Source organism: Rhinatrema bivittatum, chromosome 11, assembly GCF_901001135.1.
Source record: "Rhinatrema bivittatum chromosome 11, aRhiBiv1.1, whole genome shotgun sequence".
In the NCBI taxonomy this organism is placed as follows: domain Eukaryota; kingdom Metazoa; phylum Chordata; class Amphibia; order Gymnophiona; family Rhinatrematidae; genus Rhinatrema; species Rhinatrema bivittatum.
Genome location: NC_042625.1, coordinates 64,155,456 through 64,732,171, shown reverse-complemented (window position 1 = coordinate 64,732,171; position 576,716 = coordinate 64,155,456). Strand labels below are relative to the sequence as shown.

The 576,716-nt window shown below is 45.1% G+C and overlaps 5 protein-coding genes across 16 annotated transcripts in view; 1 reads left to right on the top strand and 4 right to left on the bottom strand.

The window, feature by feature from the left end:
• The window catches only part of SCARF2 (scavenger receptor class F member 2), a 187,677-nt gene extending 113,892 nt beyond the window's left edge, over positions 1 to 73,785 (bottom strand). Inside the window, 5 exon segments of the mRNA XM_029619839.1 lie at positions 75 to 293; positions 5,377 to 5,896; positions 12,654 to 12,755; positions 29,889 to 29,950; positions 73,018 to 73,785. Of these exon segments, the coding sequence (XP_029475699.1) occupies positions 75 to 293; positions 5,377 to 5,896; positions 12,654 to 12,755; positions 29,889 to 29,950; positions 73,018 to 73,214 (1,100 nt within the window). The 5' untranslated portion in view covers positions 73,215 to 73,785.
• An 11,965-nt stretch (positions 73,786 to 85,750) lies between these two features.
• On the bottom strand, positions 85,751 to 141,116 carry LOC115100895 (proline dehydrogenase 1, mitochondrial-like). Its single transcript, XM_029619954.1, has 13 exons — positions 140,720 to 141,116; positions 135,664 to 135,872; positions 123,383 to 123,417; positions 122,208 to 122,351; positions 118,618 to 118,682; positions 113,390 to 113,586; positions 111,176 to 111,257; positions 106,205 to 106,297; positions 102,024 to 102,170; positions 101,755 to 101,930; positions 94,775 to 94,873; positions 90,346 to 90,434; positions 85,751 to 87,101 (listed from the first exon to the last, which is right to left on the bottom strand). The coding sequence occupies exons 1-13, from the start codon at positions 141,038 to 141,040 to the stop codon at positions 86,911 to 86,913; spliced, it is 1,848 nt and encodes a 615-aa protein (XP_029475814.1). The 5' UTR covers positions 141,041 to 141,116; the 3' UTR covers positions 85,751 to 86,910.
• Positions 141,117 to 174,054: 32,938 nt separating this feature from the next.
• On the bottom strand, positions 174,055 to 309,374 carry EWSR1 (EWS RNA binding protein 1). Of its 3 annotated transcripts, none has more exons than XM_029572070.1 (17): positions 309,263 to 309,374; positions 301,038 to 301,074; positions 300,056 to 300,107; positions 285,511 to 285,637; positions 258,901 to 259,087; positions 246,823 to 246,990; positions 245,762 to 246,036; positions 244,912 to 245,092; positions 241,783 to 241,820; positions 241,230 to 241,262; positions 227,099 to 227,217; positions 220,885 to 221,011; positions 199,735 to 199,857; positions 199,053 to 199,188; positions 189,017 to 189,114; positions 175,590 to 175,875; positions 174,055 to 174,656 (listed from the first exon to the last, which is right to left on the bottom strand). In XM_029572070.1, exons 1-17 carry the CDS (start codon positions 309,273 to 309,275, stop codon positions 174,614 to 174,616), a joined length of 2,043 nt encoding a protein of 680 aa, XP_029427930.1. In that variant the 5' UTR covers positions 309,276 to 309,374; the 3' UTR covers positions 174,055 to 174,613. The 3 variants fall into 3 exon arrangements, with proteins under 3 accessions (XP_029427930.1, XP_029427931.1, XP_029427933.1); XM_029572071.1 differs by having other exon boundaries at positions 241,783 to 241,817; XM_029572073.1 differs by having other exon boundaries at positions 245,771 to 246,036; positions 309,263 to 309,372.
• Positions 308,512 to 342,490, top strand: RHBDD3 (rhomboid domain containing 3). 7 transcript variants are annotated; one of them, XM_029572079.1, is made up of 10 exons: positions 308,512 to 308,624; positions 309,182 to 309,323; positions 311,638 to 311,707; positions 312,944 to 313,014; positions 317,840 to 317,917; positions 327,186 to 327,463; positions 329,181 to 329,576; positions 333,030 to 333,195; positions 340,045 to 340,389; positions 341,693 to 342,490. In XM_029572079.1, exons 6-10 carry the CDS (start codon positions 327,316 to 327,318, stop codon positions 341,886 to 341,888), a joined length of 1,251 nt encoding a protein of 416 aa, XP_029427939.1. In that variant the 5' UTR covers positions 308,512 to 308,624; positions 309,182 to 309,323; positions 311,638 to 311,707; positions 312,944 to 313,014; positions 317,840 to 317,917; positions 327,186 to 327,315; the 3' UTR covers positions 341,889 to 342,490. The 7 variants fall into 7 exon arrangements, with proteins under 7 accessions (XP_029427939.1, XP_029427938.1, XP_029427945.1 ...); XM_029572078.1 differs by having other exon boundaries at positions 308,513 to 309,323; XM_029572081.1 differs by lacking the exons at positions 308,512 to 308,624; positions 309,182 to 309,323 and adding an exon at positions 309,419 to 309,636.
• An 811-nt stretch (positions 342,491 to 343,301) lies between these two features.
• LOC115073549 (EMI domain-containing protein 1-like) lies at positions 343,302 to 575,086 on the bottom strand. 4 transcript variants are annotated; one of them, XM_029572076.1, is made up of 15 exons: positions 574,939 to 575,086; positions 481,231 to 481,344; positions 480,535 to 480,638; positions 427,212 to 427,304; positions 404,082 to 404,143; positions 401,634 to 401,781; positions 391,133 to 391,231; positions 379,876 to 380,031; positions 373,450 to 373,539; positions 373,025 to 373,068; positions 367,679 to 367,741; positions 367,161 to 367,205; positions 361,413 to 361,457; positions 351,301 to 351,391; positions 343,302 to 345,355 (listed from the first exon to the last, which is right to left on the bottom strand). In XM_029572076.1, exons 1-15 carry the CDS (start codon positions 574,950 to 574,952, stop codon positions 345,219 to 345,221), a joined length of 1,305 nt encoding a protein of 434 aa, XP_029427936.1. In that variant the 5' UTR covers positions 574,953 to 575,086; the 3' UTR covers positions 343,302 to 345,218. The 4 variants fall into 4 exon arrangements, with proteins under 4 accessions (XP_029427936.1, XP_029427937.1, XP_029427934.1 ...); XM_029572077.1 differs by lacking the exon at positions 574,939 to 575,086 and adding an exon at positions 565,278 to 565,405; XM_029572074.1 differs by lacking the exon at positions 574,939 to 575,086 and adding an exon at positions 511,562 to 512,413.
• Positions 575,087 to 576,716: the final 1,630 nt, after the last annotated feature.

The following is a 576,716-nucleotide window of genomic DNA, read 5'->3' as shown; positions in this document are numbered from 1 at the left end:
CGGGCATTAGCATCAGATTTTATCTGCTCTGGTTTCTGTCCTAGGAAAGAGAGAGAGAGTGGGCAGGTCCTTACCGGTCTCCCATCCAGCCAGGATTGCAGTGGGAGCACTTGCCATCGATGTGGTTGCAGGTATAGCCCTCCTTACAGGGGGGGCACACCTTCTCACAGCCTTCACCATAAAAGCCTGGAGAGCAGACCTGGTCGCACTTGGTCCCGTTCCATCCTGCTTCACACGTGATGCACCGGCCATCAGCCACGGTGCAAGGCTGCTGCTCCTTGCACTGCCCACACCTGCAACAAAATATGCCTGCGATAGCACCATGGCCTCATGACCGTTGCTCTTTGAAAGCTGTGCGCATACACACGGGTCATAAATTCTTCGCACGTGACAAAACACAGCGCGCGCATAAAATGGCATAATAGCATTTCCTTATCGCTCCTTAGATCAGTCCAGGTGAAAAGGTTTTTCCTCCCCTCCCAGCAGTTAGAAACAGTGAAGAAAAGCCTTAGAAGGTAAATTTAAAAGGAGTTACACTTGTAAATGTAACATACTATTACAGCAATTTTAAAAAGCCATTTACGTGCACTTACACGTGAATATCCTATGGGCAATTCAATGGTAGCAATTTTCAAAAGCCCACTTACATTGGTAAAGGGCATTTACAAGTGTAAAATCCAATTTTAAGCACGTAAATGCTTTTTAAAATTAGGTCCTAACTGTACTATTGGTACATAAGAGTGTAATGCTTGTAGTTGCTCAATATTCTCTGTCTTTAGAAAATGGTGGAGGTGCAAACCGGCAGTTGGACAGTTGGTGTTGGCAGACATTTGGAGTCTGGTATTATCTTTATGAGGACTACACTAGACCTAGTACCTAGAGTGACAGCTTGTATGAGACTATAGCAGAAACCCTTTTTTTTCTCAAATTGGAATCCTTGATCGCAAGATTTCGAGGTCAAGTTACCCTTCTTTGGGGAAGACAAGTTACATCTTTCTTGGTGGCTCTCACAAGACAACTTGTCTAAAGAAGTAGAATTTGAAATACCAGTTTGGGCCATAGTGATGATGGTCTGAGAGGTTGGGGAGCCATTTGTCAGGGCCAGATGATGTCTGAAGCCTCATGTTCCATCAGTCATTTGAAAACAAGAGTAATCAGGAAAGCTTTAGTGTTTTTGCTTCTGTTGGTCCGGCACAGGGCAGTATAAATTTTGACAGACAATGTGACAGCAGTAACATATATTAACAGACAGAGAGACACTAATAGCCCAGCGTTTTCTTTGGAGATCAGGATATTGTTCCATTGGGCAAAGGGGCATCTGGTGACCTTGTTGGCATTTCATGTGGCTGGGATGGAAAGTGTGCAAGCTCATTTTGCTGGCATACTCTGAACACGAGAGTGGAAGTTGTTCAAAAGTAGAGTTGTCATTCATAAGGATGCTTAGGAGGTTCACCTGTTGGAGTTTTTTTGCATCAAATCTGATTTGCAGAGGCTCCACGTTTCTTCAGTTGAAGATGGGGACAGGATCATGAAGTTGGGGACAGGATCAGAGGGTCTAGATATGCTCTCCCATTCATGACCTCTAGGCATTCTGCTTTACGTTTTCCCCCTCCTAGACCTCTGATCGGCACGATAGTCAGACACAGGAAAACATTGGGGCAAGATGATCCCGGTAGCTCTGGAACAGCCTGGGGAACCGTGGTTTGCAGACTTGGTGAATCTCACACTAGAAGGTCTCTTAAGGCTCTATCATATTCCCAGTCGGCTGCATTTCATACTGATTTTCTTGGAGCAGGTGGATCATTGTCTCACAGCCTAGCATTTGAGAGGATAAGGTTGAAATAAGAGTTATTCAAAGGAGGTCATCACAATCTTGCTTCAAGCTAGGAAACCCTTAGCTTCACTGGCATACTTGTGGCTTTGGAAGATTTGAGTCCTAGTGTTAGGATGTGGGGATTGTGCCACTTAAGGCCTCAGTTCCAAGGATCCTTTCCTTTCTACAGAGAAGTTACAGATGCTTTAGCCCTGAGCTCTCAAGTTTTGGAGCTGACCTTTTACTGAGGGAAAATGCATAAGGCTTTGCTCGCCTATCACCCAGATGTAGTGAGATTTCTGATGGGAGTACAGCATTTGCGTCCTTTGATTTGGCAGGCTGTTCCACCGTGAAAGCTTAATTTGGTTCTGACAATGGTGGGTAAGCCCCCTTTTTAACCACTGAGAATGGCATCTTTGTAGGATCTCATGCTGAAGCTAGTCTTTTTGATAACTATTTGCTCAGTGAGGAGTATTTTGGTGCTACAGATGTAGTGCAGGGTCTCTTTCCTTCAATTTTCAGAGGATAGGGTTTCCATTAGAATGAAATTTTTTTATTCATTTATATATATATATATTTATTTATTTTTTTTTTTTTATTTTTTTTTACAAAATGTGGTTTCTTCATTCCATGAAGTCTTTCCATGGAATTGCCTGCTTTTAGAAAATTGAACTCTTTCTTCTCCCCTTGTCAGAAAGCTTCATGTTTTGGATATGCACAGGGATTCTCCTCGGGTATTTAGTGGTCCCACAACAAGGGTCGAAGGCATCTAATGCTAGATGGATTAAGGAGGTGATAGCCTCTGCCTAACATTTGCATGGGGCTAAGGGTCCGTTGTCAGTTGGGGTTGCCGCAGAAGATCTTCAAGGTGACAATTTTGGTCTTCTTTGGCACACTTTTTGCCAAGCATTAAAACTGGATGTTGGGCTTCAGACTCAGAGTAGTATGTGCTGTCAGTGGGTCTTTTAGATTCCCATCAGGTAAAAAAAAACCCAAAAACCGGAAAGTATATTTCCACCTCAGTAAATATAAACACAATCACATCACAGACACAGGGGAAAAATCAAATCTTTGTGTGATTAGTTTATGGTGATTTTATATTTAGGCTTATTTGATAGTTGTATGAATATATATGTGAGGATATGATTGGTATATAGTGTATGGATATTTGAGTGAGTTGGCAAATTAAATTTGTGTTCTGAAAATAAATATATTTCATTGTGTGCACCTATTGTTTGACTTTTTCATATTTTGTAAGGATTTCCTCTATAAATGTTAAAGTTTGTAATAAATTCTATCTTGAACATATGTTGAAATTTGATTTACCCCCTGGGTCTGTGATGTGATTGTCTTTTAGATTCCTGTCCATTTTTATTAAACTTGGGTACATCCCATTCGTCTGGATGGATCTGGGCGATAAGGAAGGAAAAATTGGTTCTTATCTGCTGGTTTTATCATCTTGAGTCCTACAGATCAGTCCAGAATTCCTCCCTGAATTTCTGAAGACTGCGCTGGTCCAGTTGGGATTGTGGTTACCGATAGTTTTTACCTCTCTCTTGCTGAAGGATAAAGGGGTAACTTTGTTTTTAGCTTGTTTACAGATTATACTGAGTGACTGCAAGTGGCACACTGTCATGTACCAAAAGTACATTAAGGCTCTGTGTCTCCAGGTGCTGGTAGTGGAGAAAAAACAATTCATCTTGTGTGATCTATGGGAGTCAAGGAAGGAAAATTAGCAGGTAAGAACCAATTTTTACATATATCTTTACTATATACTATGCTTAACTATAAAAGAAATGTGAAATCAATTATATTTTATTTGATGTTTTCTATTTATTTAAAACAAATGATATGCTGAAATAACTTAATGTAGAATTATTTTCATTAAAACAATTACTTAAATAACACTTTAAAAATCCCAATATTTGCATTATACTTGCTCAGGTACACTTGGCTCACAAACTTGAATTAAGCTTATAAAATGTGGCACAAAAGAAAGGTTTTGTGCACATAGCCGGTCAAAATTTGTAGGGAACATTGCGCATGACAAGATCACCTGGTTAGCACAGAAGGTAAGCTAGGCCAAGGCTACAGTAAGTAGATGGTAACATTGTGCCATGGTTATTTATTTATTTATTTAGAAACTTTTATATACCGGCATTAGTGGGTACATCATACCGGTTCACATAATAACTGAAAGTTTGGAAAATACATTTCAACAGGGAGACAGTAACTGGGCAGGGGATAAAATAAATAGGCAGTAGGAAAGATAGTTAAAAAACAAGAATGATGCAAAAGGATGTCAGCATGAGCATGCAATGTATGACTAAAATCCATAACACAACAAAGTTCTACCCACTCTCTTTTTTTAGATCTTTATAGAACTCTCATTTGCATAATTTTTTTTTTTTTTATATCCCGCAGAAGCGGCGGATTCAGCCATGCGCGGTGATCAAAATCCGCACTCACAAACGAGCACCTGTTTTGCCGCGGCTCTTATTACATCGGCCCTATTGTGACTTATTGTCTATCAAGAAATATTTATAGGACCTTCATGTCACGGGCTGATACATCACAAAGCTCATTGAGCAACTGACTCATTGCCCCGCCCACTTTCTGCACAATCATGGATCCTATATCACTTGTTACTCTTCACACTTCTTTTAAAATTTTTCTATATAATCAGTTAAAAATTTTATATATATAGAACTTATTTAGTTTTTCTATCAGTGATTCGTGATGTTATTTTCAATACGGGGTAGATTTTCAAAGGGTTGTGCGCGTAAGATACGCGTGCAACCCCCAAAACCTACCCCTGCTTCCCCCTGCGCGCGCCAAGCCTATCTTGCATAGGCTCGGCGGCGCGCGCAAGCCCCGGGACGCGCATATGTCCCGGGGCTTGGGTAAAGGGGCGGGGCATGGCCTGAGCCTCCAGGCACGGTGGCCATTTGCCGCTGTGCCCAGGATCGCGGGCCGGCGCGCGTAACTTCTTCAAAGGTAAGGGGGGGTTCTAGGTAGGACTGGGGGCGGGGGGGGGGCGGAAGGAAAGTTCCCTCCGAGGCCGCTCCAACAGCCCGCTGACAGCCGCCGCTTCTGTCAAAAAGGAGGCGCTAGGGACGCGCTAGTGTCCCAAGTGCCTCCTTTTACCGTGGGCCCTCATTTGAATATTTTCTTTTTCTGAATCGCGCACCCAGGAGAGTGGTTTGGGCGCGCGTCGGGAGAGCGGGCGCTCGCCGGCTCTCCCGCGGGGTTTTCTGTATCGGCCAGTGTGTGGGTAAGGGAAACTCTTAGGACTTGCCCTTTGAAAACCGGCTTGCGTCTCAAAGATGCTACCAGCTCTTTAACATCACAAATGCATCAATCATAGCATTGACCAGGATAAACTCTCATCTTTACAGAGCAATGAAGATGTACTACCTGAATCTGAACTTTTACAACAAATGCTGATAAATTCCCAGCAAGCTGCACAAAAAAAAAATTCAAAAATCTCAGGAGCCCTAATCCTGCTGGAGCTGCGGAGTCTGACCTGCCTTTGGCAACAGCCATGGCCTTGGGGCACTTACCACTTCCTGCAGCCTTGTCCGTACAGTCCCGCGGGGCACGGCTCCCGGCACAGCTTGCCTCGATAGCCCGGCTCACAGGCGCACGTCCCATCCAATTGGTTGCATTTGCCTCGGAAGCACTGGCAGAAATTCTCGCACCGTGGACCCCATCGGCGCTCCTTGCACTGGCAGCGGCCTGTGAACTGATCACAGGGAGAGCTGTTGCAGGAGCACTGGGTGTTGCAGCTGCGGCCCCACCAGCCGGCCTGGCACAGGCAGCGACCGGTCTGCTGGTTGCACTGGGAAGTGGAGCTGCAGTAGCAGGCGTTGGAGCACTGGGGCCCCCACCAATTGGGCTCGCACGTGCACTTGCCAGTGTCCTGGTTGCACTTGCCATGCTTGCACAGGCAGGCATTCTCGCAGTTGAGGCCCCAGCGGTTTGGGTTGCACGTGCACTGTCCCTTGACGTCATCGCACTGGCCGTTGGGGTGGCACGTGCACATTTCCTTGCAGTCAGGACCCCAGAACTGGCGCGGACATTCTAGCGAGAAGCAGAATAAAAAAAAAAGGAGGAATTTCTTAGAAGGAACTCTCCACTCCTCTGGAAATAATTTACATAACAGACATAGAAGGTGTTCTACTAATGCATTTATCAACGAGCAAGAATACTGTATCTATGAAGTTAGGCAGTGCTTCAAGCGCATCTGTTTCTATAATAGCTTTTTAATAAAGCTCAGCTCTAGACCTGTCGTTTTGGTCCAAACTATGGTACAGCTGGTGATATCATAGTTTGTTTTCCTGCATTCCTGCCTGAAAAACTTATGTCTTCAGTAAGTGATAGTTCACGCCATCCTTTGACACCACTGCTACATGCTCTATTAAAGGAAAGGTCTTGCAATAGCCCGTCAGTACAGAAGAAATACTGGCAACAGTCTTTAAAGCTTTTCATAATATTGGGCAGGTTTGCTTGTTCGATAAGGTGTCTCTCAAGAAGAAATTCAGAATCCTCTCTTAAAGTACTAGTACCTAAGAGATTAAACTAGAGAAAACTTACAACTGAAACACTCTGAAACAGCTTCCAGGAATCGTCCTGGACTTTAGACAATTATCTTGCCTTCAGGAAAAAGTGAAAGCTTTCATCCACTTGGCATATGAATAGCCAGCCTTGATTTTTTTGCAGTTTGAATAGTTCCATCTTGATCCATATAGAGCAAATATAGTTTCATGAGTTTAAATTAGATACATTTTAGCATATTTTATGTGGCTGACGATCGAAGGGCTGTGCCTTTACTTTGATTACACTGCTGTGTTGCATGATGTGCTAGCACGAAATCATTTGCATTATCTTATTTATTTATTTATTTGTAAGCATTTATATACCGATGTTTAGCGAAAGGCCCTCACTCCGGTTTACAGGTATAACAACGTATTACAGGCGTAATATCTGTGATTTTCAGTACTCTGCTTCAAGCATGGTTTTGAATGAAGCAAATAAAAAATAAATAAATATCAGTGCCCAAATCATAAGAAAAAATGGGAAGGGGGAGGGAATAAATGAGATCCACAAGGCGCTAATCCCCACCACTTTTAACTCCCTCCTCACCTCGCTGGTCCTCATAGATCGTACCCAGGATTCATACATTCTATTATGGAAAAGAGTAGAAGAAAGCATGTAAATGAAAGAAAAACGTTATTACCCGAGCAATTGGTGCTCCCCCGGCCCCCACCACAATGATAACATTTACAGGGGTTTCTGATTTCTGCCTTGCTCTGGGTTGGAGCCTGCTCTCTTGCCACCCATTGATTCCAGAAGGCAGCACATTTTTTTCCTTAGAGAACATAAAAAAGCAAAGAGCAATTCCTGGGTTGGATCGGATTGGGGGGGGGGGAGGGGAAGGAGGGGTGTGCACAGGCCACTCGAGATAGGCAGCAGGAGGAGATATCAGAGGGGGTGGGAGAGGAGATTGGCAGTAATTGAGGGAGTGTGAAAGGGGATAAGGGTGAGGGATTGGAGACGAGCAAGAGGAGGGAGTTTAGAGGGGATCAGCTTGGAGAATGAGTGAGAAGGGATTGACTCAGTTTATATTTTGTGTGTGTGTGTGTGTGTGTGTGTGTTTGTGAGTGAGAGAGAGGGAGGGAGGGCATCGGTACTAGGGGTGTATGAGAGAGAGGTGATTGGTGCAGAGGTGCGTGTGTATCTGATAGGTTACTGGGGGTTTGAAAGAAGGTATTGGGATGGGAGTTGAATGGGGAAGAGAATTGGGGTGGAGGGGTGGGGGAGGGGGGATTTAAAGTGATGAGCAGGACTAGAGCTAATGGATCCTAAGAAAGGATCACCTTCCACCCTCCCCACCCCCATTCTGATCCTTCTTCCTCTTCCAATTTGGATCTTCCCCTGAAGTTCGATAAATAACTAGGAATCCTATATTTACAGAACTATTGTTGCAATAAAGATATTATTTTGACAAAAAAAGTTGTACATTAATTCCCCATGGTTATGTTATAGTGCTATATGGGGGCAATTTTCAAAAGAGCATTAGAGCAGTCCAAAGGTTGATGGAGCCCAGGATCCTCCCTTCAATAGTGACCAATCCAGGTCACTAGAAAATACCTGGCAGATCCCAACGAGTAGATCCATTCTGTGCTCCTCACTCCCAGGGATACGCAGTGTCTTTTCCAAGTCCACCTGGCTAATAATCCATTCAACACTTTTCCTGCAGGAACCTGACAAGCCCCATTTAAACCTTGCTATGCTAGATGCCTTGACCACATCTGGTAAATTCTACAGCTTAATTCTGGGCTGAGTGAAAAAACTACTTTCTCCAATTTCTTTTAAATATGCCGGTTGCTAGTTTCATGGAGCGTCCCGTAGTCCTAGTAATGTTTGAAAGGGTAAATAACCATTCCCTATTTACCTGTTCTACCCCACTCATCCTATCCCTTTCTCAGTGGTACCTTCTTTAAACTGAATAGCCCTAAATTGTTTGCCCTTTCTTCGGGACCTTCATTTTCGATTTTTATTTTTCCCAGAAATTTATCAGGGTTTAATTTTCACAAGAATAAAAATGGGAGAAAAATCAGTGTGAAAAAAAAATTGCTCATTATTTTTCTGGGTGAATATTGGAGCTTAGTTTGGTGGACAGAAGGGAGGACAGGGAAAAATAGAGAGGAGGGAGGCAGAAGGGGGTTTAGGACAAGGGGCGAGAGCAAGAGGGAGTGGAAATGGGGGAGGGATATGAGGTGCTAAAAGGAAGGATGGGGAGAGAGCAAGGGGGAGTGGAGAGAGGGAGAGAGGTGGGATCCTTAAAGAGAAAGGAGATGGGGGCAGAGTTGGGATGCTGACGAGATAGAGGAGGGGTCTGAAGGGGAGGCAGGAGAGAAAGAGGAAAGGTCCAGGGACCAGGATGAGAGGTCTGTTCCCAAGAAAAGCAATGAAGACCTGGTATATTACAAAATAATGCTAAACAATCTCAGTGTGCCATCTAGACCTTTAACCCTTGTAACTGCTCCTTTTGTTTCCTTCTATCTAGTTTTTTTCATTTTATCACATTCTCTCTTTTTAAAGTTATATGTTACCACAGTAGTTTTATTTATTATTCTCCAACCAGTGATGATCTCAAATCTGATTTCATTATGATCAATTGCCAAGCAGCTTCACCACCTTTACCTGTTGTACCAGATCCTGCATGCCACTAGGAACTAGATCTAAAGTAGCGCCCCTCCCATCAAGTCTAGGACCAGTTACTCCATGAAGTAGTCATTTATAATTTCTAGAAACTTATCTTCCCTAATATGCCCTGATGAGACATTCATGCCATCTATATTGGGGTGATTGAAATCTCCCCTTATTATTGTATTGTGTCACCAATGCCTTCCCTCCCTCTCTCTCACTCACTTACAATTATCTGAACCACTGAAACGAATGTACAAGCTTTATTATCTAATCAACAACTCTCTACTCATTGTTTTTACTGTTTAATCTATCCCTCATTTTCTAATGACCAAGTTATTCATTCCCTGTTTATTGTAACTTTTTCTACGCCTACTCTGTTAATTGGTTCTCCCCTTGTTCATTGTAAACCGGTTCGATAAGACTTGTCTTGAGCATCGGTATATTAAAAGAACTTAAATAAATAAATAAATAAATAAATATTTGTCTGTCTAATTTCTGTTAGCATTTCACAATCTGTTTCGCCATCCTAGTTGGGTGGACAGTGGTAAACCCTCACGGCTATGCTCCTCCCCATCACTGTATGAAATTTCTATCAATAGAAGTTCCAGGGTACAGTTTGTTTCCTGCACAATGTGTATCCTCCTTGACTTTTTGGATTCCTTAAGATATAGTACCATGCCTCCACCTCTTCTAGCTGCTCTATTGAGTTCATATATTTTGTACCTTGGTGTCACCATGTCCCATTTTCTTGTTCTATGCAGATTGTCGCAAAGTCTGCAGGTAATTTCCCAGTGGACATTGCATCACTTTCAAAAGGAAATGCATGCATATTTTCCCTTTGAAAACTGCCTAAGGGAAAAGCACTCTCAGAGATGTATGCCTTTCTCTGTTGGTACTTTTTTTTCCGTGAAAAAAAACATGAACACTTTTGAAAATTCAAAACTGCATGCGTTGATGTCTTCCCCAGCCTAACCATGCCTCTGATCCCAGCTACTTTTCCCATAGGCAAAAGTACATGTGGTGGTGTTCCTCGTGCATAATTTATACACATACAAGGTGGGCAGTTTTCAGACAGCCAAATTAGCCAGGTAAATAAATATATTTTAGTAGTGGCCAAAGCAACTGACCACATAACACCAATACTACACCAGCTGCCCTGGCTCCCAGTTGAAAGCAGAATACAATTCAAAACTCTCTGCTTTGTCTACAAGTTGTGAATAAACAAGCCCGCGAGTATGTCTTTCAACTTCTTTTCCTGTCCACTCCCCTTATCTACCTGAATCATCAAGTAAGAACTATAAGTTATTCACCCTGACCTCTCAATGTTATCCAATGTAATTGTAAAATATCTTTGACCACTGCACTGTTTGTAATCCACCTTGTAGGCCATTATAGAAAAAGGTGGAATATCAAATATCTATAAATAAAAATCCATTTACATAGAAAAATGGCTTTTTAGATTTGCCCTCTATGTGCTCATGAAGCGTGTGTTGTTTCATGACAGGAAACAGAATCATTCACTCCTAGTCCTGATACAAGTCTAGCGAGGAATCTTTTCTAATCTCACAGTTTCTCAGCATTGAAAGCTATTTCTTCTCTCAGTAGACAGCTACATTCACCCATTTCTAAGATGTCAATCTGCTTTGACTCAGTTACTGCTCCAAAATAATTGTCTCCCCTGCGCTCTCCCTTCTGATCCTGGCACTCAGACAGTTCTCCTCCAGTAACCTGTGGAACATCACGAACTGCAACACAACCTGGGAGTGAGGCATTTTTGGAGAAGCAAATGGCCACCTTCCTAGTTCCATTTCACTGCTCCTTAGATTTAATATTTTGTCATACACTAGAGCCTCAAAAGCATTGAAGTAGTGAAATTTATATGCCGCATATCCAATGCTCTGTAGGGCTTACAATAAAACACTCAATCATGGTCACATAAAACATAAAACTTTCAAAACAATAAGACATCACATCACATTACACTGATATCAAAACATCTTAGAAACCTAAACCAAAGCGAAAGCATGTTAATGTTCATGCTTTCTAGATTGTGAGACCTTCCCTTTAATGTCAGAAATCAAATATGATTCAAAGAACCGTGTATAGTGAAAGCCTCTGCTCATTCTCCTTCAGGGATGAAACATCTGCTCCTGCTGCTATTCCTTCTGCAGCTCAGGAATTTATATTAGCAGAGAAAATCTAAGAAGGAGTGATGGCCATAAAAAGAAACGGATTGCAGATTAGGAAAAAAGAAAATTTACTATTCTTTTAATTAGCCAGTAATAAGGGGCAGGGGGATGAAGGGATTTTAGACTTGTTCATTGTAGCTCATAGAATGAATAGTTTTCTTTTAATTAGTGATTGCACAGCCCCAGCAGCAGAGTGGGATAAAGGGTAGAGCCGTAAGGAGGACAAGTGGCAACTGAGCATATACAGTATACTGTACATTCACCTGGAGCCGCCAGCTCACATGATAATCTATGAAGAGAAGTTATCAGACTTAAGATGTAATTGATTTCTGAAAAGCGTATATTAAATCAAATCACTAAGTCAAAACCAATTGCCCCATAAGTACAATGTTTTAAATGAGGGATTAGTTCCAGCCCCAGGGCCCAACACATTTTTACCAAAATAACCTGCAATTTAGTATTATATAGAACCTAAAAAAGCATAAACATATTTAAAGCATTACTTTTTTTTTTTTTACTAAAGAGGAACATTGCAAGGCATGTGGCTTTGCACTGACACTCACCAGGCCTCCTGGTCATCACAATAATGTTTGCCTATTTGGGAGATGCTTGGGCATCTTAAAATCCAATAGGTGTTGCAAGTTGGATAATGAGTGTCAATTTAGAAATGGGCTGTGAATTATAGCAACTTGAAACGCCTTAAGTCGAAGACTTCCTATAAACATTCAGTGAGCCAGTAACATCACACGCCTCACACTGATCCACAGAAAACAAGTTTCTATCCAAGATGTAGACGTTTCGTTCAGGACCCAGGACAGAGCTCTCTCAGGTAGCTTGGAATGCTAAACCGCCAGGGCATTGCAGGTTAGTGATTCATGGGGTGAAGTCTGAGGTATAGCATGTCAGTAATCCAAAGGGAGTAGTCTGAGGCACTGTGTGCGTGCCAGGGACCTGCTGGATATTAATTCTCTAGACAGGACAATTACCTTCGGGATGCAGCCTAAGGCGAGCATGATAGGCAGCACTCCATATTTTACTTGAAAGTTCTAATGACAAGGCTCTTCGGGTTTTTTAACCAAATTAAAAGCTAAAACTGAATGCGGTTAAGTTTGCTGCCCTGAGGTGTGGCACAGCCACATGTCATTTACCCAGGTGTGGGTCTTCTGTCATTTGGGTGTGCCCAGATGGTCTCAGCGGTAGGGAAAATTTCCCTTCCAGTCCTGGTCACCTGAAGGCTGATACCATCAGAAAGTCCGTGAGGAAGAGGAGAAAGGGATGCAGGGAGGAGGAGGTAAAATGCAGCACAGAAACATTAAATAGGGATGGGTTTTCATTTCCTTCTAGCTCTAGTGGAGACTTGTGCGAGGTTTAGTTACAGTAGTTTGCTTCTGTCTCGGTTTTGAGGCAAAGGACACAAAATCCAGCAGAATACTTACTAGTTTCACAGTTGGCACCAAAGTACCCGTGACGACAGCGACACTCATTGGGTCTCACGCACACCTCATTCTCTTTACAGGTGAAGTTCCCCTCACACAGAGCTGCACAGGAACATAGGAAACAAAAAGTAGCATAGCGTGAGCACATTGTTAGACAGTGAAAGGAAGAGTCTGCTGATCGTGGTGTCCCAATTCCACCCAAAATCCAGGGAAGTGCATCTGCTTATGAATGTGGAATCATGTGCTTCTTGTGTACATATAAAGCATGCCATTTGCATATTACAGGTGGGCTTACATGGCATGCTCTATATATACTGCCGGAATGCTTATAAACTTCTGCACACCTTCCTGTGAAGGAAGATTCCTTTCTTTATCTCCTAACCTGAGGCACTATTCAGAGCATCCCATAGTGTGGCATGTCCTAGACAATCCACTTGGGCATTGTGAGAACCAGAAATCCTGAGAACTGTAATTAACAAATTTAGCGGTAAAAAACGAAGAAGAGGATCGGTGTATAAAAGGACTTTTATTAGATCTTGCCCAACTCTGGCTGAGTTTCGCTCACCACGGAGCTGCCTCAGGGGCTATTAAAAGCAAGTATAAATACAGATATAAATGCCAATAATAAGAACATATAAATAGAAACACACATACATAAATATATGTTAAACCGATGCAATGTACATAAATAAAATGTGAAATCATAAGAATAAATATGTGTATACAAAGACATATATATAAATAACCAAAGAATAAAAAAATAAAACATACATTAAAACTGACCATAAATGAAATAAAAATACCAAATTGTATGTGTGTGTGTGTGCACAAGAGTATCATAATGACAGATACAAAAATTTGCAAAAGGACATGAATAATGTGATGCGAAGAGGGGATCTACAATTGGAACAGAAAAACAATGAAACTAAATACCTGTTTTACTTTTTATTCTTCAGTTATTTATATTTATGTCTTTTTTTTTACACCTTCTCCATAGCAGAACTAAACTTACATAGCACTAGACCTGGGCATGTGCCCAGGCGCATAAGTATATGCGTGCACATCTCTCGCCCCACCCGGAACACCGATGCCCTGCCCAGACTCTGCTTAGACCATGCCCCTTTTTCAATCTGAATGAGATGTGTGTGCAGTGGGAAATACGCACATATCGCGGCAGCTTTTAAAATATGATGGGTGCTTGTGCGCCCGACTTGTGCGTGCATCCTCTGATGCACGTACCGGGCTTTTAAAATTCACCTTTTTGTGCATAATGCATCATGGTGCTTGTCAGCAAGTCAAGGTGAGGTGGCATGCAGGAGAACCATAATGGTTAGAGTAGTGGGAGTTCAAAACTTGCTTATCCCACTGATGCTCCTTGTGACCAAGGGCAAATCACTTCACCCTCCATTGACTCAGGTACAAACAGACTGTAAGCCCTCTGGGAGACAGGGAAATAGCTACTGTACCAGAATGTAACTCATCTTGAGTTACCAATGAAAAGCTAAATAAAAATATCATAGACCTCTACATACATCTAATATTACAATAAATGTAGCAGCAGAACATAATGGCAAGGTTCCATGACAGGAAGTGCCAATCATTGGTTTATCACAGGTCTTAATATAGCAAATCCTACAGCTTTAGGAGTCTAGTTGTAATGTTTCACTAGAACTTCGGTGGGTTGTAGAGAATATTGCTAATCTCCAAAATTACCTCAGTAACGGGCCGATACAGTGCGCTCCAACGGAGCGCACTGTTAGCTGGCATTTGGACGCGCGTTTTGAACACACTGGCTTTACCCCTTATTCAATCATAAACTCAATAATAAAAAAAAATTTAAACATTTAAATAAAATCAGGAGCAGGAAAACTAACTCTTTCGTCTTCAAATCCTTTCCCTTCAAGATAGCAAGTCAATGCAAACTGTACCATTCTTCCATGCAACACCTCCTGAAATTCAACTGTGAACATATATATATATAAAGACACCCTTAGTCCCTAGTATGTTTGTCCTAGTTTAGACTTTTAGGAGTCAGAGTTTGCAGATCTTCCCTTACAAACACCTTCAATGAGGCTGTTTGGATTGGTCAGCCAACCTGTGCATAAATGCAGGCAGAGCAGGGAAGAGATGTGGACATTTTGTTTTGGAGTAGAAGGAGTGCGTTGGAGTGGCTCTTAATTTCAGGCCTCACAGTCTGATACCAGAGAGGACAGGGTACGAAGGCAAATTCTGGGCATAGCACCAAACCGATCTGAGTGCAGAAGCGGTCTTTGAGGATTTTTTTCTTCTTTAATTTTATTGTGAAGACACCTGGTTTCCGCTTTTAGGAGGAGTGTACCCCCTTGGAGTGTACCCTGCTTGGAGGAGAACAGAGAAGAGAGAATTTGTGGCTCCTATCCTAAGGAAGTGGAGAAAATGTAGTTCTTGTCTCAGAAGATGATTTTTTTTTCTGGGATTTTGAGAAGATTTTGTTTCTGTTTTTGGTTGGGAGGAATTTTTGTGCCCAGAAGATGAGATTGAGAAGGATATTGTTTTTTTTCTGTTTTGGGGACTCTGCCAGAGAGGTCCCTGGAACACCAGGACAGAAGGACCCAGTACCCATCACTAGGGGCCCATCTTCCACCCTCTGAAAGGATGAGTTTTCCCTGGTGCCTTCCACCTAAAGGACACTCATTCAGAAGAGCGAGCCTAAGACAAAAAGGACACTTGGATTTGTGACGACCAATTGGAGATGCCTGTTGTTTTTGGAGATTTTTGGTTACAGTAAATTTTTATGTTTGTAACAGCCCACCAGTGTGTTCAGTGTGGTTCTGAGTGCTGACGGTGATCCTAGGTCCAGGTCATATAACTATGAACACACCAGTGAGAGGAGGAGAGCGAGAAACTGTCATCGCCATCCCCCCCCCCCCTCCCGTGTGCCTCGGGACTTGAAGGTTAAATCCTTCCCTCCCATTGGAAAGGAGCCTGGTACCCCAGGCCTTGTGACCTGAGAGAGGGAGTTTGGGGCCTCAGAACATAGTGGGGCAGATTTTTAAAAAGTACGCCCGCGCGTTCTTTTGTTCGCGTGACCGGCGCAAACAAGAGTACGCCGGGGTCGGCGCGCGCAAGGCTGCGCAAAATCAGCAGCCTGCCTCCATTCCCTCCGAGGCCACTCCGAAATTGGAGCGGCCTCAGAGGGAACTTTCCTTCCACCCCCCCTGCACCTTCCTCTCCCTTCCCCTACCTAACCCACCCCCACCCCCCCCACCCTTGTTTGAAAAGTTACGCCTGTACCGGTGGGCTGCTGGCGCGCCATCACCCGACCCAGGGGCTAGTCCGGAGGCCTCAGCCATGCCCCCGGGCCGGCGCCATGCCCCCCAGAACATCACACCGGCCCCGACATGCCCCCCTAGCAAAGCCCCTTGACTTACGCACATCCTGGGGCTTGCGCATGCCGCCGAGCCTATTCAAAATAGGCTCGGCGCACAGGGGGAGCTTGGGGCAGGTTTTCGGGGGGTACGTGCGTATCTTACGCGCGTATCCCTTTGAAAATCTGCCCCAGTGAATCCCTGCATTCCGGGCTCTCACCAAAAAGGGGGTTACACAAACATTGAAACCCCTCCTACTTGGCCTGGGAGAGACCTGTGGGTCTCTACATTCCTTTCCTGTTTTGTACTTTCAGAGTGCAATTTTCAATATAATTTACCCAGGCAAATTTCCCTTTCTGAAAATTACCCTGCTCAAAGCAGCTAAAAGGATCACCTGGAGGTCGAAATGCATGGACGTTTAGCTGTATGAAAAGAGGGCTTTCATGATGGTATAGACTCTCATCACAGGAGAGATGTTCCAACTTCTTCATTATTTATGTCACTCTCCTCCGTACCTTTTCTGTGTCAATTATGTCTTTTTTTAAATGGGGCAACCAGAACTGTACACAATACTCAAGGTACGGTCGTACCATGGACCGATGCAAAGACAATATATTTTCTGTTTAATTCTCCATTCCTTTTTGGATCATTCCTAAAATTTGATTTGCTTTTTTGATTACTGCAATACACTGAGCTGAGGATTTCAATGTATTGTCCACAAGCCCTTTTCCAGACCCCAGCATTGTGTACCTGATTATGTATGTGGCATTTGTTGCCAGAGGATGTGATGAAAACAGTTAGCAAAGCTGGGTTTAAAAAGGATTTAGACAAGTTCCTGGAGGAAAAGTCCATAAACCATTATTAACCAAGTAGAACTGGGGAAGTCATCACTTATCTCTGGTTATAAGCAAGAAGGACTGCTCCTATTCTTTGGGATCCTGCAGGGAACTTCTGACCTGGATTGACCACTGCTGGAGATAAGGTGCTGGGTTTGATAGACTTTTGGTCTGACCCAGTATGGCATTTTTTTAAAGTTTCTTTTGATTTTTATATTGCAGGAGAGAAACAGTGTGATGGCTCCCTGATGAGAGCCATATATGAAGGCATAGGAAAGGAGCTGTGCATCATGGTTCCCTCATGAGAGTTAGATAGGAAAGATTAAGAAAAGAGGTTATGCAAAGGAGAATAAAAATAGAATTAGACAATGAGTGAAGTTCATTCTTCCAAATATCTGGACATAGATCTTTCCCAAGAGCATACGTGCAATGACCAGGAAGTCCAATTCTCAGTAATAAATTATTCAGTGTAGACTTTACTGCTTTACTGCAGAGTTCTCAAGCCAACAGCTTCCTTCAGCAGTGCTTGGAATGCCACAGAGGAGCCAAGAGCTGTCAAAATACTGTTTGGGACCCAGCCAGCTTCTCCCACCCCAGCAATATGTACTGCTGGCACTGTGCCTGGATTTCACTCCATTCCACCTCTGTAAACTCTAATCAGACATTGGATACTGAGAAAACCCTTGCCTAAAAGACTGAGTGCTGGAACCTGGAGGGTGCTTTCGACCTGACTGCACTTCTGACAGGGTTCAGATGCTGACTAATGGCAGATCTGTAGCCTATGGAGCAATATAATGCAAGGCATGTGGCTCCCTTACAGACTCAAATCTTCCAGTTAGCAGTCAGTAGGGGAAAGAATGTGAGTCATTGGGATCCCATTATCACCCTGCCCTGCCTGTGTTCTCTCTCTGCACCAGGGTCAATACTGAAGCTCCAAACCACGGCTTCTGAATTCTACTGAAGCCAAAAAAGACACAAAGATACCACAGATGGACTGATGAAAAAAAAATAGGATAAAAATGTTATCAAGTACTTTTACACTGCTCGGTCATCAGTTACTGACAGAGATGTCAACATTTGGGGATTAGAGGTAAATCCCTTAATTGAATTATTTTTTTTGAAAGAGCAGTGTCAGACAGTTAAAATTGGAAATTCCTATTACACTCCAGATAGTAAGTTGCAGCCTCTTGCCTTCTCTTTTCAATATTTGTATGCACCCAGTGGGGGAAATCTTCATAAAAAGAATATCATCAGCCATATCTATGCTGATATCCAATTTTTTATTCCTGTTCAAGGAGACATAAATAAGGCTGTGACTTTTTAAAAATTTTGATCTGGCAATTTTATCAAATTGTTTTTTTGGAAGAGCATATTAGTCCTAAATAGAGGTATGAGAAAATTCTGACGAGATCTTGCAGTCATTGTCTACATCTCCTATAGTGGATGAACATGTTATAACAATCTCTGCCGAAGTAAAACGCTTGAAGATATGACTCGAGTGATCTCTCCTTGGAACCACACACTGAGGCAGTAGCACAAAGAGTTTTTCTTCAGCTCAGGACGGTTCATCAATTTCACCCTTTTTTTAATCAATATGCTTTAAAACCAGTGCTCTATGCTTTGGTAACTGCGGGAATAGATCACTGCAATATTTTGTATGTTGGTTACTGAAAATGTTTACCCATGGATTACAATAATTTCAAAATGCTGCTGCGCACATACTTCTGGCTTTATCAAGGAGGGATAGGGCAACCTCTATGTTGCAGTTTCTACATTGTAGAGAGCTAAGTTTAAATTACTTTTGATGACTTTTCGGGTCCTGAGAAGCAATGGACCAAGATATCCATGGGAGAAAATGGCGAGGTATAGCCCAGGTCATATATTAAGATCCTCCCAGGGGTGCCCACTGTCAACAGTTTCAGGGCCAGAAATGGCATCTTAAGCAACGTTGTAGTCAGGCTTTTTCAACAAAAGCCCAACAGCTATGAAACGGTTGACCACTGGCTGTAAAAGCTGAACTAAATTTGGTGAAATTCTGAAAGTTACTTAAGACATGGCTTTTTCCCCAAAGGATCTTGATAGGTTTTGGCTAGAAAGGGGAGGAGATCAATATTCAAAACTAAACATTTAAATGGCTAACTTGGATAACCTGAAGTAAAGATGGCTAACTTGTGAATAACCTGGAATTAGAATGATAACTTGCCATTTAGATGGATACCTTGTGAGTTATCCATCTAAATGACTTTGAATATTGACCTCAAAGCCTTTTCTTAATTTCTTTTATTTTTGGAGGCAGAGGGATAATGTTGGTGTTTTAGTTTTTGATCGCAACTTTTGTGTTTTTGGCTTTTTTGTTTTTATTGTGTTTGGCTTATTATCATGAATATATGTATCATTTTAATTCTTTATTTAAAATTTCACATTACATTCATAAGAAACTTGAAATTGGAAAATAAAAGCTGAAAAAAGAAAAATATAATAAATAGAAATAACAAAAATTAAAAGAAAACAAATTAATCAGCTCTAGATCAAGTCCACAATATAAGGAGGGTTCAATATCACAATCCAACTGTTGTGAGTGACCTGTTTAGTGGACCCTTGGGCCGACCTGTGAGAGACTGGGGAGAGGTGTACTATAGTCTCTCGAGAGTGACAGGTCGGGAGGCGGGTACCAGGCAGGAGCTGGGTGTGAGCTTCACCCTGGAAGCCGGTACTCCCCCGGGAGGAGCCCGACCACTGGGACTTAGGAGATCACGGAAGCTGGAGCTGGAGCAGGCAGGCAGGGATCAGGAGATAGGCAGGAACTGAAGCAGGCTAGGACTGAAGCAAGCAGGAGCTGAAGCAGGACTGGCCACTGGAACCAGACAGGAGCTGAAGCAGGACTGGCCACTGAAGCCAGACAGGAGCTGAAGCAGGACTGGCTACTGGAACCAGACAGGAGCTGAAGCAGAACAGGTTACAACAAGCAAGCCAGACAGAAGCAAGACTTGGGCACGGAGTGAAACAAGTCTCAGACAGGAACGGAGTCGCTAACGCAATAGCACACTCCGGGGCATGGAGCAACAGAGAACCGCAAGGAACCCAGTTGCAAGGCAAAGTCCTGGGCTCCGTGGCGGCCTTACATAGGCCGCGGCATCTGACGTCATGGATAGGGAGGAGCTTCCAGTGGCGGGAAACAGCCTTCATAAGCGCGGACTACGCGCGCGCCTAGGGAGAAGGCGTCCAGGCAGGGCTTCTCGGCGGCGTCCCCCCCCCCGCGGGGATGCCACAAAACAGGCGGCAGACCCTCGGAGACAGGCCGGGACCAAGGAGGTAAGGGCCTAGTTGCAGCTGCCACGACTGGGACCACAACACCAACAAGAAATACAGCACAAATCAAACAGTGCACTAGAGCAGCTATCTCCAGGACTTTTATAAAAAAGAATGCAGTGAATGACCAAAAAACTAATCTGACACACAGGATGGAGATGTAAATGGACCAGGTTGTACAAAATTATCACTTAAGAAAAAAAAAGAACTGATTAGGTTAAAAATATACATAGGAAATTCCTTTATAATTAATAGAGCATTTATACTTCAAAAAGAACAATGCCCTTAAGCCTCATCAGTAGAAACTGCTTACCTTTCTTCTGAATCTGCTTGGCTATATCTGGGGAAACCAAAACCTTGCACTGTAAAAAAAAAACAAAAAAATCCCCACTTCTCCACCAAAAGCCAGTCTCTGCCTGGATCTAGGGCCAAGGAAACTACAAAATTAGAAGGCTTAGCCACAATAGTGTCAGACATCTCCAATAATTCGTAAAATTCAAAGAATGTTCAGAAACAGATCATTCTTGCTTACCACCCTTAAGGGTCTCAAGTTTGTCCAGCTCTTCAGGCAGTGATCTTGTATTAGACAGACATGATTTGGTAATCTTTTTTTTTTTTTATAATTCTCTCTTTATTAAATTTCAGTTTCAATACAATGAAATAATTTTTTCAAAACATAATAAAGGCAAAAAATGTGAAACAAACAGGGCAATCAATTATGGGAAAAACATTAACAAACAATGTGATTGTCACCTTTATCCAATAAATGGGAGGAGCCATTTCAGCAGTAATGATAAATCATAAATATCAAGTCACGGAAAAGAGGAAGTATATTTCTTTATAGCGGCCCTACTTCTGCTGCTATGGCCTGGCTCGCCCTCTCTAAACTTTTATCCCTTAAAAAAGTTTCTAGGTGTGATGGTACAGAAAAAAATAAACTTTCTACCTTGAAAATTAACAAAACATCTGCAGGGGAACGTTAAATTAAAAAGTTGCATCCAGATCTAGAGTTTTGTTTCTCAAGGTTAAAAACTGTTTCCTGCGCATCTGCGTGGGCTTGGAAACAGGGAAAACAAAGATTTGTTTTGGCCACAGAATGGTAGATCCTTGTTTTTAAAGAATTTTTCAAAAATGAATTCTTTTTCTTTTTCTAACGTAAATGAAACAAGCCAAGTTGCTCTTTTATTTATAATGTCCATAGATTCCTCAAGATACCTCTATTCTCACTAACACGCTGAGAACGAAGTAGAGCTAAATAAACAGTACCATGGTAAATGATGGCAGAAAAGAAATGCTATACCTGTGGGTTTGAAAAGCTGTTGGCGATTGAGACGGCATCAGGCCCCAGACACTACTTAGGAATTTCCTGAGCAGACAGATACCTCTTCTCAAGCAAGAAAGCAAACCTCACTGACTACACAGAGCAGGAGTTTATGATTTTTACTGTTAAAACAATCACATAATGCAGGTGCTTAGAAGGAAAGGGAAGGCAATAAAGAAACTGAAATTGGTAAATACATAACAAAACACTGGAATATGATATATAAACAATTTCAATGAAGACTCCTAATAATTCAAACACGTAATTAAAAAATGTTGTAAACAACATGGCAGCCATTTTATCTATATGGTAGATATTGGGTACCCAGAAACTTAGTCTGAAATCTCTGAATATGAACACACCAGAAAAAAGAGAGAAGGGGAAAAAACACATTGTGGCCCTTTAGTACTGCTGATTTGAAGGACAACTTTAAAAGCTGCACAAACACGCCCATACATAGCGCTACAGAAATGTTAGTAGTAGTAGAAGTAGTAATATATGGGCACGAGCGTGCAACTTTATTACTGTATTTTATAACCTACGCATATATGATATATGCAGGTTTCAAAATACATGAAAATATCCTCTTAAATATGCATATGTATTTTTAAAAAATGCACATGACAAAAGTTCAGCATTATCTGGATAAGTAGTGGCCCTTATCCGGATAAGTTTCGATTTATCCAGCTTCATAACTTGTCCATCTATGTAGCGCTTTTCAGACTTATCCCATTCAGATAACCAGATAAGTTTTGAAAAAGCGCTAAATAGATTAATAAGTCTTAAAATGCTACTTATCCAGCTAAGTCATATAGCCGGATAAGTATAAATAGCACTACTTATTAGGTTAAATCAGATAGCCAGATAAGCAGCACTTTTAGATTTATCCGTCTATATGACTTAGCGGGAGAAGTAGCATTTTAAGACTTATCCGTCTGAGTAACACTTTTTCAAGACGTATCCGACTATCTTACTTATCCAGATAAGTCTGAAATGCACTACTTACTTGGGACGGATAAGGAGGGTGGTGGTGGAAAAAGGGTTGAGAGATCAGGTTAAAGATAAGAAGGGGGTAGGAGCAGATGGCATTGGGCTGCATATGGGAATTTGTATGCCTATCTACCCCAAGTGAAAGAATCTCAACTGTTCAGAATGGCTGGGCCAATATGGTCCTTTTCTGCCATCATTTACTATGTTACTGTTTATAGTTCTACTTCGTTCTCAGCGTGTTAGACCTATGCAGAACCTTTATTCTCACTATGCTCTCTTTCTTGTCAGAGAACAGCAAGGGAGTACTGGCATTATGCACTCAAAATTACTGAAAGCTGAGTACAGCCATAGTAGTGGCAGTGATGTGCAGTGAGCTGGAAGCGAAGGAGCAGACAGCAGCAATTAGCGATATACGCTGGAGGTGTCAATATTACTAGGAGAGTGGAGGCAGCACAGGAAAAGGGGTGCCAGCAACTTTACAGGCTCAAAGGGGAGTTTTTATCTGTTTTAGCCGATTTATTGTAATTTTATTCTACACTATGAGATTTTAGTATTTCATTGTTTTTTTAATATGTTGTAAACTGTAGAGATAGAGACATAGTCTCTCAACAACAGTATAAAAAAGCTGTATAAATAAATAAATAAAAGGACTCAAAAAGCACAAAGGAAGGCGATCTATAAAAGCCGTCAGGATGAACAAAGAAAATAGATGCCTGTAGTCTTTTGCAAATCCTTTATTGAAGTGGAGACACAACCCTTGTGTTGTGTTGTCTTGCCTTGTGACCTTGTGATCTATTTTCTTTGTTCATCCTAAATAAATAAATAAAATAAATAGGGTGGCTAACACAATTCCCCAGTCCCCTGTTCGACAGGAAAAGAGCAGAGCAATATACCTCCCTTCTGCCAGCCACTTCTGCTGCACTGGGTGAGCGAGTACATCAGAGGGATAGAAAGATGTGTGGGTGAGTGCACCAGGAAGGTGGGTGGGTACATTGGGGGATTAATGAATGTCTTAGTAGGGGCAAGGGAGGAGGGAGAGTTGAATAAGTATATTAAGGGAGTTAGAAGAGTGCATCAAGTAGATATTGGTGAAAAAATTATCAAAGATACCAGCAGAAGATGTTGGTCACACTCTGAGGTCAACAAAGCTTGTTGTGAGAAACTCTGACCTAATTTAATTCTTTTTATGGAAGGGGCTGCTGTGACTACACATTTTTGTAATCATATGTTGTACATGAGTTTTGGAAGGTACAATTCTTAAAGAAGGACTTCTAGCATCTTTCTATAATGTTTGTGCCAATTTATGTTCATTTTTTGCTAACACATAATTTCCCAAAGAAATCACTTATTCCCTGTGATATCCTAGCTAATCTTTTTAAATGAGGAGGGCCATACAGTAGTTCAGGAGGGTTTGAGTCCTAGGTGAGATCTTCCATGCTGTGAAGGAAGCATTCACATACTCGAGGGAGAGTCATAGTTATCATGCAACAGTAACTCCTAGGAGTTAATATTAAGCTTATTTGTCCAGCTACATCTAGAACTTAACTGGACAAATGAATGGGAATTAAACATTCTTGCTTGCTGAATGCCTCCAAGTTATCTGGCTAAGTAATTAGCCAGATAAATTTTAGCAAGATAACCCAGACATGTTCCAGGGCAGAGTTGAATTATCTTTAATTGGATAATGCTGATATTTGGCATTATCTGGCTGAGTCAGATAACTTTAGGACTGCATGAAAGCAGTCATACAGTTAGTTGGTGTTATGTTTTCATCTGCTGTGCAGCCTCATCATACCCTGATTTGGACTACTATGTTGCCTCCCCACCTGCAGAGGCTTCCAGTGAGCTCTGCTGAGAGCTATCCAAGCCATCTCCTCAATGGCCTCCTGACCCATCCAGTCTTGCATCCTCTACTCTACTGGGAGTCCTCAGCAAGCTTGGCCTCCAGCTTTTCCAAGCTCTTCCTCACTACTTGCACCACACCCAAGCTCCAGCGCTGTGTAACCCAGCCTTGCCACTTCACCCTTACCTTCTTATACAGTCACCATTGTCTCTTTGACCTAGCTGCTGTTCCTTGCCTTGTGACCTCCGGGCCTTCTTGCTCCTTGCTTTGTGGCCTATCCAGGCCTTGCTTTGCCTTGTGGCCTCCAGGCCTTCTTTGCTCACTGCTCTTTGCCTTGTGATCCTTGAGCTTCTGCTACCTTGCACCCTATGGGCCTACCCTCACTTCTTACCTTGATCTGTGGCCTACCCTAGGCTTTGCCTTGCCTGTGGCCTTCGGGCCTAACCTTACCTTGCTTTTGCTCTGTGGCCTCCCTAGACCTCTCCTTGCTTACTGAATTCTGGGCCTTATACTTAGCAGCCTACGGGCATTCTGTATCGCTGCCTTCAAGCCTGTGTGTTCTTTGTTCTGTCTTCTTTTGTCTAGTCCTTGTCCAGTCCTGTTTTTGTCTGCCTTGTCTAGTCTTGCCCTCCTAGTCCTAATCTTAGTATCCCTTCCTGTCTTGCCTATGTATTGTCTTGCCCCAGCCTGTACCTAATTCTAGTCCTTGCCAGTTCTAGCTGTGTTCAGTCTCTGTCCCAGCTCTATGTCCTGTTCCTGTACCCATCACTCAGGCCCCAGACTATCCAGCCTGTTCAGGCTTTGCTCCAGACTTCCTGGCTTGTCCAGTCTTACTCCAAAGTACTAGCCTGTCCAGCCTTGTTCCAGGCTGACCAGGCTTGCTCCCATCTGCATAGACTCACTATGGTATACTGCTGCTGCCGCCCCCCCCCCCCCCCCCCCCCCCCGCATCCAGGGGCTCACCTACAGGGGAGGGGGGCTAGCTAGTCAGAAGAACAGCGCTAGTCCTGCCCAGCATCCAACTGTGCAGTCCTGTACTGCTCCTGGGATGATATACCCCGCCCATAAAACCTGACTGTTGGCTAAACTTATCTGGTTAATTTCCCAATGCAGTGCACCTGCGCCGCTGAATATCCACTGTAAGTTAGCCAAATAAGTTTACCCAGCTAACTTACCTACTCCCTGCCTAACTGGATTGCTGGCCTGCTAGTAGCTGGAATTAGCACTCATGATTACAACATTCTTGAGGGAACTCTGGTATATAAGCCCCTGGCACAGGATTGTCATTGCAAGGACTGGGTTAAGTGAGCTGCAAGAGGATATAAAATAAGAGGGAAAACCTTGAGCATTTGTGAAAGAAGGATCATTGGGCCATAGCTCAACAAAAGTCATATCTTTTTGAGCTAGAAGCCCAAAGAAGCAAGAAGAATCTCTTGGGATGAAAAAGGTTGCTGTATGTACAACATCCCTATTAGGGAACTATCAGTCTTCATTTACTTGCACCCTGATAGTTCCCTAAAAGGGATGTTGTACATACAGCAACTCTCACAGTGGGAGGGGGGGATCTCTCACACACAGTGCATGCATGCTCACTCCTTATATATATGCACAAACTCTGAGACAGAGAAGATATAGCAAGACTCAAGCAGGTGTTCATTGCAATTTTCCTCTGATGTTAATAATAGGTGCAGATTAGAAGACAAAAAAAGCAGCATACAGAGTGAGACAAAGACAGAGTAGCATCAATTTCATCCCCACCCCCAGAGCATAGTGTGTGGAATCACAAACAGCACAGAGACATCAAAACCCCCAAGGCATAAAGTGTGAGATGGTGTAAATAGCATAGAAGCATCAAAATCCCCAAGGTGTAAAGTGTGGGCAGGGATCATAAACAGCACAAATGCCTCAAAACTCCCATGTGCAAGGATTAGTGGGGTCTTAAACCATTGATTGTGAGGACAGCAGGCAAGAACCCTCAAGAGAGCCATTCCAGCAGTGGAGAGATGGGGAAGTAGCATTGTTTCTATTCCTGAAATATTGTAGGCTAAGTTACACCCAGCCAGATTCTCACTGGCCCAAAGGGAGACTCACTCCTGTTCTCTGCTGGCACAAAAAATCCCTATTCCTCAAGGCTGGGTCTTTAAAGAGCTATGCTGAATCATTTTGTGCTATTTTGGATTTCATTCCTCACTTGCCTGGTAAGGAAAGCACTCTTAGATATCTTGTTTTCTCCTACATATTTTAAGATAGGAACCCATGTTATGTTTGTTACATGTTTCTTTCATTAAAGCTGTTGGTGAAGTGTGTCTATTGTGTCTGTGCCTTGAACTGATCCTGACACAATAGGCAGTGTGGGCAGTGTATTACAAATAGCATAGAGGCATCAAAACCCCTAAGGCAGGGTTTCCAAAACCTGTCCTAGAGACGCCACAGCCAGATGGGTTTTCAGGATATCCACAATGAATACGCATGACTCTCCATGATATGCAAATTTATCTCACGCATTTTCATTGTGGACATCCTGAAAACCTGACTGGCTGTGGGGTTCCCAGGACAGGTTTGGGAAACCCTGCCCTAGGGCATAATCAGAAAGGCAAAGGGAACCAACTATAGTTGTATGAACAGCCCAAAGAAGAGAAGACACCAAAAAAGCAGCACCAACAGCGGCATGAATTTCCCAAGGCACCACAAAATGTGGCAGCTGTTTTTCCAAGGCACTATAAGAGACCCATGAGCAGGCCAGGCAATAAGAGTAGCAGACTTAGAAAGCAAGGCATAGAGCCAGGAAAGAGATGAAGTGGGAGTAGATACTTGTATTTTTTTTTTACCTACACAAATTATTTTGAAAATTCCCTCCTCCCCCACCACCCTATCTATGTTGTAGAGTTGTGGTTGGTTTGATTGAAAGAAATCCCAGATTCAGAGCCTAGGTTTCCCTAATTGTCTCTAGGGAGTATCTCAAGGGAAGGTGAGCTATCCTACCCCTTTTTCCCCCAGCACTGTACATCTGTAATCAGCTCTGCAGCAGTAAAACAATTCTTTCCTGATCTTAAATAGGGCAATCAAAGTCCATAGATAAGCATTTTTCCTTAGAATTCAACTACGTAATCACACAAACCAATCACTTTTTGCTGCAAATTTAATTTAGGTTTTATTAGCATTTAAATCATATACATAAGATAAAGACAGAAAAATGAATTATAATAATAAACAGTCCCAGGAAAAATCTAAGCAAAACAACAAAATTATAATACATTCCAAGCCTCCATAATAAGGGGGAGGCAGCTAAAAAGCAGTTTAAAAGAAAACACAAAATTAAATATCACCCGAACAATAAATCATGAATTGCCATTCCCCCTAAGGCATATATACCCAAAGGAAATCAATTAAGTTGCAGACTATTTTTCCAAAAGAAATTACTCTAGATGAACAGGGTCAGTAAAATCAAACTTATTACTCTGATACATAAGGATACATTTACAAGGAAACTTGAAAAAGAGTCACCTAAAGCAAATTTATGTTGTTTAATCTGCAACAAAAGTCTCCTTCTCATTTGAGCCTCCCTAGCCACATCGGGGAAAATCTGAATCTTCTGACCACAAACTAGTTCATCCTTGTATTTAAAACATTGCTTTACAACCAAGTCCTTCTCTAAATCTAGAGCAAAGGTTTTAATAAGTTTTGCTCTAGTAATAATATTATCAAAAGAATTTTGTAAGAAACCTCATAAATCAGTGCTATCAAAGCAGACCGACACATCCAAGGCACCTTCCTCTTCATTAAGGTTCTTCTTCATAGCCGGTATACAATAACATTTACACAACTTTAACTCCTTGAGAAAACTGCAGAACTTCAACCATATAAGCTGAAAGTAATCTAACCTTATGAAAATTCAACAATTGTAAATTCCTAGATCTCATAATATTTTCTAATGTTTCAAGCTTTTATGTAGAATCAAATTATCTTTAACATTCATCACAGACGTTGACTGTACTGATTGTATTAGATAAGGATACCACCTGGGTTTCAATAGTCCCCAATCTATGCTCCAGATTAGTGTAATGAAACCGCTATCTGATGAGAGCTGCAATCAGATAGAAGTTAGTAAGCTGTTCAGTTCGGAGGCACTGGATATACAATAGATAACTGTTTTTAACACTTTTTAAAAAATAATTTATGTATTCATTCTGTTTTTCTGTGTACATATTATCTCCTGAATCATTCAACCTCCAGAACCAATTTTTCAGGCCAGAGTAAGAAAAGAATTGTAGAGTAATTTGAATGAAGATTTGTTTTATTAAAAAAAAACAAAAAACAAACACACCTTATGATTGCAGAACATGTGATAAGTTAGTCCCACCACAACCATTGGGCAAGGCTATTCTTGGAGGAGGGGGGAGGGGAGATGCAATTGTAACTTTGGAGGACCCAACACTCCAGTGATAACCCTGCTCTCTTGTGTCTAACCATCATTTCCTGTTAATTGAAAGTGCTGGAGCTGCAGTGACCCATCCGCAGAAACCTCTGTCCATGCCAGAAGGTACAGTGCCCAGGGCTGGCTCTATCATTAGGCGAACTTGGCAATTGCCTAGAGAGCCTCAGACTTTGGGGAAAGGGCAGAAGACTTCTACATGGGACTGCCATCAGAAGAGTCATAGGTTCAGCCACTGGGCTTAGCAGTGTAGTTTGTCGGGATTCCCAGGCCCTGCCAGCTGAAGAGATGTAGGAGCCACCGGGCCAATCAGGAGAGACAGGGACAGATCCTAGGAAAGGGGGGAGGATACTGGGGAAGTGCATGAAGAAGAAAGGATGAATACTGGGGAAGGGAACAGATGCGGAAAGAATGCAAGAGGGCAGATACTGGGGGAAAGGGGAGAAAGAGGCAGGAGGGCAGATGCTGGGAAGAGAGTGGGGAGGAGAAAGAGGAGGGATGCCTTGCAGAAGCCACCGCCACCAAAGGAGGAAGTCCTTTACCAGGACCAGCAGGGGGAAAGAGGCAATGCAATGCTGGAATAGTGGGTAGGGGAAGGGGAGCAAGATTAAAGATTTCCCTAGGATGTCTAATATGCTTCCACCAGTTCTGACCGTGCCATCCTCCTCCTGAGATACTGAAGAGGCAAATACAGGCTCATGATGCTATTGCCCAAAAGAGGCCAGTTTTGAGTCAGCTGGAAGCCTAAAGGAGGAGGAAGAAAAAGTTGGACAAACCTCCCCCCGCCCCAAAAAAAAACAAAACCCAACAACATGGTGTGGGAGGAGGAGCATGAAAGGCAAAGCAGAAGAAAAATCCATCTGAATGGAGGCAGGCCAAGCGAGCGGGTCAAAGGTGAGCATGAAGAGGAGTAAGAGATGTTTAGGAGAAGAGCTGTGTGAGGAGGAGTAAGACCGTAGTAAAAGGCGTATCCCTCTTTCACATTTCACTAAACCTGAATGCATGGGTGGCAGTGCCAGCCAGGCATGCTAGAACCAAAAGGTTGTCAGCAGGGGGGGGGGAGATCTATATTACATGCACGGAGGGGGAACAAAGGACACGAGAGACACTGAGCACTGCGAAGTGTGAAGGCAGAAGTACACGGCCGAAGCACTCACCTATTAAACATTCATCTCCTAGCTGCTTCCACCCAGGGCAGCACACGAAGCCAGAGGAACTCCTGAAAAGAAAAACATTGCCTTCTGTAAAACTATTTCGTACTAAGCACTGAAAACGCCATTTCTCTCTCTCTCACACACCCACACATTTGTCTTCTTTGTGACTGTACGGTGCTGTGTATGCTGATGCTTTCTAAGTAATAATCATTGTTCTAGGGCTACAGAGCACCATGTACATGTATATGATGCTTTAGACTAAACATTGTTCTATGTTTGTACAGTGCTGTGTACAGTGACCTTTTAATAGCAAAGCAGAAACAACAGTAAATCATTTAACAAGATGCCCTGAGGGACGCCAGCCTCTTCTCTTGAACAAACTTTCAGTTTGGCCTGCAGTTTCCTTCTGGTTTCTTTGGGTTTCTGGCTGCAGTGCCATGAGCCTTTATTTACAATTACCTGAGGTTTTTTCCCGCACTTAATTTTAGCTTGCTATCCTTCTATCTAGTCCATCCATTGCAGGGATAATCCTTTGGTCAGGGACCACAGACTGCAGTTCTTTCTAGAACCTGGTACGCATGCATCCTGGTGTTACCATTTTGCACAGTAACTGAGGATCCCTCCCCAGATGTTATGAATGCTGCCTCTCCTGCATTCCCAACCCTGACCCGCTCAAGAAGCATATGTCAGGCTAGGGAATTTAACCCAGATCTCCCAAGATGTTTTGTCTAAACTTTCTCTGAGGTTCAAACCTGTTTTATTGTCACAATCCTTTTTATTATATATGATTTTCTGGAGAAATTGACTAACTAATCCTATCTATTTATTTATTTATTTATTTATTTATTTATAAGCTTTTATATACCGATGTTCATGAACATCATATCGCATCGGTTTACATATAACTGAAGTTGGAAGTACAAAAAACAGGGAGATTTTAACCGGGATAAACAACTACAGAATAAGTCAACAAGGGGTGGAAAAAAGGAAGATTAGTGATAAAATATAAGTACCGCATAATCAAAAATATAATTACAGAATATAATTATAAGAAAGGAGATATATATAATGGCCTTAACAAAATATTCAGCTGAATTGGTCATTTACTATTTCAAATAATACAAGGATTAGGGAGCATTCCATGAAGTTAGCAAGTAGCACATTTAAAACAAATAGGAGAAAATTATTTTTCACTCAATGCACAGTTAAGCCCTGAAATTCATTGCCAGTGGATATGGTTAAGGCAGTTAGCATAACTAGGTTTAAAAAAAGGTTTAGATAAATTCCTGGAGGAGAAATCCATAAACTATTAATCAACTTGACTTAGGAAATAGCCACTGCTTATTACTGGCATTAGTAGCATGAGATTTAGTTACTGTTTGGGTATTTGTCAGGACCTTGAATCTTAGATTGGCCACTGTTGGAAACAATGGTGGGCTTGATGAACCCTTGGTTTGACTCAGCATGGCAACTTCTTATATTCTTTTGTACAGTTGTATACAAAAGTTTAAGCTCCCCCTGGCCAAATTGTATGTTTCAATGAATCATTAAGGGGCAGCTTTTCGGGGGTTACGCGCATATCTTACGCGTATAACCCTTTGAAAATCTGCCCCTTCCACCCCCTGCACGTGCCGAGTCTATCTTGCATAGGCTCAGCGGCATGCGTAAGTCCCGGGGCTTTCCTGGGGGGGGGGGTGCACGCGCATGTTATAAAATCGGGAGTAGATTTGTTTGCGCCAGGTTGCAAGTTTAAGAAATGGTCTAAGGTCTGGAAGCTAAGATTTAAGTTAAAAAAAATGCAGAGTAATGCATTTAGGAAGCAAAAACCCAAGGGAAAGTACAGTACTGAAGGTGAAATGCTTCTAAGCACAAAGGAAGAGCGGGATCTGGAGATATATTTATTTTATGATCTCAAGGTGGCCAAATAGGTGATTAAAATGACAATAAAAGCCATAAAGATGCTTGACTACACAGGGAGAGGCATGGTCAGCAGAAAAAGGGAGGTGATATTGTCCCTATATAGGTCCCTGGTGAGACCTAACTTGGTATACTTTGTACAATTCTGCAGACTGCACCTTCAAAAAGAGATAAACACAGAGTCAATCCAGAGGGTGGCTACTAAAATGGTCAGTGGTCTTTGTTCTAAAGCATATGGGGATAGACTTAAAGAGCTAAACATGTATACCCTAGAGGAAAGGCAAGATAGGGAGATATGATAGAGACATTCACATATCTCAAAGGTTTCCATGCACAGGAGGTGAGCATTTTTCAACAGAAAGAAGGATCTAGATAAGGGATCATGAGATAAGGTTAAAAGGGGGTAGACTCAAGAGTAATATTAGGAAATATTTCTTTACAGAAAGGGTGGTGGATGTGTGAAAGTGGTGGAGACAAAATTAGTATATGAATTCAAGAAAGCATGGGATAAATATAGGGGATAGCTAAGGATGGGATGAGAATTATAATGCTAAATTAACTGGATGGATGGATCATATGGTCTTTTTCTGCCATCATGTTTCTATGTTTCTGCTATGAGATACCCACACTTAAACCATTGTAGGTGATGTTTCAGAGGAATTTTATCAAATCGGTGTTAATACAGAAAAGAAGCTGAAGCAAATTGACAAACTAAATAGAAGTAAATCACTGGAACCTGACAGTTTTCACCACAGAGTTGTAAAAGAACTAAAATATGAAAATTCTGTCCTGCTAACTGTAATCTGTCACCTATTATTGAAATTTGCCACTATACATGAGGATTGGAGAGTAGAAAATGTAATGCCAATTGTGATGGAGTGAACTGACAACGCCCTCATTCTACTTTAAGGAGCTCAGTTCAAGGTTTTAATCCAGTCCTCCTTAAAGCACAACACCGCAAGGGATTCAGAGTGAGTGTTCTTTCTGTAAAACAGGTGGTCATGTAAAGGAAGAATGTCCTTGGCCTGATGACCTGGAGTGCACGGGTAAGTTAGCAGAACAACGTGAGAAGGAACAAAGCTGCAATTTTATGGGTATCCCAAGTGCAAGGCTTATTTATTTATTTATTTATTTATTTTGTATACCGACATTCGATCGAGATATCACATCGGTTTCCAGATAACAGGTTGAATAGGGCGAGAACTGCCCTATTTTTACATTGTAACAAGATAACAATTAAATTAATTTAAACAATAAAATAAAAGAATCTTAAGAAGCTTAAGAACTTTATAATCAGATGGAACTGGAGGGAGTCTCTACCCAACCTTGGAAGATTCTGGCTGTAGCAAAAATGCTCATTTGCCAGGACTTACTATTTCAAGAACATATTAACTATAAGAAAATAGAGACAGTAACATGTATACATAGGAACAAACAGAAGTGTTCAACTTCCCACATCCTCTTGACGACTGCCGCGGGACAAGCTGTGCTAGAAGCGGCTGTCCTCCCCAAGCTTCTATACCCAGTAGTCCTAGGTCAAGTTTATCCCCAATTTGCAACCTTATCGAGACAACAAGGCCGGAGGGGGGAGGCACTTGAGACGGAGCCGGGGTATGTCCTGGGCATGTCTGGATGCTCGACAGGGCATGACCAAGCTGAGGGGGAGGGCATGTGACGGAATGTCCAGACAACTCCCTCATTCTACCTTAAGGAGACTAATTCAAGGTTTTAACCCAATCCTCACTCACTCTACCATAAGAACCCAGGCCTAGAAAGGCTTGGGAAAGGCCCAAGGAGCTGGTAGGACCTCACAATACACCCAGATGGTGGACATTTACCAGTTAGTTGTGCCTGACACAAGGTGAGCTACTAATCTTGATTCTTGTATCTTTAAAGCACTGTAAATACATAGCAGCATCATAACTAAGTTGGTTCAGTTTTTTTTGTAGTCCTGAACTATTTCTGTGGCCGCAGCAGGTCCGAATACGCCTCAACAATATTCAAAAAGGACTCCAGAATTGATGCAAGTAACTAAAGATATGTAATCCTGACATCAATGTAGGTAAAATGGTAGAAGCTATTCTTAAAAATAAAATGACTAAGCATCTGGATAAACATGGCTTAAAGGGAAAGAGTCAGCAGATTTAAAACAAATTAGAGAAAGTATTGTTTCCCTCAATGCACAAAAACTGGGTAATTTGTAGCTAGAGGATGTGGTCAAAGCATCTAGCGTAGGTTGGTTTAAAAGAGGTTTGGGAAATGTCCCTAGATGTAACAAACAAACAGTTATTAGCCAGGTAGACTTGAGAAAGCCACCATTTATCTTTGGAAGTGAGCAACAAAGAATTGGATCTGCCGGATACTTCCTAGTGACCCTGCTTGTTGAAGACAGGAGGCTGGGCTCGATGGACCTTTGGTCTGACCCAGCAAGATACATCTTATGTTCTTAAGCATCCTTTCCCTTCGGAAAGCAGGCTAAAAAATATATTACACCAAACCACCTACAACCAAATCATAGTGCACAGTACTAGCACACCTTGATCTGCAGCCAAATCATTCACACATGAACATTCCTAAAACCACAGAAAAGTTCTTTCACAGGCAGACCACCTGCTCTTACACAAATCTTTGTGACATCCACGGACCTTCGTTTTCAGCTTTTTTTTTCCCCCTGGGAATTTCAATGTTATAACACCAAAAAAATCAATAGAAAATTACTGTTATAACACACATGAGAAAAACCAAAGGAAAAGTCATTCTTCTACTGATTTTTTTTTTTTTTTTTAATTATAACATTGAAATTCCCATGGTAAAAAAAATGTAACTGAAATTGAAGGTCCCTATCATGTTAGACTAATTTTCTCAGTATTTGGTTCCTACATAGATGAACCAGAGTTCAAATAAGCATGTAAGTACAAACGACCAAGAGCTATGCAATATTTTTGCCTACTGCTCATACAGGAAACCATGTGTGACTAAATCTAAAATGTGCACACATCCAAAGTGCATACAAGAGGAACTGGTTGTAGTGATAGTTCAATAACTTTGAAATGAATTAAATTACAAATATTTAGGTCTTAGTTTGTGCCTTTTGGTATGAAAGCTTTTAGTTCTGGATACAGATGTTTGGCAGATTTAAACACGGCATCTCTTTTCTCACAGCATGTGATTATATGCTCTTTAGTTGGGAACCAAATAGCTTAAAAGTTTCTGATACCACATGTAAAATAAGAAACTTCATACTGACTATTATCCCTAGAAAATGCACAAACAAAAGAACAAAGATCCTATCTATGGGACACAGCGGGTGGGCTAGTGGTTAAAATAATGGGCTGGGAAGCAGGAGACCTGGGCTCAAATTCTACCGTCACTAACCTTTGCCATGAACTTGCACAAGTCACTTTATCTACTCTGGCTTCAGTACTCACAGGCTGATACAGTAAAACCCGCGGGAGAGCCGGCGCTCCGAGGCGAGCACCCGCTCTCCCAATGCGCGCACAGGCCACTCTCCTGTGTGCGCGATTCAGTATGCAAATGAGGGCCCGCGGTAAAAAGAGGCAATAGGGACACTAGCGCGTCCCTAGCACCTCTTTTTTGACAGGAGTGGCGGATGTCAGCGGGTTTGACAGCCGACGCTCAATTTTGCCGGCGTCTGTTCTCAAACCCGCTGACAGCCACGGGTTCGGAAAACGGACGCCAGCACAACTGAGCGTCCGGACTTCCGACCCGTTGGCCGATTTAAAATTTTTTTTTTTAATTTTGAGGCCTCTGACTTAATATCGCTATGATATTAAGTCGGAGGGTGTACAGAAAAGCAAGTTTTTTCTGCTTTTTTGTATACTTCCCCGGTGCCGGCAGGCGTTAATTTTTGAAAGTAAAATGTGTGGCTTCGCTGCACATTTTGCTTTCTGGATCGCGTGGGAATAACTAATAGGGCCATCAACATGCATTTGCATGTTGCGGGCGCTATTAGTTTTGGGGGGGTTGGCCACGCTTTTTCGACGCGCTATTACCCCTTACTGTATAACGGGTAAAGCTAGCGCGTCAAAAACGCGTGGCCAAACCCGGGCTAACTGTGCGCTCTGTACTGTATCAGCCCGATAGACTGTAAATTTTCTAGGCCAGGAACTCACTATACCTGTGCGCAGTAGGGATGAACATTTGTTGCTCCATTCATTTCATTCGTTTCTGTCAGTAGGTGCGTATGTCACAAATAGATAAGTAGGCTTGCCAAAATGAATGGTGTGGAAATATTTTTTCACAGAGAGGGTGACGGTCACCTGGAATGCCCTGCCGGAGGAGGTGGTGAAGACAAAAACGGTGCAAGATTTCAAAAGTGGATGGAATAATCACTGTGGATCCATAAAGGCAAGGAGGAGGGGAATGAAGTAAGGCATGGGGGTATCCTGCTGGTGCGGCAGATACTACCCTTGGCAAATAGACTTCAAAATGTGAAGCAACCCCATCATTGCTCGCTGCTTCAATGGCAGGGAGAAAAGAGGAAAGGAGGAATTGGATTCAGACAACAACCAACAAAGAAATTGAACTGCAGGGTCTGGGAAAACATGACCATGGGGGGTAACTTGCTTGATGCGGTGGCTACTACCCTTAACCAAAAGCCTGATACTACATTTCTGGTGCAACTCCAACATTGCACATTGCTCTCTGATTCAACAGCAGGGGGGAGGGAAATAGGTCTTAAACAGTAACCAACAAAAGCCCTGACTTTGGCGGTCTGAGAAACTGATAGGTATGGGGGACTGATAACTTTGGAGTTTGCTGGGCAGACTGGATGGGCCGTATGGTCCTTTTCTGCCATCACTTTCTGTGTTTCTATGTATGCGCTGAGTACATATGCACACACCATTCGTTTTGGCATGTCTACTATGCATTTGCGAAATATGTGCCTACTGCCAAAACAAATGAAACTAATAAAGCAACAAATGCCCATTCCTAGTGTGCAGTTTGTTGTAGAGTGCCCTAGTGAGTATGCTGTATAAATTAAGTGTTCAAACCAATCCTGGGACCCCCCCCCCCTAGCCAACTGGATTTTCAGAATGTCCCTAATGAATATGCATGAGAAATATTTGCATACATGGGAAATTAATTTCATGCATATTCATTAGAGATATCCTAAAAACCTGATTGGATGGGGGGGGGTCCCCAAGGACAAATTTGAACACCCCTACCCTAGGGCAGTTTCTCTCAAGTCAGTTCTAGAGGACCTCTTGGTCCAATGGTACTCACTTTCAATCTCTGAGGGCCACAAACGGGTCAGGTTTCCAGGATATCTTTAATGACTATCCATGAGATAGATTTGCATGTACACTGCCTCCACTGTATGCAAGTGTTTCTCATAATATTCATTAGGGATAACCTAAAAACCTGACTCATTTGCAGTCCTCAAGGACTGGAAGTGAATATTATTGCCCTAGCCAGTCTGATTTTCAGGATATCCACAATGAATATGTAGAATAGGGGCAGCCAACTCCAGTCCTTAAGATCCACAATCAGGCATGATTTTCAGGATATCCATAATGAATATGCATGAGATATATTTGCATACAGTGGGGGCAGGCCTGTTTGTGGCTCTTGAGGACCAAAGTTGGCCACCCCTGATGTAGGAGATAGATTTGCGTGCACTGCCTCCACTGTTTGGAACCGTTGTGGATATGCTGAAAACTAGGCTGGCTCGTAGATACCGCAGGACTGGCTTGAGGACCCCTGCCCCAGGCTATGTTGTTAACTAGTGCAGAATTCCTTTATGGATTGGTCTTTGAGAAATTTGATTCGTCACAGGATGTGATCCTTTTTATTCGGGCCAACATATGAATTAACCAAACATGAGCACTGAAGGCCACGTGGGTCAGTTCTTCAGAAGTGACAGTAAGGCTTAAGGAAAGACTACACATAGCAGGAGGCTTGGGATAGTGTGTGAACAGAAACAGCTCTTTGTCTTAGCTTTAGCTAATTGATGCTGATCCACACAAAACAACCCCTGCAGTGTTAATTTCTGCTCTACCAGCCTCATCCTCCCTCACAACCCTCAGGGCTTATTTATTTTCTTCTTTGTCCATCAGTGTTTCTGGCTAATTGTTATGTGTACAGTACATAGGACAGTCCTGGCCTCCAGCAGAGACACTACTAAACCACAGAGATGGAAGATAGAGTTGCTTTGGTCCAGAGAGATATTACTGATTAATTTGTTCTTTACCTCATTTGTTGTTTTCAAGTCAAAAGCTCTAATCTCTAGTATCAAATTGCAGTAAATAGAGCTGAGAGGTCAGAGCAGATAGCGGTGATTTAAGAGATCCCCAGATTCACTGCATGCAATGGTCTGCTGTCCTCCATGTGAACAGCCCTCCCACCCCCCTTCCTTACTGTACTGAACAGCGATATGTGTACGGATGGTCTGTGGCTGTATAATGATGTGTGCACTGATGGCACGTTATAAATAATAACCATTGCTTTTTGTATAGCACTTTATACACGGATGGCACTGTTTCAATAATAATCTTTGCTCTGTGACTGTACAGTGTTGAGTATACTGGTACTTTAAAAATATCATTGTTCAGTACTGTTTTCAGCCAGCGTTTACACATTAGTGAAAGCTTTGTTTATCGAAGGTGATTTGTCACAAAATAGTTAGTGGCACACTCCAGTAATCTTTCCCTGCACATGTCCAGCTCTACGGTAGAAACTGGCAGGACACTCAGGCGAACATGCCATCCACATGAACCTGAAGCCCAAACGCTCAGCTTAGGTTCTGGCATGAAATCTGGAGGAAGTTGATGGAAGTCAGGAGACAAACTCACATGCTGCTTCACAGTGAACAGCTGACAGTGCAGATCTGGGTTAACTGGGGCATGCAATTGACTTAGTGGCAGAATAGGGTACTTCCCATTTACAAGATGCTGACAGTGGCTGTTTAGTAACAGATTACTCATTCCCTCATATGCGCAATCACACGCTCAGTGTAAGTCACAGCATAACAAACTGGGGCTTGTAGAGATAAAGCTAGCAGCATAGATGAAAGAATTGCCCCATACAGAGCTATGTGCTACATAAGCGTGGAACCTTCGCCTGGAACCATGTGCGAACCTACGCCTGGAACCATGTGCGATCAAATTCAAAAAGAAATTAAAAACTTTCTTATTTAAACAAGCTTATCCAGAATAGACGGCCCACAACAATGTCAAATTATGCATCACCATCTGGTGCTTCAGCGTTCCTCATATTGAGGACCCAGTTGTATTGTTAACCTTTTTTGTTATTCTTTCTTCCTAGCTGCCTCTTATTACCCCTTCTCCCAGTTTGCCTTTCCCTGTTACAATGTAATTTCCAAACTTGATTAGTTCTATGTAAACCGGTATGATGTCCGCAACTAATACCGGTATATAAAAATGTTTAAATAAATAACCAGGTGCAAACCTACGCCTGGAACCATGTTCCAGGTATATAAAAATGTTTAAATAAATAAATAATATATCTGCATAGCACAAGCAATGCACTTAAACAGGCATGCCACACCGAATGGCCAAACACCATCCTCCCATCCTTTCCTCTTTCCAATAACCACATCGTTCCATATCCAGATAAGTCTTTTTCATTTCTTTATTCAGAGGATGAAATGGCCACAATAGCTGTATTTAACATACATAAAATGCAAATGTAAATGGAACAACATAATAATCAATAACATGCACAACGGGACTTAAGATCAACTAATAAAGGACTATTAACGATACCTACTGTCAGATCGGCACATTTGAGTGAAGTAAGAGAAAGGGCCATTTCTGTTGCGGGTCTGAAACTCTGGAACAGTTTGCCATTAGAACTAAGACTGCAGGTCAATCTAAAGAAGTTTAAGAAAGACTTAAAAACATGGTGCTTTTTACAAGCTTACGGAACTAACACCCAGATTGATATTTGTCTGCAGTTTTTTAATTGATAGTTCTTTTATATTCTTATCTTTATTAATGCTAATTTTATGTTTTTTAATAATTTTACTATTTTATTATTTTTAATTGATCGTTATTGTATTTTCTGTTCTTAATTGATTGTAAACCGTAAAGATGGAACCTTGCGTTCTGGGTAATGGTATAAAAAAATTGCATAAATTTTTAAATGCTCCAAGCCTTCACTGTACCCACACCGGCAAGAGGTGTGAACGTATCCTGTGGAACTTGAATCTTTCTAACTAATCCCTCAATTAGTAAGGCGGGTGCCCAGCAGCATCCCGCTCCGTGAATTCTGCCACTAAGGGCAGAACTCCATGCTGTTTGCCTCCGTCTCACTTTTTATGGCCTTCCCCAAACCACCCCTACATGGTCTGAATGAACACTAGAATCTTGTCATTGATAACTGCTCAGGCCCTCCCCCTCCTTTTAAACAGGGACCTGGGAATGCTAAATTGCCCATGGCTATAAACCAACCTAGGTGCCCCCCCCCCCCATCCAATGGCACCTGAGCATAACTTTTCAAGTTGCCCCCTCTTCTTGCACCAGTGAGGAACCGCCATGGGAGGCACCAGTAAACCACTACTTGGCCCCGACCCCCATACATATATATGCACTCACTCCTCTCCCTTTTCCACACACGCCCATAAATACATACACTCACACACACATACATACTCATTCACTTCTCTTCCTCTTCCACACACATACATGTACTCAGATACTCATGCACTCACTCCTCTCCCTTTTTTACACACACACACACACTCTCTTCCATACACATACATGCACTCACACATGCACTTCTCTCCTTCCACACACATACACACTCACTTCTTTTCCTCTTCCATACATATACATGCACACTCACTCCTCTCCCTTTTCCACACACACCCATCAATACATACACTCACACACACATACATACTCATTCACTTCTCTTCCTCTTCCACACACACATGCATTCTCATTCTCTCTCCTCACCTCGATTCTCATTAGCCACAGGGGTCTCCTCTTTCCCTAGGCCTGCGCTCCACCTCCTCCAGCATCGGGCCGCTCTGCCCTTGTTTTATTTTTGGCGTGTGACCCGATGCTGTTGCTCCTCCTCCTGCATCCGCGGTTTCTTATTTTCTGCGGGGGAGGGCAACGTTTCTCCCCGTCTTGCTGTTCACATCATCTTTCTGAGGCACGGGTGCTGATGTCCTTCTTCCTCAAGCCCGCGCTGCTCCAGAGCCTTTTTTTTTTATGGCCTTCTGCAGCAGGGCACCCAGAGTTTTGGGGTATTGGCCCGGAGACCCGGCAATTCGCTCAGAATTCTGTAGTCTCTGGGCCAAATCCGGAGAGTTCCCAGGTATGGAGATCAGCGACACTGCAGGGAGAGGACAAAAAAAAAAAAAGAAGGCAGGCCCATAGAGCCGCGGCTGCAGGGGAAAAGCAAAAAAAAAAAAAAAAAGAGAGAAGCTTAGGCCCCTGGAATCGTGGCTGCAGGCGAGGTAAAGGCAAAAAACCCCCACAACTGAACTGAATGGACAGCCTCAGTGGAGGCTCCCGCTCTGCCAGAACAGCCTGCTGTGGACCTGGTATTAATCGCAACAGCTCTGCAGGCAGGGGGCCACTGCAAGCAATACCAGTGTCATGTGACTGTCCTGATAGGCCCACCGGGGCTTGCCCAAAGCCCCAGTAGGCCAGTCCTCCCCAGCTTGTACTGTATGATCTTGCTATTAAAGTTTACTCATGGAAGGACACAACTTGTAGGCAAGCTTAGTAAACAAATAAGCTTATATCTCATCCTAGCTATATAAATTCTGTATCCAGCACATATTAGATATATATCTGTCCGTATCCATAGCCTCTCTCCCTCCTCACCAGCCCCCTAACCATCAACACCATGGTACTTGGTGTTAGATTCTTCCAGCATCCCATAACTGGTAAATTTGCTACTAGTCAGACTCTTTTACGAAAAGGTTCAGTTTGTAATTACTACTGGGAAGGCTATTTTTAGCACGCTCTCGTATACCTACAACAGCTTCTTATACAATGCACTATCACTACTAGCAAATATATTTTATCTGTTTTACTGCTCCTGGCTAGTTGCAACTGTCCACTCCAAGCTTCAGTTTCCTACTAATACCTACACATCCTTGCTTATACCTTAAACAAATTGATATAAATCTCATTTATAAAACTTAGCAATTAACAAACATGGCTCTGCAGCATTTTCTTTTAAAAGATGAGAATCATCTTAGAAGTATCTCTCTCTCACACCCTTCATCTCAGCCTGTGTGTGTGTGTGTGCGCACACACACACACACACACACACACACACTCTCATGTTCAATGCTCCTGCCTCTGCGCAGCCCTCTCTGGTCCCCACTGTTCTGCGCTGTCTGCATCTCTGAACCCCACTTTCAGATTTATGGAGTGTTTGACTATGTAGATGGGGTAATTCAGGGGGAAAACTTGTTTATGGCCACAGAGAGAAGCATGTATATATTCATTGGTCATAATGGAGCTGGATCAAGGATATTATGGATGATACCCATGAAGTAACAGTTTTTCTTGCTATTTTATGAGTATTTGCATATTGCCCAGCACATGGTGATTACAGCTGAATGATTGGAATGTAGCAGGTCTAGGTACACCTATTAAAAGGGAAAAGTTATTAAGAGGTAATAAAGCCTTCCTGCAGGAAACTCACATGTCTAATAAAGAGCACATGAAGCTCAAGAAACGTTGGGTGGGCCAAGTATTCGCCTTATCTGGTACCTTTAAAAGTAGAGGGGTGGCCATCTTCATTCACAAATCAATAACGTTTACAAAGCATAAAATAATCACAGATGATAATGGGAGATTTGTGATAGTTCAGAACATTTTACTTGGGAAACCCACCATTCTAGTAGCTGTATTGGCCCAGACCTTTATGACAATGGCTTCTTCACAAATCTGATAGTGAAGATAGATAACTTGGGAACAGTAAAGATAATCATGGGAGGGGACATGAATTGTGTCATGGGCCCTCAGTTGGATCATCAACAAGGGAACCTGACTACTTATGCAAGGTCCTCAAAAGGGTTAAACTTTTTCTGTGACAGACTGCATATTATTGACATCTGGCATACTTTAAACCCTAGTGCTATAGATTATTCTCAACTTGCCAAGTTTCATCCCTCTAAATCAAGAATAGATTATGTTTGTGTCTCCCAATCTTTATTTCCCTACTGTTCTAAGGTGGAAATTAAAGATTTGGTTATCTCAGATCACTGTCCAGTCTTATGTATTATGCAGTTGGGAACTTGCCGAAGTGATAGGAATGATTGGAAAATACCTAGTTGGATGATTCAAGATAAGAACTTTAAGCAATTCCTACAAAATAAATGGTAGGAGTATGAGAAACATAACGAACACAAGAGCCAGCCTACTTTATTTTGGGAAACTGCAAAGGCAGAGTTGCACGGGGAGATCATTGGCTACACATTACAAAAGAAGAGAGAATGGATAGGGACAATTTAGATCTTACAGATAAGTTAAAAGAAGCGAAAAAGAAATATGTCCAATCTAATTTAGAAGAGGATAAACAGAAGTTCTAGATGTTACAAAAGGTAATTAATGATAAACTACCCTTCGACAAATTATACCTATACGGTAACAAAGCGGGTAAACCATTAGCTGGCCTTGTTTACCCTAAGGTGAGGGCATCCTTTATCCCTATGTTGACTGACAAAGATGGGAAAGTAGTGACCTCGTCGGATGCTATTGGGGAGCTTTTTAGAGCATATTATGAATCTTTATACTTGAAAGAAAATACAGATGCGAAAGACAAGGAACAGTTTCTCACACGTGTCTTTACCGTTGTTGATGGAGAAACAGTTAGACTACTTAAACCATCCTATTCAGGTTTCTGAAATTAAAACAACTATTACAGAACTTAAGCTATTAAAAGCTCCAGGTCTGGATGGATTAACTGCTTTATTTTATAAATTACTAACTCTGGATCTGGTAGATCCACTGCAAAAAGTGGACACAGATATGATAGCTGCGGGTATCATGGCCGATACTAAGAAACAGGCGCAGATTATTGTTCTGCCCAAACCTGGCAGGAATTTCCAATTGGCATCTTCATATAGGCCCATTTCTTTGTTAAATTTAGATATTAAATTGTATGTGAAAGTGCTAGCAAACCGTTTCAAACTAGTTCTGCCCGACTTAATTTCCAACGGTCAGGCAGGTTTCATGAAAGGGCGTAAATCTAGCAAAAGTTTTCAGCACCTAGCAGTTCTTCTATCGTGCTGTAAAGATCTTAATGTCACAGATCCGATGTTCAATGGATTTGACGTGGAAAAGGCCTTTGACAGGGTTGACTGGGCTTTCCTACATGAGGTGTTGGACATCATGGGATTCCGAGGTTTTATAAAGGAGGCCATTCAGGTATTATATACCAATCCAACAGCTAGCATATGGGTTAATGGCATTTCTTCCTCTCCTTTCTCATTAACAAGGGATGCCCACTATCCCCCTTGCTTTTTAACTTATCTCTGGAGCCATTGGTTAAGACCCTGGAAGCCTATCTTCGCAATATTGAAATAATTAGAGATCAACAACTCCCAGTTGTGTTTTTGTTCACTGATGATATTCTGCTTTTTTTTTTTTTTTACCAGAGGCAAAACACATAGGGCAAGTTTTACATTTCTTTAAACATTTTACATTTTACATTTTACATTTCTTTAAACCCCTCCCTCCTTCTCAGCTCTCCTCTCTCCTCCTCCCATTTCTCCCTCACTAGCCTGCCTGCACTTCTTAGTCTTTTTCCATTGTACATATGTATATATTTGCAAACGTTGCTATAATATAATTTAATGCAAACTTTCCCATGTTATCTCCCACCCCCTTTTAATACCTTGTTCGCATGTTTTAATCGTTCAATGTAAAGCGCCATGCCTAGCGCCAGTTTATGTTACAATGTGAACCGATATGATATCCTGGATGAATGTCGGTATATAAAAATTTTAAATAAATAAATAAATATGGGCACTGTTCTAGATTTAAGATCAATATAGAGAAATCTGAGGGTTTAGACTTATCGGGGTCCCTGGAACACACTTGGACAGATTTTCCTTTGCAGTGGGCGAAACAAAAGCTTAAAATATTTAGGGATTTATATACACAAAAATCTCTCAGATTGGTATTCTAGCAATGTAAGACCTGTGTTAGATACTTTTAAAACTAAACTGCAGAGCTGGATGAATTTGCCCCTAAACATAGTTGGTCAAATAGCTCTGATAAAGATATTACTTCCAAAACTTTTGTATGTGTTACAGATGCTCCCTTGTACATTGGAAAAGAAAGATTTTCAGGCTATACTTCCTATGTTTCAGCGTACGTTTGGAAAGGAAAAAGGGCACGTACCATATATAGTTTAAAACTTTGCCGGCCCCTATAGAGAAAGGAGGTTGGGGTTTCCCAAATCTACAGTACTATGGTATGGGTTGCCTGTTGTGGGTCCTGGGAGATTGGCTATGCAATTCCAACACTTATGCAGACACACGAATGGAATGTTTATTAGTAAAGTCGCTAGATTTGCATTTTGTGTTACATGCGCCCTGATCAACTACTTTGTTCAATCCAAACAAATGTATTGATTTATAGCATGCGTCAGGTATGGAGATTTTTAAGGCAACTTTTGAGACTACCCTGGAAGACCTCCTTGTGGTTGCCTCTTGCTGGTTACCCTGATTTTCAGCCTGGGACACAGACAACTAAGGTTAAGAAAAATAGATACCTTGAGGGTTTTGTTGGGTTTTTTTTATAAATTCTCAAACAGGGAGGATGCACAGCTTTGATACATGCTGGGAATCATTGGGATTTCAGAATTCAGACTTTTTAGCTCATGTACAACTCCGTAGCTACATAGCCTCAGTAACACCAGTCTTGGCAACAGATTTTATGTCCAGAACCTTTCAAAAATTATGTATGAAAATATAATGTCGCCCATCAACATTTGAGACTCTTCCATAGAATAGTGGTATCTCCAATGAGAGCTTTTAAAATGGGTGTAATAGACTCTCCAAACTGATTAGAATGCCCCAATTTGACTGCTACATTCTATCATAATTTGTGGTGTCCATTAGTTGATGAATATTGGGAAAGAATTGTACAGAAACTTCCGGTTTTGCTAGATATCCCTCTCCCAGTAACAGCCGACATGTGCCTGCTGGGCATGGGTTTGACAGAGCAATGTGTCAATTGAGGACAGAGGTGTTTTCTGAATAAAGGCTTTGCCATAGCAAAGAAATGCATTCTGAAGAACTGGATTTCCAACCTAGCACCTACGGAAACATTGTGGCATGCTGAGATGGTAGACTTGCCTAATTTAGATTACAAATCTTGGCTGCTTAAACCAAAGAGAGTAGCAGCAAACAATGAATGAACCAGGGGGGAGGGGCAGCACAGTAACTGTTTGCACAGGGCAGCGGAAAAAGTTAGCACTGGCTCTGCTTATTATAAAGGAGTCTTAAGAGATGGATTAGTAACTTTGAATTCAGCTAATGAGAACATAATTGCTTAAGTTTGAGTATTTGCATTTGCTAAATAAATAAAATAATGGCTTTCAAGCGCACTTTTAATGCTTCTTGCATTGCAGTAGCTGTGCTCCCTTGCCAACTCATTCGACCAACAGAAGAAGTTAGTCCAGATCGGCTGCAATATTTAACTTTCTGTTCAGTGCTTGTTTCCTGCTGGGTCGTGATTCTAATTCTGGTGCCCAGCTTCTGTTCCTGTTTTCTTCCTATCTTGTTTCCTGCTGATTTCTGATCCATTTTAGCGCTTCCTGGGTTTGCACCTGGATGGATTTCTTTGCCTGACTCTCTGATAGTCTGCCAAATTTATACTCTGTGGACACACCTCAGAGTAGACCCTCACGTGTATGTGTATGTGTGTGTGTACATAGATATATTTAATCCCTGAGCTGATAGCCCCCGACCCCCCACAGGACCCCTAAGACTATACCTCAAACACAATTTTAGCTGCTACATTCACTTAATCGATTTAGCTGAAAATTGCACTTTCCCAGAAAACTTTTTAGATTTCTCCCCTGATGATCAAGTTTCTTCCTGGAATACTACAGGAAGGCCTTTGATCAGGCTGCTCCTGTTACTTTTTGCTCTGTGCAAACTCAAGACAGTTTCATGTGGTTCCACTTAGGTCTTTGGCTTTTGAAACAAGAAACCAGACGCTATGAAAGACCATGGTGGAAATCCAGAGCCAAGGAGGATGAAGTAATCCTTAAAAATAGCATTTAGCACTACCTTCTTAAAGTAAGGCAAGCCAAAAAAATATTCCTTTCAGAAAACTCTTAAAGGCTGAAAACAGAACACAATGACTTTTAAAACTTGCAGAGCGGGTATCCGTTATTCAATCAACAACTTAATTAAGAGCTGCCATGCTTACAGCTGAAGAGCCGGCACATTCCTTTGAAGAAAAAAAAAAAAAATTTCCAAGCCTCTTTTTTCTCTGAATTTCATCCAGAAACAGATTATGAGCCCATATTGCGCTGGGAAGCCCTTAAGTTTTAACTTAGGGGGAAAATCATTGCATATTCTAGCAACTTGCATAAGCAGCAATTGGCTCAACAGGTAGCTTTGGAGGTTAGAATTAAATAATTGGAATCGAAGCATAATCACGAGATCTTTAAAAGGTTCGGGCTCAGTTCAAGTCCTTGGAAGTTGGGAAAATTGAGAGGGCTCTTAAGTTCACCAGGCTAAAGCAGTATGAAGACGGAACTAAAGCAGGAGTGTTTCTGGCAAGAGTGGTTAAGAAAAGGTCTGATGGCACTAAAAATTGCCTCTGTTAGGGAAGGGGCAGGGCGATTAAGGTGTTCGGCATTTTTCTGCACTACTATATACACTACACCTGGGAGAGTGGATTCAGCTGCTGTTAAATCTGTTCCAAAATCTCGTAATCTGCCTAAAGTCCAGCCTGATAGGGGCGGACAGCTTTTCTGCACTATCACAACATTAGAAATTCAAGCTGCTGTTTCTGCTCTTCCAAGAGGAAAATGCCCTGGACCTGATGGATATCATGTTGATTTTTTTAAATTGTTCCTAGCGGAATTTGCTCCTTTTCTTATAGATTAATTTAATTTTTCAGGAAAAGAAGGGTTTAGGCCTGGTGATGTGGCAGATGTGACTATCTCCCTTATTTATAAATAGGGGAAGGATAGTACTGAGTGCAGTTCGTATCACCCTAACTCCCTGATAAACTCTGACGTTAAAATCCTAGCCAAGATTTTACAAACCCGCCTGGAAAGTCTCATGCCTGTCTTGGCACACAATGACCAAACTGGATTTATAAAAGGGCAGGTTTCCTCAGCAAATATATAGCGGTTCTTTCATATTCTGCAAGCGATAGGAGACAAAGCCCTTTCTGGAATAGTGGTCTTGCTTGATGCTGATAAGGCCTTTGATAGGAAAACTTGGCCTTTCTTATCACAATGCTGGAGCATTTTGGGCTACCTGAGCGGTTTGTAGCATGGGTTAAAGTGTTTTATATTAAGCCTAGAGGTTGGTTGCTCATTAATAGTTCTCTGTCACCCTTTTTTGATATTCAGCAAGCACCTTGTTATTCAATCTTGTTATAGAACCTCTAGCAGAGGATATATATAAAATCAGCTGGTATTAGAGGACTTCACATAGAGGGAACAGAGCATAAAATCTCATTATACTCCGATGATGTGTTACTGTATATAGTGGACTTGTCCATATCTGGCCCTGCCCTTAGGGAACTTCTTAGGCAATACAGGGTGCTATCTGGATAAACTGAAAATTTTTCTAAATCCAAGATCTTCTTGTTGGGGTCTGCCAGGCAGATTCCTAGAGTGATGCCTTCTTTTAAAATTGCTAGGGACGAGTTTACATATGTTGGGATACAAGTTGTCCCTTTTCATAAAGACTTATTCATGACTAAGTACTCTCCCATAATTTCTAATATCAAATCTGATCTTGCCAATGGGAGGATTAGATAATATCTTGGGCAGGCAGGATTAGTTTGATTAAAATTAATATTCTTCCCACATTGTTGTACCTTTTTAAACATTTGCCCTGTAAGGTTCCTGTGACGGTTTTTGAAGTCTTACATTGTATTATTGCACAATTTGTGTAGCAACACAGGTAAGCCAGAATTAAATTGAGTACTTTGTAGCAACCTAAAAACCAGGGTAGTATGGCCCTTCCAAGCCTTCATTACTGGACCTTTAGCTCGTTATGTTTAAAATCTTGATTTAAGTCGGAAGTGGGACCCACTTGGGTATCTTATGTACATGAACCTGTGGGGGACATGGGACTTCATTCTTTTCTTTTTATCTCAGCTTTTCTTCTGGTTCGGTCAGGATGTCGACAGAGTCCAATTATGGCCCACATGGTAGGCGTATGGCATGCGATATTTCGTTACTTAAATCTTTTGGAGGAAAACCTATTGCCTATGTCTCCTATCTTTCAAAATCTTGGCATTTCCGGATTTACCTTTTCTAGAGGGTTTCCAAGCTTAAATCTTTGAGGATTTAAAAGAAGAAATTGACCTGGAAGATGGTTCACGTGCATTATACTTTCAGTTGCGTGGTGGTTTGGAATGACTGGCTGATATATCTCATCCTCTCTACTCACTCAATGATATGGAATAACTTTTTGTGGATCCTGATGCGAAACTTCAAGGCACATCAATTATATATCAGTGAATATTACTTGCTAGGCATGGATCGAGTGCAGATGTTTGATTAATTAATAAATGCAACGGTAACTTGAATCTAGAACTCATTGAAAGAGATTGTAAAAATCTGTGGGTTTGAGCTAAGAGTTCAACTAATGATTAGGCTTCTACATAGGACATATCATACTCCTTGTTATTTTGCTGACATCTATGCAGGAGCGAGCCCCAGTTGTTGGAGTGGATGTGGGGAATTGGGTACATATTTGCATATGGGAGGGAAATGCCCTGGGGTCAATCAATTCAGCACCACTTAGCTGGCTAACTGGTGTCATTTTAATATTTGGCAACATTCAGTGGCTGTCATTTAACTGGATAATTTCTTATTCAACTAAAACGTTATCTGGATAAGGCCTGGATTCACTAAGCTGTGATATTTTATCACGGGAGAGGCCCAGTATCACTGGGGCGGTCCTGTGATATTTTGCCCTGCCTTCAGATTAATTTGTCCTGTATCCCGTGCAGATAGTTGAGCGACCCTGGAAAGGAGACGGGAGTGTAGTAAAGACTCGCCCAGCGTTTGGCTGCTGGTGCTTTTTGTGGGCATCAGTGCCAGTGGCTACTGTGGGGTGTGGATATTTTCCTGGCAGCTCCTCTGCGGTCACTTGAGTGGGATGTGGCATCTTGCAAGCTCCCTTCCAATGTGGATGTGGTAGGGGGAGTGCGATAGCGTGGCCCTCTTGATCGGGTGTAGGTGGCATCACAGGAAGGGCCCACGGTTGTCATTTTCTGGTACTTTTCTTGTTCCTGGAAGAAAGGGGACCGGATCTTGGCCCCTTTAGTTGCTTCATTAAACGTGATCGCACACTCACACAAGGAGAAACAAAAACGGAGAAGAGCTCTGGGTTTTAGTCCGTACAGGAGCTTGTAAACAAGCAATCTGCCTGGGCCAGCTTAGCTCGCATCTCTCTCATCTCCATGCCTGGGAACCTTTCAGCTTGCTGTTGATCAGTGGGAGGAGGGGCGGGGAGGAAGGAAGAAATCAATGCATATCAAACGTTTCCCGTTCCGCCATCCGCACCACACTTTCTCCCTTTAGGGAGGACCCCAGCTTTCTTCCCCTTCCTCCCTCCCTCCCTGACCTCGGCACTCTCTTAGAACCCCCCACCCCCCCCAATAAGACACAGCTCTCCCCTCCTTCTGCCTTCATCTGAATCCCAAGCCCTGGAATCACAGTAGCCAGCTCAGCTGTTGCCTCCAGTTTCTTCCCAATGCTGCCTGCACCGTCTGCTCCAGGCTCACCCCCTCCCCTTCTGTTTTCTGCATATTTACTGAAGGGAAGTGGCTGGAGCTGTAAACAGAGAGGCCTGGAGCCTTTTAGTGTTTATCTGGGACTGGCAATAGATGCACATTCCCCTGGGTCTCCAGGAGAAATCTGGAGCGTTCCCAGGCAATGCTTGTTGCCTCAGAGGAGCAGTCCCGAGGGCCAGTGCCCTCTTCATACGTCCTAGAAGCTTTGCTCTGCCTGCTGGCTGTGCTGGGCAGCCGTCCCTCCACGGCAGAAAAGCTGCATCAGAACAAAACCCAACAGGGGAACAAGTTCCAGCTCCTGACTTCAGCTTAAGTCTGCTGCTTTAAAAGCTCCCTTATTCCACTTGCATTCCTGCATCCTCCAATCTGCTCACTGGTCGCGAGGAAAGGCGCTTCTAGGGAAGCTGCTTTAGACATTTATTCTTTTTTCATTTTGATTTGTATTTCTGCTTTTCGACGCTTCAGCGCAGATTACATTCAGGTACTGTTGGTTTTCTGTTTCCTCTAAGCTTCCCCTGTGCCTCAAACTCCTGGCTCTCATCTAGGCCTAACTGTACTCAGAAAGGACCCTGGCAGAGTTCCAAGCAGGGCCGGTGCCAGCCTTTTTGCTGCCCTGTGTGAACAATTATTGCGCTGCCCTCCTCCTCCCCCTTTTTCATTTAGTCTCTGTCTCAGGCCCACCAAAAAGAGCCCAGCTCCTTCCAGCAACCTAAACTTTAAAAACTGTCACCACCCCCCCCCCCCCCCGGGTCTTCCCCGGAACCCAGTGGAAAAGTATTAGGTGCCCTAAACGAACCTTATATCTTTGCATCCCACCCGTACCCTCTCCACACACACAGATAAGAATTATGAAAAAGAATAATCAAAGTACAGTCTAAGGTAAAAAAAAAATAAAAAAATCATAAAATGTATATTATATTTACATGTACAGTGGTGGTGCCAACCAGAAAACCCTGCAAAAACAGACACTTAGAACCCATATGGCAATAGGACTACTGTAACACGTGTTGGTGTGGGCTTGACCCTCAGAGAGCCATGAGTACATTACAATTAAAATATAATAAGCCTCCCATACCAAAACAGCACTAACTGCCAGCACTTAAAAAGTAAGAACACTATCAATGAAAAAGCAACACTGCAAATATTACACCAGGCCCTAAAACACCAATACACCTGCTATTAGGAAAATAGAACAAACCAAACCGCTATAGATCCCTAAATGTTAGCAGACCACTTCTCCTTGGTCACAACATGCAGAACACAGGCAGACCCTTGCCAAATACAGAAAAAAGAAACCATAAATTATAAATACATGCAGGCAAAACTGAACTGGAAACCACAACAAATCAGACTCTGTATGCAGTGCGACAAGAGAAAAACAGAACCATCACCAATCCTCAGCCATTAAATAATAAAATAAAAAATATAATAAATACATAAATCATAATAGTTTAAACATATGAAAGAAAATAATTTTTCAAAACAGCTGATGAATGGAAGATCCAATTAAAAACTCATAAAATGTGTTTTATATTGCCCAAATACCAATAAAATATTTCAAAACAGCAGACACATCAAATATCACCCAAAAATTAAAACTAATAACAAATAAGGGTAAGAATTCATGCTCTCCATACCTGGGAATTGTCATAGATTAGGGGGAGAGGGATATACAAGCTTTCGCTTCCCTCTCTCATAGATATAGATATATATCTATACATACACACACACAAACATACGTTCTCTCTCATGCACATGCTCCCTCTTACATACATACACATACATGATCTCTCTCACACTTACATGCTCATACACACCCACACACATTCTGACAAACACATGACCCCTTCATACATACATGCTAAAACACATACACACACACACGCCCTCTCTCTCACACACACACAGACAAAGAGAAGTGGCAGGCCTCGGCTCCCACCCATTCAGAGAACATCCTGTGCTTGGATACCCAGGGCTGATAGGACATAATAGGTGGACTAGACAGCTGCCTAGGGCACCGGACTGGGACGGGGCACCGTGAGTCGACACGAGGGTGACACGTTTGATAAGGGAAGGAGTTGCACGACGCGATGCGGAGGTAGGTAAGATCGCTGATGGTGCAATTTGGGGGAGGAGGGGGGTCGGAGAGAAAGAGAGATCACAGCCTAGGGTGGCTGGACATCCTTGCTCCAGCACTGTGGATACCACAGCCTTTCCTGATATAATCTGCATAATGTATTGCTCAAAAAGAACGATTCAGACTCTTACTCCTTCATCCCTAGAGCTTGGTCTCTTCACCTGCCTTAATGCTCTCTTTCACACACAAACACAGGTTCTTTCCTGCTCTTATACATATTGGCTCACTTTCTCACACACACACACACCAAAGACTCTTTCGGCAGCCATGGGCCCTCCTCTTCTTCACTTCCGCCACGGGGCACGTTGGGAATTGTCTTGTGGCTTTTTTTCTTCTGGCTGCTTGGCAAGTTGGGACCACCGGACGGGCCCCACAGCTCCTTCCACTTAGCCACACGGCAGGTTGGGAGCGCTGGGTGGCCCCGCAGCTCCTTTCTCTCAGCTGCATAGCAGGTTGGGAACAGCCAGGCAAGCAGTGGCCTCTTCCTAGTCTTGGCCTCTTGGTGGGGTCCAGTGGTGGCTGCGGCATCAGCGGCATTTCCTCTCAGCCACGCAAGTTTGGGACCGCCAGCTTGGCAGTGGCCTCTTCCTAATCTTGGCGTTCTCGTGGATTGGTGTCAGTGGCATAAGCCACATTTTCTTCACCTTGGGGCTGACTATGGCCCCCTGGTCATCGCCCCCCTTCAGGCCGCCACCCCATGCAATCCATTGGCTTGCGCAGTGGTGAGCGTCATTCCTGGTTGCAAGCATTCCACTTTACACAAATCCCCCCCGAGACTTGTTTGCTTTGTTCATGCAACTTCATTCACGATATGGTTCTATATAACGCAAATTCCTCCCACCTATCCCATGACTTTTTACTTTTCCTAGAAGTAACTTTGTCAAACGCCTTCTGAAAATCCAAGTACACTACATCTACCGGTTCACCTTTATCCACATGTTTATTAACTCCTTCAAAAAAGTGAAGCAGATTTGTGAGGCAAGACTTGCCCTGGGTAAAGCCATGCTGACTTTGTTCCATTAAACCATGTCTTTCTATATGTTCTGTGATTTTGATGTTTAGAACACTTTCCACTATTTTTCCTGGCACTGAAGTCAGGCTAACCGGTCTGTAGTTTCCCGGATCGCCCCTGGAGCCCTTTTTAAATATTGGGGTTACATTTGCTATCCTCCAGTCTTCAGGTACAATGGATGATTTTAATGATAAGTTACAAATTTTTACTAATAGGTCTGAAATTTCATTTTTTAGTTCCTTCAGAACTCGGGGGTGTATACCATCCGGTCCAGGTGATTTACTACTCTTCAGTTTGTCAATCAGGTCTACCACATCTTCTAGGTTCACCGTGATTTGATTCAGTGAAATACAACAGTACTGCTAGAGTTGGTGAAAACCTAGAATGCAGATTTGCACATGGTAAAAAAAAAAAAAAAAAATAGATGGGGCCTTCCACAGTTGTAGCAGTGCCAAGGCTGGAATAGCTCTATACAGGTTCAAGGGCTCCAGATGGTGAAGTAAGTGTGTGGATGGATCTGGCTATACTAGGTGGGCAGTTTTGAAGTTTCTTCTCCTGTAAACTACAATTATCTTTTTTTTTTGAGCCTATTCTGCATTATCTTTTTTGTACTTAATATCTTCTATTTGTTTTTATGACAGTAGCTATTCAGATATATAGATATATATATATATATATAAATAAATAATATTTGCCCTCTGGAGGCCAACAATAATTAGTGTGAATTGAACTGTAAATGAAACAACCTGAGAAGACTGAAGCTGGGATTTATCAGGAGGAGGCAGAAACCTGACAGAAAGAGTCCATAAAATACAAGCTAGATAATCTATCTGTAATTCATTTCACAAGCTATTTGTCAGCACCAAATGTGACATAAAGCAGACTGCAATAGAAGTAGATCTATGATCCTGTCACTGAGGGACAAAGCACAGCTTTGCCACCAGCAGCATTCATTTAATGCATTCAATAGTCTATGCATGTGCTGGGCTAACATCCAGCTCCAGGTCATCATGGATAGGCCGAGCCGGTCCTGGTTTTTCCCCATTGCATCTATGGACTTGCAGGCCTACATTTTTTTTTTTTTAAAGAACTTTGAGCATGTGTAGGCTGTGATACTTTTTATTGTAATAACAAGAATTGGCTAAAGCTTCTTCAGAATGACCTGTGGGACTGGTGTGGTCTCGAAATCTCATGAACATCATTATCTTTGCCTGTCTTACACTGGTGCAAGAAAAAGTCTCACAACCAGGAATGGCTCTAGTTCTCTCCAGGATCAGGATGCTTATGTAGAATCGAGAATGTAAAGCAGCCATTAGAACTCATGGATAGGCTGGCCTGATGGCCATGCAGAAGATCCCCAAGACACGTTTTCTGCTCCCTGGGTCGGCTGGCGCTGAAGACACTGCAGAGGTAGTATTCCCAGCTCTGGGGAGGGTGGAGGTGTGTGAGGGGTAAGGAAGTCAAGATGATCACCAAGGGTGATACCTTGTAGCTGAATCCAGGGACCCTTGATTGCAGAGTTCTGTAAGCTCCTGTCCAGGATTGTCCCTGCAGTGACCAGACTGGGTATGCTGGAGGCTTAAAGGTGAATTTTAAAAGATGCGCACTTACAAAATAGCAAATGCGCAAGCAAAAAGTGCATATTTGCACTAGTGTTATCTTATAAACCTTGAGCATACACGTGCAAGTACTGGTGTGCGAATAAATTTGCATATGTAAAAAAGGGATGTTAAGGGCATTCCCGGGGGCGTTCCGTAATGGGACCAACATTTACGCACAAGTTGCAATTTTATAACCTGCAAATGCAGCTCATGTATGGCTCTTACCTGTGCATATTTACTTCTGCTATTTATCAGGTGTAAGTCAGAATAAAATTCTTTATAGCCAAATACTGACTGCATGAGGGATCTGGATAAACTGGGGGGCATGTAAACTGAAGAACCAGAAGGGTCTTGATGACCTAGATTAGTCCACCACTTTGCCCAGTCTATTTAGTAAAACTGGTTATGTCCTTCATGTGTGCATGTTATAAAATGTGCTGACTTTCACGAATAAAAACCAACATGTGCTAAGGAAAATGTGCAAACAACATTTCCTTGTGCAAATGCTTAAAATTAGGAGCACACGGATGTGTGAATAGGGCCTATTTTATATAATGTGCACGCAATCATGCAGACGATATAAAATTCATGTGCATGTATGCTCACGCCCACAAATATGGGCACGCGCCATGCGCTTGATTTAAAGTTACTAGCCCTGAAAATAGGGGAAATCCTTCCAGGTAGTTGGAATGAAGGCTAATGGCCCCAGATCTCACTCAGAATCTGCTCTGATTGAGCTGGAAACCCGAGGAAACTGCCAAGTAAAAAAAAAAAAAAAAAAGAATTCACATGACTGAAAATAAAGCCTTATAGCAATTTTCAAAAGCCATTTATGCACATTAAGTGCACGTATCACGAGTAAAACCTATTGTCAATTCAATGGCAGATATTGTAGCAATTTTCAAAAGCTCACTTACATGGGTAAAGTAGATTTACACACGTGAAACCCAGTCAAAAGCATGTAAATGCTTTTGAAAATCAGGCCCTTAGGGCAGTGCTTCTCTACCTTTTTTTTTTATTTTGTGGCACACTTTCAGGTTTGCTCAATCCTTGTGTCACTCCACACCAAATTTTGCACACGCCTCACTCTCCCCCCTCCCCCCCACCGGCAGAAGAAGAATAACACTTTTTACCCATGTGCGCCTCATTCTGACATATGAACGTGTGAAACCAGCCGATCCTGTGAGACTACAGGACCCCCACCCATTCAGCCTCAGACTGAAGCTAACAGAAGAGCTGCACCCAGGTAAGCAGTGCGAAGGAAGGTGATAGGGGAAGGTTGGTAATTTGGTGGTGAACTTGGGGCAAGCAGTTCATTTTGGTGGGAGGAAGGAAGTCTGCTGGACTGGCCCCCATGGAAAATTGTAGTAATCTACTCTCAGAACATGCCTAAAAGCACATTCTTTAAGTTTTGGTTTTGGAGCCAATACGATGGCCTCCATACTGGTGGGTTGTGTTCTACATGGAAGAGCACCAGAAAGTCAATATTGGCCAACAACTCTTCCCAATAGGTAAATTTGATGTGAGAGAGATGTCCAGGTCAGAGACTTTGATCTGTGTCCCAGTATATTTTGTACTGATGAGTATTCTCCATTAGGCAATAAAGGTTTCCGACCCTGGTGTCTCTGGCTTGCTTTTCTGGCTGATTGTGACTTTTTTCCCTCATTTTCAGGTCTTCTCTATGTTCCGATTTTGTTTTCCCTCTTTCTCTGGTGTCCTCTTTACTTCTTGTTTGCCTCTTTCCTTGAGTGGATATTTTTATACAGGGTGGCCCATGGAAAAGTAGCCCCCCTCCAATAGCAGTGCCACGCAGGCAGGCTACTTTTCCATGGGCCACCCTGTACTTTCTCTTCCCCTGATGCTCTCTGTTCCTTTTCTCTTACTCTGCCATTTCTCCATCTCTGTCTTACCCAGTGTATCTGGTCCTCTCTCTCTTTCTTTATCCTGAGTCCTCATTCCCTCTCCATCACCCTACCCCTTATCCAGAGTCCTTTCTCCTTTCTTCCTCTCTCTCAGTCCCCAGTCCTCTCTTTCTCTCTCTCCCTTCACCTGTCCTCAACTGGTTTTCCCTTCTTTTCTTTCATACCTGATCCCCTCTCTCTCTCTCTCTCTCCCTCCCTCCTCCTCCTCCTCTGGTATGGTACAGGTTTTCCTTCCAAACCTCTCCCTGCTCCTCCCCTAACCCAGCAGGAGTAGCAGCACATATAATAATATCAGCATCCCGAGCCTCCTTCTCCAAGCCTTCACCCCTTCTCCTCTCACAAATAGCTCTCATGTGGTTGCACCTCTGGACGAGTCCCTGCTCTGCTGTCATCAGAGTCCCAAGTCTCTGCAGCACAGACATCTAAGGCCTGAGGCTGTGACTCTTCAAGTCAACAGAACACAGCAGAGAAGAGCCCTGTACTCCTGGAAGCAGGTGGGGGTGGTCTTGAGCAGAGGCTCTCCTCTGCCATTCACTGCTGCTCTGTGGGCTCCCGGCTTCTCCTCTCCAGTCCCTCTCAGTAGTGTCTGGTTGCTATGGGACCGGAGGGAGTGGCTGAAGCAGCAAGCAAAAGGTTTGGGGTGCTGTCCAATAGAATCCAGCCTGGGCCCAGGGAGGGTCATGCTGAGGCTGTCAGGCTGCGAGGATCTACAGCCACCCTAGGCGGTGAGGTCTCCGTGTTACCGCCTCTCTCTCTCTCTCCTCTATTCCATCCCGTGCCGCCAAATCGCGCATCTCCATCCCTGCCATCCGATATCTCCTTCTCTCCCACTCGACGAACCTCTTTTGGCGCCCCACTACCCCTCTCATCCCCCCTGCATGCATTTGAAAACCGATGCCCTTATGTCCTTCTACGCCGCCCCACCCACTTCCGGCGAGCTAGGCAATCGCCAGGTCCCGCCTAATACTCGCGCCAGACCTGACTGAGGCACAGGATGAACTCTCCCAAGGCATACCAGTGTGCCCCAGCCTACTGATTGAGAAGTTGTGCTTTAGGGTGTCATTTTCACAAGGATTTACACCTGTAAATGCCCTTTACGTGTATAAGTAGGCTTTTGAAAATTGCTAAAATATATGCCCTTTTCACCAGGTGCACACATGCAACCTCTTACCAACAGGTAGACAATCATACATGTGGCACTCTGTACAAAAGACTGGATTGCCCCCATCTTGTTGCTGGACTATTGACTGCATATTTTAACTTTTGATCTGCTATGCAAATTAGGTTTCTTAGTTTAGTTTAATTTAACTTCTCTCTTTGCAAATTACCTATAGTGAACCAATTGTTTCTTTGATACTTTGGTCAATGTCAATTAATTTTGCACTTGAGTGAGAGAACTAATTGACAACCAATCTGAACACGTTCTCCATGCCCTAATTATGCAGAGGTCTATATTTTAAGATTTGAGCCTGAGGTTGGTGGGTGGGCAAAGTTCAAACAGCTCTCACAAACCACCATAATTACCTTTCAAATTTAGCACGCGGGTCCCACAAGCAACTAGATTTAAAGAAATTCAAATAGCAGCCACCAAGCAGATAGTCAACTACCCTATCCACCTATGTCAACACAACTGTATTAGGCGAAATCAAACTCTCTCATAAAGAAGCCTTCTGGAATAGACACAAAGAGGTAGATTTTCAAAGGCTTGTGCGAGGCAAAATCGGGAGAAACGCGCATGACTCGACTGCGCGCGGATTTTAAAAGGCCCGCAGCCACGCGCATATCTCTCAGTATGCAGATGGGAAAAAAAAGTTTTGAAATAGAGGCGGGGCATGGGTGTTCCTGATTTTCCCCAATGACACCAATGTGTAACTCTGACGCGCACAAGCGCGCTCCACCGTCCCTATCCGTGTATCTTTACTTCAGCTGTGGATGGGGGTAAGTAGAAAAATGTTTAAATCTAGCCTAGTCAGCGGGGTTTTGAGGGTCGGGGCAAGGTAGAGGACAAAGAAAGGCAGGCTAGCTAGGGGAGTATGGAAGTTGTACTTACTAACTGGGTAAAACTGGGAACAGCCTGGGAAACAGATATTGACGTCGCCGTGCGCATCTACTAACCCCCCGCCTTTACATGCTCGAGACGGCCTTTGCACACACATGCGCCCGTCGATATAAAAATGGTGGCCTAAGATGTGCCAGTCCCCATGCCTCCCTGGACTTCCCCGGACCCCTTTTCTATCGCCCCTGCCCCTCGTTCCTCACCAGTCTGTACCGGGTGCAGGTAAGGTATTTATTTTTCTACTTACAAGCAAATAACTGCATTAAATCTGGCCTCTCCACCATGTGTAACAGCAACTTCCCTAGTTTGAAACCCAAGGTGGAAAATAGATGAGTTTAGGAGGAAGGATTATGTATTCATTACCAGAGACTATTCCCTCATATGTTCTTTTTTAGCTCTGACCTGAAAAAGCTTCCTCTGGTTTCTAGTTTTCCTTTAGAATTCAGCTGTCAGCAGAGTATGTGAGCGAGGGCAAGAAATTTGCAGATTTTGCAGTTCTCCAGCTTCCATTTGGCCCTTTTCTGCCGTCACTTCTATGTTTCTATAAATTATCCCGTAGCCTAACTTCCACACTGCCATTAAGTTCTGTTGAAAGAGAAAGTGAATTTGAAATGTGCCAATAGTTTAAAATAAAGTTTCTAATCACTAACTAGATTTTTGTTTGTTTTAAAGTAATTCTTGATAATTACTTTCGATAAACTAGTAGTAGGAAATGAGTGCGGAGGTAGATAAAGGTGAGTTATAATGCTGTCATAATTGAACAAACTTGCATAACTGCTGATACCATGAGTTCACTGCTTTTCTGTGGTGACTTTCATAGAATTGAACAATGTTAGGTGATATTTGGTTTGGGGGCATTGCAATATGTACTTTTATTGCTTTCATAATAGAAATGTATATTCTAAGGAAAGCTTGGAGTTCTTAAAAAAAGAAAGATCGTATCATCTTTATTTCCAGCACAGAAAGTGCACATGATCATTAGTAGCATTCTTCCTTGCCATTAAAAACAAGCAGCTGCATAGTGCACCGGAATTGGGTGCATTGAGGCAGCATCAGTTAGGTTTTTCCCAGCATTAAGTCAACCTGATTTACAGAGTTTCATTTTTTTGGCCAGTTCTCCAGACATTCAACAGTGTGGAAGGTTCATGAACACAAGGACTTGCCATACTGGATCAGACAAGGGTCCATCAAGCCCTCAATTCGGTTTCTAACAGTAACCAATCTAGGGTCACAAGTAACTGGCAGGATCCCAGATGGTAGATAGATCCCGTGCTGTTCATGTTCAAGAGATAAACGCAGCTTTCTAGTTATAGCTACTCATGGACTTGTCCAATCTCTTTTAAACATAAACGTTTTATTGAAATAAATAAAACAGCACAAAAATAGTTGTCTGGCATACATTAGTTCCTTATGCACCACAGGTAATTGCCTTTAAGACATCCTCTCATAATGAATTCCAAAGCTTAATGTGCATTAACTGAAAAATATTTTCTCCAATAAGAGGCCAATGGGTCGATGCACTAAAGAGTTTCCCATTTGAAACAAAATGGGAAAACCCATTAGTACATCTGGCCCAATGTGTCAGTGTCTCCATGACCCCTAAAAGTCCCTTGCTTATTACATGTCTAGAGCTGAGATGAAGAATGGGATGATCATAAACAAAGCTGCTCTGCCTCTTGCATACTACATGGTATGATTAAGATAAAACTGCTCAGCCTATTGGTTCCATTCATTTTTCTAGCAGCACATAGGAACATCTGTCTTGCATTGTCTTCATATGAATGTAGCTAACATATATCAACAGCAGGGCTTAATGCATTGAGACCTACTTACATGTGGCATGAGGAAACAGCATATCATGCCTGCTACCACTCTCTATAGTCAGGTCAAGAACACAAAAACAGTCCTGGGAACTCACAGACACTGTCCCCTGTGCTCAGTCTCTCTCTCCTATCCCCCCTGCTGAAATGTCTTGCTACTGATATGCTCATCTAAGACCGGTCTAGGATCATAGTTGCTTTCTTAAGTTTTGCCTTTTGCCATTTCAAGTATTACAGCGCTGGAGTAAGGCAGACATTTTAGTCCAGATTAATCCATTTTACTATATATGTACATGATGCAGTTAATTCAAACTCTTAACCAGAGAAACAGGAAAACATTGTTTGAAAATAAGAATGACCTGCATAATCAGTGCCTTGGATATGATACATTTATTATGGAGATAGGCCTGCTTACTACATTTCCAAGGACAAAACTGTGTTAACAATCATTAGAAATAAAGTGAAAGTTTCATTTTAGATGCATGTGTCTGCATTTTAATCATGTTTGCTATAAACAAAATACTAATTGTATCACTTCACTGCAAAACCATGTTTGAAGTGGGAAAAAAAATTACATGTGAAGAACAATATTCCAGCACCAATTGGAGACACAGCAGCAATGTCCAAATTAACAATAAAGTTTCTGGTTAACACTGGAATTAATTCTGCAGACATTCCTAATTAAAAATCTCTCATCTTTTGTCTCAAGTCGTATTAAAATATATTGATGTTATTCATTATATTGTTCCTTGTTTTGATGCATTTTATGAGAAAGGCAAGTTATGAAATTTATATACATGGAAATGAAATGATGTAAATATATTTTTGAGGCCTTCTAATTGAATTTAAATAAGAATATTGAAGGCCTGGATAAATGGTTTATCTGTAAGCCACCCAAAACCAAGCATGGTGTAGCATATAAATATTTAAAATAAACCTGTCTCCTAAAAAGTGAACCAGCATTCAAGAAGTATAAAGGATCCCCAAAAAAGGAACATGGAGAAGAATATCTGTTAAAACAGAGAGATGAAGAAAGAAATAAGGAAAGCAAAAGATCAAGCGGAAGAAAGGATGGCCAAAGAAAAAGCAAGGCGACAAAACATTTTTCAGATATGTCAGTGAAAGAAGGAAGAAGTGGGTATAGTGAAATTGAAAGGTGACAAGGAGCAATGTGCGGAGAGTATTTTATATTATTTATTTAGGCGTGTTATATACCATCGTTCCAAAAGAAGATCACAAAAGTTCACAAAATCAGCATTCATATTCTTGGTCACCATTCCCAAACTGTGTCAACATTTATATTCTAGGTCGACACAACAGTTCATACCATTAAATTTCTAGGTCAACACAATTCAGATACAAATTCTATTTCTACTTACAATACACTATATATCATTCACCGCTTATTGCTCACTCTACTAAATTTATCTCTGGTACTGACGATTAAGTTATTGGCATATTGGTATTTTATGTTAAATCACTTGCATTTCTAAAGAGCCATGTTTTCAGAATATTAAACAAATACTTCAGTTTGGTATTCACTAAAGAAGACCCTGGAGAAGGACCGTTGCTATTTGACAAGAGCGTAGATAGGGATGAAGTAAACGAAATTCCATTTACAGAAGAGAATGTATGTGAGGAGCTAGGCAAACTGAAAGTGGACACTGCAATGGGGCCGGATGAGATACACCCTAGGATACTGAGGGAGCTTAGAGATGTGCTGGCGGGTCCACTGAAGGACCTGTTCAATACATCCCTGGAAACAGAAGTGGTGCCCCAGGATTGAAGAAGAGCAGTGGTGGACCTGCTTCACAAGAGTGGTAGCAGAGAGGTGACTGGAAACTATAGGCCAGTTAGCCTCACCTCGGTAGTGGGAAAATTAATGGAGACTCTGCTGAAGGAAAGGATAGTGAACTATCTACAATCAGGTGGTTTGCTGGACCCGAGGCAGCATGGATTCACCAGGGGAAGGTCCTGTCAGACTAATTTGATTGATTTTTTTTTGATTGGGTGACTAAAGAATTGGGATCGAGGAAGAGTGCTCAATGTGATCTACTTGGACTTCAGTAAAGCTTTTGACATGGTGCTGCACAGGAGGCTTGTGAATAAAATGAGAAGTTTGGGAGTGAGCGCCAAAGTGGTGGCCTGGATTACAAACTGGTTGGTGGATAGGTTCTATTTACCAGCATGTAGTGGTAAATGGAACCTACTCTGAAGAGAGATCAGTGTTAAGTGGAGTGCCACAGGCATCCTTGTTGGGACCGGTTCTGTTCAATATCTTTGTGACTGACATTGCGGAAGGGCTAGAAGGTAAAGTTTGTCTATTTGCAGATGATACTAAGATCTGCAACAGAGTGGACACAGCTGAAGGAGTAGAGGGAATGAAAAGTGATTTAAGAAAGCTGGAAGAGTGGCCAAAACTTTGACAGCTGGAATTCAATGCCAAGAAGTGCAGAGCCATGCATCTGGGGTGTAGTAATCCAAAAAAAAAAAACCTGTATGTGATGGGGGGTGAAAGACTGATGTGCATGGACCAAGGGATCGTGGGGTAATAGCATCTGGTGATCTGAAGATGGTGGAAAACAATGACAAAGCAATAGCTAAAACCAGAAGAATGCTGGGCTGCATAGAGAGAGGAATAACCAGTAAGAAAAAGGAGGTGATAATCCTCTTGTACAGGTCCTTGGTGAGGCCTCACCTAGGAAATTGTGCTCAGTTCTGGAGGCCGTATCTCAAAAGGGACAGAGACAGGGTGGAGGCGGTCCAGGGAAGGGTGACCAAAAAGGTGGAGGAGGGTCTGTATGAGACCTATGAGGAGAGGCTGAAGGATCTGAATATGTTTACCCTGGAAGAAAGGAAGTGCAGGGAGATATGATAAAGTCCTTCGGGATATCTAAAGGTTTTAATGATGCACAAACTTTGAACTTTTCTGTTGGAAAGAAAATAGAACTAGGGGGTAACGAAATGAAACTCCAGGGGAGGACGACTCAGAACCAACGTCAGGAAATATTTCTTCACGGAGAGAGTGATGGATGCCTGGAATGCCCTTCCAGAAGGGGTGGTGAAGATGAAAACAGTCAAAGAATTCAAAGAGACATGGGATAAACACTGTGGATCCCTAAATGTAAATGAAGAAATGCGTGCTTGGGGGTAACTGCTTATTACTGATTACCCTTAATCAATAAACCTTGATGCCTTTTTGTGTAACTACAGTATTGCTCCCCATTTAGATGGGTAGAGGATGCAGCAATTACTACCCTTAACAGATGTTCCTCGCTTAGATGGCAGGGGGAAAAGAAGAACTGGATTCAGACAACAACTGAGGGTCCTGACTTCTACGGTCTGGGGTACTGATACCTAGATATAAGGGGAAAAGCATAGGAGCGCTTCTACGGCCAAGTCCTAAAGGAAATGAAAAAAGCGTGCATGGGAGTAACTTGCTGGTGCGGCAGAAAGCATGGAGATTACTACCCATAACCAATAAGCCTTGATGCTTTAAATGCAACTGAAACATTGCTCCCCGCTTCAATGGCAGGGGGAAAAGGGGAATTGGATTCAGACAAAAACCAAGAGGGCCTCAACTTCTACAGTCTGGGGTCCTGATATACAGACGTAAGGGGAAAAGCACGGGACTGCTTCTACTGCCAAGCCCATAAGCAAAGCACGTCAAGCAGCACTGTCTGAATTTTCAAGAAAACTCACCCAGTAAAAAGTGTTACTAGCTGAAATTTTTATGGGTATCATAAGGTTTGGAAGTAACCTGCACAGAGTGGCAGTTACTACCTTAAGCTTGTTGGACAGACTGGAAGGCCCATCTGGTCCTTTTCTGCCGTCGTTATGCCATATTAAAAGGCGTAGAAGTGCTTCTCCTTTTGCCACGTGCAATGGAAGAGTCTGAGGGCAGTTCTCCAATGCAAGGGAACTCTATACATATTCCTTGTGACCTTGGGCAAGTCACTCCACCCTCTATTGCCTCAGGTATGAACTTCAGGCTTGATTTACTAAAAGTTGTTGTTCATATTCTGGGTCTATAGGAAAATGCTTAGTAAATGACCCACTTAGATTGTGCGCCTTCTGGGGATAGGGAAATACCTACAGTACCTGAATGTAATCTGCTATGAAACATCACGAAAGACAAAATATAAATTTAAAACAAATAAGAGAAAGGAGAAATGTTTGGCTGACTGGCTAGCTGCTCACACTCCCCCTCAGTATGTCAGAATGTACAATACACAGCACACAGTTAGGAGGCTCCCAATAGCACCTGTTTTGGTGCTGAGTAACTCTCTATTTTATGCAGTAAGAAACATCCTCAGCACTTACCCTCTGGTCTGATATAACAGAGCATGAAATCCGTAAGTCCCCAGTGCTCTGACGGATGTTTCCTGGTGTTCATCTCATTGTCTTTTGCCAAAATAATTCATTACTCAATCTAAAATTATTTTCTTACAATATATATTATAAAAATCTCCAAGAGGGATCCAAGTTGGCTGCATGTTGAGGTCCCTGCGTTGAAGGTCCCTTCCTTTCCCTATTTTTCGCAATTTCTGGGGCGGTTTCCTTTTTCTTCTGATGGGTACAAAAGAAGAGTAAGGCCCGTCCCTACGAAACTGGTGCAGCGATATCAACTCCAACGGGTGTTCCTTCTAAGAGTTTCATTGAGCGGTCACTGGGCAGCGCAAAAGCTGAGGGTTTGCCTTCCCATGCCCCTGGCCTTGCTGTTTCCTTAACTCCAGAGCAGCGTCGCACTCCCCTGTAGCCCAGACTTTGAGAGGGAGCAAAGAGTACTGCAGTCATAGCCACGGACATCATGAGACAGACTGTGTTGGCATCGGAGGTGCCCCGAGTCTTGGAGCTGCAGGCAATCGCGAACGCAATGGCTTCTTTTGTTCCTGGTGGATCGGATGGGACTTTCCTGGCTCCTGCCCCGAGTTCTTAATTGGATGCTAGACTTCACCGACTACAGGAAGGGGACTTTGATTACGGAGGTATCCTCTTTTGCACTTTCTAAATGTCCTTTTTTTTTTTACTTGAGACCTACTAAGCTCTCCCTGTAGTTAGGTCAATATGTGGTGCAACAGCAAGGTTTTTCTACTACCTTGCAACAAACCCAAGAAAGGACTCTGGCTTTGGCACAAAAAGTAGATTTGCTGGATACAAAAATTACGGTACATCTATACCACATTCTGTCGAGACCACAGCCAAGGGTCAGCTCTTTTCGATTAATAAAGTGGAAAACCTGGAAAATGTGACAGGACGACAGAATTTACAGACTATAAGTTTTCCTAAACAACGTTTGATTTCTCCTATTGAAATGCTGAGAAATACCGGAGAATCTTATTCCTCCTGTATAAAAAGCTTACTATCTGCCCTTTAGCTAAAGTGATGCAGAGGCTGGGGTTTCACCCCGGTTTTTGAATCGGACTTCCTTTTCTAGGTTTGGACTCAGATTGAGATTATATACTGAGACTCTTTTATCATAATCAAGACATCCCTTTCTTTGGGGTTCCAAATATGTATTTTCCCAGATGTTGCAAAGGCAACTCAAATGAAGAGGCATAGATTTTAACACTCGGACCGGGTGCTCTACAGCTGGGAGCTTTGCTTTGGCTTAATTTCCAGCAAGTGTTTTGTAAAATACCAGGGGAATGAAATTTGTTATTTTTTAGCCTTCTCAGTGGGGTCATTTTTCTTAATGAAAGGCCAGGCCCAGATCAGTGCTTCCTCATCATTGGACCCAGGTGTCACTTGTGCCCTGTTTAATTTTCATACTAGAGTGTAACGAAGGTTAACCTCAATTTGGGGTTATTTATGTATTTTCTTCAGATTGTGGGGTATTGGACCCCTTCCCCCATTTTTGTGGCCCGATTTGACATGTACGCTAATTCTATTTTCTTTCTGGCGTATGTATTCTTAGATATGATTCATTTTCTTTCATGTTTCCCAACAAGTGTTTACTTGGATGTATAGAAAATTATATAAATAAAAAATTATATAAAAAAAAAATCTCCAAAAAATTCAAATGATATAACTGACTCTCAAAGATTTACAAGTCTAGGGTGTCCTGGCTTTCAGAATCCTGAAAATATGCTGCCAAATTTGGAGACAAAAAAAGTTACTTTAAAATGCAAATGCAGCTCTCTCCCGCCCAGTGAAAATGTGACTCCTCTTAGACTCCGCATGATATAAACATTTGCAGGCAGAAGCTGGGCTCTCAGTACCTAGTTCAGAGGCTCGTTGCCTCTCCAGTCCCTTCATGCAGCTCTTTAAATGGGAAGCAGCTGTGTTTCCTGCAGAGGGTTAGGTTGCAGTTTGGCGAATTGCTTTCTGGGTGACCCTGCCCAGAAGAGAAACACCTGTTGCAGACAGTTCCAGTAGTTGGAAGCATGTAGTTTAAGGGCAGTGACTGGGAAATGGGAGTGGCCTGGACAGCCCCAGCTGGCTACCAAGAAGGGGGTCTTATGGATCCGAAGCTTCCCAATGTTTAAAATGAACCCAGGCGCAGAGGGCTTCATGGTTAGGAAGTAGAATAAACCAAAACTGCTCAGAAGTACCACTGACAAAAATTTTTTAAAAAAAATCACATTTTAGAGAAAGAGCATATGGGCAGAGCAGAACCCAGGGAACAAACTTACAGAGCTGGGAGACGGTTAACACGTGATATGCCAGAACCTCACCCATCTGCACTCTCAACAGTTGGTATTTTAGGCACAGTATCCCTAATCCAGTACATTAGCAGAAGTTTCAGGTAGAGTATATCTAACTACAATCCTAATCAGCTACACTAACAGCAGCCATGTCTCAGCGTGATCTCTCGAAGTCCAACCCTAATCCCTTCTACTCCAATAGCAGCCGGCATCTAAGCATGATATTCCTGACTTCTAACTCTAATCCCTCCCACTAACAGCCAGTTTCAGTAAGATATCCCCAACCTCTCAAACTAATAGCAGCCCGAGTCTCAGCATAATCCAACCTAGTCCCCTACACTAGCAGCAGCCAGTGTTTCAGTAAGATATCCCCAACCTCTCAAACTAATAGCAGCCCGAGTCTCAGCATAATCCAACCTAGTCCCCTACACTAGCAGCAGCCAGTGTTTCAGTAAGATATCCCCAACCTCTCAAACTAATAGCAGCCCGAGTCTCAGCATAATCCAACCTAGTCCCCTACGCTAGCAGCAGCCAGTGTTTCAGTAAGATATCCCCAACCTCTCAAACTAATAGCAGCCCGAGTCTCAGCATAATCCAACCTAGTCCCCTACGCTAGCAGCAGCCAGTGTTTCAGTAAGATATCCCCAACCTCTCAAACTAATAGCAGCCAGAGCCTCAGCATGATCCAACCTAGTCCCCTACGCTAGCAGCAGCCAGTGTTTCAGTAAGATATCCCCAACCTCTCAAACTAATAGCAGCCCGAGTCTCAGCATAATCCAACCTAGTCCCCTACGCTAGCAGCAGCCAGTGTTTCAGTGTGATATCCCCAACCTCTCAAACTAATAGCAGCCAGAGCCTCAGCATATCCCTAATCCCAACGCAGCACCCTACACTAACAGCACAGCAGCTGGTGTCTCAGGCACAGAATCCCTCCCTTCAGCCAGAGCCTCGGGCTCTACATTTCTACCCCCGTCCCTAAGTTTCACCTTTTGCTCTCTCTGGCAGTAGGCAGGTATCTCCTGGGCGGCTCACTTTATCTCGTTTATGCCTCAGTTCTGCTCCTTGGGTCTGTGCGACTCCTATACAAGTTACTTTGGGATAATTTAGTTTGCAAACTTTGCAACCAATTTTCAAAGGGAAAGAAGTGCCTAGGGGAAAAGTGGCTTTCAGGGATTTGTATCAGCTTTTCCCTTCCAAACATGCCCTACTAGTTTTGAAAATGCAAAGCTACACACACTATAGCATTCCCCACCCCCTGGGAACACCTCCAGGCAATGTGGGTTAAAATACGCACATGGGGAGGCAGTTTTCAGACAGTTGGTTTTGCAGGTAAATAGACATTTATTGAGTAAATGGCTTTTGAAAATGGTCTCCTTCTCGCTCTATACGCATTCCCTTCAGTGCTCGATTTCCTCCCATAAGCTCAGTAAGGATGTTTCTGCTGTTAATTCCCAGCTCTCCCCTCTTTGCACCAGAACTTTCAGCAAACATCCAGTGCCAAATCTCGGCCTGCTTTGACATCTCTACCTGGAGCTTCCATTACCTTCTTAAATTTATTGAGTCAATAGTCAGACATAGCTGGCCAAGTATGTTAGCTGAATAAAACTTAGTGGCTGGGCGGCTCAATATAGCCAGATAAGTTTAAAGGTAGCCAAATAAGATAACCTGCTAACTTCAGACCTGCTCAACTGCAGGTCTAAAGTTATCCAGATATGTTTGAATATCGCAAATTATCGGGCTACGTTAGCTGAAGAAGTTGCTCCTCCCAGTTACGCCCCTGGAACCCTTCTTTTTTTGTCTGGCTAGAATTTAGCCAGATGAAGACTTATACGACTAAAATTTAGACAGAAAAGAGGTTGAGTAGATCAAAACTTACTATTTAGATGAATAACTAAGTTATCTAACTAGCTTTTGAATATCTACCTCACGAAGGCCAAGAGAAAACTTATCTTTCCTACCAAATCCTCTTCCACCTTCCCCCCTTTTACCATCACCCCCTTCTCTCTACTACTACTACTACTTAACATTTCCTTAGCGCTACTCGACGCACTATTTCCTACAAGCTTGCCTATTTTCATGACTTCTTTATCATCCCAAACCCCTCAGACCACAACCTTGGGGTCCATCTTCAGATCCTCTCTCCCCTTCTTTGCACACATCCAAAACTTTTTTTTTGTATAGCATGAATAAAAGTCATCCCTTCTTTTCTGAGCACACTATCAAATGCCTTATCCACTTTCTCACCACCCCACCCTTAAGACGTCTACAACCTGCTTCTCACATGCCCCCCCCCGCCCCAAATCATCTCTCTCCACTATAGTCTGTTTCAAATTCATATACGCAATTCTTTTCCTCCCATTGTTATCACCACCATGTAATCATTCATCCCAGGTCCCTACCCTGACGCCCTATTGCTTCTTCTGCTAATCTACAAGAGTTTGCGCTTTAGTTTTTCATTTCCTCTCTTATTTCCACCTACATCCTTCCTTGTGACCTCTCATTAACAGGCAAGCTACTCTGATCTGATCCCCTTCTCCTCCATCACTTGGCACCCTGCTTCACCGTATGCCTGGAATAACCTTCCTGTCCATCTTTAATTCCTGCCTAATTCTTTTCAAGGTTGCTTTTAAATCCTTGCTCTCCTCGATTATAACCTTGTTGACTTTAATCGTTTTATAAGTAACAAAAAACATTTCCTGAACCCTCCTTTGTTTTGTCCGTGTGCCTTGACTAGATTTGAAGCAAGGAGAGAAGGGACCGTTGCTTATGGTATCTGTAGAGTGCTGCTTGTGTCTATTAGAGCCACTGAAATGATAAGCAGTGGTAGACGTGGACAGGCCCATGAGAAGGGGAGAAATCCTAGCTGTCTGGTATTTTAAGGGGTAAAATTTCAAAGGGTATAAAGAAAGATGTTACACAGGTAGAATAACTTAATCTGGTTCTGTAGATTTTCATCCACCTAAAAGTATGTGCTTGCTTTCACAATATGCATACTGTATGTTTAATCTCACTAAAAGGCAGCCTTCATGGGTGGCCCATGGGAAGGAGGGGAGGGAATGGAAGGGGGAGGCAGGAGTTTCTGAATGTCGCTATTGGGTGTATGACAAAAGGTATATACTTACTGTTTATCCACCTAATAACCTAAATCTTCCAGATCAAGTTGGTTTGTGGGGGTTACAAAGTTTCTGCATTCTTTAATACACTGCCCTATTGAAAATTTACCTTTAAGAGGAGTTCAGACAGGTTCCCACACCATCTTCATTAACCCAAAGCCTCTATGGACTCAGCTTCTACCATACATACTAAGGCAATGTACACTGCAGCGTGCACATCCAGACTCACGGCACAGAAGGGTTACCCACTAATTGTGGTGGATCACAATGGCTTCTGTGGTCAGCATCTGTAAGTTCAGCAAAGTTATCATTCCCTCCAAGAATACTGCACAACCACAATCAGGAAAGAGACACATGTGCACACAAGCACATACAGAGATGGTAAGTGTAACACACCCAATAATTAAGGCACACACCCAGAAACCTTTGTATAGCATACAGCAATCAACAATCACAAATACATACAGAAATAGTGAATGGAACATAATTAATATACTCACAGAGAAACACTAACACTCAACAAAACCTCAAAAAAGCACATCCACTAGCACTGCCTGAAACACACATGAAGACCAGCACAGATTTCTTCAGCTCTCTGGCATTGTCTGTTTCTTATATTATCATTCTCTCTTGCTCTCACTGTCTCTCATCCTGACACTTGCTCCTATTGTCTTTTCATTTTTACTCAGAAAACGTTATTGGCCTTTTAGTCTGTACACGTATTACCAAAGTAATACATCATGTGGTTACAAATCCAATAGCAATAACAGTAAAAAAAAAAAAAAAAAAAAATTACAAAGTACAGAAGAACAATTAGGACAATTTTTGGATTCTCTTTCACTCTCTCATGCTGTCTCTCTCTGACTGTCTCTCCCCTCTCACATACTCCTGCTATCATTAGTTCCTCAGATTTATACTGGATGCGTTGTCATTGGAGAAAAGCGAAGGCTCAGACTCAACCCTTTTCTTCTCCCAAAACGCCCCTCTTAATAGCTTTCAAATGTTGGCAGTTTCTCATATGCATAGACACAGAGAACACAGGCATGCAAGCGCACACACACACATACACACAAGAGAGCTCTCTGGTTACATGCATACATACAGAACACAGCCATGCAAGCCCATACACACACAAAAGAGAGCTTTCTGGTTACATGCATACATACAGAACACAGCCATGCAAGCACACACACGCACACACACACAAAGAGAGCTCTCTGGTTACATGCATACATACAGAACACAACCATGCAAGCCCATACACACATACACACAAGAGCTCTCTGGTTACATGCATACACATATAGAACAGCCATGCAAGCCCATACACACAAGAGCTCTCTGGTTACATGCATACACATATAGAACAGCCATGCAAGCCCATACACACAAGAGCTCTCTGGTTACATGCATACACATATAGAACAGCCATGCAAGCCCATACACACAAGAGCTCTCTGGTTACATGCATACACATATAGAACAGCCATGCAAGCCCATACACACAAGAGCTCTCTGGTTACATGCATACACATATAGAACAGCCATGCAAGCGCACACACACAAGAGAACTTTGTTTACATGCATACATACAGAACACAGACATATGTTCTCATGAACACACAGAGCACAACCCTGCACAGCCACTTAAATACTCACACACAAACAGGATAACAGCTTTCATTTTTTCAGGCGGACACGGGCCCGTTGAGTTTAAGGTAGCTCGGAATAGCTCATGTTATCCTTTGACTAAACACACGCTTTGTTTTAGGAAGGGGATTTTTACTTCTACCCCCAGCTTGCCTCTTACTCAGACCCCAGGACGTTGCACCCTGGTAATGCCATGCCCAAGACCCCCAAGGCTACAGCGGAGCATGGACGGCGTTGCACAAACCCATTTGTATTTTAGACTACAAGAGTACATGAAAAGCTTCTCGTTCCTTACCCTGGGGATTTGCAGACATTCCTTCCTCTAGGGCTCAGCTCTTGGCCCCTTCCAAAGCTCAGGCAGAGTAACAGCAGCCAGAGAAGCCACAGTAAGGACCCGCTGGTCTTCCCCACGCTCATATCCCAGAGAAAAGTGAATTTCCATGCGCCTGGTTTCGCCTCCATCGCTTCCATGGGGCAGCTCCCGAACCCCATCGACTCCAAGAACAGGGACAAATCTTGATGTTTAATTCCTGATTTTTTTTTCAGCACACACGCGTACAAAAAAAAACAAAACAAACCAAAAAGTCTCGATTCAGATTCCCCCAGACGCAAAGAGCAGCAAAGCCCCTTCCACCACCAGCCCCCTGATGGACCCCCACATAATCCAGCAATGAAACTTTCCAGTCACCACACACACGGCTGTGGTCCCGTCTGTACCGCCAACTCCAAGGGCTGCAGCTGCAAGCAATAAAACCCGAGCAGTCCCAAATCTATTCGGAGAGTCCAATAATAAAAAAAAAAAAAAGCAACCTCAAAAGGGATCACCTCGAAGTCGTTTGTTCGCCTTTTATTTCTAGAAGCGGAGAGAAAGTTTGCTGCCCGCAGCTGCCGCGTTGCCTTAGCGGGGCTGGGATGTGACTGTGCAGCAGAGGGAGAGCAGAGCTGGAGCCTGGGCCGGAAGCAGCGTTCGCCTCAGCGCGCTCCTTGGCACGGGGCTCTCCCTCCCTCTCCCAGCACCAGTGACAGAAGGAAATTCCACATTTGTTACCTTGGGCTCAGGCCAGGCCCAGGGGATCACTTGCAAGGCACTTTTGACATCTTTACAATGTTTTCCGGTGTTCAGAAGAGGGAGGGAGGGAGGGAGGGAGATCTTTGGCTAACCGGGGAGTTCGCGCCCCTGCCCCCCCACTTTTCTGACTGTGAAAAAGGTGCCGCCCCCGTACGTTTAAGTGTAAATGAAGGGAGCAGTGGGGAAAGCTCTAGCTCCCAGCAGGTGCTGGGCTGACTTGGAGGGCAGAGGGGCACGGTCTCCTCTCTACCGTCCCAGCTCCTTTTGTTTTGAAAAGACAACGTTAATAGAGAACCATGAAAACAGCAGTGGCTTGTGAGGAACTGCAGAAGGCCCTTGTGAGAGCAGGAGACTGGGCATCTGACTGGCGGATGAACTTTAGCATGGAAAAGTGCAAAGTGATGCACGCCCAGGGAAAAATAATCCCAAGTGCGGGTACACGATGCTGGGTTCTGTATGGGACGTCACCAGCGCGGAAGAGGATCGTGGAGTTCTTGTGGACAATACATTGAAATCCTGGGCTCAGTCCGCGGTGGTGGTTAAAAAAGCGAATAAAGTGTTAGGGATGGAGAATAAAACAAATATCATCATATTGCCGGTGTATGGATCCAAGGTACAACTGCAGCTTGAGTATCAGATGCAGTTTCTGCTTACCCCATCTCAAACAGCACATAGCAGAACTAGAAAAAGGGGAATAAAAATGATGAAGGGAAGAGATGTCACCCTATGATGAGAGAGACTACACTGGTTAGGTCTCATCAGCTTGGAAAAAAAGATGACAGAGAGGACATGATAGAAGCTTATAAGATGACTGTGGGAGAAAAGTTAAATAAAAGATGATATACTAAAACAAAGGGACACTTCTTAAAACTAACAAGCATATTTAAAATCAATCACAGGATATCATTTGTTTATTCAATGTATAATAAAACTGTGGAAACTTGTTTCCAGAGGACATGGTCCAGCAGACTAGCATAAAAGGGGTTTGAACAAGTTCCTGGAGATAAAATACATAACACATTAGTAGCATTATTAGATTAAAAAAAAAAAAAGCTATTGTTAAACATTAGTCCTATCCCAGGGAACAAGTAAAAGGAAATACGTTTACTTTGTGGGATCTGCAGGGTAGTTGAGACCTGGACTGGCCACTGTCAGAGCCAGGAAGCTGGGCTTGCTGGACCTTGGTCTGACCCAGCATGGCATTTCTTATGTTTTTATGAGGTTGGGAGAGGCAGCTAAGCAGCTGTGTTTTGCCCTGGGCTCTTAGGTTCCACAGGGGAGAGGAACTCTCTCTTGCATGGGTGAAAGGCCAGTCAGGAAGATTCAGAGCCCTAGTCTATGGGGAGCTCGGGTAGTCTTCAGCCACTAAGTAACTTGGATACAAGAGGAGGAATTTCCTGTTTGTTTTTTTTTTTCCATCTGGATTTTGAGGAAGAAAGGGCCTTGTTGGGATTTAAGAAAAAACAATTGCAATGTGGGTCAGACCTAGGTCCATTGAGTCAATTCAGGTTGCAAATACCAGGCCGATCCCATAAAGTAGATCTAATGCCCTTTACTCTCTCCCAGAGATAGCAAAAGCTTTTTTTTAATCTGACTAGTAACGTGTTATAGACTTTTTATTTAAAAATGTTAATCACTGTCCAGATTTCAATAAATTGGCCATAGCAATGTACAAAATTAAAACATTAAGTTACAATACATAAAAACTAACCAAAGTAAACAATTCAACATGAAACATCAGCACAACTGGACAGCTATCATTACAATTCATTTCCAGCCATCCAGTTTTCTTACCCACCATCCTTCTACACCCCAGCAATCAGCAACCAGGTTTTTAATTTCCTACAAGACCTCATCAGTTCTTTCTCTTCCCTAATTTCAATCGGCATCTCGTTCCACTATACTGGGACTACTGAAGAAAAATCTGATTCTGCACTCTAATATGACAGAAAGCGCTCACCGAGGGCAATTGCTGACTCAATCTTAATGGGTGATTAGAGCATCTCCAAATCAACTGATTAGACAACTGCTAGGAATAAACCCCTCAGAATCAAACATTTAAATTACAATTTGATTTAATTGGTAGCCAATGTAGCCTCCTCCAAAGGGGAGCTGCAGCCTCCCTGCAGGAACTTATCCAAGCCTCTTTTAAACCCTGCGATGCTAGTGGCCTCTGTCACATCCTCCAGCAACAGATTCCACAGCTTGATTGAGCACAGAGTTACAAAGTCCTGCCTACAATTTGTTTTGAATCTGCTGGTATCATAGAGCGTCCTCTTATTTTAGTATTATCTGAAAGGGTAAATAACTTGTTCTTTATCTGTTCCAACCCACTCAGGATTTTACAAAACAAAAAAGCCTATGAGGGAATCAGTTGGGCTGCTAAATGATGGAGGGAGAAAAGGCAAGCTCAGGGAGGACAAGGAAATAGCAGAAAATCTGAATAACTCCTTTACCTCTGCCTTTACCAACGAGGATGTTGGGAATGTTACCACAGCCGAAACATTCTTTAATGGGGGAGATTCTGAACAACTGAAATATCTGTGAGAATGGAGGATGTAATAGGTCAGACTGAAACTAAAGAGCAGACCTTCATTTGTAGGTTAAAAAAAATATATATAAATAAATAAATTAGTGGATCTGTAGAATGGGGGTAGGGGAAGCAGATCTGGGCCTGGTGTGACCTGGGGGGGGGGGGGGGGCAGGGTGGAGCCAGGGCCAGCCTAAACTCTTTCAATCTCCCACACCCATGTGAACACACTTCCTCCTTATCCCGCTGATCTCCCATCCCCAGGCATTCTGCGCTTGCTGAGCACTGGTAAGCAAAGGATGGCATTGGCTATAGGTGTCAGTACTGCTGAGGGCTAGGGCTGGAGGATCACTGGGGTAAGGAGGAGAAGGGTAGAGAGGATGGGGCACGTTCTCTCTATCCTCCTCGCCCTAGGGATCCTAGTCCTCCATTCCCAGCTCCCCATCCCAGGAATGCCCCAGAGGTCCTTAGGCCCAAGATCTGACCCCTAATCCCTTGAGCTTCCCCCCAGAAAATTATTATCCTCTCCAGCAACTCCCCTCCTTTAGCCAGTAAGGCACAGACTGCTTCTACCCTGACTCAGCTGCTTTCTTCAGCTTTGGGGGCTGAGGGCACGTTGACAGGTACCACCCGCTCTCCTCAGCTTCCTTGGAGGAGTGGGGACAAAAAATTTGGTTTGCTCTTTGCCTCCTTGAGAGAGAAAGGGAGCAGCACCATAAGCTTTCCTTATTCACCCTTTCACTCTTTTCCTCATTCACACTTTAGTCCCTAGAAACCCTTAATCTTATACCTCACAGTATCTTCAAGCCCTTCATTGTGTCTCTCTCCCCCCCCCCCCCCCCCATCCACACAAGCCACAGCCCCTCTGCGCAGTTCACTCATTTTTGCCCTCTTACATCCCCTCACTCACTCTTACCCTTTCCTGCACCCTCTCTCCTTTTGCTCACTCTCTCCCTGCCCCAGTGTAGTCTTCCAGGGGCAGAGAAGATGGGATCCAGGACACCAGCATTAACAGCAGTAATCAGTAGAAGCAGCAGCAAGAGGGTTGACAGGCACTCACCCCATGTGGTCTTCAATATTTGCCACTCTCGCACACAGCTGCTTTAAGTTGTGCCAGGAGATTAGACAAAACTCACGGCGATGTTGCTGCCCGTCTCAGGATAAGCAGCACCAACATTCTCTACTCTGCTTCCTGCAGGAGCTAGGGGCCAGAAATGATCCATACCACCGCTGGCTCTGCTCCTATTCCACAGGGGAAAAGGAACGGATTGACCCTGCTAGCTCTATTCTGCTTCCTTGGGTTTCAGGGGGAAAAAAGGAGGCAAAATATTGTTCTGGGTTATTTTGCCACAAATTAAGACCTAGGTAACACATACAAAAGGGCATTGAATTTAGCACAAGTTTGAAAGATGTGAGCACTAATGCCACTTATCTGCCCATACTGCTCACAAGTTTCAAACTTGCACTGATTCACTCTTTTTTTGTCCCCTTTGGTCTGCAGTATCTGCCTCAGGACCACCTCCTCACTCCTGTTCCCTACAGATCAGGAGGGAATGCAGAACACCAAAGCTACTGTGGAAAAGGGGGGGGGGGTGGAGGAGGACTGGATTAGGGGACAGTTACTTTTCTCTGTGTGCTGCAGGTTCAATCCCTCCTCCCCTCCATGCTTCCTGGGTGGGAGGAGCTAGAACAGAACACCACTGCTGTTTTGCCTCTTAAGTCTGAAAAGACTGGCTAGAGCTATGTCACAGGGCCTTATGACTCTAGGGAAGATGCCATCCAGTCCTGTCGATTGGTTACTCTTAGCAGGGCTTACTTTCAGGCCGATTCAGTAAAGTCCGCGGGAGAGCGGGCAAACGCCTGTTCGCGCGATACAGTATTCAAATGAGTGCCGGCGGTAGAAACAGGCAAAAGGGCTCCTTTTTGACAGGAGCGGCAGCTGTCTGCAGGTTTGACAGCCGACGCTCAATTTTGCCGGCCTTGGTTCTCGAGCCCGCTGACAGCCATGGGCTCAGAAACCGGACGCCGGCAAAATTGAGCACCCGGTTTTCGACCCAACAGCTGCCGGCCTACTTCAATTTTTTTTTTCTTTTTTTTAAACTTTTTTTTTACTCTTCGGGACCTCCGACTTCATATCGCCATGATATTAAGTCAGAGGGTGCACAGAAAAGCAGTTTTTACGGTGCCGGAAGAAATTAGCACCTACCTTTGGGTAGGCACTAATTTCTGAAAGTAAAATGTGCGGCTTGGTTCTTAATTGCTTTCTGAGTTAGGGAATAAAATGAAGTTAAAGGGGGGCAAAGACCTAACTTGTGAATTCCCCTCAGTGGGAGGTATCTTTTCCTACAATCTGGTCCATCTCAAGCTGAAATCTGTGGACATACTGCTAACTAAGGGCAGCAAACATTAATTTTGGACTCAAAATAAGAAGCCATTGAGTTTGCCACCTCCTCAATATTTTTGCATCACATATTGCAGAAGAGAGACCAAACTATTAATGTGAAAGAGCTCCTGTGGTTTTATTATATGACTCCACAATTTTAGAGGCAAAGACGACTCATTTCCCTAAATTTCTTACTATATATAGATTGTTGATTACTTTACAATCTGTCTACAGGAGCTTGTGACTTCCTCCCCTTCCTTTCTAAACATTTTAATTCCCTTGGGTCTTCTGCAAACGATAGGGTTTTCTTATATTTAAATTACTTGAGGTTTAAGGGGGGACAATATTATTTATAACAGTGGAGAAATGACCATTCTATATTCCCATTTGCTTTGTTACCGAGCTTCTTAGAATGGGCATTGGATCCTGATGTAATTGCTCTAGAAAACAGGATACTGTGAGTTCTGCTTTAGAGTGGGTTACAGCTAGGCATGTTATCACAGGGATTTTTAAGGCACAAGCTATTGAAGATGACACTAAAAAAATGAGCCAGCCAACTGAGGTTGATAAGGTTTGAAAGGAAAATCTGATTGTCGAGGTCTCATGAAGGGAATGTCGTGACTAGAGATAGCTGCCTATAGAATAAAGCCTAATTCAGCCAGCAATTTTAAAAGTTCTTAGGCTGAACTAGCAGTAGAATCAGCTATATGCATATTAAAGTCCCCTAAAAGGAGAATGTTTTTATATTGCAAACATTTCTGATAATTGCAGAAATTCTGGTAAGACAGCTGCCCAAGGGGCTCTCTATATAAGAACATAAGAAATTGCCATATTGGGTGAGACCAAAAAAGGTCCAGCAAGCCCAGCTTCCTGTTTCCAGAGGAGGCCAAACTAGGCCACAAGTACCTGGCAAGTACCAAAACACTAAGTAGATCCCACACTACTGATGCCAGTAATAGCAGTGGTTATTCCCTAAGTCAACTTGATTAATAGATAATGGACTTCTCCAAGAACTTGTCTAAACCTTTTTTTAAACCCCGCTACACTAACTGCATTATCCACAGCCTCTGGCAACAAATTCCAGAGCTTAATTGTGCATTGAGTGAAAAAGAATTTACCCTGATTAGTTTTAAATGTGCTACTTGCTAACTTCATAGAGTACCCTCTAGTCCTATTATCCGAAAGAGTAAATAACCGATTCACATTTACCCATGCTCGACTACTCATGATTTTAAAGACCTCTTATCATATCCCCCCCTCAGCCATCTCTGCTCTAAGCTGAATAGCCCTAACCTCTTTAGCCTTTCCACATAGGGGAGGTGTTCCATCCCCTTTATCATTTTAGTCACCCTTTTCTATCTCTTCTCCATCACAACTATATCTTTTTTTGAGATGCGACAACCAGCATTGTACACTATTCAAGGTGCGGTCTCAGCATGGAGCGATACAGCGGCATTATGACATTTTCCATTTTATTAACCATTCCCTTCCTAATAATTCCTAACACTGTTTGTCTGCTCAGTGTGCTGCAGCAGTCAAAAAAGCAATTTCAATGTATTATCCACTATGATGCCTAGATCTTTTTCCTAGGTGGTAGCTCCTAAGATGGAACTTAATCCATACTGTAGTTACACTTATTTTTCCCTATATGCGTCACATTAAAATTTTCATCTGCCATTTGGATGCCCAATCTTCCAGTCTTGCAAGGTCCTCCTGCAATTCATCACGATTTGCTTGTGATTTAACTACTCTGAATAAATTTTGTATCTGCATATTCGATTACCTCACTCGTCGCTTCCTTTCCAGATCAGTTATAAATATATTAAAGAGCACACGTCCCTGAGGTACTCCACTATTTACCCATTTCCACTGAGAAAAATTGACCATTTAATTCTACCTGCTTTCCTGTATTTTAACCAGTTTGTAATCCAGAAGAACACCATCTCCTATCCCATGACTTTTTTTAGTTTCCTTAGAAGCCAATCATGAGGGACTTTGACAAACACCTTCTGAAAATCCAAATACCCTGCATTTACCATCTCACCTTGATATTAACCCCCTTCAAAAAAAAATGAAGTGGATTTGTGAGGCTGCATCAGCTGACCAATTCCGCAACCATAGCTGATGTCTGGCCGCCACTACCAAAGCCGCCACTCTGGCTGAAGAACGGACCAAATGGCAGCTATGGGTTCCAAAACTGCTCTGGAATTTACCCCTGAATCATCCACCTCCTGAGAGAGAAGCAGACAAGAATGCGGCACAAGAGCGAAACAGGAAGCAATCTGCAAGGTCATTGCCATCGTGTCAAGGCCTGCTTAAGATTAGATTCAATCTGCTTATAATGCACATCCTGCAAGGCCGCTCCGACTTCCATTGGGATAGTCATCCATTTAGATATGGCACAGACAAGCGCATCCACTTTGGGGAAAATGCAAATGCTCTCGCAGCTGAATCCAGAGGGTATTAGCCATCCAATGCCTGACCCCTTTGAGGCATTCCATTGAAGATCAATCAATTCTTGAATGGCATCTGTAACAGGAAAAAAGCAAAAGGCTTTACACAAGGAGACCAAAGTGGGATTCTTCGACTGACAGAATCCACCCCAGGCACTCCCAGTATCTTCACTGTCTGGGACATCAGGGCCAGAAGTTCATCTCTATGAAAGAACCGTAGCATGGTTCAATATAGCTCCAAACCAAGAGGAATTGCACCATCTTCCAAGGACTCAGGATCCACCTAATCATCCATGCCATCCGGGTCCCCAACGGGTATACCCAGGGTGAACAGAGGTTAAGTCACGGCGCATAACTGTAAGACTGGAAGAGGGAGGGGCCACACCTGAACAAAGGCTTGTAAACCCTGCAAAAACTCCACCCAAGAAAAAGCAGCCGGATCCAGACCAAGCCCAGAGTGTGCAGGAGCGGGCCCAACTAACTGCCATCTCCTGTGGAGGAGCCAGTCAAGGGAGTACAGAGATCTGGTGCACTGCCAGCCAAAACCATAACCAGGCCATCAGCAGAACGAGGGGATCCAGGTTTAGCAAAATCCAAGGAAGACAACTCTGCCTGAGCATCTGAACAGCACTGACATGTTATGAGACAGGTCAGGCCGAGAAGCCCTAATATGACAGCAACACAAAGAGAAAGGCGCTTAGGTTTCTTGTTTACCAGTGCCATGAGCGGCAGTAATTACGCATTCAAAAGGCTCGTGCTCAAAAAGTTAAGTGCACAAATTATAGGCACCCCAGCAATAAGCACTGGAAGATGCATACACCACTAGTGTGCTCCACTGGAGCGTATCACCATGCTCAAAAAAGTTATGCCTAGCATGGAGCACACAATGTCCTATAGAGGGTAGAAAGCATGCACAAGAGCATGCAAAGATATCACCATGGCCTACCGCATGGCGTGCAGAGAAAAGCCTACCGCAGGGCCTAGCTCACTTCTCCTAACCCCAACAGGAGAGGGACTGTGCATAGAGCACTGATACTGAAGGAAGGCCTAAAAGCCCCATCTCTGTAGGTAAAAGTTTTTTGTTTTTTTTTTTAACTTACCAGAGCTCAGCACTTACCAGCTGAGTAGAGAGACTGTCTCTGGCTGCGGGGAACCCATCTGCAGTCACCACCGCACTCTGCCTTCTGCACCCGCTGCCTTTCAACTGTATAAGCAATTAAGTCCACGCCGGGAACTGGTTACCGGACCAAGGAAATCACCTCAGGAATTTTTAGTTGGGGGAGGGACCTTTAGGTATCACAGGAGAGCGGAGCTTTCATTTTCTCAATATAAATTTCTCCTTTCAAATTTCACAGCTATCCCCATAGGGAGATGCACGTCCACCATCTGCTGGAGACTGAGTACACTGGAAGATTGGGGTCACTGCAGGAGTATATATATTGTGACGTCAGCTTGCTCCCAACTCCATCTGCTGGCAGGGAAGCATAACCCACTGGTCTTGAGTCCATCTGTCTACACGTTAGGAAATGGAGGAATTCAAGGCAGCCTGGGATAAGCAGAGGATTATTAGTTACAAAGAATCAGGATTTCTCCGCTCGGGATACATCACCCCAGGAGCAGTACAGGACTGCAAGGCTGTATGCTGGGTAGGTTTAGGGTCAGTCTTCCAATTAGCCAGCCCCCTGCTATGCAGGTTGAGCCCTTGGATTCTGGGGGTCAGTAGGTCTTTACTGCAGTACAGTACATCATGGTTGGATTATGTAGGCAGGACCAAGGCTGAGCTCGAGTATTGAGTACAGAGACAGGACTGAATAGATATAGACAAGCTGGAAGTGGGCAGGGACTAGAACTAGGAACAAGCTAGTGCAAGACAATACACAGGCAAGGCAGGGAAATGGCAGGAAAGAACTAGACAAGGCAAATAAGGATAAGACCGGACAAGAACTAGAGAAGAGAACACAGAAGAACACAAAGGCCCGAAGGCCACTAGGCATAAGGCCTGGAGGCAGTAAAGCAAGGAGAGGTCACAGATCAAGCAGCAAGGTAAGATCCGGGCCGAAGGCCACAGGGTAAGGCAAGGCCGAGAGTAGCCACATAGCAAGGTAAGAAATGAGAACAAGCCCAGAGGCCACATAGGAGGATGCAAGATAGCAGAAGGTCAGAGGACAATGCAAGGAGCAAGAATGCCCATAGAACAAGGAACAGCAGGCAGGTCAAAAAGCCAAGGGCAATTCCATAAAGAGACAAGGGTGAAGTGGCAAGGCTGTGTTACACAGGACTTGAGCTTGGGTGTGGGTACAGGCAAGGCTGGAAATGAAGCTCGCTGAGGTTCCCTGGTGGAGAAGATGATGCACCACAGGCCAGTGAGGAGGCAGCTTGAATAGCTCCAAACCCAGCTCACTAGAGGCCTCAGCTGGTGAGGTGTGGTAGTCTATAATCAGGGCACAGTGAGACTGCATGGCAGGTGAAATCATGACAGTAACCAGGCCTGGAGGCAGTGTTAATTAACTGCTCTGAACTAAGCATTGCTGCAGCATGAAGTAGCAGCGTAGGAGCTAGTTTAGCTGAGATTTATCATCAACCCAGAATGTTATAGGCTGATTTCTGGAGTAGTTTGGGCTTGTTCTGGTAAGAAATTTTTCTGGCCAGTAGTCACTACCCTAATTGTGCTGCTTGGGAAACCTACGTTAGGAGTGGGTTGAGAAGCAGTTTTTTCACTTGCAGGAATTTTAAACCCTTGTAGCTAGTAGTAGTGGTGCCTGGCTGTGCTGGGAATTCCTGTCAGGCAAAACTAGAATCAGAAGCAGGTTGTTTCTTTAGCTTTTACAAAGTCTGGATTGTGCTTTTCCCCAGCTGAAGGTACAGGAACAGTTTTTATAGGTAAATACGAAGTGTCTTGGGAGGCAGCAATGGCATTGCTGTTGCAGTTCAAGCTAACCTGGCTAGTTGTGGATTCTGGATATGTTGGAGATTTCACTGCTTCTCAACTGTTTGTCCTGAGATTTTTTACTTTTGGTCTTAGCAAGTTGCATGCTAGTAGTGTCTGGTTTCTGTGAAGTGAAAGGCATCTTAGAAGCCCCACAGTTGGTACAGGTGTCTGGACAATGAGGGCTAGCAGATAGGCATTTGTTGCACTTCCACGTGGTAGGGCTAAACGGTGACTCCATGAAGAGGCGTGAAGTGGAAAGGCTGGAGCTTAGGTGTGGTGCAAGCATTGAGGAGGAGCTCGGCAAGGCTGGGAATGAAACTTGCTAAGATCCCCTGATGGAGAGGAGGCGGCCAGTGAGAAGATGGCTTGGATAGTTCTGAACTGAGCTCGCTGGAGGCCTCTGCTGGTCAGGAGTCCTAGTTAGTATCAGAGCACAGCGAGTCTGCACTGCAGATGAAATCATGACAAAAAAAAAAGAGTAGATAGAAGACAGATCAACTAAGGCCTATAGCAATACAACAGGAAATAAATTTGGAACAGTAACAGAACATGACAGGCAAAAGACTTATCATCCCAACTGCAAGTCTATATCCCAGCTGCCAGTCAGTGCATGACTGTCTGCAATATCTCTTCCTCTTTTGTCAGTCACCACCATGTTTTAGATGAGCATGCACGATCCCCCCCAAAGTTCACTCTAGCATCCATCTTTGCCACAACAGACAAGATGGGACTTACAGTCCTCATCTGCCATCATACTCTCTCATGACACAGAGCCACTAAGCTTCCCTGTCAGAGACCAACAGGAGGTTCTGGTATTTTCATACCTAAAAATCTATAAATACATTTTAGGTTGCTTAAGATTCCTTCCCATCCTTCAGGTTCTCTGTCTCTAGCTGTAATTGTGTTGAACGTTTCTCGACAATACAGAAAGAGCTGTGTGCACACAGAGAGACAGAGGGCTAGCTGATAACTGAAAGTGAGCAAGAGAGGGGGTGCTGGTTCAGAGACAGAAGAGGGCTGACAGGGAGAGAAGGAGCAGCCAGGATAGAGAGAAACAGCATGGGCTCACCAAGAAAAATACAAAGCATCAGTGAGACAGTAGGAGAGGACAGAGCTGGGAAGAAAATAAGTGAGCTGAAGTAGAGGCTAGCTGGCATAACCTCACTAGACATTTTTCTATGATCTCCCCCAAATCTTGCTGCTTCATTGCTTGGGTATCAAACGTAACTTACATTTTTATACCACACATGAAACAGAGACTATGAGCCCAGTGGGAGGGATTTAGCGACTGACATTGGGATCTAGGGATGATCTTATGTGCATCTCTACTTTTTCATATTACATAGGAGTATATGAAAACAAAACAAGGGCTGTACAGACTTACAGGGTTAAGCCATCAGGAAGCGGGTCCTAGGGTTCCTCCAGCCTATTCATTTATGGTGGGTGAAAAAGTTTCTGCCTATATGGCTCAGTGCTCTTAATTTCATTTTCCCTATGGACAGTGTGAAGTGGCAAGAAAATCTCTTGGTGTTTTATTGGACAGGCATCATCCTTTAAAGCAACATCTCCTGGAAAGAGAAGACTTCTTGTAATCAGCATAAGTGGTCAAAAGCTCCCTACACCATCACTGCTCCCCTTGTGAAAAAGCATGCTAGAGAGGGAAGGAAGCTTTATAATGAACATCCTTTTATTAGCTTAAACTCCTCCCACTACAAGGTTTGACCTTACAAAAATGGAGGCAGATTAGTAAGACAAGAGCTGGTTTTCCATCAATCCTTCAACACTCGCTTGCCCATTGAGCCATAGTACAATATACCCTTCCTACAGAGAGGAACAAAAATACCCACATCTCCCCCTAAAAGTGCTATGCAGTGTCTTTACAACAGAAGGGGACCAAATGGTGGAGCTGCTTAAGGGGTGGGGAGGTTGCATGTGGTTTGGGGGGACAGATCATTTAAATCTTAAAAAAAATAAAAAAAGCAGTTCGACTGGGTCAAAATCTGCCTAGCAGTGCAATTATTCTCTTTCCCCTACTAAAAATGGATTTTCTACTCATTTTAGGCAAAAGAATCATTTGTGAGGTGATACCATAGTGATATCAATGACATTAAAAGGTAGTGAATCACCAGCCCCCATCTGCTCCCTTCCTCTATTTTGTTCTTCTAGTCCAGAAAACAGTGCAATCATTTGTAATCACACACTGTACAGCTACACTGGTGTGGTAAAAACTGTGCGTTTTGACAACCTCGCCTCTTCACAAATATTAAAAAAAACAGGAGTTTAAGCCCCAAACCACAACTCACTATAATCCAGCCAGATCTATATCAGTCAGGATGGACCAATGTTAGCACAAATAGTGCAAAACCAGCTATCAAAAATACTAGATGTTCACTTGGATACCTTTGCTGGATTCAATCCCAATATGAATGTTTGAGACCCCAGTAACCAAAAGCCTACTAGTGCAATCACTGACTACAGCAATGGCTGCTATAAGACTCATAGGCACTCAAGAATTCCCACAAAGGACCCAGGCCACATTCAATTTAGCAGCAACAAGCTAGAGGAATTTACAGAGGGAAGGGATTCCAGCTTTACATTTGCTGCAGGGCAAGAGCAGTCTAAGTCTCCTTGTATTTCAGTAACAGGCTGGTGCCAAGCTCCTTGTCATTCAGTAGATAGGGTAGAGGTGGTTCCAGCCTTGAACTTCAATTCTGGGGGTATGGTCCAGGTAGCTCCAGGCTGTAATTTAGTAACTCGAGTGGCCCTGGGCTCCTTGCACTTTGATAGGCTGGGTCTGGATGGCCTGTCATAGGTTGCTTGCAATTCAATAGCTGGGACTGTAGAAGAGATCCCCACTCAGGAGGCGTCTCTTGAATTCAGTCCAGAGAAGATGCCTTTCACGGACTGCTCCTTTCATGAAGCCACGGTTCTCCTGGGCTCTTCTGGACAGGTATGGCAGCACTTCATTCACTGGTCCATAGGGTACATATTTATACACAGGATATCCAGCTTGACCTGCCACACACAGAAAGCCACAAGTCAAAATTATTTATGGAGGAAGCATATGTGCTAGATAGGTGTTTAAGACAATAAAATAGATCATTACTATTTAACCTGTTTCCTGTCTATGCAAAAATGTAGCTTTCACCTGCTAATTTTCTCCAATTTCTACCAGACCAGTCCAGAACTGTTTTGTTGACATTACTGCATTTAGGGCACTGTGCCCCCTGCAGCTTTTCAGTATTTCTGTATCAAAGCATACAAAACAAAACACAAAAATTTACTCCCTCAATGAGAAGAGTTGAAGATGGACCCTAACTTAATCTGATCCCCCTTAACAGATGAGGGTCTTGACTAAGGAAACCTCGAGACCCAATTCCAGTAAAATAGCTGGAATTAAGGAACTAAGTTCCTCTCTTCTAAAGAGGCAGAATACTTTGGGGTCATCCCCATCCGCAACATGAGGGTCTGAACTAATACTCAGAGCAGGGTCTTCATTTAAATCCCCCTCCGGCCAGGACTTGTCCGGGATAGGAAAAGAGCCATGCTCAGAATCATCTGAAAAAGAAAAAATTGTCTGATCTGGACCCTGACAAAGGGGACGCTTTGGAGCTGACCCCACTCCCAAATCCGTGGGACTAACCCTTTTTGAGGAACGTGGCCTTAACCTCTGTTTAGATGAGACACTTATGTCTCTTATGAAATTTCTTAGATTTGTAAGCTTTGCAAAGAAAACGAAGAAAATCCCCTGAAAAGGCAGAAGAAGAATCTGAAATCTCCTCCAGGCTTTCAGCCGATAAATATGGCCCTGTTTCACGTGGCTTGTCTCTCTCTCTCCCCCCCCCCCCCCAGGGACCGCCGGCTGCGGCGACAGCGGAGGCGGGTCAGAAGCACCCTGAATAGCTTGTGTCACCACCCTCAGAGTAGGCAGGAGTGCCTCAGTTCCCGCACTGCAGTGAAAAGAGTCCGGGGCAGGAGAGCAGCTGGGCCGAGGTTTTGGGGCTGCGCAAAGTGGCCGAGTCCCTATTTATTTATTTTTTTTTTTTTAAAAAGGGAAACTTGATGAGCCTTCCCCTCCGGGGAGACAGGATGAACGGAGACTCTTCCCTGTAGAGACGCGCGCGCATCTCCAGAAGCGCGGCAGGCCGCGTGGCATTATAAAGAAAAAATGGCGCGAAATAAAAGGTATGAAAAACTAAAAAACTAAAAGAAACCCCGGCAAAAAACAAAGGCACGGGCCCACCGAACACCAAAAGGTAAGTAAACAATTCGGCTGTCAAGAATTATTTTTATTTATTTATTACCTGGCCAAAATGCCGCAGCCTCCAGGAGCTGCTCCAAGTAGGGTGAGTGAGCCGGGACCCCCGGTATCACCCCTGCCAGGAGTGGTTGCTGGGTACAAAACCTGCCCAACTCCGGCAGCCTCAAAAACCAGGAGGGATAGTCCTCCCAGGAGTTGGCAACCTCCCGGGAGGCAGTGAAACGGCTGTGAAGAAAACACACACTTTTTTTTTTTATAACTTAAATGAAAAGAACAGACTGCAGGGGTTAGGGACGTCCACCTCTGCTGGGAGACAGAGAAATACTGATTGGCTGCAGGTGGCGCTCCAGGGTATACATCAGAGTCATTAGAATGTTCTCTGTCTCCCCCTCTGCTGGGAGAGAGAGAAATACTGATTGGCTGCAGGTGGTGCTCCAGGGTATACGTCAGAGTCATTAGAATGTTCTCTGCCTCCCCCTCTGCTGGGAGAGAGAGAAATACTGATTGGCTGCAGGTGGTGCTCCAGGGTATACGTCAGAGTCATTAGAATGTTCTCTGCCTCCCCCTCTGCTGGGAGAGAGAGAAATACTGATTGGCTGCAGGTGGTGCTCCAGGGTATACGTCAGAGTCATTAGAATGTTCTCTGTCTCCCCCTCTGCTGGGAGAGAGAGAAATACTGATTGGCTGCAGGTGGTGCTCCAGGGTATACGTCAGAGTCATTAGAATGTTCTCTGCCTCCCCCTCTGCTGGATTGGTGACATTACCCAGGGTCTGGACTGATCCAGGTACGTACAGGGAATACCTTTTTAAAATGTACCTGAAGCAGAAAGTCTGCAAGGGAGTTGGTTGGACTGTTATATGATGGAGAGGTTTAAAGGGGCACTTAGGGAAGATAAGGCCATCGCGGAAAGATTAAACGATTTCTTTGCTTCGGTGTTTACTGAAGAGGATGTTTGGGAGATACAATTTCGAAGATGGTTTTCAAGGGTGATGATTCATATGAACTAAACCAAATCACGATGAACCTGGAAGATGTGGTAGGCAGATTGGCAAACTGAAGAGTAGTAAGTTACCTGAACCAGATGGCATACACCCCAGGGCTCTGAAAGAACTAAAACAATAAAAATTTCAGACCTATCATTAAAATCATCCATTGTACCTAAAGACTAGAATATGACCAATGTAACCCTGATATTTAAAGAGGGCTCCAGGGGGTGATCCAGGAAACTATAGACTGGTGAAACTGACTTCAGTGCCGGGAAAAATCATGGAAACTGTTACAAAAAATAAAATCAAAGCATTTAAACAGACATGGTTTGATGGGACACAGCCAGCATGGATTTATCCAAGGGAAGTCTTGCTTCACAAATATCCTACATTTTTTGAAGGGGTGAATAAATATGTGGACAAAGGTGAACCGGTAGATGTGGTGGTGTACTTGGATTTTCAGAAGGCATTCAACAAAGTCCCACATAAAAGTTCATGGAATAGGAGGCAATGTCCTTTTGTGGATTGCAAGCTGGTTGAAAGACAGGAAACAGAGTAGGATTAAATCAGTGGTTCTCAACCCTGTCCTGGGGACCCCCCCAGCCAGTCGGGTTTTCAGGATATCCACAATGAATATGCATGAGAAAATTTGCATACACTGCCTCCATAACATGAAAGTTCTGGAATCTTTGAGATCAAAGTTTCAGACTGGGGCTCCCATCAGATGTCACCCATGTGAGGACATCCATCCTGCTTGTCCTTGGAGGAAAGGGGAATTGATATGAAGCTCCCTGGGAGGATGAGATTTTATGGCATTACACAGTCTCATCAAGATCACAGACAAGACAAATTACTGTAATAAATTCCCTGAAACCTAATATGGTTACAATCAAAAAGCTTAAGATCAGGGTAAGCCCAGGTTTAAGATTTAAAAAGCTACCTATAGTATCTTAAACACCTGTCAGAAATCCATGATTTTCAAGCTGGGTAGGAAACAAAAATCAGACTTACCAAGTGGGAAGCTAATCTGGTCACACATCCCCAGTAATTGGCCAAAATAGACCTTGCCCTCAGAAGGCTGGATGCCCAGCTCATTCATCCTGTAATCACAAGACAACAAAATAAAGAAACTCATCTTGAAGCCAAACTGAAAGGAACTTGGCAGGAGGTGAGACCAAGAGCTCTTTGAATTAAGGGGTATTAATGTTAATGCATGAGTATGCATTAGTAACAATTAGGAAATCTAACAATGTGCAAGCAAATAAGGGCATAATTTAGGACTGTCTCGTGAGAACTTTCAAACTGTATGCAAAAGTGGGACATTTTCCAACAAAATTACTTATGTACATATATAAAACTGTCAGCTTATCTGCTTGACTCCACCCCAAGAATGCCTCCTCTGGACGTAAAAAAGTACACATGTATTGACACTGTATGCGTTTATGTGCAGTTTTCTAAAGAGACACTAAAAGGTGTTTGAGGGATGGTGGGCGGGCAGGCTATCATGACTCATGTCTTTTCTTCATTTCTAAAGGGTCAGAGGGATCATTCCCTGCATCTACCTGTCTGCATGGGGACACCGAGCTGCAAATCACAGTGTTAAAAGTAGTTGTGCCCACTTTAACATGGCCATGTTATTCTGGCCCTACTTGCATCTTATTAGCTTAATATATACAGCATTAGCAACAGGTTTACTGCCACTGTTACATTAGCCACTTTTAATACATAAATCCCAGCTACTATTTTAAGCACTCCTTAGTCTCTGGCACCCCCTGGTGGTGATCCAGGGGAAACAATCACTGCAGGGTAGAATTATCTGCAGGATCACAAATGTCTTACTTGTTCATCACCTAAAATCCAATCAGTTTATTGTTATCACTGATCTTTAAATTCATCCAACTTCCTTAAAACAGGTGTACAAATAAACCAGTGCTAACCATGTAAGTTGCCTTTCTTTAAAAAAGCTGATTCCTATTCACCATGCTCCAAATAAGGCAAGCACAGCCAGCAAGGAGGAGCAGGTCCTCCTGTCAGTTTCCTCTGGGTAACTTTTGGGGGGTGTGGGAGGAGGATATTGAGAGGGATTGCCCTGCCTGTTTATTTTGTAGCTTTAAATCCAAATCTAAGAAAAAGAGAGAGCAACACCTCCAGTCAATAATACAAACAAAAAAGTCAACAATAGCCACAAAAAATATCACTCAAGTCAGTGTTAAAATCTCAATAATACTGAACCAAAATTACAGTGCTTAGTATTATAATCCATTGTCTCTTGCCCGTACTGAGCTACAAACATTGCAGATGAAGCATTGAGATAGATATGGCTCTTACTTGATGATCCCTGACAGTCTAGGATCTGAAAGCCAGTTAGAGCATAGCAATGTGGAAGCCTGCTAGCCAGCTGGACGTGTGCTTGACAGCTATTCCCAGTCTGATAGGGTTGTAGGAGATGAAAAGTTAAGACCAATGTGGTTTGGCTCTTAAGATTAATGTTTCCAACCAGTGTGCCATGGCACACTAAACTGACTCCGGACCTGATAAGGTGCACCATGGACTAAGAGTTGTCACTGCCTAATACGCAGACCCAAATCAGCAAATGGGTTCTATTCTCAGCACCTTGCAACAACAAAAGTCACCAGTGGTATCTCAAACATGTAGGACCTACTTTCTGAGAACCATGCATTAAGTATGCCTCTTCTTCCCGGTTACTGTACAAACCCCAGAGTGTGGTAATTAGTGGGCAGCATACAGAGCATGGACAGTTGGGCCCTGCGCAATTTGGTGCACACAACACCTACAGCACCTTCTCCTCTTCCTCCCTAAGCCTCCTCTGAGTCATTCCGGCCTCTGTCTCGTCCCCTCGCTAAGTCAGACAGGGAGAGCATGCACCAAGCACTGGATGTGCCTTAGGCCGAGTGCTAGGAGCAACAGCAGTGGAGGAGCAGCTCTGGCCACATGCGGCAGCCAAGGTAACTGAGCCAGTTGCCCAAACTACACCAAATTCTCCCTTCTCCTGCATTTGTATATAGAGGAAGCTGGTCCAGCGTGATAGGTTCACATGTGTCTGCACCCTTCTCTCCCTGTGTTTTAAAATTTGGAACAGACAGGTGGGGCTTTCAGCAATTTGCTCTCTTCTTTTGACAGAGTTTTCTCCATGTCTACACTGCCTACCCAAAGAGGTTAATGTGCCATACATTTTTGTTAATGTAAGTGTGCCTTGAGCTTGAAAAGATTGGGAAGCACTGCTTTAAACAAATAGGCCAAGTGTCTTTTAAATTCTAATGAATGGAGGGCCTTTTCCCTTTTGTGTGCATGAGGTCTTGGAAAGGACATAGCAAAACAATGGTTTGACTCAAATGACATGCTGAAACTTAGGATGCAGAGCAATGAATCAATGCTTTTAATTAACTAAAAATCAGTGTAAGTGACTGTCTAGAAAAATCATTTTCCAGGTTAGAAAAAACTTTAAAGAAGCTGACTCCAACAGCTCATAGGACATTGAGAAGCCATGGCACCAGTGGCTTAGCAACTGAAGTCTTGTATGAACTTTGATAGAGTATGGTTAGAGATCTACTTTCCATCCACTTAAGGATGGTAAAATGGCAAAGGCATCGAGATGCACTTTGACAACTACTGAGGCCTGAAGAGAGAACAAATACAGAGGTAGAGTAAAATATTTCCCTGTGCACCTCACCATACAAAAAATATATATTCAAATTCTGATGTCATCTAAGAAACAACAAAAACTCCCTCCACTACCAGGCACATTGTAAAATACAAATTTTTGCACAAAAAAAAAAAAAAAGTCACTTAGCACTTATGAGGCAAACCTGCCAAATCATAACACTGCTACAAATCCCTACATGCTAGCAGAATACAGAACACAGACAGATCTTCACTAACATACAGGTAAGCAACTCTGTTTTGCCCATTTGTAATTAGCTATTCTAACTGATGTTCTCAGAAGACAACAGGATGTCAGTCCTTACCTTGCCAGGCTCCATAAGATGTCTCTGATCTGTAACACTTATGCCTTTCAGAGCATGCCCACACCATTAACTTACTCAAAAGTTTTGCAGCCCGCCTCCTCCTATAAATAGTTTAGTGTGGATAATTTACCACACATTAAAACATTTAAACTCACATGCCACACCTCACCTAGGCATATGCTTTTTGAACTAGAACCTTTATTCCTTTCCTGAATTTTATCAAATCTCTCTCTAAATCAATACTTTAGGGAGTGAGTTCCAAAGTACTAGAGCTGCACAGGTTACAGCAGGCTTCCTGGTGAAGGTATCATCAACTGACTAGCCCCTCGGATCGTAATGTACATCCAGGCTCGTAGCATTGAAATCTATTTTTCACTAGATAAGGGTTCGCTGAATATAAATGTAAAAGAATCATTTGAAATGAGACTCTCCTTACAGGGCAGCCAATGCAATTTTTAAAAACAGAGGTTATATGATCACAACACCCCCTGCCACTAATGAGTCTGGTGGCAGCATGCTGCACGAGGTATAGTGCCCGAACTGGTATGCCACTGGTATGCTAAAGCTCAATTAGCTTCAATTACAAGAATTACACCCACATCGCACAATTAAGCTCTGGAATTTGTTGCCAGAGGATGTGGTTAGTGCAATTAGTGTAGTTGGGTTCAAAAAAGGTTTGGATAAGTTCTTGGAGAAGTCCATTAACGGCTATTAATCAAGTTTACTTAGGGAATAGCCACTGCTATTAATTGCATCAGTAATATGGGATCTTCTTGGTGTTTGGGTAATTGCCAGGTTCTTGTGGCCTGGTTTGGCCTCTGTTGGAAACAGGATGCTGGGCTTGATGGACCCTTGGTCTGACCCAGCATGGCAATTTCTTATGTTCTTATGGGGAACAGCGGAGTTATATTGGAGCAACAAAGCCCTCATTGTGGGTGATTGGGGTGAGTGTTAAACACCCCCCCCCCTAAGAACAAAAGGAGCTCAGCAGCTCCAACATAATACTGCCACAAAAGGGAGGGAGGGGGACACGCAGGAATTTTTTCTCCCAGCATCAGTAACCATAACGCCCTCTTTCCCCCGAGCATGCAGCCAGCCAGCTTCCAACCCACTCAGTCTTTAGCCTCTCTCCTTACCTGCCTGCAGTGCATCTGCTGCTGGAGGCATCTCACATCGTACGGGTGCTGGTCTCAAGACCAGAACAGTGTGAGAATACAAAGCACCCCACTACCTGTATTCTCGCACTTATTTCCTGTCTTGTGAGACCAGCACCAGATAGGAAGAAAGTTGTGTGATGTCTCCGGCAGCAGCAGCAACACTTCTGGGACAGTGGCCCAAAATTTGGGCAGGCCTGGGCCCTGGCCCCTGATGCCTATGGATGTACATCAATCATTCTCTTCCATCAATGGCTTACTATTTAATTGGAAAAGCAGTTATCAGCTACCAGTTCTTACCTTCTGAGAGTGAACACCACTGTGTCCTCATTGTGCGAAGCCACCATCACGTTGGCTTTCCTGTTGTTTTTAATGTCCTCTAAAACGTAGTCAAGGCATCTATGGAAGGAAATTAAAAGCAAATTCAGAGGATGTGAGAGCTACTGATTGGACCCCAAGGAACACAGAGTCATGAAGCAATGCCTACAGTCAGACGGGACTAGTTACAGTAAGCAGGAGTATGCAAGGTGATGAATGATGGGGATAACTGGTGTTAGTTACTGCAAGGAACAGACAGGACAATGACATACACTGAGGATTTAGGACTTGCAGACTAAGCACATACAGAACTTTCAAGGTCAGGTCATTTGACCAAGAGACCCACATTAGGAGGCAGGTCTTCCTCAGGGCTTCCAAAACCTGATGGTCCCACAGCCAGATCGGTTTTCAGGATATCCACAATGAATATGCATGAGATAAGACTGCATACCATGAAGACAATGTATGCAAAATTGGCAAGTTATCCAACTAAATGCTTTTCAATATGGACCTCAAAATTTCTAGATGAAATAAAAGACTGCTTATGGAGGAGCTGGTCTGGAAATTGATGAGAGGGGAAGCATTTTTTACCTAATTGTTTGTGGAACATAAGTTTTGGTGTGAGAGGTAACTGTGGTAGTGTCATTTAGCAACAATAATCATGGTGCAATCAAATTTGACTTAATGACGGCAGGGAGGACGTTAAGTAAATCTATAACTCTAGACATGCAAAAGAGACTTTGATAAAATTAGGAAAATAGCTAGAAAAAGACTAAGAGGTGCAGCTACAAAGGTTAAGAGTTTATCAAGTGTGGTTATTGTTAGGGATGTGAATTGTTTTTCTGACTAGATCACATGCAGATTAAGTAGCTATATGGCTGATGGATTACTATGAGAAATATATACATATAATGCAAGTCACAGAGTAACCAGGCCGATACAGGAAAATTGGTTCTTACCTAATTTTTGTTTCTGAAATACCACCAGATCAGTCCAGACAAGTGGGTTTTGCATCCCTACCAGCAGATGGAGGTAGAAAATAAAAACTTTTCAGGCACTGTTACTTAAGAGTGCCACCTGCAGTCCCTCAGTATTGAGCTGTACCCAAGCCAAGATGTCCAATTCGAAAAAAAACAAATACTTCCCCAACTCTGGTGAGCAGAAACTCAAAGTTGGAGCCCCCTCTCTTATAACAAGGGTCATTACCATCTTTATCCCAAAAATGGTTAACATATGTACAATCTTTGTACATCTGTATTTATAGAAAAATTGCATTAGTAATATCCAGAAGCTAGGAAGGTCTTTCGAAACAAGGGGCTGGGCTTCTGGAATGATCTGAGGTATTTCAGGAACAAAAATTAGCAGGTAAGAACCAATTTTCCTTTCCTGCTCACACTCCAGATCAGTCCAGACAAGCGGGATGTACCTACGCCCCTCTATAATGGGTGGTAACCTGAAAGATCCACATACAACATACACTTCCTAAAAAACGTCTCTTCTAGCACACATACGTTTCAAGATGGTAATGCTTGGTGAAAGTGTGTCATGAAGACCACGTTGCCATCCGACAATTCTGCGGCGATAGCAGCTGACATTCCTCCCAGGAAGTTGCCTGCATCCTAGTAGAATGTGCAGGCAACCCCATCGGAATCTATCAACCCTTACAAAGGTAAGTCGAAGCTATCGCTTCCTTCAACATTGTGCAATTGTGCCCTCTGAACAGGACAAAGATGATCTGATGCCAATAGGCATTAATCACCTTAAGATATCTTAACAGAACCCGCCTAACATCCAATAAGTGAAGCTCCTTTGCATGTGGCGGAAGGCCAGAAGCTCCAACTTTTGGTTGAGATAAAATGAGGAAGAAACTCTCGGTAAAGACGAACAATATGCAATGATATGTCTTCAGAAATACATAGAAAAGGGTCTCTACATGACAAGGCTTAGTGCTCCAAAATCCACCTAGCCAAACAAATGGCCACTAAAAACTGTCTTCCAGGTGAGATCTTTCAAAGATGCCCTTCTGAGCAGTTCAAAAGGAGGACCACAAAGAATTTAAGAACCAGATTAAGGTTCCACATCAGACATCCTCCATACCAGCAGGAGCAAGTGCTTCGCCCCCTTTGAAACTCACATGATATCCGGATGAGATGCCAACAGCCTCCCCTGCAGCTTACCTCAGACAACCCAAGGCTGTCATCTGCACTCAGTGAATTATAGGCCAGCCCCTTTACCAACTTGGCTCTCCAAAAAAGTCAAGACCTGAGAAGCATCCACTTGCAGTGGATCCAGTCCATGCTCCACACATGACAACAAAACAACTCTCCATAACCAGATACAAGCCAAGGAAGTGGAAGGCCTTCTAGCCTGAAGTCACAATTACCAGCTTAGAGTACCCTTTCAAGCAAAAATGTTGCCTATGAAAAGCCAAACCACTAGACAAATATGATTCACCCGCTCCAAAAAGATGGGCCCTTGTTACAACAGTCCATGCAGATGAGCTAAGCGAATGGGACAGTCTAACAAGCTGAACCAGATCGGCAAACCGTGGCCAATGCAGCCACTCTAGTGCCACAAAAGTCACCCTTCCTGGATGTTCGATGAGATGCAACACTCTGCCTATGAGCGATCACAGGGAAACAGAAGTTTTGTCAGCCACAGCTGGACTGGAACATCTATTCCTTCGGAGCAGACTTCCCTCCAGCGGCTGAAAAAAAAAACAATCCACTTTGGCATTTCCTTGAACCACCATGAGGTCCAGATACAGCCTGCTCCACCTGGCCTGGATAAAGGTAAAGGCCTCCGCCGACAACTCCCACTCCCCCGGATCCAGCTGCTGTCTGCTGGGATAGTCTACCTGCATGTTTTCCCACTCTGGCCACGTGAGATGCCTTAATCCCGCCTGATACTTCTCTGCCCAGATGAACAATTCCTGGGCCTCCTGAGCCACTACATTCATCTTTGTCCTGCTCTACTGATTGATATAAACCACCATCGCATCGTCCGAGAACATCTGAACGGTCTGCTCCTGAATCTGCAAAAGAGAAATGCATTGCAAACTGCCCTTGTTTGCAACCGGTTGATCAACCAGGATGCTTCTACTAGCGACCACTGACCTTGGGCCGTACTTCCTTGACAGACTGCCCCCCAACTTCTGAAGCTGGCATCCGTGGTCACCACCACCCAGTCCGGCACCTCCAGGCCCACCCCTTTCTCCAAACTGGGACACGACAGCAGCTTCAAGGGAGACTAGACCTGAAGTGGCAAAGAAAGCTGAAGTTCCTCAAGAACAGACTCCAACGGGACAAAAATTGCCCTCTGGAGGGGACGCAAGTTAGCAAATGCCCATAGAAACAACTCCAGTGTAGACGCCGTAGAACCCAGGACCTGAAATTAGTCCCAGACTCCAGGAACAGAAGCCAAAGCACCCGAGCACTCTCTCCATAAGGAAAACCTTGCCTTTACTGGTATCAAAAAAAAAAAAAAGCCCCCAGATTCTCCAATGACTGGGACAGTTCTAGGTGACTTTTGGCCAGGTTCACCACCCAGCCCAATGACCACAATAGCTCTGATGAGTCATACTGTGTGACACTATCCAACTCTGATGTCGCCTGGATAAGCCAGTTGTCCAGGACCAAGTGCACTAGGATCTCTTCCCTCCTGAGAGCTGCCGCCACTACCACCACTTTTGTGAACATCCATAGTGCAGTCTCTAACTCAAAGGGAGGAACCCAAAACTGAAAGTGCTCCTCTAGCACCGTGAACTGCAGGAATCTCTGATGGTAGGATCATATGGGAATGTGGAGGTAGGCCTCCATCAAATCCAACACCACCAGAAACACTCCCTTGCAAACCGCTATCACCAGCCGCAGCACCGCATTGACCTACTGCAGATCAAGAATGAGCTGGAAAGTCTCCTCTTTCTTCAGAGCCATGAAATAAACGGAATACCTTCCTAACCCCTGTTCGCGAGGTGGAACTGGAACAATGGTGTGCAGGCACTGAAGCCTCTCGTTTGATGTGGGAAGTGCAATGGAGACCACATAGGCCTCTCTGATAGGGTGAAAAAATTCTAAGGTGTTGCCATTTATTACATCCAGAACTCATTGGTCTGTCGTAATCCTAGTCCACTCCTCGTAAAATAGGGTTAGTCTCCCCCCGATGGCCTTCATGGAGTAGACCAGCCTTACCTCCTCCGGGCTCCTGACCAGAGCCATCATGAGTAGGTCTACGCACTCCCTGAAATGCCTGTCTTCGAGCCTTACTTTTGATTTATAGATGTAGAATTCCTGTTGGAGCAAAACCTCCTTGCCACTTGAAAACAAGAATGAGATGTAACACTCTTCGAGCAACTTGTTACCTTTGACTCCCCCCAAATGCTTCATTAGCTGTTCCAGATCCTCTCAGAACAAAAGCTTTCCTTTAAAAAGGGAAGTTGCAAAGCTGTCTGTCCTTTTAGACCACACATCTGCTATCCAATTTTGCAGCCACAAGAGAGTATCTGTACTGCCACTGCAGAAAATCACATTCCTGGCAGACATCCAGACCACATCATATAGGGCATCCGCCACATAGGCCATGCCTGCTTCCAACTGGGCAACCTCTCTAGAATCAGTCACAACCGTCTTCTCCTGTGTCTTCTGCATCCAACATTTATTTAAAAACTTTTCTATACCGTCGCTAAGTTATATACCATCGCAACGGTTTACAAATAGGCACATAGACTAAGGTAAGTAAATGTAGGATATCGTACATTCTAACAGGTGCCAATGAAGTTCGGTTACAATTTCATAAATAAAATCATTATTTGAGTAATGTTGGTCAAGTCCAGGTATATTATTGAGTTACTATCTCTGAGATATTACTTCTTAAATGTAGAATTGAGTAAATTCATTCTCATCTGCATTACCCTGTACTTTCATTCTCTACCCTCCACACTCTTTAGTGAAGGCTTTTTTAAAGAGCCATGTTTTTAAATTTTTCTTAAAAGTTTTGACATGCTCACTGCATCAAGCTCCCACAGACCACCTCCTGAAGGCTTAAAGTAGAGTCCTCAGACTCTTCAAAAGAATCTCGAACTTCCGATCCTGGACATCCTTCAATGCAGCCAATCCTGCCTCTGGGATGGTAGTCTTCTTGGTCACGGCTGACACCACTGCTTCTACCTTTGGAAGTCTTCAAAGCCCCAAGGTCTGCTCCGGCAAGGGATATAAAACTTACCCATAGTGCTGGCCAACTTAAGGTCCGCCTCAGGAGAATCCCACTCCCGTTTTATCAATTTCCTTTACCAAAGAAAGTGAAGAAACGTCTTGGGAGGCCCACGCAGTTCATCCAGGACAGGGTTCACGCCCTCATTATTAGAATCCTCTTGCATGACTTTAATCCCCAGATCTTCCAATACCTAGGGAGTCTGCTGCTATAGTTCCTCCTTACGGAACAACCTCACCACACTCGGATTGCCTCTCTGTTACAGGGATTTAATCGGCAACAGGCATGGTATTATCCAAGGTTGTATCCACAGGATCCTCATCCAGATTATTCCCTGGACCATCAGCTTCGTCCGAGGTGTCAGTCATCCACAGGACATCCCAGTCCCAGAAGACTGAGGATGCCTCCTAATTGCAACTGCCAAGAACGCCTTAGGTCTCCTTAGCTGAACATTGGGACTTCTCAGATGCAAAATGATTAGATTCTGTTTCCCTCTTTGCCAAATAGGCTTTATGGAGGAGGACAATCTGCAAAAAGTTCTTCATCCAGCCCCTCATCCTCAGGTTCCCTCTCCCCTGTCCTTCACAGGGCTATGATCCAGAGGGGGAAAGAGTCCCTTGACACACTTGCAGGGACCTGCCTTCTACCACGTAGAATAAACATGGCCACCACACCTCTTCTGACCCCCCTGGAACCTCCTGCACAGGTCTGGTGAATCGGGTGCAGCAACCGCCACATGCAACTCCGACAGAGTTCCCTTAACCTCCAGAGGTACAGTAGGGACATGAGGTTACAAGGAGGCATGATCGCCTCCCACCGCAACCCTGACAATTTCCTGTTCTCAGCGGATGGCGCCATGTTGTCGTGGCAAAGCTTGTCTCCTGCCGCAGTCGGCAGCAATCCTGTGCACCACAACAGGGAAGCTCCAGCTGGCACCTAAACTACCTCAGACTTGGTCTAGTGCCAAATCACAATTGTTCCTGCTCACCCATGTCTCTGGTCTCCCGGTTCACAAGTAGCCCTGCTGCCCAGCTCATCTGACTTAAAAGTGAAAGCAACCAAAAACGGGGCAAGTAAAAGAATACTTCTCTGCTTCCAGATGAAGTTGGCTCCCGGCTGAGGGTGAAAAGGACACAGAGGGAAGCAAGAGAACCAGGGCCCCTGGCTTTCCCTCCCTCTGGGAGACAAGGACCAAGTCAGATTAGGGATATCCAAACACGCCCCCCTCCCATCTTGCTCTGCCCAAGGGATAGCCCATGAAGGAACCCAACACCTCAGGGGGAACAATTATTTTTTTTAATTCCAGACTGCAGGTTTAGCACCTCTACCATCTGCTGGACACAGAAGTACTGAGGGACCACAGGTGGCACTCATGTGGCAGTGCCTGAAAAGTTTTATTTTCTGCTTCCATCTGCTAGTAGGGATGCAAAACCCACTTGTCTGGACTGATCTGGTGTTCAAACAAGAACAGCAAGCTATAAATCCCCAAAAACCAACTGGGTTAGTGGTGGCTTGGGTACCATCTCACAAGGCCACAGGGACAGAGGCAGCCAGATGGCTGGACATAATTTTTGTAGTCTTAGTTTGGATGTAAGGCTATTTCCTGTTTCATTCCCTTTGGTGAAAAGGATCTTGTTATACCCCTATCATTTGCCCTGTGCTCTTTCATAGCTATGGTACATCCTGAAATTCTTAGGAATTTCTTGTTATGTAACCCTATGCCTAGGATGCACCTCCCCCTCTCTCAACAGTACCTGTAGTACATCTCATTGGTCTTCTCGTAAGTCGGGTTAATGGGGTCTTCATAGCCCAGGTCTGCTGCTCTTTTCCGCTCCTGCTGCATATATGCCCCTCTCACCAATTTGGCACCAAAATGCCATCCCTCTCGACGTGAGAGTTCCACATCTGCACTCACATTATCATATGCTTCCTGCAAGAAGAAATCCCAATTTAAGGGCACTTGCATGTGTTTGCCTCAGGCTTTCACTGCTGGGTAAGGATGGCAGTCTGAGGAAGGACTCACCTTTAGGTAGCACTGGTAGGTGTTGAAGATGATGGGTTTCTCTGTGTTGAACTTGCGCTGCATCTCCAGGGTAAGACGGCTGATAGCAGGCTGGAAATAAGTCTGTTCGGCATCTATCATCAGCCTCACCCCCATCTCCAAAGCTTTCTATGAAGCAAGGACAGGCACCTGAACTTAATTCAGAATACAAAAATTGTGGGGGGTGCCACAAAAAGTCAATGGATACAAAAAAGGGAGAGGGGTAGGAGCTTCATGGACATGTAAGCTTCCAATCCTGCCTAGGGACACTAAAGCACCTGGGGCTGCAGAAGAGCTGCTTCATGCACAAAGGCGTAATCCCTTTTCTAGTCTCTAATCTTCTCCATGCAATAGGATCCAGCTCTGGAGATAGTGACAACTTTGCCGTAGCAGGATATTCAGCCACTCTTACCAAGCTGAACCAGTCAGATACTACTGAAATCTGCATCAGAGGGAGTTAAAAAAAAAATGGGGGGGGGGGGGGGGGGGGAAAGACTTAAACAGAAGAATGATCAAGCATTTGGAAAATGAGCTTCAGTGTGTGTGTGTGTGTGTGTGTGTGTGTGGGGGGGGGGGGGGGGGGGGGGTGGATTGTTAAAGTCATGCATTTGGGATGTAAAAAAAAAATAAGCCACAAAACATTAACCACATATCTGTTAGATGGACAAGAATGGGAAACAGTCAAGCAAGAAAGATTTAGGAGTAATCTCAGATGACCAAAAGTAGGCAAACAATGTAAATCAAGCAACCGCATGATCTGATGTTTTTATGCTTATGGATTTATTGCTGTAATATATGTAATTGCTATTGTTTGTAACCCATCTTGCCTATGTTCAGAACAAGGCGGACTATCAAAATTAAAATAAAAAGCAGAGGTATCAATAAGCAGGAAACAAACCAATACTACTTCTGTTACAGCTCTGCGTGCAAGGTCCTAACTTGGAGTACTGTGTTCAGTTCTGGAGGCCACACCTTTGTAAAAGCCGAGGAGATGGTTCAGGATAAGGGCTACTAAAAAAAATACAAGCCCTACGAAGAAGAGCTTAAGACACTGAAAATGTATTATCTAAAGGAAAAAGGAATGAGGCTAGAGAGGGAGCAATGAATGCCTGGAATAACCTACCATTAGATGTAGTAACAACCAAAACCAGTACAATCTAAATATACTTGGGACAAACAGTGCAGTGGTCAAGGTAGGAAACCAGTAATACGAGTAGTTGCTGGGCAAAAGAAATAAAGGAAGGTGCTTGCATGTTTGCTCCAGCATATGAAAATTTGAAGGGCCAAAGAGGGGGAAAACTCAGGCCCAAGGTTTGGAGAATGGAGCCACAACTGCATCAGATTTGGTTAAAACTAATAGCAAAGATAGGACTGCTTAGGGCTGCCATGGTTAAATCATAACTAGGGTTAATCTGCATGGAGCAAGGATTACAACTTTACTAGCATAAACCTTCTCTTCCTTCCACTTCTGATTACAAAGCAGGCAACGTGCATTTTCCATGGCCATACCACAATTATGGAATTCATTACCTTTCCATGCTCGACAATAGCAAGATTACTTACATTTCAGGATGTTAAGGCTTTTCTTTTTCTTTTGGCATATTTGAGATAGTTACTTCAGGGGGCCAGTAGCTGAGTAACTGCAGTATTTTTTCTAAGATTTTCTCTTTATCAATGTATACACTTTTATATTTTGTTTTATGTATATAAAAAATGAAAACTGCTTTGAATTTATGGAAATAGAATATAAAATGGTTTAAATAAAAATAAAAACAAAATAGCAGTGATACAACTACAGCAGGTTTCCAAAGCAGCAAGGGTAATCTGTAAGGAGAGACTAAACCAATGAGTTAGGGGTAAAGTGGATGTTTTTGGACTGCAGAACTCCCCAGAGACGCGAGTGGAACAGAGTCAAACAGACCCTGTCTCCTGCTTTCCTCTCGCTGTTGATTTTCTTTTTTTTTTTTTTTTTTTTTTAAATAGCTTTCTGAGCTCAGCCTTCCCTGGCTGATAGCAGAAACAGGTCCCGACCATGGGGGGGGGCAAGGGCTAAAGCCTTCACCACCGAGCCGCTATCTGAATTTACGGTCTATGGCAGTCAATGCTACCGGACTGAGGGAGCTTGGAATCACCTACAAGCAGAAGACGGGGGAGGAAAGCTCAGCACTTACTTGGTAAAGGCAATAATATGTATCTTATCTGACCCAAGCTGGTCTCCAGGAAGATTTCAAATTTATAACTAAAATTCCAGTTAGATCCGTCTCTCCAGTTAACAATGAATAAAAGGAAAAAAAAACCAAGAAAGAAGGCATATAAGAATCAAGGGAGCGAGGAGGGTTAGTGTGATCTATGAGTGGCAGGAGAGCAGGGTAATAAGCTAAAACAGTGCAGATGAACCGAGAAGGCAGGCACCTTGTACACAGCAACTACAATCAAACAGGAAGTCTGGTGGCGTTTGATGACATAGGTTTCATGACCAAGATCCTGTCGTTAGTGAGAGGAGGAAGTCTGTTGCAATCTTGTGTCACAGTTGTCCCAGTTTAAGTGGAATTTAAGAAACAGGCCTGTTTGAATAGCCAAGCCTTAACTTTTTCTGAACTTAAGGTAAGTTGCCTCTGTAGGGCTAGTGGTATTTTGTTCCATAGTTTCGGGGCAAAACGGCTGAATACATGGAGTCTGGTTCACGTTTTTTGTGGCAGCCAGATAGGGAGAGGATAAGTGGATCATTTGGGGAAAATGGAGTTCTCTTGTGGGAGTGTAGGAGATCAGAAGCTGGGAGAGAAAAGGGCTACTAAAAATACTCAGGGGCCCAGCTTACATATTTGAAGACAAAGCAAAACGTTTTGAATTGTATCCTGTATTTTGCTGTTGGGAGCCAATGCAATTGAGTTAAGATTGGCCTTCTGGTCAGATGCTTTGGCCTCAACCAGAAATTTAGCAGTTGTAGTTTATAAGAGATGGAGAGGACAGATGTGGTCAAGCCAACTAACATGGTGGGGTTCAAGAGAGGATTTGACATGTTCCTGAAGGAAAAGTCCATAAACAGTTATTAGCCAGGAGGATTTGGGAAAGCAGCCCTTATCCCTGGGAGCATGATACAAGAAATAGATGAACTATTGGGAGAACAGACAGGTACTTGCGACAGACTGGCCACTGTCAGACAGAATGCTGGGCTAGATGGACCTTCAATCCAGCTTGGCATTTATGTTCTTGAGATCATACTGAGAGATGAGAATTGTGGTAGTTTGTGTGACTTAATGCACGCATCACAGTGGCAAGCTGTGTTTAATCAAAATAATTGGGTTTGGCAAATCTGGTGTATATGCATAAAGGAAGTCCTTACTCCTTACCACTTAGAGACTGTGGGTTTCTATTGTAAGGTTGTGGTTAAGTTGGACACCCAGACTTCACATAGGATGTAATGGAGTTTGATAGGAAGAGCAGGGATAGTAAGGGGGTGTCCTTGTCAGCTTGGATTTGGAGAGGCCAGGTTTGGGGTTGCTGAGCTATTGGGCTACTTCTTTAACAGCAGAAACATTGTTCGGTTGAGTAAACCTGGAGGCTCAGCAGGCCTTAGAGTAGCTGATTTGGTACCAGCAGCTACAATATCCCAGAAACCAGCAAGGTCAGTACTGGTAGGTTGTGGTGTCCAGTTACTATCTAGGAAGGTGAAAAAAGATGGATAAAACCATAAGCAATCACCACAGGTCATGAAGTAGCCAGGCCATTACCAGCCAGCTACCACTCCCTAGAACCAAACAGATTGACAACAGCAGGCTGGTGGAGGCTGGACACCATCCTTCAAAGCATGAGCACCTAGGGAGGTAGTGGCCTCCCTAGGTGGTAGGAGGCAACAGTCCAAGCAGCTTTTGGTAGCTGCTTGGACTGTTGCAATATTTAGAGGTGAGATGGGGAAGAGCCCAAGGGGCTGTCATCTATTGGACTGGGAACCTATATGCTTATGCCTGGAAAGTAGAAGGTGACAAACTGACTTGGATAAGGAGCAATCTTAGTGGCAGTCACTTAGTCTTATTAGCACTGTGGACAAGACTACCTAGACTGAACTGATAGTTGATCTTCCCCCAATCCTCCACCCCCACATTCATCTACTATGTTAAAATGCATCCCTCAAACCCTAAAGGGCAGAACAGCCTCAAACTGACCTTTGCCAAGATGTCCATCCTCTGCAGCATCCTCTTCATCTGCAGATCTTCATTCTCTGTGAACCTGGAGAGAAGTGGCTCCAAGTGCCCTGTCTACAGTGACAGAAAAATACAAGTCTGATCCTTCCATGTAATGTATACCAATACCTCCCCCACTCAAGTCACACTAACAGTCAGAAAGTACTTTTGCCTGAAATGTCCCATACAATACGAGTTAGAAAATGTGTAGTGCTTAGATTTATGAATGTCATAGAAACAAGACAACAGAAAGACCATATATCCTAACTCGTGTGCCCAGCCACACAACTGCTTTAATAACCCTACCACTCACTTAAGAGATCTGGATTTGTCCCATGCTTTCTTGAATTCAGATACTGTCCTGGTCTCAAATTTTCAGATGAACAATTTACATATAAATCACTATTTATGCACAAATGAAAAATTGGAAAACTGACCTCAAAAAAAGTCTCAAGATACATCTGTAGTAATTGTACTTATGACCAAAATAAAGGAGATGTTCCAAACTCAAATCATAAAATCCATTTTAAAAACTGATTACACACAAAACAAGCCAATGCCAGTTTATATTCTGGATGGAATCCCCATTAAGTGTTCTAGAACTCAGTATGGCCCATCTTTAGAAAAGTCGTGTTTATGCGAGATGTCTGAGAAATTGTTTTGCTGCAGAGGGTGTGCCAAGCAGGACAGGACAGACTGAGCAAGGAAGTCACAGCATGCCTACATACACTTCCTAGCTGCCTCATAATAGAATAGCAAATAACCACAAAAACAATTTCTTTCCTAGTGCACTGCCATAGATTGCAGGTGATATCTGGCTTGGCCATTGCTTCTTGGCACTTAGGGATCCTCTGCTCTAGAGCATGATCACGATCACACATCCCTCCCCCAATACTAAGTTTTTCAGTCTAATCTCAATTGGCTTTTGTTGTAGACCATGCACCATTTTTACTCTGGTTTTTATCTGCATTCTCTTTGAGAATAGCCTCCAGAACTAGACAATATTTTAGATGAGGTCTCAATATCCCATAGGGAAGCATTTTCACCTTTTTTCCTACTCATTAAACCTTGCCCTGTGCATCTAGTATCCCATTTTTGCTACCTTGACATTGGAAATGAAATGATCATTCAGACAATCCTTTTGTGGTTAGTGCTCTGTCACATCCCATCATGTAAATCGTTCTCTGATTTCTGTTCCTCAAATCCAAGCTTGTTGGTGCAAATTAGTATCTCACCCTGCCCCTGTATACTGAAGAGCTTCCAAAACTCTGTCCTAAGTCCCACAGCCTGTTGGGTTTTCAGGATATCCACAATGAATATGCATGAGGTAAATCTGTATATGCTGGGCATCCAAAGACGTTCAATGTTACCCTGAAATCTTGATTGGCTGTGGAGTCAATAGGACAGATTCAGGAAGCCCTGGTTTTTGCGGCCCCAAATGCACGATTCTGCACTTTTTGCATTGAATCCCCAATGCCACTTCAAAATTCTTGATCATGTTGCATAGTTTACTCCATTTCAGATAACATTGCTAAAATACATGCCTTCCTTTCTGAGCAAGCCACCACACTTATCCACTCTTATCACCTCTCACTTAAGACTAATGCAAATTGCTTTTCTTAGTCTTCCACTGAAATGTATTCAAAATTCAGCTGCACAATTTCTCTTCAATGTTATTGCCATGCAACTCCTCTTAAGTCACTACATTGGCTCAGCATCCAAGTCCACAAACCAGTCAAGCTTCTAATATGCCTGCAAATGCATTTATTCTTCAGCTCATTACTTATCCTCTCTCTGCACCCTTCATCACTGGGCAAGCTGGCAGTGGAAAAGGGCACATGAGCAACTTTCAACTCTATGCTTTCCACCTTGTGGTACAGTATGCCAAGAATAAAAACTTCCTTAGTCCTTGTGTCATGCTTCCTCTGACTGTATTCAAATCCAGTATAAACTCACCTTGAGGCTGCTTTCAAATTAACCACTTCTCGTCAGTAAATGTACTTCTAAACTTTTTTCATCTAGGTTTGTCTTTCCTAAAGCTAAAAGTTCCATGGTGCAGGGACCATCTTCTGTGTATATGTACAGTGTTGTGTATGTTTAGTAGCACTTTCGTGATAGTTGCTAAGCTTGATATCTTCTGCAATAAGGCAAATCTTTCCTTCTAAACCTTCTGCAATATCGCTCAAAGAAATTGAACAGAAATGTTCCCAGGACTGACTAGAGGCATTCCACTAGTCACCTTCCTTTTCTCAGAAGTCAGTTTTACCACTACCCTATTATCTACCCCTCAATCACTTTCTAATCCAGTCCATCACTTTGAGATGGCTGCTCAGTTTATGAGCCTCCTATGCAGGACATTATCAAAAGCTTGCCTGAAATTAAGAAAACCACATCTAATCAAAGACACTGATCCGATTTTTTTGTGGACATCTGAGGACACCCTAGAACTTCAGCTTTTGCCATCCCACACTCCTACCAGCACATTAGAAGGTGCATGCCATAGGATCACATCAACTTAACTTACAAAGACATTCAAGCTGCTGAGGTCAGCACCATTTATACTGCTCTTTGCTTCCTATTACTCCACTAGGTTTCCTTTTTCTGATGCTAATGCTCCCCAATTCTATTTCCCCACTACAAACCATTCTATTCAAGTCTACTGGCCTACATTCATCTCCCCAGCTCCTCTTGCCTTCTTCATGGCTCTCAAGCTTCAAAGTTTTCTCATCTAGCTATTTCTCTTAAGAGAGCATTTCAACCTCATCCTCCTTGGAGTTGAAATGTGATTAAGTACAGAAAAAAAAAAAGCAGCAAGAGACATTAATCCTAATCCTGGCTCTTTAATGCAACTCACATCACTGTGCATATAAACTCATTAACCCTCCACAACCTTACCCAATTACTCCTCCTCCCCCCCCCCCCCCCCTCTCATGTTCCCTATAAAATTACCCATTCATGATCTCATTTCCTCCAACTTCACTTTGATGGAGACCTAGTTTCCCCCTCACCCAATGACTGCTTCAAGTAGCCACACTCTGTCATGGAGATTAATCTTTCCTCCCACAGACCTTGCTCTGTAGCAGCATGGTAGGTTGGTACTTTAACAAAAATTGGGATCCCAAAAGTCAAATGCAAGTGTTCAAACCTATACCAGATGACATTCACTTTATTAAATTTGTGCTGTTACTGAACAATTTCTCTTGCCACGTTTTCCAATAGGACCATCATACCACCCACACTGAGTTTACATATATTGTTTTCTCACCCTTCAGCACAACTGGTTCATATATAATCATTGGTCCAAACACAGTCTTTGTAAGTCAATTTTTATATTGCACTTTAAAAAAATAAGTTGCTTCCTTTCTATTACTTTGAAGAGAAGTAACCTGCTCAGTTCTTTTGTACTGTACTTAAAAATAAGCAACCTTCCCTGTTTTTACTTGAAGAGAAGAAGCTCACCCAATGTGATATCACGTTTCATGGATGCTGCTTCAGGGCACCGAGCAATAACTTCTTTTAACGGTTGTTCCAAAGGTTTCTTCAGCACAATGTTCCACCAAATTTGGATTCTTCATCAATTAGTCTCAGACTTTCATCTTATGCACATGCCTGAGAAACTAGATGCTCTGGTCTGATGAAACCAAGATTAAACTCTTTGGCCTGAATGCTAAGTGTCCTGTCTGAAGGAAACCAGACACTGATCAACTAGAAAATACCATTCCCTGGTGGCAGCATCATGCTGTGGGTATGTGTTTCAGCTACAGGAACTGGAAGACTAGTCAGGATCAAGGGAAAAATAAAATGGAGCTAAGTACAGAGAGATCCTTTATGAAAACTTGTTCCAGAGCACTCTGGACCTCAGAATGGGGCAATGAATCACCTTCCAAACAGAACCATGACCATAAGCACAGAGCCAAGACACAGGAGTGGCTTCAGCTAGAGCTCTGACATGAACATCTCTACAGAGACCTGAAAATAGCTGAGCATTGATGCTCAGCCTTCCAACTTGATAAGAGCTTGAGAGGATCTGCAGAGAAGAATGGGAGAAAATCCCCAAATCCAGGTGTGCCAAGACTGTAACGTCACACCTAAAGTGACTTGAGGCTGTAATCACTGCAAAAGGTGCCTCAAAGTACTGAGTAAAAGGTCTGAATACTTATGTAAATGTGATACTTCAGGGTTTTTGTTTTTAATTTGCACAAATTTCTACAAATTTGATTTTGCTTTGTCATTATGGGGTATTGTATGTAGATTTCAGGAAAATATGCATGTTATCCATTTTAAAATAAGGCTGTAACGTAACAAAATGTGGAAAAAGTGGAGTCCATACTTTCTGAATGTACTGTATATAATGGCACAGTGTTGCATACCTCTAGTAGTAAATATGAACTGCAATGGTATAATTTTTCAAACTGTAGTGTTTTTTGACCCCTGATGGTCACTGGAATACCAGGGGTGGATCGGGCATCCCCTGGTGGGCCGATCGCTCCAGTCACATGGTCTGCCATGTGCAGCCGTGACAGAGCCGCACTCGGCAGACCACGTGATGTGTCCTGGGCGGCGAATACCTGGGCCGGTCCGACATCGTGAATCCGCCACTGCTGGAATATTAACATACTAAATCGTATACACAAAGTAACCCAGTGTAAGTTGTATTTTTTGAGCTCTCTTTTTGATCTTAGGTTCTGGTCGTTACACATTCCTTTGTCCATTCAAACTGCTCTCTGCTGAGACTGCCTCTCTATGGCAAATACCTTGCTTACATCTAAAGCTAATCAAATAGCCTACAGATAAATGTGTCACATTTTTCTAAGCAATTTAGATTTTTTCAGTACCTTGAGAAATATATAAACATAGTGTGCCCCAGACAGGAAGAGATCATGTCTGAAGGAGGGGGCGGGGTACAAGAACCAAAAAAACAATACAAGAAGAAAGATGAGACCTTGGTTGTACCTGCAGGTTTGGCACTAGCAACAGTTTGGAGATCTTGGTCCTGCTGTCGATGAGGCTATTCCAATCCAAGAGGTCCACGGTGCTGGGTACAGAGGAGAGGGAGAGTGATTATAGGCAGGAAGAGGGTCCCTCAATTCTCAGGGATAGGGAAAGAATCCCTGATAATTACAAGGATCCTTGCTCTGACTTGTATGAGCAGTGAGTCTCTAAATATTTACAGGAATCCTGCCCCCCCCCCCCCCTCAGATTTTGCTCTTTATCCCTATGACGTATTCTGAATGTTTTCTTGCCAGACATATCCCATTTTAACATATATTTCTCAGAAATTATTCAGAGACACTACCCATTATACAACACATACATTTCTAGGTACTACTATGTATCCTAATTCTTAATAAAGAATTAGAAGTTAAACTTAAGCAGTAATGGTATAAAAAGAAAATTGCTGGAAGTCAGTTGCGCTTCTTTAATACAGAAACAGGTACAATGAAACTGTTCTAATACAAAGAAGGAGGGCACATTACTTTGAAGAGAAAGAACTGAAACTGATATACATTCCAGAGTGTTGAAAGAACTGAAAAATGAAATTGCAGACACATTAAGTAATTAATAAACTTATCTTTAGAATGATCTACGGTACCTGGAGGTACGACAGTTTTTAAAAAGGGTTCCAGAGGTGATCCAGGAAACTACAGATCAGTGAGTGACGTCAGTGCCGTGCAAAATAGTAGAAACTATTATAAAGAACAAAATTACTGAATATACAGATAGTCATAACAGACAAAGCCAAGATGGATTTAGCCTAGGAAAGTCTTGCCTCAATCTGCTATGTTTTTTGAAGGTATAAAACAAACATGTGGATAAAGGTGAGCCAGATATAGTATATCTGGATTTCAAAAAAAAGAGACAGACATTTGACAAAGTCCCTCAGGAAATTAAAAAGTCATGAAATAGGAGGCAATGTCCTATTGTGGATAGGGAACTGGTTATAAAATAGAAAAACAGAATATGGCTAAATGGTCAAGTTTCTCAATGGAGAAAGGTGAATAGTAGAGTGCCCCAGGGATCTGTACTGGGACCATTGCTTTTTAACATTTATAAATGACTTGGAAATGAGAACAATGAGTGAAGTGATCAAATTTGCAGATGAGAAAATTGTTGAAAGTTGTTAAATCACAAGAGGATTGAAGAAATTGCAAGAGGACCTTGTAAGACTGGGAGATTGGACATGCAAATGGAAGATGAGATTTAATGTGCACAACTGCAAAGTGATGAACTTGGGGAAGAGTAATCTAAATTACAGTTACACAATGCAAGATTCCAGATTAGGAATCACAACTCAGTTAAGAGGATCTAGGCGTCATTGCCCTCTGCTCACTGTGGCAGCAGCCAAAAAAAGCAACATAGAATGCTAGGCATTAGGAAAGGAATGCAAAATAAAGCAGAGACTATCATAATGAAAATCACTCCATGGTGTGGACTACATCTTGAGTGTCACACAATTCTGGTCACCATCTCAAAAAAAAATATATAGAAGAATTAGAAAGTTCAGAGAAGGGTGACCAAAATCATAAAAGGAATGGAATAATTCCCTTATGAGGAAAGGCTAACGAGGTTAAGGCTTTTCAGCTTGGAGAAGAGATGGCTGAAGGGAGATATGATAGAAGTCTATAAAATAATGAGCAGAATGGGCAGGTAAATGCAAGTCAGTTTATCTTTTCAAAAAGTACAAACACTAGGGGACATGCAATGAAGTTACTAAGTAGTACATTTAAAACAAATAGAACATTTTCTTCACTCAATGCATAATTAAGCTCTGGAATTTGTTGCCATATGGCATAGTGAAAGCTGTTAATGTAGCTTGGTTTTAAAAAAGGTTTGGACAAGTTCCTGAAGGAAGGGTCCATAAACCATAAGGTGAACTTACAGAAAACCACTGCTTATCCTTGGGAGAAGCAGAATGGAATCAACCATTTGCAACCTGGATTAGCCACTGTTGGAAACAGGATACCGGGGCTTGATGGACTTTTGGTCTGACCCAGTTTGGCAAATTATGTTCTTATGTTTCAGTAATAAAAGAATACCAACTTATCTGTGCCAGACTGTTTAAAATGAATGTCTGTCTTATGACAATTCGCTTTCTATCAAAATGACACACTGTCTCTGGTCAGTGCCTCAGGGTGTACAATGAACACATGTATGTAGGGCACCTACCCAGAAACACCCAGGTCTTCCCCAGTGAACCAATGCTGGCTCTCAGCCTTGGTCACAATGCCCAGATTCTCTAATGTCTCCTGTAACTGCTTTGCCTCCAGTTGGATGTCCACGACTGCCATCCCAGCCTTCCCTTGCTCCGCTGCCAGCTGATGGAAGAATCTTTGCCATCGGATCAAAACTTCTGAGAACTGTAGCTGAGGAGAGAAAGCACAACTGCAAATGTCAGAAACTTCCACTATCTGCTAGCTGCGCTCAATTCTTAAGATTGTACGAGTCACTAGGTTGGAAACAAATTGTTTCACAACCCACACACAAATGTGGGTATACTCTAGATCAGGGGTTGGGAACCCATGGCTCGCGAGCCAGATATGGCTCTTTTGAGGGCTGCATCTGGCTCGCAGACAGTCGCCACACTTTCCCGCTGACCCAGCTGCTCCCCTGTCCTCCTCCGCCCGGGCTTAAAATGCTGTCAGCCCGGGCGGAACGCGGCAGGACAGCTGGAGTCAGCGGCACCGGTGTGCTCTCTTCTTCACCCCCCCCCGCGGCCCGGAAGAGGAAGTGGAGAGTATCGGGTGCGTGCGCGGCAAGAAGAGGCCACGCTAGTGCGCTTGGCATCGGCCCGAAGAAAAGAAGGCCAAGCGCACTAGCATGGCCTCTTCTTGCTGCGCAGCCACCCGATACTCTCCACTTCCTCTTCCGGGCCGCAGGGGGGGCCCTCTGTGTGTGTGTGTGTGTGTGTGTGTGTGATTGCATGTATGTGAATGATTGAGAGCCTGTATATGTGAAAGAGAGTATGTCTGTGATTGAGAGCCTGCCTGTGAGAGAGAGAGAGAGAGCATGAATGTAAGTTTACCATTGGGAACCTGTATGTGTAAGTTTGTGATTGAAAACCTGTTTGTGTGAAAGAGTGTGTGTATGATTGAGATCCTGTGTGTGAGAGAGATAATGTGTATGCATGATTAAGAGCCTGTGTGTATAAGTAAGAGAGAGACCATGTGTGTCTGTGTGTGATTGAGAGCTGGTTTAGATGAAGGGAGCATGTGAGTATGTGATTGAGAGCCTGTGTTTAAATGAGAGAGAGAGACCATGTGTGTCTGTGTGTGATTGAGAGCTGGTTTAGGTGAAGGGAGCATGTGAGTATGTGATTGAGAGCCTGTGTGTAAATGAGAGAAAGAGAGGACATGTTTGTAAGCATGTGAATGAGAGTCTGTGTGTGAGAGAAAAAGACAGCATGTATTTATGTGATTGAAAGCCTGTGTGTGTGTGTAAGCGTGAAAAGATAGCATGTGTGTAAATGTGTAATTAAGAGCCTATATAAGTGAGAGAAAAAACATGTGTATATGTGAGTACTGAGAGCATGTGTGTATAGGTGTGTCATTGAGAGCCAGTGTGAGAGAGAGCGCTGGTATGTGACAGAGAGGAGAAAGTTCCAAGCAAACCACCCCGCCTCCTGCTAATTCAGAACAATCTCAGGACACCTGGATATCAAACGTTCCCAGGTATGCAGAGCAAAAAAATTTTTGTATCCTTATTTTTCATTACTGGGTCTTTGTGTCTGCTATTTTGAAATATTTTGTTGGTATCTGGAAATGTTTTATATGAGTTTTTAATTATTGGATATTCCACTCATCAGCTGTTTCGAAATATGTTCTTTTTGTTAGTACAGTTTTACTGCTGATGATTTTATATTTCTTGATTTGTTTTATAAGGATGTTTGATGTTTCTTTTTTCCTTTGTTACACTGCATACAGAGACTCTGGCTTGTTGCAGTTTCCAATTCAGTTTTTTCTGCATGCTTCTTGTTATGCGTTTTGGTCTCTTTATTCTATGTTAGGTGAGGGACAGCACGTGATTCAGGTGAGGTTTTCTGCTGGCGTGTAGTTTCTGTGTAGGACTCTATAGCAGCCTGACTTGGTCCGTTTTCCTAATAGGAGATGTATTGGTGTAATATTTTCAGAGACTTATTGTACTTTAAAAGTGTGATCTTACATAAAATGCACACATTTACTTGTATTGAGTTTTAAACATATTGTATGGCTCTCATGGAATTACATTTTAAAATATGTGGCGTTTATGGCTCTCTCAGCCAAAAAGGTTCCTGACCCCTGCTCTAGATTTTGTATTTACCAACCTCTCTTAGGCAGACTATTTTTCAAACAGTCCCCTTGTCCAATCATTTAATATCTTTCTTACCCTGTTTTTAAGCAGGGTGAGACTCCAATATGGTGAAAATGCCATCTTACCAAACAGATTTTGTTGAGATTATACATTTTAGTGAATGTTTGGCTACAGAGTTGGAGGCGTGTATACATGACATTAGCTAACTGGGAATCTGCTGTGACTAAAGCTTTAAATACTGTCACCCCTGTAAAGAAATGAGAGTGTCTTGTTAAAACAAAACAAAAAAACCCCAAAAACCACCCATTGTTTTCTCAGGAACTTAGAGATTGAAAATGCTCAATGTCAAGAAAGAACGCCTATGTTACTGGAGGTGTACATCAGAAACTATCAACATAAAAGAGCTCCTGAAAAGTACAAGGATGAAATGGACAATGCTGAAAAAGCATTCTATTCATCTCAAAATTCAGGCAGCAGGTTACACAGTCCTAAGGAATTGTTTAATAAATAGTTTGTAAGCTATTTCACATAAAACACACTTCTGCATCTACTTCACCAGTTAGATCAAGTGCTTGGAATTGTGATGATTAGATGACAAATAGCTCATGCAAACATGCCAACATTTCGGTAGCATTCTCTGCCCTTCCAAGGTGGTCTGAATTTGCCCTGAATCACATAAGGCTCTGTGGTCTTGTTTTGATACAGTGGATGCTTTCTCTAAGCCAAACACTGCCTATTGTCCTTTAAATTCTTACAATACCATTTTAAAGGCTTCAAAACCAGTGTCTGCACCTTTGACAGATTTAATTTCTCTCTCAGAAGGATATGTCCCTGACTCTTTAAAGTTGACCTCTTTAAAACCACTACTTAAAAAAATCCAATTTGACCCAAGAGACCCAGCCAATTACAGATTAAACTCTTCACTGTCATTTGTTGTGAATATTGTTGAATATGTGGTTCTGAAGCAGTTGACCACCTTCCTTAAATGACCATCAAGTGTTAGATCCTGCACAATTTGGATTCAGAAAAAACCCTAAACAGAAATTCTTTTCTCTTTTTCATTCTCTAAGAAGGGGTATGGATGCTGGTAAGAGATAGGTCGATCATAGTAGACATTATGTCCTCATTTGATATCATTGACCATCAAATCTTAATTTATCGTTAAAGGAATGTGGTGTCTCAGGGATAGTCCTTAAATGGTTTAAATCATACTTATCCGACTGCCAAAAGGTGGCCAGAATTAGGACATTGACCTCTAAATGGTATTCCCTCATGACTGGAGTCCCCCAGGGATCTGATCTGTCAGCCATGTTTAATATTTACCTGTCTCCTATCTGTAAACTTACTGGCAGTTTCTCTGGTCATCCAGTTGTACGCCAATCACATTCAGCTTTATATTTAAGCTGAATCATCTTGGGAAAATGGTGTTAGTAGTTTCCTGCTGTATGTCTGCAATAAAGCAATGGTTGGCACACAACAGGATGATTGAACTTAGCCAAAACAGAAATGGTTAGGGCTAGATTCAAAGCCTCATTCTAGCCACATTCCTTTCTGTAGTGATAGACTCTACTATTGTTCAACCTCCACTAAAGCGAAAAGTCCTGGTGTAATAATAGATTTGACCTGGTTATTTAAACATGAAACCAGAATCAATTACCCATTCCAGCTTTTATAAATTACGTGTGATCCTTTCAGACCTTTACTGTCTCCATCTGATTGGTAGTGCAGGCCCTGATTATGCCCCTTTTGGATTTATTACAATTCCCTGTATGTTCTCCCAGCCTCAACATTACAAGCAATGCATCTTTTACAAAATGCTGCTCCTAGGCTAATTAATGGAGGGAGCACATTTCACCAAGCTTCCAGTAGAACGGAGAGTCAAATATAAAGTTGGTAAACAAGATATTAGCTCTCGAGGGATTACTAGAAGTTTCTAGCCTGAGATATGCCAGAACATGTCTCTATAGTGATCCCACAAGTCTGGAATTCTCTTGATCTGCTGATGAAAGGTTGTTTAAAAACTTTTAAAGGGCTTTTAACAACTTATTCCATGGGCTTATTCTCCATGAGCTTAGGTTTCAATGTTTTATTTATGGTAATGCTGCGATTTGTTTTTGTCCTACATAATTTTATGAACATTTCTTTGTTCACCACCTCAGGCCTATGGCATTGGCAATATAAAAAATAAACAGACCGATGGCCTGGCAGCAATGCTGTACACTGCTGTTGGGAGAGCCTGGCTCTATTTTAAATCTGGTTCTTGCTTCTCCTCTGGAAGCAACATTCACAGTGCCTAAGGGACAAAGGGCCTTATTTTCCAAGGCTATCGCAGGCTCACACTACCTACATCGGGGCGGAGTCGGCCCTGGAAGAGGAGGAATCGGGGCATCACTGGGGCAGACTCTGCGACAACGCCGGACGGTGAAAAGGTAAGGGCCTTTTCGCGTCCTATTTCGCGCCTAATAGCACCACCTTTCACGGTGGCGCTATTGGGTGTGAAACCAGCGATCACACCGCAGCTGTGCGATTGCTGCCGGCTAGCGCAGGACGGCCCACCCCCCGTGTCGACTCCACGCCCCCCATTAGCGCAATTTTGTAAAATATTGCAGGCCTACGATACTTTAGAAAATGAGGCCCAAAGCCCTGACTGGCACTTGGTAACATCTCCTACTGTCTGCTATGAAGCACGCTTTGTACCTCACTTTGAACAGTCATAGACCCTGCCTCCTGGCCAAGGACTCTCTCTGCAGCAGCTAGGCTGGAGATGAAGAATCATAAAAATGATTACAATTCCTGCTAAAAAAAATCTGGATAGGATTGACAGAACCAGAAGCTCAGTACTGCATATCAGTAGCTGCTGGGTTATAAAGAGAATTATAAAAATATCAGACTAAGTCCCTACATCATCACTGATTATAAAAAAAACATTTAACAATGAGCTCTGCAAAACCTGACACAAAAGTAAAATATAGTATTATTGAGCCTGTCACAGCCTGACAACTAGCCTCCTACTGAACCACTGTATCAGAGTTAGCAGGCCTGAAGCATCAAACACCCCCAGTCAATTGTCATTTTATATAGTTCTAGGATACTATTCTGAAACTTACCAGGAACTGGGGCCTTCCCAGTGCAGTGAGTTTAATTGCAGAGAATCCATCTTTGGAACTGCCTCCTGTAGAATCAGATGAAGACATCAAATCAGGGTCTATGGCTAAGCTTAAAAATCACATGACTGCTCAGCACTGAGCAGACAATCTTCCTGAAGTCTCTGGAAAGGCAAAGCTTTTCACTGCTTATGTTCTTAAATATACTACCAGAGTCTGGTTTGGAATTCTTATGAATGATGGAAGCAGAACAAACCAATGTAATACTTGGTGGAGAACTTTATAACAAGTTTCAATGGTTTACAAAATCCTTCCCCCATCCCTCCGTTTGCAAGATCAAGTTATAACGAGCCACATCTGGATTAGCCAACAAGGGTCCACCGACCTCAGAAACAAGCAAGAGCTACCACCTGTACCTTCAATGAATTAAGGGCAAAGCCTTTTCTCAATCCATCCTGCAAAAATTCCAAAATGAGTGGGATCTTGAACGAGGAAGAACCCCTAGATCCTCACACCAAGCCTCAAAACACTCGCCAAACCCGCACAGAGACTAAGGAAGTGGAGAACTTTCTTGTTCTTAGCAAGGTAGCAATCGCCATAGTGGAATATCCACACTTCAGCATTCAAGCCCTCTCAAGGACCAAACCCTTTAAGTCAAAAACAGAATTGGATCTTCATGAAGGACAGGCCCCTGTGAACCAGTAACTGGATAGGAGGGTCCACCAGGAGCCTTTGCAAGTCTGCATGCCACAGCCTCCTGGACCAATTTGGTGCCACCAGAAGCACCATCCTCAATCATTCTGCTCAACATGGGCCACAGGGGAAGGCCTATAGGAGCTTGCCCACTGGCCATTCCTGCACGAGTGCATCAATGCCCAAAGACGTGATCTCTTGCAGCTGAAGTAGTAAAGAACCTTCACATTGTGAGATGTCGCCAGCGGTCCACTATGAGCTGAAATGCCTCATTTGACAATTCCCATTTTCCTAGGTCTACACTGTCTGCTGAGAAAGTCAACTCTTAGACTCCCTCATTGCAGGAAAAGACAGCATATCTCCTGAAGATGCCGTTCTACCCATTCCATGAATTGGGCTATTTCCTGCGACACTTGCTGGCTCTTGGTTCCTCCCTGGCAATTGATGGAAGTCATATTCATTGCATTGTCTAACATTATCTGGACTGCTCAACCCATCTAGGTGTCCTGAAGACCACTACTGTGCATCCAACTACGCGCCCCTATGCACACAACTGAGTACCCGGCTAAGCGCACAACTAGACGTACAGCCAGGCGTGCAAGTGCTAATCAACATACCTGAAGAGGGCAGTCTTATGCGCAGAAAAAGAACATGTGAACACCACTGCTGCCTACCATATGGCAAAAAATCTAAGCCTGAGAGGGGAGCCTAGCCCAAAAGGCTGCTCAACTCACCAAACTGCCCGAGTCCCCCAAGCTCCCCTGAGGAGGGAATGGATGTTGGATTGGTGCACCAAGGATGGAGACCGGAGGGGAAAGGAATCCCTAAAATCAACTCCTCCTCCAATCTATCGATCAGGGCATAAATCTTTACTGCTGCGCTCAGCTTTCTGCACCCACTTGACTTTTTTTTTTTTTTAAATGTCATCTAAATCAGCACTGACCCTTGAGAGGTGCCCTGCCACCGGCGCCCTTAAACTATGAGCCCACCCGCCATCTTCGGGCACCCCACAGAACATCTCCACCACCATGTAAAAAAAAAAAAAGGAAAGAAACAAGAAAAAGAAGGAGCAGCGATGAGAATGAGAGACCCGATCAGGAGCCCTGCCCCCACCCCCATCATCCAGGGTAGCACCGACCATTGAAAGGCGCCCTGCGACAAAGGGGCCCTCCCCTTTGTGCAAGTTTAAGTTAATATCTTTGCAATTGGATGTCTCTTTTTGTTTAATATGCTTCCTGTTATGCCTTTTTGTTCAATTGTTAAAAATCTTGCATTTTGAACTTTTGTAAACCATTATGATGGCTTTACCGAATGACGGTATATAAAACTCAAAAATTAAACAAACAGCTAAGTCCATGCCAGCAAAAAACCAGCTACAGGACCAAGGCACTCATCTGAGGGAATAATTTGAAGAAATCACCTCAGGAAACTAGACTGAGGGAGGGACAATAAGTTATCACCACAGAAGAGAGGGGTAATAAACTTTTTTCTCTTTTTATAAAAACTTTAAAGCAATCACCAGTAGGGAGATGCACTTCCACCATCTGCTGGAGAGAGGTGAATACTGGAGGCCTGATGTCAGTGCAGGGGTATATATACCGTGACGTCAGCTTTGCTCAGTCTCCATCTGCTGGTAGAGGTGCATAAACCCTGTCGTGAATCCACCTGATTGCTAAGAAAGAACATTTGTCCTGTGACACTGCAAGCGGCTTGATGAGAGGCTTCAAACAAGGCAAGTCCTGTCTGAATTTGACAGCAGCTGTACACAAATGGGTTTTCCATCTCCATGTTGGTGATAAGCGACAATTGCATACAGCTGAACCCTAACAGTTTTCATGCCAGACTGAAAAGATGTAGAAGATATTCTAGCAGTTTGTGTAGGGCTAGGGAAGGTATCTAGAAGCTTGTCCTCAGACCAGATAGCAACATAAGACATACCATGTTGGGATAGACCAGAGCTCCCCCACAGTCACCACTAATACAAGCAATCTCCAGGCTGTCAACTTGTATCCTCTACTCCTTTCCTCTGCTACATTGAGTCAATTGAAGCAATTCTTGCTCCTCCCCTTACCAGTCCTGTAAGTCACTAAATCCCTGCCTGATTCACCACTAGTATTCACTTCCTAAATTCTAGTGTCCACTCTGCAGAACATCTCTGGCCAAACTCCTGTGCTGATGCAGACTTCATACATTTCAAATTCATTCAGGCCTCCTTCCAATCTGCTATAGCACTTGCTAATCAAGACTACCCCATGCATCTGATAAACTCTTGCATCCAACCCTTGTTGTCTCTTTACCACACAATTCTCTTCTCCTCCCTCACTCTTTGCCTAGAGTACAGCTGACTACTTCCATGACAAGGTTCACAAAGTTAGCCTTGAGTTCTCAAACCAGGTCACTTCTATATCTTTTCCCCATTTTTCCTTTATCCTTCTAGTCTCCACCACTCTCTCCTTGTTCCTCTGACCCCATTTCCTCAGATTTCTCTATTGCAGTCATCCCTTCCATCTGTCACATTCTCTTATCACTTTCTGTGCTTGATGACAGCATGCTTGAAGGCTGTTCCCACTGCCTTCAAGCATGCTGTCATCACACCACTTTTCAAAAAAAAAAAAAAAGCCAGCCCTCATTGGGTCATATTGGTCCTGCCAACTATCATCCTATCTCCCTCCTCCCTTTGGTTTCTAAACTACTTGATTGTACTTTACACTGCTGCTGGCACCCTTGGCACTTTCTCCTGTTCCATCTCAAGTTGTCCCATCTCCTTTAATATACAGACGCTTACAGGCCTCCTCTATTTGCTATTCTGGGACACTGTCACATGATGTGCAGGCATTAGCATGCTTCCATTTGTCTGTCTCTCCAACAGGAGCTGTGCAGACTCTTTGCATGTCACATACCAGATGCCTCGATGCACTTCAGAAATGTTTCCATGTGTTGGTCACATTTGCCCTCATCAGCATAAAAGTATGTCCGGGCGCTAATAACTCCACCTCTGCGGTCTCCAAACCCAGAGGACACCTTGTATTTCTTCTCCCGATGATCTACAGAGATAAAAAAAACAGAGTTACCCCACAGTGGTATATAAACTGCAAAGGATGAAACAGCACACACACACACACAACACTGTAGCGCTGCCTACCATACAACATTTCACCAGCTTCTACATGCTAATACCGTACTACACTTTAAATACTCCACACCTACAACAAAAAGACATTTCCCTTCAAAAATGTGTTTTAAGTTTAAAGGAAGTCCCTTGCTAAGAGTGGTGCACACTTGATGTCATACTATACAATCCAGTCAGATACCAGCCTAGGTGGTGCAATATATGAACAGTTTTTCAAAGGTGCTGGGGCAGCATTGTAGTTGGTGACAATATCAAAGTCTTATTTTTTTTTTTTTTTTTAATAAACCATCACCAGATAGAAGTAACAGCATGCAGTGTGTACATCTGATTTTTCACTCCAGCAGACTGAACCTATGAGACAAGGTAATACTGAACCCAAATTCTTCCAAATCAATTTACTCCTGGGGAGTTCCACAATACTGCATAATGTAGAATTGCTAAAAGGATTTCCTTCCCCTCCTCCCCCACTAAATTTTAAAATGCTGTGCAAAAATGTCAATATTTGTGGGTGAGGTTTGGTTTTTTTTAACATGGTATGTGATAATTATGCATGTTTACTTTTGTAAACTGCTTCAGATGACAGTTTAGATCTGCATAAATGAAGATTCCTCGGGTTGGATGCCAAAATGGGAGGTGAGCAGAATCTGGTCAGGTGGGGAGGAAGTTAGGCACATAAGGAACCTAGCACTGGAGATCACAACTTGGGCGCTCAACTTTCTATATCAGCCTCCCTATTTCTATGTAGAATTTAGACAGCCAAGAAATAAACCTCCCCCTTGAACATGTCCATAAGTAACCCTAATGAAGACAAAGGTACAGCCCTTCCTATAAACTGTGTCCCTGAATACAGAGACAGACATGGCACCTATCTGATATACAGCAGTGCAGGGTAAAGCACTAATACAGGATCCCAACGTGATTGTATACGCAGACACAGTTACATACCATTCTGTTCTCTCTCAGCTTCTGCAGTGCAAGACCTGACCAAAAAACAGAAAAACACACAAAAAAAAGTTACTCCTTTTAGGCCTCCCTGTTCTGATCCCAGTTTGCCCTCCCACCTTAATGCCCACTCTGGTATTTGTGGCACAGATGCACCACACCTGGAAAGAGTAGTAGTGTTGAAGAAGGCCTAGATAACTCCGTCTTCCTACCTCAGGCTTTTGTGTTTCTGCAATATTCTCATAAATACAGCAATGGGCATTGATAGCCATGACCCAGGGTTGGAAAACATCTCAGTGGCTAAAGTTTGGCAATGGACTAGGAATATATGGTTAGATGTGCTATGGCTCCTGGTGGCTGGGCCCTAAAGAGATGATGCCGCAAGGCTGCCCAGAAGGGAATTAAAATGGGGAGAGCAAAGAACAAAATAAAAATAAAGTAAAAGCAAAACAAAGCAACATTTTTCTTCAATTTCTAAGTTTTTGGCTGGTGCTTATGTCTATTTTTTCCCCCATACTTTAACATGAGATCTATTTATTGGCTTCCAACAAGCTCTTGTGATGCACGGCACACTGTCATTCATACAGCCCCACCACACTGTCACCATGCCCCGGAGATGCTCTGTACAAGGGCACGAGAAGCCCAAGAAGTTTATACTGTGGCCTGAGGCTGAGCTAGCTCAGAAAAGATCTCCCACGCTGAAGGAATCTGAGATTAAAAATCCAGAATCTTTGAGCTCTGGGACCAAGATTCACTTGACCATTACAGGAATACAGAGCCTGGTGAGATCTGCAAAGGGCACTAAAATGTTGAGTAGCTGGTTGTGGGACAGACATTTCTATCTGAGCTTGTGAAGGAAACCAATCAAACGCAGAGATCTGAACATGACCAGCTCATACAAGTGAAGGCATCACGTGCCTGTTTCCCCACATCAGCAGGTTGATCATGCGCCGTCTCCCCTTACTGCAGGTTCACAGCAGTGCGAGATCTCACGTGTCAAACACTGCAGCAGAGCTTCTGTCAGGTGGAAGGCTGCTTGCCAGACTAAACACTAGGGCCATGCCCTCTAGGCAGTGAGTGGAAAACAAGTCAGGCTGCTTTCTCAATTTTAGGGCAACACAATGTTATATAAGTAGTGAAGAGCTATTAAGACTGTCACTGGTAGAAGAATCTAAGCTGAAATAAGGTATAGTGTCTGAGGTCCACTGCATTTCATTGATCCTAGGCTATTAAAAATGCAATAAAACAGTATTCATTTCTTTGTATGGCGGGGTACATGTCAGAGTGTGTGAAGGTGTATGTGTGACTCAGATTACTAAAAATAATGCACTCTATACTGCTACACACAAGTCTTTGCTGGCAGTAACTAGGATCCTGTAGCTTTTAAAGGACATCATTGCTAGTTTCTCTGATAATCCCAGATACAATTTCAGTCCTGTAGGCTGTTGTATATAAAATCTTTTACAACTAATTCCCATTTGCAAGGAATGAGGAACAGTTTGTCAGGACAAGATAATAAGAAGGGGGACAGTCCAAGTTAGACTGGCCTTCAGCAGAGGATCTGAGAGCAGAAAGATTGTGTTTGAAGCAAAACCTGGGAGAACTTGCAGGAACTGGTTCCTGAGACTGCCTCTGGGATAATTAACACTAATAGGTTCAGTGTGTTTGAAACCAGAGTTCTGTGTATGCCTGCAAGTGTTGCACTATAAACCAGGTCCAGCAGTTGCATCAAGGACTTAACCCCAGCTGGAGACTGCTGCAGATAGGGGAGACCCAGCATAGAAACTCATACAGTGCATTTAAAATTCTTATTTACAAGTGTTTTATACAGTTTATATGTAAAAGCACAACTGCTGTGGGAAGTACTTTGTTGTACAATCAATCCTTTGGCCAAATTCTGCAGAACTTCCCGGAACTATTCCATGATGCAGTAAAGGCATCTGGGATGGGAACATTGCTCAGGTAACCTTGGAAAATGCTGGAAGCAGGAAAGCTGCAAAGCACTAACTCAGCCTAGAACAAGTCTTACAAATACACTGAAAGATGAGAGGGCCCCAGGAGATACAGGACAGACATTTTAGAAGCAGTTATGCTGTAGGTGAATTGCTCAATGTTACAAAACCCCAGTTACAAAACTTAAGTTTCACCTGTGTGCTGCAAGTGTCTTTAAATATCAATTTATAATTATGCACATACCCAAAAACTAACATCTGTTGCATTTGTACCCAATTTGCAAAGAACATAAGAAGCTAAAGAGACAAAAATAAAAAAAAAAGCCACACAACACACAGCTCTTGGACTAATCAAACAAAGCACTACAAGCAGAGATATTTTCAAAAGTATTTGTTTTTGGCTTCACGGTTGATTCAGTTTATAATTCTCATAAGAGCTAAGAGGGCAATTTCCAAAAGTCTGTGACCACTTACCCTTTTAAAAATCAGGTATCTGAAAGTTGCCCACCCTCCTTACGGTGGAACCAATATGCCTTGTTCCACAACACGTATTACTTGCACTGAGCAGAGACATTCTCAGGTGATAGCACAATGTATCTAATTTTACATTTTCAAAACTGTGCATGTTTGGAAAGGGCAAGTTTCCTCAGAAAAGCTGTATGTGTCTGTAGGTACTCTCTCTAGGCAGTTCTCAAAGGGAAATTACACAAATGTACTTTCCCTTTGAGAAAGTGAGTACAGAATTGTACTGAAAACTTTTTTTTAAAAATGCCCTCCAAAGCGTACTGCTGCTATTCAGGGATTCTCTGCTGTCACATGCTCATTGTCCTGAGGTACAGATGCCCAATGGCTAAAGATAAGAACTATCTGTAGTACCTACATCAGTCCAGACTCCTGGTTTTGTATTCCTGCCAGCAGATGGAGACAGTTTTATTGAAATGCTATACAATGTGCCACCTGCAGTCCCTCAGTATGGAACTGTATCCAAGCCCAAGATGCCAAACCAAGCAACTATGTTTAACAGCCCATCCGATTCCCTATGAACAGGAGGGTGGTGATGCTGTAAAGGTCTGTGAAAGAAAACGAGAAAGTGAAAACAGCATAGTGACCAGCTAACAACTCTGCAATAACTCTGTCATAACTACAAACCAACAGATAAACCGAGCTGACAACTCTCCCCCTCATACCAAGGGCAGCATTCTGGACTGATCTGTGGTACTACAAGAACGAAAATTAGCAATTAAGAACCAAATTTTCTTTTCCCTGTACATACCCAGATCAGTCCAGATTCCTGGTATGTACCTAAGCCCACTAAACTGGATGGAACCTGGAAAGTCCCGCTCACAGAACACTCACCAAAACCAGCCACAGTCAGAGCACCAACATACAAAGGATGTCTGGTGAAAGCGTGCAGATTTCCAAGTTGCTGCCCTGCAAATCTCCTGTAGCGACACCTGCTGAGCCTCAGCCCAAGAGGCTGCCTGCGAACATGTCGAACGAGCCCTCAAATCTTCAGGCACCAACCAACCCTTAGAAATATATACAGAACCAATCGCCTGCTTCAGGCAATGCACAATCATAGCTTTGGAAATAACTTATCAATGTTTTATACTTAGGAAAATGCATAAGCATTGCCAAGACAGGCAGAGAGATTTTGAAATGAAGTTTGCCATAAAGGCAAAAACTCATAATAAAAACTTTAAATATATCCAAAGCAAGAAACCTGTGAGAGTTGGTTGACCATTAGATGACTGTGGGGTTAGAGGGGCTCTTGGGGAAGATAAGGCCATTGCAGAAAGACTAAATGAGTTCTTTGCTTCCATGTTTACTAATGAGGATGTTGGAGAGATACCAGTTCTGGAGATGGTTTTCAGATGAACTGAACCAAATCATTGAACCTGGAAGATGTAGAAGACCAGATTGACAAGATTAAAAAAAAAAAAGTAGAAAATTACCTGGACCAGATCATATGCATCCTAGGGTACTAAAGGAACTCAGAAATGAAATTTCTGATCTATTAATTAAAATTTGTAACCTATCATTAAAATCATCCATTGTACCTGAAGACTAGAGGGTGGCCAATATAACCCCAATATTTAAAAAGGGCTCCAGGGGCAATCCGGGAACTATAGATCAGTGAGCCTGACTTCAGTGCCGGGAAAAATAGTGGAAACTATTCTAAAGATCAAAATCACAGAGCATACAGAGAGACATGATTTAATGGAACGGAAAGTCTGATACTCCACGCATATCCAGCATACCTCTCTGCTTCAAACGGCAAGGGGAATGAAGAAAAGTGGATCTATATCCAGACAACAACCAACAAGGACTGAATTACATAGTCTGGGTAAGCAGATAGGCATGGGTGTAGCTTGCTTATTGCAGCTGTTACTACCCCTGACTAATTAAGCTAGATATTCACTTAGATGCAGTTCCAACACTGCTCTCTGCGTTAATGGTGGGGGTGGAAGGGAAATAGAACCAAAAAGGTTACTAAGAACCAAGACTAACAGAAGTATGAGGGAAAAAAAAATGCAAAGCTTGCTGGGAAGATTGGATGGGCCGTTTGGTCTTCTTCCGCCGACATTTCTAGGTTTCTATGATTTACCCAAGGGAAGTCGTGCCTCACAAATCTGCTTCATTTTTTTGAAGAGGTTAACATATGGATAAATGTGAACTGGTAGATGCAGTGTATTTGGATTTTCAGAAGGCCTTTGACAAAGTCCCTCATGAGAGGCTTCTAAGAAAACTAAAAAAAAAAAGTCATGGGATAGGAGGCAATGTCCTTTCATGGATTACAAACTGGTTAAAAAGACAGGACAGATAGGATTAAATGGTCAATTTTTTCAGTGGAAAAGGGTAAATAGTGGAGTGCCCTAGGGATCTCTCTCTCTATATCTATATACATATACACACACACATACATATATAAATAAATGATCTGGAAAGGAATACGAGGGAGGTTATCAAATTTGCGGATGATACAAAATTATTCAGAGTAGTTAAATCACAAGCGGATTGTGATACATTACAGGAGGACCTTGGCAAGACAAAGATTGGGCATCCAAATGGCAGATGAAATTTAATGTGGACAAGTGCAAGGTGATGCATATAGGGAAAAATAACCCATGCTGTAGTTACACGATGTTATGTACCATATTAGGAGCTACCACCCAGGAAAAAGGTCTAGGCATCATCGTAGATAATACATTGAAATCATTGCTGCAGCACACTGAGCCCATCAAAAAAGCAAACAGTGTTAGGAATTATTAGGAAGGGAATGGTGAATAAAAATGGAAAAAAAAATGTCATAATGCCTCTGTATTGCTCCATGGTGAGACCACCTGGTTTGGCCACTGTTGGAGATAGAATGCTGGGCTTGATGGACCCTTGGTCTGACCCAATATGGCATGTTATGTTCTTACCTAGGTATATACATCTGTTTAGGTACCCCTCCCCCCTCACTTTCCAGGCAAGCCTTCCATCCGCCTATCTGAAAAATCAATATCAGGCATAGCACCTCACAGGTCCCCCCCCTACCACCACAAGCAATATACATTATAAGATACTAGCCTGAGAGGCCTCCTGCCCCTGGGATTAGAACAAGTGGTCTCTGGGTCTCTTAATCCTATCCCATGCCCCACCCAAAACCTTACAAAGTCTCCCAATACACCAAAAGCACAATATATTCATACCACTCCCAACAGCATCCAGCATTGCTTTGACTCTGAAAAACATCTTCAAGCACAGCCTGCAGCTAGAGACACAGTTACCTTCTCCCAAGCAGGTCTGCATTTGTCAGTACACACATTAGGCCTGTGCCTAGGGCAGCAGAAATCTGGAAGGCAGTAGTCTGGCTGAATCTTGAAGTTCAGTAGTTCTGAAGAGTAGAGAATAGCCCTTTGTTAAGAACATAACATACTGGGTCAGACCAAGGGTCCATCAAGCCCAGCATCCTATTTCCAACAGAGGCCAAATCAGGCCACAAGAACCTGGCAAGTACCCAATCAGGGGAGGGGAGATGTAGGTCAGCTAGGGGACATGTGTCTGTATGGGTCATTTTGGGTAGGATGTTAGAGGGTATGCAAGAAGGAGCAGGATCAGAGCATGATAGGGACACCTCCCTACTCCTTTCCCATCCACTGCAATTCAAAATTCTCCTTCCCTTGAATTCCCTCTCCAAGATCCTGAAACCAATTCCAACTCTTCCCTTACTTCCTCAATCCAAGATCCTCTATCTCTCCAGAGTTTTCATACTCCTTCCCATTTCTCCTCACCCCAATCCTGATGCTCCTCCATTCTTCCCATCCCTGTACCAATAAAGTTATAGTGTTATAGTTATACCTGCTGTATTTTTATAACGTGATATAAAATATGGAAATGTTTGGTAATTTGCTTCAGAACTTTAGGTTTTTCCCCACAGGAAGCTAGGGAACTGTGCCTTAGACCTTCTGCTCCCTGTTGTCATAGCTTGGAAGGGGGGGGGGGGGGGGGAGGAACGAGAGCGTGCTGGGGTAGACAGAGTGCCTAGGGGTTGCCAAAATCCTAAATCAGTCGCTGCTCCCAAGCACTTGTATTGCTTGTGATGATCTGTGAGGGGGCATCTTGGTGTGCCCACTTGGTCCTGGCTTCAAGCTGCTGGTTTGCTTCTCAGCCATGGTCAGGAAAACAGAAAGTCAAGCAGGACAGTGGGGAAGTGGCACCACTGAATATCAAAATGTAAAATGGGGAGGGGGGGGGGGAATTACAAATGCTGCAAACCTGACAGAGAACTCTAGGTGCAAAATAAATAGAGAAAGCATTCTTCAGTTGTGTCACTCCTAAGTTGGCAACTGTTGGGGAAATAAAACTGAGGAGCTGTGGCCACAGACATGTGGCAAGGCCTCTGAATGACTGAAAGAACATTCTAAGTTCTGGTACTTATTATGCATCAATATATGGAACAGGACCAGTATGTGTCTGCTTGTCAGACAGGATGATATTTCAGCTGGCAGCAAGAGAGGTAGGACCATATCTTCTGATCAGCCTTCTTAAACCAGAAGAATGCCAACTACTGTTCTCTCTCTACATCCCCTCCAGAGCAGATATATATATATTGTACTCTGTAGAGTCTTCCCTCCCCGCTCATTCTACTATCTCAGCCCAAACCAGAGTGGGAGCGTGAGGACGGCTGTGATTAAAAATGACTTGCAGCATTTTGTTTCAGGTTCAGGCTGTGACTGGCTGAGATTTCCCATACAGCAGGAGCCTGAGTCACTGGCATTCCCTCTAACCTTCACATGCTCCCAGTCAGCAGCCCTGTTTGTACAAAGGCACTGCCTCCACAACAGCCAATCTCCTTCAGGGGATGGGCCGCAACCACCAATCATAAGGAGACTGGCAGGCTGCCAGGAACTAGCAAAAGTACGAGTGTTCCCGTAAACATTTGACAGCTAATATTTCTCAATACTTAAGTCATTTTCTGACAAATTATGCAGAACTTCCACTCCACCTCCCTGTGCTTTGTCTAATCTCTAAGATCTGTGAAAAGTGGTTACAGGCTCAGAGGTTTAAAGAGTACAAAATAGTGCAATCATGCATTTGGAGAGCAAAAATCCAAAAGGGGGGGGGGGGTGAGGGGGAGATATTAGGATAACAGATCAGGACAGGGACCTTGCAGGAACTGTAAGGATCTCAAGTTTGTGCAAAAAATAGGATGTGGTGCATAGAAAAGGAAGAGGGGATAATACCCTTGTACCACCAGCTTGTAACAGTGGCTTTAGATGCCCCAGGTGAAACTTTACAGCCTTCTGCCTAATCCCAACCCTTCACAATTCTCCATCTAGTACAGAAGAAAATACAGAAAATAGTTCAAAGCTCAAAGTCACAATAGGAAAGAAAATAGATCTTTTGGGGAAAAGCGTGAACTGCTTCTATTTTCCCCAGATAGTTGTTCCTGGAACCAGAGAGTAACACAGTCTTTTCTCAAGTCCAGTACTTCCTCCAAGACAACTCATACCCTGGTTCTTAGACTAATGCACCTTCCCTCCATATAAAGACATGGGGGATATGGCTGAGACATTCAGCTACGTCAACTGTTGAACTAATGCTCAAGCAGCAAACTTTTTCTTGCAGGGTGGAACGAGTTACAGAACAAAAAGAAAAGTTAAGGTTTAAAGTGAAAACAGCAGTAACCTTAGTAAATATTTCTTCACAGAGCGTGGTGGGTACATGGACAGCAGAAAGATAGAATTCCAACATGCTGGAGAAGGGTACATTTGTTTCTGGTTTCCTTTCATGTGTTTCAGGATCTGGTTCCCCTGCTCCTGCCAAGTCAGATGGATCTACGTTCTGAGAATATTTGGGGGTCACCCAACAAATTGGACACATGTCGACACTTCATTAAGGCTAATCATTTCAGCTAAATAAATCCACAGAGTGGGCCCAACACATGCATATATATCCTTTACATTAAACAGCTAAAAAGCATAGGACAAAGGATCTTAGCAACAAAAAAAACAGATCTGTGGCATTGTAACAGGATGTAAATTAGGCAGACTAAACGGCTTTATGGACATCTGCTAGCAGATTTTTTATTTCTCAATGCAGTAAGCTAATACATCGGGAGTTACGAAGTATACAACTGGGAAGAGGGGTTTTCTTTCAGAAGACTGCCCTCTCGTCATTATGGAGTAGAGAAGCCTCATGCTACCACCATCAAGTGCCAACACAGGAACCAGCAGGGCCATGGAACGCTTACAATCTTATCCCATTAGTGTGCTGTTCCTGGATGCTGAAACCTTAGATAGTACTATTCAGGACATGTAAAATTTCTCTCTTTCATTGCATTAAGCTGGTATGGTGGCTAGCTCACTTTGGGACTAGTTCAGATCTCATGTGTTATTTGCTTCTTGGTTTTAGCTCCGATTCAAGTTGATGCAACTATTCTCTTAGCACCACCTCCGGTCAGCAGCAAAATGGGAGTTATTCCAGCACATCTCTCTGCATTGGGAGGAAATTCTTATATGTCCTCATTAGCATGGAATTTCCATGCCAGGGCATTAATTTAAAAATGCAGTGTTGTGCACATTTTTTGAACAGAAAACTTGTTGCATCAAAGTGTACACAACTACGGATAAAGTTGTGCATTCTGGGGGGGCGCTCTCGCCGCGGAGCAAGATGGCCACCTAATCTCAGTGCTCCCGCACTGAGATTAGGTGGCCGATCTGTAGTTAAGCGAGATGGAAGGGTGGCATCTAGACAACTAGCAAATTGGGGGTGTCAACCCTTCCAGCTCACCTGCCAACTATACAGATCATGAACATGACCCTGTCATTCACTCACAGGCCGATACAGTAAAGCGCGGCCGCGATTACCCCGTTTCTAACCCGCAATTTGGCCGCGCAATTCCAACCCGCGATTCACTATCCCTTTTAACCCATCCTTACCACTTCTTTAAATCAACGGGCAGCCTGCAACGCCTTAGGCCGGCAGGACCTACACTGCAAACTCCCTTTTTTTTCCTCACAGTCAAAACAGAAGAAAGCATTTATTTCCCTGCTGCTGGTTGCTAACTGACAACTCGGGGAAGATTATCTCAGGGGAAGGAGGGAACCAGGACCCCTAGCTTTCCTACCTCTGGATGCTGCAGGCTAAAGCTGAACAGGGATTGCCAACCCCCCAGTCGCCCGGCTCAACCCAAAGGATGGCCCACGAAGGAACCTACCACCCTAGGGAGCGTCTCCTCTAATCTTTTCCTAATTTCTTCTCTAATCTATTTTTAAGGTTTTGGTTTGCTAAACTGCAGGTTTGCACCTCTACCATCTGCTAGAGAGAAATACTGAGAGACTGCAGGTGACTAAGTAGCAGTGCCTGAAAAGCTCTCAGTTCTCTGCCTCAATCTGCAGCTAGGGATGAAAAAACCCACTTTTCTGGACTGATCTGGGATATGAACCGGAATTTAGTTTTGTCCAACTCTCTCCACCTCATAGGTGACAAATTATAAGTGTCCAACTTGTACCATTACCCAAAGACACCAAGACTCCTCACCTTAGCTCCAGGATTTCCCTCTGAAGGAGAAAATAGAAGACAGATCACATCTCTTGGCAAATTATTGCACAGGAGACCCAGAGCCCTATGCACATGTTCCACTACAATAAGAGGAGCTTCATGTAGTTCCTGATCTTCCATCCCAAAGAGGGCCTTGCAAATTTTTTCAGGGATACAACAGCCTCCATAAATCGCCTTTTCAAGTATGCCCTGGATGATGTATATTGTTCACCTTGACCTGTTTACCAGGTCTTCTAATTTATCAAAAAAAAAGTCTCCAATTTTGCTTCCTCCAGCTCTTGGATCACTTTTTTTTGTGTTTCAGACAGTTGCTCTAACTGCTCTTCCAGCTTCAATGCTACCACCTCCATCCCAACACCAATTTCAGTAATATATCCCTTCAAGTCTGAAATCACGTCCACACATCGGTGAAAGGTGAAATTCATTCTGCCTTTAAATTCTTTAAACCAGGCTCTCAACTCAGTGCAGCTAGTTGCTGCCTGGCCACAATTCGTCCTCCTCTTCAGAGCCAGAGGTCACCTGCTCCCGCGTGGCCTTGCTCTTCTCGCCACACTTTGGATTTGCCTCCCCTGCCATGAATAAGCTTTTAATTTCAGCTATTTTTCTCTGAGTAGCCATACCTGCAGGACAGTCCAAGCGAGATTCCACCATCACAGTAAGCTTTGCCTTACAGCACAATAGCGAATTTGACTGATTTTAAAAGTTTGGGTCAACACTTCGATCTCATATGCCCACTTTGAGCACAGAGGTCACTTCCTCCCTCCGGAAACCATTTCTCAAAATTCATTCCTCCTTTTTCTGTTCCTTAACATGCATGTAATTGATTCCATTAGTTCTGCGAAACTAGGTAGTGACAGCACTTCAGGAATGTTGTTCCATATACAGGCAGTCAGACTTAAGAAAAAATAGCCAATAAAATATAACCCATAAAGAATTAGCATCAACTAATTAAAAAAAAAATTAGCACATTCGCTACATTAGTGAACTCAGCATCAGATAATGCACACAGATCTAATCCACTGCTTCTCGCCACACAATGAGCCACAAGCAGTATCAGAAAAATGCACTCAAGTTCAATTCATTTGCTGGTTCTATAGGAGGGGACTTCTGGGTCTTAACCCCCTGCAGACAGCTTCCTTTTTCCAATAATCCCTTCAATTAATATGAAATACACATACCGAGTGTGAGTAAAATCTTATTTATTCAGGAGCTACCGTAATGACACTAATACAGAACTTATTAGGAAAAAAGAAAATATTTACAAAAGCATGCTTGACATCTGGTGCTTATCAGACTACAGAATTAATGCCATCACATCCCCTAGCGTAGACCTGCATTCAAGAGCTAAAAATCAATCTCTGACCTACTGATAGGGATAGATTAAAAATTCTAAGTTTCTCACCAGCGCAATCTCTCTGAACTGGCAAGATCTGTTCCCTGGGTACGGGTGTCCAGAGCTGAGAAGGACTTCACCTTATCTCTCGCCAGCAACAGGGGGAAAAACAAGTGAAACCAGGGGTTGGGCACAGAGCCATGCCTGCAAAGTATGTGCAGGGAGTTTATTTTGCACCTGCAAACTCTGTAGGCATCTTTGTACTTGCATTCTCCGCCACGTAACGTGTCAAAGAGAAAGCCCACAGGGAGGACCCCCTTTTAAAAAGGGCGAGTCTGCAGATCCCACATGCACAAAGTACAAGGCACCAGTTGGCCTTCAGGCTCCAGAAAACAGAAAATTGTTCTCTGAATCAAGTTCTCATTACTGTAGGGCTACACTAAAGGCCCGATTTATCAAGGTCTTTCCACAGACAAAAAAAAAAAAGGGTATGAAACTAATCTGCTATGACAAGTGACTTCAGTGTTTGCACTACTCTAAGTAAGTCCTTGGCAGCCCACGTACAATACAGGTAGAGGACAAATATTCTCACAGCCACCAGTGACTACAAAGGGACTTCATAAGTTATGGAGATCTGATCAGGGACCCCCAGGAATTGTTCAAAACCCAGGAGACCTTAAAGAATGATAGCTGACCAAAAATGGGATCAGGATTCTTCACTGTTGGTGGGATGCGCATGTCATAACTGTCCCATTTATGGAATCGTTTTATTGTACATCTCCTAGACCTTTTTTTGCAATTAGGCGATTCATACATTTAAATAAATCTAATCTACAGTTTAGAATTTCAACAATTTGTCATCAAAACTATTTTGATGGCCCAGGCTACAAACAGGAGCTTTAAATCATACGGAAAGCTATTGTACCAGCTTCAGGGGTCAACATACTCACTCCACATCCTTCTTCTCTGCCTCCTCCTGTGTCAAGTCTTCCTCCACACCATAATCAAGCACAGACCCCACCCCAAAGGCCTGGTTTTTTCTGATTAAAGGTTTGATAGATTCTTGGTCCTCTCCAGCCACAAACTGTCCATAAAACGTCATCTTCATCATCTTCTCGAACAGCCACTTTCCCAGGATGGCCCTGGAGATATTCATCAGCTGTGAAAACAGAGCAAAGCTGGAAACCACAGACCTTCATCAATTTCACAGGCTAAAGGAGAAGCAGCGGACACTTTGCCAACTGTATGTAATCCTTCACCACTTCTTAAAATGAGTTTGGCGAGTGCCATGAACACTTCCTAAGCTGAGCCTAAGGCACTGTATGTTACAGTTGTCCTTAAGTATCTGGAAATCATTTTACCCTCTGCTGGCTCAGGTACAAACACTGGGAGATGCATCAAGCTGCCGTTGTGCTCTAATGCATGTTAAACAGCATATATCATGCAATAAAGTACTACCACTGTACTATTTTGCATCTCCTTGCCCTTCTACCCTCCCCTATTACAATGTTCTTTGCATGCGATTTGCATACCATGAACGTAAATGCTTAGGCAATCCTATACAAAATATTTTATCTTGGCCAACTGAGGTGGTGCTCAATAGTGATAAACCACCACCTATCTGAAAAGCATTAAATGTGAGGTGGGAGGCCTGGGACCCTAATGCAGGTCCTGAGACTTCCACCTCACATTTAAAGAGCTGGCAAAAAAAAAAAAAGTCTCATGGCCATATGGGGAGGTTGAGCAGAGGTCATGGCTAACCTCTGGCTCAACTTGGGGCAGCCCCAATTACCAAGGAAAAAAAAAAAGTGCCCCCCCCCCCCGTTCAATCTCCCTTGTTTGCCACCCTATTTTTATTTTTTTCTGCTGGCCCTTTAAGGCAATGGCAGTCCCTGGAATTTGGACTGCTAGGCACCTTCTTTTGCCCCTCAAGATAAAAACATGCCACAGCGCCACAAAGGTTTTTCAAGGGAGGAGCTCCACTACTGTGGCAATACCCTCTCCCCACGGTAGTTGGACTCCTCCTGTGATAAAATGTTGCAGCGTAATGCATCCAGGGGTTAGACTGTAAACCCTCTGGGGAGAGAGAAATAGCTACATAGAACCTGAATGGAATCTGCTCTGAAATACTGAAAAGCAGAATATAAATAAAATCATATTGGAAAAAATGAACAGTTTGGCTTTAGACATTTTTAGATAAAAGGACAGGAATTATTGTACAAATTGGCATATCATCAGCCTTTGAAATTAGACATGCAAGATTAATAGATAAAATCAAATAGGAATGGAAAGTACGGTTTTCTTTTGGTTTCAATTTTTTCTGAAGGAGATGCTTCTATATGGTATCATGAGGCACAGGGATCCTACATGGGATCCTGTTTGTCAGCAGTATTTAATATAATTATGTTACCTTTAGGTGCATTTATACATTCCCTAGATTTGATTGTTAAAATGTTCATACAATTTTACATCAATATATACAGAAAACTTGTGTGCCATCCTAGAACAGTTATAACCAAGAGAACCAGCCAAAAATGTTCAAACTATCAAGTTTTTCAATTTTTAGGGTGTTAGCAAACCAGATGAAAAATGTAAAACCACCTTTAAAGGAGGAGGTTACCTGATCCTCTCGATCATCTACCCCCAGCCTAATAAGACTATACTAGCAGTCTATGGGAAGATATAAAATTATGCTTAAATATATTGCAGATAAAATATTCTACTTAGTTTAGAAAATTCAATGTGATACAAAAGAGCAAAACCCTGATTTCAGCCCTAAAAGATTGAAAAAAAGACAGATATTTTGATTTTTGCCAGTTTTCTATTTGGTACAATTTTACGGGCCAAGTGATCATGAGAGTATTTCCTGCAGAGAAATTTGCTATGGCTTTTGCTATCAAAAATTGGTTAGGGAGAAATGGCTTATTGCTCAGTGAGGGGGAAACCCACCCTTTTATGGGTGGGACAGAAGTTAGATAGTTTTACAGTAAAGGTGGAAGATGTGGATACAGCTGGTCTGTGGAAGCAAGGAATTTAGGGATTAGATATCAGAACTAGGAGTCTTTTTGCAAACAAGTAAAAAAGGTTAACTAGAACTGCTCCCACCCCGGATGCAGCTGTATAAGATGACCTGGCTGCAGGGACAGAGGAAAAAGGTCAAGGCGGAGGATGGGGCCCCTGGCGGTGACAATGGTGCAGCGGAGGCACCAGCAATGCTGGTGATCCGCCTCACGGGCGCTTTCTTCTGCAGAAGGAGAGGGAAGGCAATAAGGCTGCCTCCCTCCCCAGTGATGCCCCCAGTAGGGGAGTAGGCAAAGTGGAGGTATCCGCGGGCAGGGCTACCAGAGTCCCATCCGAAGAGAAGGGAAAGCAAGGAGGTGGGTTTCCCAGTGGGCTTGTTCCCAGCAGCTACCACGCTAGGGGGCAGGGTCTTAACCCCAGAAAAGGGGTTGAAGCGGGGAAGCCACGCCTTCCATTGTTGGGGGTGGGGCAATGCTGGCCGGACTTCCCCCACTTCCCCCTCCCTTTTCGGCATAGTGCTTGCCCATCCCTCAGTAGGAGGTGGTGACATGGTCCCAGATGGAGAGGGTAGGGCTCTCCTTGATGACTGTGGCCTCCATGAGGCCTTTCCTCTGCTTGGGGATAGTGGCTGCTTTTGCTGCCATTGAAGGGGGGGGGGGAGGATCAGTAGTATGGCACTGGGTTTATGGTGGTATTACAGTTTTGTATAACTGACAGTATGGGGGGTATTTTAAAGTCGATAAGTCCCATTTCCCAGCTGGTGACGGAAGGGGGGGGGGGGGGGCACTGCCTTAGCCAAGTTATTTAAGCATTATCACTTCATCCAAACATTTTATTGTAAAACTTCCACTTCATTGCTCTACGCAAGGACAGAGTTTCTGGCCATTTGTTTATTAAATTTTTCTAAATTCGCTTTGTGCAAGAGCTCCAAGCGATTTACATGACATACATAACTACAAACAGATAAAACAAAGAACATAATAAAGGAACAAGGAAGCAAAATCAGCAGGAGCACAGTCTCATTGAACAGCACCTACAAGTCTGCTCCCCCCCCCAAGCCTGACGTGGAAGAGTCCAACTGCCATTCCTCTGGAATAAATACGAGCAGAGGGACGGCTCCACTAACAAAGCGCTCAGACTGGTACTTTCACTACTCAAACATCTCAAAAACCAAAACTTTGAACCAAGTCCATTCTTTAGTATTACTCAGAAAAAAAAAAAAAGATCGCTAGTTCAAAACAGGAACTGTAACTAGTTACACTTACAGCAGCACCAATAATTCATTTTTGACTCAGTATTTTGCTTTTAAACTTTATTTTCATATAAAGAAGTGGGTACTATCTGTTGTAGCAAGGTACCATATATTTAAAGCTCCTTTCTAATGTATAGACACCTTTCACTGTCTCCTATCCAGGAAAGAAATAAAGACAGCATAAAGGGGGAGGTTCATGCCTGTGTTTTACTTTTTTTTTTTATAATCATGCCCTTACAGTATTGCTACCCATTCCTTTGGCTCAGTGTTTCCCCAGCCAGCATGCCGTCGGGCCTGATCAGGTGTGCTACGGAAGAGTCACCACGCCCTCATGCGCATATCCAGGCCAGCGCTGGGCAGCAAGAGTCACCAGGTGTGGCTCTAACACATGAAATAGCTCCTTTCTGGGAACACGCACAGTCCCAGTCTGCCTCTTCTGCTCAGTTACATCCTGGAATGTGGTAATAAGTGGGCAGCATGGAGGGAGGCATGGCTAGCAGGGCCCTCCTCTTTCCTTAAGAGTCCTTATCGCCAGGCTGAGTGAGACAAGGACAGCATGCACAGAGCACTGGACACAGACTCCGTGCTTTCCACCTGGCTGCACAATGTGGTTGGAATAGTCTTCCTGAACTGGCACGTCATGCTCCCTCTTGCCATGTTTAAATCCCATCTAAAAGACCCACCTTTTTAAAACTGCTTTTAAGTCTTATGCCAGATAGGACTAAAATAGACAAACTTCTTCTCTTTTAACAAAGTCTCTTGTCCTAGTATATTTGTCTTATTATACTGTAAGCTCTATTGAGCATGAACTGTCCTTTCGAATGTCTGTACAGCACTGCAGAAATGTTAAGTAGTTGTAGTAATAGGATGCAACTCGGTCTGAGTATCAGGAGTAGCAGCAGAGGAGCAGCCAAGCCAGCTACCCTCACTATACCAACTTCTATCTTCCCATGCACTCCTATAGCAAGCGCTTGTCCACCCTGACAGGTTCATCTGAGTTTGTACCTCTTTCCCTCTTTGCTTTAAAGTTTGGGAGACACAGACTGGTGAGGCTTTTGATGTTTTCCAAAACTCCTCTTTTAAGCACAACAGTTATCATATCTGCATTGAGTGCCACACAACATTTTCCTTAACATAGGCTTGAAAAGATTTGGGGGGGGGGGGGTTTGGCGACCTGTTTTACTACTACAACCCTAGAAGTGCAATAAGGTAAACTTTTCACCATGGATGAGGAGGGCTCAACTCAACAGGAAGAGAACTTACTTTATAAAGTAGTGATGATTCACTAGACACATCCCCTGTATGAGGATGTGGCCGTGATAGGAGATAAATTACGCCCTCATTAGTTAGCACTTAAATAAGACTCATTTCCTCCCTCCCCCTTTCACCCAGGTTTGTATTTTATTCCTGAAAGGATACTTCCCCCCCCATTTAACAACGATATCTGCAGTAACGTGCCCTCTGATATTTATGAAGAGTACTGTCAATTAAAATCGTGAAGTGTTGCAAACACAATCTAAGAAACTCAAAAGTTAAAGCAACTAGCTTCTCAGTTGCTACTTGAAACCTCACCTCCCACCCAGCTGTCCAGCGCAGGCAACACCTCCGGGCACCCGAACTAGCGTTCTTCCCCTTTGGTGGCTCCCCCCTCTCCTTCCCCGGCCTCTGCGGTTGCCAGGTCTCGCCCATCAGGGTGCCGAAGGTGCGCCGCTGCCGCCTCCCGCGGTGCTCACCTGCTGATTGTGATCCACCAGCACGTTATAGGTGCAGAGCCGGAACACGAGCAGGCTGCGCAGTAGCTCCCAGGTGGCTTTGCTGCGATAGGCTTCGCGGGGATCCTGGAAGCGGATGGTGGTGGCGGGACAGGGGCTCTGCGGCATCTTTTCTGCCCGCTGCACATGCTCTACCTGCGTCCGCGCCACGCGCGGCTTCAACTGCTCCGGACCAGCCTCCGACTCCGGAGAGCGCCGCGGCTGCGGGGCGAGGGAAGACTGGAGGCGGCGAGGCACAGGTGCCGCCACCCGTACCGCCAGAGCCAAGGTCCTGCCTGCCATCGAGCTGGCGATGCAGCGGGCAGGCAGCACTAATGATGCGATGTACCGTGCCTGCGACCAACGTGAGACTGATCTATTTCGAGGTCCCGGCGGGTGGGGTGGCCGAAAGCCGCCCCGCCCCTTCTGGCGATTGTAACTTTTTCTTCAGTGCCCCCTAGCGGGGACACCAAAGACTGAAGACGCAGAATCTAGAACTAAAGCAGTGGATGCTTCGACAGCAGAAAGGTAATGGTATTCATTTCTAGGCTGCGGGGGCGGTGAAAGGCCGCCTGCCCCCCCCCCCCCCCACCTCCTACAGGTTTTAACTTTTTCTCCCGCGCCTCCTGGGGGGACGCCGAAGACAGAAAAAAACGGAGCAGAGGACCTAATAACAGTGATTCTCAATCATTTTTCTGTCGGGACACGCCTGACAGATTTAGTTATTTTTATTTAATTATTTACAAACTTTTATTCTGCAGCTTCCTAGTATCTGTCCAGCTCGGATCACAATAAAACAATCATAAAACATCACAATAACGAAACAATAAAAAATGTCAATAAAATATGACATAAAAAGTTAAAACATTCCAACTTCACCTGTTCAAAAAAACAATTTCTTCAGGCCTTTCTTAAACAGTTTTACATCCTCTTGCTTAGGGCGCTCTAATGGCAATTTATTCCATTCGAACACTGCTACAGAACTGAAAATTCGTGCTCCCGTCTGAACCCATTTAGTTTATTAGCGGGAGGAATAGGCAACAAGTCGGCACCTTCTGATGGTAAAGACTGTTTTGGAATGTACCAATTAATGTAATTTCTTAACATGCATGGAGAAGCGATTTTCAAAAATTTGAACACAATATTTCACAGCCTAAACTTTACTCTCCACCTGACTGGAAGCCAGTGGAGATCTCTCAAAACAGGAATAACATGCTCTCTTCTTGGGAGTCCAATCAGCACTCCAGCGGCAGCATTTTGAGCCAATTGAAGAGCATATATTAATTTTTCAGGTAGTCCCAAATACAGGCCACCACAGTAATCGAGGTGGCTTAAAACCAAAGCCTATATCACTATACAGAAAAGATCTTGGGGTAACAGATACTTAAAGGTGTCTCCAATTTAAGCTTGTAAAAAGCCACCTTTGTAACATGACGTATTTGCTGTTTCACGTTAGCTGAAAGTCCAGAAAGACTCCCAAGCTTTTTACTTCCATTAGAATGGGAATAGAAAGTCTGTTCTCACATTAATGACATACTGAACACATGACTGTCACAGGGCTAAAAATAAACATACATTCTACATCCACAGGAACCCCCTGACCTGCAACAATGGGTGCAGAGCAGAATTAGGACTTTTCCTGTATAACTCACCATACAAAAAAGATATTATGGTGTCATCTAGTAACAGCTACACAAACTCTACTAGCAGGCACAATAGTCTTTCTTATGAAAAGATAGCAGTTCAACACCAATGCATGTCCTATTGAGAAAACACAACAAATAAGACTGATACAAATGTCATCATGCTAGTAAAATACCTCACCTCAGTCACACACACAAAACCGACCTTCACCAAATACAGAAAGACCATAAATAACAAATATGGAGACAGAAACTGGAATGAAAACCCCAAAAAGCCACTCTGCATGTAGTGCAAACCTGGATCTGCAATAATGCTCAGACTTCCTGGATCTGCAATAATGCACACAAACTAATCCGCACAAAGTTACACCTGCATTATGAAACACACTCAAACAATAACAACCCAACCTATGAAATGGCAACACTACAAATATTAAACCAGGCCCTAAACACCAGCGCACTTCTGATTAGGAAAACAGAACAAGCCAAACTACTTTAGATCCCTACACAAACTAGCAGCTTGCAGAATACCCTTACCTGGGTCACACATGCAGAACACAGACAGACCCTCACCAAACACAGAATAAAGAGACCATAAGCTAATGTTTTTTTGTTTTTCCATTGTTGCATTGCATACAGAATTTGGCTTCTTCCTGTTTCCAGTTCAGTTTGTCTGCACATTTCTATTTATACATTCCTCAAGAACTATAAAATATACTAATAAAGAGAATCCATTTCAAAACAATTGATGAATAGAATATCCAATAATTACAAACTCATAAAAATTAACCAAACACCAATAAAATATTTCAAAACAGCAGACACATCACATAATATCCAATAATTACAATGACAGTCAATCAAGAAAAATGAACTTAAAAAGCTACTTACCCTTTCCAGCAACTCTCCTACTAATTTTTGTTGCAGGCCAATAGCACGCACCAGAAGCAGCAGGGGCTACCGAAGCTCTGTCCTCATGGTCCTCTTCTTTAGGACACAAGACCAGTCTCTCTGCCTCTTTTAAACATAGACACACACACACCAGTTATCTCCCCGACCAGACTCTCAATTTCTCACTCACACACTCTCTCTCAGATACACACACACACACACACACACACACAAGGCTGACCAGTCTCTTACTCATATGCACACCAGTCACCTCCCTGACCAGTCTCTCTTTCACATGCACACCAGTCACCTCCCTCACACGCACAGTCACCTCCCTGACCAGTTTCTCTCTCACACATGCCAACCAGTCTTCTCTCTGACCAGTTTCCCTGACCAGTTTCTCTTACATGCACACCAGAAACCTCTCTGACCAATCTCTCTCTTTCTCACACACACAAGTCACCTCCCTGTCCAGTCACCTCCCTGACTAGTCTCTCTCTCATATAGTCACCCCACTCACCAATCTCTCTCTCTCTCTCACACAAACCCACCAGTCACTTCCTTGACCAGTCTCTCACACACATACACACCAGTCTCCTCAAGCTTTTCTCTGCTTGAGCTTTCTCCTCTTCACTCAGAGAAGTGATGGACCAGTGAACCCTGGCAAAGGGGAAGGAGGGGAAGTGTGGGTAGCCCCTCCATCTCCTTGGCCATTTGTGCCTAGTGGTTAGAGCAGTGGACTATGAACCAGGTTAGAGCAGTGGACTATGAACCAGGAGACCAGGGTTCGAGTCCTGCTGTTGCTCCTTGTGACCTTGGGCAAGTCACTTTACCCTCCATTGCCTCAGGTACAAACCTTAGATTGTAAGCCCTCTGGGGATAGGGAAATACCTCCAGTACCTGAATGTAAACCAGTGTGATATCTCAATTGAGATGAATGTTGGTATATAAAATAATAGATAATAGATAGATAGGAGTCCCAAGGATGGCTGCAGCATGGCATCTACTATAGCTGTCAGGTCCTCGATGCCCTCTTTGGAAGGCATGAGGAGGGAGGGAGGTGGGATGGGCAGGAGGAGCTTCGCTACCCCATGCTGGCCTTCCTGCCTGGTGCCCCCCTCACCAGCTGTTCTGGCCACCCTGACACACACCTGCTTCCTCTCATGAGCTGAGAGCCGCGGTCAGCCCATTGGGGCCTAAGGCCAGGGTGGAGGCCCAGGGGGGTCAGGTCTATTCTGGAGGAGGCTCACTGCCCTCTCTTAGATAGTCTGGAAGAGGAGTGCCCCAGCTTGCAGCAGAAGCAGTATCGAGCCTCCTTTGTCAACCAGTAGACCCTAAAGAGACCCTCCTAGAAAGGGATCATCCTCCATCCTCGGGCAGGGGTATCAAGGCCTGCCTCCGAAAGGAGGAGATATGCTGCAGCTCCCTCTCTCGGTGACCGGCGGGGAGGGCCATCATGGGGGTCATGAAGGCACTTACATCACAGAGGTGATAGTGGATGAGGGCAGCCAGGAGGTGTGGTGCGACATTTGAGACCACCACCCTTGTGCCCTGCCCCATTATGGGTTCCACCTAGCGGAATACCCCCTCCACAACCAGTCCCTCCTCGATGGCCTTATAGGAGGGATTGGACAAACATGGTGGCCTTGCCGCTCATCCTCCCCCTCCCCTCGGCCTGCTTTGGCCCGGCCAGCTTGACCAGGGCGGCGCTGTAGCAAAGGGGGTCTGGAGAGGCATGTGGGGGAGCACAGCCCGTGCTTCAGGTGGGGCTGGAGGGCCCTGCCGCCGATGAACAGAGATCCATTGGTGGCCTGGGGCCCTCGCCAGCTCCCATCCCATCCTATTGAAGTGGAGGAAAGAAAAAGAGTGAGGGAGGGAAGGGTCTTAGCTGTTTTGCTGAGTGGGAAAAGAGTAAAGGAAGGGAAAAAGAAGAAAAAGTTATGCTGGAGAGGGGAAGGGATCAACAGTATGTCAGTGGGATTATGGTGGCATTACAGTTACAGATAATTGATAGTATAAAAGGGGGGTGGGGTATTTGAAGGTTGTTTATGTAAGGCTCGGGTTATTTGTGTTGAATAAACTGCAACCTTGATAAATCTCATTTACTGTCTGGTGTGTTTTATTGAAGGAAGGGAGAGGGGAGAATGCCAGGGTACTGACTTAGCCATGTTATTTAAGCAATAACACTTCATCCAAGCTATTAAACGTGCAACCAAATCACATTTTATTGTAAAACTTCCACTTCATTACTCTGTGCAAGGACAGAGTTTCTGGCCATTTGTTTTTTTTCTACACATGGAACAGTGGCGTACCTAAAGTATTTGGCACCTGGGGTGGATACTTCCTTTGGCACCCCTCCCAAATATATAATTTTAAGATTTCCTAAACATTGATAAAATATTTCAAAACAGCAGATAGATCAAATAACACCCAATAATTAAAACTAATAAGGACCCCCACAACTCACCCCTACTATCACCAAATGTTTCCAGAAGTGATACTCGGGATTCCAGAACTGGCAGGTCTGGTCAGGGTTGCTCACCTTGACTGGTGGTAGGACTCTGAAGGGACTATCTTCAACTTAATGGTGTGAAGCTGAGCTTGCAACCCTTGCACTGCCTCCATAAGGTCCTTCAAGCATGCAGGAAACTGCTCCATTTATCCTGACCACTGTTTTGAACTGGTCCAAGCTGTTACAGCTCAATCCACTGGAGATGGAGAGTGGGTACAGTATCTAGGCATCTGGTTCAAGTGATGCTAATGCTCTATTGGATTTTGCAAAGCAAGACTGTCATTTAGAAGCTCCTATAGAATGAAAAAAAGCTTTTAAAAAGAAGGCATTAGATTGAAAAAGGGATTTCTGATCTTCACTGCTGCAGTCATGGTGCTATTACTGACTATGACAAAGAGTCAGAAGCACTGCTTTCTATCTGTTGACTGGGTCAGGGTAGCACAGAGCACCATACTCAGGTTATCTGCAGACAGATTGAAGTGAAGAGGAGATCTAGTAGATGAAGAGAATTTGGGAGGTCTAGTTGGTAACAGTCTCCAGTGAGGAAGTGGGGGAAGTAGATGTTACTGATGGTGTTGAGAGCACTCTCAAGGAAGAGCAAGCAAGTAATGCAGTTAGTGAGCGTGGCCTTTTACTTTGTGGTCAACCTGCAACTCAATCCATTGCTAGTAAAAAGAGCAGCAACCAAAGAAGATGCAGAGAGGAGATCATGTAAGATTTTCCTGTTCTGGAGACAATTTTAAGTTAGGAAGGACCTGCATTTTGTTCAGTTCATTCACTGAAGTAAGTTCATCAGTCAAGGGAAAGTACTGAGGCATCTGACAAACGATGGTATGCAACATCACCTATAGAAACACTACTTGCTAGCATTGGTATCAGGAGATGGGACCTCTGTGAGGCATCTGACAAACAATGATATGCAACATCACCTAAAGAAACACTACTTGCTAGCATTGGTATCAGGAGATGACAGTAGTACTAGCAGGGATCCCTCTGCCCGTCAGTCAAAACTGTAGCAAAGGGATAGAAAAGGGGAAGATTTTTCCTCAAGTTGAGTCCATGGCCTCTTCCACCAGGCCAGCAACCCCCTACCATTTATCTGTAGTGGCAAAGAACCATAGAGGAAATGGAGTGGCATTCTGTATCACTGTCCCACAGGGGCAAATTGCAGGAAAATAGCAACCTGGAGATTTTTTTTCAAAACCAGCCAACAGGGTATCTGTCTAACTTCCTTGTGCTTTTCCTGCAGTGTGTGTTTCAACAGTTCCCAAAAGCACGCCAAACTGATCCTTCAGAGTTACATCATGTGACCTGGAATCTGACAGAATTGAAGCAAAAAAATCTCCAACATAAATTTCACATTTTTTCCTAAATAAGTCATAGAGCACATCCAAGACCAGGGATTAGCAAACACAGCTGCAGGCCCCCTTCCATCCATGCAATCAATTGCGTGCCCCCCCCCCCCCCCCCAAATTTGGTTACATCTCTCATATATCCATATATCCTGGATTCCTAGTCTAGTATTAAAGTCTCTTGCCAACCAATCAGCTCTTGAATCAGTTGCCAAGTAATGAGACAACCACACTGCCAGCCAGTGTCAGACACAAACACTCACAGTCTCTCAGACAAAAACCACCCACACGCACTCTATCAGACATCCACTTTGTGTCTGAGAATGTGTGTGGATGTCTCTCTGACACAAAAACACCCACTCTTGTTCTCAGTGTGTTGATGTGTCTTCTCTACATCACAGGATGTGTATGTATGTGTGGATGTCTTTCTGTGTCAGAATAAAAAAAAGACACCAACCCATTTACACATTGACACAAAATGTGTATGTGGGTGTCTCTGTGCCACAGAAAGACATCCCTACACACACTGAAACACACATTCAGTCGTTGTGCTGCTGCTCATGTGTCCTGCTCTAGTACTGCCACACTGTTATGTAAACTTTTTTTTGCTTGCTGCCAGCCCTTTACCATTCCCACCCCTTCTTGGCAACCCCACGCTCCAGGAGATTCACTGGTTCTACAGCAGCTGCCCCTTTCAGAGGTGAGCCCAGCAGCAGAAGCCTCCAACACTGCCCAGGCACTTTCTCTTGGCTCACCCTTTCTGTAACTGCAGCTTGCCTCCATTTCTCCTTGCTCCCAACACCACTTCATCGCATTACCATTGACCGTGCGCTACAGAGTCTGCTGCTTTCATGGCTCCTCAGACTCTCCACTGCCTAACCTACTCTAGGGAGGGGGGACAAGAAGTGATCCATGTTATTCCTCCAGGTCTTAAAAAAAGACAAATTAAGCCTTGGCTGAGAGAGGGAAGAGTCCCAGGACCCAAAGCAGCACATTCCAGAATCCTGCTTTCCCATGTGGAGCCAGGGCTGGTGCAAAGATATTAGGTGCCATAGGTAAACCTTACAGCCTTGTACTTCCCAGCCCTTCCCTCCCCACACATAATTCAAAATTATGCATTTATGACAATAGATTTTATATCAAAAAGGACATTCAAAGAACAGTCTTATGAGGTAAAAATATCACAACATATACATTATATTTATATGCACTGCTGTGGTGCCAACCAGAAAACTGCAAAAAAAGGTAAATAGAGACTTGGATCCCATATTGCATTGGGCCTATTCTAACATATCTTGGATGTGGGCTCCACTCTCAAAGCCTTGGGTAAACTGAATTGCAATTGCTATTGCTATATAGTAAACCTCCCAAACTAAAACAGCACTAAATGCCAGCACTCAAACAAACAATGACAATCCTACTTATGTAAAGACAACAATGCAAATATTACACCAGGCCCTAAAACTCCAATCCACCTTCTATTAGGAAAACAGAACAAGCCAGGCTGCTATAGATCCCTACAAAAAAACTACGTGCTATCAGAATGCGCCATCTCAGTCACACATGCAGTACACACCCCTCACCAAATACAGAATATGGAGACTATAAAGTATAAATAGAAATGTGCAAACAAAAACTGAACTGGAAATGGAAAAAGACAGACTGTATGTTGTGGAGAAATGGAAAAACAGAAACATTACTATGCCTCATAAACCATCAAACAATGAAATCAAGAAATATAAATCATCAGTAATAGGAAAAACATTAAAAAAAAAAAAGAATAAATAGACAGCTGATGAATAGAACATCCAATAATTAAAAATTCATATAAAAGTTTTTTACAAATTTCCCAAACATCATCAAAATATTTTAAAACAGCAGACACATCAGATAACACCAAATAATTATAACCAATAAGAATTAATAAATCCCCGCTTTATATACTTGGGAACTTTTAATTTCCAGTCATCCTGAGATTGGTGTGGATTAGTGGGGGTGGGGATGCACAAACTTTCTCCTCCCCTACATACACTGACAACCACACTCTCATGCTCTATAGCACTCACACACGCTCACTCCTTGACATATATACATGCACACGGTTACGCACGCACGCTTGTGTGTGTTCCAGCACGCTCCCATGCAAGCGTGCTGGAACATGCTCACACTCACTGACACACACATATGCATGCGCTCTTGCACATATGGCTCTCACACATGCACATACACACACTTTCACTGACATACTCCCACTATCACTTACTCTTTTCTCCTTTGAATATATTTAAAAAATACTTTTACTTACATTTGTGGTCAAGGGGAATCCAGACAGGGATATCTGCTGATGGTATAGGTGTGGGACGAGGTGGTCAGGAAGGCCCCAATGCAGGGGGGGGGGGAGGATTATAATTTTTTTGTGGTTCCAAAATAAGGTGGGGGCTTGCCAGCAGCAAAGATCAGCTGGTTGGTAGGAAGCAGCGGCAGTCTGTCTCCTGCCTCCCACAACAGAGGCAGAGGCAGGGCTGGAGTGAGGAGAGGCAATAGGAGCATTTCCTGCCTCTGCTGTGATGAGGGAAGGAAGAGATCAGTCCCATACTGCATACAGTAGGTTGCAAGGCGGGATAACCCTCCCCCCCCAATAGGGCAGACCAATGGAGCCGCAGTGGGGGCCAGAGAAACAAAAGGCAGGCCCATGGAGCCATAGGGCAAAGAAGAACAAAAGGCAAAGCAAAAGTGAACGAAGAGGCTGCTGCTCAGTTAGTAGGGCAGCTGCAGGGCCTGGCATTGATCGCAGCAGCTCTGCAGGCTTGCGGCTGCTGTGATCAACACCAATCACGTGACTGGCCTGACCAGTACGTACCCGAAGCCCCAATAGGCCAATCCGCCCCTGCTGTCCTGGCACAAGAGGCAGGCACATCCAAAGTAGTGATGAAGTGCATTGGAGAAATGATTGCCCTGGATGACCAGCCTCTGCAGATAGTGGAGAACCTGGGATAAAGCATCTGCTGCAACTTTTAGCCCCGGGTTGCACTGTCCCATTCAGAACTACATTAGGTAGGTCTGTTATCTTCACCCTATACAATCAGTTCCATAGTTGCATGCAGGTGCAGCTGTCCAAGGCAGAGGGGACTAGCATACATTTCACTAGCAACATCTGGACGCTCGCTTACCTCTCTCAAATGGCCCACTAATAGGAGCTAGGCAAGGCAGGAGCTCTAGCATGGATCGAATATCAGAATGCAGGTAGGCTAAACTGCACACATAAGTGATGGATAGCCCCCAGGCCTCATATAAATGTTCTAATAGCCATAAGAAAGATGCTGTGGAGGGCTGGTATTTTTGTGATAGACAGTGGGAAAATATGAAAAGGGCAGTGGAAGATGGGGGCTACCAGGGTATCTGTTGCTTTGCACACTTGTGGCTCCTGGTAATGAGGGATGCTCCGGGGCAGGGGCCTAATGACCACAGGATTGCAATCCTGAAGGACAATAGCGGGTCATTTTCATCAAAGTGTGAAAGGTGGGCAATTCCTGCATGAGAAGCAGGAAGAGCTTGAGATCCCTCACAAGCATCTGATACAAGATGCTAGCACCCAGTGGAATTCCACCTCTCTGATGTTACAAAGGTTAATGGAGAAGGACACATCTTTTCATGATCTGTTTCTGGAAACAGAGATAGATGTGGGTAGTAGGGGTGTGCATTCGGATTGACCGCATTAGTAAAACGCAACTCATATTTTTTTTTTACTTAAAAAATTGATTCGACATAAACGATCGGATTTCCCACATATCGAACATAGATATGTTCGATATGTTGGAAATCGCGATTGTTGAGCCAAAATAAAAATATAAACCCCCTCACCCTCCTTAATCCCCCCCCCCGACTTACCACAACTCCCTGGTGATGGAGCGAGGAGTGAGGACGCCATTTCTGCAATCCTTGGCGAGAAGCATGTGACATCGGCGGCACGTCGAGTGACGCCGGCGTCACGTGATTCCCGGCTCGTTCGCGCCGGACGGCTCGTTCGGCCCAAAAAGAACTTTTGGCCAGCTTGAGGGGGGCCCCCCCAAGCTGGCCAAAAGTTCTTTTTGGGCCGAACGAGCCGTCCGGCGCGAACGAGCCGGGAATCACGTGACGCCGCGTCACTCGACGTGCCACCGACGTCACATGCTTCTCGCCAAGGATTGCAGAAATGACGTCCTCACTCCTCGCTCGATCACCAGGGAGTTGTGGTAAGTCTGGGGGGGGGATTAAGGAGGGTGAGGGGGTTTAAATTTTTTTTTTGCACATATGTACATATACCCAACTCATTGGATTTTTTTTATGTCCATATTGGCCGCAAGTGGGACCCCCTTTCGGACATAAAAAATATGAACATAAAATTTTGCTCTGCACATCCCTAGTGGGTAGACTCCTGGGGCATCATGATTGGTGAGTGATGAGGCAGCCAATACAAATCCTGAAGCCCATCAAGGGTGCCACGGAGGATCTGAATTCCAAAATCACCATCCTGGGTGGGGTGATCCCCAGAGTAAATATTCTGGAGGAAAGGTTAGAGGGTTTCTGTGAGCAAGAGGAAATGAAAGCAGAGGTATTGCAGATTGTGGACTTCTTGCAGAAGCAGGTACGAGAGCGACAAACTTCTGACAGAAAACAAAACGTGCATGTTTGCAATGGCTTGTGATCCACGGATGAAAGCAGGACCAGACTTAATGAGGAAATTTGTTAGAATAAAACTGAAAGGCGTAATGCAGAAAGTTAAAAACTTGCAGAGCATATCAGAACCGGAGGCTCGCAAAGCAAAAAGGTACAGTATGGTCAGATCCTCCAAGTGGTATCTCAGTAAGCGGAGGAGAGTTAGATCCAGGTGTTCCCTCCTGTACTTCCTCAGGCGACACTCTCATTGTGGGTCTGTTTAAAAATGAGCCAACGTCAGTAGACTGCTTGACTGATATTTGCTGAGAAATTTGATGCATGAATGGTGGGAAGCGCGTCTCTGGACTTAGAGAGGCTTCAGCCACTTCTGTATCCAATTTTACCTGCAGTTTTCAAGTTGCAGAGGTCACATGTAATTCCATGTTATGGGGGGGGGGGGGGGGTCGATATCTCTGGGGGGAGCTATGATTTTTCCTTTCCTCTTCCTCCCCAATCTGCATCAAATCTGGCACTAGGGGCGCTCCCGTCTGGCGTGTGATGCGCTGCCAGTCCCTTGCTTCATATAGGCCCCAACACCCAGCTGACATCAGCGACAGATTGCCTAAATGTTGCCTGCCAGCAGTTTGTCCCTCAAAGACCTGGCCAGAAAAAGAAGCTGCTCTTTTGGTTGTAACCATTTAACTTATGTTCTGCCTTCTAGGCACTTTAAAGTGGGTTCTAGTCAGGTACTGCAGGTGGCTCTCTGTCCCCAGCAGGCTTACAATCTCCCTGTGACAATGAAGAGGGGGGACTTGCCCAGGGTCAGAAGGATTTGAACTCAGGCTTTCCTAGTTTGCAAGTTGCTGCTCTAACCATTAAGCTCCTCCTCTACTCCCTTTCCTTAAGAAATCAAATTCCCAAAGTCTCTTTGGTACTGTATATTTATCTTGCTTGGATTGAAAACTCTACTGAGAAGGGACCATCCCTTCTCAGTAGAGAAGGCAGGAGCCATACAGTTTACAAAATAACATGGATCTGTGCCCCAAAAGTACATGTGTATGTTTCAGTATGAGCACATTTTTATAAGGTAGGGGTCTCTTTTTATAAGCATGGGCTACTCTTAAGGATGCCAGTCCCAAAAGCCATATCCTGTTTAGCCATTATATCCAGTCTGTAATGTATGGAAAACGAATGCAGTGATGATCAAGTTACCACCTTACAATTGTCTAAAAGTTCAATGGCAGCTACCTCTGCCCAGGAAGAAGAATGGGCTCTAGTAGAATGAGCACAGGTGTGCTCAGGAAATTGACAGCTCTTGAGTAAGTATGTGTATTTGAAACAGTGCTACATGTGCCAAGTAGCACTATAGATAATTATTACTAGTAATGACATAGTGTACATCAATTCTAGCAAAAGCTAAGGGCACTGTAAACAGATTAGAAAGCTTTACAAAGTTTGTTTTATTTTAAAATTAAATAAGACCATCACTCTAAGAGCAGTTGAAATAGAAAAATTGCTGAAAGAGGCATCATGCTATATATAATATACTGGACTTGTAGATTGCATACTGTATGATATTTAGCACAAATGATATCCCCTTATAAAATGTACAAGTCAGTGGTTATGTCACGGTTCATTGTGATGCCAGGACAGCACAATAATGAGGCACTGAAGTCAATGCTAGTTTAAACCTGAATCTGTAGGACCAAATGATAGTTTCTGCATGTGTGTGTGTGTATGTGGTTTCTGTGCGTGTGTGAGGGAGCATTGCGGTCAGCAGGACTGACAATGGCAATGAAATAGTGAGATAGAACACACAGCACTGGAGCGTGCAGAACACATCAGCAGTTTGGGATTCCCAGACAAGATTCAAGCCTGGAGTAAGCACAGACTGACACCAACAATTTCAGGGACTCGGAGGCAAGAGCAGGAGCAACAATGGCTCTTGCTGATCTGAAACAAAGGGATTACATCAGAATTCATCTGGGCTCTCTCTCAGTCTCCTTTGTACCTGGGATTGGAGAAGTGCTAGGAAGAAGGCTGAAACGCAAAGGATATACTCGGGCTTTTCACTTGGTGCGCAAGTTTGCTTCCAACAGGGCAGGCTTTAACAACTGGCTGGAACATGCATGTGGAGCCAACAATACACAGATAGCACAATGCCGCCAGGCCATGCTACAGTGGTTAAGGAGATATTAGTAGCACATGCGGAACAAGCAGTAAAAGTGTTTGTTGAGAGAAAGAAAGTCAAACAGTGTCAGCAGCATTTATCTTTAAAGCAAACTAGGCAAGAAGTTCATTTGGTTAATAACATCTATAGTGTTTATTTTTTTAACCTTATTGAGCATAAACTTTTAAGTGTAATTAATATTCTGACCCACAGTGCCGGTGTAAGTCCTGAAATGCTGACGATGACTCTGGCTCTTCCTGAGTGCAAAAAGATGTATTTTCAATTAATTTGGAGAGCTGCTGAAGCGTGCTAAGATTCTTGCACATTCTTTAACTGCAGCTGAACATGACAGTCAGTGGACATCTAGAGAGTAATTTTCAATCGTGTGTATAAATCAGCACATATGCACATAAGAGTGTGCTCAAAGTTACGCCTGCATTTGATAAACTGTGTGGCAGGAGCCATGCAGTTTACAAAATAACATGGATCTGTGCCCCAAAAGTACACGTGTATGTTTCAGTATGAGCACATTTTTTATAAGGTAGGGGTCTGCAAACTTTGTTTTTAGAAAAAGTACGCACATATATTTTATACAAAAAATATTTGTAACATGCACGTATTTACCGTAGTTTATGCACAGAGCAAAAGCGGGTCTTTTTATAAAGTATGTGCTTACTCCTCATATGAAAATACTTGCAGATTTGTTATTGGTAATTTGTAACCTATCGCTGGGATCGTCCATTGATCCTGAAGATTAGAGGGTGGTCAATGTTACCCCGATCCTTAAAAAATGTTCTGGGTAATCCGGGAAACCATAGACCAGCAAGCCTGACTTTAATGCCAGGAAAAATCATGGAAACCATTCTAAAGACATGGTTTAATGTGACACAGCCAGCATGGATTTACTCAAGGGAAATCTTGCCTCACCAATCTGCTACATTTTTTCTGAAGAGGTTAATAAACATATGGATAATGGTGAGCCAGTGGAAATAATGTATTTGGATTTTCAAAAGGCGTTTGACAAAGTTCCTCATAAAAGACTCCTGAGAACATTAAAAAGTCATGGGATAGGAGGCAATATCCTATTGTGGATTGCAAACTCGTTAAAAGATAAAAAATAATTAAAAAAAAAAAAAAAAAAAAAAAAAAAGAGTAGAAATTAATGATCAGTTTTCTCAGTGGAGAAAAGTAAACAGTGGAGTGTCTCAGGGATCTATATTTGGACCGGTGCTTTTTAATATATTTATAAATGATCAGGAAAGAGGTATGACAAGTGAGGTGATCAAATCTGCAAATGACACAAAATTATTCAGAATACTTAAATCACATCTGGGTTGTGATAAATTGCAGGAGGACCTTGTGAGACTGGAAGATTGGGCATTTAAATGGCAGATGAAATTTATTAATGTGGACAAGTAGAAAGTGATGCACATGGGGGAAAAGAAACCCACATTGTAGTTACAAGTTGTTAGGAATTAGGAATTACTGCCCAGGAAAAGGACCTGGGTGTCATAAGAACATGCCATACTGGGTCAGACCGAGGGTCCATCAAGCCCAGCATCCTGTTTCCAGCAGTGGCCAATCCAGGCTACAAGCACCTGGCAAGTACCCAAACACTAAGTAGATCCCCCTGCTACTGATGCAGTAATAGCAGTGACTTCCCTAATGTTAGGTGCCGCAACTCACGGGACAGCCCAATGAGCCACCTCTCCTAATCCCCAACACTGCCAGCACGGCTCTGAACATCTTCATCCTCTCCTTGTGGCTGGATGCCGCCACCAGTGGGCTCCCTCCTAGGTGTGTGTGTGCTCGACATCTACATCTTTACAGAGCACACGGCAGGAAAGCACCACAATGCCCACCATGGCATCATCTGTCACAGCCCAATATATGGGCCCCTCGACTCCACTGCCTTGCCTTAGCAACAGGTCCCCTGGCATTCCATGTGTTCCCAGTGCATTTTGCTTTCTTGTGTGCCTTGCTCCACCTTGTCCTGATTCCTGCCTTGTCTGCATCTTGCCCTTGCTTAATTTATTTAAGATATGGGTGTTTCCAGACATGTAGGACTGCAATACAAATATCCCAAAAGATACAAATAAAACAAAAAAACCCTCTTAGTTTCATGGCATTTCTTCCCAAGCCAAATTCCCATTTACTTGATTTGACTAGGAAATTAAATTTCCTTTTTAAGCATTTGGGAACAAAAGCCACTTATCTTTTAGCTCTATGCTGCCCATCAAGTCCAGCTTTGGCTCTGCTTCATCTTCTAAAAAGTGCCTCCATTCTAAACTTTTCCTCCTCCCCCTTGCTTTTACCAGCCACTCTATTTTTTTATGCAGCTACCAGTCTATTACTGCAAGGCTGGATGACTCCACTCTACTCCTTCTACTGTTGCTAGCCCTCTTAAAAGCTGCCAGCTAGAGCTTCTGGGAGATGTAGTTCTACTAGGCAGCCATCTTTACTGCCAACTGGCTTATTTTCCTAACCCATGGTTTCCCAAACTTTTAATCAATATGATCCCATTTTAGCACTTGAAAATTCACATGACCCCAGAGGACAACCAAAACAAATTATCAGGGGTGCAGTGCCCCTTCCAACAATTTCTCCTTACCCACCAATTGATCTTCTCTCTCAATTTCTACCACCTTCAAAGAGCCTCCTCTCCTCCAGCAAACCTGTTACATCCCCCAGCCCCTCTCAATACCCAATCTATCCACTCTTACCCCATCCTGCCCTTTTTGCATTCCCTCAGCTGATCACCTCCCAACAAGCACTTCTTATATCCCATAACTGATCTTCTGCCATCCCTGCCCTCTCATCCTAGTGCCCATTCCCTCACTCATCTCCCATTCCCTCTCCTTCACTTCCCAGACTTGCCTCTTCCCCTTCAACCTTTCTTTCACATCTTCCAGCTAACCCCCTCTCACCCACAGCTGCTCTCTTACATCCCCCAGTCATTCCTCCTCTCACCATTCTCAGCCAATCCAACTCTCAAGCCTCTCCCGCATCTGATCTCTCCCTTCAAATAGCTCCTCCTCCAAAAATCCCCCTTGCCAGGATCAGCGGCAACATTTCCTTTTGGGCCTAAGAAGTAGGGCCCAAGAAGTAGAGGAAACATTTTTCTATTGGGTAGCTTCAGTGGCGATTAAGAAGAGACGATTAGTGGCAATCTTCACTGGCCCACGCACACTGAGCTCTCCTCTCCCCTTTCATCTGGTTGAGCCTGACAATGACCTGCAAGTAGTAGCAGCATTAGTAATGAGAGAAGGGAAGAAAGAGAAGATAAGTAGAAGAAGGGCGATGAGAAAAATCCTTCAAGAAAAAAATATATATAGCAGACACAATCATTGCCTTTTACTGAGGCCCAACTTTTCAAGAGGGTCCTGGATTAGTGTAGCAGGATTCATGGAAAGAAAGTTTCTCCTGCCATTTCATCCTGCTACACCAGGCCGGACAGGTTGGAAATATCAAAGCCTGTCTATTCTGGGAGGAAGCATGGGCTACTCTTAAGGATGCCAGTCCCAAAAGCCATATCCTGTTTAGCCATTATATCCAGTCTGTAATGTATGGAAAATGAATGCAGTGATGATCAAGTTACCACCTTACAATTGTCTAACAGTTCAATGGCAGCTACCTCTGCCCAGGAAGAATGGGCTCTAGTAGAATGAGCACAGGTGTGCTCAGGAAATTGACAGCTCGAGTAAGTATGCTGTAGAGACTATCTCCTTGATCCACTATTCCAGAGCTGTCTTACAGGCCATCTCATGTTTACAAGATCCTCCTAAAAGAACAACCTATCAGTCCTGCAGAATGCATTAGTGACCTCTGAATATCTGATGAGAATTTGACAGACATCTACATAAGTACTTAAGATTTGCCATACTGGATCAGACCAAATGTCCATCGAGCTCAGGATCCTGTTTTCAACAGTGACCAATCCAGGTCGCAAGTACCTGGAAGGATCTGAAGTGGTAGATAGATTCCATACTGCTTATCCCAGTGATAAGAAGTAGATTTCTGCAACTCCACCTTAATAATGGTTTATGGACATTTCCTCCAGTGCAGCAGAAGACCTGCTTGCGCTTAGCAGAAGGTGATGCAATCTGCCAGCCAGTTGGATGAAGTTTGTTTACCCAGAGCCATTCCCAGCCTGTTGGTATCGAAGGGCATAAATGTTAGGAATTGTGGACCCTTGGCCCACGGAGGGGTTGATGCTACCTGAAGGATTGGTCCCCACAGGTCCCCACCATCAAAAGGCGAGGCTGGCTGGGAACAGAGGCAAGCTGGGACTTCGCCAGTACCGGCCCTCGTTCCCCGGAGGTTGAGCCCTTGGGTGCTGGGGCCGGCTGGACTTAGGATCACCTCTATGTGGCTGGTCCCGGAGAGAGTAGGCGACTGGATGCAGAGAGTGTCAGAGAGGTTAGATACAGTCCAAGACAGGGGTACTCTTGGAGGGAGGAGAGAGAGTCTCAAGATGTGCAAGACTACTGCAACTCCGAAGAGTGTAGAGCAGGACCACGTGGGAGTGGCCTTGAAATGGAGAGGTATAGATGCAGAGAGTTGAACAGTGGTGTGCTGAAGAAGGGCTAGAGCGGGGAACCCACTGTAGCAGGTGCCAGGAGAGTAACAGCGTGGAGGTACTGCTCGAGATATGGCAATGCGGTGATAGGACCTTCTGTAGTAGAAACGCTGGGGTGTGCCCCAAGGAGTGGGGACACCGAGACACAGTCCGGTAGAGTTACAGTGCTTAACCAGGTCTTGAGGAGTAAAAGCCCTGGAGCTAGATCCCCAATGTAGAAGTGCCTTGGGAGTCCCGAGGAGCAGAGGGCACTGCGGTAGTGGCTCAAATGTAGGGGCGCTGAGCCAGGCCCTGATGAGTAGGAAGCGCTGAGAGAGTCCAGGTGAAGTAGCGCTAAGCCAGGCCCCAATGTAGAAGTGCTGTGGGAGTCCTGAGGAGCAGAGGGCACTGCGGTAGTGGCTCAAATGTAGGGGCACTGAGCCAGGCCCCGATGAGTAGGAAGCGCTGAGAGAGTCCAGGTGAAGTAGGGCTAAGCCAGGCCTCGAGGAGCGGGAAGCGCTGAGAGAGGTCCAGGTGAAGTAGTGCTGAGCCAGGCCCTGAGGAGCGGGAAGCACCGAGAGAGAGTCCAGGTGAAGCAGCGCTGAGCCTGGCCCCGAGGAGCGGGAAGCGCTGAGAGAGAGTCCAGGTGAAGCAGCGCTGAGCCAGGCCCCGGGGAGCGGGAAGCGCTGAGAGAGAGTCCAGGTGAAGCAGCACTGAGCCAGGCCCCGAGGAGCGAGAAGCACTGAGACAGGAACCAGGGTGGAGAAGCACAGAGATCCAAAGAGCAGGAACAACAGGTCCATAGAAAGGAACAGGCACCACTAGGGACCAATGAACTCATTGTCAAGTTGGTTAGTGGTGGCTGGAGGTAAAGCTTAAATATCCCAGGCTTGTGATGTCATCAGCCAGGGACTGGCCTGGAGTTCCCGCCATAGGCCCTTTAAAGGGAGGATAGATGGCACGCGCGCCTAAGGAGGCCTAGGGTTGGAACGCTGGTTGGCGGCGTCCCAGCCGCCACATGGAGCACAGGGACTCAGGAGGCACACGGCGGCAGCGACTGGCCACCACCGTGAGAGGACCGGGGGTAGTGAGCCAAGCACGACATGATGTGAGTTGAGCCTGCCTCGGCCGGCGGCCATAACAATAAAGAGCTGAGTGGACTGTCTGTATGATCTAATTAGAAAGCCAAGGCCCTCTTGCAGCCCAGAGTATGAAGAGCCCGTTCCCTTGGGTGGAAATGAGGCCTAGGAAAGAAGGCGGGTAAAACGATGGACTGATTAAGGTGGAAATCAGTCACAACCTTTGGAGGAAACTTAGAGTGTGTACACAAGACCACAGACGTTCGTGAAAAAACCTCATGTACAGCGGGTATGTAACCAAGGCCTGAAGCTCACTGACCCTACAAGATGAAGTAATTGCCACCAGGAATATAACTTTCCAGGTGAGAAACTGTGTCGCAGGAATGCAGTGGCTCAAAGGAACGACGCATGAGCCACGCTAGGACAATGTTGAGGTCCCAAGATGCAACAGGAGGCCAAAGATGGGGTTTCAGCTGGAGCAGGTTCCTCATAAAGTGACCTATTAAAGATTGCACCAATACGGGTGTACCAGCAATGCCTTGATGATATGCACTCACAGTGTTGAGATGGACCTTGACTGAGCTGGTTTGAAGCCCAGACTCAGAAAGGTGCCACAAGTACTCCCACAGCTGGGGAAGAGAACATGTGAATGGATCCAAACCCTGCCCCACACACCAGATGGAGAATCTTCTCCACTTCAAGCTGTAGGACTTTCTGGTGGAAGGTTTCCTAGAAGCCACCAACACCTGGGAAACACTATCCGAGAGGGCCGAGGGTTGAAGGACTAGGTGCTTAACATCCAAGCCATCAGGGTCAACGCCCGGAGATATGGATGGCGCAGGGTGTCCTGATTCTCTGTGAGCAGATTAGGCACAGTCCCCAGCCGGATGGGGGCGGGGGGAGGGGGCCTGATAAACAGGACCTGCAGGAGAGGGAACCAGGTCTCTCAGGGCCAAAAAGGTGCCACGAGGATCATGGTCCCTCTATCTTGCTGAAGCTTCAGCAGGGTCTCCAGGAGGAGCGGGAGAGGAGGGTACACACACAGCAGACCTCTCCCCCAGTGGAGGGAGAAGGCATCACAGGCGAGATATATGCCCCGTGACCACAGGGAGCAGAACCTGCTCACCTTGTGATTGTGTGGAGAGGCGAAGAGGTCCACATCTGGTGTACTCCACTGATGAAAGTTTGGCCACTACCTTCTGTTTGAGGGACCATTCGTGTGGCTGAAAGGAGCGACTCAACCAGTCCACCAGTACATTCAGAGACCCAGGCAGGTACGTCACACGCAACGACAGGGCCCAGGTCCACACCTGCACCACCTCGTGACATAATATGAATGAGCCAGTGCCCTCCTGTTTGTTGATATACCACATTGCCACCTGGTTGTCCGTTCAGATCAGGACGCTTTGTGCGACAACTGGTCTCTGAAAGCCCATAGGGTGAAATGGATCGCCCGAAGCTCCAGAAAGTGTATTTGACATGGGGCTTTGTGAGCAGTCCAGAGACCCTGCATGTGGAGGCCGTCCACATTGGCTCCCCAGCCCTGAGGAGAGGAATCGATAGTGAGGATCACTTGAGGCAGAGCAGTTTGGGAATCCCCCACTCCAAATTGGAGAGGTGTTCCCACCAGGACAGAGACACCCGCAGAGGCTCCATGACTGCAACGCAAGTCTCGAGGTACTGAGAAGCCTGTCACCACTGTGACAGCAAGGTCTATTGAGCCCTCCACATGCACAGACGGGCGAGAGGGGTAACATGGACGGAAGCCGTCATGTATCCCAGCAAACAGAGCAGAAGGCGGGCAGTCACCTGCCGACTGCTGTGGATGGAGGCCACCAGTGAGGCGAGGGCAAGATCCTGATGCAGGGCAAAAACACTTTTGCCTGCACAGTGTCTAGTCTGGCGCCTATGAAGTCCAGCTGAGTGAGATTTTGGGTAGATTACGAACCCCAAGGCTTGTAGAACCCACACTGTCAGGGCTAAAGCACTCAGCATCCCTGCACAGGAATTGCTCGATTAACCAGTCATCTATGTACGGGAAGACATGCACCGCATGACGCCTGAGATATGCTGCCACCACTGCCAGGCATTTGGTGAAGACGCGAGGGGCTGAGGCCAACCCAAAAAGCAGCACCTTGTACTGATAGTGAGCCTTTCCTACCACACGGCAACTGAATTTTGTGAAATGTATAGTTTATCTAACCTGTCCATACATTGTACATGCCACTGGATATTTGCACTCTTTCATCCCAACTTAATTTTTGGGACACATATTGTGTATACGTTTGCTATATCGCCTTCATGCCTAATGCTTTCTTTCCTACATGCACCCCCTCTTTTGCACCTCCTAGTTCTTCTTTACCCAGTTTTTTTGTAACTGCTCTCTTCCTTCTTTGTTTTCCCCTGTTACATGTAAACCGGCATGATATCTCTGATGAAGGTCAGTCAAGAAAAATCAATAATAATAATAATGAAGCGGAGGTATTTTCTGTGGCTGGGGAAAATGGCTATGTGGACATAAGCTTCCTTGAGATCAAAGGAGCAGAGCCAGTCTCCTCTTTTGAGGAGGGCTATCAACATATCCAGAGAGACCATCTTGAACTTTTCTCTTGAGAGAAACTTGTTCAATGCCCTGAGGTAGAAGATGGAGCATAAGCCGCTGTTCCTTTTCGGAATTAGGAAATACCTCGAATAGAACCCTCAGCCCTACTGGGGGTGAGAGACAGGCTCTATTGTGCCTGCTGTGAGAAGGGTGGAGAGTTCTGTTTGAAGTATGAGCTGCTGGGCAGACAAACTCTACGATGGACATGGGGGGAGAGGTCCCTGGGAGCTGTCGGAAGTTGAGATGTACCCCTGACAGATTATTTTCCATTGGTCTGAAATGACATCCTCACAGCGATAGGCGAAGTCAACGAGCCTGCCTCCCATTGGTGGATCCGTCATCGGGGTGTGCTCAACTAACTCATGCTCCCTCGCTGCCAGTCAAAAGCCAGTAGCTGGAGCTTGCTGGGGTGCCGGCTGGGACCTGGGCGCTCGCTGCTGGCGCTGCGGCCCCTGGAGCTAGTGTGTGGTGTGTGAGCTCAGGAAGCTGGAGGATAATACTTCCTCTGCCTGTAGAAGGACTTCCGGGATCCTGGCCTGGAAGATTTCCTGGCCGAGGAAGGGGCGTCAGGAGCACTAGCAGAAAGCTGTTGAAGAGTGTCATGGTGGTCCTTCAATTGCGCTACCGCATCCCGGATCTTATCCCCAAAGAGGTTGTCACCTGTGCAGGGGAGGTCAGCTAGTTTCTCCTGCACCTCTGGATGGAGATCAGAAGCCCTGAGCCAGGCCAACCTACGGGCACCAATGCCCACTGCGGCTACATGAGCTGCAGTTTCAAAAATATCATAGATGGATCACACCTCATGCTTGCCAACCTTGAAGCCCTGCTGCTGCTGCGGTAAGGTCTCCGCAAGACCCTGGACTCACTCCCATAGGTTCCAGTTGTACTGAGTCATGTACAACTGGTAGGCGGCAATCCAGGCGATACGCATAGTGCGCCAGAAGACCTTGCAGCGGAAGGCATCAAGCTCCCTATGTTCTCGCCCCGGAGGGGCAGAGGCGTGAGTATGGGAGTGCCTGGCTTTCTTGATGGCGGACTCAACAATCACCGATTGGTGGGGGAGGTGCTGCTTCTCGAATCCCACGGTTTGCTGCACCAGATAGGTGGCATCTGTCTTCCTTCACCATGACAGGAGAGATAGAGATCTGGTGCTCCTACATCCGAAGGAGGAGATCTTTGACGATGTCATGGATGGGAACCGCCACAATCTCCTTAGGAGCATCAACAAACTGGAGTACTTCCAGCATCGTGTTGCACATCCTCCTCCATGAGCAGTTGGAAGGGGATAGCCTCGGTCATGGCCCTGACAAACTCCGTGAAGGACAGATCTTCCGGGGGTGTTGACGCCTTTCCTCAGGCAAGGCAGGCTGTGAGAGGGGGTTGTCCGAGTAGTCAGAGGAACACTCTGTGGATTCATCCCCCCATGGGTTGTAAGGCCCTTCCTTCTCACTAGGGTCAGTGCGACGCTGGTGAGGCCTGTGGAGGATAGCAGCTCTGAGCTCAGACGGCTTAGAAGCCTTGAGGGTACTGTGGGAATCGACGGTTCCCCTGGCATTGAGAGGACTGGGGGCTGTGGGAGGCTGGAGGGACCTGGTAAAGGCTCAGGGAAGCAAGACCATGGTAATACAGCACCAGCCGCATCTTTCTCCTCGAAGGCCCAAGGATCGGGATCGCTCCGGTAGGGGGCATTGGTGGCCATTGGGGGAATTGAAGGCCCCCTCGGGCACTGGTTGCATCTGTAGGGTGCCTAAAAGGATGACCAGACACTCGAGCAGGGGTGCTAGAATAGACAGCGGAGGCTTGGGCACCAGTATGGAGAACGGTGGCACAGGCAGCTCGATGCTCTGAAGAGCTCTTATAACCATGGTCTGAACCCTGTGGTCCAGCTCCTCCTGAAAGTCCGGTGAGGCCAGGACTGAAAGGAGAGGGACGATGCATCACCAAGCTCTTCCTCGGGTCTCGGAGGTGGCACAGATATCGGTGGGGAACGCCTGGGACTCCCAGGGACATCAGAGGATGGGGCCTCCGATGGCCAGGATTGCTTCAGTGGTGGTACGACCGCCACCAGTACCACGCCAGAACCAGAGCCATGTGCCGATGGCGACTGATATCGATGCTTGTGGGATCTCTCACGCTGCTTGGCCCAGTCTTTCTCTGGTGCTGAGGAGGCAGAGGATCCTGATGATCGGGACATTGGTGAGATCACAGAGGATCGGTCACTGTTCCCGCGATCCTTCGAAGTGGAGAGATGAGTGGCGAGAGGTAGCGTATCAAGGAGCTCCCAGCAACCTTTTGGTGTCAATGACTCCGTCACAGGTGTGGATGGAGCAGACTTGGAAGAACCTAAAAGTTTCTCCATCTTATCAAGTCGTGCATGACAGCCTTTGGGGGGGGGTCATCTGATCACATAGGCAACACCCCCAGATGTAGTGCGAGGCCCCCAGGCTGAGGATGCAAACCTCATGCAGATCCGTGATGGACATGTTCCGCGGGCACTGGGGGCACCAACGAAAACTGGATGATGCCATAAACGTTCCCCGGCGTGCGGTCAATGACCGGCGGTCCCCGATAGGCAAGATGTCGGGAATCGACCGCAAAGAAGCGAAAACATGGCAACTTCAACCTACCATGCCGAGGAGGCACCTACTGTGAAGGGGGACCTGACGATGGAAACGGGAAAAGACGACACTTTTCAGCAATAAACAAGAAAAGAGTGGAATTCCACAAACTGCGAGGCAACTGCACCGTGGAAAAGAAGAGAATGAAAGGGGACCTTGCGTGGACATGCGGATAGTGGCATGCTCAGTGTGCTGGTCAAAGCTTCTAGAAACTTTGACAAAAGTTTTCTGTGCTGGGCTCCATCGGATGATATCACCCACTTGTGAGGACTACCATCCTGCTTATCCTAGAAGAATACAAAGCGGGTACTCCTGCTGCTACTCTGCACATGGCAGATGTGACGTGAAAGCTGATCAAGCAATGAATACCAAGCAGGTATCTTCTACCATTGTGTTGTATGGGTGGGTGAAAGTGTAAATGAGATGCATGTCAAGTCTTGGGTTTGATCACTCTGTCTCCCCACCCCCAATACTTCAGCTGCATCTTGAAAAAGAAAGTCCTGCTCTTGCTATGGACTTGTATCCCCAGAGCCAGAATATTGCATTGGTATGATACTGAGCCCTTATGAAATGCAACTTAGGCGAGGGTGCAGTCACCTTATAGAGGTTGCATAATGGTCTAGGGTTTAATTCATGGTTGAATTTAATAGTGTAATTTGACTTTGTATGTTACAGCCATAATCATCCAATACAAATAGTCTTTTGTGAATAATGTGCAAGAAAGCATCATTCATGGTAAAATTAACTGGAATTTGTGGGGGGAGGTGTGGAGGGTGGGATTGGAGATGATATATGGGATTTGAAAGGAGGCAAATACTTACTTGGATTTGTGTGTGTATGCAAATGGCACGAAAGGAGGCAATTAATTATTCACGGGCTATGCAGGGAGCCATGCATTGGTTAGTGTGGGTTTTGTATGTGGGTCAGGGCAGGAATTTTGTTAAAAGAGTGTGCTGGCATTAGTGTGGTTGTGTCCATGAAGCTCCGGGGTAATCATGGATTACCTTCGCATTTTCCGGATGCTATGGTACATTTTGCAGGTCAGCAGAAGAAATCTCTGCTGCATTTCCCACGTTTACCAGCATCCGCTAGTAGACCTGCCACGTGGTCTGAGACGGAACAAGAAAAGGTTAGACATTGCTCTACCCAACTTCAGTCCTACTTCCGGCCACTACCTTCTTCACTGTTTTATGAATGGGGAAGGCTTTCGCCCTGTGAAATCACTCACAGATCACATTAATGCGGATTTCAGCGAGATCTATTACATAGGATCTTGACTATATTTGCGTGTTTTACTTCTGCACACATCTCATTTACCTATGTATCCTTTATTACATCCCACGGAGGCGCCTGCTTTTACCATGCAAAAAAAAAAATACGAGCAGAAAGCTAGCACCAATTTCACTGTGGGTCTTATTTCATTGGCCCCTAAGCATGCATTATAGCATGCAGGGTTCCTTTAGTCTTATAATATAGAATTTATTTATTTATTTATTTTTAACTTTTATATACCGACATTCTTGCATTAAATGCAAATCATGCCGGTTTACAGTGAAACAGAAAAAGCAGGAAAAAATTCCTTAGTCGAATACAATGAAACAGCTTAGTTAAAGGAAACATAAAAATAAATTTCTACATATACACAAAGGTTTGCACGAAGGGGTGCACAAAGGGGAGAGCCCCTTTGTTGCGCCCCTTTGGTGCGCGACGCCTGGTGTTGAGGCTGTCTTAATTCTTAATTCTAATAAGCAACCCATGGAGACCCAACTCCATGGGGAGGCAGGGAGGTCTCTTAAGCACCGTCATCCTGCTGTCCTTGAACACCTGTTACAGGTAAGCAACTGTGCTTTCTCCTAGGTCCTAGGACAAGCAGATGGCAGTCCTCACACATGGATGAATCCCTAGCTACAGGTGGTCCTCCAACAAAAAATGGGGAAAAACCTGTCAATGGGCACAAACAACTATATTTTTGTTTACAACGGGCCTTTTTTTTTTTTTTTTTTTTTTGCATAAATGTAATATCCTAAGAAGGGGCCCACCTGAACAAAAACATGCCCTAGGTGGGAACAGAATTGGGTGCTACACTTCAAACAAGTTCCAAAGACTGGCCAAACTTGCTCTCGCATCGGCCATCCCTGTCCAAGCAGCAATGTGATGTGAATGAGTGGACGGAACTATCGCCTCCATGGGGACTGCTCACAAGTGGGCTGATGCTGCCATGGCTCAGAGTGAGTCTTCAAATATCATATAAAAAACGTAACTAAAGCCTTATGATAGACAATCATAAACACAATTCTTCAAATTTTGCATCTCAACAGCTGAAAACACTGCAGGGAAAGACTATCATCATAGGATTGTGTTACATAAAGTCCAACACTTTTTATGTATAAAAGATTTTTTTTATATCTATTATATGTTGTGAGTACGGGGCTAGCGGACCCTTGGGCTGGCCTACAGGAGACTTGGGAAGGACTTCACTGGTCTCAACTGAACAGACCGGGAGGCAGACTTCTGGCGGGCAGGTAGAAGCGGTTTCACCCTGGAAGCTGGTACTCCCCCGGGAGGAGCCCTTGGGAGTCCAGCTGCTAGGGCTTAGGAGATTCACCCTGGAAGTCGGAGCCCCCTCCCTCCCCCTGGGAGGAGCCCGTAGGGGCCCGACCGCTGGGACTTAGGCAAGGCGATCAATGGAGAAGAAGCAGGCGAATATCAGGCTTGGCTGAGGCAGGCAGGAATGTAGACAGATTGGAACCCGGCTAGGGCTGTAAACAGGCTGGAACCTGGCTTGAGCTGTGGGCAGGCAGGCAGACAGGAACCCCCGGGACCACCTGTACTTGAAGCAACCCCGGGGGATCCGCAGCCGGGCCACCAGTCAACACAGAGTGCGAAATTTTTGCCGGGGGGGGGGGGGGGGGTGTCAAGGGGGGACCCATCCTCCTCCTCCTGCAGGCTAGCTAAATAGGATTTATGCAGGAGGTGGTTAGATTCTGTGGAAAAACAGGCCCTGGATTTCCAGGGGGGGGTGGTGTCGGGGATCCCATCCTGGGGGGCCGTGGGGCTCAAATCAGGGGGAGACTGAGAAAAAAATTGGCCCCCCAGCCCCAAAAACGGAGCCGCTGAAAAATCCAAGGTGGCCGCCGTTCCCGGGCTTTGCCGACCCGGGAACAGCCTGGCCCCGATTTGGGGACTCGATCCCCAGACTAAATTTGCCTGCCCTACCGAGGAGGGGCCTTCCCTACCCTGCAGGCAGGCTGAGCAGAGGCCCCCTCGCGAAAATCACGACGAGGCAGGCTGCCTGCCACGGCATAGGGAGAGCCGCACTGAGAAAAAAAAGCCTGAAGAAAAAAAGATTTGATTGGCAGCCTGCAGGCCTGGAGTGAAGCTGGGGAGAAACCTGCTGACTCCTGCCTATTTGGCTGTTGGTTTGATCCCTCTGAAAAGCCTAATGAAAAAGAAGCTCTACTGCTGTAAAAGAGAAAGGTTAAAGCCTGAACTTTAAACACCTTTTTTTTTTTTTATGAGACTGAGCACAGCAGTGGGTTCTAAGCCCCTCAGGCAGCCAGAGGAGGGGGAGACAAGAACTGGACCACCAGGCTCTGTCCCCACACCTGGAAGCACCCACAGACTCAGGCTATGCTCCGCACAAGGGGCAAAGCCCCCCTGAGTCCGGCAAGAGCCAGGAGACAGCTGGCGTATCCTGCACAGAAAGAGACTAGCTACTGATTTTAAAAATCCTTTTTTTTTTTTTTGGAAAAAAAAGAGCCAAACAAAACCTAAGGAAGAAGTACTTGCTTGAACCAAGAAAGAAGGAGGGACGGCTAACTAGCCAAAATCAGGAGACCAGTGTGAGCTGATCCACCTGCTGGAGACAAATACTGAAGGGTTACAGGATAGGCTCTGTCCTCCTATAGGATATCCTTTTAGTTTTAGTCTGTCTCCACCTGCTGGAAAGGAGGCTCAACCCACAGTCTGGACTGATCCGGGTACGTACAGGGAAAGGAAGATTTGCAGATTCTCCCAGGGAGTTGTCAGGGCCTGGTGGGGTCACCTTCCCTGCTGAGGTGGCCAAACAGGGGTGTGTGGAGGGGTGACCCTTTTGGTTCGCTCAGTCCAAATTGCATGGGGTGGACATTTGGTCTAGATCCCTCATACCCCACAATGTAGCCTGGGATCCTGCTGATAGCTGTGCATTGGCCACCCTAAAGCATAGGGAAGTATACATTTTACTACTTTCTGAGCATAACTTAATTCTTGCCCAGTCTTTTTCTTTTTTTAAATGAGCAGTAACACAAAGAGATCCAGGCCTGCTGTGGAAGTTGTCCCATTCAGGGCAGGAATGGCAACCATTTTATCTGCCTACATGGAGCCGCCTGATTCAGCTGCAGGGGGGGGGGGGGGGGGGGGGGGGAAGGGAGGAGAAGAGAGCACAGTACAGCTGCTTCTCCACCACATTTATTAGCTGTGGTTTCTGACAGTGGGGAAGACCAAGGGGACATGGTGGCAGGATTGTGCTTTAAATCCTGCTGGTGTGGAGGATTTTTCCCTGGATTAAGATTCAGATGACTCCCAGTCTTTTTCTGCTGTCTTGCTACATTGTAAACTGGGCTGAAGCTCAGAGGGTGTAGTATATAAGTACTTTTAAATAAAATAAAAATATTCTGCATAAGATTTTTAGCAAGAAATGCAGCAGGTGCTCTAATTCCCAGGCTCACTCTATGGTGGAGGTCAGTCAGGCAAGAGTTCAGTGGGGGCCAAGAAAAAGCACCCAGAGGGTGTGTAGCAGGTTCTTGGGCTTTCTACACAGACAGGTGAACATGACTGAGGACTGTGATGAACCAAGTACTGCTGAAGGGGATACTCTGATGCCTGGTGTGGCTGATACCAAAGTGGTATCAAAGTACACCTCTTTTGCAGAGAACTTTGGCCTTTGCTTCCACATTGCTCTCCAGGAAATAGGAATTAAGGTCACTCAGGAGGAATCTGACAGAGGGAGCAGATCCCATCCTGGACAAGTTGCACAGTCCAGCCAAGCCTTTTCCAAGACACTGAGGAAGTTGTTAGTTTGGGAGTGGGACATTCCAGAATATGGCTTGAGGGTTGGTAGAGCTATGGCAAAGCTTTATCCATTGCCATGGAGCTTACTGCACTAAAGGTCATGAAGACTGCCATTATTTCAATAGCTGGGTCTGCCACTTTTTGAGATGTACAAGATCACAAATTGGAGATCCACCTTAAGCAGATTTTTCAGGTATCTGTCCTGAGCATAAGAGCTGCAATGTGTAGCAGCTTTATGGAGAGGGCATGTCTGTGCTGGGTTCAGCAATTGCAGGAAAAGCAAGTGATGTCAGGACCTGTGGCTCAGCAAGCAGAGCATCAGGAAGTGGCCATGGCACATGGGGCTGATGCTTTCTACAACTGGATCAGGACTTTTTTTCAGATTATGTCATCAGCAGTGTAGGCCAGAAGATTATTATGGTTGCACAACTAGTCAGAAGCTGTTTGATCCAAGTTTCAGCTGGGGGCTCTGTTGTTTAAGGGCAAACTCCTGTTAGAAGACTTGGAGCAGATGAAGCATCTAGAAGAGAACTAGGTCCATAAGTTGCCAGAGAAAAGGCCACCAAAGTGGAGGCGATTTTTTCTTGCTCGGTCCAGATTTTGGGACAATAGGAAGTTTTGTCAATCTAAAGGTCCTTTTGGGGTCCAGAGGCAAATTGCAGTTAGACCTCAGGCCTGCAGGCAGTCCTTTTGGTGTGGGTGGGTGGACGACAAAAGCCATCCTGGGAGAACTGTGGGGCAAGTGCAGGAGTTGGAAAGTCCTCACAATGAAGAGAGGATGGTCCACTCTTCAGTTCCAGCTATTGGAGGGCCCCTGGCACTCTGAGGAGTGGGTCAAAATTACCACAAACCAATGGGTCATAAGTGTGATAAAAGACTGCTATGCTTTAGAATTTTCACATCAGATATGAGATGTATTTGTTTCCCCTTGCACTCCTCCTACCACGTGAGAAGCTGTTCAACAGAAGGTAGATTTGTTTGCAGCATCTGGGGGCTTTTGTTTCAGTTCCTAATAAAGAACTGACAGTGAGGTATTCCATCTATTTCGTGGTTCCAGAAAAGGAGGTAACCTTTTGCCCAATTTTGGACCTGAAAGAGGTAAATGCATCTCTCAAGGCTCCTCAGTTCTACATGGAGACCCTGAGGTCTGACATCGTGACAGTACGCAAAGGAGAGTTCTTGGCATCTTTTTATCTCACGGAGGCATATCTACACATGGCCATCAAGTTGGAGCATCAGAGGTTTCTGAGGTTCATGATCCTAAGGAACCATTTTCAGTTTTGGGCTCTTCCTTTCAGTCTGGCCACAGCTCCATGTATGTTCAACAAAGTGTTGATGTTGTGGTGGCGGCCCAACGACAGGAAGGGGTGCTGGTATACCTCTGATTGGGTTATTTATGCAAAATCAGAGGGCCTCTGTCAGAATTCTGTGCAGATGGTGATAAGGCAGTTGAGGCCTCTAAGCTGGGTAGTGATCCTAGCAAAGAGCCATTTGATTCCCTCTCAGATGGAGTATCTGGGAGCCCAGTTCAACAACTCGCTGGGTAGTTTTTCCTCACAGAAGAGAGGTTACTTAAGTTGCAGGGTCAGATTTGGCACGTTTGAGTTTCTGGTTCCCAAGGTCTGGGACTATTTACAGGTCCTGGGTTCTATGGCAACCACATTGGCGTGGGTACATTGGGCATATATGGTCTCTTCTCTTGCTGGAATCTGTTGTCAGAGGAGTTTCACCTCCCCCTTCTCCTCTCGAGAGGGAAGATAGGGACAGTTTCTTCCAACCAGTCTGGTGTTTGGTATGGATCTGGAAGTTCTGGATTGGGCGATACTCACACCAATGCCAATCTTTCGGTTGGGGAGCAGTGGGTCAGGATCAGGAAAGGTTTCATAGTCTATCTGGTAGAGACAAGAGCGATGTGTTGCACTTTGCCTGTCTTTCTGCCTCCACACAATTGTTCTTTGCAAATCCTCAGACAAAGCCACAATGATGGCATACATCAACAGGCAGGGGGAAGCAAGAGTCGAGCGGTTGCTCAAGAGTTGATTCCCTGGATGGAACAGCACTTCGCGAGTATAGCAGCCTCTCATATTGCCAGGGTGGACAATGTTCAGGCAGATTTTCTCATCCGCAAGAAGTTAGACCCAGGGAATGAGAGCTGTCAGAGGAAATGATGCATCTCATCCATGAGGCATGGGGATATTCCCCATATGGAACTTAATGGCAATCAGGCAATGCCAAGGCATCCCATTTCTACAGCACCAGAAAGAACACAGCTATAGTTCTACCATGGCCTCAAAGCATTCTCTTATATGTCTTTCCTCTGTGGATACGGCGGATAGAGAAACATCTGGGCAAAGTAGTTTTGTTGACTCCGGTATGGTTCCATTGGCCATGGTTTGTGGATCTAATAAACATGGCCATAGATGGCATGCTAAGGTTCGCACATCTGTCGAGGCCCATATTTTTGGATCAGGTGCTCTATTGTCTTGCGGCCTGGCTTCTGAGAGAAGGCTGAGAGATGATATTCCGAAGCAGTTACCACCTTGTTGCAGGCCTGGCGTCCTTCCACATCCTTGGCGTTATGTGAGGATTTGAAGGGTTTTCGAATCCTAGTGTACAAAGAGTGCAGCCTGTCCAGGCTATGGAATTGGATATTTTGGATTTTCTGCAGGAGGGTTTAGTCAAGGGTCTGGCTTTTAACTTTCTGAGAGTCCAGGAAGCAACTTTGGGCTATCTCCAAGGTAAGGTTCACGGTTATTCTGTCTGCCGGATTCAGATGTCCTATATTTTCTCAAGGGGGCAAAAAATGTGTATGCCGGTGAGTAGGACTAGTTTGTCTTGGAATCTTAAATCTGGTGCTTAGAGGACTAAGTGAGGCTCTGTTCAAACCACTCAGGAGGTCGACACTTAAAGGAATTGACTCAAGGTGGATTTCCTGGTGGCTATTTGTTCTGCCAGGATGATTTCGGAGCTCCAGGCTTTGTCATCCCAAGATCCTTTTCTAGAGATTTCAGAGTCGAGAGCTTTGTTATGCAGTGCCCTCTTTTTTGCCCAAGGTGGTTTCAGCGTTCCATGTTAATCAGACAGTTGAGCTTTCGGCTTCTACAGATTTGGATTCCTCCGCACCTCATTCAAGAAAGCTTAGGCACTTGGACATAAGGTGTGCCTTATTAAGGTATCTAAGGTGACTAAAGAATTTTGTACATCAGATCAGCTCTTTGTTCTATGGAATGGTACAAAAAAGGGATGTCAAGCTTCTAAGACTACAATTGCGTGTTGGCTTAAGGAGGCATTTGATGTGACATACTGGTGCCTGAGGGTTCGAGGGCTCACGCAACACATTCTCAGGTGATCTCCTGGGCCGAGACTCAGTGAATGTCTGTGCAGGAGTTTGCAAGAGCTACTTGGAAGTTGCTGCACACTTTTGGCATCATCACTTGGATGTCAGGGTTCCAGCTTCCATGGCCTTTGGTTAGTGTTCTGCGAACAGGATTCTTCAGGTCCCACCCAGATTAGGAGTGCTTAGATACATCCCAGGAGTCTGGGCTGATCTGAGTTTGTACAGGAAAAGAAAATTTGCTTCTTACCTGCTAATTTTTGTTCCTGTAATACCACAGATCAGTCCGGAGACTCGCCCATGAGTGAGAGAGTCTGCCGCTTGTACCATGATTTTGTATATAATGCAGTTATGCTTTCCAAGGATGTGTGCTTTTCTTTTAATGATGTTACAGTTTCACCTTCCTCCTGCTCAACAGGGGAACTTGCATCTAAGTTGTTATGGCTGTTCGTGGCTATTCTTATGGCTATCTTGGCTTGGGAACAGGTGGCATACTAAAGTAGCAGTGTCAGTAAAGCTGTGTCCATTTGTGGGTAGGGATGCAAAATCCAGAAGTCTGGACTCATCTGTGGTACTACAGGAACAAACATTAGCAAGTAAGAACCAAATTTTCCTATCTTCCACTTCAACCATATGCTAGTGACAACACTGAGTTACTGCAGGTGGCATGCTGCTTTTGTTCATCTTCATCTGCTGGTTGGGGGGGGGGGGGGGAACCCTCTCATCTGAACTGATCTAGATAAAGAGGAATATGTATTTATGGATCTAGATGTGATAATGCTACTGACAGGCTGGTTCCACAAACCATACTACAGGGCCATTTATCAAGAGCTATGTTCCACAGGAAACCAAAACGTTTCACACACACTTGGCTGATTAATATGTTTATTGGTGGGAAGGGAACCACTGCTCCTAAATACATGGTAAAGTTAGTTGAAATACACTATTACACTACATGCCAGTGTATAAAAAGCACTAACACCCATTTCTGCCAAGGATCAGGAACAGATTGCAGTTGGAGGGGCTTCACAGCACACTGCAATCTAGTTGGAGAACTGTGTTTATAAACATCAGGAATTTTATTTTAAGAAAAAAATAAGGATTACAACCATCAACAGTTACATTGTTATTTTCCTGTAGCATAGCCACATATTGATACTGCATGCTCACAATGAGTCTGTTTAGTCTTGAACAACCAGCTTTAAAAAAATAAAAATAAAAATAAAAAAGGGGAAGAAAAAGAAACAGTCACTCTACCATTGAACTTCCATTTTAATGTCTCCACAAATGGTGAAAAATACTAAAGTACAGCCAAGGAATAGTCATAATGTTGTGACCAACATTATAAATATGGAATTATAAATTTAAAACATTTTCTGGTTTAAAAAATAAATCTGGTAGTAAATGCAGCTCTGAGAGGGTGGCATCTTCTAGTAGGGCCGTTCTCTGCGCTCTTGACGGTGCTCGCCGCCCCTGAAAGAATGACATGATGAAAAAAACCAGTCAGCCATCATAGTTTCTATCCACAGGCTAACAGGTGATGATCTATGCAATGCATTATCTTAATTTCAAACAGCTTATGCCAGGGATGACAAAACTGGTCCTTGTTGCCCCCCACTTGAGTTTTCAGGATCTCTCCAATGAATATGCATGATTTGCATGCTCTACCTCCTCTGTATGCAAATATCTCTCATGCATATTCATTAGAGATATCCTGAAAAACCCAACTATCTTTTTTTTTGGGGGGGGGGGGGGGGGGCTATGTTTGGTCTGTTAACATAGTGAATGATAGCAGATAAAGACCAACATGGCTGATTCAGTTCTCCCAGTTGAGATTCATCCACTTTGGGTAGATGCATCCAAATGTAACCTCACATCAGTTCCACTTCACCCATGTTTATAACTGTTCTCTCAATCCACTCTCAATACCCCTACCACTGGCCTCTACATTCATCCCAAGCATGCCCAAAATCTACCAGTGATGGGCTTCATAACCTCTGCTAGCAAGTCAGCCCAGGCCTTGCCCCTCTAACCCTGCCTCCCATAAAACCAACACCCAGTCACAATACAGAGGCTCCCTTTTGTGTCCAATTAAATTTTGTAATAATCCCTACAGCTACCAAGGTTAGTGAAGTTGCTGTATTAAAAAAAAAATATATTTTTTTTACAGCCTCCTCAAGCTCACTGAGCTTCAGGTCTTAACAATAGTCTCTGCATGTATACAGATATTCATAAAGCACAATACCACTCCCTCCAGTGTACAGACATCTTCATGCAGTTTAACTGCGTAATGCACCTACATTTTAGAAAAGAACAATATTTACATATCTAACCATCTCATCGCCCTTTGCCCTCCAGATCATGAATCCACCATGCCCCATCCAGGACTATTTCTCAGAAACGTACTTGTCCATTTTTCCAGGTCCTCCACGTCTGCCGCCACCTCCACCACCTCTGCCTCCCATGCCCTCCATGAGAGGTCCAGGTGGCCCACTAGGTGGTCCTCCTCCTCCTCCTCCTCCTCTTCTTCCTCCTCCTCCAAATCCACCTCGATCCATACCACGACCACCTCGGAACCCGCCTCTATCGCCACCACGACCACCTCGGAACATGCCAGGACCACCACGGTCCATGAGGCCACCTCTTCCTCCACCTCTCATGCCCCCAGGGCCACCTCTTCCACGATCACCACCTGAGTTAGAAAATATGGTTAATGTTCACAGGCAAAATTAAAAAGCCTGAGGCCAACAGGCAAATATTACATAATGCAATTCTGGTTTTTAAAAAAAATAAAGGATACATTGAAGCAGTACTTAAAACAAGTCAGCTAGGCTGAATCAGTCATCTGCTGAAACACAGCTATATTAACTTTTTCTGAAATGTGGATTTAGTTCACAGCATGTTACATACAGGTACACTAGGTATTTCCCTGTCCCCAGAAGGCTTACAATTTGAGCTTGAATCTGAGGCAGAGGATGAATGACTTGCCCAAGATCACAAGAAGTGTCAGCAGGATTTGAATCCTGACTCTAAGCTTGCTGCTCCACACCTGAACAAACCATTAAACAGGGAAAAAATCTGTTCCTAGGCATAAGTTTAATGAAAAGAATTCTTTTTTTTCCCCAAGTTTTTATTTTTTAAAGCCTCCCAAAATTTTATAGCTAGGATACTAACAGTGGAAAACACCCAAATCTGAACAGTTCTACGTAGATCACACTATGTTAACTGCAACTGTAACATATACCAGTGGTTTCTCATCCTTTTTAATGCCAGGGACCAGTTAGGTACCTTCCTTAAAATGTGGACCAATTGCAGCACTAATATGTTGGGGACAAGGGTGTCCCATAAAGTTAAAGAGCAGGGAGTAGAGAGAAGAGGATATACTCGCTCCCTCACCCGCTTTTTATTCTCATGGGTCACCTCTGTAGCTGGTGCGTGTCATTTTAAGAAAGTAAATTGTCAGTTTAAGAAACAAAAATAAAACCTGTTGCTATCAATAAAAAGTCTCCTTCCCCTTTTCTCCAAGCTAGCCAACAATACTGTTCTCAGAAAGAAAAAACCTCCCTCTGCCTCCCAGCCAGCCAACAGGTGAGCTACTGGAAAAATAAATCACTTTCCCTGCCCCATTGAGTCACCCTGTTGGTCATTTAAAAAAAAAAGAAAAAAAAAAGAAATAATTAAAAAAAAAGAAATAAAGGTTCTGCCCTCCCACCAGCCAGCAACAATACTAGGATTAATATTTCTGCATTGTGGACTTTTCCCCCTGTTGGGGCTGGTTTCAAGGCCTGATCTCTGGGTGGGGAGCAAATGCAGATATTAAAGGAAAATTGGTTCTTACTTGCAAATTTTCATTCCTGTAATACCACAAATCAGTCCAGACAAATGGGTTTTATTCATCCTTACCAGCAGATGGAGGTAGAGAAGAAAACTTTGGGCACTGCTATATATCCGAGTGTGTTACCTGTAGTCCCTCAGTATTGCCCTGTACCCAAGCCAAGATAACTTAACAGGGCAAACTAAACCTCTGGGATAGATACCTCTGAACTGGATAGCCAAAGAAACACTGAAAACTCTAGAACATGTTAACAATCCCAAAAGATCTTTGAAAACCTTCTACGTATGAGCCCAAAGGCCCAGCAGCAGAACAAGCAGTCTTTCGCCATTGATCCCAAGATTGGGCCTCTGGTCTGATCTGTGGTATTACAGGAACGAAAATCAGCAGGTAAGAACCATTTTCCTTTCCTGAACATACCCAGATCAGTTCAGACAAGTGGGATGTACCAAAGCCCCCTTATACCGGGCAGGAACCTAAAAGACCTGCTCTCAGAACACTCACCAAAAGGAGTTGCCTCCGGAGTGCGCACATCCAACTGGTAATGCTTGGTGAGTGTGTGCAGCGAAGAACAAACCATGGCCCGACACTGCGGGGGAGACCAGTTGACACTCGGCTGCCTGAGCGCGAGTAGAATGAGCTTTAAGTCCCACCAGCACAACACAGCCCTTGGAATCGTAGGCAGCGGAAATGGTCTCTTTCAACCAGCGAGTTAAGGAAGCCTTAGAGCCCTCTCTCCCTTTTTAGTCCCCCAAAGAGCACAAATAAATGATCAGAGTGACAGAAAGAGTTGGTGACCTTCAAGTAACGCAATAAGGCGCGCGCGCCGCACATCTATAAGATGGAGATTCCTGTCCATAGAGGGATTACGAACCCAGTCAGAAAAACCTGGCAACTCCGTCTGGTTCACATGAAAAGCAGAAACCACCTTAGGCAGGAACGAAGGCACCATCCGTAAAGAAACCTTGCTGGGTGAAATCTGGCGAAAGGGATTGAGACAAGAAAGCCTGCAACTAAGAACATAAGAAATTGCCTTGCTGGGTCAGACCAAGGGTCCATCAAGCCCAGCATCCTGTTTCCAACAGAGGCCAAACCAGGCCACAAGAACCTGGCAATTACTCAAACACTAAGAAGATCCCATGCTACTGATGCAATTAATAGCAGTGGCTATTCCCTAAGTAAACTTGATTAATAGCCGTTAATGGACTTCTCCAAGAACTTATCCAAACCTTTTTTGAATCCAACTACACTAATTGCACTAACCACATCCTCTGGCAACAAATTCCAGAGCTTTATTGTGCGTTGAGTGAAAAAGAATTTTCTCCGATTAGTCTTAAATGTGCTACTTGCTAACTTCATGGAATGCCCCCTAGTCCTATTATTAGAAAGTGTAAATAAATGATTCACATCTACTCATTCAAGACCTCTCATGATCTTAAAGACCTCTATCATATCCCCCCTCAGCCGTCTCTTCTCCAAGCCAAACAGCCCTAACCTCTTCAGCCTTTCCTCATAGGGGAGCTGTTCCATCCCCTTTATCAGGACTGCTGTTTATTTGATGACTGCCTCGTTGCTGAGGACCCCAGCTGATCTGCCAGGATGGAATAGTCTCGACTCACGAAAATGGGGTCGAGAGGAGAAAGGCTTACGTGTCGATTTCTTAACCTCCGGCAGTCTGTTTCCTTTGGTCTCCCCAAGGATTTCATAAGCTGGTCAAGGTCCTCATCGAACAAGTTTGCCCTTAAAGGGAAGATTACACAGCTGAGACTTAGACGAAAGGTCCGCTGACCAGTTGCGTAGCAACAGCCATCTCGCTGCTACCACGAGGTCATATGGCAGATTGCTCCTGAGGCCTCGGGATCCAACACAAACAGGCTCGCTGCATCAGGCTGGCACAGACCATTGCGCGGAGCCGCAGAGCAGACACCTCAAAAGCCCGCTTGAGCTGCACCTCCAATTTCCGATCCTGAACGTCCTTCAAAGTGGTTGTGCCAGCGACCGGAATTATGGTCTTCTTGGTGACCGCTGTAACAGCAGTATCCACCTTCGGGATCTTGAGGGTATCCAAATGTTCCTGTAACAAAGGATAAAGAATAGACTTTGCTCTTCCCACGTTCAAGCCGGAGTCCGGGGAATCCCATTCACAGCTGATCAGCTTCTGGATCTTCTTAGGAATGGGGAAAGCACTGGGGGGTCTCCGTAGGCCATCCAACACCGGATTAACCCCTTCATTAGAGTCCTCCAGAGAGAGCTTAACCCCCAATTCCTCCAATACCTGGGGAATAACCGGGCGCAGCTCTTCCCTCTTGAACAGGCGGATCACTGCTTTCCGTTTCCGGGCCCTCAAAGGCACCCTGATCTTCCCCTTAGGGTGCCCATCTGGGTCCACATCCAGATCTCCCATCGGAGATAAAACCCCTTCACCCTGAGGGTCATCCGATTTTGACTACAAAGACTGCATTTCCGCAACGGAAGCATGGCTAGACTCAACCAAAAAAAGAACAGAGGAAATAAACCCCATCAGAACACAAAGGAAAAACAAAATAATCCCTGGCATAATGAAAAAGTGAAAGAGGCAAAAAAATCTCAGGAAAATGGAAAATAATTTGGAGAACACACAAAACAACCGAAAAAGCTAGAAACATCTAGCTTTTTACAAACAGTTAATTTTTAATGCCAAGAAAGAATACTACAGCAATAAAATAGAAAAGTTCGCTAACAACCCAAGAACCCTTTTCTCCATTGTATCAAACCTCAATGACAAACACCTCAAAGTCTACCAGAATCAAAATGTAACGAAATAGCTAAGTTCTTTAGTGACAAAATTACAAACTTAAGAACCAAACTTCCAAACATCACCAAACAAGAAATTAAAATGCAAAAAAGAGACGTTCAATGGTCTTTATTTAGTGAAATAGAGCTGGAAGTAGAATCCATACTAAAAAACTAACCCAGCTCCACACAAAATAGACTCAATATCAACATTTGACAAAAAAAAAGCAGCCAACAAAGTCTCTCCAACATTAACCAAGATCATAAACTTATCCTTAGAAGGAACAATGCCAGATACATTAAAAGGGACAATCATAAAAAAAAAAACCAGCTACCCCCCTGATCCTGAACAACTACCGCCCAGTCTCAAATCTTCCCTTAATAGCCAAACTAATAGAAAAAACTGTACAGAAACAGCTAGCTGAACACCTTGACAATAACATACTGTATCCATCACAACATGGATTTCGTAAACATTACAGCACTGAGACACTACTACTCGCACCAACATAACATTCTAAGAGGTTTTGACAGCAGAAAACATTACATTCTAATAAGGCTAGACTTATCAGCAGCATTCGACACAGTAAAGCATAAAATACTACTAAAAAGACTAGAAGAAATTGGATTACATGACAAAACTGGTTCAGTTCATATTTAAACAGGTCTTTTCAAATTTAGATCAACATACCTGAAAAGGTCACCCTCGAAACAGGAGTACCGCAGGGATCGGCCCTGTCTGCAACCCTGTTTAACATATACATGCTGCCCTTATGCCACCTATTAGCAGGACTGGAATCATACATTACATTTATGCAGATGATATTCAACTAATTCTTCCAATCGATGACACAGAGAAAACGTTAAACCTAGCTAACATGTACCTAGACATTATAAAACTGCATGGAACTTGTGATTTAACATTGAAAAAATGGAATTCCTACACCTAGAACGAAAAAATATCAAAATTATTCAAACTCCAATAATTCTTAAAAAAAAAAACCAGAAAATAGAACTAGCTGAAAATGTACCGAACCTTGGAATAATAATGGACCCAGAAATTAATCTAAAACAGCACATATCGCTTAAAGTAAAAGAAGGCTATGCGAAACTCATGATCCTCAGAAAACTAAAACCACTTCTAACACCCACAGACTTTAGCACAGTACTCCAGGCACTAGTTTTCTCCAGCACAGACTACTGTAATGCACTTTTACTAGGACTACTGAATACAACATAGACCACTTCAAATACTACAAAACACAGCAGCCAGAATACTATGGAAAAAGGAGGGATCATATAACAAACTCTAGCGGAATTACACTGGCTACCCATAGAACAAAGAGTAAAATACAAAGCCCTATGTACCATATATAAACTAATACATGACGAAAAAGCAGACTGGCTAAACAGCACTATGGGTACACGTCCCACACAGAAACCTTCTATCAGCAAACAAAGCACTCTTAACTATTCCATCAGTCAAAACAGCAAGACTAACCCAAGTGAGAAAGCAAATGTTGCTTACCTATAACAGGTGTTCTCACAGGACAGCAGGATGTTAGTTCTCACATATGGGTGACATCACAGGATGGAGCCCAATCATGGAACACTTTTGTCAAAGTTTCTAGAACTTTGACTGGCCCCCTACTAGGTATGCCCAGCATGGCACTAACCCTGCAGCCAGCAGGGGTCCCTCTTCAGTCTGGTTACAAAGCTACAGGCAGTGCCGAAAAATAAGAAACGAACCCAACACCGCGGGGTGGCGGGCGGGTTTCGTGAGGACTAACATCCTGCTGTCCTGTGAGAACACCTGTTACAGGTAAGCAACATTTGCTTTCTCACAGGACAAGCAGGATGGTAGTCCTCACATATGGGTGAGTACCGAGCTGAGGATGTCCAGACATGCACTCAAGACTTGCAGCAGGCACAACAATTGGGGTGGAATTTGGGAAAGGGCATCCAGAACCCCACTGGGCAGGCGGAAGGGTGTTGGTTCGTGTCGTAAATAAGTTACGCAAGACAGACTGACCAAAGATGGAATCTTGTCTTCCGGCTTTGTCTAAGCAATAGTGGGCTGTAAAAGTATGGAGAGAACTCCAAGTGGCAGCCCTGAAAATGTCAGGAAGTGGCACCGATCGAAGGTGTGCTACTGAAGTCGCCATGGCCCTCACAGAGTGTGCTTTAACACTGTCTTGAAGTGGAATGCCCGCTTGCTGATAGCAAAAGGATATGCAATCCGCTAGCCAGGAGGAGAGAGAGTCTGCTTACCCACTGGCTGCCCAATTTGTTAGGATGGAAAGAGAAATAATTGAGTGCTCTTTCTGTGGGCAGCTGTACGGTCTAGGTAGAACGCTAGAGCCCGTTTGCAGTCAAGGGTATGCAGAGCCTGCTCTCCTGGATTGGAATGGGGCCTGGGAAAAAAGATAGGTAGAATAATGGATTGATTGAGATGAAATTCTGATACTACCTTAGGCAAAAACTTAGGGTGAGTGCAAAGTATCGTCCGGTCCTGCAGAAGTTTAGTGTAAGGCGGATAGGTAACTAGGGCCTGTAAGTTCACTAACTCTGCGAGCCGAAGTGATTCCCAAAAGGAAAATCACTTTCCATGTGAGATAGCGAAGTTCACAGGATTGGAGAGGCTCAAATGGTGGTTTCATGAGCCAACCCAAAACCAGGTTGAGGTCCCTAAGCAGGAGGTCGCAGTGGAGGCTGGAGGTGAAGCAACGTATCTGAAAAGGCCACTCTAAGGCTTGAGGTGAAGCAAGCCTTTCAGAAATCGTGTGACAAGGGGTTGTACTGATATGGGAACATCCCCAACACCTTTATGGAAGACGGCCACCGCACTGACATGCATTCTGATGGAGGAAGTTTTAAGACCTGACTGACAAGTGTCAGAGGTAGTCTACAAACTGTGGGATTGGACAGGTAAAGGGATCAAGGGCCTGAGAAGAGCACCATGACGTGAACCTGTTCCATTTGTAAGAATACGATTTTCTCGTGGAAGGCTTCCGTGAAGCAATCAAGACACGGAAGACTGGATCAGAAAGGTTAAGCGGCTGAAGGATTAACCTTTCAACATCCATGCTGTCAGGGACAGGGCTTGAAGATTGGGGTGGCGAAGGCACCCGGGTCTGTTCCCAGTGGAATGTGCCTGCGAATGGAGAGATCCTGAAGTATTGGAAACCACACCTGGCGGGGCCAGTGGAGTGCTATTAGGATCATGGTTCTCTTGTCCTGACGTAACTTCACAAGAGTCTTCGAGAGAAGTGGAAGTGGAGGGAATGCATATAGGAGACCGGTTACCCATGATGGGGAGAACGCATCTCTTGGTGGATAATGTTGGCTGCAAGTGAGAGAGAGCTGAAATTGCTTACTTTGCGATTCTGTGACGATAACCCCATTTTTGGAAGATGGAGTTCGCTATTGAGGGGTTTAGAGATCACTCATGCGGTGGGAAGGTGCGACTCGACTTGTCTGCCAACACGTTGTCCACTCCTGGCAAGTAGGTGGCCCTGAGGTACATCGAGTAGGAGAGGGCCTCCGCCCAAATCTGTGCAGCTTCCTGACACAGAAGGTAGGATCCTGTGCCTCCCTGTTTGTTGATGGCCACCTGGTTGTCTGTCTGGATCAGGATGACTTGATTGGACAGGCGATCCTGAAATACTCAGAGTATCGAATTGCTCGCAGTTCCAGGGAATTTATCTGGTGTTTGGCTTCCTCTGGAGACCAAGAACCTTGTGTCTGGAGATCGGCCACATGGGCTCCCCACCCGAAGTTGGAAGCATCGGTGGTTAGAGTTACGTGAGGGTTTGGCACCTGAAAGGGCGAGCCCTGTAGAAGATTGATGTGATTCGTCCACCAGGCGAGAGACAGATGGAGTGAGTCAGTGACGTAGACAATGGTCGACAGGGGCTGAAGGGACTGAGTCCATTGCATGACTCATGGCCAGGCGAGCCATTGGGGTGACCTGGACTGAGGATGCCATGTGTCCTAGGAGGATGAGAAAAAACGAGCAGTCGTCGAGCGTTGAGACTGCAGCTGATGCGCCAGAGACACGAGAGTAAGGGCTCGTTGTCGAGGCAGGAAAGCCTTTGCTTGTAAGGTGTCCAAGTCTGCCCCAATGAATGATAAGGGTTGAGATGGGACTAAGCAGGATTTGTCGTAGTTGACGAGAAATCAGAGTGAAATTAGAGTGTTTAAGGTGAGATGTAGGGATGACAAAGCGGCTTGCTGAGTCGGAGCCCTGATTAACCAATCGTCCAGATAGGGGTAGACGTGAATACTGAGTCCTGAGGAAAGCGGCAACCACGATGAGGCATTTTGTAAAGACTCGTGGTGCAGACGCTAGGCCGAATGGAAGCACGCGGTACTGATAGTGCTTGGGGCCTACGAGAAACCTCAGGTATTTGCGATGAGATGGAGTTATCGTAATATGAGTGTATGCGTCCTGGAGGTCGGGAGAGCAGAGCCAGTCTCCTCTTTGTAGAAGAGGAAGAAGCGAGCCAGCCCAAGGTTACCATCTTGAACTTTTTTCTCTGGAGGTACTTGAGGGCTCGTAGATCCAGAATTGGACGAATGCCTCCTGATCTTTTGGGTATTAAAGTACCAGGAATAGAACCAGAGGCCTTGCTGAGGGAACGGTACTGGTTCTATTGCTCTGGACTGGAGTAGGAGGGAGACCTCCTGCTCCAGGAGCAATGAATGGTTGGATGTTTTCCACGTCATTAGGGGTGGGGAATCCAGTGGGATGGAGAGAAAATTGAGATGATAGCCTTGAGCAATTATTGCTAAGACCCAGTGGTCCGAGGTGATTGATTGCCATATGTTGAAATGGCACAACCGCCCTCCCACTGGTATGTATGGTAATGGAATCTTGCTGCTGCTCTCTACGCGAGAGTCAAAAGCCAGAAGCAGGGCCCGGCTGGGGGGGGGGGGGCGCTTTCTGTGGCTTTTGTTTTCGGGTCTGACGAGACTGTGATTTGAGGAATGGTCTCGCAGAACGGCATCTGGCTGCTGGCAGGTAGGACTTCTTTGGTCTGTAGAAAGACTTTTTAGAGTCCTTCCGGAAAGGCTGTTTGGAAGGATAATCCGAAGGTATCAGAGAGCTGTCAGAGTCTCATGACGATCCTTTAGTTCAGCCACTGTCTTTTGAATTTGCTCGCCAAAGAGATTGTCTATCTTGGACTTCCGGTCGAAGGTCTGAAGACTTGAGCCAAGCCCATCGTCTCGCTGAAATAGCAGCTGCAGATACTCTGAATGCAGTGTCAAAGATGTCAACATGATCTGATCTCATGTTTGCCTACCTCCAAACCCTTGTTAATTAGGGTGTGGAGTTGTTCTGGAAGTGACTGAGGCATGGAGGCTGTCAACTCCTGTATCTGCTTAAAAACGACCCTATTATATTGGGTCATATAGAGTTGGTAAGCGGCAATTCGGAGGATCAACATTGATCCTTGAAAGACTCAGCAATCAATGGCATCCAAAAACTTCTGTTCCTTCCCAGGGGAAAGGAAGTGTGAGGTTCCGACCTTTTTGCTCTCTTTTGCGCAGATTCAACCACCACAGATTGGTGAACCAACTGAGGCTTCTGAAAGCCTGGAGCTGACTGCACCAAATAGGTGGAGGTGATTTCCTTGGGCACAACCAGGAATTGAAGCAACTCTATTTGATGTCTGTCGTCCTATTCCATTAGTAATTGGAAGGGGACCAATTCAGACATTTCCTTCACAAAATTTATGGAAGAAGTGTCCTCTGGAGGAGAACACTTTCTACTCTCAGTGGGTGAAGGTGGTGATGGCAAATCATTGGTGTCTGGTGAGGAATCATCAGTCCAGGTATCATAAGAATCAACACCTGTCACGCTAGGAACTAGAGAGGGACGGGTAGTTGGATACCTGAAGATCCCAGTCTAGGCTCCGAAGGCATTGGAGGAATAACCGGAGGCACCAATGAAGGCAATGAAGGCCCTGGCGCAGGCATCGAGGGCATCGGTGGATGGCTCGATGGCGCCGATGGAGGTATCGGCATCGATGTCTATGGCTGAGGCAGAACTCCTGATGGAGGGATGCGGAACGGTGTTTTTCCTCCCGATGATAAAGTAAGCGGGGAAGGCACCAGAGCCATCGGTGACCCGGGGGTCCATCGGTGGAAAAGCGGCTATAAGTGCTTCCATCCTCGATAGCAGCGGTGCCAAGGCTGCTGTAATCAGGTCAGTAGTCTGTTCCACTATCGGTACCGATGTCGGTGCTGGGGGAACCTGGAGTCTGTGCATTGCCTTGTCGATGGCCTCCTGAACCATCCGGTCCAGTTCTTCTCAGATACCTGGAGCAAGCAGCCCCAGCTCTGGAACAGAAGGAGGCAGAGGCATGGTGGAGGGACCATCGTTAAAGGTGGAGTCACGGCTCCTGATGCCCTGTCTGGAGAAGATTGCCTCGGTGACCCGGTCGCCAAAAAGGTCGGTGCCTTTTCTGGACGGGGTTTCTTCGACGGTGGCTCGGACGATGGCTCGGTCAATGGTTTCGCTCCCTCGATGGTCCGAGACTTCCGGTGTCTATGTTTCTCCTTACGATCCCCTCGGTCCCGAGGGGGAGAAGAGGGTGACGAAGGCTGTGAAGTTGTCGATGCTGGGCGGTCACCAGTCGATGCTGGCGTGACGTTGACGGTGCCGGCTCAGATGACGTCGATGCAATGGACGGAGTTGGGGTTTGAGCATGGAAGAGAAGCCCCATCTTCTCCATTCTGGCCTTGCGACCTTTTGGTGTCATTAGGGCTCATTTGATGCAGGTCAAGACATTGTGCTCTCGTCCAAGACACATTATACAGACTTTATGGGGGTCTGTAATGGACTTGGTACGAGTACAGTCCGGGCACAGACAGAACCCCCAACGCCATGGCCATAGAAAAAAAATCGAGCCGCAGTATGGTCAACGGCCAGTAGACTGCGAGGGCCAAACTCGACAGTAATCGACGGAAAACTTACCGGAGTACCGCGGACTGAAAAAGTTAACAGAGGGACCCCTGTGGGGCAATTTAACTTTTAATAATTCCGTGAGGAAAATTCCTGTCAGGAATCCTTGCAGAGCTCCTTAACTGTGTGGCTACTGCTGCGTGGAAAAAAGAAGACTGAAGAGGGACCCCTGCTGGCTGCAGGGTTAGTGCCATGCTGGGCATATCTAGTAGGGGCCAGTCAAAGTTCTAGAAACTTTGACAAAAGTGTTCTGTGATTGGGCTCCATCCTGTGATGTCACCCATATGTGAGGACTACCATCCTGCTTGTCCTGTGAGAAAGGGCCTTATCTTTGGCAGGCCCTACACTATGGAACACAAATCCTCTTGAGATCAGATTACAAAGAGATCTCAAAACCTTTAAGAAAAGTTTAAAAACATGGCTTTATAAACCAGACTTTTACAAAGAGACTGGAGAACAGAAAATACACAGGAATAGGCAGAAGAGCACCAGTAAACAGCACTATTCCTAAAATGTGCTGGATAATATTTTTAATAACTATTTCACAACTAACGTAGTAGGAAAACTTAAAGGATGTGAATTTTATCTGTGAATAGTATCTGTGTTCAGGACCTACATCACTAAACAAGCGAAGCTTTTATGTTTATGATAAAGTGTTACCGAACCTTTTTGGCACCTGTTAGAATGTACGATAGTACGCATTCACCCATCCTAATCTATGTGCCTACATGTAAACCGTTGCGATGGTATATAACTTAGCGATAGTATAGAAAACATGTTAAATAAATAAATGGGGGAAGGACCACATCCCTGCAGTCTCCCCACCGCTGCTGTAAACCACAAGGCTCTCTGAAAGTTAGAAGGCTTGGCAGAAGCCACCCCCCCACAAACACGCAGAGGGAAAAGGAATTAAGATAGGTGGACCACACTCCGCAGGCCTCCACTAGTGGCCGGTTTATTATCGGGCCTAAAAAAAAATCACGGGGGAGGGGCGCAACAGAAGGCGGCGCACTGCTGCGAAAAGTGCTGCTGCTGCGGGACAAGCACACGCATGTCGCCACTGCACAAATAACCATGAAAAGGCACTTCTCTCAGCTGGGTGCACCCTCCTACCATAAAGGGTGCAGATCCTCCCCTCCCTGCACAGCTCAATGCCTCCGGGGCCAACCCTCTATGATCCTGCCGAGCAGGCCGCTCAGACACGAAGTCTGAGCCGCCACTGCTGCTAAGCCTCTCTCAAACTGTCTTTTTTTTTTTTTTTTAAAGAAAAACAGCAACTAAATCACAGGCAAAGGCACTTCACAGGCGGATATTTCCCTGAATCCCAATGGGCAGGCGAAGGGGGCTTTGGGCCCAAGTCCACTGGCTGTCAGTGGTCCCGGGCTAAAACCGGGCATGGATATCTAACCCCTGCGTTTGCCAGGCTCAACCCGAGGGATGGCCCTAAACAGGAACCTGGCACCTTGGGGAGCATAAGTCTTCCAAAATCCTAATAAATCATGACAGGTTTACCACCTCTACCATCTGCTGGAGGTAGAGAAATACTGAGGGACTGCAGGTGGCATTCTTGGATATATAGCAGTGCCCAAAGTTTTGTTCTCTACCTCCATCTCCTGGTAGGAATGAATAAAACCCACTTGTCTGGACTGATCTGGGTGTTTAGGAATGAACTGGCATGAGAATTAGTCAGGGTGTGCTTTCTGTACAGGAGGTGGGGCATGAGTAGAGCACATCCTGACTCAGTCTCTCACTGTTTCATTAACATTCAGCTACAGCTCCTCCCAGAGTTGGGCTTCAAGCCTGGACCCAACTGGAAACAAAAGGTTCTCAGCGCAGGGCATGGAGGGAAGGTTAGGAAAAGTCTCTGCTGGCTGTGGTACATGGTGCAGTGCAACTGCAGGGCATGTCTTTCTTCCTCCTTATCCCCTGCAATCACTGTCACTCTGCAGACCAGCAGAAGTGCTGCTAGGGATCACTATCAGTCCATTAATCAACAGTTGAGAAACAGTGACTTACACCATTCATTGCTTTTCCAATCAAATGACTGCCTTATAACACAAGTACCACATTTGGAATGGAGTGCAGAACATAAGATCAAAGCAGCTCTTCCACTATAGACTATATGCAGCAAAAAAAAAAAAAAAAAAAAAAAAAAAAACAAAACCAGAAAAAAATACTATACATGGATGAATTGTTAAACTTACTGCAGCTGCTGAGTAGGTTTTTTCTAGTGGCATATTAACAAGGCATTTTACATACCTGGAGGTGGGAAAGGCGGAGGGACAAAGCCCTCTGGTTTAGGAGCTTTGCACTGATTGCACTCAGTTCTCCAGGAAAAATTCTGGTTTCCACAACCCCTAAAACCAAAACTGTATGAATCAGTAATAGACCAAGTTATACATGCATCAATTAAGCAAACTGATCCTAAGGAGAAAAGGATCTAGGACTTATTTTGGTGGATGCTAACATTCCCATCCACGATAAATTATATCTAGTCCATATACCGAGATCCAAAAACAACTTACTGGCTAACGACTTAAAATTTAAAAGAAATACATCTGTACCAGTGCAACTCAGGCTCACTTTCAAGTATCTAATTGTGCTATTTACCCACTTAGAAGGAAATTGAGCACCAATTGCTCCTGGGTTAAATTAGGGAGCCATATTGGCATAAGCTCTGATTTATAAATATTGATTTTAAACGCAGATACCTTACCACATGACTGATAAAGGGGATCATTAAGTGAATAATATATAGTCTGAAAACATGGAAATTTTATACGGTGTGTTCCCAACTTCTAATCCAGTTATATCCTGACTAGCAACTGTACCCGTTCTACGCCCCGGTGGTGAGCCTTATTATTGGCACATATGCTCTTGCTCTCTCACCCTCCCTGACATTATCTCTCACTGGCATGCCGCGGGACCCGCGCCGTTCGCGGCGAAGATGAAGGCCCGGCGCGCCGTTTGCGGCACACTGGGCCTTCCATTTTCACCTTGGGCAGAAAATAGTAGCAGAGACTTCTGCATGCTGCGAATGGAGCGCGTCCCACGGCACACGCACTGTTCGCGGCGAAGATGAAGGCCCGGGCGTGCCGATTGCAGTACACGGGGGAGCCTTCCCTTTTCGCCGCGAACTGCCTTCATTCTCGCCGCGAACGGAGCGTGTGCCGCGGGATGCGCTCCGTTCGCGGCATGCCAGGGTCTCCTCTGCTATATTCTGCCTGTCCCGCGATGGCTGCTGTCCTTCATACCTTTGGCGTGTTTAAGCCTCCAAGGCGGCCAGGGAGCCGCCAGCACCATCTATCGGCGGGCTGGGGAACATGTACGAGCACTGATGGACACACTACCAAGCCTGATATATTATGTATGGTAATGGAGAAATTACTTACCTGAATTTTGTTTTCCTTAGTGTAGACAGATGAACTCAGGACCAATGGGTACTGTGCTCTTCTGCTAGCAGATGGGAGACAGTCAGATTTCAAAGCTGATGTCACTAGATATACCCCTGCAGTAGCCTCAGCTCTTCAGTATTCTCTTAGAAAAGCCATTGTGGATATATCTTTGCTTAAATAACTTGATTAAACTTGAGTAGAACTGATTCAACTAATTACCAAACTGGAGACTGCCAGTGCACTCAACCAATTAACACCAACACTGGACTAACTGTGGGTGTCGAACTAGGGGTAGGCAGCAGCTTACCCATATTTGCTTAGTTTCGAGGTTTAACACCTGAGGTTCTCCTTTTCCAGGGCAGCTGTGAGCGGGATGCAGAGTCCATCTGTCTACACTAATGAAAACAAACTTATTAGGTAAGTAATTTCTCCATTTCCTAGTGTGTAGCCAAATGGACTCAGGACCAATGGGATGTACAAAAGCTACTCCCGGACTTAATACTGCCCTGAATATCCAGGCAGTAGAACCTGGAGAAGGTGTGTATGGAGGACCATGTCGCCGCCAAGACAGATCTTGGCGGGCGAAAGCAGCTTGGTTTCTGCCCAGGCCCTCATAGAATGAGCCTTACCCTATAGAGGTAAGGGCTTTCCTGCCTCTATGGAGGCTGCCTTGATTACTTCTTTGATCCAGCGGGGGCTATGGTCGCCCGCAAGGCCGCATCTCCTTGTTTCTTCCTGCTGTGAAGAACGAATAAGCAATCAGTTTTGCACACTGGTTCCGATCTTTCCAGGTATCGCACCAGGAGTCTGCCAACATTCAGGTGGTGAAGAAGGCACGAGTCTTCGAGTCCTTATGTTCATCCGGAGCTGGTGGCGAGATGATTTGATGCAAGTGAAACTCGGAAACCACTTTCGGAAAGGAGAGGACAGTGCGCAGTTGTATGGTTCCAGGTGTGAACCTGAGGAACGGTTCCCGACAGGATAGAGCTTGTAGTTCGGAGATGCGACGAGCTGAACATATTGCCACCAGGAATGCCGCCTTCAATGTTAAGAGGCATAGTGACAGACCGCGTGCTGGTCTGAAGGAAGCCCCAGCTAGGAAGTCTAATACTAGATTGAGATTCCATAGAGGCACCGGCTACTTTAGGGGTGGTCGGAGTTGTTTAACCCCTTTCAGGAAGCGGGATACCATCCACTTCTGCTCTGCAGCAGGTCAGTGCGGCTACTTGGACCTTAAGGGAGTTGAATGACAACCCCCTTCTTCATACCGTCCTGTAAGAACTCCAGAATCATGGGAATCTTGGCTGTCCGGGAAGAATCCCGCGGTCCTCACAACAGGCTTTGAATACTCTCCATATCTGTATGTATGACAGGGATGTGGAGAATTGCGTGCTCGGAGTAGGGTGTCAATCACGGCTTTTGAGTAACCGTGCTTCTTCAGGAAAATCCTCTCAAGGGCCAGAACGTAAGAGAATCGAGGCGGATCTTCGTGGAGAATCGGGCCCTGCCTGAGAAGGTCCCCTGTGTGGAGGTAGGCACAGAGGGTTCCCCGCAAGGAGTCTTTGCTTGTCTGCGTACCATAGTTGTCTTGGCCAATCCGGGGCCACTAGCAGAACTAGTCTCCTGTGATGTTCTGTCTTGCAGATGGACCCTGCCTAGTAGTGGCCATGGGGGGAAGCGTACAGTAAGTCTTCCTCTGCCAAGTCTGGACAAGCATGTCGATTCCTTGGGATTGCGGCTCTTGTCTGCGGCTGAAGAACCTCGGGACTTGGGCATTGAGATGGGTGGCCAGTAGGTCCATGGCTGGGAGGCCCCAGCGATTTACTATCAGTTGGAAGGCTGTGGTCGACAGCGTCCATTCCCCCGGGTCCAGGCTCTCGCTGCTGAGGATGTCTTTTTCTGCGATGTGGGAGGCAGAGATCCCTTGTAGATTTATCTCCGCCCATGCCATGAGAGGGTCTATCTCCAGAGACACCTGCTGGCTCTTGGTTCCTCTCCCTGGCGGTTGATGTAAGCAGCCGGTCAGACATCACTCAAATTGCTTTGCCTCAATCTGTGGCTGAATTGCAGGCACGCTAGTCTGACTGCTCGAGCTTCTAGGCGGTTTATGTTCCATTCCGCCTCTTCCTTGTTCCATTGTCCCTGGGCCATCAGTTCCTGACAGGGGGCTCCCCACCCTCGCATCCGTGGTGAGCAAGATCCAGTTCGGTGGGGAGAGGCTTACTCTGCTTAGGTGGTCTTCCTGTAGCCACCACTGGAGCTGACAATGTACCCTCTCTGCTGGTAGATGGAGGCGAATTGAGTAGTCCTGGGACAGTGGGTTCCATCGTGACAGTAAGGAGCGCTGGAGCGATCACATATGGGCCCTTGCCCAAGGGACGACTTCCAGGGTTAATGCCATGAGGCAGAGGACTTGAAAATAGTCCCATACCTAGGGGTGTGCATTGGTCATCAATCGTCGTAATTGCTCCAGTTTCCTTCTCCTCGAGGGAGGGAGGGAGGGAGGGAGGAAGACTTTATTCTATTTGGTGTCGAAACGGGCCCCCAGGTACTCTAGCGACTGAGAGGGCTGCAGACTGCTCTTGCCTGTGTTCACGACCCGAGTTCCTGCAGTAGGCTCTTGACTTCGCTGGTCACCTACTGGCTCTCTTCCGAAAACTTTGCCCTGATTAGCCAATCGTCCAGGTAAGGGTGTACCAAGATCCCTTCCTTCGTGTTGCCGCCACGACCACCATGATTTTGGTGAAGGTTCTGGGGGCGGTTGCTAGGCCAAAGGGTAGTGCTCGGAACTGGTAATGGTGATCCTGATGGATTGGGATGTGAAGGTAGGCTTCGGAAAGGTCCAGGGAGGTTAGGAACTCTCCCAGTTGTACTGCCATTATTACAGAGCAAAGAGTTTCCATGCGTAAGTATAGAACCCACAGCTGACTGTTGACGTTCTTGAGATCACAGATGGGCCGGAAAGATCAAATAGATGGAATAGCACTCCGTATTTTGTTGGGGCATGGTAACCGGAGTTATTGCCTTCAGACTGAGTAGTCTTGTTAGAGTGGTTTCTACTGCCAGTCTCTTGGGAATGGGAGTGGCAGGTTGACATAATAAATTTGTCTCAAGGAATGCTGCAGAACTCCAGAGAGTAACCTTCTCAAATGATGTTTAGAACCCATTTGTCAGACATTATCTTGACCTAGAAGAGGGCAAATTGACCCCCTATATCCTCTTCCTGAGGATGGGTTGGCCCATTCTCATTGTGGAGCATGGCTGGAGCCTGCCCCCGGGGCTGCTCCCCTCTTGGTCTGTGTTCCGAAAGGGCTGGGACCTTCCGGAGGGACGAGGTGCCTGGAACTGCGAGTTTCTGTAGGGTTTAAAGCGCTGCGATCCTCTGCCCTTGGTTCTTCTGGGGGATGCTGAGATCTTTTACTCCTATCTTCCGGTAGCCGAGGCACTGGGGATTCGCCCCATTTGCTGGCTAACTTCTCCAATTTGCTTCCAATCGAGAGATCCTTTAAGTAATTATAGACCGATATCGAACCTTCAAAAATTACTGAAAAAGTAGTACACAAACTGATCTTGAGCAAAATAATATACTTTATCCAAATCAATTTGGTTTCCAACAATACTTAAATACTGAAACTTCTGATTTCACTTACAGACACTGTTCTGAAAGGTTTCGATCAGGGTCAAAAATACATACTTATACTACTCGATTTGTCGGCTGCATTCGATACAGTGAACCATGATATCTTACTAGCAAGGCTGAAAGAAATAGGACTAAAACACTATTAAGTGGTTCACCTCTTTTCTTCAAAGGTCATCCCAAGTTAAGATCGGCAATACGCTCTGACAAGATTGAGCTTCATACGGGTGTACCTCAAGGCTCTGCTCTGTCAGCAACCTTATTTAACAAATACTTACTTCCTGTCTGTCACCTTTTGGCTGGTCTCAGTGTAAATTTCTGTATTTACGCTGATGATATTCAGATACTTGTCTGTCTCCGATACCTTACACCAGACATTTAAATTAATCACTATATATCTGTCCTTAATCATAGAAACATAGAAATGACGGCAGAAGACGACCAAATGGTCCATCCAGTCTGCCCAGCAAGCTTTCACACTTTTTTTCCACTCTTTTCTATTACTCTTGTCCCTTTAAATAGCTTTTTTGGTTCTATTTCCCTTCCACCCCCACCATCGTAGATAGCAGTGCTGGAGTTGCATCTGAGTGAAGTATCCAACTAATTGGTTTGGGGTAGTAACCGCTGTAATAAGCTAGCTTCTCTCACATTTGTTAATCCAGCCTGTGAATTCAGTCTTTGTTGGTTGTTTGAATATAAATGCTCCTTTCATTCCCCCTGCTGTTGAAGCAGTGGGCTGTGCTGGATATGTATTCTATGTGAAGCATCAGGCTTGATTTGGGGTAGTACCCGCCATATTAAGCAAGCTACACCCATGCTTATTTGTTTTACCCAGACTATGTAATTTAGTCCTTGTTGGTATATGTCTGAATATAAAACATCTTTTCTTCATTCCCCCTGCCGTTGAAGCAGGGGGAATTAAATCAAGCAACTCCTTAGTCATATGAAACTTGCCTTAAACATGGACAAAACCGAGATCATCCTATTGGATAAAAAAAGCAAAAGACATCTCAAACATATTAAATTTACCAAATAATGTCAAACTAACACTTGCTGAATTAGTTAGGAATAATCATTGACTGTGAACTGAATTAAAAAAAAACCCCAAACATATTTCCACTAAACTAAGAGAAGGATATTATAAGCTGTTAGTGTTAAGACGCTTAAAACCTCTATTAGTAGCTAATAATTTCCACTCAGTGTTACAAACTGTCAATATTCTCTTCATTAGACTACTGTAATTCTCTATTAGGCCTTCCACAAATAACCTTGCGTCCACTACAAGTTCTACAAAACTGTGCAGCGAGAGCACTAACTAAAAAAAAAGACGAGATCACATCACACCTATTCTGATACAATTACACTGGCTCCTAATTTCACAGAGAATTTGGCATAAAATATGCTGTATCCTTCATAAAGCAATACATGGACCAAAAACTGATTGGTTGAACTTTTCAATCCGATTACACCACAGATCTTTGAGATCAGCAAATAAAGGCTTACTTCACATCCCCTCAGAAAGTACGGCCCATATGACCATGGTACGCGAGAGAGTCAACTCGATTGCAGGGCCAAGTCTCTGGAAAACCAATGTTAAAAAATTTAAAAAAGACCTCAAAACTTGGCTTTTCGAGCAAGCCTATTCGGAACATCTAAAAAAGGCCATTAAATAGTTTTTTTTTCTTTGCTATATGTGGTTTTTTAAACCATTGTGTCTTGCATCTTAGATTATAATATACTTTATATACAGTTATGTTTTATTTTTTACCTGTAAATGTCTCTATGTTGTGAACTGTTATGATGTATATTCAAACAACTGTATACAAAAATCTTTTAAATAAATAAATAAAAAGGCATTAAGAACATAAGAAATTGCCATGCTGGGTCAGACCAAGGGTCCATCAAGCCCAGCATCCTGTTTCCAACAGAGGCCAAACCAGGCCACAAGAACCTGGCAATTACCCAAACACTAAAAAGATCTGATGCTACTGATGCAATTAATAGCAGTGGCTATTCCCTAAGTAAACTTGATTAATAGCAGTTAATGGACTTCTCCAAGAACTTATCCAAACCTTTTTTGAACCCAGCTACACTAACCACATCCTCTGGCAACAAATTCCAGAGCTTTATTGTACGTTGGGTGAAAAATAATTTTCTCTGATTAGTCTTAATGTGCTACTTGTTAACTTCATGGAATGCCCCCTAGTCCTTCTATTATTCGAAAGTGTAAATAACCGATTCACATCTACTCATTCAAGACCTCTCAATGATCTTAAAGACCTCTATCAAAATCTCACCTCAGCCGTCTCTTCTCCAAGCTGAACAGCCCTAACCTCTTCAGCCCTTCCTCATAGGGGAGCTGTTCCATCCTCTATCATTTTGGTTGCCCTTCTCTGTACCTTCTCCATCGCAACTATATCTTTTTTGAGATGTGGCGATCAGAATTGTGCACAATATTCAAGGTGCGGTCTCACCATGGAGCGATATAGAGGCATTGACATTTTCCGTTGTTTTAGCCATTCCTTTCTTAATTCCTAACATTCTGTTTGCTATTTTGACTGTTGCAGCAAACTGAGCTGACGATTTTAAAGTATTATCCACTATGATGCCTAGATCTTATTCATGGGTGGTAGCTCCTAATATGGAACCTAATATCGTGTAACTATAGCGAGGGTTATTTTTCCCTATATGCAACACCTTGCACTTGTCCACATTAAATTTCATCTGCCATTTGGATGCCTAATCTTTCTGTCTTGCAAGGTCTTCCTGTAATGTATCACAATCCATTTGTGATTTAACTAATCTGAATAATTTTGTATCATCCGCAAATTTGATAACCTCACTCGTATTCCTTTCCAGATCATTTATATATATATTGAAAAGCACCGGTCCAAGTACAGATCCCTGAGGCACGCCACTGTTTACCCTTTTCCACTGAGAAAACGGACCATTTAATCCTACTGTTTCCTGTTTTTTTAACCAGTTTGTAATCCATGAAAGGACATCGCCTCCTATCCCATGACTTTTTAGTTTTCTTAGAAGCCTCTCATGAGGGACTTTGTCAAACACCTTCCGAAAATCCAAATACATTACATCTACCGGTTCACCTTTACCCATGTGTTTATTAACTTCTTCAAAAAAATGAAGCAGATTTGTTACAAATTTTAACTAATAGATCAGAAATTTCATTTTTTAGTTCCTTCAGTACCCTAGGATGCATACCATCCAGTCCAGGTGATTTGCTACTCTTTAGTTTGTCTATCTGGCCTACTACATCTTCCAGGTTCACAGTGATTTCATTCAGTTCGTCTGACTCGTCACCCCTGAAAACCATCTCCGGAACTGGTATCTCCCCAACATCCTCATTAGTAAACATGCTTTAGATGTCACGTCCGCAGACCAATTCCGTAGCCATAGTTGTCTTCTGGCTGCCACTACAGAGGCAATGTCCCTGGCTGAGGTGCGTACTAGGTCTGAGCTTGCGTCCGTGAGGAAGGCTGCTGCAGATTCCATCGGCTCACTGGTATACGTTCCGGAGTTATTTGCCTCTCTCTCTCGAGAAGCAAGCAGGAACGTGCCACCAGTGCACAGCAGGAAGCAATCTGCAGTGTCATTGATGTTGCAAAGGCCTGCTTAAGGATGGATTCCAATCGTCTTGTCCTGAGTGTCCTTCAATGCAGCCCCTTCAACAGGAATAGTATGCTTTGAGATGGCATAGACCATAGCGTCAACTTTCGGAAAATGCAGGCATTTCTTGGTTGCTGGTTCTAGAGGGTATAGGGCTTCCAAGGCCTGACCCCCTTTGAAGTTGGCCTCTGGGGCATCCCATTCCAGGTCAATCAATTCCTGGATGACTCATCATTGGAAAGTAGCACGAGGCCTTACAAAGGGACACCAAGATGGGGTTCTTCTTTGGTTCCGCCATAGAGTCCATGCAAGGAATACCCGGAGTCTTCAGAGTCTGGGAAACAAAGGCTGGTAATTCGTCCTTGTGGAAGAAGCGAAGCATTGTTCGGTATGGTTCCATTCCTGGAGGGATTTCTCCTTCTTCCAGGGAGTCACTCTCCTCATCTGAGGTGTCTGGGTCCCTGTTAAGGAAGTTCTTGGATAGGCAAGGCATGTCTCGAGGCATCTGAGCAAGGCCGGGAGGATATTGTGCTTCCGTCAGGGGTTGAACCTGGGGTGCAGCTGGGGCTGATTGTGCCTGAACGAAGGCTTGCAGCCCTTGGAAAAATTCCAACCAGGAGAAGGTCCCTGGGTCCATGTTAATCCCAGGGAGAGTCTGAGTAGAGGCCCCAGAGGTGCCCTCCTGTGGGGAAGCCATCTCAGAGATGCAAAGGTCCGGGGAGCTATCTCCCGACAGTAAGGGACCAGGCTTTGGTTCCCCCTGGGCTTCTTCGCAATGTTGACACAGGCAGGACTCCAATTCAGACTGCGTGGCTCTTATGTGGCAGGCTTTGCAATGAAGTGCCTTCTGGCATTCTTGGGCACCGGTGCCATTGTTTGTGTGTTTGTGCATGTGCAGTTGTAAACGCGGCTGTGCATGTAGTTATGCGCACAGGTGCACTCAGTTGTGCGCGCAGCTACGCATGCGTCTGTATTGGATGCGCACAAGTTAGCTGCATCGGCCACCTGGCCTGCCCTGTGCGTACCGCCGGCGAGAAGGGAAGATGGCACAGACGACCCCCACGAGTCTCCTGATTGGGGCTACTGCTGCGTGGAAAAAAGAAGACTGAAGAGGGACACGCTTGGAAAGAACCAATTTTTTTTTCCTGTTCATACTGCTGATCAGTCCAAACAAGTGGGATGTACCCAAGCCCTCTACACTGGGCAGGAACCTGAAAGACTCAAACAATATGCTTTCCCCAAACAGCTTCTGGCACACAAACATTCAGACGGCAATGTTTGCTAAAAGTGTGAAGTGAAGACCATGTTGCTATCCTTTTCTCTAGGATTATAAGTGGGTCTGAGTTTCAACTAGAGGTTTTTGAAGTTTTGTAAAGCCTTGCAAAGTATTTTCTTTATTCAGGTTTTAAAGAATTTTAGTATGCTGCTTGTTTTCATTGTTTTAGTTCTATGTTATTTGGACTAGTTTAAGTGATAACTGTCAGTTCTGATTTTGTGTTTTTGTATAACCTTTCAGTAACAATCGATCTTATGTTTGTGTATAATTTGTTTTAATCTGGGTTGTTTTGTACATCACCTAGTTTTTTTTTTTTGGTTAGGAAATACATTAAGTGAAAAATAAACCTCAAATACATACGGATTAGGGCACTGCCAGTCTCCAGCTCTATGTTGGACGTTTCCTCCTGCTGGGCTCCCTCTAGGACCCCTGGGACCTCTTTGGGGCATTCCTCCACCTCGCTCACCACCACGGTTTCCTATTCGGCCTAGGAGCCCTAAGAAAGAACTTAAATTAGTACCAGTACAGAATAAAAGTCATATGCCATGAACTCACCAACACACATATAGCCAGACCTAATTAACTGGTAAATGTCTGAAGAGAACAAAGAAAAGATTTAAGAAAAACTTAATACTGTTTAATGTATGTATTTAATATTAGTACTTGCAATGAGCATTGAATAAATATGAATAAGTCAGCTGCTGGGTATTTCCATGCTCCGCTCTTACCAAAAAAAGGGAGTCTTTAAAAGGTGCAAGCAGTTGCTAACAGTCAATTTGGAAACATTTATCTTCCTCATGCAGTGATTTATCAGTATTTAGATGGCATCTCACACCAACATTTTAATATTCTGGCCAGAACTGAAAAATCCACCAAGTTGCTGTACAAAAACAGGTTGCCACTTTGTTATATTAACCTTGAAGTGTACTACAATCCTACATACACTTCATGGCTACAATCCATTACACATTCAAATATCAACATAATCCATACCCATATTCAGAGAGAAGTGTGCCCTAAGATCCCTCTAGAAGCATCTTACCTCCACGGAGAGGGAGAGGCGGGCCTCGCCCATCACGAGAGAGCAGACCTCCTCTCATACTATTCATCTGTGCTTTCTTTCGGGCCATAGAAACTTTCAGTTTGTTCCCTTGAAACTCTTTACCTGCCACACAATAATGTTAATGTTATGGGATGCTGAATTCATGCCAAGTGACGTAGAGTTGCTTACCTGTAACAGGTGTACTCAGAGGACAGCAGGATATTAGTCCTCACACATGGGTGTCATCAGATGGAGCCTGATATGGAAAATTTGTGTCACAGTTTCTAGAACTTTGACATGCCACACAGGGCATGCCTAGCATGCTCTATACCAAGCATATACACAAGGTCCCTCGTCAGTCTAACACAAGAGTTAAATAAAAAAATTAGGAGAAACCCAACTCAGTGGGTGGATTTCAGGACTACTAACATCCTGCTGACCTCTGAGAATGACTGTTACAGGTGTGCTGTGGCAATCAAAAAAAGCAAACAATGTTAGGAATTATTAGGAAGGGAACAGAAAATAAGACAGAGGATGTCATAATGCCGCTGAACCGCTCCTTGGTGAGACCGCACCTTGAATACAGTGTGCAATTCTGGCCACCGCATCTCAGAAAGGATATAGCTGCACTGGTGAAAGTGCAGAGAAGGGCGACCAAAATGATAAGGGGTATGGAACAGCTGCCCTATGAGGAAAGGCTAAAGAAGTTAGGGCTGTTCAGTTTGGAGAAGAGACGACAGAGGGGATATTTTACTTTTTACAGATAATATAAGAACTCCTTTTCAAGTATAACATGAAGATCTCCACAATACTTGGTCAAGGAAGATATGGACAACTACAATCAAAAACAACGTATCCTAGACCTCGGCAAGTAACCCCAATCATGACTCATAATATATACCCTACATTGAATACTATCATGTTTATAACTTTAACATTATTTTTAATAAATATTCAATCTACTAGGAAAAAACCACCAATAATTTATGACCTAATAACCACCACTTCAGCTGACAATCCTACTTACTGAAACTTGGTTATATGAACATGATACTGTGACTTTAAACAACCTATGTCCTGACGGTTACATTCCAATATCACAACCCCACGCCGATCGTCGAGGTGGTGGCTTGTTAGCAATAGTCAAATCCTCTTTATCCCCAGTTAAAAAAGTCATCACTATAATGGAAACAAGAATAGAAATTCTCCTAGTCACTACTAATATTGTAAACATCTGCCTGATCTATAGTCCCCCTGGAATACTTTATCCTCAAGAATCCTCATTATTAGAAACATTAGCTACATTACCCTGTGATTTATCAAACACAATTATTGCCGGCGATTTCAATTTACATTTCAACAAGTCCCAACAAAACCCCACACAAACTTAATAGATTGCATTAAATGGACTAAACTTTACCCCTCTCTTGAATGATCCTACACATAGACTAGGTAATACCTTAGATTGATTATAGAAGATTTGATCTATTATTGAGCTTAACTCACATTACTCCTGTCCCTTGGTCTGATCATTACCTCATAAAAGCCACAGGAAAAATGTAAAAACAATACCAACCAACACAACTGTAATCCAATAACCTTACGCCGATCAAAAATAACCAAATTATTTCTTGATACCTTAATACCATTAATTAATTAAAATCCATATTCTAATGCTATCGACATGCTAACCTTTTGGAATAATTCAATCACAGAGACCTTAGACCAAATTGCACCTTTGAAGTCACAGAAAACTAGAAAAAAATCTGCTACATGGTACAATGACTCTTTAAAAACATCCAAACGAAAACTTCGCAACTTAGAACGAAAATGGCGGAAAAACCTTCTTCCCATGCGTAAACAGGAATATTATGCTTGTCTACAAAAATACAAAAAGGAAATAATAAATACTAAGAAAGCCTTCTACACTACAAAAATCAAAAAACGCATACGGTAATCCTAGAATATTATTTTCAATTGTAAACGACTTAACCACAATACAAAACACACCTTCTTCAATTACATCTGAGTTTTGCGACAAAACCACATATTTTAGAAACAAAACAGATGACATTTCAACAGAATTTCTTTCATTACCTATTCCAAACAATGCCCTCCCTCAAACGATTTGCACCTTTTCTGATTTCTCCCCAGTTAATGACAAAACCATTAACATATTGTCAAAATCCAAACCTTCCAACAGTCCTTTCAATCCATGCTCAGGTTCTCTACTTAGAGATTCAAAAGATCATCTTGCTCCTGCTATCACAAATTTAATAAATGCCTCTATCTCAAGGCATTTTTCCAGACTCCTTAAAACTTCCATTTTTCCCATTCCCAAAAAGAAAAACCAAGATCCCACAGATTTAACTAACTACCGACCAATTGCCTCATTACTATCCATTGCAAAAATCATAGAATCTGTAGTACTACATCAGATATCTGAATATATTGAAGAGAATAATATCCTACATAACAATCAACACGGTTTTAGAAAAGGACACAGTACAGAATCCTTGCTAATATCATCATTCGATTCAATCATTAGAGGCTTCGATTCCAACTCCAATTACATATTGGTATTACTTGATATTTCAGCTGCGTTTGATACGCTAAACCATGACATTCTACTTTCCACCTTATTGCAGATTGGCATTACAGGTCTTGCCCTACAATGGTTTTCTTCTTTTCTAACCAACCGTAAACAAAGAATTACAGTAGGTCCTTATTCTGACTGGTACTCCACTAAGACAGGTGTACCACAAGGCTCTGCACTTTCAGCTCTATTGTTCAACCTCTACTTACTACCTCTTTGCTGTCTCCTTGCTGGATTAGACCTTAATTTTAAAATTTACGCAGATGATATACAGTTTACTGTACCTTTTACAGATTCCTGGACCAAAACCTTTTCCCTACTACATCTATATCTAACAATAAAAACATGGCTCTCACAACAGGTTGAAATTAAACACAAATAAAACAATTAATTTATCTATCAACTGTACCTGACTCAATTCATCAACCATCAACTTTCACTTTCCAGAATCAAATCATTAACATAAAACCTCATGCAAAAAACTTGGGTATAGTCCAGACTTACAATGACTGACCACATATCCGAAATTGTAAAAAAATCTTTTTACAAAATCTACATGTTAAAAAAAGCTTAAACCACTTCTTCTGAATGATTTTCAATTGATCACCCAGGCTCTAATTCTATCCTCTTTAGACTATTGTAATTCATTGTACCTTGGTTTACCTCAATCTACTATACAACCACTACAGTTAATACAAAATGCAACTGCCCGAATGTTATGTAATGTATCCCCGGAGAGACCACATTACCCCTATCTTACAACGCCTGCACTGGCTTCCAATTTCATATCGTATAACGTATAAAATTTTGTCCACAATACACAACCTACTCTACAATACTAACTCTATCTGGTTATGCTCATTATTAAGAATCTACAAACCAACTAGTCAACTCCGTTCCCTTGACAAATGTATTTTAGAAGTACCATCAATAAAATCCGTTAGTTTAGCTCTGACTCGTAAACGAACAATCTCCGTAGCTGGTCCAACACTGTGGAACTCACTCCCAGAACATATCCGATTGACAGCTAACCGTACAGAATTTAAGAAACTACTAAAAACCCATCTTTTTACCTGTGCATACAATTTATACTAAAGTCTTATCATATTACATTATATCTGTCAATATAATTGTCTATTCTGATAATTTTAAATTGTTTGTATTTATGTACTGCTTAATTTATGTATGTGTGAATATGTAAACAGCCTAGACGGATAGTCCTCTACCCATTGTGCGGTATATAAAACTTTTAAATAAATAAATAAAAATATGATAGAAGTCTACAAAATCATGGAAGGACTTGAACAAGATAATGTAAACCAGTGATTTACTCTTAGATAATAGAAGGATCAGGGGGCACTCCATGAAGTTAGCAAGTAGCTCATTTAAAACAAATTGAAGAAAATTCCTTTACTCAGTGCATAGTTAAGCGCTAGAATTCATTGCCAGAGGATGTGGTTACAGCAGTTAGTGTAACTGGGTTTAAAAAAGGTTTGGATAAATAAGAGGATAAATCCATAAACTATTATGGTAATTAATAAGCAACAGTAGCTTCTGATCTAGCTAATTTATTTATTTATTTATTTAATTTCTTTTCCTATACCGATGCTCAAGACTAGGTCTTATCGTACCGGTTTACAATGTAACTGAGGGGAAACCAATTAACATCAAGGTAGAAAGTAAAGTTACATTAAACAGGGAGCATAAAACCTGGGCAATGGAAGACAGTGCAGAGTTTAAACTAAGAAACAATTAGACAGAGATAAATATATAAATCAACAAAAACTGTAAGATACAAAACATAGGTTTGTCCTAGGCAGTTATTAGCCTGGTATGTCCAGAGGGAGAAGGAAAGGGTGAGGTTGGGTGGGGGGAAGGGATAGGGGAGGGGTGGGGGAGTGAGAGTCAGTGATGGTTGAGGAGATCCTTCAGCGGTAGGCTTCTGCGAAAAGCCAGGTTTTCAATTTCTTTCTGAAAGTTGAATGGCATTGTTCTTGGCGTAAGTCTTGTGGAAGTGAATTCCAATGTAGTGGACCTGCTGTTGAAAGAGCTCGCTTGTGAATAGTGTTGTGGACCGATGATTTGTTGGGGGGTACTTGCGTGACTAGGATTAGAAACAGGATACTGAGCTTGATGAACCCTTGGTCTGACCCAGTATGGCATTTATGTTCTTTTGTTATATAGGTAAGCAACTCTGCTTTCTCCAAGGACAAGCAGGATGGTAGTCCTCACACATGGGTGAATCCCTAGCTACAGGCCGTTCCCCAATATAAAAGGGGAACAACAGACACCCAAACCAGGTGCCAACAGGCACAACAATGATACTATTGAAACAGAGGGGGAGATAGCCTGAACCCAATAGCAGGTCCTAGGTGGAAGAGTTGGGTTAGACACCTCAGATTCTGAAGAACAGATTGGCCAAACCTACTGTCATGTTGGTCATCAATACTGCCAGACTGTATGTGGCACCAGCCTAGATATAGGCAGAGTTTGGTTTGTAAACTTCTGTCTCCATCTGCTAGAGGGGGGGCAAAACCCAGGAGTCTGGACTGATCCGGGTACGTACAGGGAAAGAATGTTGGCAGGACAATGGACAGGTTAAGATGGAAGTCCATCACCATCTTACGCAGGAACTTAGGATGCGCACGCAAGACCACCCTGTCACGATAAAGCTTAGTATAAGGTGGATAAGTCACTAAGGCCTGGAGGTCACTGACCGCATCAAAAATATGACCTTCCAGGTCAGGTACTTCAGATCACAGGTACACAGCAGTTCAAAAGGAGCTTTTATCAGCTGAGCTAACACCACGCTGAAATCCCAAGACACAGCGGGAGGCCTTAGGAGAAGCGTCAATTGAAGCAGGCCCCGCATACACCATACAGCTATAGCTGATAGATGGGCATACCATCTACACACCATGGTGGTATGATCCAATTGCACTCACATGAATTCTAATGGAGTTTGTTTTCAAGTCAGCCTCTGACAGGTTTAGACTGTAATCAAGCAGTTTTTGTGTGGGGCAGAAAAAAAAAATAGATTCTTCTGCTCACACCACACAGAAAACCTCCTCCTCTTCAGTTCATAGGTCTTTCTAGTGGAAGGCTTCCTAGAAGCCATGAGGTCACATCCTCAGATCAAGTGGTTGCAGGATTAACCTTTCAACATCCAGGCTATGAGCGTTAAGGCCTGGAGATTGGGGTGTCGCAATCTGGCTCGATCTTGCGTGATAAGGTCTGGGAAAGTCCTCAGACTGATCAGCCTCCGGATGGACAGCTTCTATAGGAGTGGAAACCAGACCTGTCTCAGCAAATAAGGGGACAAGAGGATCATAGTCCCCTTGTCCTCACGTAGCTTCAAGAGAGTCTTCGCCACAAAGGGAATAGGAAAATTGGTTCTTACGTGCTAATTTTCGTTCCTGTAATACCAAAGGGATACAAAACCCTCTTGTCTGGACTGATCTACCAGCAGCCGGAGGCAGAGAACAAAAAACATTGAGGCACTGCTACATAACCGGGAGTGCCACCTGCAGTTCTTCAGTATTGATCTGTACCCAAGCTAAAAAGTAGAGACCATCACCCTAACTTTCAGGGTGAACAGGGAATTAAGGGATGGAACCCACCCTGACCTGGAGCCCTCCATGCTTCCAGAAAAAGAGACCGATAACCACATAAAATCAAAATCAACCTTTTTACAATGTGTACATTTCGGCAATTAATACCAAGATATTCAGTCTTTCAGTAGTAAAATGGGCTGGGTCTCTGGACTGATCTGTGGTATTACAGGATCGAAAATTAGCAGGTAAGAGCCAGTTTTCCTTTCCCTGTTCATACCCAGATCAGTCCAGACAAGCGGGATGCACTAAAGCACCCTAAACTGAGTGGGACCCCAAAAAACCCTGCTGCAGAACACTCTCAAAGGTAGTGTCTTCCTGCACCCAAACATCCAATCATTATGCTTGGTGAAAGTATGAGGCGCTGACCACACGCTTCCCTACATATCTCCTGACACTCCGCCCAGGAGGCCACCTGTGCCCTTGTAGAATGCGCTCACAAGCCCATGGGCACCGCACAACCCTTACAAATATAAGTGGAAGAAATGGCTTCTTTCAACCAGTGATATATTGTAGTTTGAGGCCTTAGCCCCTTTCTTAACACCCCCAAACAGCACAAAGAGGTGATCCCGAACACTGAAAAGAATTGGTAACCTTCGGATAACGCAACAGGGTCCTGCGTACATCCAAAAAATGCAGCTCCCTCTCTGGAGGAGACTCCCTAAACCAGTCCAGAAAGGCTGGAAATTCCACTGTCTGGTTCAAATGAAGAGGTTGGTAAAAAGGACACCCTGTCAGACTCAATCCATAGAAAAGGATCCCTAGAAGATAAAGCCTGAAGCTCCAAAATCCACCTGGCTGAACATATGGCTACCAGGAAAACAGCCTTAGTCATATTCTTCAATGATGCTCCCCCTTAAGAGTTCAAAAGAGGCCTCAGAGCAACCAATATGATGTCGCTACGAATATCTGTATAGAAAAGTTTATAAATAAAATAAATAAATGAAGTACTGGGTTGAGGTTCCAATCCAGACAACTTCCTCACTGGAAGGAGTAAATGCTTGACTCCTCTCAGAAAACGCACAACATCCGGATGGGAGGCTGAAAACCTGTCCTGCACCCTGCCCCTAAGGCAACTCAAGGCAGAAACCTGAACCCGGAATGAATTGTAAGCCAGACCCTTTCACAGCCCTTGCTGCAAAAAGCCTAGAATGTGCAGAACGCTCACAGATAGGGGATCCAGACGCTGCTGACGGCACCAAGCATCAAACACTTTCCAGTGCCGAACATAAGCCATAGAAGTAGGATGTCTAGCCTGGAACGAAGTGGAAATAACCGTCTCCGAATAACCCTTTAAGAGCAACCGCCACCTCTTAACCAAGCTGCGAGACAAATCCGAAAATATGGGACCTTGCCAAAGTAACCCTGGCAGATGAGTCAACCTGAAAGAACCTTTTGTTGCGATACCTACCAGATCCGCAATCCATGGCCACTCCAGTGCCACCGGAACCATGTGCCCTGGATGCCCTTCTACACATCGCAATATGCGACCAACCAGTGGCCAAGGAGGAAACATGTATAGGAGGATCCTTGTCAGTGACGGGCAAACTAGAGCATCCAGCACTTCTGCCCTGACTTCCCTTCTGAGACTGAAGAAACTCACCACGTTCGCATTGGCCCTCGTTGCCATTAAATCCAACTGGGGCACTCCCCATCTGGCACAAAGGCAATCCCAGGCCTCCAGGGATAATTCCCATTCCCCCAGATCTAACTGCTGCCTGCTGAGGAAGTCCACTTTCACATTGTCCACGCCTGCTATATCAAATGCTGCTTCACCTTCGAGATGACGCTCCACCGAAGCAAACTGTTGAGCCTCCAGAACCACCTGTGACTCTTCATACCTACCTGGCGATTGATATATGCCACCGTTTTTGCACTGTCTGAGAAAATTCTTACCATGCGACCCTTGACCAAAGGAAAAAAGGCTCCCAGGGCTCTGTGTACCACCCTCATCTCCAGGCGATTGATCGACCAGGCTAGCTCCGCCAGAGACCAGCGCTTTTGCGTAGATTGCCACTGACACCATCCCCCAATCCTTGAGACTGGTGTCCGAGGCCATTACTACCCAGTCCGGGGCCTACAAATCCACTCCCTTCTCCAAATTGGGATGAGAGAGCCACCACGAGAGACTGGATTTGGATTCTCTCTGAAGAGGTAAAGGTTGATGACATACCTCTGACAATGGATTCCATCTAAACAGTAGCACCTTTTGCAAAGGACACATGTGAGCAAAGGCCCATGGAACCAAGTCTAACGTGGAAGCCAAAGAGCCCATAGCCTGAAGATAATCCCAGACCTTCGGGACCAGCAGCTGGAGCAGGCGATGCACCTGTGCTTGCAACTTCGACACTCTGTCCGCAATCAGAAAAACCCTGCCTGCCTGGGTATTGAATAGCACTCTCAAATACTCCAAGGATTGGGGCAGCCCCAGATGACTGCTGCGTTTATCACCCAACCCACTCAATTGGAGCATCACGTGCTGTATGGAGCAATTGCACTCCTCTATCTTTGCCTAGATGAGCCAATCATCCAGATATGGGTGTACCAAAATGCCCTCTTGCCTCAAGGTTGCTGCCGCCACCACTTTCATGAAGAAACGGGGTGCCATGGCTAAGCTGAAGGGAACAGCCCGAAACTGAAAATGCTGACCCAGCACCATGAACCATAAAAATGTCTGATGGCCCCTTTGAATGGGAATATGGAGGTATGCCTATAATCAGATCCAGATGCCAAGAACTCTCCTCCGCAAACAGCTATCACTGTGTCCCACATCGCCACCCGAAAACACAGAATAAGGCTACATTCATCTTTTGCAAATCCAGAATGGCCCGAAAGGAGCCCTCCTTTTTCGGAACCATGAAATAAATAAATGGAGTACATCCCCTGACCCTGTTCGGCCAACGGGACCAAACTATTGCATCCAGAATTAGTAACTTTTGTAAAGTCCCCTTTACTGCTTCCAGTTTGCTTCGAGACATCTAGAAAGGCCTCCTTGACAGGGTGTGGGTCCCTTTCCACCTCCAGAACCCATTGATCCATGGTAATCTGGTCATTCCCCATAAAAGTAGGACAACCTGCCCCCTATTGCTTCTACAGAGGAAAGGGCACATCTAGCAAAAATCAGGCTAACTTTCCACCACCGGTCCCCTGACCGGCACCATCTCTGCAGGATCTGATGATCCCTCGAAAGGAATGCTGCTTGCCAAGACTCAAATCCCAAAAACAGGACCGGGGGAGGGAAAACCACTGTGCCACTACCTTTCAGGCAGCTTATTTCCTTTCGATTCTTCCAAAATCTATATCAACTGATCCTTCTCAAACAAAAGCTTCCCTTTAAAATTGTCCGTCGACCAACTGCGCAACCATAAAAGCCTACAAGCCGTCACTGTGGAAACCATACTCCTGGCTGCATTATGAACAAAGTCGGAGCGCATCCACCAAATAAGCCACACCAGCTGAGCAGAGTATACAGTGCTAAATGCCCCAGGCGAAGCCTGCTCCTGAGCCTTCAGAACCCAGCACAAACAGGCCTTCTGCATCATACTGCCACAAATCACGACCCTCATGCTTAAGGCAGAAACTGTAAACATTCGCTTCAACTGAATCTCCAATTTACAGTCTTGAACATCCTTCAGAGCAGCAGCACCCACCATTGGGATCGTCGTTTTCTTAGTAACTGCGGACATAGCCGCATCCACCTTTGGAACCCGCAGGAGATCCAGAATATCTTTATTTAACGGATACAGCTTCGCCATTACGTGACTGACCTTGAAGCTCACTTCTGTGAAGTCCCACTCCTGGTTTACCAGCTTACGAATCTTCTTAGGCAGAGGGAAGGCACTATGGGGCCCACACAGAACTGGGTTCACTCCTTCGTTACCAGACTCTTCCAGGGCTACCTTAACCCCTAGGTTCCTCCAAAACCTAAGGAATGAGAGGCCTCAACTCCTCTTTCTTGGTCAGACCACCCTGGGGTCATCTCCCCCCCATCACCGGAACCTCATCCAGATCTGGTTTATCCACATTCACATCAGGATCAGCACTTGGGTCTGAATCAGCAGCCACATCTGGGTCTGCTCATGGAAGACCTGCAGAATCCTCCTGCATGTCAAAGCCCTCCAAATCCCTGGGAACCTTTTCGGCCCCCGTGTGGACGAGACCCAGACACCTCAAATGATCTCACCTTATGCCTTTTGGCAGTGACTGGGAACCTTCTTGCTGGAATGCTTCCCCCCTGCTCTCTCTCTCCAGAAAGGCCTTAAGCAGTAGGAGGACAAATTACGGGGAAAATTCCTCCAGATGCTCAGACTCCCATCCTCCACTTTGATCTTCCGCAGGTACCAAAGGCCACACGCCCTACACGTGGCATTCCCCAGTGGCCGCAATGAAACTCACTATGAGAGAAAGCCGCCTATGCGCACCATCAAAAATGCAGGTCGCGCATGCTGTCAGTATTCAGCCCACAAACGCTGCCACACAAAGCCGCACCACTGAACAGTGTGTGGGAAAAAGCCCCCCAGCTGCTGGGATCCACTGGCAGAATAAAACAGACTTACATCTCACTGCCTGCACCCGGCACCAACAGCTCCCACTGCCAAGAGCGTCCTGCTGTCAGACCGCCTCAAAACAAACTCCTGGTTTTGGGGTTTTTTTTTTAAGCTTAAAAACCAAAATGGGAATAGTTCCCTTTGTGGGGGCAAAAGCAAGCAGGAGGCAGCCTCTGAAGCCACAGGGGAGCCGGTACCCTGGCTATCAGAGCCTTCAGCAACAATGGGCTAGAGATAGGCAAGGATTACCAGTCGCCAAGCTCCACCTGAGGGATGGCTCACCAAGATACCCAACACCTCAGGGAGTGACAAGTCGAATCTGAAATTCACCTAAACTCCTTTATTTTAACTAATTAGTCAGACTGCAGATTTGCACCTCTACCATCTGCTGGAGACAGAAATCCTGAGGGACTGCAGGTGGTGCTCTTGGTTATATAGCAGTGCCTCAAAGTTTTGTTTTCTGCCTCCATCTGCCAGTAGGGATGCAAAACCCACTTGTCTGAACTGATCTGGGTACAAACAGAGGATACGCATACAAAAGACCCTTGCCCCAATGATGAGCAAGGGTCCGAAGCTGGTTTGCCGCCTGACCTGTGCAGGGAGCAGAACAGAGGCACCTTTCTGTTGCAAGGGGACGCAAATAGATCCACGTCCAGGTCTCCCCCAGATGGAATAACCAAATCACAACGCCCTGGTCCAGGGGGTGAAAGTACATCTTAGTCTGTCCACTACACCATTCTCTTCTCTGGCCAGGTACATGACCCTGAGTACCATCCCTTGGGACAGGGCCCATGACCACATCTGGACCACTTCCTGACATATGATCCTGTGTCTCCCTGCTTGACATACCACATCACCTGGTTGTTGGTTTAGATCAGGAAAGCTTTGTTGGACAGCTGATCTTTGAAAGCCCATAGTGCAAACCTGATCACCCAGAGCTCCAGGAATTTGATTAGGCTGTGGGGGAAATTTTTCAGAAATTCTGATTCAGAGGGAACAAAGGTGGATTTTTAAATTTGAACAGTGATACCTCAGGGTTTAAATAAGGAAATTGAATGGTGCTATTTCACTTAATCTGTTTTGTTTCAGGTCCTCTTTTTCTGCTTCTAATCTATCAGTTCTTTTTCACGATTTGCCTTTACTCCTTTTGATTGGTTGTTGAAATTCGTGCCAATTTTTTCATGTTAAATGGCCGCCTGGTACGTTACTTTTGCACTCCCAGTTACTCTGTTGAAAACATCACAGGTATGCTTTGAAGTTATTTTATGTTATTTAAGATACGCCGTTTTCATCTGTTTTTTGCGTCCACGTTGTTTATACTTCCCGTATTTATTTTTTGTATTTACTCTTTACTTCTCCAGAATTGATAAAGTTTCCTCTGTCCCTCCTGATGCAGCCTCGCGGCGAAACACGGGTCCGTGTCAAGGGACCCGCTTGTATACAAGATTGTCTATGAAAACACTGTGGAGTTGCTGTATTAAGTAAACAAATTATTACCATTGAACTCTGCGTGGACATTCATTATATCCTGCACATTTCCTTGGATTATTTGCCTAAGTTTGAGACCAACATGGAGACTGATTTACCCAGAATCCTCTGCTGCCTTGGCCTGTTTGCAGTTCTGGCCATGTGAACCCTAAATGCCCTATTGAACCTAATTTGGAGAAATTCTAGGAGACATCTGGACAGCAGCTGAAGCTTACCAAAACTTGTGGTGGTCATAGGGTTACAATGAGCAGAAGGAAAAGGTCAGAATCTCAGGCTAACATTTCAACTCCAGTGGCACCTGTGAAAACAGCTCAAGTCTGAAATCTCCGAGGGTGAAAAATTGACAGGACATAGGACTAACAGAAGATTGATGTGAATACCAGGCAAGTAGGCCCCAGTTTGGGAAGGGGATCAGGGTAAGATAGGTCTAATTTATCTTCTTTTTGACATGAGAAACTGTGTCCCATAGGTTCATACAATTTAGGGATTGAGACTTATCTATAAAAGGAAGAATTCACTGATGTACAGGGAGAGAGAGAGAGAAGTGCTTCTCATGAGCATCTGGCCAGAGAAGTCCTGCCCTTTTGTACCTCCCAAGGATACCTGTATTGATTATTGATATACAATAAAAAAAAATTGATATTTGTTTCTCCAAAACTTTGTGTGGTATCCTTGGGTCCGTGGAGAAGCGCCTCAAGCGTGATTTAGCGCTTAAAGTGCTGTTTTCCCACTACAAATCAAGAGATACTGCCAGTGACTGTGGAACATTTTGATATGAGTGTATGCATCCTTTAGATCGAGGTAGCAAGGCAAGTTCCATTTTTGCAAAAAGGGGGATCAAGATGCCCAGGGAAACTATATTTCACTTTTCTTTCTTGATAAATTTGTTCAAGGCCCTTAGATCTAGCATGGGAAGGAGTCCTCTTTTCTTTGGAATCAGGAAGTATCTGGAGTAAAATCCCCACCCTCTGCCTTGGTGAAACAGGTCTGACCGCTCTGGTCATTAAGAGGGAGGAGAGCTCCGTTTGAAGTACCTCCTGATGCACTACTGATCCCCAAAATAGGCTTGGGGGCAATATGGCGGGACACCCAACAGTTTCAACTGGAAACCTTGGTAGACTATAGAAAGAACCCACTGGTTCGAGGTTATATTGAGCTCCTGATTCACCAAGAGCCACAGCTTGCCTCTGACCGACTGATACATAGTCTTGAGCATGGGCAACTGGCTTATGTTCCCCAAAACCCAGTTAAAAGCCCGTCCCTGGAGCTGACAGGCTTGGGGGTTCTCTGCTGCCTAGGGCAGCGCAGGAACCCTAATGCTGTTGATAGAAATGAGGGGGCAGAGGATGGTACTTCCCTCTGGCGAAAGACTTCTACCTAGATGAGGACAACAGGTCCAGAGTGCTAGTGGAGAGTTGTTGAAGAGTTTCATGGTGGTCTCAAAGCTGGGCCACCGTGTCCCTCTCCCTATCTCGAAAGAGATTCTCCCCCATACATGGCTCATAGGAAAATTGGTTCTTACCTGCTAATTTTCGTTCCTGTAGTACCATGGATCAGTCCAGACAGTGGGTTGAGCCTCCTGTCCAGCAGATCAGAGAGAAAAACTGAAAGGGTATCCTATATCAGGACAGAACCTAACCTGCATCCCTTCAGTATAAACATTATCAAAGCAGATAAATATAAAGATAAAGATCAAGCAACAAGTATCTGATAATTTGAATGATTCAAAACTCTGTAAATAGATGGCTGCTTGGTTTCTTGTTCTAGCTCATATGATTGTACTGCTTTATTTTCTGCGATCACTTAATAAAAATATTTAAATACAAAATAAAAAACCCTCTAAATAACTGCTCTTACATATATATCCATATCCATCTAGTAGATGCTTCTGATGCCTTAAATTTCTGATAAGAAGCAGAGAGATACAAGAAACTGTAAAGAAACAAAAGAAAAGAGCTTCGAACGGACGTAGCAGACAGTGCACGGGAGGGAGTCTGGACTGATCCGTGGTACAGGAACGAAAATTAGCAGGTAAGAACCAATTTTTCCTTTCCCTGTACGTACCCAGATCAGGCCAGACAGTGGGATGTACCAAAGCTTCCCTAAACAGGGTGGGACAGAGAGTCCTGCTAGAAGCACCTGCCTTCCGAAGGAGCAAAATACTGGCACCTGAACATCGAGGCAATAATGATGAGCAAAAGTATGCAGAGACTTCCAAGTAGCTGCTCTGCAGATTTCCTGTGGAGAGACCGACTGACTCTCCACCCAAGAAGTAGCCTGTGAACGCAAAGAGTGGGCCTTTAAGCCCTCCGGAACCGTCCGGCCCAGACAGATATACACCGACGCAATCGCCTCCTTTAGCCAGCGAGCAATCGTAGCCTTAGAAGCCTTGTTTCCTCTATTTGGGCCACTCCATAAGACAAAGATGATCAGAGACCCGAAACTTGTTTGTAACCTGTAAATATCGCAGTAGTGCTCTTTTTACATCAAGGTGCTGAATGTCACCACCAGGCGTGTTCGCAATGTCCTCAGAAGAAAAAAAAAAAGGAGTTCCACCGACTGACGTGAAAGGAAGACACAACCTTCGGCAAGAATGACTGTACCATCTTAAGGGAGAACCCTGAATCAGAAAAACGGAGAAAAGGCTCCCTACAAGACAACACTGACACCCTCCTGGCGGAGCAAACAGAAACTATAAAAACTGTCTTAAGGGTTAGATCCTTCAGCATAGCCCGCCGGAGGGGTTTCAAAGGGTGCCTCGCAAAAAACTGGAAGCACCAAGTTAAGGCTCCATGAGAGGTAAGTAGTCCGGACAGGCGGATTCAAATGCTTGGCCCCTTTGAGGAATCGAACGACATCCGGATGAGCCGCCACTGCATAACCATCGATACTGCCTAAGAGGGACCCGAGAGCGGAAACCTGTACCCGTAAGGAGTTGAAAGACAAACCCTTGGACAGGCCATTCTGGAGAAAGGAGAGGACCTGGGATACCGGAGCCTTGCGTGCCAGCACACTGGACTCAGCACACACATTCTCAAAAACTCTCCAAACCCGGACGTGAGAGAGGTAGAAGGCTTGCGGGCACGGAACAGGGTGGATATAACTTTCTTTATAACCCTTCTTTCTTAGCTGCCGCCGTTCAAAAGCCAGGCCACTAGACAAAAGCGATCCGCCTGATCGAAAAATACTGGGCCCTGCCGGAGAAGGTGTGGAAGATGGCAAAAGCGAAGAGGACCATCCATCGCAAGATTTACCAGATCCATGTTACCACGGTCTGCGGGGCGAGTCGGATGCCACGAGAATGACGGGTCCCCGATGAAGTTCTATTCCCACCAGAGGCCTGGGGGGGGGGGGGGGGGGGGGGGGGGGGGGAGACGAGACACACGTACAGGAGAATGTTGCGAGGCCAGGGAAGAACCAGAGAATCCACTCCTTCCGAGCAGTGCTCCTTTCTGTGGCTGAATAATCTGGGAGCTTTTGCATTGTTCAGAGTAGCCATCAGGTCTAAGTGGGTGGGGGGACACCCCACCTGCGGGCGATCAGATCCATCGTTCTTGTCCGACAACTCCCTCTCTCCGGGGTCTAGACGCTGGCGAATGAGAAAATCGGCTTGAACATTCTCCTTCCCCGCAATGTGGGAAGATGCCAAGTGATCCAGATGACGCTCTGCCCAGGCAAACAGATATGGTGACATTCTGCCCAGGATGTGGCCTGTGAGCGAGTAGAATGAGCTCGGAGACCCAATGACAGATCGTCCCTGTACGAGATATGCTGAACGTATGGTCTCCTTTAATCAACGAGAAACTGTCGGCTGAGAAGCTGCATTACCTCTTCTAGGGCCACTCCAAAGCACGAATAGATGGTCGGAGACCCGGAACGCATTGGTCACTTCTAAGTAGCGAAGTAAGGATCGCCGCACATCTAATTTTCGGAGCTCCTTAGCCAATGGATCCGAGCAGTCCAAATCCAAAAACGATGGTAGCTTGATCGTCTGACACGAAAAGAAGAAACCACCTTGGGCAGAAAAGATGGTACCGTGCGAAGCAACACTCCCGACTCTGAAAATCGCAAAAAAGGCTCCCGGCAAGACAGAGCCTGAAGCTCCGAAATCCGCCTTGCTGACACAATAGCCACTAAAAACACCACCTTCAAAGTTAAATCTCTCAAGGTGGCCTTATGAATAGGCTCAAAGGGAGCGCCGCACAACGCTCTGAGAACCAAGTTCACACTCCAAGACTGACATGGCTGCCAAAATGGAGGACGTAAATGCTTCACTCCTCGAAGGAAACGTACCACATCCGGATGAGTCGCCAGCGCCGACCCCTGTATCTGACCACGCAAGGAACCCAGAGCTGCTACTTGGACCTGCAACGAACTACACGAAAGTCCCTTAGACAAGCCGTCCTGTAGGAAATGTAAGATATCCGATACGGCCGCACAAGTTGGAACCACGTCGCGGGTAAGACACCAGGTCTCAAACACCTTCCAGACCTGCATATACGATAATGAAGTAGATACTTTCTGTGACCATAGCAGCATGGTTACCACCGCGTCCGAATATCCCCTGGATTTCAACCTGTGCCTCTCAAAAGCCATGCCGCTAGACAAAAGCGATCGACCGGGTCGAAACAAACGGGCCCCTGATGTAGAAGATCCGGCACATACAGGAAGCGAATGGGCTACTCCGTCAGATTCAGTGGATCCGCAAACCACGGACGACGTGGCCATTTGGGGGTGACGAGCACCACTTCTGCTGGGTGTGACTATTCGCCTTAACACCCTGCCGATGAGTGGCCAGGGAGGAAACACAAAGGAGCACATCTGGCCACGGCAATGCTAGGGCGTCTACGCCCTCTGCTGCTGTCTCCCTGTGGCGAGCAAAGAAACGAGGAGCTTTTGCATTCTTGAAAGTTGCCATCAGGTCAAAGGCGGGAGTTCCCCACCGAACACAAATGAGATTATACGCCTCTTCCGCGAGCTCCCACTCTCCGGGGTCCAGTCGATAGCGACTGAGAAAATATGCATGAACATTCTCCACCCCCGCGATGTGAGAGGCCGCTATGCTGCTTCCTCCACCCATGCTATCAAAAGTTGGGCTTCGGTCGCGATTGGTTGACTCTTGGTTCCTCCCTGACGATTGATGTAAGCCACTGTGGTCGCATTGTCTGAGAGGACTCTGACAGACTTTCCACGGACTAGCGGGAAAAAGCCTGTAGAGCTAGACGAACTGCTCTGGTCTCTAGTTGATTGATGGACCAAGACGCCTCCTGCGGGGACCATTGCCCCTGCACAGACTTCTGTAGACAGACAGCTCCCCAGCCATACAGCCTGGCGTCCGTAGTGACCACCGTCCAAGACGGGATTTCCAGAGGCACCCTGCGACTCAAGTTGCTTGGACACAACCACCAATCCATGCTGTCCCGAGCTGCCTGGGTCGGTGGCAACGGGAGACGAAATTCTTCCGAGACTGGGTTCCAGGGGAGAGCAACGCGGACTGCAATGGTCGCACATGAGCAAAAGCCCAGGGAACCAATTCCAGTGTAGATATCATTGATCCCAATACTTGTAAATAATCCCAGACTATCGGTACCTGTTTGGACAACAATCTTCAAACTTGTGCCTGTGGTTTGAACATTCGCTCCTGTGTCAGGGACACCGTTCCAACAGGTGTCGAACAAAGCTCCCAAAAACTCCAGCGACTGCGATGGAATTAGCCAACTCTTGGACACATTGACTATCCAACTTAGAGTGTGTAACAACTGGAGCACCCGTTGAACTGCTACCCGACAAAGAGTCTCAGACTTGGCGCAAATCAGCCAATCGTCCAAATACAGGTGTACCAGCAGACCTTCCCTGAAGAACTGCGCTGCTGCTACCACCACCATAACCTTGGTGAAAGTTCGAGGTGCGGTCGCCAGGCCGAACGGAAGTGCCTGAAACTGAAAATGCTGACCCAGCACGGCAAACCGGAGGCACTGCTGGTACTCCGTCTGGATACTGATGTGAAGATACGCTTCCGTGAGATCTAGAGATGCCAAAAACTCCCCCTGTCTGACTGACGCGATCACGGAGCGCAAGGTCTCCATCCGAAAACACGGGATCCTCAGACAGAGGATGACCCTTTTTAGGATAGGACAAAAAGTTCCTTCCTTTTTTGGTACCACGAAGTAAATGGAATAACGGCCCCTCCGTAGCTCGTTGTGTGGTACTGGGACAATTGGCTGAGATCACGAAGCAGACCCAGAGTTGTCCGTACCGCCCGGTGTTTGTCTGAAAACCCAAAAGGCAATACCAGGAAACACTGGCGCAGCCGGCGAAAAAAATCTAACGCGTAACCGTGTCTTATCACATCTAGGACCCACTGATCCGACGTGATCCTGGTCCATTCCTCGTAAAACAGACTCAGTCTGCCCCCGATTCTCGGGACGGAGGAATGGACGGAGGTTTGCCCCCCCTGCACATTCTGACCGGTTCCCGGATGACCGAAATGGCGCCCGCGAAAGGACTGCAAATAAGACTGTTGTCTGTTGGCACTGACGAAAGGAGGAAACCGATCCTCGAGAGGTCAGAGGCTGGTGCCTGCCACGAAAGCGAGAGCGAGAGGCTGGAACTCCCCTGGTCATGGGTCTGTCCTCTGGCAGCTGAATCACCTTGTTTTCACCCAGGGACTCAATTAAAACCTCCAATTCCTCGCCAAACAGCTTGCCCTTAAAGGGCAATGAGCCTAACCGGGCCTTCGATGTCACGTCCGCCGACCAATGACGAAGCCACAGCAGAAGCCTCGCGGATACTGCGGAAACTATGGCTCTGGCCAAGGTACGAAGCAGATCATAAAAGGAGTCTGCACTATAAGCAATCACTGCCTCTAAGCGTCCCACCTGGCGTGCTTCTTTGGGAGAGAGAGATTCATTGGCTAGCAACTGTTGAGCCCACCGGAGACCAGCGCATAAGGAAACATTACTGCAAATCGCTTCCCGAATGCCTAAGGCCGAAACCTCTAATATCCTCTTGAGTTGAATCTTCAGCTTCCAGTCCTGTAAATCCTTTAGCGCCATACCCCCGGTCACCGGAATGGTGGTCTTCTTTGTGACCGCCACCGCCGAATCAATCTTGGGTATCCTCAACAGCTCTAAGGCCTCTTCCGGTAGGGGATAAAGCCTATCCATAGTCTTAGCCACCTTGAGGCCCAACTCAGGGGTATCCCGTTCCTTAAAATGTAAATCAGATGCTGAAAAATGTAATGGGAAGGCAGAGGGAGGACCCCGTAACCCCAATACCACCGGATCCGTTGCCCCAAGCCGGGACTCTTCCTGCAGTTCCAGGATGCTTAATTCCTTCAGAATTTCTGGAATGAGGAGTCCCAGTTCGTCCCTGCGAAAGAGACGAACCACTTTCGGGTCATCCCCTTCCGTTCCATGGGTCCCCCGAGAACCAGTGGATAACAGGTCTCCGTCCCCATCAATCCCCCTCGGAGGCTGGGACGGCCCATCCGCATCACTGGCTGCTCATCCAGCTCATCTGTGTCCGTGGTAGAACCCGGATCCCCCCGAACTGCTCTATCACGATTAGGTCGGGAGCTGTCAGTGCCCCTCCGGAGCGGAACGAACTCGCTTCCCCTGCCCCCCTAGGGAGTCCAAGGGGAGGGTATCGTGGGGTCTCTTCCTGGCCAGGCAATGGGCCTTGAACACCCTGTGCATCAAAAGGACAAACTCAGACCCAAATGAAGAGTGAGGAGCCCTCCTCTGAATCCCCCTCAGGGACCTGAGAATTGCTGCCACTTTTGTGCCCTGCAGGTCCGTCCCCCTCAGGGACCCTGTGCTGTGGCAATAGATGCGGTGGGGGGTGTGTGTGTGTTGTGTTGTCCTCCCCCCAGTCCGACCCCGACTCGGAAACCACGGCCCCCCGAGGCAACAAAATGGTGGCCATTCCTGCCGAAATTGATTTTGTGGCATCCAACATGGCGCCCGTTCCTGGGCTCCTTGGGAGCGGGCCTTCCTCCGCGATCGGCTGAAACCCAGCAGCTCCGGAGAGTGATCACTGTCTGCCCCAAGGTCCCACAGAGCCTGAGGATGCCCCTTTGCCGCCTGAGACGCAGGAGGAGCATAGGCTATCCCGGGACAGTCGCGCCATTGTGGAGCCGCAGGCTCTGCAGGCTGACCGATGAGGCATGCTCTGACCCCGGAGAGCAGGAACGCTGCATGAATAAAGAAAACAAATCTATCTACTCCCCCGCGATGGCTAAATCGGCGCTCAGCCCCCCCCCCCCCCCCCCAACGGCAGAGAAGGAGAGGGGAACAAAGATTTGAAAAGCAAAGGAAACTTTTTTTTTTAAACGCTACCAGTACCTCGGGTTCTGGGCCAGGTGGGAGTGAGCCGGGCCCCCTGTGTCACCCCCAGCTGAGAAGATGTGCTGGTAAGTGGGGATCCTCCACACATCAGCTGCCTCGGAAACCCGGGGGGGGGCCTCCGGACCTTGCAACCCCCTGGGAGGCGTGAGATTCCACCTGCAGGCAAGCCTCTGCAGTTCGTAGAGCTACAATAAAATTATTTCACTTTTTTTTTGTATCTAATTCCTGAACACTAGGCCTCAGCTCAGACTGTAGGTTTTGCACCACCTCCACCTGCTAGGAGACAGAAGAGTACTGCCAGACTGTAGGTGGCACCAGCCTAGATATAGGCAGAGTTTTGGTTTGTAAACTTCTGTCTCCATCTGCTGGGGGGGGGGGGGAGGGGGCGCGCAAAACCCAGGAGTCTGGACTGATCCGGGTATGTACAGGGAAAATGTAGTTTTAATTTAATTCTGGTTTGAAGTTACAAAAATTTACTTATCAGCTAATTAAAGCTATCCTCAATCAAGCATTCCATGGATCTCCAAGCATGTGAAGTTTAACTTTTCTATGCAACTCACCATCAAACCAATCTACTGCACCCTTAGCAGCAGGTGGGTCTTCAAAGCTCACAGTAGCATCTCCTTTTGGCTTTCCTGTTTCCTTATCAGTGAAGATATTTATCAAAGGCTGTCCAGTCCTCTTGATCTGTCCACAAATAAAGAGTTTACAAACCATCCTAAATGATAGGCAATATACACTGCTGGACAAAGGAAAGCAGCTTGGTTCATAATATAAAACCTGAATGCCCTACTAGCAGTGAGAAGCTGCTACAAAAAATAAAATAAAATAAATAAAGATAAGGACAGACTATAAAGGATTAAGTAAACAGGCTGTGACTTGCAAAATGCTAGTGACAAAAAAAAAAAAAAAAAAGAAAATTATTTCCTTACCTGCTAATTTTCGTTCCTGTAGTACCATGGATCAGTCCAGACTGTGGGTTATGTCCCTCTTCCAGCAGATGGAGTCAGAGCAAAAACTGAGAGGGCAGTCCCTCGTGACTGGTGCACACTCTGTAAACCTTCAGTATTAAGAATATCCAAGCAACAAAGAAAAACCCCTTGGATGGATCAATACAAAAATGAATATCAACTAAATTGAACAAACTGTAAATCTGAATAGGCAAACTTGCAATGTGAACTCTCAGTCCCAAACAGGCCCTGAAATGATTACACAGTCAAGCTGAAGGATTATCCCAAAGAAAAAACCCCAAAATCCTTAGGGTGGGCATCTGGACTGATCCATGGTACTACAGGAACAAAAATTAGCATGTAAGGAAATTATTTTTTTCCCTGTATGTACCAGGATCAGTCCAGACCGTGGGATGTACCAAAGCTTCCCTTAAATAGGGTGGGCCACTGATATCCCAGCTCGAATGACCCGAGCCCCAAAAGAACCTGAGGTCGTTTATTGCAAATTCAAGCGATAGTGATGCGCAAAAGTGTGCAAAGACTTCCAAGTGGCCGCTCGGCAAAATTCCTGCGGAGAGACCGATCTGCTTCCGGCCCAGGAAGCTGCTTGAGCTCTGAGAGAATGAGCTTTGTCTGGGGGCTAACGCCCCGCGCCAATGTATGCGGTAGAGATTGCTTCCTTCATCTATCGGGCAATGGTGGTCTTTGAAGCCTAGTGCCCCTTCTTGGGACCATTCCAGAAGACAAAACGTTGATCTGATAAGCGGAAGTCGTTAGTAACCTCCAGATATAGAAGGACGACTCGCTTGACATCTAGGTGCTGAAGCTCCTTGGAATCCTCAGCCTGGAATGATGGCAGTTCCACCAACTGATTCAGATGAAAAGACGAGACCACCTTTGGAAGGAAAGATGGTACGATACCAGAGGATACTCCGGGATCCGTAGAGCGTAGAAAAGGCTCTCTACATGACAAGGCCTGCAGCTCAGAGATTCTGTGAGCAGAACAGATGGCAACCAAGGAAACTGTCTTAAGAGTCAGGTCCTTGAGGGTAGCGCTCTACAGTGGTTCAAAGGGAAGCCCACCAAGAATACGAAGGATCAAAATAAAAAAGCTCCGAGGGGGCATAAATTGCGAATCGGTGTTTCACGTGCTTTACTCCCTTCAAAAACCAGACCACGTCTGGGTGTGTCGCAAGAGGAACTAGAGCACCCAAGTCTGCCACCTGGACTTGGAGAAAACTGTAGGCTAAACCCCTCTCCAGCCCTCATTGTAGGTCTGGGCTATGGTCGCATGCTGTGGAGAGAGACGTGAGGACTGGCAGCAAGCCTCAAACACTTTCCAAGCTCGGCCATAAGACACAGAGGTGGAAGGCTTCCTAGCCTTGAGAAGAGTGGAGATAACAGCAGCTGGATACCCTCGTCTCCTCAGCCAGCACAGTTTCAAAAGCCAGGCCGCTAAACAGAAGTGATCTAGCTGGTCGAAAAATACTGGTCCCTGCCATAGGAGGTTCGACAGTTGCCCCAGGAGCAGCGGGCCGTCCACCGCTAGGTTGACTAAGTCTGCGAACCACGACAGACGAGGCCACTCCAGAGCCACGAGGATCACGGGCCCCTCGTGACCCTCTATTCTTCGGAGCACAAGACGGGAACATGGAACGTAGGATAAACCTCGGCCACAGGAGGGCTAGGGCATCGACGCCTTCTGCTCCGTGCTCCCTTCTGCGGCTGAAAAAGTACGGAGCCTTTGCGTGGCCATCAGATCCAGATGGGGAGTCCCCCATCGCGTGACGAGTAGTGCCACTGCTTCCTGGGACAGTTCCCATTCTCCGGGATCTAAGCGCTGGCGACTTAAAAAATCTGCCTGAACATTGTCCACCCCTGCAATGTGAGATGCCACCAGAATAGACAGGTGGAGTTCCGCCCACGGCATCAGCTTGTTCGTCTCCCGAGTCACATGGAGACTTCTTGTTCCTCCCTGACGCTTGATGTACGCCACAGTTGTTGCGTTGGACAGGATCCGGACTGCTCGGCCTTGTACTAGGGGCAGAAAATGCTGCAGCGTAATACGGACTGCTTGTTTCTAGACGGTGGATGACCAAGTTGCCTGTTCTGGTGTCCACTGACCCTGCATCGAGTGCCGACTGCACACTGGCCCCAGCCGGTAAGGCTGGCGTCAGTTGTAACGAGTACCCATTGTGGAACCTCAAAGCTCTACTACTCCTCGAAGCAAATGATCCAGGTTGAGCCACCAGGTCAGGCTGTCCTTGGTTAGGGGTCCTATCGGCAGAGGAGCCTGAAATTTTTGAGATACCGGCTTCCAACGGGAGAGTAATGCTCTTTGCAAGGGACGCATGTAGGCAAAGGCCCAAGGCACATCTGTCGTGGAGGCCATGGAACCTAGCAACTGGAGATAGTCCCAGGCTGTGGGAAGTCAGAGGTCCCAAAAACGGTGAACCTGAGCAAGGAGTGATTGGGCCCACTCCAGACGAAGAGAGCCTGTGCCTACTTTGATGTTGAAATGAGCTCCAAGAAAGTTGAGGGACCAGGATCCCTTCCTTCCTCAAGGCCGCTGCCTCCACTATCACCACCTTGATGAAGGTGCGAGAAGCGGTTGCCAGGCCGAATGGCAGGGCCTGGAACTGGAAGTGCTGCCCCAAAATCTTGAAGCGAAGGAAGCACTGATGGTCCTTCAGGATGGGGATATGAAGATAAGCCTCCATCAAGTCCAAGGACGCCAGGAACTCTCCCCAGTGCACCGCAGCAATCCCTGAGCACAGAATTTCCATCCTGAAGTGTGGTATCTTGAGCGTCCTGTTGACCATCTTGAGATCCAGGATCGGCCGGAAGGAGCCTTCTTGCTTGGGGGCTACAAAGTAGACTGAATAATGGCAGAGTCCTTGCTTCTGGAAGTGGCACCGGAAGAATGGCGCCCAGATCCAGGAGGTGGTCTAGCGTATGACGTGCTGCACCCTGTTTCCTTAGTCCGCACGGAGAAAAGACAAACCTGTTTCTGTAGAACATTCAGGACGCCCTGGTCTGAGGTGATTGTGACCCACTCCTCGTAGAAGAGTGACAGGCGTCCTCCTATCCGGGGAATCGAAGAGTGGGCTGGCAATGTTTCATTGTGAAGATGTAGTGGCAGTCCCTTGGGCGAGGGTGTCTCGGGCTGATCTTCATCCCCAAAAGGAATGAGACCAGGACTGCGATCTAGATGAGGGAGGCCTGTGGGGCACTGGCCACACCTGGCGGAAGCGCTGTTGTCCTCTGAAATGGTTCTGCGCGGAGCTGTACGTTCTGGATCTCCAAGGACAATCTTCCGGTAACCTAAGTACCTTAAGTTCCCCGAGCGACTTAAGTTGCTCAATATCCTCTCCAAACAACAACTTACCCTTGAAGGGAAGGGAGCCGAGCCTAGGAGGAATCCGCAGACCAGGTCCTGAGCCAGAGGAAGCGCCGAGCTGAGACTACGGAAACAAGAGACCTGGCCAGCACCCGGAGAAGATCATACAGTGCGTCCGTGCCATACACTATGACGGCTTCTAGCCTTTCCGCCTGTTGTGTCCCCCCTGGAGGCAGGTCCTGAGTCCCGAGTAGTTGTTGGACCCACCAGAGACATGCACGCTGCATCCGGGAGCTACAAACAGCAGCCTGAACTCCCAAGGCTGACACCTCAAACACATCTCACGTTTGTGGTCCTGCAAATCCCTGAGGGCTGCTCCTCCAAACACAGGAATAGGTGTCCTAGCCGTGACTGCTGATACAGATGCACCCACCTTCGGTACCTTAAGTAGTTCCAGGGACTCCTCGGGGAGTGGATACAGTTTGTCCACTCTGCCAACCCGTAGAGAGGCCTCCGGAGTCTCCCACCCGCTGGACAGCAATTGGAGGAGCATAGGATGAAAAGGAAAGTCTTCGAAGGTGGCTTGAGCCCTGGTAGGAAGGGATCCCCTTCTTTGGTGCAGTGCTGGTGGCAGGAGCCTCCTCCTGGGGGGCCTCTATCTAATCCAGCCAGGACATAAGCAAAACTCATCGCTCTGGAAAAGGCGTAGAACCCGAGGAACGTCCCCCCCCTTCGACTTGCGCTGAGGGCGTTGGGTCAGGACTGGTTGGATGGGCAACCGGCTGAACCCTAGAGGATCCCGAAGGGACCACTTGAACGGCTGGGCCAGAAATACTGGTGCTGTACCGGGCCGTGACGGTACCAATCCCAGAGGCCCCCCCCCCCCCCCGCCCCGTCCGGGAGTTCCCCCAGACTGACCATTTTAGGAGGAGGGGGGAGCCAAAACCGCATCCTGGTGCTGGCTGAACCTTGCCAAATAAGCCCCACACATCAGCAGAATAAATTCTGTGGAAAAAGGCTCCGAGGGAGGGATGGCCAGAGGGTCCTCTAAGGGTGGCGCTGCGTCGGGAGGTGCGCCGGAAAGAGAACCAGAGGAGAATGAGGTCTGTCCGGGTCTGAATCCCTGGGAGGCAGCGTTGGAGCATCAAGTTATGGATCTAAGATGGCCGCCATACCCACGTTGGACGGGAACGAGGCAGACCTCCTCAAAGCCTGGCTCGCATTTGCGCATGAACCAGACCGCCCTCTAGGGCTCGAGGTGCCCTCCCCGACGGGGACACACCGAGCACACAGGCCTTCCCGGGAGAGCCTCGATCCGGGCTCCCGTAGACGCTGCATTGCGTCAGCCGTGGCATGGAGGTAAGTAAAGAAGGGCTTGGAACCCAGACCTCCAAAAACCTTCAATAACAGGAAAGAAATCAAAGTTCTGCGCTGCCTGCCTAACTTTAACGACCCATTCCGTTTTTTTTTTTCCCCCCAAGCCAGAGGGATGTCGTGTCTCTGAAGCTTAAGGGCTGCCCTGAGGAAATGACATCTCCAGGCAGCGGGTTGCTATCGAGGGGGAGAGGTTGGACCACCAACTTCACCCCTAAAGGCAGCAAATGACAGTCCTGTAAAAGGAAAGTTAACAAACTTACCCCCAAAACGATACAGCAATAAATATAAAAGATGACAGGTCCTTAGGGAATAGCCACTGCTATTAATTGCATCAGTAGCATGGGATCTTCTTAGTGTTTGGGTAATTGCTAGGTTCTTGTGGCCTGGTTTGGCCTCTGTTGGAAACAGGATGCTGGGCTGATCCAGCATGACAATTTCTTATGTTCTTATGTCACTGAATGAAAGCTCTGCCTGCAAGCCTGCAGCAGGACAGCCCATAGAAAGTATAGCAAAGCTACAATGAAAAGCCTTTGCCTTTCTTTCTTTCTTTTTTTTTTTTTTTAAATAAGATCCATCCAAGTAAAAAGTGTTAAGAAAGAAAACAGGAGAAATCAATCAACGACTATTCTCACAGAAAGAAAAAGGGAGAACCGAAGGTGCAACCCGAATCTGGAGTCAGAGAAATACTGAAGGTTTACAGAGGGCGCACCAGTCATGAGGGACTGCCCTCTCAGTTTTTGCTCTGACTCCATCTGCTGGAAGGGAGACATAACCCACAGTCTGGACTGATCCTGGTATGTACAGGGAAGTGGGATTTGATTCTTTAGAGTTCTGCTCTAAATAGACACTACACAAATGATCTTTAGAGAATGACCAACACAAGCTCAATACAATTTGAACAATTTTATATCAATTTTATGCACTCAAATTTAAGGAGAATTGGAAACCTTAAACAAAGCAAACAGTCTGCAGACAGATTTTGCAAAGACCTCTTCAGGATCTTTGATATAGGTCACTGTTTTACTGCCTTGTGACTAAAAGTGGATTTATCACAACCTTCTCCTTGCCCCTCAGCACAAGTATCCCTCACTGCTCTTATTCACTTACCTTAACAGCACTGAACTGCTTGAAGTAATCCGCCAACTCTTCCACTGTCACGGAGTCACTTAATCCTTGTACATAAATTGTATTATTATCAGAGTCATCATCAGGATCTATAGGTGGTCCTGGAGAGAGAGAACACACACATCACTGCACAGAGAATAATGCATTTAAAGTATAGAACAATGATCTTTAATGAATGCACTAGCAGTCTGGTTGATGAATACTTTTATGGAAAGGTTCTTTATGCCAACATATTTCCCTTTTTTCTTTTCCATCCCTGTAGTCTCCTCTTGCTTCCTTTTACTGTTTAGATAACTTATTCCAAAACTGTAATAGTTTGCCAATCACTAGCTTCTAGATCCAGTCTGTGGGAGGGCAGCCAGCCTCACCAGCTGCCCTGTAGAGGATAAACACACAAGGATTAGGGCACTAATATATATATATATAAATACATACACAGACTGTTTTCAAGCACAGTCTTATGGAATAAATTTCCCCAACTCCAACTCTTACACAACTCTGGCAGCAGAATGCCCACCTATGGCTTATAGGGCAGAAGATCACAATGGAAACTTAGGTATGCTGACAAATATCAAGAGTCATTTGGCACACTCCTCAGCATTTCCAGCCCTGGTAGCTTGAACCAGCCTTAGTAATTCTTTAAAAACTGCAGACTTTAAGCACCAACAGATTTAATGATTTCAACAACCTGAAAATTTCAGTCAACTGAGAACAATTCTTCTGTAATGTCTTAAGGAATCCTCTCTTAGATATTCAGTTTAAAATAAAGCTATATAAAGGAAAATTGGTTCTTACCTGTTAATTTTCATTCCTGTACTATCACAGATCAGACCAGTGGGTTATTCATCCCTTCCAGCAGATGGAGTTGGAAAACAAAACTTTGAGGCACTGCTTTGTAATAGAGTGCCACCTGCAGGACCTCAGTATTCCCCTGTACCCAAGCCAAGATACTATAAATCTAGTTCATCAAGAACCAAACAAGCAAGGAAGTGAATCCTGTAACTGCCCTCAGAGAAAAATTCTTTATTAAACAGAAAAATTCTGTACCAAGCATCAGAACTTGGCAGAAAATCAGTCTTCCGGCATCAAACAGGAGGGCCCCTGGACTGATCTGTGGTATTACAGGAACAAAAATTAGCAGGTAAGAACCAAATTTTCCTTTCCTGAACATACCCAGATCAGTCCAGACCACTGGGATGTACCCAAGCAGCCCTAAACCTGGTGGGCCCCTGAAAGACCTGCACGCAGGACACTCTCTGAAGAATGGCTCATCCTGCGTCCTGACATCCAGATAATGCCTGGTAAAGGTATGAATTGAGGACACACTGCTGTCCCACAAATCTCTAGTGGCAACAGAAGTTGACACTCAGCCCAGGAAGCAGCCTGCGCCCTAGTGGAATGCGCTCAGACAGGAATTTGGCATCCCTTACAGATGTAAGCCGAACAAATGGCCTCCCTAAGCCAATGAGATATGGTAACCTTAGAGGCTTTGTCCCCTTTCTTCAGTTCACTGAAGAGGACAAACAGATGATCTGAGCGACGAAAAGCATTAGTAACCTACAAATACCGAAGTAGTATCCACTGCACATCCAGAAGATGTAATTCTCTATCCTGAGGAGAATCTTTTGACTACTCTGGAAAACCTGGAAGATCTACAGTCTGATTAACATGAAAGGCAGACACCACCTTAGGAACAAAGGAAGGCACTGTTTTCAATGAGATTCCATTCCCAGAAATCTGCAAAAACGGATGCCTACATGAGAGCCTGAAGTTCTGAAATCCTTCGAGCTGAAAAATAGCTACCAAAAAGACCACTTTCAGAGTCAAATCCTTCAGGGTAGCCCTTCTCAAGGGTTCAAGGGGGGGTCACAAAGGACAGGAAGTACTAGGTTGAGACTTTAATCTGAGCAGATCTTTCACACCAGAGGATGCAACAGCTTAACCCCTTTGAGGAATCTTTCCACAACCGGATGAACAGAACTCTACCCTGAAACCTGCTTCTACGCGCACCCAAGGCAGCCACCTGCACACGAAGTGAGATGTAAGCCAAACCCTTGGACAACCCCTGTTGCAGAAAATCCAGCACATGCAACATCTCCACAGCCAGAGGAGCTAGACAACAAACTTCAGTTTCCAGACCCTAATATATGTCAGAGGTCACTGGTCTTCTTGATTGAAGAAGAACGGAGATGATCTGTTCGGACCTGTAAATAATCCCACATTTTGGGCACCTCCAGATGAAGATGCTTGACCTGAGACTGCAATTTCAATATCCAGTCTGCTGCCAAGAAAACCCTGCCTCGCTGAGCATTGAAATAGGCCCCTAAATAAACCAGCGATTGAGTCACCTTCAACTGATTTTTGTGCATATGGATATCCCAACCAAGAAACTAAGGTGGATATCACTCTTCAGATGGACTGCTTGCATTCCCTCCTTGGACTTTGCTTGAACCAACCAATCGTCCAGATATGGGTGGACCAAAATTCCCTCCCAAAAAAGAGCTGCAGCCACCACCACCATCAGCAGCCAAACAGGAGGGCTCTAAACTGAAAATGTTGACTCACTTTGAAGCGAAGAAATTTCTGATGTTCCTGCTGAATGGGAATGTGCAGGTACGTTTCTGTCAGGTCTAGGGATGTGAGAAATTCTTCTTTGCGGACCGCTGCCATCACAGTACTCAGCGTCTCCATACGAAAGTGCGGAACCCGAAGGAACCAATTCACCTTCTGCAAATCGAGAATGGGCCGAAAGGAGCCCTTTTTTTGGCACCAAACAGAATACCTTCCCTGACTACTCCTCCAGAGGGATGGGAACAACGGCCTTTAGGGCGAGCAGCCTTTGCAGCATCCCCAACACTACCTCCTGCCTGATGCAAGAGACCACGTGGGACTCCACAAAGGCCACACAAGGTGGGCTCAAAAAAATCTAAAGAGTAGCCCTCTTGTATCACCTCCAGCACTCAACGGTCCAAGGTAATATTTTCCCACTCTTTGCAGAAGCTGGACAATCTGCCTCCTACAGCTTCTACAGAGGAGAGGGAACCACTGGCTTCATTGGGCTGATTTTCCGCTCCCAGTGCCCTGCCTGACCGTGTCTCTGCTCGACCTGCATAGTCTACGAAAGGACTGTTGGCGCCCGCCGCCCTGTTTCAAGACTGAAACAGACGAAGACTTGATGGAACGAAACCAACAGGAATCCTGAAAATGAGCCCAAGAAGGAAACACCTTACTGGGCTTCCTGTCCTCTGGCAATCTATTCCTCTTGGACTCCCCTAGGACCTTCAACTGATCCAGGTCCACTCCAAACAACAGCTTCCCCCTTAAAGGGAAGATTACAGAGGTGGACCATGGATGATAAATCGGCCAACCAGTTATGAAACCACAGCAGCCTATGAGCTGCTACAGAGGAGACCATGCAGTGAGCAGACATACGCACCAAATCATACAAAGCATCTGCCATGTAGGCTATATGCCTGCCTCCCTCCAGAAGCACAGCTTACAATGCGCCACAGTCTGCCCATGGACTTCGGCGTCAGGCCCTTCTGAACCCGACAGAGACAGGCTCTTTGCATTAAACTGGCACAGACAGCTGCCTGAAGACAATGCTGAGACCGCAAACATCCGTTCGAGTTGCACCTCCAGCTTACGATCCTGGACATCCTTCAGAGCCGCCGTCCCAGCCACCGGGATAGTCTTCTTGGTTACCGCAGAGTCCGCCACGTCCAGCTTGGGGATCCTCAGCAATTCCAGGGATTCCTCCATTAAGGGAGGAAGCTTGGCTGTTGCTCTACCCACCTTCAGACCAGCATCTGGGGAGAACCACTACCGGTTCACCAGCTTTCAGATCTTCTTGGGCAATGGAAAAGCGCTAGTGGGTCCCCTCAGGCCATCTAGGACTGGGTTAACACCCTCATTACCCAACTTTTTCTGAGTGACCTTCACTCCTAATTCCTCCAACACCGTGGGATGAGGGAGCGCAGTTCATCCCTTTAAAGCAGACACACTATCCGTGGAATGCCTCCCTCCAGGACCGGGAACTCGTCAGGATCAGGTCATCTTTTGCCCCAACTGCGTCAGGGGTCAGCAGCGCATCAGCTCCTGTATCGAGGGGGTCCAACTGGGACTGATCCAAGTCCTCACAGTCTCTGGGACCAGCCTCTGCAGCCGCTCTGTGCAAACCCAGGCACTGAAGAATATCGCCAGTCACCCAAAAAGCCACTTTAGACTTCTTAGCTGTGGGGGCCCACGGGCAATCCCCTGCCCACTTTCTTACTCCCCTTCTCCTAGCCAGGTAGGCCTTATGGAGAAGGAGAATATAATACAGGGAAAAATCCTGATTCATCTTCCTCTGATCCTGGGAACTGTCAGTCGCCTCACCTTCCTCTTCTGAGGGATCCTGCCTGACTGGGGAAAGAGTAGGGGGAGAATCACCTAACTGCCCTGCTGTCTCCTGCACCTCCTCCCTGGTGGCAACGGGAACAGAGCCTTCTGACCTCCTGTCGCGACTTCTTGCGTGGCTCGAGGGGGCCTTCCTGTCCCGAAATGCACGCCGGGCAGAAGGAACGCAAATTCAGACCCGCTGCCACTGCACCACATGCATGGCAGGCGGCCATTTTAGTTTTGGCACCATGTCTCCCAATCACACCTCTAGGCGCTCCCCTATGGCAACATGCACAGGACTCGGGCCCACAGCCGCCGGCGGGAATGGATTCAATCCCCACCGGGGAGTTCCCAGGAACACAGTTGGCACCAGAGCACAGGAGTACACAAGAAACAAGGTACTGCGGTTCCCTCCCGGCACTAACGTCACAAACGACCGCGAGCCCCCAAGTTAACAGCCAGTCGACTGTCACTTAGTCTTGCACCTCCTGGCCCTGGCAGACAGCTCCCGCTGACTAGGCCCTCCCCACTAAAGTTCCTGCTAAGCTCGGATCTTCTGCTTCTTGTATTGGAGAAATTACTTACCTGATAATTTCGTTTTCCTTAGTGTAGACAGATGGACTCAGGACCAACGGGTATAGTGTGCTCCTGATAGCAGTTGGAGATGAAGTCAGATTTCAATCTGACGTCAGCACTACATACACCCGTGCAGGAAGCTCTGCTCTTCAGTATTCTCCTCGAAAAGCAATTGTGGATATATGTGTGTTTGAATAACTTGATTAGCTTGGTGAACTGGTTGATGTGAATTTTAGCTGGAAATCGCCAGTGCACTCAACCGAGAGACGCCGACACCCAGTAACTATAGGTGTCCTAACTAGAGGTAAAGCGTGGCTTACTTGTGCTCATCTTGCTCTCGGGGATCGTCACCTGAGGTTTCCTTATTCTGAGGCAGCCGTGGGCGGGATACCAAGTCCATCTGTCTACACTAAGGAAAATGAAATTATCAGGTCGGATTTGCTTGACCCCTCTCAGGAAGCGGGAGACGTCTGGATGGGAAGAGACTGATGCCGTCCACTTTGGCTCTGAAGCAGGCCAGCGCGGCCAGTTAGTTGAACCTTGATGGAGTTGAAAGACAACCCCTTCTTCAAGCCTTCCTGCAGAAATTCCAGGATCATGGGAATTTTGACTGTCCGCGGAAGGATGTCATGGTCTTCACACCAGGCTTCGAATATTCTTCATATTCATATGTAAGTTAAAGATGTGGAAAATTTGTGTGCTCAGAGCAAGGTGTCAATCACTGTCCCCGAGTATCCGCTCTTCTTCAGGCGAGTCCTCTCAATGGTAAGCAAGAACAGAGTTGGGTCTTCGTGGAGGATCGGTCCTTGCTGGAGCAGGTCCCTGTGTGGAGGTAGACACAGGGCATTCCCCACCAGAGGTCTTCGCATGCCTGCGTACCACGGCCTTCTTGGCCAGTCCGGGGCCACTAGAAGTACTAGCCCCCTATGGTGTTCTATCTTGCAGATGATCCCAACCAGTAGTGGCCATGGAGGAAAGGCATACAGCAGGTCTTCCTGTGGCCAGGTCTGGACAAGGGCGCCGATCCCCTGGGATTGTGGTTCTCTTATGCAGCTGAAGAACTTGGGCGTTGGACCGGGTTGCCAGAAGATCCATGGCTGGAGTTCCCCAGCGGTCTATTATTAACTGGAAGGCTGTGGTTGACAGTATCCACTCCCCTGGGTCTAGACTTTCCCGCTGCGGTAATCTGCAGCGACGTTGTCTTTTCCCGTGATGTGGGCGGCCGAGATCCTTTGTAGGTTTGCTTCCGCCCACGCCATTAGGGGGTCTATTTCCAGGGACATCTGTTGGCTTCTGGTTCCTGTCGATTGATGTAGGCCACTGTTGTGGTGTTATCCTACATGACTGACAGATTTCACCCCGGAGTCTGTGGCTGAAGCGTAGGCAGGCTAGACTGACTACCCGGGCTTCCAGACGGTTGATATTCCATCCTGACTCTTCCTTGTCCCACTGTCCCTGGGCTCCCCACCCTCGTAGGCTCGCATCTGTGGTGAGCAAGACCCAGGTCGGTGGGGATAGCCTTACTCCTTTGCTCAGGTGGTCTTCTATTAGCCACCATAGGAGCTGGATCCGTACCTCCGCCGGTAACTGGAGGCGGACGGTGTAGTCTTGGGACATCTGGTTCCATCGTGACAGTAGGGAATGTTGTAGTGGTCGCACGTGGGCCCTTGCCCATGGTACGACTTTTAGGGTTGATGTCATGAGTCCGAGGACTTGGAGGTAGTCCCACACCGTGGGGTGAGCGCCGTTCAATAGTTCTCAACTGGTCCATCAATTCTTTCTCCTTGTGGGGGGGGGGGGGGGGGGGGGGGGGAAATGACCTTCTCCTGTTGGGTGTCGAACTGGACTCCCAGGTAATTCCAGAGATTGGGAGGGCTGCAGACAGCTCTTGGTTCCGTTGACTACCCATCCGAAGTTCTCCAGGAGATTCTCAACTCTGGTGGTCGTCTGATGACTTTCCTCTGGAGATTTTGCCCTCATCAGCCAATCGTCCAAATATGGGTGAACGAGAATTCCTTCTTTCCTCACTGTTGCCACCACTACGACCATGATTTTGGTGAACGTCCGAGGGGCTGTAGCTAGCCCGAAGGGTTGCACTCTGAACTAGTAGTGATGGCCCAGGATCATGAAGCGTAGGAAGCGCTGATGATCGTGATGGACCGGGATGGGCAGATAGGCTTCTGACAGGTCCAGGGAGGTCAGAAATTCTCCCGACTGTACCGCCCTTATGACCGAGCGTAGGGTTTCCATGCAGAGGTGTGATACCCTCAGGTAGCGGTTGACAGACTTGAGGTCCAGGATGGGCCGGTACGTTCCCTCTTTCTTGGGGATGATAAAATAGATGGAATAGTATCCAGTATTTCGTTGGTGCGTGGGCACCGGTGTTATAGCCTTTAAGGTGAGCAATTTGGTTAGTGTGGTTTCCACTGCCAGGATGGCAGGATCTTGGAGGGGGAATGGCAGGGAGATTTCACAAAATTTGTCTGGAGGGATGCTATAGAAGTCCAGAAAGTATCCCTCTCGAATGATGGTTAGGACCCACTCGTCTGACGTTCTCGACCCATCTTTGGTAGAATCGGGCAAGCCTGCCCCTATGGCTTCTTCCTGTGGATGGGTGTTGATTCTCATTGCGGGGTGCGGCTGGGGCTTGGACCTGAGCCAGCTCCCCTCTTGTTGTGATTGTTCCGAAAGGCCTGGCCCCTGCCTGCAGGGCGAGGTGCTTGGTATGTATTCTTGTACGGTCTGAAATGCTGTGATCCTCTGCCCTTAGATGTTCGGGGAGAGGGGCATTGGCTTCTCTTGATCTTGTCCTCCGGTAACTGAGGTACTGGAGATTCGCCCCATTTGTCAGCTCACTTCTCCAGTTCGCTTCCAAACAGGAGGGTTCCTTTAAACGGCATTCTTGTGAATTTCGTTTTGGAAGTCGCGTCGGCTGACCAGCTTCGGAGCCAGAGTTGCCTTCTGGCTGCCACAATGGATGAGAAGCCCCTGGCTGAAGTGTGCACCAGGTCAGAAGTCGCATCTGTGAGGAAGGATATTGCTGGTTCTAATGTTTCGACAGGCGTGGTGGTGATCCAGGCCATTGACAAGCATGCGCCTAGCAGGCCGCTATCTATAATGTTATAGTTGGTGCAAATGACTGTTTAAGGATGGATTCCTGACGTCTGTCTTGGGCATAGAGTGCCGCTCCTCCTTCGACTGGAATGGTAGTGCGCTTTGTGACAGCGCAGACCATGGCGTCCACTTTGGGAAACACCGGAGTTCTTTGGCTGAGGGTTCCAGTGGTTATAGGGCTTCTAGGGCCTGTCCTCCTTTGAAACTGGCCGCTGGAGCGTTACATTCCAGGTCGATCAGTTGCTCTACGGCTTGCAGCAATGGGAAATGATGTGAGGCCTGACGGAGCCCGACCAGAAGACGGTTCGTCTTTGGCTCCGCTGTGGTGCTTGTGCCTGAGATGGCCAGCTCCCTCAGGCTCAGGGACACGAGGTCTGGTAGTTCATCTTTGGAGAAAAAACGCATCATGCTTCAGTATGGTTCCATTCCTGGAGGGCGTCTTTGTCTTCCTTCGAGGTGTCTGTGTCCCTTAAGGTTAGGCTTTTGTCCGAGGGAGGCACGTCTCTAGGAGGCCAAGAAGGGCCTGGGGAGGTTTGGCTTCTCTAGTGGAGGCTGTGGTATCGGTGGCGCCAATTGCGCCTGGACGAAGGTTTGCAGACCTTTAAAGAATTCCACAGGAATATATTGAACCCAGTGGCGTTCCCCGAGGGCCCCGTCTGGAGGGCCGAGCTGGGGATAGAGGTCCGGGGTACTATCAGTGGATCTGGATTCCTGTACTGGCTGGGGGGACCTTGCCCTGGTTCTCCCAGAGCCGTCTCGCACTGTAGGCACAGGGGAGTAGCCTCTTCATGCTGCACAGCTCTTATGTGGCAGGCTGGGCAGAGGGCTTGTGCTTTGTCTTTCTTGGACGGTGGTGCCATGGTTTGTGCGTGTAGGGGCGTGCAAACCCGGTCTGTGTGTTTATATACGTGCAGGCTATGTGTGCGCGCGGCACCTATGTTATGCGCCCGGCTCGCCGCTGTGCGCACAGCTCAGTTAGGCGGACAGTATGGCGATCAAGGGGGGGGGAAATGGCGTCAGCGACAACGCAAGTAAGACAGCGAACCCCCCCCCCCCCGGAGGGCCTCCACATGTGAGGACCCTCGAGCCAGTCTCGTGCCAGGCAGTCTCCGGCTGCAGGGGGGAGAGGGAAATACCTTCATTGCCGTGCTCTGTCTTGCACCCGCTGCCTCTCAGCCGCTCCCTCCTGGGGGCTAAGTCCACACCAGACCGAGGCTTACCTCTGAGGGATCTCGGAATTCACCTCAGGAATTCGACTGGGTGAGGGACCCTTAGGTATCACCGCAGGAGAGCGGGGCTCGTCTGGTAGAGGTAAGATTTTGGAATTTTCTCTTTGGCTTGGATTTCCTAACACTGAGCAAGCATGTGTAGAGCCCCAAACTAAGGAGACTGAGAAATACTGAAGAGCAGAGCTTCCTGCAGGGGTATATGTAGTGCTGACGTCAGATTGAAATCTGACTCAGTCTCCAACTATCAGGAGCACACTATACCTCCCACTGGTCCTGAGTCCATCTGCTACATGCTAGGAAAGCTACTGGTTGTTTTGGGTTTTTTTTAAACAAGGATTAAATGGGTACTTCCCTGCCTAGAGGAAGAAGGCCAAGAGGGTGCCTTAGAGGGTTGAGGACCATCCAGTATGCTGCGGGTGAACTCAGTCAGGGGTATCCAACCCCCCCCCGTGGCCTGGCTCCACCTTGGGGATGGCCCATGAAAATGCCTAGCACCTCAGAGAGCATCTGTGATATGGAACCTAGAACTACTGTAAAACAAAAAAATACCGAGGTCCTGCAGGTGGCACTCTCAGTTAAGCAGTACCTCAAAGTTTTGTTCTGACTCCATCTGCTGGAAGGGATGAATAACCCACTGGTCTGGACTGATCTGGGTATGTTCAGGAAAGGAAAATTAGTTTTTACCTGTTCATTTTCGTTCCTGTAGTACCACGGATCAGTCCAGACCATGGGTTGAACCTACTGTCCAGCAGGTGAAGACAGACAAACTGAAAGGGTATCCTATACAAGGACAGAGCCTAACCTGTAGCCCTTCAGTAAAACTATTGTCAGAGCAGAGAACTAAACATCATGGAACAAGCAAGTTACAGAAGAACTCGAGCAAACAACAAGAGAACTCTGAAAATTGGAAACAGGAGAAATAGCGAATGAACTCTGTGCATGGGCACTCTTCCTTAAATGTCCACAATCACAGAGATACTTCCGGTACCTCCTATTAAGGAACACAGAACAGAGGACACAGTATTGGAGGGCTAGAATAAGGATCTTCGAGCGGACAGGAAGACAAGAAAGGGAAGGGTGTCTGGACTGATCTGTGGTACTACAGGAACGAAAATTAACAGGTAAGAACTAAATTTTCCTTTCCCTGTATGTACCCGGATCAGTCCAGACCGTGGGATGTACCAAAGCTTCCCTAGACAGGGTGGGACCTTGACAGTCCCACTCGAAGTACCTGCTGCCCAAAGGACCCAAACACTGGCGCCTGAACATCCAGGCGGTAATGTCTAGCCAAAGTATGCAGAGACTTCCAGGTAGCAGTCCTGCATATCTCCTGCAGGGAGACTGACTGGCTTTCCACCCAGAAAGCCGCCTGAGCGCAAGGAATGGGCCTTGAGACCCTCTGGGACCGGACATCCCTGTCAGATGTAGGCAGACGAGATCGCTTCCTTCAACCAGCGAGATATCATAGTCTTAGAGGCCTGAGACGAAGAGATGATCCAAAACTAAAGTCATTAGTCACCTCCAGATAACGCATGAGAACGCGTTTTACATCTAGACGGCGGAGATCCTCCCCGCCGGGACTCGCAATATCCGTAAGAGAAAACGCGGGGAGCTCCGACTGGTTGACATGAAAAGACGACACAACCTTCGGGAGGAATGTCGGGACAGTCTTAAGAGAGACCCCGGAGTCCGAGAAACGTAGGAAGGGCTCACGGCAAGACAATGCTTGAATCTCAGACACCCTTCTAACGGAGCAAATAGAAACAAAACACACTGCCTTCAGTGTCAGATCCTTAAGGGTAGAACGGCGAAGGGGCTCAAAGGGAGCCTGTCAAAGAGACCGGAAGACCAGATTCAAACTCCACGAGGGACAAGTGGGACGCAACCGCGGCTTCAAATGTTTGACCCCTTTGAGAAAACTGTCAACATCCAGATGAGACGCAACCGCGTGGCCTTCGAAGCTTCCCAAGAGAGAACCTAGGGCAGACACCTGTACACAGAGCCAGCCAAAGGAGAGACCCTTAGAGAGGCCATGCTGGAGAAAAGAGAGGACTAGCGAGACTGAAGCCGAACGTGCTGTAAAACCTGTTTCCTCACAGACCATCTCAAAGACCTTCCAGATCCAGACATAGGCGAGGTACGTAGAAGTTTTGCTAGCCCGCAAAATAGTGGAAATAATGTCCACAGCATATCCCCTTCGTCTCAACCTTCGCCATTCAAAAGCAATCCGCCTAGTCAAAAAATACAGGACCTTGTTGGAGAAGGTATTGAAGCTATCCAAGGCGGAGGGGACCGACTGACGTGAGAGTGACTAGGTCCGCGAACCACGGCCTGTGAAGCCACGAGGATGACCAGACTGCTGTGAAGCTCTATCTGTCTGAGCACTCTCCCTATGAGAGGCCAGGGAGGAAAATATGTACAGAAGAACATCGAGCGGCCACGGAAAGGCCAGAGCATCCACCCTTTCCCAGCAGTGTTCCCTCCGGCAGCTGAAGAACCTGGGAGCCTTGGTCAGGGTTGCCATCAAGTCTAGGTGTGGGGGACCCCACCTGCTGACGATTAGGGCCATGGCGTCGTCCGACAACTCCCACTCGCCTGGGTCCAGATGCTGACGACTCAAGAAGTTGGCTTGAACTTTCTCGTTGCCCGCAATGTGAGACGCTGCGAGGCAGTCCAGGTGTTGCTCTGCCCACGCGAGGAGTCGACTTGTTTCGAGGACCACCAGCCAACTCCTGGTGCCCCCCTGGCGATTGATGTACGCCACGGTGGTAGAGTTGTCCGAGAGCACCCGGACTGCTTGTTGCCGAAGTAGTGGAAGGAACGCCTTGAGCGCCAGGCGAACTGCACGAGTCTCCAGGCGGTTGATGTGCCAGCAAGACTGAGTTGGGGACCAGTGCCCCTGCGTGGTCTGGGACTGACAAACTGCACCCCAACTGGAAAGGCTGGCATCCGTCATGACTACAACCCACTGCGGGGTCCGAAGGGACATTCCACAAAGGAGGGGCTTGAGAGAAAGCCACCATTGTAAGTCGCTGATGGTAGAGACGGAAAGTGGGAGCTGCATGCATCTGAAACTGATCCGATACCGGCTGCCAACGGGTCACCAAAGCCCTCTGTAACAGACGCATATGTGCAAAGCCCAGGGAACCAGGTCGATTGTGGAAGCCATGGTCCTCAGGACCTGCAGATAATCCCATGCTGTGGGAAGAGGCATGGAGAGGAAGCTCTGAACCTGATCCATCAAGCTTGAAAGCTCTAGAGTAAGACAGAAAGACCTTGCCGACGCAGGTATCTAAGCGAGCCCCCAGAAACTCCAAGACCTGGGTCAGATGGAGATTGCTCTTGGAAAAATTGACAATCCATCCCAGGGATGAGAGAAGAGAAAGTACTCCGTCCACCGCCTGATGACATAGGGTCTCCGACCTGGCTCAGATTAACCAATCGTCCAAGTACGGGTGGAACCAGCACCCCGTCCTTCCGAAGGGCCACCGCCACCACCACCTCTGTAAATGTGCATGGTGCCGTGGCGAGACCGAAGGGCAGGGCTTGGAACTGGAAGTGTTGACCCAGGATGTGGAATCTGAGAAATCTCGGATGTTCGGCACGGATCGGCATGTGCAGGTAGGCCGCTGTCAGATCGAGGGAGGCCAAAAATTCTCCGGGATGGACCGCCACTATCACTGCCTGAAGGGTTTCCATCCGGAAATGGGGCACCCCGAGGGTCTGGTTGACCCTCGAGATCCAGGATGGGACGGAAAAAAACCAGGTCCTGTGGCTCAGGCTGCTCTGAAAATGAAGCAGCAGAAAAACAAAATGGCCGCTGTTCCTGCGGTTTGACGGCTTGGGAACGGCGTGGCCAAACATTTAGAAGGTCTGGATGGGGTTCCTGAGGGCAAACAGCGAGAACAAAGTCCCTCTCTAGAGAGACACAAGGAGGAATCCCCACAAGCCAGACAGTGGGGATCTCAGCATGGCTCCGATGTGGGGGAAGAGCAGCACTTAAAATCAGCTGGGCTGCCGGGGCTGCAGGAGCGGAGGCAGAGACTGAAGTCTGCATGCTCCTAAACTCTCTCAGAGGCTACAAAACTTTAAGAGTAAGGTAGAGAACTTTCTCCCTTTTTTTTTTTTTTTTTTGACAAGACAGGGAAAGGATCCCAGCAGGCAGCCTTAGAAAAAGATTCAGCCCAGTGAAGGCAGACATTTATGGAGGGAGAGGGAGAGAGATAGATGCTGAACAGGGGGATTGACTGGCAACACCAATATCCACCCCTGCAGCCGAGGACCACTGGGAATAGGGAGCCTAGGCTATATAAAACAAGGGGCAAGCCCTTGCTTGATCCAGTCAGCGTTAGAAGAAAAAGTAGAAAGAATCCCCAAAGGGAGAGAGAATAAAGTAAACAGGGAACCACAGGGTGAGCTGTTCCACCTGCTGGAGACAGACAAATACTGAAGGGCTACAGGGTAGGCTCTGTCCTCATATAGGATACCCTTTCAGTTTTAGTCTGTCTCCACCTGCTGGACAGGAGGCTCAACCCATGATCTGGACTGACCTGGGTACGTACAGGGAAAAGTGTTTTATTAAAATCAGCAATCACAATGCATCTAGTGCACTGATACAGAGAAAACACCAGTCTTATCAAATCACTCCACATTTCCTAACCACAAGGCTATAGGGTCTGCAAATAAAACAGACTACTATGCATAAAACTATGGCAGTGTTCTGAGGGAGTTACATACTGAATCAGCACAAGGTGCACTAGTAAATTTATTAATTCAACATATGCATGGTAGAGAGAAATCTAAATGAGAATTACCAAGGTCAATGTCTGGTCCTTCATCCAGGAGTCCTGTGAGCCGGGAAAATTACAGAAAATGCCATTAGTATGTACCTCATGGGTTGCAATCCACAAACATTATCTACTTGCAACCACCATTAGATGGTGTTTGCTGTTAAACTCAATTGACCTGAGCTGCAGTAAACCAGCAGCAGCAAGGGCTTAACACCTTTTACTTTATTGGGGGAAAATTTGCTAGATTTTAAGATTTCCAAACCATTAATGACCAACAATTATTCTTCAAAATGGCCCTACAGTGCCAATCTGTTAACACTTTATAAGTTGTGGGTGTTAAGTTTTACTTTTATTTCCCCCATCATAAATATAGAAATAACATTGATACATCAAGGTGCCCTTTTCATTTTTTTTTTGTAACCAAAGGTTAACCATACACCCCTATTATGCCGGCAGGACCCACTACTCATTCTTTGTACTCGTCAGGCTAATCAAAAATAACGTTTCTTTCTATAAAGTGACTTTTTTTTTTTTTTTTTTTTTTTTACACTACCCATTGTAATACTCAAAAACTTACCACCAGGCTTATTGAAGCCACCTCGCTCTCCAGCGCTGCTGGGGGGATAAACGTGAAGAAATGAAGGCCTTTCCCTTTAAAGAGCCAGTAACCGCTTAGAGCCTCTGGGGGCTCATGGGATAGAGCAGCACTGGCTTACACATCTCCAAACAATGCATCTTTTCTGTTTTTCAGTTCGTCACTGATTTTCTTCAGGGGTAGCTTGCTCAATTTCCTTTACACAACCTTTTCTTGTCAGCTTATGTACGCCATGTTTTGCCAGACCCTTTAGACCTTCTACAGATATTAATAGTGCAATACTTGGCTACAATAAACACTTTAAATATGACCAGCTTACTCTAAAAATTGTTCACCTATACATACACATATATGCAGGGATCAACTCTCCCTTTTGCAATGTTCATAAAGGTGCACGTACATCCTGTGCCAGCATAACCACTGGATTGCTTAGTACAGAGTTACAAGGCTAAAGGCCAAATTTACAAAAGTGTTTTACAAGTCACTGGATTTCATTTTCAGGCACTAAACACATATGGGGTCAGCATTGCTATGTGAACAGTATGTGAGGGGCAGCTTAACAGTATGAACTCCAAGGCTTTAACAGGATGCAAGTGCAACTTTAGAGACATTTGTGCAAGTTGAGGGAAAGGGCAAGTTACAAAAACTATTTTGGGCATGGCAATGTGAAACATCAGTGCCTCAACCTTGCCAGGCTTACAAATAAATTTAGAAAAAGATAGCGTTCACGCCAAGCTTTGATTCTGCAACTGAATAAAAAGCTTACAAGCTGAAAGGTGAGCTAGGAAAATGCCTCGGCAAGGGCATATAAGGGCAAAGAAAAGGTCTCAAATATTGCACCTTTAATACCTCACCATTTTTGAGGTTAATACAAAATTTCAAGCTGTGGCATGCAGCTTTTACCTCTAAATACACACCAAATATGAAACTTGTTATACACAAACTGTTTACACTTTTTAAATTTTACACAATTATAAATAAAGGTATACCTTAATGTTTTCATTACCAAACAATTAAAGTACTTTTCCAATTTTACACAAATGATTCCATTATACAATGATACATCTTTTATTGTGTTTTAAATAAAGAATTTCTATGTATATATTTTTCCTCTCCATATGGACACCGTGTCTAGTCCCATTTTTCATTATGCTGCCGGCTGAGTACTGAGTATGCGCACTTTATAAGTATTGAAGTGTATACAAGGCTCTCACTTTGTAACCTGTAGCATATAAATGCGACAAAGCATGTTAAAAAAGGGTTTCCATGTTGAACAACCAATGAAAATAGCAAATATCCAAATCACTGAAAACTGGCATATTTTATAAATGACATTGCACTACTTACCTGAATGAGATTCTGAAAGGCCATCACCACACTAGAGAAGGGAAGTCCCTTTTCATCATAGCTCAAACCACTTTCTCCTGATCTATTGACTGGAACCCCAAATTGAGTCTTTCACAGGTTTAAAAGAGGGGAAAAAAACTTCTACCTGATTCAAGGAAGGAGCACATACTAGTTCAACCAGGGACACTAATTTACTAAAAAATAAATAAATAAAACCAAATGAAACAAATTTGCAAAGAACTAAAAAAAAATATGGCATGGGATGTGAATACAGCAAATACATTTCCACAGATTATTCCAAAACTATTCTTCATAATGCTGCTCACATCATGTCAGAGATCACATAGTCTAGAAAAAATACTGTTTGCTAACTGCTCATGATTTATACTATGGGTCATCCAGCATTAGAAACTATTTAAGACGCTTTTTTGGCAAAAATTGACTGATCCCTAAAAATCAGTATCTGTACTGGATGTACAGCATTTCACATCACAAAAAGATTAGTCAAACCATGACAGTGCTGAGAGTAACCAACATTTAACTTGAGGAATAAATGTGCAGCCAGTGCTGAAAAATGCCAAATAACCTGGGTATTCTAGGTGTGGTGACAAGACATTTCAGAAGTCGTCATCTACTTTAAACACAAGGAAACATGGTGAAATCTTTACAAAATCCATATGAGGAAGAGGGGAATATTTTAGCCAAAATACTGAAGTATTTGCATGAAACTGCATTTTAAATCTGCACAGGAGACGCAACCATTTCTTCAAATAAAGATTTCACCATCGCAGTTTGATTCACTAGAGCAGAGCTATGCAGTCATATTAGTCCCATTTATAACCTAAGTACTGGTTTAATGCACTTACAGTATGGTGGAAATTGAAACTAAAATTAGTAATGAATGGTTTGAATTCTACCATTAAGTTTTCTCCCACCCATAAAAAGCCAACAGTATTTTCATTTTCTCTCACTGCACAGAGGGCTTTAAGTGAATCATAGGATGGAACACACAAAGGAAACCTTTACAAATGATATCAAGTTTTATATAGCCACCTTCATTAATTCTATTCTTTCCCCACCATAAGGGAGCTGGCACAGAAAAAAAAAAAGTATTTGAGAATTAGATGAATGTTTGCTAAACCAGACCCTGCCGCTGGTTGAAGTGGCATAACCGGTTTAGTCTTTATAGGCTCTAGTAGTGAGCTATACAGCCCCTGCGGTGGGTGGGGTAGGCAGAGTTAGACAAACCTTACGTATGTTTTATGCACAATTCTACCGACGCGCAAGGGAACAGCAGTTATGTGCTGTTATACCTTCAGAGTCCATGACCTCTGACCTAGCTCTCCAGGCAGTTCAGCTGTTCCTTTCAGAGGCTGGAGAGAAGACTCACTCAACCACCTCAGTTTCAGTAGTGCTATTATATCCCAGCAAGTGACACCTGCAACTAAGAAAGACTGTGTGCTCCATCCTTGGCCATTGTTAAAACGAGACACTTGCACCTGTAAAACCATGAAGAGGGCTGGAAGATTTCTGCAATGAACACCAGAGAACCAGACCTCTTCCTCCCCCTCCCCAAAAGATTGCAGTTATCAAACAAACCTCTGCCTCTATGAACCCAAAGAACATGTCCCCAAACTGGACATAGAAGCAGTGCATGATTTTATAAAGAAAATGCCTTGGAAATCTAGTCTTCCAGCCCCCTTTGCACTTAGCTTGTGGTTGAAACAAAAAAGGAAAATGAGAAAAATAAAGTTTTATTCTTACCCCATGCCACCGCGTCCTCCCCGCCCACCTCTGCTCATGTTTCCACGGTCAAAAAGTCCACGCCCCCTGCTACGGTTATCTGGGCCACTACTCATGCTGCGATTTTCTGATGGTCCTGAATAGCCTCCACCGTCTTGTCCATAACCACCCATGCTGCTGGAGTGCTCCTGCCGATAGCTACCTACAGTGAAGAGAATAAACTGCTCAGGGAAATTCTGTATGTAGCTGAAATGAGGCCTACTTTATCATGGCCACTGAGATGAAAGTACCTTTGTACAACATTTTAGCATTTAATCTCAGTTTATTCATAAGTCAATAGACATTCATTATTCATGAAATTCATTAGATATTACATTCACAAGTAATATTTTCTGCAGTTCAAGAAATCCATAGTTTAGCTTCAGTACAATTTTCTGTAGGGAGGAAAAAAGGATCCCTCCCATAAAAGCTGATAATGGTGGGGGTTACCCAAATAAGGATAGTTTATATAGAAAGGTAGACACTTACAAGCACAAAAAAACAAATAAATGAAAAAATAATCAAGAAGAGTGCATACAGCAAGAGGAAGAGAAATGTAGGAAGGAAAGCAGAGCCTCTGATAAGATACCAGGAACTGCCATATAGCTGCCTACATGTGCAGGTTTGCCTACTGAGTTTAGAAGTTCAGGCATACTATATACTGTACATTTTATCATGGTTCAAGACTACTGACTGGGCTCAAGTAAAGTTTGGTTAAAAGGATTGTGCTATACAAAGCAACTATGGGCCCATGAAATAGTAAATCAGCCAACAAGAACACACATGAAAAGCTTCTTTTTGCAAATGCAAGTTATGTCTTCATTCAACCAACCGTACGCACTGTATTTTCTGGATGGGATAAAATCACTCTGCTGCCCATAGCTGCTGCTGCTTGGCTGGCTGTACTGGCTTGGGGGCTGGCTATAAGATGCAGTTGGAGGTGGGTAACTGGTAGGTGGTGGCTGCTGTTGCTGTTGCTGCTGCTGCTGCCCATAACTGCTTTGTTGACCATAACTGCTCTGCTGGCCATAGGTGCTTTGTTGACCATAGCTGCTTTGTTGAGAGTATGTGCTCTGATCATAGCTAGAAGGCTGCGTGGTAGAATAGCTGAAGAAAAAAAGAAAATACATGAACATAAGTCTGAAATAGAAGAAAACTAGTTGAAAGGGGCCATCACAAATGGTGGCACAGAATTTTAGCACATGCACAAGGAGGCCCCAACTCCCGCTAATTCCTCTCCTGCATAAAACTTTCCTTGTGCTGCTTGCAGCCAGAAATATTCACTGGTTCAGCTGTCTCTTTGCTAAGGCTTGGGCAGCCCACCAACTGCGCTATCACTACTGTGCCCAGCCTTCACACTGTGCCGCTGTATGTCAGTGCCGAGCTACCCACCAATTTTACACTCCCTTGCACGACTTGACTTTCCTGGGCTGCTGTCTGTTGTGTCGGACTCCACATAGCGCTGTGTGATATATACAGGCCGCACATGTACCACGGCCAGTGACAAACCCACTCCTTTTTGCATATATACTGTTATTACAAGCACTTCTCTTATCTGCTGTGATAAAGTGTTTCAAACAATCAAAGAAAAGGAGATCAACAGTACCCAATATCCAAGATGATCTCTATCTAGGACATTTACAAAATACTCATGCCAAGTTACAAACTGGCAAGTGATACTCAAAACAAGTCCATTTTGATTAGGTCAATAAGAAAGCAGAAAACCCCTCCCAGGTATTTTAAGCATAGATCTGAAGGACTATATTAAAACCAATATCAATATAGAAAGCCCACTTAGAGTTAAAGGAAACTGCATTTCAGTTATAATAAAAGTATATGCAAAGCAATATAAATCTCTTACCTTTCCCATGTCTGAGCTGCTAGAATAGTTACCTGGTAGGAGGGTAAGATGGAGGAGCGCTGATTGGCTGCATAGGGTAGCTGCCAGGGACCTGTGGATAGCTGTAGCTACTTTGCCCATAGCCCAGAGTGGGTTGGCTGTAGGCTGTTGCTGTAGATGGGGGCTGGCTACTCTCTGCTGGTTTTGTAGCATCTTGAGGTCTGCAAATCAAAGTCACTGATAGACATCTTTCCAAAATCAGCCCTCATCCTCTGCCCAAAATACAAGTTTAAAATGACCCATACACAGTAAAATTCAGAAGGGATACCTTGGATATGTTAATAGAAACCATGTCCCCTCTCTAAAGTAATTCTGTCTGAGTTACTGCCATTGTGCCTACTACTTCAATAGGAAAATTGGTTCTTACCTGCTAATTTTTGTTCCTGTAGAACCATAGATCAGTCCAGACACTTAGGTTTTGCCTCCCCTCCAGCAGATGGAGACAGAAGTTTTAAAACAACCCTGCCATATATACCAAGGTGCCACCCACAGTCCATCAGTAATACTCTGTGTCAAAGCAGAATGGATTCCTAACTATGTACACCAACTAAAACTTTTCCATACCTCAAACAGCTCAGTCAAACCCCCAACTGGGAACAAACTTCCTGAACCATGAGACCAAGCAATCTTCAGATTGCAGCACAGTTACAAATAAATGGTGAATGAGCAGACTCTCCGATACTGTCATGCATACACTGGGAGGGTCGGTCTCTGGACTGATCCGTGGTACTACAGGAACGAAAATCATCAGGTAAGAACCAATTTTCCTTTCCCCATATGTACCTGGATCAGTCCAGACACCTGGGATGTACCAGAGTCGACTTACCTAGGGTGGGAGCCGGAGAGAGCCGCTCTGAGCACTCCATCTCCAAACCCCCCGGACTCTGGGGCCTGAACATCCAACCTGTAATGCCTCACAAAAGTGTGTAAAGGCTTCATGTAGCCGCCCTGCAGATTTCCTGGGGCGAGACTTGACACTCCACCCATGAGGCTGCTTGGGACTGTGTAGAATGGGCCCCGAGTCCAACTGGCACCAGCTTACCACGCAGTAAATACGCGTAACTTATAGCTTCCTTCGGCCAACGAGTGATCTTAGTCTTAGATGCCATATTGCCTCTTTTGGGACCACTCCACAATACAAAGAGGTGGTTTGACACGGAAGGGATTCATAACTTCCAGATATCTTAGAGCCCTGCGAACATCCAATTTCCTCAAGCCCTTAGCCATTGGATCTGAACAGTCCAAATTGGAAAAGGATGGGAGTTCAATTGACTGATTCAAATGAAAGGAAGAAACCACTTTCAGTAGAAAGGAAGGAACTGTTCGTAAGGAGACACCTAAATCCGAAATACGTAGGAAAGGATCCCTGCACGACAGCACCTGCAACTCAGACACCCGACGGGCTGAAGAAATTGCTACGAGCAAAACCACTTTCAGCGTGAGATCCTTCAATGTCGCTCTCTTTAGAGGCTCAAAAGGCGGAGCACACAAAGCGGAGATAACTAAATTCAGCTTCCAAGAAGGACATTGATGGCGAAGCGGGGAGCGTAAATGTTTGGCCCCTCGAAGAAACAGAGCCACATCCGGATGTAATGCCAAAGGTACTCCCTGAATCTTACCTCGTAGACAACCGAGCACCGCCACCCGAGTGAACTACACGACAAACCTTTTGCAATTCTGGCTTAAAGGAAACACAGAATGTAGGAGAGCGATGCTCGAGTGGGATTTATCTCACATTCAACGCATTAGGCTTCAAAGACTTTCCACACTCTGACATAAGTCAGGGACGTAGAGGGTTTGTGAGAGCGCAATAACGTAGCTACCACGGCGTCAGAATAGCCTTTACTCTGGGGAGCGCGGAGGACGGTCAGAGAGCTGAGAGGCATCCGTTTTCACTGCAGGAGTGCAGCCAGAGACTTACTATTCTCTCGAGAAAGTGGTGAGAAGCGAGCCCAGACCGAGTGGGCGGACCCAGGCTGTGACGTCATTGTCGGGCGCCACCCGGACACTATAAGATCGTGGGCCCTGCGGCGACTGACTGGGGAGCGCGGAGGACGGTCAGAGAGCTGAGAGGCATCCGTTTTCGCTGCAGGAGTGCAGCCAGAGACTTACTATTCTCTCGAGAACGTGGTGAGAAGCGAGCCCAGACCGAGTGGGCGGACCCAGGCTGTGACGTCATTGTCGGGCGCCACCCGGACACTATAAGATCGTGGGACCTGTGGCGCGCAGCCAAAGCCGCGCGCCAAAGGGGCGCGCCCCTGGTAAAAATTTTCGTTGTGAGATAATTATGGGTAGAAAACGTAAGTCCAAAAATTTTTCTTCATCTCCCATATCAGCGGTGCCAAGAACGACAGGACCCATGGACTCCCATATATTTCGTATTGGGGAGTCCATTGTAGAGGACGTGATAGAAGGAAATTCCCAACTGGGGATATCCTTAAGTCCTAGGCCCTTACAACCTCATATACAGCCTAGAAGGGATGATACTCCTGAGGCTATTGGAGGTATAAATCCCTTGGGAAGCTCACCTCCTATTGAATCTAAGGGGGTGACAGTACCAAGTGGAAATATACAGTTGCGAGGTAATAATGCGAATGGGGGGAACTTGGCTGTTAATCCAACAGTCAAATGTCCTGCTATAATTTTTAATGTAAGTGATGAGGGTTTAGAAAATGAGGTAGAACCTGAAAGTGTTACACTTTTGGATCTATGGAGGTTAACAACCAAAATAGACAAGAAATTGTCTAGTTCTGTTTCTAAGGTCCATACTTTCTCTGTGGAAACCAGGGAAAAGTTTGTGGAGTTAGAAGATAGAACTAATAAAATTGAAACTTTGATTGGAAATTTGAACCCCACAGTTACTAATATTCCAGCATTAGTGGCATCATCCATTAAAGATAATATCATCCTACATAATAGAATAGAATTATTAGAAAATGAGTTACGATCTTGTAATTTGCGGTTGTTAAACTTTCCGAGAACTAGGTTATTGTCATCCTTTGAATTATATAAAAAATATGTAGTTGAGATCTTGTCTTATGATTCCACACAGATTCCTTTACTTTCAAAGATGTACTATATTCCAAAAGGTAAAACACTACAGACACAAGAAGGGGGAATTGACGTTTTGGAAAGTCCTGGGGTCTCTACCTTTTTAGAAGACTCTATGGACAATATCTTGTCTAGAGCAACTTTACTAATTTCTTTTTCCTTGAGACAAGAGAAAGACCTATTCTTCGCAAAATATTTTCAATTTAAAGAACAGAATTTTTGTGGCCAGAAGATTCAGGTCTTTCCTGATGTTTCGCGTGCTACACAAGCGCGTAGAAAGCAGTTCTTGTCTCATAAGCAATCAGTGTTAGATTTAGGAGCGAGTTTTTATTTGAAATTCCCCTGTAAGTGTCATATAGTGTATCGTAATAATAAGTTTGTGTTTAATGATCCGCTACATTTAGAGCGGTTTCTTAGGGATAAGACATCAGTAGAAATACCGGCTGTATAAATAATGGTTGAAATTAGAATATATCAGTTTATATGACCTTACTCCCACTCTCCCTAGATGTGGGCTAGATACCCTGAAAATGAGTGATAAATAATAATGTGTGTATATTTTTTTTGTTTTTGCTTTCTGGAATTCCTGAATATATTCATTTGTACAAAATGTTATATTTCAATAAAAATATAAATTCAAAAAAAAGAATAGCCTTTACTCTTTCACCGCCTCTCAAAAGCCATGCCGCTAGACAAAAGTGATCCACCTCTTCCAAACAGCTGGGGCCTTGATGCAGCAGAGCCGAGGACTCCCGAAAACTGAGTGGCTCCACGGTCATCAGATTGAGCAGGTCCGCAAACCAGGGACGCCTCGGCCACTCTGGAGCAACCAGAACCACCTCAGACAGATGGAGCTCAATACGCCGAATCACCTTGCCTATCAGAGGCCAGGGAGGAAACACGTACAAGACGTAGTTGGCCAAGGAAGTACCAGAGCATAGACTCCTTCGGATCCTGTTTCTCTGCGGCAACTGATGAAGCACGGGGCCTTAAAAGTGGTCATCAGGTCCATGCTTGGCCTGCCCCACGAGTCACATATGAGCTGGAAGGCCTCATTGGAAAACTCCCATTCCCTGGGATCGAGACGCTGACTGAGGAAGTCTGCCTGCACGTTGTTCACTCCGGCTATGTGGGATGCCGCAATGCTTACGAGGTGCTGCTCCGCCCAGCTTATCAACTGTTGTCTCCCCGCTGCCTCTGGCCGGCTCTTGGTTCCCCCTTGGCGACTGCATAGACTACAGTGGTTGTATTGTCGGACCACACTCTGACTGACTTCTGCCGAAGTAGTGGAAGGAAGGCCTGTAAGGCTAGCCTCACTGCCCTGGTCTCTAAACGGTTGACTGACCATTGAAATTCCTCTTGGGATCACTGCCCCTGAACTGATTGCCCCAGGCAAACTGCCCCTCAACCTGAGAGGCTGGCGTCCGTAGTGAGCACTGTCCAGTCTGGCATCACCAAGGGAACTCCGCGTTCCAAATGCTCCGAGACAAGCCACCAGTCGAGGCTGCATCTCGCTGAATCCATAAGCGGAAGAGGCAGATGAAACTGTTCGGAAACCGGATTCCACCGAGACAACAACGCTGATTGTAAGGGACGCATATGGGCAAAGGCCCAGGGCACCAACTCCAGTGTGGACGTCATGGATCCCAGGACTCGCCAAGTAATCCCACACCCTGGGACCCGTTTGGAGAGTAAGTCACGCACTTGAGCCTGCAACTTGAGCAAGCGCTCTGTAGTGAGGAACACACTTCTCTGCTCTGTGTCGAACAGGGCTCCCAGAAACTCCAAGGATTGAGAGGGATGGAGATATTAGGAACTTGTCCTGAGGGTGCTGTACAAAATCTAAAGCATAACCTTGACTTATCACGGTGAGGACCCACTGGTCCGACATCAACTTGGTCCATTCCTCAAAAAAAAAGTAATAGCCTGCCCCCCACTACCGGTACAGAGGAATGGACTGGCAGTATCTCATTGCGAGGACTTAACTCCAGAGGTTTGCAGGGGGTTTCCGGGTCTGCCGAAACAAGTTGAGCCTTAGATGAGACATCCACTGCCCAGTTCCGTAATCACAGAAGCTGGCGCGCAGATACTGCGGAGAACATGGACCTAGCTGACGTCAGCAGCAGATCATACAGCGCTTCAGAGCTATAAGTGATTACCGCCTCCAGACGACCCACCTGAAGAGCCTCACCCTCCAAGAGGCCGGCACTGGCCTGGAGCTGATGCCCCCAAGGCCCGTACACAGACCAAAGTTGCTGCACATCACCGTTTGCACTCCCAGCGCTGAAACCTCAAAAATCTTCTTGAGTTGACGCTCCAGTTTTCAGTCCTGCAGATTCTTCAGGTCAGTCGCCCCTGTGACTGGAATGGTGGTTTTCTTGGTGACGGCAGACACTCCTGCATCCACCTTGGGAACCCAAAGGAGCTCCAAAGCCTCCTCCAGCAGAGGATATAGCTTGTCCATAGCTTTACTAACCTTCAACCCCAAATCTGGGGTATCCCATTCCCGGAACAGGTCCGTAGCCGAAAAATGGAAAGGAAAAGAAGCAGTAGGACCCCTGAGGGCCAACAACACTGGGTCCATAGCTCCTATACGAGCCTCTGCAGGTGGAGCTTCCAAACCTAGTTCCCCCAGAATGGCTGGAATAAGTGGACTCAACTCCTCTTTCTTAAAGAGGCAAACCACTTTTGGGTCATCGCCTTCCATAACTTGAGACCCCCGGTCTAAGTCCTATTGAGAGTCTGTGTCCCCATCAGCCCCCAGGGGCTTGGGCTGCGTATCTTGATCATCCTGTGACATGGAGTCGGAGTGCGTCCCAGTCGGTACAGACTGTAAGGACCTCTTGTTAGCCTGAGGCTCAGACCTCCCTTTTGACCCAGAGAGCTTCTGCCGCTTGCTGCGCTGAGGCTGCAAAGCGATCTTCTCAGCAGGCTGCTTTTTCCCTGCCTTTATAGCCTTGTAAAGGAGTGACACAAACTCAGAGAAAGGAGGAATCCGAAGAGGAATCAGTAGCCCCCTCAGGGCCATCCTCAGTGATAGGTGAACCTGGGCCTGCTGACATACTCCCCCCGGGGGAGGGGGGGGGGGGGGGGGAGGGGGAGGAAATTGCTGCGGAGACAGCAAGGGTGGTAAGAACTCCTCCCCCATCGCGGCCTGTGTGGCCTCCTGAAATGAACCTAAAATGGCCTCTGCTCCTGTGCTTAGTGGGAACAGATCAGCTGGGGCTGTGTGAACCGTCTGTAGCCGTGTGGGAGGTCTGGGAACACGAATTCGGCTGTCCCGGGGCAAAACAGAGGGTCCTTCACCTCCAGGTAAACAGTCAGAGCAGAGGCCCTCTCTCGATAAGACACGTGCGCTGAGCCGCACACGCGGCACAACGATCCCTGGGGAATTTTGCTGTGGCAAAAACTGACAGGAAAAAATGCGGCGAAAAATAATTTTAAAAAACGGTGGCGCAGCTAACCTGGGAAAGGCAGACAAGCACAGGAGAGTCGGCACGGCAAAGTAACAGCGGCAACAGCTCCTGTTGGGGTGAGTGAGCTGGGCTCCCCGGTATCACCCCAAGGTTGCTTAACACGGGTATAGCGTCCTCAACCCTTACCAGCAACTGTCTCAGACCAGGGGGGGATGGCCCCTCAGGACCTAACAACCCCCTGGGAGAATGAAGGCTTCTCTCTCGTGCAGATTTCCTTTTTCCTTTAAACCTAGAGAAAATTTAAAGGAACATAACTCTTCTTAAACTCTAAGTACGAGTACCCTGGTCTCTATTACTATTTTTGTTTTTTTTATAAGTAAGCAATCAGAAAAAAGACTGGATTTTGCACCTCCACCACCTGCTGGAGACAAATACTGATGGACTGTGGGTGGCACCTTTGTATATATGGCAAGGTTGTTTAAAACTTCTGTCTCCATCTGCTGGAGGGGAGGCAAAACCCAGGTGCCTGGACTGATCCGGGTACTTACAGGGAAGTGGATGCGATAGCTTCCAACCACCTAGCAGTAGTGGCCTTAGAGGCCCGCTGCCCTCTTCTGCTACCACTCCAGAGGACAAAAAGGTGATCCAACAATTTACAGCTGTTGGTGACCGCCAGGTATCATAGCAGAGCATGAACATCCAGATGTCAACTCTGTGGCATAAGATGAACCGGTCTCAAGGTCCATAAAAGCCGGAAGGTCCACTGATTGGTTCAAATGGAATGTGGAAACCACCTACGGCAAGAAGAAAGGGACAGTCCGCAAGGAAACCCCCGAATCTGAAATCCGAAGAAAGGGAACCCTAGAGGGTGCCAACGTGAGTGCTGGAGTGGCCACATGTGTACTCTCGCCCACAGTACTATTTCCAGGGTTGATGCCATGAGACTGAGGACCTGAGTTAGTCCCACACCTTGGGGGGCATTGTGTTAGATGTACTTGGTCCAGTTTCCTCCTCAAGGGAAGGAGGAAGATCTTTGTCCTGCTTGGTGTCAAATTGGGCCCCAAGGTATTTTAATGTCTGGAGGACTTGAGACTGTTCTTGTTCATGTTCACAACCCAACCGAGATCCTGCAGGAGGGACCTGACCCTGCTGGTCACCTGAAGGCTCTCTTCCAATGACTTCGCCCGGATCAGCCAGTCATCCAAGTAAGGGTGCATCTGGATTTATTTATTTATTTAGGGATTTTATATACCGATTTTCTTGATACAGATCAAATCAACTCGGTTTACATAGAACGATAGTACATTAACAGTAACTAGTCAAACCTCAAAAGAGGAGACAGATTAGGAGCAGAAGGTAAAAGTTACATAATAACAAGGGTGAATAACTAGGTGAATAACTAGGAGTTCTAGGAGTTCTCTTAGATATACAACTTAGCTTCAAATCCCACATCAAATCACTCCTAAAAGGGGGCTTCTATAAACTCCAAACCCTCAAAAAACTTAAGCCTCTCCTCCACGCACATGACTTCCGTACCGTTATGCAAACCACTATACTATCAAAACTTGACTATTGCAACTCACTGCTAATAGGCCTTCCAGCTTCCACAATCAAACCCCTCCAAATCTTACAAAATGCCATGGCTCGCATCCTTACAAACTCAAGAAAGACTGATCATATTACTCCCATATTACAAAACCTCCACTGGCTACCAATCACCTATCGCTCTCAATACAAAACACTTACTATCATACATAACACGCTATATAAAAATAACTCCCCCTGGATCGAAGATATGCCACACTTCCACCAGGCCAACCGTCCTACCAGAAACTCCCTTGCGGGCACCCTCCACACCCCTTCACTCAAAATTGCTCACCTCACAAACACCAGAGCGAGAGCCTTCTCCATCGCCGGCCCCACCCTTTGGAACTCCCTCCCCACCGAGCTCCGACTAGAACCTTCACTTAATCAATTCAAAAAAGGAATCAAGACCTGGTTATTTAAACAGGCCTATCCCAACGCCTCTCAACCCTAGCATTTGACTTCTCCTCAACACTCATTATTTCCCTCTCCCTAGTACAGTGTCCCCCCGCCCCCCTACACACCCTCCCTCCCTCACCACCCCATCCATTTTATGGCTTCCTGATATTCAGTCACCACCTCTCCTTCCCATCGCCACCACCTGCCCCCTTGTACAGTTCCTACCCCACCCCGCCTCCCCTATGCGCTTCATCCCCCACCCCGCGCTACCCCCCACTCTGTCGCCTCTTGTATATAATTAATTTATGTCCAACCTGGTTAACCACATGTAATCTCATTTAATAACTGTGGCGCCCGTTGGCTCTACAGTAAAGTTGTCACCTTTTAACTTCCTATCCTTCCTCCATCTATCATTGTAATTTCCTTTCTCAGTTGTCTGTAAACCGACATGATGTTTTTTTTACGAATGCCGGTATATAAAAGTTATAAATAAATAAATAAATAAATAAATTGGAAATGAAGAGACAGATAATCAAAGTAGAGAGATATAACAGAGAGAAGAGGGTTGAAGCCAACCTCAGGAGAATAACTCTAGCATTATAACATGATTATATGACATTCTGCTAGTTATTGAAGTACAGCTGATTGAATAATATCTTAGTAGAATATAGTCTAGGAGACAGGAAAGGCTCTACCGAAAAGCCAAGTCTTCAGTTTCTTTTTAAAATTTATGAGGCAGGTTTCCTGTCGGAGGTCTGGATCAGCTTCATTCCTCAGTGCCGCCGCCATGACCACCATAATTTGAGAATGCTCTGGGGGCAGTTGCCAGGCTGAAGGGTAACGCCTGGAACTGATAATGTTGGCCCAGTACCACAAAGTGTAGAAAACGCTGGTGGTCTTGACTGGCTGGAATATTGAGGTAGGTCTCAGAGAGGTCCACGGAGGTTAGGAACTCTCCCGGTTGCACTGCCATTATGACACAGCAGAGCATTTCCATGTGGAAGTGAATTATCCACAGACGACTGTTGACGCTAATGGGTCAGTAAGAGCCCTCTTTCTTGGGCATGATGAAATAGATGGAATAACGCTTCAAATTTACTTGGGGTGTAGGTACCGGAGTTATAGCCCTCAGACTAAGGAGCCTTATCAGTGTGGATTCCACTGCCAGTTTCTTGTGCTGAGAGTGGCAAGGTGACATCATGAACCTGTCCCCAAGGGATGTTGTGGAATTCGAATGCATAACCTTCTCATATGATGTCCCATTTGTCTAACGTGATATCGATCCACCGCTGATAGAGGAAGAGTCTTGCCCCTATATCTCCTCTTCCTGAGGATGGGTAGGCCCAACTTCATCTGGAAGTTTGGGTCGAACCTGAGCCAGAACCTGTTCCTCTTTTTGGTTGTCTGTTCTTTAAGGACTGAGGCCTTCCCGAGAGCCCGAGCTGCTTGAAATGACTAGTTCTTTACACACCTAGTTTATTATTTTACATTGTTACCATACTATGATGGCACACGAGTAATTTGTAATCTATACCACCCATATTTCTCTTTATCGTGCCCTTCTGTAAACTGTTGTGATGGTATTTAACTTAACGACGGTATAGAAAATTTTTTAAATAAATAGTTTCAGTAGGGCTGGAAGCACTGGAAGCCCCTGGCCTGACCCTTCATGGGTGAGGGGCACTGTGACCTCTTTCTTATCTTCCGGTCACCTGGGCACTGGAGATTCACCCCACTTACTGGCAGGCTTCTCCAATTTGCTTCCCAATAGGAGAGATCCCTTAAAGGACATCTTTGTGAGGTTTAGAATTTGCATCCGCTGACCAGTTTCGCAACCATAGCTGTCTTCTGGCCACCACCACTGAGGCTACTCCTCTGGCCGAGGTACGCACTAGATCCAAGCTTGTGTCCGCCAGGGGCCTCCCTCACAGTGTAGACATAAGCAGTATTCCAGATCAGACTGTGCGGCCCTAATGTGGCAGGCCGCGCAAAGGGAGTGTCGTCTGAGCTTCTTTGCTGTCAGGGCCATAACCTCTGTAGCTTGTGAGTTTAGCTGATTAATGCATCTTGAGCATGCACAGACTCGCTTCAGCACGCATACGTCAAAGCGGCCGGTCCTGCGTGTACTTATGCATGGTTATGCTAGCAGTTGTGCATGTAGCTATTTGCATGTTAGGCACACAGAAGGCCAGCCCGAATCGTGTGTACCAACAGCAGGAGGGGGAAGATGGCAGCGCGCTGGATCACCACTTGGAGTCCACCGAGCCTGAAGCAGGGCCTTGCCCAGTGATGGCAAACGCCAGCCCTCGAGTGCCACAAACAGGCCAGGTTTTCAGGATATCCACAATGAATATGCATGAGGTAGATTTGCATTCAATGGCAGCAGTGCATGCAAATTTCTCTCATGCATATTAGTTGTAGATATCCTGAAAACCTGGCCTGTTTGTGGCACTCCAGGACTGGAGTTCGCCATCACTGGTCTAGCCTATCAGGTGGCTTCTCAACTTGCTCAGAAACCCCCCTTCCCTCGCCCGAACGGGATCAGGAATGATATCAGTATGGCGTGCCGAGCAAGGAGACTGGAGGAAAGACTTACCGAAGTCCTTCCACATCTCTGGTTTGGAGGAGTTCTCTGCTTACCTGGTGGTCTCAGTGCTTTCTAGCCGAGTACAGAGACAGTCTCCAGCTGCAGGATGAGAGGGCTTAGGCCTTCAGCGCCACGCTCTGCTTCTGCACCCGCTGCCTTTCAGCAGGTTCAGCAGCAAAGTCCACGCCGGGAGCCAGCTACCAGACCAAGGCACACCTCTAAGGGATCTCGGAAATCACCTCAGGAATTCTCAATTGGGGGAGGGACCCTTAGGTATCACTGCAGAAGAGCGGGGCTTGATCTTTTCAGTTTGAAGATAAAATTTCTCCTTTGGCTTAGTGCTGCAATCCTGCTAGACACTGCTGCTGGTGTAAGGATAGCATCTACATCTGCTAGGAGATATATACTCTTGCAGTGACCTCAGCCATTCAGTTGTATCTAGGGTGCATCAGCTTTGAAACCTGACAGTCTCCATCTGCTAGCAGGGGAACACATAACCCATTGGTCCTGAGTCCATCTGACTACATGCTAGGAAATGTACTTTTCTACAAGCATTCCTTTGTGGTAGTTGTCTCCAAGTCAAACACCTACCCTTTAACTTTCCAGACATGCATAAAGATTCATCTCCCATAGCTTGCCCCAATGTGCAGAAATAGCAAAGCTGTTGTGTCACTTAACAGTAAAACTGCAACTATAGGATGCAGACATTGCACACAAGACCTTTTTGTTACATGGGGCTGGTACTATGGAATGGTTTACATCAGGATTTGTATGTGGGGGCAGACATTAAGGTATTCAAGAAGAATGTGAAAACATTTTAATGAAGCTTTTACATTTATTGGACTTTTGTTTACTGTTTTTTACATATAGTTTGTAACTTGTATTTTATGAATGTTAATTGTAATCTGCTTTGAACCATTTGCAGGAATATGCAGAATCTGTAACAATGTGTGTAAATATATATTTAAGTAAAACTGCTTCAAATAAAAACATCTTGAGGCAAGATTAATAACTACACAGAATGAAAATGTTACCTTGCAGGAGCAGTGGTTGCTGGCTGCTGTCCATAGGTAGGATATGCAGGCTGGGTAGCATAGGCAGTCTGCGCTGGATAAGTAGCCTGGCTAGTTGTGGTGGTAGCTGCAGTTGTATCATACGCACTAGTGCCATATCCCTGAATAGGCTGACTGTAAGCCTGAGGAGCTGTAGGGGCAGTATAACCTGGAACAAAGCCCATATTTAGACTGTCAATACACCAATGCCTTCTGACTGGTTTAAGGCAGATTAAATTACCATTTCATTAGAAGCATATGAAAGACTGATTTGTCCATGTGCAAAACTCAAAATCTAGCACTGTAACTGTATAAATGTACACAATTATCCTTCATTCCAGTAAAAAGCTGCACTCAGGTGGAACCAGCTGGGTAATTCACTGAAATGTTTTAGTTTGCAGACAGCATCAACTGCAGCTTCAACAAAAGGCATATTAAGCAAAACTCCTAGCTTTTGCAGACATGTTGCTCCAGTATTCAACAGAGTATTTAGATCTTTGTTCTCAGATTGTATAATCTGATCTTCATTTGGAATGATGGTATATAAAATGCCTAAATATATACATTTACCAGATAATCTCAACTCAGACGCTACTGCAGATCAGTTAATACCAAATATTTATTTGAGCTGGAGAACTGATAAATTAGTAAACTCAAAAAGTCTTGGTTTAAAGGCAACTATTTGCTGTACCATGTCAGTCCTTGTCCTCTTATTTGAATGAAGTGTAACAGCAAGAGTAAACATTAACCATGTGTGGTTTAAAGAAAACCAATCTTCCAGTTTTAGGAACATCAATATTGGCTCAATTTGATATCAGACATAGGATTACTAAAAAATGCAGTGTGGGCCACTTACTGCAGCATTTAGAAAAGTGTGGGATGAACTATTAGTTTGTGGTAAAACTTCTATTGGTGTTACAAATAATCTTTGCTGGATAAGGAGAAGTGTAGTCTTTCCTATTCATTTCCTTTTCTTGAATCCTGTTACACCAATCCACCCAACCAGCAGATGGAGACAAAATACCTTTTAGAAATAGCATTGCTATTTAGGATGGTGCAGAGCTGGGAAAGTCCTTGTAACAAAGCAATGGAAGCAGACCAAAAATCCGCCCCCCCCCCCCCCAAAAAAAATCCACCTGAGGGGAAAAAAAAAAAAAAAAAAAAAAGGATCCTTCATGAAAAAAATCCCATCTCTGAGACCTCACCAGGATAGAGACAGAGACTGCAAAACCTTGTGCTTTCATTACAAGGAATAAGGGAAAATCTTCTGCACAAACCCAATATTTCAGATTGGACTAGTGTTGGACTAATCTAGTGAGATTCAAGGAAATTAAACAAGCAAAACTAAGTTTTACTTCCTTATCCTGCACCAAAGCCAACATGTGGGAAGAAGCTAGAGCTGCTCTGAATGCCTGCCCCAAGGGCTGCATCTTTCTTGTGCTGTACAGCCAGACTATCATTTAGTGAAGGAAATGTAGAGATCACCCTACAAATATCTTTTGGCATAAAGGCCACAGCCTTCTTTCAAGGGGAAGCCTGAACTAATTTGATGAACTTTCAGCAATTAAGCTAAGATCATATTTTTAATCCACCTGGATAACAAAGACTTGAAAACCGCCTCACCTTTAAAAGAGCCTCTATAAAAGCACCACCACCCTGCTGGTCTTGCAAAAAGAATTTGTGATTTTTTTTTTATGACACGAACATCCAATATACAGAGAGCTATCCTTGCTACAACATTCTCCTTTCAAGCATGCCAGAAAAGAAATCCTCCAATTTAGAACAAACACTAAAATGACTTTAAGTAAAGATGGACTTGGTTGCAGAGAAACCAAATCTGCAATGAATACAATCAAAAACTCCACCTTATCTAGGCTGGTGCCACCTACAGTCTGGCAGTATTACTTAATGTCAAAGCAGAATAGATCACATAAAAACACCAACTAACTATATACAGAAAAACTAACACCTCCACCGGCTCAATAAACCCCCAAATGGGAACAGAACCTGTGCCATCTATAACTGAAAATACTGAATATACCTGTGAATGAAAACGGAAACTCACAGTACGGCTTCTCCCCATTCCTATCAAAACCAATGGGCGGGACTCTGGACTGATCCGTGGTACTACAGGAACAAAAATTCAGGTAAAAACCAATTTTCTTTTTCCTATATGTATCTGGATCAGTCCAGACTCCTGGGATGTACCAGAGCTTACCTTACTTGGGATGGGATCCGGAGAGGCCTGCTCTGAGCACTCCTTCCCCAAATCCAGCGTTTCCTGGAGCCTTAACATCCAGACGATAACGTCTAGCAAAGGTATATAAAGACTTCCATGTAGCCACCCTACAAATCTCTTCTGTAGAAATTTGTTGGCATTCCACTCAAGATGCGGCATGAGAGCGTGTAGAATGAGCGCGGAGACCCACCAGTAGACCTTCCTTGCACTAGATATGCCGAATGTATGGTCTCCTTCAACCAACGAGCAATGGTAGACTTGGAAGCAGCCTTACCTCCTCTAGGTCCACTCCAAAGGACGAAGAGATGGTCTGAAACCCGGAACGCGTTGATCACTTCCAGGTAGCGCAACAGCGTCCGTCGTACATCCAATTTTCATAGCTTCTTAGACAACGGATCTGAGCTGTCCAAATCCAAAAACGATGGAAGTTCTACCGTCTGATTTACATGGAAAGAAAAAGCAACCTTAGGAAGAAAGGAGGGTACCGTGCGTAGCGATACTCCCGACTCAGATATCCTCAAAAAGGGCGCTCGACAAGACAGGGCTTGAAGCTTGGAAATCCGCCTTGCCGAGACGATAGCCACTAAAAACACAACCTTCAAAGTTAAATCTTTCAAGGTGATCTTGCGAAAAGGCTCAAAGGGAGCACCGCACATTCAGATTCCAGGAGGGGCAAGGCTGCCGAAATGGCGGACATAAATGCTTTGCCCCCTTAAGGAACCGCACCACAGCTGAGTGAGCCGCCAAAGGCGCACCCTGAATCCGATCACGTAAGGAACCCAGTGTTGCTATCTGTACCCGTAAGGAACTACACGAGAGGCCCTTAACCAAACCGTCCTGAAGAAAATGCAAGATATCCAAAATGGACGCCCAAGTAAGGCACCATGACTCAAATACCTTCCAGACCCGCACATTAAGATGATGTAGATGCTTTGCGGGACCGTAGAAGAGTGGTTACCACCGCATCCGAATATCCTTTGGACTTCAGCCTTTGCCTCTCAAAAGTCATGCGCTAGACAAAAGCGTTCGACCTGGTCGAAACAAACAGGACCCTGATGTAGAAGATCCGGCACATACTGAAATCGAATGGGTTCCTCCACTGTCAGATTTAGCAGTTCCGTAAACCATGGACGACGTGGCCATTCGGTAGCGACGAGCACCACTTCTATTGAGTAACTCTATTCGACGTAAGACCCTGCCGATAAGGGGCCACGGAGGGAACACATACTGTAAGCCATCCGTCGGCCAAGGCAGTACTAGGGCGTCCACGTCCTCCGCTCCTGTCTCCCTGCGACGAGCGAAGAAATGAGGAGCTTTAGCATTCTTGAATGTCGCCATCAGGTCCAGGGTCCCCCACTGTGCACAAATGAGTCAAAACGCGTCCTCCGCGAGCTCCTACTCCCCGGGGTCCAGACGATTGCGACTGAGAAAATCTGCATGAATATTCTTTATCCTGGCAATGTGGGAGGCCACTATGCTGCACAAATGCTTCTCCGCCCATGCTATCAAGTGGGCGGAGACGCCAGTCAACCAGTGGCTTCGGACGCCACTGGTTGACTCTTGTTTCCCCCTGTCGATTGATGTAAGCCACCGTGGTCGCATTGTCAGAGAACTGACGGACTTGCCGCGGACTAGCGGAAGAAACACCTGTAGAGCCAGGCGAACCGCTCTGGTCTTCAGACGATTGATGGACCAAGAAGCCTCCTGCGGGGACCACTGGCCCTGTACGGACTTTCGCAGACAAACCGCTCCCCAACCGGACAAGCTGGCATCCGTGGTGACCACTGACTAGGATGGAACCACCAATGGCACTCCACAGCTTAAGTTGCTCTGACCAACCACCAATCCATGCTGTCCCGAGCTGACTGTATCAGAGGCAATGGCAGATGAAATTGTTCTGACACCGGGTTCCATCAGGAGAGCAACGCTGACTGCAACGATCGCATATGAGCGAAGGCCAAGGGAACCAATTCCAACGTCAAAATCATTGACCCCAACACCTGTAGATAATCTCACACTATCGGTACCGGTTTGGATAACAATTTTAGAACTTGACCCTGTAACTTGAACATTCGTTCCTGTGTGAGTGACACCGTTCCCCAACGAGTGTCTAACAAGGCTCCCAAAAACTCCAGAGATTGCAAAGGTACCAGCCGATTTTTGGAGGCATTGACTATCCAACTGAGTGTGCGCAACAATTGGAGCACCCGCTGAACTGCCTCTTGACAGAGTGCCTCCGACTTGGCGCGAATCAGCCAATCGACCAGATACGGGTGTACCAGGAAACTTTCTCTGCGAAGCTGCGCTGCTACCACTACCATAATTTTGGTGAAAGTTCGAGGTGCGGTCGCAAGGCCAAACAGGAGTGCCTGAAACTGGTAATGCTGACCCAGCACGAAGAACCTTAGAAATTGCTGGTGATCTGCCCAGATTCCTATGTGGAGATACGCTTCCATAAGATCCAGGGAGGCCAGAAATTCCCCGTCTTACTGAAGTGATCACGGATCACAAGGTCTCCATACGAAAACGAGGTATCCGCAGACATCTGTTGACCCTCTTCAGATCGAAAATGGGACGAAAGGTTCCTTCCTTTTTTGGTACCACGAAGTAAATGGAATAACGGTCCCTGCGGACTTCGTAGGGTAGAAGTGAAACAATCGCGCTGAGTTCTCGAAGACGGCCCAGTGTTGCTCGTACTGCCCGGTGCTTGTCTGAAAACCCGCAGGGCGATACCACAAAACACTGGCGCAGCCGGCATATAAAATCTAACACATAGCTGTGTCTTATCACATCTAGGACCCACTGATCCGATGTGATTCTGGTCCATTCCTCGTAAAACCGGCTCAATCTGCCCCTGATCATTGGCACTGAGGAATGGACCGACTGCACATCATTGTGCAGGCTTGCCACCCTACACATTCTGACCGGCCCCCGGCCGACCGAAATGTCGCCCGCGAAAGGATTGAGAGTACTTCCCCGGGAAGTCTGAGGCCACTGACCTCCCCGAAATTGAGAGCAGGAAGTCGGAGCCCCCCTTGATCTTGGTCTGTCCTCTGGCAGCCAATGCACCTTGTTCTCATCCAAGGACTCATTCAGATCCTCCAATTCCTTGCCAAACAGCTTGCCCTTAAATGGCAACGAACCCAACCGGGCTTTAGACGACACGTCCACAGACCAATGGCGGAGCCACAACAAGCGTCGCGCCAAAACAGCAGAAACCATAGATCTAGCCAAGGTGCAAAGCAGATCATAGAAGGCGTCTGCACCAGAGGCAATCACTGCTTCTAAGCGCCCCGCCTGACGCGCCTCCTCCGGGGAAAGCGATTCGGTGGCTAATAACTGTTGTGCCCACTGAAGACCTGCGCAGAAGGAGAAATTACTGCAAACAGCTGCACAAATCTCTAGTGCCGAAACCTCAAAGATCCATTTGAGATGTATCTCCAGCTTACGGTCCTGCAAATCCTTAAGTGCTGTTCCCCCAGTCACCAGGATGGTGGTCTTCTTTGTGACCGCCACCACAGCCGAATCTCTTAGGAACCCTCAACAGCTCCAATGCATCCTCAGGCAAGGGGTAGAGCTTATCCATCGCTTTAGCCACCTTAAGCCCCAAATCAGGAGTATCCCATTCCTTAAAAAGTAAATCCGAAGTGGAGAAATGCAATGGGAAAGCAGAAGGAGGACCCCGAAGACCCAATACCCCCTCAGGGACCCTGCGCTGGGGCGATAATCGCGGTGGGAGATTGTCCTCCCCCCCCCCCCCAAGGAGACAAAATGGCGGCCGCTCCCGCCGAAACTGGACTCGTGGTGTCCAAAATGGTGCCCGTTCCCGAGCCCTTCCCAGCAGCCAGCTTGCCCCCAGTAGCCCCGGCGCGCGATCGTGTCCTGCCCTGAGCCCTGTCTGGGGCCGAAGACGCACCTTCGCCGCCCGAGAGTCAAGAAGAGCACAGTATCACGAGACAGCCGTGCCTGCGCGGCACCGCAGGCCCCCCGATGCAGCATGCCCCAGCAACGGCGAGTACCACAAGAGAGATAAAACCACCCTCCTGCGGCGGCAAAAATCGGCACTTGACCCCCCCCCCCCCCCAGGAAGGAAGAAGAAAAGGGTACAGTAAATAAAACTACAACCCGACCATTCAAAACGCATGATGATTATTTTTATTTATTTTTTTTAATAGCTGCCGATCACCTCGGGTCCTGGGCCAACTGGGGAGAGTGAGCCGGGATCCCTGGTGTCACCCCCAGTGAAGACGGTACTTTGGCAAATGGGGATTCTCCACACTTCAGTGGCCTCTGAAACCAGGGAGGATGGTCCCCTCAGAACCTTGAAACCCCCTGGGAGGCTTGAGATCAGACCTGCAGGCAAGCCACTGCGGTCCTTTCCTAGCCTCTTTTTTTTTTTTTTTAAAACACTAACACCTAATCAACTAGGCCCCAGCACAGACTGTAGGTTTTGCACCCCCTCCACCTGCTAGGAGACAGAAAAATACTGCCAGACTGTAGGTGGCCCCAGCCTAGATAAGGCAGAGTTTTTGTTTGTAAACTTCTGTCTCCATCTGCTAGAGGTGGGGACAAAACCCAGGAGTCTGCACTGATGCGGGTACGTACAGGGAACCTGGCAATTATCCAAACACCAAGAAGATCCCATGCCATTGTTGGAGCGTTCTTGATGCCTTGGGGAGTTTATTCTTGCTGCTGCTATGCTACTCAGTGCCTTGGAGAACTCTTGCCATTCGATTGCCACTTTACAGTGCCTTAGGTTGTTCATGCCCCTTTTGGTGCCACTTTGCCACAATCTTGGTGCCTTGGAGTTCTCTCCCCCTTTCTGATTTACCCAAAAGGGAAACCTCAATCCTGAAGCTCAAAATAAGTTGCACTGCTTGCCCCATTGACTTTAATGGAAAACAAAAAACATAGTATGAACAATTTTTCGTTTTTAGTCTGAAACGAATAAAGCGAATAGGGGCAACCTACGGAACAAATAAGTGAACCAAAATGAAAAATGTAGCCTCTGCACATCCCTAGCTCTTACTCCTGCTGTCAGTTAACATTCTTCCCATTCCTTCTTGGTCAAATGTTCCTATTTCCAATATTATTACATGTGTATTGAGTATTTCTCCTGGCTGTATTCCACCTCCCAAAGTCATTTGGGTTTACACAAACTGCACTTTGGTGTTACAGTTGGCGATACCAAAAGTAGCAGGCAGAATTAACACAGTAAAATCCTATACTGGTGTACTTACACAAAGCTCAAGTGTCTTTAGAGATTTTGCAGTTACCACAATTTAAATCCACAGCAGTGTTATTCTTGACTTTTTTCTGTAAATTGATTAGTAATGTAAAAATACTGTAATGTTTAGCTGATATGGAGTATTACTCCTAGCTATGTACTTCTGAAGTCTTAACCCAGAAACACTGTAAAAAAACAATATCTTGAGCCTTAAAACTCAAAACATCAGCCCAAGTTACAAAGCCACAAACTCCACAGAAGTACAGTTCTGCTGCAATTCAGTTGAAACAGGAAAATTGGTTCTTACCCGCTAATTTTCATTTGTGTAATACCGCAGATCAGTCCAGACAAGTGGCTTATGCATCCCTTCCAGCAGAGAACAAAACCTTGAGGCACTGCTATATAACCGAGTGCCACCTGTAGTCCCTCAGTATTGAACTGTACCCAAGCCAAGGAGTCAGATACAAAACCCCATCTAGGGCGAACAGGTAAAGCAGGGCTGGAACCCCCTGTCCTGGAGCCTTCGTCATGTCCATACACACAAAAACTCTTCCATCTTTATTACATCGACTACCAGTATCACGGGAATGAAAATTAGCAGGTAAGAACCAATTTTCCTTTCCTGTACATACCCAGATCAGTCCAGACAAGCGAGATGTACCCAAGCACTTCTAAATTGGGTGGGAACCTAAAAAAAACTGTGCGCACGACCTGCTGTAAGTGTACGTCCAAACGGTAATGTCTGGTGAAAGTGTGAAGCGAAGATCACACCAACACTCTGCAAATCACCTGGGGAGAAAGCAATTGACACTGCCAAAGAAGCTGTTTGCGCCCTAGTAGCATGTGCTTTCAGCCCCTCTGGAACCTTATGACCCTTACAAATATACGCAGAGCAGATAGCATCCCTAAGCCACCGTACAATCCGTGGCCTTCGAGGCCTTATAACCTTTCTTTGCTCCTCCAAACACAAAGATTATCTAAGCGCCAAAAATCCGGCATATATCCAAAAGATGCAGTTCTCTCTTCTGAGGGGAATCCCTGGACTACTCTGGGAAGGCTGGGAGATCTACCGTCTGATTAACATGGAAAGAGGACACCACCTTCTGTAAAAAGGAGGAAACTATTCACAATGTTACCCCATCATTAGAAATATGCAGAAAAGGGTACCTCCACAACAGAGCCTATAACTCTGAAATCCACCTTGCCGAACAAATTGCCACCAGAAGCACTATTTTCAATGCCAGGTCCTTCAATGTCTCCCTTCTCAAGGCTCAAACAGTGCCCCCACAGAGAACCTGAAGAACCAAACAGAGGCTCCAACCCAGTCAGACAATTTCTGAACTGGCAGTCACAAATGTTTAACTCCTTTTAGAAACCAAACCATAGCATGATGGGAGGCTAACCACCTCCCTTGCACCTTGCCCCTAAGGGAACCCAAAGCAAAATACCTGTACGTGAAGCGAGTTATAAACCAAGCCCTTAGACCAGGGATGGCGAAATCCAGTCCTCAAGAGCCACAAACAGACCACATTTCAGGATATCCACAAAGCATATGCATGAGAAAAATCTGCATGCACTGCCTCCATTGGATGCAAATCTCTCATGCATGCTCATTGTGGATATCTTGAAAACCTGGCCTGTTTGCGGCCCTCGAGGACTGGAGTTCATCATCTCTGCCTTAGACAACCCCTCCTGCAAAAACGATAAAATCTGAGGCACATCCACAGATAGGGGGATCTAGCCGGTGGTGCAGAGACCAGGACTCAAAGACCCTCCAAACTCTGGCATACGCTAGAGGTTGAACATCTCCGTGCCTGGAGAAGAGTGGAAGTCACCTGCTCCGAATAGCACTTCAGACGCAAGCACCTCCTCTCAAAAGCCAAGCCGCAAGACAAAAGTGATCCTCCCGATCTGAAAATATGGGTCCCTGTCGCAGTAAGCAGGGCACATGGGCCAGTCTGAGGGGTGAGATATACAAGATTGTCGATGTGGCCACTGACGCCACCAGCACCAATGATCCCAGATGCTATGTGCCACAGGACGCGTCCGATGAGGGGCCACGGGGGAAACATGTACAACAGATCCCTGTCAGCCAAAGATACGCCAAGGCATCCTGGCCTACCATGTTGGCCTCTCTTCTGCAACTGAAAAACCTTGCCGCTTTGGTTTGGCCCATGACACTATAAGAGCCAACTGAGGCACCCCCCCTCTGGCACAGATGCAATCCCAAGTTTCGGGGACAACTCCCATTCCCCCGGGTCCAACTGCTGCCTGCTGAGGAAATCCGCCTGCACATTGTCCGCACCTGTAACATGAGACACCGCTATCCCCGCGAGATGGAGCTCTGCCCAGACAAACAACTGTCAAGCTTCCAGTACCACCGCATGGCTCGTCACCTCTTGGCGGTTGATGTATGCCACTGATGTGGCATTGTCCGAAAAAACCTGGACCATCCTGCCTTTGATCCAGGGAAGAAATTCCTCTAACGCCCAAACCGCCCTCATTTCCAGACGATTGATAGACAAAGTCCTCTCCTCCGCTGTCCAAAGGCCCTGGGCTGACCACCCCAAGCACACTGCATCCCAACCTCGAAGACTAGGGTCTGTGGTCACTATCACCCAGTTTAGAAGCTCCAGATCCACACCCTTTTCCCGGATGGGATGCAATAGCAACCAAGAGACTGGATCTGGACTCTTGCAGGAGAGGTAAAGGCAGATGATACTCCTCTGACACGAGATTCCACCTGGATAATAGTGTTCTCTGCAACAATCTCATGTGCGTGAATGCCCATGGAACAAAATCCAACGTGGAAGACGGACTCCAGAACCTGTAAATAGTCCCAGACTGTTGGCACTAAAAGTCAAAGCAGACGAGACACCTGTGCCTGCAATTTGGTCACCCTGTCAAAGGTCAAAGACACCCTGCCCCACTGGGTATTGAAGAGCACCCCCAGATACTCCGATGACTGGGAAGGGACCAATTGACCCTACGCCACATTTATCACCCAACCCAGCAACTGCAAGGTGTCCATAACTCGCTAGATAGGCTTCTGGCGCTCCTCCGTCTTTGCACAAAATCAGCCAGTAGTCCAAATACGGATGGACTAACACTCCTCTGTGAAGGCCTACTGCCACCACTACCATCACCTTTGTGAAGGTCCAAGGTGCTGGGGCCAGCCCAAATGGGAGAGCCCGAAATTGGAAGTGCTGGCCCACCATCTTGAAACAGAAAACTGATGATCCCGACAAATAGGAATACGGATACACACCTCCATCAGGTCCAACAGCACCAAGAACTCTCCTCTGCAGACCACCGCCATTACTGTTAACATCTCCATCCGAAAACATGGCACCCTTAGGGCCCTGTTTACTTTCTGCAAGCCGAGGATGGGCAGATTCCTTCTTGGGCACCACAAAATAAATGGAGTACCATCTTTGCCCCTGTTCCTCCCTTGGAGCAAGCACAATCGCGTTGAGGCACAACAGCCTCTGCAGAATCCCCTGCATTGCCTCTTGCTTGTTCCGGGAGATGATGTGGGACTGCAAAAAGGCTTACCTAAAAGGGTGAGAAAATTCTAGTGTAGCCATTTCAGACCACTTCTAACACCCAGTGGTCTGAGATAATCTTGGTCCACTCCTTGTAAAGGCTGGATAATTTGCCCCCTACCACTTCTATATAAGAATGGGCCTTGCTGTCTTCACCAGCCCCCTTGGCCAGCACCATCCCTGTCAGTTCTGGGCTCCTGGAAAGGACTGCCAATGTCCTACTGACTGCTTAGCCCCTGCCCCTGATGCAGGCTTGCCGGACTGGAATCTATGTGACTCCCAAAACCGGGACAGAGGTGCAAACACCAATCTTCAGGCAGCTTTTTCCCTTGGACTCTCCCAAAGTCTTCATCAGCTGATCCAAATCCTTCCCAAACAGGAGCTTTCCCTTAAAAAGGATGCACAGCTATGCCTTGAACCATAAGTCCACGTACCAATTTCACAAAAACATGTGAGCTGCTATTGCAAGACCATGCTCCTGGCTGAAATGCAGACCAAGGCATAAAGCACATCTGTGACATAAGTCACTCCAGCCTCCAAGCACACTGGCTGCAAACAATTCTCATCCCTGGAGAAGCTTGCTCTATCTTCTGGACCCAGCACAGACAAGCTCTCTGCATCATGCTACCAAAAACTGCAGCCCAGAGACTCAAGGCAGACACTTCAAATAAATGCTTCAATTGAATTTCCAACATGCGGTCTTGCACATCCCTCAAAGCAGCATCCCCTGCCACTGGGATGGTAAGTCTTCTTGCTGACCACTGAAGCTGCCTCATCCACCTTCAGTACCCACAGAAGCGAAAGGTCTCCTCTGTCAGGGGATAAAGCTTAGTCACTGCCCTCCTGACCCACTTCCAAGGAGTCCCATTACCAATTCACCAACTTGCAAATCATCTTCGGCAAGGGAAAGGCACCAGAGGCCCCCGCAGACTGTCCAGGACACATTATCAGACTCCTAATTCCTGCAAAATCTGTGGAATCAGGGGACAATTCCTCATTTTTAAACAAGCGGATACCCAAGGGTCATCACCCTCCAACACCAGGAACTCATCCTGGTCCTGATCATCCTTTTTTGCATCTGGGTCCACATTCAGGGTTGCATCCGCATCTGGTTTGGCGCACTGCAAATTGAGGGGATCCCCAGCATACTATCAGAGTCCTCCCCAACAGTGATCCAGAGGAAGTCAGTCCCCTGGCCAAGCGAGGATGAACACCAGCCAAAGGATTCCAACCCACCGGTCACCCTGCTCCACCTGAGCAATGGTCCATGAAGGAGCCTAACACCTCAGGGAACCTTCGAAAACTTGGAAATTACTTCTCAATTTAAATTTGGTCCGACTGCAGTTTGCAACCTCTACCATCCTGCTGGAGACAGAACTACTGAGGGACTGCAGGTGGCACTCTTGGTTATGTAGCAGTGCCTCAAGCTTTTGTTCTCTGCCTCCATCTGCTGGTAGGGATGCATAACCCACTTGTCTGGACTGATCTGGGTATGTACAGGAACCCAGGTTTAACATACCCATGCACCCTGGACTCAAATACATGGTAGTTTGCTATATTCAACAGTACAACTGTAAAGTGTTAGATGCAGTTTACATTCCTAATGGAATCAACTTAAATAAAACCCCAAAATTTCAGGGGACGTTTTCAATGTTCTACTATTAGTAGACATATCAATTAGAAATCCATTGAGCTCGTATGTGGCATGCAGGGTGATAGCTGAATACCTGGACAAGTCTAATCATGCTGTTTACCCTTTAGTAAATGCAGGACAATAGAGTTGGCTATTATTCGTCTGAAATACTTTAATTAGCACCTAATATGGCCTTACAACAGCAATACAAAACAAGGATGGCACACCCAGACATGGGACTCAAATGTCTAACAAAAGTCTGGAAGTAGCATTCATTGGCAATTTTTGCACCTGGCTATATGCAAATTTTATGTAATTAACTTTAACACATCTAAAGGGTTAACAGAAGATCAGATAGAATGAAAATGGCATTTGCCCATGCAAGAGTGAGCAAAGAGTCAAACCTGTACTGGTCCCTTCTACTGTGGGAAGCAGGAACAAGAAGTAGAGGGGACACCATAAGAGAGGGAAAAACTGACTTTCAAACAAATGAAAAAACACCTATACACTATTACAGGGGTCCTCAACCCAGTTCTTTGACACATCTAGCCAATCATTTTCAGGAAATCTATAATCTATAATGAATATGCATGAGCTAGATCTACATACAATAGAAGTGCATGCAAATCTATCCATACAGATTTACTGGTGATATCCTGAAACTATAACTGGCTAGGTGTGTCCTGTAGACTGAATCAAGAACCACTGCATTCTTAATATACTCTGTCCCAAAAACCATTAAACCAAACGTTTTTGATGCAGCAGTTTCTTCTTGCTCTTTTGATCCAATCTGAACCAAAGTTGGGGTCTGGCACCATGAGCCTTCATTTGCAGCTATCTAGGGATTCTCACCCCTCCCCCATTTTATATTTTGCTCTCAACCCACCTTACCCAGTCACTGTAACAAACCTTGGCTGGGGGTCATATACGAACTTCCTTATGGAACCCTGCAATCATGGGTCCTAAATCCAGCCACTAGATGTCACTTTTGCACAGCAACTCCTCCCTTGCAGCATCCTAAGCCTGGAAATACTAAACCAGGAATCAAAGCCAAATCCCTCTGCTTGATACTGTGCATGCAACATTGCCACTGAGCCAGCCCCATCCCCACATGATAACTCATTCCATGTTAAAAATGTGCCTTGTGAATTAGGTGTCTGCTAGATATAGAATGTTTGCAGCAATATAAGAAAGCAGAAAATGTCTTTCCACATAAGGAAGTTAGAAAATACTAAGTTGGTGTTCCCTGCTAGTCTAATTTGTTGAATTTACCTTCACATCTGTTTAAATAGAAATAAAGAGGAGCCAACAACATTAGACTTCATTCAACCATTAACCGAATACTAATCTTAACAATCCTTTAAAATAGGAGTGGGCAAACTACGGCCCTCGGGCCAAAACAAGCCAGTCACTGACTTCTATCTGGCCCGCTAAACATTTAAAAAAATTCACATTAAATGTGGCCTGTGATGTTTGCCAAGTGCCAACATCAGCAAAGGCTCATGCAGTCCCCTTTGAATGTCATGCTGAATAGCGCAAAACCGGGTCCAGGCCTTTCATGATCAAGCTGGCACTCAAAAGGGGGGAGGAGGTAAGCACGCGGCCAAACACTTTTCCCTCCAAGACAGTAGGTGAGCGTCTGTGCCACGCAACTTCCTGAATAAAGATGCAATTGACTTGCTGGAAGACTTACAGCAAACCAGTCGCACGGCACAGACACTCACCTGCCAGCGAGGAGAGGCCCAGTACTGCTGTGAGGTGTGGTAAGTAAGAGGGCACTAAGACAGAAGGAAGAAACAAATGTTCAGGATGGTGAATGAAATGGAAGGGACATGAATGAGTAGGAAGGAGAGGGTGAATGAGAGGGAGGTGGTGAATGTCAGGGAGAGGAATGAGCGAGTGGCTAGAAACAGTGGGAAGGGGGCGAGAATGAGAAACAAGAGGGTGAGTAGGAAAGGTGGTGAGTGAGATGGAAGATAAGGGGATTGAGTGACAGACAGAAGGAGAGTGAATGACTGAAGGTGAGAAAGGAAACGAGAAGACGAGTGGGTAGAAGGGTGCATGAGTGCATGTGTGATTGAACATATGCATATATGAGAAAGGAGAAAGTTTGTGTACCCTCCAATCCAAGTCTACAATCTCAGAAAGACTGGAAATGAAAAATTTCCAGGTATGGAGGGGGACAGGGGAATTTTTTTTTTATCTTTACTAGTATGTTTGATGTGTCTGCTGTTTTGAAATATTTGATTTTGGGGAAATGTTTAGAGTTTGCTTTTATCCTTATTCTTAATTAGGTGTTCTATTTTTCATCTGTGTTTTTTTTGTTTTTAGTATGATTTCCTCAATTACGACTGATTTATATTTCTTGACTTGAGGAATGGTGATATTTCTATTTTTCATTTATTGCATTGCATAAGTCCAGCTTTTAGTGGTTTCCAGTCCAGTTTTGTGTCTGCACCTTACTATTTATACTTTTTGGCCTGCATTTGTGACCAAGGTGAAGTAGCTTGCTAGCTGAGAAAACACATTTTAACTGTGGGTTGAAAGTTTTTCTGATTTTGGTAGAGGCTGGGATCCTCAACTGAAGGGGCTCCTTGGATGTAAAACTGATGGAGCTTAAGCCTGCTGGATACTAAAATGCCTGCAGCAAATGGTAATTTGACTGCTGTGTCAAGAACCCATCATGCCATGCCATGCCCTCCGGCCCTCATTGCACTCAATAACTTGTCCTGTGGCCCGAGGACAAAGAAGTTTGCCCACCTCTGCTTTAAAGCATATAGGCCAAATCCTGTAAAGAGGAAAACTGGTTCTTGCACTAATTTTTGTTCCTGGTATACCACACATCAATCCAGACAAGTGTGTTTTATATCCCTACAAGCAGATGGAGGCAGAGAATAAACACTTTTCAGTCACAGCTGTATAACAGAGTGCCACCTGCAGTCCCTCAGTATTGACCTGTATCACATAAATGTAGGGGGGGGGGGGGGGGAGACTCTTTCCCCTTCTAGGGAGAACAGAGAACCAAGGAGTCCCCCTGAACTGGAGCTCTTGCACCCAAAGGAGGAACTGAAAAACCACTTGCCTCTATTGATTGAAAATATATATATATATACATTGAATTCGACTAATCACAACTACAACAGTCTTTTGGTATTAAGAGGGCAGGCCTCTGGATTGATCTGTGGGATTCCAGGAAAGAAAATTAGCAGATAACAGATTTTCTTTTCCTGTTCATACTCCAGATCAATCCAGACAAGTGGGATGAACTCAAGCTCCCCTACATTGGGCTCGCAATACCCTCACCAAATGCATCTTCCTGTGCTCGAACATCCAATCAGTAATGTCTGGTGAAAGTGCAAAGCAAAGACCATGTTGCAGCACTACATATCCCCTTAGGTAGAGGATCATCTTATGTAAATGACTGCCTTAAAATCACGTTATTGCTTGTTACTTGCATGCTGTTTTTCTTTGTATTCTCCCATATTTTCTGCCCCCTTGGTATAGGTTTCTTTAAGGGGAATTGCAATAGTTCTGTAAGTATGTTAAAGTGCAAGACTGTTTTTCTTTATAAATTTATTGAACTGCTTTTCGGTTTTCTGTGAGTGAGATTTATCTTGCTATTAAGTGTTAACATGATAAAAATAAAACAAAAAAAACAAACAAACATATCCCCCTGATGTGACCCCAATTGACACTGCCCAGGCAGCTGCCTGCGGTCTAGCAAAATGTGCTCGCAACCCTACTGGGGCCATTCAGCCTCTACAAAGTTAGGCATTTAAAGTCACTATTTCTTGTTGGTTAAAGGAGGCTCTTTCGGCCTTACATCCTTTCTTTGTTCCACTAAACAGCACAAAGATGATCTGATTGACAAAAACTGTTCGTGAGCATAAGATACAGCAACAGAATCTGGCGAACACGCAATAAATGAAGTTCCCCCGCAGATGGAGTCTACTGTGACCAATTCAGAAAAGCTGAAAGCGCTACCATCTGGTTTCCATAGAATGAGGAGATAAGAAAAGCAAGTTTGCTTACCGTAAACTGTGTTTCCGTAGATAGCAGAATGAATTAGCCATGCTGTCTGGGAGCGTCGTCGTGCGACTGGCAGGCGAAGCTTCTCCTAGAGGTGCAGAGTTTTGAACTCTGTGCGGCTGCTCGGTGAAGTTCCCGCGCGATTGCCTGATTTACCTCAGTCCTGTTTCAAAGCGAGCAGAATATAGAAAGTAAAGGTATTTAATGTATCTGTGTAGACTGTTTAGGGAGGCGGCAGGGATCGCATGGCTAATTCATCCTGCTATCTAAGGAAACAGTTTACGGTAAGCAAACTTATTTTTTCCCAGCTATAGCAGGCTGAATTAGCCATGCTGTCTGGGAGTCCCAAGCTCCTGGGTGGTGTCCAGATGTCTGTAGGTTAGGGTGCCACCCTTAAGTAATTATACAGTAGACAGTCTTATCTTTGTGTCATGGTTGACAGGATTGCCAAGCCGATGGCTGCATCAGAAGTGCACCGTGAAAGTATGTAAAGAAGACCAAGTGGCCGCTTTGCAAATGTCTATCAGTGAAACGTTTCTGTAATGGGCGACTGATGTTGCAGTTGCTCTTATTTGGTGTGCCTTCAGTGTCGTTTGTAATGGCAGACTACGCTTATTGTAGCAAAAAGTAATACATTGGGAAAACCAACTGGCCAGAGTTCTTTTGGAGACTGGTTGGTTAGGAGAGTTTGGGTTAAAAGAGAGGAATAGCTGAGATGGTCTGGATTCTGAATGAGTTCTTTGTTTGTAATAAGCCAATGTTCTTTTACAGTCTAAGGGGTGGAGAAGTTTCTCTGTCGTTCTGATGAGGTTTTGGCTTGAAAATCGGCAGAGTAATGGTCTGGTCGATATGAAATGCAGATACCACTTTCGGGAGGAAGGTAGGATGAGGACGAAGTGTGACCTTGTTATGAAAGAATTCTAAATCCGGGGAGTAGTGAACTAGGACTTTTAATTCGCTTACTCTCCTTGCTGATGTTACAGCTACTAAGAAAACTGTTTTCCAAGTAAGGTATTTGATATGTCAGGCGTCCATAGGTTCGAAAGGAGGTAACAGTTGTTCCAGTACGATATTGAGATTCCATGGTACCGGCGGCTTTGTGACCGGTCTCAGATGTAGAATACCACACAAGAATCTGGAGATTAAAGGGTGGTTGGAAATAGGTAGTCCGTTTTGAGTATTGTGAAAGGCCGCAATTGCGCCAACACGTACTCTAACAGAGGCGGATGCGAGACCTGCTGCGAACAGAGTATAGAGGTATTTTAGAAGATGTGTTATCGTGGTAGAGAAAGGGTCTAGGTGTTTTGGTCTGCACCATTCTGAGTACCAGCGTCATTTTCCGGCATAATTACGCCTGGTGGATGGTTTTCTGGATTCAATGAGAACATCCTCAAATTGAGATAAGAGTCCTAGGTAATTTAGTACGTGCCTTTTAATCTCCATTGCTGTCAGATGGAGGGATTGATGCATTGGATGAAGAAGGGATCCCCCTTCCTGAGTTAGGCGTTGGGGATGGTTTTCCAGTAGAATTGGTGGGCGAATGGATAGTCGCTTAAGATACGGATACCATGGTTGCCTTGGCCAGGATGGGGCTATGAGTATCATGTCTGCTGCATCTTTGATGCATTTTTGTATTGTTTTTGATATTAGTGGAATGGGAGGGTAAGCGTAAAGTAGGCCCTCCGTCCATGGAATGAGGAAAGCATCTGGCGCGTAACGAAGTTTGCTGTGGTAGATGGAGCAAAACGTCTGAGTTTGTCGGTTGCTCTCTGTGGCAAATAGATCTATGGTTGGAGATCCCCACTGATGAAATATGTTGGCCACGACAGCTCGGTTCAAGGTCCATTTGTGTGGATGAAAGATTCTGCTGAGGCGATCCGCTGTTACAATGTCGAGACCAGGAAGGTAAGTGGCTTGTATTGAAGCTTGGATACTGCCCACATCAGTATGCGAAGCGATTCTTGACAGAGGATCCAGGAACCTGACCCTCCTTTGTTTATATAAAACATGGCTACTTGGTTGTCTGTGTACACCATGATATGTTTCCCCCGAAGTGTGGTGGAGAAGGTTTGAAGTGCTTTCCAAATGGCTCGAAGTTCTAGGAGATTGATTTGAAATTTGGACTCCCGAAGAGACCAACGTCCCTGAGTCTTTAAGTTGTTTAGATGGGCTCCCCAGCCCTTTCATGAGGCATCCGTGGTGAAAGTGACTTGATGAGGAGGCCGCTGAAACGGTGCGCCTGAGTTCAGGTGGTTGATGGGTATCCACCATTGAATGTCTGTCGGCATTTGCCTGGTAAGGCGTACTCTGGTTGATAGCGGTTGCCAAAACTGTGACCACTGGTTCTTGAGACCCCATTGTAGACTATGCATGTGGAGTCTCGTGTATGGGACTACATGGATGGCTGCTGCCATATGACCCAATAGTTGAATTTGTTGTGCCGATGCATGTGATTGATTGAACAGACGTTGAGCCAGAGAGGACAGTGTTTGTATCCTGTCGTGTGGTAGGTACGCTCTCTGATGTACTGTGTTGGTGAGCGCCCCAATGAACTGTAGAACTTGAGTAGGCTAAAGATGGGATTTTTTGTAATTGATTATCTATCCCAACTTCTGAAGAAAATTTATTGTTTGTAATGCATGAGTCTTTAAGGTAGTCGGATCTGAGGCTACCAACAGCCAGTCGTCGAGATAGGGAAGTCTGAATCGAGAGCTGTCTGAGATGAGCCACCACCGCTAAGCATTTTGTGAACACCCTCGGGGCCGAGGAAAGGCCAAAGGGTAGGACTTTGAACTGGTAATGTTCTGAACTTGAAAACAAAGGTACTGCCAGGAGGAAGGGTGCATGGGTATATGGGAATAAGCATCCTTCAGGTCTATGGAGCATAGCCAGTCGTTGGGTTGCAGAAGGGGTAGAATGCTCTTGAGAGATGTCATCTTGTATTTTTCTTTTTGAATGTGTTTGTTGAGGTTTCTCAAATCTAAGATGGGTCGAAGACCACCTGACTTTTTTGGAATGAGAAAATATGGGGAGTAAAACCCCCGATTTTGTAATGAAGTTGGAAGTACTTGGATTGAGTTCTGCACCTGTAGGCTGACTAACTGCTCCTATAGATCTGTTGAGTATTTTGATATGATCTTGAGAGAAGAAATTTGCGGAAGTGTGGGAAGTGTTAACAGATTTAATCTGTAACCTTCTTTATGATGTTTAACACCCAGCGGTCTGAAGTAATGTCCTCCCAGCTGGCATAAAATAGCTGAAGGTGGCCCCCTATGTAGTGGGGTGGAGGTGGCTCTGGGTAACTCAAAAAGACTGTGCTGGCTTTGGTGATGCTGCTCGAGCTAGTTTTGGTGGACTTGGTTAGCGAGGTCATCCACAAGAAGGCTGTGGTTGTAGTTGGTAGCATTGGTGTTGATAGTACTGAGACCTATACGTGTTATATGGTCTGAAAGGTGCCCTTCCATAAGGTCGTCTTCGGTATGAAGGATAAAATCTTTTAGAAGAATGCGAGTCTGATGAAGTCAGGGATTGCACTGCTGTATTCTGCTCTTTCAGAAGGGTAACCATTTCACCAAACTTGGTACCAAAAAGATTGTCCCCCAAACAAGGAATATCCACCAATTTGTCATGGACATCATCCCTTATGGAACTAGCTCTTAACCATGCCATGCGACGTGCTGCTATTGCTGTCGCTGAGGAACGAGCCGATGATTCTAATGATTCAAACTGAACGGAGTAAGTGTCTGAGACCCTCCTCCATGTCTGTGAATGGTTGCAGTAAGGAATTATCACCGCCACACATATTGGACGTATCTCTGTAAACACTCAAAGAGATACTGTATTACATAAAAGTGATGGAGTTGTATTTTCATGGCCAGCATGGAGGAGTAATAAACCTTATGGCCAAAATCATCCAGGGATTTATGATCCTTTCCTGGTGGTGAATATGCATGGAGTTTTGATCTTTTTGGCCCGCAACAGTGCCGATTCCACCACTACTGTGTTATGGGGTAACTGGGGGAGTCATATTGTGGAATTTCGCATCCTGTATTTTAAATCTGTTTTCTTTGAGGCCGAGGTAGTAAAGGGTTTTCCCCCACATCTTATGTAGAACCACATCCAACACAGCATGTGGTGGTAAAGAAGTTGGTTCAGGCGGCATTTCGAATATCTTCAGGATTCAGAGAACTTCCGCCCGAGGGTCAGGAACTTTTCCTGTTTCGATGTTTGGTAGAGCTCCTACTTTTCTATAAATTTAGCGTAGGATAGATCTTCCGGAGGAGAATATGGTTCGGGAAGGCAGTCAGGGGGATCTGACGGGAAACCTGTAGAAGACGAAGGCGATGATGCAGTCCATGGTGAATGAGGTGAATCTGGATTGTCCGGGACTGGATGTGATTTCTCTCTCTGCTTTGGTGGTGGGACCATTGGCAGATGTGGAGTAGAAATTGGAGTCTTTGGACCCGGATCCCGTGGATGTATCTCTTCGAGATCATGGAAAAAAAAAGACGTCAAAGCAAGAGAAATTTGTGACATCGTCTTTGATGCTAATGTATGAGGTGAAGGCTAGAAGTGGTTCTGCAGGAGGGGGTGGCGCTCCTAGAGAGAAATCCTGAGAAGGGTGATGTGGTTCCACCATATAGTGGCTTGATTGACATCTCAGAGAAGAGGACCAATCAGATTAAGAACTCTCCCCCCTCTGACAATTGATTAGTAGATAGGTGAATTACTTCTACATCAGAATCTGTACATGGTGATTCTGCCATTTGGAGATGTTTTCTTTTGGTCTTCTGTTTGACATGGTGCTCACGTTGAGGTGGATCTTGGGGAGAGGTCAGAAGTGGAGCTATAGATGGGTCCTGATGTTTTGTACGCTTTGCATTACCATGATGGTGAACATGCTTTCTTTTTTGAACATGTTGGGATGACCCAGATAGCGAAGCAGCTCTCCCCGAAGCACTGTCCAATGCACCTAGCCTCAAAACGTCGTCCTGAATTACTCATGGCGTCGATGCGCCGTGGGATGCACCGTGCGCCAATGAGTTTGCTTTTTCCGTACTCAGAGTGCTTCGGTATCAAGAAGCGGGAACGAGGGGGCACAGAGCCCTGTGCCCCCAACTGTGCAGCTGACTGATCTCCCAAGGGAGTCAAAGCCTCGACCTCCCTTCACGGCCCTGGTGGTGGCACAGACCTGGTCGAATCCCCTTCCAGCGAAGTCTATCTTCTTAGCGGCTTCTTCCTTATTTTCTTCGCCGTAGGTGCGCGATCTTTTCGGTGCGCTGTCTTCGGGCCCGGGATGACATCCGACCACAGTCTCTGCATGAGGCTGTGTCGTGCTCCGGGCCCAAACAAATGTAACAATTATGGCTTCGGAGCCATCGCTAACTCGAAAAAATCTGAAAAGTGAAGAGATGAGGAGAGGAGGAAAAAACCGCCTGCGTGCAGTCCTGCTTGCAGAAAAAAAAAAAGAGACTGAGGTAAATCAGGCAATCGCATGGGAACCTCACCGCGCAGCCACACAGAGTTCAAAACTCTGCACTCTAGGAGAAGCTCCGCCTGCTGCTCGCGTGTCTACGCTCCCAGACAGCATGGCTAATTCATCCTGCTATCGCCGGGAAACATAACATGCCATACTGGGTCAGACCAAGGGTCCATCAAGCCCAGCATCCTGTTTCCAACAGTGGCTAATCCAGGCCATAAGAACCTGGCAAGTACCCAAAAACGAAGTCTATTTCATGTTACCGTTGCTAGTAATAGCAGTGGCTATTTTCTAAGTCAACTTAATTAAGAGCAGGTAATGGACTTCTCCAAGAACTTATCCAATCCTTTTTTAAACACAGCTATACTAAACTGCACTAACCACATCCTCTGGCAACAAATTCCCGTCTATTGCAAGATACACTAGATTCGCGAACTACGGGCGGCGCGGCCACTCCGGAGCCACCAGAATCACCTTCCCTGGGTAACCTATGCAACGCAATACATAGTCTGAGGCGCCATGGAGGAAACATGTACAGTAGTATTCCTTCCAGCCAGGAAGAACCAGAGCATCTACTCCCTCGGACCTGACCTCCCGTCTGCGATTGAAGACCCGGCCATCTTAGCACTGCCACGTGACACCATCAGATAGAACTGCAGGCTGCCCTACCTGGCACAAATGAGGTCCAAGGCCTCCGAAGACAACTCCCTTTCCCACCAGATCTAATAGCTGCCTGCTGACTGTCCGCACATTGTCCACTCCTGCAACGTGATGCCGATACTCCCTCTAGATACTGTTCTGCCCAAGCAAACAGCTCCTGGGCATCCAGAGCCACCCTGTGACTTCATCTCTTCCTGACAATTCATGTATGCCACAGACGACATCACATTGTCCGAGAAGATCCTCACCATCCTTCCTCACACCCGAGGAAGAAAACTCCCTGCGGTCTGCCCTCATTTCCATACGATTAATAGACAAGGATGCTTCTGCTGATGACTACAGACCTCAAGACATCTGTCCCTGATAGAGCACCCCCCAACCTTTGAGACTGGAATCCATGGTCATCACCACCCAAGTCTGGACTCTCCAGATCCACCCCCTTTTCCAAATTGTGGCGTGACAGCCATCACGAGAGACTGGATCTGGATTCTCTCTTCAGAGGCAAAAATAGATGCTCCTCAGACAGGGGATGCCAACAGGACAAAAGCACCCAATGTAGCGATCACATGTGAGCAAACACCCTTTGAACCAAATCCAAAATAGTCAGAAACTCTCCCCTGCAGACTGTGGCTATCACCATCCACAATGTTTCCATGCAAAAATGCAGGATGCACAAAGCCAGTAACCTCCTGGAAATCCAAAATAGGCTGAAAACTACCCTCCTTTTTGGGAACCAAAATAAGGAGTACCTCCCATGTCCCTGCTCGGTTGACTGGACTGAACAATTGCATCCAGCCTTTGTAATGTACCCGAACTGCTGCTTGCTTTGGGACAAGCAATGAGACTCCAGGAAGGCTTCTCTGATTGGGCACAAAAATTCTAAGCTTTTACTGCCTCCAGGACCCTTTAGTCTGAAGTGATCTTTGTCCACTCCCCATAAAAGGGACTAATCTTCCCTCTAACGCCTCTATGGACCTTTCTGGCCTCATTGCAAGACTTTCCTCTTCCGGTCCCCTGACTGGAAGAATCCCTAGAGGGTCTGCGGACACCCCAAAAGGACTGTTGCCATCCCGAGGTTTGTTTCTGCCCAGAGGCTAAAGAACTCTTGCCAGACCAATACTTCCTTGTATCCCAAAAATGGGAAATGTGGTGTAAAAATTTCACTTGCCACTCTTATCCTCCAGCAAACTATTTCCTTTGGACTCCCCCCAGTGTTTCATGTGCTGATTGAGATCCTTTTCCAAACAGCAGCTTCCCCTTAAAGGGAAGATTACAGAGCTGTGTCGAATCACATATCCGCTGACCAGTTTCGCAATCACAAGAGCCTGCAAGCTGCAACTATTGAGACCATACATCTGGTTGACATGTGAACCAAATCATACAGCGCATCCACTATGTAAGCTACCCCAGCCTCCAAATGGGCCACCTGCATGGAATTATCCATCTGGGATGAAACCTTTTCCTGATCCTACTGCATCCAGCTAAACAAGCCCTCTGCATCAGAATACTACATATAGCCATGCACAGACTCAAAGTGGAAACCTCAAACATCCATTTTAACAAAGTAGAATGGCTCACTGCGGCCCTTCATTTTCACACTCCACAGAGAACTACAAGATCAGAAAGTAATGGGACATTACCTATCCCATCTCCCAAATCAGCACATCTAAACTCCGTAAGAGAAAGAGCTGTATCAATTGCTGGGTCGCAATTATGGAACTCCTTACCACAAGATTTAAGACTTGAACCAAATATTAGAACATTTAAGAAGGGAATAAACATGGCTCTTCCAACAAGCATTTACATAGTTCTAATGACAGATATATTTCACATTCCATGATTTCCTTGTAACTGATGTTATATTTTAGATGTTTTTATAAGAATTTTTATATATTTTATGATTTTTTGAACATTTTTATTCTTTAAATTGTTCATTTAATATTTTGTGAACCTATGTGATATTCCCTACAAACGTCAGTATATAAAAACAAATAAAATAAATAAATCAATCTCCAGTTTATGATACTGCGCATCCTACCTCACTACTGGAATGGTTGTCTTCTTTGTCACAGCCGAGAACAAAGCATCTACTTTAGGAAGTATCAGATCTAAAGTCTACTCTGTCAAAGGGTATAACTTTGCCATTGCCCTGCCAATATAGAGGCCCACCTCAAAAGAATCCCACTTCCGATTCACTAATTTCACCTATTTGGGCACTGGAAAAGCCCTACGGGGACCATGCAGTCTATCCAGAACCGGGTGCACCCTTTCATTATCCGACTCAAGTCACAATTCCTAACTCCTCCAGGACCTGCAGAATAAGGGGCCGCAACTCCTCCTTCCAGAACAATTTGACAACCCTTGGGTCATCTCCTTCTGCAACCAGCTACACATCTGGGTCTAAGGGTCAGGGACATCTTTGTCTGCATCTGGTTCCACATGTGGACCACATCCACTGGAAAGTTATCCGCCACATCCTCCAGCAGGCCATCTGAGTCTTCTAAATCCTTCTCTCCTGCAGCAAGTCCAAGGCCCAGGTGCCTGAGCAAACTCAAACCCTCTGGATGGGACCACCTTTGCTCTTAGTGGGACATTGCGGCTCCTGGCCCAGGGGCTGCTTCCCCACTGCTCCCTTCCTAGTCAAATAGGCATTGTGAAGGAGCAGAACAAAATCTGCTGAGAAATCTCCCAGATCCGTGGATTCCTCGGCCTGCGCACTCCCTTCAGAATTTCTCCCCTTCCATGGCCCTCAGACGTAGTTTGGACCATGGGAGATAGTGGAGAACGGGAGTCCCTGGAAACAGCCTGCTTCCTACTGCATGCCTCAAACGAATTCATCGCATTCCCAACACCCCCCAGGAACGTCTGCAGCAGGCCATGCCAATCTAGTGGCTATTTCTGTGAGCTGCTTTAGCAGAAGTGTCCCCCCCACCCCCCAAATCACAATCTGTGCAAAGTATGGAAGAATTAAGCCAGGTGTGACGCGAATTACATGCCCTGCAGGTTTCCATGCGCTAAGGTCGGCGCCATTAGAAATGCGCATGTGGCTCCATCGCAGCACCACGTGGTTAAGAAGTGCATGAGCAAAAAAAACAAAAAAAAAAACAAAGGCCTGCCATCTGCGCGAGTTGCCCTCCCCAAACTGCTCCGGAACCCCGGTGCTGTTGAGGGCCTGTCACTTTCTTTTCCCACGGCACTAACAGCTCCTGCTGAAAAACACCACCACCCCCCATCCGGTCTTTCTAGCTGCTTTTTTTTTTTTTAATTTAAAGGAACTGCACTCTGAGCAAGGTAACCCCAGTCAAAAGTTATACTTTCCTGAATCTGGGTAAAGGTATGGGGAAGCAGACCACGGAAGGAGAGAGGGAGCCAGGTCCCCGACTATCACTCCCTCCGGATGCAGTGGGCTGAGACCAGACAGGGATCGCCAACTCTCCACTCACCTAGCTCTACCTGAGGGATGGTCCATGAAGGTATCTAACACCTCAGAGAGCACCTCTTCGTACAAATTTATTTTTTTTACATGTTCTCTCAGATTGCAGGTTTGCTGAAGACAAATACGGAGGGACTACAAGTAGCACTCTGTTATGTAAGTGCCTGAAAAGTTTTTATTATCTGCCTCCATCTGCTGGTAAGGATGCAAAAAACTTACTTGTCTGGACTGATCTGGGGTATGAACATGAACCAAATGTCACATGATGATCAACCACAGGTAGAACTAGCTCCAGCTAATCCCCAAACAAATCCAATTAAATTCATATTAAGTGTTTTGGCTCTTACCAGTTGGTGGCTGACCATATGACGTGGCATATGCAGTCTGCCCATATGCTGCAGTAGAGGGAGCCTGTGTGTAGCTGACATCAGTAGGTTGCCCATAGGTGCCATAGCTCTGCTGCCCATATGCTTGCTGCCAGGGTAAAAAAAAAAAAAAAAAAAAGTTACAGAAAAGATCTTTAGCATGGCATTTTATACTTAAAAAAAAAAAATCAGGTTTGTTCTAGAAATGTATATGAAGACCAATTCTATTCAATCACATGAAGTTCTGTATTTAATTCACTGTACAGTAACATCTCCATAAAAAGGGCCATGTTTAGGGGTGATTATCTGAGTTGACCTGATGTCATTCTGTCATGTAGAAATGTGCAATTCCTAAACTGGCCCTTCTGTTACTTGGGCCAGATAAGTCTGGGAACCTGTGGAAGCAGCATGCAAAGTTCTTGAGATGGGGGTGTCAGATGTCCAAATCATGTAAATTTGATAGCCAGTGGACAGGGTGCACGTGTACCAGGTGCCGAAGGGAGCTGCAGTGTCTGTGGTCTCTGAATGCAAACTAATGCAGCAATGGCTGAGCTAGCAGTAAGATGATTAAAACCAATAGAAAATGTGACATTCAAGATATTACATACAAATGGAACTGGGGCTATTATCAGACATAAAATGCAGTCAAGACATTTAAAGCTTTCAATATGTAACCAGTTTCCAATTACATTTTGCAATAGAAAACAGTTGATCACTCAGGTGAAATTACTTCTTATCCGAATTCTCTTTCCCAGAAGTAGGGCAAGCCAGTCCTCACCAGTGGGTTATGCACTCCAACCAGCAGATGGAGAACGATGACTTGCTGATGTCACCCTGATATAGCTCAGCTCAGGCACCAGCCAGCCTGTATTTTCTTCAAAAGCAAACTGTGGACACTAGCCACTAAACATTAAGAAATATTGCATCCTACAAACACTATTGGAAATTAACCTTGTGTTTATTTTTTTTTAAATAAATTATGGAAACATTGGGAGGAAGTGACATCAACCGGTGAGAATGGATGCCTGAGCTTCCTTCTTCACCAGTAAATAGAGCATTTTCCCCCATAATCGAGGTCTTTTCAGACGAAAAGCACCAGATATATCAACATCGCGCTTGACGAAATGACCAGTAAGAAAAACACAAGTCGATCTGACTCACTTTTCATTTGATGCAGGCGGATCGAGATACGAGTCCTTGAGCAGCACAGCAGCATCAGAGGAGGCTGAAGTCATTGCCCCAGCGAAAGAGCGATTGAGCACAAATAAAGATGAGTTGGCAGATACGCTAACAAAGCAAGATTTTGACAATGATTCCAAGACTTTAAACAAGATATCCACATATTGAGGGAGGACTTCTGTTTGTCCATAGTGGACCTTTGCATGGACCTGATAAATCTTGGAAAGAGTAGAGGACATGGAGGCAATGGTGGACTAGCAAGGGACTACGTTTACAAACATGGCGGTAGCCTTAAATGGATACCACCAGAAGTAAGGACGTGTCTAAAAATAGAGGACTTAGAGAACAGGTCACGTAGGTCTAACATAAGAATCTGGGGATTGTCAGAAAATGTGAACATTATGGAAGTTGTCCACAGGATTTGCTCCGCCTTGCTTACTACATCAGAAGACTCGGGAACAGATTCCACACATGCAAGGGTAGTGATTGAGAGAACGCATAAAGCACAAGGCCGGGCCCCGCAAAATATCCCCAGATACATAAAAGCATGCATGCACAGCTTTTTGGTTAAAGAGAAGCCTATGTTCTGAGCCTGGAAACTAGCACCATTTATGTGGGAAGGACACAAACTCTCCCTATTTAATATTTCACCTGCAATGTTAAAATGAAGAAGAGAGCTACAACCATTAACAGCGCTTTTGCAAAAATAACATATCCAGTATTGATGGACCTATCCTTGAGAGCTGGCGTTTACAATTCAGTGGATCACCTCCAACATCAAAACCACGGAAGAGGCCTTCAAAATTTGGTCGGCAGTAGGAATAACATCTTTAGAGACTCAAACTGCCCAAGATGTTGTGCCGGTGGCACTTAATTGGAAGAGAGCCGGGCTAGGCAGATGTCTCACTCGTCATTCTGGTGGATAGACAGACCAAGCCCGAGGAATGCCACCCTGATGCAATGGACTCTCCTCCCTTGAGCCGAGCAGGGAAGCGGAGCGTTTTCATTCTCCAGTGAAGGTCCGATCCAAGACTTTTCTGTTACAAGCTTCATGAATGGACAATAATGTGATACAAATCACATATGTTTGCAGTTCTTGAGACAGAACGAGGGTATCTAGTTCGACCTGATTTAAAGTTGTCTGTATATGCTCTGGTGTTTAGGGTTATTTCTTTCTTTCTTTCTAAATGGTTACTGGGAAAACTAACTTGCATAAATTTTATTTAAGCCGGAGAGGGGAATACCCAGATGGATCCTTCCTCCTTGATTAGGGGTCTATGGGTTAAGTAGACGGGGTATTATGGGGTTAGAGAACGGGAAGGAAGGATTGGAAGGGGTTAAGAGGGTGGGGGAGGTCTGATCTTTTGGGAATTCTCCCAGTTCTATTTCATAAGATTAGGAAGGAGGGAATCAAGACAAGGGGGGGGGGGGGGGGTGTCAAGGTAATATAGCCAGAAGGGAGGGAGCAGGGGTAAAAGGTAGTGACTATGCATAGCATGCCTAATATGAACGCACAAAAAATGAGCATCCAAGCCCACTCGCTTAGGCCACTTGTCCATCTGGACGCCAAGGACAGATGCCTAAACTTGGCGCACAAGATGTGCATCCAGAAGGAAGAACACCCAATTGCATGCAAGAGAATGGGCGCACACCCAGATGCACAAGCATGCACAGACTGCAGCAAAAAACACACAAAGTACCCCACGACCTACGGCGTGCCAAAATGGGAGAAGCCTGGCAGTGGAGCCTAGCCAAATGGCTGCTCAATGTGCTGTATTTGCACTCTCTCTTCACAGAACTCCTCAGATGTGCATGAGACAGGAAACAGAGCATTACCCTCCTGTCGCTAACTTTTTTTATTTTAAGTTACTGTTTCCTGAGCTCAGCCCTCCCTGGCTGAGAGCAGGAATGGGTCCTGGCTACAGGGGGAGAGGACTAAAGCCTTCACCTCCGAGCCTCTCTCAGCCTGCAACCACTAATTGGAATTTAGGTCCACGCCAATCAAGGCTACCTGACAGAGGGAGGGACCGCACAGTATCACGTCATGAGGCAAGTGCTACATAGAAATCTCCTTTCCAACATTTTTTTTTTTACACTCACAGGCAATCCCTTGAAAGGAACTGCATGGAGACTGAATACTGGTGGGCTGTCGTCAGGGCAGGACTATATAGCCGTGATGTCAGCTTTTGCTCCGTCTCCTGGCAGAGGTGATTAACCCACTTACTGAGCTTGACCTACCCGAATGTTAAGGAAGCCTGAACTGCTTGTGCTTCAACACAGAGTCAGAGGAGTCCAATGACCGATGCATCTATGATGCAGGGCAGCAGACACTACTTGACCCAATAATTTTGGCCTGAGCTGCTGAGGAGCTGCTCGACTTTTTGCCCAGCAAGGCAGATGAACTACAGGAAGAGGATCTGCTGCAACTTTGAAGAGACTTACGCAACTTAATTCGAATCACCTTATAATGTTGGGAATGTAAACACATCCATAACAATCTGCCTTGTTCTTATTCTGGCCCAAGGCACAAGTTCATGGCCATCTGTGAGACGTTACCTTGCCAAAAAAGGAGTTTTAATTCTGCTAGCCTTTTTTCCTACTGGCCCATGTTGAGGTGGGGCAAGGCCTCAAAATATCATCCCCCACTTTTTTTTTTTTTCAGCAACACTGAAAAGTGATATTGTAAATGCTGCAGGGGCAGTGATGCAACTATAAAAGTTAAAATATTGAATTTTAAGAGACAAAGTACATGTCTGTGGTGCTCAGGCAGAAAATGACTAAGGAGGCTCATGAGGCAAAGCCCGCACAGGAACTCCCACATATGCTGAATAGAAAGCTCTACTAGTTTGGAGATGAGTCCTTTTAGAGCTGCCAGATGACATCACTCCCATGCAATGGCTAATTCAGCCTGCTTATCAACTGGAAAAGATATATGCACATATACTTGACACATGGTAAGATTTTAAAAAGTGGTTGAATTAGCAAAAGTTTGAAAAATGTTAGCAACAATGTCAATCAAGGCTTTTATGAATTGAAATTGTCATCTCTGAAACACCAACAGTTGCAAACTTCCAAAACACATCCAGATTTTTGTTAAAAGTATATGATTGGTGCAAGAAACTTGGAATAAATATGATCTTCTAAACTTCTAAAGGGACTTCACGCTATCCAGGAATTATTTTAAGATCATCCTTGAATTGATAAGGATTTTAGAAATCTTTGAGGGATCAAACGGACTATTTTCTCTATCCACTCCAACTTTACCTCCCCCCTTAACTTCAGAACTGGAGGAAGGGGGTGGTGAGAACAGAAAAAGGTTCCCCTGCAGGCTGTTTGGAAAGGGAAGGACTAGAGCAGGGGTCAGGAACCTTTTTGGCTGAGAGAGCCATAAACGCCACATATTTTAAAATGTAATTCCATGAGAGCCATACAATATGTTTAAAACTAAATACAAGTAAATGTGTGCATTTTATGTAAGATCACACTTTTAAAGTACAATAAGTCTCTGAAAATATTACACCAGGCCTTAAGACACCAATACATCTCCTATTAGGAAAACGGACCAAGTCAGGCTGCTATAGAGTCCTACACAGAAACTACACGCCAGCAGAAAACCTCACCTGAATCACGTGCTGTCCCTCACCTAACATAGAATAAAGAGACCAAAACGCATAACAAGAAGCATGCAGAAAAAACTGAATTGGAAACTGCAACAAGCCAGAGTCTCTGTATGCAGTGTAACAAAGGAAAAAAGAAACATCACACATCCTTATAAAACAAATCAAGAAATATAAAATCATCAGCAGTAAAACTGTACTAACAAAAAGAACATATTTCGAAACAGCTGATGAGTGGAATATCCAATAATTAAAAACTCATATAAAACATTTCCAGATACCAACAAAATATTTCAAAATAGCAGACACAAAGATCCAGTAATGAAAAATAATAAGGATACAAAAATTTTTTTGCTCTGCATACCTGGGAACGTTTGATATCCAGGTGTCCTGAGATTGTTCTGAATTAGCAGGAGGTGGGGTGGTTTGCTTGGAACTTTCTCCTCTCTCAGTCACATACCAGCGCTCTCTCTCACACTGGCTCTCAATGACACACCTATACACACATGCTCTCAGTCACTCACATATTCAAATGTTTTTTCTCTCTCACTTATATAGGCTCTTAATTACACATTTACACACATGCTGTCTATCTTTTCACGCTTACACACACACAGGCTTTCAATCACATAAATACATGCTGTCTTTTTCTCTCACACACAGACTCTCATTCACATGCTTACAAACATGTCCTCTCTTTCTCTCATTTACACACAGGCTCTCAATCACATACTCACATGCTCCCTCACCTAAATCAGCTCTCAATCACACACAGACACACATGGTCTCTCTCTCTCATTTAAACACAGGCTCTCAATCACATACTCACATGCTCCCTCACCTAAATCAGCTCTCAATCACACAGACACACATGGTCTCTCTCTCTCATTTAAACACAGGCTCTCAATCACATACTCACATGCTCCCTCACCTAAATCAGCTCTCAATCACACACAGACACACATGATCTCTCTCTTACTTATACACACAGGCTCTTAATCATACATACACATGATCTCTCTCACACACAAAGGATCTCAATCATACACACATACTCTTTCAAACAAACAGGTTTTCAATTACAAACTTACACATACAGGTTCCCAATGGTAAACTTACATTCATGCTCTCTCTCTCACAGGCAGGCTCTCAATCACAGACATACTCTCTTTCACATATACAGGCTCTCAATCATTCACATACATGCAATCTCTCACTCACACACACAGGATCTCAAACACACATGCTTGCTCGCTCATTCACTCTCTCTCTCCCCCTTCCCCCCCCCCCACCCCCCGGGAACTCGGGGCAGCAGCAGCCACCTCCCAACGCTAACCTCCTTCATTTTCAGCCCTCGCGGAGGCGAAGGCGGAGTCCCATCGGCCGCGGTTGAAGATTTTCATTTTCCTCCGAGCCGCGCTGCAGTCTTCTTCCCGCGCAGGCACCCGATGCTCTCCACTTCCTCTTCCGGGCCGCGGGAAGAAGAGAGCACCGGCGTGCTCTCTTCTTCCCGCGGCCCGGAAGAGGAAGTGGAGAGCATCGGGTGCCTGCGCGGGAAGACCCGCGCAGGCACCCGATGACTCCAGCGCTGGCACCCGGCTGACACCCGATGACTCCCGCGCAGGCACCCGGATGACTCCAGTCGGCGTGCTCTCTTCTCCTCCCCCCCGCGGCCCGGAAGAGGAAGTGGTGAGCATCGGGTGCCTGCGCGGAAGAAGAGACCACGTTAGTGTGGTCTCTTCTTCCCGCGCAGGCACCCGATGCTCTCCACTTCCTCTTCCGGGCCGCGGGGGGGGGGGGGGGGGGGGGGGGAGGAGAAGAGAGCACGCCGGTGCCGCTGACTCCAGCTGTCCTGCCGCGTTCCGCCCGGGCTGACAGCATTTTAAGCCCGGGCGGCGGAGGACCGGGGAGCAGCTGGGTCAGCGGGGAACCGCGAAGTATGGCGACACGTGTCTGCGAGCCAGATGCAGCCCTCAAAAGAGCCATATCTGGCTCGCGAGCCATGGGTTCCCGACCCCTGGACTAGAGCAAGAGTAGAGAGCGAACCGAAACTGGAGAGACAGGTACAATGCTGCATTATTCAAAAAAATGAATTAGATATGAAAGCTTTCAGGAAGGTTGATTGTAAAGTGTGCAAACTAATGATGCTGTTTCTCCCACAGGCCCACAAAATTGCTGGAGGCTAGGGACAATGATAGCCTATGAGTAGCCAAGAAGGAAAAACAAAGCAATTAGTTTTCCAGCCAAGGCTAAATTAGGGCATCTAGAACTCCATTCTTTTGGGAATCTGAAGAACCTTTCTGCTCTGGAGTTCAAAAGTCATCAGGTGCATGTTAGCAATTTCTCCCCTATTATCCCTCGAATGCCTCTTGGACAATTTCCCACTCTCGAAGATCCAACAAATTTCTGCTGAGGTAATTTGCTTGGACATTTTCCACTCCTGCAATGTGATCTGTCAGGAGTTGTAACAGAGTTCTGTTCTACCACTGGAACAGCAGACTTGCCTTGCGGGCCACCAACTGGGCTCAGAGTGCTCCCTTGCCTATTTACATAAGTTACTGATGTGGTATTGTCCAATAGCACCTAAACTATTGCTCCATTTACTAAAGGCAGGAAGTGCAAAGCTAATCTGATGGCCCTGGTTTGCAACCTGTTTATTCCACAAGACTTCCTGTTTGGACCAGAGCCCTTGGGCTTACTCACGACTGTGAACTCCCCTTTAATGACAGCAGAAGGGGTAGATGAATCTCGTAATCCTGCAATATGTCATTAAGAGATGCACCCATAAATGAATACTAATGATTAGCATGCACACATACTGATTACTAAAAAGTTTAGTCTTTCTGAAATAAGAAATATGAACTATCATCTTTATTGAATCATAGCATTTAAGAACTATTTTATTTTGTAAATTACAATGTCCTTGGGTTGCAACTTATTGATTACTATTAGTAACTCAGAGGGTCTAATGTGTAAACTAACTTAGCAAAAAAACATTAGGATCCTATAAAAGCATATGGTTACGCATACACTGAAGACCCTCTTGGGTAATCATTCTCCACAGAGTAATTTGTTTATTCAAAAGGAAGGTTTGCACCAACTGGCACTGAATTATATAAAATCACATGCTGTTTACAACATATGATAACTGCAGCACTGGCTTGTGCGAAGGGAGAAACAAACACCTCTGGAAAATAAAGACATCAGCTCATCTGTTTTTCCCAAATTACCATAAAGCTCTGGAACAAGTCAAAATTGACCAGAATGTCAAGGAAATGTTACTTTTGTAGCCCAGCAGCTTTGAGGCTAGTTGCTCATGCAACCTCCAGCCCACCCAGAGAACCATAACCCCTTGTGACAGAGCAGAATAAGGGAATGGATATGAGCAACAAGGTTGAAACAGGATTTAAGTGCTAATGAAGATTATATTTAGCTCAGCAGTAAAGTCTCGGGTTTGAAGCCAGAAGGTTGCAGATTCAAATTCCAAGATCCCTAGTTGAAGAAAGAGCAAGTTTGCTTACTGTAAACAGTGTTTTCTGTAGATAGCAGATGAATTAGCCATGCTGTCTGGGTACGTCTTCCGTGCCACTAGGTGGCAGAGCTCTCTAAGTATAGCAAAGTCTTTCAGCCGTGTGCTCCCTCTTAAATCCTCTAATTCACCTCAGGCTCCTCAGTCAGTAATAAAGCAAGTGCAGGTGATGCTGGAACTGTTCGGGGAGGCGGGTGGGTCAGCATGGCTAATTCATCTGCTATCTACAGAAAACACCGTTTACGGTAAGCAAACTTGCTCTTTTCACGAAGATAAGCAGCTGAATTAGCCATGCTGTCTGAGAGTCCCCAGCTGAAGTATTGAGCTTTCCTGAGGATTGATTGTTAACTTGCTCAATACAAAGTCTTTAGGTGGGCAGTTCCTATGAAGGCTGTATATGCGATGAACATGTGGCTCTTCTGTAGGATAGTCCTACCCATTACTGCATCATTCACAGTTTGTTTGTCCAAACAGTAATGAGATGTGAAAGTGTGCAGCGATGACCATGTTGCACATTTGCAAATATCAGCGATGGGAATTTCATGGAGATGGGCCATCGAGGCTGCCAGTGCACGAATGTGGTACGCTGTTGGAGTGGAAGAAAATTTGCAAACGTTGCTGGTAGCAAAATTGAATACAGTTCAAAATCCATGTGGAAAGAGTTAGTTTAGTCACCGGATGGCCTCGAGCGTTTGGGTTGAAAGATAGAAAAAGTTGCAATGGCATGTTAGGCGAAGTAGTGCGCTGCTTGTAGTAGGCTAGGGCACGTTTACAGTCCAAAGTGTGGAGTTTTCGATCATAGTCATTCTCATGAGGCTTTGGATGAAAAATAGGTAAGGTTATAGTCTGGTTAATGTGAAAACTGAAAATAACTTTTGGAAGGAATTTGGGGTGAGTGCAAAGAGTCACTTTGTCATGGTAAAATTGCAAATAAGGTAGATAGCGGACTAGTGCTTGCAGTTCACATTCTTCTTGCTGAAGTTAAAGCAACTAGGAAGAGAACTTTCCATGAGAGGTATCGAAGGTGACAAGCATCTAATGGCTCAAAAGGGGGGAGCATTAGCTATTCGATGACTATGTTAATGTCCCATGGTACTGGTGGTTTTTGCAATGGAGGGCGTAGACATAGTACTCCTTTCATGAATCTGGATACTAGAGTGTGACACGAAATGGGTTCTCAATGTAAGTATGGTAAGCTGCAATAGTACTTAAATGAATTCAGAGTGAGGAAGTCGCCAGGCCCTCATTACAGAGTATATACAGATAGGAAAGAAGTTGTTCAGGTGGGCAAGTGAACGGGTCTGTCTCTGTTGTGGAACACTAAGAAGCATAGCGGAACCACTTTCTTTTGTAATTGAGTCGAGTTGAAGGTTTCCTCGAGGATACCAATATGTCCTGAAGAGCAGGAGAAATATCTAGGTGCTGGAATGCGAACCATTCAACCTCCAGGCAGTGAGATGTAGGGAGAAACCCGTTGTCCTGGGTTAGTAGCTGAGGGCTGTTTCCCAGGGGAATGGGATTGCATATCGATACACGAACTAGGGAGCTGTACCATGGTAGTCTTGGCCAAGCTGGTGCTATTAAGATCAAATTGGCTTTGTCTTCGATGCATCTCTGTATTGTATGGGAGATGAGAGGTATTGGTGGAAATGCATACAGTAGCTGTGAGACCAACTCACTAGAAAGGTATCTGACACGATTCTTTTCGAGCTGGGGTATATTGAACAGAAGTTTTCCAGCTGTGCGTTGTTTTCTGTTGCAAAAAGGTCGACTGATGGGTGACCACAATTCCTGAATAGACGTTGAGCTACTTTTGCCCAACTGCCATTCATGAGGATGAAAAATCCTGCTGAGTTTGTCTGCCCTGGAGTTCTGAATCCCGAGCAGATAAGTTGCTTGAAGAGATATTGATCGTTGATGAGCCCATTCTAGTAATTGTACTGCTTCCTTGCAAATGTTCCAAGAACCGGACCCTCCTTCCTTGTTTATATAAAACATCATGACTTGGCTGTCCGTGTGAATAATGACTATCTTCCCTCGAAGAGATTCTTCGAAAGCTCGAATGGCGTTTGACCGCTTTTAGTTCTAGTAGGTTGATGTGTTGAATCCTCTTGAATGTTGACCATAAACCCTAAGCTGTCAATTGGTCTAGATGAGCTTCCCATCTGTGGTGAGTATTGGGTGATATCGTAACTGTCTCAATGGCGCCCCTGTCTGCAGCTTTGATGGAGAAATCCACCACTGAAGATCTGTTTTCATACTGTTCGCCATGATAATGGGTGTAGACAATGGGTGGACGAATTGATTCCATTGGTTTTTCAGGCGCCATTGTAAGCGACGCATGTGGAGTCGTGTATCAGGAATTACATATATGGCAGCAGCCATGTGGCCGAGGAGAGTTAGAATATGTCGAGCAGATGTTATCGAAGTCTGAAAGAGATCTGTAGCCAGAGTAGAGCGCCACTGCTCTCGGATGGGGAAGGAAAGCTTTGTCCTGTATCGTATCGATGACAGCCCCTATGAATTGTAAAGTTTGAGTGGGCTGCAGATGTGATTTTTTGTAATTTATGAGAAGGCCTAGATTGTCTAGGCAAGAAATAGTTTGTAGGAGATTGGCCTGTAACAGGGTCTGATTGGAGGCTACTAGGAGCCAATTGTCCAGATAAGGAAATAGTTGCACCCCTTGATGACGAAGGTGCGCCACCACCACTGCTAAACACTTGGTGAATATTCTAGGGGCAGAGGAGAGGCCGAATAGGAGACCCTTGTATTGGTAATGTTGATTGTCCGCCTGAAAACATAGGTAGCACCAAGAACTGGTGTGCATTGGAATGTGCGCATAGGCATCCTTTCAGTCCAGGGAGCACATCCAATCCTTTGGATGAAGAAAGGGAAGGGTGGATTTGAGAGAAGTCATTTTGAATTTCTGTCGGTAAAGATGTTTTTTCAGGGAACGGAGATCCATTATTGGATGCAGTCCTCCTGCTTTCTTGGGAATTAGGAAATATTGGGAGTAGAATCCCAGATGGAATTGCTGGGAAGTTAAACTCTGAATACAGTTTTGTAGAAGATTCTGAATTTCCTTCAGAGGTTCTTTGTGAGATTAGTTGTTTTTGTGGAACCCAATGTGGAAGGGTTGGGAGGGATGAGAAATGAAGATTGTAACCATGGGATATGATCGATAATACCCATTGATCTGATGTGATATGATTCCAGGCGGGAAGAAACTTTGGCAATCTGCCCCCTACTGGGAGGTGATGAGATGGTGGCGACGGAATTCTTAAAAACCGGTCTGAGGTTTGGCAGGTTGAGGGTCCGCCTGCTGTCTAGGCGTCCTTGTCCTTTGGCGAGGCACTTGAGGCTGGTATGGTTGTCTCGCAGATTGGTTGGGCTGAGGCTTGTTGTATGAAAATTTAAATGGCCTAAAGGAGGGTCTTCTGTATGAATCCAAGGTAGGATTTTGTCTTCGTGAAGTGTATGACTGATGTGGTGAAGTCAAGAAGAGGACAGCCATCTTCTGCTCCTTAATCTTTGATACTGTTTCAGTGAATCTTTCTCCAAAAAGGTTGTCTGGACAACATGGCAAATTTGCTAATTTGTCATGGACATCATCTCGTATGGTGCTGGAACAAAGCCAAGCTAGGCTAGACTATGTGCAGCCAGAGCGTTTGATGAACCCCTAGATGATATATCAAATCCTTCGTAAATTGACCTGAGCAAATGCCTTAATCCTTCCTCCATGCTGTGGTATAGAGGCGGTAAAGGCGTATCTGGAAATTTCTGCTGTACATCCGACTTAAGTGCCTGTAAATTGTTAAACAGGTACTGTGTAATATAAAATTGACGATTCTGAATACGTGTGTTTAACATTGATGAATTAAAGGATTTCCTTGCAAATTCATCCAACAACTTATGGTCCTTATGCGGTGGTGTATTTGCATGAATACGATGTTTTCGTGCCTTCTGCATCGCTGACTCAATGACAATCGAGTTATGGGGAAGTTGAGTGGAAGCATGAAAAGGATAATCCATTTTATATTTCAAATCTATTTTCCTGGATGTTGGTGGTGTGGACAGTGGAGTCTCCCAGGATTTTTCTATCAGCTGTGTGAGACCGGAATGCTGAGGTAGGGCTATTTGCTCCGTGGGGGCATAAAAAATCTTTAATATGCCCATCATTTCCTGACATGGGTCAGGTAGTTTCCTGGTTTCAACTTTTAAGAATTGGCCAACCTTCTCGATGAATTGAGAGTAAGATAAATCTTCTGGGGGTGAAGATGGTTCTGGAGGTATTTCCGCAGGGTTGGATGGGTAACCAGTAGAATCATCTATGGAGATATCAGTATCATTGAACTGGAGATGAATGTGGTACTGGATGGGCTTTGTGTACTGGATCCGGTATGGTAGGGACCACTGGAATCATTGGTAAGCTAGCCAGTTGAGGTGGAATAAATGATTTCTCAACTGACTGTTAAGAACTGAGATAGAATATTGGTAATTTGGGTCATAGCTTGACCAGCTAGACCTGAAGTAGACTGAGATGGTATTGGCTCCGTACTTGGCGGAAGAGTAGATGGGATTACATCCTCTGAACCATGACCTGGATCCGGTTGAGGATAACCAGGGCTCAATATACCAATAGAGACTATGGACTCAAATGAGAAGGTTCTATGTGAAGAAGAAGATGTAGGCAAAATATGAGGTGAAAATTCTGATTCAGGGTCCACAATTTGCAGAGGAGAAATTTCCCTTGGTCTCTTATGACCCAAATGGGTGTTTGCGTTTGTGAATTGAGTCAGCAATGCACCGGTATGTGATGTACCTTTCAAAGGCAGTACTGATGCCACAATGTCTGTGTGCCGCACGTCCTTGCGCCGGTGCGCTGCACCTTTCCTTGCACTTCGACGCTTATTTTCTGAGTCTCGTCGGCACACCTGACAGTTGGTCGTCGATGCGCCACGTGCGGTGATCCCACCAACGCATCTCCAGCACCGTGCCCCGTTTTTTTTTTAGCAGGCAAGCAATGGTAGGTGTTCTAACCCTGCAGGGTCAACTGAGGAGGCTCTCCTTGATGAGAGTGACCTCCTCCTGCTCTTTGGGCCCAATGAAGACCTTACAGAGGCCTCAGATGGGGTATAAGAAACCGAAGTCCTGGCTTGAAGATCCTGTATCCTGGCTGCCCACTGAAGCTGGGCTCGTGGGGACATATGTCCACAGTCCTCACAGTTTACTTGGTCGTGGGAAGGACCCAGACACAAGTAACAGGATGTGTGGCCATCAGTGGCCAACATAATTTTCCCTCAAGAGCAAAACTTGAAACCAAGACGTGGCATTCTTCTCACAGGTACTGTATTGAAGTGCTGCTGTTTTTCTCACTGGTTTCTTTGGGGTTTTTTTGTTTTTTACTTCAGAAAGTTTCTCACAGGAGAGCAGAGCTCCGCATGCCAACTGCTGGGCGGAAAAAAACTGACTGAGGAGCCTAAGGTGAATCAGAGAAGATGTAAGAGGGAGCACCTGGCTGAAAGACTTTGCTATACTTAAGAGAGCTCCGCCACATAGTGGCACGGAAGACTTACCCAGACAGCATGGCTAATTCAGCTGCTTATCTACATTAAAAAATTAAGTAGCAAGCATGGAACCTTCATACCCTTCATTCTCTAGTCACTGATGTGACAATCCTTGGCTCTACTTGGAGCACAGTACAAAAATACTTATAGCTGACCACTGGTTCTCACCCCTATATAATAGCCAATGACCTATATGTTCTCAGCCAAGGAGTAAAACTCATAACCAGAGCTAGGAATTGACCTTGGTCTTCTGCACCACATTGTACACTGAGCTAACCCATGTCAAAAAGATTTTTCCAAACTCATAGGGTCTTTCATTAAAATGCGTTATGGCTTTAACACTCTCTCTCAGCACAAGATGCGAAAATAGGAATTATCGCGGGGTGCGATGTTTACCGCACCACGTGATACTACTGATGCGAAGCGGTATATCATCACGTGGTGCAGTTATTCTAAAATTTCCCTAAACGCCCATGATAAGAAAAAGGGGCATGTTATCTATGCATTAACACATTTTATGAATCTAGGAGTCAGTTTTAAATTTCTGTACTGCTGGAACTTAACTATACCTACAGCATCGAATATAGCCTTAACCATAACTAAATAGATAATGTGAAAACTATTTTTTGTTTTACCTGTGTGGCCTGTGGATATCCTTGAGTTGGTTGTGCTGCATAAGCACTGTAGCTGGAAGAGAAATTTCAGGTAGATTAAAAATGAATTTGTGCTATAGAAACCTAATCATTACAATACAATGCAAGTTTAAAGTCCAAGCCCCCAGTTTCCTGTGACATCTTAAAGGTAGACTATGTTGCTAAATTTACCAAATTTTGCAGCAATTATGTAGCACATTTGCATATGAAATTTTAATTTATATTTTACTTTATAAATTATAGCTGTTGAATGACTTTTTATATCTTGTTAATTTGGTTCTTTCAGGGGATGGGAAAAAGGATGAGAGGATCTTGGTACCGGGAAGAGACAAGGGAGCTAGAGAATGGGAGAGTGTGGGGTGAACTTGGGCAGTGGGGATGGGAGATACAAGGCACCTCAAGGAGGGGAAAATGGATAGAAGATGGAGGAGGAACCAGGCACAGGTGGTAGGAGTATTTAGGCAAAGAGGGAGGAAGGAAGGATTGAAATGAGGGGGTGGGGGGGATGGTGAGTGAGATAAGGGAAAAGACCCAGTATCAGGAAGAGGATTCACTTTTACAACCTCCTTCCAACCCCTTCTCTCCCATCTCCTCCCCTGATACCATGCACTCAGGCTTGAGCTAAGTGGAATACAGCAGCAGCTTGGTGTCTCAGACCACATCTTCTGCTGCCCAGGGCCCAGTATCATACTTTGCACTATGCTGCTTGGATAGTTCAAAGCACAACATTGTCCCATTGAATGACAACATGGCCAGAGATACCACATTACCATTGGTATTTTACTAATCTCAAGCCAGGATGGGAGGGTTAAGGGGATCAGAAGGGATGTACAGTTGCACCATTGCAGTTTCTATAGTCTCTGGTCTCAGATGGGGATCATAATTCCTCAAGGATCATCTGCTTAAGTCACACACGTTAATAACAGACTCTTAATGAAGGGTAGGGTTTACAGTCAATACTTACCCCTGCTGGGCTCCAGTTTGGCTGTAGGTACTATAGTCTACAGGGACAGATAAAAGAAAAGAAAATCAAGAAAATTCATACCATCTTAAAAGAATTAAACATGAGTAGCTGCCACATTTTAGTAATAAGTGTATCAGCTTAAATATGTATATTGAGATGTGTGTTTCTTTTCCTACATTTACCATTTCTGACCAGGGTGTCCTGTTTATATCATCTCTGGTCATTTTTGAGTTTCAAGTTCTTTGCCTTAATGTACTGTATTTTTCTTAACATCTGCTGCAAGACATTCAAATCAGTATAATATAAAAGTTCTTAAAATAGATAAGGTAAGATGTAAAAAATGAAAGCTTTGCTACAAATCAGAACAAAAAGTCTTGGTTACAATATGAAGTGCATCTGAAGTCTAAATGTGCATTCAATTGTACACAGATGATATTCAGTTCTTTGTGCCAAAATTGTAATCCTGGTCATAGAACATAACATAAGAAAATGCCATACTGGATCAGACCAAGGGTCCATCAAGCCCAGCATCCTGTTTCCAACAGTGGCCAATCCAGGCCATAAGAACCTGGCAAGTACCCAAAAACCAAGTCTATTCCATGTTACCATTGCTAATGGCAGTGGCTATTCTCTAAGTGAACTTAATAGCAGGTAATGGACTTCTCCTCCAAGAACTTATCCAATCCTTTTTTAAACACAGCTATACTAACTGCACTAACCACATCCTCTGGCAACAAATTCCAGTTTAATTATGCGTTGAGTAAAAAAGAACTTTCTCCGATTAGTTTTAAATGTGCCCCATGCTAACTTCATGGAGTGCCCCCTAGTCTATTATCCAAAGGAGTAAATAACCGATTCACATCTACCCGTTCTAGACCTCTCATGATTTTAAACACCTCTATCATATCCCCCCATAGCAGACTCTTCTCCAAGCTGAAACGTCCTAACCTCTTTAGTCTTTCTTCATAGGGGAACTGTTCCATTCCCCTTATTTTGGTAGCCCTTCTCTGTACCTTCTCCATCTCAATTATATCTTTTTTGAGATGCGGCGACCAGAACTGTACACAGTATCAAGGTACGGTCTCACTCTGGAGCGATACAGAGGCATTATGATATTTTCTGTTTTATTCACCATTCCCTTTCTAATAATTCCCAACATTCTGTTTGCTTTTTTGACTGCCGCAGCACACGATTTCAATGTGTTGTCCACTATGACGCCTAGATCTCTTTCTTGGGTTGTAGAGCACCTAATATGGAACCCAACATTGTGTAATTATAGCATGGGTTATTTTTCCCTATATGCATCACCTTGCACTTATCCACATTAAATTTCATCTGCCATTTGAATGCCCAATTTTCCAGCCTCACAAGGTCTTCCTGCAATTTATCATAATCTGCTTGTGATTTAACTACTCTGAACAATTTTGTGTCATCTGCAAATTTGATTATCTCACTTGTCGTATTTCTTTCCAGATCATTTATAAATATATTGAAAAGTAAGGGTCCCTATACAGATCCCTGAGGCACTCCACTGTCCACTCCCTTCCACTGAGAAAATTGTCCATTTAATCCTACTCTGTTTCCTGTCTTTTAGCCAGTTTGCAATCCACGAAAGGACATAGCCACCTATCCCATGACTTTTTACTTTTCCTAGAAGTTTCTCTCTGCCTAGCAACACAGACTTTGGCTATCTCAAAACTGCCTAGTCAATCTAGAAAGGATTGACATGATTATTCTGAGTATATTTCCTGTATGAGACACACCAACTGAGTGTTTTTGATGACTGTAATATGCTTCAGTTCAAGTGCAAATATGAGCTGAGAGCATTACAAATCAACCAAAATGCAGTAGCCAGGATACTAACAGGGACAACCAATCATGAACATATAACACCTGCAAAACACTGCAGCAAGGATCTTAACCAAGTCCAACAAAAGAGACCACATCTCACCCATTTTAAAAAGCCTACACTGGCTTCCCGTCAAATTCAGAATACTTTTCAAAGAGCTCTCAGTAACCCACAAGGCACTACACAACTTGGCACCACTTGAGCTCAAAATCCCTCTCCAATTCCACACCTCTACCAGACCAGTGAGACAAGCCTATAGAAACAACCTTCATATCCCACCGATGAAGTCAGCATTAAGCAAAAGAGCTTTCTCCACAGCTGGTCCCAAACTCTGGAACACTCTCCCGCCAGAACTCAGATCAGTGCAATGCTCCACTACATTTAAAAAAAAGACTCAAGACTTGGTTATTCAACCAAGCTTTCCCATAACATCAACCTGCGGAATATCCCTGCCAATGATCCCTTCGGTGGTAATCCACTAGAGAACTATTTAGATCATCTCTAGAACTCACTTGAACTTTGGCAGTCTAATATCAAAACCCAATCTTATAACTATCAACTGTTTATTTAGCCTACATTAGGCACCGTATCTTTTACTTATGTTATAACCCCATATGTACTAATCCAAGTTATATCGACCTGTTCATTGTAAGACATTTACTTGTCAATGTTATTGTTTAGAATGTAAACCGAATTGATCAGTAATTCTGTTATTGGAAAGTCGGTATATAAAAATGCTAAATAAAATAAACAAACACCTGTGCTCAAATTGCTACATTGTCTCCCACCAGAGTGACAGATATAGTATAAAATCACTCTTCATTCATAAATTGTTAGACACCAATTCAGTACCTTGGTTAACCTGATGCACCCTTATGAATGATCTTAGATCTGCCAACCCTGGCCTCTTCTCAGTACCATTGTCATGACTAGTCCATGTATCAGAATCTCAAGATCATGCTTTTTCGATGGCAAGTCCTATGTTTTGGAACACACTCCCAAAGCACCTACAAACCATGACCTGCACCCAAGCTTTAAAAAAAGTTCTAAAGGCTTTTATTTTTTAAGCAGGTCTTTGACATAATCAAGCAATATATTTTGTATGCAGCAGTATTGAATCTTATGGCTATACTAATTGCCTTTATTTGGTAAGTTGTGTGCCGTTTAACATGAAGGTTTAAGGTTTTGTGTTTTTAAGCAACAGTTTTTAAAGGAGCTCTAGTTTTTCATATGTTTTTTGTTTGTCCATTAATATGCTATAGATATCTTTATGATGTGATCTGACAGTAGATATGGGTGGGAATGTAATTTTTTAAAATCATTACCAGCAATACCAACAAAAACAAACCCCAGCAAAGTTTGTATAAGCCTAATATTTAAACAGGAAGGAGGTGGGGGGGGGGGGGGAGAGGGGTGATAAAATCTGCAAACTTTCTAAACATTAAAGATTACAGTACTAGATAAGGTAAGTTGAAATACAGGATTCCTTGAATATCATGTATGATACTGCAAGGTGAGAAAAGCTACAACCCTTCCAACTCCCAAAAATACTTTCTTAAAAGGATTTTGTGGGGTGGAAGCAAGATGGCATCAGCACAGATTCATCCGTTGTGAGATCAGAGGTCTACCCTTTTTCTTCTGTTACTTTCAAGTTTCCAGCATTATTACGAAGAAAGATGATCAAACCTTCCCCTTTTGTTCCTCCAGCTCCATGCATAGATCTAAAGACTCCTCTGTCCACCTTATGGCTGAGCAACATACTGGAGGGACTCTAGAATAGAGGATTGGAGAAGTGAATCCTCTAAGTGAAATTTGCTCTCACCCCTATTCAGGTTTCACACATGAAGCCAAAGGAGTGCATCTTAATACTGCTTCACAGACTTCTTCATAACGGTCTGGAGGGAAGCAGCTTATGATCCAGGATAGACAAGTCTTGGTAGAGCTGGATGCATCATCCTCATGGGAAAGACATCATTGGAATAAGACTGCCTCGCATGATGCTCAGACTAGACTCACCATCCTGGCGGGATTGGATAAAGCCTGCGAGTTGGGCCTCAGAAGACTGCCTGTTTGCCCTCCTGTCCTGACTAGACCTGGGAGCTAAGACATCCACTGCTTTGGCAATTATCCTGGAGGATATGGGAGAGATGATCCGCATGAAAAACAGTTAGGATACATCATTTAGCTGATGAAAAATGACATAGCAACTGCAAGCTTGAAAGCCATAATGAAATAATGGAAGATTTATTTATTTATTTATGGTTTTTATATACGGAAGTTCCTGTATACAATACATATCACTCCGGTTCACAGGTAACAAGATAACTATCGCCGGGATGGCGGTTTACATGGAACAAGTCAAACGATTAATCAATTATAGAGTAAAATACAACTAGGATCAACTTAAAAACATATAAATAAGGCAAATGAACTTTACATTATTGTTGTAATAACAGGAGGGTTATTGCTCTTCTTGAACTTAGCTCTCAGGGAAGGCTTGAAGGAAGAGCCAAGTTTTGAGTTTAACTTTAAAAGTAGTATGGCACGGCTCAAGGCGGAGCTCTGGTGGTAGAGAGTTCCAGAGAGACGGGCCCGCTGTTGATAGTGCGCGTTGATAGATCTCTCTGATAAATTGAGACTGTTTTACCAGTGTTACAATTATCAGCGAATTCTACTTTGATAAGGATATTTCCTTACATAAAAAAGAAATATCTTTTACAGAAAGATAAGACCTAGGAATTTAAGGTTTACCAATTTCTCTTGTATAAAATTTGTGGTGCCTTATTTTTAAAAAATATTGTGTGGAAAATCTGGATCTCTCCTGCATTGGTTCCTCCAATATATAAAGTTTATTATGCTTCTTTGATACAACGCCAGATGAATCCGCAGGAAAAAAGTCTGGATAGGCTGACTCCAGTAAAGATTCTGGATGTATCTACTTTATTGTAATTTTCAGAGGAGCAAACTGAATTTAGAAATACAATGGTGATTACTTTTGCAATAGAACTGGACCACAATTTAATTTTAAATAAAGGAATGTTTCCCTTTACAATTTATTATTGTAGATTGTAAGGGAAAATTCTAAAGGAAAATTTATTATTGTAGATTGTAAGGGAAAATTTTCTAGAAATGAAATCTTAAGATACAATCTACTACTTTATTCCTTGAATATCAATCCAAGTATATTAATTATTATGGCAAAAAGATTGTATTTTTTGGAAACTCTGCCAACTTCAGAAATTTGGGAGTAAATATTCTGTAATCAGAGGATTCTGAGGGTTCCAGGCTGATTATCCTGCAGCTCAAAATGTCTTGGCTGTTAGGTTTTTGCAAATGCCTACATTTTGGAACCAAATTAATTTCTTCCTGGGCTGCCTATCATTAAATCTCTTCCCACCACCTCCTAGTACAGACTAATCTTGTCATGACAAGTTTCAGCCCCTCTTACTGTATTTTAATATGTGTCTATTGATTTGATTTTTTCCTATCTTTACTGGAATGGAAATTGTTTTTCAAAGTTCTGAAAATATATATATATATATTTTGTATAACCATATTCAATGACCAAAAAACTTCATACCAATTGAAACTGGTATCCCAGCAACAGTAAACTGGAAAATTGCTGATACCAATTTATCAATACCTCACAAAAACAGTTTTTCCTGGATTGTTAGTATGCAGTTAATATTTGTATAACCGGGGTAGGAAAAATCTCAAGAACTAGGTCACCTGGAGACCTAAATTTGGCACCTGATGCCTAATATTCAGAAAAGTAAAAAAGAAAAAGCAAATACAAAAAGTGTAGAAAAAACCCAAAGTAAGCAAACAAAAAGGAAAAGTGTAAGAAATTTTCCTAGCTATTTTATAAATATTTCCACCTCCAAGTACAAGCTGATAAAGGCAGAGTCTGAGGAGATAAGTCTCATGTTTGCATATTTTACCCACTTTTTACCCAACTGTACCAAGTGCTAGCAAAATTAGTCAACATAAAGATTCATTAATGCTACAACCCCACTACACAACTTATCAAAACTTAAAAATCCAGGAAATTATATTACACACTTCCTCCTCCTGATTTTTTTTTTATCCCAGTAGCTTCCTTCTGCTCAACAGATACCAAGGATGGACGTCACCCTTTGCACCTACCAGGGGATTCTTCTATATCCCTCCACCTCCAAGGTATCTAGTCTGGCCACTGCAGTTATTCCTGGCCTAGGGCCATGCACCACAGCTCCTTCTGGAACATTCAATCATGGGCCTTTATTATTGCCACTAGTTGTCACCCTTAAACAATGACCACAAGTCTCTCCCTTGGGGGCTGTGAATACTACATTAGTTGCACCACCAGTCAACTCAGGGATCAAGCCAAGAACCTTTTGCATGGTCATGCACAGCTGCCATTCAGTCATAAAAAAATAAAGAGCAAGTTATAAAACATGAAATAAGACTGAACCGAAACAAATATATATTTTAAAAAATACCTCAAATTAGTAAAAAGAAAAAAAATGGTTCAAGAACAAAACCAAAGTATCAATGCCATATTTTGGCCTGCTTCAGGGGAAGATAAAAATAATAAAAGTTAGCATCTTGTCTCAATATTAGCAAATCTTAAATGATTAAAAAAGAAATTGGTTTACTACGCTGTAAGTGTATTTTGTACTTTGATATATACTTTTGATATTTTATAATGTATTTATTGTATTTTTACTGTAAATTGTTTTGGGTTGGATACAGTATAGAAATGTAACTTAAAATTGAAGGTATTCTGAAAAAGTATCTCAGAATAAATGTTCATGAATTCAATTTTTTTATCCAGTATTTCTCCATAAGAATAAGCACCACTTGTTACGGACATAGTGGGAAGGAATTCATACACACCAAAGGTGATCTTCAGGTGAAAAAGCAAGACTGTACAGACTGATACCTCAGGATTCTATTATGATATATTTGACATATGCTCAAAACAAATCATACAGAGCCTCCCATAATTTAAATACACTTAGCAGGACTCTCTATGTTGGGATCAGTGGAGCATTTTATATTTCTACAATAATGGGAATAATTCTGGGGTCACATAGAAACTTCCTTTGGTCAAGCAACCTTAACAGACAAGTATGACAAAAATTCTGAAACTGCCTATGCAGTTTTCTGACTTACAAGTTAGATTAGCGCAATGTGATTAAAGATCACCCTTCCCTATTTAGAGAAAACATTTTAAAACAATATCTTTGTCCTTGACCCAGGGGTTGGCTACTAATAATGGAAAGATACAGACTAAACACTCGGTGATATACGGGCCATCTAATTTACGACAGATCACACTGGGAAATTAAAATATTTTAGAGCTTGGTACAGACGAAATTACGGGACTGATAAACCTTAATTTACGGCTCCTCTCGCACCTATTTTACTCCAACTTCCAAAATACTCTTGCTATCTTTTTCTACCCGCCTCATAGGCAAGCAACAACATGGAGGCTCTCACCTTTTGAGCACTTTACCTCGACTTGTTTGATTTGCTCAGTACCACCATTTTAACTATTATTAAACCTTAGATAGGGCGTTACGTGGAAGCCGGAATGTATCAATTTACAGTACAAAGGAAGAACAGAATCGGACAAACTCCCAACCGGAAATACATCCATTTCCCATCATCTCGGGAGCGCACGTGCAGCTCATCTTGGGGGGAGCGCGCGCGGGAGGCGACGGGACTCAATCCTCCTCACCGCACCAATTACAGTAGGCCCGGTACCCGCCGCCCCACCCTGAACAGGAGGGAGGCCATTAACGTTTACTCTTGGTTTTTACTGCCATCCAGCGACTGCGCGAGGCCACAGAAACTAAACGGCTCTAGTTCCAGCGCCGGTTTAAACGCTCTCTTCCGGGCCGCGCGGTGAGAGGCCACCCCAGGCCACATTACTACCGCGCCCGCCACGAGAAGGCCGTTCACGGCTCCTCCCGCCAACAATATACACTAGAAGCCATACGCCACCTACTACCTACAGTGGCCTCCCTCCTCCCACGGCCTCTTGCGCTCCTCCTCCTTCCAACTGCTCCCAATAATCAATTTGCGCCATTGAGCACGTTCTTCCTTGAAAACTCCGGCCTGGGTTTTTAGGTCTACTTCCCTTATCGCCACATAGGCCCGAGCCTCGCATTCCCCTCATCCAGTTTCTCCCGCAAAAAGGGGCCTAAGCCTTGCTGCGTGGAGCCTTCCCGCCTATTCCCAGGAATAGAAAAATCAGCGCTGCCCGGGCCCCTCGCCCTATGCACCTCAAACTCTGTTCAATTCTCAGCTTGGCGACCGGAAAGCAGCCCAGAGAAAGGCCACAACACCGCGGGGCGGCGCCGGACCAGGCCGCAACCTCTACACTCACCCGTGGACGCCATTTTCTCGCCTTCCTCTTCGTTCGCCCAACGTCTATCTGGGGATCGCAGGTACTGCGCAGGCGCTCAATTCAGAACTTCGGACTCAACCACTGCTCCAAGCCACATGGGGAGGGGGGGGGGGGAGAGCAGAAAACCATTTCTACTTCATTCCCGTAGTGAATTTCCCGTTCCGCATCAAATTTTCATTCACACGGATCTAGTGTTTGTAAAATGGAACAAGAAATCGTGGAGTGTTTTGGAAGCTATCAATGAATTATAATTTATTTTTTTTTTAATAATAGCCCCGTCTGCGGAAGCTAGGGAGGGATCGTGTTTCAAGAACTGTTCTGATTCTAGAACGAAGAATATGGACGGAAAGCTGGTGAATTGTTCTTAGGTATCCGTAGTGGCAGGTCTCGGGCACCGGCCAGATCGCTTAGGGACATTCGAAATATGAAAATATTGATTTTCTTTACAAACTGCTTTTAACCAAAACGTGCTGAAAAAAGTTGCTTGCTTATCTCCCTTCCTGCTTGCTGATCATGTGCCTAACAAGCATATGAAGTTCTGGAAAGGGGAGAGAATTGGAAAAGAAAAAAAAAACAGGAAGTGGTGGTTTGATTAAATTCAAAAGGATCTTGTTTTGATAAGAACATTAACTATGCATTTTTTTCACACAGAAAGATGACATTTCTTATTAATTGTAGGAACAGACACAAAATGCAAAAGCCCTTTAGTTTATTTAGTTCTAAATCTTAATTCTCAAAGGCATTTACCCCGTTAAAATGCAATCTAAAACTATATACAGCCTCCATAGTACTTACTTTTAGCCATATTAAAAAGTGTTCCTGTGGCCATGTTTAGGTTTGTGGGCAAAGGAAGAAAATAGTGCACATGTATTTGATTTTTATTATTTGGATTAATATTGTTTTTTAGGCACTTTCAAAGCAAATCACAGTCAAGTACTATAGGTATTTCCCTGTCTCTAGAGGGGCTTTACAATCAAACTGGCCCATGGAACAGTCTGGGCCATAATAAAATCTGTGCTGGTTTTCAGTGCACGTTTTTAATGCCCAGATTTTTTTTTTTTAAACTCTGGATGCAGTTAGCTACTGAAATGCAAATGCATCAGGAGTTTAAAAAAATGTGTTGAGAGTGAAATGTGCATTGGGAACAGGTCCAACCTACATTTTAACTCAGGAAGCAGGGAGGAATCCCTGACAGCCATAAGTGATGGTAACTGCTACCACGTAGCCAGATATATACTGATAACTCAGTATTCATACAGGTATCCGGCGCAGATGAACGCTACTTAGCTAGATAAGTACTGACTTATCCATCGACATTTAAAAACTTTTGAAAGACATTTTTTCTCCTTTTTTAGGAGCTTTAAGTGCCAGCGCAATAGCGCTGGAAAATTAACTCCAACTGTGACATGGAGTTAAGTTTCCAGCACTAAAAAAAAGGCATACTGGCCAGATGCAGTCTCTCTGCATTGGGGAATACCGCTTAATGCCCTCCTTTGCATGGGATTTCCATGCAAGGGCGCTAAGCAGTACTCCCGTTTGGAAACGTGCATTTTCTGTGCGCAAAACTCCTTGCTGCTTCGGCAGTAAGTTTTGCAAGCAGGAAAATGCACAAGTGAATGCAGAAAAACCTTCCTGCTTCGGTCTGTAAGTTTGTATCTGAGAAAATGGGGGGGTAACGTGATTTACCTAAGGTCACAAAGGTGTGGCAGTGAGATTTGAACTCTGGTTTCCAGTCCACCGTTCTAACCACTAGACGATTACTCAAAAAGATGTGTGTTCTTTTGTCATTCCTGCCCTCCCTTCTGCACAAATAAGAGGTACAAAGTATGTGGACCTTTGAACCCAGATGCCCGGGGACAAGGCAGATTGCAGTCCTGATTTTGGAACTTTTATTTGAATTGATGACAAAGACGTAAATATTCTAAGAAGGACATGAGTTCCTACTTCTGAAAAAATAAATGGATAGCCAAGGAAAAGGAGGATCTTCTAGGGAAGATGGATTCTTACCACTGGGCATTTTGAAGTGGGTGGGAGTGGATCAAAAGAGGTGGAAGCATTAGTGATTTGGTAGTGAGGCCACTCTCATGGCTATGGTCAATGCGATGGCATGGAATGAAAGGAGTTTTAAACTTGGCTAACCAAAAAGTCAACTAAGTTAAAATACTAGAGCGCTACAATACAATATTATTTATTTATTAAAATATGTATTATTCGCCTGTACCATAGCAGTGCTAAGGGGAGTGTTATATGCCATTCAAAGGAAGATAACTTAAAAAATGTTTCATTCAAATAAGTTTATTTTCTCTGTAATTTAGAGTTTGATGTGTGCCAATAACTCTCCCTTTTCTCTCTAGTTGCATCACCTAAGCCTCTCAGTGGTTCCCAAACCTGTCCTCGGGACTCCTCTGCCAGTTGGGTTTTCAGGTTATTATTATTATTATTATTAAAAGCTTATTATCGTCTAGCTCCAAAGTTTACAGTGGGTTATATCCAAATACAAAAATAAAATCATGACATTAACAGGCTCGGTGCAAGCACTGTCACATCTGATGGAAACAATACACTAGAAAAGGCTAATAAACTCTTTATCCTATAGATCCAAATGCCTATCCACTCAGTGCACTTAAAAGTTAACATTAAGTAGCGCTCAGACTAATTGAACAACTTACTCTTCCAGTTCAAAAAGCCCATTTAAAAAAAAATATGCCTTAAGTTGGTTCTTGAATAATTTAGGGCCTTCGATGGCACACAGCTGTGCCGGAAGAGAGTTCTGGAGAACTGGGCCAACAACTAAAAATGCCCTCTCGTGAGGTCAGGTGCATCAATTTAGGTGACACAATCTCTAGAAGACTTTGATGATTAAACCGAAGCACTGGAGCAATGAAGATAAATGAGATTTATCCGTATATGTTGGAGACCCATGATTTGCAGGTTTATCTGGCGCATCCTCATTGTGCTTAGCCTGATAGACTGCCTATGTGGTCCTGAGGACAGGTTTGAGCCTATCAAATCTTGCATTTGTGCATCGGCTCTCTGATATAATTACCAGAAGGATGGAGAAAAGCTGGGCACATAACCCCCAGAAAAAAAAAAGCCATACAATTACTTACAAATATTTACATTATTATTTTTTTTAATATCTCCTTATTTTAAACACAAAAAAGTATAATACATTCAACAAGATACATATGTTACTGAGCAGTTTCTGGCAGAAAAACAAATAGACATATCAGTTGGTACATATCAGTACAATAACAAAGCCCCACAGACCACACTTTAAGGATGTGTTTATGTTTATTGTTGTTTATATACCGATGACTCAGACTAACCATCTCACCGGTTTACAGATTAGGTACAAGAAATACAATAATTCATAAAAGAATAACAGCTAAAAATTACATAGAATAAGAATAAAAATCAAAATAGCTGTTAAAACAAAATATAGACTTCTACATAAAGCAACTTGGAATTAACTATAACATATAAAATTACAGTAAAATATTGGTAGCCTTGGATCATTGACATCCCTCCATTGCCAGTATATCTTCCAAATACTATCATATTTCACAGATTGGTTGTTTAAGAGTTTAGGATATCTTTATATTATTATTATCTTATTACAATGTTGTTTTTTTAAGAGCACCTAATTTTATATTTTAGTTACATATTCTCCTGAGGATCATGCCTACTCTGCTGATGTTTTGAGTCGACTGAACTGAAGTACTTCAAAGGTTTGCCTGGGAAAGCTTCCCTTTCCTCTCCCATCACTCACCTTCTGGCAATTAGACTATCTCTGTTTACCCCATTTATTTTTAGGCATGGAAAACAAATAAGATGCATTCACTTGTGCAGGTTAAAGGAGAGCTTTTCCAGTGGAAAATCAAAGTGCGTTATTGTCCAGCCCCTGCCTGCAGGACTGGACAATATATTTGAGATCCAAGTAGGCTGTGAGGCAACTTAAGTTGCAGGAGAATACTTTGCTGTTGCTGCTGTGAGCATCCGTCATGTTCTAGAAGCAGCTTGTTCACCCCTATGGGCTGTAGGAGAGTCGAGGAAGCATCGCTTAACACAAGCTGAAGGCACCCTCTCCTGTCAGGGGCCTCCTGACTTAACTCTTGTCCAGCCATCTGACTGGTCAGTGGGCCACTTGGTTTTTCAAGTGGATGAGCTCTCCTGCAGTGGAATTTGGTAAAGCTCTTTTCCCTCTGCTGCCTGCCTTGCCAGTAAAATCCAGATTTTTCTCATTTTTAGGTCTGACATTTCATTGTAAATATTATAGTACAGTTTTACAAACGTAAGATGGTTTCATAGCCAAAGGTGATGAAGGTGTCTGCTTGACTGATGCCTTAATTATCATCTGTAGTTTTGAAAGGAGGGGGGGTCGTTGCTGCTCTTTTGCTTGCTTGGGGTCTCGTTTACTAAGCTTTTTTTTCCCCCCGTAGACACAGAATGGGAGAAAGGCCTTCCTAAATCAGGCCCTTAGTGCCATAACCATTTGTCTGCCCTGATGGCATCAGATAGCAACAAAATTATCTTATGCAAGTCTGCAAGGGCAAATACTTGTTACAGAGTTTGGAAGTATAAAAGCTACAGAATGAGGGAGGTTATCTTAAATGCTGTTAGCACTTCTGAATTGGGTGAGGCATGCTGCCCAGAAAAAAACATAAAATCCTGAGCACTGAAGTCATTAACTCTCCAGCACATGAAAGCACTACAAATGGGGTGTTATGTTCCATTAGTAAAGACCTGTTTCCAGCCTTTTTTTGTTCTCTGATGGTCCCTGTCTTCATGATGTTACAAGATTGCGTTACCGAGTCAGTTGTTCCTCATCTGTGTGCTCTGGATTGCAGAAGTTTCTCTGGTAGCACTGACTCCCCTTTGGTACTCCTGATTCAGAAGTTGAAATCAATAATCCTTAAAGGGCTCTTAAAGTGGGAGCACTTATCTTTTGTAGAGTGGTGCAGGTCACTGATCCCCCAGTACATCAAGAAACAGGGCTGCTTGCTGATTAGTGAAGTAATTACCATTGGACCACTGTCTTCTTGAGACACGTTATTGTCCAGTCAACTGGAAGCATCCATCTGTGCCATGGACAGTAAGCTTAGATCCTGGTGACCCTATACCCAATTGGGTGTTTGGGATATCCACGATGAATATCTATGATAAATTTGCGTATACTCGTCTCCAGTGTGTGCATATACTGAAAACCTAACCGGTTGTGGGTCCCCAGGACAGATTTGGGAAGCCCTGCTTTAGCTTCTAGCGAGAGGAGAAGCCCCCTCAGAAGCACGACAGGAAATGATGTTGACATGCTCTGTACCATTCACATTCATACAGAACATCTGTACTTTGCTGAGGGTCCTTGCAGCACAAATGGATGCTCCCAGCAGTAGCAGGTAAGCCTGCTCCAGGTCTGCTCTGCTTTCACCTGATGGAAGAATCAGCTGCTTTGCCTTCTGACTGTGAGAGTCCTTTAGAATTCAAAGTGATGCTGTGTAACCTTCAGTCAGATACGAGACTACAACTCCCTGACCTCTGTGCTTTCTTACATATCCATGGGGATGCTGGAAGCAGCATTGCAACCAAAAGTCAAATCTGCGTCCCCCACCCCCCATGGATTTGTGGCATTAAGCTACAGGGCTGCACGTTCATCCAGAGAGAACTTTCTGCCTAGATTTAGAATTCTAGAAAAAGAATGATGGGAGAGATCCTCTGATTCATCCTCCTATCTCCAGACAAGATCTGCTGCATCTGAACCATCCCAGACAGGTGTGTGTATAATTGGCTGTTAAAAATCTCCCAAACTAGAAATTTCAGCAGCTCCCTGGATAAGTTGTTTCACTGCTATCCTATCTACTGTTAGGAAGCTCTTACTAATATTTGAAGTGCACATAGTCCTCAAGATGAAGTTTCACCATGGAGCGATACAGAGGCATTCTCCTTTCCTTTCCTTGCCTAATAATTCCTAGCATTCTGTTTGCTTTCTTGGCTGCTGCTGCTGCACACTGAACAGAAGATTTCAACGTATTATCCATGATGATGCCTAGATCCTTTTCCTGGGTGGTGACTCCCGATGTGGAACCTTGCATTGTGTAGCTATAATTTGGGTTACTCTTCCCTAAGTGAATCACTTTGCACTTGTCCACATTAAACTTCATTTGTCATTTGCATGCCCAGTCTCCCAGTTTTGCAAGGTCCTCTTGCAATTTCTCACAATCCTCTTGTGATTTATCAACTTTGAAAAATTTTGTGCCATTGGCAGATTTGATCACTTAACTCATTCCCATTTCTAGGTAATTTATAAATATATTAAAAAGCAGTGATTCCAGAACAGATCCCTGGGGCACTCCACTATTCACCTTTCTCCATTGGGGAAATTTACCATTTAGCCCTACTCTGTTTTCTATCTTTTGTTGGCAATTCACCCCCATCCCATGATTTTTTAATTTCCTAAGAGGTCTCTCATGAGGGACTTTGCCAGATGCTTTCTGGAAATCCAGGTACACTATATCAATTGGCTCACCTTTATCCACATGTTTATTTATGCCCTCAAAAAAATGTAGCAAATTTGTGAGGCAAGACTTCCCTTGGCTAGATCCATGGGATTATGTCCCATTAAATTATGACTATCTATATGTTCAGAGAAAGTTATTAAGGCATATGCTTTGGACTCTAGTTCTGCATAGTCCAGAGGGAGCATTTCAGCATAGCTTGTTGTTTGACTGGATAAGCTGAAGCCCTGCTTTAGGGGTCATTTTGAACCTGTCTGCAGTGAGTACTTTTTGCCTGTGGACTTTGCACCGGTTAATAAAGAGAATGACGCATACGTTTTCACTTTTGAACCTGATTGTGGGGACATTTTTACTTGCTTTCTATGCTGGTAGTTCTTTGCATGGAAAACAATGTACTCAGAGTTGGAAATGCAATCCACAGCCCTGGGAACACCTCCTCTAAACGGGGCAAAAGGTCAGCGTGGGAGGGTGATTTGCAGATGACCTTTGGAATTTGCCTTTGAAAATTGTCCTCGTGAAAAGCTAGTGACTCCTTAGAAACTATCCTTAATACATAGCCCAGCAACATGCCACAAAATGGACACAACGGGTAGGGTGACCATATGGCCCCTATGTTGAGGGGAACAAGCTGAGTCAATCCTGGTTATATCCCATCGCATGCATGTGATTTCCCTAATGAAAAACAAACAGTACTACATCTCCCTGCATGCAATGGAGTAAAACCAGGAGTTGGCTCAGCCTGTGCTCATCTTGTCTATGAGGAAACTGACCTGACCACGAATTTCTCATGGATACATTTTTAATGGCTCCAGAGTGTCAATTTAGCCTCCCTGTTGCTTGGCAACATAACATGGCCATGGATGGACAGACATAATGATCCTAATAAGCACTTTTGCTTTAGTGCAAAACATGCCCCTTTTGCCATGTACATGAAAATGGCATCGGTTTCCTTTAATTTGTCCTCACCTGTGGGTACAGCCATCTGCCCGTGACATTAATTCAGTCTAGGAGGTCTATGGTAATTGATTCAAGATTTTTTTTCATTGGAATACTTTGGCTTAACTTGAGATAGTTATACATTTTGGGGGTCTCTTCAGTTTATTGGACTTTTCTTTTTTTTTTTTTTTTAGAATTATTAATTCAGTGCCACCACAAAACTACATTGACTGTGATAGTTATGTGTGAGACTTATGTTACCTGATATGCAGCACAAGCAGAAAGGTTTCACAGGTTGCATCCCCCAAGGGGGAACAGAGGTACAGGAAGGGGTACATTTTCAAAGTCGTTTGCTGTCTTTTACATGGATAAAAACAGAGTTAACACGCTTGAGTCACTCTTATCCGGGTAAGTGGATTTATAGCCACTTGGAAAAGCACACCTGGTTTCATAACGTGCAGGTTTTTGTCCATTTATGAAAGGTGCATTTCGGAGGCATCTTTGTAATCTGCACACTTTCATAACATCCTGGTACTTGGGCACAACCTACCTGGGTACCCTGTGTTTAAAAATTAGCTGGGCTTGTGCCAGTTTAAAAGGACATGCACACGTTTGCAGTTAGGCGTTCTATTGAACATTTCTCTCAAACCGAAAATTTTCACTGGGTGCAGATGTTTTCATTTTCAAAGGTTTCCCTGATACCGCACAGTAAGTATCTGGCTAAACCCTTTTTTTAAGCTCTGCTTTTCACTCTTTTGATCCAAAAAGTTCTTTCACCACATTCCCTTATAGGACATAGAGCAGCAGCAGCCTGTGCAAATGCAACTGGTCAAAAGAGTAGGATAGCAAAATGGGTATTTTAACCTTTCCTTTTCTTACTGCCCTATGCTCTGGTAGAAGGTCAGATGCTGGTGAAATGATGGAGTTTTAAATGGGTAGCGTTTTAAGCAGATCAGTAGAGGGGTTTTAGCACAGCATGAGTGTGTACTATATCAGTCAAGATCCATTATAAAACCGGACAACAAAACAGACACTTCTGGATCTGCCTCTGGCTTCCCAGCAGGGGAGAAAGACATGCTTACTGTGTACCTTTATTGTTAATTAATAGGGGTCTGCAGTGCTTGAAGATGGTGCAGAAGGAAGTGTAAAAAGTTAAGAACCAAGACTGCAAGCAGATGTTACGCAGGTATTTATTTATTTATTAAAAAAATACTTCTGCACTGCTGAATATAAAATACATTGTTCTAAGCGGATCACAATCATAACATAAAACATTGAGGTAATGACATGCTCTACTGCAGTGCTGGAAAAACAAGCCATTTATGCCCAAGGTTTATTGAATCTTTGCCAGTGCAAATAAACTGCCATGCCCATGACCTGTTTTCCTTCTGTATTTAAAGGTACGTCGCAAACCAAATGTAAGCACCTTATCTGAAGCACAACGTGTATGTATCATTTAGAAATATTTTAAAGGAGGAAAAAAGACTTCAGATGTTATCTGGAGAGCCCATGTGCTCTAAAAAAGATTCTCTTTAAGAGCCTGAATGCTCTGGAAATGATCATCTCAAGCATAATCAGACTCAGAAAACCTTCTTGTGATAAGCAGTATTCAAAATTTCAAATCAGTTGCGCATGTGAAATCTCAAAAATAATTTTTCAGAATATTTTTGTCACATTTAGCAGTGTATGGAAGAAACATAGCTTAAAGAAGCTTTTTGCACTCTCCATAAATAATAGTCAGACTGGTTTAAAGTTGACGGACGCTGTCAGCTTTTCGCCATATGTGGCTGCTTCAGAGCCCAGGCTAAGGTCAAATCCAGTAGTCAGCATGAGGGCAGGTGAAGGCGGCAAGGAACAAGCATTTATTAGCTCCTGCAGAATCCCATAGACAAGCGGATTGGTGAAAAAACTATGGGGGGGGGGGACGACTTTTATAAAAAGCACCCTCATTCAACACTAGTGCTAAATCCATGCGGTGTGTGTATAAGTTGCTGCTTGGTCCTGCAGTCCTGGCCTTGTTTCTGTGTCTGTCTCATCTCTCCAGCTCATCCTGCTTCCTCCTTCCAGTTTTGTCTTTTCCAGACTCTGCCCTCCTTCCTACCGTGCGGTATAAGTCCTCTAGTGTCTACTGATCATAGGTCGCCCTTTTTTTTGAAAAATTATTTTTGAGATTTCATGTGTGCAACTGATTTGAGATTTAGAATATTGTTCATCATAAGGAGGTTTTTCTTGAGACTGATAATTATGCTTGAGATGATCATTTTAAAAGCCACCTGAAGTCTCTTTCCTCCTTTTAAAATATTTTTGAATAATACATACAAGTTGCGCTTCAGAAAGGGTGCTTACATTTGTTCTGCAAAGCAGCTTTTTTTCTCACCTTTCTGTCCTTTAGGTCTTTTTCATTTTTGACTTTCTGTATGACACATGTGGGCCCCATGGAACAGAAGCTACTCTCTACTCTATCATTTTGGGAAAAGCAAGACACGTGGGTGCGTCTGGAGGCGGCTCCTCTAGCTTCTGCAACGTGTTGCTAGCAGGAGGATCCACGAAACAAAGGCAGAGAAATGTGATACTGCTCTCATTAGCCAGTTCCAGGGTCAGTGGGCGTGGGAGAAGTTGCATAACTTGGCTGCTGGGCTTAAAAGAATTATTTACCTCATTCTCTAGATAGATATCTGTTTACGTGGATGTGGAATCATAATTTTGACACACTGTTTATTGTACGCTGCAGAACAAGCAGTGGTGGCGTCATGCAGAGCTACTATTTTATTTTTAAGTTGATATCCATATGGGTTGGATGAATACATAGAAATATTTACATAGAGAAAATAAGGCTCACAGCTCAGCTTTGAAGATTCAGACAGTATTACCAGGTGGCTGTAGGTGCTGCTGCAGACTCCGGCTGAGAGGATCTATTGTTGCATGAGGCATGACTACATTTATTTTCTCTAGGTACATCTGTACAATTGGCTGGAGGCTCCCAGGACTTTTGCGATGATCAATATAACCTTGATTGGTCAATGCAGGGATCAAAACTGTGGACATTTGTGCCGTGGCTATGGTGGTCCTTCTTACTACACTACAGGAATATATATCAACAGGGCTCACAGCTGGATATCCACCAAGACAGCCCCAATATCATTTTTGTTGCATAAGAAAGAATGCCAGGGACAGAATACATCCAGATATTAGGCTGAGGAATTTGGCAAAATTGAGCCTGATATGTTCATTGACTGCAGCCTAGCTTATCTAACTTTCTAAGGAATTTATGTCAATTATAATCAAGTGGCATGTAATAGCACAAAGCAACATTGGCATATGCTGTGGCACGCTGTATATGTAACTAGTATAGCCCCCGATTCAACTTCTCCCAGTATGCAGGGACTCATGGGGGAGGTCGTGGGTCACTGCCGCAACCCAAGCTCCCAGGTTCTTCCAATACAGAAAGGAAAAAATCAGTCTTTCAAGGCCCATAAAGGTTTTTCTTTCCTAGGAGCTCCTTTGTAACCAGCCCAGCAAAGGAACAAAACACACGCCACATTGTAGCTGGTGTTCAAAAAATAAAATCCTGATTGCAGGAAAGAAAAATCATAGCAGGTACATTATAGCTTAGTGCACAGTCAGTATAAAAAACAAAGTCCACCAGAATACACAGTTTCAGTTAACAGTAATACAGCATGTCCCTGGCAGTAGGTACTCTTGGCATAGGAAAACTCTCCCTAGACACTTCCCTATTACCTACACTTCTGGATGCAGCTCTCTTAAAGGCAGTGGGCAGGAACAGATGAATCTCTGGCTGATGCTTTCCTCAGTCAGCAGTTCCCTGTATGTACCCAAATCAGTCCAGACTCCTGGGGTTTTGCATCCCTGTAACCAAAGCACTAGTGAGCTCCATTGGAGACAGAGAAAGTTTTCACTGACACTGCAGTCCCTCAGTATTTCTCTTTCTCCAGTAGATGGTAGAGGTGTGTACAATCTGCAGTTCTGGTGTTAAAAAAAAAAGGGGGGGGGAAAGAAGAAAACAAGGAGATAGCCTTCCTCCCAAGAGGTTGCCAGGTCCTGGTGGGACCACCCCTCCTGGTTGGAGGTGGATGAGCTGGGGGTTGGTGACCCTTTAGTGGACTCGGCCCCTGTGCCTGTGAGCAGTCCCGTTAGTTAGACTTCCCTCTGCCTTCCACAAAGGACAATCCTTTCTCTCCGTCCTCTTTGAAGAAATCTCTCTTAGACAGTATAAGAAGTATGGAGCGTAATATTCGTCTTCCTAGACACCTCTTCTTTTATTCTTTAGAATACCTCAGGACTCTACTCTTGGGACCCCAAGACCAGGCCTAGCACTCCAACCTATGGCCCCTGCCATCTTCCCACAATAGGAAGTAGGACTGGAAATCCTCTCCCCTTGGGGTATATATACTCCTGCAGTGACATCAGCCTGCTAGTATTTTCCGTCTCCAGCAGATGGTGGATGTGCATCTCCCTACTGGGGATTGCTTCGATTTAAAAAAAGGAGAAATAAGGAAAACAAATTTGCCCTGCTCTCCTGCGGTGATACCAGAAGGTCTCTCATCGGGTTTTGTCCTGCTCCTACATAAGGCTTATTTAGCCGTGGGGACAGAGGTGATGTGCCTGGGTATGATACAGACCATGCGACTCACTAAGGTGTGCAGGCGGGAGCCTCACAGATGAGGAGAAGTCCATCTCTACGTGTTGGGAGGAGCCTCAAGGGGGTGCTGGTGTCCTGGGGCAAGTCCCCAGGGGCCACTTGTTAGATGAGATCAGTCGCTGTTGGATCTGGAGGAGGTTCCAGTGGTAAAAGGTCCGCAACCTGTTCCGGAGGAGGAGTTGCATCCCCCTCATCCCTCAGGTTCTTGATGAGCTGGGTTATGCAGGGTGCAGAAGGCTCAGGAAAAAGATTCTACCCCGATGGCCAGTTCTAGGCAGGCAGCCCGGTTGGAGGCTGGGGCAGCCTTTGTGACAATGTGCTGTAGGATTTGGTCCGCACATCCATCAAAAGCATGGTCTCAGCACTTGCAGCTGATACCTATGGTTGCGACATTGATCAGTGCATGTGTGGTCAAAGACAGAGCCCTATAATCTCCCTTTTTAAGGGGCAGTGCTGGTTCGGGGAAGACCTGGATCAGCTGATGAAACATTTGGGGCAGTCAAAGAGGATTGAGCAACTGGAGGATAAGAAGGGTGGCAAGAAATCATGCCCGTCCTGTCCCTGTTTTCAGGATATAAGGAGGTTTTGCTCCTGCAAAAGTTCTTCAGCCTCGGGGACAGAAGCAAACCACGGGAAGGCAGCAGTCTTTTCAGGGTGCCTGTAGACCCCCCAGAGTTTTTTCTTTTTGGTCAAGGGAGCGGAGGAGTAAAGTCCTCTCAATGAAGCCAGGATGGACCTCTCAGCTGTTGAAGCTGTACTGTCATCACTAACCCGCTGGTACGGGGAGTGGATCACAGTCATGTCGGACCTGTGGCTCTTGGAGAGACAGTTGCGATTGTGTGAGAGATGGTTGCGCTTGAGAAGTTTCTTGCCCAATCGGAGAAGCCATCATGGAGTCTCATTACACGTCCTGAGGTATGTGAGAGGTGGTTCGGGATGCGCTGAACAGTTGCAGAGGCTAGACACAATTATTTTAAAGTCCCACCAACTGAACACAAACAGGGGAGGTACTTGATTTATTTCGTAGTTCCCAAGAAGGAGGGCACTTTTCCAGATCTTTCTGGATCTCCAGAAGGTCTATATGGCGCTGTGAGTTCCGCGTTTTGTGGACGGTGTTAGCAGCGGTTCACAGAGGAGAGTGTTCCTGCCAGTGTTGGATTAGGTGGAGGCCTATCCACATTCCCTTACACGCAAAGCATCAGAAGTTTCTGAGGTTCATGGTATTGGGGCAGCATTTCCAGTTTCGGGTACCCCCTTTTAGGCTATTTATTCATTTATTTTTCTATACCGATATTCGATATGACATCACACCGGTTTACATACAACAGGATGTAAGCCTTATAATGACATGATACAGTATAACAGATTAACTAAGTACATATAACTTGCTTTCACGAAGTTGATGGTGATGGTGGCCATGAGAAAAGAGGGGATTCTAGTTCATCCTTATCTGGAGACTGGCTCATTGGAGCGTAGTCAGAGGAGAAATGCAGTCAGGTGATTTGGCGGGTCATGGAGAGGTGGTGATCCCTAGTTTGGGGGATACGTCTGGTAAAGTGTCATGTGCTGCTGGCCCAGTCATTGGAGTACCTAGGAGCACAGTTTGATGCCCGTTTTGGTAGGGTATTTTCTTTCTTCAGAGAGAGTAGCAAAGTTGAGGCACAAGTGACTCATCTGTTGTATCTGTCAGTGCTCAAGGTCTGGGATTATTTCCAGGTCCTGGACTCCATGGCTCCTCACTACTTTTGGTACCATGGGCATTTGTTCACGTGTGCCCCCTCCAGAGGGTGTTTATTTGGCCCATTGGAATCCATTGTTGGAGGAGTTTCATCTGCCGTTGCCACGGCAGGGTGACTTCAGATCCAGGCTCTCGTGATGACTTTCATGCCACAATTTGGAAAAAGGGGGTGGATCTGGAGGGTCCGGATTGGGTGACGCTGACCTCAGATGCCAGCCTCAGAGATTGGGGGGCGGTTTGTCAGGAGCAGACGGCTCAAGGTCTTTGGTCACAATGGAAGCATCTTGGTCTTTCAATTGTTTGGGAACGCAAATGGTTCAAAGGGCATTATCATTTCTTCCACAGGTCTGAGAAGGAATGGTAAGAGTCTTCTCAGACAATACAACAACGGTGGGGTATATCATTCATCCAGGAAGGACGAAGAGTCACGGGATGGCTCTGGAGGCCCAGGAGCTGTTTGTTTGGGAAGAACAGTATCCGGAGGGAATAGCGGCACAGGAGTGGGTAATGTGTACACAGATTATCTCAGCAGGCAGCAATCAAACCTGGGGAACAGGAGTTGTTCTCGGAGGCCTGGAACCTCATTTGTGCCAGGTGGAGGAGCCCCAGCTGGCTCTGATGGAGCTGATGATGTCACATACGGCTATGTTGAAGAGATTCAAATTTTCAGTTTGCAGACGGGAGGTTGAGTTCAAAGGGATAGATGCTTGGGTTCTTCCTTGGCCGATGGAGATTCTGCTGTATATGTTTCCTCCATGATCTCTCGAGGGTCGTGTATGGCGCCACATAGTGCGACGCCCAGGAGCAGTGGTTCTGGTGGCTCCGGAGTGACTGTGGCATCTGTGATTTGCGGATCTGGTGCGTCTCACAATAGGCGGGCATCTCAGGTTGGTTTATCGGCAGAACTTACCTCAACAAAGACCATCCGGATCAAGTGGTTCATTTTTATCTTGCGGCTTGGCTTTGGAGAGATGGTGTTTACGGCTGAAAGAATGCTCAGAGCCGGTTAATTGACACCTTGCTTTAGGCTAGGAGGCCTTCTGTGTCTCTGGCTTATGTCAGAGTGTGGAGGTGTTTTTTTCCTGGTGTTTGGAGGAACATCTGGAGTCATTGTGTGGGGACAGCCCTCAGATCTTGCCCTTTTGTTGCAGCCTTGGGATGTCCTACAGGCAAGCTGCAGGGGTGTTTGTTGGCCTCTCTTCCGAATGTCATTCATTTTCTGAAGGGAGTCAAGCACTTGCGTCCTTAGATTCGTAAGTTGTGTCTGAAATGGACCTTAACTTGGTTCTGCAGGTGCTGTGTGGACCTCTATTTGAGCCTTTGTAGACGGCGTTTTTCTGGTAATCATTTGTTCGGTCAGGCAGATTTTGGAGATTCAGGTTTGGTCCTGTAGAGCTCCTTTCTGGTGGATTGCGAACGATGGTATGATGCTGCGTACAGTTCCCTCAGTTTTACAAAGGTTGTCTCCTCCTTCTATGTTAATCAGATGGTGGAGCTTCCAGAATTCCTGAATTGGTCAGTGGTTGCGTCACATGCAAGGGAACTTTACTTGTTTGGATGTTCGGATTCTGTTGCGGTTTCTTATGATCACTAACAGTTTTCATCAGGTGGATCATTTCTTTGTATTGCTCAGTGGAGCACAAAGAGGGTGTAAGGTGTCTAACGCCATGGTTTCTCTTTGGTTAAAGGGGACTATTGTTTTGACCTATCTCTGAAAGTGAATGGCCCCAGAGGGGTTACGAGCGTATTCTTCTAGGGCGCAAGCAGCCTCCTGGGCAGTGTTTCATTTGGTGTCGCCTCAAGAGATATGTAGAGCTGCAACATGGCCTTCGCTTCTCACTTTCACCAGACATTACCAAATGAATGTTTGGGCGCCAGAAGACGCTACGTTTGGTGATGGTATATTGTGAGCAGGTCTTTCGGTTTCCCACCCAGTGTAGGGGAGTTTGGGTACATCCCACTTGTCTGAACTGATATGGGATATGAACAGGAAAAGAAAATTGGTTCTTAACTGCTAATTTTCATTCCTAGAACCACAGATCAGTCCAGAGGCCCATCCCCTTGGTTTCGAAAGACTGGTGTAGCTGCGATTAGGGTCTACTTCAGAATTTTTACGTGTAATTACATTGAACCAATATGTTGAACCAATGGAGCTCACTAGTGCTTTGGTTACTGTGTTGGTTGTTGAGGCACCAGTTCAGGGGGCTCCAATCTGGGGATCTAAAGGGAAAGCTTGATTGAGTTGGAGTTTTCTTCCTCTATGTTTGCTTGGGTACAGGTCAATACTGAGAGACTGCAGGTGGCCCTCTCGGTTATGTAGCAGTGCCTGAAACGTTTTTTCATTCTCTTCCTCCATTTGCTGGTAGGGATGCAAAACCCACTTGTCTGGACTGATCTATGGTGTTCCAGGAATGAAAATTAACAGGTAAGAACCAATTTTCCTATTTCAGTTACAAATGGTGAAACCTAACTATACCTGCACAATCGCAATAGTAAAAATGTGATGTACTAAAAAATAAATAAAGAAAGAAAAATAAAGAGTAACATGTCCACAACATCAAACAATGTATCAAATCAAAAACTTTAATCATAATGCAGTTGAAATACCATACACACCAATATACATACAAATACCTTAGACAAAACCCCGTAAAAAAGGACCCACAGTTCTACTTGTACTCTTTGAAGAATAAACAAAAGTCCTGCTTCCTATACCCAAGCAATGTCCATATGAAGAGTATTCAAGTACCCAAGGCCTGCCGCCCCCAAAAGGGCCACTCATATGCCATACGATATATCAGTTCCAGACTGTATTTTAAAACCTGTCCAATCAGCTAAGGACGTGGTTTCCTCCTTGGCAATGATTCAGAAACATCAGAGTCGAAAGCAGCTGTACTTAGCTCACACATTTCGTCTGCACCAGGCTTCCTCAGGGGACGATTAACAAATTGCTACTAAATCCAACAGCGTCGCACAGAAATAGAATACATTTCTACATCGAGGCAAACAATCCATCCCACACACAGACCCCCAGCTACCATCTGCATAATTAAAAAAAAAACAAAACATCACGGTGGCACGGATTGTCTCCTCATTTTCCTTCTCTCCAAGTACCTGCTTTTCTTTCCCATGGCTGAGTCTGGCCTGTTTGTTATTACTGCAGCTTCTGTCCCAGTTCCGAGAAAAGGACAAGAATTCCCAAATATATTTGGACGGTATTACAATCAGGACTGACTCGCCTCTCTTCCATGGTCTAGAGACCTCACGTGAGCTTCTGTTACCCTCCTCTCTTCAGTCCCGTGCAGTGTGTGTTGTAACTCAAGAGTGGGCTGTGCTTTCTGAGATGGCTTGATTTCACTGTGTCTGCTAGGCAGGTAACCTCCACATGCTCAGAGCGGCACTGCACACACAGGATTTGCTGCATCTCCAAACAGGACTGCAAGCCCAAAAATGTCCTGTAAATTGCAGAAACAGGGCCAGCCCAAAATCAAAGGATGTTGAGTTGGCCAACTAATTCCAAACCAACAGAGTAAACGTTGAGCCAATCCTGGATTTGCAGTTTCCATCCTTTGGCATTCTGGGATAATTATCCAGTGTTTGTGGAGACAAAAGAGAAGATACAAATCCCAGAATGTTTAGCATTAAAAACCAGGTGTCTGATGACTTGAGTTTAGTTGCTAGATGTGATATATTATACACCTCTGGATGCCATTTTGAATATAGCAAACCCAAATTTGTGGCATTTTGCTTTTGGGGAAAACTGTTTGAGGCCAATATTCAGCACCTTTTGTCCACCTAGGTTTGGACTTAGCTGAACAAATGGTGAGAATTAAAAATCCCACCACATTGACTGGCCCTTAGGTAGCCGGATTCCATTTTATCCATCTAAATAGTTAGCTGGCTAGCTCGGAGGCTGTTTGGGCACCCTAAAATCAGCCGGATAAACTTACTTGGCACACCTGCCCCAATGAATATTCTGGATAAGTTTATCCGGCTAATGTTCCCAGCTGGACAGTGGCTGAATATTTATATTTTATAAATTTGTATATTTTGCAGGAACATTAGATCGCTCTGAGGCTTCTTCCAGACTTTTGAATTTGTATCACCCCCAATCAGACTAAAAGATTACACTGGAGCCCTGCCAGCTCCTCCATGATGATTTGACTTCATTCCCCCTGCTTTGGTGATGATGCAGCTTCGAGGGTATCTGAGAGGCATCTTAGGACTGGAGGCACCTCCTTTTGCTTCTCTGATGCTGATGGTTCTCCTGTGTTGCCTTGGGCTGATGGATGCATGTGAAACCCTGGCACTGAAGTCAGACCGGCTGCTCCAGGGTGAGAATCCATCTTATTGTGTGACAGATTCCTTCTCTCTTTCCTATAGCGCTGCATGGCCTCCAGCATATTCAGGCACAGGCACACCAGGCCTGTGCCTAGGGCAGCAAGATTCTGCTTTTATGTACACCCTCCGACTTAATATCCTAGCGATATTAAGTCGGAGGAACCAAAACTTAAAAAAAAAAAAAAAGTATAAAAACATTTGCCCGCCGGTCATTGGTTAGCAAAACGGACGCTCAGTTTTATCAGCATCCATTTTCCTAACCTGTGGCTGTCAGCGGGTTCGAAAACCGACACTGGTCAAATAGAGCGTTGGTTGTTGGACCCACTGACAGCCACCTCTACCACTGATAAGGAAGCGCTAGGGATGCGCTATTGTCCCTAGTGCCTCCTCATTAGCGCACCACCTCATTTAAATACAGAATCAAGCACCCAGGTGAGGTGCCTGGGCACATTGGGAGAGTCTTGTTCCATTCCATGTTTCTCAGCAGTCATGGTAATAGACTAAGGTTGTTGTCTGCCCCCAGGATGAGTCTTTAGTTTTTAATTTAATTTTTCAGTGATATTTCGGACGCAAAATTCACTTTTTAAACATGAAACCCTGTGCCTTGAATCCTGCAAGGGGCAAAACCACATGACCTCCCTTTGGTATGCATGCTCTTCTATCGCAGTTCTCTCTCTCTCTCTCCCAGCTTTGTGTGCAGGTTTGTTTACAGCTGAGCTAACCACGCTGGTACTTTGTACAGAGCTGGAAGTGGTGATTTTCTGCCAGACTGCCAATCTGGAGTGAAAGGTGAAGGCCGCTGCTGGTCTTTTTAATGGAAAATTACCGCTGACAGCTGGAAAGCAGAGGCTGAGCAAACATCAGTTGCACAACAGCACGGTTATCTGGTCCCAGCTTAAAAGATTTGGGACTTTTCATCGTAGGCATAATGACATTGTTAGAAAATTGCAGTAGATTGTCAGAGCGCAGCTTGGTCTTGATCAGCTGTTTTCAATGCGCAGTAGCAAAGTGTAAATCAAATGATTTTGGAAACTATTGGCAGAAAACAAAGCTGGTGGTGCTCACTGCATGAAATGATGGGGGGTGAGGGGTTGAAATCTGATATAGAGTTCTAACTACCTGCAAGGTATTAAAAAAAAAAAAAAAGCACAAGAGACAAACCTTTTCTGATAGAAAGGAAGGTCGTGATGTGAAACTCCACAGGGGTAGACTCGAGAACAACGTCAGCAAATATTTTTTCACAGAGAAGGGTGGTGGATACTTGGAATGCTCTTCCAGAGGCGATGGTGAAGACAAAAATGATGACAGAGTTCAAAAGGGCACGAGATAAACATAGAGGCAGGTGGCAAGAGGAGAGAAATGAAGAACTGGGGTAACCTGTGGTAACTTTTCTGTATGGAGGTTACTTTCACGAAGCAACAATTACAGCCCTGAACAGAAGGAGAGGAGTAACCTGCGTGGCGCAGCAGTTACAACCTAAATCTTTGTTGGGCAGACTGGATGGAAGAAAACCTTTAGTAAATAACCCCCTTAGCCAGATAGTGCCAAACAATGGATAAGTGGCTCCATCCCTGGAATGCCTCCAGCTTATCCAGCTAAGTTTGAGCCGGATAACCTAGAAGCGTTCAGTGTGTGGGAAACTTCAAACACATAATATCGACCTCTGTGTTGCTCTGTTAGCTCTCTGAAGGTTCCTGTGTTTTCTTGCAGTGCATCGCTTGCTGACTTATCCCTTGTGCCCTGCAGAGCCCGCCCTGCTGCTCCCTGACCTGCTGCTGTTCCTTCTCCTGGGCTGGTGGCAGGAGCAGTGCTTGGGCACTCTGAGGTACCTCTACCTTGCCTTGCTGAACACTCTTACCTCGGCTTCGCTGTACCTCCTCCTCACACGGCTGTGGATACCCCTGCCTAGCAGTGCCTGTGGTTACACCACAATCCACCTTGCCCTGATGGCAGCACCGCGGCGCCAGCCACCAGCTTTACAGTGGGGGCTCTTAAGGCGGATCCCAGGCCCTGCACTGCCTTGGCTGCTGCTTCTGTTCATTTCCCTTTTATTCCCGGCATCCCCGTTTCTCCTGCACCTGAGTGGAGTGATCTCAGGCCTGGCTCGTATCCTTTCTGTAATGAGTGTAAGGCGGCACGGGCAACGCTTAGGCGTGAAAGATGCAGAGGGAGAAGGGCTTTCAAGTGTTACAAAACCACCGGAAGTTTTAGCATCTTAGGGCAGGCCTTTAACTCTTCCAAACCTCCATCTAAATAGCAGTTTGTGCGGGGTACGTACTGGTATGTGTTTTGAAAGGAAAATCACAAGTCACACTGAGGCCATGCTTAGCTTGTTAGTTAATATTTTCATTTTTAGTGAAATTAGGGCTGACAGTAAGGGAATCTGAAGCTCGACAAATGAAACTGGGCATGAACAGAAGGCTTTGGATAGGATACCACCAGCCTAGCCTGGCTTCAGTGTCAGGAGCTCTGCAGCTACAAAATACATTTTTTTATTTAGCTTTTGATCTGTTGAAAATCATAAAATTAAGAGGATTTTTTTTAAAGTTATATTTTTTGGGATGATTATTTAAAGATTATTTACTGAAATGTAATGACAAATGTATGTATGTTATTCTTAAATAGATCCTATTAAGATTAATGGGGCCTATTCACTAGCAACCTGCAAAAATACATTGCTTAAATGCCAGATATGTGGTGGGCTGGTGGACGGTTGAGGCTCCTTAAATCCTTGCTGAATTAACTGCCCAGGAGTCCCTGAAGACTATGACCGGCTATCTCTTTAGAATACTTTATGATTACGCTACAGAAAGTTACATATCACCTACGTCTAGCAGTAAGGGAGGGGGGGAGGAGGGAGGTTGGGGGAACCAAGTTTTCTATTCTTGAACTGAATTTCTTAAGGTTGTTTAGTAATTGTATAAATCAAAGACACAGTACTAACATTAGTTTATTGAAGCTTGACAATTCTTTTTGTTGCTTTATTTCAGAATCTTTATTACGATGTTAACTTTTATTCACCAAGTATATATTCGTTTGTAGAATTCCTACACAGAATTGAAATTTGTAATGTTGCAAAACTGAGCAATAAAACATTTACATTTAAAAAAAAAAGAGAAAAGGGTCTTGTGGATGAGAGTTAGGCTTTTGTATTGAATTCTCATAGAAACATAGAAATGACGGCAGAAGAAGACCAAACGGCCCATCCAGTCTGCCCAGCACATTTTTTTCTCATACTTATCTGTTTCTCTTAGCTCTTGGTTCTATTTCCCTTCCACCCCCACCATTAATGTAGAGAGCAGTGATGGAGCTGCATCCAAGTGAAATATCAAGCTTGATTAGTTAGGGGTAGTAGGGGTAGTAACCGCCGCAATAAGCAAGCTACACCCATGCTTATTTGTTTTACCCAGACTATGTTATTCAGCCCTTATTGGTTGTTTTTCTTCTCCCCTGCCGTTGAAGCAGAGAGCTATGCTGGATATGCGTGAAGTATCAGTTTTTCTTCTCCCCTGCCATTGAAGCAGAGAGCTATGCTGGATATGCGTGAAGTATCAGTTTATCTTCTCTCCTGCCGTTGAAGCAGAGAGCTATGCTAGATATGCGTGAAGTATCAGTTTTTCTTCTCCCCTGCCGTTGAAGCAGAGAGCTATGCTGGATATGCGTGAAGTATCAGTTTTTCTTCTCCCCTGCCATTGAAGCAGAGAGCTATGCTGGATATGCGTGAAGTATCAGTTTATCTTCTCTCCTGCCGTTGAAGCAGAGAGCTATGCTAGATATGCGTGAAGTATCAGTTTTTCTTCTCCCCTGCCGTTGAAGCAGAGAGCTATGCTGGATATGCGTGAAGTATCAGTTTTTCTTCTCTCCTGCCGTTGAAGCAGAGAGCTATGCTGGATATGCGTGAAGTATCAGTTTTTCTTCTCCCCTGCCATTGAAGCAGAGAGCTATGCTTGGATATACGTGAAGTATCAGTTTTTCTTCTCCCCTGCCGTTGAAGCAGAGAGCTATGCTGGATATGCGTGAAGTATCAATTTTTCTTCTCCCCTTTCTTCTCGAGGCGATAGGGAGCCAGTGGAGGTCTCTCAGAATAGGAGGAATATGGTCTTTTTTGCATGTATTAATGAGAATTCTAGCTGTGGCATTCTGAAGTAGTTGAAGGGGTTTGATAGATGCAGTGGGGAGACCAAGGAAGAGTCAATTTTGGAGAATATGCTGGTTTGGAGAAAAGTTCGGAAATCTGAGAGGTCTCAATTTCTTTAGTACCTGGAGTTTGAAAAAGCAATCTTTTAAGATAGTTTTAACGAATGGTTTTAAGCTCAATTGATTGTCAATCATGGCGCCTAGGTTGCGTGCGTGGAGGGAGATGGGTGTGGGTGGGGGGAGGGGAAATGGGGTAAGTATGATTGTTCAGCGAAATGAAGAGGAGTTCGGTTTTGGCCGGGTTAAGTGCCAGGTTCATGTTGGTGAGGAGCTGGTTGATGGAGGCGAGGCAAGTGTCCCATGTCTTTGAGGCCGTGTGTAGGGAGTCAGAAAAAAGGATGAGGATTTGGACATCATCTGCGTAGATGTAGTGGGTGATACCTAGGTTGGTTAATAGATTGCAGAGGGGTAACATGTAAATGTTGAAGAGGGTAGAGGATAGTGAGGAGCCTTGGGGGACACCACAGGTGATGTTGATAGGGTCAGATTCGTTGTTACCTAGCTTGACTTAGCTATTAGAGAATAGCCACTGCTATTACTGGCATCAGTAGCATGGGATCCTCTTAATGTTTTTGGTACTTGAAGCCTGGATTGGCCACTGTTGGAAAAAGGATGCTGGGCTTGATGGACCCTTGGTCTGACCCAGTATGGCAATTTCTTATGTTCTTATAGGCATAGTTCTTTATTTAATGTGACCACTTTATTCCTGGATTTATTCCCTATGATCGGTGTATATATTTCTGGAAGTATATACTTACACAGTCTCATCACATTTCCTTTTTAGAGGGTGTCAGTAGCCTGTAGAGGGCTAACGTCTGCCAGTACAAAGTACTTTACAGTACCTGAATGTAATCTGCTTTGAAGGGTTGAAAAGCAGAAGATATATAAATAAATAATACCCGCAGACGTTAGCCCGAACTGTCAAACCAGATTTATATGCATAAGTTTGCTTTGAAAATTCCCAACTTGTGCAGGTTCACATAGGAACGGGTGTAACTTTCTGCGTATACATTTACACGCAGACTTTTGAAAATATGCACGTAAATGCTTTCCTTTCCCCAACTTTGCCCCCTGGGACCCCTTCCGCGAGTGCGGGAAAAAGTATGCATCTTAAGTTTCCCTGCACAATCCCCCGGAAGGCCGCTCTGTGCATGTAAATCATTTAAAAATGACCCCCCCCTCAAAGCACCCAAGTATCCTTTTGCCTACCAAAAACCCATGGAATTGGCATCTGCCGCTGTTAGGAGGCTCCTCAGCTCAGTGACGGAGATTCTCAAGGATGAGTCATGAATGGAACTCGGCCTTACGCCGATGATAGTGTCGCTGCCACTGATGTTCTCCTTGACAAGTCTTTCATTGCAGACTCTGCTGGGATTCTTTCACGTCTCCAGATCACCGAGAGGCACGTGGAAAAGCTAGAGAAGCATTCCGTCTGCCGGGCGCTGGCGGGGGTCCCCTTTCTGCACTTTATCCTGTCTCCGAAGAGAGGAGGGATTCTGCCTGATGTGGATCCTACAGCCGGGGCCAGGTAAGAGGAGGCTGAGAAAGAAAGAGGCAAGCTTTTGTCCTTCTCTTCCTGCTCTTTTGGGCTCCCAGCTCCATCCGAACCAGCCTTCATTCACAACTACCCAAGGATTTTCCAGGGTTTTTTAAACTTATACATGGCAGGAGGTCCTGTTTGTGCACCCAGTGCAAAGAACGAGTAAGGTCTCTGAAGGCTAGAACGGCTGACTTGGAGAAGCAGAGGCAGACAGAAAGGTATACAGAGGAGATCTTCAGGGACATAGTAGAGTGGTCTTACTTCCACTGTGGCAGACCTTGCACTGTGTGCAGTCTTCTTGCACTGAGGATACATCTCCAGCAGTGTATGCCCAAGAGAGCAGGGTTAGGACTCCTGTTGGTAATGGACATTCAGTCATTAGGAATGTAGGCAGCTGACTGGTGGCTATGAGGATCCCTTGGTAACTTGCCCTCCTGTTGCGGAAAATGGTGGATATCATGCATCATCTAGATAGGATTTTAGACTATTGTGGTACATGTGGGTACCAGAGGCACTGGAAGGTGCGGGGGGGGGGGGGGGGGGGGGGGGAGGTTCAGAAAGCCAAATGTAGGTTTCTAGGTAGGAGTTTGAAATCCTGAACCTCCAAAGTAGCATTTTCAGAAATGCTCCCATTTCCACATGCAGGACCCCCGAGGCAGGAAGAGCTCTAGAGTCTTAATGCATGGATGAGGCGATGGTGCAGGGAGACAGGTTTAATATTCATTAGGAACTGTGGAGCCTATTTTAATGGGATGGAACCCGGCTGCGGGCATTAACCAATAAAAAGGAGGTAGAGCGTTCTTTAAAGATCCTGGGGAGGGGCCTTGTTCTCCTGTGATTCTGCAGCCACCGGAAAGGCCAATAAATCTGTCTTTTCCTGCTTGCCTGACCCCACAGAATCGCTTCAGGATGCCAGGGGCTGTCCCAAAGCGTGATCCAACCCCCTCCTCCCTCCCCTGTCTGATTCCTCACCTCCTGGGCTGGAGGGGAGGAGAGCAGCAGCACATTGGGCCAGCTCCTCCTCGGCTTCCTGGGGCCTGTCTGCTCTTTGACCTGCGCTGTTCAGGGCAGCAGAGGAGGAGGATGCAAGCCAAAGTCCTGCTGCTTTCTTCCTCCTGCTACTTTCCAGTTGACATGGGACGGATGTGGAAGGTAGCTGGCAATTGGGAGAGTGAAAGAGGGGATGGAAAGAAGTCCGATTTGGGGGGAAGGCTGATTTGTGTGAAGGAGATGGCTGAAAGAGAGGATGGTTCTGTATGCGAGTGTGGATTGGCGAGAATGAGAGAGGGGGCACCTGAAATAAGAAGAGGATTGGGTTGAGGAGAGGGAGAAAAATGGACCAGGGGTGGGGCGAGAGATGGGGTGGCAATGTGGCAGAGTTGGAGCCAGAGGAAGGAACCTCCGTCTCCTCTCTCTCCAGGTCCCTCCCCCCAAAATCCCAGAACTTCCCTTTCCTAGCAAAAGACAATAGGGAAGGGGTTAGTATCAGCAAAGGATTCCCCATCCCAATCTTCTCTCCTCCATCCAGGATCCCCTCTCATTTCCCACCACCCTATTCTTGATTCTCCTACCTTATCCTCTCCTCATTCCAATCGCCCATCTCTGATCCTCCCTCCTTCTACTCTCCCCACCCCCCTTATCCTCCGTCCTCCCTCCCATCCCTGAGATCTCCTCTTCCTCCTCTTCTCTACATTGATACTGAGATTGTCCATTCATAAAACTCCCAAAAGAACAAACTAAATTGTTCAGACACAAAGCAAGGAATAATTCACATTTAATATGGAAAACAATTCAAATTTATGGAAAACTGCTGTATAATTGTCACAGAATTTCAGACTCTATTCCTGAGCTGCCACAGGGATTGTGGTCTTGATTAAAACTTTGTTTGCATGACAAATGTTTTGGGGGTTCAGATTTTTAACATCCCGTACCACTCGGTCATTAATTGGGAATTTTCCCCAGGAACGGGAACTGAAGTAGGAAAAAAAAAGTTGTTCTTCATAGACAACAGGACAAATCAGCCACACAAGTGAGTAGAGCGATGTCATCCAAAAGTGCTGAGGTGGAAGCCTGAGGAGATTTTAGAAACTCCAAGGTCTAAGTTCGCGACCTTATGGCCCTTGGAGACGTGCGTGCACAGGCCACACAGTTAGGAGCATTACGGGAAGCTCCAAGACATTGGACACATTGGTCATATCTGTCATGCCTATCCAAGAGTCCTTTTAGAAGAGCATCTCTTGAATCCTGGTTGGTTATCCTCTATCTTGAAGAGGAGCTGTACTAAAGCAAACTTAATTTTGAAGAAAAGAAATTAACTCTCTTTAAAAAAAAAAAAAAAAAAAATGCTGATTTTTTTTTTTCCCAGGCAAAAAAAGAATGAAAGAACCCCTGGGGGGAAAAAAAACAATGACCAGCAGCTTTAGTTTTAGAGGGGGTGCATATTTTCTGCTGAGCAGCTAAATAAGTCAGCCAGATACACTTATCTGGCTAACATAACCGGGATATTCAGCAGCGCAGTAGTGCCGCTGACTATACCTGGCCATGTTAAAGTTAGCCAGATATACTTATCTGGCTAATTTTAGACCAGCCCTACGGCGCAGCCAGAGTTAGCTGGATAGGTTAACCGGCTAACTTTGAATATCAGAGTTAACGGTTAACCTATGCGTCTAACTCTGCTCCTCCCCGGAATGCCTACCTCCCACCCCAGGAACTCATTACCTGGCTAGAATTTAGCCAGATAAGCCATTTAATATCATAGCTAAGCCATTTAGTTGGACCGGCGGGTCTTTAGCATGTTAAAGCAAGGTTCTGCTTTAGAATTTGCTCGCTTGCTAGGGGACCTGTTCATGATCTCCCCTTGCACCTCCATGGAAAAAAGAAGGGTGGTACCACAGACCCTCGACCATCTACAGATGCTGGGAGCCATTGTTCCCGTCCCCTGGGAAGAGCAAGGAAGGGACTTTTCATCCAATTCTGGATTTGAAGAAAGTAAATGTGGCTCTCAAGGTTCCTCAGTTTTGCATGGAAACTCTCCGCTCAGTTATTGCAGCGGTGCTCTAGGGAGAGTTCTTGGCGTCTGTGGATCTAACCGGCCCAACCATAAAAGTTTTTTTCTACAGTTCAAAATCCTCGGCATGCATTTTCAATTTTGCGCCCTGCCATTTGGGCTGGCAACGGATCCACGGACTTTCACCAAGGTGATGGTGGTGTGGCAACAGCCCTTTAGAAGGAGGGGATGCTGGTGCACCCATATCGGGACGACACTCTCATTCGGGAAAAGTTGGAGGCCTCTGCAGACAAGCAGTGGTTCTAGTGCTGCAACACTTGTGGTGACTTGATTGGATTGTGAATTGGTACAAGATCAGCCCATCCTATCTCAAGTGTTGGAATATCTGGGAGCACAATCTGGTACCAAGCTGGAGAAGGTTTTACTTACAGAGGAACGCATTGTCAAGTTTCAATCGCAAGTTCGTGGATTGTTGGAGAGCCAGATGCCCAGGGTCTGGGATTATCTATAGGTTCTCGGCTCCATGGAGTCCACATTGGAACTCGTGCCTTGGATGTTTGCTCATATGAGGCCTCTGCAGGTTGTATTACTTTCCAGGTGGGATCAGTTGTTGGAGTAGTTTCAGCTTCCTCTGCCGCTTATAGAGTTAGCCAGATCCAAGCTCTCGTGTTGGCTTGGTCGGGACCACTTGTGTTGAGGGACGGACTTGGAAGTTCCGATGTGGACAGTGGTTACCACAGACTACAGCTTCTCTGGTTGGGGAAGCTGTCTACTAGGATCAATCGGTGCAAGGCCAGTGGTCGGCGGAAGAAGCGACATGGTCTATCAATCGTTTAGAGACAAGAGCGGTGCGGTTGGCGCTGAATGCATTTCTTTCTCTTTTGCGCATCTGCCCAGTCAGGATCTTGTCTGACCATGCAACAACAGTGGCGTATATCAACCGGCAGGGTGATACCAAGGTTTGAGCAGTGGCTCAGGAGAATTGGGAGCTAATCCACTGAGCAGAGCAGTATCTGGCACTGATAGCAGCTTCTCACATAGCTGGGACCGACAATGTGCAGGCAGATTTTCTCAGCCGTGAACAGCTGGATCCCGGAGAGTGGGAGCTGTCGGAGGAAGCAATGGCTCTCATCTGTTGCAGGTGGGGCAAGCCTCACATGGATTTAATGGCAATTCACCGAAATGCCAAAGCACCCAGCTTCTTCAGTTATAGAAGAGAATGCGGAGCAGAGGGATTCAACGCCTTGGTCCTTCCTTATCCCCGGGACATTCTGCTCTGTGTTTCCACCATGGCCGCTGGTGGGCAATATTTTGCGGCGTGTGGTGAGTCATCCGGGAAGCGTGATTCTAGTGGCTCTGGAATGGCCTCAGAGACCTTAGTTTGCAGATCTGATCAATCTAATGATAGACAGCCCGTCAAGACTTCCTCATCTGCCAAAGATTCTGCATCAAGGTCCCATATTTCCAGATCAGGCAGCTCACTTCTGTCACGCAGCTTAGTTTTTGAGAGGAAAGGCTTAAGAGAAAGAGGTTGTTCTGAGGATGTTATTTCTACTCTGTTGCAAGCTAGAAAGTCTTCCACTGCCTTGGCCTATGTGAAAGTCTGGACAGTTTTTAAAGGTTGGTGCACGGAGCAGGGGGTGGTCCCTATGTGAGCTTCCATAGCAAATATCCTTACCTTCTTGCAAAGAAGTTTGGTGACGGGTTTGTCCTTTAACATCCTCAGAATTCAAGTGGCAGCATTAGGTTGTCTTTGAGGCAAGGTACACGAGCAGCCAGAACCGCTCCATCCAGATGTGGTGCGTTTTCCTTCTGGGGGGGTGAAACATTTGCGCCCTCCACTCCAGAAGCTGTGTCCCTCCTGGAGCCTTAACTTAGTCCTGAAAGGCATATGTACGGTGCCTTTTGAACCTCTTAGAAGGACTATTATAAAAGATCAGTCTTTGAAGGTGTTTTCTCGGAGCTTCAAGAGAATTTCTCAAGAGCTTCTTGAGAATTTCGGTTTTGGGGGTCTCCTTGCGGATGGTTCCAGCCTCTCTGCCAAAGGAGGTATCATCTTTTCACTTAAGTCAGTTGGTGGAGCTCCCGGCTTTCCCAAATTTGAAAGCTTCAGCGCCTTATGCGAGAGTTGCGGCTTTTGGATGTCAAGCGCGCATTGTTGCGGTCTCTTAAAGTTACTAACAGCTTCGGATTTTCAGATCACCCTTTTGTGCTGTGGAGTGGTGAAAAAAGGGGCATAAGGCGTCAAGAGCCACGATAGCACGGTATTTGAAGGAAGCCATTGGTTCCGCATACATCTGTCAGGGGTTCCCTGTCCCGGAGGGGTTAAGGGCTCACTCTACCCGTTCTTAAGCAGCCTCCTGGGCCAAATGTCAGCAAGTTTCACCGCAAGAGATTTGCAGGGCGGCTACTTGGAAGTCTTTGCACACTTTCGCCAGGCATTATCGTTTGGGAGTCCAAGCCCCAGAGGCCATGGGCTTTGGTGAACGTGTACTTTGAGCGGGACTCTCGCGGTTCCACCCCGTTTAGGGAAGCTTTGGTACATCCTAGGAGTCTGGACTGATCTGGGAAAAAGAAAATTGGTTCATACCTGCTAATTTTCATTCCTGTAGTACCACAGATCGGTCCAGAGTCCTGCCCAGTTGGGGAGAGGAGATGTGGAGAGTCCGCTCGATCTGGTATGGTAATTTAATTTGAAGCATGGCACAGGTTCTGTTTGGACCTTCATGTTTTTTTAATGGGGACAAGTTTATCTGTTCTAAATTTCTACTTCCCACTGCTCGTTCAGGGGCTAATTATTAGTGGTTACCGTTTTTCTACTCTCTTGGCTTTGGTATAGGTCAATACTGAGGGACTGCAGGTGGCACACTGGGTGTTATGCCACTGTCAGTAAAACTTTCTCTGTCTCCATCTGCTGGAAGGGAGGCAAAACCCAGGAGTCTGGACCGATCTGTGGTACTGCAGGAACGAAAATTAGCAGGTAAGAACCAATTTTCCTTTACAACAGCCCTAATACCATAAGAGTTCCAAGTGTGTGTTTTGCAGGGATTACTTGTTGGCATCACAGCAGTGCATATAAATATAATGTAAGTGATATTTTTACTATAGAATACTGGACTTTGATATTTTCAATGTAAAATGTTATTATAAATGCATAACTCCTGACTGTGTGTGTGGAATGGGCTGGGGGGGACAGTGTGCAAGCTGTAAGGTTCACCTAGGTTGCCTAAACCATGCACCAACCATGGATTCTGGGCAGGGGGGAGGTGTCAGTGTTTAAAGTGGAGGGAGCTGGGCTGCTTTTTTTTTTGGTGGGCCTGGGACGGACAATGAATGAACAAGGGGGGAGGGGGGGGGAGCAGCTCAGTAACTGTTCACACAGGGCAGCAAAAAAGCTAGCACTGGCCCTGCCGAGAGCTTTAGCTGTCTCGGCACCGTCAGATCACATCACCGTACTCACTTGTGTGGCTGAATACCATCCTGCTTCTCCACAGAGAAATCCATTTATTTCAAGGTTGTCTAACATTCTCTTAAACACTGTAAATTAATTCTTGAAAGGTGTTAACTCATTTTCTTCCTGATCTCCATGCTCTCAAGCAATGGAAGGAACTTGCTGTTCTCGTCTCCTGTTTTACTTGTATTCTCCTTCCATTCTTGAATCTGAAGCTCTGAGATCGGGGCACCCTGCTGAATCCATTTCTGTTAGGCTGCAGCTAAGTTTCTGGTATACTTTGGTTGCTTCCCCAGCACCGTAAAGACGCGCCAGTGATTCCCATCTCACTTGCGCTATGACTCTTCTACACGCCTCTTGTTTTTTTTCTCCCTCCCAGGTCTGTAGAAATGTTGGATCCCCTGGCCCAGACTTCCCTTCAGAGTAGCTTCCCTGCAATGCAGGGACATGCTTTGAGCAGTGTCACCGGATTGTCACAAACTGCAGCAGGCACGGAGTCACCCTATCCATCCATCCACCCAGCTGCTCAGTTCCCTAACTTGTATTCAGCACCTATTGACTGGGCATCTCCCAGCGGGCATTTGGCTGCCCCCTTTGCAGACCTGGCGGACCCTGTGATGGATGAAGTGCTCTTGAGAGCAGGCATCCAGGCTTCTCTGGAAGAATTCAACCTAGCAGCTCCTTCTGAACTGAAGCTTTCCAGGTCATCTGTCTCTTCTCTGCGGTAAGTGTGGATATGGCCCAGCAACATGCCGAGAAAAAGGGGGCTAGTGATTCAGTTACACTTTGAAAGGGAAAATAATAGGACCCCAGTGTTTAGTGGAAAAGAGACAATACTTTTTTTTTTCCCCTGTCACAATTAGGTTTTGATGGAGGGGGGGGGGGGCATAATCCCTAAACCATGTTATTCTAATGCCCCTTTTAGTAGCAGGGACTATCGTGGAAGATGAGCAAAGCAAGGCAGAGTCAAAGCTGCGCTGTCCGTTAGCGCTGCTTTTTAACGTCCTTTTTTCGTGCAGTAAATGCGATGGCCCAGTAACGTTACTTTGCAGTGTGGCCATCTAACCTGTCACCCTTCCTTTCTCTCCTGAGCTGAGTGGGCCTTGGCTTGGATCTCCAGCACGGCTGTTCAGCATTTCATTCTTCTCTCCTTATGGCCTTATTACCAGTACTTCTGCTTTTATATAGCACTGCTTGACATATGCAGTGCTGTACAAAAAAAAACACACGAGAGACAGTCCCTGCTCAATAGAGCTTACAATCTAATCATGACAAACATTCAGGGCAAAAGAGGCTTTGGGAATTTAATTTATTAAATGAGGCTGAAGGGGACAATCAGAGGTTAAGATTTAACAGCAGCCTCAAAATGTGGAAAAGCATGGAGTCGGGACTTGGCAGTAGTGGAGAAGGCCATGGATAGGAGTGACTTGCCTAATGAGTGGAGTGCAGGTAGAGAGGGGTAGTGAGAAGCTGCAGAATGAAGGCTCTTGTAGGTGAGTAAAAGGAGCTTGAACTGCATATAGGAATGGATAGGGAGCCAAGGTAGTGACTTGAGAAGAAGGGTTATATAGGTGTAGCAATTTCAGCGAAAGATAAGTCGCACAGCTAAATTTTGGAGAGATTGTAGTGGAGAGAGATGGCTCAAAGGGCGACCTGTGAGGAGCAGGTTGCAATAGAATAAACGGAAGGTGACGAGAGAGTGGAGAAGGGTTCTGGTCGCATGTTCAGAAAGGAAGGGACAGATTTTGGCAATGTTATAGAGAAAGAAACGACCCATTTTAGCAGAGTTTTGGATATTCATAGAGAAGAGGGAGGAGTCGAGGATGACTCCTAGGTTACAGGCTGAAGGGATCGGGAGGATGACCATGTTATCCACAGATAACAGAGGAAGGGAGGAGGTGGGCTTGAGGGAAAAGATAAGGAGGTGGGACATCCAGGCAGCAATGTCAGACGAGCAAGCCAATATCTGGGACTGGATTCCTGATGAAATTTCTGATAAAACCTCTCTCCTTCCGTCCTTACCGCAGGTTGCAGCAGCTGGAGAAAATGGGTTTCCCGACTGAGCAGGCCGTGGTGGCACTTGCAGCAACAGGCAAAGTTGAAGGGGCGGTCTCGCTGCTGGTTGGAGGCCAGGTTGGAGACGAAATTCTGGTGACAGCCGAGGGAAGACCCCGCCCCACTACTTGTGGAACACAAAGCACCAGTCCCTTCTCTGCGGACTGATGACTTTACCTCCTCCGGCAATTTCTCCGCCCACCAAGCCCTCTACTAACCAATCTAGTAAAGGGACTACAAGCAGCAATGCTGGCCAAGGGCAGTGACGACGACAGCAGAGAATGTGTTATCCAGTAGACTCATAGAGAAGGGAAGAAGCCGGGGCACGGGCATGCGCCTTGTGCTGATGTGAATTGGCGCTGAGTGGGTCATGGAGTGTAGGGGAGGAATTTGTGCTTTTGTCCAGCATCTGAGGGAAGTGGCCTCAAACAAGCTGACGTTTCCTTTCACCCCGAGCCAGCTCCTGCATCTTCTCTTGGGGAAAGGAGAAGCTTATCCTTTATTGGGAAAGACATGAACTGACCAGTGGGACAATACAAGTTTGCCTCTCTGTGCTACTGGAGCAAATACAGATTAAACAAATCTCTAGGACTCTTATTTACAAAAAACCTCCAAAAACTACAGAAAGATGGTTTTAAAGTTTTGAGTAGTCTTGTCATCAAAACTCTCTTTTCTATCCATCTATAAAAAAAAAAAAAAAAAATCAAATGTTAATTTGCCACCTGTACTCACATAAGCTGATTCATGGATGGTCTAGGCTCTTGCTACTGGTCAATACTAGGACAATAAAACGTGTTGCACTTCTAGCCATTCTTTTATCCAATAAAGTGACAGGACAACAGGCATAATGGTGGCAGACTGAGGAGTCAAAGAGCCACTGGTCTCCCTGCCAGTGATTGCCACAACCCCAGCAGCAAAGTGGGAAGGAGACACAGAGAATTAGTGGGATTTGAGTCAATGACCTTGCCATGAAGAAGCCAGTTTCGCTATCTGTTTATTTTGGTACGTCTCAGCACTGGCTTCTTTATTGTGCGAGTTCCAGGAGTGACTCGGCTGTGTGTCATGGTTAAGGGAGAAAGCGAGCCAGTCGGGGCACTTGTACCTTTCTGGCACGGATTCTTCTTTCTTTCCATGCCTGCATCTTTTTTGCGTGGAAGGGGGGGGGGGGGGGAGGTGGTGTTACCCCATTTTCTGGCATCATCCCTCCCCACTCCAGGACAATTGTTTGGGTAGTTCAGAACTCCTTGTGGGCTGCAAGGAAGTATCATCTGAGCGCCTGCCGTTCTCCTTTCAGATTAAAGTTTAAACAGGGTTTGCCTGTGCTGCGGCAGTCACCCTTTGCTGGGGGCTGCGGAGCACATCACCAGACTCTGCCCAGGGGCTGTGTTTAAGATTTTGGTACCCCCTTGGCAGAGTGCCATGGGAACGCGCCTTTGAAGCTGCAAAGCAAGCAAAAACAGGCTCCGTTTTTGACCAGACGTTTGGCGCATTCAAAAGTTGATATCCTGGACAGCTGCCTACGCTGTCTGTGCCTCCACCCACTGAATGTACCTTCCATTGCAGAAAAAAACCCTCCAAAGACTCAGAAATAAAATTTTAATTACAAATGTAATGGACTTTATTTATACAAAGACTGTTCAAAAATTGGTCCAGATCTCAAGCATACACAATTCCCAAAGCGGGCCGTGTTCTCCCAGGCCCCTGCCAGTGAGTTTAGTGGTAGCCAGAAGGGGGCAGGGGGTAGGTGCAGAGTTTGACTTTCCTGTTGGATGATGATGGGAGTAGCTACAGCACTTTGCCTGGGACACATGTTCCCGCACCCTGTATGGGTCTGGGAGGCCGCCGCACTCTTGACTATGGGGGTTGTCAGAGTGCATTTCCTATCATCAAAGATCAGCATTAGATAAGACTAGCAGGGTCTGTGCTGGCAAGATTTGAAATCATCATCAAAGGGGGAGCACTTCTTACACCTACATCTGATAGCGTTAATCCCCAGCCCTCAAAACATTGATGCCTGCCTGCGGCTCAGGACAACACAGATTACAGGTTCATACTTTATGCTTTTGTGCAGGGCTAATATCAGTCTTGCCAGCAGCTATTGGGAAGGGTATTGCTTATAATTGCTACGTAAAAGAGCCCTGGCTAAACCATGCTGTAAACCTTAAGGCTTGAAGATATGGGGGAAATACAGGTAAAGTGGGAAACTGTAATGTTTGCTATATAAAGACTAATGCATGGACGTTAAGTGTGTCTTCAGCGGTGACATCAGAAGACTAAAACTGCTACAAGGCATCCATGCTTTCTCCAGCAACTGTAAGAAGTGTGGGTTACAACTAGCAACAGATGGGTAGAGCATGTCTACCATGCAGTACCATGCAGTACCATGCAGTACCATGGCTAGAAGCTCAAGATTATTTGGTAATTCGGTATCTGGTGCTGCTGGACTCCCCTCATGGAGTAAGACTTCCATGTGCAGCAGGATTAGGGTGAGATGACCAAAGTTAAAGAAAAACAAGCTGATGGCCTGTTATCACGTTTAATGTCGAGTGGCTCCCTGTGTCCATGGCCTGAAAAACTCACTGAGCATCACTGAACTGAACTAAGGAGGCACTCATCTGGCTACAAAAGCAAACGGTTCTTCCAGGACAAACTTTGCGTGGTCTTCCAACGCCAACCTGAAATGTGAACAGGTCCAAGTCTGGGCTGGCGCCGCAGCATGAAGCATGGAGGTAGCCAGTTCTCGAGTCAACATTATCATCCGCTGTACCTCTGGGGCATAAGTCCAACCCCTCTGACAGAGAAAAGCATTGAGGGGAGGAAGCATACAATACAAGGAATCCTGCATGAGCGGGAAAGCTAGAGAGACCAAAGCAGATGGATGGGAGGAACTAGTCGCTCCCAGATTGAGGCTACCTTCTTCCCTTTAAGTTACTGGACAGACAGCACTTGAGAAGTCACATAATACATTTCTAGGGAAGGAGCTGGCACAAACTCCCTTTTCTCCCCATAGCACCAAGAACATAAAAATAATTTCCCAACTATCTCCTCTTCAGCACCTTCGCCGCCCCCACCCTCCGGCTGGATCACATGCAGCTCTTTTTCCCATATGTTTGTGAGGGAGAGGAAAGGGATTATACCACCAGCCTCGTGTTAGGAATTCCCAAAGTGTTCCTGTAACATGATGGCCCAAACATTGCCGCTCCTTCACGTTTAGTGCACGGAAATTAAGTCAGGGTTTTACCCTCTGCACTTTTCACAAATAAATACAGTCTGGAGCTGGTGCTTCATTGCACCCCCTGCAATGGCTGCAGTCTCTACTTCAGTGGTTGCAGTTTTTATGATTCTGCTGTAAGGAGATAATGTCCTAGAATGATCCAGGTCTGGGAGCGGGGGCATTAGGGGGATGTATGCACATTGAGCTGCAGTGGCCCAGGGACCTAGGGTAGGCGGGAAGGAACCCTCCTGCCTCTCGTACTCAAGCTTGGTGAGGGCGACTTGTCATTGACCCTCCTCGTTGCTCCTCTGGGCCAGAGCCCACGAAATGATTCTGTAGTCAGCCGGTCCATTGCGCTTTCTTCGGTAGAAGCTGGGAGGACTAGGTGAGAATGGGCCAGCACCGGAACCTGGGTCCGGTTCTAATGGAAAGAAGCACAAAGGAAGACAGCATTAAATATTACAGTTCCCCACATAAAGCTGTTTGCTGCTCTTAATTCTTAGAGGGAAAGCAACAGAAACCTCAGGCAAACTTTACACAAAATATTTGCTTTCTGTTTTGTATATCTTGGGTGGCACCTAACATAGATTTTTGTTTTCTGCTTCTGTAACTTCCTACATTTTGCTGCCTGCTTTGATCTATGACTGCCTTTTAAAACAAGCTCAGCTCCATTTCAGGTGCAGCTTCTGCAGGGCACCATGGAGGATAATTTAGACTCGGGAGCAACATAAGGAAATATTTTTTCAAAGAGAATGGGGGTAAATGCATGGAAAAGATGGCAGGTGGATGTGCTGGAGGAATTCAAGAAAAGGGGATCCTTAACTGCAGTAAAGCAAAGATACAACCAAAGACCAATCAGGGTCTGTGATATTGGAACAGGAAGGAAAAATGGGTGGATTAGACAGGCCTTGTGGTCTTTATCTGCTGTTACCTTTGTTTCTGTGCTCTTTATGATGATACAATAGAGCCAGAGGGATTTTTTTTCATGGCATACAGAACCATTCATTCCTATCACTGCTAGCAGTATGGAGCAATCTTTTACAGTATCACAGTATTTCTAAGCTTTGCAGATTTCCTTTTCCTTAATAACCTGCTCCATTTCTGCCTCAGTGCACCTAGCAATCGGTAGTGTGTAAAATATTTTTCTGTGCCTGACATTTTTCTCTGTCTCCAGCCTTGTGATGAGCGACGTCATCACCATCAGTGTTGGCCCTAAAGCCAGTACCATCCCTGGTTGAGGGACTCTGCACTTTTTGGCAACATCCAGAAAACAAGCTGGTGTGCTACTGGTGCTAGCCTGCCTATAGCAAGGTCCTTCCTTGCTGTATCACAGATTCCTCCCCATCCCACCTCTTCTGCATAGGATCTGCTTCCCCCTGCCATCTGCCATCAGGAGGATAGTGGTGCTTCTTATGTTCATTTGCCTCCTCTGCTTACTGCACTGTGAACTCCCAGCACTTGTCAGCACTGCTCGGTACAGACTGAAGCCAACCAAGGAGGTAGGCACAGGTTAAGAAGCAATGTTCTGTTCCTGCCGGAGGTAAGGAGCAGGGAGAGGGTCACATCAGGGGGCATGGAAGGAGGAGAAAAAGGCATGAGCAGAGGAAGGTTGACAACCCCAGGAATAGCCTAGTGGTTAGAGCAGTGGGCTACGAACCAGCGTTCAAGTCCCGCTGTCGCTCCTTGTGACCTTGGGCAAGTCACTTTACCCTCCATTGCCTCAGGTACAAAACATTGTAAGCCCTCTGGGGATAGGGAAATATCTATAGTACCTGAATGTAAGCTGTGATATCTCAGATTGAATGTCTGTATATAATAAATAATATTTTACACACTAATAACTGCTTGGTGCAATGAGATAGAAATGGAGCAGCTTACTAAGGAACAGGAAATCTGCAAAGCTTAGAAATACTGTGATACTGTAAAAGATTGCTCCATACTGCTAGCAGTGATAGGAATGAATGGTTCTGTATGCCATGAAAAAAAAATCCCTCTGGCTCTATTGTATCATCATAAAGAGCACAGAAACAAAGGTAACAGCAGATAAAGACCACAAGGCCTGTCTAATCCACCCATTTTTCCTTCCTGTTCCAATATCATAGACCCTGATTGGTCTCTGGTTGTATCTTTTCTTCACTGCAATTAAGGATCCCCTGTTTCTTGAATTCCTCCAGCACTAGAGTGAGGCCACTGGAAACAAAGTCGACTGCCTTCTTGTCTCCGTATTTGATTCTCCTCTAAAAGGTTGTAATTTTGTCGACTGGGTATCAGAATACTGGAAAGACCCAAAACAGAAGATATGCATTTTTATTTATGTTTTGAGTGAGACCTTTCCTTTAACAAGTCTTACTACAATTCCCATTTTTGAAGAAAAGTAAGGGGCACACTTTAGTTTTTAATTGAAATGCACTTGTGCCTGAACAGGCAAACAATGGTCAATTTTGAGTTCTACATAAAGGGTTGTCACTGACCCCTTCTAATGAGGGGTAGTTGGCAGGTCCACAACTGCATAATCTTGTAGACAATGGAACATTTCAGCTGCTTCTATTTCATTTGCTTTTCGAAATTCCAGGCACAACATATTCTGGAATGTGTGGTACTGTTATTGAGACAACAAGATGACAGATTCTGAAAAACAGACTTAACCCTCTTATCCTTGTCCAAGAGAGACCTCTAATGACATAAGCAATGTAAAAGTCCCAGGGAAAGCTGCAGTGAGCATTGCAGGAATGCTCTTTCATATACTGAGCATACAGCTTCGTGTGTCGGACGTGCAGCGTGTATTATTGAGGTATCGCAAAGTGACTAATAGTCTCCAGAGATCAGATCACCTCTTCGTGCTTCGCAGTGGGCCCAAGAAGGGGCGCAAGGCATCCAAAGCTACAATCTCGTGCTGGCTGAAGGAGGGGACTTCAATGGCGTATATTTGCAGCTGTCACCTCATACTGGAGGGGCTAAGGGCTCATTCGACTCAGGACCCGGCAACCTCCTGGGCCAAGGGTCAACAAGTGTCTCTGCAAGAAATCTGTCAGGTGGCTTCTTGAAAGTCGTTACATACATTCACCAGACATTAAACGCTTGGATGTGCGAGCTCCAGACTCCATGGGGTTTGGAGAAAGTGTACTGCGAGCAGGGCTATCGTGGTCCCACCCAATTTAGGGGAATTTAGGTACATTCCAGGATTCTGAATTGATCTGGGTATGAACAGGAAAGGAAAATTGGTACTTACCTGCTAATTTTCATTCCTAGAATACCACAGATCAGTCCAGAGCCCCATCTGGTTGCGAAAGTCTGCTTGTATTATTAGATTATGATGCAAAGTTGCTTGTTGAGTTCAATAGTATTCTAATTCGTGTTCCTGAAACAGAGTTCTGAACTGAGGCTTCGGCTTCTTCCTGCTCGTTGAGGGGGATTGGAAATCTCAGTTATGGCTATTGTTATTCTCATCTTGGCTTGGGTACGGATCATACTGAGGGACTGCAGGTGGCACACTAGGTTAAGTAGCAGTGTCAGTAAAGCTTTTTTGACTCCATCTGCTGGCAGGGAGGCAAAACCCAAGAGTCTGGACTGATCTGTGGTATTCCTGGAACGAAAATTAGCAGGTAAGTACTAGTTTTCCTATTCAGGCTCTTTCCTGTAGGGATCTGTTTTTGATCACTGCATCAGATTCAGTATCTCTTTGTATTGTACCTTCCTTTCTACTGAAGGTAATGTCAGCATTCCATTCTAATCAATCTATTTGCCAGCTTTCTCTAAAGAGGAGTGTCAGGGCAACCATAAATCTTTGAGATTTTTAGCTGTCCATTGTTTTCTCATTAGGTATTTGGAAGTTACTAATCCTTGCCATAAAATGGACAGGCTGTTTTCTATTGTTCGGAGGACCATTTAAGGGTGAGGCAGTCTCTAAAGCTACTCTGTGAAGATAAATCAAGGGCACAATATCTTCAGCATTTTTTGCTGTCAAGCCCCAGAGATTGTTTGTGCTCATTCTACTAGAGCATAGTCTTCTTCCTAGGCAGAAGCAATTGCTATAGCCTCGAAGGACAATTGTAAGGCAGTTACTTGGTCATCCTTGCATTCTTTTGCTAAGCATTACAGATTGGATATGCTTGCTAAAGAGGACACACTCTTTGGAGCTGACGTTCTCAAAGTGGCCCTTACTTCCTCCTTCCTCCTTAGTTGGGCTTTGGTACTTCCACTTCCCACTTGTTTGGATTGGACCGATGCAGCAGGAAGACATGGAAGGATAAATTTTCACCTCTTTATTTTCTCTCCATGAATTCTGCAACACCAGTCCAGTTGGGCTGTATTAAGAAGGAGGAAATCTTGTTGTCAGGTGTCTATCATGTACATATAGTCAGGCCGAAGCAATATCATTACATAAAAAACGTGTGTCCAAACTGGGTGCACATTTTTTGAACACGTGCACATCCACCTCTCCTGGGCACTCGATGCAATAGGCAAATGAGCTGCCGCACTAAAAAGATGCGCCATGGGTAATAATTTGTGCATTCTTAGCTCTCTGCATTGGGCGCCCAGGAGACGTGGCTGTGTGCCCACAACAGACTGGGCAGAGCTCCTTCCCCACCCCCAGCAGAACTGTTCCTGATTGGTCCTTTTCACTGACACTTGTCAGTGAAAGGACCAATCCCCTTTCAGTACAGCCTTCTGAAAGGAGGACTGGTCCTTTCACTGACATGTGACAGTGAATGGGCCAATTGGCAGTAAGTGAAGGAGGTTCAAATTGGGCCAGACCTTGGGGATGCTTTCTCTAGTTCCCCCTATGAGGAACCACAGAAAGCAGGATTATTTTTTTTGTTGAGCCCTTGGGCACGGCATGATTCTGCTTTCTGTGGTTCCCCCTAATTAGTATCGTGACGTTTTAATGCCAGTTTCTGGGCAGGTATTACATTTGTCACGTTAAAATGGCCACGTGGCAATTTTTGACATCGCGGGGTAATTAGCTAATAGCCTCATCTGCTTGGAATTTGCATGTGAAGAGCACAATTAGCTATGCGCTCGATTGGATGAACGTTTTGGATGCACTAAACCCCTTATTGCATTGGGGTTATCTTAGCGCATCCAATAGAGTTGCTACCCTGTGTGCTAGCCTGAGTGCACTATATTGCATCAGCCTGAGTATGTGTTACAGAAGGATAGATCTTCCTTCTCAGCCTTTAGTTGTTATCTCTAGTCCTCCCTTCTGCTAGTTGTTATTCCTGTTCTCCACAGGGCACGGACAGGAAAGAGGATCTTCTCTCCAAACAGGCATTTTGAAGTTTTTGAAGTTCACCAATTTGAATGTCTATGATCTGTCATGGGCAGGCTGGTTTTTCTGTGTGCTGCACCACCCCTAAATAATGATGATGATGTCACAAAGGAAAGCTGTGTGCTCTGCCTCCATCTGCTGGTAGGGAGACATAGCCCACTTGTCTGGACTGCACTAGTGCAGCAGGATTTATTTTGACTAAATAATGTGCTCAACAGTAGCTATACTCCTATGGAGAATCTTGTTTATTGTCCAGTAATATCTGGTTGAAAAATCTGCAATAGTCTGGATGCAACAAGAAAGCACTAGTTAAACACCCAGTCACCGAATGTCTCCAAAGTAACTAGTTATAGTGGGAATTGCTTCCAGGACTATTCCTTAATCTGTAACAGAGGTGTGTTTTCAAACTTACCTGAATCAGACAGCAGGCTCAAAGTGCACAACTGTTCATTTTTCAAAGGGAATCGAATGGGATCCAGCAATTATTAGAAAGGCATGGGCTACTATCAGAAGTTCACCACAATGGGACGCATGGAGGTGCTGCATGGGTGCAATTGCAGAGGGCACATCCCTAAAGAAGCCTGTAATGCTGGGGGTCCCAAGGTGATATGGATAAGGTAGTGCTGTGCATAAGGTCAAATTGCTGCACTCCCAGATGGCACCAATAGGGCATTGGCATGCGGAATAGTACCACCAATGCATTTCACCAACGACACATTAATCCGGGTTACAGCAATTGCTCTGTATATGAGGGACAGAGAAGCAGAACACTGCAATAAGGGTCTAAAACCCGTTATCGAAAACAACAGGGGCTGTGCCCAGTGCTAACAGGAAGAAACAGAGAAAATGTACTTGTAATCTTCCTGCTAGACATTACAGCCTTCCCAGTGGAAAGCGTGTTACCTGCAAGGACTTAGGGAACTTCCTAGATGAGGCAAACAATGCATCAGCGTCTGCAGGGCAAAAGATCTGTCATCTGCACATTATCACATCTCATAAATAACAGTGAAACAATAGCAAAAGAAACACAGCATCTACAGTAATGGCTATTAATACTTATTAGTGGTTAATAATAGGAAATGGAGCTCAGTCATTACCTGGCCAGATGATAGCTTCCAGCAAGGTGACCCTTCTAACCAGGAGTCCCAGCTGAGCCTGCAGCTGGAGGAACGATTCTAAGCTAACGGCCTGGTGGAGATCGAGAAGAGCAGAGTGCAAATACAATCACCCGCAGCAGGAGGTGGGGGAAGGGGAGGATAAGAGTGCCCCTTGCTGAAGGGCAAAGCCAGGGAACCAGGATGCTACCAACTGGAGAGGAGGGGGTGGTGTTAATGAACCCCCTCTCACCTGTACAGAAGGTGGTCAGTGTCCTCATGAACACAAGATGGCGCTCTCACCCTACGAAATGCTGGAAGCTTTTTCATGTACATGTCACTGTCACGGCATAAAAATAACACCTCCTTGAATTATTATTCATGAAGTACCATCAGTGCACGCAGCACTGTAAATCCACTAAGCGTGGACGAAGACATGACTTAAATAAATCTAACTTCACTTCATGACTCCCATCTTCCTAGTTGTTTTCAGGCTATCCGGTTCATTCACTTTTTGAGTTTCCAGCTGCTTCCAGGTAAGGAAGGAAGGTTGATTTTGTCCCATTGTATGCAGGAACCTGTAGTAGTCTCTAAAAGAATACTTTTTCATATTACCCAGGAAGAACATTAGGGCAATGTCATTATTGTATCACCTGATGTTTAAGCTTGTGTGGATTAGTTTTATATTGGCTTACATTGTCCCGTTCTTTCCATCTGTTCAGATGTTCTCTACATGGAAAGATTTTTCTCAGTCTCGTGTTTAGTTTTTGTGTAATTTTGTATTTTAACAGGATTTTTATGTATGTTTTTTTTGTAACCCACCATGAACTGTGGCGTGAGCGGGATATGCATTTTTAAATGAAAGTAAATTAAGGCTTATGGGTCCATGTAAGCACTAGGCTGGGAGTTTATAACCAGGTGTGGCTTAGTATGTCCTTAATGTCCTGGGGTTAAGTGGAAAATCTGCCCTCTAAACTTTGATAAAAATTAATACAAATATTGAAAAGTAAGGTGCTCAAGATTAGGGGAATGGACTAATGTTCCTTAATCAGTGTTTGGGTTCATGTTTCAGGACCGGTGATTCCATTACCGAGAGCCCCAACATTTTGGGGTGGTAAAATTCCCACCAGTACAAGGCCCAAAGGGGGGGCTGTGCCAGAACCAGTACTGCTAAATAAGGGAACGCTGGGCTGGATGTTGGATGGAGGAGGGGGCGCATGACCGAAGGGCACCGGCCCTGTTCATGTGACGAAGGTTTGGGCATGGACTTAAATGATGCCAAAGATATAACCAAGTTAGTTTAGAATAATGGCTCACTTCCTCAAATTCTTAATAATCAACAAAAAAACATGTTATACCTTTGAGGATATCCTCAAAGATATAACCAATAAATATATTTATATATATATATATATTTATATATATATATATATTTATATATATATATATATATATATATATATATATATATATATATATATATATATATATATATATATAAGTGGGCTCAAGATTATTTGTAAGATACTTGATGAGCTGGAGCCCCGGAGAACATTACTTCTATGGGGACTCAGCAGGCAGAGCGGGATGGGACACACTCAGTAATCAGTGTCTCAGACTGGGAGGTATGGGATACCCTCACTCATCGGTGACTCAGGCAGATTGGGAGAATATGGAACATATTCACAGAGGCTTCTTTTTGTTATTAATCACTCAGCAGGATGGGAGATATGGGGAACACTCACTTGAAAGTCTCATTTTCACACTGTGACTTGTGACAAGAAGAGGGTCAGTGGTTTTCACAATATTGGTAAGAACTGAGGAGGTAGGGATACAGTTGTGCTTTGAAATGAGACTTTTAAACCTGAGGCTTTAAACTTTGACCTCTCAGGACCTCCAGCTTCTTTAAGAAAATACAGTTTTCTTTTACATTCCTGATTTCAAGGCACAGTAGGCCTCTCCTGCCAGGCTCAGAGCCTTAGCTCGGCCGTATTCTTGTCCTATTAGGGAGACTCTTCCTCTGTCACTGCATTCCTGGTTCCCAGAAATGCCCCTTCACCTCGGAGCATTCTTCGGTATGTCAGGGTGGGGGGTTTCAGGCCCTGTGACATCATCACAGCAAGCACTGCCATGATGTCATCAGCAAGAGCCTGGAATCAATCATAAAACCATTAATACTTTGTGATGATGTCATCGCTGCGAGTCCCTCTGCTGTTTATGGAGTTCACACGTGTTGCTAAAAGGTTACTATTTCTCCTCACTGCCACAAAAAAAAAATTATCTTTTCCCTCCTCAGATACCCCCTACCGTGCTTTACTGATTCTTCATCAGGGCAATTTTTTAAACACATGGGAGTGCGCACAGAATGGTGTCACCAGGCTGGTTAGGACAACTGCAGCCAAAGTACATCGTGGATCACCTATCTGGCATTTTTCTGCTTTGCTTTGTGGCAGTGCAGGGGGTGGGGGGTGTCCCCTTCTAGCAGCCTGTGTAACTCCCCCTGCCCTTTACCGATCTCTCCTATCTACCTGTCTCTACTCACCATGGATCCCAATCATTGTTTCCAAGATTAAAACCCTCTCAGCTAAAATCTTCAACGCCTCTCGAAGCTGGTGCATCCCCTCCCCCTGCGGATGAGAGAGACAGATACAGCCGTGAAGGAAAACAGCCCCAGCCGGGCTCATGCTAGAAGCTTTACCCGCAGGGACGCCTCTTCTGCTCCTCCACCCCCACCCCCCGCCCCTCCCCCTCCCCCATTTCACAACCCCAGGTAAGAAAAGGGACGAAGCCCTTCAGGAAGGTTTTGGCGTTTAGCGGGTAAACAGCCAAAATGCCAGACGCTGCAGGGTCAGTCCAAGAGCACCATGCAAGGAAGGGGGGAACCTTCCACCCATCACATTCCAATATTTGCCTAGCACCGGCCAATCAAAATCCAAAGAAAAGAACAAGCCAGCAGTGAGGGGGACCACAAGTGGAGGGACACAGCTCTGGGAAGAAATGCAGAAAACCCCATTGTCCTGAAATACGTAATGTGTGTGAGTGTGCGTGCTGGGGATGGATGGGCTCAGCTGGTTCCCTTTACTGCCCCTCAAAAGCCAAACTCTGTACTATTAATGGACCTCAAAATATCAGTTTCTAGGATTCAATGGCTCTTTTTTCTACCTCTGTTTGTCTTATTCAGAAGTATTTTCTATTTTAAATTATTTTGCTGCTTTTATCTTTACCATTATCTGGTATACAGTTGTGCCCTGTATATTATGACCATTTCTCTATAGGTTTTTAATTTTCTGAGATCATGCATGCAGTTTCTAATGAACAGATCAGCAGCAACTTGAAATACTTGGTATATAGGGATGTGCAGGCCCATGAATTTCATTTCTTTCCTTTTTTTTTTTTCATTTTTGGAGGGTTAAAAATCCAAAAATAGTTTCATTTAATGTTTATTTTATTTCAGTATCTTTACAGAAATAAACATTTTAAACACCCCAAAAACTGAAAAAAAACCAAACCCAAAACCTGGAATGCTGGGAGTCCCGTAGGACCTCGGCCTAACCTGAGGCCTGCCCTGCCAACCTGCAGGGCCTGCCCGGAGCCTCTCTGACCACTCCCTCCCCGCTTCCTGAAATAATACCAGGGCCGGGAACCATCCCAACCCTCATTTACCCCTCCTGTGGTATTGACGGAGAAGTAAAAGGGGCAGGAGAGATGCCCACTTGCCTCCTGGTCTGTTCGTGTTCTCTTAAGAATGGTGCCGGTCAGCCCTGAGACTGATGCCATAGCAACTTTAAAAATGGCAGCAGGTGCCATTTTCTTATACAGCCATACAAATATATAGCCATATGAGAAAATGGCACCTGCTGACCTTGAGGCCATCGCCATTTTTAAAGTTGCTAAGGCACCGGTTTCAAGACTGACTGGCACCATTCTGAAGAGGAAACAGACTGGACAGGAGGTGAGTGGGTAGCCCTCCTGCCCCTTTTGCTTCCCAGTAGACCTCACAGGAGAGGTAAGTGGGGGCTGGCGTGGTTTCCAACCCCAGCATCATTTCAGGAAGGGAGGGGTCCAGAGAGGGTCTGAGGCAGGTCCTGGAGCAGACAGCGGTGGGCAGGCCGAGGATTGGCGGGTAGATCATGGTTGTTTTTTTCCCCTAAATGAAATGAAGAAAACCAACAAAATTTCCATTGGTTTTTCTGTCATTTTGTTTCAAATGATTATGCTGATGGTGGGAATGGCCAAGTAGAATTATCTAGCTGATCTAGCAAACAGGCAGCTCCTGCTCCCTTCCAGAGTCTCAGAACTGTGTCTCTCTCCCTTGTGTTCCAAAACCCTCACCCAGCATGCTGCCCTCCCCCCCCCCCCCCCCCATATCACTTGGAAGCACTGGCAGTTACTTGGAATAAAGAATTTCATCTTTACACACACAATGCAGTCCGGAATAAGTCACATGCAGACAGCTGCCCAAGAGCCAGAGCAGCCACATTCTTGGGGACATGGACAGACAAACAGGACAGCCATAAGCAGGACTTAGGAGGGCAAGGAGAGGGTGAGTGGGAAGACAGAAAATCCTTCTATAATCTCTTGTTTTATAATTTTAGGGTTTCAAGAGTTGACTGCATTTCCTACTGATGGAGTGGAGGAGTAGCCTCGTGGTTAGCACAGCAGGCTATGATCCAGGAAAGCCAAGATTCAAATCCTGCTGCCACTCCTTATGACTTTGGGCAAGTCACTTCACCTTCCTTTGTCTCAGATACAAACGAAGGCTGTGAACCATCCAGGGATAGGGAAATATCTATAGTTCCTGAAAGTAATCTGCTTTGAAGTGGATGGCCAATCATGAAAGGTGGAATATAAATTATATTAATCATAACTTGTGAGAGAAGGAATATCAGCTCTTTCTGCCTGCAGAACCATTATTTAGTTCCTCTGGATGATGAATAGCTCCATGTCATTGTGGTCAGATTGACCCAGTCCTGGTTTTACCCTGTTGCATCTCTGGACTTTTAGTATCCAGGTTCTCTAAGGAAAGAGAAATTACAAGTCTCCTGATGCAACGGGGTGAACCCAGGACTAGCTGATTTTGTCCCTGCTGATCTGGTAACCCTACAGCTGGCATGGAAAATCAAATTAATGCATAAATAAACTGGGCTGCTAAGAGAAATGGCAATAGATATACGAAAGTTGCTTACATTTCAAGCTTTAGATTGGACTTTTAATTGGTTCACAGATCATCACATGACTGAAGACACAATTAACTATTGACCATTAAGTAGGCAATAGTACATGACATAGCAAGTAACAGTCTATGCCACTGGTTCTCAACTAGGGGAAGGCAAGATCAGAGATTCCAAAATGCTGGCTGTAACCACGGATTCCCATTGATCTTATTCTTCATCAGCGCAGGCTGGAAGGAGGAGGAGGAGGTGGAAGCTGAATCAGTCTGCATGGGCCAGGATACAACCCACTGCAACCATGGCTTCAGAAGTGGGATCAGGGCTAGAGGGGAGAGCAAGGGCTGGGGGTCAGGCCTGAGAGGAGGCCCGATGGACGCACTGTGGACTAGGGTCGTGGAGGAAATGCGAGGATGGCATCTCCTCCTTCCTGCCCATGTGGGCCCAGAATAGGAAGTGGTGTCACATGGGCCAGCACAGGTGGGAAGGAGATTGCCGGGACTCTGATGCTCTGACGCCCAGCCCACCTCTGCATCCGTCGGCTCTGCCCCCAGGCCTGACCCCCAGCACACGTTTTTTCCTCTCTCTCTCTCCAGGAAGGGGACAGAAGCTGACTCCTGCAAGGGGGGCACAGACCAGCTCCAGCAGAGGGGCACACAGGCTGACTTCCTGCCTGTGGAGAGCATAGGCAGCCTCATTTATCGTCCTCTTCCTGTTTATTCCTTGCTCCTGGTCACTTATAAAAGGAGACAGCGCTGTCCTGCCTCCTGTGGTTGTTTAGTTATCAGGAACTGAGGTGACACGAAGGCATGAGGGGAGTCAGGAATCATGCAGTGTTACACACAGTGTTAACTGCAGGCAGGTAAGTACCAACCGATGCAGAAAGATAGAGAGAAAGGAGTTACAGGTAGTCCCCACAGCTGTATCAATCACTGACCGCCACAAAGAGGAAAAGATATTGGTGGGGAACATGGCACCTTCCACTTTTCTTCATCACAAGACTTCCCTTCTTCACTCCTCCCAGGCCCCACACTAATTCTCTGCTTCTAATGTACAGTTTTGTAACAAGCTTAAAGCAAAACCTGTGCACTGTGCACCATTTCAAACGTGCACAACAAATAGCAAAACTCCCATTTTTACAATTGAGTCACTGATGATACCAAAAAGGGCCTCATTTACCATGCTGCAATGGTAATGCTGAAAGGTGCCAATTTACCATTGTTTTAACTTTTTTCAGCCTAGAATATATCCCTTTGAACACTGCAGTCGGGGGTGGCTCCAGAGGGGTTGGGGGTGGTGGAGCTTGGTCCTCGCCCCCACCCCGCCCAGCTGTCCTCCTGTACTCTGGCTGGACAACTTTGGTTGCCTGGAAAGGCACTTGGCCCTTGCTCATCCTGAAATTGACTGTACCCCTTCTATGCCCCCCCATACAAAAAATGTTTGGAGCCACTGCTGACTGCAGTCTGAGCAGACATATACCTTTTCCTTACTACAGGAAAATATCCCATATGAAGTTACAGCAAAATAAAACTTCAAATGTTTTTAAGATATAAAAGTGGAAGGAGTCAACATTTCCAGCTGGCCAGCCACCATCCCCAAAAACAGAGTGGCTGAGAAGTGTCGTCCCCCCCACAGGGAAACCAGGTGAAAGATCCAGGGTTGGAGTGGTGTGAGGGAGGGAGACTGGAAGAGAGATGCAAAGAGAGAGAGAGAGAGAAGAGAGAGAAAGATGAACAGACTGAAGAACGAGACTAATTAAAAGCCTTCATCTTACTCATCCCCTTCTCCCTGCAAACAATCATATCAACATCACTAGTAGCAGCATCACTAGCAACATCACCATCATTAATATCACTATGATCATCACCAACACCAATATCACAATCGCCATTATCATAACTATGATCATAACTACCATCACCACAAGCACCATTATCATTACCACAATCACCATCATTACTGATCATCACTACAATCACCATCATTACCATCACTGTAATCATCACCATCATTACTATCACCGATCATCATCACCATCAGCAACATTAATACTATCACCTTCACTGTAATCATCACCACCATCATCACTATGATCATTACTACCATCACCACAATCACCATCACTGTCATTACCATAATCACCTTTATTACTATGATCATCACCATCATTACCATCACTATGCTCATTACCAACAGCAACATCAGAACCATCACCACCATAATCAGCAGTGGGGGTAATATTCAGTAAGCCAATGAGTAGACAAGTTATCCAGCTACAGTTTGCTGGATAACTTGTCCCATATATTCAACGTGATAAACGTCCCGCTGAATATACTTGCCTAAAGTTATCTGGCTACATGTAACCGGATAATCAACAAATCTAATCAGCTATGTTTGAATATAACTGGTTAGGTTTTTTACTTATCTGACCTTGTGTGGCCAGGTAAATGCAATTTAACTGGATATCTTCAAAGATATCTGGTTAAGTCGTGCTGTGAAATTGAAAAAGAAACAAAGGGACTTGCGGCCCGATTTCCTCCTTTACCCACTCAGATTTCATAGATGGCCTGTTAGGCCATGTACCCTCCACCGCACATCCCTTCCTAAATGTTGAAATAGTTCTGGGGTCTGCAGGGCCCTCCCTCCCTCTCCTTTTTCCAGTTCTCTTGAAAAAAAACAATCGATTTCCCACCCTGGACTCTGCTTGTCCTGGGTTGGCCAACCCCCAAGACCCATGCCCATCCCCCCGCTTCTGCCATGTAAAAAGCCCCTGCTGGGAAGTGTAAACTATGGGTAACCTACATTTCCAATCCAGCATCTGTCAGAAGCAGCGCTGGGAGGTGCCAGGAGCAGGTAAGTATGTATCTCGTATCTCGCTGCTGGCAGGGGCTTTAAATGTCAGAGGGGGGGGGGGAATGGGAGTGGATGGCAGGGGGGTTGCTTGGCCCAGGACAGGGACAATGGGTAAGTGGGGGCAGGGTCCAGGGTGAGAAATCGATAGTTTTTTCAAGAGAACTAGGGAAGGGAATGGGGAGGGGGAGGGGGCTGACTTGCAAACCCTGGAACTATTTCAACATTTAGGAGGGGTTGTGGGGGTGGGGGTGCATGGCCCAACAGGCCACTTGTGAAATTTGTCAGAGAGAAGGAAGAAACCAGACCACAGGCCTCTTTAACCTTTTTTTTTGTTGTTAAATTTGACAGCACTTCTTAAATGGATATCTCTGAAGACATCCAGTGAAGTAATACGTTATCCAGCCACACAAGCAGGTCTAAAGTTATCCGGCTAACTTAGCCTGATAGAACTGAAATTGGGCTAAGGTAGCCAGACAAATTAGGCACATCCCAGAATGACTTATCCGGCTAAAATCTAGTTAAGTGGCTCAATATACAAATACTTGCCATTTAGACAGATAATTGTGTTACCCGCCTAAATGGCTTTGAATAGCGACCTCATTATTACCATCACTGTGATCATCACTGTCATTATACTACACCACCAGAATCATCACTATCATTGCCATCACTATGATCATCAGCAACAGCATCACCACCACCAGCACCACTACACACCATCAACAACAGCGCCATCATCATCATTATGATCACCACCAGCAACAGCATCACCACCACCAGCACCACTACACACCATCAACAACAGCGCCATCATCATCATTATGATCACCACCAGCAACAGCATCACCAGCACCACTACACACCATCAACAACAGCGCCATCATCATCATTATGATCACCACCAGCAACAGCATCACCACCAGCACCACTATACACCATCAACAACAGCGCCATCATCATCATTATGATCACCACCAGCAACAGCATAATCACACCACCATCAGCAACCTCCACTGCCACTATAATCATCACCAGGAACTGCATCACTACCATCACTCTGAATATCATCATCATTATCTAAATCATCTTTCCCTCTTTAGACTCTTTCCTGCTCCTTCCCCCCTTCCATGGCCCTTCCCTTTGACATCTTAGTCTCCACGCCTCACCTACAACCTGTACGGTGTTAATTTTTTCAGACTGACATATAACAAATGTACATTTAACAATGTAAGACACCAGGGATGTTCTGGGTCAATTAACTCCATTGATCGGCCTAATGTTCCCATTTCTTATCTTAAAGCAGCAGTTCTCCTTATATTAACATGTCTGCTTCTTGGCTCTGATCCTTCAGCTACTGCTCCTAGTCCTTGTGCTTCCTTGTTTTCGTGCACTTTTGGAATAAAAAGTGAGCACATTTATATTTTAGCCACACCCTGTTTCTTAAGTTTCCTCAGCTGGGTTTGCTGTGCTCACACTGAGGTGTATCATGGAGCTGCTAAGCGCTGGCTTGGCTGACAATCAGTGGGGCAGCACCCTGATTTACACAGACAGGGTTTGGTTGCGTAATAGGAAAGGATTCAAAGGAGAGAATGTTAAAAAAAAACTTCTCATTAAATCCTTTGATGGACACCACAAATATAAGAGCTGGAAAAGAAAGCTGTGGTGGCCATGGGTTTTGTTTGCTTCAACTGCTGCATGAACTATTGCAAAATAATTTCCAGGTCAAACTGCATCTTTAAAATAAAAAAAAACAAACATGTTCATAGTGAAGTAATACATAACTATCTGTAGGCTAATAGTGTGGCTTCGTGTAGTTTTGGCACCAGGACTGAGGGAAAGACACAGACAGCTAAGCTCAAAGAGGACGTGCTGAAGGAGATTCTAACAGGGGTGCACTAACTGCCACACTTCCTGTGTCGTTTGTCCATCATTCCCTTTCCATCTGGCTCATTCATGTGTAGGTGTGAGCATACTGGAAGTCAGACATAAATATAATGAGGTGGGAGTCCTTTGTGATTGGTTCTACAGGGTGAGAGGTTTAATTCCTGATGCCAAGACCAGTTCTGGAGTTTTGGTTAAGACCACAGAGCTTACCGGCTGCCCTTTCTCTCCCGGCACTCCCTTCAGGCCAGGATCACCCTAGGAGAAAAACACAAAGAAATCCAGATAGCAGCAAAGCAAGAGCAACAAACAGAGAGAGTTCTAGGCTGACCCTAGTGAGGGTGCAGGCTCCCCCCCCCCCCTACACTGAGGTTGAAGGTGGGGGGTTCCCCAACTGGAGGTTGTTGAGTGAAGAGGAGGAAGAGGAGTCATCTAGAGGTTCATCCGCATCTGCCATTTTATCGCAGTCACTGGAACTCCTAGTCTGCCAGGAAGAGGAAATATGAGGCAGGGGGCAGAGCTACCACCACCACCACCAGATGGGACCCTGCAAAGGTCAGTCGCCCTCATGTCCCCCTTAAGGACAACCCTGCCTCCCAGAATGGGACTGAGGGAGCTCTCGGGTTAGAGGGATAGAGACTCTTCCCTTCTTAGTGAGAGACAGATGGAACTTTGGGGTTAGAGGGGTGGAGACAGCCCTTTGCAGTGTGCAAAATTATAAATAACGGAGAGTTACCTGAATGGTTTTGAATTTGTAGCATTTACATCTCATACCTCTCAATCTTGTGAATCTCTTATAACAGAGTTTTGTGACTGCTAAAGAAAGCTAAAATATTGATGCCAATCCAGTAACTCTGATGTAATTATACAAAATTTTGGATCAACACAATACTTTAGCGGTAGTGCTGTGCGAAGGACCAGATTGGCAATCTGTCAAATGCCAGAAGGGCCAGCCCAAAGGGGTGAGTCGAATTGGTCCATGGGGAAAACAAAATTCAGGAGAGTATTGCAAACCAACTCATTGATGCTGAAATGTTTTCAGTTCAAATCGAAACCATGCAGGATATTACATCAAAAGACCAGTTCTCCATGGTAGTCCTCTGTGTATCAGATTGCATTCATGAGAAACTACTTGCAAATGTAGACTGCAAGTCATCAGCTAGGGAATTTTTTTCTTAAACTGCTCATCATGCAAAATCGATGTAAGAAACATGTTGAAGTTTCAACCGATGCCCAGCTAATATGCAAGGATAGTATAGGGGTTGTTTTGCATGGCTTTCAAAAGAATCACCTGGCCAAGTTCATGTCATGCCCATTTATTCAATTTAGTGTTGAGAGAATACTATTGGGGTTAAGATAACATTTGCATCAATATTCACTCTGATAAATAATATTGTAATGTTCCTTCAAGAGTCCTACCAATGAATGAACATGTGAGAAAGTTAGTCCGAATACACACCACAGAAGGCTCTCCATGATTGAACAATCACTATGGAGGTCAAGATTTGCTGAACTTAGGAAGGTTTTTGGGTCATTTTTAATCAGTATCATGCTATATATATATATATATATATATATATATAAGACCCTATTGTAATTTGATCCAAGATTCAAGACAATTTGAGGTCTAAACTTTACATGTGAGTCAAAGCTAAAGCCTACACAGAGTCACTTCTCAAGTTCGATAGGATTCAGATAACTCAAGTCTACTTGCTATTATTTGATCTATCACCACTACAGTCCTGTGGAATGAATATCTTAACAGCCCATTACATGGTGTCAGAAACAAATGAGGAGCTTAAACAATGTGTCAGAAGAGTGCGGAGTGGGGTCCTGGGGAGGGTGGGCTGTAATGATGTTCAATGTATGTGTTGTGCTGAAAAGTGTTATCTTTTCATTGCTTGGGGTGCATCAGAGTCACATGCACACCAAGAGTTGTTATGTTATCTTTTTATTAATAAAAATCATTTGAACATAAAAAGTATGTTCGGGACTACTACTGATAACTTTGTGGAGTGGGCAAATGATGGATTCCAAATAAATGAAGAACATGAACTAAAGTACAGGCTATAATACCAGAAAAATGGATCAGGAAGAGAAAAGACTTGCCAAGTGAGTCCCCTAGAGATGAGTTGGCTACAGATGCAATTACATCCTACAGGATTGATGTCCAGAACATTATTCTTGACACAGTCTCTGAAAGAATGCATTGACATGGAACAATTTTATACTGACCTTCTATGTCTGGACCCTAGGAACCTCCTGGATATAAAGTCTCATGGACTCCAGCCATAAGCACTTGAAAGAATTGAGCAAATGCTTGCTCATGTTCAATGGATATGCAAATATTGAGCATTTACAATTGAATTACCAAGTCTTGCCACACATTGGGACAAGTTGAAAATGTCAGCATTGGATGAATATATAGTAACAGTATTAACGGCAGAGAAAAAACAAATGGTCCATCCAGTCTGCCCAGCAAGTTTTTTTATGGTAGTAACTGCCACTCCGTGCAGGGTTACCTTTATATATTAACATAGTAACAATTTACTGGATGAGGAGCCTTCTTGGAAATTCAGACAATGCTGCTTGTTGTGCTTTGCTTTTGGACTTGGTCATAAAATAAGTCCTATGTTTTTTCCCTTATGTCTGCGTATCAGTACCTCATACAGTGAAAGTTGGGGGCCCATGTTGGTTGTCGTCTAAATCCAATTCCCCTTTCCACCCACCCTCGCCATCAAAGCGGAGAGTGATGTTGCAATTGCGTCAAAGCATCAAGGCTTATTGGTTAAGGGTAGTAACCGCTACTGAACAGGTTACCCTCATGCACCTTTTCTTCATTTCCATCCTCCAGCCTTTAGGGTGGTTGCTACTGAAAGAGTAGCTGGGGAGTTGCTACAGAGAGGGACCTGACAGAGCTCTCCTGAGGGAGTCAGAACTCAGCTCTGTTGCCACAGGAGGGGGGGGGGGGGGGGGAGTGGTCAGCGCTGAGCAATCACCTGCTCTGTGGTGTCAAGTTTCAGGAATTCCAGCAGCCTCAGTTTGGTGGAGACCTTGGACGCTATCTGTAGGGTCCTGGTGAAACCTGACACTTTGAATTTTTCTATTTCCCAAACTTTTCTGAAAATTTTAAGGCTTTGGCTGCTAACCAACTAACGTGAAATAAAGAATTGGAGAAGAGATTTGAAGGGGGTGAAAAAAAGATGTGAATGAGATAAAACTTTTAATGCATGAATAGTTAAAAAAAAAATCTGGTCTCCACAGGAAGATTCAGAAGATGAAGAATCAAGTAAGATCTCAATCTTCCGTTTCCTGATGCGAACTGTGGAATTTGCTTGGTCTGCAAATTCTTGTTGACTCTGACCTTCACATAAGTTGCATGTGAAAGATGCTTCTCTATTTTGAAGTTCATCAAGAACCGACATAGGAGCACCCTATCACGGTAACATTTGGAGTATCTCATGTTTAAGGCAACAGAAGGCATTCTCATGAACCTTGATTTGGATGGAGTAATTTAAAGGGATACGGAAAGGAGCAAACTTTTGTGCTGCCCATTGACTATATAAGACATTTGGTTTTGTTTATTTTAGGCCGCACTAGTTTGCTTGACAGATTCATGCAGCTGTTGGCACCATATCTATGCTGGTGGTGTGCAATTGTTGCTATTAGTGTTTATGGGGAATAAAAGAAAATTGGTTCTGACTTGCTAATTTTCATTCCTGGAATACCAGAGATCAGTCCAGATGCATGGGTTTTGCTCCCTACCAGCAGATAGCGACAGAGAAGAAAAGCTTTACTGACACTGCACTATTTACGTTAGCATGCTACCTGCAGTCCCTAAGTATGACGTGTATCTAAGCCAAGATGAGATTAACAAATAACTCCCCCACCCAAGCTGAGTAGGGGAAAAGGCAGACCCCCAATGAGGTCCTTCAACTGATAAGGGGGACTGAAAACTCCCAACTGCTCCACTACTATGTCTTATCGACACACAGAATAGAGCGGTCTTTCCATAAAGGGTGGGGCTCTGGACTGATCTGTGGTATTCCAGGAATGAAAGTTAGCAGGTAAGAACCAATTTTCCTTTCCTGTTCATACCCCAGATCAGTCTAGATGCATGGGATGTATCAAGCTTCCCTAAACTGGGTGGGAACTCAAAAGACTACTTGCAGCATATTCTCTCCAAAACCAGTTGTTTCAGGTGCCCGAACATCCAGTCAGTAATGCTTTGTGAAAGTATGCAGAGAAGACCAGGTCACCGCTCTGCATGTCTCCTGCAGAGCCACCAACTGATATTCAGCCCAAGACGCTGCCTTTCCCATAGTAGAATGGGCAAACAGCCCCACTGGGATCGGATGTCCCCTGCAAATATAGGCTGAGATGATGGCCTCCTTTAGCCATCACACAATAGTTGCCCCAGGAGTCTTATTCCATTCGGACGCCTCACCAAACAGAACGAACAGATGATCAGATCAACAAAAAACATTGGCGACCTTCAAATAACACAACAGTGCCAGACGCATATCCAACAAGTGAAGCTCCCATGCATGTGGAACTGAGCATCCAAATTTCGAAGAGTGGGAAGCTCCACCATTTGATTCAGGGGAAAAGAAGATACCACCATCAATAAAAAAGAAGATACCATATGCAAAGAAATCCCATCCTCTGAAATCTGCAGGAAGGGATCTTTCTACAAGACAAAGCCTGAATCTCCAAATTCCTCCTGCCCAAACAAACTGCCACTTGAAAGATCACTTTATAAGTAAAGTCCTTCAGTGATGTATACTGTAGCGGCTCAAACGGAGGACTACAGAAAACCCACATCAACAAATTAAGGTTCCATGAGGGAAACACATGCCTCACTAGTGGCTGCAAATGCTTCACTCCTTTCACAAAATGGACTATATCCAAATTCGGATACCACGGGAAACCCCTGCATTTTACCTCTAAAACCACCCCAGGCTACCACCTGGACCCTTAGAGAATTGAATGCATGCCCTTCGCTAACCCACTTTGCAAAAAAGCCAAAATACTATAAATCAATGGCGGAAGAGGAGGAACCCTGTCTTCAAGACACCACTTCTCAAACACTCTCCACACCCTGACATAAGCCAAAGAAGTAGAAGGCTTTCTAGCTGGCAACCAGGTCGTAATGACTTCGTCAGAATAACCTTTCATTTGCAGGCAATGCTTTTCAAAAGCCAAGTTGTGAGACAAAAACGAGCCGCCTGATCCAAATAAATTGGACCAATCAGGGAAGATAGCCCAGTCTTAGAAGTCCATCCACGGCCAGAAGTATCAGACCCACGAACCATGGACGACGTGGCCACTCCAGAACCACTAGATCCACCTTCCCCGAGTGAGACGTCACACTCTGTAGCACCCTTCCTATCAGGGGCCACTGGTCTGGGATATGAACAGGAAGAGGATGTTAATAAAAACAAAGAATAATGAATCGGGTGTTTGGCCAAGGACTCCTACAGCAATGGCTGGACCAGAGAAGAGGAGTAGGGGAACAGGAATGAAAGAAGGGAAAATCCCAGGCAGCTGTGAATAAAGGCTCATAGCACTACAGACCTTACTGGGACTGGTTTAGACTGAACTGGAAGCCCAAAGCAGCAGGAGGAAACTGCAAAGTTCAAACGAAAAAATTAACTTTGTGAGTAAATTAGGGAATAAATGTTTTAATTGTACTGAAGAGCCTAGTTTGGTTTAGTAATTCTGCATGTCTTGGTATTTTTTGTGGCTTTTTATCATTTACCATCTTTTTTTCAGCCGCATTAGTTACTATGTCCCTGATTCCTTGCTGTATATGGATCTGCTAAGCTTAGCAGGGTGACTGCCTGTCATGTGAGTGTGTGAGCTCTATAATCAGGGGTAATCTGAGGGTGAGGGCCGGAGGGCTGAGCATCAGAGGGTGAGGGCTGGGAGCCTTGAGTTTTGGACAAGCTAGGCACTTACAGGTTCTCCTTTGAGTCCTCGTTCTCCAGGATATCCAGTAGGCCCCTGATAAAACAAGACAAAATCTTGAATGAGAGAGCGCCTACCTATCAAGATGTGTATCTGTCTACCTTTCTGCCACTGTCAGTGTCTTTGCCTCGAATGGTATCTACCTGTAGCTCCTGGGGTAATGCCATGGTGTGCGCAGAACATACCCATTAAGAAACCTCACTTATAAGCCAGGGTATGTTGGGTACAATCTCAATCTCTCAAGTTACTGCTAGTTCTTGCCTCAATACTTGCATTGTGGTAAAAAGAGTTTCTTTCAGGAATTCCCTGTGTCTGTGGGCCGGTGTCTGTCTGTCTGTCACTACATGTCTCTCTGTCTGTGTCTCTCTCCGTCAGCGCTTGCCTCGGTCTGCCTGGACTGATCTTGTGGATGGTCTCCATCTATCTGAAATCAGAAGGATTCAGAATCTCCCCCTTAACTGCAAATCTCTTAGATGCACCCAGCAGAAGCAAGAGAGGGTCTGACTCACTCTGTCTCCTTTCTCCCCTCGTTGGCCTTCAGTTCCAGGTGTTCCAGCTATGCCAGGTAAACCCTATGGAGTGGTAAGAAGAACAGTATATGAATGGCATCAATGGTCAGCATAACAGCTGAGAATGGCTCAGCCTCTCATCAGTCCCATTTCCCCTTATCCCCATCGCCTCGCTGGCCTGAAAACTTTTCTTTTTTAGCCATGTAACCATGATGGGACAGACAGCTGCATGGATGTGACTGCGCAGTGCCAGGTCTTCTCAGGAAGACATGAGGAGCCAGAAAGGAAGAGATGTAACCGCTAGACCTTAAGATGCAGACAGGAAAAAAGCAAGGCACAGAGAATTTCAGACAGACATACGCAGACCATCACAGGGAGAAGACAGGAGAAGAGAGCAAGCGAGTAAGCAAGAAAGACTTGGATCAAGTGACCATGAGAAACCAACGGAGAGAAACAAGGAAAGTGTGGCAGAGATAAGGAGACATTTTTACCTGTTTATTTGTATTTTTTGCCATGAATCCTGCTACTCCAGTCCAGTCCTCACTGGTGGTTTGTTTCCCCCTATCAGCAGATGGAGGCAGAGCACACTGGAGCCGCTGCAGTAAGACCCGCGGTGAAATCCACACTATTTTTTAGTGCGTAATTTTTTTAGCACGCATGGCAGAAGCAGTGCCTCCGTGGGATGTAATAAAGGGGCGGCTTGCAAATGAGATATGCACAGAAAATATGCACAAAAGATATATCCACGCAGAAGGCCCTACGCAATAAACCGCACATATACCCGCATTAATGTGGTGACCTGTGATTGATTCTCGGTTGAAAGCCTTCCCCTTTCATAAGACAGTAGTGAGTTAGTGGTCCGGGAGTGGGGCTGAAGGTGGGTAGAGCAATGTCTAACCTCGTCATGATCCATCTCTGACCGCGTGGGAGTTGTAATGGCATCCAGTGAGCAGGGAAAATGCAGCAGAGATTTGGAAGGGGCTATAAAAGGGCACAAGGAAGCTTTGAAAGACGGAACTTAGACGGCAAGGCTTGCATTTGCCTCAGAGCCTCCCACTTCCCCGCTCAGCGGCAAGACTGTCACCCAGATGCAGCCGGCCACGGCGTCAGGAGTTACCTGTTCAAGGGTGCAGCAGCAACTGCACGTTTCACAATGCAGCGACGTGCAAGGTAAAAGTGAAGCCGGGGTCAGCATTCAGCCCTTCTGACATGTGCCTGTTCCTTCTCCAACCTCTCTTCTGCCTTCGGCTGCTTAATTCTTCGACCCCCCCAGCCAAGCGCTTAAACTTAACTCCTACCCTGACCCACACACGAATAAACCCGCTTAAAAAAACCCGCACTAACGCCAGCACGGCTCTCTGCAGTGCCCATGAATAGTTTGTTACCTCCTTTGCATTGCATTAGCATGGACTTGTGGTAAACCAGCCATGTGTTTTTTACAATCATGCATAAGATTAGCACGGGAAAACCCGTGGCAGGTTTACCACAGCTTATTACATCGAGTCTATTGCTTTTTCTTGCAACATCATCATTAGAGGTGGTGCAGCAGAGAAACATCAAGTATTTTCATGACAAAGCAGCAAAAACAGTAAACCTTGAACTTGGAAATATCAAGAAAAAAACCCCAAAAGAGTTCGGGAAGAAAATCTGGCCCCTGAAGAAAAAGAAGAGACACAACAGGAAGGACAGAAGGAGGACAACAACAGAGCGAACAGAGGCCCACGTCCTAGAACATATATAGAAGATTTAACTTCACAGGCATCCATGAAACAAGAGAGGCCCAACTTCCTGGGAAGGTCCTGGACTGGTGTAGCAGGATTTTTGGAAAGAAAATTAACAGGTAAAAATTTCTCCTTCCATTTCATCCTGCTACCCTAGACCTGTCCATTCCTTACAGGTGGGAAGTAGCAAAGCCAGACTATTAGGCCGCTGCAATACAGTGCGCTCCGCACACCAAAACACGCATCCAACCCCCCACGAAACTAACAGCACTCAATCACATGCAAATGCATGTTGATGAGACTATTAGCTATTCTCCCCTGATTAAAAAAAAAAAATGCGTACATTTTTATCCTCAGAAAAAAATAAGCAGGCATTAGTTTCTGAGCAGCCTAAAAAGTGTACTTTCTCCGACTTAATATCTTGGCGATATTAAGTCGGAGGAACAAAAAGGACAAGAAAATTGGTGAGGTATGCACATATGTGCTGAACAGAAGAAGTGAATGCACATCCCTACTGAATTTCTTGGGAACAAAAAAATAAACTGAATATCGGCCGAGGCTCTGCTTAGTTAAAGAAACTGGAACCACTGCCTGCAGCAGTTGAAGGCTCTTCAGAGTTTCTCCAATTGTCCTTTGTTTGGTCAACCAAGCACAGGAAAAGATCATGTAGGCATAGGAAATGGGTGTGAAAAGCTTCAAAACATAACTGCAACCAATCACCTCTAACACCTACTGATCAGAGGTCATTCGAGCCCACTCCTCGTAAAAGTGCTGTAAGCGACCGCCCACTGAAACAGCTAAAGAGTGAGCCTGCCACGCTTCACTGGGAAGGGCGGTCAGTTTTGGAGGAGGCTGCAGAGTCAGACCTGGGCTTTTGAAATTCACAAAAGGACTGACTTTTTCTTCTAACAGCTTAGGATCCTCGGTAGGAAAAAGAATTTGACTGCTTACCTGGTCTATACTGCCTTGACTCTCGAAACTGAGCTGGACCTCTGGAAGACCTGTAGAACAATTGGGATTTATCCTCAGGGAGTCTCTGAAGCTTAAGATCCCCGAGATTCTTCATCAGCTGCTCCAAGTGTTCACCACACAAGAGTTTTCCTTTAAAAGAAAACCTGCCCAGTTACCAAGAATCCGCAGCCCAGTTATAAAACCAGAGGAGCCTTCAGGCAGCCACCTCCGAAGCCATGGACTGGAAAGACACCTGAAGGTCATACAAGACATCTGCTATATAGGTGGCAGCTGACTCCATTCTAGCTGCATCCTCATTTTCCGGAAGTTGATGAATCCAGGGCAAAAGCGCTTAAACCACAAAGCCACCACAAAGCCAAGGAAGAAAATAAATGCTTCAGAGGGATCTCAATCTTCCTATCCTGAGGATCTTTCAGGGAAGTACTGCTCTCCTCTGGAATAGTGGCATGCCTAATAACAGCAGTAACCAAGGCATCCACCCAAGGAGTCTGAAACAGCTGCTTAACCACCTCTGCAAGAAGTGGGTATAATTTGAGAAGATTATCTCTTTAAAGACCACTTTCAGGGGTCTTCCATTCAGCCAGAATCATTACTTCCAATTCAGAGTGTAAAGGAAAAGCCTCTGTGGCCTTGCAGACTCCCTTAATAATAGGATCCCAAACAGGATCCTCCTCAAACCTATCATCTGCTATCCTGAGACAGGCAGCCACCTGATCAATTGGCGCAGAAATCTCATCCCTTCAAAACATCCATACAACAGAATCATCTTCCCTCTCTGAAGGCAGTTGGCCTTCCTCTGTGGAATCCCCACTTACCAAAACAAGGAGATCCTCAAAATCCTCAGGGACCTCTCCCCAATCCGAAACAGGGGAATCTGCTGTCTCTTTAGAGTGTTTGCTGAGCACCAGAGCCTCAGGAAGGGGAAAGGAAAATTCACATCATGATTTTGAATGGCACAGAAAGCCTTGTGAAGGAACTGAAAGAATTCAGGGGAAAATTCTCCAGAATCCGAGGCCTGATCCAGAGAAGCCTGATTTAAAGCCATTTCCATGGGCAGGAAAACCAGAGGGATCAGTAGAACCTGATCTGGGCCCAGAAGACTCATGAAGAGAGACTGAAGGACCTGCAGGAGGAAGATCTAACATGGCCGCCTTTCCTGCCAGAACTGGTATGCCTGAGGCCTCCTCCATCACAGGAGCCACAACCTCCCCTGAAGCCTTCCCCGCCAAGGCGGAGGCTGCCAAATTAACAGCAGCAGAAGTTTACCCTGGGACCTCTGCAGAGAGAATGCAGGCCGAACAGAAAGACCCAACTGTGGCAGCAGTAAAGTAGCAGCAGCCGCAAGAATCACAGCAGCGGCCAAACTCCATGAGGCCCTCAGCCACAAGAACTCCATGACCGACTACCTCCTTTCCCCTCGCAAGCACTTACACTTTTGACCAACAGGTCAGTCGCTCATCTGCTGTCGCCTCTCTGCCCCGGGAGTAGATCTTACGCAAAAAAGCAGCCTGTCGCTATGCTAGTACCTTCTGGCAGCACGTAGCGACTTTCTCGGGTTTTTTTTGTTATTAAACGAACCTTAGGGCAGCTGCAGGGGAGGAGCAGGGGGAGGAGGAGGGAAGACAGACAGATTCTCTCCTTACAGCAACAATGAAAGAATAAAGAAAAACGAGTCTTCTTTTTTTGTTTTATAAGGAGAAAAAAAAATGCCCCACCCTAGTCCCCTCTGGGACCGGGACCCCAAAAAAGGGTGGGCTCACACCGCGAGTAGAAACCAGTAGCTGACCCAGTGCCTGCATGAAAGCTGCTCCCCCAGGGTTCAGTCCTATCATCTGCTGCAGGCAAAGCACACTGGAGCTTTCTCGGCTGCCCCGCCCTCTATTACAAGAAAAAGGGTGCTCTGCCTCCATAGGGGAAAACAACCCACCTGTAAGAGCTGGACGGGAATGTGGTAGCAGGATGAAATGGAAAGAAGAACCGAAAGAGTGAGCCAGAAAGGCAAACCAGATAGAGACAGGGCCAGGCGATTCACCTTTCCATCTGAACCCAGTCAGAGATGTAATGGCAGGCTTTTCCTGCTAAGAAAAGGGCTGTAAAACCCCAGACATGCCTTCTCCCTGGCTTCCTTCCAGCCAGAGGTAAGCAGCAGAAGCAAAACCAAGCTGGGAGAAGACTAGGAAGGAGGACACCAGCAATCCATGGACTCATACAATGTACACCAGGAAGGACACTAGGATGGGATCCTCCGTCCAGAGCTGCCAAGTGATTCAGTTCCAGGAGGGAGACGTTTGGCCAGTTCTGACATCCAGGTACATTGCCTGGGTCTAGCACCTGAAATCAGCCCATAGGTATCCTAGAGCGGCAGGTTTGTCAGGAGTGGCCTAAAACCTCCCATCTTGAGCTGGGCATCTCTGTCCGTGTCAAATTCACAGGACAATTCAACCGCACACAAAGCCTTGGGCCGAAGAATATAAGCGGCGCCGTGACCAAACGGCTGCACTGAATCTGGCCTCCATTACACCCTGAGGGATCCAGGGCCCTCCTTCACTGATTGGGATGCAGGTCCATCAAGTAAATCAGAATAAAATTAGAGTTAAAAAAACCAAACAGAAGGAACATGATAATCTGTCCAACAGGAAAAACTTCAACTCACATTCTGTCCAGGAGGGCCTGGGAACCCGACTGGCCCCTGAGGGCCTGAAAGGAAAGGAAGAAAAGATTTACTAAGTTAGTACATTCTTACAAGTTCATTGCCATAGACTTTAGGGGCCCAATATTCAAACATATCTGGCTACCTAAGTTACTACAGACCTGCTATTGAGCAGGTATAACTTAATCTAAATTTAACTGAATAAGTCCAAATTAGCACTTATCCGATTAAGGTAACCGGATAAGTAACCCCGCCCCTATCTACCATTGCCCATCCCCAAGATAATCGGCTAAGTGGCAGCCACTGAACATAGCTGTATATCGAGTGGCTGCCAATTAGAAAGATAAGGCCCTATTTACCTTGCTAAAGTAGCATCTAAATATCAGCCTTCCCGAGTTTGCGTGCTTGAGAGATGATAGGTAACTTACCCACTGCTCCAGGTGGGCCTGGTGGGCCAGGAGACCCCTGTAATCCAGTTCCCCCTGATTCAATGAAGGTGTTGGAAAGTAGCGGGTCACCTGTTACAGCAACATACATCAAAAGCATATTACTACAGAGCACCTGTCCAACTGTGATTAAAAGTAACAGAGGTCACACTCGGCTTAACACCTCCAGTAATGCAGGTGAGGCCCAAGTCACCATAATGCAATGGTACTACAGTGACCTCTGGTAATGCAGGTGAAAGGTTACTATACTGCACCTGTCCCAATGTGACCTTCAGTAATACAGGTCAGATGCAGGTTACTATAGTGCATCTGTCTCGAGATGACCTTCAGTAATGCACGTCAGCCCCAAGTTACTATTGTGCACCTATTCCAAAGTGACCTTCACTAATGCAGATCACAACCAGGTTACTATAGCACACCTGTCCAAGAGTGATCTTCAGTAACACAGGTCACAGCAAAGTTACTATAGTGCACCTGCCCTACAGTGACCTCCAGTAACACAGGTAGGACCCAGGTTACTATAGCGCAGTTGTCCAACAGCGACCTCCAGTAATGCAGGTCAGACCCAAGTTACTGTAGTGCAACTGTCCAACAGTGACCTCCAATAATGCAGGTCATACCCCGATTACTTTAGTGCATCTCATCAATAGTAACCTCCAGTAATGCAGATCACACTCAGGATACTATAGTGCAGCTGTTCAACAGTGGCCTCCATTAATGCAGGTCTCAGCCAGGTTACCATAGTGCAACTTTCCAACAGTGACTTCCAGTAACACATGTCACAATGAGGTTACTATAATGCACTTATTCAACAGTGGTGTCCAATAATGCAGGTCAGACCCAGGTAACTATACTGCAATTGACCTACAGTGACCTCTGGTAACACAGGTTACACCCAGGTTACTATAGTGCAACAGTCCTATAGTGACCTCCAATAATGCAGGTCAGGCCTGGGTAACTATACTGCAATTGTCCTACAGTGACTTCCAGTAACACAGGTTACACCCAGGTTACTATAGTGCACCTGTCCTACAGTGACCAGGAGTAATGCAGATCAGATCCAGATAACTACAGTGCACCTGTCCCATAGTGATGTCCAGTAAGGCAGGTTAGACCTAGGTTATTATACTGCAGTGTTCCAACAGCGTCCTCTAATAATGCAGGTCATACCCAAGTTATTATAGTGCAGCTGTCCAGCAATGACCTGCAGTAATGGCAGGTCAGACCCAGGCTGCCATAGTGCACTTGCCTTACATTGACCTCCATTAATGCAAGTCAGACCCAGGTTCCTATAGTGCATCCTTACTATCAGAAGAGAAAAAAAAAGAAAGAAAGCCAAACTTTATATTAGTAATATTGTATCAAAGGAGGGAGAAAGAGCCTAAATATAAGTTAATCAGGATGCTGAGTTGTACTCTGTTCAAGGGACATTATTGCCTAGAAACACCAGGCTCCACTGAATTGGGTGTTGAAACATTCATGTCTACTGTTTCTTATTTTTAAATCAACCTTAGAACGGCCATCGATTCTTGGAAAAAGGGCATTAACGGTCCATAGATGCCCTGTATTTAGGGACCGTGGTGAAATAACGATAACACACGAAGAGAGGAAATAATAGAGAGATGAAAGAGGCCGGGGTAAGAAACCGCTGTCCCTGGCATCACTGTCTAGGCATGCTGTAGGTACAAAACACTTTGTACATTTTGCCACGGAACATTTTGCCACTTGGGATGCACCAGCCTCGTCCTGCCGGGGGGGGGGGGGGGGGGGGGGGGGGGGGGGCACACAGGTGTGGTCTTTGTTATGTGCAGTGATTAGGGCAGGGGAGGAGGCAGTGGTATTGTGATCCAGCTCACAGGAAGAACCTATTCTCCAAGGCCTTCACCACTACCAGGGATTTCCAAGAGGTCTGCTAGACAGCTGTGTGAATTTGCTGATCCTCATTTGCTGAATGTGTTAAGAGGCTCTGGCAAAACGCAGAATGCCAGGGCCGGGGGATGCTGGAGGCCGGAGGCGGCGTGTAAGAAACTTGCTTCTGTTTCTGCATTTCTCCCTTCTCTCTGGTCACCTTTACGCATCTACCTATCTTCTGCCTTTACGGAGGCTTTGTGCATTTCCCCAGGAATCTTGCACCAGGACCGTTCAGGAGAAGGGTGGCGGTATCACTGCAGAGAGGAGGAGGGGCAGTATTGGCGCATAAGAGAAGTGGGGAACACAAGTGCAGAGTGACAAGCAAGAGCAGGGTTTGGGGGGTGGTGGAGGGAGACGAAGATGAGAGCACAGGGGAAGGGGAAGGAGAATACCCGAGTGCAGGTACAGCAGGAGAAGCAACAGTCCAGGTGAGGTGCAAGATGTAGGAGAGAGGGGCAGGCCACAGCCTAGATACACGGCTACAGGCTAGCGCTCAGCTGCTCGTGAGGCAAATGCGTTGGAGGAAGTGCTAGAGATATGTGGCAACAGGAGGAAGCATGCAAGACGAATGTTTAACAGAGAAGCGCACGAGGAGCACACACACAGCAGGAGCAAGTGCACGAGATGGAAGCATAGTGAAGGAAACACGCGAGGTGGCCGTGTAACAGGAGAAGCCCGCGAGGTGGGTGAACGTATAAACATGCACGAGGCAACACCTGCAGTGGGCGACTGAGAAGGGGGATTCTCTGCCCTTGCTTGGCAGAGGTTCCCCGGTCTGCTGTTTGTAGGCCAGCAGAGGCTGCGAGGGGCCCATAAAGTGAAAGCAAACCCATTCTAAAGTGCACGAGCTGGGTAGCTCAGAGCCAGAGGCCCTGCTTGGGTCTTGGCATCGCTCCCAGGGCTTCCCTGACTCATTTGGTATATATTAAAGCTGCCTGTCTTACAACCAGAGGCAAAGGGCCAGGAAGACTGTGCTGAAGAGGACTTACACAGAGATCCCGGGGCCCCTGCAGTGAGAAGAAGGCAAGCAGAGTTCCCAAGAGACCCCGGAAATAAGAATTTTTCTTCTGTCAAACAGAAATCAGAAAAAATATTATTCATCTTTTCCAGTCCTTTTCTTTTTTTTTCCCCACTTATCCTAAGGTCCCTGTGTCTGTGCTGGGCTGTTCCTTCAGCTACAGAGGCAGGGGCCAGGGAAATTCCTTCTAGGAGAGAAAAGTAGAAACAGATCTCGGCTCTGTATCAGAATTTTATGGAGGAGGAAAATAAAATGTGAAACTGAATGTTGACAATCTTCTGACCACAGACGGGACTGCACATTATCACATGCTCCTCTTAACCATACGAACATAAGAACATGCCATACTGGGTCAGACCGAGGGTCCATCAAGCCCAGCATCCTGTTTCCAATGGTGGCCAATCCAAATCACAAGTATCTGGAGGGATCTCAAATAATGGATAGATCTCATGCTGCTAACACTCAGGAATAAGAAGTGGCTTTCCCCAAGTCCACCTAGTTAATAACGGTTTATGGACTTTTCCTCCAAGGACTTGTCCAAACCTTTCTTAAACCCAGCAACTGCCTTTATCACATCCTCTGGCAATGAATTCCAGAGCTTAAGTGAAAACATATTTTCTCCGATTTATTTCAAATGTGCTCCTTACCAATGTAGGTTTTGAATGAGTAAACAACCAATTCGCATTTACCCTTCTTCTCCACTCATGTTATCACACAGCACTCCTAGCCAGACAAGATTATCATACACTTCTCCCGACCTGAAACAGCATCACTCATTACATTTATTTAGATTTATACCCTACCTTGTCAATCCCAAAGCATAGCTCAAAGCAGCTTACAACAATTTAAAAGCACAATTCAAAGATTCCCATTCGTAAACAGCCTAAAAAAATCAATAAGAATCCCACTATAATCTATAAAACGCAGTGTGTGTGTGTGTTCAGGTCTAGTTTGTGGCCAGCCACATAGCACGTGCAATCTGGCACTGAAACAGACAGCGGCCCCAGGAGATTTAAGTAGCATGGCTGGCATGCAGCCCGGGCTCTTGCATGCAGTGATATGGGAAAGACAGGCAGCATGGTTAAAGGCCCTGCTGCAAGGGGTTGCTGTGGTGGATCATAAGATAATCAAATTTGACATCACCACTGGAGAGAGAACGTTACATAAAACCACTGCAGTAGCATTTAACTTTAGAAAGGGAGACTATGACAGAATGAAAAAAATTAGAACAAAGTTAAAAGGAGGAGCCGGTGGGGCGAGAGGGGTGAACGTGAGGAAGTTGCACGCGTTTCTCCCTGGGCTCATCCACCTCTTCGCCCCCTTCGAAAGAATCTTGTCAGCAAACCCTTCTGTAATCCAAGGCCCCGGGCGCGCGGATGGAACGGGCGCTGGCTGATGATGTCGATAGCCCCGAGTTCCGGGCAGGGAGCGCGCCTCTGAGGGCGAGGGTGCCGAAGCTGGCTGTGCTCTCTCTCTGCAGTGTTTGTTAGCTCATCAGCCTTGGGAAGGCAGAAGACAGAGGTAGGAAGTCTTCTATCCTCTTCAATACCTGCTCTGGAAGCCTTGAATACCTTTATGGAGTTTTCATTGGTAAGACCCACTCAGATAACACTGGAGTCAATTTGGGAAGCTATTGAAGGCCTTGATACTTCAATCACAGCACAGTTAAATTCTTTAGTGCCTAAATGTAATGACAATGAAAACAGGATGCATGTTTTGGAAACTTCTAAAAATCTGATGTCTCCGCAAACTGAGGAAATCAAACAAGAAATGTCACATGTCAAGAATCCCTAATAAAAAAGAATCAATTGCTCCAAAATAAGCTTGAGATTTTAGAGAATTCAATATGTGGGAAAAATTTGAATTTTGAATAATTTCCCCAAAGTATTCTATATTCCCCCAAAAGATATGTTTTAAAGATACTTGACTGAGGTGCTAAGATCCCTGATCAGGTGGTTCCTCCGGTATCAAAAGTTAAATTATTTGCCTCCCTTTAAAATAGAAAATGAAGTGCAATTTTGCGCTCAAGATATGAAGCCACTAGAACCATCGAAGTTGTATATTTCTGATATTTTGGAGACCTCGGATAGTAACCAGGCTGAACCTGCAACTTTGATAGTGACATTTGTTTTGTAATCGGACAATGACTGGGTTCTTAGATTGTTTTTTAGACATCACACTGAGACTTTTTTACATCTTAAGATTAGGGTTTTCCCTGATGTGTAGAGACAGACTCAGAAGAAAAGGAAACAGTTTCTTTTACTAAGACCTAGAGTGTTACAAATTGGGGCTTTCTTTTTATTAAAATTTCCTTGCAAGTGCTATGTCAAATATAAAGATGTTTCATATATTTTCTTTTTGCTTTCTCAAGTAACTCTTTTTATAAGTGATAAGGTTGTTCAACAAATTGAATCTGGACTGCTGCCTTTGTATGACTCCCTAGATAGGTCACGTAAAGATTCTTATTGGTAACGTTATCCCCGTTATTGAAGTGCTGTTATTAACTTCTTGTTTTTTGGTTTCCTGGAATTGTGTAATCGGATCCCGTATTGTAGTTGGTGATGTTGTATTACCTTGGTGAATCTGCTTGTTTATTCTAGATTTAAATATGCATCACCTTTCTTTTTCTGTACCAAGATTATTCTTGTACATTATTTGAAACTGAATAAAGAAAAAAGAAAAAAGAAAAAACTAAACAGAGCAGTTGCACAGGTTAAAAGCTTGCATGAGGTGTGGACATTGTTTAAAAATACCATCTTGGAAACCCAGATAAAATGTAAGCCATGCATTCAAAAAGAGCAAACAACTGCTAGCATGGTTCAATGGTGAGGAGAAAGCAGGAGGTAAAGCCAAAAGGGCATTGTTGAAAAAATGGAAAGCAGATACAAATGAAGAAAATAGGCAAGAACTTAAGTAAAAGCAAGTTGAATGTAAAACAGTAATATGACAAGGCCAAAAGAGAATTTTAGAAAAAAAGTTGTCAGAGAGACAAATTTACTAATAAAAGCTTTTTCAAATACATTAGAAGCAAAAAGCTTATGAGGGAGTCAGTTAGGCTGTTAGATGACCAAGAGGCAAAAGAGTTGTTCAAGGAGGATAAGGAAATAGCAGAAAAACTGAATCAGTTCTTTGCCTTGGTCTTTACTGAGGAAGACGTTGGGACACATTTTTTGACAGTGATGATTCTGCGCAACTAAAATACATTTCTGTAATAATGGAGGATGTAATAAATCAAATCGATAAGCTAAAAAATAACAAATCACCAGCACCAGATGGCATCCATCCCTAAAAAAAACTTAAACATGAAATTGCAAACCTGTTACTAGTAATCTGAAACATCATTTCAAACAGGAACAGTTCCTGAGAACTGGTGAGTGGTCAATGTAATGCCAGTTTTTAAAAAGGGTTTCAGAGGTGACCTAGGAAACTATAGACTGGTGATCCTGCACAATTGCATTTAAGATTTCAGATGTACTTACTGTGGTCATAGATTCGGGAAATTGTTGGTCCAGGCGGGGCACGAGGGCCAGGGGGTCCCGGAGGACCTGGTGGTCCCTGTGGACCAGGGAAGCCTCTCTCTCCGGGAATACCAGCAGCACCATCTCGGCCAGGTTTTCCAGGCATTCCTGGGGAGCCTGCAACACAGAAAACTAAGGCATGAGAATGGGAGTCAAAAAATTAAAGAAGTTTACACTGCCTGCCTGGGCCGGCCCAGTGGCATGTGCTAAGTGCTATGCACTGCCACGCGGAGGGACTTGGTTTTGATTGCCGGGTTATGTCTTCTGCTGTCCAGGTTGGCTGGCGCTGGGGATGCAGCATTCACAGCCCCTGGGTCAGGGGGCAGGAGTCTCGGCCATTGCTCAATGGTGTCAGCTAGTGGGCAGGTACCCTGCTAACTGGGCCTCAGAGAATTCGTAGCCTCCGGTCAAGGACTCTCCCTGACAGCTGGGCAGCCGCAGAGCTTCCTTCTTTTTTGCTTACACAGGCGACCGTAGGGGTCGCACAGGCTCCCAAGTGTTGGTGCTCTAGGCGACCACCTAGTTCTCTAATGAAAGCGTCGGCCCTGGGTTTCGCCCAGTTGGTAAGTCTGTCACCACTTGCATGCTCTCTCCTGAAAGTGACACTCGCTACTGCCTTGGCTCAAGGTTACAAATCCCTCATGTACTTGGAAGAAAAGGCTCTCCAGGGCAGTAGCTCAACAGTGAGGTAATGGCTTGAACTGCACTGCAGCTGCGGCCTGTGTAGTCCACCAAACGCCCCTGCTGTTGAATGGCTGTGCAGAGACCTGAGCCAGTCCAGAAATGATTTAGGAGAGCCCACAGTTGCCATGAAAAATTGAAATCAGCTGTGCAAACCCTGGGGGGTCTGAGATTACGTAGGGGTTTCAAAGTGATGATTTTGCCTGCCAATCCTCCTGGCCCCAGGTCCTTAGCTACTACTTCTTCATTTGATGGGAATATCCATATGGCATGGTATGTTAGGAGACACATCACAGGAAGGTTTCAAGAACTGTTAAATGGGAGCCGGCTTGACAAAGAGCAGAGCCTCTCCAGGAGCTTTCTGGGGGAAAGGGTGTGTACATGGAGGGGCAGGGTGAAATACGCCTCAAGGGAGATTTGTTGATTGGAAAATGCCAGTAGTGATATACACTGTGGAATTTAAGTTACACATGAACAAGGATGGTGTGGACTGACTAATCCCATAGTGGAAAAACATATTCTGCAGTTGAATATACAGTGGCAAGAGCAGAGGTCCTTAATGTCTGGGCTCCTACCCTACCCATGGGGTACCAGCCAGGACACTAGGAAGGTTATTTTGAGTTTCCCTTTCAGCAGCAGTCTTGATCAGTGCTTTCATACCCTGTACCGAAGAAACAAATCACCGCATCACCAGGACTATGGCCAATAGGTGATTCTGGTCCTTGTCCTGTTTTTCCATGGCTGTTGTGAGTCTTGTTTTTTTTTTCTTTAAGGGGGGCAGTTTTCAAACTGTGCATTTTGGAATTTTTTATCCACAGACTTTGCCCCAATTTTGAAAGCAAAAGTATGCACATTCTTTTGCTTTAAAAATTGTCATGGGTACAAAGGGTCCTGGGACAATGGTACTTGCTTTTGCTGTGGGTACTTTTTTCGTAGAAAATGATGCATGTAGAGTTGAAAATACCATCTACTTGTGTCATCTTCCTCCCCTGGCCTAAAAACGTCCCTGGGAATGTCTCCTCGCAATAGTCGAGCACTGTGGAAGAAGGTGCAGACTTTTGGCTGCATTGAGTTAGGGCAATCTTCAGTATATAAATGGTGCACAGAGACAGAAGTCACAGGATTTCAGAGGATTTCATGTTTCAAGCACTAAACAGCCACTGTGTGGCATCACCCAGGCATACATCAGAAGTGCCAAAAGTATCAAACTGTCACTGGTTAGTGATTGTGCGTCTACGAGGAGTTGATATTCTCAGTGTAGTGTCTCCAAACAGGGTTTGTTTTGTGCGTAACATGAAAGGAATGAACTTTGCTCTTAAGCTAGGGTGTCTTGAGTATGATCTGTGTCTTTCAAATTTACTGCTAATGCTCCTCTTAAGAATTGCATTGTGCCAAAGAAAGGCTCCTTCTGGAGCTCATAGGGTGTAATATCAATACGCAACATTTTCAGGAGTGCTTAGAAGTTCATTTTCATCAGGTCAGTGGCCCTGATCCTGTGTAGATACTTTCATGTTGTCTCAGATAAGATTTGTATAAGAAGCTTTTCTCGCATTCAGAACATTTAAATGGTTTCTCTCAGGGTAGTACCTCCAAATATAGCTAGTTATTGAACATTCACCACACAAAACACAATCTCCCTGGAAAGCTTAAAGATATAATTCATACAAAAAATATATATATTTGTAGGACTGTTTCAAAAGTAACCTGATTATGATGAATTAAGACTACACATAGAAATTAGGTCCATGTTGCTATATATTTTCATGCATTGTTGTAATCCAATGCACTTAATAAACAATAATGTGACAGTCCAATCAAGTCATGGAACAATTTGTACCAAACTTGGAAACAAGAGGTCAAGTCCAGATAGTGAAAATATTCAACTCAGTTCTTGGTGTTACACCAAGCTTGTGTTTTGTTTGGTGAGTTCCTATTATTTTCCTCGGTTCACTGTGGTTTTGGGCTTTTTGAGTGATTTACTAATCTATTTTTTCGAGCCCTAATATGGGGGAGATGCAGGGTGAATGGAAGCAAATCTTCAGTTTCCTTGATCAGCAGGAGGGAGATGTAATTAAACAAACTTCTTTATTTGACATTACTGAATCTTTGGACACTTCCACTGTTTTATCTGACTTTACATTGATTTCCAAAAGACTATCAAAGGCAGAATTACATCAAGCCATGCTGGTGAAATATATTAAATGACAAATGATTCCCCGTGGGTTATGGGTGCAAAAAGAGCCCAGGATTTTTCAAGAAGACCAGGACTTTACTGATAAATGGACTTCCATCCCTTGACCTGATGAAGGTGTCTATTGACTCTGCTTATTGAAATGGAAGATATTAAAACATGCTTACAATCTAATTTGAACATGGAGGTGTATATTGTTTCATTTAGGCAATTAGAATCAGTTATTGTTCAGTTTAGATCACAACTGAAACACTATATAAATTCAGAAGTTTAAAAGAGATGAACAGAATTATACATCTCATCATGTTTATACATGGAGATTCAATGCAGAGCCCACCCGTCGTAAACATGTTACTTTTGTCAGTTCATCTGAAGATTCTCATAGCAGAAGTGAAGAAGATACTATATCTCATGCTCCTCAGCCTTTTTTAGATGGTGGCAGTGGGGGCTCCAGACCACATCGGACACCCAGGGGTCATCGTTACTTGGGAAATCAGGATTGGCATAGACCGATCGCCTGGTAATTAATTTAACCAATATTACCTTTTCCACTGATACCTATAAGGCACTTAATAAGGGGATATCGTTTGTACCTATGGTTAGCCATGATTTGTTTTATGCCAGGTTGATTTAGTTCTGTTCTTCCGCACATTACAGATCAAATTGTTTTTCTACAACAAAGAAGAGTCATCTCTGGACATATCAGAAGTATATCCTGGGCCTCTTGATCCGCATGTTTCCACATATGGAATTGGCATTGAACAACCTGACCTAGTTAGAAGAATCGCTGCACCGCCCCAGTTACCGTAAGAAGCAATTTTCTAATATATACAATACACAGAGCGACAGGCATTGCTAGCACTTGCTAATAATAATGAAGTGGCTGTTAAACCAGCAGACAAGAGGCAATGGTCCTACAGAATTGTGGTCAATATATGTCTGAGATTCAGCATCAGTTTACAGACACTCGTTATCAACTGGTCATTGCTGATCCAACTTTAGATATACAGAGCAGGATCTACACTGTAGTCAACCATGGTTCTCAGTTGGGATTTCTTACCGTTAAAGAAGGGTGGTTTCTTAAGATGGAGCATCCTATTATTCCCACACTGTATGCAGTACCAAAAATACATAAAAATCTGGCTTAACCTGCTGGCACCCAATAGTATTGTGTCAGAGGTAGATATTTTTTGGATTGTTTCCTCAAATTGTTTGTCATACAGGCTCATTTATTTGTACAAGACACATCGTAAATGTTGGTTCTTTTACAGGACATTAATGACCTTCCAAGTGATTATTTAGAGGTTACTCTAGATGTGGAGGCCTTATATATGAATGTACGGCTGAGGGCAGCCTTGGATTTAATCAACAAAATACTGCCAACAAGAACATAAGAACATGCCTATACTGGGTCAGACCAAAGGTCCATCAAGCCCAGCATTCTGTTTCCAACAGTGGCCAATCCAGGCTACAAATACCTGGCAAGTACCCAAACAACTAAGTAGATCTCACACTACTGATGCCAGTAATAGCAGTGGCTATTCCCTAAGTCAGCTTGATTAATAGCAGTTAATGGACTTCTCCTCCAAGAATTTATCCAAACCTTTTTTAAACCCAGCTACACTAACTGTACTAACCACATCCTCTGGCAACAAATTCCAGAACTTAATTGTGTGTTGAGTGAAAAATAATTTTCTGCGATTAGTTTTAAATGTGCTACTTGCTAACTTCATGGAGTGCCCCCTTGTCCTTCTATTATCCGAAAAAGTAACCGATTCACATTTACCCGTTCTACACCTCAAATAATTTTAAAGACCTCTATCATATCCCCCCTCAACCGTCTCTTCTTCAAGCTGAACAGTCCTAACCTCTTCAGCCTTTCCTCATAGGAGTGCTGTTCCATCCACTTTATCATTTTGGTCACCCTTCTCTGTACCTTCTCCAGTGCAACTATATCTTTTTTGAGATATGGCGACCAGAACTGTACGGTCTCGCTATGGAGCAATACAGAGGCATTTAGACTGCCGCAGTACACTGAGCTGACGATTTCAATGTATTATCCACTACAATGCCTAGATCTCCTTCCTGGGTGGTAGCTCCTAATATGGAACCTAACATTGTGTAACTACAGCATAGGTTACTTTTCGTTATATGCATCACCTTGCACTTGTCCACATTAATTTTCATCTGCCATTTGGATGCCTGATTTTCCAGTCTCGCAAGGGTCCTCCTGCAATTTATGACAATCTGCTTGTGATTTAACTACTCTGAATAATTTTGTATCATCTGCAAATTTGATTACCTCACTCATCATATTCCTTTCCAGATCATTTATAAATATATTGAAAAGAACTGGTCCAAGTACAGATCCCTGAAGCACTCCACTGTTTACCCTTTTCCACTGAGAAAATTGACCATTTAATCCTACTCTATGCTTCCTGTCTTTTAACCAGTTTGTAATCCACGAAAGGACATCATCGCCTCTTATCCCATGACTTTTTAGTTTTCTTGGAAGCCTCTCATGAGGGACTTTGTCAAACGCCTTCCTAAAATCTAAATACACTACATCTACCGGTTCACCTTTATCCACATGTTTATTAACCCCTTCAAAAAGTGAAGCAGATTTGTTAGGCAAGACTTTCCTTGGGTAAATCCATTAAACCATGTCTTTCTATATGCTCTATGATTTTGATCTTTAGAATAGTTTCCACTATTTTTCCCAGCACTGAAGTCAGGCTCACTGGTCTATAGTTTCCCAGATCTCCCCTGGAGCCCTTTTTAAATATTTGGGTTACATTGGCCACCCTCCAGTCTTCAGGTACAATGGATGATTTTAATGACAGGTTACAAATTTTAACTAATAGATCAGAAATTTTATTTTCGAGTTCCTCCAGAACCCTGGGGTGCATACCAACCAGTCCAGGTGTTTTGCTATTCTTTACTTTGTCAATCTGGCCTGCTACATCTTTCAGGTTCATAGTGATTTGGTTCAGTCATCTGCCTCATCACCCTTGAAAACCATCTCTGGAACTGGTATCTCCCGAACATCCTCATTAGTAAACACAGAAGCAAACAATTCATTTAGTCTTTCTGCAATGGCCTTATGTTCCCTAAGAGCTCCTTTAACCCCTCGGTCATCTAACGGTCCAAATGACTCCCTCACAGGTTTCTTGCTTCAGATATATTTAAAAAAGTTTTTATTATGAGTTTTTGCCTCTATGGCAAATGTCATTTCAAATTCTTTCTTAGCCTGCCTTATCCGTGTTTTACACTTAACTTGACAATGCTTATGCTTGCTCCTCTTTTCTTCAGATACAGTGTGAACAAGACCTTGTCCACAATTTATTCCCACGTTTTTCCTGATGGAACTTGCCTATATCATGCTAACACAGAGCTATTTTTGTTTTGATTCCAAGTTCTATATGCAATTCAGGGGGTGGCTATGGGGTCCACAGTAGCTCCAGACGAAGCCAATCTTTACATTATGGATTTTGAGGATCAATTCCTTTACGAGTCACTGTGATTTAAAAACATTAAATTGTGGCAGAGATATATTGATACAAAAAACAAACCACAGTATTAGAGGAACCAATCTCTCACACTCTCTTCATTTAAATAATATCAAAATATTTATGGGAAATCGTATCAGAAAATAATGTGCTATTACAATCGTCTGGCTCTTGCCCACAAAGGGCTGCAATCAGTTTCGTGTATATGGCATTTACAATCATCTCATTTACTCTTTCCCAGTATTTTTTGCTTTTTTAAAAGACTTTTTTTAAAAGACAGGATTTATAAGCCTGAGGAGAGAAATATTTTTTTGAGTTCATTACGGAGATATATTGATGGACATTTACTTTGGTTGGTTGGTTGATGAAACCTCCTTGCTACAGTTTCGTAATTGGTTGAATGGTCTGGATATTGATTTGAAATTTACTATTCATTATGATCATACACAAATTGCTTTTTTTGATATTGTTGTCAAACAAGGGTCAGGTGTCTTCACCATGTTGTTTTACAAAGATGCTAATTGGAACAATTTACTAACTTACAGTAGCTGTCATCCTACTAATCTTAAAAACAGTCTACCAGTAAGCCAGTTCCTGTGGCTAAGACAAGTTTATTCAACAGTGGAAGAATACAAAATTCAAGCTTATGACATGGTTCATCGCTTTCTATTCTGTGGATACCCTTGGTCTGTGGTCAAAAAAGCATATAAGAGAGCCCTCTTTGCTAATCAGTTTCTTCTCCTACAGTATAAACTTAAGGAAGAACAACAGGATTTAACTTGTGTTCTACGTTATAGCAGCAATGTTAACGGTGTTATCAACATTACGAAAAAAATATTGGCATGTATTAGCTCTGCATCAGGTTTCCCAAGACTTCCCCAGGATTGCTTTCTCTCATGGTTGTAATATTAGGATATGGTGGTGCATTCTTTCCTCTCTGAGAGCAATCCTGGGTCTCCCGAGAAAGAGGGTGGTCATCAAGCTTGTGGGCACTGCTCTATATGCAACAATAATATCGCTTGCACTCAGTGGATACATCCAAGCTTGGAGCACATTGTTTCTCTTAAGAATTACACTGACTATTCATAATTAGGCATTATTTATGTTATCCAATGCCCCTGCAACCTCATATATACATTGATTGTGCTAAATGCAGTGTTCATGTGCAACTCACAGAGAACAAACGTTGTTTGTGGACTTCTAAGGTTTTTGTGCCTATTGTTTCCCCACTGTTTACAAAAACAACATACCTTCCCAGATTTAAAAGGAATGGTCATTGAACATGTTTGTCTTACTGTATGGGGAAGGATCAAACAAAGATTGTTAAATAAACGGGATCATTTTTCGATTTTCTCGTTGGGATCAGTGTCTCTTGCTGGTTTAAATGAACAACAGGAATGGTATTAGGTCATATGAGATCAAGCGTTTCAGATTTTTACTTCTATATCTGTTTTTTAATTACATTCAGTTTCCCTTTAAACATAGCGTCTTTCCTCCATTTTTAGTGACTTTTAAAATGAAGACTTGAAGGACTGTTGCACTGAGTTATGTCTGAATGTGGAGGCGTGAGAGAATCCTTAATGGGCTTGGACAGAACCCCCTGATGCAGGTTATTACGAAATATGGCACTGTGTCAGGGTGACACATTAAGAACTGAGCAAAGTATTCCCATTACTTGGATATGTTTTCCTTAAGAATGAGGAACTGAGCGGAGCATTTTCACTATCTGGACTTGGTTCTCTTGTTTCTGAGTTTAGTACAAGTTGTGGAGCAACTTGTACTAAACTCAGTTGTGGAGCAACTTGTGGAGCAACTTGTACTAAACTCAGAAACAAGAGAACCAAGTCCAGATAGTGAAAATGCTCCGCTCCATGTCTTGATTGGACAGTAACACTATTGGTTTTTAAGTGCATTGGATTATAAAAATACATTAAAAAAAATATAGCAACATGGATCTAATTTCTAAGTGCAGTCTTAATTCATCATAATCAGGCTGCTTTTGAAATGGTCCTACAAATATATATACTTTTTGCATTAATTGTATCTTTAAGCTTTCCAGGGTGGGTTCCTGTTATTTTCCCCAGTTGTCTATGATTTAGGGCTTTTTGAGTGATTTACTAATCTGGTTTTTGAGCAATACCATGACAGGAATGAACTTTACTTGTAAACCTGGGCAAGCTGAAACAATCTCAAACTCTCAAAAATCCTTTTGTGCGAGGTTCCTCCTATTCATCTCCCCTATTCAGTACTGCAGTCTTCCATTAATGCTCACATCCCATTTCAAGATCTGCAGTGACAGAGTACACTGCAGCTCCCTTCTGAAATTTGAAGCTATTTATGATGCTGTTTCTGGCTCAGCCAGCAGGTGTCCCCATAAGTGGTCATGTACTTTGCCCTGCTCCCAGAGAACTTCCAGTCCATGCATGTAGTGGGGGGAAACTAAGACTGGCTCTGCTTTCCTCTTATGGCATGGCGCTCTTCTGTCACTTTACTCATATTTCCTCACACCGTAGTAGCTGTAGTCCTGACCTTCCTTTTGAGATGAAGAACTGCAGGTACTGGGATGAGCATTAGAGTCCTCGGTCTGGGTCATTTTACTCTAAAACGTGCTAACTTAAGCTATTTTGGACATACAGGGCGATAACACTTCTCTGTTAACTAAATGTTCACCCTTAGGAAAATATTCTACTCTGCAAATTGTAAGTGTTGAAGCAAAATTCTGGAAATGAAATGTTCATGGAAGATAAATATGACCTTCAGAGACATCCACATTAATCAGCATGTCTGGCAACACAACTGCCAGGACAGAATGAATTTCCCCCATTTTTATCTGAAATAAGAAAAATATGCCACAGGCCTTTCTATCCTACTTCTGTCTCACTGCATCACACACCACAAGAAATAAAGACCATCCCCAGGCATTTCTGTCCCTTCTATTTCACTGCATCACATGGTGCAGGGAATGAAGACTCCCCAGGCATTTCTGTCCCTTCTAGCTCACTGCATCACACACAATGCAGGTAATAAAGACCATCCCCAGGCATTTCTGTCCTTCTATCTCAGTGTTTCACACACTACAGGGAATGAAGAACAATCCCCAGCATTCTATCCCTTCTATCTCACTGCATCACATGGTGCGGGAAACAAACACCATACCCAGTCATTTCTGTCCCTTCTATCTCACTGTATCATACAGTGCAGGGACCAAAGACCATCCCCAGGCTTTTCTGTCCCTTCTATCTCACTGCATCACATGGTGCAGGAAACAAAGACCATACCCAGTCATTTCTGTTTGTTCTATCTCACTGTATCATACAGTGCAGGGAATAAAGACCATCCCAAGGAATTTCAATCCCTTCTATCTCTCTGCATCACATAGTGCAGGGAATAAAGCCCATCCCCGTTTCTGTCTCTTCTTTTTTATGTATTATGATGTAGTTCTGAATTATAGTCTTTTTGCCTTACTAATTAGAGGACAGAACAGACGGTTTAACTTAGTCATTTGCCCATCAAAGCAGCCTGAGAAAGGAATTTCCACTATAACTGTGACTGTCTACAAAGTGGAGTTTCTTCTCTAATAAATACACCGAAAGAAAACAAAGGGTGAAGAAATAGGGAAAGAAAGAGACAAAGGGCTCAAGGGCCAGGTTGACATCCATCAAGCAACAAGGTCCAAGCTGACACTGGCGAGAGCCTGAAGCCCACATTCTGGGGATTTTGAAATATTAAGGGGAAAAGTGAGCTGCAGTTCCAAAAGTTAAAAGCAGCATTCTACAAATGGAAATGAACATTTAACTCTACACAGCCAGAGGCAAGGCAGCCCTGAAAATGATGCAAATGTAATGGACACCCAGAGAGGTATAGGAGGGACTACAGCCCTCTCATCCTCCCCTGATATCCTACATTCATTTCCATATCTTCACTCTCCCCCCTCATTCTCATTTACCCCCAAACACTCCTATGCTCACTCTCCTTTTGGCTTTTGCAGACTCACTCTCTCCACCCTTAAAAGCTCCTCTTATATGCTCACTCTCTTCCCTCCTCCTTTTTCACTTAGTCTCTCCATCATCATACCTGGAAACTGGGGATTTCATGTAGAGATTTGGGGAATCTGTATCAATTGTTTATCTCTGGGGAAACACCTTGAAGCTCCAGCCCCTCTTCATAAGGAAGGTAGCAGGGAATAGGTGGAAAGGACCAGGAGAAGGGACCACAGCGATTGTTTTCTGCTCTGAATGACGTTCACTTGCTCCAACCTCACCTCACTCCCCCCTCCCCCCCACACACACACACAGACACACACCTCTTCCTCAGGAAGCCTGCAGGGAACACGAGAAGAGGGGCGAGTCTGGAGCACTCACTGCAGGCAGTATGTAGGTAGAAACTGGGGGAGAGGGGCTGCAACAGACACAGCTGAAGGTAGAGTGAGGGAGCAGAAGTCGGGGTGCTGTGACTTATCGGGGGTGGGGGAAAGAATGCTGGTGTCAGGAAAGTAGGAAGGGGAAGAATTCTGGGGTCAAACGAATGGAGGAAAAGTGGTGGTGGTGGTGTGGAGAGAGAGGCAGTGTGGATTAGCAGGTGCGGGAGTGGGGGTGACAGAAGAGAAAGCTAATATGCATTCCTTTTCTTCCCTTCTCCGCCCCATATCAACAGCAATCTCAGGGCGATCGTAACTCAAATGTTCCCAGATATGTCCATCATCAACATTCACTCGCTCTCTTACGTTCATGTTCTGCCTCCTCTCATGCTTTCCCTTTCACTCGCTTTTCATTTGCTTCCCTATGCCCACACCTGCATCCACACTACGTGCTCAGCACAGAAAATATCCATCACTCACCTGGAGGCCCAGGGGGTCCCTTAGCTCCAGGAACCCCTGATGCACCACGGCTTCCAGGTTCTCCTCTTGGAACAAAAGGGCCCTGTGGCTCTTGTGATCCTGATTAATGTGAAAGAAAAGGCAGAGAAAGGAACTTCAGTTAAGACACAGTGAAACCTCTTGTGCCGGTATGCTAGAGGAATAGATATGGAGAAAATATGGACCAGACCTGTCTTATATAAAAGCAACAAGGGTCAGGAAAGCCCACAGGGTCATCCCCACCTTAGAGAAGCAATTGGGACTTGGAGCACATAAGCAACATCATATCTGCAGCAGACCACAGTTTATTCTCTTCAAATGTACCTGCTATACAACGCCCCAGCACCATTCATCTGCCAAAGAGAACTCCTTACTGTCATCTAACTCACACTCACTCCAGTCTTTTCCTCACTCTCATCTGACTCCCCCCAACTCCCATCACATCCTCAGTCCCAGACAACAGTGCCAGCATTTCCCCTGTTAATATGACTTTGAGTATTCTGGTTTCCTCAAGTTGTGACATCTGACAGTTTTACCTCTCACATATACCAATCCCTCTGGAAATTTTCAAACTTGTGCTTACTTTAATAACTGGGAGTTCTCAATACAAAATCCAAGACTACAAATTCTACAATGTCCAGAACTGAAAGCTGAAATACTATGAGTGGCATATAGTGTCCCTGATGGGCTGGAGGTCGTTGAGAGGTAGGTTTCCAAATTATATTGAATATTTGCCCAGACAATTCCTAGCTAGCGGATCCTTCAGGGACAAAGACGTTCCTTCCGCCTCTCCATAACATTCCTGCATGGGGAAGGAGCTGTGGTGGTGCTTTAGTGCTTAAGATTGCTGAAGCACAAGTCCAGAGATGGTTCAGGGCTTTTGGGTTCAAACCCTGTCCTCCTCCTGATTTCTTGTGTAACTTTAGGGAGTCACTTTCGTATCTTGCACCTCATTTTACACAACCATGCGTTGGTCAAGTCTTCCCTTCTGAAGCCACTGTGCAGATCCTGCTAGAAAAGCTGATAGCCAGGCACTCTACATCAGAGGCAGCTGCATGCATGTTTCTGAAGCATCCTGCTTTACGGCTGCTTTGAATGAAAGGCACTGTCTAAATGCAAATGATTCTGATGCTTGGAACAAGAGGAGTGACGCTGGAGTGGAGTCACAAAAGCGAGGGTTTATGCCGAGCAATTCATTTGTTGCCTTTCCTACCAGCTACTTCCAGCTGTAGAAATAAGCTCCCACCTATCGTCCTGAGCAGGAACGGTGCCCCTCACCCTCTCCCAAGGACTTCCTAAAAGAGAAAGTCTTCAGATCTGTATATGCAGATTAATACACAATTTAAAGGGCTGATCGAAATCTCAGGCGGTTTCGTATTTAAGGAATAGAGCCTGTCAGAGCAGGCTGTTCTACAAAAAGTTATCAGGTAACTCCAGGTTACCAAAAACAGGCTAAGCCAGTCTTGGTTTTAAACTTTCAGCCCTAGACAGGTATGGACATGTAGACCTCGTCTTCTTAGGGAAATCAGAAGTCCACATATACAAAGGGGAAAGCCAAGACTGGCTCAGACTTGATCCTTGTGAGGCTTTCCTAGCATTGCCATTAACCTGTCAGGGAGGGGAAGCCAGGTCAGGGTTACCAGACAAACCAAACTAGCCAAATCCAGACTACTTCACCACGTCTAGACCATCATCAGCGCATCACTAACTGAGGCCCATCTTCCAAACTGTCTGAAAAAAAAGAACAAATAGGACCCTCATTGAAGAACCTAACCTGGACGCAAATGATCCAAACTACTGCCTGGTCTCAAATCTCCCCTTTTTAAGCAAGATTATAGAGAAAGTGGTGCTATTGCAATTCTGATTACCTGCTCACCTCCCATACCCTGGACCCTTACCAAACTGGTTTCCATCCTCACCAGAGCACCGAAACCTTAATAATTTGCTTAGTGCATGAACCCTTGACTGTGCCTGGAGGCAAGTTGAGACTCTATACTTGGAAGCTGAAGGTTAGGATTGTTCCATCAAGGATCTTTTGGGAGAGGGTGGCTGGGTTCATTTTTCCTAATCCATAGCATCTCTGTTCTTTTTGAGTTTAGGTTTAGTTTGTTTTGGTGTGACCAGTTTGCAGTTTTACTTAAGCATTTGTTCAGGTTGTTAATGGTTGAGCCTTGGTTTGTGCTGGGTGGGGTCAGTAGTTGTATCTTGTTGACACAGGAGTAGTATGTAATTTGACAGTCTCTGTTGAATTTTCCAAGGGGAGCATGTAAATGTAGAATAATGCAGGAGATAATTAGGATGGAGCCTTGTGGAACACCTCAGGGGAGTGCTTGTGGTTTACAGGGAGCTGATCTCAGGGTTACAGATTGGGCATTATCAGAGAACCAAGCCAGGGCAGGACCTGCCACTTCGACATAACAGACCACAATCTCCTCACCTCCAGACCGAGTGATCTAGAAGTGGCAGGTCCAGCCCTGGCTTGGTTCTCTTCTTTTTTATCTGATCATGCCCAATCCGTAACCCTGAGATCAGCTTCCTGTAAACCACAAGGTGTTCCACAAGGCTCCATCCTAATTATCTCCTGCATTATTCTACATTTACATGCTCCCCTTGGAAAATTCAACAGAGACTGTCAAATTACATACTACTCCTGTGTCAACAAGATACAACTACTGACCCCACCCAGCACAAACCAAGGCTCAACCATTAACAACCTGAACAAATGCTTAAGTAAAACTGCAAACTGGTCACACCAAAACAAACTAAACCTAAACTCAAAAAGAACAGAGATGCTATGGATTAGGAAAAATGAACCCAGCCACCCTCTCCCAAAAGATCCTTGATGGAACAATCCTAACCTTCAGCTTCCAAGTATAGAGTCTAGACTTTTATGCAGACTCTCAACTTGCCACCAAGGCCCAGATGCAAGCAGTATCCAAAACCACTTCCACCAGTTCCGACCCCTCCTGGATGACAAAACCTTTGCAGCCATCTTCCAGGCTTTGGTAATCTCTTGCCTGAACTACTGTAACTCCCTCTATGCTGGAGTTTCCAACACCCTAAACTGCCACCTGCAACTCATTCAAAACACTTGCTAATCAAGGCAAACAAATTCCAGATAACCCCCTGCTTTTAAAACACTACGTTGGTTCCCGACGCTCTACCACACTAAATTCAAACTCTCAATCCTTTTCCAATAAACCCCTCAAAAATCTGGTCCTGACCTACCTCAGATCTCTCTCACTCCTTATACCCCCACACTCTCTGTGCTCACAAACTCAGGCAGGTCTGGAGGTGCCATCCCCAAACACAATTAGCCTCACCAACACCTGTATCAGTTCTGACACTGTGGAACTCCTTACCACCTCACGTCACACTCATCGCAGATGTCCTATCCTTCAGGAAATGGTGAAAATTTTGCTCTTTGAATCTGCATTTTGTGCCAACCAATAACACAAACCCTACTAAAAACTTTGTATAAAACCCCTCAGACAGCATTATTGTACTATTTATACGTGAACTCTATTATACTACTTACACCTAGCATCTTTGCACTATTCATATTTGGACTGTACTACACTATCTTGAGTTACTTGGGCAATGTTTTTTAACTATGTTAATTAACTACTGTAAGCTACTATGCCAAATGTTTGTTTATATTTAATGCACATCCTGCCTAGCAGTAATTTATAGGTTTGGCAGTTGCTTGGTTTTGATTGTAAATAGTTATCATAAGACTTGGGGGTAACTTCACAGAGGGCAGCCACTACCCTTAAGAGAATCATGGGGATATCCTGCATGACGCGGCAGTTACTACCAAAAGAAGCTTGCTGGGCAGTCTGTCATGTTCCGGTACCATGTTATAATCATTATGTTGTACTGTGCAGTCATTCCATCTGTAACATGCTTTGAACCTCCTGGCTGGAAAGGTATGTCATAAACGATGATGATGATGATTCAGGGTCATCCAGGACAGCCACTGCATGCAGGGCAAGGCAGCCCTGCTCATACACAGGCCCTTGAACTGGCACAGCTTTGAACTGGCACAGCTATGATATTAAGTCGGAGGGTGTACAGAAAAGCAGTTTTACTGCTTTTCTGTGCACTTTCCCGGTGCCGGCAGAAATTAATGTCTACCTTTGGGTAGGCGTTAATTTATGAAAGTAAAATGTGCGGCTTGGCTGCACATTTTATTTAGTGAATCACGCGGGAATAACTAATAGGGCCATCAACATGCATTTGCATGTTGCGGGCGCTATTAGTTTGGGGGGGGGGATGGACACGCGTATTCAACATGCTATTACCCCTTACTGAATAAGGGGTAAAGCTAGCGCATCGAAAACACGCGTCCAAACGCGGGTTAACAGTGCGCTCCACCCTCACTCTCTCATATGTTCTTACACAGACACACAAGTTGGCTCACACTCACATGCTCACACACACATAAATGCCCACATACTCAAACTCATAAAAGTTCTCTCACACACTCACATCCCATATGCTCATACACCCGCTCATACTCTCACATGCAAACTCACATGCTTCTTCTTGCTCTCCTTTCCCTTCCTTCTCACTCACTCTTCTCTTCTCTATCATCTCCTCTCACTCAACCCCCTTTTCTTTCCTTCCCTCTCCTCTCACATACTCACTTATCTCTTCCTTAACCTCCCCTCCCTTTTCACTCATCCCCTTTACCTTCTATCCCCTCTCTCACTTACATTCTCTCATGCCGTGCCATTCTCTCTCATTCACAGCCCCCTTTCTCATCTCTTCCCTTCCATTCTCTTACACTCCACCCATATCTCTTCTTTCTTTCTGCCCGCAGGGTGAGGGAACCCCACGGGCATATCATAATCCAACGTCAGCTCAGGATTTGGCTTTCTGCCCGCAAGACCTAGGATCCCCGCAGGCATGTCATAAATCTACACTGCTGCTGTCTGTCTTCTTCCTGCTCGCGGGGCCTGCGACCCCTGCAAGCACGTCAAACTTGCGCCACTTCTGTTGTCTTCTTCCTGCTCATGGGGGGTGGGAGCACCACGAGCATATCCGAAATTCTCACCACTGTATTCTTCCTACCCATGGGACTGGGGATCTCCTTGGGTATGTCATAAATGCGTGCTGCTTCCATTTGTCTGTTTTCGTCTGTGGGCTTTTCTGTCTGGATACAGGGTGAGTTGGCTGCCACACAGGTGGGGTTTGGGTTTTTTTGGGTGGGGGGGGGGGAGCACTTTTTGCCACCTCAAAATTTTACTGGCTCACCCTGCCTAATGATAGAACCGCCCCACCTCCCAGCTCTGTTGTTTTGTAACTTGCTTTGAGCTTACTTGTTGGAGGAGCGTGACAATGATGATCTCTCTCACTAGGGCGCCAAGGAAGTCAGAACATGGCAAAAACCATGTGCTAATGCCCTGCTGATGTGAGCCAAGTATGAATGCAGCACCCACAGCTGAAGAGTAAGCCCAGAAAAGGAGGGTGTTTAATATAAAATTACATATGCTTTTTACTGACATTTTGAAAATATATATAATTTAATACCCGATAAGCCATGAGACACTGAAGGCATATGCCCTCCCCTAATTTTATTTGCCAGTTCTCTGTACAACAGACAATTCTCTGACTGGTATATTAAAGCACAGACAAAGCACTGTGAAACAAAAATGAGATTAACATAAATCTTGGGGTTTGGAATATTTCAGATGTATGACTATTGGGTCATAGAGTTGAAAAAGTATCATCAAGGGTAAGTGGAACCAGCTGGCAGTCTCTTTACCATCTATAATATATTACCATTGGGTTGTATAAAGACCAGAGGATCATGTAGAGTTTTGAAAGGTATAATATATTACAGTATTTGCTTCTGGTGGTAATTGGCATATAAATTTATCCCAAGCTGAAAAAAATGTCCATTTCCTTTTCTTTTCCCTCTGCAGCTGTAGACCTGTCCATTCCTGTAAAATTTACTGTTGCAGACCTGCACTGAGGTACTGCCTCTGGCCCAGCTAGCGTGCAACCATTTGGAAAGAACGCACTTCCCAGCCATGAACAAGGCTGTGCAAGGAATTTGGTCTGTTTGGTTGTTTCAAACTCTCCTTTGCAAGAGAAGAGGAGCTGGTAAAACTCAGTTGCGGTAGTCCTGGAGAAAGGGACGCACCAGATTAATCCAAAAGGAAAGCTAAAATGGGAGAAATAAAGTCCTTTTGTATAACAACGAAGCAAGGAGAACACAGGGAGGATGAGAAGCAAAGGATCAGGAAACTGAATGCCTTGGGCAGTGCTGGGGTTGTACTGCAGCTTTATTACTAAGGGGAGGAGGAGAAGATTCATTCTCCATCAAGATTACGCTACGGCAACATTAATTTTCTTTTTGTGTATAATTCTGGTCGCCACATCTCAAAAAAGATATAGTTGCGATGGAGAAGGTACAGAGAAGGGCGACCAAAATGATAAAGGGGATGGAACAGCTCCCCTATGAGGAAAGACTAAAGAGGTTAGGACTTTTCAGCTTGGAGAAGAGACGGCTGAGTGGGGATATGATAGAGGTCTTTAAAATCATGAGAGGTCTAGAACGGGTAAATGTGAATCTGTTATTTACTCTTTCAGATAATAGAAAGACTAGAGGGTACTCCATGAAGTTAGCATGTGGCACATTTAAAACTAATTGAAGAAAGTTCTCTTTCACTCAATGCACAATTAAACTCTGGAATTTGTTGCCAGGGGATGTGGTTAATGCAGTTAGTGTAGCTGGGTTCAAAAAAGGACTGGATAAGTTCTTGGAGAAGTCCATTACCTGCTATTAATTAAGCTGACTTAGAAAATAGCCACTGTTATTACTGATATCAGTTACATGGGATAGACTTAGATTTTGGGTACTTGCCAGGTTCTTATGGCCTGGATTGGCCACTGTTGGAAACAGGATGCTGGGCTTGATGGACCCTCGGTCTGACCCAGTATGGCATGTTCTTTTGTTCTTATGGGTCAATCCACCTGCAGCCTCCATCTTCCATGATTTTCCCCAATGTGGAAACGGAAGCAAGCTCAATAAGGCTCTGGGTTGGTGACCTGGCCAAAAACTGACATGGAAGCAGGGTCTCCATACACTGCACCACCTTCAGACACCAGGCCTGTCTCAGGGGACCTCCCCATTCCTGAGATGAGCTAGGGATTCATCTCTCTGGGAAAACGTACTGAAGCTTGTCTCACTTTAGCAAGATTCTTTCATACGTCTGATAAATTACAGAAAAAGTCTCCTCAACAAAGGCAGCCTCAGAGCAGGGCCTTGCTTGCAGAGCTAATACCAATGACAATGCCTCCTCTTCATAACAAAACCGTCTGGGGACCAACCGAAAGTGTTACAAATAAGGGTTTTCATGCTATAACAAATTCTGTACAAGAATTACTTTCAGATAAGACTTCAGCTCATTATAACAAAGCGTAATTATAAGGAGATATTATTGTACTGGAGACATTCCCTGGCTCTCTCTCTGGCAGGAGGCACATTCTCATTCTCCCATGTAAGGTTTGCCTCATTGGATTATTGATGTCTAGCACCTGTCTTCATGTCTGAGTCTGGGTGTTTTGCTTCTTATCCTGCTCTCTAACCTAGCCCCTTCTTCCTCTCTGCAGTCTGACCTCAGCAGGAGCTTCTGCCAGACTGAGATACCATTTGGAAAACGTCCATGTTTAAAATTAGACCTTCTCTTTGTCTCTTCACACTCCTTTTCAGCCTAGGGGGTTCTGATCTCAACAACCTTGAATTACACGTAATTCACAAACCCAAATTCCTCCCCCCCTCCGAGACGGTGCCAGAATTCTTTCCTTCTTTTTGGTGTGCTACCCATCCCTCCCCAAATTGTACAGTATGTCTTCTGGGGGAAAAGCTTAGCAAATCAGGCCCTTAGTTTGAAAATAATTATTAACCAGTGGCTCCCAAGATCCTCTTTTAGCACATCACTGCTCTCCTCCAGTAGAAAACTGCTGCTCTGGATTTGATTTGCAAGGCAGAAACACCGCCCCGCCCCCCTCCTGTCTCCCAGAGGGGCCCAGAGTAAATCTCCCTGGTAGCACCGGTCCCTGGCAATGAGTGCTGAAGACAGTTTAACTATGAACAGCTTCCTAGAAGCTAATCTCCGAGGCAAATGCCTCCTCACTTATTTTTGCTATTTCCTTTCCTTGACTCCTGGCTGTTATTCTTTGCCATTTGGCCTGCCTTGTCTATTATTAGAACACATTCTATTTCCAGAAAGCTTAATGAAGGCAGCAGGCAAAGGATATCCCTTGTGAGTGAGTGTACACCTGGGGGGGAGGGGGGGTAGCCTAATCCTCCTGCCCCCATGTGTTCTGCTAACGCCCCTGATAATCTTATCAGCAGGCCTATTGTTCTTCAGCTTCAGAGCAAGGCCCAAGACCCAAGGTCAAGCTTGACGAGAGAAGGAAAGCCTTATGTACTTCTTTCGCCATCCTCTGTCCCAACCAACTCACATCCTCCCTCCCCAATCCTAAGAAAACAATCATCACACTTACGCACAGCAATAACCGATGCTGTGTTGCCAAGCTAACTGTATGCCAGAAGATTTTAATGCGGTCTTGGTTTTGTAACTCTCATCCCCTTTCGCTAATTCTAAACCTTCTTATCCTGATTTAGGAATTTTCTCATTTTCTCTTCCTACCTCCCATCCCAAATGCTCATTTATTTTAACTTACTAATCACCTAATTTTCAAAAATCTCTATGTGACTTACAGTATTTCTCAGTCCTGGTGTTATGACTTTCATCAAAATGACAACTGGACTGAAACCTCAGGATAAGTTGGTATCAGGTCAGCACAAAGAGTGTGTCCTGATATTTTGTTATTCTAGTTGCCAGCTTCTCAGCCAAAAGAAAGTTTATCTCTTCCAGGAAAAGGTCAAAGGGAGGCAGGTCAGCACAACCAAATAACTTTCACTTCCTTAGAGATCCCCTGTAATTATCCCCTGCTTTCTTGAATTCAGATACTGTTTTTGTCTCCACCACCTCCACTGGGAAGCTATTCCATGCATCCACGACCCTTCCTGTAAAGAAAAGTTTCCTAAGATTATTCCTGAATCTGCCCTCTTTCAACCTCATCTCATACGCCCTCATTCTAGAGCCTCCTTTCCATTGAAAAAGGTTCACCTCCTGTGCATGGAAACCATAGAGATATGTGAATGTCTCTATCATATCTCCCCTATCTCACCTTTCCTCTAGGTATAAATGTTTAGATCTTTAGAGCTGTCCCCATATGCTTTAGAACGAAGACCATTGACCATTTTAGTAGCCATCCTCTGGGCCGACTTCATCCTGTTTATATCCCTTTGAAGGTGTGGTCACCAGAATTGTACACAGCATTCCAAGTGAGGTCTCACCAGGGACCTATGCAGGGGCAATATCACCTCCCTTTTTCTGCTGACCATTCCTCTCCCTATGCAGTCAAGCATGTTTCTGGCTTTTGCCATCGCTTTATCCACCTGTTTGGCCACCTTAAGATCATCAGATACAATCACCCTCAGATCCCGCTCATCCTTTGTTCTTAGAAGAATTTCACCTCCAGTACTGAACCTGTCCCTTAGGTTTTTGCATACTAAATGCATTACTTTCCATTTTTTTTTTAGCATTAAATCTTAGTTGCCAAACTTTAGACCATTCCTCGAGCTTTTCTAGATCTCCCCTCATGTTTTCCACTCCTTCCTGGTAGCAAGTGTGCTAGAAAGTCTACAGCATCTGCAATCCAATTTCTCCAGGGTTTTTTATGCCATCATTGTAGCAAAACATGGCTGCCTTCACAGTAATATGTGTATTGACCTTTTCCATTTGTCTAACGTATTCGGATTCCTGATGAATTCCAGGCTGGATGTCTCATTATGGTAGACATGGAATGCCATTCTCTCCGGTGACAGGTCAAGACCTCCTCTCACTTGTCTCTCTTCCTTCCCAGTTATTTCCCAGTCTTGGAAAGCAAACTGAAGGAAATGGCCTGCACCACTTTTGTTTTGGACTTTGGTCAGTGTCCCATCTACACACTCGTCTGATCATCCATGGAACTTTCCTAATGATAGTGGAATAGTGTTAGCTTATGAAAGAGGCCACAGTATCAACACTATTGCGCTTACCACTCTTGGCCGAACAGGGTATAGCATAGGCAGCAGCAGTGCAAGCTTCCCTTACACACTGCCTCACCACAGGACAGGTACAGTATGGGCAGTGATAGTGCATGGGGACCACCTCTAAGGATGAGAAGCTAACTCAGCCGCCATACCTATGCAATCTTTGGGCTCTCTGCTGAGACTGCCAGCAGTGATGCCAAAATAGTGATACTGGTTTTAGCATCTGTCCAGTGAGAACTAGAAGGGCAAGATTAGCTGATTTTAAATGGTGGGGCTCAGCTTTTCTCTTTCATACATGCCACACCCTCCCAGCTTCACTAGCTTTGAACTCTTCCTATCACACTTGCAAAGTCCATGCTCTCTTACCTTTCGTGCCTTCCTCTCCTGGACTCCCCTGAGCAGCCGGAGACCCCCACAGTTGGAAGGAATTAGCAGAAACAGTGCCCCCCTTGGCCAGGAGATGACCGTGGGGTAGAACAGGAGTCACGGAGTCTGACACGGAAAGCAATGCCACCTGTGAAAGAAATTCCAAGAAGAAACTGCATCTTAACAGACAGTCTTGCAGCTGCTTTCTCCTGTGCTTGAGGCTGCAGGTTTCTGCCGCTCCTTAGCAGTCACGACTATACAACTGAAAACTCCTTTTGTACAAATCTCTGTAGTGGCAGTGCTGCCAAAGTCACCCAGTTTCAAAAGGGAGACTTTTTGCCCAATTCCAGTTTTGAACTTACATCCCAGTGCATGGTGGGATTTGTGGTCCACAATTATACCCATTGAAATCAGCACTGCAGACACCAGAATAAATCAGGATGAGATTCTCAGAAATCCATGTCTGAACTAAAATCTCCCTCCTAGTACTGGGTAAATTGGCAGCTCTGTAGTTATGTTATGACTAGGGCTTCTGATTTTAAGTGTTTATGTGCTGGGGGCTTTGTTCGTCAATAATATTTTTCCCTAAGAGGACTTTTCCTAAGCTCGGGGTAGTAGTAGGAGATAGCGGTGTTTGGGATTCCTCCCATTGCTTTATCCCCACCTTTTTAGGGGCGAGGCAATTCTAGGGGTTTATAAACCCTGGGAGCATGCCCAGTGAGTAAGAGGGGAGTTGGAGATTCATCCAGAATCTCGTTATGACTTTGTGGGGGGGGGGGTGGTTTCATTTTACCTGTCTGAAGGGATGGGTTTCTCCCCCACCTCCCCCCGTCACCTTAAGGATTGGGGTCAGAGATCCTTTCACCCAAGCATCTAGCAAAAACGAGGGTGGAGAGGCATTTAGAGACTTTTGAATAAAAGAATCAAGAGCTTCGACCTTTGGATAATTGGATTACAGTTTGAAGTTCTTGCAAATTTGAACCCCATTGTGGTTAGTTTTCTTGGGCATATTTTTTCCACTAGTTTTTGGTTGATTTTGGCGTGTCTTTCTAGCTATCCCACCCTCACTAGTCAGGATAGCTTTTCTCAGGATGAAGATGCAAGAGCAGGAAGGGAGGTGATTAGAAAACAATGGATAGAGAAATCATCTGCTTTTTGTAATCATTGGATCTATGCTGATTCTTATTTTTGTGATTTTGGCTTGGATCCTCTTCTTTGAATTACAGTAAAGAGTGGTGATCTTCTTTTGGAACAACGGTAAATAAAATGCTTACATAAATAAATAAATAAATAAATAAAGACTATCTTTTATTTGAACACCAATTCCAGAATCCAGAGCTTTTCTTTTACCTCTTTCCATCCTAGCTGGACTTGAAAGGGAATAGATGGACCCTGGTTTGCTTCATGGTTTCTGCTTGTGGTGTTGATTCTTGCTTCCCTGCACTTATATTTTACCATCTGGCACCTTCTGGAGTTATTCAGCCTAGAGTGTGAAGTGTTCACAGAGATTGTGATTGATCACACCAGGAGTCCCAGAAGATAAGTCTTCCTCCCCGTCCTGACATGGATCCGGACCCTCAGCATCCCTCATTGAGGATAAGGCACCAGAAAAGGAAGACCTGCTACATTTATAGATTGTAAATTTAGGTGTTTATGTTCCAGCTAATTAGGCGTTCTTTGGGTGAACCAAAATCAGTGTTTATTGGTGTTTTTGCAGAACGGGAACTATTGTTGGGTACCTTTTATGGTTGAATCAAATGCATTCATTTGTGCAGCTGAGGAGTCAGCACGGAAAAGGCATAAAAACAAAGCGGAGGATCCAGGATAGGCAAATGAGGGGTGAGAGAGTACTAGGGGAAGTGGTGCTTTTCCAGTATTTATCTAAAGAAACAATTGTTTTATTTTTATTTTTTTTTTTGCATCAGTTGAAACTAAAATCAGAAGCCCTAATTATAACCCAGGATGAGCAGACCTGGTTAAAAGTAGTAAATCAGTTCCTTTTCAGTGTTACCAGTATAATAAGAAAGCATTCCTTTACCAAGCCAATTATTTGTGCTGCTGGGAATTCAAATCAGTGCAGGCTGAAGTAGGAGTGAATGGCAGCTGTCACTTCAGTGCAGCACTTCTCCTGCTCTTCCTGTGCTGATACTTTATAGATCTATGTTTTGAGTCATTCTTAAGCTCGAAAATTAAATGGCTCACCCCCACCCCCAACATTAAAAAGGCCCCATAGTATCTGAATTAGCGGAATGATTTCTCCAGCAGTGCTCTGCCATTCCAATGGCCTGGCTTGGCTGGACAATTGGCTAACTTTGCATTGTGAGGTTAAGTGTTCTCCTATAAGAGGACTGCGCCTCCGCACTGCTGCACTGTCGGTCCCCAGTTAATATCACCACGTTGTTTTGGGAGGATTCTGGCCCTCTCTTCACCGCAGAGAAAGAGACTTACCTTTGCTTCCAAGGAGCTGAGGCGCTCGGTCAGTTCTGTTACCCGGCTACAGTTTAAGCAACCTGAAAAACCAAAGCACATTAAGCAGGAATGAAGACATCTCACGGAGCCAGTCAAGGCGAGCGGGCTGGGCTGGCTGGCAGTTCTACATCCATGCAGCCTCCCAACTTCATTTAGGAGATAGCCTGGGTGAGGAGTTCAATTTTGCTCTGCTGCTGCTGCTGCTTCTCCAAGTCATGTTGTCTCCCTTTGCCTTTCCCATTCAGATCTGATACTGCTGGGCTATCCATCCCAGACACAGCTGCATGTCCTTTTCCAATACTAATATGAGAACTCATTTGGCTGAAAGGTGCTATAATATTTGAAACTGCTATCACAGACGACAAAGTAAGAAAGTTGAAAAATGCACTGAAACATTGGAAGAGAGAAGGCTTCGTCTGCTCACCTTCACCATACAACAGAAAACTCGCTGATGTGATCCAGCAGGTACTAGATATGACCTTGGATACTGATGGCTGTAAGATAATCGGCCGCCATATTGGCATGCCATAGTGCAGCAATATATAAAAAAGAAATATAAGGGTAGAGACTGGGCCAGTGACGGTACTGGTTTTGATTCCTGGATCTGGCTCTAGTTGCGCAGGCCAGCCACAACTAGGGAGGCAGTGACAGCAACATTAACAGCCCCTCCATGGATGGGGGGCTTTTGGGGAGGAGGAGTCGCAGTCTTCACATGACAGTGACACCTATGAGAGGGATTCAGCGAATATGGGCATTGGACTCCAAAGGGAAAAGAGCTCTGTGTCCTGCCACCAAGGGCTAGTGCTGCAGTTGTAATTTACAGAGAGAATATTTTTAAACCTGATAGCTTACAGAACTACAGTCCTAGCTGGGGTGGTGCTGCACCCCCTATAAAAACTGGAATAGGTGAAAGATATTTGTTTGGGTTCACTGTGAGTATGGAGAGCCTTAAATCCTTGCACAAAAGCAATACAGACTTAAAGTCATGGACACCACAATTTGCTATAAGTAGAACATTTTTTATTAAATGCACTTAGCCATGTTTTAGCCTGACATTGGTCCTGTTGTAATCAGGTGCGCTCTGCTGTATGCACAGGTTAATGTGTAGTTGTGTACACATTTTTCTGTGTACAACTTTACTCCTGATTTAATAAGGAGTTTAGTGCACAAAAAAAATCTGCGCACCAACGTGAATAAAACTATGCACACAATTTAGTGCGCTGCCATGCAAATCCTATGTTAATGAAAGGCATTAGCTATTACTCCCCAGTGCTGCAGGGAGGTGTGCTGGCTTAACTCTGGAAATTTAACTCCTGGTCAGAGGTACCGTAAAGTTTCTGGACCTAGTATTAGTCTAGGGGGCTAAGCCTGCAGTTCAGGGTGTGGGGAGGCTGGATTTGGGAGTAGAGGAGTAGGCTAGTGGTTAGAGCAATGGCCTATAAACCAGAAAGACTCACGGTTCATATTCCTACTGTCACACCGTATAACCTGAGGCAAGTTACTTTACCCTCCATCACCTTGGGTGCCCAAGGCAGTATTTAAAAGAGGGGCTGCATAAAAAAAGGGGAGAATTGTATGTCCATAGCTCTCCAAATGCATCAGGCAGCCATAACTGCAACAGGTGCTCAATATGAGCATCTGGTTTTATCCCGCTTCTTCAGGCCAATTTCCGTGTTATGTTGCTGAAGACGCCCACAGCAAGGGGCACTTAACTATGCATTCATAAGAATTATTTTTTTTTAATCAAGCCAATACATTTATTTTTCAGTACCATAAGCAGTACATTTAAGTGTCACAACGATACTCAGTAGGAGGACACACAGAGGACCATATTTTTTTTTATTTCTCATGAGCCTTTGGCTCGCAAATTGACTTTACTCCGCCTCTGCAGCTGGAGTTAAATTTACCACGATGCAAAGTGTGCATTGGGTGCCCTGCAATTTTCTGCATGGGGGGGGGGGGGGGGGGAGTAATGCTAATAGCCTCATCTACATGGAATTTACATAGGATGGGTGCTATCAACTATGCATTTGTTTGGGTGCGTGTTTTGGAGGCACTATTCTCCTTATTGATTTGTGTGCAAGCCTAGCGTGCCCAAAACACCTGCCCAAATGCGCATAGACTCGTGCAGTAGGCTGAGTGCATTTTATTGCACTGGCCTCAAGATTGCAAGCCCTCTGGAGACAGGAAAATACCTACAGTACCTGCATGTAATCTGTTCTGAAGTGCCAAAAAGAATATAAAAATCACATAAAACACGATTTGTGCACAAAGCATGTTCTCTGTGCTTAAAAATATGTTCTGTGTGTAGAAAACATGACTGATGCACATAAATCATATTTTATGCGTACTAAGCATGTCTTTGTGTGCACATTTATGAGGTTAGTGCACTTTGTTTAAAAGCTCACAATACTTTAGTATACCATTAGCTCTCTGCATTGCGAGTTTAACTTTTTTTTTAACCTGTGAATAAAGAAAAATGTATGCTGAAGTTCGGTGCACGTCTTTTACTCAACGTCTTATTACATCAGGGCTTTTGCTGCTAATGGACATCACAAAATAATCAAATGCAATCCAAATGATGAACATAAACCATTCCCTCCACAACAACAGAAAGGCACTTCTTTATCTGGCTATGATAGTACCCATGGGGTGGGGAATCACTTCTTGGCTTCAGTTGGGCATACTGCAGGGTGGAGAATAAAACTGCCCCCCTCCCCTCGAGTTGCCCTATCACTGAGCTACAATAATGTGGTGATACAAGGGAGAAGGACCAGCCTTGTGCTTAGAGTGATTTGGGCTGGGGACATGGAGACCCAACTTCAAGTCCTGCTTTTGTTACTTTATCTCACCGCGGCTCAAGCACTCTTTTAGTTAGCAAGTTCCTTGGTGTATGGGTGGCCACATCACCCCAGGTCAACTGAACAGGCTGATCGGGTCCTGGTTTTGCCGTATTTCAGGCATGGAGTTGTAGTTCTGATTTTTCCCATTGCTATCCCTAAGAAAATCAAAACTACATGCCTGCAGTGAGGCAAATGCAGGACTAGATCAGCCCGACCAGCTGAGCCAAGGTGAGCTGCCAAGTCCTATTTCAGACTCGAGGAGTCCTGGTGCCTATTTGCAAATTGCTGCACACTGCCCTGGTTTTAGGGTTTCATATAAATGTCAAAAATAGCTAAAATATTCTCCCAGCCTGGCCTATCTGGTTTCTTGCCTGACGTTCTGTTGCCAAGTCAGTGATCACAAGACTTTAAAAGCCAGATAAAATAAAGAATTACAACAGTTTGTACCATGAGTAGACTAACTGCCATTAAGCGACATATTCGTAGGAAATTTGAATCTATTTGGGGGTCCCTCTTTGCTTTGGAGGAAACTTATTTTCCATTGGTTTTGTATCTGTCCCTATTTTCCTTTCAGCTTTACTTTGTTGTATGTTATCCCATAAATTTTGTTTCTTAGGATGGGAGGAAGGGGGGTATTATTACTGTAAAATCATTGTTGTCATTTCTTGACTGTTATCTTGTGATTTGTCTTCTCTTTTTACCTTTTTATAATGGTTTTCTCTTTCATTGACAACAATAAAATTGTTTATTACAAAAAAAAAAAAAAAAAAAGAATTTCAGTTCCCTAACATGCTTTTGTTTCAGGTCATGCATTCCTTGGTCACTGTAACTCCTCTCAGGTGACCAATTCACTTGGACATTAGCCTTATAATGCACCCTAGGCATTTGGTAATGGCTTAGTAAAATCGCTTAGTAAAACCCTCTCTGCTGCGTTTAAATGCTTAATTATTAACCAAAGCCATTAATGACTATTTGTTTTTAAACTGTCACCGAGACTGATATTAAGGTTCAACCTTTGGGTGCCACTGCCAACCAGGCTGTCTTCTGTGCATCCCCGTTTGACTTGTAATTAGTGCAGATAATGGGAGATGCATATAATCATCCCGTTTCCTCCTGCTTTGACTCTGGCCCTGGCAGCCTGCCGGCTGCAGCACCCCAGCCGTTCCTATGGCAACAAGAGCCTCGGCAGGCTCTAGGACCTCATTTGCAGATTTGTTCAGCCCCAGAGGATTCTGGGCACAGGCATTTACTGAGGATGGGAATTTCATCCAAAAAAAAAGCAAAAAAAAAAAAAAAGCATGAGGAGATGCAGAAAACACAGACTGACCCAAAAGAAAAATCCCATGGAATAGATACCTCCTTTGAGTACAAAGCTGGGGAGCTTCTATTTAAAGTGTTCCATGTGTGGCAAACGCTGTTTTATATAGAGAAGGCAGGGAGTGGTTTAAGGAGCACTATGAAGCAAGAAGGAAGGCGGGGGAGGGGGGGTATGAATATGGGAAGAACAGGAGGGTAATGAATAGGGCAACTCTGGTCCTCAAGATCCACCAAAAGGCCTGGGTTTCAGAACATCTGTAATAAATATGCATAGGTAGATGTGCCTACAATGGAAGCAATGCATGCAAATCTCTCTCAAGCATATTCACTGTGGATATCCCAAAAAAAAAAAAAAAAGACCCATTTGTGGCTTTTGAGGACTGGAGTTAGCCACCTCTGGAACAGGGTGACCATGCGGCCCCAAGTCAAGGTAGATAAGCTGAACCAGTCTTGGTTTTATCCCACTACATGCATCTCTATGCATACAATGGGATAGAACCAGCAGGACCATCACTACAGGTGGGCAAGAGAAGTGTGCGCCAGGGACAATCCATAAAATGGAGCAAGCTGTGCACTACTGGTCATTATCCATATACTTCCATCCCGCTGCCCACTCCCCCACTCCTGGATGTGCACATGTGCTCCCCAGGTTGGCTAACAGCAACCCAGCTTCCCCTGACATGGGGGCTGGAGCTGCACAACTACCCAGCAAGAGGGTGGGGAAACAGTAAGTGCCATGGGGAAGGAAAGTTGCAAGGCTCCCCAGCAATGGTCCTAAAAATCAGGATTAGCTCAACCTCTCCCCCATGACAAGGAGCTGCAGTATATTAGGGATGTGCATTTGTTTGAAATAAAATAGGAAATGAAACGATATTTCCTATTTCATTTTATAACATTTTCAAATTAAAAATCAATGAGATTGTATTGGTTTTTATTTCGTTTCATTTTGGGAAAAAAAAAAAAAAGGAAAAACCTTCAGGGCACCCCCATAAATTTCCGGGGCCAGAAAACTCCCTGGCTCCCACTTACTCCATCGATGGGGGTCCTGTCAACATGGCTGGCCTGAGGCGTCAGCCTAGGTTCAGGCCGAACACCAGGGCCCAGTCTGGAGGCCAGGTCCTGTGCTGTGGCCTTGGTCAAGGCCCAGGCCTGACACCAGGAACTGCCCTGGAAACCCATTACTAAGGCCTCAGCCCAGGTCCAGGCCTGATGCCAGGGTCTGGCCCAAAGGATGGACAAAATCGCCAGAGCAGAGAGCACCATGTATGGCCATACATCAACATGGTGCCTTCGCTCAGGAGGAAGGTGCCAGAGTGATGTCACTCCAGCACTTCTTCCAAGTGGAAGATGTCATTTCAAGAGGACAGATGGAAGAGGATGTCTGGGCCTGAGCCTAAGTGTCATCCTTTGGGTCCAGCCTATGAGCTGGGTCCCCAGGGCAGGCCTTAATGTTGGACCTGGGCCAAAGCCTTAATGACAGGACCTGACCCTCTGACTGGACCTAGGCCTCGAGCCAGCCACAGTGACAGAACACCCCACAAACAGGATAAGTAGGGACCAGGGAGGTTTCTGGCCCTAGCAATTTTTGGGGGGTGTGAGAGATGGGGTGCAGAGGGGCCTGGAGAGGCCTCGTTTTGTTATTGTTTAATGTTTATTTTGTTTCGGTAAACTACAGAAACGAAATAAACATTAAGGGGTAGATTTTCAGAGCCCTGCTCGCCTAAATCCGCCCAAAACCGGGCGGATTTAGGCGAGCAGGGCCCTGCGCGCCGGGAAGCCTATTTTACATAGGCCTCCCGGCGCGCGCAGAGCCCCGGGACTCGCGTAAGTCCCGGGGTTCTCGGAGGGGGGCGTGTCGGGGGGCGGGCCCGGTCGTCACGGCGTTCCGGGGGCGTGTCGGCAGCGTTTTGGGGGCGGGTACGGGGCGTGGCTACGGCCCGGGGGCGTGGCCGCGCCCTTCGTACCCGCCCCCAGGTCGCGGCCCGGCGCGCAGCAGGCCCGCTGGCGCGCGGGGATTTACGTCTCCCTCCGGGAGGCGTAAATCCCCCGACAAAGGTAAGGGGGGGGTGTAGACAGGGCCGGGCGGGTGGGTTAGGTAGGGGAAGGGAGGGGAAGGTGAGGGGAGGGCAAAGGAAAGTTCCCTCCAAGGCCGCTCCGATTTCGGAGCGGCCTTGGAGGGAACGGGGGGAGGCAGCGCGGCTCGGCGCGCGCAGGCTATACAAAATCGATAGCCTTGCGCGCGCCGATCCAGGATTTTAGTGGATACACGCGGCTCCGCGCGTATCTACTAAAATCCAGCGTACTTTTGCTTGAGTCTGATGCGCAAGCAAAAGTAGGCTGATCGCGCTTCTTTTAAAATCTACCCCAATATGTTCACAGGGCTGGTGGAAGCACTGGGAGGACTAGGCTGCTGCCTATAATGCCACAGTTTTGGGGAAGGCAGCAAAACTGAACTGGGGTAGGGGTGCTGGCTGAAGTGTTGCCTACCCACAACTAATACCTTTGCACTGGCCCTGTGCATTTACCCTAGTTATGAAGAGGACGACGACTGGGGAGAGATGTAAAGCAGACAGAGAAGACACAAACCCCGTCTGCACGAGCAGCTCCCCCTCTACCTGCAGTGCTTTTAATATATCAAAACTGAAAGACTAAATTACTTTTATAAATACACTAAAAGAAAATAAATCAGGATAAGATAAAAACAGACAAAATATTTTACTAATTCCGACATCAGATGAATCTGTCACGGTTCCTCAGTCATTCTGTCAGCAAAAGAAACTGGATCTTTTCTTTGAGCTGTGCCTGCCACAGCTCTCAGCTCACCTTGGGATAGGAAAATTACTTTACACCGGAACTGCTCTTTGTCTACTGGTGGAAAAAAAATAGCTTTTCAATGACCTGTTTAGCTAGGGGTAAGCTCCACATTATATGGTAACTTGTCATTACTGATGTACATGTTGACTACTGTAAACCTCTCCATGTTGTAACATGTTCTGAACTCATCTGCTGGAAGAGCATGAGATAAACAAACGATGAGGATGATATCCATGGCTTTCCCCAGCTCTGGACAGAAAGATACTTTAGAGATCCCTAAAGACTTAAAGAAAGGGATGGTACAACATTTCTGCATGGGAGTAATCTGCACAGACCCTTAACAGAAAGCTCAGAGGTAACCTGCATGGAGTGGCAGTTACTACTCTTAACAGAAAGCATAGAGGTAACCTACACGGAGCGGCAGTTACTACTCTTAACAGAAAGCATAGAGGAAACCTGCACGGAGTGGCAGTTACTATCCTTAACAGAACACATGGGGGTAAACTGCACGAAGTGGCAGTTACTACTCTTAACAGAAAGCATAGAGGAAACCTGCACGGAGTGGCAGTTACTATCCTTAACTGAACACATGGGGGTAACCTGCACGAAGTGGCAGTTACTACTCTTAACAGAAAGCATAGAGGAAACCTGCACAGAGTGGCAGTTACTACCCTTAACAGAACACATGGGGGTAACCTGCACAAAGTGGCAGTTACTACCCTTAACAGAACACATGGGGGTAACCTGCACGAAGTGGCAGTTACTACCCTTAACAGAAAGCATAGAGGTAACCTACATGGAGCGGCAGTTACTACTCTTAACAGAAAGCATAGAGGAAACCTGCATGGAGCGACAGTTACTACTCTTAATAGAAAATATGGGGGTAACCTGCATGAAGTGGCAGTTACTACCCTTAACAGAAAGCACAGAGGTAACCTGCATGGAGTGGCAGTTACTACCCTTAACAGAAAGCATGGAGGTAACCTACATGGAGCGGCAGTTACTACTCTTAATAGAAAATATGGGGGTAACCTGCACGGAGTAGCAATTACTATGCTTAATAGAACCCATGGGGGTAATCTGGAAGCAGTTGTTACTATCATAAGCAAATTGCTGGGTAGACTAGATGGCCCATTTGGTCTTTTTCTGCTGTCATTACTGTGTTATTATGTTTATATGTTAGAAAATGGGGGTTTGCACTGCAGGGTTAGTAACAAGAAAGAGGAGGGAATTTCCTAGTGATGCTTTTATATACATGTAAGGAAGAATCATGTTGCTTCAATTAAATAGACTAGTTCAGGATGTGTCTGGCTAATTCTGGTTCCTCTTGCAGGCCCGAAGCTGGAGGCTAAACCCTTCAGTGGTTCTTCTGTAGTAAATTCAGCTTCATCCCTCCAGTGGCAGTAAAACCCAAGCTTGTCTCTGCAAAGTTCCCCCAACGCATCTTTGTGCTCGTCAATATAGTGGATCTTCATGAGGGATTTTCAGTGAGCAGTAATTTGCAAGAAAGTAATTAATCCAAACAATTATCATGGTTCAGATGTCACAGTGAAGCAATAGCTGTGCTAATTACAGTGTATTGATTGCATTGCTTAGATAGTCCTCAACTATCTTTGCCCAGTGCAGGTAAAGCTCTTATTTTACTTTATCACTTTTTACTACCTCACAATTCTGTTATTCTAAGTATTGTTTTACAGAAGTAAGCCAGCCAATTGGTTTAGAATTTCCTTTCCACTGAAAAAAGTTTGCTTTTTATACATTATCTATACCTTTAAAATATTTGAATTCTCTGTCCAACCCATCCCCCCCATCTCTCCTTTCTTCTTGGGTGCAGAAAGTGCAGAGAAGAGCGACCAAAATGATAAGGGGGCATGGAACGACTGCCCTATGAGGAAAGACTAAAGAGGTTAGGACTGTTTTGCTTGGAGAAGAGAAGGCTGAGGGGGGATATGATAGAGGTCTATAAAATCATGAGAGGTCTAGAATGAGTGATTGTGAATCAGTTATTTACTCTCTCAGATAATAGAAGGACTAGGGGGCACTCCATGAAGTTAGAAAATAGCTCATTTAAAACAAATCGAAGACAATTATTTTTAACTCAGTACATAATTTAGATCTGGAATTAATTGCCAGAGGATGTGGTTATGACAATTAGTGTAACTGGGTTTAAAAAAAGTTTGGATAAGTTCCTAGAGGAGAAGTCCATAAATTCTTATTAATCAATAAGGAATAGTAGATGGAGATCTATTTAATGTCTGAGTACTTGCCAGATACTTATGACTTGGCTTGGCCACTGTTGGAGACAGGATGCTGGGCTAATGGACTGGCCCAGGTTGGCATGTTCTTATGTTCAGTTAGTCTCCTTTCAGAAAATATAACGTGTGGCAGAATATTTCAATGTTCAGATACTGCTTTCACAAAGATAAAGACAGTCCCCGCCAGCCTTGAGGTAGCCTGGGTTGCACCATCTTTTTTTCACTACAAAAATAGTGGCTGAGCAATAAAGCACTAGTGAGAAAGCATATAATGTGCAACTGAACAAATCATGTAAAAAGAAATATAGGGTGGATATGAGACATTCAAATACCTCAAAGGTATTAATAATGGACAAGAAGCAAACAATTTTTAGTGGCAATAAAGTTCTAGAACAAGAGGTCACGATATGACGCTCTTAGGGTGGGGGAGGGTATCATTAGATAATGTATCTTCACAGAAAGGGTGGGGTGGTGCAAGGAATAGCCTTCCAGTGGAGGTGGTGGAGACAGTAAGAGAATTCAAGAAAACATGGGACAAGCACAGGGGATCCCAAGTTACAAAGGCATGAAGGGGAAAAGAGATCAAGGCATTTTAATACAAATTAACCTGGAGAGAAACAAGAGGGCCTTATGGTCCTTTTCTGCTGTCACACTTTAGGTGTATGTCTATGACCATTTTCTTGTGCAAAGTGTTGTTACTCATAATTCCCTGTGATTGGAGCACAAACATAATAAATTCGTACTACTGCTACTCATGTTTGTAGTGCTAGCAGATGCACATAGTGTTGTACAAATACACATAACAGCTTACAATCTAATCACGACAAACATACAGGGCAAATAAGAGACTCTGAAAATTTCATTTATTATGGAAAACCAACAAGGCTGTGATCAGGAGAACTAGGGGTTAAGTGGCCTGAAAAAGGAGAGTTTCTAGGCTGGATCTGAATAAATGGGTGGGTATAGATGGAGTCTTGATTGTATTTGGGCAATAGTTCCTGTTCCTACAAGCTGAGATACAGTGGGATGCGGGCATAGACAGTTGCTCCAGTTCAAGAAGGCTTGTGGGTAGGAAAGCTTTGGAAGGAAAAGGTCTCTCACCAGTTCCTGAACTCCTCTGTTTGTGCAATTTCAGGAAACAACTTGTGGTAGTACAGCTTATTGTTCTGGTATGATATTTACAGGGGAAAAAAGGGATGGTTCCCAAACAACCACCAGCAGTGGTCTGCAGACCACCTAGAAACAGCCTTAAGCCCTAGCCTTATTTTCTCTTACATAAACAGTGTCGGAGAAATAAGACTGCCTGCCACATGTGTATTTCCTGAAATGAGCTGAAACTAGACAAAATAAGAGTTTCAGGAATGGATGACTGTTCTTTCCTCTGTCAATACCAAAAACAATGGAATATAAATAAATAAATGAAAAAGTGCTGGGCGGATGAGATGGGTCTTTCGTTCCTTATCTGCTGTCATAGTCACGGTTTCTGAGTCCTGGTCCCTATAACACTGGGGTTTTATTGCAGATTCCATCAAGGAAGGAAGTGCATAAAGGAGGAAACCATAAGAGAATGGTTTCAATTGGAGGGGTACATAAGAACATAAGAACATGCCATACTGGGTCAGACCAAGGGTCCACCAAGCCCAGCATCCTGTTTCCAACAGTGGCCAATCCAGGCCATAAGAACCTGGCAAGTACCCAAAAACTAAGTCTATTCCATGTTACCATTGCTAATGGCAGTGGCTATTTTCTAAGTCAACTTAATTAATAGCAGGTAATGGACTTCTCCTCCAAGAACTTATCCAATCCTTTTTTAAACACAGCTATACTAACTGCACTAACCACATCCTCTGGCAACAAATTACAGAGTTTAATTGTTCATTGAGTGAAAAAGAACTTTCTCCGATTAGTTTTAAATGTGCCCCATGCTAACTTCATGGAGCGCCCCCTAGTCTTTCTATTATCTGAAAGACTAAATAACCAGTTCACATCTACCCGTTCTAGACCTCTCATGATTTTAAACACCTCTATCATATCCCCCCTCAGCTCTGGAATATTTTGCCTAGGCAAATTTGGTTGCAAACAAATTATTTATTGTTTAGGAAGAAAGTTAAAACTTGGCTTTTTCCAAAATGATTATTAACAGATGGGAGAAGTGTTAGTTTCTCATATACGTTTTAAATTTTTAATGTTTAACTGATTTTAATGTTTTAAATTTGTATTTTTTTTAATTTATATTTTATCAAATTCTTAACATTCATTATACAATGAAATAAAGAAAAGTAAACAAATGGGAATAGAAAGAAAATATCCAAACCTAATTCCACTGGCTGAGAAGTAGCTGACGGCAATGAGCCACACTCGATAGCTGGGATATTGACCACAGCCGGTAAGAGCTGCATGCTCCCTCTATCAATAGTTGACAATAAGGACGTCGTCTCCCCTGGATCAAAGTGAACTAACACCAATATGTCCAGAGGAAGTATGAGAGGACTGGTTTTGGCCAGGACTAGCTGAGGCCCCTGATGAAAAGGAGATATCAGGAACAGAATCCCTCAATGTCTGACTCTCCCTCCGGACAAGACGAGTATCCATCGGTCCCTTCACTGCTCTCACTGCTGGCATCGAGATAATTGTCTTCGCTTTCCTTTTGCTTCCCATCCAAGGGGGAAAAGGAGCCTTTCCAAATTCTCTCCCGGGGGTGCGCCCCTTTGGTGCGTGGCTTCGGCTGCGTGCCAAGGTTTAAAAAGGTGCGGTGGGCGGGCAAAGATGACGTCGGTTTCCCCGACGCTAGCAGCATTCAGTCCGTCAGCCCAGCACACCCTCAGGTATGCCCGAATCTCCTCCTGAACAAGCTTCCCTTAAATTTGTATTTAAAGCATTTGCTGTAAACCGCCTTGGGCAACTGCATTAGTCTGACTGGTGCAGTATATAAATATATGAAATGAAAATAAATGATATTCCTGAGCTTCATTACTGAAAAATGCTTTCCACCAATGCTCACCACAGAGAGGGATTATGGGTAAAGGTGCTCTGGCAGCCAAAAAGACTTTGCATCAATGAAAGGACTTTGTTATGCTGAAAAAGGTTGACATGAATAATGTTGCTGGAATTTGAAAACTATTGCAGAAAAGCACAAAATTCCTCTGACTGCAGAGGTGACGAATGTCTTTGGCAATACTGGGGTTGAGCACAACTACCAAGAACAATGCTGCCAAGGAGCCCAATTAAACATGGAGACTTCTGGCCAGTTCTAGTTTGTGAATTTGCCTCTCAGTACATTGCGATATTTGTAATCCCTGCATCTACCATTTTAAGTCAGCACTGCAAGTACCAGAATGCTTCAAGATGAAGGAGGTTGTGAAAAATCCAGGGCAGACCTAAAATCTTCCCTTTTAGACTGGGTCACTTGGCAGCTCTGCAACAGGTGAAGGGCAGCATTTGCACTCAATCTTTTTTTTTTTTTTTTTTTTGGCATACTCATACCAACCAGTAAAAGTTGAACTTGACCTCCAGGTACAAACAGCTGTTCTACGGCTGCCAGTAGTTTTCATTTTTTTCTGGACAGATTGATCCAATCCTGGTTTTACAGAAAATGTAATCTCAAATTTCAATCAGAACTACATCTCCATTCAAGCAATGGTAAAACCAGGACAGAAACAGCCTACATGGAAAAAGTAGAGCCAACTGATAATCCTACTCCGTAGCAAAACAGGGGTTTTGCATGCTCTGTGGTTTATTGTTCTGCCTTGTGACACTTTTCTCCAGAGAGCTCTTTTCCTCCTTGCTGGCCTGCAGGTGATGTTTGACCTCTGCACTGTAGTTCAGGCAGGGGCTTTGGTTGCTGCCTTGACTCAAATAGAAGCTTGCCCAGCAGCCTGAGGAAATGCAAGATTGAAACATCCTGCAATGCTATTGGCCAGTAAACTATGTCAGAATGGCCATTGGTCAGGAAGTAATTGTTAGTACTGTATGCACTGATTGGCCCTGCAGACAGAGAACTAGCCCTGAAAGTGCTAGAACTCTCTATTCTGGGCTGGGTCTACAGGGAGAGCAGATCTCTGTTTTGAGGCCCTGTTCTACCTCTGTGGACAGCCTATTTCCTGACCTCCCCAGGCGGCTGGCACTAGATAAGTAGTGAAAAGTGTTTAGTTAGCTTCTATTGTTCAATCCTTGTTCTTTTACCTATTCTGACAGCAAATTTAATGTTTTTCCATTCACTGTTCCCACATTTTGTTAATAAACTTATTAGTTTGTTAGCTCTGCCTATCTTGGTCTGATTAACAATCATGGTATTGTTTGAATTTGATCTGTGTGTGTTTTTCTAGGAATTCTGTGATCCTTGGGTTGTTCAGGGTTTCAGTGTCCCTAGAAACCATGAGGGGATAGCTTATGGGTGGGTAATTTGCCCAGAGGCAAGCAGGAACCAGGATGGCGAGTGGGAGGTTCCTAGTGAAGGAGCACGTGTGCAGGTGCAGGTGGGCCAGTGCAGTGCTTGGCAGGACCCTCTTAAGAACCTCTGCGGAGCCTGGCCAGGATGCTCCGTTGGAAGATTTCGCTTGAGCAGATATTCTTCAGGCTCTATGCAGAAGCAGCATTCAGGAAGGAAGCAGTCCTTTCAAGGGACCCGTAGACCAGCCAGAGAGAGTTCCCGACAGGGCTCCAGAGGTGCGAAGCCTGTCCAATGAAGGCAGGCTGGTCCACTCCTCTCTGGTGGCGGTTGGAGGAAGATTATTCCGGTTTTACGAGGAGTGGACCAGAATCTCTTCGGACCAGTGGGTGTTGGAAGTAATAAGGGAAGTCTATGCTTCAGAATTTTCTCGACCCCCTCATGGTGTCCCATTGTGCTACACCCGGCAAATGGGTGGCAATGCGTGACACTCTGCTGCAGCGATTGGAAACCATCCTCCCGGTGCCACAAGAGGAACACAGTCAGAGAATGTATTAGGTGTACTTCGTGGTTCCCAAGAAACAGGGCTCGTTGTGGCCCATTCTGGATCTGCAAAGGGTCAATGTGGCATTGCTGGTGCCATGTTTTTGGATGGAAACATTATGAATGGTAATTGCGGTGGTGCACAAAGGGGAGTTTCTGGCCTCCTTGGATCTTACAGAGGCATACCTCCACATTCCCATCAGAGCAGACCATCTGAAGTTTCTACGCTTCATGGTGCTAGGGGAGCATTTTCAGTTTCGAGCTCTTATCTTCGGGCTAGCTACTGCTCCAAGAACATTCACAAAGGTGATGGTACTAGTGGCGGAGGCCCTCAGAAGAGAAGGGATACTGGTGCATCCGTACCTGGACAATTGGCTCATTCGGGCGGTTGGAAGTGGAGTGTCTCTTTCCATTTGGCAAGTGACGGAGCGCCTGGAGTCCCTGGGCTGGGTGATAAACTGGGCGAAGAGCCATCTGGAACTGTCCCAGTCCTTGGATTATCTGGGAGCATGATTTGACACCTGGTTAGGCAAAGTTTCTTACCCCAAAAAGGGTGCTCAAGTTGCAGTCGCAAGTGGTTCAACTGAGGGACCTGTCAGTCCCCAAGGTCTGGGATTATCTTCAGGTGCTAGTGGCCATGGCTTCCATGCTGGATTTGGTGCCATGGGTGTTTGCGCACATGCGTCCACGTCAGAAGGCACTTGTTCTGTCCCGTTGGAATTGGATGACAGAGGAGTTTCAGCTGCTGTTGCTGCTCCAGGAGGAATCCAGGTCCAGTCTCTCATGGTAGCTGTTGCGGTCCAATTTAGAGAAGAGAGTGAATTTGGAGGTTTCAGAGTGGGTGGTAGTAACCACAGATGCCAGTCTGAGCAGTTGAGGAGCGATATGTCAAGGATCTACAAGCCCAAGGACAGTGGTCTCTGATGGAAGCATCCTGGTCAATTAACCATCTGGAAACAAGGGCAGTCCGGAGAGTGCTGTTGTTCTTTCTTCCTCTGATTCAGGAATGGGCGGTACATGTGTTCTCAGACAATACAACGATGGTGGCCTATATCAATCGACAGGGCGGAACGAAGAGCCGCTTGCTGGCTCAGGAAGTTTACGAACTCTTTGCCTGGGCGAAACTTCATCTAGCAGCACTTGCAGCCTCTCACGTGGCAGGGGTGGACAATGTGCAGGCAGATTATCCCAGCAGACAACAGCTGGACCCAGGAGAATGGGAGCTGTCAGTGGAAGCCTTTCACTCATTCAGCACAGGTGAGGTGAACCCCAGTTTGATCTCATGGCAATGAGGAAGAATGCCAAGGCGACCACGTTTTACAGCACTGAAGGGAGTTTTGCTCTGCAGGGATCAACATCCTAGTTCAGCCATGGCTAGAGAGGCTTCTGCTATATGTCTTTCCTCCATGGTCGCTCATAGGTCAGTTGTTGTGTGTCACATCGAGCAGCATCATGGGCGAGTGATCCTGGTAGCAACGGAGTGGCCATGCCGTCCGTGGTTTGCAGATCTGGTTCAGCTAGCAGTAGATGGGCCCATTTGGGTAAGTTTCTGTTTAGCGGCTTGCTTTTTGAGAGGTGACATTTCCACTTGAAAGGATATTCCGAGCCAGTGATTATTACTCTTCTTCAGGCTAGAAGATCCTCCAGTTCTTTGACATATATCAGAGTCTGGAGAGTGTTTCAGTCCTGGTGTGGAGTCCATGACACTGATTCTTTGCAAGCGAATGTTTCCCAGGCCTTGGCCTTTTTGCAGGAGGGCTTGTCAAAGTGTTTGGCCTAGAATTCTCTCCAAGTCCAGGTGGCAGCCTTGGGTTGTTTCAGAGGGAGGTTGCAGGGAAGATCCTTAGCATCTCATCCAGATATAGTGCATTTTCTGAAAGGAGCGAAGCATTTGCGTCCTCCAGTCCATAGGTTTTATCCATCCTGGAATCTTAACTTGGTCCTGTGAGTACTGTGTGGTCTTCCTTTGAACCTTTGAAAAGGTCTCCTTTGAAGGATCTTACCCTGAAGGCGGTGTTCCTGGTGGCGACTTGCTCGGTGAGATGGATTTCTGAGCTCCAAGTCTTATCGTGCAGAGAGCCTTTTTTTGCGAATTTCTGATGAGAGGGTCTCGTTGCGGGCAGTTCCTTCTTTTTTGCCCAAGGTAGTGTCGTCTTTTCATCTTAGCCAGATGGTGGAGCTGCCAGGATTTTCTCACCTGAAGCCCATTTCTCCCCATGCGAAGGAGCTTCATCTTTTGGATATGCATCAGGTTCTCCTCAGATATCTCAAGGTGACCAATGGATTTTGGTGTTCGGACCAGCTTTTTGTGTATTCAGTGGATCAAAGAAGGGTTGCAAAGCGGCTAAGAGTATGATTGCTCGTTGGTTGAAGGAAGCAAAGGATATGTAGCAGTGCCTCAGCGCTTTGTTCTCTGCCCCCATCTGCTGGTAGTGATGCAAAACCCACCTGTCCAGGAAGGAAAATTAGCAGGTAAGAACCAATTTTCCATGACCGTTGCTGCTTTATTGAAAAATGTGCACAAAGAGAGCGTTCCAAGGATACTCCAGGGCAGGGTTTGGAAGTCCGCACACATTCATGTATTTTATAAATGCAGCATGTGTATGGACTATCAAAAATGTGCACAAGCATTTTCACCTGCCAATCAAGCTGCATCAGATTCTCTTTTGTCTGAAGCTTTTGGGTGGGTGGGGGATTCTTGAAGCAAGTGATGGAAGGTGTGGGTGAACTGGTGGAGGTCTCAATGAACTGGTGCTTGGAAGTAAATGCACAAATAAATATTTCATAAGCGAGATAATGTGCATACAAGAGCAAGCTTTAAAAAAATACCTGCTGCCATGCAGAAACAGGTTTATTACATGCACATGTTGCAGGTAAAATATATATGCATATGCTTTTATAAAACAAGTGTATGAACTATATGGATCCCTGCAGTAAAAAATGTGTGTTTACTTTCGAGACAGTGCTAAGTGATATTTTATAAACTTTAGGCACACTTACTTATGCATGCATGTGTTAAATCATGCACACACTATTGAAAATTACCCTCCTGATTTTTTAGTAAATCAAGCCCTGTGTGTCTCATACGTGTCTCTTGGTTCTCTCTTCCATGTAGGTATGAAGTGCATCAACACCAGTTTCTTTTCAACAGCAGATTCTCTCCTGATGTTTGTAGTCTTTCAAACTGGTGAAACTCCTCCAGCACTCTCTCCTCCTTCTCCATCTTTCCCTGTGTATAGTCTTCATCTCCATTTCCTGTTGTCTTTCAACATTTGCACATCTGTCCCAGAGGAGGTGGCACATCAGTCACTTCTTCTCGCCATTGAACTGTGACGCATGGGAGTTCTTAATGGGCATCAGATTTCTGAAAACTCCCTCCTCCCCCAGCCCCTTTTGTATTCCTTTCCTCAGCTTGCTCTGGCTTTGGGAGCATAACAAGTTTAGCATCTTTAATCCATCATCCTATAAATGGGAGCTCTCAAGTGGGAATAGTTTCTCTCTAGCAGTGCTTGAGGAGCATTGACAGAGCACAGGGATGGGGTGTTGATGTCTGTATTTAGCTGTATATGCGGTGAGCCTTGGAAGGAAGGAGCCTGAGAAGAAGCGGTCACTTGGCTAGTAAGGACAGATTCAGGAATGGATATTTAAGTTAAAGTTAAGTTCTAAGGATGATGTAGAGCGATATAAAGCATGATTAATAGCAGTTGGTTATAATCAGCGATATAGAATAGTGTAAAGGGATAGTCCTCTGGCTACTACTACGGTCCTTTCTGGCCAGTCATGGGCTGAGGTGTGAACTTTTTGAACTACTGTCGGATTGGCACTGCCTGTTCTGCGAGCAGATCTGGCTCCAACAGTGCCTTCTTAAATTAAAAAAAATCTTTCTCAAGACGAATATTAAGAGGTATATTCCAAAGGTGAGGAGATAGGAAAATCAAATTACATGAGAGCTTTCAAAACGAATATTACGAATAGAAGGTAGCACTAAAACACTAAAAGTTCTTGTTGTGAAGACCATTATTGACGAGAAGGAAGATAGGGAGAAATCACAGAGGCAAGATAAGGAGTGCCCCACCTCATAGCCTTAAAAGTAAGGCAACCAATTTTAAATAAGATGCAAAAAGATACTGGAATTATGTGACAATTTGATGTAAAAATAGCTTACCTTCAAATAGAATTTCAAGAAGTTGTCTATATGAAGCAACCTCCAGGGACTGGTGAAGAGGACAAGATGACAAGAATTTGCAAGGTCCAAAGGCAATATATGGATTAAAAACAATCAGCTCATGCATGGTGCATGACATTAGACCAAATACTACTCAATAAAGGTTATCACTGTAGGGTCCCTTTGGGATTCCTAGGTAGGTGTGGCCTTGTAGAGAGCTATGCATGCCATCTATGTCATTGCATCCTCATGTATGGCCGCTGCAATTGGTTGTTTCCTGTGTCCATATAATAAAAGAGAACCCTAGAGGAGTTGTGGGCATTTGAGTCGAACGTTTAAGGGAGAGGGGTGTTTCTTTTCAGTTGACTTTTTCCTGGAGGGATCCTAGGCCCAAATCAGGGAGATATGGATTTGTGGAGATTAAAAAGACTTTATTTTGGATCTTTAGTTGAAAGGAACTTTTTCCCTTCGTTTTGTTTTTTTATGTGGGTTCTTGTTTATTCCCCATTTGGTTCTCTCAGCCCGAGAGAGTCCATGCCAAGAAGGCAGAACTGATAAAGATACATATCAAGTATCCAGAAGAAGCAGAGGAAACAAGAGAGAGCAGAAGTGGCGCCCACGAGGCGCCGATTCACAGCATCTACAGTATACACAGGGGAGTCAAGGAAGTGCCTAACTGGTACAATAAGGAGAGGAGCAGAGGAAAGGAACTATCCACTCAGAACCTCAGCAATACTCAGGGACCATTTACAAGACATTTTAAACTGTTGTACAGAGTCAGGATAATCCCTAAATTCCAGTTGGATTAGCAGATAAAGGCCCTAAATTTCAGGAGGAAATAAGGGGAATCCCAGTAACAGAAAGGAGGAACCACACCATTGCTGATTCAAGTACTTATTTCTGGATTATGGATTTATCAAAGGAAAAGTGCACAAGTTACATCATCATCATTAAGAATCAGATCAGTGAGTTTATACATTAACATGTAAAAGAATGTCCTGTATAAATTATTTATGCAGATGATAATGTTAGTAGCAACAAGTGACACGTTTCTACAAAGAGTAAAGACTTTTCTAGAGACCAAGATTGAACTAAAAGATTTAGGAGAGTCAAGATGAATCTTAGGTATCGACAAGCAATCAAAACAGTTATACTGAAGAAATCCTAAACAAATTTGGCATGAGTGACTGTAAGCCAGTATCTACACCCACTGAATAAATCACTTCACAAGAATAAGAATCAATCCTGCATGCAAGGACCTGAACTCAGTAAAGAAGATTACCATCCAAGCAACACTCATGTGATTGGGAGAGTGTTGGAAACGCATTTCATGTCACTGTGCTGGATGTATTAGGTTTGCTGGTCCTGAACTGTTTTGAGCTACTAGGGCTTCCATACTGCTCTGTAGTTATATTTACATGCTTCCTATTTGTGTGAATTGTGTGGCTGACTTCCTTCAGCTCCATTGTATCTAGTTAATAAAAGCAGTGCTATTTTACTATAAACAAGAAACCTTCCTGGCTTGTTTGATTTTCTTTAAAAGACATTCTGTTATCTAAACAAATTATCTTGTGCCGGAGCGCACTGTTAACCGGCATTTGGACGCACATTTTCAACACGCTAGCTTTACCCCTTATTCAGTAAGGGGTAATAGCGCGTCGAAAATGCGTGTCCAACCCCCCCCCCCACCGAGACTAATAGCGCTCACAACATGCAAATGCACGTTGATGGCCCTATTAGTCATTCCCGCGCGATACAGTAAGTAAAATGTGCAGCCAAGCCGCACATTTTACTTTAAGAAATTAGCGCCCACCAAAGGTAGGCGTTAATTTCTGCCGGGGCCGGGGAAGTGCACAGAAAAGCAGTAAAAACTGCTTTTCTGTGCATCCTCCGACTTAATATCATGGCGATATTAAGTCGGAGGCCCCAAAAGTTAAAAAAAAGTTAAAAATAATAAAAAAAAAATCTTAAATGGGCCCGTGGCTCGCGGGTTGAAAACCGGACGCTCAATTTTGCCGGTGTCCAGTTTCCGAACCCGTGGCTGTCAGCGGGTTTGAGAACAGTCGCCGGCAAAATTGAGCGTCGGCTGTCAAACTCGCTGACAGCCACCGCTTCCGTCAAAAAAGAGGCGCTAGGGATGCACTAGTGTCCCTAGCGCCTCTTTTTACCGCGGCCCTAATTTAAATAAATTAAGTTACTGAATCGCTCACACAGGAGAGTGACCTGTGAGCGTGCCGGGAGAGCAGGCGCTCTCCCGCTCGGTTTACTGTATCGGCCCGTGTGTGTGCCACATAGAGCCTCTATGATTCCATACCAACAGGGTGTGCCATGTAAAGCCTCTATGATTCCCTACCAACAGGGTGTGCCACATAGAGCCTCTATGATTCCATACCAATGCTACGCTTCCTGCTCAATAAAGCCAAGCTGGAATAATACCTAAGATCCTGGGATAGCTATTTCCACCAACCCGCCCACTTAGATAAACTAAGAGATGCACTTTAAACATCCGTGACTAGAATTCATAAATAAGGGACATGAATCACAAACAGGAACCTCAGAAATATGCAAGAATTTATGTGTGTATGTCTGTGTGTGTGTCTGAGAAAGAAGCAGCACTAGGAACTGAAGTCTCATTTGTCACTGGGGGAGAGGGCTGCAAAGGGAGCAAGACAGGAAACGCAAGGGTTCCTTCCATAATTTCAGTCATCGTGGTTCCCCTCTGTCTATCTCAAAGCACACTGCTTTGGCCACTGCCCTGCTTTTCCTGAGTCACATGAAAAGGCAACTACTAAAATGAACAGAGGGAAGAGAGGGGGCAGGGAAGTAAAGAGATGAAGAATAAGATAAATGGGAGAAGGTGCACTTGCATGCAGGGATTTATGAAGTCAAAAGCACTAAGAGAATTCAAGAAAAGCTGGAATAAACACAGAGGATCCCTTGGTTGAGAAGAAATGAAGGGAAAGCCAGAAAGCAAACGGGCCCTGGAGTATTGCAATAGAAAAGAATACCAGATGGATGAGATGGGTCTGCTGGCCTTTATCTGCCATCATATTCTGTATCTGTGATCCACGATCACAGAACAGAGATACAAAAAAGGACGACATGAGCAGATGGGCCACACTTCTCCTTCTGTCTGATTTGCTTCTTCTCTTTGTCCCTTCCTCGTCTTCCCGCAGCACTGAAGTGCTGTGCACTTCCTAAGCTTAGTGAGACATAAAATTCACCCTGTGCACCATCAGTTTTCCCCTGCCAGCTAGCTGTAAATCACAGCCAAAGGAAAATCAAAGTTTCAGATGTGGCAAACCCACATTTTTAAGCCAAAGCCCCCCTTCAGGGCCAGTGCAAGAGTATTTGGCACCCTTGGCAAACCTGGGGTCATGCATCCAACCTCCCCCAACTTATCTCTAGCACAGCATTCCCTCCTACTGGTAGCAGTGGCTCCAGAACAGTGCTTCCTTTTTTTGCAGCATTAGTTCTGTCACAGCAGCTCTCTGGGCCTCATGTTGGCAGGATTTTGTCACCCCCAAAACTTTGGCGCTCTAGGCAAGCGCCTAGTTTGCCTAATGGAAGCACCGGCCTTGGCCACCATCCCACGACTGCTTCCCACGAGGGAACCCAGAATATCCTGGGACATGGCCCCTTTTCATGTGCTTTTAATACAGCACTGACTTGGAATGAGCTTAAACTTCCTGCTTCCAGGTTTGCATTTATAAGGCATTCTTCATCCAAGCAAGATCCCAAAATACTTTACAGTTCTAATCTTTCAGAAAGGACATGCAGCCTCCTCTGGAGTGGATGGACCTGGCAGCACAGGCTTCCACAGGTCACACAAAATGAGGAAAACAGTATTCTTACTGTTCAAATGCTGTTAGGCACCGGATAACACACAGGTTAGTTTTCAGTAATCCGCTTAGTGGCGAGATTCACGGGTAAAGCTGCAACCATATAACTTTAACGAGGGAGACTACCTGCCTGCTTTCTTTTTGAAAATCCGCCAGAAGTTATGTGGGTACAACAATACCTAAATAAATGTGCCACTAGGAATGCAGCAAAAATTACAGGCAGAGCGAAATCCACATGTGCAGCTGGCATGCACGGGTAAATTTTCCATTCAGTGGTTCTGGCAGCAACTGACATTACACAGGTAAAATCTAACCCAACCTTTTCAAAATGTGCAGTCGGCAGCAAGGCAAGGAGGTGCTTTCATTTTGAAAAGGCATGAAGACATCAATGACATTGGTTCTTTCTTTTCGCATCATTTTCCAAAACAAATCAACAGGAAAAAAAAAGTTAGTTGAGTTTTTTTGTTTTAGCGTGCGCTAACAAAATTTAGCAAACATTAATACAAAAAAAATGAAACCCTCTCCCCATCTAAAATTAAACAAAAGACATAATAAAAGGAAAGACTCTTTCCTCCACGTCCAACAGAGGCTGGAAAGCATTTTAAGGGTTTCTCCTCACTCAGAATTCAACGATCTTACCAACATACGACTGGTGCCCATCACCTCCCAAGTGTTACAAAAATCATCTTCCTCCTCCCTCCTCGAAAACACATTTGATGGCCAACAGGCAATTATTTATTCTGCTTGGTGAGAAGAGAACCTTGGGGTAGCAGCCAACCACTGTGTAAATGGTATATTGACATTCATATTCCTTCTCTCTTTATTATATATAATTTCAAATCCTAGTCTGCTCTTGCTTAAAGAGGGAGGGGTGTGTTGTACACCAATCTCGGTGGAATAAGCTCCTGCCTTTTCCGAGGGCATAAACTACCCGAAAACCTACCTGAAAAGGCTCCAGATCGGTGAGGCAGCCTCCGCCCTTGAGTGCTTGGACGTACAGCATCTTGGACTTCAGCATGGCTGGTGGTCACGGTATCTGCAAAACATTTGGAAGAAGATCCTCAGTGATTTCTGTACCTTCTCCTCCTTTACTCTCCTGGTTTGCAAGTCTAAGCTCGGGGTGTCAAGGAAAAGGACCAGGCTCTCTCATTCCATGAGTACTGTGCAGAGGGCTCATCATCAACCACAGGGTTGATCCAGACTTCTTAGTTACTCTATGGAGGTGGGGCTCTGTCAACTGAGAAATGAACACGAGTACCTCTGTACATTAAAGAAAAATATAAACATCTACATGCCCTCAATAGCACTTCTAGTAGCCACTTGGTCCTGGAGAAAACAAAAGCAATAAAAAAAAGATGTCATCCATGATCTTTCAGAACTGTCTTTCTTCAGATGTGCGGTCAAGAGGGAGATTTGGAGAAAGGGAGCTGTAGTCTCCTATCATTAAAATGCACTGGAATCAGGAATCCTTAAGGGAGGAGAATGTGGAAAATGAATGCCTTTCTGGCCAGGTCTCATCTTCCCAAACAGGAACAGTGACTTCCCAACATCAACAGTAACCTTTCCTATGATGTTAAAGCAATGGCGCCTCCCTCTCACACTAACATCTAATTTACATTGGAGATCAGGAAATTAAAGCAGTTCCACTAGGTCAGCTGAAAACAAAAATAAATAGAGAGGATTCCTAAAGCTCTAGTGAATCAAGATCTGACAGAATGTCAGGTGGTTCCTGCCAGGACACTTCCTGTGTCCACTCTGCTACTGCATCAGCCTCACAGGCAAAGCCAATAGCTAGATGCTATGAAATGGTACATCACTATTGGCTTGGCCTACGAGAGTCACAGGAAGATGTCGTGGCCCCTTGCCCATTTAATTCATTAACTGCAGCCCCATCCATAATGTGTTCAATTAGTTTTATTACATTTTCCAGAAAGCAAGAGACACAGCTGCTTGATCAGACTGAGAATTCACCAGTCCTGCTAGAAACCTCACACTACCCTTAAAAATCACGCAGAAGCCCTCCATAATTCACAGGCGAGCAGCTTGTCCATTCCACCGTTCTCTTTTATAGAGCTGGTAAAAGAAAAAAATTCAGTGCTCCTGGTCCGAATCTGTTCCCTAATCTGAATGCTAAACAGAGAGAGGAGCGGCATTAGGAGAGTTAACAAAAAGTCTGCTCTTCCCCACCTGGCAAGCCTTCATCCCACTTTCTCCATTTCAACTATCCAAAAGCAGGGGCTGTTGCTAGAGCCAGAAACTGGCAGTGGTAGTGGTCAGTAATGGGGTCAACGCAAGGCCTGCGAGCTGGCACATGCTTCCAAGCCCTGTCACAGCCATGCCTTTCCTCCCACCCCTGCACGGGTTTCCTTTGTAACTGGAAGTCTGCACAGGAGGGGGGGGGGGGGGGGCAAGGTTTCCATGGGATCTATGAACATATGGCGGCTTACTGACCCCGCACCAGTTCTATCACTGATTATCACCATCACTGGCTTTCTCAGAAAGTGCTACCCCTGCTCTGCCTAATTTCTCCCTGATTGGGAGTTAGGACTCCTGGGATTCTATCTCTGCTTTGCCACTGATTCTCTGTAGGACCTTGGCTAATGAGTTTAGCCAACTGATTGGGTGATAATAAAAGTAATGTCCCTGTTTCCTCTGGAAGGATTCAGCAAAACCTTCATCTCCTGGTACATGCTGCAGGTTATCCAGAAGCAGGCGTAACTCAACGAAATAAGGTAGGGGGGGGGGAGATTTAGGTAGGGCGGGGGGGGGGGTTAGATAGGGAAAGGGAGGGAAAGGTGGGGAGGACCAAAAAAAGTTCCCTCCAAGGCCGCTCCGATTTCGGAGCGGCCTTGGAGGGAATGGGGAAAGTCATCGGGCCTCCCCTAGGGCTCGGCGCGCACAAGCTGCACAAGTGTGCACCCCCTTGCGCGCGCTGACCCCGGATTTTATAACATGCGCGCGGCAGCGCATGCATGTTATAAAATCGGGTGTACATTTGTGTGTGCCGGGTGGTGCACACAAATGTACCCCGCGCGCGTAACTTTTAAAATCGGCCCCTATATGTGTGAATCTCATGCCACTGGAAGGTGTCTCACAACTGGTCTCATCTCAAGCCTCTCACACTGCAGGACCTACAGGTGGCCATAGCCTCCAAAAAGAGAATTCAAAAAGGTTGCACTAAAAAAGATACAGTGAAGGGTAACCAAAATGATAAAGGGCATGGAATGGCTCCCATATCAGGAAAGTATAAAGAGGTTAGGGTGTTCAGCTTGAAGAAGAGACAGCTGAGGGGGGATATGATCTTTAAAATCATGAGAGGACTAGAATGGGTAAATGTGAATCTGTTATTTACTCTTTCAGTAAAGATAAGGGATAGTGCATAAAGTTAGTAAGTAGCACATTTAAAACAAATCAGAGAAAATCCTTTTTCACGCAATACACAATTAAGTTCTGGAATTTGTTGCCGGAGGATGTGGTTAGTACAGTTAGTGTAGCTGGGTTTAAAAAAAGGTTTGGATAAGTTCCTGGAGGGGTTGTCCATAAACTGCTACTAATCAAGTTGACTTAGGGGTGGATTTTAAAAGCCCTGCGCGCCGGCGCGCCTATTTTGCATAGGCCGCCGGCACGCGCAGAGCCCTGGGACGCGCGTAAGTCCCGAGGCTTTCTAAAAGGGGCGGGGAGGGGGCGTGTCGGGGGCGTTCCTGAAACGACGTGGCATTTCGGGGGCGGGCCACGGTGTTTCGGGGGCGGGCCTGGGGCATGGCGCCGGCCCGGGGGCGTGGTCAACGCCTCCGGACCTGCCCCCGGGTCGGGTGACGGCGCATACTTTTTTTCGCGCCTGGTGCGCGAACAAAAGTACGCGATCGCGCAAATTTTTAAAATCTACCCCTCTGGGAATAGCCACTGCTATTACCGGTGTTAGTAGCCTGGGATCTATTTAATATTTAGGTACTTGTAACCTGGATTGGCCACTAGGGAACAGGATGCTAGCCTTGATGGACCCTCGGTCTGACCCATGTTCTCTTCAAGAAAGGACCCAGCTGCCAAGTGAAGCCTCTTCACTGCTAGCCCCTTTTCTGCCCCCTTTAACTGCGGTTCCCAAAGTTGATCAAAGCAGACAGAACTCTCTCCTCCTTCAGCACTGGCCCCCTGGCACAGGTGGTTGTTACTGTCAAAGACAAGAATGGAAGCCATGGCTTCCATTCTACAGGATTGGGAAGAGAGGCATAAGGATAAAGGAACATCAGAAGTGCTGTGCTGAGTAATGCCAACGGTCCATCGAGTCCAGCAATCTGACAGTGGTCAATCTGGATCACATAAGACGAGAGCAAACCTGGGAGATAAGGGGAAGGAGGCAAGACTTTTTAGAGGCCCAGAGTAAAATAAGGGGATTAATGTAGAGAAGGGGGCAAAGGGGTGGGGGGAGGGAGGAGGGGTCTGGGAGGATGTATTCATAATGGGAGTGGAGCAAAGGGAGGAGGGAAAGAGGCAGGGAATCAAGGTAGGGTTACCAACAGTGCTTTTATTTTTTCTAACCAAAAATGCAGGGAGCTGGGAGCTGCTGCTGGTGCTGATTTCCTGCTGCTGCCAAGAACTGTGGTCTTTGGATGAAAAGATTCAGCTGAAAATGCTGTGCTACTGCACATACCAGCAGTAGGAAGATGGGGCTGGCAGTAATCTGGAGCCCCTTTTGAGCACCCACTGCTCGCCAAACTGAAATCCCAGAAAAACATAATCCCGAAATGAACCTGCCCTGTAAAATGGAAGCCTGTGACATTATGGGCCTGATTTTCAAAAGCATTTACGCACTTAAAACTGGGTTTTACACATGCAAATGCACTTTACCCACATCTGACCCTGCATCCATTCTCTTTCGGTGGAGATGTTTGCTCCCCCCCCTCTTCACATTATGCCTACTTCACCTAACGGAAGACCTGGGCCCGGCACACGTGCTCCTTGTCCCAGTACAGACACTTTGGAACTTCTGATATCGGGGGCAATTTTCAAAGTGGACTCTAGTCTTCAAAAACTTGTCTCTCAATAAATGGGTTAGTCTATTAGGTGCCACCAGCATCTCTGTCGCAAATGTTAATTTGCCATTCGCTAAGGTCCATTGTAGCAAATGACAATCCTTTATTTCATGTGGGATTAAAGAATTACAATTTAAATAAAAGAAAGCAAGCTAAATATCATTTTATGTTGTTCTTTTCATTTGCAAAGCAGTGCTACACCCAGCTCTTTCCAGATTTATTCCCTGCGCACAGCACCTGAAACATCTCGCTCCTTGGATTTTAATCTTACCCGCTGGGGGGGGGGGTTAAAGCTCACTCTTTGGAAGGGACTACCCGTGCAATCTCTGCAGCAGTGCTCTTGGGGTTTAATTGCTACCATGCAGGGAGGCCCTAAAGCAGTCAAGGGTTTATTTAAAGACAACTTAAAGATCTGGCTCTCTTCCATTCGGTTTATTCCAGCTCCAGTCTCCCTCGGTAAGCCTCACAGGAAGGTGATCGTCCTTCCGACCACTTCGCTGACTGCAACGGCGGCACTGCCTTGCATATGAAAATGAGCTGAGCAGGAGTCCTGAAATGTCACACTGATCAGGGACAGAGCAGGATGGGGGGGGGGGGGGGTATTCTCTGCTGCAAGAGAGCCAGGAGGAGACCCCTGAAGAGACCCTCGCGACAAGTCGTGCAGACGCACTCTAGCTATCAGTGACTTTTCCCGGGAACAGGATCCTGTACCCTCCCCTTCTCTGGCTTGCACTCTCTCTCTCTCTCCCCCGACCTCCCCTCCACTTTGTCCTCTGGTGAAATCTACACTCTTGTTCTGCTCCGCACAGCCTGATAATGAGAAACCTCTGTCATCTTCCTGCCCTCCCCTGTGTTGGGTCTTTGTAGACAAGAGCCAGCTGCTTGCGTTTAGGCTTCCCCAGCACTGACACGAGTAAGGACTTAAGGCTGCCTTTGGGTAGAAGAGACCTCTCTAGTCACTGCCCTTTGAACTCAGCATACGCCTCATGATGTAGATCCCGCAAGGCTGGCCTTGTGCCTTGACCCCCTTCTCACACCAGAAAACATCGTATCTTTTCCTCTCTGTTCACACCTCCTATAATATACAGCACAACACAGTTCTTGTTTTAGATTACCAGACACATCTGGCATTCAGCTCATTGTGTCTCAGACCCCTCCCAAAGATTTGTAACAATAAGGGTATTTATTCTTTACAGAGCACTGTAAGCATGCACAGCACTGTACAAAGAGAATGACACTGCTCCCTGGCCCGAGCAGAGCCTCTCCAAGGGCTTCCAGGACTCCTCCATCTCACAGCCGATGGATTTCCTGGCACAGAAGCTCCTTGAAATGTGATGAGCCTGGAGGTGGGATTTGGACCGGGGTATCCCAGATTTCACCACCCCATGTACTAATTCCTTCCAGGCTGCACTGTCACCCCAAAGACAACAGGCAGAGCTCCACAACACATGTGCCAACAGCTGGAGGCTCCTGAGCAGGGAAACTGGCGGAAAGAACCAGAAAATGGGTCACTATTAGTCACAAATGAGAAGAGAGTGCTACTTCCCAGGAACATAGAAAGAGTGCAAACAACAATTCTTTTAAGTGGGCATTAATAAACAGCTATCCACAAATATGTAATTAGAAAAGAAGGCTTTGACTAGTCCCACTGCTTGATTGGCTGAACTTTTCACTACAACACAGGCCTGAAAAACCGAAGAAGTGTCTTTCAGTTTGTGTTTATGTGGAAAAAAATTTATAAATCAGGTTTTGCGCCTTTTTCTGGCTCTGGGATTCTAGTGTACAGTACAGAAGCGTGATAAAGTATTTATTTAACCAGAGTTGTGACTTGCTAGACACATAGCATATCACTTTTGAAACTGATGCTTAATCCCAAATTGTAAAAAAAAAATCAATAGACAATATACAAATAAAACATTCTTCATAAAATCAAAGGAATTTCAATAGAGGATATTGCAAGAACATGGCAAAAAAAAAAAAAAAAAGAGTAATGCAGACAGAGAAGGAGAGCCCTAGTGGTCAGAGAAGAGCAGGGCTTAAATTCCGCTGGTGCACCTCTCTGGTGCATCGCTTATTATGTGGAGGGGAGAGAGGAGAAAAGAGAAAGTCGAGATACAGAAGGAGTGGGTGGAGGGCAGGTAAAAGCAGATACTAGCAGAGAAGAGGAAAGAAGGGACCCAAAAGAAACCTTCATTTAACATGGATTTGCCAATGTAAAAACTTGATTATTACACTCTTCTTCTTCTTCAGGAAAACCTAAAAGTAAATGCCTTCAAGTTAAAATATGAAGGTAGAAAAATGCTCGGGTGGGACTGGTTGAATCCATTCAGCAGAAAAGCAATGGTTTCTTGAAAGAGATGTTTAACTCCTTTATTCAGTATAATAATAAGAAAAGTGTTAAGAAAAACATTTACAAATCCAGAAACAATTCACTGTATACAATCTTACAAAGTGCACTTTGTTATTTTCCAATACCCTGGATCATTTCTGTAACGCTCACATGCTAATCTGATTCTTGAAACGATCAAGAAATGGAAAACAGCCGTGATCGGGAGATTCTGTTCTTCCCTTTCTTCACAACTGCCAGCTTGCACTGTCCCGGCAGGAAGTCTGAGAGACACACAACATATCGCTTTTGAAAGTGATACTTAATCCCAAATACAAGAAAGCATTCCTATTTAAAGCGGCCGCCTCCCCACCCGCACTCTGCCCAATAGCGCCCACATCATCACCATGGTCGTCCTCATGTTTTCAGAGCCGTAGCACTTAGCAGTGATTTGTCACTGTCAGTCTAGGTCTATGCATCGCTGAACTTTTATGTATGTTTTCATGCACCCCCCCCCCCCCCCGTCCTGAATTTCGGAGGGTGTGGGCAAGAAGTCATTTTCAATAAATAAAGATTGGAAAGAAAAATCAATAGACAAGATAGAAAAAAAAATATTTCTCATAAAATCAGAGGTTTTAACTATGGATACTGCAAGAACATCTGGAAGAAAAAAAAAAGGGCAAAGCAGCTGCTAGACAAAGAGTGACATTGGCTGTTTCAGTGGGCTGGGTGCCATGGAAACCAGGATTCAAATCCCACTTCTGCAACTCGTGAACCTTGGGCAAGTCACTTTATTATTATTGTGCAGGAAGAAGGAGAACGAGAGACAGTGGGAGGGGGAGGGGGAGGGGAAAAGCAGGGGCAGAGAGGAGAATGAGGAACCTAAAAAAAAAACAACCTCATTGGAGGCATACTGAGAACATAAGATCTTGCCATACTGGGTCAGACTGAGGGTCCATCAAGCCCAGCATCCTGTCTCCAACAGTGGCCAATCCAGGCCATAAGTACCTGGCAGGATCCCAAGGGGTGGGTAGATTCCATGCTGCTTATCCCAGGACAAGAAGTGGATTTTTGCAACTCCACCTTAATAATGGTGAATGGACTTTTCCCATAAAGGAAAAGGAAATGAAAGAAAATCTAAAGTAGATGGGCATGGGAAGGAGATGAAGAATGCCCAATGCTGCACAGAAGGAAAGGGCATGATGAAGTGCTGAAAGGGGCACACTGGAGTGTGGATGGCTTTAGAGCTGTACAGAAGAGTTTGTCCTTGTGAAAAACTCCCATCTGCGACCATCTGGAGGAAACCAGCCCTGCCACGAGTCACCACTGCTATTTCAAGCAAAAGAAAAACATTTCAGGCTAAACAGTTCCTCCGAGGCTTCCAGTCTGTTCTTGAACTGGGGAGAAGGAGGAGGAAAAGAAGTGAAAGAGGGACCAGGTCAGTGACCGAGGATATGGGCCCCAGCCAGATGCTGCTCCAAAATCCCTTTTTTTTCAGTGCTTGGGCTGTATTGGCTTTCCCATCTCTTCCCCAGCAGTGCGGGAGTGAAGGGAGATAGTGAAAGGGAAAAAAAGGGAGACTGCACAGATGAAACAGGGAGACAGAAAGCGCGGAAGGTGGAAGAAAAGGAAGAACAGAAAAGGCGGAAGAGAGAGACAATAAAAGACAGAAAGCAACAAGGTAGAAAGCAGGGTCAAGAAAAGAAGGAAGAGGAAAGTATAGGGAAAGAGAGGAAGGAAGAAAAAGATGGAGGTAGATAGGAAGGGCGATAAGGAGACAGAGATGAAGAATTCCCAGAGGAAATGGGATAGGAGCAGACCGTCTCCTGGGGCTTGGGTTCTTTATTTAAGAGTGTTCATGTGGAAGTAAAGCCCACCCTGCAGGGACGTCTCTCAGCTCCCGTTCCCTTCAACCCTAATGAACTCATTCTGCAGCTCAGTGACATGCCTTCCCCAGGCTCCCAGGAGGTCTGCTGAGCACACTGACCCCATGGTGCAACTCAGTTTCTCCCTGGGAATGTCAGCCCTGCAGATCTTCTAATTCTCTCCGCCCCCCCCCCCAAAATAAATAAATTCATAAAAGCCTGGAAGGTACATCCTCTGTCTTATAACTTTATCTCTTCGATTATCTTCTGAGCCGAGAGGGGAATCCAATCTATTCATTTAAGGTCAACTCCCCACTAGAAAATAGTCAATGAATTCTGAATCTGCCCTCTAAGAACGATTGCCCTTTCCTCAGCTAGGAGGGGATTCAGTTTCCATTTGAATTTAATCCTAAACCACATTGTTCTTCTGTTCCATTCTGGCCTCATGAGATTGGGATACTTTGAAGGTTGTGAGGTATTTTATAGAACCAGCAAAATAAATCTAATAGCATATGTTATTGTGCCTAAGTTCTCGGAGTGGCTGCAGCAGTGCAGAGGGGCACAGATGTTATACTCAAAGGACCTTTTTCTTAACATGAGCATACTATGCTACTGAGTTCATACATCAGAGAACATGAAATGTATTAAAAAAAAACCACCACATTAGAGGCCCAGAGTAAATGCGTACTACCAATCAAAAAGACACAAAGTGGTCCAAAAACAAGCCAGTATGGTTTAATATCAGAGCAAAGGATAATAATGGTAAGAAAAGCAGTTAGCAGGATGAATTAGCCATGCTGCAGAGGTGATGTCATCAGGGCAACACTAGGTGGAAGCTGTCTCTCAAAGGTTAAGGCTTTTTGCCCTACTGGGCATGTGCGGTAGCTCCCATGCGAATGAGCCTTCCAGAAGTTTCCTCAGTTCTTATCCAAACAAAAAAGACATCCAGGGGATGCAGAGATACTGTCCAGGGAGGAAGGCGGGAATGCATGGCTAATTCATCCTGCTATCTATGGAAAATACCGTTTACAGTAAACAAACTTGCTTTTTTCTATCGATAACTAGGCTGAATTACCTGTCCTGCATGGGGAGTCCCAAACTGAGGGTTGTGAAAAAATACACCTTTGGCCATGTGGCCCGTAACGTATCGTGGGGTCGATTTTAAAAGGCGTGCACGTGCGTCCATGTGCACATGGTTCCTGGCGCACACGCATGGACTCGCCGATTTTATAACATGTGCATGTCGGCTCGCGCATGTTATAAAATACGTTTCCCGTGCGCACATGCATGCCAGATTTTCATGTCCAAGTGCACATGTGCGGGCGGATGACTTGCTCCAGGTGCGGGGAGAGGAGAATTTTGAATAATATGCTCAGCAATGCGAGTAGGGCTTCCCCAGTTCTCTCCCAGTCTGCTCCAATAAAGGAGCAGACTGGGAAGGAACTACCTTACCCCTAACCCTACCCTGCCTCCCTCTTCCCCTCTCCTCCCTGACCCCTAAACTAACCCTACCTATCCCCATTTTTTTGTATTTTTGGACTTACTGCTGCCTCTCCCTAAATTCTAGGCTGGGTCCCAAATTGGAGAGGACACTAAACACCACTGACTCTCTCAAGTGCAACTCAAAAATGCCACCTTATTTTTTCTACTCTTCTCCCCCTTATTCACCTAGGAGCTTACCATTCCAGATAGCCTCAGAGGAGGTGCTGCACCCCTCTCCTAAACTCGCTAACCTCAGAATCAAACTAGAGCCGGTAATAAAATAAGAATCATTACTCATATAAGCAAAGATGATAAGTTGCAAAGGATAATGCATTTGGGCACAAGAAAAGGCAGATACAATGCACTTTGGATCAACACTTGCTAACATTAATCAAGTGAGCCAAGTAGCATTAACCAAAACTGGGCATGCTTGCCTATGTTAAATGAAGGTAAAAGGAAAAAATTAGGTGTTGGTCTGAGCTATGTTACTAATTTGTTAATGTATTATTGTATTTTATTGATGTATTTGATTTATGTAACCTAGATTTTGTTTTATCTATCATTGTATGTTATTGTTGCATTATTATAATATATTTACTCATATTTTTTGCTTGTTTTAAACTACTTTGGATCAAGCTTCTACTCAAAGAAGGTGGTTTATAAGTATAACATAACATCATCCTTCTCATGTATAAAATGTTTGCCTAACCATCGCGCGCCCAGTCTCAATAAGGATATTCAAATGATAGAAAAGGTACAGAGAGGAGCCATTAATTAATAAAGGTGAAATGGGGTTTCCATATGCTGAAAGATTATCCACATGGGGTTATGCTAGATAAAAAGACATTAAAGAGGATAATGCACTATACAAATATATCAATAATCCCTACAGGAATCTCACAGATGATTTATTTACGAAAAAAGCAACTATAACCAAAATAAGGGGATTCCTATATGATTAAAGGGGAATATATTTCATCACTTACAAAGGAAAGGGAGTTTTACTCAAAGAGTGGTAAAATTATGGAACATTTTGCCAAAATTCAAGCTTTTAGAGAAAAAAAAGATATTGGTGGGTATGATAATGTAGCTGCACCCCAGGGAAAGTGGTCATCATATGTGGGGTCAGGAAGGAATGTTTTTATCACTGCAGAACAAGCTTTAGTGGCTCAGTGATTTTCAACCTTCTCCTAAACTAGACCCTGGGTCACTGGAAATTGCTTTGGAGAAATTCTGGGACGATAACACACAAGTAAAGCTTAAATGGCATGGCTGACGAGTAAGGACCTTCATTTTCGGTTTTTATTGTTTTTTACTTTTCCCAGGAATTTATCAGGGTTTATTATGATACAAGCAAAACCAGGAGAAAATCATTTTTTTTAAAATGACTCATTTTTTCAGGTAAATATCAGAGTTATTTTGGTGGACAGAAGCCAAGACAATAAAACATTATCAGATTCTCCCACCCACCCGTTCAGCAACATCCCCATCTCTACCTCCATCCCCTGCCTAGCATACCATTCTGTTTCTCCTCCTTCCTCACTGAGAATCCCCCTCCTCCTAAAGCAGCATTCATCCTTCCCAGTGGTGGCTCCAGGTTTCTTCTCTCTCCCGCGCTCTGCAACCTTGCACTTCTGCTTTTGTGCAGGGCCAGGGAACCTGCTGGGAAGCGCTTCTGGTGGACAGGGCCTGCCTGAAATGCATTCCCGGCACCAGAAAGCAGGCACTTTGGCTGCTAGGGGGGTGAGGAGTTAGACTTGAAACACGGCACGGGTGGCGATGGAAGGGGCAGCGCTTTCACTGGTGGAGGGTGGGACTTGAAGCACAGCACGGGTGGCGATGGAAGGGGCAGCGCTTTCACTGGTGGAGGGTGGGACTTGAAACACAGCATGCGCTTTGGCCCACACTGGCTCCCAGCAGTGGCCGGAGGCCTTGAAAGGCTGCATCTGCTGCTCTGGAGCTGCTTTATAATCAGCCTAAAATTAGGGTGAATGTTGGTTTAAATCGATTGTCACCTTTGGGAAAAATCCGAAAATTTATGGGTGAAAATCGGTTTAAACTGAAAACAAAGGATCTTAGTGATGAGTCGTTATGGAAGAGGTTATCAAGGACACTGGGTATATTTCCATGGGGAGTTTCCTTGGAGATCAATATAAGATGGTGTTCAGAGCGGGAATTGCTCTTATTGCTATAGATTCTCTATGAGATTGCAAGGGGAGTGAAGACCTCCACAGTTCCTTGGTCTGCTCTGCAAAAGCCACGCATGGAAGACCAGCGAACCATTACTGGGCTACTGGGTGTTATACGATGGCAACCTGCAAAAAGTAAGGGATCACACCAGCCTTGACGGAATCTCATGAAACGAGTAAACGGTACCGATGGAACTATGACTGTGAAGAAACCGATGAGAAGATATGAGTACTAAATCTCATCTCAACTGAGGAAAAAGGGAAGGCACTTTTGTACCATGATATATCAGTGGAGATCTTGAGGAAGAGCATTTTGTTGTTGTTATTGCTGTAGCTGCAATATCAATGCTGGGAATCCTGATTTAATCAATTAATTTTAAATATCTCTGACTGCTGGAAACCCCAGAAATAAAAGTTTCGTTTGTTGAAGATACCTTTTCATATGAACCCCTCATTTATCCCAAGGTATGGGTTCAAGAGAGGCATCTGTCAGATCATGGAAGAGCTAAGGGCGCAGATAGAGGGGTCACAGAGAAGAAAGAAGTGTGTTACGGGGTTTTCTCCATCCAATTTGACCTGGTCCAGAGCCCTTGCCTCTGGACCAGGTCTACTATACATCTGCTCGACCACTTTTGATTTTTGAATCTATAGGGATTGGTGCTTAGCTCACAAACAGGCATTGGAGAGACAATCTTTCATTTTATGTGCCCCATCAGGGGCTCACACCTGGATTACCATGCAGAAGATGCTATTAAGCAATCAGTAGACTAGACTTGATGGCCCTCCACGTATGCTTGGAGAAGGTACAGAGAAAAGAAAGAAAGATGATTGGGGTATGGAACAACATCCATATGAGGAGAGATGCAAAGCACTATCATAAGAATTATCTAACGATAATGGCATACATGAACTTTTAAGGTCATACGGGTCCCTTTCTCCAGATGTGACCAAAGTCATATGCAATCTGAAGGTCACAGCTACAGAAGGGACATAGCTTGTCTTGAAACATACTAACAAAGTAAAACAGTCCACGAAGGCACACAAGGATGAGTTGGCCTGTCCAGTTTGGCCAGTTTACTTACACATCATCTCTGAATAATCCTTATAATAAAAGATATTGAGGTTGTAGAGAATCCAATTTTCTCCAGCAGCAATGTGGCTTCCAGAGCCCTTCTTATTTTTAGAACATACAATTTCTAAGTGGTTTGACTAACATGCTAGACCCTAGCAGTTTAATGATAAGGTTTCTCATTTGCCCAATGAACACTGGAGAGAATCCTTTTGCTTTAGGCCAGGATTCATCCCCTGACCTCCGAGGGACACACCCTACAGTCAGTTCGTCATTGTGGTTGCTCCATTTGACTAGTCTGTGGGTATAAAAAGGTAAAAACAGCCTTCATTTCCCTTCTCTGCAAGTCAGCATGTGCTTGTGGGTTTGCAAGCGTTTATTTTGGATGTCCTGACTGCAGATCTAGCAGGTTTTTATGAATGCTCAAACCGATCTGAAGTGCACAGCCGGCAGAGCCTCTGATCAGCTCCTCAAAATGCATGCTGCTATTTTCTATAGATAGAAATAAAACATTTTTTTTAAATGTTCTGCCTTCAAAGCAGATTATATTCAAGTGCTGAAGGCATTTATATGTTTCATATATACTCATAATTCATCATATATATTCATAATTAAATAAGACTACTGATGAAAGATGAACAAATGGACAGTAGCTAAGGTTGAAGCCTTGTTGATTGGCTGGCTCTACTGCTCACAAGTTTCAGCCTTGTGCTAATTCAGCCTCTTGTTGGGTCTATCCCTAACCCAGAAATCCCTTTGTGAAAATACTGACTGCTACGTGACCCTCATATACGTCTGTAAAACCCCAGGAATGCTGCACCCAGCCCGCCCACTTTCATGATGATAACCTATCTGTTGCTTCTATCCCACACCCATCCCTCTTGCTTTGGTGATATGCACTGTGCATGCCACTCCCACCCTTTGTGCTTTGCACACCATCCCCTTTCACCTGTGTTTTGCACACCACACCCACCTTACTGCTTTCAGGATATTTGCTTTACACACTAAACCCATCCCTCCTGCTTTCAAGATGTGTGCTTTGCACACTGCACCCCTCCCTCCTGCTTTCAAGATGTGTGCTTTGCACACTGCACCCCTCCCTCCTGCTTTCAAGATGTGTGCTTTGCACACTGCGCTATCCCTCCTGTTTTCATATGTGCTTTGCACACTGCACTCGCCCCTTCTGCTTTCACAACATATGCTGTGCATAGAGTCAATCAAGGCCTTGTTGTCAAAACAACTGTCTTAGGTAAAACCTAATGTGATGTCAGCAAAGTAAAGATAAGTCAGTGAGAGCATTCTCATTGTAATTTACTAGGCTGTGGTATTTTCCCACAGTTTAATAAACCTCGAAATTATTTTCCCAGTGGTAAAAAACTGCTGGGAAAAATACCATGGCTTTGCTGCCTGAAAGAATAATGCCTGATAGCAGCCCTGTCGCTGGAGCCACCATCATGTTAAAGGGCCCCTGTGGCCCCATCAAAGGCCCCCCAATAAAAGATTTAAAAAACCCAGAGGGTCTTGTGAGAACCTCTGTCCCACCCTACCCTGCTGCCTCTAGAAACGGTCCCAAGGCACTAAAATTTAAAAACATGAAAATAAGGTGCCTAGTGACAGACTCCCCCCATTATCAAACCTACCCCTTTGAAAAATGTGACACCCACCCCGGGCCTCCAAAACCCCAACCCCCAGGCCTCAATATTAAACCCCCACCTTAGCCCACCCCTTCTCTAGTCATATTAGCAAGCTGTGGTGGCTAATGGGGCTCCAAGTCATGTGCTGTCTGAAGACAAATGGAGCCAGCTGGCCACCTATCGACTTATACGCCCATCACGTTCTAGGCCTCATTAGCCACCAGGGATTGCTGGGTATGACTGAGGAGGGAGGAGGATGAAGGGGTAGGCTAAGGTGGGTGGGGTGGGGGCAGTTGTCACCATTCAACTTTTATTTTAATTTTTTGACCTTGAGTGACTTGAGACTGGCTCTAGAGGCAGCAGGGGGTGGAACAGGGAAGGACTCACAAGAGTCCTTCAGTAAAAACCCACAGTTTTTACTGCTTTTCTGTGCACTTCCCCGGCGCTGGCAGAAATTAACTCCTACCTTTGGGTAGGCGCTAATTTCTTAAAGTAAAATGTGCGGCTTGGCTGCACATTTTACTTACTGTATCGCATGGGAATGACTAATAGGGCCCATCAACATGCATTTGCATGTTGCGGGCGCTATTAGTCTCGGGGGGGGTTGGACGCTCATTTTCAACGGTAAAGCTAGCAAGTCAAAAACACGCGTCCAAATGCCGGTTAACAGTGTGCTCTGTTGGAGCGCACTGTACTGTATTGGCCTGTCTGTGAGCTTTCACTTGGTAGATTGATGAGAACTCCTCCTGCTCAATCCTTGCTTTCACTGCAAGGAGTTTGGCCTTACATCTGGCTCTGAGGGGGGCACCCATTACTCATTTTTACTTGTTAACAATCCACACCCCCACCCCCTACTTCCTATAAACATGTAAGACTGTGAAACACAGGCCCCATCCCCATAGCTTGGAACTCGGCTCTCTTGAAATACTGTCAGCTGCTAGAATTGGATGTTTATACCATTCCTTGGGGGATCCAGTGGTTTTCATAGATGCTTTAAATGTGTGTCGGAGCAGAGGAAAAAATGGGAAAGACAACAGGAGGCCTCAGATGTACAGGGCTCAGCCCTTTGAAAATGAAAAGAAAATTTAAGTAGAGGCAGGATGAAAATCCATTGGGGGGGGGGGGAAGCAGGAAAGCAGATGGCAGGGGAAAGATATTATTCAAAACAAACAGTACAGAACTAGACTGGAAGACTGGGCATCCAAATGGCAGATGAAATTTAATGTGGGCGAGTGCAAAGTGATGCACATGGTGAAAAGTAACCCATGTAGTTACACGATGTTAGGTTCCATATTAGGCGTTAGAACCCAGGAAAAGGATGTAGGCATCATTGTGGATAATACTTTGAAATCCTTGGTACGGTGGGCAGCAGCTGACAAAAAAAGCAAACAATGTTAGGAATTATTAGGAAAGAAATGGAGAATGTCATAGTACTTCTGTACTGCTCTATGGTGAGACTGCACCTATAGTACTGTGTGCAATTCTAGTAGCCACATTTCAAAAACGATATAGATTGGAGAAGAGACAGCTGAGGGGGGAAATGATAAGAATCCTATAAAATCATGAGTGGTAAATGTCAATCAATTATTTACTCTTTCAAATACAAAAACTAGGGAACACTCCATGAAGTTAGTAAATAGCACATTTAAAACATATTGAAGAAACTTATTTTTCACTCAATGCCCAATTAAGCTCTGGAATTCATTGCTGGAGGATGTGGTAAAGGTAGCTAGCATAGCCAGGTTTAAAAAAGGCTTGGCAAGTTGAAGAAGTCCATGAACTGTTATTAACCTGATAGACTTGAGGAAAGTCACCTCATATCCCTAGGCTTTAGCAGCGCATGATCTATTTATTGTTTGGGATCCTGTCAGATACCTGTGACCTGGATTGGCTGCTGTTGAAAACAGGATAACGGGCTTGATGAACTCTCGGTTTGACCCAGTACGGCAATTCTTATGTTCTTATGTAATGTCGTTCCCAAGTGGGGGTCTTGTGATATGTGCTGACAGTTTGCAGTGTAGTATATTGCAGAGATTTGTGCCACTCTCTTCTTTCTGGGTTTCTGTTAGAAGCTTGCTTTTCACTAAGTTTTGCTTCATATTAGGTGATTGCCAGGAGGCCAGTACCGGCAGCACAGCAAACGTTTCTTTCAGTGACTCATCCTCCAGGAGTAGTGGCTGTAGGTCTTTCATGCTGTTTCTTAGTTGTATGATGATTTTGGGGTTATAGCCTTTTTTATTTGAATTCAGTCAGGGCTTGAGATGGTCATCCCTGTCTCTTGGGTCAAAGCATCTACGATGGTATTGTGTGGCTTGGCTGTGTCTAATGTGAAGGGTGGAAGCTGGCACTGTGAAGGCAGCTGCATCTGTCGGGCAGTTTCCTGTACATAAGTGTTTGCAGATGGCCACTGTTGATAGAAACTGTAGGTCCGACTATTAGGCACATTGAAAATTGATTAGAGCTAAATGCCTAAACTGGAGGTACCTAGTTTCATGAGAAGCAAATATTTAGGGACCTAAAGAGTAGGTGGCTATAGAGCGAAGTTAGGCTCTTAGCACTGACTTTCAGCCCTAGGTACTTAACTTAGGTTTCTACTTCTACGCAAATAAACTGTAAATCTACATTTAGGCTCCTAAGTTTTAGCTTCCTAAATGTAAGTGAATTTCAACCAAAAATGTAGGCTTCAGCTGAAAATCTTCCTAAAGTTAGGTCAGCAATTCCCAACCTTTTTTGTGTTGTGGCACACCTGGCACAGTGGTCACTTCATCGTGGCACACTATCACCTTCACCATCATCAACTGCTCTTCTCTTCCCTCTCCCCTATGCATCATCACCTTCCCTCCCTCGCCCCTGGTACTATCACCTTCTCTTCCCTTCCTTCTCCACCACTCTCTGGCATCATCATGTTCCCCTCCCTTCTGCACCCCTGGAATCCTCCTCCTCCCTTTCCTTTCCACCCACCCCCTCATATCATCACTTTGCCTTCCCTCTCCCCATCATCTTCTCTTCCCTTCTTTCTCCCCTTCTCCCTAGCATCATTATCATCACCTTCCCTCAACCCCTTGGCATCATGTTCCCCTCCCTTCCGCACTCCCTGGTATCATCATCCTCCTTTTCCTTTCCCCCAACCTTTCATATCATCACCTTCCCTTCCCTCTTCCCCAACCCCTCGTGGCACATTCAGCTTTCCCTCCCCCCACACCCTTTGTCACATTCAGCTGTCCCTTCTCTTTCCTATGTCCTGGAAGCGGCAGAGTCTGTGAGCAGTGCTCACCTGGTGCTGCTGCTGCTTCCTCCTCTGCCGTCTTCCCTCTGCAGCCAGCAGACCTCCCAAGACTACAGGGCCCCGTGCAATTTCAATTGGAGAGGGGAAAGCAGCAGCAACAGATCAGCACTGCTCTGTGCCCCCATCCACCGCTGGCGAGAGGACATCCTGCAGGCCAGGAAGGAAAGGAAATGAAGACTTGCAGCTGTGCCTCAGCTCTTTCCCATCAGACTTTTTTTGCGGTACACCGATTGGAAAACAATGTCATATAGGATGACTCCCTGATGACAGCTGCATGGGAACGAAGAATAGAGATCATCTAAAATTTAAGATTTAACAAAGTGTGGAGGTTCATATTCAAAAGCCATTTAGATGCATAACGTATTAGTTATCCATCTAAATGGCTTACCCAGGTATATTCAGCATTTAACCGGCTGACAAGTTAGGAGGCTAGAATCAAGCCAGATAATTTAGAGGTGGTCCAGGGGCATTACTGGGAGGAGTTGAGTTAGCCGGCTAAAAGGGCTGGATTCATCATTCTTCGCAGAATGATGAATCCCGCGAAAAAAAGGGCGGGGGGGCGGGCCTGTGAAAGGCCGCTGCTGTTCACAAGGCGGCAGTATGATTTTGCTGGCCACAGTGCAGCCAGCTGCAGTCTTTTGCGCAAATAGCGCCACCGTAAAAAGTGGTGCTATTTGCCATGCTACTGCCAGCGAGAATGTTCCTAACATTATCACCGGCAGCGATACTGCAGCAGACTCCTCCCCCTTCCTGCTGACTCCTCCCCTCCAGCTAATTTGCATTATATCGCATGCGAAAAGGCCCTAACGCACGCAATAATGCTTTGAAAATAACCCCCTAAGTCTGGTAGAGTCAAAGAGCTGTCCTAAAGTTAGCTGGCTGTAGTTAGCTGGCTAACTAATTAAGATAGACGACTATATTCAATAATGTGGCTGCACTGGGTTTATCCGGCTAACTTTGCTATCTGGACTGTGTCTGGACCTTGCGATGACCAATTATGTGTTTTTACAGGATTGTTCTGGGGAAGGGGGATGCTATAGATCGTGATGAGTTAATTATTAAAATCTTAGGGAGAGGGAAGGGGAGGACTTACGGGCCTCTGCCTCTGGAGGCCCCTTCAAGACATTCATTTCCTCTTCCTTGCACCAGAGCAGTTCAGCAGAAGAAAGCAAATTCTGTCAGGCCAACAGCTGGGAAGAGAGATCCTGAGAGGGAATGCATCTAATGCAGAACTTTAGGGGAGTTATTGGAATCCTATCTGACAACACTTGAGACTCCCAAATAGCAGGTCGCTGGGGAAAAATGTTCCTGAGGTTCTAATCCCCAGCAATTCGGCAGAGGAAAAGTTCCCTTTGCCCCAGTGGATCTGTTGTATGCCAAAAGCAGTTAGTAAAGGAGGGCAGTTTTGAAAATGGATTTAGTCACCTAACCACAGAACTGAGCAGCTAAATACACTGTTTGAAAATTGTATTCATGCAGATTGGCTAAATATATCCACCTTATTTCATTATACAGCTATAATTATCCAGGCAAATGTAGGTTTTCCTGGGAGAGAAAACTCAGATATACTGAATATTCCAATGAACATGTGCATAGTTTCCCCTGCCTAACCCTATCCACAGAAGCAACAGGGGCAAAGCACAGAGGTACCTTTGCACCCACATACCTTTAGCAAATTTCCACCTTGCAGTATTCACTATAGGTACGTAGGTACAAGAGCTCTCATGTACTGCATGTGGCTTTGTGAATACTGCCCCCATAAAGACCATGTAATGCAGAAAATCAAAGTCTGAATTTCCCCTGAGTACCTTATTTCTTTCATACTTACTGCTCCTTGCAATGAGAAGCAGGTGCACCTGCAGACGCGAGCCAAACTCTGGCCAACCCAAATGACACTCCAGGGTCCCAGATCTTATACACAGAACCTGCAACCTTTTCCTTCCTGGTTTTTTGTTTTGGGTGTTTTGTTTTGGTTTTTTTTTAAATCTCCAGATTCTTGTTAATTCTCCTCTTTGGTCCCCACCCCTGGGCAGATGCTCAAGCTAAGTCTGATCCTCCTCTGCCCTATATTATTTGCATCCATAGACTTTTTTGACATCACCCTCATTAAGATCAAAATTGTTACTATTCATTTATTCCCAGATGCATGGCACATCAAATAAATCTGTCAAAAGGCAGAACAATGGGATGAAAGTTAGCAGCTGTAGGGCAGAAGTGCAGGAAGACAAACAAGAATATGGAAGAGAAAAGCAAACTGCAGAACATAAAACTCAGGGGGTCATTTTTCAAAATGCGGTAAGGCGTTTTCGCATGCGTTAAGGGCTTATCGCATGCGAAAAGCCCCGTTTTCGCATGCGATAGGCCTTTAACGTATGCGAAAACGTGTTTACCGCATGCGATCGCACCATATTGTATGGTGTGATGCAAATTCTAAAAATAGGAGCAGAGAGTGGGCTGGGCTAGCCTGTCTGCGAAGGGCTATTGCACAGCCATAACTACACCTCTTTCAAATGTGTTAGCGGCCGTGACCATGCGCTGAGGTTTCATCACCATTTGCGATGTGTCCCATAAAGCTTATTTCAGATGATCTGAAGGGGAGGGAGAGAGAGAGAGAGACTGGCCATATCATCATGGCCCATAGGCAGGTATTTGTATCCCTAGGGTAGGCCCACCTAGTAACTCGAGGTGGGGATTAGCTAAGTGTGTAGGGGGTTAGGGGCCACTTTGACATGCTACGTGACACCTACGAACAGAACAGTGGTCTCTTGTGAAGATATGATGGCCTTCGGAGTGAGGAAACTCACTCCAAGATGAGATTTGGGCAATGTTCTCTCATTGCCTGGCAATTACCAATCACAGCCTTTCCAACCTCTTTCACCGGACTCCCAGGCGGTGGGCCCATTCAATATGAAGAAGACCACGTGACAGCAACGGGCCAAGTTCACTCACCAGCCACATTTCCAAAAACGGCACCAATTCCTTTTCCTCCAATGATTCTGGTAAACCGACAAATATCAAATTATGGCAAGAGTGATTTTCAAGCTCTTCAAGTCATTCCTCATGTTTCAGAACTACATTTTTCAGCTCAGTAAATTCTTCCTGATGTGCAGTAATAGCATCTTGGTTGTCGGAGACTCTTTGCTCTAATTCGCCAAACTGGGCATCGTACTTAGCCATTCGCACATTCATATCTTCCAACTTATCCACTATTCTTTTAAACTCTGGTTCCAGGGCTTCTACTACTGCCTTTTTGAGTTCTATAATTGCAGAATCTGGCATCACTGATCTCTTCGGGGATAGCAAGGCATCCACCATTTTAGCACTTCCTGGCCTAATTTTGTCCTTTTCTTTTTTGGCCAATCGGGACGACATACCTTCGCGGCCCCACAAGATATTCACCAAAAAGGTCGCCCCAACTAAGCTTACTGCAATAATCCTGTCAGACAAAGAAGATGGGGATGGATTTAGAGGAGAAGGAGATCAGAGCAGAGTGAATCCACATCCCACCTTGCTCAAGGCATCATGTGATTGCCACCCCCCTCTTTAATTAATCAGTTAATTAATCAGAGTGATACATAAATCTCCTCTTAACCAGCCAGGGAACATTTCATTTAGGAGCATAAATGGGAAGTGGAGAAGGGAAAGGCCATGAGACCTCAAATCACAACAACCAGGGAGGTATTATCCCATTTCTCCTTCTTATAATACAGCAGGTGTATTTAGCATTTTCCCGTGGCTATGTGAGTCAGTGTGGCTCTAGCACTTCATGTACACATTGAAGGACACATAACTGCAAGAGCACCAGTAAGTATATGGCTCTCCCTCTACTCGGGCTTATGTGAGCACTGCCTGAGTAGGACTCCATGTCCAGCCAGCAAAAGCAGCATCTTCAAACTTGGGAATCAAAATCTGCTCTCCTTCTTGGAAGTGGACTTTCATGCTAATAAACTCAGAACTAGTTTGGAGATCCCCAGTCACATTTTCCTTGACAGCAACCCAGAGATCCCCCAAGACTTAGACTCCCAATTGTGAGGAGCAGTTGGAAGTTCTTGCTTCCTGACAGCAGGGAACCTCAGTGTTCATGCACATCCCCTAGACCAGTGGTTCTCAACCTTTTTCCCCATCATGACACACCTGACGGACAACGCTCACATGTGTGACACACTGCTCATTACCATCCATGGCAGAAATAAAAAAAAGGCCCAGTATAACGTTTATTGTTAAGAATGACACAAGGGAACTATAAGTACTCTCTCTGAACAGAAATTACATAAATAGTAAACCAGAACACCACCAACTTCCAGCACTCAAACAGTGCCGAGAAGAGGGAGAGCCTCACCTTACCTTAGAATAGGCAACACTGAAAATATTACACCGGGCCTTAAAACACCAATACTCCTCCTATTAGGAAAATGGAACAAGCCAGGCTGCTATAGAGTCCGACACAAAAACTAAACGCTGCAGAAATACCTCACCTCATTCACATGTGCTGACCCTCACCTAACAAAAAATAAAGAGACCATAAAGCATAACTAGAAGCATGCAGACAAAAAGTGAACTGGAAACTGCAATAAGCCAGAGATTCTGTATGCAGTACAACAAAGGAAAAAGAGAAATCACCAGTCTTCATAAAACAAATCAAGAAATATAAAATCTATAGCAGTAAAACCATACTAATAAAAAAAAAAGATTATTTCAAAACAGCTGATGAATGGAATATCCAGTAATTAAAAACACATATAAAAAATTTCCAGACACCAATGAAATATTTCAAAACAGCAGACACAAAGACCCAATAATTAAAAATTAAGGAGGATAAAAAAATGCTCTGCTCTCCATATCTGGGAATGTTTGATTTCCAGGTGCTCTGAGATTATTGTAAATTTGCAGTAGGAGGGAGCAGAGGTTTGCTTGTAACTTTCTCTTTTCAGTCACACACAAGCTGTCAGTCACACACATATACACATGCTCTCTCTCACACTTACAGGCTGATACAGTAAGGTGCACGGGAAAACAGGTGTTCAATGTTGAGTACCCGCTTTCCTAACGCGCACGATACTGTGTATAAATGAGGGGTCATACTAAAAAGGAGGCGCTATGAACAATAGCGTGCCCCTAGCACCTCCTCAGCAGGTTTGGAAAACCGACACTCAATTTTACGAGCATCTGTTTTCTTAACCTGTGCACAGCCACAGGTTCAGAAAATGGTCACTCATAAAATTGAGTGCCCATTTTCCTAACCTGACCTGCCAGCACATTAAAAAAAAAAATTTGTTTTTACCTTTTTGGTTTCTCCAACTTAATATCGCTACGATATTATGCGTGGATCGGGTGCAATTTTTTTTTCTATCTGGGGCGAATGAATTACAGCCTCATCAACATGCATTTGCATGTGATGAATGCTATTAGTTTGGGAGGTTTGGACACACTAAACCCCTTATTGTATATGGGTAGTGGACACATGTCCAAAACACGCATCCAACAGTGGGTTAGACACTGCACTCAGCTGAGCACACTTTACTGTATCAGCCTGTTAGACAGGCTCTCAATCACACACAAACACATGCTCTCTCTCATAGGCTCTCAATCACACACATAGATACATGCTCTCTCTCTCTCCTAGGCTCTCAATCACACACATAGATACATGCTCTCTCTCTCACCCAGGCTCTCAATCACACACATAGATACATGCTCTCTCTCTCACACCCAGGCTCTCAATCACACACAAACACATGCTCTCTCTCTTACATAGGCTCTCAATCACACACATATACACATGCTCGCTCTCTTACATAGGCTCTCAATCACACACAAACACATGCTCTCTCTCTTACATAGGCTCTCAATCACACACATATACACATGCTCGCTCTCTTACATAGGCTCTCAATCACACACATAGATATATGCTCTCTCTCTCTCCTAGGCTCTCAATCACACACATATACACATGCTCTCTCTCTCACCCAGGCTCTCAATCACACACAAACACATGCTCTCTCTTACATAGTCTCTCAATCACGCACATATACACATGCTCTCTCTCTCACATACATAGGCTCTCAGTCACACATTTACACAGATGCTCTATGTCTTTCTCACAAAGACAGGCTTTCAATCATACACTTTCATAAATGCTGTATCTCTTTCTCTCGCTTACTCACATAGGCTCTCAATCACACACTTACACACACGCTCTCTCTCACCCACACACCACACAGGCTCTTACTCACACATTTACATACATGCTGTCTCTCTCACACACACAGGGTCTCAAAATCACATACTCACTGACTCACTCTCTCCCCCCACCGAAGAACAGCCTCGAGAAAGGTGACTTACCGGCCGCGGGGGCTGGTGTTGCTCCTCTTTTCGTTCCAGGCTGCTCTACTCTTCTCCTTCAGGCTGATGCTGCAGGCCCTTGTAACTTAGCATGGTCTCTTCTTCCCACTCGCATGGCCGCTGCACATCACTTCCTCTTCCAGGCCACAGGGGCGGGAAGAAAAGACTATACCGCTAGTGCCGCCTACTGAGTGCTTCTTCCAGGCTGTCAGCACATCAAGCCCGGGCGGAGGAAGAGCTCGCATCTTGCTGTGGCAGGGCGAGCAGCTGGGCCAGCGGGGGGGGGGGGGGGGACGGAACAGGAAGAGTGGCGACACACCCGCTTGTGCTTGGCGGCACACTGGTGTCACGACACACCGGCTGAGAACCGCTGCCCTAGGCTCCCCACCGACAGCTGTCCAGAGATCATCACCCAGCCTTGTTCTCCCCTCTTCTATCAGCCCAGGCATTCCCAGTGTTGTGCTCCATCCTGACACTCTTCTTTCCCCAAGGACCGGACCATATTTGTTCCACACTTATCAGAGGTCTGGTTACAGAGTTGGCAGCAAATTTGCAAAATTTGCTTCTCCTGAATGCCAGACTCAGCGAAGGGTCCAGAGAATCAAGTCTGGGAAACCCTGTGCGGAAGAGTTCAAACCAGTCCTGACCACTGAATCAAAAGAGCTAGAACTGCACTGGGGGAAGAAGCAGACCAGGCCCCCACAAACAGATACCGCTGCTGCTTAGCTCAGTCTCTGGCTAAGCTAAAGCCCTGAAATCTGCTGCAAACAGGGCCACGCAGGATGAACGTCAATCCCACCGAGACAGGGACAGGCTGCCCACGATGAATCCACATCCATTCCTCCCTCCCAAAGCTGCCCGAAGGCAAGGGGGCCCCAGGGTTACGCAATGAAAAAAGTCTCCAGCATAAACACAAGGCACCCAAAGAAAATATGCTCCCTCTCTTTCCACCCCATTATCTCCTGTTGTTCTAGCAGGATCCCTGCATGCTGTCCAGCTGCAGCACTTCACAAGCTCACAAGTAGATGCTGGTGGGGTGGATGTACGAGGCCAAAGACTGGGGGGGGGAGAACCACATTGTTACAGTGGAACTTTGGTAAAGGGAACTTTGCTTTCTGCTTACGAAAACCTCTGATGATATTTATTTCTTTAATATTTGTATATGTCGCTTCACCAGTTCAAATTGACATTGCTGGATGTCTGACTGTGAAGGACTCTCCTGTTCTGCTGAAGAACTATTGGATAGTGCACCTCCAAAAGGGACTTGGTCATGAAAGGTAAATTGGGAATTTCAGAATCCTGGAAAAGATAAGATGAAAAGGGACCTCAAGAGGTCATCCCTGGTTCAGTGTTTCTCAAACGTTTTAGGTCGTATCCCACTTTTTCATTCCTGTAATACTTTTTTAGCTCCTGCCTCCACATCCCAACCGAACCCAACATCAAAAAATAATAAAATGAGCTTTTTTTTTTTTTTTTTAATATATTTCAGTACAATGTACTGCAATTAATATTATATCAAAGCAGACATCTTGCCCCCAGCTTCCCTTCTCTCTGCCCCCCCCAATCTGAGAACCACGGATGAAGTCCATCCCCTACCTCAAGGCAGGATCCACCGCATCTACAATCATCTCTAAATAAATGTGTGTGCTCTGCTCGCAATAGAGATTCTGCTCCAACGTTCAACTGCCCTCACAGTTCTTACAGGACAATTTCGAACAACTGTTTGTACGCGCATTCCCTGCATCCAGCATTCAAAGTGAAACTACCAAGTAAACCATGAACAGGGTAGTTTTCAAAAGCAATCTACCCAGGTAAACTGACTGTCCAATAATCTCCCACCCTTTCCTAGGACAAAAGGACATGAGAGGATCAACGATGCATGCACTTTTACCTGGGCTAAGAGGGGACGGGCTCAGGGCCGGCAACATCGCGCATCATTCTGATTTTCCAAGATTACTCTGAGCCAGTGGCTGCAAAGTGTAAGGCCTTTGCATCGATTTACACCCAGTTAACTGAACGGAAGATTCCGTTTGCAACATACTAATGACGGCAGAAAAAGACCAAAATGGTCCACCTACTCTGCCCAGCAAGCTTCCCAAGGTAGTAACTGCTGCTCCGTGCAGGTGCTGCAGTTCCCAGCTAAATTTCGGATCACACAGCGACCATCTGTGACTCCGCGGAAGCTGCTACATCTTTTCTCACCGTGGTGTCTGAGGGCCGGACTGGCTGACAATCGGGACGATACAGTAAAAACGCAGGAGAGCGGGCAAGTGCCCGCTCTCCCGGCACGCGCACAGGCCACTCTCCTGTGCGTGCTATTCAGTATTTTAATTTATTAACATTAGGCCCGGCGGTAAAAAGAGGCACTAGGGACACTACCGCGTCCCTAGCGCCTCTTTTTTGACGGAAGCGGTGGCTGTCAGTGGGTTTGGCAGCCGACGCTCAATTTTGCTAGCGTCGGTTCTCGAGCCTGCTGACAGCCACGGGTTCGGAAACCGGACGCCGGCAAAATTGAGCGTCCGGTTTTCGACCCGCCAGCCGCGGGCCCATTTATTAAGTCGGAGGATGCACAGAAAAGCAGTTTTGCCTGGTTATGAGAAGGTGGCGTTGAGTTGGAACCGGGCGTTACATATAGGTATAACAGGGGATTTTTTCTCCAGTTGTCTTTCTAAGGCTTGTTGCATCAATATCAATGTTCCGCTGAGAGAAACTCAGTTCAAATTTTTTACTTAGGGTATTTTACTCCCAATCTCAATTGTTAAATGTAATTTGGTACCTTCCGGAATTTGTTTGAAATGTTGCCATATGGTGGGATCACTGGGGCACAGTTTTTGGGAATGTGAACATGAAAGGAAGGGATGTGCAGAAATTGTCATCTGATGTCACGGGTATGGTGCTAGCCTTTGATGTTAAAGTGTTATTATTTAATGATTTTTTGCACCTATACTTTTCCTCAGGTTACACAAAATTGTGGTGCCAAAAGGCACTCTTATTGGCTAAAAAATGTGTCTTATAAAAATGGACGACAGTGACCTCCCTACTATTGGGCAATTAAAGAATATGCTCTTTCAAACCTGCCAACTGAGAAATACTTCAAGCAAATGGAGCTATAGAAAAAACACCGATCTTTCCTGAAAATATGGGATTTATATTTGCAACATCTATCTCCATGAGTGAGAAGTTTGATCTTGGACGATCTTACTTCATAACTGTCCGTGGACAATATTTGTCACCTAGGACATTGTATTTTAAAACTGTCTTCTGATCGGAATTGCGAGGGGATGTGGGACAGAGGTAATAATTGTATTTTTGTGAACTTGTGTGCCAGGGTGTGGCAGAGTACATGCACCCTGGCTTTTGTTTGTGTTAGTTACTAAAACTTTAATAAACAAATTTAACCATAAGATTTTTATTTTATTTTAAGGCTGCACATTTAGCTATTAAGCAATGATTTTCCTGCCTACTTGTTATGGCTGTGTATTGTAGACTTGTTGCACAATATCGATAAATCTGATTATGCTTTGTTTACTCCATTCTTTCTCTTTACTTTCTTTTTAATGTATTCCATGAAAACTTGTAAATAAAGAGTTAAAAAAAAAGTAGAGTATGAATGAAATATCCTTCCATAGACACAAAGGATCCCACTGAGTTGTACTCTGTGAGAGAGGGAGCATTTGGTAGACAATGAGTTGAAAAATAATTTCCTTGGGAAAGATCAGGAGAAGGGGCATGCTTTACAAATCCCACGTTGTATTCCAAATAGCTTGTCTGACGTTGGAGTAAGCTATTCAGTTATTTATCTATTGAATTGTGAAACCATTGACCCCAAAGCTCCAAGTTAAAGTTATGCTAGGACAAAGTTTAATTGAAGAGGAAGGATTATTATCTGTAACCTCTGGAAGGCTGAGAAAAGCAACATGCTTAACAATCCTTGAACTTTTCCATGAGATGTTGTGGAATTGCACAGGGATCTGCTTGTTGACTGTACTTTTCAACCTCTATCTCCCTCCTTTAACTGGTGTCTTGAAGGGGTTGGGGTTGGACTAATTTTTATATACAGACTATGTATAGTTCTACATGCCCTGTGACAGCAATGGAATAATTCCACTGAAGCACTTGCAGTATTGTTTAACAGAGATTTAAAAAAATGGTTGGCCTATAATGACTTATGTTTCATGAAAACTAGGATATTATGGGTAGGAAGAATCCAATTAATCAGAATAGATCTGTAATTAGCTCTGAAGATAAGCTAATTCCATTCAACACAGAAGGAAGGAATCTAGGGGTCCTAATAGACTCTCAATTAAGTATGCGTCCACAGGTACAGCATTTGGCCAAAACAATATTTTACAAATTATAACTGGTAAAACTTTTAAAATATTGGTTGCTGGCAGAGTATTTAGAACTGTATTGCAAACAATAGTTTTAGGACACTTAGATTATTGTAGCAGGTTTTGTATGGGCCTATAGGAGAAGCTGATACAAGTGATGAAATTGATTTACCATGCAGTGGCACGTGTCCTTACTGGATTATAAATATGATCATATTGGAGCAGCACTGAAAGAATTACATTGATTACCAGTAAAGTTTAGATCAAGGCTCAAATTACCTGTAATAACTCATAAATTACTTTATAATGAGAACCTATGTGAACTTCAAAAGAAGATTCAATGATATAATGGAATAACTACAGTACCTGAATTGTAATCCGCTCTGAAGTGCTGAAAAGTGGAATATAAATAAAATAAATAAATATACCTACTGCACATGTCCGCCACCCAAGATAAGCACCAACCAACATGGATGACAGATTTTCATATGCATCACCAACCTTATGGAATGCTTTGCCATTGCAAGTTTGCGAGGAGAGAGATATTAAAGCATTCAGGGAGGCTTTTGGTTGATTATATCAGTTTATTAATTTATATATTTATGATATTTGTATTGTTTTATCTGTTTTATTTAGATTGATAAGAATTATTAAGATTGTGTATTTTAGGAGAAAGTGTCTGATGAATGTGTAATTGTGTTTTAACCTGTACTCCGCTCTGAACACCAAGAGCATGGAAACTGCAGAATATAAGATTTTAAAATACTACTTTAGCTATCTTTATTGACTTTCAAATTGTTCTATGAGCCACACAGAAAGTAAATAAATTGGAACTTGTTATGAAAATGGACCCCTGTTTCGAGGTAGATAGCTACCGTTGAAGGGCGAGGCCACTCGGACTGAAGAGGCTTGATAGAAGACTTCACCCTAGAAGCACGCAACCCCCCCAGGAGGAGCCTGTAGGGGTCCGGCCTCTGGGACTTAGGCAACTCCTCTGAAGACTGTAGAAAGGTCTGGATGCAGGCGCCTCCTGCAGGTCGTGGGTTCCAGACGGCTGACGCCTCCAGCAAGTCGTAGCAGTCTGAGGACAGAGTCGTAGAAGAGTCCAAAGCCGGCCCGAGGTTCGATACACAGGCGGGGTCCGAGTCCAGTCCAGGGTCTAAGCAGAAGAAGGGTCCAAAGCCGTACCAGTGTCAAGCCAGGAGAAGGGTCCAACGCCGTACCCGGATCAAGCCAGGAGAAGACACGTCCCACAGTCAGCAGCCAAGAATCAATCCACGGAGCAGGGGAGCAGAACGGGACGAAGAATGAAGAACCAGGAACGCAGGAACCTCAATACCAAGGCAAGGAATGAATGCTCAACCCTTGCCTTAAGTACAGGAAGCCAGGGGAGGAGTCTCAGGGGGAGCCATGACACTTCCTGTCATGGCTCCTTTAAGAATACCCATCAGCCACGCGCGCGGCTCCTAGGATCAGGGGAGGAGGAGCCGGATCGCCGCGGAGCCACGCTGCCGATCCCAGCGGTGGCGGCGGCTGTCAGAAAGAAGGAAGGGGCTGCCTGCTCCCGCAGGAACTCTCGGCACTACCCGGCGTCCCGGGTAAGCTATTTCCTGTGCACCCGCTGGCCCGGCCTCAGTTGCGGTCCACCGCGGCCGGTGGCCATGACACCCGGGGTCCCAGTCGCGGCATGCCGCAACCGGTGGTGCTAACAGAACTCAACTACTCTCTACTGGATTTGTAAAAGTCAAATATTGATTTCCTCTGCAAATGAACCACGAATTGTGCCACACATTGTTCCTGTGAAAAGCAGCTTGTACATTTCTTCCTGTACAAATAAACCAGACCTGTTGTTAGGAAGCGCTAGGAGAGCTGGCCCAATTGAGGGGAATGTGTGTCCTTGGACCACGGCATGACCTCAGACACTCCAAGGCGGTACCGAGGCAGGCGAGACGTGTCCAAGCATGGGTGGTGGAAACTGATGGTTCGAACTCTCCACCGGACCTGCACACTTCAGGAAGACCAGCAACGCAATGGTGGTCTTTGAATGGTCCTCCGACCGTTCCAAGCCCTTTCGGACCTGCTGCTGGGTAACGGCAAGAAGCGGCAGGCCGGACGGAAGCCATGGATAGACGAAGACCTTGGAACATGGAAGGCTCAGACGAGGAACTTGGAACATGGAGACTCAGACGAGGAACAAGGAAGTTCAGGATCAAGGACTAGGTTGAGGCTGCGACGCAGCGCGCCCTACACAGCCCACCACAGGGCGGACCCACGGGACTGGTCGCGGACCACGCTTGATGTGAGGAAGACTCCAGACGAGTTCATGGAAGTTGAAGCTGGAACATGGCGAAGATTTAGAAGAAGCCTGCACTGGTGCGCGCCCCACACAGCCGCCCATGGCTAGTCGCGGACCACGCTGGAGTGGAGCAGGTTCTAACAGAGTCTTAGGCATGGATGGAGCAGCCACAAGGGAATCCGAGGGCTGGAACGAGCCTCAGGGAACAGGACCATGATGGCTACAGGGAAGGATGACCCTCCGGAGGCTTGAGCTGCGGACGAGAAGGTGGCCTTGTGCCAGGACATGGCACGCCAGAAAAGGTGACGAGGACGAACCAGGGGTTCAGGACATCAAGACAGGATCATCACGGAACATCAGGACTGGATCACGGGACATCAGAAACATGAAGACTGGATCACAGACATCAGGACAGGATCATGGAACATCAGGACAAGTAACGAAGATTCAGGAATCAAAACAGGACATGGCGCTCCAATGAAGATGAAGATCTGACAGAGCGCTGGAAGACGGGACTTCCAGGGACATGAAACTCCGATGCAAGGCAAAGCGGAGTGGAAGTAAAGCCGTTTTATAGGACTGAAACAGAAGACGCCCAGAATGACATCATCAGGTGGGGCCCGGGGCATATCCGGCCGTGGGCCCTTTAAATGTTGTAAGGAAGCGCGACCCCGCGCCTAGAGAGGCAGGCAGAAGCAGGGACAGCCCGATGGCGGCATCCACGCCGCGAGGGACAGGCATGGACGGCACTAGGCCGCAGAGTAAGGCTTTAGCGATGGCGGCTCCCTGCAGCTGAAGACAGCTGACTCGCGGCTCCCTGCCCTGAGGGACAGCGAAGCTAGGAGCAGCCTCCTGGCTGCTTAGGTGGTTGGCAGCACGGCGGTCCAGGCTGTGACTGCCGTGGGACGGCTCCAGTGTCAGCGGCCTCCTGGCTGCATCGGGAATGCGGCTGCCAGCAGAACGGAGGTGAGAGGCTGCTTGCGGCTCAGCCTGCAAGCAGAATCACAACACCTGTTATGGAACCATAGCTTTTGGGGTTGTAGGACTTATTCCTGCACTTATTCCTTAGGACTGGAGAAACCGCTTTTGCAGAGAGAACTGGTCACCCACCCTTACTTTGTGTGTGTGTTCACCTGTGATCCACTTTTTAAAAGGATCCTCTCCCTAATTGGGATGACCCCCGATTCAAGGGTTACGGTAGTTACAAAATAGCTATAGAAATGACAATTGTGTATTGCATAGAAATTAACATGCAAAATGTTCTGTGGCTTCGATAATAGGCATGTTCTTTACTTCATATTGATTGCAGCTGTTGTTGGGGGTTTGCAAAGTTTCAGACACAGAATAGAGGGACATTCCTAATACAGGGGACTTTTTGTTGAGTTTTCTTGAAGAGAACACTCTCTTATCTATGAAACCGCCCCAGTGTTGTCAGAGAATTAGATACCCTCCCCCCCATCACAGTTCATTCTGCTTCCTGTATGTACAAGGCTGCAGTAGGCATGGTTGTGTTTCCAGCTTTAGCTGAGGTCCCACTGTTGGCCAGCAGGACCATTAACGCCTCTTCCATTAGCAGCATCCACTGGGACCAAGAGCACAGAAGACTCCCCAGGAGCCCATCCTTCCCACAGACACTAGCCATGGACGCCGGTAATTATGCGCTACGTTTGGGCTTGTCGCTCCTTTCTTTGCATTTTGGCAACTTTAGACCCTCAGTTATGTCGTTTTGGTTACAGAAGGCCCCGTCCTGAGGTCTGGCTACAAGCAGCGTCTGTTTTCTGCTCCAGGGCCCTTGTCACAGGCAGGCAAATGTTAACAAAGATGTGATTTAAATATCAGCTCAGCTGCCAAATACTTTGCCAGCATTTCGCCTTCCAAAGCTGCTGAGTGTGCGTAACTTGAACTCTCTCCTTTGTAATCACAAACCTGCAAACTCACACAAATATAGACACTTGTACATATCGATACAATAATATATGCATGTGCAAAACCACATATACATACAGATGCATATGTATACACATGTCTGCACACCCTCCTTATGGTGACAGTCCCTTAATTTATTCAGCTTACAGGATACTATGTGTCCTTCATTGGCTCTGATGGATCACATGGATGGTGGAAACAAACAGATTATGCAGCCTCATTATGAGCTGCCCAGGACCCTCTGCAGAAGAGCATTCATCACAGATGGCCTTATGTTTATGCTGGCTATGTATGGAAACGTCCTCCATAGGGACAGAGAAGTAGTAATCAACTTCTGTTCAATGACTGGGACCTTTAGGCACTTGGATATTTAACACCAAGAAGCATTAGAAGCCCTATCCTCATAGCCTTTGAGCTGGCAGTGTAACCTTGTGCTTATACAACATTATGAATACGGAGTAAGCTTCAGATTCCATCGCTGTGAAATGGTGAGATACCACAGAAAGAAATACACAAGAAAAGAAGACACCCGGGCAGAAGGAAGAGAAGAGAAATTCCAGAGCAACCGGAGGAAGTAATCATAATTAGTGAGACACTGGTGACTAAGGAATATAAAATGGGGGGGGAAGGAAATCCCTGGGTGGGTGTAAATGAACCCGCATGGTCCTAAATCCCAGTCCCAACTGAGCTGGAAAGGTGTGAGAGGAAGCTACCAGACCCTCCCCTCCCCCACCAAAATAAAATAAAGCAAAGCAATGGGAAATGTCTGATCAGTAAAATCAATAAGGCCATGACCTGTGTACAAGGAATATCAATAGGTATTACAGAAATAGTAATCACTGTATAAATCATGAAAATGATTTCTCAAAGTTTTACCATCAGGATGCAAGGCTAAAAGAAATAGGGGAAGGCATCTTCTCCCTGGAAACACCATATAGAAGGAAAACTTAAATCGCTGCATGCAGAGGTCTCACTGGTAGACACATACTTCAGAGGTGACAGAACCCTAAAATATTCTTTCAAAGAGCCAAAATATTGGGTAGAAACATACTGCACCAACAGAGGAAGATCTCAGATCAATGCACTCGAGTGATCACAGGAGGAGCACAAAAACTACCAAAATAAGAGAACAGAAATAAGAAACCTTAAAATAAAAAGAGCATAAATATGTCAAATGGCCTGAAAGAGGAAAGTTCTAGAGAAATATATAAGAGAAGCAGAATGGTTACCTAGAACACAGAAGAATATGGAAAATACAACTTCAAAAAGTATAGAATGGCTAGACGTGAAAAGAAGAGAGCTGGAAACCAGGTTAAGAAGAGATCCATCCTGGAAGAGCCCTGGCTCTGATCCAGGGCCCAACTCTGGGCTGACATCTCTCCATCTGTGGTAAGCTGAAAAGGCAATTGATCAGACAGGCAGAATTTATACCACAACAGTTAACAAAAAGGAGACTCAAGTAATAACTCCCAAACTACCAACCAATAACCAACCTACCTACCTACACCCTGCCTGCAGACAGAATACACAATCACATGGACTCCAAAACCCGGCTGTTCAGACAAGCTTTTGATGTAGGGCTGTAATCTATACACTAAGTGCTCCTCGAGTACAGATCTTGCACACACTTATTTCTTTGTATAATACAGAATTTTCTGTGTGTCTGTGTTTTCTTTGTAACTCTTATTTTATGCATGTATCTATGATGTAAACCACCTTGACCTCAGGAAAATGCAATGAATAAATATTTTTAAATAAAATAAATAAAATAAAACATCATGGCAACAGAACAAAACAGCAACAAGAGAAGATTACATGGACCCAAAGACCAGTTAATGCTGAATAACACTTTTGTGGCTAGAAGTGAGAAAAGTCAAATTGTTTGTATAGCATGGACTACTGACTATAAGTAATGTTCTTGGGTCATAAACTGCCTTGAAATGTAAAAAATAAACACATGGCGTGGTGGAGCAAATCAAGTTTACCTTGAAAATGCTGCAAACTACACTCTGCTGGATTAGAAAGATCATCAATATGTCCTTCATAATATCAGGAGCCGCCTACTAATGGCAGTACTTGCAGTAACTTTGAGAAACGGAGGTCAAACCCAATGTTCCCTGTCTTAAAAGTGCGGTTTGTTCCTCCTGTCATGATATGCGCAGAACTTGGAGGCACTCTCCCTCCAAGAGTAAAACCTTGAGAAATGTGCTGCTTCTCTCTCTCTCCCCTTAATCTTTCAGCCTCCATGCTTTCCTTGGCATATATCTATTACTTGTTCTTTTAGTTCGGAATAATTCAGCTATAGTTAGACCGAAAGGAGCTCTAGAAAATCAAATAGCTTCACATAATTTATTGGCATCATCATTGTGGGAATTTATCCCGCCCGACAGGCGCTGCCCAGTGTACAGCAGGGAAACATGGTACCAGCCGCAATAACCCGTCAGTGCAGCTTATGTCACTCCTGTCCCCCTCAGCCATGGATTCTCTCTGTGACCCTAGGCTAATCGTTTTAGTTCCCAGGCACCTCTCTTTACCAGACTCGGGCCTCCCCACCCCAACCAGAGATACCAGCATTTGGATTTCTGAAGCACTAAAAGTAAAAAAAGAATGTAACAGAGCTAAAAAAAAAAAAAAGTGCTATGTAAATCTTAATTATTAGTCTAATTAGTGGGGTATTCACAGAAATGCAGGTTAACCCAAAAAAAAAGGTGATATCTTTTTACTGGACTAGCAAAGCCTTTCTTGATTAGATTTAGGGCCCAGCACTCCCTTCCTCAGGTCAGAACAGAATGAGCAAAAGATAATAAGGGATGGTAAAATGTTGCTAAAAACGCCCACCCCTACTGCCCATTCGCTGATCATTGTCCGACGATTAAAACCGGTTCTTTTCATTAGTGTTTTAGAAATGGCTGTGAGCAAGAGTTTATTTAAAACAGATAATCTGAGTTCTGCTACTCCCATCTGCAGAGCTTACAGCAGAGATCTGCGTTTAACTCAAGCACAGCACAGATCCCCCCCCCCACCCCCACCAAAGGCACTCCCCCCCCCTCTCCCTTCCAAGAAGGAAGTCATTTACATTTCTAATGTAAATATTTGACAGGGGCAGGGGAAGGAAGGAGGGGTGTTTATTCAGAGTAAGAGCCTACAGGGGGTCGGCACAAATGAAGACAAGAGCTGAAGGGAGGTCTGTGGTCGGGAGGGGGGGGGGGGGCTGGAAAAGGCACAGGTTGGGAAAACGGCCAACCTTTCATCCCATGCCATGGGTGGGGGGCTCGCTTAGGAGTACAGAGAAATGTAAACTAAATTATTCTTAACCCGGGACTGATTTCCATGGGAAGGGAAGATGTTCTCAGTACAGGCCTTTTTAAGAAGAGGGATATCTGCACTCGGCCGTTCTTTCGTGCACAAATACCTCCTTAACTGCTCTCAGAAATAGCGTTTTCTTAAAGCATGAGCTTGAGCATTGTATGTGGAATATTCTTATCGAAGCAGTTCTTTGATGTAGTGGCAAATTGCAGTATCCCATAAAATAAATGACAATTACAAATTCTGTAAGCCTAAAGCACTTTTACCAGACATTCTTAGAAGCAGACAGCTTGGCATACTGAACACCCCAGTGCTGGCATCAGTTTTCTCCCCTCTTTGGAAAACAGGTGGGTGGAGCGGAGGGGAGAGCACGTAGAGTAGTGGGAGGGAAGGGGGGGATCAGGCTGCTGACCCAGCCAGGAAGGATTTAATAAACAGGAAGAATTTACAGCTTCCCCTTGTCAGCGCCTTGACAGCTTCCTCTGTCCCAGGGGGAGACATCATTCCTGTAACTGGGAACAAGATAAGTAAAATCACCAACTTCACAGATCTAAACCCTGGCAGCATTGTGCCCGCTCTCTGCCAAATTCCAGGGCTCTAATCCCGCCAGCACCATGCCCACTCTGTGCTAGTCAGACTCCATGACTCCAGCCCCAGTGTGTGATAACCTTCATGGCTTTAACACCATAACAACGTGCCTGCCATGTGCCAGGCTCCACATCTCTAACACTGGCAACACCATGCAAACTTTGTGCAAGCCTCCATAGCTGTAACCCCAAATAATCACACTCATTTTATGCCAGCCTCCATAGTGCTAACCCTGTAGTACTGTGCCCACCCTGCGACAGACTCCACGGCTTTTCCCCTTCAGAAATGTGCCCATCATATGCCAGACTCTGCAGCTCTAACACTAGCAGCACTGTGCTCTCTCTGTGTCAGACTTCACAACTCTAACCCCACAACACTGTGCCTGCCCCGTGCCAAGCTCCATGGCTGTAACGCCAGTAACACTGTACTTACCCTGTACCAGACTCCATAGCACTAACCCCACAGCAAACACCGGCAACATCTTTCTCACCCAGTGCCACATTCCAAGGCACTAACCATGCCCGCTCTGTGCCAGAATCCATGGCTCTAATACCAGCAGCGCCATGCTTTTGTGCCAGACTCCACAGCTTTAACCTCATAAGCAATGTGCCTGCCCTGTGCCAGGCTCCAGGGCTGTAAAACTGGCCACACCGTGCTCATCCTGCACTAGACTCCATGGCACTAACCCCACGGAACCATGCCCACTATCACTGCCTCAACAGCTCTAACTCCGCAGAACATGCTCGTTCTGTACCAAATGCTACAGCTCTGACTCGTGACAGAATATGAACAGTTAAGAACATAAAAACATAAGAAATTGCCACACTGGGTCAGACCGAGGGCCCATCAAGCCCAGCATCCTGTTGCCAATAGTGGCCAAACCAGGATACAAGTACCTGGCAAGTACCTAACACTAAACGGATCCCATGCTACTAATGCCGGTAAAAGCAGTGGCTATTTCCTAATTCAACTTGACTAATAGCAGTTAATGGACTTCTCCTCCAGGAACTTTCCAAACCTTTTTTAAACCCAGATAACCTACCTGCCTTAACCACATCCTCTGGCAAAGAATTCTAGAAATTAATTATGTGTTGAGTGAAAAAGAATTTACTTCAATTTGTTTTAAATGTGCTATTTGCTAACTTAATGGGATGCCCCCTAGAATTATCCTTGTATTATCTGAAAGAGTAAATAACCAATTTACATTAACCCATTTTAATCCTCTCATGATTTCATAGACCTCCATCATATCCCCCCCTCAGCCGTCTCTTTGCCAAACTGAACAGCCTTAACCTCTTTAGCCTTTCCTCATAGGAGTGCAATCCAGGTTATCATTTTGGTAGTCTTTCTCTGTACTTTCTCCAGTGCAACTATATCTTTTTTGAAGTGCGGCTAACACAGAACTCAAGGTGCAGTCTCACCATGGAGCGATACAGAGGCATTGTGACATCCACCATTCCCTTCCTAATAATTCCTTACATTCTGTTTGATTTTTTGACTGCCGCAGCAAACTGAGCGGATGATTTCAATGTATTGTCCACTATGACGCCTAGATCTTTTTCCTGGGTTGTAACTCCTTACATGAAACCTAATATCGTGTAACTACAGCATGGGTTATTTTTCTCTATATGCAAACTCAAACTCAAATCAGAACTCCTCTGACTAAACCAACAAGAGCACCCTCTGCCCTTCCTGTTATGAGCTCCCTTACAACCCAAGGTTTCAGTACAAAGTTTGGGAATTTCAACTTGACAACAACTACGCAATGGAAACTGACTTCTCCAAGATGGTAAGGACCTTCTTTATGCATCTGCCCCAGATTTGCCAATTTTGTAACTATTTCAATAAACACGACCTTGACACAATGATTCATGCATTAATAAATAGTTGCATTGACTACTGTACTTATTTATTCCACAATACATCCCCTAATGCTATTTTTTTTTTTTGGGGGGGGGGGTTCTCCAAGAGATGTATAGCAGTGCTGCTTTTTAGTTGTTTTGGCATGTTTATGGTTTGTGTTGCGTAAGGCTGTGTTATGCTTTACTGTGTGGGGGGCACGCTTTGAAAATTGATGTGTATTTCAAGACAGTGGAGTTGCCATACCAAGTAAAAATTATAGTCAAGAATAAGGCCTACATGTCTGTGGTTTGATTACTGTGTATGTTGACCATAATCCACTGAGACTGTTGGATCAGTGGAATAGAAATTGTGGCAATAAATTAAATTTCAACTGCCAATCGGAAGCCCAATCTTCCAGTCTCACAAGATGCTCTTGTGATTCATCACAATCTGCTTGAGATTTAACTACTCTGCATAATTTTGTGTCCTCTGCAAATTTGATCACCTCACTCTTCGTACCCCTCTCCAGATCATTTATAGATATATTAAAAAGCACTGGTCCAAGTACAGATCCCCGAGGCACTCCACTGTTTTACATTTTTCCACTGAGAAAACTGACTATTTATTCCTACTCTCTTCCTGTCTTTTAACCAGTTTGCAATCCACAAAAGGTCATAGCCTCCTATCCCATGACTTTTTAGTTTTCTTAGAAGCCTCTCATGAGGGACTTTGTCAAACACCTTTTGATAATCCACCGGTTCACCTCTGTCCACATGTTTATTCACCCTTTCATAAAAATGTAGGAGATTTGTGAGGCAAGACTTCCCTTGGGTAAATCCCTGCTGGCTGTGTCCCATCAAACCATATCTATCTAAAATGTTTTGTGATTGTATTCATTAGAACAGTTTCCATGATATTTCCTTGCACTGAAGTCATTCTCACTGGTCTGTAGTTTCCCGGATCACCCCTGGAGTTTTGTTTTTTTTTAATTATCAGGATTACATTGGCCCCCCCCCTCCAGTCTTCAGGTACAATGGATGATTTTAATGATAAGTTACAAATTACTAGTAATAGATCTGAAATTTCATTTTTTATTTCTTTCAGAACTCTGGGGTGTATAGCATGGGGTCTGGATGGTTTGTTACTCTTCAGTTTGTCAATCTGGCCTACTTTATCTTTCAGGTTCACCATAATTTGGTTCATCTGAATTGAAAACCATCTGTGGATAACGTGATGTTGTTAGTCTCAATTATTTCTTATGTGCATCTTTCCTCATTACTCTCTCACCATTTCTCTGGCTTTTGTAGCTTTTTTTTTCCTCCCCTCCAATCTCCTGCCTGTTCCTTTCCACAGCTTGCTCAGATTCTCTTCCCTGAAATAAACGGCAGCCTCCAGCTGCACAGAGCTGGGCAAATAAAAGAAGAAGAAGAAATGGGAGAAAATATGATTTTCACAGACAGCAGCTGTGCTTTCATTTTTTTTTTGTCACTCCTGTTGGAATTTGCACACTTTCTGTGAGAAGGATTCTCTGTATTCTGGCACAGCTTCCACCTTAGGTGCCAAGGTCCTATGATAATGTATCGCGGGGGCGGTACAACATCATTAGACCTGCTTTGATTCTGTAGCATTTCCAGAGGAGCTTCTGCAGTCTCCAGATCCCAACTCCTAATGCAGGATGTGAAGGCCGACACCATGAGGAGGACATACAGCAGCTTCACAGTCATCCCATTAGGGAAAGTCACAGTCAAAAGCCAGACAAGAAGAGAGCACCTTTAAAACCATTTTAAACGTACGACTAGCCATCGTCTTCTGCAGCACTGCCGGTTTATTCAGTGTTATACAATGCAAAGATAAATAGATTAATACTGGCATACAATAGTGACACAAATCAAATAGGAACCAGTACATGATGATCGAAAAAGACCATCTGACCCATCCTGTCCACACTGCCAAGGATATATCCCAGCTGCCATCCATACAGTGTGACTGCCTGTAAGATATCCAGGAATGTTTTGTGGTCTTTCTCCATGGCACTCCACCCTTTTAGGTATGTGAGCATACAAGTGAAGATCCCCTATTCAGATGTCGCTAAGTCCTGCTTCACTTTTTTTGCAACTAAGTGTAAATGGTAGGGGAATTAGCAATAAGATAATGTAATAATGCTAAAAAAAAAAATAATTAGGAGGCCAGGAAGTCACTTAGACTAGATGTTCTGTGCTTATCTCATTCCTTCTTGAAGCCTGGGTAAGGGTGTTTTCTTCTCCAAAGAGCTTCCGTAATGTGATCATAAACTGAGCATTCGCTCAGGGGAAGGGTTTATGGAATTGTGACTCTCAGTCATCAGGGCCAGGTCAACAGGCAGGGGGACAAAGAGAGGGGGAAGTTGCATGGCATGGTGGATAAGAGGGGGGAAGGGGGAGGGTCAGGGAGGATACTGGTGCTCGGCAGGGGGGGGGGAAGTAGGAGAATGGGTGGGGGTGGGAGCTGTCAGTGAAGGAGTATATTTACGGTAATATGATAGGATAAAAGTAGCTTTGTAAATATCAATTACATGAACAACTGCCTGGCGAGGAGATTCCAGTAATCTCACAAGCTTGCATCTTCTTTACAAAGGAATCATCTTTAACCAAGAGCTAGCTTTATTTTCCCTAAAATAATGTAAAGGAAAAACGACTACCATTCTCTGCCTGTAAAACGCACGCCAAATCACCCTCTCCCTCCCTTCAGCCTCCATGCACTCACACTGCCAATTAACAAAGTGGTCTGTGTGTGTGTGTGTGTGGTGGGGGGGCTGGGAACAGCTGGTCTCCATAGAGGCTCCTCCATGCACCTTCCAGCACTGGGTTAAATTCCTCCGATTCCACAATTCTACACATAAAGAGGTTGAAATCATCAGGATTCCAGATCAAGACGCCCTGATCCTCCAGCAAAGACTAAACCAAGGCTGCGATCCCATCAGCAGCCAGACTGCCTTTGATCCCACTGGCTGTTGTCTGTCTTCCCTATCAGCACAGCCAGAGGCTGTATCAAAACACCAGCCACTGCCAACAAGGAGCCTGCGGCAAGCTCTGCGGCATGGCGGGGTCCCCACGCGCAGCCAGCCCTGCCTGCAGCCTCCACAAGCCAAGCCAAGTCAGTCATGCCTCTCAATACACCTTTGTCTGCAGAGAAAGAGATGGAAATGGAGACAGACAGCAGAAAAGAAAGAGAGAGCCGGATCAGGAGAAAGTGTACCAGTTATGGAGAGGGCTAGATAAGGAGAAAATTAAAAAGAGAAAAGAATGAGAGAAAGCAAGAATGCCTCAGTCAGAAAATTATATACAATATATTATATATATATATATATAAAAAAATTTTTTTAGATCTATTTTCAACTTGTTTTTTACTGTTTTTATATTTCCACCACTCCCTTTGCAGTTCTCCGTTACTCTGGTGGCACCGATCTGTTTTTGTCCATCCAATCTATTCATTATAAACAGGTTTAATGCCATGTTTTAACAAAAAAAAGACTAAATGTATATACATTTTTGGACAAAGAGCAAATTAAAGGAGATTTTTTAGATGTGATGATCTGGGAATTTTGAGTGGTTTGGAAGCTGCTGCAGTACTATGTAGCCTCCTGCCTATTTTTACTGTTGGTTTGCAATTCACCTCTCCCTCTCTTGGCTCTCCAGATGGTCTGGTTTGTTCTGGGCAAAGTCAGGTGGTACTGGAGAGTCCCAGAGAAAGACAAAGAATTGGGGCCAAAAGAGAGAGAGTCTAGGATCTAAAGTGGCAGGTCCACTGCCAGATCTATTCAGTCTAGTGACGGGAGTGATTCCGGAGGACTGGAGAAAGGTGGCTGTGCTCACTCTTCATAGACGTGGTACTAAAGAAGAGGCTGGATACTACAGACCAGTTGGTCTGACCACAGTGGTGGGAAAATCAATGGAGACTCTACAGAAGGAAAGGATACGGAGGTACCTTGAATCCAGTAGGTTGCACGATCCGAGGAAGCATGGTTTTACCAGAGGAAGATCATGTCAAACAAATTTGAGCAATTTCCTTGATTGGGTGGTCAAAGATTTAGAGCAGAGCTGTGCACTGGATGTGGTATATACTTAGATTTCAGCAAAATTGTGCCACATAGAATCTCAAATAAAATGTGCAGCCTAGAAGTGGGTCCCAAGGCTGTTGACTGGGTTAGAACCTGGTTGAGTGATAGGCAAATGGAGCTCTCTCTGAGGAAAGAAGAATAATTAGTGGAGGGCCTCTGGAATCTCTTCTGGGCCTAGTTTTGTTCTTTATAATCATGGGTGATATTCTGGAGCAGTTAGTAGGGAAAGTTTGTCTTTTTATAAGATGACAAAATCTACAGCAGAGTGGGCACCCCTAAGAGAGTGGACAGAAGAAGGGATAATAGAGAGCTCAAATAGATGGCGAGTGTTTGGCAGCTAAATATAAAAGCATGCAGGCTTAATGCACCTGGGATCAGTAATCCATGGGAATGGAGTGCAATGGGCAGTGAGTTACTGATGTGCATCAAACAGGAAACAGAGCTTGAGGTGTTCATATTTGAAGATCTCAAGGTAGTGAAAAAAGTGCGACAAGACAAGAGGCCAAAACAATGCTAGGAAAGAAGAGAAATTACCAGTGGAAAAAGGAAATGACAGTTCCTCCTTACAGGTCATTGGTGAGACCTACATGAGGTACTGTGTTCCATTCTTGAGGCCTTCCATACCTCTGAAAGGATATGGACGGATTGGAGGCCTCCAGAGAAAGACTTATGAGATTATACTTAAGGAGAGAAGGGGTGTATGAGAGAGAAATTAAAATACCTCACAAGTGTAAATAAAGTCTAGAACAAGAGATCAAGATAGGAGGCTCAGAGCTTGGGAATAAGATCAGAAAATATTTCTACATGGACAGGATGGTGGATGAATGGAACAGTCTCCCTATGGAGGTGGTAGAGACAAAAAAAACAGTAACAAAATTCAAGGAAGTAGGGAACAAACATAGAGGTTCCTTAGTTATGTAGGAGTGAAGAGGAGGACAGAGAACAAATGGGGCCTATGGTAACACAGCTGGAAGTAAACTGAGAAACCTAGATGGGCTTTGCAGTCCTTATCTGCTATCGGATCCCATGCTTCTGTGATCTTTCTTGGAAGAGAGTGAAGCCTTTGCTCTGCCATTTACAGTTTCTATACCTGTAACGTAGAAATAAAAGGTTAACAAACAAGTTGTAGGCAATACCTCTTTTATTGGAATAACTTAATACATCTTGAAAGGTAGTCAAGAGCTCTCCTCATTTCATTGCATTGTAGTTCTCCAAAGCAAGCCAGGAATGCATTAAGTTAGTCCAATAAAACAGTACCACCTACAGTTTGTTTGTTGACCCTTCTTTCTAAGTATCCAAGTGGGGTACCACGGCAAAATCACACTGGTTTCAGTTATGAAATCCAGACTGTTCTGCACTGCCCTGTTTTCTTCTATAATAAAGTCAGACACTGTTCGAATCACTCCCTACTGTCTGTCCTGCATTAACTGAGATTGGGAAAACCAGTGGTTTTACTACATTATTATACCCTCTGCAAAAGCCGTAAGAGCCTCTCTATACTTGTGGTCCAGTTCTGCATCTCTCAGATCGATTTAAAAATGGACTCACAGTACGTCTCCTGTTACTGGAGGTTGACCGTTATAAACTGGTTATAATTAGTAGGACATACTGCCTCAGGCAGGGCAGTCACAAGACCGCGGTATACAGCCTAAAGATCAGATGGAGCTGCTTCAGCTTTCAGTCCAGCCAGAGGAAGCCTTTTTTTTTTTTTTACATAAAAATGTGTCTTCCTCTGTCTTAGTTGAAATGGCAATTTTCTGGCTGAAAATGGAAATCTCATGATATCTGCCCAGAAATGTGTCAGTCCTTCCTTCTAAATGCTTCCCCAGGTCTATGTGCCGGAGGGCAGAGGGAAGGAAGGGCGGGTGTGGGATCCTCCATCCCTCTAAGGGTGGAATCACCATATCCTGTACTTCTAGGCGACATCTTTTTGGCAAAAGGAGGGGGGTAAACGTTTACTCTGCTATAAAGAGCTGATCAAACTACCCAGGTCTGCACAGTGTGGGCTGCACAGGTCACATCTAGGGAGGATGTGCTTTCAAATCGCTTCCTGCATGCCACCCTGATTTACTGTGCGCTGACAACTGAATCTAAGGCTGGGATGTTTTCTTCCCGTTCCGGAGGACAGAATTATCATTGTGTACTCACATCATCCTCAGGGAAGAATGAACAAAGACCTCCTTTGCTTTCTAATCTCTTCCCACTGTACAAAACTGGTAAGTGTTAAAACAAAAAAGAAAAGGGGGCATTAAGCCATAAAAAAAAAAAACAAAAACCCCACTCACTACATAGCCAAAGATGTACAGACAATAAATTTAATTTAAAAAGAGCGTCTGGCTAGTAGGTGTTTACTATCTCAGGAAAACACAAAATATTCTTAAATGTATGTGCAGGGGTTGGAGGGGGATACAGACCCCTGGGGGCTCAGCTGACAAACAGCCTGTCATGTCCAAGAGTAGCAATCCTGCAACCCCATCCCAAAAAAAAAATGATTTCTTTAAACTATTTATGTCCTGCTCAATCCACAGCTTTAGACGGGTGATGTTTAGTTTTCACACAATATGTTGTGCAGATAAACAAAAAACAAAAAGTGCATTTAACAAAAAGTGTACAAACACAAAATGAGGTCAGGAGTTTTCACCGGACCTTATAATCAGAGGTAGGCCCATCAGTTCCTATTAAATCCAAACCCATAAGCTATAGGGGAGGGGGCTGGAGGTGGAAGCCTGCATGAGTCCAGTCAAACTGAGACATCGACGTGCAAGCCTTTAGCAGCATTATTTGATGAAATCCAGGTCATTCGTGGCTTTGCTGGAGCTTCCATTCCCCCCACCCCATCCAGATTTTATGACCCCCTCCCCCCCAATTCGGGCGCATATATTTAGAGTTGCACTGCCTACGAACATTTTGCATCTGCAAATATCTGTGAAAATCTGAGTAAATCCAAATTTAAAAACACAGTCAATGTCTGGCACAGTTCAGTTCCCATCCCCAGCTCCAATTCTCGGGGCTGGCAGGAACCAGGGATGTTCCACGCTCCCAGGAGGGAGTTCCCAGTCTTCCTGCAAGAGCAACGCCTGCCGAATGGCTCAAGAGAACACTTCTCCCCGATTCCAGAGGGAACCGTGGGGTCCGTGCCTCCTCGTCACAGGCCTGCGATGGGAGCAGGAAGGAGGGCGCTTAAATCACCGCGGATAAGCATATTCCAAACACTCTACCCCACTGCACCCGCAAGGCCTAGGAAAGATGCACTTCAAGTCAACGGTTCCAGGTTTCTTTTGGTCAAAGGCAAAAAAAAAAAAAAGGAGATTTGAACCTGCTGCAGACAGATCATCCTGAAGCTATTCACAAAGCCCCCCCACCCTCCCCCTCCATAGGTTCCCTCTCATCGAGTATTGGGAAGCGGGTGGACACACTCACTTCCAGAGGCAAAATGGTGAAAGAGTTTCCTGGTTAGGAAATGCGCAGCGCAGGCGCTGGCTTCCAGCTTTGTAACGCCTCGGGCTGGATGAGGATGGAAGGTTCCAATTGGCTGCTGCTGTGCACGACTGGCGAAGGAGGCAGAGCTCTGGAAAGCTGGTGACAGATGCATGAAGTCAGGCCAATCCAAAATAAATAAATAAATAAATAAAAGTCTCACCTACAAACCAGTGCTTGCTCACTTTTATTTATACAAATCCAAGTGGACGAAGATGGCAACCACACCACTTCTCTCCAAGCCTCTCTCACCCTCCCCCTCTGCTCCTTTGTGTTTCCTTCTCTTCCCTCCTCCCCCCCTAGACACATTTCTCCATTGTTTTGCTCCTTGGCAAGTGACACAGGTCCCCCGAGGCGGCAGCGGGGGAAGCCAAGGGTAGCTCTTGTTCCTGCACAGACCATTACATCAGAAACTGGAGAGGAGGCTACAGGCGGGCAAGAAAGGGGGGGGGGGGGGTGGTTCCCTCCGGTGCTGCTGAACCCACGTCAGCTCCTCAAGAGCTCACTGCCCTCCCCCGGCCCAGTCCCTTCTCCATTCCTGCCATGCCCCCCCATCCCCTCAGCTAAGTGATGCAATAGTGAGTCTTTGAAAACGAGACAAGGCAGCTGAGTGGTTACCTCATTGAAGCAGGGAGCTGGCACTAAGTCAGTTTTCAGAGTTTGTTGAAACTTCTGAAACTTGCTTTATCAACTGTTTCATTTTTCTTTTTTTTTTTTTTCCCTTTCCTGCCTCCCGCAGCCTGCAGCTGGCTGGTGTTAGTGCATTAACTCTCCGCCTGCAGCCAGCCCTGGAATGGGAAGCCACAACTCAGCGGCTTTCAAACAGGCTGATGGAGCCCTTCCTTTAGCTCACAGAGAGGTCTGGGATCGTAAGCGCAGGCCACAACTGTCAGAAGCCACACTGGCCTGCCCAGGTGCAGCTCTGTATAAAGAGCGGCCCTTTAATTATCTGGTACACCAGAGGGATAGCAACGGGCACGTTCCCAGCTCCACCAGAATTATTACTGTTTACAACAGGCCGCCACTATATAAATAGAGAGAAAAGGGGGCCACAGCATATAAGAAGTTCACAAAGTCATAGCAGGAGCTCGGAAAGGAGCCTACATGCCGAGCGAACCCACGCTGACCTCATCGGGTTTGTGGCAGGGCACCTCAGAGCTGCGGCGGTGAGAGAGCTGGGGGTGGAGGGGATCTAACGGCAGACTTCCCAGAAACTGGACGTGGAGCAGGATTTGAAGATCGGGAGAGAAGGCGTGTGGGCAAAGAGAGGCAGAAAAAGCACAGCAGCAGCAGCGCAGGACCATCTACGGAGGGTGAGAGACGGGGGGGAATTCCTCTCTTCTCCACCCCATCAATCTGCCCAGGAACCAGGGCACAGCAAAGGAGCCAGGCTGCCAGGACTCCGAGCTGAACCAAGGGGTCTCGACACTGCCCTGCAGGGCCGCCCTTGGCTGAGAAGACTGAGGATTTCAGCTTGTCTTTGCAGAAATAAAGGTTAACAAATAAAAACAAACAAATAAGTATAAGGTAATACCTCTTTTTATTTGGCTAAATACATTTCTTGACTAGCTTTCCAGAATTAATATTCTCTTCTTCAGGTGAGAATTTAAATGAGCTTTTGTCTTTGTCTCAGCCACACATTGCTCTGCCAATGGACTCAAAGCTTTCCCATCTCAAACACAGCTCTGGGGGGGGGGGGGGGGGCAGAGCCAGGCCTGGATTTATATCCAGGCCCACAAGACCCGTGCCTGGGGCATGAAAATATGGGAAGGCAGTACATGTCCTGCCTCTCCTCCCCCTGCCCACCGCTCCACAATCCTGCCCCACCTGCTGCGGTTGCCACTGACCCTCCCCTCCCCCTCCCACCCACCTCAGCTCCTGGCCCAATGGCGATCCTCACAAGGAGGTAAGCACAGGGGGCACTAAGCCTGCATCCACGGCTCCCGCCCCCTCTGGGGTTCTGTGAGGGTGTGGGGCATGTGAGCACAGGCCTAGTCCCCATGCTCACTGCCCTGTGAGGATCACCGCTGGGGCGGCCGGGAGCTGAGGTCTGGGGAACGGGAGGTGGCACCACTGCACCGTTCTCAGAGGTTTGCTGCTGGGGCAGGCATGGCCCCAGTCCTGAATCAGTGCACAGGGGTGGCGGTGCAGCAGTAGGGGAGCTTTAAACATGGCACCATCCTTTTCTATTCAAGGTCCGCTCGGCACCGTAATGTTATAGGCGGATAAGAAATATTTCAATAAATAAGCCAGCTACAGGCATCCTGTGCGGACCCGTCCCGCTGCTCCGTTCCCCGTGGCTGGCGTGTGCTTAGCCAGAGTGAGGCAGGGCTCGAGAGCAGAGGCACCATGGGGCCAGCAGAAAGGCAGCAGGCAGGGCCGCCCTTGGGACGGTGCGAGCTGGAGGATGCATGGTTGGCTGTTTGCACTGCCGAGCTCCAGGCAAGGGCTGGCTTCATGCCTCTGAAGTCACTGAGGTGGGCATGGCCTCCCTAGCACCTATGACACTGGCCGGGAAGGGCTAGTCTGGCTCACGGTCATCACTGGTCCACGCAGAGATCCCACCAGTGAATGTATTTTCTTAAGCAAAGAATTGGGGAGCACGGCCCCTCAAGTTCCAGCACCTCTGAAAGGAAGGAGCGGGGAACCGAGGAAATAAGGATGCCAAAGAGTACAGTGGCCAAGAACTGAGAGTTTAAAGCAAAGGTGCATAACCCTGGTTCCTGAGAACCACAAGCAGAGCAAAAAAAAAATCAATCAGCAATGGCTCCAGAACATTTTCTATGGGGGGGGGGGGGGGGCATAAGAGGGGCACAGTGAATTTCATAGTGGGAAAGCACCAAGTGCCTTTCCATCCAACCAATCAAAGTGGTCCAGCCAGACTGGGGGAGGGGTAAACTTGTCTGGGGAAGCTTTCACCCCACCGCCCCCCAACCACCCCTGCAAGCAAGCAATGTACGTATAGAGATATAAATATTTTGGTTTTTTAGGTAATCAGAGGCAGACCTGCTCACTATGGCAACCAATGATTCATAACCAAGCATACATGAACTGCATACACAAGAAGGGGGATCAATGGCCAACCTCTTCCAAGAATAAACTCCACGATCTCTCCTCCTGCACCAGCAGAGGTTTCTCCACAGTACATGGCTAAATCTGATAGACCGAAGACCCAAATGTGTCTGTTTCATGGCTCAGTGAACCTCTTCTAAATATATAACAACGATAACACATTAGCTGGAAAATTATGCAAAGCAGCTTTAGTAACCTGCATAATGCTTAAAAGTCGTGAAGTTGGAATAAAGAAAGCACTTTCCAATTCACAGAAACCGCCATGTGTGTTCTTTTCACTACTCAGACATCAGGAACTATCCTCATTCCTCAAACCCAACATCACCTTCTCTCCTACAGCTCCCTGTCTCACACTGGGAGAAAGCTGTCCCCATCTTTCAAACCCTCACAACTCTCTCTCAGACTGATAGGGAGCGGTCTATTCTTGTAGCTTCAACAGACCCCTTTGTCCCACAATATGAGGGGCTATCTCTAATCCAGACAGCTCCCTCTCTCCCACAATATGAGGGGCTGTCTCTAATCCAGACAGCTCCCTCTCTCCCACAATGTGAGGGGCTGTCTCTAATCCCCACAGCTCCCTTTGTGCCACAATATGAGGGGCTGTCTCTAATTCCCACAGCTCCCTCTCTCCAACAATGAGAGGGGCTGTCTCTAATCCCGACAGCTCCCACTCTCCCACAATGGCAGGGGCTGTCTCTAATCCCCACAGCTCCCTCTCTCCCACAATGGCAGGGGCTGTCTCTAATCCCCACAGCTCCCTCTGTGCCACAATATGAGGGGCTGTGTCTAATCCCACAGCTCCCTCTCTCCCACAATATGAGGGGCTGTGTCTAATCCCACAGCTCCCTCTCTCCCACAATATGAGGGGCTGTCTCTAATCCCACAGCTCCCTCTCTCCCACAATGGCAGGGGCTGTCCCTAATCCCCACAGCTCCCTCTCTCCCACAATGGCAGGGGCTGTCTCTAATCCCCACAGCTCCCTCTGTGCCACAATATGAGGGGCTGTCTCTAATCTCCACAGCTCCTTATGTTCCATCTTGGGAGGGGCTGTCTCTAATCCCCACAGCACCCTCTCTCCCTCAATGTGAGGGGCTGTCTCTAATCTCCACAGCTCCTTATGTTCCATCTTGGGAGGGTGGCTGTCTCCAACCCCAAGACATCCTTCTGCCAGACACCAGGAAAAGCCGGGTTTTCTTTTTCTGCCATCATTACTATGTTATCCATCCATCCACAAGAAACACAGAATTACAAATAGTGACTTTTTACACATCTTCCAAAGCTCTAATAACTTAACATAAAATATTCCAGGCTGGGTCACACCAAGATCCCTCGAGCCCAGCATCCTGTCTCCAACAGCGGCCAGTCCAGGTCACAAGTACCTGGCAGATCCCAAAAAGCAGATCCAATTCCTGTTATTCATTTCCAGAGATAGCAATGGCTTTCCATAGTCTACCTGACCAATAATATTTTATGGACTTTTTCTCCAGGAACGTCCAAACCTCTTCTAAACCCCGCTATGCCAGTCACCTTGATCACCTCCTCTAGCAACAGAGTCCATAGCCTGACTATGCGCCGAGTGAAAGAGTCCTCCATTTTATTTATTTATTTATTTAACACATTTATAGGTATATTATCCACTTTCTATGATTTGTTTTAAGTCTGCTGGTTGATAGTTTTACGAAGAATCGCCTTATTTTAGTATTATTTGAAAGGGCAAATAAATGTCCTTTATTTATCCCTTCCTCCCCACTTCTATCCTGTCTCCTCTCAGCCGTCTCTTTTCCTGGCTGAAGAGCCCTGGCCTGCGTAGCCTTTCATCATCATTCCCTTTATCATTTTTGTCACCCACCTCTGCACTTTTTCTTGCTCTCTCTCGGGCTGATACAGTAAAAAATCGCGGGAGAGCGGGCAAGCGCCCGCTCTCCCGGCGCACACACAGACACTCTCCTGTGCGCACGATACAGTAATTTAATTTATTTAAATTAGGGCCGGCGCTAGGGACACTAGCGCCTCTTTTTGGTCAGGAGCGGCAGCTGTCAGCGAGTTTGACAGCTGACGCTCAATTTTGCCGGCGTCGGTTCTCGAGCCCGCTGACAGCCACGGGTTCGGAAACCGGATGCCGGCAATATTGAGCGTCCGGTTTTCAACCTGCCCATTTTAATTTTTTTTTTACTTTTTTTACTCTTCGGGACCTCAGACTTAATATCGCCATGATATTAAGTCTGAGGGAGCACAGAAAAGCAGTTATTACTGCTTTTCTGTGCACTTCCCCAGCTCTGGCAGAAATTAACGCCTACCTTTGGGTAGGCGCTAATTTCTTAAAGTAAAATGTGCGACTTGGCTGCACATTTTACTTACTGTATCGTGCGGGAATACCTAATAGGGCCATCAACATGCATTTGCATGTTGCGGACGCTATTAGGTTCGGGGGGGGGGGGGGGGGGGGGTTGGACGCGCATTTTCCCTTACTGAATAAGGGGTAAAGCTAGCGTGTCGAAAATGCGCATCCAATCGCGGGTTAATAGTGCACTCTGTACTGTATCGGCCTGTCTATGTCTTTTTTGAGATGAGGCATCCAGAACTGCACACAGTACTCAAAAGTATGGCCGCACCATGGCTCAATACAGAGGCAATATGATCTTCTCTGTTTTATTCTCCGCTCCTTTTCAGATCATTGCTAACATTTGATTTGCTTTCCTGTCACCGCACACTGAGCTGAGGATTTCAACGCATTGCCCACAAGGCCTCCGAAGTCCTTTTCCTAGCAGGGGACTCCTAATGCAGAACCCAGGGATTATTTTTCCCTATGTGCATTACTTTGCACTTTTCCACATTAAAATTCATCTGCCGTTCGGCTGCCCAGTCTCCTAGACTCACACGGCCCTTCTGCAGTTCCTCACAAGCTGCTGCTTTTTAAATAACCTCAGGCGTCGTTCCCTTTTCCAGATCATTTATGAATATGTTAAACAGCACAGATCCCAGTACCAATCCCTAAGGTACTCCACTAATGGGCCCTCTCCATTTGGAAAACTGATAAGAACATAAGAACATAAGAAATTGCCATGCTGGGTCAGGCCAAGGGTCCATCAAGCCCAGCATCCTGTTTCCAACAGAGGCTAAACCAGACCACAAGAACCTGGTAAGTACCCAAACACTAAGAAGATCCCATGCTACTGATGCAATTAATAGCAGTGCCTATTCCCTAAGTAAACTTGATTAATAGCAGTTAATGGACTTCTCCTCCAAGAACTTATCCAAACCTTTTTTGAACCCAGCTACACTAACTGCACTAACCACATTCTCTGGCAACAAATTCCAGAGCTTTATTGTGTGTTGAGTGAAAAAGAATTTTCTCCAATTAGTCTTAAATGTGCTACTTGCTAACTTCATGGAATGCCCCTGAGTCCTTCTATTATTCGAAAGTGTAAATAACCGAGTCACATCTACTCGTTCATGACCTCTATCATATCCCCCCTCAGCCGTCTCTTCTCCAAACTGAACAGCCCTAACCTCTTCAGCCTTTCCTCATAGGGGAGCTGTTCCATCTCCTTTATCATTTTGGTTGCCCTTCTCTGTACCTTCTCCATCGCAACTATATCTTTTTTGAGATGCAGCGACCAGAATTGTACACAGTATTCAAGGTGTGGCCTCACCATGGAGCGATACAAAGGCATTATGACATTTTCCGTTTTATTAACCATTCCCTTCCTAATAATTCCTAACATTCTGTTTGCTTTTTTGACTGCTGCAGCACACTGAGCCGACGATTTTAAAGTATTATCCACTATGATGCCTGGATCTTTTTCCTGGGTGGTAGCTCCTAATATGGAACCTAACCGTGTAACTACAGCAAGGGTTATTTTTCCCTATATGCACCACCTTGCACTTGTCCACATTAAATTTATCTGCCATTTGGATGCCCAATCTTCTAGTCTTGCAAGGTCCTCCTTTAATGTATCTTTTAGTCCTACCCTCTGTTACCCGGATTTTAACTGGTTAACCCGACCTCAAGAGGATACTGTCTCCTATCCCATACAGGGACCTTGGGCAGCTCAGCACAACATACTGAATTCCTCTGAAGTGACAAGAAAGCTGCTTTTCCTTACCTTCTTCACAGTATGTCCCTGAGAATCCAGGACAGCACTTCCACTCCAGTGTCGTCACTGTTTTATACGCCACTTTGTAGGTTGGTCGCACTATTGTTCGGTAACTGTAAGAGAAAAAGCCCGTAAAATTGAGTTTCCCAGGTTAGTCCTTCATAATGGGAACTTGTACTGGTACCCGTGTTTGGTGCCACCTGTGGAGCAGAAACAGAAAGGACTTCGGGTCCAATGCGGCTTATTTCTGAATAGCAGGAGAGTGATCTTAGCCCAGAATTAAGTGGGTGTTGCCATAACATTCTCCCTTTATTCAGGACACACAACAGTGTAGAGAAAACCTAGGGCTGAATGAACATTGAGATTGTGTTTTCCTGGGATGTGCTACAAAGACACCCAAAATTCAAATAAAATGGTAGATTAAAATGCCCCTACCATCCCAGAAGTTGATTGTCTCTGGATATGGGTTAAAGTAGTGTTTGTAGGGTAAGACAGCTACATCATATTTTTTTGGCACCTTAGGGGCATATTTTAAATAGGAAAAAAAGAGGAAACATAGAAAACCATGACCAACAGAAAGTAATCTATAAGAGGATGAATTGGTAGTTGCAGAGAGCGATGACAGACCTGTAGACAGAGGATGGCATAATAGATAACACACACTGCAGATAAGTGTACAAAGAGGCACTCCAGCACTGCTCTCACCTGCCTCCAGTGCAACTCATCGGCCAGTGACAGTTCTGGTAAACCCTCTGAAGATAGGTGCCATTTTGGATATGGCAGGACATGGTCCTCGTCACTGTGTATGAACACCAGTTCCTGAAAGAGGCCACAGTGTACAACGTTACACCAAATCATGCCATCTCATTTCACATTGTGTGCAGCAGCAGTTACTACGAGTTACACCAGGAAAACCCAAACTCTCTGCATGTCATGGTGACTTTAACTGGCCCATGGTGAGAATTTTTCAAAGATGATATTGTATGTGAATTTCTTAGGCCAATTCCAGCAGCAATAGGTAAATGAAAGCACAAGACCGTCTAGTCAAAATCACAAATTGCTTTCAAAACAACTTTTTTTTTAAGAAATTCAATTAACGATCATGAAAGGAATACTTTGAAAAAAAAAGACCTGTGACTGAATTTCTTAGGCCCCCAACAAACAAACATTTGCATAAAAATCCATCTGTGGGCCAGACTTATGTTGGTCCAGTAAAAGACACCACAACCAGCATTTTCTGGAGGGTCAATAGAGCCACCCAAACTCTGCACTCTCAGCTGAACATTAAGCAAATCCCTTCCCTTTTGTAATCAAGGAAAATGTAAAGAAATAAAAAACAAATCTGTAGTCAGGAAAGGAAAGCACCAATGGCAGGGTCTAATAGAGCCTTCTTGGGAGCTGATGCAATATGGGTGCTCATATTGAGCGTTCATTTTCCTAATGCACCCCCATCCGCCTCTCCTGGGCGCATGATGCAATGGGGAAACGAGCTGCTGCGTGAAAAAGGAGGCGCTAGGGGAAATTGTGCGTCGTGCCTCCTCGGCAATGGGCGCCTGGGAGAGGTGGCTGTAAGTGCAGGTTAGGAAAGTGGACGCTCAATACGAGCGTCTGTTTTCTCCCGCTACCAGCACATTATACACGCACAATATACAAGGCCTGGATCGTGTATATTGTGCGTGTATACTGTGCGCCATGAAAATTTTTTTTTTTCCAGGTAAAGCCTTTTTTTTTTGGCCTTCATACAGCTGTCTGTGGTTCCTCCTACTTAGTACTGCGCTGATACTTTGTAGGAGGAGCCACAGAAAGCATGTTTTTTGGGGGAGTTTTGTTGAGCCCTTAATGACTTAATGCCAGCCCCAGAGCTGGCATTACATTTTCTACATTAAAACAGGGCGAGTTGGGCGTGCGGTCATTTTTTCACTTCCTGGGGTAATGGCTAATAGCCTCATCTACATGAATTTATTAGCCTCGCGCTCGATTGGACGCGCATTTTGGATGCAGTCATCCTGTTATTTCATTGGGCATTAGCTTAGCACCCCCAAAACGCATGTCCAGTAGCGAGTTAACCGATGCACTGGCGTGAGCGCCCGATATTGCATTGGCACCTTGGAAAGTATAATGTTTTTAAAGCTGCTACAATACTGTTGGAAACAGTGCAGTGACATAAAGTGCCTGGAGGCAGGATATTTCCACTGCGTGTGCATCACAGATTCTTGAGACTGCTCAGTATTGTCAGCCGGGCGCATGCCACTGAATTCGGAAATTTTGTCTGGGGGGAGATCACAGTAATGGGGTTCACCAAAGTTACCTCTCATAGAAGCACTAAACACCATAATTTTGAAACTATGAATCAGTTGTTTGTAATATTAAATACTGCATCTTCTTCCAGCCCAAGTGGGAAGGGGGGGGGGGGGGGGGTAGGGATCTACGTTTCTCGAGAGAAGAGGCAGAAAGCGGCAGTGCTCTCCTGGGATATGCCCAGATTAACCATGAAGGACAAATCAAATCAGAAATCAACGGCCTGTGTGGTTGTGAATCAGCAGGCCTGTGACATCACGATGTGTTCCTGAGGGCCACATTATGATATCATAAAGAAATGAGGGCAATTTTGTGTTGTAAGGGGGTTAACCAAGTCTCCCTTACCATATATGTCAGGCTTCAGGGACGCTGGATGTAGAAGTCAGAGAGCGAGAGAGGAGTGTATAGTGTTCTCCGATACTCCCCACTGGGAGGTGTCTTACAAAGAAGTGTGATTTAACAAAACTCATGACACGGCTTTGGCTTCTGCCCAGTCTTCTGTTCTCAGAAAGTGGCTGAAGCTCAAAGTTAGAGATAGGGAAACTTCTTGGGATCCAAGGAGGATCCTGAGATTGAGAGAACCAAAAGACGTGAAGATTTTACCTTAAGGTTTGAAGAGTGGATTTCTAGTTGGACTCAGAATAAGGACAGCCAGATTAGGAGATCCACTTTCAGAGCTGCTGCCTGGGAAAATCAGTAGGATCCCATCCATTCAAGAGAGTGTACCATAGCGCAGGGCTAGATGAAGGTCTGGGAGCACTGAGTGTACTGTACAGGCCTCCAGCACTAGGTTAACAGGTCAACACTGAAGAATATTATCAGAGCCATATGACGTGTCAGAAATTCATTATCAGCTGCATAGTTAGACTGAGTTGTATGAAAGGAAGTGCACGTCAGGAAGGAAGTACACTGGGCGAGTTGTATGTGCCATAGATTTAGGAAGTGCAAGTGCTTGAGGATTTTTTTTTTGGGGGGGGGGGGGGGAGAGAGGAGAAGGGGTAACAATCCTGATGTTGCCCTGTTGCATGTATGGAATTGTAGTTCCGGATTTCCCTATGAAAAATGGGACTACATCTCCATACATGCAATGGGGTGAGGCTCTAACCCTATGTTCCACACATTCAGTCTGGGACACTGATCTGTTGCACTGGGGAAGGATTTCAATAATTTTCCCATTATTGCCAAGTTATCCTTCAAGGAAGAAACATCATGTTACACAAATTTCACAGGGTGACAGATTTTAGCAGAACAAGGGACCCGGCATTAAGAAGCCAGGACTGAACTCAATAGTTCAGAATGGCACCAGACGGCCTTTGTTCCTTGACCTTCTCTGCAGTTCCACGTCTTGGAGACAAAGCACGATTCAGTTTTCAAATAGGAGGCTCTCTGAAAATAAATGCTAAAGACCAGCCAGGGCTATATTATGATTTGCTTAATCAACATAAAACATTATTGTGAAATAAGCAGAAACGTACAAACAGTTGGTACTTTTTTCAGTCTAGACTAAATGTTACAGAATTTTCCATGCTGGTTAGGTTTCTGCTGGTGGCTCATGAGATGAACACAGTGTATACTTTACAAATATTTTGTGTCTGATGAAGCAGCATTATGAAAACCAGACTCCCAGGTTCTCCTGGCCCTGCTTAATGGGATTCCACGTTCGTGCACTGAGCCTGGGGACATGGCCAAATCAACGTGTGCATGCTGATCTTTGAACAGTGCTTGCACCAGAGAGAAACCTTGCACTCAGCAGAATGCCTTCTACATCCATAAGTCCTGAATTGTCTAATATAATGGGATTAACGGGAGGTTAACACACACAAACACACAGATGACATCTGGAGAAGGGACTCCGGTGGTCTCTAAAGCTCATCTAGAACATCATGTTTAGATCATTCTTCTGCAGACCCAATAAAAGGTGTCACAACCTATAAAGCGTGTCATTTTCCCAGGAACAAATGCATCTACTACAGTTCTCATCTTTGAAAATTTAAGGGCACAGCTTCCTATTTCTACCTGAATTTTCTTCCACTTTCTAATTTTGAATTCAACAATGTTGGCCTGTGGAGGAGGGGGGGGGGGGGTGAGATTAACAGTGGGGTGCCATCGAAGTTACTACCCACAGAAGAACTACAAATCTTGATGAGGAGATTAATCATTTATTACAAACGTTCAATTCTGCATCTTGGTAAAGATTTTCGTGTTTGAAAGAAGGTACTTCTAGCATTGGAGTCAGCTGTGTGCCAGGGCTGATAGGGAGTGGGACCCCAAGAGAGCAGAGTGTGGGGTGCCTCCTGCTGGCACTGGAGAGCTCTGTCTCAGAGACTTTCAGCTCCCATCCAGGCCAGCAAGAAGCACCAGGATCACCCAGGGAAATCATCCTGGAGCACAAAGCAAGAATGTTCTTCTTCCTTCTAACCCAGTGCTACAGCATTGCAGAAATATAAACCCAACGCGCCGCTCTGCTGCTATTTGGAGGGAAACAGAGGACACGGAGAATTTTAAAAGGTCATCTAAATTGTTCAGTTTCCTGTCATCTAGATGCTACATTAGGAGACCTTCAATAATCAGATAGTCCAAACTGGGACCTATGAACAAAAATCAGCTGCCCATCAGGGATACTTTGCCCACATGAGCACCAGAATCTTACGTGGCTTTTCTAAGATATCGTTTTGAATTAATGATGCATCTTTCCTTCTGGAGATCAGGGGAACACCTTGGGATGCAGCTGCTGAGTTTCCTTTGTTAACGTTTTACAATTTGAACACTGCGCAGAGCTACAAGCCCTGCTATTCTCCCAGCACGTACAAGGTTAATCCAGTTTACTCCTGCAGCTGGGCAGAGCAGATAATCATCTGGCCCTGCAGTTCTCCAGATGTGACTTCCCCTTCCTTTCCACAGCTTTGTACAGTGGCCAGCATCAGTTTCATCTGATGTAAGGTTTCAGCGACAGCCATCAAACCAGCTGGGGCTGCCCGCTGGGCAGACCCTCCCCTTCTCCACTTAGTTCCAGTCTCCCACCACAATAGCTTCTTTGATAAAACTCTGATTCCCTTTTAATCTTGCATGCTGTCTGCTACTGAGATATTGCCTTCTCTGGTCCTCTGCAGCCCTAACACAGCTTTCCCTGTTCAGCATGCCCCCCCCCCCCCCCAGCTAGTACACAGTGACTGGCACAGGGGTGGAATGCAGGGCTCCGTTCAGACCTCTGGGCAGATCCCTCTATTTATCCACCATGGATGAAACCCTCTTTTCTCTGATTGAATCCGAGTGGCCCGTCTGCTGCCGTTCAACACCAGGTCACAAAGCCTCAGGTCTGTAAGAGTTCTGTGCCAGGCCACCAACTCTTGCTCCCGAGTGATGGAATTTCAGGCTTCTCTGTGTGGGTTGTGGCGGTGGCTCGTTCTTCCATGTTACTGTAGCTCACAGAAGGACGAGACGTGTTCAAGTCCCCACAGGGCCAAAAATATGAAAAACAGACTGTTCTAAACTAGTCAAGCCAAGTCTGCTGCCCATACAATAAATACTGTAATTCTACAGAAGCTTTTGCCTCAGACTCCTACACTGTTCCACCAATGCCAAGAGCTGGCACACCACTACCCAAAGCATTCCAGCATCCTGTGCAGAGGCTCCTGACAAGAGAGGCTGAAATAATGCAGAAGCTGGGAGCCAACCCACACTATTCCCTAAAATTATTCCTGCTGAGAGATGCCGGGACTGTGGAACCTGTGAGCCCCATCACAACCAATAGTCTTGCAAGGCTGGACCATTCCCCACAGTGGTTCCTGCTGGGGAAAGGCTGGGAGTGCAGGAGCTATGAACTTCCCCATAACCAGTGCTCCTGCATCACTCTCTACAGCGACTCCCGTTGGGAGAGTTACAGAAGGGAATGGTGCAGGAAGCCTGGCTGTGGAGGAGCTCACAACTCGCGGGAGCCCAGCTTCTCCCAGCAGGAGTCACTGAAACAAATGATGCAGGAGCACAGGCTGACAGGGAGCACAAAGCTCCTGCAGTCCCAGCCTCTGCCAGCGAGACTCCCTATAGAGACTGGTGCAGGAGTGTTGGCTGTGGGGAAGCTCACAGCTCCTGCGGTCTCAGCCTTTCTCCAGCAGGAAGCACTGTGAGGACTGGTCCAGGTGTAGGAACACTGGCTGCAGGGGGAGGGGAGGGGGGGGGGGGGAAGGGGATAGGCTCACAGCTCCTGCAGTCCCAGCCTCTTCCAGCAAGGGAATGGTGCAGCTGCAGCAGGTTGGGACTGCAGGAGCTGTGAGCTCCCTGAAAGCCTATGTTTCTCCATCATTCCTTTCAGTGACTGCTGCGGAGTGGGGCAGGGACCATAAGTGCAGGAGCTGCCCCGGGGTTGGGGGAGGTGGGCAGGATTCTCACTTGGTTTTGCCTCACACCAGTCAGTGCCTCATGCCCTCTGTCCTCCAAAGGGGCATCTTTTTCAATGACAAGCTCAGTGAGACTGGAAGGGATGCTCTCTCTCTCTCACCGCCCCACCCACCCCCAGCAGCTTTCTGGGGTCAGGGGGTGGAATTCCAGAGCAGATTGATACTGTGGACAGAGTACATTTCTCTGCAGGACTGAGCACACAGCCCCCGCTGGGAAAATCTGGAAGTTCAGAAACATCGCAGAGCCTCTCGTTCCAGAAACAGCCCAGTGACTTTGTTCGAGAGTCGGGCTAGGTGGGGACCGAGAAGAAAAGGCCCCGGGTTAGTGGCCATTTATTTTATTTCTGGACTTCTACATCTGAAGAAGTTAATTACATCTGTTTGGGGAACCTCACATCAGCGGCCCGTTTCACATGTCTCCCTTATAGCTTTGCGCCATTAGAAAATACAAAGAAAAGTGCTCTGTAGCTGCCGCCCAGGCCCTCAAATCTATGCAATTTTGGTGTCTTTTTTTTTTTTTTTTTCACTTCCTGACCAGTTTTGCCCATTTGTGCTGTCTTTGGGGCACGAGGAATTTCAAGTTGGTATTTTGAGCATTACAGGTAAAAAGGAATGAAAGACAGAAGTTAAGAAAGCTCTTACGCCGGCAGGTCCGGCTTTAGGCCTAGCAACATAGGCAGCAAAGACCCAGGCCAAAGAGGAGTGCAAGGTTGCCAAGGAGGAGCCCGTTCCCCTTCAAAGATGTGCTGCTCTTGCATTCCAGGGCTTTGGGGGGGGCGTGAGGAGGGCGGAGGGACGTTCCTCACTTTCCATCTCTAGGGGCTCCCGTCCCCTACTCTCCAACCCTGCCTATAGGCAGAAAACTCTTAAACAGGGCCCTGGACACAGTCGTGCAGTCCCTGACACGGTGCCTTTAAAAATGAAACGACCCTCCCCTCTTCTGAACTGGAAAGGAGAGCGTGGCAGATTGGAGAGATAGCAGACAAATTACAACCTCTTGACACTCTCATCCTGGGCCACTTTCACTCAGACCACCCTAAGAAGTCCTCTAAAGGTGGCATTAGTAGGACAGTGCTGCATGCTACCATGCGGAGAGGGTTACCACCGGTTCCATTTCCAGAGCAGGTCCTCCGCACCCTGGGGTAATCCAGGGCCGGGGATGCTGTGGGGGCGGGGGGGGTTGTGGTTATCATTCAGGGCCACACCCGGTGACCAGATTTAGAAGGCATGATAAGGGGGCTCCAGAAGCAGCCCTGGCGCTCGGCTCCCACCTCAGGATCGTTCCCTGGCAATACTTGCCAGGTTCTTATGGCCTGGATTGGGCACTGTTGGAGACAGGATGCTGGGCTTGATGGACCCTTGGTCTGACCCAGTATGGCATGTTCTTATGTATACTAGGAACAATGGGAGGGAAGATCTACTGAAACAGGAGAAAACGCTCCACATGGTTGTGAATGAATGTTTATGGTGCCAGAATCCCAGCCCTGGTTCCGAGTGAGTGGTAAGAATCAGAAGAAAGGAGGAACTGAACCAACAAAATAGATGCTGTGGTACGTGAGCCCGCCTGTGACATCTGAAGAACAGACCTAAGGGGTCAGGCTCCTGTACCACAACGTCCTTTGATCATGCTTTAGTCTAATATCAGGTACCACAGCCTACCGAGATTCCGGCTGTTTCTAGGATCAGCGCAGAATGTTTGGACTGGGACTGCGGCCAAGTTTTCTCTTTCCCTTCAGTGTGAATCCTGGTTGGGCCCTGTCTGAAAGAGGAGTGAGAGGAGCCTACCAGGAGCAAGGGAAGCTGGTGGAGGTGGCAGAGTGCGCAGGGGAGATCCTTCCCCCCCCCCCCCCAATCTGCAGAACCTGGCACTCTCCCTAGCGTCTGCTGTCTACCAGCACCAATGGCGTGGAAGTGCCACCGCCTGATCTGCTCCCCCTTTCACATCAAAATCCTCCGACAATAAGCTCTGTGCCGTGAATAGGACGTGGGCCAGAAAAGAGAGAGAGGTTTTTGTTGTTTCTTTTGTGATGACAATTACTCAGAATGAATAATACCAGAGGAGAGAAAGGGTGGTGGGACAGTCGCTAGCAGTTCATTGTTTGTGGATCAGCGGCGCTTTCAGAGATGGAGTGTCCATGGAGAGGACTGAATGAAAAGAGAAAGAAGGGGGGAAGAGGTGCCATGAAAAAAAAAAGAAAGAAAGAAACGGAGCCCTCCCTCTTCTGAACTGGAAAGGCGAGGGCGGCCGGGGCTGCGCTCTAGAGAGGCATCTGTCAGCGCCTCTCAGGCAGCGGACAGATTACAACCTCTGACACCCTCGTCCTCCATCACACAGCTGCACTGCAAGGGAAGCGTGTCAGAGTCTCACCAGGCTCCCCCACACAGGAATAATACACTCAGAGGAGAGGCTGGGAACGTGCGGGCGATTCAACTTCACTTCATGGCACCTGCAGAGAGGTGGCAGTGCCGCGGAGGCAAGGCCGTGGCCGGCCTACGGCCGATAGGGCCTGGGCCATAGGCGCCATCTTACCAAGGGGCACCGTCTCGCTCACACTTTAACAGATAAGCTGCCTCCCCCCTCCACCCCAACACACAGCCTGTTTCGGAGCCCCCCTCCCGCAGTCAGAAGCAGAGCGCCATTCGTCCGTCCGGTCGAAAGAAGAAACATTAAACACCCCCCCCCTCCCCAGCAGTCAGGAGGTGCAGCCCGCAGGAGTTGCACCCTAGCAGCAGGAAGCAGCGCGGCTGTGGAGCCCCCACTGGCAGCACCAACCTCCCAGGCTCCCACCCCAGCGTTCAACAGGGGTGCGGCTGAAAGAAACAGAATCAGCCCCCTCCCCGGCAGTCAAACCGCCTCCCAACCCCCCCCCCCCCTTCTCACCTCAGCAGTCAGGAGAGCGGCCTGCAAGAAGCATCCGCCACCTCACTCCCACCCCCCCCGGCAGCTGCCAGCATGGCCTACGGGAAAGGGGCAGCATCGGCCTCCCAGACTCCCTCCCCACGATCACAGAAAATTGCCTCAGCAAGACCTTTGTTAGGAACTAGGAAATTTGATCGCATTACACCCTGGCTGATCTCTCTGCACTGGCTGCCAGTACAAGCTCGAATACATTTTAAGGTATTAAGGCTAATATTCAGTATCATTCATTCCAGTAACACTGGCATGACCAGTGGGAAGTACAACCATACACACCTCAGCCAACACTAAGATCTCAAAAATAAAGGACCGCTGACCGTCCCCACGACACGGAGCACACATCTGGCGCATGTAAGAGATTGTGTCCATAGCGGGTCCAAAGCTATGCAGCCTCCCTACCTGAGATGCTACGGTCAATACCAGATTTAAATGGGAGCTAAAAGCATGGCTATTCAAAAAACCTGAATGTAGAAAGAAATAACAAGAAAGTCAAAAGATACTAACCGAAGCACGAAGAGAATGAAAGAATCAATGCAACGTCATAACTAAAATGTGAAATTCGTTATATTATTTTATTCTATTTTAACTTTCTTTAACCCTCGACCATGTCTTAGACCTTGAGTCAAATGTATCGGAACAACTTGATTGATAGATGTCAATGCCTATTTAGAAAAACTACCTCCGTTACCCGCTGTTATTACTTGTCGATTTATAACTACGAATGTTACTTTTGTAAACAGTTGTGATCTTTTACATGGAAGGATGGTATATAAAATGTCTAAATAAATAAATAAATAAATAAATAAATAAAATAAATCATAAGCAGGAGCAGCAAAAAACAAGAGTCTCCTGGCTGTCTGGGCTGCAGAAGGAGATCTGTTGCTGCCGCTGCCCCTTGTTCTTCCGGGAGCGGGGGGGGGGGGGGCAAAAAAGTAAAAAAGTGGAAGAGCAAGAGAGACCGAGCACATGTCTGAATGAGAGCACGAGACAGCATGTGTGTGTATGTAACTGAGCATGTATGTGAGCATGAGACAGCGTGTGTGTATGTATGACTGGCCATGAGGCAGCATGTGTCTGTGTGTGTGTGTGTGTACATATGATTGAGCATTTGAGATAGAGGAGAAAGTTTCAATGCAACAACCCAAGCCCCCTTACAAATCTGCAACAGTCTCAGGGCATCTGGAAATCAAAACTTCCAAGTATAGAGAGTGGGAGATTTTTTTTTAATATCCTGATTAGTTTTAATTTATTGGGTGTTACTTGATGTATCCAATGATTTGGAATATTTTATTTCCATTTCTAATATTTTTAGATGAGTTTCTAGTTATTGGATGTTTTGTCGGCTGTTTTGAAATATGTATTCTTTGTATTAGTATAGTTAGCTATTATGACTGATGGTATATATTTCTTGATTTTATTGTTTGATGCTTTATGAGGTTCTGTTTTTCTATTATTGCACTGCATACAGGATCAAGCTCGTTGCAGTTTTCAGTTAAGTTTTTGTCTACAGGTTTCTGTTTATACTTTATGGTCTCTTTATTCTGAATTTGGTGAGGCTCTATTTGTATTCTGTATGTATGACCAAGGTGAGTTATTCTGCTAGCATGTAGTTTCTGTGTAGGGATCTGGCTTGTTCTGTTTCCCAACTAGGACCACAATGATTAGAAAAATAAAAAGTCCAGCCAGCAAGGGTAGAAAAAGAATTTTATATTCATTTTAGTGAATGAAATATAGTCCCAGAAAACACAACGGAAGCCGATCCACCAGTGCGTCCATGTGTGCGCGCTGGGTAGCATGCACACATGGACGCGCATGTGCAATTTTTAAAAATCTACCCCATATTGAGTGCCCGTTTTTCCAACACTCACACAGCCACATCCCCTGGGTGCCAGATGCAGTATTTAAATGAGGGGCTGCGTAAAAAAGTACACGCCAGGGGAGAATTGTGCATCCCTTGCGCTCAAAAGCATCAGGCACTTACAATTGCAAAAGGCGCTCAATACGTGTGTCCGTTTGATTTTGCTGAGGTTGTTGAAGAAGCCCATAGCGAACTGCCCCTTGCTTTGGGCATCTAAATTGTGCATCCAGAAGAATTTTTTTTTAATCAAGCCAATATACATTTATTTTTCAACACTACAAACAGTAAATTTAAGTGTCAAAGATACTAGGTAGGAGGAACTACAGAGGACCATATTTTAAAATTTCTCATGAGCTCTTGACTCGTGGATTGACTGTACACCATCTCCGGGGCTGCAGTTAAATTGGCCTCGTTAAAAAGTGTGCATTGGTTACCCTGCGATTTTCTGCATCGGGGGGGGGGGGGGTGTTGGGGGTGGTAATAGCTAATAGCCTCATCTACATGGAATTTACATGCGATGGGCGCTATTGGCTACGCCTTTGTTTGGGCGCGTGTTTTGGATGTGTTAATCTCCTTATTGCATTGGATGCTAGTCTAGCATGTCCAAAATGTGCATGCAACTGTGATTAAACTTGTGTCCTAGACTGGCGCACTTTATTGCATCGGGCCCCATGGTGAGGACAAGCAAAGCATGCTTCTTTATTTTCAATTCTGCAGCTGCGTTGCCAGGCCCTATTTAAGCCAGCTGATTGGTGCTACGACTGGGGCACAGCTGATTGGTTCTTGAGATGCCCAGCCCTCCCCCTCGATAGCACAGGGCTAGCTGTGCCAATGGGAGGTGTCAGCCACGCTGAAGAGAGGTAGAGATTCCACTGGGGCTTGGAGGCAGCGGTGCCTCTGCAGCCTGAGGAAGTCTCAGATGCTGGGTTGTGTTGTTGCGGCCCAGAGGAGCATGGGGGATGAGGTTAGGTGGAATGGGAAGCATGAAAGAGGGGTTGAAGGATAGGGAGAGGATTCAGGCAAGGAATTGGAGGGAAAAGATAGGCTGGGGGTGGGGGGAGACAGAGTATTTGGGGGATGGAAAGCTTCAAACAACAACAAAAAAAGAAACTTCCAAAAAAAAAGTAAAAATTGCTAACACAGAGCAAAAATAAACGGAGAAAACAGCAAAAGTGAAAACCAAAATATTAAGTAAATTATAAGGAAAAATATTTTCCCATGGCTCCTAAATATTTTGAGTGATCCTAAACTTTTCAAATATTTTCCCACCCCTTGAGAATTTCAAACCCTATAGGATAGTTTACTTCCCTAAGAGAATCTGAACTACAAATCCCTGCATGCAATGGGATAACAGCAGGCGTGGATCAGCCTGTTTGGCTGGCCTGGGGTGAGCTGCCAGCCCAAATCTCATCCTCAGAGGGGAGGAATATGCAGAAACCAAGCCAGGAGCTTTCATGGAAGGTCCTGAGGAAGCAGGTTTACACACAATTGAGAAAGAGGCAATGCTTGGAGCAAGGCTTGGACCCAGCAGTTAATAATGTAACATACACTGAGGAGGAAGGGGAGTTACAGAAACCAAAAGGTTATTCAAAGAGGTCAGTTAAACTTTAATTTATGAAAGTCATCCATTGTATGTGACTGTGGGAATATTGCTGTGATTTCAGAAAGCCTAAGAATAGTATCCCAGTTTTTACAGCAGTGCCTCCTCACAGCTAAATTTATTTATTTTTCCCATGAGTAGAAGGCTATCTGTGAGGGAGGAGGATCGGAGATTTATTCCTCCATAGGAATAAATGGCAGGACACATGGAAAGCAGTGCCTCCCCCCCACTGTAGTGCTGGTACTGAATTTATTTATTTATTTTAAAGTATTTATATACCGTTTTTCAAAACAAGGTTTTTTTTGTCAAAACGGTTTACATTGTAAAAATGAAAATAAAATAAAATAGAGTTAAAAATTAAAGATAAAAGTAAAATAAAATTAAAATACAATAACTGGTATATACCTCATGGTAACAAAAAATCTAATTAAATAAAATAGAAGTGGAGCTGGGCCATAATACATTTTTTATGGGAGGGAAAAGGTAGGAAGAAATGAATGGGGAGAAGGGGAGGCATAAGGTGGAAACATGAGTGATGTTGAGGATGTGGAAGAGATTGTTAGGTTACTGAGTGTTGATTATTTGAAGTAGTGTGTTGTGGGCCCCCTCTCTGCCCCTCCCCCTCACCAATATGACCTCCCTACTCCTTGTCCCCCCAATCTAAGCAGGAAAGCTATGGCTATGATTTTCTCATGGTCTGATCCTAAAAAAAGACGGGTGGAACTAAAAACAAAACTCCATTCTCTAAACTGAGGCACCTTGGCACAATCCCAGCAGCGGTCTACAGCATCCTTCTCTTTTATTATTGGTCAGGGGCTCACTTCCAAACCTCCCAGCCGGAGGCTCAGCCTCGGTCAGAGAAGACCCTGGAGCTGCCATAGCTGTATACTCGGAGGGCAGCTAATTTGAGAGGTGATTCTTGAGACTTCCAATCCTGGGAAACCATTATCAGTTCAAGGTCATGCCCTTCGGTCTGGCCACTGCATCTCGCACCTTTACCAAGGTAATAATGGTGACAGTGGTGCTAAGAAAATAATAGTTCCAGTCCATCCTTATTTGGACTGGCTAGTGAGGGCCAAGTCAAGGTCAGTAAGCAATCTACCCTAAGAGTATTTGAGAAGTTAGGGCGGGTTGTGAACATAACCAAATGTCGGTTGCGGCTTTCCCAATCCCTGATGTAACTGGGGGCGCGGTTCAATAGATATATGGAAGGTCTTCATAACCCTGGAGAGGGTCGCAAAGCTGCAAGCACAAGTGAGGAAATTGACAGCAAGCAGGAAACCCAAGGTGAGAATCTATTTGCAGGTTCTGGGATCAATGGTCGCTTCCATAGATCTGGTTCCCTGGGTGAGAGCTCATATGCGCCCTTTGCAAAAAGCACTATTAGCACAATGGTCCTCGCAGCATCAGAGCTACAAGAGACCGGTTCTGCCAGCAGACACCAGGAGGAGCCTCCAGGGGTGGTTGAATGGCACCAGTCTGCTAGAAAGGATAGATCTAGAGCCACCGAAGTGAGTGATATTAATGACCGACATAAGCCTAAGTGGCTGGGGAACACATTGTGAAGGCCAAGTAGTACAGGGCAAGGGTTTGGTAATGGAAACCTCCTGATCAATAAACCATCTGGAAACAAGAGCAATCAGTGTTCGCCAGGCTACTCCCCAGGTTGAAGGGAAGAGCTGTAAGAGTGCTATCGGACAGTGCAAAAGCAGTAGCATATGTGAACAGGCAAAGGAGCACTCAGAGCCCACAGCTGAAGAAAGAGAGGAGAAGCCTGATATGTTGGGTGGAGCTACATCTAAAAGGACTGATGCAAGTCATATGACTGGAATGGAGAAAAGGCAAGGTGGATTATCTCAGCCAACAAACACTGGACCCAGGAGAATGGAAGTGTTCTTGAGAAGGCATTTGCGTGCATAGTGAAGACTTGAGGACAGCCCCACTGGGACCCGATGGCAACCCATCAGAATACCAAGGCCAGGAAATTTTTCAGACAAACCTGGGAAAAAGGTTCAGAAGGGAGAGATGCAATGATTCAGCCATGGCCAGTAAGTGAACTGCAGTAAATGCTCCCGCCATGGCCCATGATGGAAAGATTATTTTGCAGGGTAGTGGACCAGAACAGTTGGGTTGTACTGGTAGCCCCAGACTGGTCCGGGTGTCTATGGTACACAGTCCTGCTAAAGCTGACCAGAGTGGGGCCTCTCAGGGGCCCTTCTCTGCCAGAGCGATGGAAGATCCAAGTCCTTACTATCGTTTGGCCTGGTTACAAAAGGAAGAAGCTGAAAAAACAGGGCATATTTGAATGCAGTGATCTTAATCCTTCTAAGAGCAAGGAAGCCATCTATGTCCCTTGCATTTGGAAACTTTTTGAGACTTGGTGCAGGAGGAGGGGTATTTCCCTGTTCAAGACATGAGTGTGGACAGTACTGGATTTTTTGCAGAAGGGCCTGAACAAAAGTCTAGCATTAAACTCATTGAAAGTGCAGGCAGCAGCATTAACATGCTACAGAGGCCAAGTGGAAGAGTCATCGATGAGTGCTCATCCAGATGTGGCATGCTTCATCAGAGCAGTAAAGCATGTACATTCCACTATCCAGCAGGGAGTGCCAGCATGGGATGTAAATCTATTTTTGAGAGCCCTAGCAAAGGTGCCCTTTGAATCCCTAAGAGAATCATTTATTAAGGTCCTGCCATCGAAGACAGGATTTTTAGCAGTAATTTGCTCAGTCAGAAGGGTCTTGGAGCACCAGGCACTGCCATGCAGAGATCCCTACTTGACCTTTAATAAGGTCAATCCAGCCAGTCCCAACCTTTTTTCCTAAAGTGGTGTTAGATTTCCACATGAACCAGGAGATATCTCTTCCAGCATTTAATAGGGAAGAGTACATCTGAACAAAGAAAAACCTACATCTACTGGATGTCAAGAGAGCTCTGCTGTGGTACCTTAAGTTAACAAGCGATTTCAAGAAATCGGACAAACTATTTGTGCTGTTTCGGAGGCCAAAGAAAAGGCAAGGTGGTGTCTAAGGTAACCACTGCAGGACGGATTAAGGAAACAATCATGGCAGCCTACATTGGGGAAGGCAAGTAGGTACCATCCATAGTGAAAGCCCACTCAACGAAAGCCCAGGTCTCATCGTGGGCAGAGGAGAAGTTAGAGTACCCACAGGATATCTGTAGGGCATCTACATGGTGCTCATGGAATTCATTTGTAAAACATTATAAACCAGACTTGAAGTGAAGAGAGAACACAACCTTTGGCAGACACAGCTTGGGCACATCCCACTTGTCTAAACTGGTCTGGCAGGACAAAGAGGAAGGTGAAATTTAAACTTACCCATTAATTTCCTTTCCTTGAGTCCTGACAGAGCAATCCAGAACCTACCCAGGGGAATTAACAAGACAAGAAGCTTTTTCTTTGTTATGGTGGCACAATTTTTTTTTGTTTTTCTTTTTGTACAGAGAAATTCAGCTCTCAATGCTGAATTACTCTCTTAGGGCTGGATTTTTTAACGTCGCAGAGCTCTTTGAATCACATGGTAACGGGGGGGGGGGGGGGGGGGGCGGGCCAGTGAAAGCTGGCAGCGATCGCACCACCACTGTGTTATAGCTGCCGGCTTTCGCACCCAATAGTGCCACCGTGAAAGGTGGTGCTATTGGGCACGCTACTGGCGGCAATAAGGCGTCTTACCTTTTCGCCGCCAGCAAAGTTTCCGCAGCGTCCGCCCTGATGCCGCCTCGACTCCTCCTCTTCCGGTGCCGACGCTGCCCCAACTCCACCCCTATTTAGCTATCGCATGCAAAAAGTCCCTTTTTGCATGCATACACTTACAAAATGACCCCCTTAGTGAATAAAAAAAAAAGAAGGGGTATTCTGAAAAAGATAACATGAAACCACACTTCCTTCACAGGGAAGTAACAAGGGGATACCATAGAAAGAAGAGCAAAAGAGCCTGATTGAGATCTGGATATGTATCAGAGTTTATTTTCTTTTGGTTTTCTCTCTCTTCATAATATTTCTCTGTTTCAGTAACACTGATAGATATATAGAACAAAAGGAAGGAAATGTAGGGTACCAAAGGGAAAAGAAGCTAGAGCAATAGGCTACTGACTCCATAACCTGCTATCCCAGAATATATACGTAAGCATGTCAGAAAATGAATGAAGTTCTCTGTCTCCACCTGCGGGTGAGGGAGAGTAATCCCACTTGCCTGGACTGGTCTTGTCAGGACTCAAGGAAAGGAAATTAAATTTCACCTTTCTGCATTTCTACTGTGCTCCACACTAGAGTGCATCACAACAAATTACATACCAGGTACTAAAAGTCCCTGTACCATAGAGCTTCTAACAATATGTTAGGAAAGTGGACATTATTTTGGTACTGGGGGTTAGCATATTATAGGTTGCTTGTCCATGTTTTATATCATCTGACCAGGAGTTGAATTAAAGCATAAGGTGATCAATTTGGTAGCTGAATTTCCACTGTCACCTTGCATTTGAGTGGATCGTTATTTTAATGCAATATACTTCAGTATTTTAAATGCCTTTATTGTTGATGTTATAAAATATATGTATTATAACTACAGGGTTTTTATTTTATATTATTTTATTAGTTTTTGTAGTATTTATTTAATTATGATTTTATTCTTATTGTTTTATTTTTGTGTGCAAAATTAGGAGTATTTTATTTGTAAACTGCTTTCACAGTGTTTGTACTGATTATGCAGTATATAAAATAAAATATTATGGTATATGTGTTTGTGCAATGGCCCATAGATTTCTGTTAAAATATTTGGAAATGTTGTGTATTTGATTTGTTTTTAAATTGTTTGTGGCATGCCCTGAGAGCATGAGCGACACAACTCGTCATAAGTAATCTAAGTGGCAGTCTGAGGCAATGAGAGTTATAGTGACTTATCCATAGTATTCTACATCTCTCCCCATATCCCAGTCTTCTGCTCACAGCAAAAGACTATAATCTTGCTATAATCTGAGACTTTCCCAAATTGTTCATTTGTGATTTACGATTGCTTGGGCCAGTTTTCCCAGGTTTTTGATAGTTCTGGATCTCTGTCTTGGCTCCTGGTTAAAAATCCATTTCTACCTGTAGGAATACAATGAGTAAGGGAGGAGAAGGGGTAGGTGTCTCCATCTTAATTTATAAAACCGTTGAGAAAAATCAAGCATTATGATTTCTCAAGAAGGGATCATGTGACTGTATATCAACCTCTTTTAACACAGTCAACATGTCATGAGGTACCATCCAGTGGGAAGGCAGCTTTAACAATGCCAGATGACATCACAATGTGTTGAGTGAAAATAAAAATGAAAGGAATTAATGGTTGAACATGTCTAGTAGAAACAGAATTTCTGTAACTAAGAACATAAGAACATAAGAAAATGCCATACTGGGTCAGACGAAGGGTCCATCAAGCCCAGCATCCTGTTTCCAACAGTGGCCAATCCAGGCCATAAGAACCTGGCAAGTACCCAAAAACTAAGTCTATTCCATGTTACCATTGCTAGTAATAGCAGTGGCTATTCTCTAAGTGAACTTAATAGCAGGTAATGGACTTCTCCTCCAAGAACTTATCCAATCCTTTTTTAAACACAGCTATACTAACTGCACTAACCACATCCTCTGGCAACAAATTCTATAAGAAAGTCAGTCAGTCCAGTGTTCACATACCAACATAGACCCTCAGATGTAGGCAAACTTTACTGCCAATGCAGCAAAGGCTTTTGTGCACAAAAAAAAACATTTTCAGCACAGAAAGCATGTTTTCTGTGCATAAAATACTGAGTATAGGTTCCAACTTCTGCCCATAGACTATCATTATCCCTTCACTCCAACTTGATCTAGGATGAAAACTTCCAGCACTAAGAAAACACCAGTGCACCTCTCTACATTGGGGGCGGTAATAGTTAATGTCATCATTAGCATGAAATTTCCATGCAAGGATGCTAAATTGAATGCACGTGGTGCATAGCTCATATTTTATGTGCAGAAAACATTTGTGCCTTTTCTTTGCACACATTTTACAGTTTGTGTGCATGTTTTAACTCCCGATGCATTAGCATAGCATAAGGAATTACAAAAAATTAGCTTGTGTGTTAAATGCCTATGTGCTTAATTTAAGAGCACATTTTTAACACTCAGATTTTTGCATTGCTTCCTTTGATTGTAAGCCCACTGGGGCCTGGGAAATACCTACAGCACCTTGAACTACCACTGAAAGGGTGTAAGCTAAATATAAAAAAGAAAACTATTGTTTACAGAAAGCCAAACGGAGAGGCTGGTGTGAGAACAAACTTTATAAAGCAAACTAATGTTTAACCAAAGCTTTTGGGCCTACTGAGCACTACTTCATTCCCTTCTCAAAGCAATGTTTTAGCTTCAGTAAAATCACAATCTTGGTTGATAATAATGCAATAATACATTCTTGGGGATATGATAGGCACAAAGTCAGTCGTAGCTATTGTGTGTGATGAAATGCTTTACCACATAACCATGCTCTATGTAGCACAAGCCAAAGAGAATCAAATCATGTACCAGTGGTGCAGGTTTATAGATTACAGCACACAGTGCTAAGTGCAGTCACAACAGAACAGATAAATGTACTTGAGGAAAGGCTGACTGACTTCTGCTAGAGCAGTGCAGCAGCCAGCGAGACAAACAAGGATCGCCAGTAAAAGTGCATTTTAGCTGGAGGCAAACACCATTCTCCAGAAAAACATGTAAAGTGTGATCAAAGGCAGGAGGGAGCAGAATGTGTGAGACAGACAGAGTTAGGGGTCTGTAGAGACAAAGCCAGACACAGACACACACTTGCACTGAAGGAAACCCACCACGGACAACATTCTCACGCTTTTCATGGGTGTAGTTTGCCTGCTTAGTTTTGGGGGGGGGGGGGGGGGGAGGGAGGGGCAAGGCAAGGATAGGGAGATGACACTGGCAGGGGAAAAGGGAGACAATTTAGCACTCCCCCTCCCCAATGCCCCCCCCCCCCCCGCTACACCTATGCTGCTTTCCCACAGACCCCCTCATTCTCATACAGACTTTCACACAAACTAAGAAATACAGAGCCCCTCCCCCCCAACGCACATATTCTCACATCAACATGCCATAAGTTTCAGCAGCAAAGCTTTGACATGTCAGGTGCTTCTGTGACTTTTGGTCTGCGGTCCCTGATAACATCACATCTTTTCCAGTCAGGTGACAACCCAACCTCCTTCCCCCTCACACCCCCCCCCCCTCCCACCACCACTGTTCAAGACACTTAACCTCTCTCCTCCCCAATCATTTTTACAAAAGCAGTCTTATCAGAAGCTGCTCCTTCCCTTCCACACCCACCCCAACAGTCTCCAGCTCCAGGAGACCCAAATAACTTCCCAGCCCTGACCTGAATTTTAATCATGGCTTAGCATTTCTGGCTCCAGGCAGCAGTTTATTTTTTGTTTCCCTCTTGTTCAAGATAAAGTTGGCTGACGCTTGTTGAAAAATGTGTAGCAAATCGTTCCGCTGGTAGAGTGGAAAATTGAGTCATTCACTGCAGTTCCTTTACCACCAGGAGTTGGGCATTACAGTCGGGTTAAAGTTCACTCTTCACAAATGCACTTCAGCCATTTAAAAAAATAGGACCCACAGATGACATTTTTCCAGCTGCGTTAACATTTATTGCTGTGTGGTTAGTGGTATTAAGTAGCGTCCCTCCCTCCTCCCTTTAAAAACGAACCAGGAAAGCCTCCAGAAACCTGTTGGGACAGAGGCAGCCAGAGAGCTAATCGTATTGAGTTCAAAATTAATAGGACACTGGAAGCAGCGTTCATAGACCCTGGGGATGAGGGCATCACGGTCATTGTTTAAGGGTGACATCTAGTGGCTGGATTTAGAGATCATGGTTGCAGAGTTCTGAAAGGAGCCCTGGTACATGGCCCCCAGTCCAGGTCCATCACTACAAGTAACTGGATTTATGAAAGCTCATGGCTCCAGATCCCAGAGGCTTTGCTAGGTACCTATAAGATCTGGGGTACCGGCCTATAAGCTTTCCTTTTCCCCTGAGATTTTGATAATTAATCACAATCACCTTCCCCTCCCCTCAAGGCCAATCCTATAAAAACACATACATGAACATCACACAGATTATCTTTTTATGTTCCCATACAGCTATCTCTAGACAGAAGAACCTTCTAAGTAACAAACCCCTGACCAGTTTCAACCATTTAGTAACTACCACTAAAATTATTCGAGAGGATCAGTCAATAAAAATTCTTCTCTTGGGAGTGAAGTCTGGGGTCTACATAGGATAGGACAGAGTCCCAATAGAAAACCCACACCTCAAGTTCTACAGTACCCTGCATTCACAGAAGCTCCCTCAACAAAGGGTGCAGAGCAGATCGAGAACATTCCCCCTTATCACAGAAAAATAATATTCAAATTCTGGCGTCACCTCAGTAACAGCAACACAAACTCCATCCACTACCAGGAACATTGTAAAATACAAAAATACTGCAAAAAAAATGTACTCAGAACCTATAGGAAACCTGCCATATACCGTAAACCCTAACTGCCAGACTCAAACAGTAAAAACTCTATACCTAGGAAAAGGCAACATTGCAAATATTATACCAGGCCCTAAAACACCAATACACCTCCTATTAGGAAAACAGAACAAGCCAGGAACAAAATAGCAACTCACTCTCCAGGGACTGCAGATGATCTGTTGCTGAGGCGAAGAGAGGACATCTTGGGGGGCCCCTTTTATAGGGTAGAAGTGATGAAGTCATCAGTGGGTGCCGTGAGTAGTTTTCCACCGCAGGCCTTTTAAGTTGCGCACAGTCCAGTGCGCACATGGCCAAGAGGAGCTTCAAGGAGGAGCGGCAACAGCGGTATCCTGCGACGAGGGGAGGCGCTGGCTGCTTGTGGCATTGGGCGAGTGGCGCAGCTTGTGGGGCCTCCCTGCGAGCCATGACATGTAGCAGTACATAATCCATATTTCCAGAGAAGCACCTATACAGAGCACCACAGGGGCACACGATAGACTAAAATAACCACCTGAATTTTACTCCTGCCCTAATTCAGGCATTAAATTTCCCTCCTTGAAAAACACACGCTAAAATATCTCCCAGCTAATGCAGCTCCCTGCATTGCCCTGTAATAGCCAATGCCTTCGTTTACATGGGGTTCACATGCACCCGTGTTAAATCATACCATGGATTTTTAGCGCAGTTTTTTTTCAGTGCTAGAACCCTTATTACATACTTGGGTAAGGCTAGCACCGAAAACCCCATGCTATAACATGAGTGAAAACCTGACTGAGCTGGCGGGTCATAAAAACAATGATATCACATAGTAACGACGACAGAAAAAGACCTAAATGGTCCATCCAGTCTGCTCCGCAAGCTTCTTATGGTAATAACTGCCGCTCCGTGCAGGTTACCCCATGCCTTATGTTAAGGGTAGCAAATATTAAAAATCAAAACCAAGCAACTGTCAAACCCATAACTAAATTACTGCTAGCAACATTTTTACAGAGTGAGCAGCCTACCTGCTAATTCAAACAAGGCTGCCGCTTGAACGTGCTTTGCTTTTGGACTTGGCCGTAGAAGCAGCCCTGCGCTTTTTCCCTAATGTCTGCGTATCAGTACCCTGGACCGTAAAAAGTCAGGGCCCGGCATTGGCTGTCATCGGAATCCAATTCCCCTTTTCAACATCTCCCCCCCATCCCATCAAAGCAGAGGGCGATGCTGCAGTTGCGTCAAAATCATGAAAGCTAAGGTTAAGGGTAGTAATCCCCAGGCCTTCTGTTAGGGGTAGCAGCTGCCACTACAAGCTGGTTTAACCCCCCCCCCCCCCCCCCCCCCCATGCACCATTTCCTTAATTTCCTGCTCTAGCCTTTAAGGATCCACAGTGTTTATCTCATGCCTTTTTTAATTTTACCGTTTTTGTCTTCACCACCTCTTCCGGAAGGGCATTCCAGGCATCCACCACAGTCTCCGTGAAAACAAATATTCCCTGGCTTTGGTTCTAAGTCATCCCCCCCTGAAGTTTCATATTGTGACCCACCCCGGTTCTACTGTTTCCTTTCCTCTGGAAAAGGTCTGACGTTCGTGCATCATTAAAAACATTCAGGGATCTGAAGGTCTGTATCCTATCTCCCCCTGCAAGTCCTCTCTTCCAGGGGGTACAGATTCAGATATTTCGGCACCAAACCCTCCAGGTTCTGTTGTGGGGGAGGGGGGGGGAGGGTAAGCCTCTCAGAAGGCAAACACCAGAGAAAGAACGGGCATGGCGGTGAGTGGCAGGGAGCGCCCTTCTGCCCGCAGTGTATCTCTTATCTCAGGGGGTGCTCGCAGATCATCCACGAACTCGCACAGCACAGACTGGCCTGGGTGGGGGAAGGAGGGCGGCAGCAGGGAAGCTGCAGAGAAGGAGAAGCACATAATCAAAATGTTTCCAGCAAGCATGGGCTGGCATTAGTTTTTCAAACCAATCTCTCATGAAGGGGAGTAGAAAGCCATGAGCTCTCACGACCATGTAGGTCCCTCCAGCAAAATGCCAGTCCAATACAAGACACAGCAGCCTGAACCGGAACCGATATGGTTACTCTGACTCCGAAAGAGTGTGTGTGGCGTCCTATTACACAACAGCTAGGACGGCAATGTTTCGCAAGCTTTGGCACGAGTATGTCTGTGTGGCGCTACCATTTGAAAACTCTCCAACACTTTACAGCTATGTCTTCTGGTTCCTCTAAAAAGAACATTGAAAAGAACAGGATGGTGTGTGAGTGAAGTCTGCCTTGCATCCTCTCAGATCCCCACGTGGGTGGCTCTCGCTCTCTTTTTCTCTCTTTTTTTTTTTTATAGTGGCAGTGTCGGTCCCACTACAGTGCAGCCGAGGAGACTTCAGGAGGCTTGTGAATACAGCACTGGTGGGGCGGGGGAGTGCAGAGAGCCTGCCATGAAGTCAGAGGCTGGAGGGACCATTACGCATGACCTGCCGCCCTCCCACCACTGCAGGCACCTCTCGCTCTGCCAAACACCTGAGAAACACTCCCCCTTTCCAGTCCTGAGAACTCCTGCCTCCTTAGAAGCTGAAAACAGATGCACAGGGCCCAATTACAGGGCTTTAAAAATCAGAAGGCACCAAAAGAAATAATTCCAGCTCTCTGGTTTTGGAATACTTTGAATGCATCTTTCATCTAGAGAAGATCTCAACCAATTTTAAAATGTTATGGGTGAGAAACATATGCAATAGCCACTTCTAGGCTGGGTGGCCTGACAGTATATTTTTGGCAATGGAGGGGGGAACAGGGCCAACAAACCATAAGCTACAATTTCAGAATCTAGCAAAATAGGAACAATGGAAAGCAGCAGTGGTACTGAAACTATTTTTGAAAGATGTTCAGTGTTTCCCCAGTCAATACAGAAAAACTAAGAACAGCTCAACAAATGTACCTTTAGATTGTCATGTCTGCTCAGAGGAACTGCAGATATACAGTAGGACTTCCCTCTTCTGTGCTTTAAATATTTCTCTTGTAGCTATTCCCAGCAGTTCTACACTGACAGACACATTGTACATTAAAAATAAAACTATAAACTTTTCGTGCCAGCTTGTTGGCAGCATGGAAGGTCCCCAGTTTGATAACCAAGTTGGGTGGGGAGAAGGAGTCATGGTCATTGCTTAAGGGCGACACCTAGTGGACAGATTCAGATTCCATGATTGCAGGGCTCCAGAAGGAGCCCCGGTGTAGGGTCGCCAGCCATGAACTGTTGCTGCAAAGCCGCAATGATCAAACTAGGTACCTCGAAGGGGGAGGGGTTTGAGGGAGGACATACAAGTGGTTGGAAGACTCATGATGCCAGATCCCAGGCCTGGCTGCAACTAAGCTTGAGACCCAAAGAAGTAAGAGGAAACTTTCGAGTCAAAAAAAAAGTTGTACTTTTCTCTGTTTGCCTTGGTTTTCTTGACAGCATATTTATAGTACCTGGATTGTATGAAAGTTTGCCACATGCATAAGGGGGAGTTTCTGGGAGCCATGAGAATAATGCACAAGGCCAGAGCAGTGGTACAGTGTGACCAGGAAGGTGACCAAATTGCCCAGTAGGTTAAAGGTTTCGCTGCCATGCTGTCATTTTTCCCAACAGCTTTCTGCTCCATTGCTGAAGACAGAAGTTGCTCACTATCTGCAACACAGCACCAGGGGTGGCAGGCTGGGATGGTTAGCCCTGCTCTGGAAGAGAGCCGTGAAGGGAGCATTTCATCTCCAAGGTCATTCGGCCCTCGACTTCACTCACAGATGACAGTTAACAGGAACGGCTCTTTCTTTCACCCTGCACACAAAGCAGGACACCAGTGTCCAAGTCATCTCTTGCTATGGAGCAAACTCTTAACACAGTAAGATGTTTTAGACCAAATAAAGACATTTGGCCATCATATTCACTTCTCTCAGGTGTCCTAGAACCCGGTTCTTCTGCATGCATTCGCTGTACATGCCACCTCCCCACCCACCACGATATTCTTTAGAACTGCAGAATACAACCGTTCTGTAATTAGCAAATTCAGCCATCCTAGGAAAGATGAAAACAAGAGTGGCTGAGGGGGACTCTGTTTTGTGTGCTCCCTCCTTGGCCATTAGTAGGCTGGGTGATGTGAAGGATTCAGGCACCAAAGGCTGGGAGTCCTTGTAGCCCTGGGGTGTCCCAGCAAGCCATAGTTTGTGGATCTTATACTGCTCAAGGTGCAGGGGCCATTCAGGAGTTGCTGCATCAAGGATCGGTGGTGTGCAAGCAGGTTTGCTTCTGTATCGAGGCCTAGGTTTTGAAAGGAGAAGGTTGAAGAGTGAGGGCTACTCAGAAGAGGCGATTGCAATGCAACTTCAGGCTTAGAAATATTCAGCGTCCTCGGCTTCTGTCAGGGACTGGAAAGTCTTTGAAGTTTGGTGAAATGCAGCAGGGTTATGTCCTTCTTGGAGAAGGGGCTGAAAAGGGGTCTGGCCCTGAATTCTCTCAAAGTGCATGTGGCGGCTCTGCCTTGCACTGGTAACATTGGGGGTTAGATCCTTGGCGTCTCATCTGGATGTGGCTTGTTTTCTCCGAGGGGTTAAGCAATTGTATCCTCCAGTTAGGAGGCTGGTTCCCCCTTGGAATCTTAATCTGAACTTAAACGTTTTGGTAACAACCTCATTTGATTCCCTTAGGAAATCATCACTAAAAGATCTTACATTGAAGGTGGTATTTCTCATGGCAATTTGATCGGCGAGGTGGGTTTTGGAGCTGCGGGCTTTATCCTGTAGGGCTCCCTTTTTGTGGATTACTTCAGGTGTTTTACTGCACATAGTGCACTCTTTTTTCCTGAACGTAGTCTCTGTTTTTCATTTGGAAGAGTCACTCGAGTTGCCAGTCTTCAAACAATGTGCGTCTAGGAGCGGGTCAGAAGACCTCCATGTTCTAGATGTTTGTAGGATGTTGTTACACTATATGAAAGTGACCAACTGTTTACACTTGTCAGATCATTTGTTTGTCCTATTTAGTGGGCTTAAGAAAAGCCAGATGGCTTCAAAGGCTACAATCGCTGGATGGATTAAAGAAGCCATAGCCTCCAAGTACAATTGCAAAGGAGCCAGAGGGTCGTAGAACTCACTTTACTAGGGCCCTGGCGATGACATGGGCAAAATGTAATTTAGTGTTGCCAGAAGAGTTTTGTAGGGCCACTACATGGTCCTCTTTGCATTCCTTTTACAGGCATTATCTGGATGTGCAAGCTCCCAATGTCACTTCCTTTGGGGTGAGTATTTTGAGAGCAGGACTTTCAGATTCCTGCCCAGTCTAGGGATGGCTTGGGTGCATCCCATGCATCTGGACTGGTCTGGTAAGGATGATAAGCAAAGTAAAATTGGGTTCCTTACCTGATAATTTTCTTTCCTGGAGACCTACCAGACCAGTCCACACATGGTCCTACTCATCTCTGTATTGTGACCTTTTGTACATTGTACAATCTGAGTTTGGGAGCCTATGTCCTAACAGTTTAAAAGGTTCACAAGTTGTTTATTTCATTCATTGGTTTACCCCTGTTCGCATAGTGGGGGTGGTTTGTGAAATTAATACTGAAAGGCTGTATGTGATACAGTTCCTTATAAGGCTGTTTCCAGCAAAGCTTTCATTCTCTGTCTCCATCTGCTGGTAGGGGAGAAAACCCATGATTTTCAAAAGCATCTACATGTTTAAAACTGCATTTTACATAGGTAAATGTACTTTATCCATGTTAAGTGGGCTTTTGAAGATATGCCATTGAATTGTCAATAGGTTTAACTTACGTTAAGAGCACTTAACTCGTGTATATGACTTTTAAAAATAGGTACAATAGCATACCATATTTACATGCATAACTCCTTTGAAAATTCACCTGCAATCATCTGGACTGGTCTGGTAGGACTCCAAGAAAGAAAATTAGCAGGTAAGGAATCTAACCCATCATACAGAAAGGCCAGAAACCCGTAAAGCAGAGAATATCTGCATGGAGACTCTTGGTAAAAAAAAAGGTCCAGGATCTGGTGATCTGGTCTAGGACTTAAGCATCACCCTTGATCTCAATTTCCCAATGATAATCTCATATCAATTTCTTTCCACAAGCATCAGATTATAACTATTTACCATGAAGGCTGATCCTCCTCTCCAATAATAAGCCTCAATTAACCAGGGAATGCCCTGTGTGTTACACAGATGGACCTCTCACCAGTTACCTCTAGTACAGAATGCATCAGCTTGGCAAAATCCATAGTCCATGAAGCATGGGAGATCAATGGTGTTTTGGCTCTCAACCCTATTTCAGATGTGGATGTTCACAGCGCTAACCTCTATTTTATTTATTTTGGATTTTTTTAAGCTCATGCCTTATTGGTAGCTTAAGGCAAGGGTTACAGACAGGTACTGTAGTTAATACTGTAGTTATTTAACTTTGCCTTCTCTCTTGCTGAGTGTTAATTCAAAGCAGGGCCTCCCAAACCTGTCCTGGAGACCCCTACAGTCAGCCAGGTTTTCAGGACCTCCACAATGAATATACAGGAGATAAATCTGCATGCCTTGGAGACCCAGCGTATGCAATTTATCTCCTGCATATTCATTATGGAGATCCTGAAAAACCAATTGGCTGAGGAGCCCCTCGGCAGGCTCGTGAAGAAGCCCTGTTTTAAAGGGAACCACTGAAGGATGCCTCAGTGAGAGTGCATTTGGGCGGAAACAGATCAAAACCCAAAACATGGTGGGAAGTGTTTGCTAGGAAAGCAATGACTGGAAGCCTTCTCTCTTTCTACCTTGGATAATTATAAAGAAAAGAGAAGGTAGAGAGTTGGCATCTGCAGTTTTGGAAGAGGGAAGAATGACTTTGTGAAGGTATACTGCAAAAAAAATAAAAGCTTCCTTTGGTTTTTTTTCCTTGATGTGCAGTATCAACTATCTGTTAGGATAAGGAAGTAATGAGCAGGTAACATGGAGCAGATGTTAGTGTGCCTGTGACTGAACACCTGGGGGTACAGGAACATTTTTTAATCACACACTGTCCCAGATGTTACAGTAGAGCTGCCGCCCACTCTCCCCCCTCCCCAAATCTTGCCATTCCTTTAGCTGGGCTATTACTGTCCTTACATGTTTTGTCAGGGTGTTAATGATCCCTGCAGCTCCTCCTCCCATCCATCTTCCATAAACATCTGAAAGAAACTCTGGCATTCATACTCTCAAAAATATCTGAAACTATTCACACTCCTGCTCATGCCACAGTGCTTAACTACAAGTCAAGGGATATGCTTTTAGCAGTGTGCATAAGCTACTTGTGCAATTTTAAGCGCACACAAAATAATCTGACCTTCAAACAAAAGATACCTGCCTAAATTGGGTTTGAATACTGGAGTTGTTACATGGATAAACACACGTGTGGAAATTTAGCCATTTTGAAAATGTGGCTTAACTTTTGAAAATGTAAGTTGCAGGCAGAAATTCCCAACATGCCCTTGAAACAGTCTCTGCACCCATTCAAAATGCCTCTTTTTTTTTTTTTTTTTTTTATAGTGTGGCCAAGTTTATGCACATTATGAACTTATGCAAATGTTCTCAGGCAGCTGAAATATCATTCGAGCACGTGCGGGCAACTTATGTTGAGAATGCCTTATTTTTAGTTGCACAAGTCTTGACTGAGCTTTTGAAAATTTCTCCCTGAATGTCCATTTTTAGTCTCAGCAACCAGATTAGCTCCATATAGAAGACATACAGAGCTCTCTGAGAGCTAACATCTGCAGCTCTGAGCCATAAGTGGCAGTCCTCTCTCTGTCCCAGTTTCTGGAGAATCTCCAAAGCCTTAATTTAAAACGCTATTTCCTCAGCGTTCAAAACCAATGTTTTGTTTCTCTCATTTCTCCGTCCTCGGAGTGAGAATATTTGGAACTGAAGCAAATGACGGCTCTGAAGATGTATTTAATAGGGATCTGTCCATTCAATACCCTGTACTGCCCAGGGATAACTCATGATTTAACGGAACAAGGCTCTTGCTTCCTTCAAAATAGACAGTGGAAGAAAACTACTTCCTGACGATTCATTTATAATTGGGCTTAACGTGCAATCACTAATACAAAATTCTCTTTACCAGAGAACCAAAATAAGATTTCCTCTAATGAAGTTACCTGTCCGCTGCACCAGACTTCATCCAACCAACATTCATTATAAGAGCTCTGCATTTCAGATGAGGTTAATTCACTATAACAGGGGATTCACTAACAAATGGGTCACTATATCATGGGCAAGGCTGGTAAAATCCTAGGTCACCAGGTCAACCATATGCGACTGGGAGAACAGTTTTGAGCAGTGAGCAATGGAAGAGTTGGGCCAGGGAGGGTGAAGAGCTACTGTCACCGCCACCATCTGCAGGTGAGAGAGGAGCCGCAACAGTGCAGGCAGGACAGAAGTTGCTGCAGGTTGGCCACCAAAGAGAAGAGGCAGGAGGGGCTAGAAGGGAAAGAAGGGAGAAAGATTAAAAAAAACAAAAAAAAAACCTAAGCCCAAAAAAAAAAAAAGAAACCACACAAAACACGAGTGAAGAAAAGGACAAAAACCAAAGCTATAGAGACTTTTTGATCTGACTTCTAAAATGTTGGGCTAGTAACACAAGTTTTCCAAAACTATTTCCACCTCTAACTATAAGAGTCACTAGACTAGAGCAATTTCTATACTAGCGATAAGAAATCTATAGCAGGCATGCAAAACTGGCATTCAAGGTCAATTCTACTAGCCCGCATGAAAGAGAGCAGAAATAAATGTGAATGAAGTCCCATCAGCCTGATAATTCTACGTATTTGCACTTTATGCCACGAGAGAGTAAGAATGTCCCCCAGCGGCACTGCCTTGTACTGTGAATGAATGGAGTTACAGCACACTGTGCAGCTCCACAACACCCACGTCCACAATCCATACCTCATTCGGTGTCCAAAACCCTGCGGCTAGCCCCAAAGTCTCCATGCAAAATGCAAATGCTTCAATAGTCACCCAGGGCCTCCAGCACCCAACCAGAGTGGAGAAGTAGCCTAGCGGTTAGAGCAGCGGGCTGAGAACCAGCGTTCAAATCCCACTGCTGCTCTTTGTGACCTTGGACAAATCAGGTCACTCCCCACTGCCTCAGGTACAAAAAAACTTAGATTGTGAGCCTTTTGGGCACAGAAAAATACTTTCTGTACCTGGATGTTGCTAATGAAAAGGTGTGAGCTAGATCACAATAAATAAAAAAAAAAACGAGCCTTCATCCAATGTCCCCACAGCACCATCCCAGCCTAGAAATTCTTCCCCGAGCATCCAAGCCTCTATCCACTGCTCAGCCACCCGTTCAACACCCCAAGCCTCCACCTTCCCCCTGCAACTCAATACTCAGCCTGAAGAAGAAGATGATGTGGCTCCATATTGGGGACAGTAGAAAGGGTTCTGTTACCTTCTGCTACTGAAGAGCTGCTCCTTTCCCAGGGGGCTGTACTGGTACTGGGCGGCTGGGCTCCAGGTGGCAGTGACCATGGGCAGCAACGAGCAGAGGCAGAGGAGAGCCCGCAGCCTCCCTTTGCAGCAGGGCCTCATTTCAATCCCAAGACGGCAGCTGAGGGGCGCAGATACCAAAAAAAAAAACAAAACAAAACCTGGCCAAAGGGGCCCTAAAAAAAAATCACCTACTTGGAGAGCCCAAAACACAGGCACCCAAAAACTTCACCTGCCCACAGAGGCCAAAAGTCAAACCCCCTGACAGCAGGGCCCTGGAAACAGACACGGACCTGCTTAAAAGGGGCCCCAAAACACCTGTCCGTATGGGAGGGGGGGTCAAGAAAAGGTCACCTGCCCCGGCACAGGGGGAAGGAAGTTGATCCCGCCGCGGAGAGCCCTCCGTTAACAGCGCTGGTGGATGGTAGGGTCCTTGCAACACTGCCCCGAGATGAGCTGCAGCTTTCTAGGGAAGCCAGAGCCCTTCCCCCGACTGCGCCCCAGCGGGGAGGACGGTGACGTCCAAGGTGCAGGCAGAAACATCCTCCAGGGCTGCGGGACAGGAAAGGCACAGGCGGGCAGAGCCCAGGCGCTGGCTGCGGCTGCTGGGACTCCGGCAGTAGGCAGCCCTGCAGGCAGCTCCAGTCCGGCCCCCTTTTCCTACTGGATTAAGGAACTCAAACAATCGCAGGGTTTTCTACAGTGAGCTGCTGCTTCCTCCTCCCCCTCCTGCTATTCCCCTGCAGGACAGGGGCTGATTTAATATTTTCTGCACGCCAGAGTGCCTCCCTTTCTCCTGCCTTCTTTTTTTTATTTTTTTTTTCACTGTCTTTTTGCTTCACCCCCCTTCTTTCTCTCTTCCCTTGTCCTTTCTGACTTTTCTTTTCTCTCCCAGTTTTGTTCTCTTCCGGCCCCCTTTCCCCGTTCCCTTTTCTTCCACTCTCTCTTCCTTCATCTCTCCCCCCCTCTCTCTTTCATCCTGCCTCTCTTCTTCATTTCTTGTTTCTGAATCCAAAGTGCTTTCACCACATCAAGCACTCTATGCAATATTTTGAAAGATCACCAGGCAATAACCATGAAAGGAGTCTGAATGGCTTCTAGCATATGTAGATTGCATGTCTAACACATGTCCTACTGCTTCATATGTATTTCTTAATTTATTTATATACCATCATTCTGAATTAACAATCCATGGCGGTTTACAATTTAAAAAAAAACCCTTTAAAACATAAATTGAAATACATTCATAAATAAAATAAATCGCTTTTCAGAACCTTCTATACAATAAAATATATTGTCAGGTTTTTTTTTGCAACTTGGCCTTTGTGCTTCTTATTTGCCTCTGAAGTAAAACATAACTTTTCTTTCACTTTTAGTTCAAAATCTAGCAGAGAGAGTCGAGACCAACTGCAACTTTGCTTCAGAGGAAAACTGGTTTTAATCAAACTTTTGTTTCTCCAAAAAATGAAAAAATACTTAACATACCTAAAAACCCTCATGAAGCTTCAGGCAGGCAAGTTTGGTATAAATTCTGTTACCCAAAAATCAAAAGTGGAAAAAAGCCAAGCCTCACCACAAAACAAAAAAGATGAAGTGAGGAGGTGACACCGCCCACGAATACTGTAGCCCTCAGCAGAAAGAGTCCATTGCAGAGCACTCTCAATATAAGGCACTGTTATAACTGATGTTTCTTTCTAACAGATAAAAGCACTCACTTTCTATGCCATAATCTTGCCTATTAGAAAACTCAGTTGGAGCTGCATGGCCCCGGTTGCGTTCAGTGGTCCACAGGCTAACCCTGCAAACCGTTGCCCTCACCTCTTGGGCTGGGCCCTGGCCGCGACGAAGCACCCTTACGGCGGGACGCTGCCCCTCCCCACAGCAGGCCCTGCTCCTCTTCACGGCAATATGCTGCTGTCCTGCCTCACAGCCAGACACTGCCAGCTTCCTGCCGCCGCGCTTCTCTTAGACGTGCACGTGGCCGACACTGCTGAATTTAAAGAGCCTGCGGCAGGAAAAGCCCTGCAGCGCGGATTGATGACCTCAAGCATTTAGGCCTATAAAAGACTCTCCAGACCTTCACTTCCTTGCCTCAGCAACAGGTCTCCCAATTCTAGAAGGAGTGCATGTTGCTTCAGCGGCCTGTTTTCAGTTCCAGTGGCCTTGTCTTCAGTTTTGTCTCCCTCTCTGCCTGCCTGTTCTTCTCATCTCCCTGCCCTGCCTATCCATCCCGCTATTCCCTTCAGAGGGATATCTGGTATTGACCACTGATTGCCTCTGGATACTCTTGACTGCCACTGACCACTGCCTGCCTCTGGATAAGCTTGACCACCTATCACTGACCACTGCATGCCTCTGAATACTCTTGACCGCCGCCTGCCGCTGACCACTGCCTGCCACCGGATACGCCTGACCTATGTCTACTCAGAACCAGCTACCTCGACGGATCTCTTCGTCATCAGCAGAGGTCCTCACCTAAGACCTGCTGGCCCTAGCACCCAAAGGCTCAACCCGAGGGGAGAGTGGGTTGGTAAATGGGAAGCTCCAGCTGGGCCTCTGCTTCATCCGGGTCTGCCCCTGCTGATGGTGGGGACCTACAGAGCTCCTCCCTGTAGATTGCGTCAACCCTGCCTTGGCCTAAGGGTCCATGAACACAACAGTTCCCCTATCCGCCAGCTTAGCGAAAATGCTACATTGGTACCTTGTACCTACTTCCTGGACCCCCTCCCAAAATAAGGTGACTATAGGGCTTCATTTCAAGGAGGGGGGAGCAACATGAACCAGTCATGGTTTTGTCCCATTGCATGCATGACGACATACTACATCTCCATGCATGTAATGGTTCAGCCTGTCCTCCATGTGTTACACCTGTCGGTCGCAGACGGCTGTGACCGCTGTTGCTCAACTCTTTCTTCACAGCCTCGACTCCATGGGGAAGACTGGCGGCCTCCACCAGCTGTCGACAGCCTGCCTATAGCTCCCAGGCCTCCCGGGGCGGCATAGACACCGCCAACCGCCATCTTCAAGTTGGAATCCCTTAGGCACGTGCGCGCACGGGCTAGTCTTAAGCACATCAGGGCGGAAACCTCGGGGGCGTCCCCTCCGGATGACGCCATTCCTCCAGGACATTTAAGCCGGCTGGCCCTGCCTACCGATGACTTGGCAACGAGATCCCTCTTTGCCAAATCTGCCTTGCTCACAGAGGACCCTTCGTTCCAGCTCCTGCTTCCTTGGCGTGAGACGTCCTGGGTACCCGCTCCTCTGGAGCCCTCTCTTCATCTCTGGCTATCTGCTCCTCGGAGGGCCTGACGCTCAGGACTTCTGCCTGCCCCATTCCCCAGGGCTTCTGGGAACCATCGCTACACTTGCCATGAGTACTCCGCACTGCGGACCATTACCATCTCTACGGAGGATCTCATCGGTGTACCCCGCTCTGCGGATCAATACAATCTCTTCTGAAGACTTTTTTGGTGTACCCTGCTCCGAGGATCACTACCATCTCCTACTGAAGACCTCATCGGTGTACCCCGCTCTGCGGACCATTACCAACTATACTTAGGTATCCTCCCTGGGTATCCCCTATTCCACAGACCCGTGACACTTCTGGGTCTGTGCGACTTTAACTCTTGCATCCCCCGTTCCGTGGGTAGAGCTGCTCTACCTCTTTAATAAAGACTCTAGACTTTCACTGTTCTGACGTCAGCTGAGACCTCGCCTCCCAACGATGAGGCTTACAGGGCTCCTCCCTGTGGGTGGTACCATCTCTCACCTCGGCCCAGGGCCCACATACTCATTAATCCTAACACCTTGATACAGAGTTATACTGTCATTCTACCCCCTGGAGCTTCCAGCATCACAAGCTCCAGCAGATTTTCTTTCCTACTGGGAATTCTGGGCATCCCAGAAGATGCTTCAGCAAGGCAGGTGGCTGGAAAGGGATCATGCTGGGTGCAACAATTGGGGCTTTCTTTGCTGTCCATCTGGCCACAAACTTGGCCTTTCCTTGCCTCTTGTGCGGACATTAGGGGATCCAAAAGGGATGTGTATAGGGGCAGAGTCAGGCAGAGATGGACTGAGGGCTGTCAATTGCAGGTCACATTTGAAAAGTTTGCAGAAGTCCCCAATTTCTGCCATCCCCTCAGCTCCCAAAGCATCATCAACAAACTCCCAGGCTCCACCTCCAATGGGGGTCCTCAGATCTCAACTGTGCTGAGACAGAGAAGGCCTGAAAAAGGTGAGTTTTTAGGCAGGATTTCAACATGGTAAGAGAGGGAGCATGACGCACAGCTCAGGAAGGTTATTCCTAGCATTCAGTGAATGAAATGTGGAAAGCACAGAGCTGGGAGACGAAGACAGAGGAGAAGGGCACAGTTAAGAGCATCTCTCCTAATGAATGAAGTTTGGGAGGAAGGGTGTAGGAGGAGAAAAGAGAGGAGAGGTAATGAGGAGCTGCAGAAGGAATACACTTGTGGATGAGTAAGAAAAGCTTGAAGTATACGCAGAAGCAGATGAAGAGTCAGTGTAGTGATTTGAAGAGTTGTAGGATGGTAACGACACCGCAGAAAAGAAGTTGCAGAGCTGGATTTTGAATAAGCAGAGACAGGAGCCCAAAGCTGGAAGGTATGACAGCCATTCTGCACCAGCAGGCACAGAAGCAGAAATGGGAAGATGCAGGTTCCTGACTTTGAGCCAATCAGACCTTAGTTAATTCCTGAGCCAGTTAGGAGGGGGTGAGACAGATAAAGGGAGTCAAGAGTGTGGCCCACAGAGCTATTTATGAAAAAGGGAAGAGACAGCTACAGAGCTGGCTGCGCCTGTAGAAGGAAGCAAAGAGAAGAGAGAAAGGGGGATTCTGAAGCCTGCGGGATTTGAAGTGACTTGCTGGAAGCTCACCAGCTCAGTGACATCACCCCCCCCCCCCCACACACACACACACACACACACACACACACGAACATGCAAACCTCTTCTCCATGGAGCTATGTTACAATTTCAAACAACTGCAGGTCCACTGATTGTGCTTAGAATGGGGAATAAGAGGAAGCTAGGAGCCAGTGTGAACCCTTGTTGGGGCTTGTCATTTTACCTGGCACACAGAGCTGCTGCTGTGCCTGCAGCCAGTTCCGCCTGGAGAACTTTCGGAAAGACAAAGACAGTACAAGCAGCCCTATGAATGCCTGAAACTACCCCTCATCCCCTTCTGCAAGAAGCCTATGACTTCATAAGTTTGGGCCTTGCCCAGAAATTGTCTGCTTCAGCTAGTTAGGAAATCTAACCTGGGAGCTGGACACTTTCCAGTTTGGAATGAGCAATTTTGAGTAAGCGCGCCAACAACAAAAATCTATTTGTTTCATTTATAGTGCTGGATCCAGACCCACAAAGTTTGAAACATATTACTTGCTAGCATTCACACTACTGACACTTATAACTTACTTGTTTTTTTTACATGGTTGCTGTATTTTTCCTGTCTGTATTTTCATGTTGAACTGCCTTATAGTTTAATAAATAAAGGCTGCTGATTTAGTGACTGATTTTTTTTTTCTGTCTCTGAGAAGGTGGATAAACAGGAGGGACTGTTATATCAGCAAAGGTGTGCCTCTATTGCTCTCCTTATATACTGGCATCAATCAGGACAGACTCTATGCTGGACCAATAAGGTTTTCCAAGGGGGTGTCTTACTGCTTGACAGCTTGAGGGTAAATATCCCCTGGCCTTTCCATGATTCTGTATCTCCATGGCTCCTCTGCAAGTCCAAAGCCATGCGGTGCCTGACAATACCTAAATCAATTGAATAATAGACATAAGAACATAAGAAATTGCCATGCTGGGTCAGGGAAGAGGGATTCCGCTTTGTAAGGAACTGGGGAAAGGGGAGACTTTTCCAAAAGAATGGGCTCCACCTTAACCAGAGTGGAACCAAGCTGCTGGCACTAACTTTCAAAAAGGAGATAGAGCAACTTTTAAACTAGAACAAGGGGGAAAGCCGACAGTCACTCAGCAGTGCATGGTTCGGAGAGATGTATCCTTGAAGGATACTAATGAAACGGAGAGTTAGGGCATCCCAACAGAGAGGTTCCATTAAAAGCAAACATAGTCCATATGCCTATATGTAAAAAATCACCGAAGCTAATGATTTCCGAATTATCCCAAACAACTGAAAAGCAGGTTGATAAAACAAACAAAAATCACACTTTGAAATGTCTGTATGCCAATGCCAGAAGTCTAAGAAGTAAGATGGGAGAGTTAGAGTGTATAGCAGCAAATGATGAGATCGATATAATTGGCATCACAGAGACTTGGTGGAAGGAGGATAACCAATGGGACAGTGCTATATCAGGGGACAAATTATATCGCAATGATAGGAAAGATCAACTTGGTGGGGGTGTGGCACTTTATATCTGAGAGGGTATAGAGTCCAAAAGGATAAAGTTCATACAAGAGACTAAATGCTCAGTAGAATCTATATGGGGAGAAATCCCATGTGTGTTGGGTAAGAGTATAGTGATAGGAGTATACTACTGTCCACCTGGACAAAATGGTCAGACAGATGATGAAATGCTAAGAGAAATCAGGGAAGCAAACCAATTTGGCAGTGCAATAATAATGGGAGATTTCAATTACCAACAGTCAATGGTGCAAGAATACAACTTTGAAGATCCACCAGTATTCAAAATGCAATTTAATTGTAATTTTTTGCACAATATATAATCGGCAACTCCACATGAATCAAAGAGTCATTTGTATAAGTCCCCCGACACGGTCCCGTGTTTCGCTATTGCTGCATCGGGAGGGACCATCATTATAATTAAATCTTTCAGATCAAAGCTCCATCTTGGTTCCCAGCCCCATTAATCCTCATAGTACCTGTCCTATGTGGCACAAAATATTTCCTTTCTAAGCGGTAGGGATGTGCATTCATTTCTTCTGTTTCGTCAGGTACTCACATACCTTGCTGACTTTTAATACACACAAAAAATGGATAGTATGCGTATAACTCATTATAAAAAATAAACACATACTATCTGGTTTTTTTATACTAGAAATTCATCGAGGTTTATGCGTGTTTGCTGAAACAGAAGAAATGAATGCACATCCCTACTAAGCAGTGTGTTATAAAGAAGGTAGCTGATAGGTCCAATTTAAATAATCTGAGTTGTATTCCACCTTTTCCATGAGTTCTCAGCTTTTCACTTGTGCTTATTCCTTGGTTATGGGGATCGCTTCCATCCATCTTTGTCTTATCAGCTTTCTCCAGCTCAGCCCAATTTCCTGTAAAACTCTTCATTTCAGAACTGGATTCGTAAGTATCAAACAGTTTGGCAAAGCCAGGAAAACAAGGTTTAGAAACCCACTCTCTCATTTGTCTGTTATATCCATGTTCCTATCATATATTTACCTGAATTGTTGTAAAAATCTTTGCCAACCTTAGAGTCTACTATTGGGCCTCTCAGCTGGCATGTCAGAGAGAGTGGTTGTCAGGGGAGCCCTTCCCAGTGTGGGTTTCACGTGAATCCTTTCAGATGCAAGGAGTGGCCCTGGCTACCCTGCCCTCCACTTCTTCGCATATAAAACTCATCTGCAGAACCAGCCCTCTTCTGGCACCCGCACTGAAAATCTGGCAGGCACTTAGTTCCTTTTGGGTACAGTTAAGACAGCCTCAACACCAGGCGTCGCGCGACAAAGGGGCTCTCCCCTTTGTGCACCCCTTTGTGCAATCCTTTGTGTATATGTTAAAATTTATTTTTGTTTCCTTTGTTAACTAAGCTGTTTCATTGTATTCGACTAAGGAATTTTTTCCTGCTTTTTCACTGTAAACCGGCATGATTTGCATTTAATGCAAGAATGTCGGTATATAAAAGTTAAAAATAAATAAAATAAATAAATAAATACTACTGCAGGAAAAAGTTCTCCAGTTTCCTCACTTAAGAATAATCAGAGTATTGCTGTGAGCTCATTTTTGCCGGATCTGGCGCTTTTGGCTGAGTAATGATCTGAGATTTGTCTGGCAGGTTTATAGTTGTTCCATCATTCAATCTTTCAGAACACTAAGACGGAAATATAAAATACCTAATTTTGTAGGTTTGCAAATCAGACAAGCTTAAAGCATCGGATTGATATGGAATGGTCTCCTACAGTAGCTGACAAAGTTGAATTGGTCCTGTCTCATAATCATGTTTTGCGATCTAAGAGCACAATTTTATACATCAGGGCTGTAAACGCAGACTTCAGCCTGCATGCTCAAAGCTGACTTCCGTGTGGACTGCACGCACCTTAGCGTGGCATAGGTGCGCACATTTCCACCTGCCAGGGAGTAGGTGTCAATGCTCACGCGAACATTTATGCGCAGGCTTTCGAAAATCGAAGGTACGCACGTAAATGATTTCCCTGCCCCCGACTCTGCCCCCAGGAACAACTCCTTGCAGTGCACGCATAAGTGTGCAAGAAATCGCTTCCATGTGTACTTTCATGCATGCAATCCCTGATGCAATTTTCCAAAAGCGCATTTTATGCATGAAAATGCATTCGAAAATAACCTCCTATGACAATTCCTCCTCTTTAGAAGGGCATTATTAACTATGGTGAGAATACTTTCATTTCTTTAATTTAGAAGTAGAACAAAATAGCGTGCATCAATCTCAATACTGATGAGTGAAGGAAAATATAGAAATCATCCCACAAGGTCTTGATTTACATTTTTTTTTCACAAGGTCCAATGCAGCAAGAAACTTGTAATACTCCCTAGGGGTGTAGTAAAGAAAAGTGATATGGTGATGTTAATGTCGTTTGTGTTAATGTACACATGGATGTAATCTGTAAAAAATGTCATCAATAAAAATTAAGTGACAAAAAAACAAATCAAGCAAACAGGGAAACAAATGTTAACAGACTACTGTAAAAGCACAGAGAAAAAGGTGATTGCCCCAACCATACGATGATCAAAAACAATAAATGACGGACTGTGTTTTGTACAACTGCGTCAGGAGGGAGCAATAATCCCAGCTTCTAGGTCTAGATGCAAACAGTAGAACAGCTTCACGAGTCGAGAGTGTGTGGGAACCGGATGTCACACAGGTAAAGAGAATTTTTCTTTATTTGTTTATAAGGGATATTTGTGCATTCGGTAAGTATCACATCCAGCGTTTCAAAGACAGGCTCGACTAGTGGATCTGTTCTTCTGTTTGCTTCTAGATGCAGAAGCTGGGATTATTGGTCTCTCCCGACGCAGCTGTGCGAAACACGGTCCATGTCTGGGGGGGACCTTGGAAATGTATAGTAAACCCATAATCCTTCGTGACACCACGTATCACACATACAAAACCAAAACTAAGAAACATATATCAATCAAAATAAAACAAAAAAAACCCAACAAAACAACAAAAAAATGGCCAAATACTAAAAAAGAGTATGTATCATCTGACAAGTAAAGCTGCCTTCTATTGTCTGTGATGTCGGCTTAAAAACGTTATGTATATCCACAATGCAGTGCTAGACACTGATCACATCCAGTCCGCAAAGCCTAAAAATTCACATCTTGGAGGTAGATTTTAAAACTTGAGCCTTGATTCCCCTGCACATGACCTTCTTGACTTTAACCATTTTTAGCTACCAATGAGCCTGATTTGTGCCTTAATTAGGGGGCCTATATTTAGCTGTTTAAGGCATCTTACAACAGCTGAAAATATTTATTTATTTATTTATTTAACACTTTTCTATACCGACCTTCATGGTAGGGACCATCTCAGATCGGTTTACATCGAAAGGAGGAACTGTAACAAAAACCGTAGGTAACAGGAAGAATAAAGTTACATTCAACGAGGGAGGTAAACTTGGAAGCAAAGACTGCTAGAAAGAAAAGTCTAAGGAACGTAGTGCTTAGGATAATAACAACCGTTAGAGAGTCAGGGTAGGCTCTTATTCCGAACTTGGAGATAGTAAGGGGATCCATTGTTCATGATGGTGCCTAAATAACATTTATTTATTTATTTTATTTATTTGTTGTTTTTATATACCGACATTCATTGGAGTATATCACATCGGTTTACATTATAACTGTGAGAAATAGTAAGGCTAAGGTGTCTTACTATTGGTACATTGTAACATTGTGAAAACATAAAAGCATAAATGCCATGCTGGGTCAGACTGAAGGTCTATCAAGCCCACCATCCTGTCTCCGACAGTGGTCAGTCCAGTTAAAAAAAAAACAAACCTAGCAGATCCCATAAAGTAGACCAAATTCCTGTTATTTACTCCTAGGGATGGCCAAGAGCTTTCTTTAGTCTACCTGACTAATAATGCGTTATGGACTCTTCCTCTGGCAGCAGAGTCTGCAGTTTAACAATGCGCAGAATGAAAAAGTACTTTCTAAGATCTGTTTTGAATCTGCTGGTAGTTTGTTTTAGTATTTTTTGAAAGGATAAATAACTGTCCTTTATTTACCCATTCCACCCCACTTCTATCCTGTCCCCTCTCAGGGGCCAATGCAACATAGTGTGCTCAGCCTACCCTACAGCTTGATGCACAGTTGGACGCGCGTTTCGAATGCGTTAGAATAACTCCCGATGCAATAATCGGATCAGCATGTCCAAAACGCGTGTCCAAACAAGCGCATAGCTAATAGCGCTTATCACATGCAAATGCCATGTAGATGAGGCTATTAGATATTACCCCCGAGGCAAAAAATTCACCGTGCGCCTGACACGCACTTTTTAACACGGAAAATTTAACGCCAGCCTCAGAACTGGCGTTACATCTTGCCGCGCATCAAGGGCTCAATTAAAAAAAAAATACTGCTTTTCTGTGGTTCCTCCTACTTAGTATCGTCGTAATACTAAGTAGGAGGAACCCAGAAAGCAGCATCATGAAAAAATAAAAAGGCTTGACGGAAACAAAAAATTTCGGAGCACACAATATACACACTCCAGGCCGTTTATACTGTGTACGTATATATTATGCTGGTGAATTAGCTGCCACAGGATAAAACGGACGCTCGTATTGAGCATCTGTTTTCGTAAACTGCACACGGCACCCGTCTCCTGGGCGCCCGATGCCAAGGACGCGCTAGGGATGCACAGTTTATCCTTAGCTCGTCCTTTTTAGCGCGGCGGCTCATTTGATTATTGCATCAGGTGCCCAGGAGAGGTCGATGTGCTTGCGTTGAAAAAACGGGCACCCAGTTTGGACGCCCGGTGTTTTTTTGCGCGTGGTATTGCATCGGCCCCTCAGTCATCTCTTTTCCAGGCTGAAGGGCCCTAGCCTTAGAATTGGAATGACCTAAATTAAAGCGACTTACTTAAGAGGTCTGCACTGAATATCAGCGCTGAGTTCTTAAATTTGTTATCACATCCTGTTCTTAGGGTTCCTGTGGTTTAAGGTGCCTAAATTTAGGTACTAAGCCCATTACAATTTTTAAATTCAAAAGTATAGGCGGCTAATGCTATGCCTTTTGTATATTGGCCTCGGTGCTCTCAGATCCTCCTGACAAGATGGGGCAATAACTTCTACAGAAGGCTCCCTACTCTCCGGCACCGCATCTCAAGTTAAAACGTTTTAGAGATGGGCTAGGGGTGAGTTTCTGTGGCTGCCTTCCCTCACTCACCCCATCACCTGCTTTTCTTATATAGATTGTTAGTGGCATAGAGGCCTGATTCTCACAGCTTTAACCAACTAGAGAAAACATTTTGGGATGGATTTAAGAGTCCCATCCTAAGAGGTGTCATTCCTTGCAGATCTGCTCAGTTGATACTCCTGGGGGAATTCTGCACACACAAATTTTAAATTATGCATACTATATATTGGTCAAAATAAGACAATGTACATCACAGTCGTTGAGTAATTAATTTAAAATGTAATACAGAAAAGTTATTACTCAAAGATGCAGAGTTTTAAATATTTTGAGCAGAATTTCCCTAGAAGTACAATATAAGAGAGTGTGCCTACCACCTCTCGCCCTACTCCCCTGGCCAGACCTCTGCCCTCTCAAGCACCAACTCGTCTGCTTTCCACTATCTCTCCCCTCCCCCTCCAGACTCAACTCTATTTCCACCCATCATCCCTCCACTCTCATAGTTTGACCTCTCTCTCATATAGCCCCTCACACAGTCTCCATTTGCCCCACTCATACACACATCCTCACACAGGGTCCCTCTCTCTCAAACTCACACACACATACACCCTCACGCAGGCTCCCTCTCTCTCTTGTACGTACATACATACACCCCCTCACAAAGGCTCCTTCTCTCTTTTCCACACACGCACATTCCCCTTACATAGGCTCCCTCTCTCTCACACAGGCTACCTCACTTTCATTCACATACATAGACACACACACAAACCCTCTCTCATACATACCCTCAACTCATACTTACAGGATCCCAATCTCTCACGCACATGCACACTCCCTCACAATCTCTCCTCACATATACACTCCCTCACTCAGGATCCCTTGCTCTCTCACATTCACATAAACACATACACACAGGCACCCTATAGCACACTTCCTCGCTGTCACATAGTCTCACAAGTGCTGCTTTCTTGCCTCTCATGTTGGGTCTTCTCTGCCACAGGGCTTGCCTGTCTTCGCCGCGAGTGGGATGGGCTCTGCTCATGGTTCTCTGGCCATCCTGATCTTCAGCCACGAGTAGGATGGGCTCCACTCACTGCCCACTGGGCCTTCCTCCTGCATGGGAGGGGAATTCTGCACTCCACAGTAGTGCAGAATTCCTCCAGGAGTAAGTTGAAGTTGCCCCTTCCTCAACTAATACCACCTATCACCCACCTGCTTTAAATCTTCTCAACCTTCATTTCACCATTTTAACTCAAAATATTTTTTTGTCTGCATGTCTTGTCCATCTTGATCAGACTGCAAGCCCCACAGAGCAGGGGCTCTCTCTTATGTACATCTGTAAAGCTCTATGTACCCCTGCAAAGCACTATGCAAATGACAACACCACCACCACCCTCCTTCCAGCAGCATTCGCTGTTCTTTGAAGGTGTCCCGGGCTTAACACTGCTCAGCTTCTAAGATCTCACAAGATTAAAGCGTGAGGCAGTATTTAAAAAAAAGGTAATTTTACATATTCACTGCTGAAACCATTTCTATTGCCTGAGCAGCACATGAGCTTCCAAAATGGAGAAAGAACTAGAATGAGGTTATTATTACCCAGTTACAGTTGGGCAGGAACACAGAAATCAAATGACTTGTCCAAGGTCAGTGGAGAATTTGTGTGCCCTGATCTCATGTCTTAGGATTTCTCTGGACTTCTCTAACCCCATCTGTTTACCCAGATGTAGTGATGTACAGAAAGGGGCTCCAGGGAACCCCTTCTTACATGGTTTTATGCAAGCAGCATTAACAGAGCTGGCTAGAGAAGTAAGCAGCACATCACTACACAGATCTCTGTACATAGGGGAGAGGGTAAGTTGCACAGAACTATGAGGGTATAAAGTGTGTAGGCATGAGCGGGCATTGGGGATTTCCTGCTTTGGGAAATGTTGCTGAATTGTAGATAACATGCAGGCCAATGTAATAACCCGTGCATTACACAGAAACATAGACATGACGGCAGAAAAGGACCAAACGGTCCTTCCAGTCTGCCCAGCAAGCTTATGGGAGTATCTGCCGCACTGTACAGGTCACCCCCATACTTATCAGTTTCCCACACTGTAGAAGTCAGGGCCCTTATTGGTTGCTTTCTGAGCCCAATTCCCTGTTACCTCTTGCCATTGAAGCAGAGAGCAATGTTGGAGTCGCATCCAAAGCATCAGGCTTATTGGTTAAGGGCAATAAAAGCCGCATCAGCAAGTTACCCCCATGCTTATTTGTTTTCCCAGATGTAAAAGTCAGGGTCCTTGTTGGTTGCTGTCTGAATCCAATTTCCCGTTTCCTCTTTTCTCCCTGCCGTTGAAGCAGAGAGCAATGATGGAGTTGCATCAACAGTATAAAGTAGTAACTGCCACACCAGCAGGTTACCCCCATGAACTTTTTTCCTCATTTCCATCCTCTAGGGATCCACAGTGGGGTCCACAGTGTTTATCCCATGCCCCTTTGAAGTCTTTCACCATTTTCATCTTCACCACCTCCTCCAGGAGGGCATTCCAGGCATCCACCACCCTCTCCATGAAGAAATATTTCCTGACATTGGTTCTGAGTCGTCCTCCCTAGAGTTTCATTATGGGACCCCCTAGTTCTACTGATTTCTTTCCAACAGAAAAGGTTTGTGGATTGTGCATCATTAAAACCTTTCAAGTATCTGAAGGTCTGTATCATATCCCCCCGCACCTCACCTCCGGGGTATATAATATTTAGGTCCTTCAACCTCTCCTCATAAGTCATTTGATGGAGATCCCTACCCTTTTGGTCACCCTTCTCTGGACCGCCTCCATACTTTCTCCATCCTTTTTGAGATACGGGCTCCAGAACTGAACACAATACCCCAGTGAGGCCTCACCAAGGACCTGTACAAGAGGATTATCACCTCCTTTTTCTTACTGATTATTTCTCTCTCTATGCAGCCCAGCATTCTTCTGGCTTCAGCTATCGCCTTTGCTGTGTGCTGAAATACAGCAGATTTAAAACAAATCTTAGGAAGTATTTTTTTTTCACTCAGCACACAATTAAGCTATGGAATCTCTTGCCAGAGGACACTGTCAAAGCAGCTAACATAATGGAGTTCAAAAGAGGATTGGACAAGTTCCTGAAGGAAAAGTCCACAAACTGCTATTAGCTAGGAAGACTTGGGAAAGCCAACACTTATGCAAGATACAAGAAACAGATCAACTATTGGGGATCTGACAGGTACTTATGATGGGGACTGGCCACCGTCAGAGACAGGATACTGGGCTTGATGGACCTTGGTGTGACACAGCATGACTCTTCTTATGTTCTTACAGCGCTGTTTCTTAATGCATGCACTAAAAAAAAAAAAAAATCTAACTCCCAATGCAGTAAACTAATAGTATGCTAATGCACTGGGAATTTAAAAAGCATGCAAACACAAAAACGTGCACTGAGCCTTTTGCATAGGCTGAGACACGTTTTAGCTCAGGCAGAAAACGTAGTCTTTCAGATTCAGGATTTATGCATACAAAACAAGCACAAATCATGTTGTGTGTGCATAAAAGTCCTTTATGCGCACAAATCATGATTTGTGCTTGTTCTGTGTGCATAAATCCTGAAGCAGGAGAGGTAAGAGCGGAGCCCGGGAGGAGGGAGGCTGTGGGGAACGAAAGTAAGAGTTCACACAAGACAAGCCTTGAGGGGCTTCTGTCTCCTTCCCTCCTACCCAGGGCCGGCGTGTCCATTAGGCGAACTTCGGCGGTCGCCTAGGGTGCTGAGCCATAGGGGGCACCGAAGAGCAGCCACGTGGTGCCACAAGCGAGGCCTATCCCGCTTGCGGCAAACAGAAATAGAGACCGTGTGCTGAGAAGCACAGTGTCGTGCCCCCCCCCCCCCCCCCCTGTTTCGGCACCAACTGTTTCCATTTCTCTTTGCAGCGAACGGGATAGGCCCCGCTTGCGGCACCACATGGCTGCTCTTCGGCGCCCCCTACGGCTCGGCGCCCTGAGAAGCACACAGTCGGGACCAAAACAGGTAGGGGGGGGCGCAACCAGGGGAGGGGGGGGGCGACAGCACAAGGGTCGCCTAGGGCGCCCAATACCCTTGCACCGGCCCTGCTCCTACCTAAAACATTGCAAGCCGCTTCCTCCCGAAAACGGCAGTGAGGACTGGGGACCCCCTTTCCAAAAAAAGGACCAGCAGCCAGGATTCCCTCTCCCATCTCAAAAAGGACTTGTCCTTTTTTGGAGGGGGGATCCCCAATGTCCCTGCCCTTTTCGGGAGGAAGCAAGGTTTTAAGGAAAGGAAGCCCTGTGGGAGCTGAAACTATTGGGAGGGCGGGGACGGAGGAGAGATTAGTCCTGCGAGGGCATTTTAAAAAATGTTAAAGGAGAGAGGGAAAGGAAGGGAAGATGTATTTGTTTTCAACGGCCTTCCCGATTAAGTGAAATGGTTTAGCAGAGTTTGCATTGAAGGCCCCAAATAAACCGATTTTGGTGACCTAGATTTAAAGGGGGGGGGTGCATGCTGGGGTGAGCACTGGCTCCAGCTGGCAAGGAACTGGTAAGTTGGGTTAAGGGGGGAGTGGGGGTTCTTTTTTGTGCCGAAGATGTTTTCATTGAGAAATGTTTTGTCAGAGAAGCTGAAAACCTATCAGCGACTCCCCCTATTCCACGGGTCCCAGAACAAGTGATCATCACTGTGGCTGTCAGTATCAAGCCTGGTAAATTGATCCCGAGAAAGGTTAATTGATCAGAACATTGCTTTGCATTCTCCAGTGACAGGTTGTTTTATTTTATTTTTTAATTCTTTTAGCCTTACTTTTCTCTTTGTCCTGAATCCATATAACCATATGATCTGCCTCCTCTTATCGCCTGCAGCTGCAGTCTTTAGCTACTTACTCTCAACCACTCCGTTTCCCTTACCTCCCCAAAACAGATCGCGTTCTCTTCTTCCTCCCAGGGGCTGTGGCAGGGGAGCAGGTATCTCCAGTCCAGAGCCTTTTTTTCTTTCAGAGATTGTAACCCAAGCCTGTTTCAGATGTGCAAAGCCAATTACCTTCCCTGCAGATTCAAAGAAAGCTCTGGCCACAAGGGCCTGCAGCTCGGGGGGGGGGGGGTGCACACATCTAGGGGCTCCCTTTCCCCTTTCCGCACCCATCTGGGATTTAGGAAAACAACCTTCCAAAGAGAAAACAATTCCGAAATCCTGGGCAGTGTTCCAAGGCTCTCTGTCGGAAGGCTTTGGGGCCCAGCTCCGTTCTGGGGCAGAGGAAAATGCATTCACTGGCTCTGGCTAGAATAGGAGAAGGCAATTAAGATAATTATCTGAAAGCAGGATTAGAATTGCAGAACACGGCTGCAGCCTCAGGAGATTAACTTGAAAGAAGAAAAAAGCTGCGCCGTGCTTTACAGTGTGGTGAGAGAGGAGCTGAGGGTGGTGAACCCCTCAGGCAGTAATTCTGTAATCTCGGGGAACAGGGAGGTACTCTGTGCTCTGCCACAGGTGGCGGGGCCTTTTGTGAGTTTTATGAATGAATAATGGGTGTCCCCCGCTGAGGTACTGCCTCCTTAGTAACTACCTTATGGGACGTTTGGGGGCTGCAAGCAGAGGGGTGGGGGAAGGGGCAGTAGATGTGGTCTACCAGCATTTTGATGAAGCCTTTGGAAAGATGGTGAGCAAGCTAACCAGTTTGAGAGTTAGAAGAAAGTTTATAAACTGTGTGACCAACCAAACTCAGACAGTTGGTCAATGGGGTCCCAGGGAAAGTGACCAGCAGGGAGCCTCGGAGCTCAGTGCTAGGTCCAGCTCTCTTCGATGCCTTTATAAGTGGCACCGGGGAAGGGTTAGTAGGGAAAATATGTCTGCTTGCAGATGACATGAAAATCTGAAATAGAGTAGCATTCAGGGGGGGAAGGGGGGTGGCGGTTTAGGTAAGATGAGAGATGACTTTAAACAAGCTGGAGAAGAACACGGTTCTAGCTACAATCCCTTCGCTAGATCTATGCTTCTATCAGCGGGGGGATATATTGAAGTTGGTAGCGTGGACTGGCCCCTTTGGCTATTAAATTAGCCTCTAGGTGTAACCACAATGGTACAGTCTAGAGTTGGGTTAGAGCAGCTGGAGGAGTATTGCGTGCATTTTGATTACTCAGATATCTTGGCAGTTTAAATCATAAGACCTTGTTACCAGTCTTGGAATATCAGGCACTGTCTTATCCTGGGTTATCTCTTTTCTCGAGGAGAGGAAATTTCAGGTACAAGGCTCTCAGGTTTCTCAATAGATTGATATGAAAATGGGAGTTCCACAGGGCTCCACACTATCTGTCATATTATTTAATATAAGAACATAAGAACATAAGAAATTGCCATGCTGGGTCAGACCAAGGGTCCATCAAGCCCAGCATCCTGTTTCCAACAGAGACCAAATCAGGCCACAAGAATCTGGCAATTACCCAAATACTAAGAAGATCCCATGCTACTGATGCAATTAATATCAGTGGCTATTCCCTAAGTAAACTTGATTAATATCAGTTAATGGACCTCTCCTGCAAGAACTTATCCAAACCTTTTTTGAACCCAGCTACACTAACTGCACTAACCACATCCTCTGGCAACAATTTCCAGAGTTTTATTGTGCGTTGAGAGAAAAATAATTTTCTCCGATTAGTCTTAAATGTGCTACTTGCTAACTTCATGAAATGCCCCCTAGTCCTTCTATTATTTGAAAGTGTAAATAACCGAGTCACATCTACTCATTCAAGACCTCTCATGATCTTAAAGACCTCTATCATATCCCCCCCTCAGCCGTCTCTTCTCCAAGCTGAACAGCCCTAACCTCTTCAGCCTTTCCTCATAGGGGAGCTGTTCCATCCCCTTTATCATTTTGGTTGCCCTTTTCTGTACCTTCTCCATCGCAACTATATCTTTTTTTGAGATGCAGCGACCAGAATTGTGCACAGTATTCAAGGTGCGGTCTCACCATGGAGCAATATAGAGGCATTATTACATTTTCCGTTTTATTAAACATACCCTTCCTAATAATTCCTAACATTCTGTTTGCTTTTTCGACTGCTGCAGCACACTGAGCCGATGATTTTAAAGTATTATCCACTATGATGCCTAGATCTTTTTCTTGGGTGGTAGCTCCTAATATGGAACCTAACATCGTGTAACTACAGCAAGTGTTATTTTTCCCTATATGCAACACCTTGCACTTATCCACATTAAATTTCATCTGCCATTTGGATGCCAGTCTTCCAGTCTTGCAAGGTCCTCCTGTAATGTATCACAGTCCGCTTGTGATTTAACTACTCTGAATAATTTTGTATCATCCGCAAATTTAATAACCTAACTCGTCGTATTCCTTTCCAAATCATTTATATATATATTGAAAAGCACCGGTCCAAGTACAGATCCCTGAGGCACTCCACTGTTTACCCTTTTCCACTGAGAAAACTAAACATTTAATTGTACTCTCTGTTTCCTGTCTTTTAACCAGTTTGTAATCCACAAAAGGTCATCGCCTCCTATCCCATGACTTTTTACTTTTTGTAGAAGCCTCTCATGAGGGACTTTGTCAAACGCCTTCTGAAAATCCAAATACACTACATCTACCGGTTCACCTTTATCCACATGTTTATTAACCCCTTCAAAAAAATGAAGCAGATTTGTTAGGCAAGACTTCCCTTGGGTAAATCCATCTGACTCCCGGTTGTAGGATCTTTGAGGTTAGAATAGTTATCATCTATATGCTGATGATATCCAACTATTTATTCTGGGAAAAGATACCTGACAAATTGCATTGCAGTTGGCATCGTGTTGTCTAACTGAAGTGGAGAAGTTGATGTTGCTTAATTGATTGGCCTTAAATATAAATAAAACTGAAGAAATTATTCTTATTAGATTTCCTAAGGCGAAGAATCTTATGGAAATGATACATGAGGAAAGTCGAATTCAAATAGCTTGTATACTAAAAATTTTGGAATAACGTACAGATCTGATTTATCATTTTGCAATCAAGTAAAGTGTAGTTAAAACTTCCTTTCATAAATTGCCTCTACTGAACAGGCTAAAACCTTGTTTATCACCTTCTGATTTCTGTACTGTTCTGCAGTCTCTGATTCTCTCAGGGCTAGATTATTGTAATTTTTTATATTGGGATCCCCGATGCTGCTGTTCGGGCCTTTCAGCTTGTGCAAAATGTGGCTGCTCACCGGGGTGCGTCTTTGTGACCATATTTCACTGGTCTTGAAATCGCTACAATGGCTCCCGTTCTCATGGTAAATAAAATTTAAGGGTGCTACTATTATATTTAAAGCTTTAACTGATCAAGCATCTGAAGATTTATCAACCATCATCTATACTTCTGTCAATCAGCTTAGGTTTACTTGATATTCCAACCCCACAACTTGTCATTTAGTTGAAGCTGTTGAAAGAGCCTTTTCGGTGGCTAGCCCTAGTTTATGGAATACACTACTGGTACAACTACATTCCATCTGGTGCTTTAAAACTTTATAACTGAGCCCTTACTTTTCTAAACAGGCTTTTAAGTCTTCTTTCATGAATTTGTTTAGGTTTATATTCTGCTTTTCATCCACTTCAAAGCGGATTACATTCAGGTACCGTAGGTAGTTATTGTTAACATTTTAAGAAAATGTGCTACTACTGGTCCAATCAATGTTTTTCATGCTTATTAAATGTATACATTATTAATATAATTTGCCTATGAGGAGAGCGCACGTTATAAAAGTTGTATTATTGTTATTATTAATCAATTGAGAAGGTTAGGCGTAAGGGGATGGAAAGGAGGCAAGCAAGCCTCTTTGTCTCTAAATGAAGGAAGGAGTTTGAGAAAGAGAGAAGTTCAGTTTCTCTTTTCTCCATGTGAATTAGGAGTTTGGGAAGGAGTAAAACCTCCTTTCTGTCCCGTTTCTCTGATGTGTTAAACTAGTAAGTAAAGAGAGCCACACAGACAGTTCCCTATGGTGCTGCGGCAGTCAAAAAAAGCAAACAGAATGTTAGGAATGATCCAAAAAGGAATGGAGAAAAAAAAACAGAAAATGTCATATTGCCTCTGTATGGAGCCATGGTGCGACTGTACCTTGAGTATTGTGTGCAGCTCTGGTCGCCCCATCTAAAGAAAGACACAACGGAACTAGTAAAGGTGCAGAGAAGAGTGACAAAAATGATAAAGGGGATAAATGAATATTTGTTAGAAAATGTAAACCGATTTGATATGTTCTCATGAAACATTGGTATATAAAAATTATTAAATAAATAAACATATCTCTCCTATGATAAGAGGCTACGCAAGCTTGGAAAAGAGACAGCTAAGGGGGTGCATGATAGAAGTTTATAAAATCATGAGTGGAAGTGGCCAGAGGTAAATAACGGGTAAATAAAGGATGGTTATTTATCTGACGCTCCATGAAACTAGCAACCAGCACATTCAAAGCTAATTGTTGAAAGTACTTTATCACTGAGTGCACTAATAAGCTGTGGAATCTGTTGCCAGAGGACATGATCAAAGTGACTAGCAGAGCAGGGTTTAAAAGAGATTTGGACAAGTTCCTGGAGGAAAAGTATATAATAAATTATTAGCTACTCAGGCTAAAGAAAGCTATTGCTATCCCTGGGAGTGAATAACAGGAATGAGATCTACTTTATGGGATCTACCAGTACTTGTGACCTGGATTGGCCACGGTTGGAGACAGGAGGCTGAGCTCAATGGACCTTGGTTTGGCTCAGCATGACAATTCTTATGTTCCTGGAGAATCCAGTAGTAGGGTGGAGAATATTCCTGTTCTGAGGGGGTAAACTTCTCATACTAGGCTTGCCTTTCTAAGGGGAAAGAAGACGCTGATCCAAGTTCATGGTGAATGAAGACCTACACAGGAACAGCGAGAAGTGAGTGTTGGGTGCCTGTCCGGGGGATAACCATTTACTGTGGAAGGAGAAAAATGAGGAGGAGGGAGCTGTCTATTCAGTGCTTTGTTCCAATGATGAAGATGTTCAGAAGGAATAGAGGAGAAAGACGTATGGGAGAGATTGGAGCCGTGGAGAATCAGGGTCCTTGGGAATCAGGAAGCCAGCATCTGTCCACAGGCATCTTTAAATACCAGACAAAGAAGGGAGGGGATCACGAGCAACGATTCATAGCCAGACATCATCTATTTTTAGATTTCTCATGCCAAAGATTGTAAATATCCACTTTTGTCAACTTGCACTGTTTTCCAATAAAGAATTTAATTTTTACTGTTTCAGGAGTCTCCTTTGTTAACACCATCTAAACCCTTTCGAGGTAATTTTCAAAGGAGTTATGCATGTAAGTATGACATATTATCATAGCAATTTTCAAAAGCCCATTTACGTGTGTAAAACCCAGTTTTAAGTGTGTAAATCCTTTTGAAAATTACCCCTTTAGGCCCTGAAGGTTAATTCTCACCCCCTTTTGGAGAATATACACCATGGTTGCAGGACTGAATTAGGTCTAAACCCTGGAAGGCGAGGGCTATACAACACAAGGCAGGCACCTATGTTTTTGTTTTGTGTTCATGTCATATTTTGGTTATGTTGCAGGGTTTGTTATGTAAACATTGTTTAAGTTGGTGAGGGGTTATGGTTTGCTTCGTGTTGGAGGTTGTTTTGGATGGTTATTGTATATTATGCTTTTCCTGCTGTAATCTATCTTGCTTATCCATTGTATTGTAGAGGCAGAATATAAATATGCAAAATTAATGTAAACAAGTAACTTATTAAATTTTTTTATGCCCTGCCTGGCTAAGATAAATTTAATAGCAAAGGAGAGAGCCCCTGGCCACTTCCTTTCAAACACAGCAAATGCTTCTTTTGAAAGCCAACAGAAGGACCATTAACATTTCCTTGTTATGGTTATTATATTCTTTTTTATGTCCCTGGAAAAATCCTTGTATCACAGTAAAGAGGTCTCCTTTTGCTAGTCTACATTGACACCAAGTGGCTATTCCTGGAAAGGGGAGCATATTAGAAATTATTATAATTAACATTTCTTAGCCTATGAGACACTTTTATATTTGAATAGTAAATGATTTGCCTTTGCATCAGCATCTAGGTAAGTGCTACATTACTTATTCATTCCTAGTAACAAATAGAAAAAAGCAGAGAACTGAATGCTCGTGAACCTTTTTAATTAAATATAAAAGGATAAGTTTGTTTTAGATTGTCAGACAGAGAGAGGTAGGGGGATAGAGAGCCATGAGGAAAGATGTACCTGCAATTTGACTGTATACCAGAGGGGGAAAAAGTGGAAAAGGAATTTTTTTCTCTTTTGCTGCTACAAGTTTGTCATTTGGATGCTCATGTATTCAGACGGCTGAAACAACCTTACATTTTGGGGTTTTTTTTGTTTTATTTAGCGAGCCTTGGTATTGAGGCTTCTTGCTTGGTTTCCGGTGCCCGTGTTCCTGGACTTGTTTGGTTCTTCGTCCTGTTTCTGCTCCTCCTCTTCGTTGGATTGACTCCTGACCTTCGGACTGGCTGTGGTGAGTTCCTGGCGTTGATTTCGGATTGGCTTTGGACCCTTCTCCTGTGTTGCTCCTGGACTGGCTTCGGACCTCTCTCCCGTCTGTTCCTGGACTGGCTTTGGACCGCGCTCTGGACTATCCTTCGACTTCTACTCCCGGACTATCTACGACCTGCTGGAGGCGCCAGCTGTCTGGAATCCCCAACCTGCAGGAGGAGCCTGCGCCCAGACCTTCATTAATCTTCAGGGAGTTCCTTAAGTCCCAGCGGCCGGATCCCTACAGGCTCCTCCTGGGGGGATCATGAGCTTCCAGGGTGAAGTCTTCTATCAACACCCATCTCATCGAGCCTTGCCCTCTGACGGTAGGGACCTAACGGGTTCTCTGTCCGTTTGGGTAGCACCAACTCTACCTCAGAACAGGGGTCCACCTCCTGCATTCGTAACATCTCCTCCCCATCCCTGAGAGACCCTTTAGTTGTGTGGGTGCATTACATGTGTCTGTCCCTAAACACACAGCTGAGAGGTGGAGTTATTTTTGTGGCTCCTCCCAGAATAGGGGAGAGGTTTACACAAAGTTATCCAAAAGCGTGCACAAACAAATACTTCAACTTGCTACAAAATACTTTCCAATCTGTAGTCTTTTGCAAGTCAACCGGCAGTGCATTCCAAAGATCAGGCCTTGTGAGTAGTCTGCAGACATGCCTCCCCCTGAGGGAAAGGATCGCAAGCAAAAGCACAACATCCACCCAGGAGCATGGCGCTGTAATACATCAGGCAAATATTGCGGTTTGCCATATGTTCAAACCTTAGAACACTAATATGTTAACACTTTAAAAGTGACCCTGAAGGTCACTGGAAACCAGTGCAACTGTTTTAACATGGGGGTAATATGATCAGAGAAGGCACAGGGAAGAACGAGGCAGGCAGCTGGGTTTTGTAACAGCTGTAATACTGCAAACTAGCTTTTTGGACGACCCTTATGAAGGAAAGTACAATAGTCAAGAGGTTAAATTATGAAAGCCTGTACTACCATCCTGAAATCCGAGATGGGTAAAATATACTTCAAACGTCTGTCTAGCTGTAATTTGAAAAAAAAATGCTGATTTTATAACTGTCCTAATCTGAGGTTTTAAAGAGAGCTGGGAATCCAGAAGCACTTCCAAATCTCAAACTTGTGTAACAAATCTATTTATGTGATTTATATTCTGCTTTTCAGCACTTCAAAGCTGATTACATTCAGGCACTGTAGGTACTTCCCTATCCCCAGAGAGCTCACAATCTAAGGGCCTGATTTACTTGAGGCTTTTCTTTCATTCTGTATCTCTGTTAAAATGCTTAGGGGTAGATTTTCGGGGATTTACGCACGCCGGGCCAATTTTCAAAAGCCCGGCCAAGCCTGTAAGTCCAGGGGTGTGGCTAGAGGCGCCCGGCACAGCGGCCATTTGCCGCTGTGCCGGGAGATTGCGTGCCAGCAGGGTGCTGGCACGCGCGCAACCTGTGCCTGCTCGAAGCAAGAGCAAAAGTAAGACAAAGATTGGGGGGGGGGGGGGAGGAAGGTTAGTATAGGGGGTAGGGAAGTTCCCTCCCAGATCGCTCCTAAATTGGAGCGGACTGGGAGGGAACTGTGGAAGGCTGCAGACGTCAGCACGCACAGGTTGCACAAATGTACATCCCCTTGCGCGCGCCAAACCCCGATTTTATAACATGCGCACACTGGCGCACATGTTATAAAATCACGTGTCCATGTGGGCGCGCCGCGTAGCGTGCACACATGGACGAGCACGCGCACATTCTTTTAAAATCTACCCTTTAGTTTGTACCTGAGACAATAGAGAGTGAAGTGACTTGCCCAAGGTCACAAAGAGCATCAGTAGGATTCCCTGGTTCACAGGCCACTGCTGTAACCCCTAAACTATGCCTCTGCTCCTATTAGAACCCCATTAATAGTCAAAGCCGACGGTACTAAAGATGCACAAGAGTGACCAAGTAACAAAGTCTCAGATTTAGCAACATTCAAAGACAGAGAGTTTTGCATTTGCCACACATTAATAATCTGTAAACATTTTGACAAATTACCAACAGCCAAGGCCATATTCTTGCACACTGGACAAATTAGCTGTATGTCGTCAGCATAAAGTTTGAAATTAATCCCCCAAGTAGCAATGATTTCACAAAAGGGTAACATGTAAATATTGAATAATACTAAAGATAGAGCTGAGCTCTGAGGAACCCGTCTCACTAGTTTTCCATGAAGAGAACTGTTTATCCATATGTACCTGCTGCTTACAATTGGTCAAGAACTCTTGAACACATGCTAAGACCTTGCCAACTGAAGTTAGTCTCTCCAATCAGATCATATGGTTGATCATATTGAAAGCAGCAGAAATGTCTAGGAAAACCATGATACAATTTCTCACTCTATGGAACATGCTAGCTACTACTATCTTATTGAAGACTGCTAGCTATTTGAAGATTTGTATCAGATCCTACCTTTCTCTTCTTTCTTCCAGAATGTACCTCTTGCACTCCTTCAATCTTTCCATACATGCACTATTTTGAATTGCCTGCACCATATCAATGACTTTTTGTAGAATCAGATAAGTTCAATAAAGCCTAAGAGGAGAGATTGATAATGGTATATCACAAATATCCTTCACCAACTTAAATATTTCCCGCCAGAACACGTCTATATATGGACAAGTCCACCACATGATAAAACGTACCAATTTCTTTACACCCCTCCAACAAGATCCCGCAATAACTGGGAAAGCTTTATGTAGACGTTCTAGAGACAAATACCAACGCATCATAACTTTATAACTATTTTCAGTGATAGAAGTCAAACAGTACTTTTCTTTGTGTTAATATATATTGAATCCCAATCAGAATCTGATAATTCTTGACCAAGGTCTTGTTCCCATGCTTTCACATAGTTGAGTTTGTCTCCCGTTACATTATTAAAATAACTATAAATGTTGGAAACCACCTTTTGATTCCTATCTGCATTATCATACCACACCTCAAATTGTGTTTTACCTAAAGATAAATCTCTCGGAATATCACTATTATGTAAAAAATGTCAAATCTGTGAGAATTGAAATGTGTGAGACCTATCCAATAAATATTTATCACAAAGTTCAGAAAAGGATATTATTTTACTCTCTTTACATAAAGAACCAAATATATTTAATCTCTTATCCACCCATCCCCAAGAAAAAGGGACTTCCAGACCCAGCTGGAATTCGATATTATGATTAATGGAAGAACTAAAAAAGCATCTCCTGTTTCCTACTAACTTCCTTTACCATTACTTCCATATTCTAAGGGGTAGATTTTAAAACCTGCGTGTGGGCGTACATGTGCGCGTGCTACCTGGCGGGCACAAATGTTCGCCCGACATTTTAACATGCGCGCGCAAGGGGGTGCACAATTGTGCACCTTGCACGTGCTAAGCCCGCACTGAGCCGCGATGCCTTCCCCCATTCCCTACCCCCCACCCTACCCTACCTTCCCTTCCTCCCCCACCCTTTCCCCCCTACCTTTTTCTTCTGGTTTTTTTTTTGTTTCCAAACTTACTTCAGCCCTGAGGCTGAAGTAAGTTGCGTGCACCGGCCAACTGCCGGTGCGCAATCCCTGGTACAGCAGCAAATGACCGCTGTGTCGGGAGCCTCTGACCCCGCCCCGGGACTTACACGCATCCCTGGGCTTTACGCCTGTTGCCAGGCCTTTTGAAAATAGGCCAGGTGCGTATAACCCTTTGAAAATCTGGCCGTAAGTGTAGTACCTGTGGGTAAGGGAAGAGAATTAAGTGATCTCCACGTAATTTGTGGTTGCCAAATCAATGCCCACAAGGGCATAACCCCCACAAGATCTTGTTCAATCTGGACCCACTGTTTTTGATCACAGTCCAGTCAATTACGGCTCAAAGTTGTGCAACTGCATAATATCCCCCCCAAGAGTGGAACCTCCAATCCCCCATTTAGCTTGTCTCTATACAGGACATTCCTTGCCACCCTAGGAGGTCTACATTTCCAAATAAATGCAAAGATTCTTTTTTGCCTCTGTTTGAGTAATGCATTGGAAATAAAAATAGGTATAATTTGAAAGAGATACCCAAACCTCGGTAGGACGTTCATTTTAATTGTCTCTATATGTCCCAACCAGGAAAGAGAAATCCCCATCCATTCCTCCATATCGCGAAAAATAGAATTAAGTAAAGGAGTATAATTCAGAGTACATAATTTGCTAAGTTTATTACTTACATTAATACCCAGATATTTGACTTTCTTAGCTGCCCATTTAAATGGGAATTTCTTCTGCAGAGAAGAGATCTGAGTCTCTGGCACAGAAAGATTTAGAATTTCAGATTTCTCTAAATTTAATTTAAAACATGAAACCTTACTATAATGTTTCATCTCTTCTACCACCCCTTGAAAAGACTGGGCTGGTTCTGATAATGTAAAAAGAATATCATCAGCGAATAGCGATAATTTGTATGTATTTAGTCCTACTTGTACCTCTTTTATAACTAGAGATTGTCAAATATTGATCGCTAGGGGTTCCAAAAATAAAGCAAATAATAAGGGTGAGAAGGGACACCCCTGCCTTGTACCTCTCTGAATAAGAAAGTGAGCGGAATATCCTCCATTTACTTTTACACAGGCCCTGGGAACATTATATAATTGGCAAAGCCAACTAAAAAAAAAAAAAAAACGAATCCAAAATTCATCCTCTCTAGCACATGAAACAAAAAGGACCAACGTACTAAAAGCTTTTTCAGCATCAACCGCAAATACTACCGCTGGGATCTTTTATTCTGTTACCCACCCAATCCGACTATTTTTTCGTGCATTGTCTGCTGCCGTTCTGCCAGGGATAAAAGCCTGCCGGGTCAGAATGTTTCAAATTTGTCATTACTCTACTCAAATGTTTAGCAAGTAACTTGGCCAATATCTTTAAATCTACATTAATCAATGATATGGGCCTATAGGATCCACATATATTAGGGTCTCGCTTCGGTTTAGCCAAGATAGAAATACCTGCCAAATCTGCCTCAGGCACTAGAGTGCCACCTTCCTTTAAAGAATTAAAGAGATCTAGTAAAGTGGATGTTATTTCACCAGAAAATTGCTTGTAAAACTTGGCAGTAAATCCGTCTAATCCAGGGGCCTTATTTATTTTTAGATCTTTAATAACTTGCTGGATTTCTAGAGAAGAAATATCCTTATCAAAGAATTCCCTCTCACAATCAAATATATTTCTATCTTGGCTGTACAACTCTCCATAAAATAGAGAGAATTGCTGCCTAATATCAGATGAAGAAATCAGCAAAGATCCTTCTTTATTTCTAATCTTGATAATATGATTTTGTTCCATTTGTTTTTTCAATGTTCGAGCCAAAAGTCTACTGGCTTTATTCCCCCATTTGAAATATTCTTGTTTAACCAGATTTAAATGCATAGATATTCTATCCAAAGCTTTCAAATCATCTCTCACCCATACTAACTTGGTATAAACTTTAGCTGATAACGTCTATTTATGGATTCTTTCTAAATTAGCTACAGTAACTTCTAATTGAGCTCTTAAGCGTACTTTTTCTTTTTTTCTTATATGAAGCCCTAGATATAAAACAGCCTATAAGAACCAATTTTAAACAAGTCCATAAAGAAGAAGGTGAAATGGAATTGTCTATATTAAAATCTAGATATTCTTTAATCTCTGCAGAGACCAACAATAAAGTGTCATTAAGTTTCCAATAACGCTGGCCTCTGTCTATTTCTTTGAGATGAGTAGATAGTTATCGGTGCATGATCAGACCACGTAATTACTCCAATCGCAGCTTGCGCCCCATTAGTACTTAGTTCTTTTTCTACTAAAAACACATCTATATGAGAATATAAATTGTGTGGGTGAGAATAGAGAGTATAATTATTAATCTTTGAATTATGAAGCCTCCAGACATCTACAAGATCACATTTTTCATTAAAGATTATTTCTGCTTCCTGTTGACCCTGGTCCACTATTGGTCGAATTATCTAAGGCTGGCAAACATGTCAGATCAAACTCTCCGGCTATTATGAAATGCCCCTCCCCTTTAGATAGTAAAACATCTACAGTAGCAAAAAAATCCTTTTGGTCTGAATTAGGTGCATAAATATTTAACAAAGTGTAAATAATGCCCTTGATTTCAAATTTAACTAGAGCTATCTGCCCTTTGGGGGGTCCCATAACTTAATTTCACATTACAAACAAAATCCCAGCTCCCGCATATTTTTTTTATCTTTAGTGGCTGGTGCGAAAATTTCTTTCAATTCAATAAATATTCAAATCTGCGTTTTATGTGGGTTTCTTGTAGGAATATAATGGATGCTTGTGACTGCCTGATTTCCCTCCTAAGCAATTGCCTCTTACTTGAGGAGTTTAATCCTTTTACATTCAAAGGGGCCCATGTAATACAGTGTGCTCAGCCGAGCGGACTGTATAACCCGCACATGGACGAGCGCACCTTTTAAAATCTACCCCCATATGCATTGTTTTTATTGGATGAGAGAAAGGGATCTTAGATATCAGCACAGGGAGGAGATCTTGGAAATGGGTTGGGAAGAAGGAGAGAGTGACAGGATCAGGGAGGAAGATAGGAGAGGGAGGACTGCCCCCGTCACAATAATCCCCTTCTCATCCTCAGTTTGTACCTCTGTCGCTGCAGCTGATCTTAGCTAGCAGGAGGAGGAGAGACTGGAATAGGGAGCAGAGCAGTTTTTTCTTTCTGTGCTCTGTCCCCTCATGTCTTTTCCCTCCCCTCTGCACACTACCTGGGAGGAGAAGGGATGGAGCAGGATGCAGAGGGTTGTCCCCTGCTGAGTAAGATTCAGCACAGCTGGGAAGCAGCAATTCTACCACCAACACCCCCCTTCCCCCCCACACACTGATTTTTGCCATGACAAGCACAAGCCTGGAATACCTATTGATAAATCCAAACCTGTGGTAACAGTCAAAACAGCAGCAGAGTTCAAGCATGCTTGGGACAAACGCAAAGGGACCTTAGTGGCAGGGGCAGGGAAGAAGAAGACCTCAGATTGAGTAGGATCTGTGACAGCACAGTAGAGACGTACAAGCAGTCACTGGCTAGACCAAATGGCTCATATCTCCTGTGTTTCTATAATATAATTCAGACCCATCTAACTTCAATTATAGTAGCACCAGGATTCATGGCAAAACTCAAAGTCAAACCTGCTCTCAAACACAGTAGAACCCTGAACATCACTTATGGGAAAACCTCCGTCCCCAATTCTGATAGAATCACAGCCACAGGTATGGTAAAATCTGCAATTAAAAAAATGATACGACCCTCTACGATACAACTCTGGCTCCAAACTGTGACAGAAGCCTGACTCTAAGCATGATCAGACAGAACCTCAAGCAGGACAGAATCCAAACAATAACACAACTGTAAAATTAGTTCCAGGCATCTTGCAAAGGCAGACACTACCCAGGACAGACTCCTATCCAAACCATGCTAAAACCCAGTCTTCAATCAAGAGAACCTCAAGCACGGACAGAATGCTACCCCTAGAGCACTAGAACCCCAGTCGATTTCAACAATGGTCTAAACAGGAACTGAATTACCTAGCTCTGTATGCTAAAATATCCCAAATAATCTCCATAGTCATCTCTGGATTATACTCTCCTGGAGCACAGATACCAACTAATCAGGAATCGGCTAATCACTTGGCTGGAAATCCACAAAGGGAAAAGCGGCATCAAGAGGATCTAAAGAGGAATGAAAAACAACCCACCACTCATAAAAATATCAACACATTCGTTTCAGTTTGAAATCTCAGCAAACAGTAATTAAACAATTATATTATAAATATATTTACACTGAAAACAGAGCAGCCTAGACGGGATAAGGATAGTAATCCCGCTTCACACACAGCTGTCGTATTACAGATCTTTAACTTCCAGTCAATCCCACCCCCCTCTCCTCCTCCCCCCTTCTTACAGGATGGGTTTCAGATCTGGTTTCAAGGTTGCTTTGGAGGCTCTTTTGATTTCTTAAACCTACATAATGTTATGTGTAAAGTGGAGGGAAAAGAAGAAACCCAGGAGGCTTGATCCAAAAACCACAATCGTTACAAAAAAAAAAAAAAAAAACACAAACCTCAAGGGAGATTTCTGGAAATCTTTAGCTTGTTTTGAATGTCTGCGAGAAAAGAGCATTTCCCCTCCGAGAGTTGGAAATGTCATCACTCAAGATTTTCACCATCATAAATATCTCAGCAGAGGGCAAACTTCGGGAGATTCTTCCATCAATCTTTGGCTTCAGGGCCAGGCTCCAGCCAAAATAGTGCTAGGGCTCTGTCTTCTAACTAGAGAACAAAGTTTTGTTCCACATCAATATTGCCTTTTCTCCTCCTGCCTTCCTCTGGGGAACCCTCCCCTTCTGTGGACTCTTCAGCAGCTCTTCTTGGAATTTCATGCCTCGACCCCACACATTGCAATATTCGACCCTCCCGACCTGCACTGGGCCGCAAGTAGATGTGAAGGGCTGGTCTCATGTCAGCCAAAATGTTTTGGTCCTGCCAGTATCAGGCCCCAAAAGGGCAGAAGGTGCTCCAAGACTTGGCACCAAAAGCCCTTTATGAATGCTTCTCCCTTTCACATACTCAGAGCTACTAATTTGTGGGCAAAGTTTCAAGGAAGTTTATGCATCTACTTTTGAAAATGCAAAAGTATGCATGTAAGTGCAAACCCCTCCCCAACGATGCCCCTGGGACTGTCTCTGCTCACTGCAGGTAAATTTACGTACATACAGGCTGGGTCATTGGTCATCCCCCAACTTCAATATTTTAATATGGAATCCGGAAAACTTCCCCGGACACACACACCCCTCTCAACTCAAGAGTGACTCCTCAGCAACACCAGAGCTCTATTGGGGGCAAGGTAGAAGGGGCTTCACAGGTCACATTGGGAAAGAGAGTGACAATGGCGGCTTCACTCTTTGGCCTCCATGGAGCACAATAGTAGAGGGGAAGGGGAACTCTGTCTTTGTCCCTTGCAGGGCCACAGTCCATCCAAAGAAATGGAAGGCAACACATATTCAGCTTTGTGTGCTGCCCCAGATTTTTGCTGCCCTAGGCACAAGTCTAGTATATCTGGGCAGATATCCAGACCCTCTCCCTACAAGGGTCAATTTTAAAACGTCCATACGTGTGTCCATGTGTGCGCGGTTCCCGGCGTGCGCACAGGAACGCACATAATGTGAGCGTCGGCGTGCACACGTTATAAAATACAGTGCACCGGATTTTAAGGTCTGCGCATGCATGTGCAGGCAAGTGGCCTCCGCGCTTAGTGGGGGGGTAATTTTAGAAAAATACGCACGGACTGGGAGGGAACTGGGAATCGGCCGATTGCGTCGCCGCAAGTATTTTTCTAAAATTCCAATTAAGGAGCGAACTGGGAGCAAATTTCCCTATACCCCTTCCTACTCTGCCTCCCTTTTCCCCGTTCCTCTCCGACCTCTGAAACCCCTTCCCCTACCTTTTTTCCCTTTCATAACTTACTTCATCTAAGTTCCCCACGCCGGCCAGTTGCCAGCATGCGCTTCCCCAGGACAGCATCTAATGGCGCTGTCCCGGCCCACCTCCCACCCCTCCCCGGCCAGACCACACCCCTGGCCCGCCCCTTTTAGCTGGCCTGGCACTTCTACGTGTATCGGCGGTTACACGCGTGGCTGGGCCTTTTCCAAAATTCATACGGCGAGCGCGCGCGCAAGGCCCGGCCACGCGCATAACCCCCGAATTTTATGCACGCAGGGCTTTTAAAATTCAGGCGATGGTATTTAAAGGACTAGCACTGGCACTAAGAAGGCAGCCACAGATGGAAACCAGCACTTCTAGATAAGAGGACTAACCAACTTATCAGTCATATTGGTATGGCAGGAGGAAATACCCTGAGCAGCAGTTCCCCTGGTCCCTTTTCCAAGGCCTGCATCCCCCTTCCCAGCAGACTGAAGGCTAACTGGACTGAAACCCACTCCTCCCCTTCAGGGCCTGTTCGGGGAGTGATCAAGGAATTTAAAAGGTAGGATAGAAAAAAGCATGTTAGGGGTCTGGCAGCTTTTCAAGGGAAAGCTTTGAGCATAGTGTGTTCTTCGGGCACTTTTAAAGAAAAAGAGTAAAAAAATATAAGCAGCAAGCCTCCAGCCAGTCATTAATGCGAGAAAGAAAACGGTGTGCGAGCAAGGAAGGAAGCAGAGTTTAGAATGTGGCCATACTCGGCACAGTCCCCCTCCCTGCCAAGGCTCTTTCAACGCCTCTCAGTTATTACAGTTTGGTCAGGGGTAACCATGCCCAGGAGGTAATCCTGCCTTTGTAAAGAGGCTCTAATTAGTCAGTGGTCCATCAGATGCTGCAGGGGACCAGGGGAGTGAATTTACTGGAAAAGACTGACCAAACCTCTGTCTGGATGGTTTGACTCTCCCTGTTAATAGAGACTGGGTTCCAACTACTCTGGGTTTTGTTTTGTTTTTTTTGCTTATTTACAGGAGAAGTATCTATTTAGTTTCAATTCTAACTTGCTATTCGACAAAACCTCAAATCAGTAATACAACCTCAATGATAAATAAGCAAAATACAATAGAGGAAAACATAAAATTAGAAAAATTACAATATAAAAACTACAAGCATAATAAGAGAGTTATTTTTTCATATAAATAAATAAAGCTACATGAAAAAAATAAAACAGCAGAGTTACCCTAGGTATATAAGGATGTCCCTTACTACTGACTTCTGGGTCTCCACGGACAATGGTAGATGAGGTCATAGGAAGCAGAAGTGGAGTAATGGGTCCGACACTCCCCAGTGGGAGGTGTCAATCTGAAGAGAGGGTTTTAACAAAACTCATGGGGGTCTTTCCAAGAGAGATCCTTCCTTCCTGAGAGGATGGCTGGTGAAACCAAGGGTGGGGTTCCCAGGATCTTAAGATCATGGAGAGTTGTCTTGGGGTCCAAGGGTAAACTTCTGAGTTAATCCAGGGGACCAGATAAAAGATCTAAAAGAAGAGGGGAGTTAGTCCTATACTCCTCAACTGTCTGAGAGAGATTTCGTCAGTGTTTAGAGAAAGGGGATGTTCTGTGTGGGGAGTCAGAGGGAAGACTGTCTTGTGGGGAGAATGTCCCACAGAGCTGCTGCCTACAGGAATAGCAGAATAAATTTCAGTATCCTACGGGGAAGGAGTCTGCATCCAGTTTACCATTAGGGCAGTGCCCTGGGAGAGTCCCTTGTAAGGATTACCTACTGCCACGGAGTGCAGACTTATCCTCATCAATGAGCCACAGTGCCAGTGTCCTCTCTCTATCCATCCCATCCTCTTCTGCACAGCACCTTCTCTTTCTCTTTATATGCCCACCCACTCAGCACCTAATTCTTTTCTCTGCCCCCACCTCCCAGTCTACACTCTTTATCTCCATCCCCCATCTGTTCGGTATACACACTGTCACTCGTTACCCCACTGCCCCAGCACACACTCTCTATCCCACACCTGCCCAGTCCCTCCTCTATCTTTATCCCTCCAAACTTACTCGGCATTCATTTCCCTCTTTCTCCCCTCCTAATGCCAGGCCTTCTCCTGCATTCTTTGGCTCCTGGCAGAATGGGCTCTATTAGTGACCCTGGCCCAGGCCTCGTCAGCTGCCAGGAGGTTAAGCTCTGCTGGCAGTCCAGGCCCTGGGCCACTCCCTCTTCTTTGGCCACTGGCAGGATGGGCTCTGCTGATGCCCCCAGGCCACGTCCTCCTCTTTGCCCACTGGTGGGATGGGCTCTGCCAGTGGCTCCAGGCCTCTCCCCCCCTCTTTAGCCACTGGCAGGATGGGCTCTGCTGATGCCCCCAGGCCACATCCTCCTCTTTGCCCACTGGTGGGATGGGCTCTGCCAGTGGCTCCAGGCCTCTCCCCCCCTCTTTAGCCACTGGCAGGATGCAATCCACCAATGGCCCTGGGCCTCTCTCTCCTTCTGCTGCTAGCAGGACAGGATCCACCAATGGCCTCTTTCTCCTTTTTGGCCACCAGCAAGATGGGTTCTGCTGGTGCCCAAGGCCTCATGCTGAATTTTGCTACCTCTCAAGGTTTGGCACTCTAGGCAACCACGGGCCCTGACCGTATCTGTGATTTTTCTTCTGGAACTTTATTTTCTGTACTGGCATGCACTATTCAAAATTGTACTCTTTGTGATTTTACATTTGCAATCAAGTCTTCAGTAAAATGATTTATTTTTGAACACCAGCTACCTTGTGAAGAACAAGGAGCAGAAGACCTCTCAAGGTGATATTGCCATTTTACAAGTCCTTGGTGAAACCTCACCTGAAGTATTGTGTTCAGTTCTGGAGACTGTATCTCAAGAGGGACAGAAACAGGATGGAGGCTGACCAGAGAAGAGCGACAAAAAATGGTGGAGGGTCTCCATCAAATGACATACAGGAGAGGTCGAAGGACCTAAATATGTATACCCTGGAGGAGAGGAGGTGCAGGAGAGATATTCACATACCTGAAAGGTTTTAATGATGCACAGTCAAGAAACCTTTTCCATTGGAAAGAAATTAGTAGAACTAGGGGGTCACGAAATGAAACTCCAGGGAGGACGATCAGAACAAACATCAGGAAATATTTCTTCACGGAGAGGGTGGTGGATGCCTGGAATGCCCTTTTGGAGTTGGTGGTGAAGACAAAAACAGTGAAAGATTTCAAAGGGGCATGGGACAAACACTATGGATCCCTAAAGACCAAAGGATAGAAATGAAGAAAAAAGTTCATGGGGGTAACTTGCTGGTGTGGTGGTTACTACCCTTAACCAATAAGCCGTCATACTGTTGATACAACTCCAATATTGCTCTCTGCTTTAATGGGAGGGGAAAAAGAAAAAAAGGGGAATCAGATTCAGACAGCAACCAACAAGGATACTAAATTTTAAGGTCTGGAAAAACAAATACGCATGGGGGTAACTTACTGATGCGGCTGGTACTACCCTTAACTAATAAGCCTGATACTTTTGATGCTACCATAATCTTACTGGGCAGACTGGATGGACCATGTGGTCCTTTTCTGCCCTCATTTCTCTGTTTCTGTGTAAGGAAGCCTAAGGGCCTTGAAAGACGTTCCTCTTTCTTCCATTCAGGAAAGAAGCCAGGAACATGGGTCAGAATGTGGCCCCAGCACTCCCCAGTTAAAGCCTTGTTTGATGGCAGGACAGGGGCTACAGATAAAAATCATCTAATATATTATGAAATAAAATTCAGGAGACCTCAAACCAAATTACAACACTCCCTATGCTAAGAGATCCCATAAAAACTTCCATAATCACAATGGTAGATTCATAAAATTTGCATGAGAGGGATGTCATCAATGCACTCAATCCTGGACCCAGAGATAAAATTAATTTGTGCAAATCCCCCAACTAGTCTGCAAAAGCTAACTTTAAAAAACATGCTTTCATAGTCAGGAAAAACTCAGATAATTCTCCCCCATGTGAAACTCTTTGGGCAGCAAATTCCGTAGCTTAGGAGCCAGTAAGAAAATAACTCCCCCCTAGTTCCTTCCAGTATCACAATTGACAAAGGTGGGAGTCATAAGAGAAAGTCATTTGCTCTCCTTATGGAACACAGCCCAGATGAGATTTGAGATAAGAGAGACCATGGGAAACTTCAAAGTAAATGCCCCTTGCTTTTGTACTTTTGAGATCGTGTGTTGAGGCAGCTACAACTAAGATAATTATTCACAGTTCTCAGACACTGCCACCAGAAGGGGTTCCTGCAAAGAGGAAACTTTGCTGGTAGTACAGCACTGGCCTCCTAGGAGCAATAGGCAAGCCCAATGTAAGAGCACGATAGGTTGCTGCAGTTTTCCATGCTCATTCTGGAACTAAACCGATGAGATGTTCACTCTCCCCCTTGTTCTCTAGAACTGCAGATCTTAGAACTTGAAGCTGTAGGGGGTCTCTAGACCTATGCATGGGTTCTCCTGAAATGATTTGCATGGGTCTCTGTGTACAAGGGGTTCCATGATCTATTATGCAGGAGCTTATGTCACAGACATCCCAATGCTACCCACCAACAAGGGTTCTCAAAATAGGATGGCTCACCTGGTTCTACACAAGTATAATTCTAATATCTGTTCTGGTCCTGGAGAGAACTGGAGTGTTCATGGGCTGTGATGCTTTTTATTGTACCAGTGTAAGGATTAACCGAAAATGATAATGTACATGAGTTTTTGAAACAAAAAATCCCTACTTTAGATTTCAGGAAGGGACCTACCTGATCTTGAAAGCTCCGTGGAAAATTCTTAGGTTGATCCAATAAAAATGATCAAAGCCAGCAAGGAATCCAATTGTAGCACCCAGGAACGGAGTCAATAAGACTAGGATCAATTAGTGTGTACACAAACCCTTTTTAGCATGTACCTAAATAGCAGCTAAGCCAAAGTCACTATTGATTTAGCAAAGGCATTGCATGCAAAATATTCTAAAAGGTTGATACTGAGTTTATTATCACTCTAACCTATAGCAAGTGCTAAATTTATCAAGGCTGTTGGGACACATTAAAATGTAACACAAGGGGGAAGGTTGTGACCTCCAGGTCACCCCTCATAAAAGCCTTCCTACTGATCCTTCGCACCAAAAATGGGCTCGGGGCCCTCAATATCTAACTTCCCCCCCCCCCCCCCCAACCAAGACCTGCCTCCAGGCTCCTCCTAATCATAACAACCACCTACATTTATTACACCAAAGGTGTCCAAAGCGTGGTACAGACAAGGACTTCCCCTAGCTCTTTCCAGCCTCACAACTGACAAAAGGTCAGAGACACAAGAGAAAGTCATTTGCTGACCTCAAAGAACAGGAAGGAGTTTAGCAGATCAGAGGAGATTTGAGGCAAGAGGGACCACAGGATCTCTCCCCCTTGTCCCCAACCAAAAATGGGCTCTAAACACCCAATCCCCAATGAGCCCAACCTCCCGAATGAACAAAAAACTTCCAGCCTACCCCTCCCCTCCAGCATCAAGGTGGGCCTCCAAGCCCAAACCTATCCCCTACTACTGCCTAATGAACCCTGAAGTCATTGCCAGGAAGGGTTAACTCATGCAGCTCCTGCGAGCACTGCGGTTTTATAGATGAAGGAGCTCCTTAACCCGGAAAGAAAACGCAGAACCCACTAAAGGGGGTCGAGCTTATGGATATGCTGGATATTATTTGGAAAGAAAAGCTGTTTATCTGAATAGAAGTTGTACGGGTAAATCGAAGAAAATTTGATCTAATTGGCTTAAAAGTTTCAGACCGGATCTGTTTTGCTTGATGAGGGACACACTCTCCTTGGGTTGGTTCGTGGAGGATGCATCTCCGATGATCGCATTTATGGTAATGATGTTTAGTTTTGGTTTGTCTTTTCAGTCTATATATGTTTCAAAATGTTTTAAAAAATGAATAAAGAAGTGTTAAGTAAAAATGTTGAAATGGTGCCGCTGAGCAGTGCTTTCCAGTGCATCATGCCTCCATGGGAGGGTAGTAACAGGGGGCCCAGAGTCCATTTTTAGATGTTGAGGAGGAGGGGCTGGGAGAGAGGGTAGGGGAGACCCAAAACGTGTTCCTGGTTGGCGAGGGGGTAGGAGATGAGAGCTCCTCCGTGTTAACTGGCTCTTGCACTTTGCGCTAATTAGTGCGGTGGATTTAAAGATGTAGCGCATGCACCTGTCAGGCCAGCTCTTCTTTTACCGCAGCCATTTCAACGCGAGCGCCCTCTCCGTATCAGCGACTTCGCCTCTAATGATTTTTGACTTGCATGTTAAAGGTTTGTTTTTTTTTTAGCATGCCCTTAAGTGACTGATGTAGATCAATATACCGAAAGAGGAATTTCTAAAAAAGAGATGAAAGAGATGGCATAGGACTTGCAAGCAATACTAGAATTATATTAGCTGTATCACATGAGGATATTTACACAGGAGGGCTAATAGTTACATTCAGTCCCACCGCTTCCTTTCTTTTCCAGACAGCTGAACTGTCAAACCAGCCTGCGCTTAGGGTAACCATCACTTAGCTTTTCTCTCCTGCTGGGAGGAGTCCACACTGAGCTGGGAGTCTGAAGTTCATTTAGAAAACAATGGAATGGGATTTGTGGCCTCTGGATGGTTAGCAATAATAAGCTGATGTTTTCCACTTCTCCTTCCAGCTCCCTTTCCCTCCCTCTTTTCTCCTTGCCCCCCCACGGTTTGCAGGAGGCAGAGAATATGAGCTCAGAGGACTAAAAGCATAGGCAGCATTTGGGGGAGGGGCTGTGGGCACCCCCCACACTCCAAACATAAGGGGGGGGATGTATTCTGAGGCTTGTGTGCAGCAGCAGCTCCTTGTTAAGGGGCACGGGTTGGATGCTAAGCCAGTGTGTGCTGCACTCCCAGGTCCTGCCTCCTCCTGGCTTCCATGTAGGAAGCGGGGCCTGGGAATGGAGCACACGCTGGCACAGTATCCAGCCTGCATTGCGCCTGCGATCAGACCTTGTCCAACCTCTGCTGTAAAAAAAATAAATGGTCTATGGGGCAGGGATATTGCCAAGTAATCTCCTGGTCCAATAATTTTTTCTTCACAGGCTTTGGAAATGGTGTGGGTTGTATTTACTGTTTTCTCCAGTCTGCATTCAGAATAGGGTGACCAACTGCCCGGTTTTGAACAAGACAACCCGGTTTTCCCCTCAGTTGTACAGTAACCGGACACTGTAAAATCTGGTCGAGGCAGGCAGCAGAGTGAGGGTGGCCAGGCTGCCGACCAATCAGCTGCTGCACCAATCGGCTAGCTGAACTCATGCAGGCAACAAACGGACATCTGCACATGCTCAGGGGCTCACAGCCTATAGGGCATGTGCGTCGGAAAGGGGTGGTCCACAGGGGCCATGGCCCCAGCAATTAGAGAACTGCTGTGAAGGAATGATTGATAAAACGAGCTTTGTTCCTCCCTCTGCCTGCAACTTGTTTGCAACGGAAGATGTAACTTCTACTGCAAATTAAAAAAAAACCCAGTGGTTTACATTTTTGCTGCTGGTAAGTTTCAGCCTTCTCCGATTCTTGCTGTGGCCACTGCACTGCGTCCCAGCATGCACACCGTGCACCATGGGAACTGCTGCCTTAGTTTTGCCGTTGCCGTGCGTGGGGCTCGGCAGGACCTGGGGATGTGCTGCTGTCCGACTCAGCACCACCGTGGTGCACCGTCGTTGTCTGCACTCCAGACCCGCCAACCAGGAGCAATGAGTAGGAAGGGGCGGGAGCATTAGAGAACACAAGAGGACTGGAGAAGGAATGAAGTGAGGAGAAAATAGGGGAAAGTAGGAGGGAGGCTGAAGACACAGAATGAGGAACTAAATGGGGAGGATTTTGCTGAAGGAGGAAGAAGCTCTTGGGGGAGGGGGGGGGGGGACTTATCTTCTGCCCCAGTCTCCTCCTCTTTCTCCATCCTTTTTGTCTCCTCCTATCCCCACTGCCTCTTGCTCTCAACCCCACTCCTGTCCTTTTCCCTCAGCCTTATTATGAGATATAAATACATCATTATAGTTGAATATTTCTTAATTTTATTTTATGCAAATAGAGGAGCACCCCCTCAGTCCTTGAGTGTCCAGTCCTAGTCTGTGGACAAATTGGCAACCCTAGGTCAGAAAGTGCTATTTGTATTTTTCAGATGTCACTCCTTTCGGTATAGAAATTCTTTAAAACTTTTTGAAAATGGCTGCCAGTTCCCCTTCAGCAATATAGTGACTAATGTAGGAGGAGACTGGAGCCATATGCTCTCCTACAGCACTCCCTGCTCCAAAATTGGCTGGGGCACTTATGTGTTCTTCCACAGTCAGCACTCCTGTGCTGTTCCCTATAGTAATTCCTGCTGGGAGAGGCGGAGATTACAAGAGCTGTTTCCCTCACATCCAGTGCTTCTACACCATTATCTACAGCAACGCCTGCGGGGGGAGAGGCTGGGAATTCAGGAGCTGTGAGATCCCCCACAGCCAGCACACCTGCACCATTCCTTACAGTGACTCCTGCTGGGAGAGGCTGGAATTGCAGGAGCTGCAAGCTCTCCACAGCCAGCACCATACCTTTTAATGACTCCTGCTGGGAGAGGATGGGACTGCAGGAGCTGTGGGCTCCCCCACAGCCAGCACCATACCTTTCAATGCTCCTGCTGGGAGAGGCTAGGTCTTCAGGACCTGTGAGCTCCCCCACAGCAGGCACACACCGCCACTATTCCTTACAGTGACTCCTGCTGGGAGAGGATGGGACTGCAGGAGCTGTGAGCTCCCCCACAGCCAGCACACACTGCCACTATTCCTTACAGTGACTCCTGCTGGGAGTGGCTGGGACTGCAGGACCTGTGAGCTCCCCCACAGCCGGCACACCTGCACTATTCCTTACAGCTACTCCTGCTGGAGAGAGGCTGGGAGTGCAGGATCAGTGAACTCACGCAACACTCCCTTACAAAAGCATTACTTTCTTCATGAAATGGGTACCAAGATGATGAGAGAGGAAGCAGAGAGGCTGAAGTACACACTATGGGATATGAAGCTAAATTCGGGATTTCAGAGAGCCCTAAGATGAGCAACCACATTATTCTCCAAAAAGAGCTCTGATAGCAAATTGCCTGCTCCTTCCTCTTTGGGGACAGGAAGCTGGTTGCTGGCCACAAATTTTTCTAGTGAAAACATAATTACATTCCCCTTGGTGATGATTCCTATCATCAGGATGCAACAGTCAGAGGTCCACACACTAACAGGATGATAGCCTGGAAGTGTATCACCTTTTACAGGGGTGGCCTGGGAGTAGATAAGAGAAGGCAAATTTGACTCATGTGTACTTAATAACAGCGCATCCTGTGGTCACAGATGCAGCTGATTCCAGTCCCTTGGGGATGGCACAGGGTTGGACATCCTGGTACCATCCACTGTGCTGCTAGGATGAACTTGGCCCAACTTCTAAGGCTGCATCTGTTTCCTCAGCTAGTTTCTCGCTCAGTGACTGGTAAAATAAAGGGGAGATGCACCGAGTGAATCTCTTATTTTTTTTATTAGGCAGTAAAATATCTATTCTAGAGACAGAAAGCACTATTGTTGGTGCTCTCCTTCGGCGTACTTCCTGGCGTTGTCTCTCCATCGTCTCCTGGCCAACATGTTTGCCATTCATTCTTGGAGCGAGAGGGGAGGGAGCTCTAGAGGAACCCATCTGGATCCGATACTCTAAACCAGTGATGCCCAGCAGGGCTGCATGTCTGGAGTAGCCTGACTTTCCCAGTATAACGCCCCCTTGACTGCTTACCTCGCAGGGTTTCCTGGGTTCGGGACCAACCTGAAGCGAGCCCCCCCTAGGGCAGACTCCATTGGTCCTCAAATTCTTGGCACCTGGTGCCTCCACCTGGAGAAGAAGGTGTTAGTGGGTGACATTTCCCTCCCTTCACCCCAGGAAAACAAATTGGACTGTGAACAAGGCTGGCAGTATGTACAAATATATACAGGTTTATTAGTCTTTAAAAGCATATACATTTCTACATGACTATGTATATTGCTAATAGGATATTAACCAGCACACTTATCTACTTGTGGTCAGTAGTCTCAGTCCACGCAACTATATGCATTTCTACAAGGTAGCAAGAACATTAAATATTTGGCAATTTGAGGTTGTTGGGCCCCACAGTACACCACCAAATAGAATAGAAGGGACTACTTGTGTTTATCCTCCCCCTTTTAACCCAAGTCTCATCCATGTGAAAAGATGCAACTAGGCCGGTGGGTAGTGTTGGCCTGGGGGGCGGGGGGGAGGGCGGCGGAGGTTCTTTGTATCTAAACCATCTCCTTCCGCTCCGCTGAGACCTGATTCCGCCTCCTGGTTTGTCGCTGGGGTCCACGCCCTCCTTGGGGACCCGATTCTGCCTCCTTGCCTGTCACTGGGGTCCATGTCCTCCTGGGGAACCTGACTCTGCCTCCCGGTCTACTGCTGGGGTCCATGCCCTCCTGGATGACTCAACTCTACCTCCCGGACTGCCACTGGGGTCCCCTTGCTCAAGGGGGACCACTCCACCTCCAGACCTGCTGCTGTCCTTCAGTTCTCCTCCCTCGGTAGGAAGATTTTCATGTGTGTGTGTTGGGGTGCTTCACCAGGATGGCTGGATTGTTCCTTTGTGCCAGTAAATGGTGCCACTTATACTCCTCAGAAAGCAGTCTCTACACCATGCCCAGTCTCTCTCCTCCATCTTTCTCAGATACTTGTGATTTATACTCATGGCCCATTCCTCTTGCTTTCTCTCTTCAGCCCTATGTTGCTCTGCATGCTTCCATGCCTGCTTTGCTGCCTCTCTCTCTTCCAGCAACGCTCTCTCACTTATAGTCCCCCTCTTTGTAAGTCTCTTCCTCACCCCACCCTTAGCACTCTCTCTTGCTGAGTGCCTAAAGGTTGCAAGCTTAATTTGATTCCCTGTTCTAACAGGTCCCAGCAGGACATGGAATGCACTGCACATTACAAGGTCATGTTTAGTACTTCACAATTAATATGACGCCTTTTCTTATAGAATCCCAGGTCCCAGCTTCTCTTGGAAATGTGGAGGTCCCGAAGTGGTGGCCAAACCCAAATGAGAAATACAACAGGGCATATGATAGCAACTGAGAGATTCAAAGGAAGTCTTGTAGCAAGGGATGCACAAAGGGCTCAAAAGATTTTCTGTCTGAAGGATGCTCGCATCTCCTGTCCTTCCCTCCACCTTCCCCCAAACATGGATCTTTTACATCCCGTTCTGAACGCTTTTAGGTGGCTGAGCAGGAATTGCCCAAGAACCAAACCATTAGTGGGAGATCAAGACACTACCAAAAAAATATTGTCTCCTCCAACTTTTCTTGGCTCCTTTTCCATGCACAACACAGCACTAGGTTCCATAGTTAATCATCATTGTGCTTTGTTTCAGTAATTGCTGATAAGCAGAACATATCTTGTGCCCCTCCATGACTCCCCAGGCCACCTTTGAACTTGCTCTTCTTCAGATCCACTTTCCTTATTTACTGGTAAGTAGCGTACTCTGAGCTCACCTGTGATGGACAGAAAGGAAAAATGCACAGAACAAGCAAGCCTGTAAAGTTGCTTTTCTCAGGGATGAGGAGGTGTGTACGTGGGCTGATTTGGTAATGATTCTAAGTCCAATGACAGGGATCTTGGTGCAGTGCAGAAGGTAAACGATGATGAACAAAGGAGACGGTCTTACAACCAAAAAGGGAGAGGAGTGTGGATGTAAACTTCAAGAGGACAGGGTCTTGGTATGCCTAAGCACTACTCCTACTATCATTCAACATTTATATAGCACAATAAAGTTGGATGCAGCTCAGTGCAGATACATAAGAAGACAAAATCCCTGCTCTGGGGAGCTTACAATTTAGTTAAGGCAGACAAGACAAGGTTAACATCAGTAAGGCTATAAATTGAAGACAATCGGGTTCAAGGTCCAAAATCAGTCCCTAGAAGTGGGTCCATAGATGGGCTGAAATCTATAAGTTGTACAGCTGAGTAAAACTGCAGGAAATCAGGCCCCTGCTCACTTCTATGCTATGTCTTCAATATCTGGAAAGCAGCCATACATGGTCATTAAAGGACTGAGGCAGTAGAGTTGTTCATTTTCCACCCATAATCTCTGCTTCCCATCTTATGAAAACAGGGCATAAAAGCTGTTAATACTTTAATAGTTGAGGTTATGGACTCAACACAAGACTGGCCATGGAGAAAGTCACAATATTACCGAGAGACAAATGATTTTCCTCAGGTTGTTGTGATAGGGATTACTGTTGTGGCTATACAAAAAAAACAATTTGTAGGGTAAGCCATCTTGTTTTGAAAACATGCATTCTCACTTCCTCTTGGGACACAGGCTGCTGCAGTTTCCTTTCTCCATCTGCACCTAAATGGAAGCAAGATCACATTGGAGCAACAATCTCCTCTGCTCCTGCCGCTCCCTCCAGGCAGAACACAAGAATGAGGACTCAGCTGATGGGCAGCATGCAGGAGCAGAAAGTGGTGAAGAAGCTGGGCTCCATCTCCTTCCCCAGGCAGGGCTGGGTTTGGAGGACTCACTGAGGCGCTGCTGATTAGCTGCAAGCAAGCAGGAAGTGGAATTGGAAGGCTACCAAGTCCCCCTGCCTGCTCGGAAACTGAGTGTAGGTTTGCACCGCACCCATGCAAGCTTAAGAGGGAACCTTGCATCACAAAATGGATTGTGCAGCACAAGGAAATCTCAGACAAATGCAGACCCTTGTAAGTTGCCAGGAGGTAACCAGGGAACTCATTTTCAGGGATGAAAAGCAATTAAGGCTATCTGGTATCAAGCAAAGTCTTTCAAAGGGAGACACATAAGAGGCTGCTACCGTGAGCACTCTTTACAGGTAAAGAAGACGTCTTCTGGCACGATCCAGTGGCTTCCTCTGACTTCAGAATCATGGGCAACCCAGAAACTTGACTTCTTTTTTGCCACATTAGTTCATCAAGCCATTACAATTATTCCGGATAGAAATGTATCCCTAAGGGACTTCAAGAAAGTTGAATAAAGCATTGTTCACTGAGCATGTTCCAACATCTACTCAAAGGCTTAGAAAGAATATTTGAGCCTCTGGCTCATCAGCTCTTCCTATCTGTGTTTTTCCCCTGAGGATAATCCCAAAGTAGATGGCAGCCATAGGGCTGCCAACCAGCAGGTATTTGGCCAGCTTAGCAGGAACAGAAAACTGGGCCAATGTAAGGGCAGGGCTGGCTTTCCGCCAACCACCATCCTCCAGAATGGCAGAGGATTCCCACTCCTCCCCTGACTGCTGGACCTTTTCTATTCAAAGCAGAGGCCAGTCCGAAGCCCAGTTAGGGCGGTAGTGGCAGCAGCAGCACATGGTTAAGGCAAGCAGGCTGGAGCCCCAGGCAGCACGCTCTGCTCCCAGGCCCTGCCTCCCATGGCAGGAGCAGGGTTCCCACGGAGCCTGGGAACAAAAGCCTGCACAGATTCAGTCTCTGGCCTGTGCAACTCAGCAATCCACTACTGCTGCTGCATCGCCACCATCAGACTATGGACTGGCCCCTGCAGGTTGAAGCGATGGCTGTTCAGAGAAGGTTGAGAGTGGGGTAATTGATCGTAGCGGGGAGGAAGAGATGGGGGAGGGGCAGGAGGGGGGTTTTTTTTGGCGCAAACTTAGCTACTCTAGGAAGCTGTAATGTCAGGAATAAGGTGATAATGGTCTCTCCTCCGGTGAAAATACCCAGCGCAAGGGATGGTGACTGACACCCAGGTTTGTTGGCAGCTGAGCTGGCTCTGACCTGCTACTGCAGTTTAGTCTCATAGAACGGTTTTCACAGGGGCCTGCAGGCGGCTGCTCTCTCCTTCTCAACCTGGGAAGCTGTTGATCGACTTCTCCTTCATCCAGCCTGACAGGAGGCCACTCTCGCTTCACACCTCCATGGGCCTCCACCACGTTGATCTTCCTCCATCAATCTTCTGCTGCCCCCTCTCTCGCCCAGAGAAATAGTTTGGCTCTGGCTGCTTCCACATAGACTTCTTGTTTAAAATGCAGGCCTGTAAGGGAACAGGAGGAGGGGAGCGTCCTAATGAGTACTCTGAGCACACATGGGCTCACAGTCTCCGCACGCAGGGGACAGGGATTGATGCCGAGGGTGCCACGTGCAGAGTACCAGGGTCCAGGGCTGTCCTGTTACAAAGGAAGAGAGGGAAATGCAGGATGGGGAGTGCATGCAGCGGGGAAAGGGGTGGAGGTCCCATGCTAGACTGAGGTTGCCTAGAGTGGCAAAATTCCTTGAGCAGGCCTGTGACTTGCCCAAAGTTTACCACACTGGAACTCACCTATAAAATGTACAACAGAGCAGGCCAATTTTGACCTAATGTACTGGGTCCTTCATAGTAAATGAGCTAAATGCTAATCTTTTCTGGTGAAAGGCTGTCATTACTGAAGATTTCAGTTCTTTTCCCCCTATGGATTGAATTGTTCCTTGATGTTTTCATGTAAAGAATAAGTAAAGGAAGATCAGAACTATCCAGTCCTATTACATGGCATTTCCACGTGCCTGGACAATATTAACCTTCATGACGTATTCTCAAGTCCCAGTTATTGTTCATTTCTACTTCTGCTACTAAATATTTCTATAGTGCTATGAGGCATATGCCACACTGAACGGAAACATAGGAGACAGTTCCTGTTCCATGGAGCTTACAATCTAATGAGACACATAAAGGCAATTTCTAGTACTCACTTAAGGATTAGAGTAAAACATAAGAGGATCAAGGTTTTTCAATCTAAAAGCAGTCTCAAAGAGGTGGATCTTTAAATATAAGTTGAATACGACCAGAGAAGGAGCAAGATGCATCAGCTCTGGTTCCATGGTGGCCCGCATTGTCCTGAGCCCGACTCCCTCAGTTCCTGTGTTCTCCACGTGAACACATCCTACAATTAAACACACACACACACACACACACACACACACACATTTTCCAGCTGTCTGCGATAGTCGAACTGGAAATGGGACTTGCATCCAAGATCTCTGTCCATGTGCTGAAGTTTGGGGCATGGCGCAGGCAGGGGAGATGGGTCATCAAGCACATGCCTGGGAGAACATTATACCTTAGCAGCAGGAAACAACGCGAGGATGCCATTTCCTGCAGTGAGTTGCTCTGGCTTCTGCTGGCCTGTTAGCTGATAATGGGGAGGTAGTGGAAGGGGATGAGACAGAAATGGGATCAGCCAGGATGAGAGGGGAATGGGAGCGAGATGGGGATGGAAGTGAGGGGGAAGGTAAGAGTAAGATGCTCCCCTCCTATAACACTAGGCAAACTGATCCCAAGAAAGTTGTGATTATTACTCAGTTCTGTTTTGATTAATCTACAAACCAAGTTCATAAATGATATCTTTTATGTTAGCAACCATATGAACCATTTTGGAAACACTGTTAAACATCGTAACTTTGTAAACCGTTGTGATGGCAAAACCGAACGACGGTATATAAAACGCGCTAAATAAATAAATAAATAAATGTGTGTTTGGGGGGGGGGGGGGGGGGGGGAGAAGCGTGAGATGGTTTAGCAGGGAAATGGGATAAAGGAGAACATGGGGCCAAGGTACCTAGTGAGAAGAGAGCAGTTTTCAGGGCTACACAGGTTTCAGCATCATCTCTTCAAACATTCATTAGCGTTAGACAGAATGGGCATGATGGACTTTGACTTGATCCAGCATGGCAGTTCTTATTTCTACAAGTTTCTGCATAGGATACATCCTAACTCCAAAATGACTGCAACAGATGGGGTGTGACCAAACTGGAATATATCAAAGATGAAGATTTCAGGAAGACACCCTTCTGCATATGGTATGGAAATGCAATAAAACTTACAACTACTGGAACACCGTGAGAAAGAAAATTAAATGATAAATTAGAAACACATGGCAAAAGGAAGGATGAGATCTGTGTCATACAAATTATATCTGAAGACTAAGTGTCTAGACTGGGAGAGAAATGTATACAACTGGCATCAAGGATTGCCAAAAAGATGCTAGCAATGAACCAGAAATCAAAGAAGGCGCACAGAACCAAAAACACTGGGAGCATGAACAGCAGCAAATAATCCATTGACCAAAGGTCTCTTACAGTAACCAAAAAACCCGAAGCTATATTGTAAGAACACTCTGGATGTGCCACATGCTAGAGGTGGGATGTGCATTCTTGGAGCTAACACTAGGAGGTCAATAGTCAAATCATCTAGCTGCCTAACTTCTAGAGCTGGGCAGCTTGATTGGCCCCATTATAAACTGAGCAACGAAATTTAGCTTCCTAGTTTTAGGGGAATTAGCATTTTATCTGGTTGGTGAATTATTTTTGCTGGGCTTCCAGGGTAAATCGGAACTAAGGCTAGGATATGGTACCATATGCCTTCATTTGCAATTTTCATATGCCAGAAAAGGGCCTTGGTGGGCCTCTTGGACTGTCTGTTCAGTACTCCCAATTCATGGCCCACACTTCCTGCTGGCAGCCATTATTTTCCCCGCCTGGACAGTTATATTCCAAGCTTCCAGTCTGCGCTTTGCCAGACCTTGGTTCTATGTTTGTTCCTATCTTGGGCCTATTTCATGATCCTATGTTGCATTTTGTGTACTTGGTTGGTCCTACATTGCTTATTTATTTATTTATCAATAAATGAATAGACCACTTACAGTTTCTAAGTGGTTTACAGAAAAACAAATAATTGAGAACATAAAATACATAGATTCATAAAAATAACAAAAATAACAAAAAAAACAGACACACTGATTCATAAAAACAATAACTAAAAACAAATACATAAAACAAAACTTTAGACACAGAATGGGAGAAAGGGCCTGGTTTACTAAGGCCTAAGGGGTAGATTTTCAGACGAGCGCGAACAGCCTACTTTTGTTTGCGCTCCAGGCGCAAACAAAAGTACGCTGGATTTTAGTAGATACGCGCGTAGTCGCGCGTATCGGCTAAAATCCTGGATCGGCGCGCGCAAGGCTATCGATTTCGTATAGCCTGCGCGCGCCAAGCCGCGCAGCCTACCCCCGTTCCCTCCTAGGCCGCTCCGAAATCGGAGCGGCCTAGAAGGGAACTTTCCTTTGCCCTCCCCTCACCTTCCCCTCCCTTCCCCTACCTAACCCACCCGCCCGGCCCTGTCTAAACCCCCATCCTACCTTTGTCGGGGGATTTACGCCTCCCGGAGGGAGGCGTAAATCCCCGCGCGCCAGCGGGCCTCCTGCGTGCCGGGCCGCGACCTGGGGGCGGGTACGGAGGGCGCGGCCACGCCCCCGGGCCGTAGCCACGCCCCCGTACCCGCCCCCAAAACGCTGCCGACACGCCCCCGAAACGCCGCGACGACCGGGCCCGCCCCCCGACACGCCCCCGACACGCCCCCCTCGGAGAACCCCGGGACTTACGCGAGTCCCGGGGCTCTGCGCGCGCCGGGAGGCCTATGTAAAATAGGCTTCCCGGCGCGCAGGGCCCTGCTCGCGTAAATCCGCCCGGTTTTGGGCGGATTTACGCGAGCAGGGCTCTGAAAATCCGCCCCTAAGTGAGTACCTGAGGCACTGGGAGATAAAGTGATTTGCCCAAGGTCACAGACAATGTCAATGGGCGAAGTGGGATTTAGTATCATGGATCCAGAGTTCCTGCTTGGTTCCAGTTTGCTTTGTGTAACCAGTCCTTCTGCAGTGGCCCCACACTGCTTCTGTGGGCACTTTCATGTTTCCAGATTTTCCTCCGGTGGTCCTGCCCTGCTTCTGTGGGTGCCTTCATGTCCCCAGGTTTGGGTTCTACATTGCCTTAGGGGTAGATTTTCAGAGCCCTGCTCGCCTAAATCCGCCCAAAACCGGGCGGATTTAGGCGAGCAGGGCCCTGCGCGCCGGGAAGCCTATTTTACATAGGCCTCCCGGCGCGCGCAGAGCCCCGGGACTCGCGTAAGTCCCGGGGTTCTCGGAGGGGGGCGTGTCGGGGGCGTGTCGGGGGCGGGCCCGGTCGTCGCGGCGTTCCGGGGGCGTGTCGGCAGCGTTTTGGGGGCGGGTACGGGGCGTGGCTACGGCCCGGGGGCGTGGCCGCGCCCTCCGTACCCGCCCCCAGGTCGCGGCCCGGCGCGCAGCAGGCTCGCTGGCGCGCGGGGATTTACGTCTCCCTCCGGGAGGCGTAAATCCCCCGACAAAGGTAAGGGGGGGGTATAGACAGGGCCGGGCGGGTGGGTTAGGTAGGGGAAGGGAGGGGAAGGTGAGGGGAGGGCAAAGGAAAGTTCCCTCCAAGGCCGCTCCGATTTCGGAGCGGCCTTGGAGGGAACGGGGGGAGGCAGCGCGGCTCGGCGCGCGCAGGCTATACAAAATCGATAGCCTTGCGCGCGCCGATCCAGGATTTTAGTGGATACGCGCGGCTCCGCGCGTATCTACTAAAATCCAGCGTACTTTTGCTTGAGTCTGATGCGCAAGCAAAAGTAGGCTGATCGCGCTTCTTTTAAAATCTACCCCTTAATGTGTACCTTGGTTTCCTATTCAAGCCCTGCTGGCACCGGCATTTGAAGGCTGAGCCCCATGGGGAAAGTGGCAGTTGCAGGCAAATGGATGCCCGTTTCTGCTTCTGTTCGGATCCACCGGACTCGCCCTGTCTGTGCCCTGCCCGCTCTTGACTTTAGGTCCTATTCTCTGGCAGATTACGCTGTAACACGAAGTCACCAGTCCTGCTTTATTGGATCACTGTAAATCCAAGCAGGACTCCATCCATGCAGGCAATGTACCACAGCCATGAAGAGCCTGATTCTGAGAATGTGAAGCCATCCTACAAAAGTTTAAAATAAGCTGCTGTGTGCCACTTTGTCCTTCCAGACTTCCTAACAGTTTCACCTTCTCGCTAACTCGGTTTGACAATTACTAATCTATCATGTGTACCACAAAGGAGGCAAATCTCGGGCCCTGCTGGCAGTGAAGAGTCCTAAGTCCCTGAAAATAAACAATTAAAGCAATGGTCTGGGAACCAGGGGAAGCCGGGCTTCAAATCCCACGTCGCCCATTGACATTGCCTGTAACCTTGGGCAAATCATTTTATCTCCCTGCCTCAAGTACTCAGTGCCTGATTCTGGGGCGGCTCAAGGTAACCTGCTGCCTGAGGTGAGGAATGAAAGGGCATGCCCCTCCCCCCCCCCCCAACACCCAAAAGGCAATCACGCAGAAAAGAAAATCACATTGGGGGGGGGGGGGGGGGAGGATGGGGAAGTGGGAAAGAAGGGCAAACACCCTCCTCCCTCAGATTGACATGGGATAGAGATGGTGGGCACACTTCTCTTCCCATTCCCCACCCCAGCCACCACCACCACCACTAGCCTTAGATATACAGAAATGCTGTATCTACAAAATAAAGATATTTTTCATTTTCTATCAAATTCGTCAGCAGAATTGAGCCAAAAATTTTTCAGATTTTTATCTAAATAGCCAAGAAATAGAGCACACCCCTAGACTATGAATAACTTGGTCTGCCGTTAACTGTATCTGGCAACCTGGTTATAAGACATTATAAGAAAAACTCCTAAGGGCCTTGTATGCAATAAAGAAAGCCCTGGCTAGTTCTAGCTGCCCAGGAAAAGTATTTTTTAAATTGTTTGATAACATTGCATCAACAATTTTAGAATACGGATGCAAGATCTTACTCAGATGATTTTTATCACCTTATACATTACACAAAATATATCCATAGGTATCAATTGGAGATCAATATAAAATAAAGAGACCATAAAGCATAAAATGTACAGACAAAAACTGAACTGGAAATCACAACAAGCCAGATGCCGTATGCAGTGCAAAAATTCCAATTATAAAGCATCAAATAATAAAATCAAGAAATATATAATCATGAATAGTACTTGTAAAACCAGGCTAATAAAATAAAATATTTAAAAACATCTGATGACTAGAACATCCAATAGTTTAAAAATGTTATAAATTTCCCAAAATACTAATAAAATATTTCAAAACAGCACAAATATCAAATAACTTCCAAAAATTAAAACTAATAAAGGATTTAAAAAATCTCCTGCTCTCCATATCTGGGATGATGGATTGGGAGAGAGGAGATGCACAAACTTTGTCCTCTCTCAGATATATTTATACATGTCCATTCTCTTACACAAAGCCATACTCTCACACGCACCCCCTCTCCCTCATTATGTGTGTGCATGCGTATGTTTGTGACACATAGGTGTTCACACACATACACATTCATTCTCACATACACACACATAGGATCTTCCTTTCTCATATTGTGATCTTCTTTTGGAATGACAGTATATAAAACTCCTAAATAAAACGTACACAAGATCTCGTGCACAAACACACATAGAGGCTCTCCTTCTCTCGCACACACACACACACATACACTGAGGCTCTCACTCTCAGGCCTCCCTATTTCTTTGGACCGCATGGGGATTGGATCTGCCACAGCCTCGCTGGGCCTCTCTTCATGCTGCAGCAGGACAGGGGATGCTGGTGGTGTCCCGGGTAACTGCCCAGTTTGTCCAACCCAAAATTCAACGCTGCTCACTCGCCAGTCACTGTCATTCCCTCCCCCAGACCAGTCTCTGTCACCCCCTCCCCCTAAAGCAGTCTCTCTCTCACCAGTCTCTATGAACTACCCAGTCCAGTTTCTTTCAGTCACTGTCTTCCCTCACCCCAAGACCAATATCTCTCTCCAGGAGGCACTGCATATTCAATAGTTTCCAGCAAGTGTCACAGCAGGCAAGGCTGCTACTGAAGAGCAGCGCCTGCAGCCTGCAATTTCTATGCCTTCTAGGTCTCCTGCCCCACGCTCCATAGTTTGTGTGTGTGTGGTTTGCTGGCCTGCCGCTGAAAGCAGCCTTGAAATCAGCTCTCCTGCAGGGCCCCCCGGGAGCTCGGCAGACTCATCGGTCGTCGTCGTCCCCCCCCCCCAACCCCAACATGAATCCCCTGCCTGGCCGCCAAGACGAGTGGCCAAGCTGGCAACAGCATGGGGACATGGGAATGGTGGGAATTGCGGCTCATTCAGCTTTGGTTTTGGGTTTTTTTTTTACATACTTGATTGATGATCAAGCAGGTCTGCAAGGGCAGGCTTCACGGCGGCCGCATGGGATTCAACACCGCCCGCAAAGCAGAAAACACTGCAGGCAGCTCTGCCACCGAACGGCAACTGGCACGCAGGGACCTTGCTTGGCGAGGCATCAAAGCATGAGGAAGGCGGCAAAATGGTGAACCTGTGCAGCGCCTGCGCTGCAGTGACATGGGACGCCATTTTTTTTTTTTTTTTAATAATAATAGATGTGTGCAACTGGTTTGGCACATCGAGGGTAGTGTAAGTGTGGGGGTAGTCGGCAGCTGCTCTAGGGCAGGGTGAGGCCGACGCCGCGGGGGCGCGTTGAGGGGCATTTTTTTCCCCCTCCTCAAAATTCTGCCGCCTGAGGCGAGACCTCACCTTGCCTCATTATAGAACCCGTCCCTGGCCTGATTTACTCCCATTCTGTGCCTATGGGAAAAATGCTTAGTAGATTAGGCTGTTTAGATTGTTAACTCTTTGGGGTAGAGACATCTGAATATTTATCACCATTATACAGCTCTGTGCATGTGCAGTAGCATTATAAACATGTTGCCACCCTCCAAACTGACAATTTCATCTTGTTGGCACATCAAGGGTACCCAAGTGAAGGAGTAGCCTAGTGGTTGCAGCAGCAGCAGGGAAAACAGGTTGCAGAGAAGCAGGGAAAACAGGCTTCAAATCCTGCTGTTGCTTTTTATAACTTTGGGCAAGTCACTTCACCCTCCATTGTCAGATACAAACATACTGGGTCATTCATCAAATCGTGATGTGCCGGTATCGCGTGCGTTAGGGCCTTATCATACGTGATTCCAGCCGCATCGTGGCGGTACAATTCAAATTAGGGGAAGGGGAGGAGTGTGGGCGGGGTTATGTTCCAGCAGTGCTGTGAGAGATAATGTTTTCTACATTATCACTAGCAGCACCGCAAGAAATAACTACACCTTTTCTCGTGGCGCTATGGGTGTGAAACTGTGCGGCCCGGCCACAACTGCAGTGGGCGAAAACGCACTGCTGCGCTGCGGCCGGCTGCACAATTTCGCCCCCGCCCCCTTTTTTTTCACGCAGCTCATCATTCTGCTATAAATATAAATATAGCAGAATGATGAATCTAGGCCTTAAGGCCTTATTCACTAAAGCCCAAATTTTCAAAGCCTGGCGCGTGCGAAAACCGGGGGATATGCGCGTGGCTGGGCCGTGCGCATATCTCCCCTATGCGCTGATGGGCCGAGGGAGGCAGGATCTGGGAAGGAGCGATTAGGCCCTGTCCCAGGGATGTGCACACTGACAGTCGGCTGGCGCATGCAACTTACTTCTGCTTAAAGGAGCACGTAAGTTTAAAAAAAAAAAAATACAGTAGTTAGGTGGGGTGTAGGGGTCGGGGTAGAGAGGGGAAAAGGGTTATGGAATTTCTCTCCCAGTCTGCTCCTTAATTGGAGCGGACTGGGAGGGAATTGGGCAAAGGTCCGATTGCATCGCCACGTGAACTTTAAAAAATCCCCCCCCCCCCCGCAAGTCGTGACCCACCCGCACCGATATTAAAATCAGACCCGCATGTGCACGCGGGTATCATATTTTATAACGTGCGTGAGGCGACCATGTTTTAAAATTTACCCCTAAGCTTTGTTCCCATTGACACAGAATGGGGGCAAAGCCTTAGATTGTAAGCCCTCTGGGGATAGGAAAATACCTATAGAGACTATGAAGAGACTGAAGTGACAGTCCTTTAAGCAAAAAAAAAAAAGTTCCCTATTGCTGGTAGAACAGAAAGACTGCCATCTAGTGAAAATTCAGTATTATTACAGCCTCCAGTAGACCAATGATAGAAGTAGGCAAATATATGCAAAATTCCACTATAGATGCTGACTGTTGCCAAACTGGTGCTGGGGGGATGAGCCGGGGAATAAAGTTACCTAAGGCAGGATTTTCCCCTTAAATTCAGCTATTGTTTCTGCAGTAGTATGTTCATCCTATGGTGCACTTATTATCCAGCAATGCAATGTCCCATCTTGTATCAAGATTATGACGTTTAAGAAAAATTGAGCATCAGTAACAATTTTATTTAAATCTAAATTGCATGAAAGCCTCATAATCAAAGCTGTAATAAATATTGCAATCATAAAGCAACAGCAGTGGACAGCTGGGTCAGGATTGCCAGCTGGCTCCATTCTCACAATGGACAGACTGATCCAATCCGGGTTTTAACTATTTACATCTTTGGGCATGTGAATTTGATAAAACTGATTAGACAGTCCAGAAAAATGGATCCAGTTGGATACCGTAGGTGGGTAAAATGTAAGTCTGAAAACCTCAAGAGAGAAATCTTATCTCAGTGTTCTGTTGTATGTTTTTGGTAGCTATGCCTTGTGTTGCTTTTAACCTCTTAGTTGTGTTTGTAAACATTGATGTTTTAGTGGCTTAGCTATACTTTTGTAGCAGCAACAGAGACTCAACAGGAGTAAACTTAGAAGAGCTTAGTTTAGAGATATATTCACAACGCCATCTTGGAACACACAGAAATTGTTGGCAACATGGAGCAAAATATGTAAAATTTATATTTGTACATACAATCTTGATCCTCAGTACAAAACTATATCATACCTGACCCCCAGCTTGGCTAATCAGATAGTAGGATATAACTGAAGGAAAAGAAGAAAGCATTAGACATTTGAATGCCTTATATATCCTCAATACCGCATAAGTCGTGTAGCATGGTCTTACATGAGTATTGAAAGTGGAAGTTGTCCACTGTTCCAGTCATTGTATTCTGAGACCTGAAATGACTGGGGTGATAAGTCTGTTTTGGAGTGGATTAGAAGGGAGATAATTGATAAAATTGATAAAAGTTCATTGTTGTACTGGTTTAGATATGGCATGCATCAGAACCAAATATATGTCATCCAATACTGTGCAGTTTGTTGTTTTGTTCCTGTTTCAATAAACAGATTTAAACATAAATTCAGTTATTTAATGGTCTCTTTGTTAGACTGGACAGAATGTTCTACCTGAAAAATAGAAAGAATAACGGGATGCTGATCTCTCCATGAAGTTAGCTTGGGGCACATTTAAAACTAATCGGAGAAAGTTCTTTTTTACTCAACGCACAATTAAACTCTGGAATTTGTTGCCAGAGGATGTGGTTAGTGCAGTTAGTATAGCTGTGTTTAAAAAAGGATTGGATAAGTTCTTGGAGGAGAAGTCCATTACCTGCTATTAAGTTCACTTAGAGAATAGCCACTGCCATTAGCATTGGTAACATGGAATAGACTTGGTTTTTGGGTACTTGCCAGGTTCTTATGGCCTGGATTGGCCACTGTTGGAAACAGGATGCTGGGCTTGATGGACCCTTGGTCTGACCCAGTATGGCATGTTCTTATGTTCTTATGCACATTTATTCTAGATAGTGTCCAATGAGATAAAAATCTCCTTTTCGTGGCCATGGCCCTCGGCCTTTACCCGATCCTCATCCTCCTTTACCTAGCCACGTTTTTTGACACCGTTGATAAACACTGTTCTCAGCTGGATTTTGAGACTCTGCTCTCTTTCTTGGTTTTCTTTTCACTTCTACCATCGTACTTCTACTTCGGCCTCTGGTGGGTCTTCCTCCACTGCTGTTCCGCCGTTGGTCAGTCATTGTTCTGGACCCTCTTTGCACTTATTCCCTCGGTAGCTTTCAGTACCACTTTTATGCTGATAACTCCTAAATCTACCTCTTTACAACAGAAATTTCACCAAGAATCCAGTCCCAAATCTCAGCCTGCTTGATGTCCCACCGCCACCTTAAATTTAACATAAGAAGTTTTGTCTTGGCTATCTTCCCCCCTTCTTCTGTTTCTGTGGATGGCACTCTCATCCCATCCATTCTGTGGATGGCTCCCTCGGCCGGGCTCCTTCTCTACGCACCTCCAAAACACTTACAAGGAGCTGCTTTATGTTATTTCTTCCTCTACAACATCGCTAAAGTCTATTTTTTCCTTTCTGAGCAAACTACCAAAATACTCATCCCCTCTCTTAGACTACTACAACCAGCTCTTCAAGGGTCTCCCACTGAGCCATCTTTTCCCACTGAAATCTATTCAAAATTCAGCCGCATGACTTTTCTTCGGCCTTGTCCAGTTCTAAGAAGGTGGGACCGGTTATTTTTAATTAATAAGAGTTAATAAGAGTCTTGTTTATTACTGAAACAGTTACTTCTGACCCGGATGGACATTTTCTTTTAGTCAAAGAAATTCTTTTTGGATGTATAGAGGTCGTGTGCAATGTGTGTGCTCCTAATGTTTGACACCAAGTTAACTTGCATTGCTTTTCTCTAGATTGAGCTCACCCTTCAGCAAATGAGAAATTCTTGAGGCACAAGGGTATCCCCATGCTATGTGACCACTTAGACCTCATTGATGCTTGGAAGTTTTTACACCCCGAACGAACATGATTAATCAGGGCTGGCTCTGGGGCAAGTGGTGCCTTGTGCAAAAATTGTTGATGGCACCCAGCCACCCACCCAACTACTGAATCCTGTTGCTTGGGGGAAAGGTTAAGAAGTCAGACTAGGATTGACCTGGATTAGCAGCAGTGGGCACCAGCCTTGGATTTGTCAATAGGCACCCATTATATCTGTGCCTTGGGTGGCAAAAATTTAGGAGCAGCAGCCTGGCTAAGATTTGCTGCCTTCCAGCTCTGCTTATTCTCATTCAGCAGAGAACAGCCCTTTGATACCCTGTAACAGCCCCTTACAGGCAGTGGAGAGGTGAAAGCATCAAAAGTGCCTAAGGGTGGCAAAAGCCTAAATCCGTTTGTGGTGGGCACATGTTATCTCTCTCCCTGACCTCAGTGCTTTCCCCATTCCCCCCAGCACTACCACTCCTGTGCTGGCCTTACAAATATAGAAATACACATTCTCTAGATATAGAAGTGTTGCATCTATAGAATAAAAAATTGTTTTTCATTTTCTAGCAATCACTAGCAGAACTGAATCAAAAAACCTCCAACACAAATTTAATTTTTTTTTTTCTAAATAACCAAGAAGTAGAATATGCCCCTAGACTTTGCATACCTTGGTCTTCCATTAACTATATCTGGCTATAAGACATTACAAGAAAAACTCATAAGGGCCCGATATGCAATAGAGAAAGTCTTGGCCAGTTCTAGTCACCCAGCAAAACTATTTTTTTAAATCATTTGACAGCAATGAATCAACAATTTTAGAAAATAGATCTTATTCAAATCATTTTTAATATCTCATAGATTACATAAAATATACCCATAGTGTCAGATAATTGTAGGAGACAAATACAGAAGAAACCATAAAGCATAAATAGAAATGTGCAGATAAAAACTGAACTGTAAATCTCAACAAGCACGACACTATATGCAGTGCAACATTATCATTCCTTATAAAATATCAAACTAAGATAAAGAAATATAAATCATGAATCATAATAGTAAAATCATACTACTAAAAAGAATATCTCAAAATATCTGATGAATAAAACATCAGATAATTAAAAAGTTATACATTTCCCAAAATACCAATAAATTATTTCAAAACAGCACAGACATCAAATAACATTCAATAAATAAACTAATAAGGATTTAAATTGATTAAATTAAGTATGTTTGCTGATGACATGCTACCTTTATTGGAAATCTGATGGTTAGCTTAGATACTATTATCATTAAAATAAAGCTGTATGATACTTTTTCAGGCTTGAAGATCAATTATAATTAATCTATAGCATTTCCTTTAGATGCCAGCCTTCCTAGCAGATGGAAGGGAGTTTTCCCCCTCAAGTGAAGTGTGGTGGAAATGAAATATTTGGGAATACATCTCTCTCGTTGCATTCGGGGTACGTACCAAAAAAACATTATTGCCAGTCTGGAAAGGGCCAAACTGTTGCTCGAAAGATGTAAATCGTTCCCTCTATCTTTAATGGGCTGTTGTGCGCAGGTCCTGCGCATCCCTATAGGAGGACTAGGCAGTTGCCTAGGGCACCAGCCATTAGAGAGTGGCAAAGAGCAGCCATATGGGGCCACGAGAGGAGCCCAAACCACTCACAGCCAAGAGGAGTAGTGACTCGTCAGACCATGAGCAGCAACCATCCTGTTCGCAGCTGAGAAATGCAGACACTCGGCAGGCTGCGAGCAGCACCCATCTTGCTCGTGGCCAAGAGAAGCAGAGTCCCAGCGGGCCATGAGCAGCACCTTTGTGTGTGTGTGTGTGTGTGTGTGTGTGACTGAGAGGGATTGTGTGTGTATGAGAGAGAGGGAGGGAGCCTGTGTAAGGGGGTGTGTGTGTGAATGTGATAAGGAACCTAAGTGTGTTTAAGAGAGGGGACCTGTCTGAGTGAATGAGGTTGGGGTCGGAGCCGGGGCCTGGACCAGGGCGGGGGGGCGCAAGGCAGAAGGTTCGCCTAGGGTGCCTAATACCCTTGCACCGGCCCTGGTTGTGCGGTGGTTAAGATGATCATACTTCCTAAAGTCCTTTACGATATCCAAATTATTCCAATTTGGCTTAGACACAAGGAAGTACAAATGTATAGATCAATGGTTTCAACATTTATATGATGTGGTAAGAGACCAAGAATCAAGCTGGACACTGATGCATGAGAAAAAATCTGGAGTCTGTCTGTACTTGATGTGAGGGTATATAATGTTGCTTGCTTGATGTGATTGTTGCAATTCCAGCCGCTGTGCAGCTTCCTCTCCACCAGAAGACCCCAGTGAGCTCGGCTCCAAACTACCAGCATGTCCTTGGTCTTTTGTCTCTGCCTGCAGTACTACGTCCACTCCACCAGGGATCACTATCAGCACATCCCTCAGGCTGACCAAGCCCTTCTCTCTACCTTACACCACACCCACACTGCACCCCTATTTAGTCCTGTCTCTCCCATGCCTCCTTGCTTTGGCATTGAGTCCTTCTTGGCTTCCTGTTTTAGCCTCTCTTGCTCTGCGGCCTTTCCTTGTTTCTCTGCGTGGCCTCTGGGCCTGCTGATTCTAGTTTCCTTGAGCTTTGTTCTTTGGCCTGTTTCCTGGTTCCCTTGCCGTCCTGTGGCCATCTAGCCTTCTGTGCCAAGCCTTGCTCAGTGGCCTGCAGGCTTTCTGACATTTCCCTGCCTTTTGGCCTACCTTAGGTCTCTCTGTTCCCTAACTTAGCCTTGCTTGAGGCTCCCTTAGCCTCTTCCTGTTTCTAGGCCCTATCTTCCTTGCCCCTTGGGGCTCTCTTTGCTCTGCTGCCTTTGGGCATTCTGTGTTCCATATTCTGTGTAGTCCTTGTCCTGGTTTGTCCTGCCTTGTCCTAGCCTGTCTGCCCCAAGTCCCAGTGCTCCAGCCCAGTCCTGCACCTTGTTCCAGCATTACTCCAGGAGGTGGTGTCTAGTGTCTACAACATCCCTCTCCAGCTGCCCTTCATTCACAACAGGATGCTGAAGCCAGGCATTGCTTCTAGGAGTGGGGGCAGAGCATTGCATTAGCACCATGAGTCTACCTTTAATTCTACTAAGAATGACACCTCTGCTACTCAACAGTATTTTATGTGCAATACCTGCCAGACTTTAAGTCACAATGTGTAGCTTGCCAGTATCCAGAACATGAATCATGAGTATGCAGTAGAAGTAGGGAGAAAAATGCTTTTTTTATTTCAAAACTAAACTGCAGTTGTTCTCCACCAGGCTGGTGGAATTGCCCTTGTATTCCCTGCCTTTTACCCCCAGAGAGAATATGCCCCATCTGAGGGGCCATCAAGCCAGTCTCTAAAAGAATTAGAGCACATTAAAAAACAGAGCCTTACTTAAAGAGAAAAGTAATCCAGGCTACCATTGCCTGTTCTGACGTTAGTCAAGCTGCTATTGAATGGTGCAGAAAATCCTAAGCCAGCTGTTTATGCCTACAACTCCCAGGTCCACTTTTCACTTGTATTTTGTCTGCATCCGGTGTCAACACCACAACCCTTCAGACTTCTCTGAATGTATTAAATGTCACTTCCTTAACCCAAATCTGTGAAGGTGCAGTAAGTACCATGAAACTTCATCCCATGCGTGGGAGACTGCTGGGAATGTGGGGCTTCCAGAGACATTAGTGGGAAATCTCTCCAGGAAAAATCTGCTTTTGATTTAAAATCCTGCTCAAACCTTATGAAGCCTATTGCCCCAAATACCTTTGAACATGTACCAGCAAACACTGGCTCAGGATCTATGCCAGGGGAGAGGGCAATCATCTATTTGATGGGGGGTGAAGGGCTGATGTGCACAGAGCAGGAGAGAGACCTTGGGGTGATAGTGTCTAACGATCTCAAATTGGCAAAACAATGTGACAAGGTGATAGCTAAAGCCAGAAGAATGCTGGGCTGCATAGAGAGAGGAATATCGAGTAAGAGAAAAGAAGTGATGATCCCCTTGTACAGGGCCTTGGTGAGGCCTCACCTGGAGTACTGTGTTCAGTTCTGGAGACCGTATCTCTGAAGGGACAGAGACAGGATGGAGGCGGTCCAGAGAAGGGCGACCAAAAAGGTGGGTGGTCTTCATAAAATGACTTATGAGGAGAGATTGAAGAACCTAAATATGTATACCCTGGAGGAGAGGAGGAGCAGGGGTGATATGATACAGACTTTCAGATACTTGAAAGGTTTTAATGATCCATGGTCAACAACAAACCTTTTCTGTTGGAAAAAAATCAGTAGACCTAGGGGCCAGGGAGGAAGACTCAGAACCAATGTCAGGAAGTATTTCTTCACAGAGAGGGTGGTAGATGCCTGGAATGCACTTCCAGAGGAAGTGGTGAAGACTAAAACTGTGAAGGATTTCAAAGGAGCATGGGATAAACACTGTGGATCCATAAAGGCTAGAAGATGGGAATTAAGAGAAGAGCCATGGGGGCGACTTGCTGGAATGGAGGCTACTACCTGGTGATTACTACCCTTACTCAAAAAGCCTTCACACGGTTAATGCATCTCCAACATTGCTCTCTGCTTCAACGGCAAGGGGAAATATGGAAAAGAGGATTTGCCTTCAGACAACAACCAACAAGGACCAAACTACACAGTTTGGGTAAACAAATAAGCATGGGGGTAGCTTGCTTATTGCGGCGGTTACTACCCTAAACCAATTAAGCCTGATACATCACTTTGAATGCATATACAGCGTTGTCTCTGCTTCAACGGCAGGGAGAAATGTGGAAAAGAGGATTTACATTCAGACAACATCCAACAAGGCATGGATCTGTGCAGTCTGGGTAAACAAGCATCGGGGTAACTTGCTTGATGCGGCGGTTACTGCCCTTAACCATTAAGCCTTATGCTCACCTTTGATGCAACTCCAACATTACTCTCTGCATCAATGGCAGGAAATTTGAATCAAACAGTTACCAACAAGGGCCCTGAACTTGGTGGTCCATGAAACAGATAAGTATGGGAAAATAAGTGTGGGAGCTTGCTGGGCAGACTGGATGGGCCGATTGGTCTTTTTCTGCTGTCATTTCTATGTTTCTGTCTGTGCTGGAATGGCAATCTTAAACCCTGCCATGAAAGTTGTAAAGCCAGAAAGAAAATTAATCCAAGTTTACAGAGCACAAACTATTGTAAAAGATTTCAGCACAACGTCTTTAGAAAAAAAACCCTCAGAGGAAATTAACACTCACCAGAAAAAAACTGATACCAACCTAGTCTGTAGCATTCCTGTGGGTTCCTTGCACTATTCTCAGACTCTGACTGTTCCCGAGCAAGAAGCACTAGTGACCAGCTCTGAAATAGCAGTTCTAAAGTCTGTAAAACCTCTACCTGAAAAGGCTGTCTTGAACCTGAATTGCACAAATCCCCTGGTTGTTCCTTCCCATTTGCAGCAAGAGCAGGGAGGACTCATTAAGCCCTGTAGTGCTCAGTTTTCTCCACCTGCAATCCAGCAGCAGACATTAACGAGTTTTCCAGGGAGATGGCTGAAAGTAGCATGTGGTTTTAATAATCTTAGACCTCTTACTCCTTGCTCCTTCGGCTTAGCAAAAACACCCAGCTTGTTTCTAGACAGCTCTGTAGAGGTTTCCAGCGTCATTCAGGCTATTTCAGCTAAGGGGCCCAGCCTTGCTTCAGATGTACCCAGTCTACTGAAGAACTCTCAGTATGGAAGAAACACCTTCACAGCCAGTCCTTCCAGCAGCAGGCTCCAGTATACAGCCAGTATATACCCAGCAGGAGATGCCTTCAGCCAGCCAGCACATCAGCAGGAGAAACCTGCACCCAGCTACTTTGACCAGCAGATGGCGCGTGCACCCAGCACGCAGGTTCTAGCATACAGCCAGCTCACCTAGCAGGAGATGCCTTCACTCAGCCAGCACATCAACAGGAAAAACCTGCACCCAGCTACTTCGACCAGCAGGAGGCACCTGCACTCAGCCAATTCTTCCAGCAGCAGGTCCCTGCACCCAATCAATATGCTGTTCCAGCAGAAGATGCTTGCACACAGTCACCACGACCAGCAGGAGGCGCCTGCACCCAAATTCTACCAGTAGCAAGCACCTGCTTGCAACCAGCCTTTCCAACAGCGGACGCCTGCTCGCAACCTTGTCACCCAGTAAAGGGCAGCCGCTCCTCTCCAGCCAAGCAATTCCTCGAGGAGCCCTACCAGTCAGCTCCGGGGAGGGGGGCGCCAAGTATGCCATGCGGTTTCAACAGCAGCCCAACCCTGCTATGCAGCTCCAGGAGGAACCTCAGCAACCTTGTCCAGAAGAGGGTGCTTGTTCTTTATCAGCCAGCCCAGAAAGGGGTGTCTGCTCGAGACCTATCCAACCCAAAAGGGGCACCTGTTCCATATCTCTCCAGCAGCTCCCAGGGGAGCCCGAGTCCAAGTCTGCCACACGAGGAGCTTCATCCAGTCATGCTACCCCAAAGGGGACCCAAGCAACTTCATCCAGCGGGAGGCGCCTGCTTTCAGCAACCCCGCTGTTCAAGAGAAATCTGCCCGGGCCAACCCACAGCATTTTCCTTCAGCCAGTAGTCCCTGAAGAGATGGGACACAGGAGGAGGGAGGTCTTAAAGGGGGGGGCAGTACTGTTGCGATTCCAGTTGCTGTGCAGCCTCCTCTCCGCCAGAGGACCCCGGTGAGCTTGGCTCCGAACTACCAGCATGTCCTTGGTCTTTTGTCTCTGCCTGCTGTACTGCCTCCGCTCTACCATTTTCCAAATGTTTTAAGAGAGAAGCTCTTTATAAATTGTTGACTTGACCCCTGTACAGGGCATTTGAAATGGGGATTGCGGAATCAGACACATTTGTCTGAAACAGTTCTGCAGGAACTATGCTAGGAAATCTTTTATGGGATTGTCCTGAAATACAGGAATTTGGGGAGAAAATTTAGAATTAGTTGTAGGGCAAAGAATAAAGCTTTCCCCAGAAGGAGTTTTATTCAATGACTGTGCATCTCTTGGAGGGGTTACAGGGAAAACCACCT

What these genes read in the sequence shown, in the direction of transcription:
- LOC115073549 (XM_029572074.1), bottom strand. Translation starts at nt 511,701, where the DNA reads ATGAGGCCCTGCTGCAAAGGGAGGCTGCGGGCTCTCCTCTGCCTCTGC. An exon ending in GGGACCCCCTGGGCCTCCAG is followed by an intron (nt 380,032 to 391,132) that starts GTGAGTGATGGA and finishes TCTGTGTTGCAG; the next exon opens with GCTCCCCAGGAATGCCTGGA. An exon ending in AGGCCCACCTGGAGCAGTGG is followed by an intron (nt 373,069 to 373,449) that starts GTAAGTTACCTA and finishes CTTTCCTTTCAG; the next exon opens with GCCCTCAGGGGCCAGTCGGG.
- EWSR1 (XM_029572070.1), bottom strand. An exon ending in CAGAAAATACAGTGCGTACG is followed by an intron (nt 245,093 to 245,761) that starts GTTGGTTGAATG and finishes TCTTCACTGTAG; the next exon opens with GTAGCTATCGGCAGGAGCAC. An exon ending in AGGACCAGACATTGACCTTG is followed by an intron (nt 227,218 to 241,229) that starts GTAATTCTCATT and finishes CTCTCTCTCCAG; the next exon opens with GACCACCTATAGATCCTGAT.
- LOC115100895 (XM_029619954.1), bottom strand. Translation starts at nt 141,040, where the DNA reads ATGGCAGGCAGGACCTTGGCTCTGGCGGTACGGGTGGCGGCACCTGTG. An exon ending in TGGGAAGGCCCCAGTTCCTG is followed by an intron (nt 113,587 to 118,617) that starts GTAAGTTTCAGA and finishes TTCTCTCCTCAG; the next exon opens with CTACAGTTCTCAGAAGTTTT. An exon ending in CCTACCAGTGCTACCTAAAG is followed by an intron (nt 101,931 to 102,023) that starts GTGAGTCCTTCC and finishes TTCTTCTTGCAG; the next exon opens with GAAGCATATGATAATGTGAG.
- RHBDD3 (XM_029572079.1), top strand. Translation starts at nt 327,316, where the DNA reads ATGATGCAGCTTCGAGGGTATCTGAGAGGCATCTTAGGACTGGAGGCA. An exon ending in AGTGATCTCAGGCCTGGCTC is followed by an intron (nt 329,577 to 333,029) that starts GTATCCTTTCTG and finishes CTTTCATTGCAG; the next exon opens with ACTCTGCTGGGATTCTTTCA. An exon ending in TCATCTGTCTCTTCTCTGCG is followed by an intron (nt 340,390 to 341,692) that starts GTAAGTGTGGAT and finishes TCCTTACCGCAG; the next exon opens with GTTGCAGCAGCTGGAGAAAA.